This window comes from Bombyx mori, chromosome 5 (genome assembly GCF_030269925.1).
Source record: "Bombyx mori chromosome 5, ASM3026992v2".
Classification (NCBI taxonomy): Eukaryota; Metazoa; Arthropoda; class Insecta; order Lepidoptera; family Bombycidae; genus Bombyx; species Bombyx mori.
In genome coordinates this window covers 159,364-696,459 of record NC_085111.1, presented here as the reverse complement: position 1 = coordinate 696,459, position 537,096 = coordinate 159,364, and the positions used below count along the sequence as shown (strand labels likewise).

General features: G+C 41.2%; 9 protein-coding genes and 8 long non-coding RNA genes across 23 annotated transcripts; 11 read left to right on the top strand and 6 right to left on the bottom strand.

The window, feature by feature from the left end:
• Positions 1-2,429: 2,429 nt before the first annotated feature.
• Positions 2,430-3,784, bottom strand: LOC134198858 (uncharacterized). Its single transcript, XR_009973107.1, has 3 exons — positions 3,638-3,784; positions 3,320-3,504; positions 2,430-2,780 (listed from the first exon to the last, which is right to left on the bottom strand). It is a non-coding gene; the product is annotated as an uncharacterized LOC134198858 (long non-coding RNA).
• A 99-nt stretch (positions 3,785-3,883) lies between these two features.
• Positions 3,884-4,706, top strand: LOC732927 (transcription factor 2B). The gene is given in 2 exon segments (NM_001046927.1): positions 3,884-4,293; positions 4,386-4,706. Coding segments are annotated over 2 exon segments (594 nt in total). The 5' UTR covers positions 3,884-4,017; the 3' UTR covers positions 4,704-4,706.
• Positions 4,707-8,189: 3,483 nt separating this feature from the next.
• On the bottom strand, positions 8,190-9,222 carry LOC119628540 (uncharacterized). The gene is made up of 2 exons (XR_005244695.2): positions 8,753-9,222; positions 8,190-8,308 (listed from the first exon to the last, which is right to left on the bottom strand). It is a non-coding gene; the product is annotated as an uncharacterized LOC119628540 (long non-coding RNA).
• A 2,977-nt stretch (positions 9,223-12,199) lies between these two features.
• Positions 12,200-27,269, top strand: LOC101741575 (BOS complex subunit NOMO1). Its single transcript, XM_038011029.1, has 18 exons — positions 12,200-12,366; positions 12,532-12,918; positions 13,682-13,841; positions 14,305-14,553; positions 15,109-15,277; positions 15,727-15,906; positions 16,339-16,420; positions 17,115-17,311; positions 17,965-18,143; positions 18,409-18,570; positions 18,973-19,158; positions 19,615-19,780; positions 19,913-20,115; positions 20,849-21,183; positions 22,161-22,266; positions 22,410-22,599; positions 23,078-23,265; positions 24,977-27,269. The coding sequence occupies exons 1-18, from the start codon at positions 12,215-12,217 to the stop codon at positions 25,139-25,141; spliced, it is 3,456 nt and encodes a 1,151-aa protein (XP_037866957.1). The 5' UTR covers positions 12,200-12,214; the 3' UTR covers positions 25,142-27,269.
• On the bottom strand, positions 27,160-30,202 carry LOC101741351 (uncharacterized). Its single transcript, XM_012691371.4, has 4 exons — positions 29,976-30,202; positions 29,055-29,172; positions 28,284-28,373; positions 27,160-27,574 (listed from the first exon to the last, which is right to left on the bottom strand). The coding sequence occupies exons 1-4, from the start codon at positions 30,052-30,054 to the stop codon at positions 27,490-27,492; spliced, it is 372 nt and encodes a 123-aa protein (XP_012546825.1). The 5' UTR covers positions 30,055-30,202; the 3' UTR covers positions 27,160-27,489.
• On the top strand, positions 28,381-30,394 carry LOC134198859 (uncharacterized). Its single transcript, XR_009973108.1, has 2 exons — positions 28,381-28,790; positions 29,512-30,394. It is a non-coding gene; the product is annotated as an uncharacterized LOC134198859 (long non-coding RNA).
• An 11,126-nt stretch (positions 30,395-41,520) lies between these two features.
• On the top strand, positions 41,521-42,198 carry LOC101741436 (heat shock protein Hsp-12.2). The gene has a single exon (NM_001170999.2). The coding sequence runs from the start codon at positions 41,619-41,621 to the stop codon at positions 42,120-42,122; it is 504 nt and encodes a 167-aa protein (NP_001164470.2). The 5' UTR covers positions 41,521-41,618; the 3' UTR covers positions 42,123-42,198.
• A 2,384-nt stretch (positions 42,199-44,582) lies between these two features.
• On the top strand, positions 44,583-56,397 carry LOC101741722 (phospholipid scramblase 2). The gene is made up of 5 exons (XM_012691368.4): positions 44,583-44,980; positions 45,528-45,727; positions 53,602-53,793; positions 55,526-55,678; positions 56,227-56,397. The coding sequence occupies exons 1-5, from the start codon at positions 44,944-44,946 to the stop codon at positions 56,248-56,250; spliced, it is 606 nt and encodes a 201-aa protein (XP_012546822.1). The 5' UTR covers positions 44,583-44,943; the 3' UTR covers positions 56,251-56,397.
• Positions 56,398-106,943: 50,546 nt separating this feature from the next.
• Positions 106,944-111,529, top strand: LOC119628497 (uncharacterized). 2 transcript variants are annotated; one of them, XR_005244664.2, is made up of 3 exons: positions 106,944-107,123; positions 110,650-110,777; positions 111,330-111,529. It is a non-coding gene; the product is annotated as an uncharacterized LOC119628497 (long non-coding RNA). The 2 variants fall into 2 exon arrangements; XR_009973280.1 differs by lacking the exon at positions 111,330-111,529 and adding an exon at positions 111,069-111,226.
• Positions 111,530-113,806: 2,277 nt separating this feature from the next.
• Positions 113,807-462,588, top strand: LOC105841815 (zwei Ig domain protein zig-8). Its single transcript, XM_062668506.1, has 7 exons — positions 113,807-114,130; positions 162,554-162,801; positions 205,931-206,100; positions 416,488-416,698; positions 453,301-453,428; positions 457,864-458,032; positions 458,146-462,588. The coding sequence occupies exons 2-7, from the start codon at positions 162,741-162,743 to the stop codon at positions 458,268-458,270; spliced, it is 864 nt and encodes a 287-aa protein (XP_062524490.1). The 5' UTR covers positions 113,807-114,130; positions 162,554-162,740; the 3' UTR covers positions 458,271-462,588.
• LOC134198841 (uncharacterized) lies at positions 257,190-258,555 on the top strand. Its single transcript, XR_009973088.1, has 3 exons — positions 257,190-257,501; positions 257,744-257,895; positions 258,278-258,555. It is a non-coding gene; the product is annotated as an uncharacterized LOC134198841 (long non-coding RNA).
• LOC134198842 (uncharacterized) lies at positions 258,553-259,523 on the bottom strand. Its single transcript, XR_009973089.1, has 3 exons — positions 259,393-259,523; positions 259,065-259,309; positions 258,553-258,960 (listed from the first exon to the last, which is right to left on the bottom strand). It is a non-coding gene; the product is annotated as an uncharacterized LOC134198842 (long non-coding RNA).
• On the bottom strand, positions 271,014-275,489 carry LOC119628572 (uncharacterized). Its single transcript, XM_062668505.1, has 2 exons — positions 272,485-275,489; positions 271,014-271,396 (listed from the first exon to the last, which is right to left on the bottom strand). The coding sequence occupies exon 1, from the start codon at positions 275,069-275,071 to the stop codon at positions 273,932-273,934; it is 1,140 nt and encodes a 379-aa protein (XP_062524489.1). The 5' UTR covers positions 275,072-275,489; the 3' UTR covers positions 271,014-271,396; positions 272,485-273,931.
• On the top strand, positions 313,504-316,175 carry LOC134198972 (uncharacterized). Its single transcript, XR_009973279.1, has 3 exons — positions 313,504-313,731; positions 314,999-315,264; positions 315,785-316,175. It is a non-coding gene; the product is annotated as an uncharacterized LOC134198972 (long non-coding RNA).
• A 41,387-nt stretch (positions 462,589-503,975) lies between the features above and the next one.
• Positions 503,976-507,005, bottom strand: LOC134198860 (uncharacterized). Its single transcript, XR_009973109.1, has 2 exons — positions 506,456-507,005; positions 503,976-504,434 (listed from the first exon to the last, which is right to left on the bottom strand). It is a non-coding gene; the product is annotated as an uncharacterized LOC134198860 (long non-coding RNA).
• On the top strand, positions 506,280-508,075 carry LOC100134922 (cytochrome b5). 2 transcript variants are annotated; one of them, XM_062668413.1, is made up of 2 exons: positions 506,280-506,392; positions 507,002-508,075. In XM_062668413.1, the coding sequence occupies exon 2, from the start codon at positions 507,147-507,149 to the stop codon at positions 507,531-507,533; it is 387 nt and encodes a 128-aa protein (XP_062524397.1). In that variant the 5' UTR covers positions 506,280-506,392; positions 507,002-507,146; the 3' UTR covers positions 507,534-508,075. The 2 variants fall into 2 exon arrangements, with proteins under 2 accessions (XP_062524397.1, NP_001106739.1); NM_001113268.2 differs by lacking the exon at positions 506,280-506,392 and having other exon boundaries at positions 507,108-508,075.
• A 75-nt stretch (positions 508,076-508,150) lies between these two features.
• On the top strand, positions 508,151-513,499 carry LOC100127129 (cytochrome b5). Of its 5 annotated transcripts, XM_062668407.1 has the most exons (4): positions 508,548-510,912; positions 511,049-511,281; positions 511,959-512,108; positions 512,563-513,499. In XM_062668407.1, exon 4 carries the CDS (start codon positions 512,709-512,711, stop codon positions 513,102-513,104), a length of 396 nt encoding a protein of 131 aa, XP_062524391.1. In that variant the 5' UTR covers positions 508,548-510,912; positions 511,049-511,281; positions 511,959-512,108; positions 512,563-512,708; the 3' UTR covers positions 513,105-513,499.
• The last annotated feature ends 23,597 nt before the right edge of the window (positions 513,500-537,096 follow it).

Genomic DNA, 537,096 nt, shown 5'->3' with positions numbered 1-537,096 from the left:
ACAATATTTTGCGATATTAACATGGAGTGGGGTGATAAAGAAAACCGAATCGCTGTGATTGCATTACGCAAAGTAGGTATGGAGCCAAATGCAATTTTTAAAACTCTCAATACGCTTGGTATTAGTAAAATGTTTGTGTACCGGGCTATTAATAGGTGCAATGAGACCTCCTCTGTTTGTGACAGAAAAATATCTAGCCGTCCACGTAGTGTTCGTACGAAAAAGGTGGTCAAAGCAGTAAGGGAAAGAATTCGAACAAATCCTGTCCGAAAGCAAAAGATTTTATCTCGGGAGATGAAGATAGCACCTACAACCATGTCACGTATTTTGAAAGATGACTTAAGACTTGCAGCCTATAAGAGACCTAGTGGTCATTTCTTAACTGATAATTTAAAAGAGAATGGGGGGTAAAATCGAAACAACTACTGAAACGGTACGCAAAGGGAGGTCATAGAAAAATTTTGTTTACGGATGAGAATTTTTTTATAATTGAGCAACATTTTAACAAACAAAATGACCGTATTTATGCTCAAAGCTCTAAGGAAGCTTCCCAATTAGTCGACAGAGTGCAACGTGGGCACTATCCGACTTCAGTGATGGTTTGGTGGGGTATTAGCTATGAAAGAGTGACTGAGCCATACTTTGGTGAAAAAGGTATCAAAACATCGGCACAAGTGTACCACGATACGATTCTTGAGAAGGTAGTGAAGCCCCTTAACAACACCATGTTCAATAATCAAGAATGGTCCTTCCAGCAAGACTCAGCGTCAGGTCATAAAGCTCGGTCTACGCAGTCTTGGTTGGAAACGAACGTTTCGGACTTCATCACAGCTGAAGACTGACCGTCGTCTAGTCCCGATCTTAATCCGCTGGATTATGATTTATGGTCAGTTTTAGAGAGTACGGCTTGCTCTAAACGCCATGATAATTTGGAGTCCCTAAAACAATCCGCACGATTAGCAGTGAAAAATTTTCCCATGGAAAGAGTGCGTGCTTCTATTGATAACTGGCCTCAACGTTTAAAGGACTGTATTGCAGCCAATAGAGACCACTTCGAATAAGCTTTTTATACTTTAAATTGTTTTATATTTATGTATTAAACTAACACACTGTAAAAGTAATAAATGTTATTTGCAATAGATTTTTTTTTCCTTTGTTTCAGTATTTATGGCAAGACTAGGTATATTGTTGCTCCTTATATTGCTCCTTAATTAATTTAATATAATATAATAACTTTGTATGATGGTAAATGTTTGGGAACAAACGCATCGAAAATTTGAATTTTACCGCGCCACACTCGCGCGCGCTTGTCGACTACGTAACGTCTAGCTAGGCCTAACCTCAAATTGAATCCTAACCTCAATCGGAATCGGAACGACTAAACTTAGGTGAATGAAGTTAGCCCCTCAAAAAAATTTTTTTTTCCTATTTTATACTTATTTTCTATTAATTCGTTTGTTCATCATTTGTTCATGATTGTTCACTGTTAATAATTGTTTGTTCTGCATTTATTTATTTAAAAAATATATTTAAAAATATACCTACAAGTTAGCCCCTCTAATGCAATTTTTAATATTTTTTCATCCTTAATGACTCGTAAATATTCATTTTCGATTGTTCTTATATAAAACACGTTTGTTCTCTTTCAAAATTACTCGTTTTTTGTTTAATTTACTATTTTTATTAGTTGAATAAATGTATGCAAAATATGTGTACTGCGCATGCGTCAACTATAATGCCTAAACTTTTTACGCGGTTTTAATCGTGAAAAAAAAACAAATATAAATCCTGAAGGAGCAATTAATTGGTATACAGTTTAATTAAAAAAAAAAAAAAAATTAAATAATGTGCATTGGCGTTAAGTTAGACCAAATACATTTTTTCCATCCTCCTACTTATCATTATGAAAGTATAAAAAAGATGTTCAGAAGGGAGTTCACATAGGTAATATAAACAAATAAGTAAATATGTTCATTATTTATCTTTCAAGAGATAATATAGGTATACAATAAAATAAGTTTTTTTACACAGTCGAAATTATATTCCTAACATTAGTAAAATAACATTTTAATACGATAGGTAAGAGGATGGAAAAAATGTATTTGGTCTAACTTAACGCCAATGCACATTATTTCATTTATTTATTTTTTAATTTTTTTAATTAAACTGTATACCAATTAATTGCTCCGTCAGGATTTATATTTGTTTTTTTTTCACGATTAAAACCGCGTAGAAAGTTTAGGCATTATAGTTGACGCATGCGCAGTACACATATTTTGCATACATTTATTCAACTAATAAAAATAGTAAATTAAACAAAAAACGAGTAATTTCGAAAGAGAACAAACGTGTTTTATATAAGAACAATCGAAAATGAATATTTACGAGTCATTAAGGATGAAAAAATATTATAAAATTGCATTAGAGGGGCTAACTTGTAGGTATATTTTTAAATATTTTTTTTAAATAAATAAATGCAGAACAAACAATTATTAACAGTGAACAATCATGAACAAATGATGAACAAACGAATTAATAGAAAATAAGTATAAAATAGGAAAAAAAAAATTTTTTGAGGGGCTAACTTCATTCACCTACTAAACTTCAACATATCCTAACATAGTTCTAAGTTAAAAAACTAAAATTTCTTTATACCTTTAATGTGCTTATAATAAAATACCTACTTTTTACTTGTATCTATTGTTATCAAAATTTAATTATAAATTCTTGACTTGACCATGACTATGTGACCCCCTCCTGGCACCAAAGCTGGATCCGCCCTTGAGTGAAATGAAATGAAGATGATTAATTTGAGACATTAATCAACTGGGATGAAATTAAATGAGATGAAATGAGATGATATGGGATGAAATATAATACACATTTAAACCCGAAGAAACACTAAATAGACAAAATAAAACAAATCACACAACTTCACTTCTCGCGTTCCCGCCAAAAAGTTCTCAAATAGATACACAGAGTGACACAGATTAATTGGCACAGGCTAGTCATAGAAAAACAGACGAAAGAAAAAATACAAAAAAGATTAAGTATTCAATTTAAGAGCAATTCTTATGGATTTTATGAACTTAAACTTTGATTATGGCATGCATTAAATAAATCCGAAGTCGACGGGCAGTCAATGCCCGAGGATTCGAATCAGACCTGCTCATGGATCATTCTGATCTACCCTGAGTGCTATTGAAAGCTACTTGTACTAACGCTATCGGCAACCAAAGTACAGGTCACCATCTTCGTTGAACTGATTAAAGAGTGACGTGACACTTAGTTCCTAGCATTAGTTCGCTATGTTTCTTACCAAATCTTCTCAGCTGATCGCGATTCCAATCTGATGACAACTGCACTCGCGAATCAGCTGCCTTTTAGCTATAATGCTTTCGGAGCCATTCGAGCAGCTGTTAGCCAATCTTCCCTTGCTCAGCTGAACTCACGAATTCATGCACCAATCCTGATTAAGTTGTAAAGCTTCAGGCTGGCCGCAATCTTTCCAAACAAAAAAATAATAATCAACCACTACATTATAAAAGAAAACTATTGCATATTGCTCAAAGCAGTACAGCATAATGTATAAAAACATAATTAAACATTCAACAATTAATATAATTAAGGGAATTACTTATTTCACTACACAAAACCACGTCAAAATTTTTGAATTTTCCAACATAATTATTGTATTTATTCACATTCAATAATCTATAAAATTATAGTTTATAGAAACTAACTATGTATAGAGGCTCCATCAGAAATTTAAGACGGGAACGAAACGTTTTTTGGTTGCCATAGTAACATGACTATTACAAACTTTAAACCATGGAGTTAATAAGCTTTAAACCAATCATTGGTCTTCATTTATTTCATTCAAAATTCTCGTGCTTGTTGTCGATCTGTCAAAACCACTTCCAAACCGTGAATTATTTGTTTATTGATTAAACACAAGTTGTTAATCATCGTTTAAATGTAAGAATAAACTTTAGAACCAAACGAACTAAAACAAAAATGTTCAAGAATACTTTTCAGTCTGGTTTCCTATCGATTCTTTACAGCATAGGCAGCAAACCTTTGCAAATTTGGGACAAAAAAGTTCGCAATGGGCACATAAAGAGGATAACAGATAACGATATACAAAGCCTGGTGCTCGAAATCGTGGGAACGAACGTCAGTACCACGTACATAACATGCCCGGCGGATCCAAAGAAGACCCTTGGAATAAAGTTACCTTTTTTGGTTATGATAATAAAAAATTTAAAAAAGTATTTCACTTTTGAAGTTCAGGTAAGATAAATTAATCATGACATGTAAATAGAGCTATGATCCATTGCTTTTTTATAAATATTTAACTTTTTGTAATCCTGAACATATTTTAGGTGCTTGATGACAAAAACGTACGTCGAAGATTTCGAGCCAGCAACTACCAGTCTACAACAAGGGTTAAGCCGTTCATCTGTACTATGCCCATGAGGTTGGACGAAGGCTGGAACCAGATACAGTTCAACTTGGCTGACTTCACACGAAGAGCTTACGGCACTAACTATGTTGAGACCTTAAGAGTCCAAATACATGCAAACTGCAGAATAAGAAGAGTTTATTTCTCCGACAGATTGTATTCAGAAGATGAGCTCCCAGCAGAGTTCAAATTGTTCCTTCCAATTCAAAATAAAGCCAAAGTAGCAGCAGCAACTTAAACAATTAAGTCATATTCTTGACAAAGTTTTTATTTTTAAGTTTTATTTTTATTCCCTGTTTGAATCCTGTGATTTATGCAATTTGGAAGTGTTTTACACATTTATTAAAAAAGTGCACTTATTAAATAATTTTTAATATTCAGTGAACCCAGCTTTGTCTATTAATAGTAAGTAATCATAAGACAATACGGATTTAAACTTTTCTAAATCTAAAAATCACAAGTAAATTTCATGTTTAATTTGTGCTGAGCCAAAAGGTCCTACAGGTTTTATTTCATTAAAAATCATAATATTTTTTATTTATTTAAGTAGGCTTTCACAGGCACTTTTAAATTACAACAATAATGATTAATAATTTGCCATTGTTGTACACTATAGATATATAATGCATAGTATTGATTGTATTCATAAACCTCAATGTAATTCTATGAAAGACTTCAGTTAAAAATTTCTAATTGCTTCGAAAAAAAACAAGGTAAAATTACAACCAATGAGAAATTCTGAAATGTTGGAATTTAATGATTCTACACTAAAAAAAAAGTAATTGTAGCTTTTGATGATAATTTTGAAGTCTACTAATTTCTGAGCGAGTATAAGGAACTAAATACCTAATAGCTCATATGTATGTTTATAAAATATTTAAGAATTTCTTAACAAAGTTGGAAATCTGTAGTAATATATTTTGAATGATTGGGATGGCTGTTATGCTATACAATTGAACTTCATATTATGTATAACTAGCGGCCCGCTCCGGCTCCGCTCGGGTCTTTAACAAAAAATTCAACGATATTTGACGTTGTTTTATTTTTTTAAATAAAAGACAATAATGTGTTCTTCAAAGTCGTAGTACATTATTTTATTCTATCATGAATAGTTTTCGCAGGGCACGCGAGGTAAAGAATATTTTAGGTAATTTTTTTACACCTTGGTTTACATCATTAGAGTTTTTGTAAGGATCCCTAATTTTTTTAATCGGTTCAGTAGTTTCGGAGCCTATTCAATACAAACAAATCTTTCCTCTTTATAATATTAGTATAGGTGAGTGTCATCATTCACGCTGTGATGTCTATGCAGTAATTACTGGTAAATACTCATCACCAGATGGGCTGTGAGCTCGATAATTATTATTCATTTAATGCTTTAAAAATAAAAAGTACATGCAGATCCTCATGTCCAAATCTCATCAACAAAGAAAACGACTTTGACAACCGTAAGTCTTAAGTCTCAAATTGCTGTGTGTGTGTGACTAGTTCTCAGGGAGTTCCAATCTACCATGACCTGATTGATACAGAGATGAGGGTGCGACCAAGCTATATAATGGCAGGCCGGCGGTCGGAGACAATTTCTGTTACTACTTCGATGAAACACAAACAGAATTAGATTCCTCAGTTGTAGCATGTTCAAAATGTAGGTCGGACTTATTGGGGTGACGATATCAAATATGATATTGTGGTGACTTACACACAGGATAGCGCAGTTGTAAGTGTGAACAGCGCGAGGTGCACCACCCCAGCTTCCCTCGCCGGTCATCCGCAGACCCCAGAGTGCTTAGTGTGAATTTCTTTAACGTTCTCGATGGCGTAAAGCTAACTCAAATTTGTATGCAGTCGGAACAGTGCCCCTAGCGGCAAACGCAGGCAGACGTTCCAACTCCATACAAATTTGAATTAACTGTTATACCGGCCACTCACATTCGCACGAATACCTACGCAAACCCACAAGTGTAGGACGACATTTGCAAATGATTATGCAAAGTTTCCGCTGCATTCGCGGTTTTCCAAGCTCTGTCGGTTTTTTAACGGACATCAAAGCGCGCGAACCGCGATCCTTCGCGTAGTCTCCCACACATTCGTGTGACCAGTTGCGCCCACGATTGCAAAGGTAACGGACGTTTCGTCATTTTCATAGTTCGTGACGTCTACTGTGTAGCGTACCTTCATCATGGATTGAAACAACACCAAGGTGTTGTTCATTGAACTCCTGCAAAATGAAACGACCATATGGGACCCTCAAAAGAAATCCCGTAAAAACAGATTGGCCGTTATTGACTCCTGGGAAAGAATTACAAACTCTTTTTCTTTTCAATGTTCTATTGACGAATTAAAAAAGAAGAGAAATTCGTGAGACATTCGTAAACAAATGTAGGAGGAAGCGCAAACGGGTTCGCAAATTTAATACCGAACTTAGCGAACAAACTTAGCGGCTGTGCAAATGGGTTCCCATTTGCACAGCCGCTAAGTTTGCGAATGAATGTTTGACGGACCTTCACATGCGCGCGAACATTCGTACAATGTACGAATATTTGCGCACATGTGAGTGGCCGGCATTACACTATCGAGAGCGTTAAAGAACTCGCACTAAGCACACTGACCGCGAAACTCACGTCACATTTACTCACATACGCCTGTCTCGATCGATTAAATTTATATTGAATGTTGAATGTATACAGTATATATCTTCTTCTGTGTCTGGACTCTTACCGTTCGCTTTGAACTATCTACCTATGCTTGTGTTTGTTGTTTTTCTCCTTCTAATCGTTTATAAAAGTATTCATGTAATAAATTGCTGTGTGTCTCAAATTGGATATAGTCATTCCGGTAACGGACCTAAAGCCCTATTGCCTGAAACAAGACTCACGCAGCAGACTCTATAATATTAACGAACGAGGTTGTGGTAAATTAATTTCACCTAATGTGTTTGCAATTGAAGCCACCTGGCGAAACTACCCTGCTTTCCATGCCGAGTAGTGCCTCGATGTTACAGAAGGAGCTTATCAGGTGGAATATAAAGGTATCCGATGATGATCGTTGGATATCCTAATAATAAGATACCGCAGCTGATCCCTCGATGTGAACGAGCGCAGGAGATCGAGAGGAACACGGCACACAGTGGGTCGATACTATGATTTTAGTGACTTAGGCACCAACTTTGTTTTTTTACATTTTTCTTTATGTAGATAGATAGAGCTCGTTAATCTAAATAATAATTGTTTTAGGCAAAAATTAAAAAAACTTTATAGTTTGGTCAGAAAAATGTGTTTTGTGATTTTTTTGTATGGAGCGGGTCACATTAAATTAAATTCCTGCTAAGTACCGCGAGGTCCCGCTTTGAAACTTTATTTTCCTTACACCTTGTCTAGTCTACTATCATTTTATGCTATGAGCATGTGCATAAAGTTGCAACTCTGCCAAATAAATGGATCGAAAAAAATGAATAAATACATAGAATAAAAACCTTTATATTTTTTTTCGTAAGTGCTTTTAAGTTAAATTTGATATGGATTAGTAAGTAAAAGCACGTAATGATACCCATAATTACATAATACCTAACAACAATACATTTAGTAGGTCTCTAATTAAGCAATCTCTCTAAGTTTTATATATTTTGTTTCACCATTCGATCTTTGGGGCAGTAGACAAAAGAAGATTGTGTAAAATATCCTTAGTCGACGTTCTACTTATTTTTCTAGAATAACAACTCTCTGTATATTTCCGAAAATCTTTATTGAGAGCTTCCGCTGCCTCTTCCGAGAGCTTACCTATTCGAATGGCACCAAAGTTCTTCATTATTGTATATCACCGCCATGAGCCAACAATTTATGGATACTGCAAGGCATATAATACCAGGGATATAAATTAACATATAATACTGCAGTATATCTACAAAATTCGGAAAAATTGGAAAGGTCCGCGCGCTCTCCAGATGTAACAGTCTGAAGAATCACGTGAAACCTCTCTATTCAATCTTTACGTATTCCTGTTATGCGGGATGTTCCTTCTGCATCCCTGAAAAATTTTCTGGCAGTATTACCATCATTGGTTGTTCCTACTTTTTTCTTGACAACATCTATAAGTAAACCGCATTCCTTTTTAAACGCTTGCTGTATAGCGCTCTTTCTGATTGATATTTTTTATTTGTCATCCCCCCTTGCAACCCCATTTCTTGAAGGCCAAACGATAAGACGCAAACAAAAAAGTGTCATATAAAAAATAATCTCACAGGAAACTACATACGATGAAAAAATTGTGAAGTAATAAAATTATATTTACCGATATGAATTAAGCACTCCATGCATCTTATCCAGGCATGTAAAGATGGCATTCCATACTGGAATATTTCTTCATTATTTTCTTTTTGACAAGCAAGTGACTCCAAAAAACTCTGACAGTTTTGCTTTGCAAATATCACAGGCAGCAGAAAATGTTTCTGACAAATATGAGGTTATTTTGCCGTCTATCATCGTCATGTGCAATTGATGATTCACTTCAACTTGTTTGATTTTTGATGGCTGAAGTCTTTCTATTTCTTCTGTTATGCTAGCTTTTATAATTGCCACTGTTGACTGCGTTTCTTTTGTAAATTTAAACATTATTGGACGGCAATAAAAAGTTGATTAGGGTAGATCGTTTTCCCAAACAACTGTTCCGTCAAATTTCTGAAGCCTTATAGGAACTAGACTGAACATGGAAATAGATGAATCATCAAACTCTGTTTCAGTTTTCTGTTTATAATTACTTTGACCTGGGACTCTATCAAAGCCTATTTGCTTATAAGCAGTAGCTCTCTTGCTGAGTCCAAATCCGAAGTAATCACATCTAAAAGCCTATATAGCGCCAAGTTTAGTAATACGTGCATTTTAATAGCAGCTCCTTCTTCAGTAATAATTACCTCGTCTTTCCCTGGATAACATTTGGTCTTTTCTTGCTTAATTTTATATTAAGAAGGGTATAAATCAGACCCATTTTCACTTGCTGCTTCTCTAAGGGTATATACTGCCACTTACTTAATTTAAGTGAAACTAATAGTGCCTTATCGGGAGAATATGTACTACTTTTCTTTACTTGTACTTAAACACTCCTTAACTTTTTCTAAATCTTCGGGGTGATTTGAGAAGTGGTTCATTATTTCTCCTACATCTTCATTTCCAGTGTTTCTCAAACTAGCAATTGTAGTAGCTTTCATTTCATCCGGGGATAACGAAAGCGATTGGTAAATTTGTTCAATGCGTCTTCGTTTTTGCCTGGATTCTTCAAAAGGTTTTCGAGGTGTAAAAGTAGATGTCGAGGCTTCTGTAGTACATTTGAGGTTGGTACATTTTCAACATCTTCAGTATTAGAAATCTCGAGCCTTTCCTGTGCAGTGTTGATAGCTTCAGGTATCATTCCTACGGACCAGTTTATTGCACCTTCTAACCAATCACATTTTTTTCTTATAAACTGTGCTAACATGCGACTACTTCGTTTTCATATTGCACTTATATTTGAACAAAAGTGCGTACAGAATTTTTGGAGCTCAATAGTTTTCTCTTCGGTCACGTTTATTTGATTTTGTATGAAAGGGTTTTTTATTATCAGACAGGGACTGTAGTTGCTCTCTTAAAATCATAAATAATTCTAAATTTTTAACAAAATTATTCATTATAACGGAAAAAGGCAGATCACAACGACAATCACGAGATGTTAGTAGTAGTACGAATAAACGAACACTAGTTAGTATATAATAAACATGGTCACTTTATACTTCCAGAGGCAAACAAATATTTACTATATTTTCTACTACCCAGTAATGGCTGCTTAACTAGTTATCCTCATTAAATAATGTTAACTATCCTAATAATTAGAGAGATTGCTTAATTAGAGACCTACTAAATGTATTGTTGTTAGGTATTATGTAATTATGGGTTAATTTTTGCCTAAAACAATTATTATTTAGATTAACGGGCTCTATCTATCTACATAAAGAAAAATGTAAAAAAACAAAGTTGGTGCCTAAGTCACTAAAATCATAGTATCGACCCACTGTGTGGCATAGGGGCCTTGTAAGCCAAATGATAGTCCCACTTCTGCTGATGGCTAACCTCGCCATTCACCCTAAGTGTAAGTTATAATTAAAGTACTTCAGCGAAAGTTTTTCATTCGAAAAACCATGGGAGAGTGGTTCCGGAAGTGGCGCATCGACATCAACACCACGAAAAGCACAGCGGTGCTCTTCAAAAGGGGACGTCCTCCAAATACCACTTTCAGCATCCCACTCCCGACTAGACGTGTTAACACCTCCCCCTCCGCCACTCGCCCAATCATGATGTACGACCAACCCATACCCCCATGGCCCCAAAGGTCAAATACTTAGGCGTCACCCTCGACAGAGGGATGACATTCCGCCTCTACATAAAGACGGTACGTGACCGTGCAGCCTTCATACTAGGACGCCTCTAGCCGCTGATATGCAGGCGAAGTAAATTGTCCCTTAGAAATAAGGTGACATTCTACAAAACATTCTACAAACTTGCATACGCCCCGTTATAACCTATGCAAGTGTAGTGTTTGCTCACGCGGCCCGCACTATCTTAAAATCACTCCAAACTATTCAATCCCGTTTTTTCAGGATAGCCGTTGGAACCAGTGGTTCGTCAGGAGCATCGACCTTCATGACGACCTGGACTTAGAGTCCATCACTAAGTATCTTCAGTCGGCATCGATGCGCCACTTCAATAAAGCGGCACGACATAAGAACCCACTCATCGTGGCCGCCGGTAACTAAATTCCCGATCCTGCGGCAGGGGCGTAGTGCGGTGGGGGCAGGGGGGCGGCTTGCCCCGGGAGGCAAAATTTCACAATAAATAATAAAAAAAAAAATGTGTGCGTGTACTAGTGTACACACGTAAGAAGTGAAACTTGTTTATGGCCTTATTTTTCGAAAAATGATCTACATGCAACTTTCTAGAAATTGGTTAAATAAAGTTAAATTAGATAAAGTTTAAACAAAAGGATTTTATTATCATAGACATGAATACAAAAAAGTTAAATTAGATAAAGTTTAAACAAAAGGATTTTATTATCATAGACATGAATACAAAACAGATGGCGCGTAACGGAAAAAAGTGACGCGTAACCGAAAAATGTGACGGTAAATTTTTTTCCAACGCCGATAAGGAAGTTTCACTTCAATATTTATACCATTTCATAATAAGTTGGAGAAAAAGTCTTTTCGCATTATAGTATGTATGAACTTGTAATAAAATCTCTTTGCCTATACTATTTGTATCTGCCTGGTTTTGGTATCATTAAAAGTTTAAATTTTAAAGAAGATAATTCCAAATTCAAATTAGGAAAATGTGTGATTTTTATATATTTTTCGTACTGTTAAGTATAGATGAGTGAATCTAATGAAGAAATTCGATACATTTTAAAATTTTACTACAAAAAAAGGGCGGCAAAATTATATTCCGTCCGTCGCGCTTCCGATTCGGTGGTAGATTCTGCGAAGCACGGCTCTTGCTAGGGCTCGTGGTAGCAACGTCGTCAGGTTTGAGCCCCGTGAGCTCACCTACTAGTTAAGGTTACGCTGAAATAGCCGCTCAAGGCTCTCAGCTTAGGTAACAGAAAAAAAAATCATTCGAGACAATTCGTAAGATATAATTAATGTTATCAATATTATTTCGGCTAACTGATCACTAAATAATCGCCTAAGCTAAAAGTATAGACTTAGGCCAACTCTATCTCTTATCAAAAATGGCGTTAAGTGACAGCAAGTCCGCTATGCTTATCACTTTATTAATTTTATTATTTTCTGCACTGAAATGTACTGCAAATGATATATTAGGATGCGGTGGATTCGTCAAAAGTCATGTCACTTTGGATTTCTCTAAAATAGAAATAGGACTGTAAGTTAACCTAAAATGATAATCAAATTAAATAACGCGTTAAAATTGAATTATTTCGCATAATTCTCTCTAATAATTATTAATCGACTTCATTAAACGAATAGATGTCAATTCCACCGTGATCATAACATTTCTCATTCAAACCAATTTATTTTTTCAAATTAGATACACGAAAGATGGGAGTCTCAAAGAAAAGACAGAATGCGCTCCTACTAATGGATACTATTTTCTACCTCTATATGAGAAGGGTGACTACGTATTGAAGGTCCACCCACCACCAGGCTGGAGCTTTGAGCCATCCACAGTTGACCTTTCTGTGGATGGTGTCACAGACAAATGTTCTGCAGGGCAGGACATAAATTTCGCCTTTAATGGTTTCGGTATAGCCGGTAAAGTAATCACCGATGGCCAAACCCAAGGTCCTGCTGACGTTGCAGTTCAACTAGTGAACAGTAACAACGAAGTCAGAAATACTGTGACTGCTGTTGGTGGTGACTTTTATTTTACTCCAGTTATCCCTGGGAAGTATACTTTGAAGGCTTCTCATCCAAAGTGAGTACTGCTAATTGTTTTAATAAATTCAACTAACCTAATCTTTAAACTAAACACAATCCTTTTTAATCTATAATAGTGCTAAACAAATTCATGTAACATAATTTTGTTATATAAAAAGACGTATAATATGAAACATTGAAATACTTCCTAGCTTGTAATAAACATAAACAAACTACATAATGAATTTCAACGCATCTAATAAAAGTACAGGATACTGATTGTAGATAGTAAGGGGGGAAAAAAAACTTAATAAACATAATGAACTAATGATTTCATTTTTATTCATTAATTTTACGGGTATTATATCTAAAATTCTGAAAATTTGGCATTTCTTCCATCACCTGTTAGCTCTAGGTGGTGCTTCTTGTTGCTAAGGCATTCACCTATTACTCTTGTCCTCACAGTTATAAACTATCTTGTCATATCTCCAGTCACTAGGAGAGCATTGAAACTGATGGAGTCAAGTGGTGCAAATTGAGATCTATGTATTGACATTCATTTTTGTGGAAAATACATCTGAAATACTCTAAGATTAGCTTGTGACAAATGTAATGGTGTTTCATAGATATGCACAACTTGTGCTCGTATGTATGCATCTTGCCTTTTTATTAATATAGTTAAATTGCTGCTTTAAGGCAATAATTTATAGCTAAGGTGTCTCTGACAATTATTACTGATAGTCATCAAAAGTTTGGCACAGTCAGATAGTTTTTGTGCTTTCATTTGATCAACTGAGAAAATATATATAATGCGTTTTCAGATGGAAGTTGGAACCATCACAATCTGTAGTACAAGTGAAGGAGGGCAACACGGTGCTTCCTTTAGGAGTGCTCAAAGTGAAAGGTTATGATGTGACTGGCTCTATAATTTCTTTTGGAGAGCCTATCAGCGGTGTTTATGTGCTTTTGTATTCAAAAGAAGTAAGTGATAGTATGACAAAGGTTGTTGCAGTTTAAAAGTAAATCTTGACAACTAAATCAATGATGACAAGTAAATTATTGTAAATTCATCCAGAGAACCATGTAGTGGTTTACTTGACAAGTAAAGTATTACAAGGTTCTCTGGATGAGTTTAAATAGGCACTTTTCAATGTTTCTATATAATACTTAATACGTACAATGTCTGCTAAATATGTATTACTTATATCAAAATTATTTTGAAAGTATTTGGTATTTGTAGTATTTGAAGATTATGTGATTATTATTATTATTTATTATTTGATGCACATAATGTTTGTGATCATGGTTGTTCAGGAACATCAGAAATACATGCACAACTAAGTTGTTGTCTATTGCTGAGGTCTCTTTTCAAACCTCATTTGAAGGAAGAGAAGGACAAGTCATATTTAGCATAGAGGAAATAATTTAATCTATATTTCAACAGGAAAATCCCAAGTTTCGGGTAGAAGGTTGCAATACAGCTTTACTTCAGGGTGTCCCAGATTCACCAATTTGTCATTCTGTAACTGATGCATCAGGAGAGTTCAGATTTGGACTTGTACCCGCTGGAGAGTACAAACTTCTGGTGTTGCCCACTTCACCCGGTCAAATTGCAGTCACATACAATATTAAACCTGAATCAGTTCCATTTGTTGTTAAACACAACAGCCTCTACATCAAGAATGCTTTTGAGGTATGAGCAATACTATTTCTATTGAATGTAACCATAATAATGAATACTAATTCATTTTTCGTTGCTGAAATGGGTGGATGAGCTCGCGGCTCACCTGGTGTCAAGTGGCCACTGGAGCCTATAATAATGCCCATCAACAACGTAAATGCAGCCACCCACTTTGAGACATGATTTCCATGTCTCAGTTTTATGGTATTACTGCTGCCTCACCCTTCAAGTTGAAAAGCATTACTGCTTCACGGCAGAATTAAGAAGGGTGGTTGTACCAACCCATGCAGTTTCACAAGACGTCCTACCATCAGTCATTATGCAAATTATAATTATGAAAGTTTGATTTTTATTACCAAGTGTGGAAGTCATTCGTGAGTTAAGTACATATTTCATTAGAAAAAATGGGGCTTGAGTTCTGTGCACCAAACCACCCAATGTCCCGTACATCCACACAGTCATATCACTCGATATGAATATACCGAGTGCCTTATCCTTTATGCCACAATGACTTCAAAAGCTTGCCATAAATTGTAGAGTTAAGTGTTAATAATTTCTCAATCCCAGGTTTCAGGGTTCACGCTAATAGGAACGGCTGTAGGTTCTGTTGGCGGTAAAGGACTATCAGGAGCAAGGGTGCTACTCGATGGTAAAGCAATAGGGAATACTGATGCTGCTGGAAAATTTACCCTGGGAAATCTGAAGCCTGCAGTCTACACTGTAGGCTTGCAACATGGTAAGAATTATGATGTGAAAATAATAATGGAATAGAATTCAAATTGATCTGCTTTCATGGAATTGTTCAAAGTTAAATAAATGATGATAAAGATTGTGCTCTGTACAAAAATACAAATGTAAATAAAAGAAAAATATATCAGAAATGTACGTACATATGACAAAGGCTAATATTGTGCAATCTGATTTCTGTGGTGATAAATGGCGAAAAATACGATTTGTTAGAAAGAATAATCTTCTATTCAACTTACGTCAATCGGTCATTCCATATTACATGATATCACTTGGTGAAAGATTTTTACTGAAATTAGGTTTCCTCCATAGTTTCCTTAGGATTGATCAAGAGAGTATTTTTTGTGGTTTTCTCATTTGTCAGACATCATAATGCTTCTTTTGAACATGAGATTAAACTATAAAAGCAGTTTTAAATATTAATTTGTTTTCCTTCAGATCAATGTGAATTTGAAGATATTCAGTTAACTGTGACACCAAATGGTCCGAGCAGCACAGTCATCCTTAAAGCATCGAGATGGCGCGTCTGTGGGTCTGTGACTCCACCAGTCAAAACACTTAGAATCACGCCTGATCGTGGATCTGCTGAGGTCTTGTCTATTACTCCTGAAGAAACTGGTGAGCAATTCAAATTAATCGATAGCTATACTAATATATGTTACATGGAAAAGATTTCATAGATTGCTTCTAGTTAAGTTAATTTTAATTTATTAGCACGTTTTGTGATTATTGGCTGTGTGATTTGATGACCACATCTACAGATGTTTCATTTTGCGATATCAAAAGTAATCTTTACTAACATGAAGGTAGGCTTGTTTTGTGACATCATTTCATTTTTGTGTCAATGATTATTAATTGTATTTTGAAATTTGTTGTTTTTTAAAATCTATTACTGTTTTACGAAGTGTGAAGATAGTGGCTGTAGTTGTAATATTAATATAGGAGTATTGCAAATTTAATTGCAATTTTTATTGCAATTCTGTTGCCAAGTCGCTTCATGATATAAAATCATAGGTTCCTGGAATTAATTGGAATATAATGTTTTAAAAGGTAATTGGTGTACATACCTTCATCCTGGAGTCTACACAGCTAAGGTTGAAGTCACCGAGCAAGAACAGCGGGATGGCTTACAGTAAGTGCTTGTTTTCACACCTCTGAATTATTGCATCACTCTACCAATTGAGATGTCATCATCCACGGACGACTTAAACAAAATACATACTCCATCACAGTAGAATTCTTCTAAATACTAGCTTAAACTATGGAGATTGCTTGCATGCTCGATATGTGAAATATGTCACATGTGAGGTCGATTTGTTTTTGACACGGGAACTATTTTCATGTAATATTTTTTTTAATTTTTGCCTAGATGATTGGATGAGCTCACAGCCCACCTGGTGTTAAGTGGTTACTGGAGCCCATAGATATCTACAACGTAAATGTGCCACCCACCTTGAGACGTAAGTTCTAAGGTCTCAAGTATAGTTAAAACGGCTGCTCCACCCTTCAAACCGACACGCGTTACTGCTTCACGGCAGAAATAGGCAGGGTGGTGGTACTTACCCGTGCGGACTCTCAAGAGGGCCTACCACCAGTAATTACGCAAATTATAATTTTGCGGGTTTGATTTTTATTACACGATGTTATTCCTTCACCGTGGAAGTCGATCGTGAACATTTGTTGAGTACATATTTCGTTAGAAAAATTGTTACCCGCCTGAGATTCGAATACCGGTGCATCGCTCAACACGAACGCACCCGACGTCTTATCCTTTAGGCCACGACGACTTCAACAATGTAATGTAATAATGTTTATTTAATTTGAAGGTTTTTCCCGCTCTCTCAACAAATATCGGTTGGGAGCGCTGCCGTGGAGGGAGTGAGGTTCTCGCAGCTGAAGGGCACAGTGCGGGGCCGCATCGAGTGCCGGCAGCAGGACGAGTGCCGCTCCGTGCCCGTCACGCTGCGGGCCCGAGCCGCCGACGGCGCGCACCTCGGGGACCCCGTCACCACCCTCGCCGTCGGTATGCCAACTCACAGACTCAACGTTTTACTAAAGTAACACTTTGTACCATCTCACAATATGAGGATGAAGGATGTAGGCTCAAGTTTAGCTCCAAATATCCTTAGAGATGATAAAAAGATGCTGAAACTGATATTGATTGTATGGATCTTGATAAATAATATATAAATCATAAGTGATGATTTTCACAAAGAAACAGACTTATCTGGAGCAGTATGTGTGTGTTGTAAGTTGTACGGTCTCAGTACGAAGGTCACAGCTCCCGGAAGGTTTTTTATTTTTTTTATTTTCTTATTGCTTAGATGGGTGGATGAGCTCACAAACAACCTGGTGTTAAGTGGTTACTGGAGCCTATAGACATCTACAACGTAACCCTTCAAGTTGAAACGCATTAGTGCTTCATGGCAGAAATAGGCAGGGCGGTGGTACCTACCTGTGCGAATTAACAAGAGGTCCTAAGCAGTAAAGTGTAAAGACCAAGCTTCTTGTTATTGGTAAATTATAAAACTAATATTTTTATGCATTAGAAGATGTTAAACTCAATACTTCATGCCTGATGTGCAATAATTGTTGACTTTTGGAGCTTGAAAGTCGGGTGTCGAAGTCTTAATGTCTTCTAGAGTTCTAGAGTAGAGCTGTGTCGTGTGTGAACAGATGGCGAGTACACGTTCACGGACGTGGTGGCGGGCAGCGTGGAGCTGTCCGTGGGCGGCAGCAGGCTGTGCTGGCAGGAGGAGCGCCTCGTGCTGCCGCTGCTGCGGGACACCACGCGCGCGCCGCCCTTCCGGCACCTCGGCTACGTGCTGCGTCTGCACTCCTCGCACGACATCCAGGCACGTGCACTCCTACTTGTGTCCGTGGACAGCACGAAGTGAACACCCTCGCTTCAAGTCTTAGTTGTATTAGAACAATACTACCATCTAATAACATAAATTATGTAATAGGTAGAAGTCGTAAACTTGTAACTTCTCATTAATACTGCCCAGTTTTGATGCCTTCAAAAATATTTTGTAAGCCAATATAAATAGTACGGTCAGCAAAAAAAGGAAAATCTGGTACAGCTTTTGTTGATATTTAAAATGATGTGTGGTGCGGCAGGTGGAGTACGAGAGCGCGGCGTCGAGCGGCGTGCTGCAGGTGCCGCGCGGCGCCAGCCAGGCCTGCGTGGAGGGGGCGGCGCGCTACCAGCTCACCCCCCGCGGCCCCCACCTGTTCCAGCCGCCGCGCGCGCACGCCGACACCACGGCGCAGCTCCCGCCGGTCACTATGTCTCCCCGCCCCCTCTCCTGACCCCACTCGACGAGCTAGTTCCTCTACACAATACTTTGAGTAAAACCGTAGACTCAAGTAAACTTACAAACTGCCAGGCTTGCTTTAAATATTTTTAGTAATTTTATGTTAATTGCATATAGTTACATGAATCAGCTCACGCCCCCCGGGGTGCGATGGGTGCCGGTGTCCTTAGACATCACAACAGAAATAAATGACTAAATAATACTAAAAATCTTTGTGTTTAATCACTACCACACAGTGCTATTCCTTCATCGTGGAAGTGTTTCGTGATATGTGAGAAGTCGCGTGTCTTTATATGAAATGCTCTACGTTTTTGAAGAAATCTAAACTTAGTAGATGATCATCTAAATTAGAAAAATGTTTTTGCAGACGATACACTTCGTGGCCGTGGCGCACGCGGCGACGCTGCGGGTGACGTCACCGCTGTCGGTCGATGACCTCGTGCTGAACATCGACACGGACGAGTCCGGGGAGGAGCAGCAAGTGGGCCCCCTGACGCCCCAGGAGCAGCCCACCGGGGGGTACTCCTATGAGCACACTATTTATTTGGCAGAGGTCAGCGCTATTTACGTTATTTCTGTGTCAATATCGTTAATAGTGAACAGTTTAAATGTTGAAATTGACCTATGACCATGAACACTAACATTACCAGAGTCTTTGATTGCCTACGCTAGCAATTAAAAAACTACCGTCCCATTTAGTTGTGGCGCGAACTGCCAGTAGTTTTGTATCAGTTGGTGAAGTTGTGACAAGCCGAAGAGCCCACATTCACTACTCTGGATATATACGGGGCTTTCGGGTTATTTCGTTTACAATTTAAAATATGTTAGGTAATTAATTATCTCAGCTTGAAACTTTGTACGTTTCATTCGATTCGGTTCAGCCATTTTTTGGTGCTTGAGTAGGAAACACATAAACTTATAATATTAATGTAAATATTGCTAAGTTGCAACGGTAGGGTCGGTCCCCCCACGCCACTCGTGACGTCACAGTGAGTCGTATTGTCGCCAGGGCTCGGAGGCTCAAGTGTCGGCCTACTCCAGCCGCCTGCTGTTCTCTCCGCCGCGGGGCCGCGCGGGGGCCGGGGGGGCGCTGCTGCTGCGGGGGCGGCCCGCGCTCACCGTGGCGGGCACCACGCAGCCCCCCCTGCCGGGCGTCACCGTCACGCTCAGCGCAGGTGCGTGCCGATATTGTAATGTTGTTTTGTACATCCGATGTTATGTCTCTAATGTCGAGAGGATTGAGACATACAGAGGATCGCTCTTTGCGCCGCAGTAGAAATATTTGTTATGTTATCTGTTGTTTCTAGAGGACATGTCGCTGACGCAAGTGACGACGGAGGACGGCACGTACAGCTTCGGGCCGCTGGACTCCAGCAAGTCGTACTCCGTGACGGCGGAGAAGGAGTCCTACGTGTTCGCGGCGCCCGACGCGGACGGCGTCATCCGCGCGCACAAGCTGGCCGAGATCGTGGTGGAGCTGGTGGACGACGCGGACGACACCCCCCTGCAGGTCGGTCTCACACTCCCCTATCGACGCCCATAGACATCCAGAACATAAATGCAGTCACCTACCTTGAAATAAGTTCTAAGGTATCAGTTTTACAGTGCAACAACTGCCCCCAGTGTTTTTTTTACAACTTTTTTTATTTTTTATTGCTTAGATGGATGGACCAGCTCACAACCCACCTGGTGTTAAGTGGTTACTGGAGCCCTATACATCTACAACGTAAATGCGCTACCCACCTTGAGATATGAGTTCTAAGGTCTCAGTATAGTTACAACGGCTACCCCACCCTTCGAACCGAAACGCATTACTGCTTTACGGCGGAAATAGGCGGGGTGGTGGTACCTATCCGTGCGGACTCCCAAGAGGTCCTACCACCAGTGATTACGCAAATTATAATTTTGCGGGTTTGATTTTTATTACACGATGTTATTTCTTCACCGTGGAAGTCAATCGTGAAGAATTGTTGAGTACGTACTTCATTAGAAAAATTGGTACCCGCCTGCGGGATTCGAACACTGGTGTATCGCTACATACGAATGCACCGGACGTCTTATCCTTTAGGCCACGACGACTTCAAAACTACCCCATATCTACTCCATATCAGTTATTAATAGTCTCTGATATTTGTCTTTTGTCTTTTGGTTGAGTTTTGGCAGAACGGCTTTCTTTCAAAGTGGATAATAATAAATGAAAACGTAGAGTCGGTAAGCTGTAGTTGTTGGGGTGCGGTGTGCAGGAGGCGCTGGTGTCGGTGAGCGGCGGCGCGTACCGGCGCACGCAGTCGGGCGCGGCGCTGACGTTCGGTTCGCTGGCGCCGGCGCAGTACTACGTGCGGCCGCACCTCAAGGAGTACCGCTTCGCGCCGCCGCACCGCCTCGTGCTGGTGCGGGACGGCGCCGCGCACCGCGTGCAGCTGCGCGGCGTGCGCACGGCGTGGTCGTGCTGCGGGCGCGCGCGCGACGTGTCGGGGCGCGGCTGGGCGGGCGCGGGCGTGCGCGCAGTGCCGCACCACGAGCGCTGCCCCTCCGCGCACGCAGAGCACGCCACCACTGACGACGACGGCTCCTTCAGGTAGTCGCCCTCCGCCTCGCATCAATAACTACATACTCGCCGACCGCACGCAGTTGTGCAGGCTTGTCGAGTAATCCAGAACGGCCACTTTTTTTCGGTCTGAGGACCGGACCTCCCATGAGTTTCTCGCGGGCGGGATACCTATAGTAGAATTATTTTGTCGGTGCAGCTTGGTTCATAAAACATAGCCCGGCTAGGGCGGTGAGCATGTAGCGCGGACGCAACGCCATTATCGATAAAAACAAATGGGTCATCGAGGGCAGGTACACGGCGGTGGGTGGAACGGTGGGTGGTTGAGGCATACGAAGGGTGATGAGTCATTGTTATGTTATGAGCCTTTTTTTTTAATATTGCCCTTGTAGGCAGTCGAGCATACGGCCCACCTGATGATGAATGGTTACCGTCGCCCATGGACTTCAGCAATGCCAGGCAGAGCCAAGCCGCTGCCTACCACGGCTACCTTGTTGTATGTACCTTGTGTCATATGTCAAAGAGAAATGTGATTTTGTGCATTCGCTCTCTGAATTTCTTTAGTAACACAATGGCTACTCCTTTGTTTTATACCAAAACGGCAGAATTTAATCAAATATTTTGCTTGTTAGCAAAAATCAAGTGTTAAAATTTTTCACTGAAATGAGAATAGATCCCGAAAAATTACAAAGTGTTAATTTCTGCCGTTCTCGTTAACTTGCTGCGGCGATATGTGGCGTAAGTGATTTTTTAGTGTATTAGTGATTTTTTCTTTAATTTTTATCACTAGCCCACAAAATGACAAAACTGAATACACTCTCGATAACGCTTATCGACAACAATAATGCGCATCACTATGCCCGTCCATAAAGCTCGCGAGTGGAAGAGAGAGCGAAATACTCGTTTCACCGCTCCGATTATTTATAACCCAAACTGCATGGACAAAATAATTCTACTATAGATCTCGGTGCCCGAAAATGGTAAAACCTAGATAAATAATTCCGCAGGATCCGCGGCCTGCTGCCGGGCTGCACCTACACCATCGAGCTGCAAGAGTCCGACGCCCCCGAGCTGGCGGGGCTGAAGATCGTTAGAGCGCCGGCTACAATCGAGGTAATGATCCCATGTGTCTGTAACTAATTCACTCGAACAACGATTATGCGACCCGGGATCGATTGCTCTCGTTCTCAAACTCTTCAGCTTATGCCCGTTATTGTAGTTATGTTTTATGCTTAAACATCAGTGACACCTCGCAGGTGACGGACAACAAGGACATCCTGGGCGTGGAGCTGGTGGCGGTGCGGCCGCAGCGCACCACGGACGGCGCCGTGCTGGTGCGCGCCGCGCTGCCGCACTACCGCACGCTGGTGCTCAGCCTCGCCGCGTCTGCCGCGACTGCCGCGTCCGCCGCGCCCGCCCGCATCTACTCCGTCAAGCTGGACCCCGGTACTCGTGACCTGTTTATATATCCCCGGGGGGCGGACGAACAAATTGTGTAGTGATTATTGGGCGACATAAGTAATAGACTGCGTATTCAGTCACATCGGACAATATAACACAAAGGAATGGTTTCTTCACTGTATTTTGAACTGCACGCAATGTGCAGCAACAACAAGTAGCTGCAGGGCTGGCAGTGTACGTCGACGAGTGCACGGACAGACGCGTTGCAGATTGAAGGATTACTTTTATAGTCTACACGACAACTCTACTGTTATCGAGAACATCCTCTGCAGGAGTAGTCGTTTCGATATGTGTTTCCGGTATTTGATAATAGATGGCGTTACACTTCTCGAGCGTTCTCGATATTACTAGTTCTTTCGATATTTGTTTCTGCTATTCGATGACAGATGGCGGTACGATACCTTCAGTATGTGTACGACATAGTGCTAGCGACAAAGTTGTAACAGTTGTAATTCCGTTCCAGCGGGCTACACGGAGGCTTCGAACCCGGGGCTCGTGTACGCGCTGCCGCGGCTGCCGGCGGACAACAGGTCGTACGTGCTGTCGCTGGAGTCCACGCTGCCGCGCGCCACGCACTCCTACGGGGACCACGTCTACCACTTCAACTCCGATGGGAACTACAAACATTTCACCATTGATTTCGTGCCGAAGGTTTGTATCTGTATGCGTGCTTGAACGCGTGTGTGTGTGAGAGAATATATCGACGTTGAAAGGCAAACGTCACTAAACGAAAATGCGTGAACTTTACAGTAAATTAATTTAAAGTTGAAATACCTGAAAAAAAAACTATTTTAACGAATCTAGCTGTAGGATTGAAATGATTTTAATAGACCTAGAAATATATATTTTTTGCGCATCGAATATGGTTATTGCCCATCATTTATGTATAAAGCAGTTATTGTCGCTTAGTCACGTTTGCCTTTCAAGCGTCGATATTGATATTGGTATTATTTATAGAACACAATACCTAGTCACTTGTACCTATAGTAGAAAGTGCGGGTAGCTTAGTCATGAAGACTCTTAAATACCGTCTTAAATAGTTGTCGACATGCGTAACATTAAGGAAACAGTTAACTATGTTTAGTGAACTAAATAGTGACGTTGCGCCGACATATCTTCTTAATATATTATATAAATCACGTGTCACGTTGTTTGTCCGCGATGGACTCCTAAACTACTTAGCCGATTTTAAATTAAATTTGCACACCGTGTGCAGTTTGATCCAACTTAAAAGATAGGATGCTTTTTATTTCGATTAATGGTCGCAATATTTATTAATTATCAGTAAAATGATTTCTTATGTTGATTTTTGTTATTAATTGTAAGTTTCATAAGTCTAAAACAGATGGCGCCTTAAATCAGTTTTTACAGACAATTGTAATCCTGTCTGACATTAATATCTCATAGATTTATTTATTTATTTAATTAGTCTACTTACAAATTAACAGTATAAACCAAAACATTTGTAAGGTATTAATAATTAGCTTAAGTAATTCCTGACAACAACAATAAATCGCTGCAAACCATCATGGAATATATCCATTTCCGGAGCATAGGCTAGCAAGCCATTGAGTAGCGAGACAGCACGATGCGTCGGAGAGTTAGCGGTGTGCTGCGTACGCGCGTGCGTAGTACTAAGTAGCTGCCGCCGGCGACGCGCCCCTCCACACATACATCCGCGCATGTAGCCATCAGGCACATATAACGACACTGATTCCAGTGCAGTGGAGTTATCAATTTTGTTATGCAATAGCTGATAATAATGCACCACAAGAGTCATCTTCCGTCTGAGCTCAAGAGTATCTAATCCGACCATACCAGTCACATAAAGTGATGGATACAAGAACGGATAGTATCCATACATTTTCTTGAATAGGAACCTGCAAATTTTTTTATGTAGTTTTTCCAGCATTAGCGTTGATGCATAGCATAGATGCAGCATAGAGCATAGATGGCGTTGTGTTAAAAATACCAACGTTTCACATAAGCTACAATTTAATGGCATAAACACCACGTGTTGCCGAGGCTAAAGTATAAGTGAAATTTATTTAGTTAGTAGTAAACGCAATACAGTGAATCCAATTGTTCTTACTTTGTCAATTTTTGGTATTAGCATAGCCGGCCGCGTGTTATTTAGAAACAAAAACCTTAGCCACAGCAACGTGTGACCGGGTCTGCTAGTACATATATGATTTTAAATTTGTTATAGTAAACTTAATTTCAAAAAACCACTCGTAACATCGCAATCTCCTATCGATGATGGAAATTGTGGTTTATTTTATTTTAAAATAATTTGAATGTGCCAGTGCGAGCCTAATTAAAAAACACCGATCTACTCACGTGTAATTAATTTACTTGTCAGGTGAGAGCGTCGGAACAAGAGCTGCGGGCCAGCTCCATGCTGGCGCTGCCGCTGCTGGCGCTGCTGGCGGCGCTGTACGCCGCGCGGGCCCGCCTGCTCGACGTCGCCGCACGCGCCATGCGCCGGCACCCCACGCCCACCAAGCAGCACAAGAAGAAGCTATGAGACGCCCCCCCCCGCCCCTCTAGGGAACCTTAACGCTTTGCCTATTTCTACCGTGAAGCAGTAATGCGTTTCGGTTTGAAGGGTGGGGCAGCCGTAGTAACTATACTTGAGACCTTAGAACTTATATCTCAAGGTGGGTGGCGCATTTACGTTGTGGATGTCTATGGTTACCGGAAACCACTTAACATCAGGTGGGCTGTGAGCTCGTCCACCCATCAAAGCTATAAAAAAAAAGTCAATGAATTGAGTCATCAAACTTGAAGTAACGTAGATTGGAGGGAATAAGGACTAGACAAATCTGGGCTGTCACAATGCTCTTGTGAGATTTAAATTTGTTGAATTGAAAAGGAATTTTATTTAGTGTTTATGAATTTAAATAATTTAATTTAGTCATTAAAGTTTTGTAACTGATTAAAGATATTGAAAATTTAAGTACCTACCTAACAACTAAACAGTGCCAGCCCTATTGAAAAACTTTATTGTCCCCATATGTGACCCCCAAAAGCCAAGGTGGATCAGGTCAAGCTAGTTTTTTAAGCTTTTGTGTATATTTTTAAATTTTCAATGAATTATGTATAATAATGCATCATATATGAAAATTTTAACCTCTGGAAACATTTTAATCTCAATACCAATAAGTATTATCCTAAGAAAAACTGTTGAAATTTTGTGTCGGGATTAGAAAGCCCTCCGATTTCCCCCAATCTACTGTAATAGTTTAACAATGAATTGTCATGTTTTTTTTAACGGCATGAATCTTGTAAATTGTTACAATTTTTGTGACCATTTGATGATACTCTGTAGCCTAGTACTGGCGGCGACTGGTGGACCGCGGCCGCGCGTCTTCATATTGCAAAGACACAATTCATTCCGGTTTCAAAGATTTCAATTGCTCTTATAGTATATATCGTTGATTGAATACAATCAAACTTCATATCTCAAGCCATTCACGTCCGTGGGCTTCAGTAGACACTAAACTAGATAGCTGTGAGATCTTCCATGTATCTATACAATAAAAACATATCGAGAGAATTAGAAGTAATGTCGCGCACGTAAGATATTGGTCAACCTTAACAAAGTTACATTTTTTTAAATGTATCATAATGTTGCTTCCTCGGCCCGGACATGTTCACATATTCATTTCGTGTCACATCAATGTGAGAACACTTACTGCTCTGTGTCCCCTCTGTTGTACTCTGCACGCGCACAGAGTACAGCGGAGTCATAATTGAAGTGTTGAGTGGATGAAGGGGTTAAGTACTATTTTTAAGATTTTTGAGTTTTTACGTTAAATGAAGGTGTTATGTGCCCATAAACCATATTAAACCTTAAAACTTCCGGTTTTATAGCTATTTTTAGAAATTGCATATGATGGAGTTATATACGAAGAAAAGGTACAAGTAACATAAGTTTGTTGCCCGTTTTCTCAAAATTAATAAATTGTATCATATCCCCTTTATCAACTCATGGTCATCCATCCAATTATGGAGGCTAGAGATATAAAGGAGAATCTACTGTGTATATGAAAAGTGTCCTTCGTAATTTAATTATGGTGGCGCCACATTAGCATCAAAGTACATTTTAAAAGAAGCGCCAAATATTATTAGAGCGAGTTTAGATATTTTTTCATAAAATGAAATTTTTATAATTAAATAATAGTACCATTCACAGTTTACAAAATAAAATCACTCTAGGTACACGTTTTCGTGTAATAATTCTTTAAGATTATATCAACTTCATTATTTTGTGCAACATAAGTTGTTGAACTTTTCAATAATTAGCTACTTTAGCCGAAATGATATTAATTTTTTTAACTTTGCCATACTTCAATTCGTCTATAATTGGTACATTCATATCATCCTTTGTCTACACCAGACCGATTGTGAAAGGTTTTTTAATTGTTATTTATAGCTTCGACACTCTTTCAACTTCTCTTCAGTATGAGATGATTCTTCTCACCTCTACAGGCACCCTCCACAGGCAAAAAAAGTTGTAAAATAATAAAAAAAACGCAATGAATTTATTTATTTTGTTATGTTTTAATGCATTTACGGTGATTGTGGTGTGGTTGATTTATGATTTATTTGAGTTAAGATGTAAAATAAATTATTTAAGTACACAATAACAATGAGTGTTTCATTTTCCATTATAATGTCTCGATACAATTAAATAAAACAACGGAAATATAATCATTTGAGTATTATCGTAGATGAGCTAGGCAAGGTAAGTACACAGATACGAGCTACGCCGCCCGGTATTGCCGGGGCTTGTTGATGTCCCCGGGCACTAAAGGATGGTGGTGAGACAGTGAGCTCGTCCCGCAACATTATACATAGAGTCTCGTGACGTCACAGCGCGTCGCAGTCGCCGTAGCGCTGTTCGCATTCCGCCGCGGTCCTCGCCCGGTGGTCCCAGTAGCGCGCGTTTTCCTTACTGTTGATCAAGAAATAATTAATTTATTAGATTAATATTATTTAAATTATTTTTCTTTTATATATTTAAGATGGGTGGACGACCTCATGACCCACCTGGTATTAAGTGGTATCAATAAAGTAAACACCACAACCTACTTTGACACAAGACTTGTAAAGTCACAGTTCAAACCGAAACGCATTACTGCTTCACGACAGGATTAGGCAGGGCGGTGGTACCTACCCGCGCAGACACACAATGTCCTACCGTTGATACAGTTGGTAGGGTAAATTGATTTATGTCAATGAAAATTGACTAATGCTAAATAATATTTTTATGCACGTGTATAGCAATGTAATGTGCATTGAATCAATTCATGCTATAAAATAAATAACAAAAGGGTCGAAAGGGCTTAGTCAATTTACCTGAACGGTAAATCTTAAAGTAATGATTAATTTGACGTCCTTCGTCGTCGTCACGTTAGAAATACATCCTGCGGTCCTCCTCGACTGAATATAGTGGTATGTTAATTGTAACATTCAATTAACATGTAAGATGAAGACCAATCGGAAGAAAGGAATTTTAATTGAACTAAGCAAAAAAAATGCCAAACGCGGTCAGCCGGTCTGGGGCGTTAATTTGTTACCGGAGTCTATAGTAATACAATAACAACTATAACAAGTTAGTAAATATACGTACGTGCATACGTGTCGCTATAGATTTTACTTACTTTACGAAATATAATTCATAAGCTGCAAAGAAGTTTTGTCTGGATCTCGCGTGTAGTTTACACAGTGCAAGCTTCTCGCATTCGACTTCGCTGCAAAATAAATATCAAATATTATGTGGATAATAATAAACATGTTTCTCAATAAATATAAAATATTCATTTAAATTAAAGTATATATTATTGCCATCTATTATCGAATAGCAAAACTAGGATCCTGGTTTTTTGAGTAGTTTTGATAGTTGTCGCTAGATGTCACTATTAAATACATAGATATTTAAAATGGGCCAGCTTATTTTAAGTCACAAACAATGTATGTAAAGAAACGAGCATGTTCTGGAACATTTTAGAAATTGAAAATAATTTTTCGTCATAACATAAAGTTAGAACATCCATGATTTTTTAACTTTTTTCTTGATTTTTTTAAAGTTCGTTGGTTGATTATAGTCCCGTAAATCTAATAAATATTCCAATAATGTATTCCTACCTAACTGATCTAAATATTTAAAGGTACGTATATCCAGAGAAAGAAGAAACAAACTAATTATAAAAGCTTAGTTAAGATTTAAATCCGCTTCATGCTCCTGGTATTGTTATTTATCTAGAATCATCTTTAAAACAGCTAAATACCGTATGTCGTGTTACGTTTTCAATTTTAGGATAGATTATTGTTCCGAGACGCAGAAAGACTACCTAGTTACAAATTAACTCTTTCTAGTTAGTATCTACTTAAACTATGATTATGTCGTTTTACTGAAGACCTGCAGAACTTACCTTCGTCTGGTTCTTAATTTTGGATTCCCTAAATTATGTGAGCCTCCCAAGTTAAACAGCGGGTTGATAAATCGTCTCTCAATGGCGTGGTGATTCGGAAGAGCTTCATTTAAAGTACCTGTGAATAAAACAGATTTTTTATTAGCTAAGATGGGCCAAGGGACTTACATTTTAAAATTTGATCTTATGTAACACGACGTGAATATCGCGAGACATTAGCCGTGTTTACGTTTGTGTAGAAACGTACCTATGTATTTTAAAATTATTCATAATTTTTCTAATTTAGTGAAAAAAATACGTGAGAATAAGGTGTTCGCTTTACGTCATTTCATGTATAACTGTAAATATATTGAAACCCGCATTAAAAATATTATTAGGTCGATCATAATATGTATTACTAAAATGAATTAAAATAAATAACATTACGGGCAATACAGTTTCACTGAGTTTGTTACAGTTACAAAGGCGAAGAACCTTCTCGAAGATTCTACGAATCTGCGAGGAACGCCAGGGATGGCGAAAATATGCTCGGGCTAGAATGATGACTGCAAACCGCGATCATGTCATGATGACACGATTAAGAGAGGGTGTTCGTCACTGCAGATGTGTTACACACACACTAGCCGGAAGTACTATCAGATTATGAGCAGATGATGTAACATGTAGAAGCGATGTCGGAGGAGGCAGGGTTGCTTTCTTACTTTTGTCAATGTGGTAATTTGGAAAAAAAAAGTTCTTGTATTGCATATAGCCATAAAATTTTATATTGATATTTTTGAGCTATCGTTTTTTCACGAAATTTTGATAAATAGCCATTTATTTACGGTTCAGGTTACGAATTTGGACTGCTATTTAAACGACAAAGCTTAAACCACGTTACTTCTTAAAATTATTAAGCATTTAATATTGTTTTCAACCTACCTTTCTCGGTATCCTCAACTGGCTTGCAAAGCACTGCGCATGTCAAGCCAGCTAACACAATTAGAACGAAACCTGCCATTTCCAATAAAAGTATTAATTGTAGTTTTTAAGTGCGCTGAAGATTTTCTATTTCAGTTTTATTTATGAAAAACATGTAAATCGACTGATCTGTTTTATACTAAACTATATCCCCCTCTAAATCCTTGTGCATTGACGTATTTCACACTAAATAATGATGTAAATCAATATTTTTATATGATCATAAAAGATTAACGGAGTCAATTTTGTACACAAGCAAAAGGGTCTTTCACTAGGGCTGCGAATTAGACCGCCCATATAAAACAATTCACTATAATTTTTCGTTAATTCTGTTAACACCCATCTATGTGATAATATATGCGGGAAGACTTAATTAAAAATTGGATATTTTATTTAAGCCTGTCCACGAATTCTATTCAGTCCAGATATTTCAACTCTCTGGTCCAGAATTCCAAATTCCACACCAACTTTAAGAAATTAAATTGTAAGCATGAGTTTACTGCACCTCATTGGCTAGGGGCAAGAACGATCTTTCGCAGTTCTGCAGTTTAATGAGAGCAGTTTTTCAAATGAGGTTTGAAGAGCACTTCGCTTCACCTTTTTTTTTTTTTTTTTTTTTTTTTTTTGTCAGGCGGAAATCGCCGGACTTCCGCCCTTCACTGGGGATGAAGGGCGGGGCATGTCGGAGTCGAACCGACTAAAACCTCCTGTCTCTCAACAACCAACGTCCAAACCTCGCATGAGACAAAACTCATGAAAAGGCAAAAGGGGGGAAAGTGAAGCGTTTAGTGCGGAGCACATCTCTCCCATCACCCTCCCCCTCGGGACGCCGGACTGGCGGTCGTCGGCGCCACGACCACCAGCCCTCTCGGTCGGCAGGCTATCCGAAGCCCGCCTAGATGGCGCCGGTTAGAATGGTCTATCCTACGGAATACCCCGCTGGGTCAGAACCAGCGTGGGTTGAGGATAGCCGGCCTTCCATCACCCGGATGCTCATGCATAAAACGCGTGCAGAGCAGCTTGCACGTCGTCTTCTTAGGCCCCCTTCGCCGGTCCCCAGGCCGACATGTGAGGGGACCCGAAACACTTAGAGGGCCAGGGCTTGGGCGATATCCGCCTCCCTGGCCCCCGCTCGACGGCGGCGGGCCTGTGCGTCTCTCACGCGCCCCGCCGCCTCCTTCTGCGAGATGGTGCACTCGCAGAAGTCGAGCATCGCCTTCCACGACTCGTCGTCACCGAGCATCGATGCCACAACACTCGGCAACGACAAGTCGTTTCCTATTTTTGCGACGAGGACACGGCGCCACCCCTCCCATGCGGGGCAGGCGACGAGCGTGTGCTCCGCCGTGTCCAAGTCGCAACCACAATGGTGGCACTCTGCCGTCGGCTCGGCTCGGATCCGGTGCAGGAACTCACCGAAGCAACCATGCCCAGTGAGCACCTGCGTGAGCCGGAAAGTGAGGCGTCCTCTGTCACGATTCACCCAGTTCACAAGAACCGGGCGAATCGCCTCGACGGTCCTACGACCAGCCGAAGGATCGGCCAGCCGTCTAGACCATGACTCCAGTACGGACCGCCGAGATTGGGCCCTCCGCGCTCTGACCACACTGGGGCTGGGACGCGCCACGCCCCGTACACGAAGGTCAGCCCGCCACTGATAGTCAGCAGCGAGCGCCTCCGCCTCCAGGACCCAAGGCGGCGTCCCAGCCAGTACACACGCCGCCTCGAAAGAGATGGTGCGATAACCACGGATGACCCTGACCGCGATGGTGCGTTGCGGCCGTTGTAGCAGCTTCGCTACCCCCACGGCCAGGGACTGGCCCCACACGGGCGCCCCGTATAGGGCCATTGATCGCACCACCCCTGTATAGAGACGGCGCGTCACCTGGTCAGGCCCCCCAACATTGGGAAGGAGCCGGCTTAACGCGCCGGCCACCCCCAACAAACGAGGGACCAGATTCTGAAAGTGAGCACGGAAGGTCCAACGACTGTCTAGAATGAGGCCGAGGTACTTCAACTGCACCCCGACCCCGATACGGACGCCTCCAACCACGATATGGGCATCGACAGGTGGCACTCTCCGGGGCCTGTGGAACCACATGGCCTCGGATTTACTGAGCGCCACGTCGAGGCCCAATCTCCTGATTTTGCCGACGACATGCGCCACCCCAGCCGTAGCAAGACGGGCAGACTCAGCAAAACTCCCCCCCCGGGCCACGACCAACGTGTCGTCTGCGTAACAGATTACGCTCAGGCCCGGGAGGAGGGCACCCCTCAGCACCCAGTCATACCCGATATTCCACAAAAGAGGGCCGAGCACCGACCCCTGTGGAACACCGCGCACGACCGGGAAACGGTGCACGATCCCACCGTGTCCGGTACACGTGACCGATCTGTCTTCCAAGTAGGAACCCACCAGCCGGCGAAGGTAGGGGGGCACTCCGTGTCGTTCCAGCGCCCCCCCTATCACGGACCAGGGCAGGGTGTTGAACGCATTGGCGATATCGAGTGACACCGCCAAAGCCACCCCACCCCCGGAAACGGCCTCATCCGAGAGGGCCCGCACGCGAAGGATCGCGTCTACCGTTGAGCGGCCCTCTCGGAAGCCATATTGCTCCGCCGACAGATCGGGTCCCACCCTGACCAGATGCTGGATGATGCGGGCTGCCAGAATGCGTTCCAGCAGCTTGCCCACCTCATCCAGCAACACGATGGGACGGTACCCGGCAGCAGTATCCGCCGGGCGCCCCTCCTTTCTCAACAGCACGAGTCTGCCCGTCCTCCACGATGAAGGAAACCGTCCCGACTCGAGGCAGGAGTTGTAAAGCCTCAAGAGTCGGTCCCCCAGGGCACCAAGAGCCAAGGCCCAAACCCGGCCATGGACGCCATCCGGGCCGGGTGCTGTGTCCTTCGCGCACATTTTGCGCACGGCCACACGGAGCTCCGCCCCCGTTATATGGGGCACCTCGGCAGGGACTTCGCCGTCGTATTCCGGCGGCGAGTCCATAGCGGGAGCGACAAATCCCTCCCGCTCCTGCGGGAACAGCGCCGAGACGATGTCCCGCAGCTGCTGAGGCTGGAGACGCTCCGTGATCGGGGGGGCCCATGGGCGCATTTTATTGCGCACCATATGATAGGGCCGCCCCCACGGATCCTCATCCAGCGTCTCCAGGAGACCCTCCATGTGTTGATCCTTGGCTCTTCTGATGGCCAGCTGCAGTGCCCTCTGTGCGACGCGAAATGCGGCGTGCAGCCGGGCCTCTGCCGCCGCGAACGCAACTGGATCGTTGCGCCGCGGCAGGCGGCGGCGGCGATGCCTGGCGCACTCGCGCCTCGCCCGAACGCACTCCACGCGGAGTTGCGCAATTTCGGGCGACCACCAGTACGCCTGGCGATTAGGAAGTCGAGGGCCGATCCGGGGCATCGACACATCACAGATGCGACGCATCGTGTCCCGAAACCACCCTGCCTCGCCCTCGACCTCGACCGGGTGTGGACGCATGGGCGCCCACGCCGCCACTGTAGAGGCTTCCATCAGGAGCTCCTTATTCAGGCGCTTCAGTGCCCACTTGGGGAATGACCGGGACGCACCACGGGGGTGGTCCCCGAGGGCGTCCGCGACTGCGGAGCGGGCGGAGAGATCAAACCGAATATATCGGTGATCTGACAACGTCTCCGCCCCCTCCAAAACCCTCCAGTCGCGGATACGGCGCGCGATGGCCGGGCTCGCGAACGTAACGTCCACAATAGACTCGCCCTGCCACCGCACGCACGTCGCAACCGACCCTCTATTCAACAAACAGAGGCCGGCCGCGTTCGCCCACCTCTCCAGTAGCCTACCACGAGCGTCCGAGCGGGGGGAGCCCCATGCGATAGACTTCGCATTGAGGTCCCCCGCGAGAATCACTGGACGAGGAGCGAGGCGGCGAGCAATCGCCCCGATCTCGCCCAGGAAATGCCCGAACTCGACGGTAGGCCTGTTCGGAGAGAAGTACGCCCCGATCACGACGGTCCCTTCCAGCTGTACCGCGACGAACCCTTGACCCCTGGTCACCATCGCCAGGGGGGGGATCGCCGCGTCTCTTCGTATGACTATGGCCGCCAGGCCGCCGTCGTCCCCAAACCAACAATCATTTGCTGGGGGAACGAAGTACGGCTCGGCGACCACAGCCACATCTATGGACCACTCCGCCATGCTCTGAGACAGCATGTCCTGAGCTCTGGCGGAGTGGTTCAGGTTTCCTTGGAGGAAGCGATAGGTGCGGTCCATTACTGTTGGACCACATCCATCGCCCCCTCCCCTTCACCGCTGCCCCCGCCCTCCGGCACCAGCGCCGCAGCGGGGATTACAGCGTTGGCCAGTGCTCCTCTGGCCAACCTTCTCTTTTGCCGGCGCTTCGATTTTCGGCGCCGGTTGCGTTCGGTATTATTACCGGACGGGAAACACGCCTTGCCTCCCGCCCGGTGATTTGCCCTGCGTCCGGCTGCAGCGCACAGAGCGCAATGCGGGGCGGCCGTGCAGGACGCAGCTTTATGGCCCGGCTGGCCGCAGCGGAAACACAAACCGCTGCGGTCAACCGAGCTGGTGCACTTAGCGAGTCCGTGCCCCGTGCTGAAGCACCGGAGGCATCGCCAGGCACGTGGTTCTTGGAGACGCACGTGGGCCGCTATCCAGCCCACGCGTAGTCTCCCTGGATCCCCCGTCGATCTTCCCGGTGGAGGAGTGGCCAAGGAAGTGGCCGCCTCCACAGGGCAGCGCGCCCACGCTGACCTGGCCCCGGAGTACCCTGAGCGAAGTTCGCCCACGGTCACGCTCTCTGGGGCACATCTCCCCTGGGCCGCTATCGCAGCTGCCACCTCCTCCTTGGTGGCGCAGTCGTCCAGGCCGGTGATCCTAATCTCGGCCATCCTCACCGGCCTGTGCACGCGCACCTCTTCTTCCGGCAACGCCACGCGGAGCGTCGCCACTAGTTTGTCCGCGATGCCAGAACTATCGGCACCGGGACACTCCAATAGCTTCGCCCCATTGGCTGTGTGCCGGAAGCGGAGGCCCTCCTCTGCTCCGATTTCTTCCAAGCTTACGGCCGCGCGCGCCCGGGCCATAACCTCATTATACGTGAGGCCCTTTTCGATGGCGGCCGGCAGCAACGTCACTACAACGGCAGCCGACCCCGCTGCGCGCGGCTTCTTCTTGTTTTTGGTCTTGCTAGCGGCCGGTGCTCGACCCTCGCGGGGAGCAGCCACGGCCGCCAGCGCTGTGTTTCGGGTAACAGCAGTCGGCGCTCGACCCCCTTGGGGAGCTGCCAGAGCTGTTGTCTGTCGCAAACTTTTGGTGCCCCGCTTCACCACTTCCGTCCAGCCCTCGTCCATGCTTGACGGGGGGGGAGGAAGGACACGGGGCTGAGGTTGGAATCGCGGGGCGGGATTCTGGGCGCCCGCACCTCTGTTATACTGATTCCGGCTTCCACGTCGTGCCACCCTCGCGGATGGGGTAGAAGTGGAGGTCGGCTGGGTGGCCTGGTCCCGCGGGGCGGTCGCGGCTGTTGGTACAGGGACGCATTCTCTGGAACCAATCGAGGAGCGGAGCATCTCCTCAAGGTCAGCCAAGTGTTTGCCGACCTCAACCGCCACCGCCCGCGAGATGCAGGCCATCATTTCCTGTCTGCTTGGGAGGGAGTGATCCACACCCCCCATTTCAGCAGCCTTGTTATAAGGCCTCTGCGACCCTGCAGCACGTGGGGGTGAAAGAGGCGGCTCCGAAGACCTGGGCCGTGGCAGCGCCGGCCACTCGTCTACCATCCTCGCCAGTGGCGAACGGATGTCCTCAGTCCTTAACCTTCCTGCCTGTATTGATGCAGGGGCGGCCGATATCCGGGAAGGCGGCGCAGGCCTCAACTCAACCCTCCGAGGGGGGCGAGGAAGCGCGGGAGTAGGCACGCGCGGAACAGGGGCCACAGAAGTAGGCGCTGGCATGAGCGCCGCCACACTCATCCCAGCCCGCGAAGGCGCGCTGGTGTCCATCTTCCTCACGGGTGGCTCAGAGCGTGCCAGCGCAGGCATCGGTGACAAGGGAGTCCCCTCTCGCAAGGCTGGGGAGTCCCCCAGAATGCGACTCTCCCTGGAGTCAAGCTGCGCTACGAGTTTGGACATGGTAGGGATCAGCTTCGTCCTAACCATAGCGGCTCCCTCCCGGAGCCTCTTCCGGTAGCTGCTGCCTGGCTCGGCGCCCTTGGCAGCCACGGTCGACAGCAACTTAGCCAGATTGACCAGGGCATGGTCGAGGTCGCGGAATGCCTCGTCCCCGCTAGCCAGGGACGCGGCCGACGTCGACATCGACTCCACCGACGTCGCCGGTGACACTGCGCCCCTTCTCCTCACTGGTGCCCACTGGGGTGCGGGCATCGTGTCTTTCGACGCAGCAGGCCCCGAAATCACCGGAGCCACCTCCTCGACGGCCATGGTCTTTTCCGGCACCTCGGTGCTGGAGGATGACGCACCGCCGTCGTCGGAAGTTGCTACGGGGGTCTTCCTTCGGCCCCTCTTTTTCCCCGCCGATGGTTTGGTGGGGTTCATCGCAACCGATTCGCTGGCGAGCGCAGAGCGCATCGAGCCGGCGATCAGGGAGCGCATCGGTTCGACGGGAATTCCGCTGCCCGTCGCACAGCCTCCTTCATCTTGGCAATTGTTGCCCCCCCCAGAATACGTGGGGCAGCGTGCTTCCACCGAGGTGGAAGCACGGAGGGATTCTCCGCCCGACTCGCAGGCGGTACCCTCCTGGGGTACTAACTTTTCACAATTGTCCATCATGTCTATGAATTCCTTTTTTATTAACCAGGGGTTTGGTCCCCTGGGATCTACGACACCCTCGGGACTGGAAACCCTCCAGCCATACATCCCATCGCCGGGTGTCGAGCTTGAGATTGGGGCATTTTTGAAGAGGTTTGCGTCCTCGCAGCTCCGACCAGTAAAGGCAGGAGCCCCCGTTCCCCATGACTGGGGTTTACGGTTTGGCCGACGGTGGCCGAGGCCTGTCCGTCGCCCACAACGCAGTGTGGAGCCACGCCGGCGAGCCGGTACCTCCCATATCTGGAAGGCTTTCCCCTGTAACCGAAGCCGGGGACATGGCAACCCGCAGCCGGAAGACACAAAAGTGCCGCCGGCTCATCAGGCTCCCGAGAGCCAACCCCTCATCCCCTGAATGCCTCCCTTTGCCAGTTCAAAGGGCGTGGGGAGAGAGTCCCTCGCTCTCTCTCAAGGAGCACCCGTGAATACGGAAGCAGCCAAGGAGAGCTGGGCGCAGTTCTCTTGGTCGCGGCGTCCCACACAGATTCCTCTGCACGCGATTTTAGGGACGCACGCTTAAGCCCCACCGCCACGACAAGGCGGAACTACATTCGGTGGGGACTTCGCTTCACCTACTATAGCGGAGGCTCGGCATTGGCATTATTGACATTCCAGCTGTTTATGACTTAAGATCTCCAAACTCCAAAAAATAGATTGAAACCGTCGCGGCCTAAAGAATAAGACGCCTGGAGTGTTTGTATCGAAATATGTACGTCCTTACACATATTCATGAATGGCTTCTACAACCGTGTTCCATAATTAATGATGGTACGGCGAACCTACACGAACGGTAGAAACTACCACCCTATCCATTTCTGCCATGAGGCAACATTTCTTTCCGGTTTGAAGGGTAGGATAGGCGTTACAGTGTACAATTTAGACTTAGACCTTACGTATTAATGTGGGTGGCGGCATTAGCATAATGATTTTATATAGATTCCGGTAACCACTCACCATCAGGTGGGCCGTATGCTCGTCTGCCTACAAGGGCAATAAAAAAAAGCACTTAAAGCCAGATCGGCTGTAAGATTCTTTATCCGTCTTTGAAATAAAAAGATAATGGCTAGAAGAATTCCCTTAGTTTCCTTTTACGACACCTACGGGTGGATATGATGAAAATCAGCATAAATTCCTAATCCTACGATATCACTTCATTAATGACACATTTAGTACTTTCTACTTGTTTGCTTTTTTATACGGAATAATACTATGAGGAAGTTATTCTAAAATACGTGTGAAGTGTGTACCAAAATGCTATTTAGAAAAAATATGTCCTAGGGTTTGCATCCCAACAATGTCGCATCACTAGAGATGAGCTCACCGAGCGTTTGAGCAATTACAGTTATTGTTAGTACAGGATACATTACACAAATTGATATTGATTTTTTACTGACGCACAAGGCTATATGTGAATTTAAATCGGATAGCGCATCTTTTTGATCCATTCTAAGAACAATGAGTCAACCTTTCTTATAACTATTTAACATTATTGCTTACCGATGCTTTTCTTGTGTTACACATTTCGGATATGAAATAAAATCTGAATTGTCTTCGCAATCGATGTTGTGTTTTTTACTGTAATTACAAAGGAAATCACTTGTCGTTTCATGTTACGAGGATTTCATTTGCTTAATGAGTACATCATTATTTATATACGCGAATCGGTAAACATAGTCTGACAAAGTATAAGGAAATTCTATGTCAATAATTTCTTTAAACATGTAATCAAATACGAATTTTCGTTCATTGTATGTTCTTGGCCGAAGTAATATCGTTGTTTGACGCATTCATTGACGTGGCTCAGGGTCTAATGGGTACATCATTTGTTTGGTTCATTCTCACTATATTGTATCATAGTCATTGTGCTATTTATAAAGTAGTTTTTGTTGATTTGAAACATCTATAGCCGCACGTAAAACCGAATTCTGGCGTGGCGACGCGTCGCCATGCGCAATCGACTGTGCGATTCTCTCCCACTCGATCCGGCGTTAAGCCATCTCTCTCGCTACACTGAGCTCGGATACCTATAGTGCAGGGGTGGGCAAAAGCCGGCCCGCGGGCCGGATCCGGCCCTTTTGCTAATTTTATCCGGCCCGTTGAAAAATTCCGCACATAAATTTTTTTAAACTCTTTTATGAGATTTTGTTGACATCAGCATTATTAGTGTGCGTACTGTATATATAATAGTCTTAAAAATAAATATCGATCACAAATTACTGACGAAAATCTACACTCGGTATTAAGGATTGCTGCAAGTGATTTGGAACCCAATTTTGAAGAAATAATGTCAGATGAACATTCGAGATTTCACGTTTCGCATTAACTTTAAATATTTATTTTACCGTTTGATGTTTTTCTTTTCTTTTTTGAATTCTATTTACTATTATATTTACGAAATGCAATATAAATGTTAAATTGTAATAACTATGTGTCAATATAAAATAATTTGTATCATTAAGACATAAATAAGTAACAAAATAAAATGTTTCATTGACTGGTTTATCTAATAGGCATTTATTTATAAAAATATTTCTTTAAAAATTACGTGACATATTTTATTCAAATTGAAATGATACTTAGTGTTTTTGTCAAAAAAAAATTGGCAGGGAAAAAACTCCATCCAAAACATCCGCTTGTGCAAAGCATATGCGGTATAGTCCTCCGGCCCGGGAGACATTTTGAAAATTTCATTTTGGCCCGCGTTTTAAAGTATTTGCCCACCCCTGCTATAGTGTATACTCCGTAGTGTATACAGTGTTGTTTACTACTATACACATAACCTGTGTTTTACTTGAAAACAAATTATTTTTTCGTAATATTTTATTTTATTTTATCATTATGACATAAAATATTTAGTTCCTATCACAATCTGTTCTTTTCTGTATATTACTTTTACAAAATAATGTCGATGTTTCACATCTGCCAGGCGTCCCGTGACGGCTCACATTTTTCCTCATAGGTGCCTATTCAGATTCAGATTTCGGATGTTTTTTAATTTACTGTATGCCGATGAGCAGTCGGCTAACCCCATGCTGAGTTGTGAGCTTCACTCATGGACGTCAACAATGGTAAAAGCACAGACAAGCGTCGCTAACCAATTAAGGCTTTTCAACCTTGCCTGAAAAACAGCGTGGAAAGAAATGAATTCTAAAGCCACTTGTATCTAATTTACAAAAAAAACACATTGCGTTGTCTTGACTACCGATTGTCTAATTAAAAAAAATTAAAAAAATGCATGAGGTTGAAACATCATTTGTATTGTTTAATGTCTATCCCACTCTTCAAACCAGAGCACGTGATTGCTTATCAATAGAAACTGGCAGGGTGGTGGTACCCACCCGTGCAAGCTCACAAAGCTGCCTGTCACTGTTACACTAATTCAGATTTGAAACTAAGATCTTAAGATGTGTGGTGTAGAATTCACGTTATAATCATTAATGGCTACAGCAACAAATTAACACAATTTGAGTCGTCTAGGGCAATGAAAAAGGTAGGAAAATAAGAAGAAATACTCAATTACGGCCGTTGATGGGATATTCTAGTTTCACCCTAACTAAGGAGCGGGGTTCACAGGATGAGACGTTGCTAACATCTGCCCTATCAAGACCTGTGGTTCCCTAAATTTCCCCCTCAGAGAGAAACTCAGTGGGTTGGGTCTGTTAAATTATCCGTCAAACTCTCTCAAGAGAGCGTTTACCGGTGCTAGTAATACCCAAAAGCACTGAGTGTGGATCGGGAGGATCTGATATGACGTGCCCAGGGCGACGGTGGCCTTCTATGCGAAGGTCGCATAGAAGAATTAGAGAAAGTCAATTTAAGCTTTTCTAATTCATGTCTGAGAAACCACATGGTGTCCGAAGAAGCTCATAACATGTTCTTGGCAGATGACAGAGAGTTTTTACCTAGAACGGTAAAATATAGTTGAACAAGCTCGATGACTAATAAATGCTTAATATGTTACTAGGTACCTACTTATTTATTGTATTTATCCGTTTATTCTTTTTTGATCAAATTTCATCTTCGATTTTAATTCAAATAGTTACGTTTAAAACTTATAATGTTCTATAAGACATGATTGCTTTTGAGTAAAATATTTCATCATCCATTATTTTCTTTGTTGCGCAATAAATTTAATAATAACGTTAAGTGATGTAGGTATTTAATTTACACACATTGCATATTTGTTCATTTTAAAGTAGTAGCGATATCATAACCATTACTGTTATGGGTTATTAGAATAGTAACACAAATACAGAAATGTGACTTATTCAAAATTAAAGTCATAAAACTCATGAATATTATTTTCAATGCTTACAAACATTTTCAACTATTTGTTCAAAGATGGCAGCTCCATCGAATATTTATTTGAATATGAAAAAAATAAAAATCCTCTTCCTGTTTTCTATTTTAATAAAAAATAACAGACCACATTATGACATATTTTGTTTCTTTCTAAAATAAAACACTCAAGGGAAAAGTACTCAAAAATAAATTGACTCATTTTAAAACACGAGACCATCCTATCCGACATTAGATGTCACTGTTATCAATATTTTATTTTGCTCGGTAACTTACTCGAACATTCCGGAGTTTTCATGTGTTTTCTCGACAACAGATAGAGCTTGCGGCGCGTGTATAAAAGGGGCTGTTGCGCGCCGAATGTCACACATTTGAAAAGAAGTGTTCGTGAGATAAGGAAACGGCGCACAAAACAAATAAAACTAAAGTGATATACAAACTTGGCGATTGAACGAAATCGAAATGTCGCTTGTACCGTACTGGCTACGACACTTGAGGAATCTGGCGTACAGGGATCCGATTGCTAGAGCATTTGAAGATCCTTTCTCCGTCTTCTCCCGGGACCCTTTCTTCCGCGATCCGATCAAGTACATCAGGCAAGCCACCTCACCAATTGAAGACAGTCATGGCATCGAAGGAGTATACTCAGATTCAGAGATCAAAGTTGACGGCAAGAAAGTTGAAGTTCACCTGGATGTGCAGAATTTCACCCCAGAGCAAATTCAAGTGAAAACTGTTGGTAACGAAATTATGATTGAGGGCAAGAAAGAGATAAAGAGAGAAGACGGCTGGACGAGGAGTCACTTCGAGAGAAGGTTCCTTCTTCCTGAAGGTTTCCCGCCGGAACGAGTAGAGTGTCACCTGGATAAAGGGAAGCTGAAGCTTATCGCCTTTAGAGCTGAACCGCTGCAGGAGAGGGCGGTGCCAATTCAGGAGAAATCTGTAAACAGTGAGCAAACAAAGTGAAAGATGAGTTTTAAATTATAAGCTTATAAACGCAATCTTATTTTTTTGCTGTATTTAGACTGATTAGGTTATATTTTGTTTTTCTTTTAAATAAATAAACTTGTAATATCAGAACTGTGTTGTTGTTGTTATTTATGTCTGACCATTAAACCATATCCGGAGATATCTAGTTGTTTGCCCAAGTGTTTAACGGCCTATAATCAAATTTAGAGTAAATAATTGGTAATAAATTACGCACAGACATCCGGTCCTAAATTAAGATTCCCTGTGTTGTGGGTACCATAGACTGACATGCGTAGTACTTATTGTTGACCATTGTACCTAACTATACTGAGATCTTTAGAACTTATATCTCAAGGTGGGTGGCGAATTTACGTTGTAGATGTCTATGGGCTCCAGTAACCACTTAACACCAGGTGGACTGTGAGTTCGTCCATCCATCTAAGCATTAAAAAACATATAATAATATATATATATAATATATATATATATATAAATATTATAAAGAGGAAAGATTTGTTTGTTTGTTTGTTTCGAATAGGCTCCGAAACTACTGGACCGATTTGAAAAATTCTTTTTCCATTAGAAGCCGACATTGTCCCTGATGAACATAGGATACTTTTTGAAAAAAAAAATTTTTTATTTTTTTTATTTCATGTGTGTTTTAATGTTTCCGAAGCGAAGCGAGGGCGGGTCGCTAGTAATAATATACGTTTAAACATATGGGTACATTATAGTAGTAGCATCCATATCTCAAGTTGTCCCTAATTCTCGTGTTAGTATCTATATTTTGTGACCCTTAGTGTAGTGTGGCCACTTTTGTAGCACAATATCGTATATTTTTGCCATGAAGCAGTAATTCTTTGTGTTCTTTTGGGTTTTAAGTGTTGGGAGCCGTTATTACATTGTCATTCCTATACCTCAGTGGGCGGCAGGACTCTTGGGATTATCTATTGATACTGCCGTGTGGGCACTGTAGGTAGGTACTTTAAAGCAGCTGCTTGTGGAAATGATTTTATTTTTCATCGCGGGTATCATTAATGATGTACGCATAAACATATACTAAGTGCCAGCATCGATGGCATAGTGATGTTACCAGACGGGTCGTCTTACCTCTGAGGCTGCCCACGCAAGCTACGTAGTGATAATTTTGTCAGCGCTCAACGTAAATTCTTATCGATTGGATAACGAAAATACTAGGGATATTCTAGTCGGAAATAAATTCCGATATTGATCGAAACTGGGTTAGTAGTCGTTTCATTAGAAATGTATATAATTTATCTATCAACTGTGATGCGGAGTAGATCGCTTGCGTCGCTACTGGGAGCATGGGTGGTCAATTCGGCGTTATAAATTCATAATCGTCAAGGACGTACTCGGGTTTTTATTTAGCGTAGACTGGGAGATTACTTCATCGCAAATTGAAGCTGTTGTTAGTATAACCGACATCTTAGCCAGTTCTTAATTAGTTCGATTCGGCTTCGATAAATACTTAATACCGTGCGCCGTGCGCAAGTCCAAACATCTAACCAATAAAAAAACTGCCTAATTCTGAACCTCTTAATTTTGATCTTGAACTATTTGTGGAAGTCCAGAGAAGGTTTAAAAGGTAGATAAATATGAAAGCGCTCGGAATTAAAAAGGAATGTTTTTTCTTCGATGTGTCTGTCCCCTGTCGGACAGATTTCTTTTGTTTAAGTTTATTTTATACAAAAGCTTAGGTCTTTTATTTATCGATTGAGGCACTACGAAGTCTGCCGGGTCAGCTAGTAAAGTTGATTTTTCTCTATCAAACTTCTTACCTCCAAACTAATCTGTCGATGGCTACGAGCTCAGCAAGCATGTTAGCCCTCTTATCGTGGACAACACTAATTAGATATCCGAGCGAGGCGACGGGGCAAAGCAGAGTCGCTGTCGCCCAAAACATGTCTTGTCGGATTCCCCGGATCCACTCTTGGTGCTTTTAGGCTCTTCAAGCACCGGTCACCGTCGAACTCGATTACGACGAAGAGTTTGACGTGCAAACTAGCCCGTAGACATAGCCCACTGAGTTTCTCGGCGGATTTTCTCAGTGGGTTGCGATTCCGATCCGGTGGTACATTCTGCGATGACTGATCTTGCTAGGGCCAGTGTTAGCAATTCTCTCAGGTTGAGTTTATGAGCTCACCTATCAGTCCGTGCGAAGTTGGAATAGCCCCTTAGGCTACCAACGATTAGGAAGGGAAAAAATAAAAAAACAACATGTCGATGAAAAATTATGTGAACGTTTACTGGCTGATAGCAAATTTTAACAATTTCTACGATCAAAAATTTAATGAAAGCATTCTTTTTAACTGTTAAATTTAGAAGATGTCTAACTATTAATGTATTTGATTTTAAATTGTTAATATACAGGAATTTGTAATACGAATAGCATATAAACTATTTTTGTTTGGTGTTTGACTTTACTTCAATATAGTCAGTAATGGAAAGTGCGGGGAAATAAAAGCAATATTATGTGCGTAGGAAAGCTCATACCGATTCATGTTCGGTATTATTTTGTACTCTTGAACCCTGAATTCAGACTTTCATTCGCAACGCGACTGCGGTGTGGTGCGGTGTACTTGTAGCAATGCTAATTTCGTTCTATAGTACAAAAAATATGACATATTGAAGAAACCGTAATTAAAATAAATGTTCCCTCACTTGTGATCGATTAGAAAGAAACAATAATCTAATTAACTTTTTTTTATATTTATTCTAAAGAAATCTATAACCGATTTTGTGTTGAATTTTGTTTTTGAACTAAAACGGCTATTTAATACTTTTTAATATCGTGGCAATGGCAACTTCGGCAATTTATGAAACTGCACCTCTGGGTAAGTTTATTAAATAGCAAATATATAAAAGTAAGGCTCAATTAATTACGTCAATTAGTCGATTTCTTTGCGAAGCAGTAACGCTTTTCGGTATGAAGAGTGGGGCAGTCGTTATACTGCACAATTGAGACCTGCCTCAAAGTGAATTGGCATTCACGTTGTATCGCCTATAGACTCCGGTAACCATTGATCATTAGGTGATCCGTGAGACGATCATTCGTCTATGCGAGCTATTGTTAACAAATATTACTAAATTAACAAATATGCTCTAAATAATAACAAATAATGACACAGTCGGCAGCCCTGGGGCATGCAAAAGTACATGGGTGGCTTTATAAAATATTAAGTTCTGCTTTATCCAACAAATGAATTGTTATTAAAACAATAAATTGTTTTATTGTTTATAAACTGAAATTATACACGAATTATATATTTTCTTAAAATATACCCTTATAAATATAAAGATTGTAATAGTAATCTGAGTTAAATACCTTGTTTTCTTGAGCTTTGAGTACTTTACTGTTCTATATCAGTGGAGGCATTGCAGGAATCCAACAGCTGATATCCTTAAGTAGCTTGAGGATCCAACAAAAGAAGACCCTTTGCGTCGGCAGCGAGTATACCGTGCTGAATGAAGACGGCGAAGAGATCCTTTACGGGAAGGAAGATGCCGCGGTCCTGAGTACGCTGTTCAGCGGGAAGCATCGTTCCTTCAACATGCACATTGTGGATAGTCAAGAAAATATGGTTCGGTTCTTAGAGTTATCTTTTTTTTATTGCTTAGAAGTGTGGACGAGCTCACAGCCCACCTAGTGTTAAGTGGTTACTGGAGCTCATAGACATCTACGACCTAAATGCGCCACCCATCTTGAGATATAAGTTCTAAGATCTGCCCCACCCTTCAAACCGAAACGCATTACTGCTTCACGGCAGAAATAGGCAGGGTGGTGGTGGTACCTACCCGCGCGGACTCACTAGAGGTCCTACCACCAGTATCTCAGAACAGTGTTTCAGCTTCGCAGCAAGATTGTGTAAAACAGAACCCTTAGAACTTCGTCAGGTCATCTGTCCGTCGTGTATCCAGGATGTTTACTTGGAGTTTTTGGCTCCCCGTTTTAGGCCTCACCGTATTGTTACTGCTAAGAACCCGTCGTGTATTCTCTTGATCTGATGTCTTCGACCGTGTGTTTAGATGCGTAGACCATGTGTCTTGTGTCAACTACAGGCTTTAGGAAAAATTTATTGCCAAGTGGCCGGTATGCTCATAAGCTGATCGAATAAAAGCTAACACAGAAAATAAAGGTTAATAATTTTTAGGCGTGAATACATAGACGACGTGAATAGCCTCGGAAGGTTATTTGCTACAAATTCGAAATAGGGTTGCACGGCATTTGTTCGCTCCACTACACCCCGACTTTATCAGTTGATTACATAAACGATAGTTTTACGACCCTGGAATGGCCATGACGGAAATATACCTAAAGCTGGTCAGTATTCGACCAAATTATTATCAAGGGAAAATATGAAGTAAGATCTTACGAAAAAACGCTTTTCTTTCGTTTGAAAAAGAAATTACGGTGTTATTTGCATAATGTTATTTTGGTTCAAGTAGCTTTTTATTTTTGTTTTCAATTTAACACGTGAGAAATATTTATATTGCCCGCGTAGACAGACGAGCATACGGCCCACCTGATTGTGAGTGGTTACCGTCGCTAATGGACGTCAGGAATACCAGGGGCAGAGCCAAGCCGCTGCCTAAGTTACAGCTTCAAATGTAATTATGTGATACGAAATGACCTCAAAGCTTTTGGTGTTCGTTGACACATCGTTTACAGAGGGCTCCGAATAAACGTACACGAGGGTGCGGCGGGTAATTTCGTGGAAATAAACTTATACAGGGAACGGGTTGATTGTATACAAGTATAGATTAAACCGAGAACGCGGAGCTGTAGCGATAATACGAAATGTTTTCCAAAAATTATTTTCAAATCAATTTGTATTTAAAAAAAAAAACAGAAATGTTTGGTAAACCTTTGGTTACGTAGATAATAATATTTGAAACGTAATATGTATCTTCATTATATGCGAATTTATTAAAAGATGTTTGCAATAAAAATGCCACACCGGCCGTCGTCTAGCTTCAGACCAAAAGCGGCATAGATTATAGATTTGTAGTTTAAGCGTAGAAGAAGGAGGTATTAATCTATGTTCGCGGGCTCACACTATACACAATAATTTACTACGACACTCGCATCATACTATCAATAGTCTCATTTCTGTAAACGTAACTAGGCTTTACCACTGTGGCTTAAGTTATTTTATAGTCATTTGTAAATATTATGATATGAGTTCAATGGTGCTCAATATAAGCAGCTTGTTAAAAATAATTCACGACACATTCCGGGCCATTTATTCGGGCTATCACCTACCTAGAAAGTTAAAGTCTGTTGTATAGTTAGTAATTGTATATTATAATTTTTGCGTGTTTTTAACACCATGCTATTTCTTCATCGTGTAAGTGGACATGAGTGGAGTATTTCATTAAAAATATTGGTTATTGCATGCAGGAATTTTACACTAGTGCAGTCGCATCGCTCGATATGAGTACGCCGAGCGTCTCATCCTTTAGGCAACGACGGCTTTATTCAAAAGAGATGTCAATAAAGATCCTAACAAAAACATCCTGATATTTCAGTTGAAATATCGTCGGGCGTTCATGATATTACAAATAACGTAAACACTTCAGTTGCAGCAATAAAATTCTCGGAGTTGTTTGTTTATAAGATTTGCCGTTTCGAATCTGGTGATTTCACAGATGCCGCGTTTAATTGCAGACTAAAGGAATTGAACGCACTCTGGGAGTTGTCAAATAAACTAAGCACCTGTTTCTTGTCTGAGATTCTGTAGGGAATTTACATAGAGATAGTTTCATTATTAAAATGAGCTCACCTTAAGATTTAAGGTGATATTTTTTTTTTTCCTATGCTGATAGCCTTGAGAGGCTATTTCAGCTTCGCCCTAACGTTTGTAGGTGAGCTCACTGGCTTCCGATAGAGGCACCCGTCACGTGCGGACGTGCTCATCGTCCACTCGATCGCCCGGTCTTTGTTCGCCCGGCTTTTGTTAGCCCGGCCATTGTTCGCGCGGCCTGTGTTCGTGGTACATCTGCCGACTAAGTGCTCTTTCTGGAAGTTTTTATTTGTTTTGTTTCCTTTTGTTGTTTCTGTGTTCGTGGTACATCTGCCGACAAAGTGGTTTCCTGCAAGTATTTATTTGTTTTGTTTCTTTTCGTAATTTCTGTTTTGTTGTGCTTTTTCTTTGTCCTGTAGTAATCGCGCCGCATTGCCACCTGTGTTCAATAGAACCGCTCAGGTCCGAGAAGTTGGGGCCTCGCCGCAAGGCGAGTGTTTTCAAGACCCGGGGCCGCCCCACCTGGGTACTCAGCGATCATGGACGCTGTATTCGCGGAATTCCTCCGACTTCGCCACCCACAGCTCGCCTCGGAGTTTTTGGCCTTCAAAGCCAATCACACTGCGAGCCCTCTCGAGGACTCCGCCGCGCTCGCTGCTCCTGCGTCGCCTGTACCTGCGTGCAGAGCTTCTGCATTGAGCACCGCAGCCTCTGTCGTGCCTGCCGCTCCCGTGTCGCCTATACTGGCGAGAAAAGCTGCTGCGTCGTCCGCCGTGACCATCGTTTCAGCTGAGCGATCATCCGCGGCCTCCGTCGCGCCCTCTAAAACACCTACACTTGCTCGTAGGTCGCCTGCACCCGCCTCCTCGTGCTCCGACTCTGACTCGGACATGGAGGTCGACCTCGCCCCCGCCTCATCGACGGATGGATTCACCCTGGTACAGAAGGGTAAGAAGCGTGCCGCGGAGTCTCGAGCTCCCGCGGCCGCTAAAATTAGCAAAGCCGTGAACGCGTCGCGCCCCCGCCCTCAGACTCCCGTTGCGCCCCCAGCCCGTGCCACTCCGTCGCCGCGTCCGGTGGCACAAAATAAAACCCAGACCCCTCCCCCGGTTATCCTTCAGGAGAAGGCAGCTTGGGATCGAGTTTGCCTGGCCCTTAAGGCCAAAAATATAAATTTCACGAATGCCCGTAACCTCGCGAACGGCATTCAAATTAAGGTTCAAACACCCGACGACCATAGGGCCCTCTCTTCTTACCTCCGTAAGGAGCGTATAAGTTTCCATACGTATACGCTCCAGGAGGAGCGCGAACTCCGCGTTGTAATACGCGGAATCCCTAAAGAGTTAGATGTAGAGCTCGTAAAAGCCGACCTGTTAGAACAAGGCCTACCAGTGAATTCTGTGCACCGTATGCACACCGGTCGCGGTAGGGAGCCATATAATATGGTTCTAGTCGCTCTCCAGCCTACCCCCGAGGGTAAGAAAATCTTTAACACACAGACCGTCTGTAGGCTCTCTGGTATCGCTGTCGAAGCCCCCCATAAAAAAGGCACTCCTAGCCAGTGCCATAACTGTCAATTGTACGGGCACTCTTCCCGTAACTGTCACGCGCGCCCCCGATGTGTTAAGTGTTTGGGCGATCACGCCACGGCCCTCTGCGCTCGCGACCAAAAAACCGCGACGGAACCGCCTAGCTGCGTCCTGTGTCGAACACAGGGTCACCCCGCGAATTACCGTGGTTGCCCCCGAGCCCCTAAAATAAATCGCCGCGTCGCCCGCCAAAACCGCCTCCGAGCTTCCGGCCCAGACATCAAAGCCTCGGCACCCTCTGCGTCGCAGGCTAAGCCAGCGTTCGTTCCGGCGGCGGTGCCCAGTGTCTCGGCCTGGGCAAAACCGCTGCCGTACACGAACACGGCTACAACTCCCTCCTCCGCGATTCGTCCCGCCCCCGCGACTCGTCCCTCTCCCGCGACTTGCCCTCCGACCGCGTCCGACAATCTCGCTTTAGCGATCGACTTCTTTCAGTCGATCAACTTTGAGCGCGTTAACGCTTTGGGCGACGCCATTCGCGCTGCCTCCACTGCACAACACTTTATCGCCGTTGTGCAGGAATACGCCGACGTATACGCGTCATTAAATACGTACGTCCTCCCCTCACTCCGCCGGTAATCAATGGCGTATATAAGTAGAATAAAGCCCCTATCCGTAACGATAGGATTTTTTAACGCTTACGGTCTCGCAAATCAACGTGATCAGGTTTCTGACTTTTTGCGTGACCACCAAATTGATATCTTTTTAGTGCAGGAGACCCTACTTAAGCCCGCGCGCCGTGACCCTAAAATCGCGAACTATAACATGGTCAGGAACGACAGGCTCTCTGCCCGTGGTGGTGGTACCGTCATTTACTATAGAAGAGCCCTGCATTGCGTCCCGCTCGATCCTCCCGCGCTCGCTAATATCGAAGCATCAGTGTGCCGAATCTCACTGACGGGACACGCGCCGATCGTTATCGCGTCCGTTTATCTTCCACCGGATAAGATCGTTCTAAGCAGTGATATCGAGGCGCTGCTCGGTATGGGGAGCTCTGTCATTCTGGCGGGCGACCTAAATTGTAAACACATCAGGTGGAACTCACACACCACAACCCCGAATGGCAGGCGGCTTGACGCGTTAGTCGATGATCTCGCCTTCGATATCGTCGCTCCGCTAACCCCGACTCACTACCCGCTAAATATCGCGCATCGCCCGGATATACTCGACATAGCGTTATTAAAAAACGTAACTCTGCGCTTACACTCGATCGAAGTAGTTTCAGAGTTAGATTCAGACCACCGTCCCGTCGTTATGAAGCTCGGTCGCGCTCCCGATTCCGTTCCCGTCACGAGGACTGTGGTGGATTGGCACACGCTGGGCATCAGCCTGGCTGAATCTGATCCACCATCGCTCCCGTTTAACCCGGACTCTATCCCGTCTCCTCAGGATACCGCTGAAGCCATAGACATCTTAACGTCACACATCACCTCGACATTAGATAAGTCATCGAAACAAGTTGTAGCGGAGGACTTCCTTCACCGCTTCAAATTGTCCGACGATATTAGGGAACTCCTTAGAGCTAAGAACGCCTCGATACGCGCCTACGACAGGTATCCTACCGCGGAAAATCGTATTCGAATGCGTGCCCTACAACGCGACGTAAAGTCTCGCATCGCCGAAGTCCGAGATGCCAGATGGTCTGATTTCTTAGAAGGACTCGCGCCCTCCCAAAGGTCTTACTACCGCTTAGCTCGTACTCTCAAATCGGATACGGTAGTAACTATGCCCCCCCTCGTAGGCCCCTCAGGCCGACTCGCGGCGTTCGATGATGACGAAAAAGCAGAGCTGCTGGCCGATACATTGCAAACCCAGTGCACGCCCAGCACTCAATCCGTGGACCCTGTTCATGTAGAATTAGTAGACAGTGAGGTAGAACGCAGAGCCTCCTTGCCACCATCGGATGCGTTACCACCCGTCACCCCGATAGAAGTTAAAGACTTGATCAAAGACCTACGTCCTCGCAAGGCTCCCGGTTCCGACTGTATATCTAACCGCGTTATTAAACTTCTACCCGTCCAACTCATCGTGATGTTGGCATCTATTTTCAATGCCGCTATGGCGAACTGTATCTTTCCCGCGGTGTGGAAAGAAGCGGACGTTATCGGCATACATAAACCCGGTAAACCAAAAAAATCATCCGACGAGCTACCGCCCGATTAGCCTCCTCATGTCTCTAGGCAAACTGTATGAGCGTCTGCTCTACAAACGCCTCAGAGACTTCGTCTCATCCAAGGGCATTCTTATCGATGAACAATTCGGATTCCGTACAAATCACTCATGCGTTCAACAGGTGCACCGCCTCACGGAGCACATTCTTGTGGGGCTTAATCGACCAAAACCGTTATACACGGGAGCTCTCTTCTTCGACGTCGCAAAAGCGTTCGACAAAGTCTGGCACAATGGTTTGATTTTCAAACTATTCAACATGGGCGTGCCGGATAGTCTCGTGCTCATCATACGGGACTTCTTGTCGAGCCGCTCTTTTCGATATCGAGTCGAGGGAACCCGCTCCTCCCCACGACCTCTCACAGCTGGAGTCCCGCAAGGCTCTGTCCTCTCACCCCTCCTATTTAGCTTATTCGTCAACGATATTCCCCGGTCGCCGCCGACCCATTTAGCTTTATTCGCCGACGACACGACTGTTTACTATTCTAGTAGAAATAAGTCCCTAATCGCGAAGAAGCTTCAGAGCGCAGCCCTAGCCCTAGGACAGTGGTTCCGAAAATGGCGCATAGACATCAACCCAGCGAAAAGTACTGCGGTGCTATTTCAGAGGGGAAGCTCCACACGGATTTCCTCCCGGATTAGGAGGAGGAATCTCACACCCCCGATTACTCTCTTTAGACAACCCATACCCTGGGCCAGGAAGGTCAAGTACCTGGGCGTTACCCTGGATGCATCGATGACATTCCGCCCGCATATAAAATCAGTCCGTGACCGTGCCGCGTTTATTCTCGGTAGACTCTACCCCATGATCTGTAAGCGGAGTAAAATGTCCCTTCGGAACAAGGTGACACTTTACAAAACTTGCATAAGGCCCGTCATGACTTACGCGAGTGTGGTGTTCGCTCACGCGGCCCGCACACACATAGACACCCTCCAATCCCTACAATCCCGCTTTTGCAGGTTAGCTGTCGGGGCTCCGTGGTTCGTGAGGAACGTTGACCTACACGACGACCTGGGCCTCGAATCAATTCGGAAATACATGAAGTCAGCGTCGGAACGATACTTCGATAAGGCTATGCGTCATGATAATCGCCTTATCGTTGCCGCCGCTGACTACTCCCCGAATCCTGATCATGCAGGAGCCAGTCACCGTCGACGCCCTAGACACGTCCTTACGGATCCATCAGATCCAATAACCTTTGCATTAGATGCCTTCAGCTCTAATACTAGGGGCAGGCTTAGGGACCCCGGTAACCGTACTCGTCGAACTCGACAAAGAGGTCGACGTGCAACCTAACCCATGCATCAGCCCGCTGAGTTTCTCGCCGGATCTTCTCAGCGGGTCGCGATTCCGATCCGGTAGTAGATTCATTCGCGAAACAATTGCTCTTGAGTTGTTAGGTCTCCTTCGGAGGCGCTCGGGCAGTTGTTAGCAAATCCCACCCCTCTTGGCTGAGCCTTTGCTCGCCCACCTGTCCTGGTGAAACTGGAAAGGCCTTCGGGCCACCAGTAAACTTTCAATCATAAAAAAAAAAAAAAAAAAAAAGCTCACTGGGCTCAACCGGAGAGTTGCTAACACTGACCCTAGCAAGAGCAGTGCTTCGCAGAGTCTACCACCGGATCGGAAACGCGACCCACTGAGAAGATCCGGCGAGAAACTCAGTGGGCTGTGTCTATGGGTTAGTTCGCTCGTCGAGCCCTTCGTCGCAAGCGACGGGTTCGACGAGGACGGTGACCGGAGGTGATAATAGAATACCTTTGACGTATGGGATATTTTCGTTTGTTTATTTTTCCATTGCCCTTATAGATAGACGAGCATGTGGTCCTCCTAACGGTTAGTGGATATCGTCGCGCATGGACCTCAACAATGGCATACAAAACGCATTGTGCTGACACCACGTAATTGAGATAAGTCAGAAATAATTAAGAACAAAAATACTTTTCTGGGCTTAGGTGATATTCCTTCGGCGGCCTCATACCTTGGGGCTGGACAAACTCGAGGTGAGAGTTGACAACGTCCTGGTCAGCATAGTGCGCCCTCAGCCGACATTCGTGAAGCCGGTGTTCAGCATCAACGACGCATCAGATAAACCGGTCCTTAGGGTCAAAGGCAAGCATTGTACCAGTGCAAATCACGAATATGAGGTAAGTGGTGAAGGAATAACATCGTTTAATAAAAATCAAACACGCAAAATTATAATTTGCGTAATTACTGGTGGTAGGACCTCTTGTGAGTCCGCGCGGGTAAGTATGTACCACCGCCCTGCCTATTTCTGCCGTGAAGCAGTAATGCGTTTCGGTTTGAAGGGTGGGGCAGCCGTTGTAACTATCCTTGAGACCTTACAACTAATAACTCGGGGTGGGTGGCGCATTTACGTTGTAGATGTCTATGGGCTCCAATAGCCACTTAACACCAGGTGGGATGTGAGCTCGTCAATCAAAGCAATAAAAAAAGTGGCACGGTATTATTTGAGATTTATTATAAAGCAAGTCAAAGATGATTCACTGACCGATGTTTGATTAGATTGCTATCGAACTTCGCGGAACCACCCGCTAGGCCCGTTAGAAGATTCCCTCAATATTTTATCGAAATCGGGGCAGCCGCTTCGAGGTCTATAGGGAACGTGCATCTTTTTGACATCATACTTTTATTTCAAAGAATTAAGAAGTTTAATGATACTGATCGTTTATCTCTTATTATTACTTAATATTAGCGGGACCAACATTTGTTAGCCTGCCCAGATGTTGTTATCCCGTCTAATAAAACATCTTCGTATCTTTTGAACGCCACCAAAAGGTGGTGTTCAAAATATAGGGTCCAAAGGTGAATCCAAACTATCCAGGGAACCACAAATACACAGAAAAACTAAGCAAAATCCGTCGCACAGAAACCGACTTAGGTTACATTGTGCTGCCCAATATGTTGACATTAGGGATGTGGAGACGCATTTTAACATTAACGAACCGCGTTTTTAAGACGTTTTTATTAGCTGCTATGTACTTATAGCTACATGTAGCGGAGTCTTTTGTACGTAATTTTCACCCATTTCAAAGTGTCGGATATAATTGAAATTTCGCATGCTGATAAAGGACCGATGGCAATACATAATTTAATAAAATTGACTCGTTAATCTCCTCAGGATATTCAGGATTAACGATGGTCTGGACGATTCAAATACGGTAGCATTTTATGTCACCTACTGCGGTGTGTATGCGCCTGCCTTCTTCCTTGGATATCTTATCAGCTTCTCAGACTCTTACTTCGAAATCGAACCCTAATTCCCCGTAAAAACCCTGTAGTCACTTACCATCAGATAGAAGAACTAGATTGCTCAAAGTTGACAGGGGGAGTCCTATGCAACTAAATATATTACAGAATAAATCATAGAACGACTTAATAACTTGTTATCACATAATGATAAATAATAAGAAGCTCTTTCTTGTTTACTATGAAATTGTCATCGTTAACGACTAAAAAAGTAAAAATAAATCGATCATAAATCCAAATAACAAAATTACAGGCTTTTGTAGCTAACTTAACTAAAAACTAGAAAATAATTTGCTATAAAATATAGTAAAGAAAATAAATAATTCTTTTCGAATTCACAGTTCATTTACGGTTATTTGGTTACTGGAGTCCGTAAAGCACATCGGGAGTACCGACTTCCCCCCACTTGAGACTAAAATGGAAATCTCAGTTCATCAAACATAGTACAGCAGTCGTTCGAACTTTGACTAAAGACCCAACCTATGAAAACTTTGCCGTCAAGGCTATAATTAAACTTTACAATTTTGCCAATCATTATACAATACAGTAGCTGATGTGCGCTGCAAAAAAGCGCATGGCACATAAATGGAATATTTCTCTCTGTTTCAGGTGTTAGCGGTCAACAAAGAACGCATCGGTGGTATCAAGAAGCACGGAGCCGGCGTCGTGACCGAAATATGCACCAGTCATTATTACATCCAGTTCCCGGCCGACTTACATGTCGATTACAAAGCTGCTTTACTCGCCACTTGCTTCTTGATCGTAAGTCGATCCTTCCATAGATTAAAACAAAAAATGGTGCGCATGCAACTTGGTGCACGTGAAAGAAGTGAAACTTATTTTGCCGGTGTGCACATTTTTCATCCTTTAATCAAATTTCTCTTGTAATATGGAATGCTGTGTTTAAGAGAAACAACCTAGCTCGCTTTGTCCTTTCCCTCTCTCTACGGTCGAGTGGTTCGCGAGATACTCTATATATTTTCTCACTCTCGCTTTTCCTAAACTGTATCTTTTCTCTCTAGCCGTAACGAATCTGTCGCGGGTAAAATTTTAGTCTCAACGAGCCTAAAGAAGTTTCACTTCAGTTGACAGATGTAAAAACTGACAGCTCTCATTTTTTTTTGTTTTGTTTTAAACGTGTTTGATGGATAATTTCATTTATATGCACGATCGCGTTAACGTTTGTGCCTACTTCTGTCTCGTTATACATATCTTTGTTGAAGAATCAATTCCATTGTAATAACGACCTAAGCCATTAAAATAATTAGAGTTCCCTGATAAAATTATAAACAAGTATTATTTTATTTCAGGAATATATGTTCTTCGAAAAATGAAGCAATTGTTTTATCAAAACATGGACACAGGACCTATTATCAAATCTGATTAAGGCGCTTTTTAACAGTAACTGTAGCTAAAATTTATGTTTCATTTTCATGCAATTCTGAGACTTGAATAGGATAATAAAAATATAGTACATTCGATTTCTCCTTCTTTTTTTGGGACGAAAGGGTCGCGCTTGGTCCAGAGACTCTAAGGTGTTTAGCCAATGCGGAAGGGCAAACTCAAGGATGTATCCTGGAAGGAACTCTTCCCTATTCTGTAGACGGAAACCTGCAAATTTCATTTGGGTCAAATATTCTACATTCAACGGCTTAAAGATTTAGTCCCCAGATAAATTAAATATATTTAACAAAGACCTAGGCGCTCCAACCAGCAATCGAATACCGAGCCTGTTGCCAGTAGCCATAAGAATAATGAGATAATGCGGATATAAGAGACGTTTTCGTCAGCAAGTATAAATGTACAATACAATGTTGTCTAAATTAATTGTAGGCATAGTAATTTATTAGATACCCTTATTGTTTAATACCTAAGGTTTTCTAATTTGTTATAGTAATAAATGATGGATGGATCGTTTAGGAAAATAATACTTATTTAAAGGTTCCCCGGTCATCGTTTTCTTCGATCGCTTCGAGTCTTCTTAGTGGGTTGCGTTTCCGATCCGGTGATAGATTCTACGAAGCACTGCTCTTGCTAGGGTCAGTGTTAGCAACTTCGCCAGGTTTGAGCCCCGTGAGCTCACCTACTCGTTCGGTAACGCTGATATAGCCTCTCAAGGCTATCGGCATAATAAAAATGTTCCTAGATACTTATATATTTATATGCCAACTAGTTTACAGTGTACCTGATATTACAAGGATTCAGGGCCTTTACACTCTCCTTATGTTTGAAATGATCGTAGGTACTTTAAAATTATAAAAACTGCTGGAGGGTACATACTCGTGATTGTACTTACTCTCTATTGGCCAAGAGATGGTTCCTGCTTTCACTGAGTACGGGTGGAACGATACGGCTGGATCAAATGACGAACAATATTTCAGATCATAGATAATACTGGTGAAGCACTTAAGGGTAGGGCAGCCGTTGTAACTATACTGATATCTTAAGATGGGTGGCACACTTACTTTGTAGATGTCTATGGGCTCCAGTAACCACTTAACACCAGGTGGGCTGTGAGATCGTCCACCCATCTAAGCAATAAAAAAAATTTTTTTTTAAATTAGTTGCATCTTGATAATATTGAGTACAGCGCCATCTATAAATTGCTACCCGCACTAATATTGTATTTCAACTCTGGCTATTGGTGCTGATACCTTTGATGGAACTTTACATATTATGTTCGCTGGAAATTTATAGATGACTCTACAGGCAGTCTTTCATAGAATAAAACTATTGTGGAATTGCTTTTTAAATTCAAATTCAAAATCATTTATTTCAACTTAGATGTCAGTATAACACACTTGTTGAATGTCAAAATATAAATAACAATGTTAACTCTACCACCGGTTCCAAAAAAAGCCACAGTCCTGAGAAGAACCGGCGAAACAAACTCAGCGGGTTTTTTTTTTTCTCTCTAATATTTTCTAATTTTTTTTAAATACGTTGCAATATTTGCAATATTTGCAATAAAGGAAAAAACAAGTCAAAAAATACAATTACAAAATAATAATAATAATGAAAAATGAAAAGGCGCGAACGTCTCATTCCCATGTACGTCCCTTCTAGTCATGGAGTTAATAAGTACCTACAATCTATGCTTCTAGTAGATAATCCTTAGCTTTATAATATGCCTTGTTGCACAAACGTTCCTTGACAGTTTTCTTAAATCTATGAACAGGTAGTAATTGAATGTTTTGTGGGATCTTGTTGAAAAGTTGTACACCCAGCCCCCTAAAAGAGTTGCTTATTTTCTTAATTCGAGCCGCCGCCGCGCCGGCAACGCAAGCCTATGTTTGTTCCTAGTGTTCACATTATGCAATATTTAATATGTAGTCACATAGTTCACAGTAAAAACATTCAATTTCTTGGAACCTTTCAAAATAAATTACGCAGCGGCATTTTAAGCCAAGTTTTTTTATTGCCTTTGCAGACATATGAGCAAGCGGCCCTCCTTATCGCCAGGGGCACAGCCAAGCAGTTGTCATCACCAAACAACCTATTTTAGTGTATCTTTTCGGTTTTGGAATAACTTCCCTCTTCGGTGTTTCCTGTGCCATGTCTTTATTTAAACGAGATTTGTGGACAGTGCTCAATGGTAGGCATCGGCTTGGCTACACTTCTGGCATTACTGACGTCCATGAACAACGGTGGCCACTCGATGGGCCGTATACTCGTATTTTTATAATAGCTATAATAAGAAGAAAAAAAGTCTTTAAAATTGTAAAGAAACATAATTATTGGCGTGTGTTTCTGTGTTAATGTACAAGTGAAGCGTCAGTGGTTTAAAGGACAAGATCGTGGGAGTACACTAATCCAGTGATACGACCATGCAAGTGTTCAAATCCCGTAGTACAGTATCATTTTTTTTTCAAAGAAAGGGCACATTTCGGTGGGCAGCGGTGTGTCTACCGTTCCGTACTTTCCGCCCCTATCTAATTGCTATCAGCCTACGGAACTATTTCAGCTACTCACAGACTGGTATCACGGTTACCATGGACCATGGAGCGGTTGTCGTGTTGCGCCACTTTTTCAAAATAGTGTTCTGACGCTTCCTTAAGATACTAACGTATCGGTTCTACATTTGAGTTGTCGTGAAAATCTACATTCTGTTGGAAACCCAACAAAATGGCATAAAACCTTTTTTATTGTTGTCGTTGTGGTTTTTGACATTACATTTGAATTTTGTATTTTGGAATGTCTTAGTTTTGTCAATTCTCTTTTCATCCGTGCTATTGTACGCGATTTATAAAATTTCTAAAATATACAAATTTTATACGTACAATCCTCTCGAGTTTATTTATCAAGTTCCTTGCCAATCCTAATCATACAGTCCACTACACATTCCTCACGTACCACGGTGCTCCGATGGCTATCCTGCAGAAACAGGATTGAATGGTCAGTGTGCTTAGTGTTAGTTTGTAACGTTCTCGATAGCGTAAAAGTGAACTCAAATTTGTATTATTTTTTCCTGCCTAAGCTGATAGCCTTGAGGGGCTATTTCAGCCTAACCTTAGCTAGTAGGTGAGCTCGCGGGGCTCCAATCGGAGTGATGCTAACACTGACTCTAGCAAGGGCAGTGTTTCGCTGAATCTACTACCGGATCGGAAACGCGACCGACTAAGAAGATCCGGCGAGAAACTCAGTGGGCTGTGTCTGTGGGTTAATTCGCTCGTCGAGCCCTTCGTCGGGTTCGACGAGGACGGTGACCGGTGCTTGTGGTACCTAAAAGCACCGTTAATGGATCGGGAGGATCTGTAATGACGTGTCAAATTTGTATGGAGTTGGAACAGTTCCCTCTAGCGGCAAACGTAGGCAAACGTTCCAGTTCCATACAAATTTGAGTTAACTTTTACGCTATCGAGAACGTTAAAAAACTCGCACTAAGCACACTGGAGAGAGTTAATGCGTGTACGGGCTATGTGAGCGAACGTATACAAGTTTTGTGGAGTGTTACCTTGTTACGAAGGGACAATTTTCTTCGCATATAAATCATGGGGTAGTACCGTACTGTATATACATACATACATTGCAGATGTCTATTAGCGACGGTGACCACTGAGCATCACTATCTGCTTGATCAGGTAATAAAAATGTAATGTTATTCATGACGGCTGGCGTTGATGACATCGAGACGAATCACTAGTATTAGCTGATGAAAAGAGTCTAATCTACGAACTAGGTGCAGACTTTAAACAAACACATAATATTAAAAGATAAAATTTCCAATATTATCATTTTAATCATTTTAGCTGTAGAATCCTCAGAGTTTTCTTGATCTACTCTGCAGAGCTAAACTAACGGTAATAAGCTGAAAGCGTAAAAAGCTTGTGCTTATCGGGGTCGAACTTAATCAGTCAAAGCTCTGAAGTACGGACCAGATTAATATTTCCCGACTCCGAAACTAATCAGGGAAGGAAAATTATTAAAGAAAATGTCACGTTTCATTTCTTTAGAAATGTATGAGGTTATGGTGCATCTATTAATACATATTATAATTAGGATGCATTCACTCGGAGTTCAAGCGTATTTAGTTCTTTTTCTGAAACTTAATTTCTAACGCTCCAGCTGGCGTAAGTAATAATGCGCGTTCAGTTTTTGTGCAATATATGTAGGTACGTCATGCGAATGCATTTATGGTAAGCGGCCTGAAGGCGGGGCTACTGCAAATGATATCTTTAACTTTATATAAATGTGGATAAGATTTTCACAAAATATATGTTATAGTGTTCGCTCTACACCTTAAATGATATTATGTACTTTACTACATCGAAAAATCCTGATCCTCAGTCTAAACTGCTTTGAAATATCATTTTACAGTAGCCATGAAATACCATTTTAAAACTATTCAAACCATATTTTGATTTGGAAGTAAACTGAATGTAATATTTTATGTAATATATTTATAAAATATTATATGTAGTAATGTATTGAATACAAATAATATGTGCAATAGTAAAAATATTTTTGTGATAAATCGAAAATGTAGCCATGTGTAACTACCGACTTTATAAAAATACAATCCCACAGCAGCTAACGTCCGGTGATTGAGTCGTGGAGTGTCGAATCTGGTAGTCCTGCCTTCGTATTATAGTAAGGTACCCAATCATTGGGCTCTTTTTTGTCAGCTTAATGTAGCAATAATCATCAGGGACATACTAGCCGGCAGGAGTTTTTAGTGAGGTTCAACTCCCACATACCTCACCCCCTGCGTTGATCCGGTGATTTTCTCCAGTGGAAAAAAAAATTTTGAAAAAAATCATGGACCAACTTAAGCTATTATTTAAAAACTCGTAAAGACATACAAGCTTTAGAAATGTTCACCGTTTTATGAGGTATCGAAATTGACACTAAATATCGTATCAAGTGTAAGGCTCAGTGAGCACAAAGCGGGATAGTGTTATGCTCCGACGGCAAAAAAGGCATAAAAACGGTATTTATTTAGCGAGCGTTATTATTTACGAGCGGCAGGCGTGGGAACGACCTGATTTTAATATCAGATGGTGATATTCACCCTTACTTGAACGTGATTTGTTTTGGAAGTGGTATTTTCGAATTATTTACTTTTCATCACTTTTAATATTATAATCTACTAGCGACCCGCCCTCGCTTCGCTTCGGAAACTGTAATTTATTATTGATTTCTCCACTATTTAATGGATGTTATTATACATATAAACCTTTCGCTTCAATCACTCTATCTATTAAAAAAAACCGCATCGAAATCCGTTGCGTAGTTTTAAAGATTTAAGCATATATAGGGACAGAGAAAGCGAATTTGTTTTATACTATGTAGTGATACGTTTGTTGATATACATACTTATCACTTATCTTGTTACATATCATTTGCACACTAATTATTTTAAATTCTCTAGTCGAGCAAGGAAGCCCAAACCTAACTATTTCAAATGTCATTAAAACACGCTTGATGAATGTGAAAACATGTTTTTATTACCGCCATTTCTTAAACGCCATAGTGCTCAGAAAAGCCGGTGGAACAATGTTAGCTACACTAAAGCTAATATTTTTTTAAATTTACTTGTACATTTTTTTTGTTATTTCTTCTAAAAGTTTAGAATTTATTTAAAACATACAACATTCTGTTTTGTTAGGTAACATTGACCATATAACAACACACCTTTACTGCGTAAACGTTCCTTGAGAGTTTTCATAAATATTATCTAATGTTTTTTTGCAAATTGCATATTATATTACATGCAACTTGTAGCACATACAAAGCCCGCCGAGAGACCCTTTATTTTACGCGCTCGAGCTGTAAGCAAATCAAGTTTTTTGTTTCAAAGTTTCAAGTTTTTTGTTTGTTTTTGTTGTAAGCAAATCAAGTTTAGTTTGCTTTCTGCAAACCACCACGGAGAATTGGTTAATAATTTCCGTATAAACAATAAATGCTCAAAAATGTATCGAGACGCTAAAGTTAGAAATTTAATTTCCTTCAAATAGTTGAAGTAATCTTTGAAGGTTCAGTCGGGTGCATGTCATAAATCTCACGAATAGACTTCTCCTGCAAATTGAAAATCGATTCAACATCGGCAGCATTACCACACAGTAAAGTGTCATAGGACGTGGCTCACTACATTGAACAGTTACCTGCCAAAAATCATGCTTATGCTGCCAATGATCTTAAAGTCAAATGACTATGTCCAGACTTAAAAACATGGGTTCTGATTTTTTGACAATTTTATTTCGGAAACTCAAAAAACATTTGAATTTGATCTCAACAAACGCAAATTCCTTTCATTTAGCTTTGCTGTTTACCCTTGTTTCTTCCTATAAGTAGATATGCTATATACGTACAGGTACTTACTGGTCACAGCGGTGTTGGATAAAGCCACATCTACTGTTTCGTAGCTCCTGGCCGTATGTTATATGTGTTGCAGTGAGTATGGTCTGAGCGCTCGCACGCGGCCAGCTACGTGGGCTACGCGTTACGTTTTCCCACGAGCCTTATAAGATTTTACATGAATTTCACACACAAAAAACTCTAACTCATAAAAATAACTTTGAAATACGACGCTTTATTACTTCTTATGTAATTTGTTTCATATTTTGCTGTTTTTGGGGGTTTTTAAAGGAAATTTTAACGGTACAATCAGACGCTATCGGCTTACTCAGCGATTGACTGTATATAAGAAAGCTTGAGAGGGTCTGCTAGTTCGTAAGAACTGGCTTAAGCATCCAGCCTGGTTGTGCGTCTGTATTCTTGTTCTATTACTTTCATTTGAGAGGTTGATGTCTCATCTGGGTGTGAACGTGAACTATAGAAACAAACAAGCTCATAGTGCTTGGAATGGGTTAATTTATCTATCCTATAAAATAACAGTATTTGGCAAAGAAAACGCATTCCATACAAATTGCGAATCCATTCTTTTTCCAAAGTCTCTTGAAGGATATCGGTTAGAGAACCAGTTTTGAAGTTTTCTTTAGTTGTCCGGCAGCGTTTTTGAGACTAGTGGGGATGCTAAAAGATCAATTGGGGCAATAAATGTTTTTTTTTTTTAATTGTAGCGTATGAAACTCTAGCTCAAAGTTTTGTATGGGTTGATATTATTTTAAGCTATATTTTCTATTCGTGTAAGTACTAATAATTTAAGCAGAGACAGGATCTTGTAGTTGTGATGTCATTGGGATCTCTCTAATGGAAGTTAGTAGGAATGAAGATTTCATCATTTATGTGCGACCATTTAGGGCGTAAAGGATCTCCTTCGAAACAGTTGGACCACACGAACGATCCTTCTCCCCATCGGTCATTGTATGTTTGCAGCTTTAAAGTTTGTTTAATTATGTTTTGTATCTTTTTGTTTATTTTTTCTTATTAATTTATTTTATAATTGTTTATGTCTACGCTTCCCACATATTATGTGTAATTATTTGATGTGATATTTTTATTACTCAAAAATTTTTATTATCTTATATGTTAAATCTTGTAACGCATGTTTTTGAGCGTAATAATTATTAATAATAGTGATGTCGTTTTGAGGTCAATTATATACATAGTAAATCGCATTTTGGTCCTCACGATACAGGCTATGCCTAGTGTGAGGATCATTGGTTAATTTTATATTGTTGATGCCATCTGCGTAATCTCTCAGTTTGTTATATATGTAAATAGGATTCTAGGTCATGATTTAAGAGTTTAAGTAGTAAATAAAGAAATTATAATTATTATTATTATTTCAATCCGAGATATGTACTGTTTTGAAATGAAAATATTTACTAAACTACCAGTCGTATGTTATAACATTAATCATATTATAACACCTATTACAGAATGGATGTAACCGAGGCACCTGGGTCCCGTCCCATACGATTCACATTAATCTTCCTTCAAAATTTACCTAACTAACAACAGAGGAGTGTCCCTTGAGAAATGTAAATTGCAACCTCATAATAAATAACAAATTGGTATCAACTGTGCCCAGATCGGGGTTATGTTTCGTCGACTGTTTGAGTGTCAACATGTTTGAGTGGTCGTGCGTCATTTGAAGTAATTCTCATGATGTAATGTGTAAGTACGATATTCAATTCGGGTTTTTTTTTATTGCTTAGGTGTGTAGACGAGCTCACAGCCCACCTTGTGTTAAGTGGTTACTGGAACCCATAGACATCTAAAACGTAAATGCGTCACCTACCTTGAGATAACTTCTAAAGTCTCAAGTATAGTTACAACGGCTGCCCGGCCCTTCAAACCGAAACGCATTACTGCTTCACGGCAGAAATAGGCAGGGTAGTGGCACCTACCCGCGCGGACTCACAAGAGGTCCTACCACCACCAATCGTCCGAATTCTCATCACAGCAACAGTGCGACCAGATCGTACTGCTAGCTCTGCTGCTGTCTCTTCTAGTTTGAGTCATCCCTGTACTGATTTCATAATAAGTTTTGAATTTTCTGAATACATATATTTAGAACAGAGCGAGCCTCGAGTATCTTGCCGATTCTTCTTAGTGTTGAAGCTGTATATCGAATCGGTTGTAACCTAATCACTAATAAAAATCGTCTCTGAATGTTTGTTTGAATAATAAAATACTAGACGATGACCGTTTTTTTTTTTTGATAATTTGTGTTTTTCTCGTGGCTTAACAACGCCATCTCCTGAAATAGCTTTAGTGTTATTGTGTCTTTAAAGCAGTTAGTTGCTATTCGCCAATAGATGTCGGGAAGAGTCATAAAGTTGATTATCGATAAAGTTGATTATTGAAAACACGAATAAAACAACAGCTTCTAAAAAATAAATTGTAGTTAGATCGATTTATTGCCCCCGGAATCCCCTGAATACTAAATTTTATAAAAATCGTTGGAGCCGTTTCCGAGATTCAGATTATATATAATATACAAGAATTGTTTAAAGGTATAAGATTTTAATTTTAACACACGCGGACAAAATGCTACTTATCTGAGAAGAGACGAGGTGGTGCTTCTCTAGGCGGAAACCACACAGCCATAGATACTAAAATCACGATCATCATCATCATCATCATCATCATCAGCCTTTATCTGCCCACTGCTTACACTTATCGCAATTCCGAAATATAAACATTTCGCATCAAAATAATTTGTGTTCCTGTTTGTATAATATCCTAATGGACTAAATTAAAATGTTGTTTGTACTACATACGAAAACTCATTACCTTTAAAATGTATATTAACATGGTAATATTAATAAATGCAAAACATTAATATTTACTTTGATGTTAAATATATATACGTGTGGTAGCTGCGTATTAACTTTGTTAGACTTTCAGTGATATATATATATAGTTTCAAAACGATTTTATGTTGTTTTGTTGAGATGATTCCGTCATCTCGTTTTTACCATCGCATCTCTTGTCATCGGACCACAGTTCATCTATGCTATTTAGAATCACTACGTTAATCTACAGTGGGCTTCCATTGATCTTTTCTGCCATGTACCCTTGCCTCCTTGATGTTTCCCGAACGCTAAGAAATGTTTTTCTTTAAACGATATATTTGAACAGGACTCAATGACTGTAGGGCTGACCTGGAGTGATTGTAAGGACCAAGCGCAAGACAGGGTGAAGTGGAGACAACTTGTGTGGACCCTAAGCACCAGCGAGGTACCCTACGATTACAATAACAACGCAGTGGCTTATCTGAGCCCCTAAAAATATTCTAAATGGGTGGACGAGTTGACAGACCCTTCATAAAGGGCTACTGTAGTTTAAAAGATATGCTCACTGAGTTTTGTATAGTCAGTTCTCATGGTTGTGGTAAGCTCTTCTTAGAACCTGCCGTGGAGCTATTGATGTTCAATAAAAATGTTCGATGATAGGCAACTAAATAAATTATTTCAAATTTGTACAGTACTAGCTGTACCCGACCGCTTCTCTGGGCATTTAAAATTAACATTATTATTTCTCACCCTGCAAAGATTCTCATCATTAACGCCCCCGCAACTGGTGCAGGGCGTCCAATACTCATATAAATATTAGCCTATCCATTAAGTACATGTCTTTTCTACATGGATATCAGGTTTCAAGTCAATCGGATGCATGGTTCAGTAGTTATAACGGAACATCCGTAAAAAACCACTGTAGATTTATATATTAGTATAGGTAGATAGATTGTTTGTGATTGAAATTTTCTAGTTTTCTTTGTTCCAAACGCTTTGGTATCTGCTCTAATATATTTAGTGTTATTGCAAAACCATACAAATGTTCGTGTTGGTCCGTTATCAGTCTGAGTGATGGAGCCGAGGGTTTCGCATAGCTGTGGAAATATCACGCTATCGTGTTTCGCGGTTGGACGGAGATGCCCCGAGTAAGTGCAGAACAGTAGTGGATCAGAGGTTCATAGTTACCATTCATTTGTACAATAATGCATATAGGTATGTAGGTAACTACGTGCATGCGTTTTGAAGTTAGATCAAGGTTACATACTGTTTGTATGTGAATCTTTCGAGTGGATCGGAAAAAGAAACGAAATTCAACAATATTCCAAACGAAAATAAAACTGTAATATTGATAAGTGATACTACATAATAATATAATAAGAGTGAAAAGTGAATAACAAACAACGTGTTGTGTTTACTATTTTGTGTATCTGGAACTGTCTATTATGGTTTACGTGACGTTACGTGGACTGAGTTACGTGGACATGTTTAAGTATTTATATGTATATAAACACAATTCTATTCACAGTTCCAGACATTTCGGTAAGTAAGTAAGTTAGCTTTTCAAAGTTATTGTGTCACTCATTTCTTTTGTATGTATAGAAAATAAATTGGCGTTTCATGGTAGAATGAAGAAAAATCTATTGCATATCAGTGTGAACGAGATGGTTCTTAAAAGAAAAGGTAGTTTTGAAATATATTTTTTTAGGTTGATAGTTGGTGAGCGATGCGTTCCAATTTTTTTTTATTATTGAGAGATAGCTGGTGTCCCAGAAGCCTTTTCAGTTTTACCAGTACAGGTGGAAAAGCAAGGGCTCAGCCGAATGGGTGGGATTTGCTAACGGCTGCCCGAGCGCCTCCAAAGAATGCTTAACAATTCAAGAGTAGCTGTTTCGCGAATGAATCTACTACTGAATCGAAATCGCGATTCTCTGAGAAGGTTCGGCGAGAAACTCAGCGGGCTAGTTCCAATGGTGAGGGATGTGCTGCTGCAGTCATAAAACTTATTAGTTTTCTGCCACTGGAATGGAAAAGAAGCAAAATATTGTAATTTAAACGAAATATTGTAGGAAAAACACATAAAAGGCGGAAATTTAACGCCGCCTCTAGGTCCTATAAGAGGGCTATTGCCAAGGCGAAGTCGGAGCACGTTGCCAGAATTGGCGAGCGACTGAATAGCTATCCCTCTGGGAGCCGTGCTTTCTGGTCGCTGGCTAAGGCTGCAGAAGGTAACTTCTGCAGGTCAGGCCTTCCACCACTGCGTAAGTCCAATGACAGTCTGGCTCATAGTGCGAAGGAGAAGGCTGACCTTCTGGTCAAGCTCTTTGCCTCAAACTCGACTTTGGATGACGGGGGAGCCACGCCACCCAACATCTCCCGGTGTGACAGCTCCATGCCTGAGATTCGCATCACACAGCGTGCGGTCAGACAGGAGCTTCGGCTTCTTGATGTCCATAAGTCGAGTGGGCCAGATTGCATCCCCGCAGTGGTTCTAAAAACATGCGCCCCTGAATTGACACCCGCGCTAACGCGTCTATATCGCCTCTCGTACAATACCAACAGGGTTCCGTCTTCATGGAAGATTGCTCATGTCCACCCTATCCCCAAGAAGGGTGACCGGTCGGACCCCTCGAATTACAGACCTATCGCGATAACTTCCTTGCTTTCCAAGGTGATGGAGCGAATCATAAACATCCAACTTCTTAAGTATCTTGAGGATCGCCAGCTGATCAGTGACCGGCAGTACGGTTTCCGTCGTGGTCGCTCAGCTGGCGATCTTCTTGTATACCTTACACACAGGTGGGCTGAAGCCTTGGAAAGCAAGGGCGAGGCTCTCGCTGTGAGTCTTGACATCGCGAAGGCCTTTGACAGGGTCTGGCATAGGGCACTTCTATCGAAGCTTCCAGCATACGGGATCCCTGAGGGACTCTGCAAGTGGATCGCTAGCTTTTTGGATGGACGGAGCATCGCAGTTGTCGTCGACGGCTGCTGCTCCGATACCATGACCATCAACGCTGGTGTTCCACAAGGTTCGGTGCTCTCCCCCACGCTTTTCATACTGCATATCAATGACATGCTATCTATTGATGGCATGCATTGCTATGCGGATGACAGCACGGGGGATGCGCGATATATCGGCCATCAGAGTCTCTCTCGAAGCGTTATACACGAGAGGCGATTAAAACTTGTGTCTGAAGTGGAGAACTCTCTGGGGCGGGTCTCCAAGTGGGGTGAACTGAATTCAGTTCAGTTCAACTCATTGAAGACACAGGTTTGCGCGTTCACTGCGAAGAAGGACCCTTTTGTTATGGCGCCGGAATTTCAAGGAGTATCCCTGCAGCTTTCCGCGAGTATCGGGATTCTGGGGGTCGATATTTCGAGCGATGTCCAGTTTCGGAGTCATTTGGAAGGTAAAGTCAAATTGGCCTCTAAAATGTTGGGAGTTCTCAACAGAGCGAAGCGGTATTTCACGCCTGGACAGAGACTTGCGCTTTATAAAGCGCAGGTCCGACCTCGCGTGGAGTACTGCTCTCACCTCTGGGCCGGGGCTCCCAAATACCAGCTACTTCCATTTGACTCCATACAGAAACGGGCTGTTCGGATAGTCGATAGTCCTGCGCTCGCGGATCGCTTGGAACCTCTGGGTCTACGGAGGGACTTCGGTTCTCTCTGTGTTTTATACCGCATGGTCCATGGGGAATGCTCTGAGGAATTATTCGAGATGATTCCCTCATCTCCTTTTTATCATCGCACCTCCCGCCATCGGAGCAGAGTTCATCCATATTATCTGGAACCGCTGCGTTCATCGACAGTGCGTTTCCAAAGATCTTTTTTGCCACGTACCATCCGGCTTTGGAATGAACTCCCCTCCACGGTGTTTTCCGAGCGCTATGACATGTCCTTCTTCAAACGAGGCTTGCGGAGAGTACTTTATGGTAGGCAGCGGCTTGGCTCTGCCCCTGGCATTGCTGACGTCCATGAGCGACGGTGACCACTTACCATCAGGTGGGCCGTGTGCTCGTCTGCCTACAAAGAAAAAAAAAATTTTTTTTGAGGTATTAGATATTTTTGGTTACACAAAGATGCTCATCTTACGCCACAAATAATAATTAATGTTCGCTTTGCATTTTAACCCATCTGACGGAATGTCCCATGTCTGAGTAGTACAAGACGCATTGCAATTGTGTTAACACCTCCATAGTTAAATACCGGTACAAAGCGTCGAAGCTCGATATCACTACTTTGGGTTTTTTTTCCTACCTATTCGCTGGTAGCCTAGGGGGCTATTGCAGCTACGCCCGGACGGGTAGATGAGCTCACGGGCTCAACCTAAGAGAATTTGCTAATAATCAATAACAAGCTCTAACAAGAGCAGTGCTTCGCAGAGTCTAGCGCCAGATCGGAATCGCGACCCACTGAGAAGATCCGGCGAGAAACTCTACTTTGGGTACCACTGCACGAATCGACAGTGTTTCTCATTTAAGCATTTACTGTGACGTCACTTCAATTAACAATGTTGCCTTACTGTTCGCTAAACGTCTTTACTTATTTATGTGAGCATTTTAACGCGCCGTCCGTTGGGGATGTTTTAAAAGAAGTAATTAACGTCACGGAACCCATGTCCACGGCTCCTCGTTCACTTTTTGTTAACAAGAAAAAAAAATACATTTAACATTTATGAAGGTTTTCAGATATTTTCAGCAATACGTAATGACATTGTATGATGTTTTTAAAATAATGATTGGCTTCAACAGACAGACACTTCAACTATCGGCTTTGTAGACAATGCGGCCGTTCTCTCCTCGCTGTGTAGTGTCGGTCTATAATAGAAGCACTCCATCTCTTTCTAAGGGTATTAGGCGGCAAAAAGCTATTAAATGATTAGAGAAAGAGATGAATAAGTAACGTATTCCGTTCGTTTACCAGTACCAGTACACTGCGATCAACAACTTACATTTCTGGTAGGGTGTATTGTGAGTCCGTGCCGATTGTTAGTGCTAAAAAGCCAATTCCGTCGAGCAGTGTCTTTTTTTTCTTCGAAATCTATATACGTGAAGCAAAAATTTTGTACCCCTTTTTACGAAAATGGCGCGGACGGAGGAGTATGAAATTTCCCACACATAAAGAGAACATAGAGAAGAAGTGCAGAATGTTACTATAATATTTTTTACAATTATGCATAAAAATAAATTAAATCACAAAAAAAAACATTACACACACTACCGTGTATTTGGCATACATGCATGCATACTGTGTGTTTATTGTCAAACTTTTCTTATTGTTTATAGTCTATGGTCAAATTGAGAATAGATTAATTATGGTTTGTCTTTATTAATATTTGTCCTAAAGTGTAGTCTTGGCGAAATCTGTGATTATATAATAGAAGTATAATAGTATTTGACAATAGAATCATAATAGTGTACAAACTTATTATTTCAATTAATTATAGTCGAATTTCGATTACCGGGGGACCACTAGTAATGATAAATACATCTGTGTGTGGTTACTATGTTCGTCTGTGTATGTCTGTATTGTAAAGATTACACTACGAGTATTTTTATTTATTTTATTTATTGCTTAGATGGTTGGACGTGCTCACAGCCCACCTGGTCTTAAATGGTTACTGGAGTCCATAGACATCCACAGCGTAAATGCGCCACCCACCTTGAGATATAGGTCTCAAGTACCTATAGTTACAACGGCTGCCCCACCCTTCAAACCGAAACGCATTACTGCTTCACGGCAGAAATAGGCAGGGTGGTGGTTATCACCCGCGCGGGCTCACAAGAGGCCCTAGCACCAGTAATTACGCAAATTATAATTTTGCGGGTTTGATTTTTATTACACGATGTTATTCCTTCACCGTGGAAGTCAATCGTGAACGTTTGTTGAGTACGTATTTCATTAGAAAAATTGGTACCCGCCTGAGATTCCAACACCCGGTGCATCGCTCAACATGAATGCATCGGACGTCTTATCCGTTAGGCCACGACGACCTAAAGTATAGTGTAATACTAAATGATTTGCGTCAAGTGCTAACTTCTACAATTTTTTTTTATTTTAATTAAACTCTTTTAAGTTTATAATAGCATTGGACTGAAAAGCGGGACGAAGTAAATATCAAAAGGATGTATGTTTATTTAATTTAGCTTTGACGACTGAGTAGGGTAACCAAGCGACCAAACTATTAAAAACTTTAATGTTGCCGATCGTTACGAGGGACAGTTTTCGAATTCAATTTCGTAAAAGCTTGGAAACCGTGTACCGTAAACCGTAATTTCCCTGTAAACGAATGGACCCTCTATTGGACGATTGTCCTATACGTATTGCTATGCCAATTTAACTCGTTTTTAATAAGACTTATAACTCGTTTTTGAATTATCAGATAAGTTTATTCATACAACACAAGAACTAAACAAATAAAAAAATTGCCTTTGCATAGTTTACTGGTGGTAGGACCTCTTGTGAGTCCGCGCGGGTAGGTACCACCACCCTGCCTATTTCTGCCGTGAAGCAGTAATGCGTTTCGGCTTGAAGGGTGGGGCAGCCGTTGTAACTATACTGAGACCTTACAACTTATATCTCAAGGTTGGTGAGGTGGGTGATCTCAAAAAAAATTACACAACAATTTTTGAAGTGAAACTTCTTTATCGGCGTTGGAAAAAAATTTACCGTCACATTTTTCGGTTACGCGTCACATTTTTCCGTTACGCGCCATCTGTTTTGTATTCATGTCTATGATAATAAAATCCTTTTGTTTAAACTTTATCTAATTTAACTTTTTTGTATTCATGTCTATGATAATAAAATCCTTTTGTTTAAACTTTATCTAATTTAACTTTATTTAACCAATTTCTAGAAAGTTGCATGTAGATCATTTTTCGAAAAATAAGGCCATAAAGAAGTTTCACTTCTTACGTGTGTACACTATACACGCACACATTTTTTTTTAAAGTAGGCACAGACTTAGACAACAAGTATTGTTGACGTTCTTGACCAATGGTGTCTACCGTTACCATCAACTCGGCCATGTGCTTGTTTGCTTACAATGACAATAAAAATGAAAACAATTATTATAAAAATTAGAAAATAATAAATGTAAAATTTTATAATTTACTTGTATCTCATCTCTGAAGAACGAGATTTTAATACCACGAGGTACGTAAGCTAATTATACTAATAGCACAGCTTATTCCATAAAGATGTAAGCTAATTCAAATACGCATTAAGCTCAATTATAATATACATGTAAACCTTAAATGAGATTACTGTTAATTTATACTTAGATCAAAATAATCCATATTTCCTAAACAATGTTTTTATTTTTTAATTGAGTACTTAATTTCAGTTTTGATTGATTTAATTGGGTACTTTGAGTGTATTTATTATTAGTATTGAGTGTATTTACATAAATAATTGAAATGTATATTATGTATCGTTTTTTTTTCAATTTCATTATATTGAGTAAATATTTAGTTTTTATCTCTAATGTTGTTTTTACAAATATGTCCCTACATTAAACATAACCTTATTTTTACGTGAACTAACTGAGTATTTGAGAGAAAATGAAAATATAAATGTGATTGAAGAATTTATCATACACGGTTTCATCATTTTAAGCGCATCGTGCATTCCTTCAGTGGACGAACACGAATATAGCCTACCTGATGTTAAGCGGTCATAGGAGACTACTTTGAAAAATGAGGACGATGTTTGTTAATTTTGAGTAACAGTTACCATCCCCTCCACACCGGAGCGCGTGCTTGCATTTTGACGGCAAGGCACTCAACAGTGGTGACACTGTTGGTAAAGAACAATACATTTTACTCGAACTAAAAAAATTATTCATAAATTTGATTTGTCGAACATGACCGCTAAAAACCTTTTTCACAGAATGAAGCTGACTTAAACGTTCTCGTGGGCGTGAACTGAGTCGGCGAATTTTATTTTAATTCTTACGTAATTGCGTTAATTACTCGAGGCTTTTGGGGGCGCTCGGACGACTGCGCGGATGATGTTCTACTCGTTAAGATGCCGTCGACTGATCTTATAAATTATTGTAGATTTGTGGACGAACCCCTTCTACCGGGCGGTGGCGACCATCGGGCAGCTACCGGAGTTAATAGTGATTCATTTCATTCCTCATGATGATATTACTTAATCACGATAGTTTCGAGAGCTTACGATGTGAAGTTTACCGACTAACGACTTATATACCTATACTTTCATAGCTGCGAGATAGCTGTATATCCCATATATTCTATAGCTATAAAAAGTTTGTTGGGGACCACGAATATTTCATGTAGGATTGGAACGTAACCTATGAAATCCCCACCGAATGCAGTTCCGCCTTGTCGTGGCGGTGGGGCTTAAGCGTGCGTCCCTAAAATCGCGTGCAGAGGAATCTGTGTGGGACGCCGCGACAAAGAGAACTGCACCCAGCTCTCCTCGGCCGCCTCTGCATTCTGCGGGGGCTACCTTAAGAGAGAGCGAGGGACCCTCTCCACGCCCTTTGCACTGGCAAAGGGTGCCATTCTGGGGATGAGGGATTGGCTCTCGGGAGCCTGATGAGCCAGCGGCACTTTTGTGTCTTCCGGCTGCGGGTTGCCATGTCCCCGGCTTCGGCTACAGGGGAAAGCCTTCCAGATATGGGAGGTACCGGTTCGCCGGCGTGGCTCCGCACCGCGTTGTGGGCGATGGACAGGCTTCGGCCACCGTCGGCCAAACCGTAAACCCCAGTCATGGGTAACGGGGGCTTCTGCCTTTACTGGTCGAAGCCGCGAGGATGCAAACCTCTTCAAAAATGCCCCAATCCCAAGCTCGACACCCGGCGATGGGATGTATGGCTGGAGGGTTTCCAGTCCCGAGGGTGTCGTAGATCCCAGGGGACCAAACCCCTGGTTAATAAAAAAGGAATTCATAGACATGATGGACAATTGTGCAAAGTTAGTACCCCAGGAGGGTACCGCCCGCGAGTCGGGTGGAGAATCCCTCCGTGCTTCCACCTCAGTGGAAGCACGCTGCCCCACGTATTCTGGGGGGGGCAACAATTGTCAGGATGAAGGAGGCTGTGCGACGGGCAGCGGAATTCCCGTCGAACCGAGGTGCTCCCCGATCGCCGGCTCGATGCGCTCTGCGCTCGCCAGCGACTCGGGTGCAATCAACCCCACCAGACCATCGGTGGGGAAAAAGAGGGGGCGAAGAAAAACACCATTGCCAACTTCCAATGACGGCAGCGCGTCATCCTCCGGCACTGAGGTGCCGGAAAAGACGATGGCCATCGAGGAGGTGACTCCGGTGGTTTCGGGGTCTGCTGCTGCGTCGGAAGACGCGATGCCTGCTCCCCAGTGGGCACCAGTAAGGAGGAGGGGCGCGGTGTCACCGGCGACGTCGGTGGAGTCGATGTCGACGTCGGCTGCGTCCCTGGCTAGCGGGGACGAGACGTTCCGGGACCTCGACCTTGCGCTTGTTAATTTAGGTAAGCTGCTGTCGACTGTGGCTGCCAAGGGCGCCGAGCCAGGCAGCAGTTACCGGAAAAGGCTCCGGGAGGCAGCCGCTATGGTTAAAACGAGGCTGATCCCCACCATGTCCAAGCTCCATGACTTGGTAGCGAGCCGAGAGGTGGAGAGCAAAGGTCACGTCTCTCAGTTTGACTCCAGAGAGAGTCGCATCCCGGGAGACACCCCGGCCTTGCGGGGAGGGACTCCCCTGTTGTCGAGGCCCGCGCTGGCACGCGCTGGGCCCCCCGCGGGGGCGATGGATACTACTGTGCACTTGCGGTCCGCGATGAGTGTGGTGGCACCCATGCCAGAGCCCACCTCCGAGGCCCCTGTTCCGCTGGCGCTTACTCCTGCGATCCCTCGCCCTCCACGAAGGGTTGAGCTAAGGCCTGCGCCACCTCCGCGGATATCGGCCGCCCCTGCATCTGCACGTAGAGGAAAGATAAACCCTACGCCAGCGCGGGCTGAGGACATCCGTTCGCCACTGGCGAGGATGGTGGATGAGTGGCCAGCGCTACCGCGGCCCAGGCCTGCAGAGCCGCCTCTTTCGCCCTCGCGTGCTGCGGGGTCACAGAGGCCATACAACATGGCTGCTGGGACGGAAGAAGTAGACCACTCCCTCCCAAGCAGAGAGGAAATGGTGGCCTGCATTTCGCGGGCGGTGGCGGTTGAGGTTGGCAAGCACTTTGCCAGCCTCGAGAAGATACTCCGCTCCTCCATTGGCTCCGGGGACTGTGTCCCGGTGCCAACAAACGCCGCCGTCCCGCGGAGCCAGGCCGCCCGGCCGACCTCCACCCCCATCCCATCCACAAGGTTGGCACGACGTGGAGGCCGCAATGAAAATAACAGGGGTACGGGTGCCCAGAATCCTGCCCTGAAATCCCAGCCCCGTCCCCTTCCTCCTCCCCCGTCAAGCATGGACGAGGGCTGGACGGAAGTGGTGAAGCGGGGCAAGAAAGGTAGGCAAAAGACAGAGGCTCCGGCAGCTCCCAGAGGGGGTCGAGCGCTGACCGCTGCAGCCCGAAGCACAGAGCTGGTGGCCGTGGCTGCTCCTCGCGAGGGTCGAGCACCGGCCACCAACAAGAAGCAGAACGCCAAGAAGAAGACGCGCGCAACGCGGTCGGCTGCCGTCGTAGTGACGTTGCTGCCAGCCGCCGCCGAAAAGGGCCTCACCTATAATGAGGTGATGGCCCAGGCGCGCGCGGCCGTCAACTTAGCGGAAATTGGGGCAGAGGAAGGCCTCCGCTTCCGGCATACCGCCAATGGAGCGAAGCTGCTGGAGTGTCCCGGTACGGATAGTTCTGGTGTCGCAGACAGACTCGTGGCGACGCTCCGCGTGGCGCTGCCGGAGAATGAGGTGCGCGTGCACAGGCCGGTGAGGATGGCCGAGATCAGGATCACCGGCCTGGACGACTGTGCCACCAAGGAGGAGGTGGCAGCTGCGATAGCCGCCCAAGGTGGATGTGCCTTGGAGAGCGTGACCGTGGGCGAACTTCGCTCAGGGTACTCCGGAGCTAGGTCAGCGTGGGCGCGCTGCCCTGTGGAGGCAGCCACTTCCTTGGCCACTCCTCCGCCGGGAAGGTCAATGGGGGATCCGGGGAGACTGCGCGTGGGCTGGATAGCGGCCCACGTGCGTCTCCAAGAACCACGTGCCTGGCGATGCCTCCGGTGCTTTAGCACCGGGCACGGCCTCGCTAAGTGCACCAGCTTAGTTGACCGCAGCGGTCTATGTTTCCGCTGCGGCCAACCGGGTCATAAAGCGGCGTCCTGCACGGCCGCCCCGCACTGCGCTCTGTGCGCTGCGGCCGGGCGTAGGGCAAACCACCGGGCGGGAGGCAAGGCTTGCTTCCCGTCCAGTGTTAATACTGAACGCAACCGGCGCCGAAAATCAAGGCGCCGGCAGAAGAGAAGGTTGGCCAGAGGAGCACTGGCCAATGTTGCAATCCCCACTGCGGCGCCGGTGCCGGAGGGTGGGGGCAGCGGTGAAGAGGAGGGGGCGATGGATGTGGTTCAACAGTAATGGACCGCACCTATCGCTTCCTCCAAGGAAACCTGAACCACTCCGCCAGAGCTCAGGACATGCTGTCTCAGAGCATGGCGGAGTGGTCCATAGACGTGGCTGTGGTCGCCGAGCCGTACTTCGTTCCCCCGGCAAATGATTGCTGGTTCGGGGACGATAGCGGCCTGGCGGCCATAGTCATAAGAAGAGACGCGACGATCCCCCCCTTGGCGATGGTGACCAAGGGCCAAGGGTTCGTCGCGGTACAGCTGGAAGGGACCGTCGTGATCGGGGCGTACTTCTCTCCGAATAGGCCTACTGTCGAGTTCGGGCATTTCCTGGGCGGGATCGGGGCGATTGCTCGCCGCCTCGCTCCTCGTCCAGTGATTCTTGCGGGGGACCTCAACGCGAAGTCTGTCGCATGGGGCTCCCCCCGCTCGGACGCTCGTGGTAGGCTGTTGGAGAGGTGGGCGAACGTGACCGGCCTCTATTTGTTGAATAGAGGGTCGGTTGCGACGTGCGTGCGGTGGCAGGGCGAGTCTATTGTGGACGTTACGTTCGCAAGCCCGGCCATCGCACGTCGTATCCGCGACTGGAGAGTTTTGGAGGGGGCGGAGACACTGTCAGATCACCGATATATTCGGTTTGATCTCTCCGTCCGCTCCAGAGTCGCGGACGTCCACGGGGACCACCCCCGTGGTGCGTCCCGGTCATTCCCCAAGTGGGCACTGAAGCACCTGAATAAGGAGCTCCTGATGGAAGCCTCTACGGTGGCGGCGTGGGCGCCCATGCGTTCACACCCAGTTGAGGTCGAGGACGAAGCGGGGTGGTTCCGGGACACGATGCGTCGCATCTGTGACGTGTCGATGCCCCGGATTAGCCCTCGACCTCCCAATCGCCAAGTGTACTGGTGGTCGCCCGAAATCGCGCAACTCCGCGTGGAGTGCGTTCGGGCGAGGCGCCAGTGCGCGAGGCATCGCCGCCGTCGCCTGCCGCGGCGCAACGATCCGGTGGCGTTCGCGGTGGTAGAGGCCCAGCTGTACGGCGCATTTCGCGTCGCACAGAGGGCGTTGCAGCTGGCCATCAGAAGAGCCAAGGACCAACACATGGAGAGTCTCCTGGAGACGCTGGATGAGGATCCGTGGGGGCGACCCTATCACATGGTGCGCAATAAAATGCGCCCATGGGCCCCCCCAATCACGGAGCGTCTCCAGCCTCAGCAGCTGCGGGACATCGTCTCGGCACTGTTCCCGCAGGAGCAGGGGGGATTTGTCGCTCCCGCTATGGGCGCGCCGCCGGAGTACGACGGCGTCGCCCCTGCTGAGGTGCCCCATATAACAGGGGCGGAGCTCCGTGTGGCAGTACGCAAAATGTGCGCAAAGGACACTGCACCTGGCCCGGACGGCATCCATGGCCGGGTTTGGGCCTTGGCTCTTGGTGCCCTAGGGGACCGACTCTTGAGGCTTTATAACTCCTGCCTCGAGTCGGGACGGTTTCCTTCATCGTGGAGGACGGGCAGACTTGTGCTGTTGAGAAAGGAGGGGCGCCCGGCGGATACTGCCGCCGGGTACCGTCCCATCGTGTTGTTGGATGAGGTGGGCAAACTGCTAGAACGCATTCTGGCAGCCCGCATCATCCAGCATCTGATCGGGGTGGGACCCGATCTGTCGGCGGAGCAGTATGGCTTCCGAGAGGGCCGCTCAACGGTGGACGCGATCCTTCGCGTGCGGGCCCTCTCGGAGGAGGCCGTCTGTGGGGGTGGGGTGGCCTTGGCGGTGTCGCTCGACATCGCCAATGCGTTTAACACCCTGCCCTGGTCCGTGATAGGGGGGGCGCTGGAAAGACACGGAGTGCCCCTCTACCTTCGCCGGCTGGTCGGCTCCTACTTGGAGGACAGATCGGTCACGTGTACCGGACACGGTGGGGTCGTACATCGGTTCCCGGTCGTGCGCGGTGTTCCACAGGGGTCGGTACTCGGCCCTCTTTTGTGGAATATCGGGTATGACTGGGTGCTGAGGGGTGCCCTCCTCCCGGGCCTAAGCGTAATATGTTACGCAGACGACACGCTGGTCGTGGCCCGGGGAGGGAGCTTTGCTGAGTCTGCTCGTCTTGCCACCGCTGGGGTAGCGCATGTCGTCGGCAAAATCAGGAGATTGGGCCTCGACGTGGCGCTCAGTAAATCCGAGGCCATGTGGTTCCACAGGCCCCGGAGAGTGCCACCTGTCGATGCCCATATCGTGGTTGGAGGCGTCCGGATCGGGGTCGGGGTGCAGTTAAAGTACCTCGGCCTCATTCTGGACAGTCGTTGGACCTTCCGTGCTCACTTTCAGCACCTGGTCCCTCGTTTGTTGGGGGTGGCCGGCGCGTTAAGCCGGCTTCTTCCCAACATCGGGGGGCCTGACCAGGTGACGCGCCGTCTCTATACGGGGGTGGTGCGGTCAATGGCCCTATACGGAGCACCCGTGTGGGGCCAGTCCCTGGCCGTGGGGGTAGCGAAGTTGCTGCAACGGCCGCAACGCACCATCGCGGTCAGGGTCATCCGTGGTTATCGCACCATCTCTTTTGAGGCGGCGTGTGTACTGGCTGGGACGCCGCCTTGGGTCCTGGAGGCGGAGGCGCTCGCCGCTGACTATCAGTGGCGGGCTAACCTTCGTGCCCGGGGCGTGGCGCGTCCCAGCCCCAGTGTGGTCAGAGCGCGGAGGGCCCAATCTCGGCGGTCCGTGCTGGAGTCATGGTCCAGGCGGCTGGCCGATCCTTCGGCTGGTCGTAGGACCGTCGAGGCGATTCGCCCGATTCTTGTGGATTGGGTGAATCGTGACAGAGGACGCCTCACTTTCCGGCTCACGCAGGTGCTCACTGGGCATGGTTGCTTCGGTGAGTTCCTGCACCGGATCGGAGCCGAGCCGACGGCAGAGTGTTACCATTGTGGTTGCGACTTGGACACGGCGGAGCACACGCTCGTTGCCTGCCCCGCATGGGAGGGGTGGCGCCGTGTCCTTGTCGCAAAAATAGGAAACGACTTGTCGTTGCCGAGTGTTGTGGCATCGATGCTCGGCAACGACGAGTCGTGGAAGGCGATGCTCGACTTCTGCGAGTGCACCATCTCGCAGAAGGAGGCGGCGGGGCGCGTGAGAGACGCACAAGCCCGCCGCCGTCGAGCGGGGGCCAGGGAGGCGGATCTCGCCCTAGCCCTGGCCCTCTAAGTGTTTCGGGTCCCCCTCATATGTCGGTCTGGGGCCCGGCGAAGGGGGCCTAAGAAGACGACGTGCAAGCTGCTCTGCACGCGTTTTACGCAAGAGCATCCGGGTGATGGAAGGCCGGCTATCCTCGACCCACGCTGGTTCTGACCCAGCGGGGTATTTCGTAGGATAACCAATTCAAACCGGCGCCATCTAGGCGGGCTTCGGACAGCCTGCCGACCGAGAGGGCTGGTGGTCGTGGCGCCGACGATCGCTGGCCCGGCGTCCCGAGGGGGAGGGTGATGGGAGAGATGTGCTCCGCACTAAACGCTTCACTCTCCTCCCCTTGCCTTTTCATGAGTTCTGTCTCATGCGAGGGTTGGACGTTGGTTGTTGAGCGACAGGAGGTTTTAGTCGGTTCGACTCCGACATGCCCCACCCTCCATCCCCAGTGGAGGGTGGGAGTCCGGCGATTTCCTCCTGACAAAAAAAAAAAAAAAAAAAAAAAAAAAAAAAAAAAAAAAAAAAAAAAAAAAAAAAAAAAAAAAAAAAAAAAAAAAAAAAAAAAAAAACCTATGAAATGAGTGTGAAACGGAGCGTTCAGATGTGAGTCAGAGAAACGGTAAGAAAGGGAAAAGAGAATGACAGAGAAAAGCAAAATAGCGAAGACGGTTAAATGAGCAAGGCATAAAAAGGTGTCAGTGAATTTTTAATTATAATAACAGAAGATTTTGAAAGAGAACAATAAAAGTGTAAGAGTGGAATAGTTTTATTTTACGCGCCACGGTCCTAACTCTACATAAATTTAAGCCTGGCTTCTTTTCTTTGGGAGGCTTAAACGACGAAAGGAAAGATCTTCCACCGATCGAGTGATATTGTTCGGTAGACCGACGGTCCGAATGTTGTTGTTCGGAACTTGTATATATGCAAGCTTATCTTGAAAATGTCGTAAGCGAGATTCAGGCATCTGTCAAATATTTTGCGTTGTATGATGGCTGCCCGCCACATTTTCTATTTCTGAAAGATGGATTATAAAACTAAAAGTGCGACCTCGAAGTGAGTGTTCAAAGTATATTGTCTACGGCTTATGATTAAGCACAGAACCAAGTCACCAATAAGTAAGCCCTTATGTTGTATGTGTGGAAATGCAATACTTTATTTCAAAGTAGATTTGTTTCTCACTAATGTTTTCATGCAAAACTCGGAAGTTGCACAAAATCGTTACAAAAAGAACAACTTGCGCTAGTGAAAAAGTATCTTTATTTTCTCGCGAAGAATTCTCTCTTTAGTTCTAATATAATTATACTCTCCTCTTTGCACGGTATTTAAATTGTATATTTTTTTAAATTTATTTAAGCATGGAGTTTAATTGAAACTATTATCTGTGTACCTCCGAGCTTCCAGGTGCAAAAGCTCTGTGAAGCAACTACGTGTATTTAAAATATGTGCAAAAGCACAAAAGCGTTTAAAAGTTTCGTTTATGTAGCTGGTTAGCTGACTTGCCTCTATTAAGTAGTTTTCACAATTTATGACTAAATTGATAACATTGACAATTTCAAAAGCATGCCAAGTCTGAACATTCTCTGTTAGTGTTAATTAAGAAGAACATGGGTGTGTATTGTATTGATTGCGGCTCGGGAATTCCATTCAGATTATACTGAGTACTTGCATCATATGTTACCTTGTCTACATTTTACCATCGTACATCCTACCAGCCAGCGCGTGAGGCCTTATGACGAGAGTCGACGGATTATATATGATTTTTGTAATGAACCACTCGCCAGCGCAATATACATCTGGACTTGTCCTTCTGGACTTCCTTATATTATTCTTCCGAAAGGGAAAAGAAATCACAATGTGGCTTGTTCACTGACTATCCCACGAGTATTACGCACATCCTAAGATGGCATGCATGACAAGCACAATGAGCATTGTACGTATTAAGCCACGCACATTTCAAGCGTCTGTGACTTGTAGTAGACTGTGGCGTTATCGCTTTACATCTGTGAGTCCGTACATCTAACTTTTTTTTGCCCTACCTACTCTCTACCTGGTACTTATGTACTAGCTGGGTACTCTAGGACAACAATAACAACAACAACAACAAAAACAACAACTCTCTTAAGCTATCAGCGAGTTGTAGGGGCTAGTTGTTTAGCTTGGGGCTATCCCAGGTACGCCCGGACGGGTAGGTGAGCTCACGAGCTCAACCTGAGAGAATTTGCTAACATTAGCCCTAGCAAAAGCTTCGCAGAATCTACTATCGGATCGGAATTGAGATCCACTGAGAATCCGTGAGAAACTTATCATCATTCCATTTATCATTCCACGTTAAATGGCTCAATGCCGAACATTTTTACAAAAATACTTAGTGACTCCGACCGGGAATCGAATCTGGCGTTCGTAGTATAGTTATAAATACTTGACCAACGAATTTATCTTGAAAATCTTTTTCAAAATAAAATGACTTAATTCGATCCTTCGTTTTTCGGATGATGACCAAGTGGTATTTTAACTTGAAAAGGGTGTAGAAAATATTTAAGTTGTTCTGAAAGGTATTTTACAATTGAACGCTGTTTTAGGTCAGAATTCCGTGGAACTGGGTCACTGTAACCCTGTAGGCTTGTGAAATACTTTAGTTGTTGCAAATTAGATGTGGGGATAATAAAGTGGAGTGATGACTTGACTTCGGTGGAGGTGCACACTAACGCCAGCTTCTGACCAGTGGTTCTGGAGATGAGAGCATGAAGGGGACTTGTTCCAATTGTCCTGAAATTCGACTTCATTCATTTGACTTCATTCAAATAATCAAAGTTTATCTTTATAATTTATGGCTACGGTTACAAAGGTACGTTTTAAACATCATTTAATTCACTTAGTATTCATTGTATTTGAAACCAAAGACCAGCAAACCGTGAACCGTCAAGATCTTACCGATTACGTTGAAAATAGCAAAGCGTTTATCTGGTTCTAGTAGTCGGGAACACGGCGTTTTGAAGGGGCGGCTCCGTGAAGGGGCTTGTAAATATAGCACAATAAACACTTGCCGTTATCATTGCATCGGCGAGGCGTGCTGCGCTTATCAGCGTTTCAACACCCCTCTATAGGAAATGAGGTACAGAAGGTTTACTATTATACCATGTTTATTTCGTATTGAAGTGAAACTTCTTTGCGCGCATTAGCATGCTAATATTGACAAATAAACATATGGAATTTTAATTTACATTTCGTCTTTTGAGATTACAATAAATTATTTTTCATAAAATATAAAATAATAATATAAAAAATAATATATTCTAGATACTCTTTACATAAATATAAACGAGATTTAAAAATTTGTTTGCCAAAGAAGTTTCACTTCTGACATGTGTACGTACGCACTTTTTTTGTTGCATAAAAGGGGAACAAGGTCACAGACATCCTGTTTTCGCGTCGAAGGCACTCTTGTTCATCATGCATAGTTTTAAAGTCATCTGTTTCGTTTGCATGTAATTACTTAGAAATCGTAGCTTAAGTTGTTGTGATCAAATTATGCATTTATTATGATAATGTCTTCTGTAGTGCAAGTTGTTTGTAGTGCATAGTCGATCGGCGCGCAGATAGGGCGCTGGGGCGGCGCCGCTCCGCTCGCCCGATAACCTCTCCGCCGTTTATCCTTTATTTTCACTTTGGGCCACTTGATCTATAGCGTAATTTGAAATTGGGCTGTATCTTAAATTAGATTTTGCCTGAGTTTTTGTTCCGCGAAGTTGCGCTACTTATTTCGATGGTTCAGATAACGGAGTGTCCGTTCATTGTTATGATTATTTGGTTTGGGTACACGGGTATTTCAGTTTTTGTTACTCAACCTTTATTGACTAGTTACTTGTTGAGTTGATAGGATAATGATCGATCATACTGTACAGAATTAAACCAATGTTTAACATACATTAGATATGTATTGAGTTTTAAATACTTTTTTATTTATTTATTGCTTAGATGGGTGGACGAGCTCACAGCCCACCTGGTGTTAAGTGGTCACTGGAGCCCATAGACATCTACAACGTAAATGCGCCATCCACCTTGAGATCTAAGTTCTAAGGTCTCAGTATAGTTACAACGGCTGCCCCACCCTTCAAGCCGAAACGCATTACTGCTTCACAGCAGAAATAGGCAGGGTGGTGGTACCTACCCGTGCGGACTCACAAGAGGTTCTACCACCAGTGAAAACTACCTTACAGTTTAATCACGAAGGACACCTAAACTGAAAACCACTTTATTCTTTATATCTCATCATATCCACTGTCGACGTTCTTACCACCCCTGATTGTCTGGAAGAGAACACTATTAGCGATAGCACTGAATTTTGTAATAGATAAACAAACTTGATATTACCAACCACGATTAACATAAAACCGATTTCTATCTCGAACAAGTTCAACAGAACATTAAATAAACGAAATGTTTGTTTACAAAGAATGTTTATTTCGGAGCTCCTTTTAGAAAGGTGGCTGTAAACCCAAACAAGCGTTATTCTTCCAACTTGGGCTGTAGCTCCACCAATTTAACTTTGTTGAAAGAACTTTAACATAACTAAGGGCGGACGGATACTAGCTCACGGTTTTGAATCCCAACATACATATGCTAAAACAAAGAGAATCAAAATGATTAAGTAGTGTAAATATAACACAACCGTACGTCGTTACGGAGCCGTGAAGACCTTCATTTTGTATTTTTATGAACTCGTAAAGATATTTTTGAGGAATAGTGTTTGCAGAATATTAACAAATCACCTTTTTTTTCACCCACCCACCCTCATTTTATTGGCAACGATGTCATGGAACATTAAATGTATTATTTTGCATTACCACTATCCCCAAAATCAAATTGAAAAGTTTCTATCTCATTTCTGGATGGATGTTTTAAGTCTTGTTCGATTTATCGCTTTGATAACTTAGTTTCTTGATCAATCAAATGTAAACTGGTGAACTTTTCTAATGTATTTTCTTTGATTCGTTTTGATTTGAAAATTGTATAATTAAAAACGACTATATTTACTTTTATATTTATAGTAGGTACAAATAGAAGAAGCAAAGGTAAAACTTAAGGATAACCTTGAAGTGTTTTTTACTGTTTATAAAAAAGGCGCCTTCACATCTGCCTTTCCAGCATTTTTTCATATGAGTCTTATGTCCCTCATGATGACAGATTTAGCCTTCCATATTCCTTTCCTCCAGAGAGATATTCTATTGGACTCGTAGAAGTAGTTAACAAGAAAAAGAGCTAAGTTGGAGAAGATGGGGAGTGCGTTTCGAGTTCTGATCGATTTTCACGTCACTGAAATTAATATAAATATACCAGCTGACCTGGCAGACTTCATAGTGTCTCAATCGATAAATAAAAGACCTAAACTATTGTATAAAATAAACTTAAAACAAACAAAAGGAATCCGTCCGACCAGGGACACATCAAAGGAAAAACAAAATTGTTATTTTTATTTCATTCCGGGCATTTTCATATTTATCTACCTTTAAACTTTTAAATGTATCTACTTTTAAACCTTCTCTGGACTAACACAAATAATTCATGACCAAAATTAGTCAAATCGGTGAAGCCGTTCTCGAGTTTTAGCGAGACTAACGAAGAGCATTTCATTTTTATACCTAGTCAGGTCATAAGTATTGTCACACAGTAAAAACTTTTCTTTTAGAATGCTGGCCACAAAAAAGTTTATTGAATTCGAATTTCGAATTGTTCATGAAAATAAAAATGTATACTTTTAGAATTTTACTCATTTTTAAATATGGAGTGGACGCTTAAAGAAGACCGTGTTGCAGTTATTGCGTTGCATCGTTGCGGTTACGCGCCAATTCAAATTTTTAACATACTGAAAAATTTGAATGTAACCAAAAGATTCGTTTATCGTACCATCAAACGATACAATGAAGACTCTAGTGTAGATGACAGGTCAAGAAGTGGTCGCCCTCGGTCTGTTAGGACTCCAGCAGTGATAAAAGCTGTGAAGGCGCGAATTCAAAGAAATACCAAACGTAAGCAGAAACTGTTGGCCCTTCAGATGGGGTTAAGCAGAACCACGGTGAAAAGGGTATTAAATGAAGACTTAGGGCTTCGGGCATATCGAAGAAAAACAGGACATCGTTTGAATGCTCGTCTAATGGACCGGAGACTGAAGAGATGCCGCGCTTTGTTGAAGCGGTACGCGGGAAAAAAATATCGGGAAATTCTTTTTTCGGATGAAAAAATTTTTACCGTAGAAGAGAGCTACAACAAACAAAATGATAAGGTGCACAGTAGTGAAGAAGCGAGCAACCGTATTCCGCGTGTCCAACGAGGTCATTTTCGATCCTCGCTCACGGTATGGTTGGGAGTTTCTTATTGGGGCTTAACAGAGGTACATTTTTGTGAGAAAGGTGTAAAAACGAATGCAGTTGTGTATCAAAATACAGTCCTGACGAACCTTGTGGAACCTGTTTCTCATACCATGTTCAATAACAGGCACTGGGTATTCCAACAAGATTCGGCGCCAGCTTATAGAGCGAAGAGCACACAAGACTGGCTGGCGGCGCGTGAAATCGACTTCATTCGGCACGAAGACTGGCCCTCCTCCAGTCCAGATTTGAATCCGTTAGATTACAAGATATGGCAACACTTGGAGGAAAAGGCGTGCTCAAAGCCTCATCCCAATTTGGAGTCACTCAAGACATCCTTGATTAAGGCAGCCGCCGATATTGACATGGACCTCGTTCGTGCTGCGATAGACGACTGGCCGCGCAGATTGAAGGCCTGTATTCAAAATCACGGAGGTCATTTTGAATAAACTTTAGTGTCATAAGAATCTATGTTTTGTTAAGTTCATTTTGGTATATGAATGGTTACATAATGAATAAACTTGTTTCAATTATTTTATATTAAACATGTGACAGAATTTATGACCTGACTAGGTATATACAGATTTCAAGTGCACTATAGTATCGTTGAATTGAGAGTTTGTGTGTAATTGATTAAGTAATCATGATCATCATCCAGGTGTAATACCATGGCCGAAAATCAATAATTAACTTAAAAAGTAAAAATGATTATCGATTGTGGCGGACCAAAACCAGTAATATTTCATATTTGAATCGATAAATGCTTGAGCCAAGTCTAGCTTGGCGTAGGCTTCGAAATAGTAAGCCTTTTTTTTTTTTTTTTTTTTCGGGCCGGGGGCCGAACCTCCTACGAGGTCCCCGCGCCTAGGGGGCGCGCGGGGTATGTGAGACTCAACGATCTGCAGGTGTTGAGAGCAGATCGCGGGCCCAAGGATTTTAGGGCCCACCCACTAAACGACTCCCCTGCACTCTTACACCCGACGTCCGATCTCCGTCCGGGGTCAGAACCCGTTCAGAGTAGGGGGGTTCCCGCGGTCAACACTACAACCAGACACGCGGTGCCACCCCGAGGACGCCCGACCGACGGGTCGTCGAGGCGATAGTCGACGACCAACGACGTCGGTCTCCGCGGTACGGCGGCCCTACCAGGCCGCCCGGGCGGTGCCGCTGGTGTTCCGGGATACCCCGCTGGGCCAGAACCAGCCTGCCGGGTCGGAACGCGATACACCGCCGACCGGGTTGCTCTTCAACAGTATGTTCGGCGACGACAGCGACGACGAAAATGCGGACCGCATCGCAGTCCGCAGCCGCCGACGCGCCGTCCCGTCCTCCTGGTGCCAGCGCGCTAGAGTGACGGCAGCGTGCGGCGCAGCCTCAACCTCCTTAGGTCGCCCCGTGACCATCACCGGGAGGAGACTGCCTCCTCATAGGGGCTGGAGCTGGACAAACGCCCTCCTCCGAACCCCGGCTCGACGGCGGCGGCACGGCGCCGAGAGGGAAGAAGAGCTCTCCCTCTCCCGTTCCGCCGCCTCCTTCTGCGAGATGGTGGACTCGCAGAAGTCGAGCATCGCCTGCCAGGACTCGTCGCTGCCGAGCATCGTAGCCACGACGGTCGGAAGCGACAAGTCCGGTCCTATTTTTGCAACGAGGACGCGGCGCTGCTCCGCGAAAGCGGTGCAGTACGCGAGCGTGTGCTCCACCGTGTCCTCGTTGCAGCCACTGCAGTGGTGGCACTTCGGCGTCGGCTCCCTCCGGGCGACGAGGTGCAGGTAGCGACCGACGAAATAGTAAGCCTACGCCAAGCTAGGTGTCCTAAATATATCCTTATGAAAATCCGTGTGTGTCGCGAAGCTCGGTACAAGCCCATTGTTGTCGACTATCGCTGCAAACTTCTAAGTACACAAAAGCCTTAATTAAAATGATCACATTTCGTTTTAGTGGAATTTTGCTTGTTTGTGACTTTGTTTTGATGTAAATATTAAGTTGGATGAAGTTTGAAAAGACTTCTGAACGGCTAATATTCTCGTGATAATTTGAAACGCCTTGTGGTGACCGGTAAAATAGAGGGAAAAAAGCCTAGGGGTAGAGGTCCCAAACGATGGTCGGACCAAATAGCGGAGGAACTGGGGATACCTATCAGCGACGCACTCCACCGGGCTGCAGGGCGGGATCGATGGAGACAGTTGGTTGACGAAATCGGACGGAGTCACGATCCTCAGCAGTGAGGAACCGATCGAAGAGAGAGAAAAATATTCTCGTGGCTATTCCATATGCATTACTGGTTACCTTGTACTACTACAAAGGGGTAGCCCGATTGACTAGCACTTATGGATAAATTATTAGTGGAGGATACATCGACGTTACACAGTGTTCTTCCTTCAGAAGAAGAAGTTACACGGAGTTAGAATGCATAAGCCTATAATTAACGCGGTCTCGGATGAAACAGAATTTGACCCAGCCAGGCCGGGAATAAAATGACAAGCTTCGCCTACCCTACCCCCAGGGAAGAGAACAGTCGGTCGTAGGCGCAGCGACCACGGGGTTTCAGATGGGGCCTTTCCGCAGTCCACCAAGACGGCGTCGTAATTTTATACCCTCGGTATTTCCCGCTGGGGCAGACCCAGCGTGAGTTTTTTTTTTTTTGCTTAGATGGGTGGACGAGCTCACACCCCACCTGGCGTTAAGTGGTTACTGGAGCCCATAGACATCTTCAACGTAAATGCGCCACCGAAACACATTACTGCTTTACGGCAGAAATAAGCGGAATGGTTGGACCTACCCGTGCGGACTCACAAGAGGTCCTACCACCAGTAAGTGAGTTGAAGAGTGTGGATATACGCACGACGCTTATGGAGTAGCTTAAACTTCCTTCTCATGGATCTTCTACGCCGATAAGAACGGAATTACTACATAATCGCTCTACTAGATACCAGTACATCGCACGTCTCACCCATAAGACCCGGCACGCTTTAGTATCAGTATTCACTTGTATAACTTTTTAACAACTTTAATTACAAATTTATTTAGTAACTCATTTTAAATAACTTTCCAAAGCATGATATGAATTTTATAGTTAAAATTTTCATAAAATTTAGAAAAGCACGTAATAGTTGGTTGGTGTATTTCTCACATCAGATATCCTCTAATCATAGCCATGAATAATGTTCTTGTTAAAATGTTAAGTATGAAGCCGGTGAAATTTATTTTCATTTTGAGTTCTTGCAAAGGGTAACATGAAATGTGAATTTCACTTGAAACGGGAATAATTTTTTTTAAATTAATCCTGTTTCGTAGTATCGTGATACATCTTTTAGAACTAGAGGTCCCGCAGTAGTCGAAATTCGACTATAATTAATTGGAATTGTAAGTTTGTACACTATTATGATTGTATTTTATACTTCTATAATCACAAATTTCCCCAAGACTACACTATAAACAATATTAACAAAGACAAATAATATTTAATCTATTCTCAATTTGACAACAGACGTCAAGACCAAAAGTTTGACAATAAGTAGTATGCATGCGTGTGTGCGTCAAATACATGGTATGTAGTGTGTGTGATGTTTTCTTTATTGATTTAATGTATCTTATATGCATTATTTAAAAAAAAAATAGCATTGTGCACTTCTTCTCTATATTCTCTATAAGTGTGGAAAATTTCATACTCCTCCGTCCGCGCAATTTTCGTAAAAAGGGATACAAAGTTTTTGCTTCACGTATTAATATATAGATGTTTGTTATTTTAACTTTCTTCTTTAATATTCTTTGTCAGACTGCTATTTATTTGATGGAAGAAGCATTATCGTGTTAAGTTTATGTTTACTGTTTGAAAGTTATTTTAAGTCATTGTATTTTATGTTTTCTACTTCTCTCGTAATTTAATAATTTAATTTGATCAAACGATACACCAAGCGATCGTAATTTAGAAAGCAAAACAGAACTCGTATACAAAGTGTATTATAATCTAAGCCGCAATAAACAAAATTACGGGCGTCGCCTAATTAATTCCCCCGTTGTAGCCGACTCGGAAGTGACCGCGCGCTTTGATGAGCTCTGTGCACTACTGAAGGCCTGGGTACCCGGGTCTCACACGGAACTTTCTCGAACACCTCAATAATATCAGCATGCGGCTATGCGAAATAGTCCCAGCTAATTGGATACACGATTGATATGCAACGGAAAAGTCAGATAGAACAAATTCTGAAAAATCAGAGCACGCGAACAGTCCACGTTCCTTAAAATATTATTATTATTATCAGCCCACAGACGTCCACTGCTGGACATAGACCTCCTCTAAGCCTCGCCACAAAGACCGGTCCTGCGCTGCCTGCATCCAGCGGATCCCTGCGAACCTCAATAGATCGTCGGTCCATCTTGTGGGAGGCCTATCCACGCTACGTCTTCTTAAGTTCCTTAAATATCATTCAGTAAATAGTACTGTCTGTGTAACTAGTACAGTAATAAGACAAACGATTACGTCATCTAATTTGATACATAACAATTCATATTTTGCATTAAAACAGCTACCGAAACCTCAAAACAACAGAAATTAATCTCCCGTTGAATGTCCGTATCTCTGGAACCAAACTGGTGCAATTCACAAAGGAATTAGCCGTGTAAATCAAATGCAAAGCTACTACGCATACGCGATCAGTCGCCTAGTCGTGCCCGTTGGTATACTGTTGTGTGACAAGCGTTTGTTGTACCGTCCTACATTACAGTCGAGGAGATTCATCAAGGTTTGTTTACATTAGACGAGCAGCTTTGATTACAAATGAAAATACACATTATTAGCCTAACCCTAGACGAGCAGACGAACTCATGGTCCACTCGCAGTTGGTTGATTTTCCGGAGCTCATAAACATTGTACCGTGTATGCCAATCCACCGTGAGGCACCAGATCAGTCTAAGTTGTATGGTAGAAAGACCCACCATGCAAACTGGATTATTTGATTTCATGGCAGAATTAGGCAGCTGGTACTTTTCCGTGATAAGATCAATTTTATAATCAACATGGAGCAGAACAATGTCGTTCATTATCCCGAAATATTAGCACAGATTGATTGTTAATAAGTAAGTATTACAATTCTGGTAATTAAAAAAATTGTAAAATTTTAGAGATTTTTATACTAAGGTATGATTCAATAAATTATGTTTAACTAAAATGAAATACATGTTAATGCCATTACCCACTTTGAGACAAGAGTTCTAAGGTCTCAGTTTTAACAGTACAACGGATGCCTCGCCGCCCAAACCGAAACGCATTACTGCTTCACGGCAGAAAAAGACAGGGTGGTGGTACCTACACGTGCGGACTCACAAGGCGTCCTGCCACCAGTAGTTACGCAAAATTATAATTTTGCGGCTTAGATTTTTATTACATGATGTTATTCCTGCACCACGGAAGTCAATTGTGAAGATTTGTTAAGTACGTATTTCATTACAAATGTTAGTACTTACCTGCGGGCTTCGAACATCGTTGCATCGCTCGATACAAATGCACCGGGCGTGTTCTTTCTTTTTCTACCCTTTAGGTCACGATGATTTCAAAATTCGAAAGAAATTACACCTGTCCAACACAATTTTTACGTTCTAATACCTTTTTTTTATGATTGAAAGATTACTGGTGGCCTGGAGGCCTTTCCAGTTTTAGCAGGACAGGTGGGCCTAATATCTATGGGCTCTCACAAACCTTTAATACTAGGTTTCACCAAAGCACATAAAATTCATGCTAAAAGTAAATTTTCGAATTTATCGTAATAGTGTATTTAATTACCTCAAAAATGCAAGAAAACTATTTATGAAATGGAATCTCAGGGTTGTTATTCATTGTATATTTGAGTCACGTTAAAGCATCTGCTAGTTTTAATTTAGGAGATTGGCAACGCGTGCGTAATGTATTTATTTTTAGATTCGTGTAATTATTATATGCGAAAAAACCTTGCGGAATATCTTCAGCAAGATTTTTCGACTTCGTTTTCACATTATTTAGGACGAGGTCAGCGAATATTAATGATAATGCCTCTATTCTTTATTAGGAGATACATACGATATCCTCTCAATCTGTTACTAATGCTACGCTATGCTATGCTACTTGTGTTACTATTTTTATTATTTGTGCATAGTATAAGTAGTCTAAAATCTTACATTTCGGTTTTCATGGCGAGTGATGCTTATCTTCCCCGAGTGTACCAGTTTGTCCGGCGTGAGAGAGAGTGCTATTATCTCTTAGCACTAACCCGTCACTATCGAGCTAGGGTCGAGATAGGGATCTCGCCCGAATCCTAGCCCTGGCTAATACAAAGTTCGTATGTGAGTTGTTGAGTGGCAGGGGGTTTTAGTTTGGTTCAACTCTGACATGCACAGCCTACCTTCTACAACGAGTAGTCGAGTAGTCGCCTTTCTCTTGAATTCCAAAAACAAGGAAATTGCACTTCGATTATTCCTCATGGTCGATAGCCAAGTCTCGTCTAAAACCAAATAGACTGGGCGGTCGTTTCCCATCTTAATTACCAAAAATATACCTCGTCTGTCATTTTATGATATTCATTTGTAAAAAGTGTGTGAGGTTATTGTGTCTTACTTAGAGACTTAGTAAACAAACGAGTCCTTCTGATGGACAATGGATACCGTGGCTCATGAATACCGATAGTACCACGAGAACGCCACGGCCCATCATTAAGTGACACAAGTAGTAAATAATTGAGGTAATAATATAATTAGCCTCGTTTGGAGAAATAAACGTTGTACTGGTTTTTGATGTTAAAGTTTAACTGTTTTAATTATTAAGGTATAAGCCTCCTCTGAAGTGTTAATAGCAACAGTACAAAGTTTTAATTGAATTATATCAACGACGCGTGAACGCATAGAAAATAACAAACAAACAAAACTATTTTTTATGTTAGGAATAAGTTTTGAATATTATCACGGTTAAAACAGTTATCAAATATTTAAATATTCATGTAGGGTGATTCTACCCACCAGCGCTGGCTTATCTATGTATATACAAGCACACACAATTTTTAATAGCAAAATATCGAATATCTTATGAATAGCTCACCAATTCAAGCGTTTGTTTGTCAACGTGTGCCTTGCAGGCGTGACTGCAACTTACAGGATAGTTCTAGTTGTATTTGACGAGCTTACCCGCTTCCAGATACTGACAAATAGACAAATTTTACAAAAAAAATTGTGTATCTCGACAGAACGGTGAAATTTGTTAGCTGAGAAGGAGAGGTAGATTAATTAGTCACGTAATGCAAGAAAAGTTGTTTTATGTCAACTAGTTACAATTATTTTATATTAGTTATCTAGTAAAAACATCTTTAAAGATAATTTTTTAATTATTACAAGCTTACATTTTAATTCTATCTGTAAATAAAATAATGAACGTTTAAACTTGAGTTGTCTAGATCTTGTACATAGGATTTTCTTTTGAATGATATTAGTCTAGTACAAACCGGTCCCGAGGGCTGTTTTATTCAGTTTCCTTTGAATATTCTTTCTTTGATTCAGCGATATTCAATTCTAAACAAAGAATCTTATTATTTGCTTGCATTGGAATACTGATACCACCGCCAGAGCATAGAAGTCAGTCAACTAGCATTGTGTTTTTAACGTCTGGTAACTTCGATCAGTAGAAGGCTGCTAGCTCTAATTTAAATTTGTAATTAACACAGTAAATTTGTAATTGTATTAAAGCTTCGAATCGAATTTCTTGCGTAACCCTATGCAAAGAATTAATAAATTAGCAAGTCCTTGATACAGAACTCTTATAATTTGTTCGCGTCCGTTGTTCTGTCTCGTGTGTCGGATCTCTTTCTTCCAATATGTATTATCTCGTACTTAAAAGTTACATTTCAGAAATGCCTGTCAGGAAGAGTTAAAAAAGTATTTTACGATTTAAAATGCCTAATGGGGAATGGCACTGTCTATGACAATATATAAGTGAACAACAACAAAAAGTTCGCATGCTTATGTACGCAAGCTTTTGTGGAGTTTGGTGGTTTTAGAAGTGACTAGCCGTACTCACCCGCTTCGCTAGGCATTTAAAATTAACATAATTATTTATGGTCATTATTATTAGGGAGACCAACACTCATATAAATATTAATCTATCCATTAAGTACATGTATTTTCTACATGGATACCAAGTTTCAAGTCAATAGGATGCATGGTTCTGCCGTCGGTACCATGGTTGACGCTCGCTTTGCGAGTCTGGAGATGCGGCTGCCCCCGGAGCCTCGCATCAGGCCACCCCTGGCGGCGGATAGACGGAGGACCTGTGAGAAATCGCCAGACCCTCCTCTCATCGTTGATGCTACGCTGGAATCAACATCGGTACAAGCAGCATTGCCGCCCTCCGCGAATAAGAAGACACAAGGCCCTAGACGCAAAACCACGGTGCTAGCACCCCTGTCCGAACTGGGTGCCTTCCCTCCGGCTCCAGTTGTTTTAACTGAAAGCTGGTCCCGGTCACCCGTAGGGGTGCTAAGTCAAGGGGGGAGGCCGTGAGAACAGCCGCAGCTTTTCCACCGGAGGAGAAAGCTCCGTCTTCAAAGAAGAGAACGAAGAAGCGGCTTCGAGCTCCGCGTTCTCAGGCTGTGGTATTAAAACTACAGCCAGAAGCCGCAAGCCGCGGCCTTACATATCGGTCCGTCCTTGCGGAAGCGAGGGCAAAGATCGACCTAGAATCGTTAGGCATCCCGGTCCAGAGGATTCGGTCCTCTTTGACCGGTGCCAAGGTCCTGGTGGTAGATGGAGGCGATCAAGTGGAGAAAGCCGATCTCCTGGCGAATAGGCTGAAAGAAGTTCTGCCCGCGGAGGGCGTCGAGATCTCCAGGCCATCGGTGACTGCAGCGATGCGCATCAGTGGCCTCGACGACTCGGTGTCGCGTGAGGAGATCGCCGATGAGCTCGCCAAAATCGGGGGGTGCCCGCCTGAGAGTATCAAGGTTGGGGAAATAAAGTCCGGTCCAGGCGGGATGGGCCAAGTCTTAGTTCGATGCCCGGTCTCAACAGCTGCGAAAATCGTAGCAGTCCCCAAGCTGAGGATTGGCTGGAGCGTACTCCGCGCTCATTTATTGGAGGCCAGGAGACTGCAGTGCTTTCGGTGCCACGAGCTGGGCCACGTGAGCGCACGTTGCCCGTCGTCAGTTGACCGCAGCCGGGATTGCTACCGGTGCGGCCAGGCCGGTCACGTGGCCTCTGGCTGCTCGCTGGCGCCGCACTGCACCGTTTGTGTCTCTGCTGGCAGACCGGCGGACCACGTCTCCGGGGGCAAGGCTTGCGCCAAGCCCCCGAGACAGAGACAACGACGGCAGGATTTCGCCACGCTTGAGAGCGCGCGGAGTCGGCCTGGTATGGCCTCGGCGACACCGATGGACGCCCAGTCATGACAGACGTCCTTCGTGTTCTCCAGGGGAATCTCAATCACTTTTGACTCAAGACCTTTTGTTTCAGAGCATGGTGGAGGGATTGACCCACCTTGCGGTGGTTGCAGAGCCATACCGGGTCCTTACGGGTCCCGATTGGGCAGCTGATCTTGACGGCCGGGTTGCCATTATCCGTCGTGGTTGTGTGGGCGCTCCGCCCGAGTTCGCCGTCGTTGAGAGGGGTCGCAGCTTCGTCGCCGTCCTCTGGGCCGAGATGATCGTGGTGGGAGTATACTTCTCCCCCAACAGGATACTTGCTGAGTTTGAAGGCCTCCTCCTTGAGCTCAGCCGCGTCACTGGTCGCACTCTCGGCAGATGCTTGTTCTCGGGGACCTCAATGCCAAATCATCGGCTTGGGGTTCCTCGAGGACGTGCCCCAGAGGAAGGGCGGTGGAGGAGTGGCTGGTCGAAAGCGGTCTCGTCATACTCAACCGCGGTACGGAATTCACATGCGTGAGACGTTTAGGCGGGTCCGTGGTGGATGTCACGTTCGCATCGCCGGACGTCGCGTGTCGCATCCGCGGTTGGGCGGTGATGGTTGGTGAGGAGACGCTTTCCGACCACCGCTACATCCGTTTCAGCATCCTTGTGACCCCAGGAGCGGTGTCAACGTCTTCATTCTTCGGTGGAGGCGCGGAGGGTCCTCGTTGGGCCCAGAAGCGCCTAGATGTCGAGCGGCTGCACGAGGCGGCTGTCGTCCAGGCGTGGCGCCTCGACTCACTTGGCGAGCCGATGGACGTACGCGTGGGGGCGGAGCGTATGCGCGAGGCCATGTCGCGGGTGTGTGATGCCGCCATGCCCCGCATCAGAGCTCTTGCCCCTAAGCGCCGCGTACATTGGTGGACTGAGGAAATCGCCAACCTGCGCCAGTCGTGCAACGTCAGTCGTCGTGCGTACCAACGGAGCCGACGTCGAAGGACGCATCGAGACCCGGAGGAGCAAGACCGCCTTTACGTAGTGTACAGGACAGCGGTGAGGGCCCTTTGCGTGGCCATCAGAATGGCAAAGGAAGCCGCCTGGAACGATCTACTCGCCTCGCTCGATCGCGATCCGTGGGGGCGGCCCTACAGGCTGGCGCGCAATGCGCTTCGACCTTGGGCTCCCCCTACGACCAGCACACTGCCGCCCGAGACTTTGCAGCGGGTGGTCGGGGGTCTATTTCCGGACTCATCCGGAACGGCTTTCGTCCCTCCTGTAATGGCAGCGGTACAGGTCGCTGACGGCGGAGAGCTGGAAGGTGTGTCCCAGGCAGAATTCAAGGCGGTGGTGGCGAAGATGCGCTCGAAGCGCACGGCGCCCGGCCCCGACGGTCTGTCGAGCAGGGCATGGGCTCTGGCCCTAACTGAGGATGGTTTGGGACCTGCACTTCGAAGGCTTTTTAGCAAGTGCCTCCGAGAGGGCAGGTTCCCGGAGCCGTGGCGTACGGGCCGGCTGGTGCTCATCCCGAAGGACGGTCGCCCTAGAGATGAGCCCTCCGGGTATCGCCCGATAGTCGTGTTGGACGAGGCCGGTAAGCTCCTTGAGCGTATCGTTGCCGGGCGTCTTGTTCAGCACCTGGAGAATATTGGGCCGAATCTAGCGTCCAACCAATTTGGCTTCCGGAGAGGTCGGTCGACCGTGGACGCGGTCTTGCGCGTCCGTGACCTTACCGACCAGGCGTGCTCTGGGAGGGGCGTGCTATTGGCTGTGTCAATCGATATAGCCAACGCCTTCAACACGATCCCCTGGAGTACGATCATGGAGTCATTACGATTTCACCGCGTGCCCACCGGTCTCCGCAATCTGATCGAAGATTATCTCTCAGGGCGGGCTGTAATCTTCCCCGAGCGGAGTGGGTGGGGACGGAAAACAGTGTCGCGGGGGGTTCCACAGGGGTCGGTACTGGGTCCACTCCTGTGGGATATAGGCTTCGACTGGGTCCTCCGTGGGGCTAACCTGCGTGGCGTCGAAGTGGTTTGCTACGCTGACGACACGCTGGTGACGGCCCGCGGAGGCGACTACCGGTCAGCGGCCATCCTGGCTGTAGCAGGTGTAGCGACTGTGGTGAGTCGAATAAAGAGACTCGGCCTCGAGGTGGCCCTTCATAAATCCGAAGCAGTGTGCTTCCACTCGGCTCGGGAGGGGCCGCCTCAAGGCGCGAATCTCGTAGTCAGGGGTGTCACCATTGCTGTCCAGCCGAAGCTCAAGTATTTGGGCCTTGTGTTGGACAGCAAATGGAGATTCGACCACCATTTCAAAATGCTGATTCCAAGGCTGATGGGGACGGCGGGTGCGCTGACCCGTCTTCTTCCCAACACCGGTGGATGCGGCGCCGGTATCCGGCGACTGTACCTGGGGGTGGTGCGTAGTATGACCCTGTACGGTGCTCCCGTGTGGTCGCCCGCACTTACCGCGCGAAACGCGGCTCTGCTGCTCAGAGCTCAGCGGGCGCTCGCGGTGAGGGTCATCAGGGGGTACCGCACCATCTCTCAGGATGTGGCCTGTGCTCTCGCCGGATCCTTACCGTGGGACCTCGAGGCCGAAATCTTGGCCACGACATACCGTCGGAGAACACAGTCCTCGACTCGGGAACGGACACCCGGCCCGTCGGTTGTCGATCGATGGAGGCGTGCTGCGCGTGGTCTGGCGTATGCCAAATGGAGAGAGCGCTTGCTGGAGGACCTCGGCCGAACTTCGGCCACTCGTCAGCGCACGCTCGAGGCACTGGTGCCTGTGCTGGAGGCATGGTCGGACCGGCGACACGGTGAGCTCTCCTTTCGCCTCACCCAGGTCCTCTCAGGGCATGGATGCTTCGGGAGGTATCTGTGGAGAGTCTGCGGAAGGGAGCCACATCCAGGCTGCCACCAGTGCGGGCACCCGAACGATGACGCTCAGCACGCGCTAGAAGCCACGGTGGGAGCACCCGCGGCGAAACCTCGTCGCGGTGTTGGGGCAGGACCTCTCTTTGCGGGCTATCGTCGCCCGTATGGTAGAGGACCGGAGTTCGTGGGAGGCCATGGCTGGGTTCTGTGACTTGGTCATGGCGCTTCGTGAGGCTGAGGAGCGCGAAAGGGAACGGGATCCCTCTTCGGCTCCTCAGCGCAGAAGGCGGGGTGGACGGCGCGTGCGAGAGGCCGCCGCTCAGCCCTCGTAGGGACTATCGAGTGCCGGGTGCGGGGGCGCTCGGCACTCGACTGTTGGTCCGGTGGTGAAGTGGTGCAAGGTGGCTCCTGTGCGCCGCTCACGGTGTGTCTCCCGAGACGAGGTTCTACGGGATTTTCCCGGGGATGAAATCCCGTCTTAACATTAGTACGGGTACCGCCTAAGGCGAGACTTTCGGCGCGCATCGCGGTACCGTAAGTTTCGTGTAGTCGGTGTGGTGGAGCTCGATGGGGTTTAGTCGGTAGTCGTTCTGCGGGGCAAGTGCTTCGCGCGCCTTTTTCAAGGCGTAGTCTCCTGTGAGAAATTGGGGGAGGTGAAGGACCTCGGCCCTTCTCTTCTCCCCTTCTTCCCCTCAGGAGGCGCCGGAGTCCGACATAACCCGGTCCGTTACCCCCCTCGACCGGGTATCCGTAAATGGATTCCCCAGCGTAAAAAAAAAAAAAAAGGATGCATGGTTCAGTAGTTATAACGGAACATCCGTAAAAACCACTGTAGATTTATATATTAGTATAGATATAGGAATTTCTGTGACTTTTATTTCAAATTTTCATGGTACGACTTGAAGTTTCTTGGAATCCATGCATCTCTTCCGGTCACCGTCCTCGTGGAGCTCGTCGATTACAACGAAGACTTCGACGAGCGAAGCAACCTATAGACATAGATCCACTGAGTTTCTCGCCGGATATGCTCAGTGGGTCGCGATTCCGATCCAGTAGTAGATTCTGCGAAGCACTAATCTTGCTAGGACTGGTGCCAGAAAATTCTCTCTAGTTGAGCCCGTGAGCTCACCTATCCGTCCGTGCGAAGTTGGAATGGCCTCTTAGGCTATCAGCGAATAAAAATTGAATCGAACAAGATCTATTGATTATTTGTAATTATGTTGTGTTGTGTTGATATTTGTAATTTACATTTAGTGTTAAGGAGCGTATTTTTATTTATTTAAATACACCACAAATAAAACAATAGGTATTAGTAGAGTAAGCGCTACAGCAGAATTTCTTAAAACAATTTATCCAACGTTTTTTTCCTTTTAAAAATTAATTCACATGAACGAAAATGAGCCAAAAAAATCTAAAAACAAAAACATTCCGGAACTGCGTACCTTATCTACTATTCCAAGCTATGTATGATAGTTAAGATGCGTTTAGAGATGTAAGTTTAATGAAAATAACAAGAAAATTATCATTCTCCTTAAAATATTAGCGTAAATACATACATATATACGTGTAGGTAAGGTAATCTAGTTGTTGTAATATTTATTTTATGGTTAGATGAATATGACGCCCTAGATGGTTTTCATAGAGCTTGACGTCATCACATCCTATCATCGATCACATGGTGAAATAAAACAAAAACCAAAAATGTCCTTTAAACTTTCAGATTAATATAAATTTACGAGTATTTGACCCAATCAACATCCAAATCAAATTATTGTGAGTGGCATGTTACTGCATAATGCAATTTCATAATTAATCCATCGCTTGCATTTTTTAAATTATAATCAAAGAATGCATCGTGAAAGCCAAATTGAAATACAAAGCTGAAAGCGTGTATGTACCTACTTTGTTGGATATACGGGCGGATCTTCTGGATTCATTAGGTGATTATTGTTTATATTATTTATTTCTTCCAAAATATGTATATGCACTGGAGAGCCGCAGCCTCTTACGCATGTTATTTTAATTTATGTTATCTACATTGTTTTTTCTTATATGGGTGGACGAGCTTACAGCCCACCTGATGTTGAGTTTTTACTGGAGCCCATAGACATGTACAACGTATGTGCGCCACCCACCTTGGGATATAAGTTCTAAAGTCTCAGTATAGTTACAACGGCTGCCCCACCCTTCAAACCGAAACGCATTACCACCACCACTACCACCAGTAATGGTAGATGAGATTAGTAATGGTGGTAGAACCTGAAACAGTCTACTTTCAGGGGAGCTCTATAGAGCTCTGTTAGGTAAATTTGACTAACATCGATACTGCTCATTGCAGCTATGGGCCAAGTTAAATCTCAGGACTCTCACAAAGCTGCATGGGCTCTAAAAAATAAATCTTTGGCCTTTTTACTGCTGCCTCTCGTAGTTTGGTACGCAGATCCAGAACTCGCGCTGTATTCGCGAAATGTTGGCATAAGTACTTGCTATTCTAAACTAATCTAGGAATCCTCGAATAAATTTTTTACATGCAATATAGCAACTTTAACTTACTGTTTTCTTCTCCACTACACAACTTCACAGGGTGATTAAATTTATCGCGGGAATAAATTCTTAATGAGTAACGCTTACATTCAGCCCCCGCGTAACTACCCCAACTCCATTCACCCCCGTACTAACACAAATAAAACCATCCCTATAATTAATTGTATCTTCACGGACGCTAATCCAAATCGGAGTGCACAGACTAAGTAATTTTCGGACAAGAAGCGTGTGTTATTTAGAAAAAAAGGGTGCGTGTATTTATGTACGCGCGTAAGAAGTTATACTTTATTTTTATTAAATTTATTTCTTTTTTTTTATTTAAATTTTAATGATATTGGAAAAATATCGATAAAACAACATCCTCAAACACGCATATTGGACATCCTTTTTCTTGACATCGTATAAATTCGGTAATTCTCGGTATGGTTCGGAAAGTTCACCTGCGGCTATATTCAGACTCGTCAAGTTACGTCGGTCGTATTGTATTGAGCGATTTAGTGGGCAACTTCATTCTGTTAATTTTGTGTCACGGTGCGCGCGCATCGTAAAATTTCATTCATCAATTTTTCATAACGCGCCTAAAGAAGTATAACTTAAAAAATATTTTATTTTGAAAGGTTTTTCTTGTTGAATTGGATTCATTCCAGATGAGCAGGCTGTCCGTACTGGCTTTGCCTAATTCTGTAGACCTGGTTCGCGGCATGAATCGGCCGGACCACGCTACCGGCTCGCGGCGGCTTACATCACTTTATGTTCACGTCAGCTTTCAACTATTCCCATGCCGAATTTTGTCGAAATCGTTTCAGTAGTGTAGCCGTGAAAGCGCAACAGATAGACATTTACTTTCCCATTAATGATGTTGTTATTTGTTGTGTAACGTTTCACGTCTAATAGTATAAAGATAAATTATATAAAATATTAAAATAAGCTTACCTTTTTTCAGAGTCCGATTATAAAAAAACAAAGCGTATGCTTTTAGAACAAATAAAGCGACAGGCAGATAAGCGAACACTGGCGAACATAATTCCATTACAATAATCGCTGGTTCTTTGTTGTTTCTATTTTTTATTTCTATTTTATTTTCTATTTTATTTCTATTTTCTATTTTTTTGGAACGAAGTTCCTTATGGGACGATGCGGAGGGGTACTTAGCCGGGAAAAAACGTCCGTAACGTAAGATTTTTATTAGTAATGCACACAATGTACGAGTTAACTTTGTAATAACGTACAAAAAATAATATATTTTTTATCATTCATTGACCACGATCTCAGAGCGTTCGTTTGCGCAATACACTAACTCTTATGCAAACAACCGTGAATGAAGTGTACCACAATAAGTTCGCACGTTACCGAATGACCGTGGGTCTTTACGAAACCTCCAGTTTTATTTTCTTTATACCTCGAATACAACTTAAAATTTATATTTTTATAATAAGGAACTTCGTTCCTATCCGGTGTCCCACGACACCACACATCTTTTTTATTACTTTTCACTAACTTACAGACATTCCGAATTCTGTTGATTTATTTATATTTATATCGCATCGATTTATATTGGTTTGACGTTGCGTTAATATACTCCTTGTTTCTTTATAATATCGTCACTGAACAGCTCAAAATGAAAGTGTGCACTAAAATGAATGAACGGAATTGCAGAATCAGCCAATGCTCGCCACCAGTAGTACCCAATAAATTAATAATCACAATATTACCGTTATTTAAAACATAATCCGATTTAATGAAATTTATTGCCTCCGTTCTGGCATTTATTTTTCATTATTTGAGGGCTTAGATTTATTGTTTTCGCGTGGTTTGTTGATACTGGGAGATTAATGATTGTCTTAGTAGTACAAAAAAGTAAAAGACATTGGACAATCCGAAATGGTGAAAGCTTGTTTGTGTAGAAAATGAACAAACATATATCCGTAGCTTTTTGTGGGTCATTAACATTGCTTATTAATTACTGAGAGACGATTTATAGCGAAGCTAGTGTTCAGTGGCTACCGGAGTCCATGAACAGTTGTAGACAGCGCTAATAGGTGCCATAAATGGGGAATAATTATCGTTTATGTACTTCAGGAATCGTGGAAGAATGGATTGCGTGAAACACGATGTGTGTAAGAGGGGAGTGAGTGAAGAAATGGTATATGATAGAGGAGTATGGAAGGAGAAAGCATGTTGCGCCGATCCCAGGTGACTGGGCTGGGAGAAGGACAGGAGAATGATGATGACGACGGTAATGTACTTCAAGAACCGTGTAACATCAGGTGAGTCATATGTCAACAAACATCTTTTGTTACAGAGCATGTCCGTTGACAAATTATGACTTGGTAAAAGGTAGGCCGTTTCTTGGTGGAGCCGAAAAAATGAGAATTGAAGAATGAAATAAAAATAGGAATTAATTAATACGTAGTCGAAATTGCAGCCTTATTTAATATTAAAACGCATATTTCCTGCACCTGTCTTAGCACACTTCGTTACGGTTAGTGCGAGCGAGACAGAATTCAGCTCTGCACCGTGCGCCCCGTCATATTATTTATAATTCGGTAATGAGTTGAGCGTCGAGACTTCTCTGTAGTTTCATATTCATGATTTAGATTACTGTCGTAACTCGCACGAGTTCGTTGCTACTGGAAGGGCGTTCTGTGAGCCCCCGCGAGCCTTTGTGATTGTGTATCTTTTGTCTGCCAATTTTGACGGCTATTGGATCTTTTAATTCGGTTTTGAGAATAGAATAGTCGTCGTCCGAATGCAATTTGAAGCTTTCGCCTCATGACTTAAGGATTTATTATTTTTAGAATCCCTAGACTCCGTACCGCTTATATGTGGTCACGCTGATGGTAGGACCTCTTGTGAGTCCGCACGGGTAGGTACCACCGCCCCGCCTATTTCTGCCGTGAAGCAGTAATGCGTTTCGGTTTGAAGGGTGGGGCAGTCGTTGTAACTATACTGAGACCATAGAACTATATCTCAAGGTGTGTGGCGCATTTACGTTGTAGATGTCTATGGGCTCCAGTAACCACTTAACACCAGGTGGGCTGTGAGCTCGTCCACACATCTAAGCAATAAAAAAAAAATGTAACATTTTAGGTAGTACATATTAACTCTGCTTAAGTTGGCGGGGGTGATATGATAAAAATAATAAGAAAGATGACATGTGTAGGCCCATCTTATCCTTTTAATTCACAACATGTGATTGACTGTGGTGATAATAGCACCCGGTCTGCACTTCTGGTACCATATAATTCACTCAGATCGCCACCGGACTAATGGGTAGTGACCCAGTCTACTGTTTAATGGGCTGCCTCGCCTTTCAAACCGAAAGTATTTTAAATATTAAATATATATAATAAATATTTTCGACGATCTCTAACACGATGGACCGACCTCCAAAAAGTCAATCGTGAACATTTGTCAGATGCCAATCGCAGTATGCTGTTATGATGCCCATTCTCCGGGGAATAGCTTCATTATCTTATACAGCACCACGGGAATAGATGGGGTGGTGCTAATTTAAAGACTTGTTTCAAAAGAAATTTCGTTGGACGTCGTGTTTGTCTTGATAAAGGCTTAATATCAAAGGTTACGACATCTATGCTCATTGAAAAGTTCTACCTGTGATCTGTTGTTGCGTCATAGTGAATTTTCTTCAAAAGTAAAAGTAATCATTCTAAACTTCTAATTTTTTTGTGTAGTTATGTATTTGTAACTTAATATAAATTTGATTGCACCTACCACTATTCGCTCTGCACTACCTTTGGTTGACTGGTAGAGAATGCCTTAGGCATTAAGTTCACCAATGTTAATTTTGCATGAAGTGTAATAAATAAATAAATCAACAAGCACAGTAAGTAAGAATTGTAGAGCAGCCTAGCACATCACGTACAGTGTATAATAAGTTTTTTTAGTTTTGTTAGTTCGCGATTCGTTACCGGTAAATTTTAATGTATTCATTAATTTACAATAATTATGTTCGAGCTGACAATTACGCGACTCGTGAATACTATAACTGTTGGTAATTTTCATTTTCCCCAACAACTTGTGTTGAATTATAGCTCGTGGGTGGTCTTAATTATAACCTTTATATTACTATGTAATAGAGTACTGATTTATTTGAGAAATAAGAAAAAATATTGATGTAATCCTTCCTTTCAAAAATAAAAATATAAATAAAAAAATAGGCAAATTTTAAAATTATATTTGGGATACTACTAGAAATCATCGTTGCAACATAAACTAATCTAATACCTGCCGATTCTAAACGGGAGTGGCAGTAGTAATATTGGTGGCACTGGTAGTAGGAATAGTTTTTCTTCATTTCACAAACAAAGTTCCTTTTCCACTACCAGAGGAATCACCACTTAGGCCTTGTCAGTTCCTATTATCTAAATTAAATAAGCCGCAGTAAGTATACTGCCGACTCCCTGCCTCTGGCTATGCATCAGTTGGGCTGTATGCTCGTCTATACTACAGGGCAATAATAAAAAAAAAGCACGTGGGGCACTCGGGGAATGCCGCGGTAAAGCTATTGTACAGCATTTTTCATCAACTTATGCAATAATTAGACAATAATAACTCAATAATAAAATAATAATAAAATAAGACCACGCTATATTTATAAATATTAACAAGAGCAAAACATTAACTGTGCCCTTCACACTCATAAGCTAGACCGCGCGAGAGAGAGATGGGCAGACTTTTCATGATGCGCATGCAGTGCGACGTCACGCCGCGCGCTTATTTACAAACACTACACAAGCGCAACGTGTGAATGTGTTGAAAGCGAGCTACATGATAGGCGGAGTGGGAGGTGTTAGGTTTTATTTTTGTTACGGAATTTCTTGATTCGGTCGCTGCACTCAAAGCCCGCGATAAAAGCTATGCAATAGCTTAAAGAGCAATGATATCGACTCTTTCAGGTTGTATCGTGTTGTACTCTTTTCACCGTAAAATGATTATATTTTCTTAGTAGCGAGTTCAGTGGCGGGTCGACCGTTTATTTTTGTTCTCGCTAATAAATTCAAAGTGAAAAGTTAGAAATCAATTTTTTACGAGATAAGTTTCGCTTTACGCAGATATCCGAGATGGGGAGAGACGGGCGGGTGGTCCCGTGTTATTTCACGAGTAAAAATTTTAGACGGCTATACATAATTATTACCTTAGTTACATAGTTATTATTCATATTCTTAGATTCAATTTAATTCAACGAACTTTATGATTCGGAGTATTTTTCGTAACGGTCCTACGGACTATGAAGTTTTCAAACATCATAACTAAAATAAAAAGTTATTTAGGACGAAAATGAAAATGTTTCAGTATCAATGATTCTAGATTTGGTAACAGTCACGTAACAGAGTTATATAACTATGTGACTTTCTTATAATTATTGTTGATGGTAGCGCTAATGTGAATTCACAGGGTTCTAAACAGTAGTAGTAATACAGTATACATTCACACGTTTTGAAACTAAGTAATCGCTAAACACTGCATGAGTCGTTAATGAAGTCTTTATTTAAGCTAATAAAGAAATAGTGTCGAATCCACGTTACACTACATTGTTCTAAGTGCTACCGCTGAACAATAATCGCTTGAATTTCATTTCCCAGGACGCCACTCCCCGCCCCCGTCCCGCCGCCCCCCTCCCAATTCCTTTAATTACTTTCCGATCTTCGAATGATTGATCACAATCTGCTGCCGCCAGCGTTCTGATATTGGTCGTCTCAATCCGTTTACGTAAGTATATTTGAAATCTAAAACGGAAAAGTTCAGAACCTAAAACCCTAGATCGCATTCTAAGTACAATCCGCTTTATTGCTAGATCACGTAAAACGTTGAGTCTCAACAATGACATCTCATTTGATCAATACGATTTTTTACTATTGATAAGATATGCCCTTAATTGTGTGGTTACACGGTTTGGTCACAATATTCTCCTTAATTATGCCGCGAAGTAGCTAGTCGTGCATACCGGTTTGAAGGGTGGGGATTTAGTAAAGACTGATTGTAAGCTTTCGATCCAATGATGGGGCGACCATCGTAAGGATAGTGTAGTTACTGTAGTGCTTGTGGTAGGGCGTCTTGTGAGTCCGCACGGGTAGTTAACACCACTTATTTCTGCCGTGAAGCAGTAATGCGTTTCGGTTTGAAGGGTGGGGCAGCCGTTGTAACTATACTTGAGACCTTAGAACTTATATCTCAAGGAGGGTGGCGTATTTATGTTATAGATGTCTATAGGTTCCGGTAACCAATACCACCAGGTGGGCAGTGAGCTCGTCAACCCACTTAAGCAATATTTTTTTTTTGTAAAATAAAGTGTGTTAGCTTGTTCCCCGTTAGTTTCTAAACTAAGAATAGCATTTAGGAAACAATATTCAAAGATGTTATCCGTATAATACATAGAAGCATTTTTGTTTTTTTGATTTCTCAACTGAGTGGTAGTTTAGTGGTTAGCTCTTGACTGTTGCGTCGAGGGTCGTGGGTTCAATTCCCACATCTGACAAACACTCCTGTGATGAACACGTCTGTTTGCTCTCTGTCCAAAATCCGGATGATCATAATCTATATATTATGTATGTATTTAAACGTATTAATTATTTACGCCAGTCTCTGGTACCCATAGCCCAGGGAATCCTGATTTAGGACCGTGCGTGATTCGTGCCTAGATATTTATCATTATTTCTAGTGGCACGTATAGATTGACAATGCTGAAATCACAACCCTCATTTGGAATTGTCAAAGTCGGGTAAAAATTTCATAATATAACATACCTCTGTTACAAAAGCGGTTGAAAGCCCCGCATTTGAGGTTCATAACGAATCCAATTAGTGCTATGAGCGTGGAAAATTTCCTTTTGATGTTATATATTAGTAGTGATATAAATTAATTGTTATGGACTGTGTCCGCGGCCGAGTGACATATAAAAAACATAATGTAACGGTATCAAGTAAAGTCAATTAATTTTTAATAATGTTTTTTTTTCATTATCGAAACACATGGTTTAAGTATAATGTTTCTCAAACATATTCTCGTTGATTCGCTCTATAATAATTATAATTATAAATGAAAATTTAGTTCATTGTATAAGAATTATTAATAAAAATATGAATATTTTAAACCCCGTAGGTGGGTATCAATTTCTCTGATGAAATACGTACTTGCTTGCTTACTTTTTTTCACGAATGACTTCTACAATGAAAGAATAACATTGTTTAGTAAAAATCAATCTCGGAATAAAAGGAAATATTCAAAATTACTAAAAAAATGGCAGAGGCAGTACACTTCAAGTTTCAATGTGGATGGCACATCAAATAAAACTTTTATTAGCACCGAAAGAAAACGATAGTTTCTCTCCGTAAGTTTAATGGCGAGCGACTTTTTGATTTTCAATTATTCGGTTCAGATTTGCTGTTATTCGTATTATGGTACTCGTACTATCGTGAAATATAATATGTTTATATTGGCGCAATATTACTATTTAGTTAACTAAGATTAGTTAAAGTTAACTGTTTCGCGTAGGTAGTGCAGCAGGGAGCCAGTGCTGCGGCCGTCTCCTGTACCGACGACAGAGCTGTTCGCACTCTGGGTTCCTCTGAAACACGCGCCAGCGTGTGGATCGTTTTACTTTGAATTTTGTCTGAAACTTGGTATCTATGTAGAAAATACATGTACTTAAGGGATAGGCTAATATATGAGTCATGTATAATATATGAGTGTTGGACTCCCTAATAATAATGACAATAAATAATAATGTTAATTTTAAATGCCCAGCGAAGCGGGCGAGTACGGCTAGTATGATAAAATACTGACAGTGAGATGACGTTTTATTTATTTATTTCGCTCACTCATTTATTCTCATTTCAAAGGAAATGAAGCCAAAAATATCGGTTATTCTTGTCTTTGAGATACACTAGGTAGAAAAAAAATTCAATTGAGAGCTTACTTTACATTAATTTGAAACTATGGTTTCATTACGACATCCCAGGTCATTTCAAGTTGTGTATGATTTTTCATTTGTTCTCTCAAAAGTTCTAATTGCATCTAAATATTCATTTTCAGCAAATGAGGAGTCGACGTGTTATTTTTATAGCAGATTTTATGACTTAGTGTTTAAAGAAAGAAGTAATATCATCATAGCACTGAGAAGCAGTTCACTTCATGGCTGAAAGGTTCCCTGAAATGCATCGTCGATCAACGTAGCGCCCTCACGTCCTCAGAAGCTTTAGGCTGATGATGAGAGTTCTTCAGAGCATTCCGTCCGGGAAAAACATGTTCATCAATGTTTTCATGCAAATAAATAATCAAAACCGATATACAAGCCTGAATAACTCGCACACACATTAACGCGACTACATATTAATTCCCCACCGATGAATAGTGAGCACGGATTTATGTCATGTATAATCAGACAAAACAGATCTGACTCGATGTGGCCCGAAGGTGACACAATGATTTATTCGTGTTAAATAAGACGACGAAACAAATAATAACGTTCGAGATATATAGAAAAGCTCCAGCGGTCACCAAAGCTCATTGATATCATAACGTGAATAGACATCGAGCTTTTAATAAATAAATATTTACTAACAATCACGCCACGTTAACTGGTCCCGTGATAAGTTCGTAAAGAACTTGTGTTACAGGTACCAGATAACGGATATAAATGTAAGATTTTTATTATACACATACATATATTTAATATACATCCATAACCCTGGAAAAGACATTTATATTTATCATACAAATATTTTCCCTTGGCGGGATTCGAACTCGCGACCCCCTTGTGTAGTGACCATGTCACTTACCACTACACCAGACGGCCGTTTAAATGTAATTTTTAACGACTGTCCTACTTTTCTTTCCGCAACGCTCGAATGCTTCGTGGCAGGAATAGGCAGGTAGATGGCACGTATCCATTCGGGCACAAGTTTAAGCTCTACGCTGGTAGCTTATTTAAATTTGATTTATTTATTCTTTGTTTACTATTTAAATACCATCTTCACTAATGATATAGTGCTTTTAACATTAATCTTCATTATTTCTGAAATGATTTATAAAATTATTACGAATTTAGTTTCCAAAGCACAACTTGAATCTGAGTACATTGTAGCGATCCCGGAATGAGTAGCGATGTGATCTGGCTGCGAGAGTAAGTAGAGTGCGTTGGCCCCAAATATCGACGTTGGTATCCACGATAAAGTCATATTTTCTGGTGGGCAGTGCTCTTATGCGCAAATCCCATCAAATATCTTATATTTTACAGAACAACAAAGTTTCAACAAACTTTCTCAATTAAATTACAAAACACAAGAGGCTTGTTATGAGTTGTAACAGTTGCTGGCTTGTATCTGGCATCGTAATGAAGGTGCGGCGTCGCTGCTTCGAAATCGGGTAAGAACTTAATTCAACTTTAGTTTTATTTTACTTGAAATCTGTTTGTGTCATACGAGGTCCCATGGCTGAAGATTATTCAACCATATTCTTGAAATATGCTACTGGCCTAAGACAGTTTTAGCTGTGCCAATAGAGGCTAATGAAATAATTACACAGTTGAATAATTTTGAAATAAAACAATCTATTACCTGGATTCTAATATTTACTTAACAAGCTGCTCTTAATTTAGATTACTGAACTGACAACATCCACTAACGGCACTAACTGCCAACGATGTTTCTTTATCAGCTCTAAAACATCGTAAATACGGCTAGATTGAGAAGAGTGACCTTTCGCAATAACGACGTAAAGTTGAATTTAGTTTACAGCATAAATATACGGCTATTTGGTGCTGTTTGAAAAAAAAAAACAAGAATTTGTCACAATGTGCAGCACGAGATTTTCCATGAGCTAAGGTTAATAACGAAATTTATAATAAAGATGTTGTTTATTTGAATATATGTATGCGTACAATAAAAAAAGTAAAAATGTAGTTACGTATGTTTGCAGGTATGGTGGAAGCTTAATCGACGATGAGGTCTTAAAAAGGATCATCAGGTGCTTGTCCTTCTATAATATCTTCTTCTGAGTCGGTCTTTACATTGCTGGAGGTCGTGTCTAGTTTGAAACGTTGACCTCTCGATCCACTTTACTTTCCCATGTCTTCCTGTCCTTGGCGGTCTTTATAGCCTAGGTTATTAGCAGGCCGGTGAGCGCCAGATCTGACCAGCGGGTAGGCGAGCGTCCGCGTGATTTTTTGTCCTGTTAACCTAACCAACTACCATCAGCTTCTCTAAGTTATCGGGGTCTCTACGAGTGATGTGTTCTATAATATATCTAAATAACACCAAAGTAAAGGAAGTTTTGCTTCTCTACTCAAATTAGTTCTGGCCGCAACACTGGTTGACAGATTTAAATGGGATGCACGACATATCATATTATCATTTGGCTGAGAGACACGCAGAGCTTAGCTCAAGGAAACTGTCATCATTGAAGTTGTCGGGCCTAATTCCATCAACTAAGGACTAGGTGTTGCTTGAATCCACCTATTCATGTTATTCTACAAGAAGAATTTATGAATATAAATATAAAATAAAAGTCATGTAATAAGTAATTTTAAGTAAGTATTCAGCTTAATGCTATTAAATATAAGTTTGAGTACCGAAAATAAATCATTTATTATTATTATTAGCTGTGATTATTATTATTGGGCTGAGCCTACACACGTCTATTTCTTAGTATCACGTCGTTAGCAACTCAGTGTTACTTAGTACAGTTAATTTGATTTACAAACACGTTACTGATCGATTAACACAATTATATGAATTCAAATTAATAGAAGCGAGTTTCATGACTCTGTAACCTTTAAGGAGTAGATGGGGGCTGCTGTGTCTCGTAGTAAATGACTTGTATCGTATCCATAACAATTAAGTTATTCCAACCGCTAATTAACAAAATAATTTCTACTAAAGTCAATTCAATTTGTATTCAAATTGTGAATATTTAGCATTCCAGTGCTGAATAAAAAATTTCTCTGTCTATTTTATTTCATGGCAGAGCTATTTTACTTGTTTTTTTTTCAAGTGTTTATTATATGAGCGGAATAAAAAAAACTACTAATAAAAGTATAATGCATGTTGTCAAATGGAGTATCATTGAATAGGTCTTAAGGTTTCTATAAAGGTTTCTATAAAGGTTTCTAGATGAGGCAGTGTAAAATCTTTATGTATTTACGCCCCCTGGCTAGATGGTGCGATGAACTTTTTTTTTTTTTTTTTATTGCTTATATGGATGGACGATCTCATAAGCCACCTGGTGTTAAGTGGTTACTGGAGCCCATAGACATCTACAACGTAAATGCGCCACCCACCTTGAGATATAAGTTCTAAGATCTCAGTATAGTTACAACGGCTACCCCACCCTTCGAACCGAAACGCATTACTGCTTCACGGCGGAAATAGGCGGGGTGGTGGTGCGGACTTCCAAGAGGTCCTACCACCACTGACCTCCGAACGGTGACCGTCAAGAGGTGGACGGAAGACCGGGCTCAGTGGTGTGGATTGGTAGAGGCCTATGTCCAGCAGTGGATGACTGTGGGCTAATGACGATGATTATGTATTAAAAAAAAAAAAATTTTTTAATTACACACCATTACAAGTTGAGCGATAAAAATGTTGTTAATAAATTAATTTTGTACGTATGTTATTACATGTGTACATGGAGCGTTCATCCTAAGTAATGCTGTCTTACATTGTGAAACCTCTATCAATATATTTTTTTATCAATGAAAGTCGAGTGCTCGAAATTAGACCAGAATCACTTAGTACTTAACAATTAATGTTATGTATCACATTTCCTCTGTTGTTTCGTTATTGTAATTTTTTATTGTACGTAAATTGTTGTTGGGAAAAAGAGTCCAACTTTTATTTACTTATAACACACGTTACAGCTCGTCAATAGACACAGAAAAAATAATAAGTCCAGCCCAAACGTGGTAGAATGTTCAGAAGTATTCTATCTTATTCACTTGCAGACAAATTCTAAATATGTTAATGTATGTAGCTTTTTAGTCTCACTTTTCAAGCGTCATTTTCTATTCGTTATATTTTAAAACACAACAACTGTAAAGAAGTACTTACTCACTTCAAAAAAAGTAAATTAGTTTGAAGAAAGGTGAGATAAATTGGTTTTTCTTTGTTTATTTATGTGTTAATAATTTACATATAATTTTTTTGTGTCCTCTAAATGTGCACAAAGTATTATTATGTGTGTAAATTGCAGGCGACAAGTAAGCTTTCAAGCTTTTCAATCAGCTAGGATTAGCTTAAGGTTTGACATAATTAAGACTTACTTACCTTGGATTTTATAATTTGTAATTTATAAATATACAGTCTATGGTGGAGCACTGAAAAGGGATTTCAGGCTCCGGGCGAGGGGTGAGGGGGAGTGCCGGTTCCCCTCCGGTCTCCGGCAGTGTGTGTCGGACCGGCGCGGCGTGTATGTGTCCTCGCAAGCTGTCCCCACGGTACGTCAGCGAGTGCTAGTGATGTGTGCTATGTGAATTGCCATACGCTAGAACAACCTATAATCAGTGGATGTTTATAAAGGGTTTTGTTCATTGTGGACAATCATTTTAGGGATATACCTCAGAATTTCATAAAGCTAAACTGTGCTATTTTATAATAGTTACGTTGCCCTTTAACTATTTTCGCGCAAAACTACGATCCAAATATTTGTTTAAAAACAGTTTAAATATCTGGTTTAGTTCCACGTTCGCCTTCGTTTACTTAGTCTGTATATAATTCAATTTGGTAAGTTTTTGCTTGTTTTTACGACAAAGAATATCACCGCGAAATGTATTAAGATTCGAAGAGCGTGGCCCACGTGCCTCTAATGCGGTGAGGTCGCCGATTATCAGGTGATTTTTCGCGCAAAAAATGTCTTTTAGGATTTCCAGAACATAGCGAAATTGAAGATTATCCTCCTCCATCGAGATTTTATGTCGGTCCGAGGGAATTTCTATTAAATTAATTTGGAAACTGAAAATATTTTTCTCTCCGAAGTGATAAGTATTTTTTAAATGAATTTAAGGGCAGCTAAGTGTCTTACGAGTTTCCAAGAGCCAAGTTAAAAGTACTTTACGTCTTTACATGATTCATATCACAATATAAAATATGTCGAGTCGACTTGACAGATCTCGTCGACTCGGAGGACTGATTTGCTTGAAGCAGTTGCATGCGATTAGGTATTTATTTTCCAGAGCGAAGTGGAGCAGTAAAGTAAGGAAAACTGACCCCACCACCATGTGGAATAAATAGCTAGGAAGAGAGAGAGAGAGAGAGATAGAGAGAGTTGCATGCGATTATTTACTAGTTATATGTTTTTCATTTAAATTATTTGACTTTAAAATACTCTGGTACATCTCAGTTATAATTTAGCTTATTAATATTACATGATCGATCTTTTTACGTACTGGTTACTGTCGCATATAACTGGCGCCATTGAGTATTTACATAGAGGGCTTACGATAGCTCCGAATTGACTTGAGCACAGCCTTTGCTCACACCCAACACCACAGAGTCAAGAGACCGCCCAACGTGAGCACTCGCCAGCAGCTTCACATTGCGTATCTTGTAAATACTCTATGGCGTATATATATCCGTATACATATACATATCTGAACACGTTTTTATTTATTTATTGCTTAGATGGGTGGACGATCTCACAGCCCACCTGGTGTTAAGTGGTTACTGGAGCCCATAGACATCTACAACGTAAATGCGCCACCCACCTTGAGATATCAGTTGTAAGATCTCAGTAGAGTTACAACGGCTACCCTACCCTTCAGACCGAAACGCATTACAGCTTCACGGCAGAAATAGGTAGGGCGGTGGTACCTACCTGCGCGGACTCACAAGAGGTCCTACCACCAGTAAACGTATACGAATACATACATATCCAAAGTATTAAATGTTACGTGGTTGCATTGACCGAATGAGTAACGAAAATAATATGTTAGTTTTTTCTGTTCATATTTCTAAAAGGGTGGCTTTAAATAATTTAATAAGCCACATGAATCTGCCACTAGTGTCTGCCAATACATTAAATATACTTCCTAAGGCAAAAATTTGAGACCTTTGATGAGTGATTATTAAATGCGTATCTGCTTTTATGCTTACTTGTAATTGAAAACGAGCTCTTTCTATTCAAAATTCAATACTAAACTGAAGGGCGGGCTACCATCATCCACTAATACAAAAATAAAAATACCTAATAAACAAATATGACGTCATCACTTTTGATTTTTTTAACGTATAAATAAATTATTTAGAGCGTTTACGTTTTTGGTTAAATTCATTTTTAATTGTATAGATGTGTTTAATATCAATTAAATTCAATTCAATATATTTTATCAGCACGAAAATTCTTTGTGCGCCTTTTGAAGACAATTGAGGCTACGGTCCTCAATCGGAATGTGAAATTTGGCTTATTTAAGGTGTACGGTGGACATTTATCATTTGTATGATATGAGATTTGGGTAATACTTTCAATTACATTTAAAGATAAAAAATAAAATTACGATCAGATATCGAGAAATGGCCGACCTACTTACTATTTTAATTTAAGGTTTAATATTTTCACCGAAAATTAATTTCATAAACAATACATTAACGGTTCGCTTAATTTGCCCGACCCGCGTCATAGCCCTAAATTTAATCAGAATTTTAAAGAAATAAAATTTACGGAATTACTTTCGGACACGAAGACTATTCAAGAAATAGCACACGTTTTTAAAAATAGTATCTACATGAACAAATAAACTTAACCAATAGAGTTGAACGGTCGCGTGCTCATGAAGCCAATTAAACTAAACGTCATGACAAAAATAAAGGGGAAACGTCAATCTGTTCGTTTTCAATTAGATTTTTTAATTATTATTTCTCTATCTTAATGGAGATGTCGCAGGAAGGGATGTCAACGGAAAAATATTTTTCGGAAAAACTGATATCAATCAGTAAACGACGACTTAATTACGCGAATGTTTATTTTGTAATGTCAAAACTTTGTTGTTTCTTTGTACAGGTAATATTGTTCTTTCACGACAGGTCATGGTTGTTACCGAACTGAAGACAGTTGGTACCGTTTCATCTACTTTAAATATAGATAATTTATTAAGCAATAACATAACGTTACCTGGCGACCAAACTTGTTCGATACTCTTGCAAATCGCGCACTGGGTCGTTCGAGGCCTACGCTAGGAACTGTGTTAGGAACGCTAATATTTCGCACATGCCGTCGCATCCTAAGATCGGTACTGTGGACCTTGTCTTAGGCTGACATGGTTTGTAAAATATAAATTATAACGAAAAGCTAAAATGACCCACTGTTGACACCCGTGCGTTGCTTCTGCCGCCATCTAAGACAATTGCCGAGGAACATCTTTGTGTCTGGTATTGAACACAGGTGATGCTTTTCAAGACATAAATAAAAACCTTTTGCAACGATAAAGGTAGAAGATATTTAGTTAAAGAAAGCATCAAACAGAGCCGTAGTGTAGAGTGGTGTACTACAAGAGGCCAGATGGATTCCATGTTCATTGTAAGAGAAATAGGAGATAATTAGGAAGCTCATCAGGAAGTTCACAATTTTTTGTAATTTAGGAAATCTAACATATTTTGTTCGTGAATGACTAACGATGTGTAAATGGGATATTAAAATCATAAATTTACCTGAGCACCGGCGGCAGAGCGTGCTGTGAGTCCGCCCGGGTCGATTCTAGCTTCCTGTTTGTAATTATAATCGCAATGTTAATTTTGACTATTTACTTAAATATGTTTTGTACTGTTTTTATTGCGGAATAACCCGAGGAGACTATTACATGTTCACAGTCGATTCGCTCATAAAGCTCGTGTCTCTTAATGCTCAAGGTAAGATGGCCTTAATGGATCTAATTTATTGTTGGATAAGTCTATTCAGGATTTAGTTCTCTCCGGGGATCGCTAATAAGCTCTCCACTCCGGCCCTACAATAGGGCAGTAAGGTAATTTAAATTCGTGCACATAAGTACATATTTCTAACAATTTTGCGTAGGTCTTTTATTTAGGACAAAGTTGAAATCGTCAAGTCTGTTTCTCTTTCACGTTTGTGTCATAATATGTGTACCATGGCCACGACTCACAGTGTCGATTGGCTTCCGGGTCTTTGTCCCAATACATTGGTGGGCCAACAAATTTTTTTTGGAAACAAATCTGTTGTCGGATCAGACGCTGAAACGGAGTTATGTGTAGTTGTTATCTCGCCATGTTATTGTTTGTGTTTTGTCGTCCACTTTTTTTTTATTGCTTAGATGAGTGGATGAGCTCACAGCTCACCTGGTGTTAAGTGGTTACTGAAGCCCATAGACATATACAACGTAAATGCGCCACCCACCTTGAGATATAAGTTCTAAGGTCTCAAGTATAGTTACAACGGCTGTCCCACCCTTCAAACTGAAACGCATTACTGCTTCACGGCAGAAATAGGCAGGTGGTGGTACCCACCCGCGCGGACTCTCAAGAGGTCCTACCACCAGTAAATTGTAACTAACAAACTTGTAACTAACATTAAGACAAGCCATTTCAAGATGACAGATATCCGTAAAACATTAGAACCAATAATTACAATTTGAGTTTCAAATTTGTTTTGAATTAAAAAAAAGTTGAATTTATGAAAATGAATGTCTAATATTGAATACTATTTGATAAAAAATTTATTTGATTTTCAGAATTAAAAAAAAACTCGCTTAAATAGCAACCCGAATTACTATAAAAATTCCAATACCATCCAATTCTAATACAATCTAACACAATACCATCAAAATTAATATAATCGTTTTTTTTAGCTTGGTATCAATCCAGCATATTAAGGCAAAGTAATGAAATGAATGTATTTCATTGCAAAAATAGACATTTAGATAAATACAGAGAAACCTAAATATATTTATAAACGCCTTTTACTCGTAATAACGTTTGTGCGACACACTTCATGATTTGTTTCAATTATTTATTTAATAAGTTGCACCAACAAAGTGATCACCAATACAAAACATTGACAAATTGACAAAAGTTCATGACAGATGTCACCTCAATTATAGGTGCAATCGACAGTGCATTAACATCAAAAATAAAAAATATATATACAGCTAAGATTTGAATACATTTCATTCATTGCTTAAGATTAATTTAATTGGGAGATGATCCGCGAAAGATTTTTCCTGTAAGTAGTGAGACAATTAGAAAAAACATATATTTTAATTATTTCGAACACTTTCGAAAGGTCTGAGCAAAAATTGTAAAGACGATTCACAAACACTAGAAGTAGTATAATATAAAGGTTATCTCACTAACGATAAGCACTTAAAGCTGAACAGAAAGCTCGTTCGCTAAAATTGCCAATAAATTGCCTTTATGCCGAAGACGATTAGAACTTTTAGCACTGATTTAGTAATAGAGACTTGTTTTACAATTTGACAGCACCGCGAAGGTCTGTTTTATAAAGTGGACTTCTTGTTCTATTTATAATATGTACACGGGACTTATTACTGGTGGTAGGACCACTTGTGAGTCTGCGCGGGTAGGTACCACTGCCCTGTCTATTTCTGCCGCGAAGCAGTAATACGTTTCGGTTTGAAGGGCGGGGCAGCCGTTGTAACTATCCTGAAACCTTAGAGCTTATATCTCAAGGTGGGTGGCGCATATACGTTGTAGATGTCTATGGGCTCTTGTAACCACTTAACACCAGGTGGGCTGTGAGCTCGTCCACCCATCTAAGCAATAAAAAAAAGCACCATCTTGCTACCGTGAAGAAATACGTGTTTGACAATTTAACGGTAAACGGTAGCCAGCGTCTTGGCTCTGCCCGTGGCATTGCTGAAGTCCATGGGCGACGGTTACCACTTACCGTCAGGAGGGCCACACTCTTGTCTACAAGGATAATAAAAAAAATCATTAAAAATAAAGCAGAGCCGTAGACATTATTAATATTACTTTTACGGCTTAATCTTCTAATTATTATTGTCTTTTTTTTACTTCCAATCATTTAAATACTCTACAGTACTTTGTTACTTTGAAATAATATTACTTACAAGCTGGCTGCGGTGTTCACATCACGGTATCTGCCGGCGGTTCAGATTAACGTGAGTGGAGGGCCCAGAAACGAACACAAACAAAAACACTACGAAGCTCTAATTTAATGTAAACCGTTCAGCAAGCCCTCGACAAATATCAAACAAGTATGATTAAGTTTAAATGAAGGACGGTGTCGGGTCGCGCCCGGCACGGCCCCGCGCACCGTGCGTGCCAAACTTAGCCAAATAAAAGTTGGATTGATAGATATTTTAATGGTATACTCGTACGAAGCAATACAAATTTGCTATGTTTATGAGTACACAGGTCAGGGCTAACAAACTTTCTTAAATCTGTTGTTTTTTTTAAATTATCTTAATTAAAAGTACCTGTCGTGTGAAATTTTACGTTTTTTACTGTGAATAAATTGTTGCGGATGTTTTGAATTACGAATAATATATTACGAATTTACCGTTTTCGTGGTCACGGATGACTAGTAAAAGTAGTTTTAATTATGGCTACAATTTACGAAAACAAAAAAAAAATACTTTATTATATTCTCATTTAGAATTACGCTGAGACAGATGAGCAGGGCAAATATGGCCTTCATATCTGTTGATGAATTTCTGTGTAATCTATAATATACACCATAAATTGACTTGGAAAAACATGACTTTTCCAAATGTTCTTCTGCTACCTACCTGCAATGTTTTTTAATACATTTTTTTCTAAATACCACAGGTTCTTTTTCTTTATTCTGTACTCCAGGCATCATGTTGCACGCTATTCATATTAGTAATTCGAGTTGGTACTCTAGACAAGAGTCTCAAAGTAATTTCTCTATCCGTCGGGAACATCACTTTGATCTTGATCTAAAGGCACCCAGTGTCATTCTCTGTACTTTTAACAACGTTATGGGAAATTTAATTTTTTTTTTCCCTACCTAAGCTGATAGCCTTGAGAGGCTATATCAGCGTAACCTTAACTAGTAGGTGAGCTCACGGGGATCAAACCGGAGTGTTGCTAACACTGACCCTAGCAAGAGCAGTGCTTCGCAGAATCTACCACCGAATCGGAGAAACTCAGTGGCTTGTGTCTATGGGTTAAGAAATTTCATGATGATGGGTTGCGTACCTGGTTAAAACGTGAAAGCTAAACTAAAGGAAAATACATATATAGTGTAAATATTGTCAAAGAAACTATGTAGACATTGTGGTGACGATAGTTTCGGCAAGGAATTAGGCCTATATTATATAATGATTTTTATATGTATAAGTTTCTTGCTAGCCTGATAGCGTGAAATAAAGTATGATAAAAAGGTGCGTGATTGGAATCGACATTGCGACACACTTTTTAAAAATATTTAAAATCTAATTATTATTTTTTCCATGCGACCCTTCTGCGTGTTATCCCTGGTGACCTTGTAAATATTGCGGAGTTTAAAAATAAGCTTTAGTTATATATTTCGTTTTGGGAATTACAAGGGCTTGAATAGGATGTAGCGTGACTTCACAATGTAAACATTCAAGTTTCACAAAATATTACTTCTCTCTGATTTGTAAAACGAATGCTGGGTATAGTGTTATTGATTCACTGGTAAGTTCCTTCTGCTGCAGCAACAGACAGACAGACCGGTGTGCATAATGGTGCTTTTAGGATCTTCAAGCACCGGTCATCTTCCTCCGTCTCGACGAGTTCGACGAGCGAATTAACCCATAGACACAGCCCACTGAGTTTCTCGCCGGATCTTCTCAGTGGGTCGCGATTTCAATCCGGTGGTAGGTTCAGCGAAGCACTGCTCTTGCTATGGTTAGTGTTAGTAAATTCTCTCAGGTTAAGCCCGTGAGCTCACCTACCGGTCCGGGCGTAGATTAAATAGCCTCTAAGGCTACCAGCGAATAGTAAAAAAGTACTTAATGCGAAGCGTGTTCACGATTGTTGCATGCTGTTTCATGCTAAAAAACAGCGTTCAACTTATTGAAGGAAAAAACAAATAATTTGCAAAATTATTTTCTCACAAAACATAGAACTCACAGAATCATTCATGTAACTTTCAATTTATATTCCAATTCCAATTTATATTATATAATAGCGTATCAATTATTATTACAATATTTTTTCTAACAAAAAATAACCAAAGAGGACAAAGTACTGATTACATCCAAATTATCTTTATCAAATATTCATTGATCAGTGTAACTAGTAATTTCTGTTCTTCATCGTATTATCATACATAATAAGTATGTATGTACATATGTACGTCGACGGTCGTTGGAAGAAACAACATCGTGTATTTGATTGAAGATCATTCTACTATTTAGTTAAGTGATTTTCGGTTTATTTTGTAGTATTCACTGTTTCGTAATATTAACTTGCTCGTAGTAAAAAATGCCTAGACTTTTCTTCCATACCTTCCACTGGTAAATTCTTATGTATTTCGTGATCTATTGTATAAAATAAGATTTTTCCCAATTCATCTGCCCGTTTCTTACTCATTTTCAAAATATCCAACAAACACATTTTGCGACTAAAGTAAAATATTTGAATGTAGTCGAAGGTTTTTTTTAGATGGTTGGACGAGCTCACAGCCCACCTGGCATTAGGTGGTTACGGGAGCTCATAGATATTTACAACGTAAATGCCGCCACCCACCTTGAGATATGAGTTCTAGATCTCAGTGTAATTACAACGGCTGCCCCCCTTCAAACCGAAACGCATTACTGCTTCACGGCAGAAATAGGCAGGGTGGTGGTACCTACCCGTGCGGAGTCACACGAGGTCCTACCATCAGTAATTACACAAATTATATTTTTGCGGGTTTGATTTTTATTACACGATGTTATTCTTTCATCGTGGAAGTTAATCGTGAACATTTGTTAAGTACGTATTTCATTAGAAAAATAGATACCCGTCTGCGGGAGTCGAACACCGGTGCATCGCTAGATATGAATGCACCGGACGTCTTAAGACCTTTAGGCCACGACGACTTTTTGACGACTTAGCCTGTGAAATACCAAAGAGCTAGTCGCCTTCCTTCAGTCTAGTTCTCAGGGTGCCCCAATCTATTTTTGGAATAAGCTATTTTTGAAAAGGAAGCTATAGTAACGTCAACTATTACATTTATAAAGAAATGTTGAGTCCGAGCTGCAGTAACTACCGCCCCTATAGGACAGCTCTCGAGGAGACCTAAGGGAGCAGACACCAATACAATTTATAAACTTCATTTCCAACTCTCGGGTACCGCGCTTCCTCTAGCGACTTCCATTTAGTGTCTCACGATGCGCAACTGTATTGTGAAATAAAATGATCGCATTTTGACCTAACTTATTATGTATTTATTTAAATAAAATCGCAATTGTCCCCAGTATACCCCATTGTCTCATACAGACCCTCTTTTCTTAATAAGTTGATTAAATATGCAATTTATCTTAGAGAGCTGGGTATCGGGCCTACCTTTACGACTACATAACCAGGTTAAAGGTAGGCAGTGCTGCATAATTGAGCGGAGTGGATTGTGCTGGGTACATTCAATATCAAGGAGCTTTGGTATCAGACATGTGACATTGGCTTCCCGAGAGTTCCATTGCCTTAGAAAACAATTAATTAATTAGTACCTTATATTTAGAATTAATTCATTTTCAGATATCTGCGAGTTGTGGACACGATTACGTTGGCCGAAGATACACTGAAATTTTCTTTCCATTATCAAAACAAAATTTCTTTTATTGGTCCTGATTCAGCCTACATCCTAACTTAGGATTTTACTTGTAAATGATTTTCTGCGCTTTTCACGAGCTTAGTCTTTCGTATAATTATTTTTATGTTATTTTTACTTAATTTATGTATTGCGTAATAATATAATAATAATATGTATTTGTATAATAAGTAGGCTTCGCTCTGCCCCTGGCATTACTGACGTCCATGGGTGACGGTAACCACATACCATCAGGTGGGCCGTACGCTCGTCTGCCTACAAGGGCAATAAAAAAGTTACTATGTTTGTTGGGACAATATTAAATACCGGTTATTAAAGAGTTTAAGAGGTTATTTAAGAGTTACCTGACTTAGGTCAAATAGGAGGTAGTTTATTTAATACGGCATATATTTTAGAAATTTAGCAATGTTAGGAATGTATCAGTGACCTTTAAAGTTATAAAGTACCCACATGTTTCGAATCTGTAACCTCTTGAATGAGCGATTTCGTTCATGTCACTGAGCTAAGAGCGCAATCACGATGTATCGTGATACTAATACTATACTTCCTATGGATAATATAATATTATCTAATAACATAAATGTAACGAGGATTAATTAAATCCCAAGAGCAATTAATTAACCGTTGCCTAAGGTTTGACGACTCAGTTTTATAAAAAAATGCGGACAAAATTAATTCTGAACGTTCTATTAAAATCGCATCATTTCTAATTGAAATTTCTATTCTATATAATGTTTAAATGATTATTTTCAGTTGAGCTAGTTACGGAATAATTGAATTGTAAAGGTAGGTACGCACGGGTAGGTCCCACGACCCTGCCTATTTGTGCCGTGAAGCAGTAATGCGTTTCGGTTTGGAGGGTGGGGGAGCCGTAGTTAAAAAGTGAGAATTTAGAGCTCATGTCTCAAGGTGGGTGGCGGCATTTACGTTGTAGATGTCTATGGGCTCCGGTAACCACTAAACATCAGGTGGGCCGTGAGATCGTCCACTCAAATAAAAATAAAAAAACGTAATGTGTTATATATTCATTCGTAGATATCTGCTTATTTATTTAACAATCTTTAAGTCACAGTATCTTATCTTATACCTTTGAACGAGCAATTCATTTATATATAAGTATATATAATCTGAATGTCGGAAACGGCTCCAACGATTTTTATAAAATTTAGTATACAGGGGATTTCGGGGGCGACAAATCGATCTAGCTAAGATTTATTTTCAGAAAATGTTGTTTTATTCGTGTTTTCAATAATCAACTTTATCGATAATCAACTTTATGACTCTTCCCGACATCTATTGGCCAATAATAATACTATTTTTCATAATTGAGAGCAACTAACTGGTTTAAAGACACAATAACACTAAAGCTATTTCAGCAGATGGCGTTGTTAAGCAACCCGAAGCCAATGAGTGCTGGGTTTAAGGTTAGACCAAGAAAATGAATTGTGTATTTATATTATTTGAGTCTTTTTAACTCGCGTGTTCACTTAAAAATGCCTAAACGATCTTGGAATATTTCATCATTTTATCAATATGTAATTCGTATTTAAATATAATTTCTAAAAACACAATTTGTCAAAAAAAACGTGCAAAGTTTGGTCTTCGTCTAGTAAATAGGTAACAAAGGTGTCACACAATCGTCTAATGGCTTTTTTTGATATTTTTGAAATTTAATTTTCTCTTTATTTATATGGCTTATTGAACAAACTCACGCGGAGCGGTATATAATATAAGCTTACGCGTTCGAGCAGTGTGAAGTACTGATTTATTTATATTTAGGAGTAGTGTTGGTACACACATTATAATAACATAGCATCGATCGTGCGATTGACTTTAGTAGCTAGCTACAGCTTGGTGGAAATATTTCTAGTCGTGTTATTTGTTAAACTGAGATAGATTGGTCCCGCAGTTCCAGCAATTATCTCGCGCAGAAATTACAGGCGTCCGTCTCAAGGGAGGGACGGCTGTTGTTTTAGTACAACTGAGATTACGACCTCGTACATGTGCAGATAGTGCATTTGCTTAAAAATGCCTACTGAGGCTCGTCTATGCTTAAAAATGCCTACTGAGTTTCTCGCCGGGTCTTCTAAGTGGGTCGCAATTCCGATCCGGCGGTAAATTCTGCAAAGCATTCGACTGGCAAATTCTCGCAGGTTGAGCCCGTGAGCGGGCGGACCTATACGTCCGCGCGTAGCCGAAATACCCCCTTAGGCTATCAGCGAATAGATAGGGAAAAAACCTTAAAAATCAGTCTAATCTCTTTGATTTTCAATTTTAAATAATGTAGAAGAAGCTGCTTGTTTCCGCGCGGTTTTACGTTAGTCTTCCGACTCTAGGACTCCGACTCTACTTTCGAGATCTAATAGGAAGAATAGTCTGTGTTTCATTTAGATAAGCATTTAATTCGGTTTTCTTGATATCATTCTAAGGTGTAACCATGTTGTCAATAAGTTGCTGTAACTACCGCCATATGGCAGTGCCCTAATAACATTTATAATACATTTGATCGTAACAAATCACTGGGATGCGCATGCTAACAATCTAGAATCACAATGATATCTTCGGTTTTGTGTATGCAAATTCAATTTTCGTATATGATGAGGTCGCGTGTCTTTTATCCAATTGTAAGGTTTGTTGTAAAATAACTATAGTATAAATTTATTATGTTAAAATTAGAAACTTTCGCAATGCCATGTGGCAACACTGTTGGTGTCCCCACTGCTTCCAATGGCAGCAGTGGGGACGAGACATAATAAAAAAGGCGGTGGTCGGAAAAAAAGGGGGCAAATGGCGGTGTATTCTATAGTGAGCACATATCCAAAAGTTGTAAAGTGGATTTAAGAAATAAACGAGGACAGACTGAGGAGAACTACTGCAATCTATGTGTTATTTCCTGACTGCTGGAGTTAGAGTCCTACATCTCAGAAGAGGGATCGCCCTACGTAAGTAAATTGTTGATTGTATTTCTTAATTAGCATCAGTTTATATTTTGAAAAAAAAAAAAAGAATAGAACCATGCCGATTAGGGTGGTCAAAGCTAATGTTAACCGTGGCACAAATTATAATGATAATTATAACGTGTCATCCCGTAGGTATACACTTTTATCTAAAGTTAGAATAACTAAAATATATCTGAGATTATGGTAAGGTCACGTGTTTTATTTAAATCGATGTTCAAATGTTTATTAAGCTAAAAGAAAACCAGAATAGCATTCTAATTCATGTGTTATGAGTAAGAGTCCACTATCGTTTTTACAAATTCATTAGAGGGTATATTGTGAAGTGCAAAACGACCCATATGTATGTAGCCCATATTTTGGGACATATTAAAAGCGTAACTATTCACGAACTTTATCATATTTATTTAAACGAGCAATTCTTGTATATAGATATATATAATCTGAATCTCGGAAACTGTTCCAACGATTTTCATAAAAATTTAGTATACAGCGGATTTCGATAAATCGATCTAGCTACGATTTATTCTCAGAAAATGTTCGTTTTATTCGTGTTTTTAATAATCAACTTTAACGAGAATTTTAATATTTTCTTTAAATAACCAGTTCATATTTTTTTTATTATTCTGTCGGTAAGATTGAAAAATATTATTCACATTTCATCATTTTATCAATATGTAATTCGCATTTAAATACAATTTAAAAAAAAAAAAAAAAAAGCTTGTTAAAAAAAAAACGAGCAAAGCTCTGTCATTATCCAGTATTATTTTATAGCATTATTGTCTACTAGTTATGTTCAAGGTCCATAAATAAAACACTGCCTATGTTAGTCATTTATATATTCTATTCGGGTGGATAAAATAATTTTTGGTAGGTACACATGTTTTCTCTTTAATAATGATCGAACGGGTTCGGTTTATTCACGTTCAATATGAAATAACATTATGCAAATGTTTGCGAGTTTCAGAATATGGACGGAGAAGACAGTCGGCATCATTTGATGACACCCTCACGTAGCCATAAAGGGAGCAGAGGTGAAGCAGGTCCCAGCCGATCTCGCACTCGCAGCCGCAGCTCTCGCATGCACAGCCGGGCCCGGGAGCTGGAACTCGACCGGGAACGGGTCCAGCGACTCGAACGAGATCTGCAGCGGGAGCGGGAGGTTCTGCGGCAACACGAAAGAAATACGCGGTACTCTTCAACGGAGAGGCCGCGTGCGACTTCGCTTCGTGCAGTCAGCGAGGCGCCGCTTCGTGCAGTCAGCGAGGCGCGCCGGAAGGACGATGAGCGGCATGCAGACGTCAATCATCGACGTCGTGCAACACATATCAGGTCACGTAGTCCTTCCTTTTCTACTAATGATGTTGTCAAAATAATACAGTCTATTAAGCGAGGTCTCGAACCTGAACAGTTACCACAGAACACCTTAATGAATAATAAGAATTTAGACCACAAGAATATTGTTCCAAATTTTGATCCTTCTGTTAAAAACCAGCGAATAGATTTGTGGCTAAAGAAGGTTAATGAATGCGCTTCGGTTTATGGTTGGGACGATAAGACCACCATCCACTTTTCACTACAAAAACTTCAAGGATTGGCCAAGATGTGGTACGAGAGCTTAGATACCATCTTGTACACGTGGCAAGAGTGGCAAAATAAATTAATAAATGCATTTCCTCACGAACACAACTATGGTCAATGCTTGGAGGACATGTTAAGACGGAGAAGCAAATTTAATGAACCTATAGAGACTTACTATTATGAAAAACTCGCTCTGTTAAACCTATGTGATATCTCTGGTAAGCGCGCTGTCGATTGCATAATTCACGGGATCAGTGACAAGACTACGAAGTCTAGTGCTTTAGCTTTGCGCTGTTCTCTTCCAGAACAGCTTTTACAGTTTTTAATGAGCAATAGGGACACTGGTAACGATCAACAACGACCGCATTTAAAAATTAAAAACGCAGCTGATTATGGATCAAGTTATAAAAAGAATTCTGGTATTTATTGTTTTAACTGCAAACAACGGGGGCATCCATACCTACAATGTCCAAAACCGCTAGTTAAATGTAATAAATGTAGTAAGTTAGGACATAAAACAGAAACCTGTTTTAAAAATCAAGGGTTTTCCTCAACCGAACTCGGTGCGATCTCTAAAACATTATGCATTACTAGCTCAAGCTCTAATACAAAATTTACCAAGAAAGTATATATTAACGGTATGATCTTTGAGTCGTTCGTGGATTTTGGAAGCGAAATGACCCTTATTAAAGTATCTATAGCGCACAGATTAGGGAAAACTCATGACAACATACCAACTATCATGAAAGGCTTTGGTAATAAGTTGACACAGTCGCCCGGGAGCATACCTCTTCATCTCGAGATTGATGGCGTTCGCGCTAGAGTGATGTGTAGGTTGGTTGATGATCAGTTATTGGACAAGTCTTTGTTAATCGGTCAATCTTTTACTGATCAACCTCATATCATTGTTTATAAAGATTCAACTACTTTGAAGTTTTTAAGCGTAGATACTGAATTGCCCCAATCAGATTTATTTGAGGAAAATGATAAACCTCTTGAGGGAAAAATAGTAAGTCACGTTCAGCTATTCGGAAGTGCTAGCGTTAGATTATGTTTTAGCACAACATATGAGGGTTATGTGTTAATGACTAATAGGTTAGTGGGAAAATTAAACAACCAAGTCATTATTAGTGGAGGCATATACCTAGTTAAAAATGGGCAGTTATATGCGACTGTCACACCAGTATCAATACCCTGCCTATTACACGAAAACAATATAATTTGTCGAGCCGAAGTAATTAAGGTCATAAATAGGTTAACTAAAGAATTCTCACCGACGGTTTCGAATCAGGCTCATAAGGTAATAAGTGATAACTTAATTGATAGGAACCAGGTACAAATTGGTACAGCAGTCACTGAGCGAGATAAATGCGAATTATTCAAACTTTTACATCGTTTTAGGCACTGTTTTGCGTCATCGTTATCAGACCTAGGTTGTAGTGATGTCACTGAAATGAATATTAAGTTAAATAGTGAAAAGCCGGTTGTTTATAGGCCATATCGACTTTCTCATTCTGAGAGGGATAAGGTACGCGGAATGGTAAATGAGATGTTGGAGGCTGGCATAATTAGAGAATCTACATCAAATTTTGCGAGTCCAATAATTTTAGTACGTAAGAAGGATGGTAATACCAGAATGTGCGTTGACTATAGAATGCTTAACTCGATCACTTTAAAAGAAAAATATCCCATGCCCATAATAGAGGATGAGATAGTTAGGCTGTCTGGGCAGGCATGGTTTATCACACTCGACCTTATGTCAGGTTACTACCAAGTTCCTATTGCTGAAAACAGCAAGCGCTATACTGCGTTTGTCACCCCAGATGGCCAATACGAATTTAACCGTATGCCGTTTGGGTTAGCAAACGCACCAGCGGTGTTTCAGCGCATGATGAACGGAATACTTGGCTCGGCTCGTTACAATAAAGCTACTGTATATATGGATGATCTTTTAATATACGGAGAATCCACAAAACAATGTCTAGACCGGTTAGAAGATGTTATGAAGTTAATTGAAGATGCTAAGTTGACATTAAGCCTTGCAAAGTGTAGTTTCTTGCAGAACAAGATCGAATATTTGGGTTACGAGGTTAGTGCTGAAGGCGTTAAGCCAGGTACGACTAAAATACAGTGCGTAGTTGACTTTCCGCGTCCCGGAAACGTACACGGTGTACGACAATTCTTAGGATTAGTAAGTTATTTCCGAAAGTTTGTCAAGAGCTTTGCGTTGATCGCACACCCCCTGAACAAACTGTTAAAGAAGGATAATGTCTGGGAATGGTCCGAGGCACAGGAGCATGCGTTTGTAGAACTGAAAAGCAGTCTCGTTGATAGGCCGGTCTTAGTTATATATAATCCAAACGCAGAACATGAGCTTCATACAGATGCTAGCAAATTAGGAGTTGGAGGAATTCTATTACAGCGTTTTCAAGGAAATAACAATTTCCAACCCGTAGCATATTACAGTCGTCAAACTTCTCCAGAAGAAAGGGTTTTCCATTCATATGAACTTGAGACATTAGCCGTTATATGTTCACTCAAGAAGTTTAGGGTTTATTTACTAGGGAAGGCATTCAAGATCGTGACCGATTGTAGTGCATTACGTTCTACCTTTCAAAAAAGAGACTTAATTCCTCGGGTCGCCAGATGATGGCTCTTGATTCAAGAATTTAACTGTGAGATTGAGTATAGGGCAGGGACCAGAATGGCACACGTCGATGCATTGTCACGTAATCCTGTCCCGGACGAAAGTAATTTAACTATTTCATACACACCGACTGTGTTAACCATTAATGATGAAGACTGGTTATTAACTCTTCAGTTAGGTGACGCGGAGTTAGGTAGAATTCGAGATATTCTTTCCAATAAAATAGACGATAAGGAACTCCAATATATTAAGGACTGCTTTGTTATTCGTAATAATAAGCTTTTTAGGTATTTAAACAAAGACAAGCAAGATGTTCGTTGGGTGGTACCAAAAGGTGCTCGATGGCAAATTTGTAGGTTAAATCATGACGAAATGGGACATTTGGGGTTTGAAAAAACTTTAGAAAGAATTAGGCGGAATTATTGGTTTGCGAAAATGACACGTTTTGTAAAAAAATATGTAAGTGCGTGTATTGAGTGCGCTTACGCGAAGCATTCATCTCAGGCACGGGAAGGATTGTTGCATCCTATTTTGAAGCTCAGCATCCCTTTTCACACGCTTCACCTTGATCACGTTGGGCCCTTCATAAGGTCTAAACGGGGCCATACCCACATTTTGGTTATAGTAGATTCCTTTACAAAATTTGTGTTTGTTAAATCTGTAAGAAACACGAAGGCGCAGAGCGTGATTAATGTGCTTGAAGAGATATTTTATACTTTCCGTAACCCAGATAGGCTCATTAGTGATAGGGGAAGTTGTTTCACATCTCAATTATTCAAGAAGTTTTGTCTCAATAAAGGTATCAAACATATTTTAAATGCGGTGGCCAGTCCACGATCAAATGGCCAAGTGGAGCGATATAACCGCACCATTCTAGATTCATTAACTGCACAAAATCTAAAAAGCGATGAGAAAGATTGGGATAAGAAATTAGGAATAATTCAATGGGGTCTAAATAATACTGTACAGAAGACTACCGGTAGGACACCAATGGAAGTCATGTTCGGTGTGAAAATGAATAGTGAAATTAATCCGGCCTTAAACGAAATTATAACAGTGCCTAGTGAGATTCCTGATCTTACTTCCATACGGAAAGAAGTTAAGGAAAGGATAGACGAACAACAAAAGAAACAAAAACATTATTACGATAGGAATAGGAAACCGGCTCGAAATTACAACAAAGGAGAACTGGTGAAAGTATTAAAGTCTTCTTTTAATAACAACGGCAAAAGCACAAAGCTGGTGCCCTACTACGAAGGCCCTTTCAAGATCGTTAAAGTGCTAGGTAATGATCGTTATAGGATATCACCAATCCCTGGATTTGAAGGGATGAAAAATAAGCGCAAAACTACTGTTGCATCTGATCGTATGCAACCATGGATACATATCGCGTCACTTGATCTTAACAACGGACTTGACACTGATTACGATGCAACCGACAGTGAATAATGTTATTAATAATGATTGATTATAGTCTAGAATATTTTTCTGTTACAAATAATAATATACATAGTAAAATTATTGTCGCTAAGATGTTAGTTAAATATTCATGATATGTTATGAAGTAGCGTTATGTGCATAAATATACGTACATAAATATTATGTGTTAACTAAATTAATAAATGTTTAAATTATGGTATTATGTTTATAAAGTTAATAAAGATAAAATTTAAGTTGATAAAGAAATTACGCTGCAGAATTATCTTATTTTATTTACAGGTCAGGAGCGAGAATTGATGGGTTCGCACCTTGACCAGAAAGTCCTTGAGAATAGATTGATTCAAGGCAAAATAGGAAATACTACAGCTGAGAATTGATTGATTCAGTTTGTCATATTTCATGAAGTTCTTGAGAATTGATTGTTTTTAGTTTGTATACTTCATAAAGTCCTTGAGAATTGAATGGTTTAAGGCAAAGCAATAAATACTACAGCTGAGAATTGAGTGGTTCAGTTTGTTAATGTTAGGCAGTTCTAAAACTGAGAATTGACTGTTTTAAGGCAGTTTTGCTATGTATAATTTTATAGTATTTTGTTTTTGTACTTCAATGAAAATAGATTATCTTAATAATAATGTGATCTTTATGAAATCTGTTAACCGATTAATCTCGAATGCCTATACTACAGTTTTTTTTTGTATTTTAATTTACTGTTAAATGTTGTATTTTAATTTACTGATGGCCTAATGTAAGGTTCCACCTGGGTCATGTATGGGGACATACATGGTGTCAGGATGGTCGAATGTAAGGTTTGTTGTAAAATAAATATAGTATAAATTTATTATGTTAAAATTAGAAACTTTCGCAATGCCATGTGGCAACACTGTTGGTGTCCCCACTGCTTCCAATGGCAGCAGTGGGGACGAGACGTAATAAAAAAGGCGGTGGTCGGAAAAAAAGGGGGCAAATGGCGGTGTATTCTATAGTGAGCACATATCCAAAAGTTGTAAAGTGGATTTAAGAAATAAACGAGGACAGACTGAGGAGAACTACTGCAATCTATGTGTTATTTCCTGACTGCTGGAGTTAGAGTCCTACACAATTGAGTTACAAGTTTGAACAATTTGTGTAATTGAGACATGTTTTTTTTAGTAGCATCAACACATACGAGTACGAGTTACATATACCTAATTAGCGAACGACTAATTGTAACAAATGGACTGCCTTTCTTGAATTAAGCGATACCCGACAGTCACAATAGAGCGCGGCAACTTTGACTAGGCCCTAATAAAAAAGGAACACTCATATCTAATGACGCAAATCCTCTATAATGCCGCCCTTCCCCCCTCACCCCCTCCATACAGAACACGAAACACGTCCGCGTGCGTATCAGATTTATTTACGACCATTATCGACGCCGTAAGTCTTCTTCATCCGGATCCTTTAGAAAAAGTTAAATCAAAAACGTGAGACGGCGACAAACAAGGGGGAGACGCGGCGCACTGACTGCGGGGAAGTGTCCGCGATGCGATTTATCGCCTCCGCAACGAAGGGGGAGAGAGGGGAATGCGTGCCAACGCATCGCGGGTCAAAGTCGAAGGCTGTACGGACTAACTCTGTCGAGCTTAAGATGCCCTAAATACCCTCAAAGTAAAACTAAGGAATACACAACAGTCAACAAGAAGTAGTTTGAATGTGTACTTTCACTCATTAAGTATTAATTAAGACTCATTAAAGTATTCCATGAGCCCGGGTTAAAACCAAAGAGTACCTCAGTAGGCCGCACAGAAACATATACTAAGAACGAAGCGTTCGTTACTGGACAATAGGAAATTATGCAAACCACCAGTAGGGGCAGTAGGTATGTAAGTAAAGAGGAAACTATTATAATTAAAACGAAACAAGATAAAAAATAATTTAATGTATAGATATAAATATATAGGATAATGAAGTTTAATCATCCTGAGTTTAAGAGAAATGAAGAAATTAATCAGAATGCTTCACCATAAGAATGATAAGGTGTGTTTGTTTGAAAATTAATTTAATTAATTTACGTTGAGAGATGAGGTTAAAGTCTAGAACTGAAATTATGACCACGGTTAAATGTCTATCTGGTACAAAGCGTTTCATCTAACATCAACTTAAATAATTAGGAAAATAAGAAATCATCGGAACAGATTCTCGCTTAGACAAATTTCACAAAAACTCTAACAAAGAAAATCCCTTTCGTACGCCTCGTCCTCGTCCATTCAGCGAGATCTGATAACTTCGGTTATAAGTCATCCAGACATCCCAGAATTCTTACCTCGTTATCAGCGGAGACCTAAATCTACGTCCTACTTAATCCTTTAGGATTTACAATTATTAAGGTTTGGCCATAAGCAATGGATAGCAATAGTTTTTAAAGTTTTGATTTATGGGGTATTTTCTTGTCGTAATTGTAAACATGTGCCCATGGACCATTACACCAGCCTGGCCGTTGGCAACGGTCCCACAGCGCTCTACGAGTATACATACATACGTTGTGCAAAGTCGAACTAATATACCTACAATATTTTTCAACCGAATGTTTCATTTTATCACCGGCTTAGGGTTGAAATAAAGATTTTTTTTTATGATGTTTCTTTGAGAGCGCGGTGTCATAATTTCATAGATAAGTGCTTTCCCTCCGTAATCTTATCATTGAGGAAATCTAATTTTGCAGGTTTTTATAGCCGTTGAGAGCTTACATCTCACCTGAAGTTCACCCAGCAGACAGACGACACAGCGTGAGTGCCATTTTCGTTTTTGAGAAATGACTTTGAAGGTTACTCCATCGTCTAATCGATTGTTTTGTTGTAGTAATATATATAACATTGGTTTATGAGTTGCGAGCGTTGATTATGGTTTACACGTCAGACCTTGTCACGCATAAAATGTTTTTTTATATAAAAAAAAAACTTTATTGCTATATATAATATAGTCCTTCTTCGGTTTTTGCGAATCGGAGACATAATTAAAAATATAACACTTTTCCGTTGTGGTCATGGACGACTGTCAGTCCGTGACCACGGAAATTGTAAAGTAGTCAAAACGTCGGAAATAATATAAAGACCATAAAAAATGCGACATTAAACCTTAATATTATCATTATACCAATGATAATGTCATAATAAATATTAAACAAAATGGTGGCTAGGCGCATTAGCCATATTGTCCAGTAGACACTAAACACTACATTCATATGATTTATAGAATATATAATTTTTTATCTACTTTATTTAATATAATTAAATTCCAAAATTTTAATTAATTCTTTTAATTTCTAAGCGTGGCAATAAAGAGTATTTTTAATAATTAATGAATTCTAGTAGAAATACTAGAATTTAACACTCACTTGATTAAACTACTAATCAAGCTAAAACAATGGAATGCAGCAAGCCAATCTCATTCACTCTCAAAAGCATCAGAAACAACTCGATACTCGGCTAAATATCAAGCATGAAAACCATATGAAACCGGTGCACAACCGGTTGCAAGGCCGGGCCGCCCGGTTGATTAAAAATATCCGGCCCGCCTCCGACCGGACCGTGTTATTTTGCATAAAAAACTCACCAATAAAATACGGCCCGTATCCCATTGAATATTCAGCTCTGGATTAAAATGATATTTAACGGATTGTCCGGAAATTAAATCGATTGCTTTCGTTGTCTAAGCGAGACGGCCCGGGCGGGTCCGTTGTAGGTACGGTAGCTACGAAACTGTTTTGTCAACAAAAAGAGTTTCGCATTGTCTTGATTGTTTCAAATCCGTTCGAGTCTGAATTGAATTCGTTTCAGTTTTTTCTTCAGAGTTGATTGTTTGTCTATTAATTTGGTATTGTCGTGCTCGGAGCGTGACAAGGGATTATAATAACTCTTGCCGAAGAATACGGCTGCTCATTGTTTTGTTGTTTTTCAATTTGAGAACAGCTCGCTTTTAGAATAGTTCAAAGAAAATGTTATGATTAAATTACGTTTCTTTTGTTTAACGACTGTTGAAGGTATTCAGATAAATAATATTTTAGAGTTTATGATTGAAAAAGTTTCAGGTACGGTTTAATATTTAGCTAATTTTATTTGTTTGTTTAATGTACAACACTTCTAATATCTTAACGGTAACTTAAAAAATATGAATATTGTTGTAAAGCAAACTGAAACTACTCATCTAAGTTTGGGTGTTTCAATTACTTTAAGAACTTTAAGTTGGGCAGATTTATTCGGTTCTGACTGGTTGATACCCGTTGACTAACTATAGACAGGATCGCCCAAGCCATGGTGCGTGGCTTCGAGGTAGTAATAAATAGAACTGACATCGGTTCCCGTGGCTCCACCTTTTTTTTTATTGCTTAGATGGGTGGACGAGCTTACAGCCCACCTGGTGTTAAGTGGTTACTGGAGCCCATAGACATCTACAATGTAAATGCGCCACCCACCTTGAGATATAAGTTCCAAGGGTCTCAGTATAGCTGCAACGGCTGCCCCACCCTTCAAATCGAAACGCATTACTGCTTCACGGCAGAAAAAGGCAAGGTGGCGGGTGGTACCTATCCGCGCGGACTCACAAGAGGTCCCCCCACTAGTAAAAAACCCCTTTGCTCACCAGCCGCGTGTTCACTAAAAAAGCCGGAACACGTCATTTTCGTTGGCTATCAACCGCAGTTAGCGGAACCTTGACACAGACCAATTACTCGTTTGCCAGTATAAGTCAAATAACACAAGCATCAACATCAAACAGACGCACGTCGGAGCCTATAGTCCTATGGGATTGTAAACAGTTTGATGGGTGGGCGAAAGGTTTTATCCAGCGGTGTAGATAAACAGCGATATCCGACGCCTTTGTGTTGAACCGATATTGGGTGCGTGAACTTAGGTCAATACTCAGCTGGGAGGCTGCCCGCTGGGGCTACACAGTTCGCGTCTTTTCATTTACACGCGATTGTTTTTAGCAGTTGAACTAATGTGTTTTAAGGTAAGTTCAAAGGGAGAATAAAATCAAACTCTAACTGAGAGAGGGTGCGAAGCTCGGTTTTAATTCGGTTGACATTTTGTGTTATTTGTAGGCTTTAGAACTAAGGTAACGAGGAAAATTTGTGTTTTTCCTTAATTTGTTTACAATTATTTTTAAATTAAATTAATTCCGCCCTTTATTTTATATCTAAGAGCGAGCAAGTTGAAACCGAAGAAATAAAGTTGAAACAGGATGGCGTTTAAAATGAACACAACAGAAAGTCAATTAAATTGTTAAAAACCCATTAACGCAAGTGAATAATTTAAAGGTTCCGAACGAAATACAAAATGATTGGTCTCGGGAAAAATCGACGTAAGAATATCAAAGCACTTTTGTCATATTTTAGATTTTCGCCAGAAATATGAATTGAAATTATTTTTTGTTTTTGTTTTACATCAACAAAAGCCTTAGCCTTAGCTTCGGGAACAATAGTGGGTGTCGGAAGAAAATGAATTGTTTCTTCTTCTTCTTCTATTTCTCCACGTTATCTCACTAGGTGAAAATTAATTGTTTCACATGGTAATAAATACACTCGTACTAACACAATAATATAGAAAAATTTAAAGCATTTTTTTTTAATATAACTTATTTCTATCCATTAAAATGTGCACCGATATATCAGTATTTCTACCAGCGCTGTCTTAATTATTCAATGCCCTTCTTGAAGAAGTCAGGTGTGCAAACACAAATGAACTACGAACTCTTCAAAGGCATTTGGGATTGTATTGCCTTTTGGGATTGAATTTGGTACCTCCCGAGAAGTTGTCCAAAGTTTAGTAGAAGTGACAGTCCGCCGGTTCAAGGTCTAGGTTGAGTCCCCTATGAGTTAGAGCTTTGTCCAATGAGTTAAAAAAATTATTTTAATAATGATTTTTTTACACCAAGACTGACACACGTGTTCACCGTTCGACGGGCAGTGAGTAGCTAACGGAGTAGGCACTAAAGCCTTGTTCGGACTAGGCGAGTATTTTAGTCGAGTACCGAGTAATTTAGTGGCTAAACTACTCTCTACTCGCCCGAAAAAATAGAACTTGACTAAATTATTTACTAACCTACTCGACTAAATTTTTGGTGCTCAGACACATTTAGCTACTAAATTACTCGGTACTCGACTAAAATACTCACCTAGTCCGAACAAGTGCCGCCATGTGCGGTGCTACTCAACCACAGGGTGAAAGTCTTAACCACAATGGGATCATGCACGAAACTGAACTTTACCAAATTATTTGATGCATCTGTGAACACAATGAAATACGGCAACAGTCCCCGATCTATGAAACAACTCACATAAGTAAGACCGCAGGTTTTCTAGCCCGTAGTTGTCCACGTGGCACTAATGCACACAAACGGGTAACGAATCACGTCCAACACATAGCCTAGCCCGTATGTACGAGTAATACTCTCAACACAACACAACACATCCACTTAATAATGAAGTCCTTGTATTATCCTGATCAAATGTAGCGCTAAACAATTCTAAATAACATTGGAGAAATCTTAAATAAGATTGTTAGATTTTCCGCAGGTTATTTGCACTCAGTGAGGAGTGTGCTCACGGATGTTCACAGTTATTGAATGGGCTAGAATTGCGTTCAAATTACCTTAAAGCAACGTCCTGCCTATTGTCTATTTGAAAGGGCTTTATTGTGTAGAAGGGTGAACGATATCACGTGCCATCTGGTGTTAGGTGGAAACCGGAGTCGATAGACATTACAAGTTAACGCTGCCACTCATCTTTAGATATGTGTGTTGTATAATGGCCATCCCACCCTTCTAACTGGAAAGTGTGTAAGCAAGCGGTAGATAATGCGGGATGGTGCTAGTAATCTGGCTCATAGTGCGACTTATCGGTAGCAAACGTTGTTTGGCGATCGCAGTACGCTGCCATCCATTCCCCAGTAAATCTCTTAGTTGCCTTGTACGAAGCCCACGGGACGAGACAGGGTGGTGTCAGGCCGACAAGGCACTGGGGGACAGAGTAGCAGAGTTGTTACTCAGATGCAATTATATCCGTAATCCGTTGTCCTTTCGAAATTTGCTCGACTCTTCTCAACCAAGCTTAATATTCACGCCACAAAATCCTCTACTTGATGATATTGAACATGACGTCTTCCTTTTACTTTTTGTTTTCTGAAAGATTACCTAATATAAGAATTATATTTAATAATTTCATCTATTAAATTATGGCTATATTATACCTGACGGTTGTCTGGAAGATATCACTCTTGGCGATAAGACCGCCAATTTACTATTTTTGTATTTAATTTATCGCATGGTTTATTTATTTTATTGGTGTACAATAAAGAATACTCTCTCTCTAAATTAGTATAATTTATATACATGACTCATCAAAATGGGCTCACGATAAGATTCCAGGATTCCTCCATGTGATCACCAGCTCAACTCTGGCCGGAGTCGAGGTCGAGGAATTTTTAAGTAAATAACAAAACTTTATTTTAGGATAAAAAACATTTAAGCTCGTCGTGGCCTAAGACATAAGACGTCCGGTGCATTCATGTTGAGTGATGCACCTGTGTCCGAATCCCAGGCGGGTACCAATTTTTCTAATGAATTACGTACTCAAGAAATGTTTACGATTTACTTCCACGGTGAAGGAATAACATCGTGTAATAAAAGTGACCCGCAAAATTATAATTTGCGTAATTACTGGTGGTAGGACCTCTTGTGAGTCCGCGCGGGTAGGTACCACCGCCCTGCCTATTTCTGCCGTGAAGCAGTAATGCGTTTCGGCTTGAAGGGTGGGGCAGCCGTTGTGACTATACTGAGAACTTAGAACTGTATCTCAAGGTGTGTGGCGCATTTACGTTGTAGATGTCCATGGGCTCCAGTAACCACTTAACACCAGGTGGGCTGTGAGCTCGTCCACCCATCTAAGCAATAAAAAAGCTATTTTGTTTATAAGTAAAAGTCCAAAAATAATAGAATAGCCTCATTATAAAGTAAATATGAAACGCCAACCACTTAACCGGAGCCTCCAAATGTGATAGAAACCGTTATTACCACACGTTTCATTTTTAATAATTATTCTGGTGACCATAATTGTGTGGCGAAAACTACATAATTAAATCTGCTGGTAATTAATGAAATTTGTTTTGTTTTTTATTAACTTTCTATCAATTAATTTTGTCGGTTAGCCGCGATGCTTGCACGCATAAATAGAATTTGCTTACACTAATTGGAGTTATTAATTAATCAAATTTTATGATGGTTTAAGGATAATTTCACACGGTTTTGCTAATTCAAATGGGGGAGAGGTGATTCTACACGATACACCAAACAGATTGCATTTTCTAATTACACGTCATATAAAATATATGGTATAGGTGCTATTTACTGGTGGTAGGTTGTCTTGTAAACGTCAAAGGTAGATACCACCGCCCTGCATATTTATGTCGGAAAGCAGTAATGCGTTTCAGGTTGAAGAATAGGGCAGCCGTTGTACTGTAAAAACTGAGACTTTGACTAATGTCTCAAGGTGAGTGGCAGCATTTACTTTGTTGATGTGTATGTGTTTCGGTAACCACTTAACACGAGATAGGCCATGAGGTCGTCCATAAAAAATTAATAAGTAATAAAACATTGTATTGTGTAATTATGATATATTTCGGCATAGTGAATCTATTTGGAACGTTTATATATTTACAAAAGTAATCTGTTTGTCTCTTACTCATTCAAATCTCTATTGTGCACTTAACTAAATCTTATGTAAGGTTGTTTTAAATAATTAAAATTCATTACCAAATTATAATTCCAAAAATCAAAATGAGTAAATACATTCCAACTTAGAAATGAATGTTATCGATTATGAAAACTTAGTTGTTATAATAACTAACTAAGTTGTAGCTATAAAGCAATTATTTGCGAGTGCTTAACTCGGGGTCCGTTGGAAAGCTCCCCGAAAGTTCAACTAACAATGTTATTTTACGTTCAATTATTATGAAATGAAAGCTATTTAAAATATTTTATTGTATTTTTGAGTGGATAATTTAAAAATATAATTTTGAAATATAACCATTCATAGTTGATTGAATATGAATAAGTTGATTATCCATCGAAGCGTGGAAAGTGGACCTTTTAGTGTGGATTTAATGAACCTCAAAAGCTTTGACTGTAATTTCGGATTACTTGTTAACAATTTTTCTCATAGTTCAGCGGTATCACTCACTCACTTGCCACTTGTGCAATAGATGTTTCGATTTTTTTAGACGATTTGTTATGACGCATGAACAAGATCACGGCCCACCTGGTCCTAAGGGACTGCAGGATTAAACCGTTCCATAGACATCACGATATAAATGTTTCATCAACCTTGTTTACTAACAAGGTAGAGATCTCAGTAGAGATTGTGAGTCTCTACTGAGTCTCTACTGAGACTCACAATCTCAATCGTATAGTACACTAGTCTTTACTAGTGGTAGGACCTCTTGGGAGTCCGCACGGGTAGATACCACCACCCCGCCTATTTCTGCCGTGAAGCAGTAATGCGTTTCGGTTCGAAGGGTGGGGTAGCCATTGTAACTATACTGAGACCTTAGAACTTATATCTCGAGGTGGGTGGCGCATTTATGTTGTAGATGTCTGTGGTCTCCAGTTATCACTTAACACCAGGTGGGCCGTGAGCTCGTCCATCCATCTAAGCAATAAAAAAACGGACGATTAAAATCGTACCTTCAGTTACAGACATCCAGTGCACAGGCAGGTTTTGTGAAAGGTCGAGGCACAAGAGAATTTTGAATGTGAGGCAAATAATTGAAAAGAGCCGAGAGTTCAATTCTCCGATACATATGTGCTTCATCGATTACTCGAAGGCGTTAGATTGCGTTAGATGGGATTGCTTGTGGGCAATATTGAGTGAGATGGGTGTACCGCAACACCTCGTTTGGTTGATTATTAATCTGTATCAAGGTGAGGAGTTCATGGTCAGGGTAAATGATGTAATCTCAGGTCCTTTCAAAGGGGGTCCTGAAAAAGGGGTAAGACAGGGATGCATTCTCACTCCCATTTTGTTTAATATATATGGTGAACACATAATGAGGAAAGCCTTACAAGAATGGGAGGGTAACATTTCTATAGGCGGAGTAAAGATCAGTAACTTGAGATATGCGGGCGACATCACAATCTTTGCATTTTCGGAGAGGGAGCTCGCCGATCTGTTTAGTAAAGTGGAGCATGAGAGCGGATTAGTGGGACTGTCAATAGGTCCAAAACGAAAGTCATGCTTATTGATAGGGCCAGTAAACTCATTAGGGTGGGCGAACTCTCGGAGGTAGAATTTGTTGGCGAGTTTATTTATCTCGGATCTTTACTTACTGACCAGTGAGGAAGCGAACGGGAGATCAAGAGAAATACTCAAATGGCCAAAGTTGCGATCAACAATCTTACGCGTTTTTGGCAGGACAGAAAAGTCTCCAATGCTACCAAGATGAGACTAGTCCGGACGTTGATTTTCTAGATTTTTCTCTATGGTGCAGAGTCGTGGACGATTCGAGCAACAGTGCGGAAATAGAAGAGTTCGAGGTGTGGTGTTGGCGAAGAATGCTCCGCATACCGTGAACCGCCAAGAGAACAAACAAATCTGTCCTCGAGCAACTCCACGTAGAAACGAGACTGCCTACGATTTGCTACCAAAAGGTTCTTGGTTACTTTGGTCACATTGTTTGGCGGCCACCAGACAACCTTGAAAAATTGGCTGTAGTGGGAAAGGTAGAAGGGAAAAGACCCGCTGGTCGGCCGCCAAACCGTTGGTCAGATCAAGTAACCGCGCTCACCGGATTCTCTGTTGCGGCCGCCCTGGGAGAAGCCGAAAAACGAAGGGAATGGAAGCTGATGGTACAAAGAGCCACGAAAGCCTTTCAGGGACCTTCAGCAATGAAGTATGCAAATAAGAAGAAGATGTAGATATAATATTTTTGTATGTTTTAAATCACAAGGGCATCATAATGCTCAGCAGTGAGCGATCGATTGAAGGGAGAAAGAATAAATTACATGCCAAAAAATATGAAGTTTCAATGAAAAAAATCTGAACATACACGAGTATGAGGAGCCTTGTTCAGTTTTTATTTTCCGTTTGATTGGTCTCTCGTTTCGCTTTGTGCTATCGGAGTGTTGGTCTCGAAGGCTAAGGAATTTCAATATTCTTTAGCCTCACCCTGCGAAGGGCGCAATAGATATTTTTTTTTTTTTTTTTTTTTTTTTATTGCCCTTGTAGGCAGACGAGCATACGGCCCACCTGATGGTGAGTGGTTACCGTCGCCCATGGACTTCAGCAATGCCAGGGGCAGAGCCAAGCCGCTGCCTACCGCTTAATACTCTCCACAAGCCTCGTTTGAAGAAGGACATGTCATAGCGCTCGGGAAACACCGTGGAGGGGAGCTCATTCCATAGCCGGATGGTACGTGGCAAAAAAGACCTCTGGAAACGCACTGTGGATGACCGCAGTGGCTCCAGGTAGTATGGATGAACTCTACTCCGGTGGCGGGCGGTGCGATGGTAAAAACGAGATGCCGGTATCATCTCGAACAATTCCTCAGAGCACTCCCCATGGAACATACGGTACAAAATACAGAGGGAACCGAAGTCCCTCCGCAGACCCAGAGGTTCCAAACGATCCGTGAGACCGGGATTATCGACAATCCGAACGGCCCTCCTCTGTATGGAGTCAAATGGAAGAAGCTGGTATTTGGGAGCCCCGGCCCAGAGATGGGAGCAGTACTCCACGCGAGGCCGGACTTGTGCTTTATAAAGCAAAAGCCTTTGTCCAGGCGTGAAGTACCGCTTCGCTCTGTTGAGGACTCCCAGCATTTTGGACGCCAACTTGGCTTTGCCTTCCAAATGACTCCGAAACTGGACATCGCTCGAAATGTCGACCCCAAGTATCCCAATACTCTCGGAAGGTTGCAGGGATACTCCTTGGAATTGCGGCGCCATGACAAAGGGGTCCTTCTTCGCAGTGAACGCGCAAACTTGTGTCTTTAACGGGTTGAATTGAACCAAGTTCAATTCACCCCATTTGGAGACTCGCCCCAGAGAGTTCTCCACTTCAGACACAAGTTTTGATCGTCTCTCTTGCACCACGCTCCGAGAGAGACTCTGATGGCCGATATATCGCGCATCCCCCGTGCTGTCATCCGCATAGCAATGCATGCCATCAATAGACAGCATGTCATTGATATACAGGATGAAAAGCGTGGGGGAGAGCACCGAACCTTGTGGAACGCCAGCGTTAATGGTCATGGTATCAGAACAGTCACCGTCTACAACGACCGTGATGCTCCGCCCATCCAAAAAGCTAGCGATCCACTTGCAGAGACCCTCGGGGATTCCGTAAGATGGTAGCTTCGACAGAAGTGCCCTATGCCAGACCCTGTCGAAGGCCTTCGCGATATCAAGGCTCACAGCAAGAGCCTCGCCCTTGCTCTCCAAGGCTTCAGCCCACCTGTGAGTAAGGTATACAAGAAGATCGCCAGCTGAGCGACCGTGACGGAAACCGTACTGTCGGTCACTGATCAGCTGGCGATCCTCCAGATACTTCAGGAGTTGTATATTAATTATTCGCTCCATCACCTTGGAAAGCAAGGAAGTTATCGCGATAGGCCTATAGCTCGATGGGTCCGACCGGTCACCCTTCTTGGGGATAGGGTGGACGTGGGCAGTCTTCCATGAAGACGGAACCCTGTTAGCGCAATAAGAGATGCGATACAAACGCGTTAGCGCAGGCGTCAGCTCAGGGGCGCACGTTTTCAGAACCACTGCAGGGATGCCGTCTGGCCCGCTCGACTTATGGACGTCCAGGAGTCGGAGTTCCCGCCTGACTGCACACTGTGTAAAGCAGATCTCCGGCAGGGAACTATCACACCGGAGGATGTTCGGTGGTGTGGCACCCCCGTCGTCCACAGTCGAGTTCGAGGCGAAGAGTTTGACCAGAAGGTCAGCCTTCTCTTTCGCACTATGGGCCAGACTGTCATCGGACTTGCGTAGTGGTGGGAGACTAGACCTGCAAAAGTTACCTTCTGCAGCTTTGGCGAGCGACCAAAAAGCACGGCTCCCAGAGGGATAGCTCTTCAGTCGCTCGCCAATTCTAGCAACGTGCTCCGATTTCGCCCTGGCAATAACCTTCTTGTAGGAAGATAGATTTATCTTTGGTTCTTACGATGTTTGTTTGAAATGTGTTTAGTTTTTTTATGGTTATTTCCATAGCCACTATGTCATTTTGTCATTTCCGTGCCAAATTACTAAGTCAGGGTTTTAAGTTATTTTATTCTGCTATGCCGTACGATTCATATTTATACTAATATTATCATAGTTTTTGGAGTTTACTCCTTTAGAATCGATTTACATATATAGGCCCGGGGTATGAAAATTATGGGCACCAAAATCGTACTAGCATGTCACACGAAATGCGTTATGCGCCTGATTGCGCATGTCACACGAAATGCGCGCCGGGCTGCTGCGCCGGCAGTCCGCCACAAAGCCTCGTACTGATCGCGCGTTTCTCTCATTATTGTATTTTCATATATTTGTTAGTCGTTTGTTTTGTGTCTCGTTAATTTGTTAATAATCTGTAGTGTATCGTGTTGTCGTAATATAGAACTATTTCTCGTATTGTTTCGTTTAATTTTTTATATCCAGTAAACTCCAGTCGTGCGTCGGAGCGGACACACACACTTTTTTTTTTACATAAATAAGATTGACTTTGCGACTTGGATTCATAAATTTATTATTTTCAAATCCAAAAAAAAAATGTAGCCGCAGAAAGAGATATTCATTTAGCGAGAGATGATATCATGAAAGAAAGACGTGTTGTGTCAACGCCAATTCGAAAAGCAGTAAAGAACAACGCAGTTTGGATAAATATATATTAAAAATAAACACTAGACCATATTGTGCTTACGTAAAGTTAACTTGGTCGATTAGATACTAACTTGAAAACGTTTCCTTGACAGTTTAATTAGCCCCTAATTACGTTTACTTGAATTTGAGTATATACCAAGGGTTCCGTACATCGAAGAATAGTGGCGCTCTTGTAATGTAGCTCACGTAGTTTGTATGACAGCCCACTGGACAATCATTTAAATTTTATTAGGTACGTTTTAAGTACATACATATTTCATTGCAGACATGGGTACGAAGAGCCTAAATATATGAATTCCAATTCTAGGGACCAGTAACCAAATCACATATAACATTATTGATTTGCTTCATGTAACATTCCAAATCGAAGGACTCGTTGTGAGAAATATAAAGAAAACTTTTTTTTCAAAGACTTAGTTTAAATATTAGGGAAAAATAGAGATTGGGTATTTTCTTCCTTCCATGTTCGAAGACACTGGGCTGGACATTGTAAAAAATATAGGGATATTTAGTGTACTATAGTTTGGTTTAAGTTGGGCCATTTTCTTTTTTTTAATTTGGGTGAATTCCAACTATCTAAAGGCACTGTCTTTTGTTTACATGCTCGAAAATCTAATAATATATCATAATGTTTTTAGGAATTGCTACAAGAAGAATGCCTAATTGTGTCCTTTATTAACACGAGTGAGGTTCAAATCATTTGAAGTTCGATTTTACATTCACAATAAACTGGACTAATGACAGTATCAAGAACTTAACAAAAGACTAGAAAATGTTGTTCATTAATTGTTCAATATTCTCAGATCTAGTTATCGAGCGATACAATATTAGGGGTGGACCTATCTCACGAGATTTCTTTATGTACTGGAACCTGTATTTGTTTATCTATATATATAAAAATGAATTGCTGTTCGTTAGTCTCGCTAAAACTCGAGAACGGATGGACCGATTTGGCTAATTTTCGTCATGAATTATTTGTGGAAGTCCAGAGAAGGTTTAAAAGGTGAAAAAATATGAAAATGCTCGGAATTAAATAAAAACAAACAATTTTGTTTTTCCTTTAATGTGTCCTTCGTCGGACGGATTCCTTTTGTTTTTTTAAGTTTATCTTGTACAAAAGTTTTAGGTCTTTTATTTATCGATTGAGGCACTACGAAGTCTGCTGGGTCAGCTAGTGTTATAATATTTATAATCAACTTGTTTGACGATATTGATTGGGATAAACTTTTAAAATTATATGGTAAGTATGTATTAATCAGTGAACCATATCCAATCTGGTTTAGGCAATATGCCTTGTGAATGGCACTAATACGAATAGTACATACAAAACGTTTGTACGGAGATTCATTTTTTATCCTTTTTATATGTTTTTAATTAAAACAATTAAACAAAAATATATTTTATCTTAATGTATCAAGTGAGTTTTAATAATGGGAAAGGATTGGAAGTTTTTAATGAAAAACAGCTCATTTTTAAAATCTGCCCACTAAGTGGAATTGAGCACTTTTGCCCACTAAGCAAGACTTAAAAATATCTAGTCCAACAACCAAGTGGCAACCCTGTCTGTAATATATTGCAGGAGCCCTCTTGTCTTTGTTCCCGCCTCGCTCCAATGAATACTATATGAGCACCGCGTATCCTTCCCTGCCTAGAAAGCATCAAATCTAAAGGTGTTTAGTTTTTTTCACGATAAACAGAGCGGATACTTGAGATGAGTCACGGAAGACCTTTATGAGTGAGAAATAATATAGTAGAGAGACGTTTAGGCTCAGATTTTTGTATTAATGATTCCGGTAGTGCAAATCATTTATCCATTATTTGAAGCCACATCATTTAAAATCATAACAGGCGCATACTGGTATGTTCCCCCATCCTCCTTATCCTGCCGCGAAGTGGTCAAGAGTTTCAGTTTATAGAGCAACTATTATTAGAATACAATTGAAACTTCGATCTTATGTTTGTGGGATAATAGATTTTATGTATATAGAAATATGGCTTACAGAGAATCTGCAAAGATAACACTTTAGCCTCAAATCTGAGTTTGAAAGAGACGAGCGCGATGTGTTGGGAGGTTTGTACTTCACAGCATTGACAATGTCGAATACATGGACCCTCCATCCGTGATAAAATATGTACGTATTTGGAATAATCCAGTTTATGTTGATTGAGCATGTAATTCCGTTATGTTTGCGACAATAAAATAAATTCAAACAATGAAAAGTTAAAATTAACTGGAACAACAATTAAACTTTAAAATAGCTTGATAAGTGTAGTAAAATAATTTGTAACGAATCCTTGTAGCACTGACAACTATGTTACAACTGGCTACAATGAATTTTCCAGATTACTGGGAACTGACTGCACCGTAACCTTAAAATTTTATTCAAGATATTTTTTATGAATATGATAGAGCCAGATGACATCCAAAATACGACTTATTACAAAAAAAAAATGTGAGCCGTCACGGGACGCCTGGCAGATGTGAAACATCGACATTATTTTGTAAAAGTAATATGCAGAAAAGAACAGATTGTGATAGGAACTAAATATGTCATAATGATAAAATAAAATATTACGAAAAAATAATTTGTTTTCAAGTAAAACACAGGTTATGTGTACTGTAGTAAACAACACTGTATACACTACGGAGTATACACTATAGGTATCCGAGCTCAGTGTAGCGAGAGAGATGGCTTAGCGCCGGATCGAGTGGGAGAGAATCGCACAGTCGATTGCGCATGGCGACGCGTCGCCACGGCATGCGTCGCCACGGCATGCGTCGCCACGGCATGCGTCGCCACGCCAGAAATCGGTTTTACGTGCGGCTAAAGATTTTTCTCATCAAAAAATCTGTTGAATTCATCAAGTTTATTAGTTTTTTCCAAGTTTATATTTTTAAAACATGATATTCTCTTTGTAAGTTAAGTAATGAGGGAATGTACACCCTTGCTCTACTTATAAATATCTCCACCCTTCTTCCATGCTCGCATTAAAGTGTAGCAAGCAGTGAATCTACATTCGTCGTAAGTCAATCCGTATTATACGCATTCATTCGAATTTCGCAGCAATAACGGCTGCATCGCTGCACAGAGTTTTGATGGCGCTCATTAACCGCTGAAAAGCACTGAAGCGGCCGACTGTTGCACAATAAACTACGAATTCATACCTTATTGCCTGAACTTTAAAGTTAGGATTGCTCTGTGTAATTGAGAGGATGTGTGTCATGTTCATTGTTTGTACGTTCGCTGTACATTGACTATTGTATTTCAATACTGTTGTTTATTTGAGACGGATATTGTTTGTTTGTTTGTTAGGAGTTTTTTGTTGTTTTCGTTGGTTATGGAAAGTATTCAGATAAAAGCAGGGTTCGACCATGTACGGCATGTTACATTGTTCTTTTCTTAGTTTTAATGCAATATAAAAGTTAGCGATAACGAAGTCCCCGAGATCACAAGTAAAACTACAATTTTCCTTTAGCACTGATTTGTGTGTAGATTTTTTCTCTTTTTGTTGGGCCTTGGAATCTAAACGATAATATATTATAAGCAACTAGCTTTTGTCCGCGACTTCGTCCGCGTGGAATAGTTACTTTGGCATAACGCTAAATTTTACCCGCCTTTTATTTTAGAAAGTGAAAATATTTTTGAATAATAGAATGTTAAGGAGCTATTTAAGGTACACTTTTTAACCGACTTCAAAAGTAGAAGTTATTATTAATTCGACCGTAATTTTTTATTTATTATATTATTATGTAGGTATGTTCACCGATTTCTCGAGAATGCTTGAACCGATTCTTATAATTCTTTTTTTGTTGTTGGAAAAGGTAGACTTCCTGAATGGTCCTGTTTACATCAAGGTGTGATGATGGAATCCTGAAGAAATCCAGAAAAATGTGTAATTGTCAAAGCCTATCTTGAAGTGATTTGGGTGTTTCAATGTTGTAATAAATAACGCATTTATTGGGTTAGGGATTAATATCATCTTTATAAAAACACCTTCACAGATAATGCTTTATTTTAGAACAAATTAGGTTAGCATAAAAAACGTTATAGTCAGTCAACCTTTAAATATAGACAACAATTAAATATAGAGAACAATTCTCTCATACATTATTTTAGCGAAACTTTAACCGTTTCCGCAGCGCACGTAGTGGAAGCTCTCAAAAGGGAAGAAACCCGATTTTGAAACATTCTTTATGGGTGCTCCGCTTGCATTGGTCTTAGCGTGATGTTATATAGCCTATAGCCTTCCTCGATAAATGAGCTATCTAACGCTGAAATAATTTTTCAAATCGGATCAGTATTTCCTGAGATTACCGCATTCAAGCAAACAAACAAATTTTTCAGCTTTATAATATTAAGTATAGATTTAAATTTGTGATATTACATATCAAGACGTTCGTACCTCCTTGACTTCGTTTGTAAGCTCGGAAGAAAATCTAAACATACGTTAATCTCGAGAATGCTATTTATAAGGTAATTACGCACACATACATACGTCACGTGTCGGCTCTAACGATGTGTGATGTGCCGTTAAGTGTCGTATTTATAGAGAGCAGCTTGTTTTTGAAATTTAATTGGTATTAAATTGGGTGCGCTCGTCGACACAATCGGGGGCCGTGGATTCGATGCCGAGCGAAATTGTGAAAGCTTTATGTAATTTGAGAGATAATTAGTTTTATTGCAATATGCCGTAAGCTCCCGTATATGTATTTAGTCAGGCTGGGCCTGAGATCGAACTAACAATTTCATTACGTTACGGTTGTCCCACCCTTCAAACCGGACCTCATAACTACTTAGTGCTAGAATTATCAGGGTTGCGGTACCTACCCGTGCGGGCTCACGATATGGTATTCTGTAACAGTGTTTTAGTAGATAGGTTAAGTGGCTATTAGGATTAGCGCCGGTTTATTAGACAGCTAAGCTAGATTAATATCTAATTGGCGTAGTTGAGATCATCCGGTTAGTTTGAGATCAAATATTTATCTTCTGTAGTCGCAAGATAATAAGCTTGAAATTTTGATTGTTACTGCCGTTACTGCTGATACAGTTGAATTTTCGACTTCATTTATTATTTACGTTAAATGTCCATGGGCTATTGCAATATCTCAGCATCAGGTACGTCCTCGGCTCCTTGTGTGCTTCTAATAATAAGGTAAGGTGAGTAGTTGGCCAGTTGTAACGAGTCCCTGCGAGCTCTATTTTAAGTGTCGTAACTAGTAAAATTACGCTGGAGCGGCTGTTAATACTAGTTAAACGTTCGCACTTGCCGAAACATGGATTTGTGAAAACTAGATGAAAACTATTATCTAACTTTTTGACCTATTATGACCTATTATGAGAGCAACTGATAAGTTGTGTGCGCTCCGTGAACTCTAACATTTGTTCGAGGGAACTGAAATTTTGTGTTCATTTCTGATAAAATGATATGAATGTGTGTGTGTGTGTGTGTTTTTCCTTGTATGCAGACAAAGGGAAAAAAATTGTACCTTTTTGTGTTTAATGTATCGCACTGTTTATTTGTTTTTTGGTGTACAATAAAGAATACTCTCTCTCTGTCTCTCTCTCAGACGGGCATACAGGCCACCTGATGGTGAATGGTTACCGCTGCCCATGGACGTCAGTAATGCTAATGTTTGCTATTAGATATGGTAGTTGGTATCAAAATTGTGCATAAACCGCTACTATTTAAAATTTTCTGGAAGGCTTCCATAAGTGAAATTCACACCAGGTAGTAGAATATTAAGATTGGAAACACGAAGGAGTCTCCATCTATCTCCCTGCACATTACTTAGTCTTAAATTATCCAAAATGGCTCCTCTAGCGTCTGTCTCTAACTCAATGTCGACATATTTCTGTATGCGCACTTCGGAACGAGTGGTGTTGATTTATGAACGCCGCCATACACAATATTATCTTGTTTTGCGTAGCTTAAACAAATTCTTATGTCGTTTTCTTTTGATGAGAAACTGAGCGTTGAATGTAGGACAAATATATTCATAATTAGACGGTATATTGTAAATGGAAGGCGATCAAAGGAAGATCAAAGAAGTAGGAATCATGAGAAATACAAATCAGATCTAGAATGTTTTAGAAGAAAATGTTCATCCAACAAGTTCCGGTATGCGGTTATAGCGTACACTATTTGCTAGCCCGTTTAAGACAAATATTGGATATAATTTCCATGTATTGTTTTTGAGTCTGTAAACGAACCAAAAATGTTTCATACTTCACTAGTGCAGTACAGAGCGTGAAACGGGGTGTTCAAAATTGAAATAGTATCTCAGAAGTATGGAGATTCTGAAAAATATAAGCATTTGATGTACACGTTGGCGTCATGCCGACGTGAAGCTAAACGAAACCGCTTTGTGTAGGTTCACAGTGGAGTCTTTCTGCTATGCTTATGCTTGCTTAGCTCCTCCTACTCCTCATGAAAAAATATTTGTTTTCAATTGGCCGTCTTGTAAGATAACGTATTAAATGTAAAATTAGTTTTTAGGCCCGGTCAAAAAGGAAAATAACGGAAAATACAATAAGTATTCTTATAAAACTACAATAGATATAAAATGAAGAGTCCGAAGCTGTCCCTTCATTCCGACGAGGTGCATCCCAGTAGGCGTTCGTTTACTCTGTGATGTATCTTGTTTCACAAATCTTCTTTGACTGATTTCTTAAATCTATGAACGATCGAGATAGTAATTTAATACTTTATATGAAGGTTTACACCTAAATATGGGTTATTTATATATTTTAATCATTTACTTATGTTCTTGATTGGATTCGCCGTAACGCAGTCTTATGTTAATGCCAGTGTTTACACTATGCCAAATACCGACTTATTACGTATTATAGTTTTTACGCATTATTTATCCACATTATTTTGTCGTGTGTATGTTCGATCGCATTTAATGTGTCGTTTGAAATTAGGAGTATTCCATATTTTTGCTACTTGGTCACGGAACCCTAAATATCTGTCGGATGTTTTTCATGGATAATTTGTATTCACATATTCATAAACCATCTGACCGTACATAACTTTTTTTATTAAATATTCAACAGTTTAAATTCCAATTTACGTTTTTAACGAAAAGTTTCGGCAAAAATAATGAAGAGAGCGAACCAATTTTATGTTTGGTTTGTTTGAGGATTGAACTTTAAAAAAATGGCTAGCGTTTGCTTTCTTTTATATTGCGTTTGTAATTATAATTTAGTTTACAATTCAATTAAATTTTCGAACATTAAAGGTTTTCTTAATAAAGTAGTGTAGATTTCGTAATTTTTTTTGGGAGTGAGGGCTTAATTGTGCTCTTATCTTCCCAGTTTATCCAGGGCGAACTCTGGCTTAGTCAGGGGGGTTCGGGTTTCTTAACAGGTGCCCAAGCGTCTGTGAAGTAACTCGCGAATACATCTACTATCGGATCGAAATCGCGAATCGCTGGGAAGATCCGGCGAGAAACTTAGTGAGCTGATGTATGGGTTAGATTTCATGGGTTAGAGTACGGTTACCAGGGTCCTTGTGTCTGCTCTTAGTGCTAGAGTTACAGAGTCGTCTAATAGTTGAGTTAGTGGATCGTTCGGTGATTGGGCTCTGTGTGTGCCGGACTCAGAGAGTAGTCTGCGGCGTTTACGATGAGAAGTCAGTTATTTTGGTTCTTAATAATATGAAACATCTCACGCATGTCTGCATTTCTCAAATACTGAATAAGTTTGGATTTTTCTAAAGTAATAGTGTCGTGATTAGGTGTGTGTGTATGATATGTGATGATATGATATGTATGTACAATATCTCGCTAGGTTTGTCTCAAGCAGCGATAACTCAATCACTATTTTCATACTGTGTTAATTTTAATTCAAACTACGCTATCATTTTATCCTGAAAGATAAGACGCTCGGTATATTCGTATCAAGCGGTGAATTTTGCCGGTGTTCAAATTCTATAGGTACCTGACCAATGTTCTAAGGGTATACATAAGGATATACATATCTAAGGATATACGTACATACTTAAGACGAGTTCATAAAGGACCATCACGATTATGCAATAAGTTGTTTCTTTCCACCTTGTTGTGCAATGGTGTTCGAATCCCGCAGGCGGGTACCAAGTTTTTTAATCAAATACGTACTTGACAAATGTTCACGATTGACTTCCACGGTGAAGGAATAACGTCGTGTAGTAAAAATCAAATCCGTAAAACTATAAATTGCGTAATTACTGTTGGTAGAACCTCTTGTGAGTCCGCGCGGGTAGGTACCACCGCCCTGCCTGTTTCTGCAGTGAAGCAGTAATACGTTTCAGTTTGAAAGGTCGGGCAGCCGTTGTACTGTAAAAACTGAGACCTTCGAACTCATATTTCAAGGCAAGTGGCGGCATTTATGCTGTAGGTATCTATGGGCTTTGGTAACCACTTAATATTAGGTGGGCTGTGAACACGACAATGTTATTTCGGACTAGCGACCCGCCCTTGCTTCGCTTCGGAAACATTATCGTACCGGAGGTGACGCCGCGGGACAAAGCTAGTCTAAAAATTAGCCTAAGTCATTCCTTATATCATCACCTACGTATCAGTGAAAGTATGGTCAGAATCGGTCCAGCCGTTCCAGAGATTTGCCGGAACAAACAGACAGACAGACAGACAGACAAAAATTGTTAAAATGTTATTTTGGTGCATGTACCGTATATACATATATTCATATGCATGTATTAAAAAGTAGTAATTTCAATATTACAAACAGACACCCCAATTTTATTTATATGTATAGATTACATGGTGTATTAAAATGAAACCCGGATAATATATTAATTTGCCTTTTTACTAGCAGCGGGAGTTGTAAGGCTGCACCACCACCCCACTTGCTGCTTCGTAGGCGGATGCGGATCACTTTGTAGAGGCGCGCGTTGTGAAGCCCGTTCGTTATATGAGTACAATATAATCGTGATTTCAACTCAAATTGTGAGGTGGATGGAAGCATTTACGTTGTGGTGTATATGGGGCGGGAAACACTTAATAACAAAAGGGCCATGAGTTCATACCGCCATCTACGCAATATCATCTTTAGGCAAGATCTTTATTCTCATTAACAGTACAAAAAGATGTGTGGTGTAGTGGGACACCGGATACGAACAAAGTTCCTTATTATAAAAATATTAATTTTAAATTCTATTCGAGGTATAAAGAAAATAAAACTGGAGGTTTCGCCACAACCCACGGTCATTCGGTAACGTGCGAACTTATTGTGGTACACTTCATTCACGGTTGTTTGCATAAGAGTTAGTGTATTGCGCAAACGAACGCCGTGAGATCGTGGTCAATGAATGATAAAAAATGTTATTTTTTGTACGTTATTACAAAGCTAAGTCGTACACTATGAGCATTACTAATAAAAATCTTACGTTACGGACGTTTTTTCCCGGTTAGGGTACCCCTCCGCATCGTCCCATAAGGAACTTCGTTCCATCAATTAAAATAGTTTATGTAGTGCTCAGACGTTGCTAGCGTCCCGATGTAGCGATCATTCAGCATCAACTATAAATAATAATAAATAAAAAATATATAAATTAAAAAGAAAAAACTTTGTTATCTAATCACTGCATCCCTCTAGGAGACCCAGAATTGGGTATCTTTAAACAAAGAAAGGTAAATATCGTTAGGTGAACAGTTTACTCACATATCCTGAAGAATCTGGCTAACTACATTAGTCCCTTTGTATAAAACTAGGTACAGGACAGGCCTTACCCTCGGGCGATCCTTTTGTTATTTATATAACAGGATTCGGACGGAGAGAATAAAGGTTCACTCTTCAAACATATGAAAACGGAAACTTGTGATTTACTTAATGTTCTATGAATATGTGAATAAGGTATTTTAAATTACTTATTGGCGCTAGGTTCACACTTGTGGTGCCACAGTGTTATAATTCCGTCTGTTTGCTGTAGACTAGAGCGATCATCTGCTCTGGTTTTCATGGCTCTTCTATTTTAATAAGAACTGCTCTACCTTACATCTCACGGCATTTGCTAGATAAGAAAACATGTCGGGTTCGAAATTCTAATAGTCTCAGAACAGTGGCATTACCATTAGCAAACCACGCACTTTTTTTTATGATTGAAAGATTACTGGTGGCCCGAAGGCCTTTCCAGTTTCACCAGGACAGGTGGGCGAGCAAATGCTCAGCCAGGAGGGGTGGGATTTGCTAATAACTGCCCGAGTGCCTCCGAAGGAGACCTAATAACTCAGGAGCAATTGCTTCGCGAATGAATCTACTACCGGATCGGAATCGCGACCTGCTGAGAAGATCCGGCGAGAAACTCAGCGGGCACCACGCACTGTGGTTTTGTGGCAGACATAGGAAGGACGGTGGTATCGGCTCATGCGAATTCACATGCTACCACCGGTGCTTACTAGCCCACAGGGTCCACAGAGGTTCGTGTATGCCCTTGACATTGTTGATACTAACGGAGATCTATGTGCGCCGCTGGCTAATTGAAACCGCACGTAAATAACAAGTAAATACATTTTCGTGTTTAACTTTGAATATTTGTGTTTACGTAAACAAGAGCGATAGAGTTCTCAGTATAGAACCGTTCATTAGCATTAGTGACCTCAAGTTATTATATGATCTGATACTCTATTAGCGGTAGGTATCATGGAATAGAAGATATTTGACAAATGCCTGAATCACAGCGCGATGAGTTTACAGAAATCGACAAAGGGAAGATATTCCACCAAGCGGCTGGATGGACCAACGCCAGTCCCAATGTTCGGACCGGTTCGGAACTTCTATTTATGAAAACTCATGTGGAAATTGTTGTTAACACGATTTAGAGATTAGTCCAATATATTGTGTATGTAGATATGTTTTATAGTTTAGAGGTAAACTCTCAAATCATTTCAAAAATCACGACAAGGTCAATTTTATTCTAAGAGAGTGATGAGGTCGTGTAGGAGGTCGGCCAAAAATTAAATGGAAAACAAAGATTTAACATGAAAATATTAAACCAATTAATATTTCATTTGAACAAGATTTTAATGTTTACTGAAATTAATTGAGCGATTTTCAAGTATCTCTTAATTCATTTCTACGAAAAGGTCTATCGGCTACAAGCGCTTGATAATTCAAATTTAATTTATGTTGTTGACATTTAATAAAAAACAACACATTTAATAAAAAATATATATATTAAAAATTTCCATACATATCTACGTCTGTGAAAAAGAATTAACACATCTAGCTAATGACTCACTCGCATATCATTCCACGGCGACTGCTCTGAGGATCGTTTTACGATGCTAACATCTGCTTACCTTCTTCTTTTTATCATCGCACAACTCGTCACTACGGAAGTCATCTAGACTACCAGGAACCTCTTACCAAATAGACGGTAGGCTTATAGACGCTATTTATAACCCGTACTATGAAGCTCAGAATTCCCTCGGCTCTACAATAAAGTATATCCATTCGAAAAGTACCAAAAGATGTACTTCAATGGGTATTTTACGCCTGGTAGCGGGCTGAATATGTCGGTGTCCATAAGCGGTGATAACCACTTCTTGATTCCCTGTGTTTGCCAGAAAATAACTATGTATACAGTTCACATTCTTATATTATTATTCTATCTTATCTATTTTATCTATTATATTCTCTTGTTTATTCATTTTGCGTTTTATCGTGTTTCAAATAACAATGAAGCTGGAGTAATTTTAATCTTAAAAGAATTGATTGACATTGTTGAAAAAAGGATTAGTTCAAGCCAGTTCAGAGTTTAATTGAAAGCTTGACAGTATGAGGCAGACAGGTCTGGTAAAGCGCCGTGAAAGAACCCAATTAGCAATTATTAATCAGGTAATAGATATATTAAAAACGAACGAAACGCTAGCCCGTTAGTTGGAACGCTTCGCTTCGGGAACTGTAATTTATTAGTGATCTTATTAAATTTTTTATCTTCATCTTTCATTCACTCGGTTCTTTATAGTCATACTTATTCAAATATTTGTCCAAATGATGTAGTGTAAAATAAAAATTTGTATACTTTCATTAGCAGATGCGATAAAAGTATTTATTTTCTATAATAATAATCCAATCTAATAATCTATATTAATCTATATTAATAAATCTATATTATTGTAAAGTTTCATCAAAATCCATTCAGTTTCTGCGTGAAAGAGTAACAAACATCTATACATTCTTACAAATTTTCACATTTATAACTTAGTAGGATATATATATACTGGCTTATAAATTTTCCTACTAGTGAACGGTATTCCTGTGTTCTAAGCTGATTTCACTGATTTCACTCTCTAAAGTTCAGAACTCAAACTTGTTTTATGAAAAAAGATGAAAGCGAGTCTGTCAGTGAAGCCTAGTTCTATTGTTGATGTCTCTTTGACTATGTAATCAAGGATTTGGAGCTCTGTGACGCGACTTTTTGAGGTGAAATACGACACGTGAGCTTTCGAGATTTTGTGCTGTGGCAAAACCGCCTTTAATTTTAGCTTGTTTTTTGGAAACGTGAGAGTAATTGTGATTTTCAATCGTTACGTGTCGAAGTAAATTGGGTCATGGCGTTACGTAGATCACAGACACGATTATACAACAAGTTTTAATCTCGATTACTTATTTTCATGACTTCCGCGCGTACGTAATCTATATATATATATATATATAAATGAATTTCTGTTCGTTAGTCTCGCTAAAACTCGAGAACGTCTGAACCGATTTGGCTAATTTTGGTCTTGAATTATTTGTGAAAGTCCAGAGAAGGTTTAAAAGGTTACATATGAAAATGCTCGGAATTAAATAAAAATCACAATTCCTTTCGTTTGTTTTAAGTTTATTTTATACAAAAGCTTAGGTCTTTTATTTATCGATTGAGACACTACGAAGTCTGCCGGGTCAGCTAGTATTATTTTATAAAAAACGGAGTTTGAAAACGCATCTTGAAATCGCCCTCTCTCGAACATTATGGTATAATGTTAGCACCGAAGTACGAATTGATCATTTCTTTTATGCGTTTTTGGTAACTTCCCTATCAGCTTGGGGGAGAATACTTCGGCAATTTTTGTACTTAAGTGGTTTCCACGTTTCCTTTGAGAGTGAAACTTTACCGGGTTGTTGGGGGGTGTCACGAGTGCAGGCTGTTGATAAAGAAAAACTCAAATTGTGAATATTTTTCTTTTTAAATTTCGTGAAGTTTAACTGCTGTGAGAGTTGATGAAGCTTTTTGGGTGTTAACGATTCTTTTAGAAATGTGTGGAGGTTGCCAATGCTATATTATCCAAACTTATTTACACTCGTGGAAGGTTTTAACAATGGAGGGAAGATCTTCCACCGATCGGGTGATATTTCTCGGTAGACCGACGGTCTGAATGTTGTTGTGCAGAACATATGCAATAATATATGCACGCTTATCTTGATAATGTCGTAAGCGACATTCAGGCATCTGTCGGATATCTTTGTATTGTATGATGGCTACCCGCCACACATTTCGTCACCACAAAACAATCCATTGTATAAATTCTACGGGTTTTCATTTTATAACACAATGCTGTTGATACGTCTGCATAGAGGCTCGGCGTTGTACACGACAATAATCTGTAAGGCTATTTATCAGAAAAGGTTAATTAAGATGCAACTAGTCCGGTTTGGGACATTCAGAAACACACACGAGACAAGTTTGCTTAGATGGATGGATGAGCTCACAGCCCACCAGGTGTTAAGTGGTTACTGGAGCCCATAGACATCTACAACGTAAATGCGCCACCCACCCTGAGATATAAGTTCTAAGATCTCAGAATAGTTACAACGGCTGCCCCACCCTTCAAACCGAAACGCATTACTGCTTCATGGCAGAAATAGGCAGGGTGGTGGTACCTACCCGCGCGGACTCACAAGAGGTTCTACCACCAGTGAAGCCTGTATACTAAATAACCTTAACTAGGATTTTAGCTTTGACGCGCAATTATGACAATTATGCATTATTTAGAGAAACTAACTACTTGTCCTAACAAGGATATTTTTTTGCCTCCGTATCACACCACTTTTAATACATAAAATAGAGGTTAATTAGAAACAAAAAATCCACACACTTTATAAAATATATCTAGTAGCAAGCGGCCAGCGTTGATGAAAACCTTTTTGTCCACAATTTTCGGGATTAGTAAAATAATAAAACTTTGAAGGTAGATACCGCTGTGAGTGTGTCTGTCGTGAAGCAATCATGGGTTTCAAAGTTTCCACTTGCAGAGTTAGGATTATTCAGCAGACGATGGTCGTTGTTCTATGCCAAATGCATGCAGACTGCAGAGCTCGACGACTAGACGGGTGGCGGCCTCCATGGCTTCGTATCTGTTTACTTCAATAACTAATAACTTAGCTCCTGACTCGTCTGCAGATCTAAGCCGTAAAATGCGATCATATTTTGACTCGAAGACATGGCAGCTTTGTCTTTTATCGATAGTTTCACTCCTTTCCCTGTGAAAACTAAACATCAGGTGGACCTTGATTGACTTGCTCATTGAGAAAAGTACAAAAAGTATGACGTAACGGAACGGCCAATAGAGACATCTCAAATCTTTTACAACAAAAAAGTCTATAAAAACCGTTTCAGGTGTAAGAATATTGTATATCTTTTATTGAAATTAAAATTATCCTATATTTTTAAAATACTGTTAAAGAAGCTTCAAATGTAAGGTGAAAAAGATAACGGTCGCAGTGATAACGACAACTTTGCTGAGCTTTTTCTCCGGCAGCCGAGCACCGAACAATGCTATAAAACTTCGGATCTAAAAGCTATCAGCATTGCTGCTAATTATTTGAATACATTTTTAACAGCTACTAATACAGGCGCTTGTAAAAAATACATTTGACGTTGAGAATATAATAACGTCTCATTTCAGAAAAACTGAAAATGAATTGTTTCGTGAGTGTAAATACGTACGTGAGCGCAGAAACTTCATACCAAAAAACTAATTCTACGTACGAATTTTTCTTTATTTACAATTCTGCTGGTGCTAAGTCCGTCAGCTGCCGGAAAATATGTTAGGACATTTGACGAAATTGTTTAATAAAAATATCATTTGTAACAAAAAATAAGACAAAGAGTAACTTGGCTTGGAGCTCGTGTGACCGGAAACGAGGTCCGTGGTATTAAATAAAACTGCTTTTATTACCTCGGTTGCCCGAAAAAAGCTTCTCTATACAAATTGATAAAATATAATTATTTATAATTTGGTTTTAACGGCAGAATTTTGTTTCGATCAATTTATTTTAAGGTTGAATTTTCGTCCGCCCAATCAACCTCACCACCACCACTCCAGCACAGCCATGAGCTTCATGAAACAGATCCGTTCCTCCATAATACCTTTCAAGTGTTTGTCTTTACTATGTTTTGATTTACCAAGCCTTGGAATCGGTTCTGTTCGGTGTTTGCCTTAACCATGATACTTTAATTCCTGCGAACGAGGGGAGGCAGTAGTTTGCTAATCGTCATATAGGCACACGTCACATAATTGACATGAAAATTTCGAAAAATTATTAAGTACTTAGTGATACCTGCCCAGTCATCTGATGCAACAGATGATGCTAAGTGTCACAAGTGATAGCAACTTACCTTGGGAAAAGCACTGGAGTATAGTAATGGGTCAGGAGTGTGTTTAATTGGGATTTCAATTATATATTATGTTAAGTCGTTGAACTTCAGAAACCAATGATGGCCTTTGTAAGAGGTCCTTTAAACAATTGTAACTTCCATCTCATTTTTCAGTTTCTTTTGTGTATCACCTGCTGTAACAATTTTCCACCAGATAGGTCGTGAGTTGGACTGTGCCCTACTGGAATGAAATATAACATATAGGTGGGCCATTTGTCCACTAAATTAATGAAAGTTCTAATTGCTTCGGTGTAAAGTACCTACAATGAAAGTTGTTGAAATAACAAACTTGCGACATTCTCATAGCCGTTGTCTTGCATGTAATAAGCGTTGGCAGTTTGGCGCTTAACGTGAATAACATTAGAATTTTGGCTGCACTACGCTCTTTGCATGAATCTGCACGAGTTTATCCGTGTTTTCGGACGGGATTTTGTATTCCAGATTTAATTAAATTGAACAGAAAGCTCGTGAACATGACAAGTGTCGCACAAGAATACGATTTGTAAGACATTCTTAGAAGGAACCAGAAGTATCTGTTTATCGGAATTAAACAAAGTTTTTAAAACAGACTATATTACAATTCTTTGGAATGTTCTTTAGATTAGAATTTCAGGAAACAAAACAACCTTGTTCGGTGTCAAAAGTTTTGTAAAATTTTAATTGAGAAGCCTCGCGGGCATGCGTATTACCTTTTCGCGTTAAACACGGCTGAAAGAACATTGGTAACGCAGAAGCGTCAGTCACCGTAACTGCGAAATTCATTAGCAACACCGATCCTCGGACCGTTACTAATTAGTCCCGCCCGTTATTTATTCTGCTTCTGTAATTATGTTCGGTTGAAAAACATTATTTTCAACACAATGGGGTTGTTTCATTTTGTTTTTGTTTTAAGTGAAATTCTGAGGTTCTTGTTATGGCAATCCACACGCGCACGGTCGAATTGTAATAATAGTCGTATATTAACTGGATATTTTGCACAACAGCAATCATTAATCTGCAAAATGGAGTATAATATTAAATTTGAATATGAAACAAATGACAATGACACCGAAAACCATTGGTGGATACTGTTCTTTGTTGACGCCTTATGGCGGAGATAATTCCATGGGGCAAGATCTTGAACGATTCTTGCTGGAATAAGCAGTTCTTACTTCCAGTTATTGCTACATCCCCATCGACTTGAAATGTTGTGGTGTCCTTAATATATAAATCTTCCTTTCTAGTTTATTTATCATAAATTTTATTTCCAGGTTGTAAATGTCCAGGGACCAGTCAAATATTCGAAAATCGCGTAGATGTGTCTGTCGGGTGTGAGTGAAACAATATCGTGTTAGAGTGCAGTGAAAAGTTGTGTGGCGCGTGTGTCGCGTTTGAGGTCCGTCTGGGCATGCGGAAGGGCAGAAGGGGCGCGCGGGGCCGGGCCCGCTAGCGAGTGCCATGCCGAGCGCGAGCGCCTTGCACCTCGCCCTGCTGGTGGGCGCACATCTTGTCATTAACGGTAAGTTTCATATAACGTTATTTAATGATATAAAAGTCGTCGCGCCCTAAAGGATAAGACGTCCGGTGCATTCGTGTTGAAGCGATGCACCGGTGTTCGAATCGCACAGGCGGGTACCAATTTTTCTAATGAAATACGTACTTAACAAATGTTCACGATTGACTTCCACGGTGAAGGAATAACATAACATCGTGTAATAAAATTCAAATCCGCAAATATAATTTGCGTAACTACTGTTGGTAGGACCTCTTGTAAGTCCACACGCGTAGGTCCACCACCCTGCCTGTTTCTGCCGTGAAACAGTAATGCGTTTCGGTTTGGAGGGTGGGGCAGCCGTTGTAACTACCTAGTATACTTGAGACCTTAGAACTTATATCTCAAGATGGGTGACGCATTTACATTGTAGATGTCTATGGGCTCCAGTAACCACTTAACACCAGGTGGGCTATGAGCTCGTCCACCCTAATAAGCAATAAAATAAATAAATAAAACAATTAGTCGGTTTTCAAGGACAAGGTCAAGATCCTTACTACAGTAGGTGGGGTCAGAAAACATGTTGGATAAGTCACAGATTACGCTGACTTGCAGCTTCACAGTCGTGCTGACGTACACTGTTCTTAGAAACGAGAGGTCTTTATTCGCCCAATGACTTATTTTATGATCTGACGACACTATGTTCTGATCCAAATCAGTGAGAATAGGAATTAATAGAGGGTGCTTCGATAGCTACCATAGAATATTTGACAAAACCTGAATCGTGCTAACTATATTCTTCTCCTCTCTTAAACGCCACATAACGCTCAAATAATCTTTATTTACCGTTTGCCCTACCGACAAAAATTCCGAGTGCACAAAACCGCGATAGTCAAAGAAAACAGTCAACGTAAATTTGACATTTAATCGATTTTGGCGCGGTTTTTTCAGTTTCCGAAGCTTGTTGACTAGTTTGCATCTCAAGCTCATTAATACATGTTTCGTTACGAGTAACAATGCGTCTCATAAAAGTTGGATCGGAATTGACTAGCATGTCTTCAGCAACTGTTATGCGATTGAGTTTTTGAAGAAAATTCTGGTCTTCTGACTGGCTGAGCGGCAACACGCTACATACACAAGCGATTAAATGGTACGGATCGACTCGTGATACATAGAAAGTTCAGTGGCTATTTCTCTCAAACTTCAATGAGGATTTTCAGTCACTAGCTTCAGTTGCAGGCATTGATGGCCTAGCAGATCGAGATAAATCTTTCATTTCGGCCACTTTCAAACGCTTTGAACTATTAATAACCACGTGTTTTTAATAATGTCGATTCATCGTAAGCTTTCTGTAACTTTTCAGTGACTCCTAACATGAAATTCCTTTAGAGATACTAAATTTAAGACAACCTACTTAGTTATTTGTTCTATGTTTTTTTTTCATAATGAAATAATAATAATCGCAATACACACTAGATATGATATAACTAAAAATAGTACTGTATTTAATCTAAACAACAGATATAACTCAAATTCCGCGCCAAAATGGAAAACAGATGGGCCAATCTAACAACAACAAAAAATCGAGAATATCGGAAATGGATTCCCGATATATTTTTTACTGAATTTACAAATGTCACGTTTCAATGTATGTAATATTAATATCTTTGACCTCGTAATTTCGGAGAACCCTACTTTGAGGCTATAAGATCATTTGTGGCACCGATTATACATAATATAGAAAACAGAGTTGTAACAAACTGCTATTTTACAAATATAAGCCCCCCCCCCCCCCGGCTTGTCCATAATATGGAACATAAAATTAACTTAACGTCTTCAATCTTTCAAATCCTTATACACTAGAAAACTATCTGTCGTGTACTTTGACACAACTTTTAGAAGACTCAAATTTAACATCATTCAAGTATTGAAGTGCTAAACTTTCCATAAGAGGCGTCTTCTGAAGTTAAATCTGGAATGAAATTAGAAATCCAGAATTTTCAGAGCTATTAATAAGAGTTAGAAAGTTTTCGATGTACGCCCACAATAATGCCAGGAAGCTTTAGAAAACTGTTAAGTACATAATTATACTTTTAGAGACTCAGTATACGAGCTTACAGATCTTGTGTTATTATCAGATGTGCATGGATATGAGAACATACATATTGATTCTCGCTGACTTGAGGCCTTAAGCCTATGGTGTCAACTCCACTCGAATGATTGAAATACACAGGATATTGGTACCGTACCATGCAGATTTCACAGCATCCTCAACCAAGTTTTATTACCTCTTTTGAAGAGACTAACCTAACACGCTTAAGTACACAGAATTTTTCCTGAAAAAACACTGGAAATATTGGGAAAAGATCCACATTAATCGATAAAGGTGTAATATCTCAACGCGACCCTACCGTACGTCATCCGATATAGTGTTTGGGAACGACAGAACAGTCCGGAGCACCTGCGTAACCTCCGCATACGTACTACACACTCACTTTACTTCTCTAAGTACAAATTCTATAAAGATTTATGAACACCGTTCTGGTTTCCTTGAGATTTCGTTTTACGTCAATATTCGTGTTTAAAGTTTTTTTTTGCGTAGACGAGCAACGAGCTTTCGGACGTTCTGATGTTATATGACTACTGAAGCCACATTATTTTTTTGATGTCGACATTAAGACCTTAAGTCACTTGTATTGGAATGGCGGCTATTAATTCGCGTTAAAAATCCTCATCAAAATTGACAATAAAATGTTGTGCCAAAAGCCATGTTTTTAATTCGGTCTCCTATGAATATCGGACTTTTTTCGTTTCTCCTACGCTGTGTCTTTTTTATTTAATTTTTTATTTCTTAGATGGGTGAACGAGCTCACAGCCCACCTGGTGTTAAGTGGTTACTGGAGCCCATAGACATCCACAACGTAAATGCGCCACCCACCTTGAGATATAAGTTCTAAGGTCTAAGTATAGTTACAACGGCTGCCCCACCCTTCAAACCGAAACGCATTACTGCTTCACGGCAGAAATGGGCAGGGTGGTGGTACCCACCCGCGTGGACTCACAAGAGGTCCTACCACCAGTAATTACGCAAATTATAATTTTGCGGGTTTCATTTTTATTACACGATGTTATTCCTTCACCGTGGAAGTCGATCGTGAAATTTGTTGAGTACCTACGTATTTCATTACAAAAATTACTACCCGCCTGAGATTCGAACACCGGTGCATCGCTCAACACGAATGCACCGGACGTCTTACCCGTTAGGCCACGACGACGACAAATTGTCTAAGTGTCTAATTGTATATCGATTGAAATACATATCAAGTAATATATCTAGGTAGGTATACTATAACATTTAACATTAAAACTTCCAAATACCAAATTTACTAAAGTTTACCAAACTTCTAAAAAACTCTTCGATTTGGTACAATATTCCGCTGATATTATGGGAAACATCAGATGCTACATACATATTTGTAACGTGGAATGATTTTGCTACCAAAACTTTTCCGTTGGCCGGTCGGCTCCTGACTTAAATTGAAAACCGTCAGAGGGCCGGCTGTATGAATAAAATAAACTGACTAAAATTTACGTAATCGTTAAAAGTTGGCGGCCTTTCTCCATTTGCGAGAACTGTTAGGGTTGAGGTATAGCAATTGATTTATACTAACCTAACTATTCCAATACCGATCATGAAGTATCTGATCGTGATGAGGGAACAGCATCGTGAAGTAAAATCAAACCAGCGATATTTTAAGTGGAATATTAAGTGGTGATAGCACATTAATATATTGGTAGGCCTTACCGGTTCCCTGTAGGTAGCGGCCTCCCCCCGGTGAAGGTTAAGGGGCGACCAGAGGGGGTAGAGGCCGCGCGGCGCGCTACCAGCGCTCTAGCCAAGGAGTAATAGAGCGACCGGTTGGCGGTGTATCGCGTCCCGACCCGGCAGGCTGGTTCTGGTCTAACGGGGTATTCCGGGACACCAGCGGCACCGTCTTGGCGGCCTGACGGGCTGCCATACCGAGACGGCTGACGTTTCAGAGCCTTCGATTCGCCTCGAAGGCTCCGTCGGCTGGGCGTCCTTGGGGTGAGCCGCGCTGTCTGGTTGTAGTGTTGACCGCGGTAACCCTCCTACCTCATCCGGGTTCTGACCTAGGAGAGGATCAGACGTCGGGTGTAAGAGTGCAGGGGAGTCGTTTAGTGGGTGGGCCCTAAAATTCCTTGGGCCCGCGGTCTGTTCTCAAAACCTGCAGATCGTTGAGTCCCACATACCCCGCGCGCCCCCTAGGTGCGGGAACCTCGTAGGAGGTTCGGACCCCGGCCCGAAAAAATAAAAATTCTTTACGGGTTGGGGTTAGCAAGGTCCTGCTTATCTTAGGGTTGGTGATGGCATTTGACCGAGGCATTTGGCCATTTCGACTGAGGTCTGGCGTCGGTTAGACTGTAGGCTCATACGTAACGTGGAGGATACTGATAAGTTTTAAATTTGGTAGCTGATTAGAAACAATGTTAATCTCATAGTAGTATTGGAGCTGCTTACACGTCGGTAGCTAATGCGCTTATACTCTCGCGGCTAGACGTCGCTAACTGATCTCTTACTATCGCCTAGTATCGCCTGGTCCTGTTCTGAAGTGAAGACCCGCCGATTCTCCAACGATTTGAGAGCCTTTGATTCTATGTTCTAAAGTGTTTGGTTACTTTTTTATAAAAGGTGTATTGCCAGTTCTTATAATTATTATATATCTTATGGTTGTCTAATTTTATTTGGCATGGCAACCCTGATAAAAGAGACTGGGTAATGTTACGGACGAAATCGTCTAGTGAAGGTAAAAGTTTATCTCGCACGAAATATCCCATTAAATTAGGGTCCACGTGTCGCTGCTGAACGGCATTTTGTACTCGGAAATTTTGTACTGCTGCGTATTTTTACCTATCCTTTGAGTTTTAATTGTTTTTGGTTTTTAGATACCCTGGATTTTATGACTACAGATTAATCAGAAGATAATATGTGAGTGGCGTGTGACACCAGCATTCTCGAGCCACTACATTTAAGAGCATTGTACATGCACACAACAAAGAATAAACGTGAAAAGGCATGTACAATAGGTTGTTTATCATCATCCTCGGTATAAAGGAAGGACCGACTCGTGATACGATTTCTTTTCAATTTTCTTTGGAAATACGACACTCCTGCTGTACTCCGAATTTTTTATTGACTGCGTGGACGGGCCACCTGATGTTGAGTGGTTGCTGGAACCCAGAGATAATACAATGTGAATACCGCCAGCCCTTATGAGACATGAGGTATAATATTAATTGTAGATTAAGTATAACGACTGTTCCAAACTTTGAAACCGGAACGCGTGACTGCTTTTCGGATCTAGGCTCATAGTTGGTGGTGACTCATACGACTATTCAATGCGCCTTGCAACCATTATTTAAGCAAATTACACTTTTAGCTGGTTTCATTTCTATTACACGAGTAGGCTATTGTTACATCGTGGAAATCGTTCGTGAACATGTGATAAGTACCTACGTATTCCATAAAAATAATTGATACCTGCCTACGAGATCTGAAGATCAGCATTAGGTAGTCACCGCATCACTCGATACCAGTACACTGGGCGCCTTATCATGTTGGCCACGACGAAAATTTCTTTGAAGTGAACCTTCTAATGCGACTTCCATCAAGGTAGCGTTAAAAGTTTAACGTTTAAAAGTTTAACGCTACCATGGAATAGAAAGAGACAGAGCGAGAGTAAATACGTGGCACTCGGACGCACGCGCGTAGTATACCTGGTACAGACCAACGCGCGCGTTAGCAACGAGTAGCGTCCAATGTTTTAAAGAAGTATTAAAAAAAAAAAAAAATTGTCTATCTGTGGCGGTAGCCATCACAGAACACAAGATATTTGACAGATGCCTGAATCTCGCTTACGACATTTTCAAGATAAAGCGTATATATACAAGCTGCGAACAACAACATAAGATCTACCGAGCAATATCACCTGCTCGGTGGAAGATCTTCCCTCCGTCGTTAAACCCACATATCTCTAATTTAAAATATATATAGTATAAATGTTGAAGATGTCGCATCTCTTATACACAGCGTTCCCTATTACAAGAGCAATCTGATATAAGGATGAAAAATGAAGAAAACCACAATACTAAACATCGAAAAAGAAGTTTAATTTCATTCACGTGCACCAAGTTGCACCGTTTTTGGAGTTCTACTTCTTTAGGCGCGTTATGAAAAATTGATGAGAGTGAAATTTTACGATGCGCGCGCACTGTGACACAAAATTAACAGAAATGAAGTTGCCCACTAAATCGCTCATTACAATACGACCGACGTAACTTGGCGAGTCTGAATATAGCCGCAGGTGAACTTTCCGAACCGTACCGAGAATTACCGAATTTATACGATGTCAAGAAAAGGGATGTCCAATATGCGTATTTGAGGATGTTGTTTAATCGTTTTTTTTTTCAAATTGATTAAAATTTAAATAAAAATAAAAATAAAAAAAAATAAAAAATAAAAAGTATAACTTCTTACGCGCGTACATAAGTACACGCACCCTTTTTTTACCGTACTACTATTACTGTTACTACAACAAGAGGGTTTTACGAGTATATCATATTATTATATATCATCAATATCATTCTGACGTTCTGTAATAGCCTATATTGTACAACAAATAATAGCTTTCATAATATTTCCCATGAAAATGATCTGTAATCAAATTAGCAGATTTTCGCGGCACAATCTCTAACGAGACTTGGCACCGCTTTTTATCAACCATCGCGCTGCTGCTAATGAGTTCGTGCAGATTAGTCACTCAAACTTACTACCCAGAGCTTTTAAGCTAATTCTTAGCTTTGGCAAGTTCTCAATCCAATCCTTAGTATAGCGTTGATTCTAGTGACTGAAAGATTTTACATGTAGATTTGGCGAAGTCATCAAGTGTCAAAGGTAAACCCAATCTTGTGTAAGTGTGTACAAACATCATAACTGAAGTTTGATATCACGTACACGCGAACTTATAACAACTAGTGGTCCCTCAGTAGTCGAAATTAGCCTAAAATTAATTGAATTTATTATTTTGAACATTATTATGGTTCTATTGTCAATGGCTATTATACTTCTATAATCACAGATTTCACCAAGACTACGCTACAGACAAATAATTTTAAAGATAACCTATAATAACCTATTCTCAATTTGACTACAGACTTTAAGTAATAACAAAAGTTTGTCAGTAAACAAAGAGTATTTATATATGCGTGTGTGTCAAATATATGGTAGTGTGTGTAATGATTTTTTTATTGATTTCATGTATTATTAATGCATAATTTTAATAAAATATTAGCATTCTGCACTCCTTCTCTATGTTCTCTATAAGTGTGGGAAATACTCCTCCGTCCGCGCAATTTCCGTAAAAAGGGTACAAAGTTTGTGCTTTACGTATTAATATATAGATATTATTAACATATAGTTCATTAAATTTTAATGAAACTCTGTGATAAGCTTCCCTGCACGCGGTTCCTTCTGTACTTTGATGAGTCCTAGCTCATTTGAGGATCAAAAGTAGTACTTCATGGTAATAGATATAGGTAGCCACTTGTACTATTTGCTGTGGCCTTCGCTGGCGTCCTAAGGCGATAGTTCTCACTTTTCCACTGGAGGCATGTGGGCTCTTGTTGTAAATTCTGTTTTGTATAAAGCCTTTCATAAAAATTTACAACGAAAGATTTCTTTTATAAGCCTTCGTTGGAAAACGTTGGAAAATGAAGGCTTCGCTGGTAGTCAATACATTTGTTACAGATAATTGTAATTCAAGGTCACAACTTTTGAACTTAAAACATTTTACTTTCTTTTACTCTGCTCACCAAGGTCAGTTTTTAGTACGGTTCATCAGACTTAACGCACAAGAACCTGAAACAAAGATGAAGCGTTTTTACAATTCTAAAAAGGAACACAAGTAATTTCATATTATTGTAGAGTTGTTGATATTTATAGCTATTTCAAAATACTAAAGGCAGTTACATAAAATACTTAATTTAGGAATTAGGTCAATGGTACACTAAATTACTTAAACTAGCTTAAACGTGCGTGCAGCCAGTAGCTGCTGATTTATAAAGGGTTAAATTAGGGGGTTTGGTTCTGTTTACGACGTAAATAGAATTGTTCTGGTCAGAACTTAGTAAGCTCAGATGTGACGTGAAATCCCAGTCGCGAGACGGAGACACCTAGTATCAATATTTGATTGTTTTAGGATCATTTTCACCGTTTTTTTTATTGCCCTTGTAGGCAGACGAGCACACGGCCCACCAGATGGTGAGTGGTTACCGTCGTCCATGGACTTCAGCAATGCCAGGGGCAGAGCCAAGCCACTGCCTACCGTTTAATAAAAGATTAATAATAATACCGCTTAATAATAATAAAGGCTTGTGGAGAGTACTAAGCTGTAGGCACTGTATTAGATTTGTTAGACTTTAATTACTGAATGTTTTTTCGTATACTGATGGTAATGTTACACTGGTTAGATTTGGTTCAAGATTTCAGAGTCTACTGTTTCTCCTGCATTCATTTTACACTCATTGTCAAGTTCTTACTTGTGTATTTTTGTCACACGCTGACCCCTGTGACTTGTACCATCTTTGTAAGTTTGACCATCAAAGGAGGCTATGCGCGACGATAGAACCCACCTACCTAAAGAATACCGCAGCGATCTTTCAAAATAGATGGAGTTATGACGTCTCAACGGTCATTGGCTTCATGCGGTGTCTCTCATCCACTTTCACCCAGTATTTTTTCACTTTTTTTTTCATTCGGAAAACGAGAATACGGCCAACCCGGTATAAAGTGGCTACAGGTGAAAATGTGTCAACGTTTGCCTTGAGACATGGATTCGAATTACCACCTGTATTGTATAGCTGCTGTCCCACTCTTCATATCGTGTATCATATATCCTACCACCAGTACCTAAATGGGCGATCGTAGTACGCTACTAGACTTAGAGCAAGCAGTATCAGTCATGCATAGTCCGCTGCCCTTCAATAAGGACTGAAAGCTTTGTTTATAAAGTTATCATGTAATATAATAATAGCGTTAGGATTACAACGTGGATGCGATCTTATAGTAAAACTTTATATATAAACTATGTATTATATGAACTTGCACAATGATATCTGAAAAAATCGCACTTGTTTATACCTAGCTACGAGGCACACAACGAACCAGTGCACCGTATTGTTTAACACGTTAGTGTTTTAGTATAATTTTATGGAAGCTACATAATTATGTGTATGAAAAATTATTTAAAATGTATGAAGACATTTCAGTTCATTCTAATCAAAAAATTTTGTTGAATATAATCAATCAAGATCAAAATAATCTTAACCGTATCAAAATAGGATTTTAGGTTTTGAATAGATTAATCTAACAGAATGACAGATTTACTTCTGAACAAAATACCTACTGCGGTTAAATATGTTTCTGGTCATCTCATTAAATAGATAAAACAGTTTTGGCATTTAGATGCTTTTTTCACACTTTTATTTATAGCTGTAATTTAATGTGCTCTTTAAATTTTAATTGAATAAACATTAAATTGAGAGTGACCTAGTAAGTTCGCGCGGATCGATACCGTTGTCCGATTTATTTCTGACGCGAAGTCATAATGCATTCTCTTCTAGGAGTAAAAAAGTCATTTTATGTTATACGCCGAGTTTAAAAAGTCCAAGCGAGTTTATAATTCTTTAAATACCAACTTTTCGTTAAAATTAATTCAATTTGAAATACAAATAAGATTAACTAAAACAACTTGTTGATGTAATTATCAGCCCTTTCCCCTAAAAACACAATTAATAATACCCAGAAGTTTACCGTGTAGGGATAATCCTATTAGTGGCCGACAGAAGTAGACTGAAAAATGTCATAACTTGCCGCGTACTGCGCACAAAGACGAAACAAAAAGGTTCTCACCCTCTAAGCCTCTTAAATTTTATCTACAAATTAATTCCCTTCCGGCTCACTGAAGTTCTCTCCACCTACGTCAGGGGGTCACTTTGCCGTGTATGATAAAATTATGAATTGAGTTATGGTGAGATTTTGAGTGGGTTTTTTCGCTTTGGAGTTTAATGACAGGGTCGGACGGAGGCGCTTCGTGTCATACGATTCATTACGCGAACGACCTAATAGTGAGGGGTGAACGAAATATTTATTCGAAATACTATACAATAGGCATACTATATACTAAAAGCTACTAATATATTAATAGCTATAGATATATAATAGCCTATAGATATCACAACGTGAATGCCATCCGCACTTCGACACTACATGATTAGAGTCGACTGCATTGGTTCAGTTTTTTTAGTATTGCTTAGATGGGTAGATAAGCTCACGGCCCATGTAGTGTTAAGTGGTTACCGGAACGCATAAACATGTACAACGTAAATGCCGCCACTCACCTCGAGATACGAGTTCTAAGTTCTCAATTTTAACAGTAAACGGCTGCCCCACCCCTCAAACCAAAACGCATTACTGCTTCATGGCAGAAATAGGCAACTTCACACTAGTTAACAGATTTTAACCTAGATTGATACATATACGGGCGCACACACACAGAGACATAAGCATCCTTATATACCGAGCTAACGAAGCTCTGCGTCATTATAAATAAGATCTAGGTTGCCTAGACGTGATAAATCAGCATTCTCAAACACTTAGACCTTAATATTAGAATATTTTATGTCCAACATATTAATTGAATCTGGGTTTGTCTAACTCTGCAAACAGAGATGTATTAATTAGCTGCCATACGATTGAAAGCAGTTTTGAATTTCTAATTCAAAAACCAAATTATAATTGTACAATTGTAATGCGAAATTCAAATTATAATTATTAATGAAAGTAACGATGTTGACTTATGGGACAAACCACGCGTGGCCTATTTCTGGCATAAATCATTTGTTCGTTCTAGTTGTTATATCATAATTGATACTTCGACCTCATGTCTCAAGGTGGACGTCGCGTCTTCATGTCTATAAGCTATACATGTTTATAAGTCTAGAAGCTTATCGTAGCATAAAAACCGAAGTGTTATCGTTCAGACCAATATTTACCATACAGACGCACGAAAACTGTCTCGCACTGTTTCAAAATCTTAATAATTTCACGTGTCGATAAGATTCAATCAAATTCTGTGACTGGCTCCCGCTTGAGTCAGAGTCAGGGAGTAGTCAGCGACGGCCACAATGAGGCGATTTTCATGACGCATCGCCCTATCGAAATGCCATTCCGACGCTGACTCCAGGTGTTTTCTGATGGATTTGGGAATGGAATTGAAGGGACTGAAGGGTGCCTAAGTGTGTGTGGGCCGCATGAGCGAACACTACACACGCATAGGTCATCATAGGCCATACGCAAGTATTGTAAAGTGTCACCTTATTAGTAAGGGACATTTTACTCAGCTTACAGATCATGGGGTAATAAAGTCTGCCTAGAATAAACGCGGTGCGGTCGCAGATGTACTGCACATGGTCATCTACAATTTTATGCGTTGGCGGAATATTATGAATGCCTCCACGATGATTCCAGAGTACTTAACCTTCCTGGTCCAGGGAATTGATAGACCTCAGAGGGTAATCAGGGGTGCATGATTCCTACACCTAATGCGCGAAGAGATTCGTGCTAAGTTTCCCCTTTAAAAGAGCACACTGCCTATTGCTGGTTTAATATCGTTGTACCATTTCTGGAACTACTGTTACGGCTGCACTCTGGAGTTTACTCGCGATTAGGGACTTGTTTCTACTGGATTAGTAAACAGCCGTATCATTGGCGAAGATGGCTGGCTGGGTTGACGGCGACTGGGGAATTTCATTTATAAACAAACAAAAAGGAGCAGAGAGAAGACGGAGCTTTGCAGGAATCCGAAAGGTAATAGGGTTCCCACCCTACTACCTTCCACCCCCCGGTGGAACGAGTACCCTCAACTCGATACCGAAACGAACTGTCTGACAAGAAGTCTCGCAGGATTAGCACGAGGCTATTAAACTGTCTAAGTTAAACAGTTTGAATATCAAATCAACATGTTTGCTATTTTGCAAGCTATTATGAACAAAATATAACTTTACAAAAAAAAAACTCGTAGAAGGTAAGATCGTAAAACCTGAGCATTTGAAATTTTTCAAATTAATAGCCAATAAAACACGCCACTCTATCGGTACAAGTATTTAAAGTCTAATCTACAGCTTCAATATGAAAACTAAGCAGAATACAGAAAAAAAGGTTATGGAAAACCAAATAAAGAATTAATATCAAACGAAAAAAATGTTACAAATATAACTTGCTACAAATAAAACGTAGACAGGCTTAGAGGAAAATAGGAATAGCCTGTTGACATCTCTTGAGGATGCGGAATCATTTGTGAACGATTTTCCAGTGGCTGTGCGTTCTACAATAACACTATGTTGTCAGAATGAAAAATGTATAAAGTACTAGGGTTTCATAAACGGTGAAGAGATCTCTTTGTTGATGCTCTTGAATAAAGAGAAAGTATTTTTCATTTGAATGACTTTATGTGCTGTATCATGGACGGAGCGCCGAAAAAATGTGTCAATTCTCTCGGAGCTAAACGTCAAGACCCGTCTATCTGCGATCTGTGTGCAGCGTCTCCTCAAGTACTTCGGACACGTGGCCAGACGAAATCCTGACAACTTGGAAAAACGAATAGTTGTAGGTCACGTGGAATTAAAGAGACATCGAGGAAGATTGCAAACCAGGTGGACGGACATTATCAAGGAGGCCACAAACACCAGTGTCCCGGGCGCCATCATGCAGGCCGAATGCAGGCAACATTGGAGGAAGTTGGTGCAAAAACTAGACCAAGGTGGTCACGACCCTCAGTAATGAGGAAGCGACGAAGAAGAAGAAGTGCTGTAAGTTGTTGCTCTCCGGCTGCAACAATTTGTTTTGTTAGGTTTAGAGGGGGAACAGCCGCTATACTATTCAATTGAAGAGACGTAGGCTTCCAATCTCGAAGTAGGCAATGACATTCAGGGAGCCGCTGACTTTCTAACTAGGTGTATCTAATGCCACCAATGATCATTACTAACTTATTAATGGAATGTGATATTATTCCATCCAAACCACTTGAACTTCTCAGGATGACGTGGGTTCGACTGTTCGTCTATATCAATAAAATATATTTTCTGATAAATAATAGCCTAGGGTTTTGTTTCTCAAAGCTGGTAACTCAAATGATATGGTCCGTTCGTGAACAAAGCGACCGCGTGTTGTATTCTCCGTGCTCGCTCGCTGGAAACGGGTTCCTCGGTTGCTAGTGGCGGTTTCATTCACAGGCCCGCTCGAGAGCTCTTCTCATTGATGATTAGATGGAATTTTCTGTTAGCTGTTGTTAGATGAGTTGTCTTAAGTGGGTATTCAGGTTTGTGTAAAAGGTTTCTAGTCACGGGCAACTGGACGGTCCGCAAACACGAAGACTGTACAGAATTCGTAATATCGGAAATAATAAACTAGATTAAGATTAAGATTAAGTCGTAAAAGATTTGGTTTATTGCTTAGATGGGTGGATGATCTCACGGCCCATCTGGTGTTAAGTGGTTGGGAAACTGTCTAGACCCACATACGCCGCGCGCCACCTAGGTGCGGGAAGCTGTATGAGATCCGACTTTATGTGCGAAAAAAAAAACACAATGTCTAAATTTTTACACCATGGGTGCTCTACACATGTCCACGGTGGGTTTCAAGAGATAGGTTTTCAATGTTTGGTCTGACTATAGATTATAAATTCGCAGACCTCGTCGTGACAAATCATTGTGTCAAGTTTTGAAATGAGTTGAAAAGAGGAAAAAGCTACTTTGCTGCGATGTCCATGAGTGAAGCAGATCATTTACAATCAGGAAGTTGTAAATGTGTGAGCTTTTATAACAACCTTTCTTGAACCCGCTAACAAGACTTAGTTCTATGCTCATCAAAATTCCTGAAAGAAAATTCAAATCAAATTACCAGTTTTTAATTGCAGTGCTTCCTTCAGTTTTCGAATTGAAATAAGTTAAAAGTAAAAAAGCTCCCGCCTGCAAAGTTTCACGGCGCTGTGTCAAGCTCCTGTTTGGATACTTGCGCAGGTTTCTTAGACTTGCTGCTTAAGATAAGAGCTGGTTATGTTTTTATAAACATTATGTTGCTCGGCACAGAGTGTTTTGAACATTAGTTTTTGTGTTGCAAAATATATGTATTTTCTAATTGGCAAAGCTGAGTACATGTCGCAATGGCTCAAGATGAATCGCAGTATTCACTTTTTGGTCTCAGTATGCTCATGTAAAACGCTTAGGGCTTTTCAATACACCAACAGATTCTTTCGGTTAGGTTAACGGAAATAAATGTAAGATTTTTATTATACACATACATATATTTAATAAACATCCATAACCCTGGAAAATACATTTTATATTTATCATACAAATATTTTCCCTTGGCGGGATTCGAACCCGCGACCCCCTTGTGTAGTGACCATGTCACTTACCACTACACCAAACGGCCGTACTGACATAACGAAAGATACGAACATGACATACGAACTGCCATAAAACCGCGCCCTGGATGCAAACATGCAAAATCCAGGGATCGTGAACGTTCGGTAAAACATATGTCGTCATGAATTGGTCCGCAATATAAGTTATAATACTGGAATTTTGCTCCTGGAACTTGCACCGAAATAACAAAAATGGAAATAATTTTTTTAGAGTTTACAAAAAAAATACCAATGAAAAATATTTTGAGAGACAGATTTTCATATCTATTTTTTTTGCGATATGATGATCTAACCAGAGCTTAAGCGAGCTTCGCTGAAATGACTATATTGATAGTAGCTCCGACGTGTAAGATAGCTGCAATATACATAATAGTCGTCCACACAAAGAATAAACTCATTCAGCGATATTGTTTTGTAGTTTATTTTTTTCATGAAGCCACCATTAAGGTCACTGGCTCTTGTAATTTAAACCGTCTATTCAGGGGAGGTTGGCGGGTGACTGCGGGTGTTAGTGGGTGTTAATTACGATTTTTTCGAGTCACCATCTGTCAACTTAGATGTGTATTAAAGCTTTTACTGAATACTGGTTCAGAATTAAGCTCGCAAAGTTGAAGCTTTATGTTTTTCACAAAGTAAATCATTAGAATATCATTGAATTGGGAAATTTTGATTAGCCTTTGTTGGTAGATAAGGAAGGGCATATATTCTTCAGTCGGTATTTTCAATCTGTTCTCCAAGGCCAAGGACTATCCCAGGTTTCACGGAAAAAAAAACCACTTTTGTGACATTGTGACGTCACGTCTGTAGATGTCTATGGGCTCCAGTAACCACCATTGTGAGCTCTTCCACCCATCTAAGGAAAAAAAAACCATGAAAATATTATTATTATCGAAGATAACTAGTGAATTCATAGCCCTCACGGTATCATCCTTTTAATGGAGTTCACTAACAATGTTGACTCCGAAGCCGCTTACCGGTGCGATCCAGGGTGGAAGATCACAGATCGTGTGGAACCTCTGGGTCTGCGGAGGGACTTCGGTTCCTTCTGTATTTTGTACCGCATGTTCCATGGGGAGTGCTCTGAGGAATTGTTCGAGATGATACCAACGTCTCGTTTTTACCATCGCACCGCCCGCTACCGGAGTAGAGTTCATCCATACTACCTGGAGCCACTGCGTTCATCCACAGTGCGTGTCCAGAGATCTTTTTTGCCACGTACCATCCGGCTATGGAATGAGCTCCCCTCCACGGTGTTTCCCGAGCGCTATGACTTGTCCTTCTTCAAACGAGGCTTGTGGAGAGTACTCAACGGTAGGCAGCGGCTTGGCTCTGCCCTTGGCATTGCTGAAGTCACTCACCATCAGGTGGGCCGTATGCTCGTCTACTCGCCGACAAGGGCAATAAAAAAAATACCGATGAATGAAATGATTGGATTGATGAATGAGTACATTGACGATGCTACTTTATAGATTTAGTGTACTGTATTTTTTCAGTGTGAGAGCCACCTCACGGCAATGTGCACGCATTCGGTATTCATATACGCGCTAGGCGTTAACAAGCGCAGTCTGCTTCACGCCGCCCACACTGTTATGACATCAAAAGACCAACAGCATTAAAGTATTAGTTTCCCTACACTTCACATCAGAACGCATTAGTGTTACCTACTTGATGAATTTGACACCTGTAGTTATACCTGTCTCCTATTAAAAGGGTGTTTGTTTCATATCTTGTTAGTCATAAAATCTTATCTATAAACAAAGAGTCGCCACATACTCGGGCTATCAATTATTATATTATTATAGTAAAATTTAAATACGGATGAGATATCATGGAATTCTTAATAATTAGATGCAGTAAAAATTATAGACTTTTTACGGGATGTAGCGTCGGCGACATTTCTACGCGTGGATTTCCTTATTGTTTTAATAAATAAATAAAATTGTTTATTGTTTAAATAAATAAATTCTTATTGTTGTAAGGTCGTCAAAGCCATCGTTATAATTTTGTATCAAAACGCGAGGTACCCAATGGCTCGGAAAAACGAGTAATTCCGGATAGTACTCCTATTATGGACTCTAATTAGTGTTGGCTCAGTGATTAGTGAGCCGGCGGTGTTTATTGTCGAGTGACACGATCGGTGCCGGGCGCGCCATGACACGCCCTGTCCTAATCAGGCTTATGAAAACACATCGTCGGATTCAAAATATTTACCTTAATTGTTACAAATGACAGGACTTTACTACCGCACGGGTTAATATTAGTGAAAGAGCTATTTTTAGATTTTGTTTACAGACAGACAGACAGACAGACAGACAGTGGTGTTAATGTCATGTCTGTGGAAAACACCGGTTAGGCGCATCTTCTCAGCTACGTTAATTTTGGGAGGCATGTATATGTCATTATCGACCCGTGAATCCACAACTGAATATTAATTTTTTTATAACATTAAATAATCCGATAGTTTTCACATTGAGAATAATTATTTTGAGACTAAGTGCCACCGACATTATCGTATAGTTAACAAGCGTTGTTTGAAAGCTCTTGATCAAAGAGCTCTCTCAGCTCAATTTAGATTTGTATGTTTCGAGATTGCTGTTTCATCAATCTTGCTCATTAATTTCGGGGTGAATGGAATTCTTATTGTGTATGCACATCATAGCGAATTTGTTTGTAGTAGATGTCAAGTTATTTCGACAATATTTATCACGTCGATGTTGAATTTTAATGTAATTGGCTTATGGCTCATTCCAAAAATAATATTATAATGTTGACAAGATCTCAACGCTTCAAGTAAATACTTTTTAATGAAGGGCTCTGCTGGCTGCGTATGTTTGTATGTGTGTAATTGTTCAAAAACTTGACAGCATACTTGAACGTTTGCCTGTATGAAGGTTATTTTTGATACCTCTCGGGTTTCAGTAGATAAAACAATGAAATAAAACAAAATTACTAACAGTTTACCTTTTAGGGTTTTGTAGCTAAATGAAAAAAGGAACCCCATTAACTTCAGTCCGTCCGTCTGTCTGCATTTCAGAGCCATTTTGTTAGAAGACTATGGACTCCGTTTTATAATTGGGGGCTAAAGGAAAGGTCTTTAGTAGAATGTTCTAGGAGCTGGGGCTGCTCTCTGTGTGGAAACTATTTTCGTTCGCTTTCACAGTTAACTTCGACACTTCCTACACGACGCCTTGCCTTAGCTTTTACTGTGCTTACTTACTTACTGTGAAGGATGCCTTTTAAAAGAAATACTCAACTCTTGTGTTTAATTTGATTCAATATCGAACACCAAATAATGCTTACTAGTGGCCCCGCAGTAGTCGAAATCCGACTATAATTAATTGAAATTATAAGTTTAAACATCATTATGGTTATATTGTCAAAGACTATTATATTTCTATGATCACAGATTTCGCCAAGACTACACTATAGACAAATAATATCAAAGATAAACAATATTAACTTATTTTCAATTTGACCACAGACTTTAAGCATTAACTAAAATTTGACAATAAGCAAAGAGTATATATACAAATGTGTGTGTGTCGAATACATGGCAGTGTGTGTAATGTTTTCTTTATTGATTTAATGTATCTTTTATGCATAATTTTAAAAAAATATTAACATTGTGCACTCCTTCTGCTATATTCTCTATAACTGTGGGAAATTTCATACTCCTCCATCCGCTCAATTTTCGTAAAAAGGGGTACAAAGTTTTTGCTTCACGTATATAGATTACCGAGTGGACAATGATCTCAGCACAATATGACAAAGACATAAAACCAAAAGTAAAAAGTATTAAGTACTTAAATGTGATGACAATGGACTGTATGTCACACTTCGACTCCCGGAGAACTCGTTCTGCATTAAGTGTCAATAAGACCGGCCTCGATTGGTAGATTAGTGCAGTAATGGGTGCTCATTGATTTTCGATTTATCGAAACGGCCCGAGATCATCTGACGGTAATTAAACTTTAGATTACCCCGTTAATACTCATTGACGGTGACGTCATTACGGTATCGGTACACTGCACTCGATATTTTGTCTCATAGCTCTCAATAAGAGGAACACAATAAGCGCGTAAACACGAGATTCAACGCTAAAAGTAATCTTAATTATACTCAACGAGTTACATTACAATTAAAAAAATATTTAATGACGTTTTAAAAATACAAAAAGATCTTCATAAAATTATTGTTGTAGCGCGTGGTACATATGTGGCCCATAAAGAAACGTCATCGAATAGTATTAGCCCTTATTAAAAAATATATTTTATTTTGACATTGAAGATTTTGTTTTGAATTCCGAAACATTTTACGCATCATCGTTTAAATAAGTATATGCTGAGTATCCAAACAACATCTCAAACAATTCCTTAGAGCACTCTGTCCTGTAAAGAAACGATAGAGACTATAGAGATATCTCGTCGGGATTGCAGAATCTTTTCAAACATCATTAAACTTTACAGTGTATTCATGAAAACTGTAACTCTTGAAACATAACAGTTAAACAAGGAAACATTAGGCAAAGTTCACAAAATTTTCGGGGCAGAATTAACAATTACAATGCCGCATCCTATACAATCAGAGGCTTCGAAGAAGTTCGTCGGTAGCTATTGTAAGGCGGAGCAGTAAGTCATAGCTAGTTTCGGTCTGGGCTCAAGTTTCTACGGAGACAGTTTAATTAACTGTTTTAGTGGGTAAGCTATTGGGTACAAACTTCTGTAGTTAAATCCTCAAAATGACTTGAATTTTATTAAAATCAGTCTTTCCCGAAGTTTTCACGTCGACCAAAGAATCAACTTTGAAGGAATAAATCCGTTTGAGAAAATAAAATCTGACTTCGTAAAAAGTTCATTGGAGTTTACAAATTGCTGTTTTTAAGACTGGTGGCTTAAAAATCTGGCGCAGGCTGCTTAAAAATCTTTAGTAAGGTCCACGGTGGCGTACAGCAGTTACCATGTCTAATTTTGGTTACCGTCACCCATGGGCTTCTTGATATACTCAAAATTGCATTATCTACGGGCATGAAAATTTTAGGAAATCTCTGATCTACACCAATAAAATATAATATAGCACTCTTCTTCTCGTGGTTACCGTCACCCATGGGCTTCTTGATATACTCAAAATTGCATTATCTACGGGCATGAAAATTTTAGGAAATCTCTGATCTACACCAATAAAATATAATATAGCACTCTTCTTCTCGAAATAAAACTTTCAAATTGTGCTCCCAAAGCAGGTGTTTACCAACTATCGCGCAAGTCGTTGAAGATACAACTCTACTTAAGAATACGTCATAAGTTTGCTTTTGCTATGATTTATAACTGTATAGCAACACGTTCATGTAGAAGGCAAACACGTCGAAATGACTCACAAAGTAGACAGAATATGCTAGTTCCAGTTTAAGTATAACCTTAATTGGTTATAGGTTTATAGGATACTTAATGTACACTAGTGGTCCCTCAGTATAATTAATTGAAATTTTATGTTTAAACATTATTATGGTTCTATTGTCACACACTATTATACTTCTATAATACCTATAATCACAGGTTTCACCAAAACTACACTATAGATAAATAATATTAAAGACAAACAATATTAATCTATTCTTAATTTGACCACAGACTTTAAACAATAACAAAAGTTTGACAATAAACAAAGAGTATATTTTTTATATCATATTTATATGAATGTGGTGTGTCAAATACATGGTAACGTGTGTATTTTTTTAATTATTGATTTATTGTATTTTTTAGGCATAATAAAAAAAAAAATTAACATTCTGCACTCCTTCTCTCTTTTCCCTGCAAGTGTGGGAAATTTCATACTCCTTCGTCCGCGCAATTTTCGTAAAAAGGGGTACAAAGTTTTTGCTTCACGTATTAATATATAGATAATGAATAGACTGACAGAAGAGGTCCAAGTCTGCCAGGCTTTGAAGTGTCGCAGACGAATATTAAATATTTCACTCGACCGACAATAACCGACTCGAGCGACCGACGAGCGATAAACGCATCTAATTAGCGTAAGTTAGAGAAAAAAGTGTTTTTAACATGAATTAGGCTATTAAACTATAGAAGAAAAACAATCTTATGGGCGAGCAAAACAAACTGGCTGTGCTAACACGGAGCTCCGCTGTCGATATTACGGCAACGGTGAGGAAATCTCATTTAGGCGGCAACATTAATTGCTGTTTGAAGTTATGCCTTTTGTTCCCGAGCCTCCGGTTTGTTTGTTTCTGGGTGTATTGTGACCAGGATATATATAAATCGAAATGCAACTTTACAAATAAATATTTTGCATAGCAATGTTGGCTTCATCATCAGGTTTATTTGCAATAGTTGGGTGGACCAGCTCATAGTTAACTGAAGCTAAAGACCTATATGATAACGTAGAGACCTTCGTCCCCTTTGAAGATTTGGTTGTTTATAAATTTTTTGTCATTTTTACGAAAATAGAGAGATACGAACAACATATGATATTTTTATTTTTTAATATTTGAAAATATTAAATCTTTTAGTGTAAATGTTTATATAATAATAAAAGGCAACAGAATCAAAAATGGATGAATTAAAAGCAACACGAAAAGAAGAAACAGAAATAGTTCCTACCTGTAGCAGGTTGCAATGGATATACAATCCAAGATATAACCCAACGAGAGCTAACTAGCGACAGCGTGACAATAGAACATGCTGCGCCGATCCCACGTGCTGTGAGATAAGGGCAAGAAGAAAAAGTTGTTTATCAATACTTAGATGGGCAAACAAGCTCACGATCCGCCTGGTATTATGTGACAACAGGAATCTGCGGCAGTACCATCCTTTAAACCAGAACACTTTCCGGCAGGAATAGGCAGGGTAGTGGTGATGACTTACACTACGCTTTACCTCCAATATCGAAATGAAATTAAAATCAATAATCATTTTTAATTCTGTATTGTAATCATGGTCACCCTACAACCACAGTAGCCCGGTAACAATGCCGTTTGTCTTATCCCCGTAAATTAATTACAAACACTTCGGTATACAACTATTCAGTAACAATCGCGTCGATGTCGTGAATTAATTCAACAACAATTGGAATCTTCTACAGCGATCCGGAATGTAATTGGCCTTTACTAAAGATTCTTCATGTATTGGGTTTGTCTTTCCTCATGATGCAGTAAGCTCGAGATCTGGTACATACCATATTATCTTTATTCTAATAAAATCTGAAACATGTTCACGAACGCTCTGCGATAATCTGTTAGTAACATTAGTGTTAATGGCATTAGTGACGATTCTGATCACGCAGGAGCCAGTCACCGTCGACGCCCTAGACACGTCCTTACGGATCCATCAGATCCAATAACCTTTGCATTAGACGCCTTCAGCTCTAACACTAGGAGCAGGCTTAGGGACCCCGGTAACCGTACTCGTCGAACTCGACAAAGAGTTCGCCGTGCAACCTAACCCATGAATCAGCTCGCTGAGTTTCTCGCCGGATCTTCTCAGCGGGTCGCGATTCCTATCCGGTAGTAGATTCATTCGTGAAGCAGCTGCTCTTGAGCTGTTAGGTCTCCTTCGGAGGCGCTCGGGTAGCTGTTAGCAAATCCCGCCCCTCCTGGCTGAGCCTTTGCTCGCCCACCTGTCCTGGTGAAACTGGAAAGGCCTCCGGACCAACAGTAATCCTTCAATCATAAAAAAAAAATAGTGACGGTTATTGTTAAAGCCTTGCTTATTTAAACGTCCTTGTTAAATATGAAGCTTATAATATAAGCTTTCAGAGAAAGTCAACTAAAATATATATATTTTCCTTTATCCTGATGTTCCTGGATATTAATTAGGCCAAAGTGATTTATATTTTATTGTCATCGGTCCTTGATATGGATAAAAAAGTTAAGTTAATTAGATGACTTGAAGATCGTGAAAGTTACGTTGAAAGGCTCCGTCATATAATTGGATATATATAGGTATATTCTCGCAGATATAGGACAAGCCAATAAAATTCTGAATGAAACAATATAAATCTGGTAACATCCATAATTGTAAAATAATTTAAAGTATTCGATGGTAAGGAGCGGAACAAACCGAATTGTGTAAATGTTAAGACGTTCTAAGATTATACCGCGGTAAAAAGTCTTGACTAAATCATGTGATGTTTACTTAACATAGAGTTGACGGCCGTCTGGTGTAGCGGTAAGTGACATGGTCACTACACAAGGGGGTCGCGGGTTCGAATCCCGCCAAGGGAAGATATTTGTATGATAAATATAAATGTATTTTCCAGGGTTATGGATGTATATTAAATATATGTATGTGTATGATAAAAATCTTACATTTATTTCCGTTATCTGGTACCTGTAACACAAGTTCTTTACGAACTTATCATGGGACCAGTTAACGTGGCGTGATTGTTTAAAAAAAAAAAAAAGCAGAACAGATGCGTGGACGTCGTCGCTAGGTGTTCGGTGCCTTATTCAATGATTACCGCTACAAAACCGTTTTATAGACCGAGTATTTTATAACATTAGTTCGAGATGAGCAGGCGGTTCATGTCGCACGCAATACACACCACGCAACAATTATTGATATAGTTGTCGATCGGGGTCATTTGTAAATAATATACGTTACCTACTTGACTTTAGAAAGAAACTGAAAACGAAGTGTTTCCGAACGCACAACTTCTATAATACTGTAATTATAAATTACAAGACTCCAATCTGTGTATATGAAGACACACTGAGTAATTCAAAACCAAACCTATTCTCTAATCGAATTCGCAATAAAAACGCACAAACTTGACTTGAACGGGCAACATTTGCCAAAATTTGATCATTTTAGCATTTCGTTAACCCGTTAATGTAAAAGCAAATGCACTTGGCGGACGCAACCACCACTCCAGAGGCTATTAACCCCGAGAATTGGGACCATACACGTGTATATTATATAATCAGGTTATTACGCAATATTTTATTGGTGGTAGGACCTCTTGTGAGTTCACGCGGGTAGGTACCACCACCCCGCCTATTTCTGCCGTGAAGCAATAATGCGTTTCGGCTTGAAGGGTGGGGCAGCTGCTGTAACTATACTGAGATCTTAGAACTTATATCTCAAGGTGGGTGGCGCATTTACGTTGTAAATGTATATGGGCTCCAGTAACCACTTAACACCAGGTGGGCTGTGAGCTCGTTTATCCATCTAAGCAATAAAAAAAAATTACGTAATTTTGTTACTTGCATTTCATATTTCTGTTAACTTCATACAAAAAACTTAAAACACACGACGGATTTAAGTAAGATGTTTAACGTAAATCAATATGTCGTCGCGATCCAATTAGAGGGGCATGCGTCGGTCCCTACGACCAGATGAAAGCCAGACTTATATTGACACAAAACAAACGTTCATTGATTGATTTGTATGTAGCGTGTATCTGTGCGTGACATGTGAGTACATCCGACTGTGAGCTTTATAACGCTGCCCGTATAATCTGTGAAGTCTGCTCTAACACTACATTTTTGGATAGTTTTATTAATTTATTTTTAACAACATAAAATAACTAGATTTAGAAAAATAACTCTTTAATAAAAAAAACAGAATGATCTTTCAACTCATGAACACATTTCATCTACTTTACGTACGCAATTGATTTCAAAATACTAAAACAAAGGAAGCGATGGCTAGTCTCGAACCTGCAAATTTTAGAACGGCACAGATACGGCCAGGGCTGCATAGAATCTAGGAGCTGATTTTGATGAGCATAAAACCGCTACCGAGTCATCTTACCCACAGACACAGCCCACTGAGTTTCTCGCCGGATCTTCTCGGTGGGATGCGTTTCCGATCCGGTGGTAGATTCTGCGAAGCATTGCTTCTGGGCCAGTGTTAGCAGCACTCCCGGTTTGAGCCCCGTGAGCTCACCTACTAGTTCGGTGAATCTATAATAACCGAGGCTACTAGAATAGGTAGGAAAATAACAATTCCATAAAACAGTCATCAGAACGAATCTTTTAATGGTTAGATATACTCTATAATCCACTGTTCATATCAAACGGAAGTTCAGCTAATAGAAGAGCGAGGGTATTGGTAAACCGGTACTGAACCTGAGAGGGGAGAGGAGGGGCAGGCAGGATATTAAATCGAAACGATTTATGAACCCCCAACTAATATTTACTTTGTGCATCTGAATTCGTAACGATATTGGAGCTGTGTTTGTTTCATCGGTTGTATGTGGTTATCAAATAGGCATTCTTTCTACGGCCACAACTGAGGATACAAGTAACCGCGCCGTACATTGCGATTCAATTAGTAAAATGAATGATGTGCGGCGTTGTAAGACACACGTAATTTATCTCTGAAAAAAAAAAATCATTGTACATGTTTGTTGCAAGCAGAGTACTGTTTGTGGACCGTAGTGTTATGGGTTATACGTTACACTCGAAATATATAAAAACGAGTGAGACCGCGACGCACACTTACATATTATGAACACCGAAAATAAAACTAAAGAACCAGCGTTCCGATGAATGTTAATGTACACAAACTGTTAACGTGTTTATTTGTGGCTCGCGATTTGTAAACGTTCTCTTCCCAGTTCCTGCCCTTTTACTTCTTTCACCCTGCTCTGTCATTTGTACAATATCGGTTCACACTTGCCGCAGTTGAAATCATCGGGAATAAACAGGCCGGAATCAAGAGTGCAGAGTGAATGATCAAAGCCAAACAAAGCATAACAAATTTTAACATTTCATTACTTGTATGGTGGTCGCCCAGCGGTCGAAATGTGACCATTATTTTTAATTTAAATTATATATTTGAACATTATTATGGTTCTATTGTCAAAGATTTTACTTTTATAATCACAGATTTCGCCAAGGCTACACTATAGGCAAATGATACTAACAACAAACAATCTTAATCTATTCTCAATTTGACCATAGACCTTAAACACTAACAAAAGTTTGACAATAAATAAAAGAGTATTTATGCGTGTGTGTAAATCCATGGTGGTGTGTAGTGTTTTTCTTCATTGATTTAATGTATTTAATGCATAATAAAAAAAAAAATTAGCATTTTGCACCCCTTCTATATATTCTCTATAAGTATCGGAAATTTCATACTCTTCTGTTCGCGCAATTTTCGTAAAAAGGGGTACAAAGTTTTTGATATTAATACATAAATATAAATTCTATAATATACGATAACGGAACGGAATAGATAATCTCTCTTTACATATGAGACACTGACTTTGGGTTTTTTTTTTTTTTTTTTTTTATGATTGATAGTTTACTGGTGGCCCGAAGGCCTTTCCAGTTTCACCAGGACAGGTGGGCGAGCAAAGGCTCAGCCAAGAGGGGCGGGATTAGCTAACAACTGCCCGAGCGCCTCCGAAGGAGACCTAACAACTCAAGAGCAATTGCTTCGCGAATGAATCTACTACCGGATCGGAATCGCGACCCGCTGAGAAGATCCGGCGAGAAACTCAGCGAGCTGATTCATGGGTTAGGTTGCACGGCGAACTCTTTGTCGAGTTCGACGAGTACGGTTACCGAGGTCCCTAAGCCTGCTCCTAGTGTTAGAGCTGAAGGCGTCTAATGCAAAGGTTATTGGATCTGATGGATCCGTAAGAACGTGTCTAGGGCGTCGACGGTGACTGGCTCCTGCGTGATCAGAATTCGGGGAGTAGTCAGCGGCGGCAACGATAAGGCGATTATCATGACGCATAGCCTTATCGAAGTACCGTTCCGACGCTGACTTCATGTATTTCTGGATAGATTCGAGGCCCAGGTCGTCGTGTAGGTCAACGTTCCTCACGAACCACGGAGCTCCGACGGCTAACCTGCAAAAGCGGGATTGTAGAGATTGGAGAGTGTCTATGTGTGTGCGGGCCGCGTGAGCGAACACCACACTCGCGTAAGTCATGACGGGCCTTATGCAAGTTTTGTAAAGTGTCACCTTGTTCCGAAGGGACATTTTACTCCGCTTACAGATCATGGGGTAGAGTCTACCGAGAATAAACGCGGCACGGTCACGGACTGATTTTATATGCGGGCGGAATGTCATCGATGCATCCAGGGTAACGCCCAGGTACTTGACCTTCCTGGCCCAGGGTATGGGTTGTCTAAAGAGAGTAATCGGGGGTGTGAGATTCCTCCTCCTAATTCGGGAGGAAATCCGTGTGGAGCTTCCCCTCTGAAATAGCACCGCAGTACTTTTCGCTGGGTTGATGTCTATGCGCCATTTTCGGAACCACTGTCCTAGGGCTAGGGCTGCGCTCTGAAGCTTCTTCGCGATTAGGGACTTGTTTCTACTGGAATAGTAAACAGTCGTGTCGTCGGCGAATAAAGCTAAATGGGTCGGCGGCGACCGGGGAATATCGTTAACGAATAAGCTAAATAGGAGGGGTGAGAGGACAGAGCCTTGCGGGACTCCAGCTGTGAGAGGTCGTGGGGAGGAGCGGGTTCCCTCGACTCGATATCGAAAAGAGCGGTTCGACAAGAAGTCCCGTATGATGAGCACGAGACTATCTGGCACGCCCATGTTGAATAGTTTGAAAATCAAACCGTTGTGCCAGACTTTGTCGAACGCTTTTGCGACGTTGAAGAAGAGAGCTCCCGTGTATAACGGTTTTGGTCGATTAAGCCCCACAAGAATATGCTCCGTGAGGCGGTGCACCTGTTGAACGCATGAGTGATTTGTACGGAATCCGAATTGTTCATCGATGAGAATGCCCTTTGATGAGACGAAGTCTCTGAGGCGTTTGTAGAGCAGACGCTCATAGAGTTTGCCTAGAGACATGAGGAGGCTAATCGGGCGATAGCTCGTCGGATGATTTTTTGGTTTACCGGGTTTATGTATGCCGATAACGTCTGCTTCTTTCCACACCGCGGGAAAGATACAGTTCGCCATAGCGGCATTGAAAATAGATGCCAACATCACGATGAGTTGGACGGGTAGAAGTTTAATAACGCGGTTGGATATACCGTCGGAACCGGGAGCCTTGCGGGGACGTAGGTCTTTGATCAAGTCTTTAACTTCCATCGGGGTGACGGGTGGTAACGCATCCGAGGGTGGCAAGGAGGCTCTGCGTTCTACCTCACTGTCTACTAATTCTACATGAACAGGGTCCACGGATTGAGTGCTGGGCGTGCACTGGGTTTGCAATGTATCGGCCAGCAGCTCTGCTTTTTCGTCATCATCGAACGCTGCGGGTCGGCCTGAGGGGCCTACGAGGGGGGGCATAGTTACTACCGTATCCGATTTGAGAGTACGAGCTAAGCGGTAGTAAGACCTTTGGGAGGGCGCGAGTCCTTCTAAGAAATCAGACCATCTGGCATCTTTGACTTCAGCGATGCGAGACTTTCCGCGGTAGGATACCTGTCGTAGGCGCGTATCGAGGCGTTCTTAGCTCTAAGAAGTTCCCTAATATCGTCGGACAATTTGAAGCGGTGAAGGAAGTCCTCCGCTACAACTTGTTTCGATGACCTATCTAATGTCGAGGTGATGTGTGACGTTAAGATGTCTATGGCTTCAGCGGTATCCTGAGGAGACGGGGTAGAGTCCGGGCTAAACGGGAGCGATGGTGGATCAGATTCAGCCAGGCTGATGCCCAGCGTGTGCCAATCCACCACAGTCCTCGTGACGGGAACGGAATCGGGAGCGCGACCGAGCTTCATAACGACGGGACGGTGGTCTGAATCTAACTCTGAAACTACTTCGATCGAGTGTAAGCTCAGAGTTACGTTTTTTAATAACGCTATATCGAGTATATCCGGGCGATGTGCGATATTTAACGGGTAGTGAGTCGGGGTTAGCGGAGCGACGATATCGAAGGCGAGATCATCGACTAACGCGTCAAGCCGCCTGCCATTCGGAGTTGTGGTGTGTGAGTTCCACCTGATGTGTTTACAATTTAGGTCGCCCGCCAGAATGACAGAGCTCCCCATGCCGAGCAGCGCCTCGATATCACTGCTTAGAACGATCTTATCCGGTGGAAGATAAACGGACGCGATAACGATCGGCGCGTGTCCCGTCAGTGAGATTCGGCACACTGATGCTTCGATATTAGCGAGCGCGGGAGGATCGAGCGGGACGCAATGCAGGGCTCTTCTATAGTAAATGACGGTACCACCACCACGAGCAGAGAGCCTGTCGTTCCTGACCATGTTATAGTTCGCGATTTTAGGGTCACGGCGCGCGGGCTTAAGTAGGGTCTCCTGCACTAAAAATATATCAATTTGATGGTCACGCAAAAAGTCAGAAACCTGATCACGTTGATTTGCGAGACCGTAAGCGTTAAAAAATCCTATCGTTACGGATAGGGGCTTTATTCTACTTATGTACGCCATTGATTACCGGCGGAGTGAGGGGAGGACGTACGTATTTAATGACGCGTATACGTCGGCGTATTCTTGCACAACGGCGATAAAGTGTTGTGCAGTGGAGGCAGCGCGAATGGCGTCGCCCAAAGCGTTAACGCGCTCAAAGTTGATCGACTGAAAGAAGTCGATCGCTAAAGCGAGATTGTCGGACGCGGTCGGAGGGCAAGTCGCGGGAGAGGGACGAGTTGCAGGGGCGGGACGAATTGCGGAGGAGGGAGTTGTAACCGTGTTCGTGTACGGCAGCGGTTTCGCCCAAGCCGAGACACTGGGCACCGGCGCCGGAACGAACGCTGGCTTAGCCTGCGACACAGAGGGTGCCGAGGCTTTGATGTCTGGGCCGGAAGCTCGGAGGCGGTTTTGGCGGGCGACGCGGCGATTTATTTTCGGGGCTCGGGGGCATCCGCGGTAATTTGCGGGGTGACCCTGTGTTTGACACAGGACGCAGCTAGGCGGTTCCGTCGCGGTTTTTTGATCGCGAGTGCATAAGGCCGTGGCGTGATCGCCTAAACACTTGACGCATCGGGGGCGCGCGTGACAGTTACGGGAAGAATGCCCGTATAGTTGGCAGTTATGGCACTGGCTAGGTGTGCCTTTCTTGTGTGGGGTTTCGACGGCGATTCCGGAAAGGCTACAGACCGTTCGGATGTTGAATATTTTCTTACCCTCGGGGGTAGGCTGGAGGGCGACGAGAACCATATTATATGGCTCCCTTCCGCGACCTGTGTGCATGCGGTATACGGAGTTAACCGGTAGGCCTTGTTCGAGAAGGTCGGCCTTGACGAGCTCGGCATCCAACTCTTTAGGGATGCCACGTATGACGGCACGGAGTTCGCGCTCCTCCTGGAGCGTATACGTGTGGAAACTTATACGCTCCTTACGGAGGTAAGAAGAGAGGGCCCTATGGTCGTCGGGTGTTCGAACCTTAATTTGAATGCCGTTCGCGAGGTTACGGGCATTCGTGAAGTTGATATTTTTGGCCTTAAGGGCCAGGGAAACTCGATCCCAAGCTGCCTTCTCTTGGAGGATTACCGGGGGAGGGGTCTGGGTTTTATTTTGTGCCACCGGACGCGGCGACGGAGTGGCACGGGCTGGAGGCGCAACGGGAGTCTGAGGGCGGGGGCGCGACGCGTTCGCGGCTTTGCTAATTTTAGCGGCCGCGGGAGCTCGAGACTCCGCGGCCCGCTTCTTACCCTTTTGTACCAGGGTGAATCCATCCGTCGATGAGGCGGGAGCGAGGTCGACCTCCATCTCCGAGTCAGAGTCGGAGGACGAGGAGGCGGGCGCAGGTGACCTACGAGCAGGTGTTTTGGAGGGCACGACGGAGGCTGCGGATGATCGCGCTGCTGGAACGGTGGCCACGGCGGACGACGCAGCAGTTTTACTCGCCAGTATAGGCGACGCGGGAACGGCAGGCACGACGGAGGCTGCGGTGCTCGATGCAGAAGCTTTGCACCCAGGTACAGGCGACGCAGGAGCAGCGAGCTCGGCGGAGTCCACGAGAGGGCTCGCGGTGTGATCGGCCTTGAAGGCCAGAAACTCTGAGGCGAGCTGTGGGTGGCGAAGTCGGAGGAATTCCGCGAATACAGCGTCCATGATCGCTGAGTGCCCAGGTGGGGTGGCCCCGGGTCTTGAAAACACTCGCCTTGCGGCGAGGCCCCAACTTCTCGGACCTGAGCGGTTCTATTGAACACAGGTGGCGATGCGGCACGATTACTACAGGACAAAGAAAAAAGACAACAAAACGGAAATAACAAAAAGAAACAGAACAATTAAACACTTCCAGGAAAACAGTTTGTCGGCAGATGTACCACGAACACAGAAACAACAAAAGGAAATAAAACAAATAAAAACTTCCAGAAAGAGCACTTAGTCGGCAGATGTACCACGAACACAGGCCGCGCGAACAATGGCCGGGCTAACAAAAGCCGGGCGAACAAAGGCCGGGCGATCGAGTGGTCGATGAGCACGTCCGCGCGTGACGGGTGCCTCTATCGGAATGGTGACTTTGGGTCTCAAGGTGACAGCAATAATGTTTTGTTGTCCATCGACTCGGATAAAATGGTTATTTAAAGCAATGTGAACGCTGAGCTCATCTGCCTATTTGCAGTAAGATAACAATAAGTACACAGAAAGAGCTCCAAATCTCAATTACACTGTATTAAAGGCGTACCCATCGAACCGGAATCCACGATCGCTTCGCAGCTGTATGGCTCTCAACAGACCCTGCTGTAGTAAGGGGCCTTTAACTTTAATGTGGAAGTGCTAACAGTAGCTCAGGTGGTTAGGGGCGAGGGGCGTTGTACCCGGGGGCCGGGCGGTCGGGGGGCCTTAACATTTATTAACGACACGTGAACAAGTATTAGCTCTCTCTAGCTAGAAATTAGAAACAATGAGTATATGTTAAGTAGTTAACTCTTGTGTTCATGTTCTTTTAAATATATTTTGTTTATGTCGTACTGTTAACATTCAAATTAACCCTATTTTTCCGCTGTTTGTAAAATTGCTGTAACTTATCATAGTGTGTTATAAGAGATTGCTGTACATGCCTGTAGCTGGCTTATATACCAGTACTTAATTTTATACATGTTAATTTTAAGCTTGAAAGTTTTGTGTGTATTGCTGTTGGTGTGTCTAAATTAATAAATAAATAAAATATCAGAGGAAGTGTGAAAGTAGCCCCGGTAATTAACAAATTAAAGAGCAGACGGTTAACGTGGTATGGACATGTGATGCGTAGAGAGAAGATGCATGTGACTAGGAGATGTATGGAAATGGTAGTGCAAGGTAGAAGGGGAAGAGGTCGACCGAAGAAGGTATGGATGGAGTGTGTGATTGATGATATGAGAGAGAGAGGAGTGAGTGTTGAGATGACGGCTGGTAGAGGAGAATGGAATAGAAAAATTCGCTGTGCCGACCCCACCTAGTGGGATAAGGTGGCGACAAGGAAGAAGAAGAAGCTAGAAAGAAATTAAACATGGATTTATATGTTATATGTTTTACAGACTAGCTCACGGTCCATCTGATATTAATTGGTAATAGGTCATCGTGTCCGTCATAGTGAATACACCGGGCGTCTAGTCCATTAAGTCATAGTCCTTCGTCGTTTAACGTGTCATACTTCTTCATGTTGTCCATAAACAAATTCACGTGCCATAAGCCGCCACACGCACACGCCACTTCGATCAGTGCAAATCCATCATCGTAAATTAAAATCAAAGTTCAGAACAACTCGAAGATAAGACGTAAAACAGCAACATAAAAACGCTTATTTATGATCCTAAAAAAGCTTTCAAAACATATCCAAACGTAACATATACATATGTGTGGGTGATATGTTCACGGGTAAACAAATCGTTGCGATTTACAACGTTCGCCGACATTACGTAAGTGTCGCCCTCTGGGGGAACAAACAAAAACTAGAATGAGAGACATCGATCAGTGTCAGACGATACTAAGTTCTAGAGTGGCTGGTTTTTGTTCTAGATAATACAAAGCTGATGGATACTTTTATAAACCATAAAACTCTGGGATGCAGCCCTCCCGTCGGTGTTCTCTGACCGCGGCTTGCTTCGAACGAGGCTTAAGAAGATTATTTTGCTGCTGTCAGCGACATGGTTATTGTCATTGGCCGACATTATTCGTCAGGAGCCGCCTGCCTATTCATTGTCCTTCGAAACCGATCAAAATTCATCTTTGGTTGAAAATAAATAAAGCTGCTGAAAGCGGCGAACGAAGATTTTAATTGAGAAACATTATTATGTATATTAATTTTTGACTGAATACTAATTTACTACATTTTATGGTTGCTCTCAGAACATAGTAATATTCTTTTCACGTATTAATTAATTAATTGTTCGATATGATGAAACGAATTCGTAGAAAAGCGTGGAATGAAACTGAAAATTAAATAATGTTGATTTCATATAGTCTGCTAGTTAGCACCTGCCGGCGACACAGCTTCCTCTCTTTTTTTTTCTAAGCTGATAGTTTTAAGAGGCTATTTCAGCATAATCTTAACTAGTAGGTGAACTCACGGGGTTGAAACCTGACGACATTGCTAACAGGAACCCTAGCAAGAGCCGTGCTTCGCAGAATCTACCACCGGATCGGAAACGTGACCCACTGAGAAGATCCGGCGAGAAACTCAGTGGGCTGTGTCTGTGGGTTAATTTACTCGTCGAGCCCTTCGTCGCAAGCGGAGGGTTCGACGAGAACGATGACCGGTGCTTGAGGTACCTAAAAGCACCGTTAGTGGATCGGGAGGATCCGAAATGACGTGTTTTGGGCGACGTCGACTGCTTTCCATTCTGTCCGCAGGATCGGGAATGCAGTTACCGGCGGCCACGATGAGAGGGTTCTCGTGTCGTGCTTCTTTGTCGAAGTGGCGCATTGATGCCGACTGTAGATACTTACTGATGGACGCCAAATCAAGGTCGTCATGGAGGTCGACGTTCCTGACGAACCAACTTCCTCTCGTAAAGTGTCCACAGCTTCCGGTTTGAATGATGGGTCAGTCGTTATGCAATACAATAGAGTCTGCGACCTGCTCTCTGCGTGTGGATGGCAGCGTTTGTGGTGTCCGAGCCCAGCTAACTGGAGTTGTCCTTAACGACTGACAAGCCGTGACCTTGCCTATGCATCTGGGCATAAATATTAGTCAGCAAGTGTGAACTAGAAGCATTGGCGTAGAGAGGCAGCTTCAGGGTACAAATTGGATTGGAATAGCTGCTATTGTTCTTGAAGTTCGAACGTAGGATTGCAAATATTGCAGATTAAATATGCGGTATAACCAACTATGGGACCGATCCACTTCACAGAAATCCAATTTATTTTGAACCAGCTATCTTCCCGCGGTTTTGTCTGACTAAACTCGATATCGCGCGGGAGGCGGTCTATGCTCAGCAGTAATATGACAGGTAGTCTATACTCTTTCTCAGGCTTCAAACTATTTGCATTCCGAATTACGTTAAAATCCGTTTGGGCGTGAAGAAAACGCACGGAGTTACTTTCGTAATGTAACTTTTATAACCTAAAAAAATGTATATTTCGAATCTCTTTATATGGCGATATATTTTTTGCAAAATACAGATTTAATGAAAGAATATTCTTCTTTATTATGTGCTCCAATCTAGTCCATGTCTGCTTGTGAAACCTACATAAAAGGTCGTTCAGTAGTCCTGTAGACCTACGCGAACAAACAATCACACCGACAGGTAGAAAACAACTTTAAAACTTGCTGTTTTATATTGTTTTACTCTTTTTAGTTTCCCTCTTTCTAGTTATATTACTTTAATTCAATGCACAGACACAGGACTGTACTGTTTTATTATAATTAGTTTAGCTCGTTTTCTAAATCATTGAAGATCATCTGGCTAAGTGTTACTGAAAGCAAAGTAAGTTCAGTTCGAAAATAAACGTAAACAGAACATGTTATGACGTCAATAGACTATCAATTTACTTAGTGATGGGGCGCGTTAATGATTATGGCAGCGCTCTGGTGTTGGAGCAGTGATCTAAATATAGATTCAAACTAGGGACATCGTTGTCCTGCGCATTGTTTTACTAATTTTGATTGCGTAAGGATCACACAGGATATTTATGTTTTCAATAGACACGCACGCACGTATTGCATTTCTATACGATAATTTTCTCAATAAGCTTTCTAGAAATGTAAAACATGTCTGTGTACTAGATGTCGGGAGCAGAAGATAAAATTATACATTCAAATCTGCATTAGCATTGTAGTATCCACATGGTAATAGGACCTGTTGTGAGTCCGCATGGGTAGGTACCACCACCCTACCTATTTCTGCCGTGAAGCAGTAATGCATTTCGGTTTGAAGGGTGGGACAGCCGTTGTAACTATACTGTGACCTTAGAACTTATATCTCAAGGTGGATGGCGCATTTACGTCATAGATGTCTATGGGCTCCAGCAACCACTTAACATCAGGTGAGCTATGAGCTCGTCCACCCACCTAAGCAATAAAAAAGTACTATTTTAACACAAATCGAAGTCGTCGTGGCCTAAAGGATAAGACGTCCGGTGCATTCGTATCGAGCGATGCACCGGTGTTCGAATCCCGCTGGCGGGTACCAATTTTTCTAATGAAATACGTACTCAGCAAATGTTCACGATTGACTTCCACGGTGAAGGAATAACATCGTGCAATAAAAATCAAACCCGCAAAATTATAATTTGCGTAATTACTGGTGGTAGGACCTCTTGTGAGTCCGCACGGGTAGGTACCACCGCCCCGCCTATTTCTGCCGTGAAGCAGTGATGCGTTTCGGTTTGAAGGGTGGGGCAGCCGTTGTGACTATACTGAGACCTTGGAACTATATCTCAAGGTGTGTGGCGCATTTACGTTGTGGGTGTCTATGGGCTCCAGTAACCACTTAACACCAGGTGGGCTGTGAGCTCGTCCACACATCTAAGCAATAAAAAAAAAATAAAAAAAAAAAAACAAATCGTTGGCTTCAGAAACTTCGTACCCAAAAGCCAAAGGGTTCTATAACGTTAGCAGCATCGACGATGTGCTTAGAGTAAATCTGAATTGGTGTTGTGACCCGGCACCTTCGCATCGATTCTGGTAACCAATGGTAGCCTAGAGAGAGGATGGTCTATTCAACTTGAATAGTAAAAAACTAAGTATTAGATGCAGGTATATATCCTATATACGATACATCGTCACGCTCACGACAGTGATTCTGCTATAGTTGAAAAAGAATCGGGAAACCTAGCCTATCTTAAGATATTTAAAAAAAGATGGTCGATTATTGATCTTATTTTTATTGTTTATCTAGGTACACAAGCTCACGGTTCACCTACTGTTAAGTTGTAACCGGAGCTCATAGACGTAACAAGGTGAATATTGCCACCCTTCTTGGGCTTCGAGGTCTGTCCCATTTTTTTAGTAATTACTCATTTTTATTGTTTAATTTTGTTCGTTTATTACATGATGTTATATCTTGGTTTTTAAAGTTATATTTTGATGCCTGCGTTCGATGCGATTTCACCAGTCCATTAGGGTACGACAACTTCCAAAGACGTCTATTCTGCTTTAAACATAATTAAACAGAACATACCAAATTAACAGCCAACCTCCAGAGAGAAGGCACTACGAGAGAAAGAAGGCTTATTGACAAAGCACTGAGGTAGTTGATATTGTTTATAGTGTGCTCTTCAGTGTCACTTGCGAAGACGATGTTGTTAGTATTAGCAGTTTCTGATATTAGTCGTGGCCACTCAGTAACACGCCTACGCTCTCACATTTCGTAAGCACCATTTGGGACCCGTGACATTGACTATTCAAGTATACTTAGTCTGGCCATACATACTGTTACAAAGGAAAACAAAAAAAAAAATCTATGGCAAATAACATTTATTACTTTTACAGTGTGCTAGTTTAATACATAAATATTAAACAATTTTAAGTATAAAAAGCTTATTCGAAGTGGTCTCCATTGGCTGCAATACAGTCCTTTAAACGTTGAGGCCAGTTATCAATAGAAGCACGCACTCTTTCCATGGGAAAGTTTTTCACTGCCAATCGTACGGATTGTTTTAGGGACTCCAAATTATCATGGCGCTTAGAGCAAGCCGCACTCTCTAAAACTGACCATAAATCATAATCCAGCGGATTAAGATCGGGACTAGACGACCGCCAGTCTTCAGCTCTGATGAAGTCCGAAACGTTCGTTTCCAACCAAGACTGCGTAGACCGAGCTTTATGACCTGGCGCCGAGTCTTGCTGCAAGGACCATTCTTGATTATTGAACATGGTGTTGTTAAAGGGCTTCACTACCTTCTCAAGAATGGTATCTTGATACACTTGTGCCGATGTTTTGATACCTTTTTCACAAAAGTATGGCCAAGTCACTCCTTCATAGCTAATACCCCTCCAAACCATAACTGAAGTCGGATAGTGCCCACGTTGCACTCTGTCGACTAATTGGGAAGCTTCCTTAGAGCTTTGAGCATAAATACGGTCATTTTGTTTGTTAAACTGTTGCTCAATTGTAAAAATTTTCTCATCCGTAAACAAAATTTTTCTATGACCTCCCTTTGCGTACCGCTTCAGTAGTTGTTTCGATTTTACCACCCTATTCTCTTTTAAATTATCAGTTAAGTAAGAAATGACCAGTACGTCTCATATAGGCTGCAAGTCCTAAGTCATCTTTTACAATACGCGACATGGTTCTAGATGCTATCTTCATCTCCCGAGATAAAAACTTTTGCTTTAGGACACGATTTCTTCGAATTCTTTCCCTTACTGCTTTGACCACCTTTTTCGTACGAGCACTACGTGGAGGGCCAAATCTTTTTCTGTCACAAACAGAGGAGGTCTCATTGTGCCTATTAATAGCCCGGTCCACAAACATTTTACTAATACCAAGCGTATGGAGAGTTTTAAAAATTGCATTTGGGTCCATACCTACTTTGTGTAATGCAATCACAGCGATTCGGTTCTCTTTATCACCCCACTCCATTTTAATATCGCAAAATATTGTACAATGTATTGGCGCTAAAATGAGAAAACTCAATGAGCAATCATATAAAAATGACAGATTCCAAATTCAAATGTAATATTTTGTTTATTTTTAATTGTAACAGTATTTATGGCCAGACTAAGTATATTGTGGCTGTAGATGTACTTATCTCATATAGGTACATAGATGGATAGATAAATCACTGGAACCCAACACCCTCTTACCATTAGTGTGACAGTCAACAAACTAATTGACTAAAAAAGCCTCTAAATAAACAAACACAAGATTGATTTTCGCTCAGTAAAAAACAAATTTATCAGTTTTATTAGCTCTTATGTCGATAACATAAGAGCCACACTTGTACGGCAAGTTCAGTTAATTAAGGGCGCATCCATCATGTCGCGGTCATCGGTCGAGATTCGTTCATTTTTTTCTGTTGAAACTGAATCTGATGGCTTGTGGTCGAAATTGATTAATTATTTATTAACAATTTCAACGAGCTATTTTAATGTAAAAATAAAATTAGATGATGTTTTGCGGTGCTTCGTTACTCATCTAAAGATAATAAACATATTGTGGTCTATAACTATAAAGGTGTTACGTCCCGTAACGGTTTCTTCTAAAATACGTATATTTATATTATTATTATTTTTATTGTAAATAATTTCTTTTTTTTTCCTCTGAGTACGTAACGTGACACAATTCGGTTTATACGTATTATTAATTTCTTATTTATTTTGTACTGGGATTTCCGTGGGAAATGGTTACGCAACTTATATTTTTGCGGGTTTGATTTTTATTACACGATGTTATTTTCCTTCACCGTGGAAGTTTACCGTGAACGTTTGTTAAGAAGTATTTCATTAGAGAAATTGGTACCCGCCCGTCGGATTCGAACACCGGTGCATCGCTACATACGAATGCACCGGACGCCTTATCCATCAGGCCACGACGACTTCAACGGTAAGTCGTCAGGCCATATCCTAAACAAAATCATTTTTTGCGTTATACATTAATGAACAATATAATTCTTAAGTTACAGTCTTAAAAGTATTGTAAAAGAAAAGATGTACATATATGTAAAAGGTTTAATATAAGTCTAAAATTAAATAAGGTTCTATTAATTTATACTATTACTTTATGTTAAGCATTGATATTTTCGAACGAAGTCTGATGACATTATCACGTGTACATTCACTGGAGGTGAGTTCATTCCAAAGGTTTCAAATGTCAAATAAAATTGATGCGAAAAAATACAGCTTAATATATACGTTGACGCATAAATTTGATACTTGAATAAGTCTTCTCAACAAACAAAACGAGTAGCTACATTGTTTCGTAACTTCGTTGTCGACAGCCGACCTTGAGTAACCGAATATTCATTCTTTGCGAGGCTTCGTCGTGAATATTTTAGCTTTGAAAAGCACAAGTCGAAACATTAAGCTCGGTGCTGAGGAATTGTTGTCAGATGATTTTAAAACGTGTTTCGTTGACAATGGTACTGACAGTACTATAGTTAAAGACAAGATAAGTAAAACTTAGTGCCAACGTGTTCACAAATAGTTTTCACGATACGGTTTGATGAGCGGGGCAACCGTTATACAATATAAATGAATCAAAGTCACAGTAATTTTATTCGGAGGCCTTTTCGCCATTGAGAAGATTTTTTTATTGCCCTTGTAGGTAGACTAGCATACGGCCCACTTGATGGTAAGTTGTTATCGTCACCCATAAAGTTTAGAAATGCCAGAGGCAGAGCCAAGCCACTGCCTACCGTTAAATACCCTCTACAACCCTCGTTTGAAGAAGGACATGTTATAGCGCTTGGGAAACACCGTGGAGGGGAGCTCATTTCAAACCCGGATGGTACGTGATAAAGATCTCTGGAAACGCACTGCTGATAAACGCAGTGGCTCCGGGTAGTATGGATGAACGAACTCTACTCTGGTGGCGGGTGGTGCGGTACTCCCAATGGAGCATCCAATACTAAATACAGAGAGAACTGAAGTCCCTCCGCATACCCAGAGGTTCTAAACGACCCGTAAGAATAGGAAGATGAGAATGGGAAGAATCCCCCTACTTCTATGGATTACAAATTTCGTTGCGGTTCTTTTTTGCGACAATTTGCTTTTTTTTAACATTTCGCAGTTTTAAAATAAGTCGCGGGAAAAAAGTGCAAGTCGCTTGTATTCGTTTTCCTATTTCATAAACTTATACGATTTTAAACCACAACGGCTAAGCCGTAGTGCAGCCTAGGCCTTAGAGACATAAGGTAAAGTTTCAAATTCTTTCACACAGCAGCTATTCTATCCTTCAAACCCAACACAGGGCTTTCATGCCTGAAATAGTTCTAATAGTAGAGCCCATTCTTGAGATTACTCTACCACCGACTCTGACTGTAAGACACAAGGCTGGAAGTTAAGAAATTATGCGTGACGAAACTAATGTGAAAGGCATTCTATCAAACTTTATGATGTTGAGATGGATGTGTGGAGTGACAAGAATGGACAAGATAAAGAATGAGTATATCAGAGGAAGTGTGAAAGTGGCCCCGGTAAGCAACAAATTAAGGAGCGGACGGTTAGCGTGGTATGGACATGTGATGCGTAGAGAGAAGATGTATGTGCCTAGGAGATGTATGGAAATGGTAGTGCAAGGTAGAGGGGGAAGAGGTCGAACGAAGAAGATATGGATGGAGTGTGTGAATGACGATACGAGAGAGAGAAAGGAGTGAGTGTGGAGATGACGGCTGATAGAAGAGAATGGAAGAGAAAAATTAGCTGTGCCGACCCCACCTATTGGGATAAGGTGGAGAAAATAAAAGAAGATTCTATCAAACTTTAACGCTGTGGCGGGTAGCCATCATTCAACGCAAGATAATTGACAGATGCCTGAATCTCGCTTACGACATTTTCAAGATAAAGCGCATATATACAAGTTCCGAACAACAACATTCGGACCGTCGGTCTACCGAGCAATATCACCCGCTCGGTGGAAGATCTTCCCTTGGCGTATATTATATCTCCCCAAAACGCAATATAGTTTCTGAACATCGGAGCACTATTCGCATATAGACTTTAGGAATATGCATATTTGGAATGTTTTCATTCTCCAGCTGTTAACAAAACCGGGCCACAATAACGCCCATGTAGAATCGGATATATGTATTTGATTCTGTCTAGTTGTATTTTCTCAGTCCAACCTGACCAAATTAAAAGTTAACAGATTGACTACCCTAGCTAGCCAACTAGGAAAACTAACTTAGAGAGTAAAGGTCAGCACTTGTACATTCTATGTTAAACTTTTAATTAAACGGATAAAAAGTGGCCCCTACCTTTACACAAAAAGAGGTTCTACAACGCTGAACTTTCGTCACTACAAAAAAGCTTAATTGAATTTGCAAATTTATTGAGTTTAAAATGGAGAATAATGTTAGAGGTCAGGCGCCACGTGTCGAGGAACCGCAGCGCGCTGAGGACCCTACTCTCGCACTGCTTTGTAGGTCCAGGTTCAATTAGACATGTCTGAGGTTTCAAACCATTCGCACGACCGCAACCCCGTTAAAGAAACGCCCAAAGCAATATGTTATTTTATTATTTACGGGCTTTACTTGATGACGTATTCAAATTTTAACACATAATACGAGCCCATAATCATCCATCGCCACGATTTGAAGTCGTCGTGGCCTAAGGGATAAGACGTCCGGTGCATTCGTGTTGAGCGATGCACCGGTGTTCGAATCCCAGGAGGGTACCAATTTTTCTAATGAATTACGTACTTAACAAATGTTCATGATTGACTTCCACGATGAAGGAATAACATCGTGTAATAAAAATGAAACCCGCAAAATTATAATTTGCGTAATTACTGGTGGTAGAACCTCTTGTGAGTGCACGCGGGTAGGTGCCACCGCCCTGCCTATTTCTGCCGTGAAGCAGTAATGCGTTTCGGTTTGAAGGGTAGGGCAGCCGTTGTAACTATACTGAGATCTTAGAACTTATATCTCAAGGTGGGTGGCGCATTTACGTCATAGATGTCTATAGGCTTCAGTAACCACTCAACACCAGGTGGGCTGTGAGCTCGTCCACCCATCTAAGCAATAAAAAAAAACTATAAGTTTATAATATCTACACGTAGTACAAATAAATTGTTACAATGAAACAAAAATCGTGAGCATAAACAATGGTTCCGATTACAGACGCGACTTGCGTATAAAATGTTGGGTACATATAAAATATAATAACATTTTGTATAAACATCTAATAATGATATAGTTAAACAATACCTACAACGTTTAATATCGAATATTAAATAATGGCGTTGTTTCTTTGTATCGACGCCCACTCGATGTTCAGTTTGTTTGTCATTTAATACGAGTACTCACAGTGTCATCTGAATGACGAAGGCTATTTAAATATTACTTAAAGAAAATTGTGTTTAGAATATGTATATATTTTATTACATATGATTATTATATTACACTTTATTACATATGAGCGGGTAGCATATTCATTTAGATAATATTTATGAATATTTTTATGATTTACCTTTTGTATTGCCACTAATGATATCAGATATATCTAGATCCTTCGTAACAAGGTTGGCTAGTAGAAATGACTTTGGATAATAAGACATAATACTTTTTGTGATATAATATCTAAAATTAATCAGATTCTTCATGATTTATTTCTAACTAGCAACCCGCCCTCGCTTCGCTTCGGAAACATTAAATTTTATTATTGTTAGCTGAGTCCCGCGATGTTGCCCGCGGTTATTATCGTACCGCGAGTGACGCCACGGAGCGAAGCTATTCTAAGAAAAGTAGCCTAAGTTACTCCTTATATCATCAGCTACCTATCAGCGAAAGTCTGATCAAAATCGGTCCAGCCGTTCTAGAGATTAGCCGGAACAAACAGACAGACCAAAATTATAAAAAATGTTATTTTGGTGTATGTACCGTATACATACATATTCATAATAATATGCATGTAGTAAAACGCGGTTATTTCAATGTTACAAACAGACACTCCAATTTTACTTATAGATGAGCACAGCGTAGCCGAATTCAGCTCACTTAGTGTTAAGTGATCACCTAGTGGACTCCATACAGACAGAATACCGTTGCAGAGGTTTAAGTCCTAAAAGTTATTGAATTTCTACCCTTCACAATAATGCTAGATCTTATGACCTTTAAATAAATTCAAATAAAGAGAAAAATAATTCGGCTTTTGTTTTATACGCCTTTATTAGCTTCAGACGTATGTATTACTACGTATGTTTGTAACGGAATCTTTGAACATGATTTTGACCCCTTTCAAAACGTCGGATTAACTCGAAATTTGGTATACTTATTAAGGACCGATGACAATTCAATATTAAAAAAATATTAAAAAAAGAAAAAAAAGCTGAAAAAATACAAATTCAACTAAAAAATTAAAAAGAAATAATAGTTTAAAAAAAACTAACAAAATACGCTTTAATAGAAAATCAAACTAAAAAATAGAAAATAAATTTTAATAAATTTGAATTAAAAATAGTGTAAGAAAAAAAGATTTTATTGTAAAAAAAGCGTGACGTGCATGGTATCAGTAGTTATAAATATTTTATGAACAGATATTAGTAGATAGAGTTATTTTGATAATATCCTGAAAAACACCTATCTATAAGCTCTATAAAAGCGTATTTTGTTAGTTTTGTTAAATTATTATTTAATTTACATTAAGTTTGTGATTTGCTTGTAGGTTCTTGCGACGTAGCGGGCGGGTCGGGTTCTATAAACGCGCTCCCGGCCGGCGGAGGCAGCTCACGGCTTGCGCCCTCCTTTGATGCCGCTACTCCGCGGAACGTCACGGCTCTCGTCGGCAAATCAGCCTACCTCAGCTGCAGGGTGCGGAACCTTGGGAATAGAACGGTGAGTCATATCTTTTTTGTACTATACAAAATTAATAGTTCCCCGCCCATTCTAGTATCCTCAAGGGGTTATACTAGATTCATCGAACAAGTAGGTGAGTTCAAGGGGCTCTAACCTGACGACTTCCGTTTTTCTTCATTTAAGTTCACGTAAAACTTTGTAAATTGTATTGTGTGCATTTTTACTAAGGTTTCTGACGTAATACTTTCGACGCATAAATGGTGCGCGTGTGGTTTTAATGTATGTTTCTTATACTTATTAAACTAATGAATGTGATTCTTAATCTAGCCTCGGGCTTTAGAACAACGATCTCATCTAAACATTACACGTAAATATTTTGAAAAGCCCGTAAACACTCCTGATATGTAAAAGCCTTAAAAATCTCCACATGCAAATTTAGACTATGTCCTATTGAAATGCTTCAAACTTTCATCGCGAGCAGAGAGTCATTAGAGGATTCCGTGACGTAGTCCGCGGAGGAGGGAGGGCGGATCCGAGACCCTCCGCCGGCGTTTAATCGTTCGCGATAATTGCACTTGGGGCGTCTTTCCGTTGAGGTCGCGGGCTTCCGCCGTGCACCTGCGCGCGTGTCGGCAGTTTGAATGCGCTCGGTTGCACGTTTATCATTCGCATTTCATCTCAATTTTATGGTTTTATTTAAAAATAGTAAGTTGCAGAATAATGTAGAAAAAATATTTATTAGTTGCAACATGATGAGTTTTTTAGTGTTAACTAGCTGACCTGGCAAATTTCGTAGTGCCTCAATCGATAAATAAAAGACCTAAACTTTTGTATAAAATAAACTTAAAACAAACAAAAGGCATCCGTCCGACAGGGGACACATCAAAAGAAAAACAAAATTGTTATTTTTATTTAATTACGAGCATTTTCATATTTATGTACCTTTTAAACCTTCTCTGGACCTCCGAAAATATTTCAAGACCAAAATTAGCCAAATCGGTCCAGCCGTTCTCGAGTTTCAGCGAGACTAACGAACAGCAGTTCATTTTTATATAAACAGATTAAGATATCATCAAACGAGATTTACGGGGAATATCGCTCATCAACAGAATGACCGTATACTCGTAAAAAAGCAAAAAAATCTTTTCATTCAATTACATGTTGTCGTGGCCGTTGTGGTCGTCGTTCGTTATAAGTCATCATGTCCTAAAGGATAAGACGTCCGGTACATTCATGTTGAGCGATGCACCGGCATTCGAATCCCGCAGACGGGTACAACATTTTCTAATGAAATACGTACTTAACAAATGTTCATGACTGACTTCCACGGTGAAGGAAAAAAATCCTGTAATAAAAATCAAATCCGCAAAATTATAATTTGCGTAATTACTGGTGGTAGAACCTCTTGTGTGTCTGCCCGGGTAGATACCACCGCCTCACTTATTTCTGCCGTGAAGCAGTAATGCGTTTCGGTTTGAAGGGCGAAGCAGCCGTTGTAACTAACTGAGACCTTAGAATTCATGTCTCGAGGTGGGTGGCATTTACGTTATATATGTATATGGGCTCCAGTAACCACCAGGTGGGCTGTGAACCCGTCCATGCATATAAGCGATAAAAAATAAATAAAACATAAAGAAATGTTAAAAGCTAACAAATTAAATAAAATGTAAAGGAAAGAGTGCCGGGGCCAACCGATGTCATCCAACACTCTTTGACGAGTTCTAATTGTCAGCCAACATAATTAAATTAAGTAAAGTAGGGGAAAGTGGGGGATATACGAACACCTAAGGGAAAACTTAAATAAAACAATGGAATTTAATCACAGATTTTTTTTATTTTTTTTGTTATAAAGTTTACTTATCTGTCTAACTTATTCACTAATCATCATTTATATTTTTTTAATAAACTACAACAATATGAAAGAAAAACAAAACCCTTAGTGTTCGGCTTTGCCCGACATCAGTCGGGTAAATACGAACACCAAGTGGGGTGATTACGAACCAACATTATTAACGACATAGATCACATTTAAAACCCAACGATGTTGACTGTCCGTCAGTACAACTGTCGTGAGCCCATTTTTTGCACACCTAGCACACAATCTAGTCTTCAACGGGAGGATCAATATATTTATCTCTACAAAAAATACAAAAGTAGTCTTTATTTTCTTTTTCGCCTTTTTCTTTTTTTTTCGTATTTTGACTAGTCACTAAAGTATTTTTTATATTGTTCAAATTCTTTAATAATATTTCATAGTTCTTGTTTGAAGGTGTTCTCTCATTACATTTCAGTCTTTTTATTTGGGTTCCTTTTTTGCCATCTTTCCGTTTTCTTCTTGATTTCTTACGTTTCCTGATCGCCTGTAAATAAAGGTTTTCATCCAACCATGGCTGTATTAACACTTCTTTCATTAGATGGTCAAAATTAGTGGTTTTTGGAACATTATATGTTTCTGCTGCTTTACGCAGGGAGAGTTTTTGGTTTTAACATCGTCTATAGCCTTTTTGAGATCTTCTAAGCTATACTTCAGTTCGGTTTTTCTTTTGTAAGTACAAGGCATCTGTAATAATATTTAAAAAAAAGTTGAACGGGGTACTAACAAACGGGAGTGGGGTAACGGCGAATGTTCGAGATTGCCCGACATGGAGTGTTCGTCTTTACCCCGCGGAATCGAAAATAATTAAAGGTCAAAAAACAATTTTGGTTACATTTATTTTGCCTACTACATCATTATCATTTAGCTGAGTAATATGTGATTATTCCACTATGTAAAAGCTGAATTATTATTGTAGATAGAAATAAAGTTACATCAACTTGAATTTACCAAAAAATTACATCTAAAACATACAAAATATTGAAAAATGCATACCTTTTTAAGTACATGCGTCCGCGTCTCCCGTGTTATTGACTGGCATCAGTGGTGGCGTGATCTCCGAAATGGCGGCAAATAAAATTAGGATATATCTTTCTAACATATTAGAACCATTGAATTCGGAATTACCCAGCGTTCGCGTTTCCCCCACTTTCCCCTACATTATTTTTAACGATTTAAGCTATATTTTGTTTTTTCGAATTCATAAGCCTAATAAAATTTCATTCTAGTGATAGTGTGATCAAACTAGAAAAACAATCCTTTCTATAATTGTACGAACCAATAACGGTCATAATGGTCCAAATTCTCTCATACTATCTAGTAGATACAACAGTATAGGCCAAGGGACATGAACATAAAATTTTACTTACCGACAAAGATAAGCAGAACAAACAAACCTAGATCTACGTTCCAAGACTCAAGGTTCGAAATCCTTTCAGCCAGTCGAACCTGAAAATAAGATGAAACAAGGTAATCTTTTAACCCCTGATAAAGGAGTAAAGTAATTTTGTCAGATACAAATTCCTTGAGCTTTAAGTTCGGTTCAAAGAATCTTGGCGCTTTATTAGGAAAGCTTCAAAGCTAGCGTAGAAGGGTCGGTCAAAGTTTGTTGTGGCAATATCTAGGAGGATCTTAAAATGGAAGTTCGTGTTAAAATATCATACAGTGGATCTAAACTAATCCTCCTTTCATGGGCTTAGGTTGCGTAGCTAGTGTGAATAGTTGCCGTCTCGTGACTTGTTATTCGATATTGTTTCTTAATTGTGAATATTTTTATTTGTCTCTTGAAGGATGGTTTTGTTTGTCTCTTGTCACGTGAATGTTCTTGATGAGATCTTACTTATGTAGTTTAAGCTATGCTCTCATGGGGGAAAACTGCTACCTCAGGGAATTGGGCTTTTAGTAAAAATAGTTTTTCTAAATTTTTAATGTCCTTTTGTATCCCAAGTTTTTTTTTCATTTGCTAATATGAGTAGGTCGGTACTGCCTGTTTGTTAATCAAAATTACGTGCAATTAAAATTATAAATGATGATGTTGATATAATAATTAATAATAGCAAATGCTACAATGTTTGTACCAAACGGACTGCTGTATCATGACCTCAAAACGTCTATAGTGAGGCAAGAGTTAAACAGACTGCCCCCGAACAACATACAACAGAAGATCAAATATACTGAATAGAGTACTCAAGCCTAGGGATTCACGAAAATTCATCCAACCCAATTTTGCATGCCCCAGAGACAGGAGCAGAAAACTAGATTAAGATCTAAATTATTATGCCGGTATAAAGTTACAGACGTTTCCAATCCTTTACTGCTCTCACAATACGACTAAAGAAAGCCGCCCTCAATGAGTTATTCTATTCCGAATGAAGACGGTATTTAATTAAACACTCAATAAATTCATTCAGTAACGATTCCTATGAATTATTCATTTCCAATCACCGTGTCGAGAGCTCGAAGCCACTCATAGATCTATTAGAATATAGATTCTGATTCTTAGGCTAGAGAAGTCTTGTAAACGCGTTCTGTTAACTGGATTATCGTTATAACTTAGTATCAGCATGGCTTATTCTTCAAATGAGATATGAATTCATTGTTTTTCTTGTGTAAGAAGACCAAAATAACCCGCTTCATGATAGCAGCTCACGAAAAGTACTGTGCGAAAAGATATACCAATATCATGGCCACAGGAATAGAGCTGTCATAAGTTTCTTCGAAGAATCGGTGGTGGAATTACGTCGAACCTATAAAGGGCTACTTGATTAAAATATTTTGATTGGTTTCCTTTGTCTTTTCTGAATTAATTCTTCTGAATTCAGCGGAGAACGACACCGATAAAGTATTTTAAAGTAAGTAAGTAGCCTGGATCTTTGACATTTGACAATCTATCATATTAGTACACATCGAAATATAATTTAATCATTTTTATTCAAATTTTCCTTTCCAAGGAATGATATTAATCGAATATATAATAGTTTTCCATATAATCCGGCGAATAAATCTGTCGCCAGCGTGTTGTGGAGCGGAAATGCGCTATTATTTCGAATCGGATTCAGTTTTCAATGTGATAGAATGGGACGTAGTGTTTGTCTTAAGCGATTAGCGGTTTCTATATGTTATACTTTTTATTTAAAGTTTCGCTACGAGATGCAACCGTGACCAAGCGGTACTGTAATTTATGATTTTTATGCGACGAAGATTGTAGTCTGATATGTTACATAAATCGTATCGACGAGTTCTCGCGGTTGGCGTGTTACTGGTTCTGTTAAAGACGTGACTGTGAGTGTGGTGTACGAGGTGTTTAAGCTCTTTTTTTTTTCATGAATCAGGAAGCATCTTCGGAACTTAATTCCTCCCGGTAGCCGGGTTTCTCGTCCGTTGTTTTCCGGACCTTTGTAAGCTGAAAATCTCGTGAGGGCGATTAAGTTCTTGTCGTTTTTGTTATATTTGATGATGGCTACAGTTACAATTACTAACAATAATGTACGACAATGCAATGACGCCAGCAATGAGGCACGAGAGTGTTTCTGTTGTGCACTCTCGTGTGTGTTTCGCTACGCGCTGCTTCCAATTAATTAATATAAATTGAAAAACGTTTTCAGTATTTTCATGATAAGTACACTTTTGTAGTGCTTCAAACGAGTTCACAGACTTCCTGGGGTAAAGTGGTTATCGAAACACACAAACATCACAACGACGACACCACCACCACCACCACACCACCACCACCACCACCCGCTGAGACTGAGACACTGAGACAAGAGATCGAAGTCACGTTTTTTTTTTTTTGCCCTTGTAGGCAGACGAGCATACGGCCCACCTGATGGTGAGTGGTTACCGTCGCCCATGGACTTCTGCATTGCCAGGGGCAGAGCCAAGCCGCTGCCTACCGTTTAATACTCTCCACAAGCCTCGTTTGAAGAAGGACATGTCATAGCGCTCGGGAAACACCGTGGAGGGGAGCTCATTCCATAGCCGGATGGTGCGTGGCAAAAAAGACCTCTGGAAACGCACTGTGGATGACCGCAGTGGCTCCAGGTAGTATGGATGAACTCTACTCCGGTGGCGGGCGGTGAGATGGTAAAAACAAGATGCCGGTATCATCTCGAACAATTTCTCAGAGCACTCCCCATGGAACATACGGTAAAAAATGCAGAGGGAACCGAAGTCCCTCCGCAGACCCAGAGGCTATATAATGTGAGTCGCTAATTGACGGCTGTCCATGGTGGTTCAACCCGAGCACTTTCACGTCAGAGGTCGTCTTATCCATCAAGCCATGAGTGCTTTATAATATACAAGTATCACGAGGATACGACAATTAGAGCAATTAATTATCAGATTATAATCAATCAATAATTAAATAGCATTAATGATGTTAGTCTGACACTCGGTGTGCTGTCTGATCTATTCTAATGATAATAAATTATTCAAAAATAGTCTTCGTTCTCCGAAACATAAGCGAGTGAAGAGTCTCCCGTTTCCAATTCCCTCAATATTGTGAGGCAGGAAACGAAAGGCGTATAAATTCTTTAGAAATGAATGTTTACAGAGTTTAGAACAATTCAGAAGGGAATTTCGAATTACATTCTGAATTTTCTCACGAATATTTGCTTTATTTATTTAATACATTAAAACTTATCAGTTACTTTTTGTAAATCTGTTTCTTGTTTGCTTGTTAAAATAATTTAATATTAATTCGATAGTGACCTACATCTGATTCAGCGGGACCTTGGGCTCGATAGGTTTCATACTTCAGTGCGAGAGCCGCGAAGAAACTTTACTTTCACTTTATGTGAAAGCTGAACTTTATATTCAAATTGTTAACAAGTAGTCATGATCTTAAATTCTATTCGTAAAGATAGGCTGCGTTGATATACGATAAAATATCAAAATAAACGGCAACTGAAAATCTAAACTCCGAAATAATCTACTCTTCGCCACTTTTGTTTCTGCGGCGTTCGGCACATACACATAGAGATAGATTAAAAAAATACAAGGCGATTCAAATTTAATGTAAATTTTTTTATATCCGTTTTCTCGATTTAACTGAAAACTGTAAAGACTGTCTGCACACAATACTGGCCAGTTGGTGCAGCTACTTCTAAACGTATTTAAATATTTTTTCCAGCTTCTGCGGATATATACTATGCTATCAGCTGTAAAATGGCCTCTACTTGATGCTTTGTTTAAAATGTCATGTTTTACGAGAGCAAATAGAAGAGAATGTGCCGTGTTGCCATAGTAACAGGATATGAAAAGGAATACTTGTTTACGCATTCAACAAATCACGAGCCAAAACTAGAGCACCCGAATTTCCAGTTCCGTTAATAAAAGTTTGATCTATGTTATACAAAAGCCACACGCCGTAGAAAGGTGGGGTGGGTATAAACAACATTGAAACGGCAAACAAGTGGAGTATCAATAGCGAAATTGCCACAGAAGCATGTGGAGACACGTCGCCGAATACATTCTCAGCCTTCGCTTGGATGATGTCCAGCCCTCACACCACACGCATGTGATAATAAATAAACAGTACTGCATGTTTACATTTGAATACCGCAATCTGTGATAATAGGTAGCGGCTTGGCTCTGCCCCTGGCATTGCTGAAGTCCATGGGCAACGGTAACCACTCACCATCAGGTGGGCCGTATGCTCGTCTGCCTACAAGGGCAACAAAAAAAAGGCACTTGTAGAATGTATGCGCTCAGATTATGTGAAAGTGTTATCGTTACGCATACATGTCATGATAGCCATAGGATTTAGTAGCTGCTTAGCATTGAAATCGAACCTTATCTACGTCGGTTCAGGTATGATTTTGTAAGACCATCAATAGCAGGTATAAACTTTGCACTTAGACAGTAAAGTTGGTGCATAATTATTTGAGATCATCCCGATATTTCCTTATCACTGACGCACCATTGACCATAACAGAGAAGTTAGCTCCTATTTTACGTAGTCACATCTGAAATGATCACTTTGGTATTTCACTTTAGCTCTATGACTTGTACTACATAACAGGAAAATTCCCAGAGACATAACCGCGAATAATAAGCAGTATCTTATACTCTCCGTTTCTTCATTGAAATACTTTAAATCTATTAACATACCATTCTCCGTACGTGATGTTTTGTCAGCAGATCGATACCTCCCGTCGGCACTACCGTTGAATTATCGCCACTTCTCCTTTTGCCAGAGCGCTCGGCCTCTCTTAGCAGTTTATGTTCTAAGAAAACGTTAGTGGACAGTTCACAACGAGTTATTGCTTCTGATTCTGACAAATTCGTGTTACGGTTTGTGGCTGAACTGATGTGTTGTTTGAGTTTGAGCGGATGAACCTTTAATGGTAGATGAAGTTAGGTGATCCGGTTCTCTTCATCTACTCTACTCACACCCACTAATTATCCATCTGTAGTACAAACAGTACTTGTTATCTTAATACCCTTTTGCCCATTTGAATCTCAAAAATAGATATGTATTCCGATTTCAAGACATTAATAATATCTTTTATTCCAACGATATTTGAGACATCCACTTTCAAGATGGGTTGTACCGTAATCTTGCTTACTCCTGTACGCCAATAACAAGAACATTTTTAACATCCATCTATAACACAGATTGATGCGATGAAAAATTCCATCCAAAAGTAACCTGAGTTAAGTTAGTGTAAACATCCCGGAGCCGCTCGCACCAGGCGAGGCGCCAAACCAAATTGAATTATGACAAGACTGAAAAATAATAGGATAATGCTTTCAAGGATAAAAGCTCGAAGCTCCGGGATCTGAAAACTTACGTGCGTAAATCATGTAAGTTCCGAGCTTGTTTTTGTTACGTGTTCAATTAGATGAGCTTTCCAATGTTTTTCTTGGTTAGTAGGATTTTTCGTGCTTAATACATTTTTTTTGTCTTTTATTAAAAGTCAAAGATGGGGCACTTAATCAAATCAGCGACTCTCAAACAAGAAGTGACAGTAACATTTTAACTGTCATATCGAACCCTATGTTTAGTTTCATATATCATTTTTTTTGTCACGAGGAAATTGCCGGACATCCACCTTCCACTAGGGATGGTGGGTGGGGCATGTCGTAGTCGAACCGACTAAAATCTCCTGTCGCTCAACAACCAGCATCCAAACCTCGCATGAGATAGTACTTATGAAAAGGCAAAGGCGGGAAAGAGAAGCGCTTAGTGCGGAGCACATCTCTCCCATCACCCTCCCCCTCGGGACGCCGGACCGGCGGTCGTCGTCGCCACGACCACCAGCCCTCTCGGTCGGGAGGCTAGCTCGCCTAGATAGTTTCATATATCTTAACTACTTCTGGTATATACATCGTTACCTTGTTTTATTTTGCACCCTTCAATTCTGACAAACCATTACTCAAACTACAGGTTTATTATATTATTATTCGCAGATTCAATCCATCTTTTTCCAATCCATCCCTTCTTTTGTATTCATCAACGTTTAACCTTGGTATTTACAAACGTTTCTGAATAGAAGGGCAACCCCAGATGTTTTTGAATTCTGTGTATACCGTTCTTCATATTAAAATATCATTTGTATTTATATAATCTTGAAATTTTTATAGATATTCCATTTATATAGATGAATTATCTTTTAATTTTAGTCGATATAAATTGATTTTAAAATGTAAGTTTTGTCATTTATGTACCTACAACTACCTACTTCAAATAATGTGTTTTTTTCTACCTGTCTACCAGTAGCCTTGAGGGACTATTCTTTATGACTGGTGGGTGAGCTCATGGGGTCAGTCTGAGAGAGTTTGCTAATATATGATCTGCATCTCTGCCAGGGAGGTATTTTTACGTCGTCTACGATAAGAGAGTTCGTGCCGTGCCGCTTTTGTCGAAGAAAATTACTAATACTATCTTCAAATACTTACGGATTGGTTCTAAGTCCAAGTAGTCGTGAAGATCTACACTCCTTATAGATAATGACGCTCCGATGGCTGTTCCGCGTGCTAACAGTTAAAAGCCTGCGTGATTCTTAAATGAACAGACAGACTAGACAAAGCAGTTGAATATTATTGATTGCTACCAGTGTACTTAAATCCTATATTATCGTGTTTTCTTTTGTTAATGTTTTCAATGTAAATACACACTGTTATTTTGTTTAGTTTCATAAAAGCTTAATAGAGTTTTGATGAATATACATCTATGTTATGGAGTGTGCGTCAGCGGTTCGTTTGTCCGCCCTAAGGCGACTTCCGGATTCGAATCCTACGTCTATTTATTTTGGAGCTACGTGTAAACTATGATCTATGTTTATTAAATTTGTTTGAGAACTTCAATATTGCTCGAAGGTTTATCTAGTATTCGTTTAAATCGGTTATTGAATATAGTTTAAATTAATTAAGTTCACGTTTATTGGTAAAGTTGCCTAATAATTGTGTATTAGCATTTTAGACATATCAAAGTATTCTCGTACATCTTTTTAATTAGTTCATGGAGAATATCGTCGTAGTTACGTCCCTAGTATTTCGAATCTATGTAGGTAGCGTGACCACCTTTAATTATGCCAATTTTATGCTGATAAGATTATTGAAGCCCTGGAAAAAAACATAATACCATTATTTGTAGTGTATTATGATGCAGGTGTTATTATGAACCTAATTTGGTTCATATATTCATTTTGAGAAGTCGTCGTGGCCTAACGGATAAGACGTCCGGTGCATTCGTGTTGAAGCGATGCACCGGTGTTCGAATCCCGCAGGCGGGTACCAATTTTTCTAATGAAATACGTACTCAACAAATGTTCACGATTGACTTCCACGGTGAAGGAATAACATCGTGTAATAAAAATGAAACCCGCAAAATTATAATTTGCGTAATTACTGGTGGTAGGACCTCTTGTGAGTCCGCACGGGTAGGTACCACCGCCCCGCCTATTTCTGCCGTGAAGCAGTAATGCGTTTCGGTTTGAAGGGTGGGGCAGCCGTTGTGACTATACTGAGACCTTAGAACTATATATCTCAAGGTGTGTGGCGCATTTACGTTGTAGATGTCTATGGGCTCCAGTAACCACTTAACATCAGGTGGGCTGTGAGCTCGTCCACACAGCTAAGCAATAAAAAAAAAAAAAAAAAAAAAAAAATATATATTTCGATCTAGATCGGAAGGAAGAAACCGTGCATGCTTGAAAGCTACAGCTAGTAAAATGGGCTTTTAATATAAGTGAGGACATCCACGTTGCGACCAACGCATTGACGATCCCAGAGACTGCGTGTCAGCCATCTGATACAAGTTATTATTAAAGTATTCAAGATTGAATTAATTAAAATCATATAATTAATAACGTAATATGACGTAACGTGACGTGACGTGCTGTGCGTTTGGCTGTCAACCGGCTCAGTCTTTAGTTCGGGAACTCTGAATCCTAATTAATAATTTACTCTGTGATGAATACGTTTTTAATAAACGCGTGTACAAGGGTTTCTTAATACCAAATTAATGGATGTTTCATGCACATGTGAGTGTGCAAGCTCACGGCCCATGTGGTACAAAGCAGTTATCAGAATCTATAGGAATCACCGCTTGAATGCTACCTTGCTAAGGCGCTAATGATAACGCTAAGGCAGGTAGGTACCTTGAGCCAATGGACCTAGGTCTAAGTTTAGTTATCACAACTATCCCACCCTTCAAACCTGAATGCCTTACTGATTTATGGCAGAAAATACTTAGTAGTAACTGCTGGTGAACACATTAGTTGTATTGGTTTTCACTGTAGAAGGCTTGATAACGAGAGGAAACAACCATGATTTTGTGTAATTTTGGTCGAAAGCGAAAGTTTCATCAATCAAATGGCTTTCATCTCGGACGGGGATTATCATAGACGAAGACGGCGTAACGGCTTACTGAGCTTTAGGATTAAGTGCCTGATTGTGAAAAATATACAACAAAATTAATAGTGCCAATTTTCTCTCCAGATCTTGTACAAAGTAGAGCGAATCCGCATTGTCAAAAACATATTTCCAACTGGAAATGCCACCCTCGACTTACCACTTATATTTTTTTTGAAGTAAGCTAATCAAAATGTAGTTTATACGTTCATTCACAGATGTTTTAAAGTATCTTCCGTATAGGAGCGCTGAACCCTGTCATATCTACCCAACCTACCCTAAGATCTGGCCTATGGCATCATCTCTGTATCGATACGAGCAAACTGGTCTTATCTATTAGGACAAACTTTCAAATAACTTTACATTTTTCTATTGAATAAACCGAGGGTCACGTGTGCCGAAACCTTTTCCGATATCTATATACCAGACACATCTTATAATAAATGCATAATACTCCATAAACTGAATCCCAGTGGTTCCGTTCCAATATAGATAAATAAAATATTATTTATATTGTATGTATTAGATGGAAACCCAATATGTAATAAAGGGAATACGTGTATGTGCTCTGTAGCCCAGTGGTATTAAGTGTGACTTGCGTACAAAGGGTAGCCGAATCAAAGACAAAGCATAAATGTTTTCAAAGATAAGAGTCATAATTTTAGCGATGTATGTGTGTGGCATGTTTGTTTGTTAATATATTAATAATAATAATATAATAAATTGATATTGTGGATTTCATTGTAGTGCTCCCGGAAGGGTTCGAAGAGTTCGACATGAATCCTGACATAGCTTCTAGTCCATAGCATCTTATCTTATCAGCGCACAGATGTCCACTGCTGGACATAGGCCTCCCCCAAGCCTCGCCACAAAGATCGGTCCCGCGCTGCCCGCATCCAGCGGATCTCATAGTCCATTTTGCCTAAACTTGAGACCTTAGAACCTATATCTCAAGGTGGGTGGCGCATTTACGTTGTGGTTGTCTATGGGCTCCAGTAACCACTTAATATCAGGTGACCCGTGAGCCCGTCCAACTACCTAAGCAAAAAAAAAAGACATTGTGCCTGCTATGTGGACACGGTTGTTATATTTTTGTCAATTCCGTCACCCACCCCGGGTGCCAATTAACTACCAGGGACGTATATGTAGAATCATCGCGTCGAATTTTTTATCCGTTACACTCGGCGAGGCAACAAAAGCCCCGCAAATGAAACAAAGGCCCCAGATAATAAGGATCCGAGATCTGTTTCATCCCGTGCGACGATATCGCAGATCCGTCAGCGGCCCGTCCCTTTTTTAATTGAAGCAATCTATTTGTTTCCATTTACGTGTGATGGTGTTGCACTATGTGCTTTTGGTATATTGTTTTTGTTTGTTTGTTTTGTGCGTAGCGGAACGTGTTTTTGGCTCTGCAGCTGCTGACTGTTGATTTACAACTGGTCACTGTACTGTGTCGACAATATTTATGAACGCCATAATAATATATTCATTTAGAATTAAGGCTGGCGATACTAACGCCGTCCCTACTGTCAGTCTTTAGAGTCGTCAGAGCCCGTAGATACAATTATATTGAGATAAAAGATACACATTAAGATATCCGGTCGAAGTTGGCCGGATATCCGAAATTCGATCGGATAACCGGTTGAAGATTAATGAGTATGGCGTTTCAGTTTGAAGGTTGATACAGCGGCCGCTATGAAATTTCTTGAGACTTCGACCTCATATCCCAATCCAGGTTTTTGGAAACTACTTAAAACAAGATGGATTATGAGATCATCCCTATCTATGCAATAAATAAATCTGCCTGTTATACCGAAGAAGAAGTACATAGATTAGGAGAATATCGGCACTTACTCGTGTTACTTTCACATCTCATGGATCTGGATGGTTGGCGTTCCACTACAATGCGTTTTAAAAACAGTTTACTGCCACGCACAGTAAATCTCTGGAATTCGTTGCCATCAGCAGTCTTCCCCAACAACTGCGACGTTGGGTTATACAAGAAAAGAGCATATTCTTACCTGAAGGGTAGGCAACGCACTGGCGTCGCTGGTGACCGTGGGCGGCGGTGAATCACTTACCATCAGGTGACCCGTCTTGCTCGTTTGCCTCTTAGCTGTTATAAAAAAAAAACTCACATATACACCAATATCTACGACCTCTAATATCTGATACCACCTTGTATTATGGCTGTATCTTATGATTGCGTTAACTTAGACGTTGAGAGAGCTTTTTCGAGCTCCTCCCACTGTAGACCTCAGTATTGGAACTTGATAGTAATAGACGGACAGACATACAGACAGACAACAAAGTGACCCTAAAACGGTTCGATTTTTACGATTGAGAATCGGAACCATAGTAGAGATCCAGCTTACCCATTTAAGTCAATAAAAACAATAATAATGGAAGCTTTACATCAAATTCAAAATAAATAAATAATAAGTACATGATACTAGGCATTTTCAAACGGTGACCTAGGTGTACTTCGTGCATTTCTAATGTTCATGGGCGATGGTAGCCACTCATCATGAGGTGGTGCTCGAATGCCTACGAAGACATTAAAAAAAGTGGTGTGAATTGGTTACATAAAAGTATGACGAATGAATTGTGAATATGGTAGGATAAGATGAGAATCTCCTACAGAAATATATCAAACGACGGAAACGCAAGATTTATAGCGTTGAAGCGATGACATAGTTTGTCGGAATCGAATGCGTGACTTGTGACCGTTGATGACGTAACGGGATTGTAGTGTGTGGGCGAGGCGAGCTTCCTATCAGGATTAAGTGTGAGTTTGTTTTCTTGCAAACCCAACTATCTGTTTTTATCAAAGCAGAGGGACAGATAGGTTTAAAATTCAAGATATTGAAAAATTTATGCTGCTATTCTCTTTGGGATCACAATTCGGAGTAAGGATTCTATGTGACAGAAAGAACGGGTCCAAATGTACAAATATGTCAGCCTGGCAGGATCTCAGGACGACTCAACGGATCTTGTCAGCGGTGAATACCAGCCGGACTGCCGGACTGGTTGCTATCTAATAAAATTAGCCGTATATATCTGTGATACAATTAATTCCTTGCCGACCGATCTTGGCAAAGTTAGCGGATAGGCCTTCAAGCTACCAGATATAATTCCAAAAAAAAAAGTTATTTTTATATCAGCGCATAAAACATTTCGGTTCGAGCAGCCGATCGGAGCGGAACTCTGTTGCTATCGTCGTACACTTTAGATTACAAATGGAATTCATTGGAAAAGTGACTCTTAATTACTGTCACTATGGAAGGCAATGGTAACGATGAAGAGAATGGGACGTCATCATTTTAAAAACATCATGGAACCAGCCTCACTCCGTCTTAAATCTCTATATATAAAAATGAATTGCTGTTCGTTAGTCTCGCTAAAACTCGAGAACGGCTGAACCGATTTGGCTAATTTTGGTCTTGAATTATTTGTGGAAGTCCAGAGAAGGTTTCAAAGGTAGATAAATTATGAAAATGTTCGGAATTAAATAAAAATAACAATTTTGTTTTCCCTTTGATGTGTCTCCCGTCGGACGGATTCCTTTTGTTTGTTTTAAGTTTATTTTATACAAAATTTTAGGTCTTTTATTTATCGATTGAGGCACTACAAAGTCTGCCGGGTCAGCTAGTAATAAATAAATTAAATTATTGCGACTGTTGTTACGCTTAAAATAGTCCATTGAGTTGTCAGGGTATTTCGTATGCCTTCTTCTATACTGTTTGATGTTCTTTGATCGTGACAGATACCCGGCCGGTGTCGGGAGCCGTCTTACGTAACCCGCCACGGGCTCACTGTGAACTAGTACGAAACTGGGTTAGACTCGAAATAAATCTTCGAATCGAAAATAGTTCTTTGTGATTTACGTTATTTTTGGTGTTCCTTAAATGATTTTTGCCGAATGTGTACATAGGTCATGATATTGGCAACGTGCTTGTTGTTGAAACTTAATGCACAGGAAAATACTTTCGGCGGTTTGGCTCGGAAGATCGAGGGCGACGCAAAGATCTGATTCTTTTAGTTGTTGAGAACTTGTGTTTCCTACAGGGATTATTGTTATCGTTGCTAAAGCGATTTAGGGTTTTATTCAAGTCTGTTCTACGCGATACACGATTCAAAATGATAAAAATATCGCCTCATAAATCTACTTGTACTATATAGGTCAGGGGTGCCAACTTGGTGAGAACCAAGATCCACTGTCCACTGACGAAACACTGCGATCTATCAATGACATTTCTTGAAATATAATGAAAAAATGTAGTTCAGTATACAAATAAGCAGCATATTTTCTTTTATTAAAAAGATTAAAATAAACCTGAAATTATATAATAAAAGAGAACTATTGTGTGGAAGAGAGAATAAATAATGTGACGTAATAGTCATTAACTAATGATGCACGAGGAAGATGATGCGCGTAGCAATTCGTGATTACGTTGCGCAGTCTGTTCTATGTATTTATATTTTTTGTGTTGCCACGATCGACCGGTCGATCGCGATCTACCGGCTGGCCACCCCTGATATAGATGTACAAATAAAATTATTAATTTATCAAAGATTTAAAATATTAATTTTCTTATTGCAGTCAGATATTAACAACTAACTAAAAATACGTTTAAATAAATAGTCTGTTTAAAGCTTTATATTTTAATGAAAATAGGTGTCCAATTTATGTGAAAGATGGTATGTGTAAGAGGGAAGTGAGCGAAGAAATTGTACATGATAGAGAAGTATGAAAGGAGAAAACATGTTGCGCCGACCCCAGGTAATTGGGAGAAGGGCAGGGGAATTATGATGAGGTGTCTAATTTATGTTTACACACATTTTTTCTTTTGCGCTTGTGATATCATGCGTATCAGACTGACTACGGTGCATTAAGTTGGTAAACAAACTACCCCATCATTAAAGCGCTGTGACCTCATGCTGACAATGTCTAACTGGACTTGAATATTCATTAGGTTTCACCCTTCATTTGATGTACGTAGTGTATTTAAAGACAGACACAGTATTTTTTTATTTAATTAAATCCGTTCGTGTGTGAGTAAAATACGTTTACCAACTTATTGTGTACTAGCGACCCGCCCTCGCTTCGCTTCGGAAACATTAAAACACACATGAAAAAAAATATATATATATTTAAAAATGTAGCCTATGTTCATCAGGGACAATGTCGGCTTCTAATGGAAAAAGAATTTTTCAAATCCGTCCAGTAGTTTCGGAGCCTATTCGAAACAAACAAACAAACAAATCTTTCCTCTTTATAATATTAGTATAGAAAAGAAATGTGTTAACTGTACGCTTCCAACCATCGTCACTCGTGAATGTACGTCTAATTTAATGTTTTTAGTTCTAAGACTTCTCGTGTAGTCGCTTTTTGAAGCAGGAATGATGATATATCGTTCATCGTGCAATAATAAAATTAGCTTTTGATAAAGGAACTCAACTCTTTAGTGGCAGGCATGGTATTGATAATATTTCAATAATACATACCTTTAGGTAAGTAGATTGTTTCAATATACAATACTTCATGACATGTATGATTCCAGCAAATCTGTTATCTACAACCTGCAACTTACTCTTGGGCCACACGTTATATAAAGTTACTACTGGTGGTAAGATCTCTTGTGAGTACGCAGGGGTAGGTCCACCACCTTGCCTATTTCTGCCGTGATTTACGTTACGGCGCATTTACGTTGTAGATGTTTATGGGCTTCAGTAAACACTTAACACCAGGTGGGCTGGGCTGTGAGCTCGTCCACCCATCTAAGCAATAAGAAAAAAACTAGAGTTTAATTTCGTAGTCGATGCAGAGCTGAACATCTCCTAATAAAGGTACTGTGTCATTTGTTCAGTCTACGCTGCAATAATAGGCGACGCACATAAATCAATTTCCGCCTAGAGTTCGCTGAGCACAAATTACGGCTAAGGCTATGACGTCACGCATGTCAATGTGATGCCAGTCGGTGACATTTGACAGCTAATTTGATTTACTGAAACTTTATGGGAAGTCATTTGTCGAATATCTGAGGGTTTGAATTATCGTTTGAGTCGTGTCGTACGTTGTTAATAATTGTATCCCTTTTTAACCCTGTTTTTATCAAAGTTGATAGGCACAAAAGCTCCCACCGTTATCAATTGTATTGCGAAATCCACAGACACCACGTGTACACATAGTACCGATTGTGTGTAATAGTAATGGCATTCATTCTTTTGATATTCAACTTTTGAGTAATACTTTTTATTCCTTAGACTTGTAGCGTGCAACATTCGGTCGCACTCGGGCGTCATCGGTCGCGATCGGAGTTCCCGAACGCGCAGGTGTCCCGTGACGTCATACAACAAGATTGGCGCGCGTCGATTTAAGTTGAATGTAAAAACATAATTTTAGTTTTAATTCGTATCTTCTAGTGCCTAGCGTTGTTTACTTTACTTTTGGTTTACATTTTAATATTGTACACATCACTAAAACAAAGTCGCTTTCTCTGTCCCTATGTATACTCAAATCTTTAAAACTACGCAAGATTTTAGTGCGGTTTTTTTAATAGATAGAGTGATTGAAGCGGAAGGTTCATATGTTTAATAACATCCATTAAATAGTGGAGAAATCAATAATAAATCACAGTTTCCAAAGCGAAGCGAGGGCGGGTCGTTAGTTATATATATTGTTAAAATGGTGTATTTAATTTTTGTATATTCGGAGTGAAAATATTCCGCGAATACGAACAATAAATAGCTAACCACAGACTAATGAAAGATCTCACAGCCTCTTGCTAAGTGGTTACCGAAATCCATAGGCAGGGAGCCACACGGGTGGTGCTTACAAGACACCTTGCCACCAGTGAGTAAATTCATTATACCATCACAAAATAACGAATAAAATTGTTATCTAGTAATGTGCTTATCACTTTATGGTTTACATTAACGAACAAGATAACAATGAAAAAATCATTTCCTAATCCCAAGATCCTTACAAAAGCTTCGTTCTGAATAAACTTCGCGAAACAATCAACGATTTTAAAAAGCTCTCTTTTTCGTTTCGTGAATGATAAATTTTCGCACTTATCTAAAACATTTAGCTTAATTGTACACAGGGCTTTTGTCCTTAGCTCGGGAGCTTTTCAATGGATTTTTCAGGTAGCGACCCCCCATCGCCCCCTCCCCATCGGATAATGTACTTTCTTCGTCTATTGTGTAGCGTGATTCATCTAAAACACTACGGGTTTACGGTTCCCGAGCGAGATAAGGATGCTTCGCCATTATTAACGGTAAAAATGGATAAAGTTTTCAGTTCCTACGTTTCTTATACAGCCGTGAGCTGTTCGTTGTTTGTGTTGTGCTGTGTTGTGTTGTGTTGTAGAGGAGTTGGAGCTTGTTGTGTCGTAATTCTTGTGATTTTCTGATAATTTTAATTAACAATTACTGCTAATGCACACACATTGCTATACACTACTTTTGTGTTTACGCCAATACTAATGAAACAAACAAACTTTCGATGATGTTGACTCTTTGAATAGAAAATTCGGAACCATTTTAGATGTGACCAAGAAAAGGTGGTCCTCTAATTGTCCTAATATCGTAATACTTATAGCTTCATGGGCAATAAAAATACCAGACAATAAAAATAAAACGTGTGATGTCGTGGGACACTGGATAGGAACGAAGTTCCTTATTATAAAAATATTAATTTTAAGTTCTATTCGAGGTATAAAGAAAATAATTATTCGGGTATATATTTTTTATTATGATTTTTTTATTGACAAAAATAAAATAAAATATTTTTTGTACGTTATTACAAAGTTAAGTCGTACATTTTGTGTGTGCATTACTAATTTGTACGTTATTACAAAGTTAAGTCGTACATTTTGTGTGTGCATTACTAATTTGTACGTTATTACAAAGTTAAGTCGTATACTGTGTGCATTACTAATAAAAATCTTACGTTACGGACGTTTTTTCTCGGTTAGGGTATCCCTCCGCATTGTTGGGCCCGCGATCTGCTCTCAACACCTGCAGATCGTTAAGTCTCACATACCCCGCGCGCCCCCTAGGCGCGGGGACCTCGTAGGAGGTTCGGCCCTCTACCCGAAAAAAAAAAAAAAAATCCCTCCGCATCGTCCCATAAGGAACTTCGTTCCAAAAATATCTTGTGTGGATAGTTCGTATTAACATTGAATTAGGTAAAACTTGTCTGTTTCCAACGATATAAATTCTTATATTTTGGCAGCGAATTAAAACCAGACCACAAATAAGCTTAATAAAATTTGCGGGATCACAAATCAACTTGACAATGTGAAGTTGACAATTTAATTTTTTATGTCTTATACTAGCGAAGTGTTAAGGCGTATTCATCTAGTGAATGGCATCTGGATTGCCAAAACTAGACGAGTACCTGGATTCGGAAGATAAGAGGGGCAGTTCCATACACAAATCGATAAAAACAGAGGCTTGGCACCACTGTGGCCGGGTCAGAACGGTTCAGTTATAAATCGGAGACCTTGACGAGTCGCGACTGAGGTCTGTATTTGTATCAAAGTGCGAGCTTTCTTTGATTTCACCGACAGTAGTTGGTTGGATGTGGTTATAGGGTTGATACAGTTTTCCTATTATAATTTAAATTTGGGAACGTTTTGGGAAGGCTAGTGATATATCACGTTTCCAGTGGCGCTTACTACCTCTAAATATGAAATCTTAGAATGCCCTTTTGGCATATTTTCTTTAAACGATGTTTAGGTATTTCAGAACCCAGAACTGTTGTTACAGGTATAGGTCTCTGGAAACACCCACGTAATACGTGATAACTATAGCCTCTATAACTATTATAGCATAACCACTTCCCATCAGTTAATCGTATGCTCGTCACTCTTCGACCAAAAATATGGCAATCTTTAGAGATATCGACTCAAAAAAGGTACAGTAGTTTTTTTAGTTTACTTTACTTTTAAAAAAATGTTTGTTAACAAAGTGTGTGTTGGCACCAGTTAGCATATTAATTCTATTAAAATTGTTAGTGTCACTTAAGCAAGAAAATAATTTTTATCTAATAAGTTCTAAGCTACTCTTTTACCCCTAGTCGGCCGACGAGTATTCATTACCGTTTTAACATTCCGATGAGTGTCAGCCCTAGTTGAGAACAGGTCAAGTGTCGGCCAACATGGCCGAGGAGGGGAGTCTGCGGTAATTAAAACGAGGGTGCGGGTGCGGCCACTCCTCAACTGGGTCAGGTATCAATGCGCCTTGAAGCTGTAACAAGCTGCCTTCGATTATTAGAGCCATTGTCGCTCGTTGTCAGAGTAACAGATAGCTTGGGCTGACACCAAGTGGACTCCGCGACAGTGAAACGACGGCGCCTGCACGACACAGCGCCGATCCTATTCGTGCGACCAGAATTTTCTACCGCTCGATAATATTGTCAGTCAGTTTTAACTCTAAGTCAACTATAATGTCATAGTGAATGGGATATGAATGATACATCTGCATTAACGGATAAAGTCTTTGAATTTAGGTAGTTCCTAGAGTATAACAGCTTAATCTGTGCTATCATTCGAAGAATTATTATCCAGTACTGACCACCGAATTTGTAGTTTTTCTGAAAGTCGTACGAATATACTTTGAAGAAGTACGAATACTGATGAAGTTTATTTATTTATTTACTAGCACTTTTTATTAAAGCATATGGAAAAATGAGCCCCCTGTCCACCTTATGCTGAGTGATTGTTGAAGACCATGGATATCCCAAAGCAGACGCTGCGCTCACCATCAGATATGTAGTCTTAATAGTATTGGGATAGATTGGTTCCACTACTGATCAGCGCATGAACACACGGCAGACATACGCAAATAGCATGGTGCAAGAATATACAAAGCAAACCTACGCGACCTTACAATATGCCACATCACTGATAAAAAAAGAGAAACTAGGATATAGTTTAGAAGAGACGAGATAATAGACGAGATAAAACAGATTTCTACAGTGGAAGTGAAGGATCTGAGAATGTCGTAGCTTCTGGTTGCGCACAAGCATCCCCTGAAGAGAAGCACAGTAGAATGTCATTGTCGTAGGTTTCTCTGACTGCGATGCGATGAAGGTCATTTTCAAACTGTTTGCTACTTTAAAAAATAATAATAATAAGTTAATAACAATTACCATGCATTAAATGAATTGTTATCAACATGTACTCGTATATAAAATTATTTGCTAGTTTTCAATAAGTAATTGGCACACGTCTGCGCCCAGCAGTCACCTGTCTACAGAGGTCTTAATAAGCCGAGCTCACCGACCCCGCAGAGTGTAGCGATGTTCAATTAAACTCTAGACAAAACTGATTTATTACGATCATTCACTGAAAAACGGTTTTTGTGAAAATATGAGAGATATATTCGCAAAAGCCATTACATTACTTATGGCTTTGAATTTTTTTATCAAATTTTATAAAGACAAAAATCCCTTTTCATACTTTTGCGATAAAAATATGTGTATAATTTGGTAGGCACTAAAAGGCACTTGTATGTTAATATTTTTATCGACTACGCCAAACCTAAAGTTGCATTACTATTTTAGCAACATTGGCACGTTTCGAAGTGGATTCATTTTTATTCTGATAGATTCTTTAACGTTTTATTGAAAATTGGCTAACATTTTTAAGACAAGAGTTAATTTTTTATATAAATACTCATTTTACAAATAAATGCCACGTTGAAAGAATAATTGAGAAAAACAGCACATAGCCAGTAACATTCATCAAATGTCAGCAAATTGAATTATGTTATCAAACTTCACTCGTTAACATCCAATGACATTGGGGTTAGCAGTCTGAAAAAAATTCAACTGAAAGCGTAAATATGTCCTTTCGACCCTCCTTCTCTGTATGAGGGTCACGTTCAGTGAGGACAGAGCCCTCTTTGGATGACTCTAATTAAGCCCGCACAGAACGCCCTTGATTTAGTGATGTCAGTTTTATCGTAAATCGAATTTGTATCGATGGCTATTTTGTAATCAACTGTTTTAATATTTTTATGGAAATCTAAGCAACTATACTTAAGCCTTCTAGTTATTACAGGGCTTGACGAAAAGTACACAGCTTAAAGGTTTGTGCGTCTTCTTACTGCTATGCCCATTGACAGCACCACGTCACCCGCTATCGACGCCAGACTTCATCTACATACAGCTTACTATGAAAACATTTCATTCGTCAAATAGTGTATGCTCGTCTCTACTAATCTTCACAGAAAAAAAGCTAAAAATTGATTTCAAGAAATACAAATTTACTGTATCAGTCATTACCATTTTTGGATAATATTTAAATATACCATTTATTCTGATAAATATTATTATTAGGAAAAATCGAAAAACGTACCATCTCTACGACCTTAAAATAAGCTAGCAATCTGCTCTTATGTGACTATTTGAAAGAAAAATGTGGGTCGTTCAGGTAGGCGGGGGACGAATTTGGTTAATGAGTAGCCTGACAGTACACTTTGGCAAAAAAAGGACCCACAGTTAAACGTTAAGTACCTAGGCTTGGCTTAGTAATACGTTTAATTTTTCCATTTGTCCTGAGATTTATTAATCCTTAATTCCCACATCGGGAAAGATTACCATCGCCCTGCAAGTGGCCAGCAAATGCACAGCACCTGACATACAATTTTATTTTCCTCCTTACAGGCTCGATTGAAAAGCTTTGACATCTTCTTCACGTGTGTATCTCTGCACTCCCATATTTACAAAAAGCCAGGCTATTAAAAGCAAGACAAGGTTCCGGTGAGTTGGTTCCGCTGGTTCTTGTCAGTATTGTGGCTCTGCTTGGAACTATCACTGGGGATAGAGTTTACAGTGATATCATTAGTTAGCTAAACGACATGCGATTTCGGATAAGTTATTTTGAATTGGAACATAATCAGTTATAATGTCCGACAGACATTTAACGACTTTAATTAAGATAATTAGCTGGTAACTAAGAATATCACCAATTAAAAACAAATTAAATAGTTCGAGTCACTTTTTACTGGTGGTAGGATATCTTGTGAGTCCACACGGGTAGGTACCACCACCACGTCTATTTCTGCAGTAAGGCAGTAATGCGTTTCGGTTTGAAGGGTGAGGCAGCCGTTACACTATAAAAACTGAGACCTTAGGACTCATGTCTCGAGGTGGGTGGTATTTACGTTGTTGGTCTCTATGAGCTCCGGTAACCATTTAACATCAGGTGAGCCGTGAGCTCATCCACCCATCTAAACAATAAAAAAATCATCTTCAAAACAGAACAGTATTGTAGATTTGCACCGACTACACCTTTCAACAACAGTATAAGTAAAATGTTGTAGAAGAAGGCCTCTAATAAATTTGGTTTTGATAATATATTTGATCGATAAAACTTAAGAAATCTTTGGTATTATACTTTGAGCAATTCGTTAGCTACAGGAGTCGTTCTCTCGAGGAACGATTATTTGACAAGCGATTGACGTGTCTTTGTTGGAAGTGGCTCTTGTCGTGGCGCGGCGCTTTGATCTCGTCAAGTGCCGATATAATCAATCATTGTCAATTATGGGGCAGGCAGAGGAATTAAAGTTCTCCTGTTCTGAGCGAACGAGACGTTAATTGAACGGTTTTGGGTATTTGGAAAGTTCCTGGGAAATTTGACGAAATCAAAAGTTGAAATATTTTTTTTCAAACATGCTTAACAAAATGAATCGTGTAAACTCGCAGCGGACGATATTTGTAATTGGACGAGCGCCTTTTATCTTCAACAACTATAGTAACCATTTAATAGTTTAGATTTACACGTTTGTGAGGTTGCCTCTTAAGAATCCAATGAATCCTTCCTGTAGGCGTAGGATTTTCAAATATAGATCACCAAAGAACTGAACTGAAAGAAATTTATTTGGAACCTACGAACGCCACATTCGGGTCCCCGCTTCTTTAGAGGCAACAATTCCTATGCGCAATACGCAAAAGTAATCTAAATTAACGCATTTTGCATCGCTATTGCATCATGCCAGAATTTTCAATTGAAATGCTCCCTTTCGCAGCTGATAAACCATTAAGGACCTTACCGTTGGAGAAGACTTGGTCTTGGACCATATTACTTCACGTCACGACTGTTATATTCTCTGGTTTAGGCCCTATTTCTTCATCTTCCCTACCACCTGCGCACCGCATGGCTCACTTTGAATCATTGTTAGGCATTGCTAACACTGGCCCTAACAAAAACAGTGCTTCGCAGAATCTACCACCGGATTGGAAACGCGACCCGCTGATAAGATCCGTCGAGCAACTCAGTGGGCTGTGTGTGCTATCAGTTAGTTTACCACCCGAACTCTTCGTCGCAAGCGACGGTTTCGGCGAGAACGGTGACCGGTGCTTGAGGTACCTAAAAGCACCGTTAGTGGATCGGGACGAACCGAAATAACGTGTTTAAGGTGACGTCGACTGTTTACCATCTGGGTCATGATAACCGATTACAGCCAGGTAGACTGTGTGGTCATTTCATCACGTCAATGAAAAGAATTAGATCAATAACAAACTTTCCATATTTAATGACACTAAGCTACTTGTTTTTTCCTGTCTTATGTGTACTGGAAACACGCATTCGAGACCAAAACAGACACTTCCAAAACCTGATAGCCAAATAAGCACTTAAGACTAAGTAGACTGTGAGCTTGTTCACCTATTGATACAATATAAAAGAAACAAAAAAGTAATAAAAGTAGTTGTTATGCATAAAGCCCAACCGGGCGACGGTATATGTAAATTTTGTCGACAAAGAGAACGACAAAAGCAAGATCTTTGAAGGAAGAAGCTGATGATTCTTCTCCGTCGACAGACGGCTTGAATGCTATTGTTCAAAACTCGTATACGCACGTAATGTTTTAAAACCAGTGTGATTTAGGTATTTCTTGAATTTCCCTTATTGGGTGATATTCTAGACGAATTGCATTTAATACATGATATTATTTCTTAATCCTGGCAATTCTTGATGAATACAAATTTCATGTCTGAGGAATGTCACTGCATTGGCTCGTACCAGTGATATAATTTATTTACGGACCTTCCGCCTTTGAAGCGACTCTACACCAAGAACTCTAAATGTCCAAAAACTTAAATTGGACTTGACTGACCGAACCGAAACTCAGCCTTCTAACATCAATTCAACTATTTAATAAACACATAACTCACAGACTAGTAAACAAGCATTCAATAACAAATGCATACTATTTAACTACTGGTGCAGTTGGAATTGAACGTTATTGCGCGAGGAATAAAGATGAAGTCATTTCGTAGGAATCGCGGCCGTAATGTCGTGGCCGTGCTACCCACAATGCAACGCTTCGTTCCGTAGTGATAGAATGTTCAGTTATCGATATCGACATCGACATTTTCTTTGTTTCATTCAAAATTATGAAGGCCACGGCTCTTTTAATCTACTCATTTCTGGTCTTATCTGTTTTTTACACAGCGCTGTTATTTGAAGTAGCCAAGTGTTGTAAAGTTAACTGAACCGCACAGATTAAAACTTTATCAATTTATTTAGAGTGTACGAAATTTATCGCATGCTACACTCGCACTTCTGTTATATCTTCGTATTCACCCAAATGTAATGTACCTTATGTAATGTATTCCGGACGGCCACCGCTCAGGTTTCGGCCACCACGTGTGATTTTTAGACTTCTTACTCTCGTTGAAACGTGGTGGCTCGAGTATTGCCGCAGTGGCTGTCGCGGAACGGGTGCTGGGATTGGTTCGAGGAAAATAACGAAGGCTTCAGTATGGCGTTCACACGGTCCTCGTGGCTTGACCGGCGCAGGGCGTAGGAGCGAGTCTTTTCTTGTTCGGTTGGCGCTCTCCTCTTCTTTGGAGAGGTCTGGACTCGTCGGCTCGCTGTCTCGAACTGAATTTGCAGAAGAAGAAGAAGGGTCGTCATACCCCCTCACGGGGGCATGGAACGGGCCTCGGGGCAAACCCCACTGCCCGGGACGAAGCTCCCTGCCACATAGGGCAGGGGTGGTATAGATGCGGGAAGAAGTAGGGAGAGGTACGCTGTTCGCAGCGCGCACGGCTGCACTACATCGACAAAATAATAAATACTTATATATAATACGATGGGCTTGGTTCTGTTGGGCGGAGTGATGCCCGCGGAGGAGTCACCCCGGCGCCGGCTGCTGTCCTCTGCTTGAATTTTTTTTTTTTTTTTTTTTTTTTTTTTTTTTTTTTTTTTTTTTTTTTTTTTTTTTTTTTTTTTTTTTTTTCCTAACTACTAACTATAACTAACTAAAACTAAACTACGATACTAACTATTAACTACTACTATTTACAATATATACAAAGCGGGACAACAGTCAGCACCGTGGGGCCCGCCACCGGCCCCATGCCACGGCCCCACCTCTACAATTCAGAGGGGGAGCCGCGGCACTAGTTTGGCGCTCACCCGCTAAGGGCTCCCCAGAAGGGGAAGACCGTCGCGGGGAGGGACCGATATAATCACTCCCCATAAGGGGGAGTGGTTCACCCAAACGGGTGATAGAAATGGGTCCCCATAGGGGGGCACCCCAACAGTGTGGGGGGAAATGAAGAGTGTGGACAGCTCAGTCCCATGGGGGCACTCATTATGAGCACTCCCATATCACTCCGGTTAAGCCGACTATCTTACCATAGCCGGGGGTTCCAGTAGCTCCCTTGGTAGCGCCTGACCATCAGGTGGTCTGGCGTGCAAGGGAGCTATATTGTGGAGATGCTCGTGGGGTCCACCGTCAGCCCGCTCGTACATATTACGAGCTAGCCTCCGGATGAACTCCTCGAGCGACTCCACATCTAGATCCCGGGCGATTACGTCATTTCTGACGTAACGCCCTGCTCCGACTATCGTGCGAAGAGCCAGATTCTGCTGGGCCTGTAACTTCACCCGCATGATCTGCGGGATGAGGTGATACCAGGCCGCAGCTGCGTACGTGATACGGGAACGAACATACGTCTTGTAAATGCCGAGTCTAGTCCTGGTCGGCAACCTGGAGGCCAACACCGGCCGGAGGAGAAACCTCGCATAGCGGGCGGCCGCCAACGCCGACTTGGCGTGGGCGGTCATCCTCAAACTCCGGTCGATATTGACTCCCAGGTATCGGACACTGGGCCTAAACTCGACATTGACTCCACGGAGACTGAGCTGTCCTGGGACGGCTCTTGTGCGGACCGGACCGAAGAGGATAGCCGCGGTCTTCCCCACGTTGACCGCGACCCTCCATCGGTCCAGCCACTGGGGCAGTAGGTCCAACAGCCTCTGCATCCTCGAAATGGCCGCAGAGGGGAAGTTAGAGGACGAGAAGTAGGCGCTGTCGTCGGCAAACAGCGCCAACTTCACGTCGGCTTCCCACGCTTGGAGGTTGCCCTCAAGCGTGGGAATGTCGTTGGTGTAGAGAGCGTAGAGGACTGGTGCCAGGACGCTTCCCTGGGGAACTCCGGCCGTGACTGGGCGCACCGACGACTTTGCGCCCTCGACCGCGACAAGGAAGGATCTTCCCTCCAGGTACGACCCCAGCAGTCGCACATAGGCGTGCTGGAGGTCCGTGTTCTGCAACAGCTTGTAGATCAGTCCCGCATGCCAGACACGGTCGAAGGCCTTCTCGATATCGAGAAAGACTGCGGCCGTGTACTGGCGCGCGTTGGACCGATCCGCCAAGTGGTGCATAACGCGGACCAATTGCAGCGTTGTCGAGTGACCGCTGCGAAACCCGAATTGCTCGGGTCTGAGAAGGATGTGCGGCGACACCCTTCTCAGCAGCAGCCGCTCGAACAACTTGCCCATATGCGACAGCAGAGTGATCGGACGATAACTGGAGGGATTTCTCCTATCCTTGCCGGGTTTGGGCAGGGCAATAACCTTGCCCAATTTCCAAGTTCCCGGGAAGTGTCCTGTGGACAGAATGGAATTGAACAGTCGTGTCATGAATGACACGACCGTTTCGGGGAAGTGGAAAAATGCGAGGGAGGGAATACCGTCCTCGCCCGGCGCCTTGCGCCTCTTCATCCGCTTGATGGAGAGGCGCAATTCACTGGGAGTGATGAAATCACCATCTCCCAACGGTGGCACCGGGGAGGAGAGTAGGCTTGCTACGCTCTCTTCCACCGATTGGTGGAATGCGGCCTCTGAGGGTGCAGAGTTATTTGGAGCGAACTGCCGCTCCAGCATTACGGCCAGGACATCGGCGCGGGCCTGAGCCGAGAAGCATCGGTTGCCCCTCTCGTCCACGAGTGGACAAGTCGGGGCAGGCCGATTTGAGAGCTGGCGGCAAAGTCGGTGGAGGGACACGGACGAGGGGTCCTCACGGGCCTCCTCGATCCGTTCCTCCCACGCATAGCCCCGATAGGAGCTAATCTTCGCCGCCAACTCCGCTTCCAGCTCATTAAGCTCGCGCTTGATCCTGGGACAACGAGTTGTCGCCCAGAGCCTCCTCAGGCCCCTCTTCCGGCGAATAATCGCTTTCAGATGGGCCGGGAGTATACCTCTGGGCCCGCCGCTGGGCACAAGAGTCGTCGCCTGGTCGATCGCTCCCCTGATGGAGTCGACAAGGCGGACTGCCGCGTCGTCGACCCCCTCAGGGGTGTTGGGGTCCTGAATTACGGGAAGGTCGACTAGGAGTCTCTTAAAGAGCTCCCAGTCGACCTTCGGTCGTAGGGGCGAGGTCGCAACCCGGGTAAGCCCCATTCCCAGTGTGACCAGGATCGGGAGATGGGGGGTACCCAGGTCGTACAGTGCCTCAATAGTTAAGGGGCACCGTAGCCCCTTATGAACGCACACATCCAACACGTCGGGCTGGAGTTGCGCGGCGGTCGGAATGTGCGTGGGTTCGTCGGGGCCGACCACAGAGTAGTCGCCCCTATCGGCATCTTCTAACAGCCGCCTGCCCACCGCTGAGTTCAGTCGGGAGCCCCACGCGACGTGCTTCGCGTTGAGGTCCCCGACCAGCAGAGCTGGGCGGCTGTCGCAATTCAGGACCCGTCTTATGTCCCCGGGGTGGAAATCAGGCCCCGGGGGTCTATACGCGGCATAAACCCGCATATCTCCCCCCGAGGTGTGGATCCTCACACCGATCGACCTTGTCGATGTGAAGGCCAGCAAATCCAACTGATCATGCACCACGTCTCGCCTGACGAGCGCCGCAGTGCCCCTGAACGGCGTCCCGGCAGGACTCACCTCATCACGTCGGTACATGAAGTAGTTTGGAATCCTGAACACATCCCGAGGACGTAGCTTGGTCTCGCCCAGGAGCACAACCTCAGGGTTGTACTCCCGGGCGAGAACCAAGAGATCGTTCTTGCGGGTTTTTACCCCGCCGGGGTTCCAATAAATGATGCGCAGTTCCTGGCTAGCCATTGAACTGCGCAATCATTCGGTAGAACCCCGACAAGAGAGCCCCGAAAGGGCTGGCTCCCGAGGCGATCTCGCGGATCACTCCGGAGACCACCTCGGACAATTTTTCCCAGAGCGCGAGAAGCCATGCAGCAAAGCCGGCAGGCTGTGAGGCCTGCCGACCGCTGCGCTGCTCGCGCTGAGGGCGGGGGGGAAGAGGGGGCAGAGTATTGCCCAACTGCTCAGGTTGAGCTTGAGGCAATGTTTGTCCCTCCAGTTGTGGAGGGTTAGGGTCGGCAGTTTCGTTGGCTTCCATGGCCTCATGAGGTTGTTGGTCCACTTCCATGTTTCTGGCGCTGCTCTCTCTCGCCATTTTCTTTAATAGTTTCCTCCTCTCCTTCTTTTTTTTATTTTTATTTTTATTTTTTGAGGATTTAGGGGCTGAGCCGGCTGTCTGGCGAGTGTCGCGGGCTGTGGTAACAGCTATAATTTGGGCTCGGCCACGAGGAGTGGGGTTGGGCGTTTTGGTCTGTCGCGGCGGGTTGGCCTGCGCCATCAGCGTGGTCGCTGACGGCGCTGCTTCCACTACCGAGACAGACGGAATGGTACTAGGATGGGGAGGGGCTGGGGTTTGGGAAGATTTCCCTTTCCCCTTCCCCTTCCCCTTAGGGATGGGAACAGGTGCGACGGGAGCCGGGACATTCCTGGGCCGAGGCACCGGTGGTACAGGAGGGGGGATGGGTACTCCCATCATCCTGGCCCTCTTGCGGTTGACCACACACCGCCGATCGATGGCGGCGTGGTCCTTCCCGCAATTTGCACAGGATAATGGGCCATCCCTTGGCCTCGGGCAGTCCGCCACAATGTGCTCGCCGGCACATCGAACGCAGCGAACCGCACGGTGACAATTGGTGGACGCGTGACCGAAGGCCTGGCAGCGGTGACACTGCGCAGGTCCTCGGTTTGGACGCCATCCCTCAACCGTCACCCCCGGCAAGTACATCAGTTCATTCACTGAATACAGCCGGGCGAGGTCACCCTTAGAGAGGTGGTCCAAGGCCACGAAGAAAACGCAGCCCTGTCTCCCTCTCTTGGCCCGAATACACCGGGCATATCGAGCAGGAAAGCCCAGCTCCTTGAGGGCGTTCGTAACTTCCGCCGCATCGGTGTCGGCAGGGAGACCCCGGACGGCCACCTTCGAGGGTATTTCCTCCGACAGCGCATAACAAAACCATTTAATGGCTTTGTCTGCGGCGGAGGCCCTCGAAAGATAGTCCTGGATCACCCTGTACTCCTCCGCCGATGACGGCAGGAAGCGGAAACCGGCGCCGTGGGGTCTGGCAGAAGGAGCCCTACCGAGGCGCTCCCTAATGGCTGCCATATGGCGAGACCAGTTCGGGAGAGCTTCCACCATGATGGGTGGATGCCGGCGGAGCTCCTCCTGGACCCGACCCCTCGGCCTCGGGGGTGGAGGGACTTGGGTTTGGGTGGGTCTGGGGCGAGTACCCACTGGGGGTTGGGATGCGGCTATGGTCGCATAAGATGTTGAGGGAGTGGGTTGGTACGGGTTAGGGACCTGTTGGGCTTTAGTGGACTCGAGATCCATATACCTGGTTGAATCCAGGTTGCCCGCCGTGCCGCTTAGGGCGGGGGCACCTCGAGTTGGATCCACTGGGATGGGGGATATGGTCGGGGAAGGGGATCGAGGAGGGGATCTGAGTTGACGTGGGGCTACCCCTGTCCTGGTGGGGGCCCTCGGTTTGGGAATGGGTTTAGCTACTGGGATGGGACTCCCAGTGGGGGATGAGGACCTTGATGAAGAAGGAGAAACAGAATTTGAGTTGGAGTTGGAGTTGGAAGAGGACGGGGCGGAAGACGTGGCCTCGCTATCCTCTCCCTCCGATTTGGAGGAGGGGCCTATTCTTGGTCGTTTATCTTGGTCCGATGAGCCTCGGTCCGACTCGGACCTGGCCTTCTTCCGCGGCCGAGAGGGCCCCGAGGGATCGGTCAACGAGGGAAGGGCACCTTCCCTCGGTTCGATCCTCGGAGGACCCTCGGCCGAGGCCGAAGGCCCGGGCCGATTGTCAGTTCCGAACCCCATCGGGACTGTACGAATAATTGGTTCAGGTCTATGGGTCCGTAATTCGGCCATCGCCTGACGTCCCTTACGAGACGGGCCGGGAGTGCTGATTATGGGGGGTGAGTGATCCCCAGACATGATTTGGTAATCCTGAAGATCACGCGGACATTGGTGCCCTCACTAGGTAGGCTATGTATATACTATGGGCGACCAGTCAGCCGACCCTTCGTTTCAGAGAATAAGCATATAAGCATGTAGTGTAGGTCAGTTTGACTGTGAAGGGGAGACTAGTGACACTTGTCAGTAGCAGTCCCAAGTATAACTATAACTGATTTAAGTAGTAAAAAAGAAACAAAGAATAAAGTAAGGAAAATAATTAATAGTTGGGTCTAAAAATACTAATCAAAACTAATAACTAAGTCAAACTAACTTCAATTAGGCAATAATAAACAATAAATACTACCCTTAATTACCGCTATTAACTATCACGATAACGTGATTGGGGTCACCCGTCGCATGTGGCATTCTAATGTAAACTAAGTACTATCAATTCGAAGAGAATTCTACCAATGTAATTTAAAACTACTGCTAATTATTATCAATTAATTTTAAAGTTGTTAATTTGAGAAGGAAAATTTACATATGTAGTTCTAAGTGACTACAGAACAATAAAATAATTATATTATCCAACTAAAAACGGTGGGTTCTGGACACCAATACCACGGGCCAGGTCCACAAGGCCGGGACCCCCGGGTTAGAAGATCTCAAAACCAGGTTTGAGATCAGGGAACCCCGCGATCAACGACCGAGCGGGCCACGACCGAGACACTAGCACCTTCCTCCTCCCGGCTAGCTCCGGTACCACACAAATAAAAATAAAAATAATAATAAAAATAAAAATAACTAAAGATAAAATAATACTATGAAATTTACAAGTTATTAGCTGCAATACAACTTATACGACGGGATCGCACAACCACAATCGTCAGTACTATTATAAAAAATGACAAAACAATGGGGACGGCTTATGATCGGTGATCGGTATGCCAATAATAATGTAATCTAGGTTTAAAAATTAAATTACGAATTCGAAAAAAAAATATTACACCAAAAGAGGGTAGATATGAAAAAATTTTAAACTCGCTATATACTTAAGATAATTCAATATGTGAACAATTTAACTACTTTCTACCTAATAATTATAAAGAAACTAATAATGTAAAGTAATGCAATGAAATCGAATAGACATAGGAAATAATCAATTGTACAATTAATAATGAAATAACTAGAAAAAAAACTTAAACATACGACCTACCTGTAAGGCTCCGACGCCGCAGACCTGTGGAGGATTGGCCTTCGGGTGTTGGTAACAGCCCCTCCTAACCCCGAGGGGTAGGGGAGGACTGGGAACAGACACGGGCGGCCAGACTCAATGGCGCTCACGTACACCAGTTTTATTAAAAAATAAAATGGTTACGCAGCTTTCACAGGCTGATCGACACCTACCCGCTATTAACCAATGTTAAGAATAAAAGTGTCAACCAACTCACCTGTTCCCGGGTCCTGCGTTACGCTGCTCGGAATGTCTCCAACCCGAAGCAGCACCGCTAGATCACAACACACGCACTGTGGGCACACACTAACTGTACAGCACAACACAGCAAGGGGCCACTTAGCCTGGTGTCCCGGGGTCTGAATTTGCAGCGAGGTAGGCCCCCTATTTATGGTCGCCCACGCGCACTCGGCCAGCGCTATTATGAGTCCGAGCACGGTGGGCGTCTATTGTTCTCTCGGCCGCCTCGCTCGCCTATTGTTTGCCTAGTCGCTCTATTAGTTGCCCGTATTGTGACTCGCTCCTGCGTTCCCACGCCAAATTAAAGACCACGAGGACCAATCTTTATTTACAAAATAACATTTACAAATTAACTTATTTCTATTTACATTTGTATGCTAACTATTTTTAACATACTGACTATCTCTATTTCTATTAAATCTAGCTGTACTTGCGAACATATTCCTATTCTAGCGTATCTATTTACGGACATTTCTGTTTTAACGTATTATCTATTTATTCTCTATTTATTTATCGCGGACATTTTCTATTATTTTACAACTATCTATGTGCATCGCGATCAATATCTATTTAACTATTTTCAATCATTTATGTCCGTTCGGGAATATCTTATTCTAACTATGTTTCTTTATGTCCGTCGCGAACATCCTCCCGCCGTGCAGCGTCGTTCACGTCGCTGCATCCTCCCTGGTGAGCGGCGGACATCGTGGGCAGCACGATGATCTTCTTTGCCGGGCGTCGCAGGATACCGCCGGCGGTGCGCACGTCGACCACTCGAGTGATGCCGTCGGCCCCCGGGTAAACCTCCTGGATGATCCCTCGTGGCCAGGTGTTCCGTGGGAGCGTTCCGTCTGCTATTATCACGACGTCGCCTATCTTCAGGGCGGGCCCGCGGCTGTGGGGCTCCCGCCGGTTCTGCAGGTCGGGCAGGTACTCCCGGAGCCAGCGACTCCAGAACACATCTGCCAGACGTTGAGCTGCGCGCCAGTGTGCGCGCCCTATGAGGTCGGCGTCGTCAAGCTTGCCCGGCACGGGGACTCGCGCCGGGCCTCCCAGCAGGAAGTGGTTCGGTGTCAGAGGGTCGGGATCGTCGGCGCTCACCGATACGTGGGTGAGAGGTCGGCTGTTCACTGTGAACTCTGCCTCCGCTAGCAGAGTGTGAAATATTTCGGGCGTCGGGTGCCTCGGCTGTTCCGTGGCCGAGAGCGCGGCCTTTACCGCCCGCACCATTCTTTCCCAGGCGCCGCCCATGAAAGGCGCGCCCGGTGGGATGAAGCGCCATTGGATAATTCTTAAGCTCGCTTCATGCTCAGTCGCCTTGTCCATAGCTTGGCGCAGCTCCTTGTCGGCACCCCGTAAATTGGTGCCGTTGTCGCTCCATATCTCCGTCGGGGCTCCCCGGCGCGCGATCATGCGCCGGAGTGCCATCACTGCTGAGTCCGTGCTGAGGCTCGCTGCCGGTTCTAAGTGTACCGCACGCGTAGTGAGACATGTGAAGATGGCCACGTAGTGCTTCTGGGTGCTTCTGCCGGTGGTAACATGATAGGGTCCGAAGTAATCGAGGCCCACGTACGTAAATGGTCGCCGATGGTGTGCCAGTCTGCTCGGTGGGTGGTCGCCTGTGGCTGGACGCGGTGGTGTGTCCTTGCGGATACGACACGGAAGACAATTGTGGATCACGCTCCGTGTCACTGGGCGTAGGCGTAAGACCCAGTACGACTGTCGGCACTCGGCGATCGTAGCTTCGGTTCCGGCGTGGTGCATCTTTCTATGAATGAAGTCTATCATCAGTCTCGTTTCGCGTCGGGATCCGTCTAGCACGAGAGGCGAGGTGATGACGTCAGCTCCCTCTATGTTGCCGATGCGTCCGTTTATTCTCAATATCCCGTCCGCGTAAGTTACGGACAAGTTTCGCAGTCGGCTCGCTGGGGATATTTGTTTCCCTCGCTGGAGCGTCAAAATCTCTTCCTCGAAGGCCGCCCGCTGGCTCTGTTGCCAAATGAGCGTCTCGGCGCGTCGAAGCGTGTCGGCGTCTAAAGTCTTCCATTGAATGACTGCTTGCTCTGGCGTCCGCGGTGTGTTCAGCGGGGTCTTCGAAGTCGTCTTCTTTCTATTCTTCTCCCACGTCGGGTCCGAACGCGGGTTCCGTCTGGTCCTCTTGTAATGAGTGCGCTCGCGACTCCTGCGGCATAGGCTGACGAATTGTAGTATTCGCCCCGTTGCACGCAGGTACTTCTCCCACTTGGAGAAGCGTCTTGGGTCCGGGATCGCTTCGCCGAGGCTCTCTCTGCTCACGGCGAGCATTGCGCACTTCTCTTCACCCGTCTCTTCTGCCCTTCTTGCAGTCCGTTGTACGGGCCAATCATCCGGATGCCGTCTTAGGTATTCCGGGCCTATGAACCAGCGGTGGTTTCTTTCAAAGCCGACGGGTAGCTCTCTAGTGGCGTCGTCGGCGACATTTTCCTTCGTGGGGACCCAGCGCCATTCCTCCACAGTGCTGTTCTCTTCTATCGCTGCAATGCGACTCTGTGGTCGGTCGAGTATAGACGTGTTATAGTGACTTTCGTATTTCTCAAAAAAAAAAAAAAAAATTATAATAAGAAATGGCTTCGTTACGCATTGAAGAAACTGTTCGCGAGTTACACCAAATGGTCAGTGATTTGGTTACTAAAGTCGAGCGGTTAGAGCGTGTTATTTCTGAACAAAATACGATCATCAAAAATCAATGTGAGGTGCTGGCTATGACAACAAATACATCGGTTACTGTTGCCGATGACACAAGTACCCACAAAGATAGTGATATTTCTGTTCCTGCGTTAACAAATAAGCAGAAAGTACCGATTCGATTGGCTCGTACTCGGGCCGTGTCAGCAATCACAGCGATGGCATCTGGACGCAAGAAAGGGACAACGAGTGCGACAACAGTATTTCCTACGTCTGCCGCACATTCCGTTTGCACTTTGCATGACAAGCCACTGGATCAACCTTCATCGGATGCCCCTGTTACCCATCACAACGTCACTAAAGCGCAACTATCGGTTTCATCCGGGACAGCTGAGGTTCAATCTGGAACACTCAATGAAAAGTGGGTTGAGGTTAAGTCGCGTCGTTCCCGAGGTCCACCAGCTAATGTACTCAAAGGAACGGCCACGCCCGGAACTATGACCATCGAGGCTGCTGAGAGATGGAAGTATTTACACCTTTATTTTGTTAAGGAGGGAACTACCGATGACATCATTCGCGATCACCTTACGCAGATTTGTAAACAAGATGTATGTATAGTCGAGTCACTAAAACCTCGCGGTAAATACGCCTCTTTCAAAATAAGCGTTCCCGTTAAAATGGAGGGTTTGGTTATGTCTTCGGCAAATTGGCCAGAGGATATTTGCATTAAGCCATGGCGGCGGGGATTTCGTAAGCCCAGCGACATTTAAAAATACAAAAAATATTGGTAAACCGTTTTCAGTGTATATTTTATATCAAAATGTACGCGGTCTTAGATCTAAGTTAAGTTTATTTAAAAAATCACTTTTGAATACGAATGCACATTTGATAGCTGTTACCGAGACATTTCTTGTTAGTTCGGTATATGATGGAGAGCTGTTCCCTAGGGGATATACTGTCTATCGACAGGATCGTGCTAACGATGCAGGCGCGGGTGGCGTCTTGCTCGCTGTTCGCGACACTTTCTCCTCACGCCGTATTACTAATATTGATGGTCTCACGGCGGCGCAGGAGGTTTTATTTGTATTAATAACTTATAAAAATATTAAGTTTCTCTGTTGTGTAGTATACTTACCGCCTAATTATAATAATATGGAGTATATACATGTGTTACAAACCATCGAAAATGCTATTTGTAAACTTGCACCGGTGGAAGTAGTTGTTATTGGTGATTTCAATTTAAATTCTGTGTCTACCTATGTACGCGAGCAATTCGAATATTTCTTAAATTTTTGTAAATTAACGCAATTTAATACTATTCCAAATCATCATGGAGGTATCTTGGATTTCGTTTTGAGTGGACTACACAGAGAGCGTGTCTGTGTTGTGAGGGGAATCGGTGCTCTCGTGCCGGAGGACTGCTATCATCCTACGCTTGAAGTATCCGTGCGATGGCCTAGCAGGCGGAGCTGTGTCGGCGCCGGCATGCCCTCCCTCCCTCTATCATCCGATCCAGCCTACGTACTGGATCGCGGCTTCCAATGGAATTTTCGTAAAGCTGATATTAATGTACTATATGCATCTTTTGCTGAGATTGATTGGAGTGACATTGTTTCTGAGACGGATGTCAACATCGCTCTTAATACATTTTATAACAAATTATACTCTATAATCGACTACTGTGTGCCGACCAAACGTTGTATAGTAACAAATCAAACCAATAAATACCCAACTTGGTTTACTTCCGAAATAATACAAAACTTAAGATTCAAACATTTTAACCACAAAAGGTACAAAGCTGAGGGAAAAGAAGTAAATTTAGAATTGTTTAAATATTATAGGAGTAGAATAAAATATCTGTTGGAGACAGCGTATAAAAAATATTTGTTGAGTATAGAGAGAGACATCGGTGATAATCCAAAAATATTTTGGAAGTTTATTAAAGATAAGAGACAAAGTAGGCATAATTGTAATAAATATTATGATTACTTGGGAAAACCTGTGGAAGGACAATACGCGGCAGATGCATTTGCAACTTACTTCAGTTCAGTTTTCTTAGCCGATGAACCCAAATTAGATCCAACTGAGGCCCAGCATAGTGCAGCAATAACATCACAGTTTTGTTCCAGTGCTCGAGTAGCTTTATTGACTGTAGATAATTCCGACCTGCGCTGTGCTGTGAAGCGCATTAAGCCGTTCTCCGCATCAGGTCCAGATCGTATCCCTTCCTTTTTGGCTAAGGATTGTATAAGTGTGCTTAGTGTACCACTACTACATATTTATAATCTCTCACTCCAAATGTCCACATATCCATCTACGTGGAAGCACACTAGAGTAACTCCGGTCTTCAAGGGTGGTGACCGCACAGATGTGAAAAACTATCGACCCATCGCAGTGTTATCAGTATTTGCAAAGATATTTGAGTCCATTATTAATAAACATGTTAGTGCGCAGATCCGGAACCAATTGACTGACAGTCAACATGGTTTTCGAGCTGGTAGATCTACGGCAACTAACCATATTAATTTCGTCAACTATGTTGCTGCTGAAATGGATGCAGGGAAACAAGTCGACGCTGTATACTTAGACTTTGAAAAAGCCTTCGACCGTGTCGATAATGACGTACTGTTGATGAAATTTGCTTCATTCGGATTTACCCCAAAACTCCTCAAATTATTTTCTTCTTATCTCTCTGATAGGTCTCAGCATGTTGAGTTAGCGGGTTTCAAATCTAAAACTTATTTTACAAGATCAGGGGTCAGTCAGGGTAGTACGCTTGGTCCCACTCAGTTTTTAATCATGATAAATGATCTATCTTCTATTCTCAGTGAGAGGACCAAGTGTCTTATGTTTGCGGACGATCTTAAGCTGTACGTTGGGGTCGGGTGTGATGCTGAGCACCATGCTTTGCAACGCGACATTACTCGGGTTGCAGAATGGGGAGAGCGTAACCGCTTGCATTTTAATACTAATAAATGCAAGGTCGTTGCTTACAGCCGGTCACGGTCGCCCGTGTTGTTTCCATACCATTTATCTGGAGTCATTTTGAATCATGTGGCAGTTATACGTGACCTGGGAGTTATTTTCGATTCCAAGCTAACGTTTAAAGATCACATACAAAATATATGTAAAAGGGGTAGTGGTCTGCTCGGGTTCATAATTCGTCAGACGCACGACTTTGTAGGCCATCGTGTGATTGTTATGCTATACGATGCCTATTTGCGAAGTAGTCTTGAATATAACGCACTCGTGTGGGATCCTCGCGAAGCAGTTCAAAAGCTAATGCTGGAAAAACTACATAAAAAATTTTGCAGGTTCCTATTCAAGAAAATGTATGGATACTATCCGTTCTTGTATCCATCACTTTATGTGACTGGTATGGTCGGATTAGATACTCTTGAGCTCAGACGGAAGATGACTCTTATGGTGCATTATTATCAGCTATTGCATAACAAAATTGATAACTCCACTGCACTGGAATCAGTGTCGTTATATGTGCCTGATGGCTACATGCGCGGATGTATGTGTGGAGGGGTGCGTCGCCAGCGGCAGCTTCTTAGTACTATGCACGCGCGTACGCAGCACACCGCTAACTCCCCGACGCATCGTGCTGTCTCGTTACTCAATGGCTTGCTAGCCTATGCTCCGGAAATGGATATATTCCATGATGGTTTGCAGCGATTTATTGTTGTTGTTAGAAATTACTTAAGCTAATTATTAATACCTTACAAATGTTTTGGTTTATACTGTTAATTTGTAAGTAGACTAATTAAATAAATAAATAAATAAATAAATGCGGTGAGCGACGAACGGTCGATACGACCTCGACCCCGTTCGTAGCCAGGTCAATACGGTGGCGCTGTCTGTCCAGAACACTCTCGCGTCTGGTTTTCTGTCGTGTTCCTCCGTGACAGCCGCGGCCATGCGGCTGCCCATCACGGCAGCTTGTAGCTCGAGGCGCGGTATCGAGGTGAGTTTCAAGGGCGCGACTCGGGCTTTGGCGAGTACGAGGGAGGTCCTGATCTCCCCGTCGGGCATTTCGGCGCGCCAGTATAACGCGGCGTCGTGGGCGTACTTGCTGGTGTCCACGTACGTGTGGAGCTTCAGGTCGGCGGCGTCCGGGTACTGCAGTCGGTTCTTCACGCAGATGACGGTTGCAGGTGCACTTGTCGCGCCGAAGATGATGGACCTCATCCGGTATTCTATAGGTTCTCGTGAAGGGTTCTCCCTCCACAAGTACCGGAGCGCGTCGCGGTCCTTGCTTCGGACGCCTATCTGGATGAACATCTCCGCGATGTCCGCGGAGACGGCGACGGCGTGCTGCCTGAAGCGCATCATCGCTCCGTGCAGCGACTGCAGCAGGTCCGGGTCGGTGAGCAGGAAGTCGTTGAGGCTCTTCCCCCTGGTCTTCGCAGCGGCATCGTGCACGATGCGAATCTTGTCCGGCTTCATTGGATGTGTTACGCCGAAGTGCGGCAGGTACCAGGTTCGGTCCTTCGTCCCCGTTGACGGAGCTACTTCGGCGTATCCTTTCGCTACCAGTGCGTCCATTTGTTGCTTGTAGCGCTCTTTCAAATTTGGATCCTTCTCCAGTTTCTTCTCTACGGACGTCAGGCGATTCAGTGCGGCTTCAAAATTGTTGGGCATCTTCAGGCCCTCCTCACGCCACAGCAGTGCGGTCTCGTAGCGGCCGTCGGGTTGCTGATAAGTGGTCTCTCGCAGGATCTTCAGCGCACGCTCGTCTGGGTCATTCTTCGGTGTCTTGGCGGCGACGGTGAGTCCCTCGATCGCGAAGTAGTGCCTGAGGGCTTCGTCCATGTTCGCGTCGGTCGTCGTCGCGTGTGCCACGAAGTTGACGCGCTGTCTCTTGCCTCCCGGGTGTGCTCCGTGCACGACCCACCCGAGCGGAGTACGAGACGCCACTGGCTGATCGCGTCGTCCCGTCCGCATCTCCTCCGTCACCAGCAGGTGCCAGTTGTCTTGGCCGATCAGGATCTTCGGCGAGGCGTAGCTCGTTTTGAAGTGATGCCGGAGGTCGGTGAGGTGATGGCACGACGCGAGGACTTCGATGTTCAGTCGCTGTGGTGTTAATTTTAAGCCGTTGACTGTCCGTAGGTTCAGTTCTTGCGGTTCCCCCGTGCGTCCGCATAGCTTCAGCGGGACGCGTCGTGAGCGTGTTGCGTCTATCTTATTGAATTCGGGACAATCTTGTGGGATGTGCCCCGGCTTCTGACATGCTGCGCATTTCCTCTCTTCCTTCGCTTGCGTGGTGTGCGTCCTCTGAGGCGTGTTCACCATCTTCCGCCGACCGCTGGTGTTCTCCACTCTCGTCTCTGGCTCCGGCTGTGCGTATGGGCTGCACAGGTCCGCCTCGCGTTGCAGGAAGCGCGACAGCTTGACGAGGTCCGGTTCTCCCGCCGGTTGAGTCGCTGAGAATTCGAACCAGCGGTGGCGTAGAGTGGACGGCAGCTTCTCTGATGTGATGTTGGTGAGCTCCGGGTTGTACATATAATGTACGCGGTCGAGGGCCCTCAGAGCGGCGACGACGTTGTTCACCTTGTTCGCGAATACGCAGATGTCCCTCGGTGTGTCCGTGCAGCGTGGCAGCGCGCGCAGTCGTTCCAGCTCCGTTGCGGCGATTGCTTCTGGACGTCCGAAGCGCGATTCTAGAGTCCGCATGATCTCGGCGGGCTCGGTGTAATGCAGCAACAAGTTTTCGACCGCTTCTCTTGCTCTTCCTCTCAACGTACGCCGAAGTCTCGCAGTGTTCTCTGCGGCGCTGAAGCTGTCCGCTGATTCGGCGTAGGCGACCTTGAAGGAGAGCCATTCTTGGTGCGATCCACTGTACACTGGAAGCTCCCCGTAGTACCGATGCGATGGTCCGGGCCTGGCTTGGCGGGCGGCCGTCGCGATGGCAGCTGCTAGTTCGGCGATGTCGCTCTTCGGTGCGACAGGTGCGGCAATCGGTGCCGCGGCAGGGGCCGGTAGCTTCAGCTGTTCTATTGGTGCGGGAAGTTCCAGTTGCGGTTGCTCGATGGTTGCTGGTGATCCGTGTGTTGGCTGCATTACTCTTTCTTCGACTCCGTGTAGCGCGATCGATCGTTGTTGACTGAGCCATGTGTCGATGCGCTGTGATTGCTCGTTCTCGTCCTCCGTGAGTGTTGTGCGCGCATCTTCCTCTTCTTCAACGAGCGCTTCGGCTTCTAACGTTGAGATGCGGGCGGCGGCGAGCTCTGCTTGGAGTCGGGCTTGTTCTTCTTTGGCGCGAAGATGCTCTTCCTTGAGGCGCGCCATAAGCAACAGCCGTTGTGACTGTTGACTCGACTTTCTTGAAGATCCTCGTACTGGTGGCGCCATCCCGTCGCGGAGTGTGGAGCCTTCTTCTGTCGTCGAGATTTTGGCAGCGGCGTCCGTGATGTGGGACCCGTGTACAATTGGATTGGCCGTGAGCGCTGACTCTTTTCTGTTCTGGCTCGCGGATACGACGCTCTCCGTTGCTGCGTCGCCTGAAGTTGTTGCCGGTGTCGCGGTGCTGGGAGGTCTGACCACTCGACGACAGACCCCGCTGTTCGGTCCCGTTGGCGACGCCGGCGAGTATTGCGTAGGCAATATTTGGCGGGAGGGGGGCATCGCTTGTGAGCCCCGCGGCACTCCCGGACACTTTTCCACTTGGGAGGAGGGTGCCGCCATCGTTGGCGGTCCCTGCGTCACTCCCGAACGCGGCGCGGTTGACTGGGAGGAGGTTGCCGCCATCGGTGGCGGTCCCTGCGTCACTCCCGAACGCGGCGCGGCCGACACAGCTCGTTGCTGTGCGTCTTGCGATGTTGAGCCCGAGACAGCTTCGTTGCCGGGCCGGTCAAGGCGTGACGACCTCATCTTCTCGGACCGTGTGAGCACCATTTCTTCAATCTTCAATCTTCAATTTTCTTCGATCTTCCTCAAATGAATCCGGCTCTCGAAGGACCAATATTCCGGACGGCCACCGCTCAGGTTTCGGCCACCACGTGTGATTTTTAGACTTCTTACTCTCGTTGAAACGTGGTGGCTCGAGTATTGCCGCAGTGGCTGTCGCGGAACGGGTGCTGGGATTGGTTCGAGGAAAATAACGAAGGCTTCAGTATGGCGTTCACACGGTCCTCGTGGCTTGACCGGCGCAGGGCGTAGGAGCGAGTCTTTTCTTGTTCGGTTGGCGCTCTCCTCTTCTTTGGAGAGGTCTGGACTCGTCGGCTCGCTGTCTCGAACTGAATTTGCAGTTTTTTTTTTTTTTTTTTTTTTCCCTACCTATGCTGATAGCCTTGAGAGGCTATTTCAGCTTCACCCTAACGTTAGTAGGTGAGCTCGCGGGGCTCAACCGGAGAGTTGCTAACACTGACCCTAGCAAGAGCAGTGCTTCGCAGAATCTACCACCGGATCGGAAACGCGACCCACTGAGAAGATCCGGCGAGAAACTCAGTGGGCTGTGTCTATGGGTTAGTTCGCTCGTCGAGCCCTTCGTCGCAAGCGACGGGTTCGACGAGGACGGTGACCGGTGCTTGTGGTGCCTAAAAGCACCGTTAATGGATCAGGAGGATCCGTAATGACGTGCTTTGGGCGACGTCGACGGTTTACCATTCGGTCTACTGGGTCGGGTATGTAATTTCCAGCGGCTACGATGAGAGGGTTCTCATGTCGTGCCGCCTTCTCAAAATGGCGCAGCGATGCCGACTGTAGATACTTACTAAAAGAGTCGAGCTCCAGGTCGTCGTGGAGATCCACATTCCTAAGGAACCAAGGCGCTCCGACGGCTATCCTGCAGAATCGTGATTGAATAACCTGAAGGGATTTCAAGTTGGTGCGGGCTGCGTGAGCGAACACTACGCTTGCATACGTCATGACGGGGCGTATACAAGTTTTGTAGAGAGTTACCTTATTACGGAGGGACAGTTTGCTTCGACTACAAAGCATTGGATAGAGTCGTCCTAGAATAAACGCGGCGCGGTCGCGTACCGTTTTTATATGGGGACGGAATGTCATCCCTCTGTCGAGGGTGACGCCTAGATATTTGACCTTCGAGACCCACGGAATGGGCTGGCCAAAGAGAGTGATGGGACTAACGGCGGAGGTGTTGGCGCGCCTACTACGGAGTGGGATGCTCGAAGTGATGTTCGGAGGGCGACCCCTTTTGAAGAGCACCGCTGCGCTTTTCGTGGGGTTGATGTCTATTCGCCACTTCCGGAACCACTGTCCCAGGGTGGCTACTGCGATCTGGAGTCGCCGATGAAGCAGCGACATCTTCCTACACGAGTAGTAGATAGCCGTGTCATCGGCGAAGAGCGCTAGATGGGTCTCCGGAGACCGGGGTATATCATTGATATACAAACTAAATAATAACGGGGAGAGCGCGGAGCCTTGCGGGACTCCGGCGGTCAGTTGACGGGGACGAGAACGAGTTCCCTCTACTCGATATCGAAACGAACGGTTCGACAAGAAGTCTCGTATGATGAGCACGAGTCTGTCTGGCACTCCCATGTTGTACAGTTTGTAAATTAAACCGTTGTGCCAGACTTTGTCGAACGCCTTCGCGATGTCGAAGAAGAGGGCGCCGGTCGGGATTTGTTTACGCCTATTTAGCCCTATCAGAATGTGCTCCGTGAGGCGGTGCACTTGTTGTACGCACGAGTGTTTTGAGCGGAATCCGAACTGTTCGTCTATGAGTATTTTGTTCGCGGTAACAAAATCCCAGAGGCGTTTTCTAAGGAGACGTTCGTAAATTTTTCCTATCGTCGAGAGGAGACTAATCGGACGGTAACTAGAAGTTTCGTTTCTCGGTTTGCCCGGCTTATGTATACCGATAACGTCCGCTTCTTTCCACACCGCGGGAAAGATGCAGTGCGTCATAGCGGCATTTAAAATTGTAGCCAACATTGCTATCAGTTGGACTGGCAAGAGTTTAAGCGCGCGGTTGTGGATGCCGTCGGAGCCGGGTGCCTTCCTAGGTTGTAGGTTGTGGATCGCGTCTCTAACTTCGTCAGTGGTAATGGGGGGTAACGCGTCCGAGGGCGGCAGGGAAGCTCTGCGCTCGACCTCCCTGTCGACTAACTCGGTGTGTTCGGGGTCCGCGTGTTGAGTGCTGGTGGTGCACTGCTCTTGCAGTGCATCGGCCAGCAGCTCAGCCTTGTCATCGTCATCGAATGCCGGTGGTTGGCCTGAAGGGCGTACGAGGGGAGGCATAGTAGCGGTAGTTTCGGATTTGAGAGTCCTAGCTAGTCGCCAGTATGCTTGGTGGGAGGGCGCGAGTTGTTCTAAATAACTATGCCAATTATCGTTACGCGCGTCGCTTAAGCGGGAGTGGACTTCGCGTTGTAGACGACGCATCTGAATCCGGTTTGAAGGCGTGGGAAGACGATCGTAGGCCCGGATTGCCGCGTTCCTAACTCTTAAGAGATTCCTAAGATCGGGGGACAGTCTGATGCGGTGGAAGCTGTCCTCCACATCGACTTCTTTTGAAGATCTAATGATCGCGGAAGATATGTGATCGGTAATGATGTTTATGGATTCGACGGTGTCCTCGGGGGATAGATTCGAATCCGGGCCGTAAGGGAGGATTGGCGGAGCGGTGTCGGCTAGGCACGTGCCCAGCTTATTCCAATCCACCATGGTCCTCGTAACAGTGACTGGGTTGTGGGGGCGACCGAGCTGCATAACGACAGGTCGGTGGTCTGAGTCGAGCTCTGACCTTGCTTCGATGGAACGCAAGCGCAGAGTTACGTTCCTAAGCAATGCCAGGTCTATAGTGCTCGGACGGAGCGCGATGTTATACGGATAACATGTTGGAGTTGGGGGACCGACTATTTCAAAGGTGAGGTCGTCTATAAACGCGTCGAGACGCCTACCGTTAACGTTTGTACGATGGCAGTTCCACCTAGTGTGGTGGCAATTTAAATCGCCTGCCAGGATGACAGAGTCTCCCATGCCGAACAGTGACTCGATGTCACTGCTCAGAAGGGGCTTGTCCGGGGGGAGATAAACGGATGCGATGACGATCGGCTGGTGTCCCGTCAGCGAGATGCGGCACACTGACGCCTCGATATGTGTGAGCGAGGGAGTATCGAGAGGGACAACGTGCAGGGCCCGCCTATAGTAAATGGCAGTCCCGCCTTTGGAGGCGGTGAGTCTGTCATTCCTAACCATGACGTAATTCGCGACTTTCGGGTCGCGACGCGAGGGCTTCAGACAGGTCTCCTGCACTAACAAGATATCTATAAGATTGTCGCGGAGGAATTCGAAAATTTGATCGCGTTGCCGCGCGAGTCCGTTAGCATTGTAGAATGCTAACGTAAGGGAATACGGTTTTTCTCTACCTTTTTGCGCCATTGATTACCGGTAAAGATTTTATAACGTACGCGACACGGACTCGTAAACGTCCATGTGATCGAACGCGGCCGCGAGCCGCTGTTCGGGGGTTGTCGACCTACGGATAGCGTCAGCGAACGATCGCAGACGGTCGAAGTTCACCGCGGTGACGAAGTCGCGCACGAGCGCGAAGTCGTTGGCGGCAGAGGGTTGCGGGGGACGGAACGCGGGCGCGGGGCGAGGTGCGAGCAGGGGCTGAGGCGCGGGGCGTGTCGCGAGCGGGGGCGGGGGTGCGGTTTGCGTTCCCGCCTTCGTATACGGCAGCGGCTTTTTCCACGCTGAAACCGTGGGAACTGCAGCCGGCACGAAGGCAGGTTTCGGCACTGAGGGTGCCGAAGTCTTTGGGCCGACGGTTCGCGGAGCTGGGAGGGTTGAACGCTTGCGCGGAGCCCTAGGACATCCACGGTAGTTCGCGGGGTGCCCTTGCTTAAGGCATAGGACACAGCTTGGGGGTTCGGTCGCGGTTTCCCTAACACGCGAGCAATCTAGTGTGGCGTGGTCGCCGAGGCACTTTACGCAGCGGGGGCGCGCGTGGCAATTACGAGCCGAGTGGCCGTAAAGCTGACATCTGTAGCACTGCCCGGGAGTGCCACGCTTGTGGGGGGCTTCGATTGAGATCCCGGATAGGCCGCAAATTGTCGTGAGACATGCGATCTTCTTTTTGGCCTCCGGGGTGGGTTCTAACGCCACGAGTATCATATTATAGGGCTGTTTGCCCCGCCCGCTGTGCATCCGGTGCACACTAACTATCGGGAGGGCCTGAGCGGTCAGATCCTCCTTTATGTAGTCGATGTCGAGTTCTTTAGGGACTCCGCGTATCACTACGCGGAGCTCGCGGTCCTCCTGAAGAGCATAGGTGTGGAAACCTATGTTCTCCTTTCGGAGGTATGCTGAGAGGGCCCTATGGTCGCCCGGCGTTGCGACCTTTATCTGAATCCCATGCGCGACGTTACGCGCATGGGTATAATTAATTTTATTTGCCTGAAGGGCCTGGGAAACGCGGTTCCACGCAGTTTTTTCCTGGAGAATCAGCGGGGGCGGGGCAGCTGCTTTAGGAGCGGGCGCGGGCTTGGGACGCGGCGGCGGGGTTACGCGGCGAGCGGAGTCCGACTCCGGTGTCACGACTACCTGCGGGCGGGAGGCGGTCGCGGATTTTGTCTGCTTCGTCGTGGAGCTCCGGGACTCCACGGCGCGAGTACGCTTTTTACCGCGCGTTACGGTTTGGAACCCATCCGAAGTTCCAGGCTGAGGGCTTGACGCGGATTCGAAATCCATCTCCGATTCGGTATCGGAGCCTGAACTCGAAACAATCGAGGTCGCGACGGACGAAGCGCGAGATGACGTATTCGACGCGGGCGCGGGGGTGGGGGTAGCGTTAGGCGCTACGTGAGCCGCATCGTGGGAACGTGCGCTCGAACTTGACGCGGCGACGGGGGGCGCGCGGCGTGCCTCCGAGGCACGGTTGAGAAACGCGGCGACGGACGCGGGGGGAGAGGGATTGCCACGAGAGGCCCTATACCTAACATACTCGGCCCTAATTGTCGGGTACCTTTCCCGGAGGAACCCGACAAAATCACTGTCACTAATAACACTCTCACTGAGTTCTTCCATGCTTCGGTCTTCTTGCCCGGGGGGGGCGGCCCCGGGACTTTTGTTGAACTCGCCGAAAGGCGAGGCCCCGGATAGGATAGGATTTGTAACCCCCCTGTGCTGCAGGACAGCAAGGAGCAGGGGGGGGGAATGCCTATGCCGTGAAAACGGCAATCGGCGGGGAAAAGGAAAGGAACCCGCTCGGGCTGTATAGTGCTACAGCAGGCAGAATCGCGAGCGGGGGTCTAGTCTTGAAAAAGACTGTTGTTTTTGGGAAGGGTTAGGAAATCGCTAGCCTGTGAGTGCCACAGGAAGCTGAACGTAGCGATTGGTTGCCTTGAAAAAGACAGTTGGTAAGGGTGGGTTCGCGGTTACAAAACTTTAGCGCACAAAAATGGACCTCGATACGCAGATCGCAAGCGACCAACGGATCGGCACGTCCGCACTACCGAATTGTACGCACGATGTATTCACGGTCACTACACTGTCGAGCACAACTGTGAGTTCAGAGACGCGGCTCGCAAGCGGGCCACGGATCGGAAAGCACGTCCGCGCACGACCGAGTCGTGAGCGAGAATGGAATTTGCAGCGAGGTAGGCCCCCTATTTATGGTCGCCCACGCGCACTCGGCCAGCGCTATTATGAGTCCGAGCACGGTGGGCGTCTATTGTTCTCTCGGCCGCCTCGCTCGCCTATTGTTTGCCTAGTCGCTCTATTAGTTGCCCGTATTGTGACTCGCTCCTGCGTTCCCACGCCAAATTAAAGACCACGAGGACCAATCTTTATTTACAAAATAACATTTACAAATTAACTTATTTCTATTTACATTTGTATGCTAACTATTTTTAACATACTGACTATCTCTATTTCTATTAAATCTAGCTGTACTTGCGAACATATTCCTATTCTAGCGTATCTATTTACGGACATTTCTGTTTTAACGTATTATCTATTTATTCTCTATTTATTTATCGCGGACATTTTCTATTATTTTACAACTATCTATGTGCATCGCGAACAATATCTATTTAACTATTTTCAATCATTTATGTCCGTTCGGGAATATCTTATTCTAACTATGTTTCTTTATGTCCGTCGCGAACATAATGTATCTATATTATTTTGCACTCAAAATATGATATAGTGATGTTTGAACAACTATATTTATGCATGAGCAGTAACTCACTACTCTGATTTATTATGGGTTTGTAACGGACGTAAAAACTGACCAGCTTGAACTAAGAGTACCGAGAAAAACTAATAATGGAACTGGATTTTCAATAAATTAAATATATTTTCTAATAAAAATAAAAAAAATAAGTATATTTAATTTTGTATATTAATTGAGAGCTTATTTATAATGTAATTTGTTGTTATTGAGTTGTTGATAATCAGTATTAATCATGATGCACTGTGTTTCCACGGTAATACTGTATCGCGCGCTCGGCGTATCCTGAGTGTCCATGAGCGTGAGTTTACCTGACCATCGATGCCACAAATAGGTAAAATTAAAATCGCAAAATTTTCATGATATCATTTATTTGGTCTGCAAATATAATATCGACATGTCTCCCATCACTAGTCCGCCCCGTGGTGTATCACACGAAAGCTCGGTACGTTTCACGGCTTATTTACGTGCGAACTTTGGCAATACCTGCGCGCCTTCAAACTGAACAAATCTCGCAAAACAAAATCTACTAGTATCTAACTTGGTTTACAACTACAAAGAATTTTTTATCGTTTTTATTTATTCAGTTATATGTATAAAAATGGTAGGCAAAAGAGAGAGAATTTACGAATTTCTTAGAAGTTCTTTAGAAAAAATATTAAGATAAAGAAACCAAGAAAATATGAAAAGCACATATTATTACTTCGGTTAATTCTACTTCTTTTTACTGAGATAATTAGACAGACTAGCTCACGCTCTTCCTCAGCATCAACCATGAGACACACAACTTCGCGTTAGGAAGTTTTATATATTTTTTATTGCTTAGATAGGTGGGCGAGCTCACAGCCCACCTGATGTTAAGTGGTTACTAGAGCCATCTACATCCATAGATAGACAAACATACATACATAGACATCATCATCATATCATAGATAGACATAATAGACATCTACAACGTAAATGCGCCACCCAGCATGACTGCTTCAAGGCAGAAATAGGCAGGGTGGCGGTACCTACCCGTGCGGACTCACAAGAGGTCCGGTCTGTTCGGTAATCATCGGGCGGGCTGCAAACTCGCCTGAACAAAACTAGCATAGTCATCACCAATAAAACGATGGTATGAATAAAAAAACGAGAAAATAATTTCCTTACAAATCGTTAGTTAGTCATAATCAAATTAAATGTCTTAGGACTGGTGTGAAATATGGTGCTACATGATAAAAGAAAAAGGTGACGTGATTAATGACTTATAACGGAATCAGATTATAAGTGGAAACTACCCGTAGAATGTGGGCAATTAATTACTGAAACATTTACTACTAACGGCCGTTTTCAATAACCTATCTATCCCTAGTTTCGGTTACTAAAGATAGACAAATCTATATTTTTGTCCTTACTTACGTTCCAATAACCTATCGACGGGCAGCAGTTCCTATCGGATTTATCTATCCATCGTCGGGAGGACGGATAGCCTGCTAAAGATAGAACGCTCATACAAATCGTGCTTACTTCCGTTTCAATATGAGTTTTAAGTAACTCTCCGGTAGGCGGCGCTATCTCTAGTATAGGCATTCGCTTATCTGTCAAAATCGGCCGGTTACATGTTTATCTTTCGAAAGTAAATCGCTATAATTTAATAATTGTTTCTCTTCATATTGGCATATTGTAGCAGTGATGATAGTGATATGGAATTATTTCAAATGATAATGGATTGTGATGCAGATAGTGATAGTGAGGCCGATATCATATGGTTAGGAAAATAAAGATCGTCTGAATTACATGGCGAAGATCAATAATTACGAATTTGACTATAGATTTCTGAGCAAAGGTGTTGTGAATGAATTGATTAATTTAATGAGACCATATTTGAGTGTAACGTCAAAAAGGTAAGATAAATTTTAACCATAAAAGTACTCGTTATTACAACTTATATTTGTTTATAGCAATAGCAAAATTATACCTAATTTTTCTTGTGTTACAAAATCACACTCAACAGGAATTCTATAATACTGCTGGATTCCCATGGTGCCCTAAATGACATTCATATACTAATACAATAACCTGGTAGGCTATTTACCTTCATTCTTATTACACACTGATACCTCTACATTTTATATTTGTGTTACAGATTCAAATATAGGAGAGGAATTTAGAAATAGAAAAAGAGTATTTTGAATGTGTAATTTGTGTGCAATGCATCATTGATGTTTCAAAATGTTGTTGCTTGATGGCCTGGGTCTACTCATGATACAACTATAATTAACCATTCCGATTGAAAAGGTATTTCTTATTTATATTACCTTATTTATATTATTATTATTATATATTATTATTATATTTTTATTTATTTATATTATTATTTATTTATATTTAGGTGTTTATATGAATTTAATATGACACTATTATAATAAATTATCTACATATCAAGAGAACATTGATAACAAGGTGGACTTGGAAATTGCTATTTGCTTGCCGATAGAGGCTATCCCCACAACCCTATCTTTTAACGTGATTAATTAACCCACATACTCAATCGGAACGATTTAAAATGAATCACATATTAAAACAAGAAATACTATAGAGAGGTAATCTTTTTTTTTTAGTTAAGAGCTTGTTATACTGTATTGTAAAATAATTTAAGCGAATAATGTATAATTTTCAGATGCATTGGTGTTTGTAAAAGAAGACTCCCTGTATATCATTGAAAAGTAGATTAAAACTAGAAAATATGCAAGCTGTTATTATAGCTGCCATGCTGCATAATATCGTCAGAAGTATGAATTTAGAAGAATTAGAATCAGAAATTTCAGTCGCAGATACATTACAGGAAAATAATATAATTGTTCGTAACAATTTTTCAAAACTTACATCTGAAATACAACTATGTACTTATAAATAATTGCTTCCAAAGATAATTTATAAAATAAACTCCAAAGATAATTTGACTATTTTTTATTTTCCAAAATGATAATTACATGGTAGTTAGTACATGCAAGATATTTAATTTAGAATTTGTACATATACTTAAAAAACTATCTAACATAAAATTATTATTGCCTACTTAATTTATGAAATTTAATATTCCTTTTAAGTAATTTTTAATTTTTTAAATTATCTAAATCTAACTTAACTTTTGCTACAACAATCTCCTTTTCTTTATTTTCCAAGTCAAGTCTCTTTTTTGCTATTAGATATTCTGCTAATGCATTGTCCCTATGCTAGCCTTACATTTCTTTTCTTCTATCTTGTTTCCGCTTGGCTTTAAAAGTGTTAAAAATATATGTGACCTACAACAATGTGCATGCTTTATCCAAAATTTCATCTGCAATCCTTACCACCTCCAGCCTGTAACAAAGAGCATAATTATTTCAAATACTACGGCAACCTGAAGAAAAAATCATGTTTATCAATGTGTTATTAGAGACAAACAATCAACTAATTATACTAACCTTACTAAGGTTGTTTCTTATGTTGCCGTAGCGTTCTTTAAGTTTTCCCATTTTAGTCGAAGCTGCGATGGAGTTCGTGGGAAACGACGAATCGACGAATTAAAATAATTTACAAGGGTTTGCCAAGCCTGCTTCAATTTATTGTTTGTGGCATTTGTTGCCTTATTATTGAAATGTTTTTTCGCCGCCACAAGTTCTGCTAGAATCATCGTCTCATCTTTTGTCATGGGTGCTGCCTTTCTTGACTGAAAAAGATATATTTTCTAAACTTGAACTCAAAGTTTTCAAAGTAAAATTATTATTATCAATGTAGTTCATAGATACTTACAGAATTCATTTTATTTCACTGTAGCTCTTTAATTATAAGCACACTTAGAATTATAAACGAAAGTTTTAAAGCGTTTTGGAGGTAAGTCATCATCTAATATAGAAGGTAAACAATAGAAAAACAAACAAAAGAAACTGATCACTGCTTATTTGCAAACGGACTGTCAAAACGTTTCGTTTCATAATTTCGACTAGGATAAAAATAGCAATACGTCCAATTTAAAAAAATCTACATATGTTTTTATTACTTTTTGTCATAAACAAATGTGTTTATGATAGTCTACGATATGCTGGTTAAATTATAGTTATAATTTAGAATAAAATAAAATAAGTCTTGATCCTGATGTTGTTTCGTATTTGTAGTAGAACGAAACGTATCAAGAGGCTCGGATAAATCGGAGGGAAGAAGCTATCTACTGTTGGTTAAAGAGAGATAGCACTTATCCGTGATTGTGAAACGCAAACTAAGGATAGATACGCTCTTGCTGATATTCGGAGATAGCTATCTATCCGAAAACTCAGATACGTTATTGAAAACGGCCGTAAGAGGCATTGAAAACCGGGATAATTTCCAAATAGAGTTTGTTTCTGTAGACGGAGGATATTAAACTGTCTGCGTGTCTCATAGACATCACAATGAAAGAATGTGGTCGGAGTTTCTCACTGTATAACGGTCGTTCTACTCTTATGGTAGACTGTACGGCAGACAGGACTGACTCGTAATGTCTCGCCCCAATTAAGATGACGGTACTTGCAAATCGCCTAAACACAATGAAAATAAATAGTAATTTTATGTGTACACTATGACAATCGGGTCGAGACTTAATTTTGGGAATCCACAACTCATAACGGTTTCCAAGCCGTCTTACACATCCTCGTCTTGCCTACTTCATAGATAAGAGCATACGGTCATAATGATTTCGATAGTCATATATCTTAATATATGTTTATGGCAGCTTCCCGCCAGCGTAGACTATGGTATCGCAGTAGTAGCATGAAAGATAGACGATATTATTTTTCAGGGTTCAAACATATTTCTATACGGAATTTCTTACGGAAATTTTTACTTCTGCACGGAAATAGATAGATAGTATCAATCAATCAATAATCAATCTCTATCAAATCTACTATCTAAAATACTCAATCAATCAATCAAGTTTTTTTCGAATTCCGGTTATAATGAAATAAAGCCACAAAAAATTTGTAGCTATATTTTAATACTCTCCTGTGAAAAAATCTCCACGGAAAAACTTCATGAAAATTTCTTCAGTAGTTTCGGAGTCGTGCATTAATGTTTCTTTATTTCACAGAAAAAGAGAATAAATTCCATAAATCGCTGGTTTAAGTTCTATCACTCTTGTTTAGCTATCCCCTTTGTATTGTTATTACTTTTCTGTAATGTACAGACACATCGCAGTCTCCCGTTTTATTGTATATTGATCGATAACATCTTCCAGTAAATTGAAGCAAATTACGAAAATCTGATGGCTACTTTCGCTTGTCCTGCGCGCGAATCCATCACTGCACAAAGTATTCACGAGGCACGCGGCAAACACATCCAGCCATAAAACTAGATATCCAAGACTTTTCTTTTCGACAAATTCGCTTAACAAAGACGGAACTATACCATTTCTTTAAAAAAAGAGTATCTGGGTTTGGATGCAGTGATTTGATTAACAACAGTGGACTTGGAATGAATTTGTTGCCTAAAGATGTCTAATGTGGCAAACAGAAATCGACGCGACGATAAACTATGTTTTCCAAAATCCAAAACTACATTAAAGAATAATAGTATACTAGGTATGAGCGTCAGGATATTTAATAAACTACCGAAGAAATTAAGAGACTTAGACGATTTTCATTTTTTTTTAAAACTAAAAGATAATCTTATTAGTGAAAATTATTATCACATAAATGATTTTCTTAGGGATGATATTGAAAATAAATGGATTTTTTAATTATTAGTTGAATTATGGATGAATGAATGGTAAATTATATAATATTATAACTATGCACTGCACTAAAATTCGCATGTCAAATAATGACAAAGCATACACGCTGCTTTTAATTTATGTAATAACTCATTTTCACTATGCTTGGCGAATAAATGATTTCTTTCTTTCTTTCTTTCTAAACAATTTGTACGAAATTGTTTTAGTTTGTTTGTTACAATTGTTACACGACACACACGCACGCCGTGCAGTGAGATGCCACACTATATTCATTGGCAATAAAATCGTCTGTTACCGTCTGTGTCCAATTTAATGTTGGATTTTAAATTATAACTCTTCCTGTTAACCTGATTACTGTTCGGTAAAACATAAAGAGCTCTCCACGGCTTGTGTCAAAAAACAGCGCAAGATGAACTCAGTCATTTGTCAAAGGAGAAATCATTAAGATGCTTGAAGACTCTGTAATATTTGAATAAGGAAAAGGCTGTACCCGCAGCTTTGAATACTGATGCAGAACGGTTTCATATGTTTGATGATATTTTCAGATTCCTCTCGGTTTTTTAATGTGAACTGATTTTTATATTTTATTTGTATATGCTGTGATTTTCTAAAGTAATTTATTCAAATGTCAAATGATTGAATCTGCGTTCTATTCTTGGTCGGATTAATATCTTCGGTATAAGCTGCGTATTATTAAGATCAAATCCGTAAGTTTGTTTTTACGAACAAATGCCGCAATGGAGGAATAACATTGTGGGCCTGCACAGGCTGCCAGCATCCTGTATCTTTGTCTGCGAAAACAGTTACTGGTTACTGTTTGTATCTGGTAGAGCATGAGCCAGTACACCTGTCAACATCAGTGGTGTAGTGGTCAGATTAATTAAAGCAATATGAAAGGACAAAAACGGCGTTATTTCATTTATAATAAATTGCAACCTCAAGTCTGATGATGGGCTACAGCATCCAGACTAGGGTTGCTAATGCCACTAATCAGAGAACAGATGACAGTCTCCTGACAAACAGCAAAATGAACACCAAAGCTTTCAACTGGTATCCAAACAAAGCTTACTGCAATACAGTTGAACACAAGAAACCATAAAGTTCTATTGTGCTTGTCTAAAAGATCAAGATAAGCTTCACGTACGTTCCTCGAAGGATTTCGCTGTGACAGTGGGCTATGCTTTCCTAAGCTCGTTGTGTAACAATAAGAAATGGGCGTTCATTGGCGTTCGTAGGCCTGGCGCATTCTAAAAGCATCTTTTTCCGTTGAATTATCCATTTATTTGACTCATTTCTTCCGTCTTCATATGAAAAACATTATCTATCACTAAGATAATATGAATATAATTCATCTAAACTGATGTGTGACAAAAGGCAAGTTTTAAGTCTCTGTTAATATCACTAGGTTCCGTATTCTCAGGTCGTATTTGAGCCGAGGTGCCGAGTTGTCATTATTAAATAACTAAAATCGAAAAACGGTTCTACAGGGAGGAATACGATATAAGTTTACACGGTTTAAACTATCCGGTTTCAACTTTTACCAGAACCGGATTAATTAAAACTAACCTGAAACTAAGCTCACTCAGGATCCGAAGCTAGTTAAGGTTATTTTACCGATAAATTACATTTACGGATACTTCACTGATAGAACACAACAGAGTCGGAATTGTTTTTAAGAAATTAGCTTTTTGATATAGTTTGCATCGAATTTGGTTATACATACAATGACTTATCAATTAGAATTTTGTAGGTGGGTATAACGAAAAATGTGAAGATAAAAAGCTAGCAAAGAAACCATGTTGTTGTTCAAATCTCGTAAGCACATGCTCACCTACATAACGGGTAACCCGGTACCAGTTTTCAGGTACGGCATCCACTCTAATAAAAATGAAATCGACAAAATATATAAATTACCGTAATTATTGGTTGTAGGGCATATTGGCAGCACCACCATCATGCCTGTCTCGCCGTGAAGCAATCATGGGTTCCAATAGGAAGGGGAGAATCGCTGTTAATTGATCAAATTGATCCTAGACCTTATACCACTAATTCGGTACCGAGAATTATCCATGGTCTCTGTTAATCACTGAAACCGAGGTGGGCCGCTAAATCTACATAATTTAAAAAAAAAAATACCGATTATAGATCTAAGAGGTAGTCTTATCATTTTCTTAAGCAGTGGAATTCCACCATAACTGGAAATCAGTAATCATCATCATTCTCCTGCCCTTCTCACAGTCACCTGAAGTCACTGCAACATGTTTTCCCTTTCCATACTTCTCTATTATATACCATTTCTTCGCTCACTCCTTTCTTACACATAGGTATCGTCTTTCACGCATTCCATCTTGAAATCAGTAAATACCGTATTTATATCAGCGTAGGTAGAATTAACTGCTAGCAAAGTACATAAAACGTTGAACGTTCCACATAATGGGATTTACGAAATCTTTACAGAAGGAAAATACAAGGAAAACCAATAATAACATACGAAACAGAGATTTAATGGAGCCATTCGCTCTAATTATGAGGAATATTTACCACAACGATTGCTCAGGGTTACAAGTCGCAAATGGCTCTTGGCTTTGAATTATTTCTTCACGTAGATGAGTAGATGATCTCTCCACCTAGACAGTAGCCGCTTTGAGGTCGCAATCCTAGTGCCACTGGAATAACAGCTGTCTTGTTTATCAGACCGGAAGCCATGCACTGAGTCTGTGCGCCTGTATCAATGCTCTAGTAGTTACTTAAAAAGTTACGCCAATACAACATGTCAGTTATTTTTTGCTAATTCCTAAATTTTGTATTAAAAAAGTATTCACAAACAAAAATAATTTAATACGAAATTATTTCTCGCCCCGGAAAGCAATCCTGCAAAAGTACAACTCATCCCATGCATATAGCCTGGAAGGCTTCGTACATCCAGATCATCATCCCATAACACCATAATACCTCTGAACCCAACGCTCGACCCACTATTTCCGCACACCCCATAAAGATTACGTTCACATTTTTTCACCGTATATTTCCCTGCCGGTCCCGGAGGAAGCATTTCCGCTGTCCATTCGCCATGATAAATCCGGCCAAACAAAGAAAAAAGGCCAACCCCCGGCATGTATCATTTGAGTGATATTAGGACGGCCAACTTGGTGCCTACGAGTTACTCTCCCTCTGCTCTATTTCTGTATTACAGCAAAAGTGACTAATTAAAGTCGGTTGCGTCCATGTTTATTACCGTAAAAGTATTTTGTGAGAAATTTTTCATCTGTCGTCCATATTGATAAAATATTATTACGCCTCATTTTAAGGAGGAGGAAAATATCTCTCCGAATTCTCTCGATTTCGTTTCTGAATCAATTCAAATGAATTATCGAATCGCAAATTAGGATCCTTCTGTAACGATATTTGAAAAGATTTTCATTTTTCATAAGACTTGAAGCGATTTTGTCTTAATATAAAAGATGCCTAGCCGATCCTGAAGTTTATACCAATATGTGAAATCTTTATTTAATTCAATTATTTATCTGCTATAAGCTAATAATATAACATTTGAATGTAAATCAAATTTATTCGGTTAGTAGTAGAAGTATTATAGATAAGATTTTCAAATTTAACCCATCCACTGATTCTCCAGACCTGCTTGCCAGTCGTTATTCCATAAAAAAATCCATACTCCAAGATGGATACGACGCGTCGCCACATCATGCGTAGTCCCAGCTCAGATTGAGGGGAAGGTGAAAAGTGATGTTTGTAGTAACCTCGTCGTTGGTCGTTGAATGGATTCTATAGAACAATAACTTTCCATATTAACCAAACCAAAACAAAATATATTTAACTTCACTAGTGTGGCGACGACTAGAAGTATGTACATAATGAATATCTGTTACTTGTTGATTACTTATTGCGTACCTATGTCGGTGATCGAGCTCACAGCCCATTTGGTGTGAAGAGTAACTGCTTTCCACTATGAGTTTATAGATATCGTAATGTGAACGCCGTCACCCACGCTGGGACATCAGGTCGAAGTTTCAATGTTACTTGCAAACCTAACTGTCCAACCAGCCCTACATGCCTATTATACGCGCTACCACCGATATAATACTCTGTGGGCGTCCCTTAGACGGCTTCTACGGGCACCCAAGGTAAGAGATGGATTAGGGTTATTCTAGGCTAGAGCCAAACATTCTAAAGTATCCATTACTCCCTTCAATTGGCTACGGAACCCAGAAAAAAAGTATTGTGTTTTATTTAAAACCTTCAGCCCAGTACAGCTAGTACTTGCGTTTCCAGGGTAGGGCGATAAACAACTACTACATCACGCAAATAGGTGATCTACAGCATTATTCACATTATCTAAGCAGCTTTCTAAATCAACAGCCTTTATATTTTCACTTCGCGAAAAAGCCTGTTAAGTCTCTACAAGTGAAATAATTAAAGTATCCTCGAGAAAGAAAAAAAAAAGAGATGAAGTTAATTAAAGCATAATTTCCGTGTGGCGGGAGCGCTGCTTCAGAAAATGATGTAAAAGGCGCCTCGAAAGGATTGAAAATTCTCATCATTTTCAAAAGAATGTCAGGAACACGACGTCCACGAAGACGCTTGCTCGTTGCTTTATCTCGGCTTTTATTTACTTATTAAATATTTTACTACTTGTCGAAGCCGCTGAAATTACTCATTTTGTGGTAAGTGGCAAGACAGACATGATAAACCCAATAGAGACAGGCATATGCTCACGTTAATCTACACTTTTTAGACTGTGTTTGGAAAAGCGTTCATTATATAAAGGTATTATAAAAAGGATTAAGGAAACCCGTCGAAAAGTGGTGCGGAGAGAATTTGACGAATCGTAGATATGCTTAAAAAGAGATTAACTTATTATGCATTGCATCTATATACAATGGCATAATATCGATAGTAGCGACGTGCTTTTAATGGCCGTTGAAATTACCTCTTCCGTGTCTTTTTCTCTAAAATATAAATAAATGATTTGCAAATACTTTAAAAAAAATACGTTGTCACATATTATACGTAACGATGCCATCAGGTAGGAAATCTAAAATACTATTTGACTGCTTTACAGAAAATTTCTCATGGAAAGCATGTCTGTATAACAACGATCGGTAAGTCAGGATGTAGTGCCTGATCGGAAGAGCACCCGATATCAAAATTGAATTCAACTCGCACCTAAGAGTTAGTGCTTTGCATAAGCGATTTCCGATAAAAAACTTGGAATTATTACTTCCCGGAAAGCTCGTGAATGAAGGCTCCTGCACTTTCCAATTGAATACTTTGAAGTGATGGCTCAGTATTAGTTGTGCTGCAGAAAATGTTTCCACTGAATCATTTCTTGATAAAACCAGCTGATAAAGGCTGAACTATTTATATTTATATTTGTAGAGCCATTTAGGTTACGCTAAAGTAGTTGTTCATGCTTCGGTTGCTGTGTCCTTTCAAACTCCGGTCTTGTTAGATCGTTCTATTAGAATCATAAAGAAATGTCTGCGCAGGGCGGTAATGCGGTTATTAGTGTTGTATGGCGTAGTGGCGTGTAGTGGCGGAGCTGTTGACACAATTATCTATTTATTTCTTTCTTGTAACAACGCACTAGTCAGCCATGAATGGTGTAAACCGAATGTTCAAACTCTTACAAATTGAACATTTTTAACGTAATTTATACTAAAATATATACTCATCATGTTGCATTGTATTTGCCACATGCTCTATGTACAATAATTATCGAGTTAATATAAATAAAATGGAATAAAAGTATGTACATCCTTTCAATAATACAGGGGATGCGTTTAATACATGCTGCCTCGCCTCCCCGTGTGAGCTCACAAGCGCCCAATCATCAGTAATTACCCGAATAATAGTAGACCTATGAGCTTACCGGTTCCAAGGACGAGGTCCACTTCGACGAATATCGCCATCTCGAGATCCTTTGAGGCATGAGACATACCTTAAACATCATGTAATATTGTTCGTGTGCCGATCTTAGTTATTGTACAGTAAGTAGCAAGCTGCACTGCTATAATCAAAGCGAATAAAAAGAGAACCAGAGCGTAGGGTGCGCTGCCTTATCGCTAAAAGTGACAACTAAACTGGTAACAAAAGTACAATATATATATAGAGTTTTGTTCACGAATATTCCGCACAATATTATTTCGGTTGTTCCGTCCGGTTATTGTTCATGTAAGGCCGGGCACATTAATCGATCACTATAGTTAATCGTAGCCCATCAGCCACATTCCCCGGGGCTGCGACTTTTCCTTATTGCCCCTACATACACTCTTGTAACGTCAAACAAGGGTAATGTTTTACTGTTTATATTTGCTCGGCCGATTGAAGAATTCTTTTGGTAAATAGTGACAGTCTTTCAATTAGTATCAGCGTAAATGAGTGTTGCGTAATGTGGTTATTGCCGCTATCAATTCCCTTCTAAGGGATTTGTGGAGTGTTATTGCATACTTCTCCAGAGCAGGTCCTACAGAGAGTACCTTACGAGAGGCAGCGACGTTACTGTGTCTCAGACGTGGGACGTGGACATTGCAGCGTGGGCAGTGGAACACCTCGACATGCTCTGAACCGACATGGCTTTGTACAGTTATACTGACTACCTATTTATATAGTTGAAGATCAGTAGCGGTATTCTTGTTGTCTTGTCTATATGCTCCATTTACTCCTTAATAACAAGAGGTGCTGCCCTCTGGTGGTGGAAGTGGTGGAGAGGTGGTGCTTGACTAAGCATTTACAGCACCAAGAAACAACCTTCATCGTTATTTCCAACGTAGCAACGATGTGGTTTGAAGGGTAGAACAGGTGCTGTTTCAATTGAAAGGAAATTTGGGCCGGACCCTTGAATGTTGTTGGCTTCGATCAACATTGTTGTTGGCGACGCCGCCTGATGATGCCTGCACGTTTCGATGTAGCCGCTATACATGTACATAAGCAAGCCATGCCAAAATGCTCAATCAACATAACTGAAGATTCTGTTACGAGCCCGACTTCTCACCTGAAAACTTTCAAAGTTACACACAATAATACCTTCGCATCGCCTATACCCATGGGCAAAGCCTTTCTAATTAATAAATTGGTAGCGCTTATGTCTTCGTGTCCAATTTCTGTAAGGGCTAACTACTAAATGGCTATTAGCTACTCTGCTAAGATGGCAGATGAGCATTCGACTCAAGCTGGCAGAGTAATTTCTGACTGCTGTATCATAAGTACACAGAATCCTAGTTCGGGGCAAGATGTCAGCGTGTGATTTGTTTCGTAATGTTTATTAATTTCACGTCAGAGCCACAGCCAATCTACTGTGTAGCTTAAAAAGCAAAAAAAAGTTATTTGAAAATATCACAGTACATCAAAATAGCACATCAAAATAGTACTTTTATGAATAAAATTACAGTAAATAATGAGTAAATAAATTAACTCAACTATTTTAACTAAATTTAGGCATATTTCACTGCTAAATATTTTTAATTTCAAGAAAATTGTTGGAAGTAATTTGTAATAAATGATAACATAATTATTTTGGTATTTTATTTTTAAATTCGACTTAAGATTTACGGTTGTTTTAATGAGTTGTTGATTAGCAAACGTGGCCTCGGCTTCCTTGCCCAAAAAAATGAAGGGAGACCAATTAAAAAGATTTAGAGGGCGTTCACCCTTACAAACGAGCTCCTTTTGAGTTTTTGTTAACATTTTTCCATTTAAAGGTTTAAGGTCGTAAATTAAATTTAGAATACCTCTTTAATGTTTCAAAAATGATTTACTACGCCAAGTTACATTTATGTATAACGGGCGGACCACACCGCGCTGCCGTTCGGATCCTCGGTAATTTCCTGGTAAGTCTTATCGCTTGGGACCTCTGGATATACGGCGACCAACATTAAATACCTCTGTGTATTCTCAAATTATTTCCAACATCGTTGCACCATGTCTATTCGTAGCAGCCATTGCACTTATATGTCCAGGATGCTTATCTAAAATATTATATTATTATCAGTACGTATCATTAAGTTTTCTCATGAACTATTCTCAGTGCTCTGACGTCACATGTATTTTGTGATAAATGCAGAGATTGATTGACCTTTGTCTTATCAACAGAAATATTACGGCCCGTGATGAGGTTCGGGTCGAGCAGTACACTAGAGAGCGACTAATCAAATCGGATATCGATCATCCCGAACTAAAGCCTGGACAAGTGATAACGATACAGGCTGGCCGCGTTCGTTTGTTATTTACATTTCCAAGTGTGCAGCCATCGAATGCGCCATAAAGCCGCGCTAAGGGCCGCCCGTTCGCCTCATAACAGTAACTAACTACCAACGATAAAACTTTCCCGTTTCTCTCCTAAATAATCCTCAGTGAAAATTGGACGAAACAGCATCTTTAACTGCGCACCCCATTACAGGGCTGTGATGCTTATAGCCTCCGTGTACTTTCTGTTTTACCTTATTGAAGTGAAACTTCTTTAGAATCGTTGTGATTTCAAACTCGATGAAACGAAAAAATAAGTCCATAGAGACACAAACACATAAATGTATAGGATTCAGCCGGCGAGAGAACGAGATAGAACACATTACAGAGGGCGCTACCTCATACTATAAAAGATGATTTACAATTATTTGTTTACTAATGACAAAATTTTACACATACTTAGACATTTAGGATAATTGTATTTTAATTTTTTAAAGTTTCACTCCTACCACGTTTAAATTGCACACATGTTTATTTATTTATTTTATCATTAGAAGAGCGAATTCAACTTGTTTTCCAAATGTTACAGTTGTCTTAGAGATTGACAAATCTTATTGAGTCTTGAGCACACGGCCTCACCCGATATCGTTAGGATAGAATTTTAGAAACTAAGAAAAGTAACAATAATATAATGTTACTTTTCGATGTCATCACAATAAGAACAATCACAATAAGATCGTACGTTTATAGTTTAGTCCCAGAAGTCGCCATGCATCAGACCTGACAAGTTTCTCTTTGCCGATATTAAAACTGTAAGTCGTCGTCGCAGCATCGCCGGGCAAACTTCCCCGCAGATGGTCGCTACTTACCAAGTTGTCAGTTGCCACTAATAGAACGCCAGCCTAATGTGTCGCGTATGATAACTTGTCATTCAGAGTCTTAAAGTTGGGAGTGAGTTAGGCCTTTGAAGAGTTAATGGATGGAAAGATCCATCAGCAAGGTTTCAACTATTATGCTCAAAGACTTTCCAAATTACTTTGCTTTGGTGGTCAATTGGTCCGATCGGAAGCATGTTGGCATAAAAAAACTCAGAAATAATTCAACTATATTTGTGCATCGCAAAAATCGAAGAAAATACCATAAAACACGGTAAAATCGTCATACTTCGTATTCATAGATACAACGAACCTTCATATTTTCAGTTGAAATTAGAAAAGCGTTTTGAGATTATCAATAAGTTCTTTGTACAAATCAAAATTAAATGTCGATTTTGTTTAATAACAAAATTAACATTGAGTCGCACACAGAGTTAATAAAAATACAGACTAAAGTGAATTATTGCATAAAACGTCATTTGAGAATAAACAAAAGTCAAACGTATTCAAATATTAATATTGGTAATTGAAGATAATTTTTTATTAACGATTTTAAAGGTTTTTTCTAATAATGTAGAATTAGAAATCACGACTCAAAATATTAAAAAAATATAATTAGAACAATACAAAATACAACTTTCAACAATTATTGATTTTAAACACTAATGACAAAATGTGGGTAACTAAGTTGACACGCGAATGTACAACGTCCGTCTATCCCTGGTGCCGAGATCAGAAAGAGGCCGTGAACGAGGCAATATGTTAGTGGTGTCCTCAACTCCCCTCTTCAACTCCGACCAGTCTGAAGTCGCTGCTGTATTACGTCAGCAGGCCACGCCCACTTCCTAGGTCTTCTTTCCTTAGACGGCCTCTCCTGACGGCGGTGCGTCCTCGCCCGTTATTCGATCAGAGTCGGAGAATGGATCTTCAACAGCTTCAGCATGATCAATTGCCTCACTAACTGGATGCTCGTCACCTGTAAGACATTTTTCGATTCGTTTAGCAACTGAGAACTAGAATATCGAAAGTAAGAGGTGACACGTATACTTCTGGCGTCTTCGGTCAGAGCTCTCGAGAATAACCAAGATGACCACAGTCACCTTTTTGTGAGCGTGGCAGAGCCCTCAGGATGCCCGTTGTGCATTGCCCTCAGGATACACAACAGAGGAGTACTGATCAGGTATTCCTCTAGTACTGGTGCAGAGCGCTCACCTTGCACCATACTACCGTGGAGGCTTACCATTCAGGATGGCCTTCACATACACAACATCGAACAGAGCCGGATTATTCAATGTCCTCGTACAGTGCAGAACCCTCAGGAATGCACGAGTACGCATCACAGTGTCTGTAGAGCAGAGCCCTCAGGATGCTCGCTGTAAGAGTGCAGAGCCCTCAGGTTACACAAATACATTACAACACATCACACAGTGTCTGTAGAGCAGAGCCCTCAGGATGCTCGCTGTAAGAGTGCAGAGCCCTCAGGTTACACATATACATAACAACACATCACACAGTGTCTGTAGAGCAGAGCCCTCAGGATGCTCGCTGTAAGTGTGCAGAGCCCTCAGGTTACACAAATACATTACAACACATCACACAGTGTCTGTAGAGCAGAGCCCTCAGGATGCTCGCTGTAAGTGTGCAGAGCCCTCAGGTTACACAAATACATTACAACACATCACACAGTGTCTGTAGAGCAGAGCCCTCAGGATGCTCGCTGTAAGTGTGCAGAGCCCTCAGGGTACACAAATACATTACAACACATCACACAGTGTCTGTAGAGCAGAGCCCTCAGGATGCTCGCTGTAAGTGTGCAGAGCCCTCGGGGTACACAAATACATTACAACACATCACATAGTGTCTGTAGAGCAGAGCCCTCAGGATGCTCGCTGTAAGAGTGCAGAGCCCTCAGGATGCACAAATACATTACAACACTACGAACAAATACCATAAGAACATGGAGCTTGCAGTGTCTGTAGAGCAGAGCCCTCGGGATGCTCGCTGTATGAGTGTAGAGCCCTCAAGTTACACAAATACATTACAACACTACAAACCTATACTCACTTTCAGAGAATGCAGTGCACACATCTGGTGTCCACTCGCCGCGCCATAGAATTATATACTCTGCGGCCGCCTGCGTTGTATTGCCATAGGAGCCAGTGACTTGGCCCTCGCATTCCTGAGTCCAACTTGCCCGTAGCTTGGCTTGTCTTACGCACGAACACCAGATCTCCATTTTGAAAGGAACGCACTGTATTGCGGCGCTCGTTAACATAAGCGTCCTGACGAGTACGGTTCTGATCCAGCGAGTTTGAAGCTTGTTGTCGGGCGAGTTCACGTAGGAATTCACGATTAGGACTCTATGCCACCAGAGCCACATCGCGCACCAGGGATCGTATGACAGGCGTTGCACTCTCACTGCCAACTAACAAATACAAAGGTGAATATTTGGTTGATTTCTGCACAGTAATGTTCAAAGTGAGCTGTATCTTTCATATTATAATGTCAGAACAATGTTCTCGTCTAAAGATAGACTCGACCCGAATCATATTCATTACAGTTCAGCAGTAGTGCTCAGCTTGACCACTACTTTGGTGCATTTCAGGTGTAATGAGATGTATATTTACAACATAATTCTTTAATCTAATTAACAAAGGTGTTACTTTCATACATCCGACCCCTAATTTTGAAGGACTACAAAGAGACATTGCCATTTCAAAAGTTCTCTTTAACTCCGTCGCATCTTGTCTGTGAATGGGATACATGAGACAATACTTTGTAACACATCTATTAGAACTATATATTTGAACTCATTCGAATCTGTCACAACTTTTGTAGCAAATTTTATGTTTCATCATCAGCGGCCTGCGCTATCTGAGACCAATTTAAAGGTTTAGGTATCTCATAAACATTGACTGCATTTCGGCTAAAGTAGTCTGCATGGGATAGCGCGGTCCCCTTACGATATTCAAGCTCAAAGTCATAGTCTTGAAGAAACAACCGGCTCACTGGTTAATCGCTCAATGACCTTTCGAACTCTTTCTTTATCTTCACCCCAAATGAAATGTACACTTTTTGCGAGTTAGATTTGCAATACATGCCGCTTGAACTGATTAGCCGGAGATATGACGCCTAAAATGTCCCGAGAGACCTAAAACTGTCTTACTTCTTTTACATTACTCGGTACTCGTGCATTGACTAGAGCCTCAACCTTATGTTCGCTCGGCTTCACCTGACCATTACTGATTGCCCTACTCAAATACTCCACCTCAGTCGTGAGAAATTTACACTTTCAGGTTGATGGAAAAACCCGCCAGAGTTGCAAGGACCTCGCGGAGCGTTTACAAGCCCTCGGTAATTGTTTTTGACGACAATGACACGTCAAATTCAAATTCACAGACTCAGAAATCAATGAAATAGATATCCTCATAGAGTCCACTCACTATCTATGAGGATATCTACGGAAACACCTTGAGTAACCGCGGTAGCAATGTCATCCTGTTTATAATTATTAGTTAGAGTTGCCGCGAAACTCGGCACGTTGTTTTGAAAAACAATCATCAACCTTGTGACCAACCTTCTTGCAAAAAGAACACGTCTCTGCTCTCTGTGAGAGTTTATCTGAATTTGTTGCTACTAAAGGTGAATTATTAGCGTTAGTTCTATCTAGCTTTACACTCTTGGGACACGTCATCTGTTTATGACCAAAAGCTCCACATGAAAAACATTTAATTTTCGTGACGACATGTTCTCGTTTTCTCGTAGTAGTCTTATAAATTAAATCGGTTGAACAAACGGATGTGATTCTAGTGGGCTTTGTATAAATAGATAGAAAATTAACCAAATCATCAGGCAGTAACTTGGCGTTAGTGGCAGCGGCTCGAATTTGAGTGTCTGTTATGCCACGTATCACTATTGCCGCAATTAACTCGTCACTCAATCCGTTCACAATACGTAACCGCAGAAGCGAACGCCTTGCATATTCGGCATATGTAGGGTAGTTATCAGAGTCCGATTTCATAATGTCGAACAAAATATTGGCGATGTCTAACCGCTTGGGACACAAAGTCTTAAACTCGCGCTTGAAATTTGACCAACTACGGTCATTACTTACCCACTCATTCAACCATAACTTAGCGTCACCTTTTAAACAATTGCCTACCCTCGCTAAGCACTCAAGATCGTCCCATCTATTAGTTTGTTTTAGATGGTCTACTTCATGACACCATAAATTAAAATCGTGCAAAGAGGGATCGAAACTCGACACAAAAATATGATTCGATCTTACCGGAATTGCACCAATCGCATTAGCAATTTTCTCAGCCACCTCATTCAATACCCCCGTACCCGAACCGTTGATCGTCGCACTCGAGCACGGCACGGATAAATTCAAACTTGCATCGGACGACTCGACGTTTGTTGAAACAGCAATTGGTGCAGGCGGCTCACCCGACGCGACAGCTGCCGCCGCGATGGCGCCGTCATGCGCCCACCGCGCACTCGGCGTTGTCATACTACCTTCAGTATCATTGCGAAACCTGTAACTTTCTAAAGTGTCTAAACGATCCAAAATCTTTTGAAGTCGCTTCTCCATACCAGGGATAGGTGTACGATCACGCTCGCGCTTCCTACGCTTACTTCGATCAGACATATTTACAAAAATAAAATTTCACAATTCTTTTGTCAAACACAAAAATCGACAAAACTAAAGTAGAACGGTCAGGAAAGCCAAGGCAGATAATGGAATAGGAATCCCACTTCTGAAATTAGAAATCACGACTCAAAATATTAAAAAAATATAATTAGAACAATACAAAATACAACTTTCAACAATTATTGATTTTAAACACTAATGACAAAATGTGGGTAACTAAGTTGACACGCGAATGTACAACGTCCGTCTATCCCTGGTGCCGAGATCAGAAAGAGGCCGTGAACGAGGCAATATGTTAGTGGTGTCCTCAACTCCCCTCTTCAACTCCGACCAGTCTGAAGTCGCTGCTGTATTACGTCAGCAGGCCACGCCCACTTCCTAGGTCTTCTTTCCTTAGAGTAGCTTATTTTTCAATGAAAGAATAAAAAGAATTGTTAATGCCCATTGCGTTCCGCTGAAAGGACGACAATCTTTCCCCACGTGTCTCAGGATATGAACTAGCCCCGGTAAAGTACTTGGTGCAAAATTGGCCTTACCTAAAAACTAGACGACCGAATTAAAAATAACACAAAATTAAAGAGCAAAATAAATTTTGTTGTATAAAACTTTCCTGCGTCGCGTATCGATTCAAGCGCTGTCCACTGACCTATGTCAGTTCGTTATCGGCAGCTCATTCCGGCTGGATGGTCACCTATAATATTCATATTAAAATAAAATATGCGCTTTATGAGCATACGGAACATTCAAATTTTGCTACAATACCTCGTATCAATCGTATCAACGTGCGTTACTATATAGTGAGTGGTACGTAAAACTGGTGGTAGGACCTCTTGTGAGTCCGCAAGGGTAGGTACAACCACCCTGCCTATTACTGCCGTGAAGCAGTAATGCGCTTCGGTTTGAAGGGCAGGGCAGCCGTTGTACTGTTAAAAGTGAGACCATACAACTCATGTCTCAAGGTGGGTGGTGGCATTTACTTTGTAGATATCTATGAGCTCCGGTAACCACTTAATATCAGGTAGGCTGTGAGCTTGTCCACATCTAAGCAATAAAAAAATACACAAAGAAACATGTTGTTACGTAGCCATTAAGCATTCGTTCAATGCTACCCAGGACTGAAAAGTTATTTGCTTTATATATTGTATGTCTATTGCGTACGAATGTTGTCAGAATTATAGTTCATGGTACGTAATTATAACACTTAATTATAATTATATCACTTAATTAACGAGTTCTTACGACGATTTTCACTTTAAATGAGTTCCCGACATTTGACACAGTGTTAGCGATGCTTGAGTTATCTGTCACTTATAATTGCTTAGTTCACGCTTGAAGATTTCTACCGATACTTGTAGACGTAGACCAGTGATTGAGTTAAGTGGTGGGTTAACGTGGTGTCTAGAGACCGAACTGTGACTGCGGGCTCTTACACATAGAGTTAAGGAACAGAAAGCGGTTATTAAGAGCTCTAGTTTTCATATATTCTCTCTAGTATTCAAATGCAATGTGATAAAGCTCAAATACTTTTTATAGAATTACAAGCTAATTCCACGAACTCACAATCTATAAAGATTTGCCACTTATGTTACACTTCTAACACCTGGGATCCTCTCATCATGAAGATGAAACCCCAAGGCAAACAGACTGCCAAACTTCAAGCCACTGTTAGCTACGAGTATTTCTGTGTGAAAAAGAAGCAGATTCTTTATTATTAGACAAAGTTAGCGCAATATTTGAAAATTTCTATGAGAACTTTAGTCATCCATGATCATGAAAACTCGAAGCGCCTGAAATAATACGGTGAACGTAAACTGTAGTTTTAACCGGATATACAGCTGATCACTCACAAACACTACATTATGATGTATTGTATCTGTTATAAGAGTCATACTATTAAAAACTTGAAGATAACTCAACGAGGGAACCAATCTCAAATAATACATATTTGTTCCAAAATATGACCCAATAAAATAATAATATTCAAAACCTTATCTTCGAACTATCCCGGCAGAGAGGTTTACGGTCGGAAACTTTTCAAACTTAATATAATTTCAGCCGGTTTTTATAGCGTAGCTATTTTCTTGGTCGGTCGGCTTACATAATTTATCACCGAGCCCTTTATTTCCACACCTCAACTACATTTATTTTATGGAGCCTGGCTATTATTTTGTTGCATGCAACGTTCGAGGGTATATTGGGCTACAATTGCGCGCCCTTAGGCTTAGATAAGGGAGGGTTTTTCTTTACCCTTGTCAGGCTTTGTTCCTCTGTATTTTTATCCGAGACTCTCTAATCCGGGAACTGTATGTCCCTGGCCAAATTAAACCGCGAACCGATTCATGTATCCAAGAATACCCTTCATTACGTTCTTACAGCATAGAGCTTATACTGAGTGCTAGCTTAAAGACACCTTCATTGTTAATTTTGTATGAAAGCTTTATTTGTTCTGCAATACAAAAGTATAGTGTCAGGAATATTTTCTTCTATACTAATTAAAGAGTAATACTCTTTGAATAAGTTTTACAATGAAGCTACTTGTAGTGTTATAACGAACAGTTAATACTTAAATAAACCGATCTACATTACTGACGGAGGGCAGAGGCTTGAGCGTCGCGATCTCTCTCTAACAAAGCACAAACTGATGATTGGCTGGATGACAACACAGATGATGAGCTCTTCTGCCTATTCAGGGCTAAAAGTCTTCTTTACCATGGATTTGAAAGGAGTACGTTAAAATGTTCGCTTCAGTTCAGTTTCGTAATAATTCAACTCTTATCTTTACGATTCAACGTAAAATTTCGCTTCCCAAATTGTCGAGATGAATATTATCTGTATATATTTAGTATAATCTCTCACGTTTTGTCGTTCAGAGCATGTTTTATCGCGATCGTGTGGTCACCCTACTCGAGGGGAATTTTAATAAGTTGTCGAGACTGTACAATGACCTTTATATGCTTCAAGCTATCAAATTGAGATGAAAATGTAAAATGAATCCAGAAAATATCATTGATTTTTTTACGTACCTATGTGTAATTACGTATTTTGGCAGCTAGTTGGATCGGCCCACTCAGTGAATTGTTTAGTGTCCGTGGTGGTTGGTAGCTATGGTAGAGCAGAAGATATGTGACAGATGTCAGAATAGATAAGTTTGCATATATGTATACAAGTTCCAAACACTAACTTTAGGAGCTTCCGTTTTACCCAGCAATTTCACCCGTACGATGAAACTCTTTCCTTTGTCGTTTCTCTCATGTCTACTGTTTATTATAATGAAAAACACAGTAGCTGATTTCTAACATAATGACATTAAAGACTAATTCTGGATTATGAACAATTCAAAATGTGCTGTCATGCGGGGTGAGTGAACTCGGATCATAGTAGTCTTTGTTTGAAATTGCGACTTCATGATTATTATTATTTTTATTGCCCGTGTAGGCAGACAAGCACACGATCCACCTAATGGTGAGTGGTTACCGTCGCTAATGGACGCTAGCAATGTCAGGGGCAGAGCCAAGCCGCTGCCTACCGCTTAATACTCTCCACAATTCTCGTTCCAAAAAGGAGAAACGAACTAAGTTTTTTACCAGTCAATTAGTTTATATAGGCAGTTTGTCACTAGGCTGATAAATACCAATTGCGGGCTCGCAACTGTTATACTTTGAGCTCCATTTGGAGACTAGTCGCTTCAGGTCGACTCGCTGAGTCGACCTTGTCTGAGGAGCTATATTTAATAGTAATGCGTTTCGGTTTGAAGGGTGGGGCAGCCGTTGTAACTATACGGAGACCTTACAACCTATATCTCAAGGTGGGTGGCGCATTTACGTTGTAGATGTCTATGGGCTCCAGTAACCACTTAACAACAGGTGGGCTGTGAGCTCGTCTCCCCATATAAGCAATACAAAAAATAAAAAATAATTTGGAGTCAGTCCATCTTGTCCGTCGTCAGTGGCTCGCAATGCTTCAAAGTTTTAGAAATAACAACACACAAAGTAACACAATAATAAAGTTTCTACATCTCAAAAAGTTTACAAAGTCCGCATTCAAGCAGCCTCTGCAGTAAAAATACGGAATTAATTCGGTTTTTTAATCGTAAACCAAAACGTACCCAATCGGAACACGACACAAATTCACGGATCCATAAGCCCTAATACTTCAAACGAATAGGCAAAAACGTCCGGATCAAATTACCACCGGATGAAGAGCGCGCAAAAACCGGCTTTCTTCTAACGATGGCCGTGTACGTGGGTCGAGTGAACCGGTTACAGGGGCTCGCTTCGTCATTACCCGGACTATTTTATATTTGGAGCCCGGCTAAATTGTGAATGTGTTTCATTTTGTGTTTGGTAATAATATCATGATTTTTATTATCTAATAATGTTATAACTGTATTTTAAGTGGCTTTGGATTTGACAAAAAAATGATAGAAAAACTATATTTTACTTATTTCGATTTTAGCCTATGTAATAATCTAGATTGACACTTTAGAAGGATAAAATAGCTCAGGGCTCACCTCATGTTAAGTGGCTAAGGGAGCATATAAACATCACCAAACGAAATCCCGCCACCCATTTTGGAACATGATTTCTAAGTTTCAATTTTATAGTACAACGGCTGTCCCATTCTGCAAACTACTTTCCATTACTGCTTCACGGCAGAAATAGACAGGGTGTTTGTACCTACCCGTGCAGACTCACAAGACGTCCTACCAATAGTAAAGCTTAATCGCATCACGACGATTGCCCGTCACGTTCCTTCAGAATGGAAGCCCTTGAATTTGTAGATCCAGACAGAACTTAAAGGGAGCTTAGTATTACACGTTACGAACGTATAGTGGGAAAGTCTAATGCGGAACGTACACTGAGAGAGATACTTAGTATGATCGTAACACTAACAATTTAATAACAAAACTGCCACCCTCTGTTATACTTTCATAAAACTTTATATTGAAGAGCTTATCGAAACGTAAAACTTCCAAGTAAAGCTTTCTATGTATGAATATGAAATTATTATTCGCGGTACGTAAAGAATAAAAGCTCCAGATGTTATTATAGAGGCTTTCACATTTACGTCATCGTGATATCGTTGACTTTTTTTCCATGATCGTGTATTTATAAAGTGGTTGTACTAGTATTGCGATGTTAAATGTTGGCAATCATTTTACAATGCAAATTGAGAGCGCGACCTCATGACCCGACGTACTTTGAGGCATGAGTCTCAAAGTATACTTTGATATTCAAGCTGTAGCGTTCATAAGCTTTTAAGTATTTAGCGTCAGAATGAACTCGTTTTGTTGTGTCAAAGAAAAATTGAATTCAACTAAATTTAAAATATGATTTCACAATCAAACACACATGTACCTTAGCTCCACGACCGCAAAACCAAACAAGATTCGCAATATCCAAGCAAGGAAGTAAACAAGGGAGTCGCACAGAAACTTTAATTAGAACAGACTCTGGTCCCCTGGGGTCCCGGTTCTAAGAAACTATGCCATTTGAAAATTTGTGCAAATATAAAGTTCAATTGTTTGTTTGACAGATGACAGGCGGCCTCTCCAACTTCCTGTGACACGTTGAGTCAGAATAACTAAGCGATTGAAGTTTAGTGATATTGTGTGTCTTGGGACAGCCTAACTAGCTAAGTGAAGTCTTTATGGGCGGACTGCAGCACTAAGCTGTCAGCTTAGGCGCGAGTTTTTCTATGTACATTTATTATTTGATTGGAGCTCGAATGTTCTTCGATATGCTTGAGCCGGGGGCCTCTTTGTTTGTGGGTTTCCAAGTGAAGGACTCACGAAATGACCTCTCTGGACTCTTCACCCGATTCACGACCGGGTAAGTGCAGTGTAACTAAGATCAGTTGGCTCAACGCTGCAGGATTCAGATTGATTCGATACTTTTTTTATAGCTTAGATGGGTGTACGACATCACGGCTCACCTGGTGTTAAGTGGTTATCTACAAAGCAAATGCCGCCACCCATTTTGAGATATAAATTATATGGTCTCAATACAGTACAACGGCTGCCTCACCCTTCAAATCGAACAGCATTACTGCTTCACGGCAGAAAGAGGCAGAGTGGTGGTACAAGACGTCCTACCACCAGTAATAATGCAAATTATAATTTTACAGGGCTGATTTTTAGTACACAGTGTTGCTCCTTTACCGTGGAAGTCAATCGTGAATATTTGTTAAGTACGTATTACATTAGAAAAATTGGTATCTACCTGCGGAATTCGGAACACTGGTGCATCGCTAGGTACGATTGCATCGGACATCTTATCGTTTAGGCCACGATGACTTGCGATACGTTTTTGTTTGTATATTTGACCGTTTGAGAACTCTGGTCACAGTAGTGGCTGAATCCATTTGAATGAGGTGGTTATCGATTCCAGATCAGTCTGCATAAATAAATAGAAATAGTCTGCTAGTGACCCGGAGCTCCAAGTGAGACGTGTATATTTTTTATCTCACGTCCTGTACATAGATCCACACCCAGCTGGTATAAAGCAGACTGGCATGAATCATCTTTGCAGGATCGTAGTTTTGAATCTAAGAAATACCTGCTATTCGTATTTCCTTCGCTACTATTGTAACAAAACAAGTTGCGGATAACGATACAAACTAAGCGGAACAATCGAGAAATTGTTATAGTTTTATTCTTTGTTCGATTCCATTTTAAAAACCATTTCACTGTAATAAAGTTTTTATTTCTAAAGATTCGTACATTAGTGACATTTTTATCAATTGCCGTTAAAAAAACACGTACTTTCAGCCTATCTGATGATAAATAGTTATCGATAGTACAATACTAATTAATTTGAATCTCCCACAAAATTATGAATATAATCATGAAACCTTAAATACTATACTTATACTAAATGGATATACGTAGTTTTATGTGTGTCTCGTCGTGAGTTTGTGAAATATCTCGTTCGTACAGTTAAAAACATCGCCCGGTTTGTTTGCCGAAGAAAGTTGAGCAGTTTTTAATTAAACCTGAGCTACGGGGCTGCCTCAAAGTTCACTGCTAATCAAACTAAATTGAACCGAAAGAGACCTACTTACATATTAATTGACTTTCGAAAATTGCATAGCCTTTGAATTATAAAGGACTTCAATAATTAGTTTTGAGTTTTTTTTAATTAATTGATTACTTTCTCATTACGTGCAGAGTATGCTGTTGTGGATTTGTTTAAATTTAAAATTGAATTTAGTGAGAAGAGACAGTAGTCTCTTATATTATAATAGTTAGTAATTAATAGGTTTCTACTGGCAGGATTGATGATGTTCATGATTAAAGATGAGAACTACCTCATAACATACAGACCCGAGACATGAACACTCACAGTGTGGTTAGTCCGTCAGCTCAAGGTCGCGAACCATGGAAAGAGCCATGATCGGAGCTTCTCTGAAGGATAAAGGAATGGGACTACGAATGAGATTATTCAATAAAGAACTAAAGTGATCGTCATAGCTCAGAGAGTTGGCAACCTGACAGTGGGCTGACCATGTATACCGCAGAACCGACGATCGCTGGAGTAGATTGGTTGTTGAGTGCAAACCGCGCAGTACCAGCGTAACGTGGGACGCCCCAGGCTCGGTGTTGCTATGACCTCCGAAGAGTGGCCGGCAAGAGGTAGATGGGGAGAGCTAGAAACCGGATTCGGTGGTGTAGATTGGGAGTAGCTTATGTTCAACAGTGGACGACTGACCAATGATGATGATGATGACTTTACTCATGTGGGATACGAATGTCTTCAATAACATAAAGCAATCCATAATGAATTGAAACTCTTCTGACTATATAATTTGGCATTAGTTTTATTAATTTAAAGCTGTAAGTTGAAATAGCTTAAGAGTTTTCGCGGAGAAAGTTGTTAAATGAAATCTGCGACTCGCGAAAGCGACAAATTAAGTTTTTAATGTAGCCTGGCCACAAGAATCAAGTTGCCGAATATATATTACATACCTATAAATGCTGTACTTTAAATACAAGTAAAACTCAATAATACCGAAATTATTCAAATTACTTAAACAAATACTATTATAGCTTTGTATCTTGCAATATCTAGTATATTGCAATCCCTAAATATTCATTAAACAAAGAATTATGTTTGAACAAAAGACACTTACAATGGAGTTATACCTTTTCCTTTAACTGAAAAAAGAGATGATTCAAAATTTTCCTTCCATTGTTTCGTTACTCTTTGTGTAGCTCCTCCACAGATTATTGTCATTTGAACGTTTCGTTAATGTTTTGTTTCAGAATTAAATTAAAAGCTTTATTAATGACATTTTTTATTAAGAAGTATTAATAATGAATTAGTTCTTAGATGTGGCAAGATATCGGCTCCTAGGCGTCTCCATCCTGTCGTGGTAAATATATACGCACAGGTTTATTGATCGACACACAGTTATGGCGCTAGCAAGTGACCTGTTATACTAGCTTCGTACATTGCACTCACAATCTGCAAGCCTAGAGCAATAAAAATAACAATATTACAGTTATCATACCTCAATATTCGCCACAATGATTTTAACAACGTAGATTACGATAAACAAAAATACACAATATTAACATTTAGGCCACCAGTAACATGGAGCCAATAGACGTAATAAATTTTAATAAATTTGAATTCAAAATAGTGTAAGAAAAAATGATTTTATTGTAATAAAAAGCGTGGGGTGCACGGTATCAGTAGTTATAAATATTTTATGAACAGATATTAGTAGAAGGGCTATTTTGATAATATAATATCCTGAAAAGTAAAATTAATCAGCTGTACAGCTGTCTGTCGTTATTTATTTGAACTGTATACAAAGTTTGCCGCCATTGGGATAGAATAATAAGTCACTTAAGCACAAGCATTATCCGTACCATTAAAAGGCAGAGCGGTGTACCGACCATTCGTACAAACCTATCTTCTGGCGTGTTTTCTCAACAAACAATTATAGAGTAATATTCCGGGTATTCCCTATACGTTCCTCATAATTAGTTCATCAGGTTCTGGAGACTTGAGTGAGTTATTGCATAAGTTTCTTGCTATTATATTGTATGAAGCAAGTAGTAAGCTCCCTTGCAGAACTACACGTTTGATTTGAATCACAAAAGCAGGTTATGCTCCGCGATCTCGTTGTAACTCGTACTGGTGTGTACACGATATTATAGTTGTGTTTGCAATTGAACTCAGTTAAGTACTATAATTTATACAGAAATGTTCGAAGTGCTCATTATCAGAAGTAAGGCGTTTGGTGCGGTGACGTTGCTACTGTATAAGTAGATACATATTGAGCGCGGAACTGATAATGGCGGCGCCAACGATAATGAGACGCATTTTGGAAGAGATGGCGCGGTACTAAGCCGGTTCCTATACGGCCAATAATAATATTAATAATATCTAAGTATTAAAACTCCGTGCTCAATCCAAAAACAGATAAAGTTAACGAGTTGAATAAACTACAAACACACATAATTACACGGTTGCGGTTTTCCTGCTTAGCTCACTTCCACGTGGCGCTTACGACCATTCGTTCACTATCGTTGTATCAATAAAATATATACTGACGTTGGTGTCTGTTTCTGTCAGTATCCTGTGCTTTGATGTTGATGGACGTTAAGCGGTTGACGTGGATGGCGTCATACACCATGAGGCAAAAACGAAATCACTATTTCATTTAATAGTGATTGGATCTACATATTTTTCAACGTTACGCATGACTGGTTAGCAGTAGAGACAAGCAGGATGTTTGTATTAATCCGTGTGGACTTATAATATACCCAACCACTATTGAAATCTAGTTGGTAACCGCAGACGCTGCTCACCCACACAGCCAGCGTTAAGGTTTATAATATTATGATTTTCTCATTTATACATTGGATAAAATTTAAAGGAATTGCATTTACTTGTCATTAGAAATTACTGAACACATTGTAGCTACAGTAAAATCTTGTAAATAGTTATGGTTCTGATCAATTGAAAGGAAAAATAATTTCTTTATCTTTTTTTCAGGTAAGTCAGAAAGCATGCAAATCATCGATCGAAGATAGAACGCCTGGGTAAGCGCCATACTAACATTATTTGTGGCCTTTTGGTCTGGGTAGACATTGATGCCAAAGTTTCGTTATTTAAGGCATGTGGTAGAGCATCTGGGTGTGTTTTGCTATCTGGTGTGTTTTTAGAACACATGAAATGAAAATTCAAGGTGGCGCGGCGGCGTCCAACTGTAATGATTCGTGATTTAACGTGTAGTGCGCACGCCATGAATCAAACGTATCTAAACTGGGACGTTGTTGACTAATGATTTCCTTTTATTTATTTAGATTTTCGCATGTGATAGACATGATAAAAACTATTATTACGGTTTAATTCCGCGCTTATTATCATCTCTTAATTATTTCCGACTACTTTACAATTCAGTCGTCGTCGTCGTGACCACGAAAACTATGAGGTATTTAAAGTAGTTATAATGGTTTCTTTTTATTTTGCCTGATGTTTAGCATATCTCGACAATGCCTGTAAGACTGAGCGACTGAGGTTGGCGATCGTATAACGTAACTAGATTCGGAGCTAGAGATATATTTCCCAAAACTGAAACTATTCTTAGAGGTTCCTAAGTCCAGATTCTTCTATTTTGGTATTTGGCATCCGTGAACCTTGGCACGTGACACGTCCGTCCGCGACACATTCAATTTAATCATTTCCACTAGAGCCAACGTCACTCGTCAGTCTTGCGACAGGGAAGTCTTTAGAAATTCTCGTACCAAATTATAAAAATGTCTCAAACGGTTTGTATCCTCGGATAATGTGACAGGGCGGGGCCGCGAATATGTCGCGGAGCACGCAATCCCGGCGACACATCCGGCCGCACGTCGACCTAAACAAACACGCGACAGCTTATCTTCCTCGAGTGGAACGATTTGCAACGCATTCAACATTATACTAAACAATTTGGGGTATGAAGGAGCCACAGATTCTTTCTTTGGATATTAATAGAGGACGATGTTTTCGTAAATTATTTTTGGGGCTTAGTTTGGGTTTGAAAGAATAGTTTATTTAATATCTTTTAGTGGGTAAGCAAAGTTATAGAACTACTTTGAATTTGTGGTGAAATACGTGAATGGGGTATGTTATTTACAAAGTTTGGGCCAATATATAATTCTGGGTGGACTAGAGTTTGGTTACAGTTACAGTTTACAGGTTTTTTGATAAAGCTTGTTGTGCCGATGAGCAGGTTACATAAGATACGAAATTCATTCGGGTGTTTGTCTGTGCGCCTGTACAACAAAATCCCACAAGATGTTCAGAACCTACGTATACATAGGCTTAAGAAAACTATTAAAGAACATCTGTGCAATAAAGCTCACTATAAAGTCAATGATTATCTAGAAGATTGCACAAAGTGGGAATGAGTTGCTCGCTTCGGGAATTTCAATATTACAATACTCATTGTACAAATGAATATTTAAAAAATCTAAAATTTAAAATAAAAGACATGCCCTCTGAGTTTCTTGCCAGTTCTTCTCAGGACGGAGGCTAGTTTTTGTGAATTGGCGGTAGTTCTTTTTGACGTTCAACAAGTGTGTACTTTCATTTATGTTGAATAAAAAATATTTGATTTGAAAAAAAAAATTTTTGTATTTGATTAGTTTACTACAACTAGATTTTATAGTTTTCTGTACGTTCTATAGCGTTTCTTGACACAAGATGTTAAAAACTCCCATACCAAAAGCTATTCTTAAAGAACCCATCTTTATTTCGATATGGTCTGAAAAGTTGGTAGTGCACTGAAACTCACTCAGCAAGAAACATTTCAGTTATTTCAAAAAACATTTTATAATAATATGTTGGCTACTAGAGAACATTTATAGATATACTAGCTGACTCAGAAGACTTCGTAGTGCCTCAAACGATAATTAAAAGACCTAAACTTTTGTATAAAATAAACTTGAAACAAAAAAAAAGGAAAAACAAAATTGTTATTTTTATTTAATTGCGAGCATTTTTATATTTATCTTCCTTTTCTGGACTTCCACAAATAATTCAAGACCAAAATTAGCTAAATCGGTTCAGCCGTTTTCGAGTTTTAGCGAGACTAACGAACAGCAATTAATTTTAAAATTTATAGATATATATTTCTTTTCAAATACATTTCTTTCGACGTTTAAATATTAACTGCAAAATTAAACTGCTAATAAACAATATGCGATACTTTTAAAGTCATCTTACAATTTTCTTTTACCAAAAATTAAAAACTGCGATGTACATTTTTCAGTATGAAGTATTACAGTACTCAACCAAATTCCTAAGTATAATTAGAATATTTTATGTCACCATAAACACGTTACCCATAAATACAGTTATTTACTTATTTATTTTTATTATACAATAATTGTGGCATCTATATGTTTTTAACATATGCCGATCGTATGATATCAGTATAAAATTCACAAATTTTTTTATTGTCTAGATCGGTGGACGAGCTCACAGCCCACCTGGTGTTAAGTGGTTGCTGGAGCCCATAGACATCTACAACGTAAATGCTGCCACCCTCCTTAAAATATGGGCTCTAAGGGTCTCAGTATAGTTACGACGGTGCCCCACCCTTCAAACCGAAACGCATTACTTCTCCACGGCAGAAATAGGTAGGGCGGTGGTACCTACCCGTGCGGACTCACAAGAGGTCCTACCACCAGTAATTACGCAAATTATCATTTTGCGGGTTTGATTTTTATTACACGATGTTATTCCTTTACCGTGGAAATCAATCGTAAATATTTGTTAAAAGTAAGTATTTCATTAGAAAAATTGGTATCCGCCTGCGGGATTCGAACACCGGTGCATCGCTACATACGAAAAAGTTACGAGGGAATATTTGAGTATACCAACGGCTTAGTTTACTTTGTCCACGGATAGCTGTCGCGTGACTTACCGTGGGGTATGGTCATCCCATAAATCCTACATAATGAATTTATGCATTGCAATAAACCTTTTCTCATTTTAATTTCAACTCTGTTACATTACATTAAGAAGCACAGGCAACTTATAGACACACACACACGCTTGCGCGCGCTTATTAGCGTGCATAAAATAGTACAGAATCTTAAATAAAGGGTTAAATAAAAATATGACACTAAGCTGTTAGCGGAGCTCGCGTCCACCACGAGGTGCCCAACACATGACTTTCATGTACCTTTGAAAGCTCTAAAAGTTTTATTAGACATACCAAACTAAATTTTTACAATCTCGTGTAGGAAGCTATGGTAAATAAAACATGAATAGATCCACTTAAATATTAAAAGAGAATTCATGAAAAGGAGTTTCTCGAAAATTTTAATGAAACATTAATCTTCCTTGTGCAGCAGAGCTCTTTACCATAATGCTTGGTAAAGATACATTAATTCATGTCATAATGCATTGCATTAAAGGATTTTATGATTAACGTACTTTGCTTTATATAATTGTAGTCTCATTGTTGACTCGTTTGTAGTAATATAAATGCAATGTTAGTGATGATAGAAAGAGGATGTACCTATTGATGCACAATATTAACAGAATCGGCTTTTAGGATTTTTTTAGAATAGTGTGTGTGTGTATGCACTTACTTCATTGAACAAGTCTTTCAGAACTTACCATTAGGGATTTTAAAGATTCGATTTTTGCGAGGGGCTACTAATTAAATTGTCTTTTAAGATGAAATCTGGCTATTATTATTATAGTTTCTATATATTACTACGGACGTTTCTAATACTTTACACTTTTCATTGTAATGGATAGCGACAGTGTTATACTTAGATATGTTTTGAACAATGTGCTATTTTAGTTTTTGTTGTACCTGTGGTTACATATTATATGGATGTAATGTACTGTTGGTTTCCAAACAAATGAACAAGCCACCGTGTATTATATGAATATATTTTCTTACAGAAAGAACTAAAGGTCTGGCAGTTTGTTTGACTTGAGTTTTCATGTCTTCATGGAATACGTGGAATCAACTAGTTGTTTAAATCTTATTAACAATTGAGTTAAGAGAATCAAATATTTATTTTTTGTTCGAGTATCAAGAGAAAAACTTGGAACCAATTCAAACTTCAAAAGTGATACAGAACTGATCTTGCAATAATCGTGGGACCTGAAGGTACAAAAACAACTCCAATCTTAGGCGAGCTGCCAATTCAGTTCATAATATTTAATGCAGATTGGAGACGGTAGAAATCATTATTTTTACACAAATTTAAAATTGAAATAAAAATCAAAATTAGCTAGTTGATCAAAACATGACTGTGAGGAATATTCGTTAAAACCTCAAAACACCAGCCCGGTTAACAAAAACAATTAAAATTCAAACGGTCACAAAGTTTTTGTGTTTCCCCGAACGTACTCGTAGAGTCCGCGAGCGCGCGGCGCCGCACAACTTTAATGATATTTACTGTAGCTCGCTTTTATTACCTTCCTCTAACTATAGACTGAGTGCGGACACTTCTAATTAACTTACTTGTATTTATAAGGATAATCGTAAACGGGGACCGGTGGCATCCCAATGGAGATTTCTACTAATGCAACAACGCGCTCCGGCTCAGACCTGTTCGACTTGATCGGCTAGACCATATGTTCAATTATAGCAATAAAAATAAACACCAGTAAGTGTCCTTATGGAGAAGAAGAAGACTGACAAGATGTATTTTAATATGCTAGTTATATTGAAGGACTCACTCCGGACCCCTCTCGTTGGGAGGTCCAAGCACAGAACCGTTTGGAGTGGATAAGCTTGGTGCAGCAGAGCGTTCATATCTTTGAAAACGACAGGAGGCGCGAACTGGACGACAGACGAAATAAACTGAAAAATAGACCGCCTTTCACCTTTTTTTACAACTTTGTGGGGGTTGTTCTTACGTGTAGCTTCTGTTTGCGCACGTTTAAGAACAAGATAGGCTATCATAGCCATGTTAGAGCGCATGAGAGGCGCGGACATTAGCTTTAAAGTTATTGAACAGAAAATTTTGGTCGCCGTTGCTGCGAAACCGGCTTGGAACCGTAATGATGATTAAAGGACTACATACGAACAAGATGTATGCTAGATGAACCAGCGACCTGTTGAAGGTCACGCGAAATCGCTAGATGTAGGCAGCATAGGACTGGTCGTTGTGGCGAGGCTTGGGGATTAGGACCATGTCCAGCAGTGGACGTCTGTGGGCTGAAAGTGAAGAGAGAGAGAGAGAGAGAAAAGAGAGGTGCATTGCCAAGTTAAGGGCCTATCTCGTTTTAAGTAGGTATATCTAGTCTTAATTCATTTCAAACCATTATACTAAGACAAAGGACATGAAGAAAATGGCGGTAGCTACCCTTGCTAGCTTACAAATGAATCGTTAACCCTTTTATGTTCAAATGCTAGTTATATAGATGTACAATTGAGACTTTGAACTCATGTCTCAACGTGGATAGCGATAGTCACCTTGTGACCCATGGGCTCTAGTCACCAATTCACACTAAGAGGGTCGTCAGCCCATACATCCATCTAAGCATTAAAAAATAGAAATCATACAATGTTTATTGATTGTGGAAGTCGAACATCATCAGCTCACTAAGAATTCAGCAAGAAGAAGAATTGAATTGTACTCACATGGTCATATGATAGGTTAAAACCCCAGATAATTCTCTCGCGGCTAATGAAAGCTATAACACTAAAACGTACTTGAACGTATAAAAGCTCGAAACGTGTTCTTTAAATAGCTTCTTTAAAGCTTTGATTTGTGAGTGAGAACTCAGGTTAATTCGTCTGTTAAGTTTTAATGGCGGCATCGTGTTAAGCCAGTCACCCATAACGGGATTAAGCGATAATGGGACGCGAGTCCCGTCACGGATCCGATGCTCTGCATGCCGCCGGATCATTCTGTTTATGTACTTAGTTATGCGGAATCGGGCTCGTTGCTTTTATATATTGTCAATCTTTTAGTCAGTCGGCCATAATCACTACATAGTATAAAACAAAGTCGCTTTCTCTGTCCCTATATCCCTATGTATGCTTAAATCTTTAAAACTACGCAACGGATTTTGATGTGGTTTTTTTTTGATAGATAGAGTGATTGAAGAGGAAGGTTTATATGTATAATAACATCCATTAAATAGTAGAGAAATCAATAATAAATTACAGTTTCCGAAGCGAAGCGAGGGCGGGTCGCTAGTAAATAATAAATTACGTATATACAGGATGGTAATATTATATCAACTAGGAATCTGCCGGTTGGAACTAATAATACAAACTTATAAAACATTAGACTTAAATAAATACAAAAAAAAACGTGCTAGTTGTCATCGCTGCCCTGGGACCACTAGAAATTAAAGCAACAGGATTTCAGCCTTTCTGAAAGTGCCTTTTGTACACAATCAAAATTGTATACGTGCGTGATATATTATCTTTGTTAGTCTAATTCTAATGTATGGAAACAGTTTCAGGCTGAGGTGAAAATTACAGTGCATCAAACGAGACTTTCAAAATAGTTTTGCTGTACACATACCAAACGCAAAGTTGTCTCCACTGAGCTCCCAAAACTTTCCAACGAACCTGTCAAACTGAAACAACTCTTAATCCCCACGTAATAGTGTACAGAACTGCATGTCACACGTCGCGGGCTGCGGTCGACACTTGTCAGTACACAGTTGACAAGTCACAGGCAACTTGTTTGCAGTATTCGGAGCTTAGTTTTTGAATGTTGGTAGTAGTACTCTTTTTTATTTATGGTATGTTCAATGAGTGGTTTTCATCCGAATATGCCATATTCTTTCAATTTTAATAGCTCGTCGCGGAGGGAGAGGGCATTGAGCCCGCACAGCTGTAACTCCACCCCTGCTATTCTTGATCTGTTTTAAAGGATGGAACAATTACTCCAACGAAATTGATCTAATATCTCAAGGGGGCAAGATTTTCGCTAGTAATACTTCGGGATCATGAGATCATCAGACAGGCGGGAAGTGTGAATTCAAAACTCTAGTCAATGCCTTCATTTCCTTGTTACCAAAGCTACACTACCCACCGATGTTACAGCACAATTAATTTCCAAGAGCTCTTGCTTTCCCTTAGATAACGTTTAGGAATGGTCAATTGTAGAACCTCTCATAGAAGGTACTTCTTAATTGAGTGTTATGTCGCTTATTTTAATGACATCATCGACCACCCTCCATCATCTTCCTGATTATTTGAGGGCATCTATAAAATAATTCAAGACTTTTAATTTGTTTTTATGACGGTTACTACATATTTTATTTAAATCAAAGATGTCCAGGACCGGACACGATGTCACGATACTGCAAACTCTTTTGAACTTTACTGTGTTGTTGATGTCGATGAGAGCTTTGAGGTTCAAAGGTGTTCAGTTGTCCTAGATACTACACCAACCTCGGTAAGAATGCACCTCTCAACAGATTTTTTATTTATTGCTTAGTTGGGTGGACGAGCTCACTGCCCACCTGGTGTTAAGTGGTTACTGGAGCCCATAGACATCTACAACGTAAATGCGCCATTCACCTTGAGATATAAGTTCTAAGGTCTCAGGATAGTTACAACGGCTGCCCCGCCCTTCAAACCGAAACGCATTACTGCTTCACGGTAGAAAATAGGCAGGGTGGTGGTACCTACCCGCGCGGACTCACAAGAGATCCTACCACCAGTAAAGACTAGTTGAGGAGCTAAATATTTTGCACAGTAATAAGTACTAATCTGCCTAAAACGTTTTTACTTGCAATGTTCGCAGTTTTAGATGGAATGTTTGCAACCTTGACTTTATTTAATGTATATATTTATCTGTTATAATGTTATCTTGATTTAGAATCTAAAGACGGACCGCTTGTTTCACCCTGCATGCTCTCGGTGCTTGTAATTGTATTAGCATTTGGTTTGAATGTATATCCCACTTGTAAATAATTTATTTAAATAAAAAATAAATAAATGAAATCCTAACGTTTGTTGTAATTAAAAGTATATTGAAAATGCAAACAAGTCAAATTCTAATAGCTAAAATCTGCGAAGCGCGGATCATCGTGTGAGCTTTCTTGAAATTAAATAAAATCCTTCATGACTGACGGTTAACACTGAATTATAAATGGGCTTTATTTAAATTTCCTGGGTAGTTTTAATTAGGAAACTGTTAAAATAAGGGGTGTCTTCGAATTAAGCATATAAACTGTGACAGGACACGAAAAGCCTTCGTGATAATATTAAATTAAAGCTTTTTATCATATTCCTGAACTCGAGATTCGATAGTGGGAAATTCGGGGGTTGGTGCTTCCCGCTTCCGTAGGTTTAACCCGCGATTCCCTACAAGTGACCCCTGGGTGGTGCTAAACGGGAGCCGAAAATATAACCGGTGGTAGGACCTAGTCCGACTGGCTGGCGACCACCCTCCAACTAGAGTCCGCCGCCAAATAGCCTAGCCGTGTTCCGGCGTGTGGGTTGGAGAGCCAGTTCTATCCCTTTCCTTTCCCCTTCCTTGTTGGGGTTGAGTCTTGGTGACGCCTGGAACTTGCGGAGCAGACGTGCGTGCGAACTCACGGGGCGTGATTGTTTGACGGGGGTATAGGGAGACCCAGTGAAACGGTACCCGCTGCCGCCCGCCGGTCAGTAGGGGACCTGAACCCGGGTGTCTCTACTAAACTCCGCCCCGGGAAGCTGTCCCGCCAACCGGTGTAAAATCCTGTCGTGCGGTCGTCGTGCCGGAGTCGGAGACCGGAGTGGATCCCGGCGATCGCACGCAGAGTGGACTGGGGGCCCTTCCATGCCCTGCGTCAGTCTCTCACGCAACCCGTGGTCGAGCACGTACTATGTTCCGCGCTTCATTCAGGTGTTGCCTCGATCTCACCTCCAACATCCTACCTCTCCTAATCCTACTCTCCGTAAACTTAAGAATCATGAAGACGACAAAAAAAAAGAAAAGGGTTTCACAGGCGGTCCCCCATTCCACATTTAATGTGGATTTCAGCAATGTCAGGGGCCTACCTAGCAACCTTGACGCCGTACACCACCACCTTGAGACGGCGCAGCCTGCCCTGCTTTTTTTAACGGAGACGCAGATATCTGCTCCGGATGATACCTCATACCTTGAATACCCCGGCTACGTATTGGAGCACAACTTCCTGCGTAAAGCCGGGGTGTGCGTATTCGTCCGGGCTGATGTCTGTTGTTGCCGTCTTCGGGGCCTCGAACAACGGGACCTGTCCCTCTTGTGGCTGCGCGTAGATCACGGGGGCCGTAGCCGAATCTACGCGTGCCTGTACAGGTCCCACAGCAGTGATGCAGGTTCAGCTCTGTTTGAGCATGTGCAAGAGGGGACTAACCGCGTGCTTGAGCAGTACCCATCTGCGGAGGTGGTGGTTCTTGGAGACTTTAACGCTCACCACCAAGAGTGGTTGGGGTCCAGAACCACTGACCTCCCGGGTCGGACTGCCTACGGTTTCGCCTTGGCCTACGGCTTCTCCCAGCTGGTGACACAGCCCACCCGTGTCCCAGATATCGAGGGGCACGAGCCTTCTTTGTTGGACCTTCTGCTGACCACAGATCCGGCCGGATACAGTGTGGTGGTCGACGCTCCGCTTGGATCGTCTGATCACTGCCTTATTCGTGCTGCCGTACCACTCTCTCGTCCTGATCGTCGAACGACGACCAGGTATCGAAGAGTTTGGCGGTATATGTCAGCAGATTGGGATGGATTGCGTGAATTTTACGCATCCTACCCATGGGGGCGGTTCTGCTTTTCCTCTGCTGATCCTGACGTCTGTGCGGACCGTCTTAAAGACGTGGTGCTCCAGGGGATGGAATTGTTTATCCCCTCCTCTGAAGTGCCCGTTGGGGGTCGCAGCAGACCCTGGTATAACAATGCCAGCAGGGATGCTGCACACCTCAAGCAGTCCGCATACGTGGCATGGGATAATGCCAGGAGTCGTCGGGATCCTAACATCTCAGGGGAAAGGCGGAAATATAACGCCGCTTCCAGGTCCTACAAGAAGGTAATTGCCAAGGCGAAGTCGGAGCACGTCGCTAGAGTTGGCGAGCGATTGAAGAGCTATCCCTCCGGGAGCCGTGCTTTTTGGTCGCTCGCCAAAGCTGCAGAAGGAAACTTCTGCAGGTCTAGTCTCCCACCACTGCGCAAGTCCGATGACAATCTGGCCCACAGCGCGAAAGAGAAGGCTGACCTTCTGGTCAAACTCTTCGCCTCGAACTCGACTGTGGACGACGGGGGTGCCACACCACCGAACATCCCCCGGTGTGATAGCTCCCTGCCGTATATCTGCTTCACACTGTGTGCAGTCAGGCGGGAGCTCCGACTCCTGGACGTCCATAAGTCGAGTGGGCCAGACGGCATCCCCGCAGTGGTTTTGAAAACGTGCGCCCCTGAGCTGACACCTGCGCTAACGCGTTTGTATCGCCTCTCTTATTGCACTAACAGGGTTCCGTCTTCATGGAAGACCGCCCACGTCCACCCTATCCCCAAGAAGGGTGACCGGTCGGACCCATCGAGCTACAGGCCTATCGCGATAACTTCCTTGCTTTCCAAGGTGATGGAGCGAATTATAAATACACAACTCCTGAAGTATCTTGAAGATCGCCAGCTGATCAGTGACCGACAGTACGGTTTCCGTCACGGTCGCTCAGCTGGCGATCTTCTTGTATACCTTACTCACAGGTGGGCTGAAGCCTTGGAGAGCAAGGGCGAGGCTCTTGCTGTGAGCCTTGATATCGCGAAGGCCTTCGACAGGGTCTGGCATAGGGCACTTCTATCGAAGTTACCATCTTACGGAATCCCCGAGGGTCTCTGCAAGTGGATCGCTAGCTTTTTGGATGGGCGGAGCATCACGGTCGTTGTAGACGGTGACTGTTCTGATACCATGACCATTAACGCTGGCGTTCCACAAGGTTCGGTGCTCTCCCCCACGCTTTTCATCCTGTATATCAATGACATGCTGTCTATTGATGGCATGCATTGCTATGCGGATGACAGCACGGGGGATGCGCGATATATCGGCCATCAGAGTCTCTCTCGGAGCGTGGTGCAAGAGAGACGATCAAAACTTGTGTCTGAAGTGGAGAACTCTCTGGGGCGAGTCTCCGAATGGGGTGAATTGAACTTGGTTCAATTCAACCCGATAAAGACACAAGTTTGCGCGTTCACTGCGAAGAAGGACCCCTTTGTCATGGCGCCGCAATTCCAAGGAGTATCCCTGCAACCTTCCGAGAGTATCGGGATACTTGGGGTCGACATTTCGAGCGATGTCCAGTTTCGGAGTCATTTGGAAGGCAAAGCCAAGTTGGCGTCCAAAATGCTGGGAGTCCTCAACAGAGCGAAGCGGTACTTCACGCCTGGACAAAGACTTTTGCTTTATAAAGCACAAGTCCGGCCTCGCATGGAGTACTGCTCCCATCTCTGGGCCGGGGCTCCCAAATACCAGCTTCTTCCATTTGACTCCATACAGAGGAGGGCCGTTCGGATTGTCGATAATCCCATTCTCTCGGATCGTTTGGAGCCTCTGGGTCTGCGGAGGGACTTCGGTTCCCTCTGTATTTTGTACCGTATGTTCCATGGGGAGTGCTCTGAGGAATTGTTCGAGATGATACCAGCATCTCGTTTTTACCATCGCACCGCCCGCCACCGGAGTAGAGTTCATCCATACTACCTGGAGCCACTGAGGTCATCCACAGTGCGTTTCCAGAGATCTTTTTTGCCACGTACCATCCGGCTATGGAATGAGCTCCCCTCCACAGTGTTTCCCGAGCGCTATGACATGTCCTTCTTCAAACGAGGCTTATGGAGAGTATTAAGCGGTAGGCAGCGGCTTGGCTCTGCCCCTGGCATTGCTGAAGTCCATGGGCGACGGTAACCACTCACCATCAGGTGGGCCGTATGCCCGTCTGCCTACAAAGGCAATAAAAAAAAAAAAAAAAAAAAAAAAACGAACATTTGAGTCACGTCGATAAAACTACTAGGAAACATGAAAAGAACTACTACTTTTTAAATAGTCTGAACGCTGAGCTCTCTGTTACTCGAGTACAAACTGCTACCGCGATTTAATTGCATTTAAAGAATTATCGACAAAGTAAGTGGTATCTCTTAATAACCACGATAAGCCGCCGAGCCCACACCGAGCATTTTTAGCATTTTTGTCAATATTCGCGAGTCGCTCACATAAAAACTACCGTCTTATAAATATATTTCTTGGCCTTTACGTTTATTTGGTGGTTAGCGCAATGTTCAAATGTCGACGGAGGATGCCTCAGACGTCCGTGACCGCGTTGAGTGTAAACTGTTCGTAATTACGCAAATAATAAAATTAAAACGAAAAGTAGGTTTAATTATGATAATGTTTAGTCAGAGCTCATTCTTGGTATTGCTTGTCGCCTCGTAAGCCTAGTGGTCAATAATCCTGACGACTTCAATATAATATTGTGGCTCGCCCCGCCCAGTGTTGGTATTTTTTGTCAATTTTATTCCTATTCGGTATGTATCTGAGTTTATTTGTTCTTGACACAACGGTTTGAAGGGATGAGAGGATTTTACAAGTTATATACTTATATTTTATTACTGTAGATGAGCAGTTGAGCTCGCGGGCCACCTGATGTAATGCGATTGCCGTATTTTTTTCTTTTTCCTACCTAAGCTGATAGCCTTGAGAGGCTATATCAGCGTCGCCTTAACTAGTAGGTGAGCTCATGGGGCTTAAACCTGATGACGTTGCTAACACGAACCCTAGCAAGAGCCGCGCTTCACAGAATCTACCACCGGATCGAAAACGCGACCCACTGAGAAGATCCAGCAAGAAACTCAGTGGGCTGTGTCTGAGGGTTAATTTACTCGTCGAGCCCTTCGTCGCAAGTGACGGGTTCGACGAGAACGATGACCGGGATTGCCGCCACTCGCCCTGATGCAACAACCCAGAATGCATACTGCTTCATGACAGAAAATATGACAGAATTTATAATTTCCATTTCACCACACACTATTTATATTTCGTCATGAAAAATGGAAGATTTCAAGCCCCGGATAGTTACATCACTCGACTCGGAACAGACGTTGGGTTGAAGTCTTGCCTTTATTGTAATAAAAACTATATCGTCTTTTAAAACTCATCTTATCATGGCCACCAGTCTCGTCCAGTACAGCAGTAAAGCTTATAGCAGCATAAATAAGGATCCGAGGAACGAGATTAAGATTGTGGTGAATTAATGAGATACTTCTACTACTGGGGACGAATGATGATACGTCCCCACGAATCGTTTTGAGTCTATGGTCTGCTTTGCTCTGTACCGGATATTCTAATGCTGATAGCTCTGATTGCTACAGTTGGTACCATTTCGTTCACCGACAGTGGGCTCCCAAAGATCGTTCTATTCTAATAACATGCTATTTATGAAGAACGAAAGCCCTTTCATGTCTGTACTGAGCGTTATGATATTTCGATCGTCAATTGAGACACAAAAGAATCTTCATCCGCAGACAATGATTACGCACTTGACACTACGGGCTATATACAGTGGTGATGATTATAGACCACTAAGTCGTATGCTTGTCGGTCTTCGTAGAGAATCAAAAAGCATATGCTCAGAGCTGTAATATTCTGTACACGCGGACTGACTATGACTTTAGAATATTCTATAATTTAGGTCTCACTCAAATCAACTTGTTCGTTAGCAACAGCTATAGAATAACGGTATATGTCAAAATTTAATCTATTCTTGTTTTTAATCAAGATGTGTTTGGGCTTGGTTCTTTTGTATTTATATTTTTGAGCGCAATCGATATGATACTTGGTAGGTAATTTTGTTAGGAACTCACCGAAAGTCTGTGTCTTTGTAGTTATAATATTTTGTAGCACTATCTTCCTGGCGTGGCCACTCCTGTCTTCTTTCTTTTTATCTTGATGAAACACTTTCAGTTTTTTAAGTACTTAATTAGCTGCATTCAATATTCACTACCTTTTCGCGATCGCACAATTTTGATGCGCACGATTCAAACTCGAATTTAAAAGTGTCATTGATATAGGAGGGGAAAGGGGCGGGACTATATCGATGCGCTCTCAATTACGTTCAAAAATATTAATGCTAATTATTATCCATTGCAGATAGCGTAAACAAGATGTTTATATTGAAAGATAATATTTTTCAAAACAACACTGAATTAGGTCATAGATTCATTCAAGTTCAAAGGAGGCTATGACCGTACTTCTCGTTGTTAAATCAGATGTAGCGAATGACGTTTCAGTGAACTGTTTGATCTGTAAATTCATTGAAATCAGGCTAGATCGTAGAGCTAATGTGTACCGCTCGTAGAGGGTTGCTACGAGGTAGACCAATTGTAGCATATACGTAGATAGCTCTACGAATTACGAATGGAGTACGTTGAATAATCTGTGCCTCCATACTTACTTAAATTATAAACATAATGGTGTGTTTGTTTGTCCTTCTTTCACGCCGAAACGAAGCAACGTATTAAAAAGTTTTTTTAGTAACAGTTTTGGGTCAGAAGACTGACGAAGGCTACCTTTTATGCCGAAAAAACATTTCACTGACAATAACAAATTACACTGACAATTTCCCTATACCACGCCAACGGAGCTACAGGTAAATATTATGTTTATAATGACGTAAAATTAATTTTTTTTTTAAATAATTTTAAAAATATACAAAACATTAAAACAATGGATTTACTCGACCATAAAAACATTTACTTTCAAAGAACCGCTAGATGTACAAGAATCACGAAACCGATTAGATTAAATGGGGTGAAAGGACATTAGACATTTTTATTATATTTTGTTCCATGAAGCTTTAATTTACGGCAGGTTCACGTTGTAATCTCTGTGTTGTGGTAATTATGTAACATATATGTCAACTGATCTACGCAAAAATTAATACAGTACTTAAATACCTAAACGTCAAAAGGGTAACCCGCGCAGATGTTCAGCAACACAAAAGCATATCAGAGCCACACCCATTACACTATAGAGCATACTATAGAGCATAAATCATGCAACTTGATGAAGATGTGAGCTTATCAATGAGATATTACAATATGGCGTGTCAGTGCAGCATTGTATTGTGCTTGTGTGTGTGTGCATGTCTTTGTGTACCTACGTGGTTGACTTAATGTCAGTGATGTTACGGTAATTTAAATAACTACATTCCTTATTTGCAGATGAAACATGACTGTAATTTATGAATACAAAATTCTATATGAGTTTGGACTATAGTTTTGGTTTACGACCAATAAGACTATATAGCCTATATATGTATAAAGTATCAAGGAAATTTAAAGCCTATGTGGTCGCATACCGAACACACCGCACGACGCGGGAATGAGGTGTTCTCATATGTAGTTCTTCTCGTATGTAGTTCTCATACGGTGTGCGCTCATAGAATAGAATAAATCCTTCCTTTTTTTATTTAAATTGGAATACAATTTACTTAATCTTACAATTCAACCGGGCGGACTGTGATTTGTGAAAATACACATCTATCCTTAACTTAATGGAATATTTTCCACCATGAAAAACACCATAACTCAGCGAATGTCGGAATTCTTATAACGCTTCGTAGCTATTTATTATGCGCATAAATAGTTAGTAAAGATTTTCATTTGCGATCGGAGACGCGGCAATAAAACAATAGTATCGCACATAAATATATTGGTTGGCGAGTGGCGAACTCGTAAAAACAAATTAACTAATATCCACTGCTTCCCGTTGGGTTAAGAAATTATTAGGTTTTTCATTGTTAATTTTGTTCGGTTTGACTCTGTTGTCAAAAGTGTAGTCCTGTTTGGATGTGTGACCTGGATCAAGACCCTTACGAACCAACTGCAGGTGTTTGTACATAAGTGCTTGAGGTCGATACTCAGGATATTCTGGCCAGACACCTTTTCTAATAAAGACCTCTCGACTTAGTGTTACCAAACCTCCATCGCGCAAGACATTGCCCATCGGAAATGGTGTTGGATAGGACACACTGTACGGCGCAGCGGAGTCTACGCAACATCAATCGCGTTTGAGTGGCAACCGCGGGGTCACAGGTCAGTGACAGGGTCAAATGGAGACAACTTGTGATGGTCCTGTGTACCAGCGGACTACCCTAGGACTACAACAACAACAGTAATGTTGGTTGGTAATAATTACGTTAGTGTTTAATCGCGAAAAGGTGTGCGAACGAGGACGACACACGAAAACCAACTTGATAAAGACTACCTCGCTCTTCACATCGGAACGCGACGGCTTCATCGATAAAATAAGCGGGGGTGGGCTTCTACCCGTGTGGGGTCAAAAAACCTGCCGCGTACAATTATCTATAAATTTTATCACGCCGTGTATTCATGACACGTGACAGGTACAAATTATTGTATAATTAAAAATTGGTACATTTTTTTATATATGATTAAAAATAAAAACAACCCGCAAAATTATAATTTGCGTAATTACTGGTGGTAGGACCTCTTTGGAGTACGCACGGGTAGGTACCACCGCACCGCCTATTTCTGCCGTGAAGCAGTAATGCGTTTCGGTTGAAGAGTGGGGCAGCCGTTGTAACTATACTAAGACCTTAGAACTTATATCTCAAGGTGAGTGGCGCATTTACGTTATAGATGTTTATGGTCTCCAGTGTGGCTCCAACACCAGGTGGACTGTGAGCTCATCCACTCATCTAAGCAATAAAATAAAAAGGTATATTCCCTGTGATTTGAATGATACCATACTCACAACAACGAGTACGAATAAGCCCGATGACTTATACATTAGGCTCACAAGCTTCGAACTTCCACCTCATGACACTTTGAAACTTTTCTAAACCGGTTGTATGTAAACAGTCTATTCAAGCCACCCCTTTATTCCTCGTCGGCATCGTTCACCTTCTCTCCCGCACAAACACGCCAGGCGTTCACGGAATGTCGATGACGATTTTGAGACTCCGCCAATCACAGATGGCTGGTGTTTGAATTGAGATCTGTATGGTTTTGACGATCAGCGGTCTGCGGCTGATATGATAGCCCTTAGAGATGAAGGTGTGATCGGTATGTGTGCTAACGGCATTGTTCTGTCAGACGTGACCTACATCCTTAAAGTAATGTGCATATGAGCTTGATTCGATGTAATATAAATTGGCAAGTAACATATATTTCAATGAAATCCAATACATGGATACTTCCCTAATCATATTTTGTCTGGTGACTTCTGAAACCATCAATTTGTTGACCTACAGACATATTATATTAGATACCACTATTACTGTATTGTAGCTATTTAACTTGAGCAATGTTATACGTACATATGTATATACGCGATATTTTCCCGGTCATCTCACACAGCCTCAATATATATGACTATACAAATATATTAATCACACTGTGCACATGTAAGTTAAAAATGGTGATAGGACCTCTTGTGAGTCCGCACGGGTAAATACCACCACCCCGCATATTTCTGCCGTGAAGCAGTAATGCGTTTCGGTTTGAAGGGTGGGGTCGCCGTTGTAACTATACTGAGACCTTAGAACTTATATCTCAAGGTGGGTGGCGCATTTACATTGTAGGTGTCTATGGGCTCCAGTAACCACTTAACACCAGGTGGGCTGTGAGCTCGGCCACACAGATAAACAATAAAAAAAATAAAAACTATACATTTATCGTTCTTGTGTAATAAAAAGAACATTGTGAACAGATGGTCATGGCTAGTTGACATAGAACTGAACCATTAACTGAATTGAAATCATTGGAACTAGAACTTTTTCAACTGCCCAGCATTTTTATAATATTTTTGGAGTATTTTTTGTTTTAAAAACAAACCCGACATTTTCGAAGTTCGAAGTTGATCTGAAATAATCTTTTCATAACTATATACTGGATCCTTTAATGTACCTCATCCCAGAGCGGTGAATATGAAACGTATTTTTCACATTAAATAGAAGAAATGCCGAAAAACCCAAAAAGAATTCGCAAAGACGGAAAGTTATAATCAAATATATCGAGTGCCAGCGTAAATCGTAAGATCAATTGAACCGTGTTCACTTACATCATAGAACGAAAAGGGTTCAAATATTCCTGGCTTAAGTTCTCGGCCTAGGCCAGTAAAAGTGTTTATTTGAGCGTGTCTTGCAAAGGCAATTTCACTTCGCTCCTTATCGCTTCGGAATAGCAAATAAATTTGGTTGGCGGATTTGTCGAAACATCGCCACTTCTACACCGCTGAAATGAGAGAAAAAGCTATTCTGCTCTAGTAACACGGTTGATACATGTCACATCACAGTCGATGTACGGACGTTTAATTCGGTGTGATTTGGCGAAGATACGAAGCAGATAATTTGTGGCGTGAGTCCTTATTGATGCCCTAAGGGCAAGTAGGGCTGACGCGGTATGCGTATTATATGCAAATAGAGAATGATTGTTTGTATACTTGTTACAATATATGTAGGCATCAAGATTTACGGCATCGCTTTGAGCACAGCAGGAGAAATAATTGACTACGTGTATAAATTTAGTAATGATATGATTTTTTGATGCTCTCTGAAAATTCTTCTAGCGTGGCAGAATATATTTTGGTCGGCGAATACTTGGTTTTGAATTTTTTTATTCGCGGCGAAGAATAATCTGCCTACCGTGAACCGCCAAGAGAACAAACCAATCTGTCCTCGAGCAACTTCGCGTAGAAACGAGACTGTCTACGATTTGCTACCAGAAGGTTCTTAGTTTCTTTCTTGGTCAGAACAGGTAGCCGCGCTCTCTGTTGCGGCCGCCCTGAGAGTAGTTGAAAGCCGGACGAAATGGAAGCTGATGGTGCAAAGAGCCACGAAGGCCTTCCAGGGACACGATCTTCAGCAATGAAGTATGCATCTAAGAAGAAAAAGAAGGCAGCTATAAAACTATTGTCAAGTTTCTGATATGTATGATAAAGAAATATATCTGAGAAAGGTTCACACATCTGCACACGAATGTATGTACACGACGTAGCGATAAAAATAATAGTTCCCGGCAAGTTATTTATTACAATAATTTTACTTAAATCTTTAAATTATTTTTTATAATTTATTACATACGAAACCGAAATGCTGTGTAAAAAATAATATTTGTACAGGTGAGAAATTACTCTAAAATGGCCCACCAGAATTGAAGAGTTACACTCAACTAACTTCCAGCGTGTCTCACGACAACACAAACACACGCGAATGGTATCTATCATATACGAGTACAAAGCGACACACGAACCACACATACGGACAGCCTAAGCACCTGTTAGTTTTAATTAGTGCAGTCCTGTGAATAATCGCTAGCGATTTACCGGCTAGCTCATAATGTGCTTTAGTAATTAATATCTATTAGGACTTCCTAGAGCTCCTTAACTAAAAGAAAATGATTTTCTCCTCTGGCTTATTGTTTCCAATATAATATATAAGATATAAGACTATATCAGTAGTATGTACAATGTAGTTATCGGGTCGTGGGGAGTAAGCCTGTACGAGTAAATACCATAATCCTACTATTTCTGCCCCGAAGCAATTAGGCATTCCGATTTTTAGCGGGGAGTATTCTAAGGCAGTTTGACTCTCGCGCCATTATTAACTAAGTGACGATAATTGACTCCTGAAATTTCACTATACATGTTTTCGACTGCTTTGGGGTAGACCGGTGACGTCATCTATACTTCTATACTAATATTATAAAGAGGAAATATTTGTTTGTTTGTTTGTTTGTATTGAAAAAGCTCCAAAACTACTGAACCGATTTGAAAAATTATTTCACTGTATGGAAACTACAATATTCCCGAGTGACATAGGCTATAATATTTTTTCAAAAAAAATTAGAGATCCTTACTTACTCCAATAGTGTAACCCAAGGTGTAATTAAATTACCTAAAATATTCTTTACATTGCGTGTGCGGCGAAAACTATAGATGATATAATAAAATAATGTACGACGACTTTGTAGAACATATTATTATTTACAAAAAATGTGGCGACAGCATATGTCTAACTATTATAGTTATGCCGCAATAAGTGTTCCTTTATTTAATAAAATAAAACAACGTCAAATATCGTTGAAATGTTTGTTAAAGACCCGAGCGGAGCCGGAGCGGGCCGCTAGTATAAAATAAAAGAGTGGACTGCAATAATACAAGAGGTGTAATATTCGTTCGATTTATAAAAAGAGTAACAAGCAAGTGTCGCGGGTGGCGTTGCTGCACGAAGTAACGAAGCGCACGGTGTAATAGTGTAGAACCGCGGCCCGACCCTCCGCGCCGCTGTCCTCCTCCCGGCGCCCGCGCCGCGCGATCCTCGATGTCCTTGCACCGACTATTCATTTACTCTATGACATGAAAGGTGTCGTAGCATCTCATCTCAGCTTATATGACGAAATAACATTTAGTTATTTATTAATTAAACGGGTGAAGAGCTTACGGTGAAGCTGGTGCTTAGTGGCTAACGAGCCCACAGACAACACAAAGTTCATGCCGCTACCAATCTCGAGATATGAGGTTTAAGTCTCTATTCTAGAGTAGACTGTTCCACCTTTCAAATATTGTTAAGTACGTATCTCATGGGCAAAATTGGTACCTGTCTGCGGGGTTTCAAAACCGGTATGGTTTTACCTCTCGATACGTGTAAACCCGGCGTCTTATGCTTTGACGACGACGGCTCCAACATGTTCAGCCCCTCACCTATTTAATATTCCGCTGTAACTTTATTCCAGAAATGAAATTGTAGGAAGTTCCTCGTCGTCTGAAGAAGCCCTAAATTTAATATTGCCCTCAAATTAGCTTATTTTTAACACGATCTTATTACCTTCATATACAATATTGTTACGCGCTGGGGTTCGGAATAAATAAAAAATTCTACCAAATAACAAGTTAACATTGTATTAGCACTTAGAATACTTAAAACACTCACAAACACTTTAAAATTCTCAATTCGCTTATTTCGCTTCGCTTCAGGTGATCCGTTCGCTGTTTCGCTTCGAGTAGTTCCGATTATTAACTGACTGCGTGACATCTCTGCAACGCTTTTATAGCCGATACCACGTCCCTAGAATTATCGAGAATATTCCACACATTTCGAGTATTGTGTTTCCGCTATCTGACAATAGATGGCGTTGTACGTCTCGATCGTTCTAGGTGCTACTAGATCCTTCGATATTCGTTCGACTATTCGGCGATAGATGACGTTACTCTTACTGGCGTAACAATATGTTCAGTATGTATGTAACGGAAACTTTGAACATAATGTAAACCCCCTTCAAAACATCGGATTAACTCGAAATTTGGTATACTTATCAAGGGCCGATGACAATTTAATATTTTAAGCAGTTAGACTCGTTATAGAGAAGCTGATGGTAGCTTGTCGGGTAGACGGGGGAAGAATAAGCGGACGCTCACCTACCCGCTGATTAGATCTGGTAAAGACGCTCACCGGCCTGCTAATAATCGAAGATACAAAGAATATCGAGGACAGAAAGACGTGGAAAAGCATAGTGCATCGAGTGACCAACACTTTAACCTAGACATGACCTTCAGCAAGGAAGAGATCGATTAAGAAGAGCAAGAAGAAGAAAGCCCGTTATCCTTACTAGGATAGTCAGGATTAGCAATTTTTTGTTGAGACCAGCTCCGAATTTGATAGCTCTTTCACAATATAAACAAAGCCTAATTCAACTGTTGTACAAATGTATAGCTTATTATTGATGTTTAATCGTAACACCATATCTAATAAGATGTTCGACCAGCCCATACCGTGGGCCCCGAAGGTCAAATATTTAGGCGTCACCCTCGACAGTAGGATGACATTCCGCCCCCACATCAAGACGGTACGCGATCGTGCCGCCTTCATTCTAGGACGTCTCTACCCGATGATATGTAGGCGAAGTAAAATGTCCCTTAGAAATAAGGTGACACTCTACAAAACTTGCATACGCCCCGTCATGACCTATGCAAGTGTAGTGTTCGCTCACGCGGCCCGCACTCACTTAAAGTCATTCCAAATTATTCAATCCCGTTTTTGCAGGATAGCCGTCGGAGCCCCGTGGTTCGTCAGGAACGTCGACCTCCATGACGACCTGGACTTAGAGTCCATCAGTAAGTATCTGCAGTCGGCGTCCATGCGCCACTTCGATAAAGCGGCACGACACGAGAACCCTCTCATCGTGGCCGCCGGTAACTACATTCCCGATCCTGCGGACAGAATGGAAAGCAGTCGACGTCGCCCAAAACACGTCATCTCGGACCCGCCCGATCCACTAACGGTGCTTTTAGGTAATTCAAGCACCGGTCACCGTTCTCGTCGAACCCGTCGCTTGCGACGAAGGGCTCGACGAGTAAATTAACTCTCAGACACAGCCCACTGAGTTTCTCGCCGGATCTTCTCAGTGGGTCGCGTTTCCGATCCGGTGGTAGATTCTGCGAAGCACGACTCTTGCTAGGGTTCGTGTTAGCAACATCGTCAGGTTTGAGCCCCGTGAGCTCACCTACTAAAGTTAGGGCTACGCTGATATAGCCGCTAGGGCTATCAGCTTAAAAAATCTAATAAATAATAGTTAAAAAGTATTAAAAAAATCACTTTGAGAGGAAATTCCACAAAAAAATAGAAAATAAATTTATTGTAAAAAGTCCGTTATATTAATATTTAAGCACGTGTATAATCTTATGTTACATACATTGCAGTAACGATCACTTTTTTCTTGCAAAACGAAACAAACTACTCGTAATACATCGCAACAGAACGTTCTGGCCTACGGTGAGCCACGGCTTAGTTCCACCCTGCTAGTGCACCGAGGATCTTACCACGGAATGCCACGGACGATTTATGAAACGTACATACCTAAAATAATAGCTTTGTAATTCGCGATATGATTCTGTAGCACCGAAACAGAACTTTGGAACTCAGTAAACGAATTTTCGTTATAAAATACGAAATTACGATCGGCATAAACCTTAGTTTATAGTTGAGAATTAAACAGTCGGAACGTGGCCCGAGAGTCATAAAAATTAAATTTCTAAGCGCGCTCTGTCGCGGCAGTTCGGTTACGAACCAGTCATTTCAATTATTCAATTCGTAATTGGGAATTAGTCACACTAAAAAATTGCATAATTTCTATTCCAACATTTTTGTTTGCCGATTGGTATTTTGCTGTTAAATACTAGCTGTCGTACATGGATTAAAACACTTAATTAATTAATAAGTATTATTTAATATGAGCACACACTTAACTGAACACTTAGGAAAAAAGGCAAGACGGAAGTTGAGTAAAGAGCGAGATAGCTACATTTTAGAATGATAAGTATCGAATGCGTTTAGGAATTGGTTTGATATCTCACGCTAGCATTTAAAGTCCCTAGTCCAACGTATCGCACTGAAATTGTAAATACATATCTTTACAAGCAAGTTGTACATCCACATATCAAGTGTAATCAGCCTTTGACCTCAGCATCGAAACCGACACGGATCCAAAACGACAATTAGGTGTTCGTCAAGGGATTATCCCGGCTTAAGCCCGGCCTGTTTCTTTGGGGCCTTTAGTTTGGTAACTAGCGTATAATCTCTGCTTTTTATGGGTATTAAGGATTGGTATTAACTAATACCCACATTGTTACTTATTTAGTTAAATTTTATTTGTCTCAACGAAGCGAACAAACTATTTGGCATAGGTCAGAAAATTGCATTGCAATGTGGTCATTTTGAATCTATCATTCTAGAGTATTCTAGACCATTATGGAAAATGTTCAGCCGTGGTCCTTCACACTCTTCTTGTAGTGGTGGCTGTTACAGCTATGAACTTGGATTGTTACAAAATAATTATATTTGCGCTTTTTGAGAAAAATTGAAAGAGGAAGGTTATTTATTTAAATGTGTGCCTATTTTTTATTTACACACACGACCTTGTTTGATCAAAGAATCTGCAACATTGAACCAATGGCTATCTTATTCTTCAAATTTGAATAATGATTACGAAAGAAGCTAGTGGAGGCTGGACAAGCCTTCTTGAGAGTTTAACCTCATGCTTCAAGGTGGTTGATGGTATTCGCGTTGTTGTCCATGGGCACCTGTAACTTGAATACCAGATGATCCGACAGTATTTGTGAATATTACAAGTAAATACAGTATAAGCAGATACGAATTTCATCCAAAAAGAAATTATATTTAGAGCTACTTTTACTCTTTTAAAATTACTGGAAATGTTCATCGCACTCCAGATGATTGTATGACCAACAAATGAACTGCCATCCTAAAGATAATAAACACGACACCGGTCTGTAAAATTAAGTGACAAACCAGGACATCTCTAAATCATAATTACAGGAAACGAAATTCTGAAAAAAATTCGAATTTCACCAGGAAAAGTTTTTGAAGGAAAATTCTTTATTTCAAATGAAACAACAAAGTTGCTGGCCAGCACAGTATTTATTATGAAGCTGACAGCCCGCGACACGGTGTAATTCAAAACGTCATCCAAAATATGAACTCACTTCACAAATTTTGTTTACTTGACTATATTTAAATAGATACGGTCAGTCAGTTCTTATTGACTTTGTTGAGTAGATAAATTCAGGAATTACCAAATACCAAGTTAAAAAACCGGTTCTCAAATCGAAAACATGCACTGTGTGGCAAGTTGGCAACTAACTCTCTTGATTTATATTTCTGGTTCACAAAAAAGACCTCTGCTAAAATCTACAATGGGACTAAAGACATATAGGAATATTATTATTTAGGCACATGCTTTATTAAAACTTTTATTTGTGCCCGAAGATTTGACCTAAGTAGCTACGTAGCCGCTCCGTGGTTAAGTTGCGCGCAGAAACTAGAAGGAAAACCTCAAGACGGCTAAACCTCATCAGCGAACTTAAGTTAATAAAAAAGCACATTTTTGCAGAGCTTCATCCCGCTACGAACTAAATTTAATTTACATGAAGGAGCGATGAGAACTAACGAGGTGTGTCGCGCAGCAAAACATGAATTCTACAGAATGCACATTTTTTGTGTATTAAGTGTGCTATTTGTTTTTGACTATTTTATTCACACTTTATTGTCACAATCATTACTTTATAATGGCCTCTGTGGCTTAATAAGTAAGACGCTCTTTGTTTTGTAAATGTGCCGTAGTACTAGTAATTTATCTTTCTTACTTAAATAATTGTCTTAGTTAGATATTTGGAATTCGAGATTTGACTGTGCTTGTTCGTGGAGAGTTCTCGAGGAGAAAGTTCTAGTTGCGGCATTTTCAATGTTGAACCTTTAGCTTTAATTGCTTAAAGATGATAATTAATTTTGAAGTCGTCGTGGCCTAAAGGATAAGACGTCCGGTGCATTCGTATGAAGCGATGCACCGGTGTTCGAATCCCGCAGGCGGGTACCAATTTTTCTAATGAAATACGTACTCAACAAATGTTCACGATTGACTTCCACGGTGAAGGAATAACATCGTGTAATAAAAATCAAACCCGCAAAATTATAATTTGCGTAATCACTGGTGGTAGGACCTCTTGGGAGTCCACACGGGTAGGTACCACCACCCCGCCTATTTCTGCCGTAAAGCAGTAATGCGTTTCGGTTCGAAGGGTGGGGTAGCCGTTGTAACTATACTGAGACCTTAGAACTTATATCTCGAGGTGGGTGGCGCATTTACGTTGTAGATGTCTATGGGCTCCAGTAACCACTTAACAACAGGTGGGCTGTGAGCTCGTCCATACATCTAAGCAATAAAAAATAAAAATAAAACAATTACTTTTGAGTCTGAGTCTTGAATGGCGCACGCCTCGTTCAGTCCAGTATACATACATACGTACCTACCTATTGACGTTATTGTATTAAATTCGAATATATCTGTTTCGTACTTTCAGTAGAATGATCAACTCGGCTTGTGTTCAGATATTAACATTTTGACGTTATCATACATCCCTCCCCCTTAACTTTAGTACTTACAGATACCTACATACTTAATCATTTGTAGGAATCAGACTGCATTGTTCAAATCATTGCAAATTTTTGTTTTTTCGCTTTTTCTCCTGAATATGTACAACTCACTAACATCACCAACGTCTCATTATATCATCATCATCATCATCATTGAGAGTTCAGTAAAAAACTGTAACGAAAAGACGGCAGTTTCGCCATTTGTTTTAAAATAAGAGTTAACAGTCAGCTTGAAATTACTTTAACAATAGCTCAGCTTAATAAAACTAGTCTCTGACTTTCAAAAGCATACCTACTTAGCAAAGTTTGGTAAGATAACTCAGCAAGTTCAGTTATTTAACCAATTTCAGCGTACTGTTAAGACATTACTGAGTTATCAAAAAGACATTTCCTCAAAAAGTTCCATCGTCGAGGGCTTTAATAAATCCTTAGCATCAAGTGGGACATGAACAATAATCGTTGCGGCTTTTGTGTCAATCACGTCATTACCCCACGTACCGTCCACCAATAATTAAAAAACCCAATTTTCTCAACAATAAATCTCGTAGTAAAACGCACACACCGTATAATGCTGCCAATTTGTCGACCTTTCATAATTTGACAGACTTTAACGTCCAAAAGGTCTTATCGTGACTGCATTGGGCTGAATTTAGAATGGCACGTGACTCGCCAAAGTAATGTCTCACTTTATTGCTTACGAGACGTGACTAACAAATGTATTTGTCCTGCTCTGTGTGCGTATTTTAGTAGTTGAGAGAGCAAGCAGTATTTCTTAAATTAGATTGTACGTGTTTATTAGTTTTACTATGTGATTTTGATGTTTATCTTTAATGATTATTGCTGGTTTTCATTTACTTTGTGTAAAATTAAAGGTTCTTCTTTTGTTCTGTCACAGTGTTATAGATTCTGAATGTCTATTAATATTGGGATAATAATTTTGATGCAACAGTTACAATAATTAACGTACTGAATATTGATTAATCACGAGTAAAAACAGTAAGGGGTCGCGGGGCGCATTGTGTGAGGTGAATAGGTGACCATCCTTCCTCATTGTGTCGCCAAGCACCTAGAGGCACACCAGCCTAAAGGTCGGGACAGCTTGTTCAACAAGATGTCCTGCAACTAGTCACTTAGCACCTTCCAAATTCCCCTAGCTATTACAATTAAGCACGATATGATTGCACTACATCAAAGCCTCAATTCCTTTTTTTGTGACAATGATTATCTTAACCTTTGAAGCACGCGATTGCTCGATGAAAGAACCCGGTCTACCATCAGTGAAACAAATGAATTTCCAACCCTCGACCTGCTTTTAAATTTCTTATTTGTACCATTTCGGTTTCAATAGTCTGCAGCCCATTTAGCCGTTGGATTTTCTTTTTAAATTACATTCGTATACAAGGCCCGTCGACGCCATCATTCGGCTTATTGCACCGACTCACGAAATCAAAACTCGTCTGTTGAAATTTGCATTTAAACCACTCGCCGGGCTACGGATGTATTCTTTGAAATTCCAGGTATGTAAATCGTCTTTAGTACCACGCCTAATGAGGAATTGGCATTTTTAAAATTTTACTGGTGAGAAACCAAAAGATCACAATTTTCGAAATTGCCGCGCAACCTCATTCCTTGTGACGTGAATCAAACTCCAAATAATCGTCGGCATAGCCAGATACCATAGCCGTGATGATTCGTTATATGCAAGTTGCGGCAACGGCGCCGGATCTTCACAGTGGGTCGCGCTTCCGATCCGGTGGTAGATTCTGCGAAGCACTGCCCTTGCTAGGGCGGTGTTAGCAATTCTCCGGTTTGAGCCCCGCGAGCTCACCTACACAAGCTAGGGTACGCTGAAATAGCCTCTCAAGGCTATCAGCATAGGTAGGAAAAAAAAAAAAGCGGCAACGGCAGCCTTCTTCTGCTGATGGCCGGTTATTAATGCGTTTCAGAAAGCTGAAGCATGCAATAAAAATAACAATAAGCAACTTAAAACAACGTGCGTTTTATTAAAACAGTGTTAGACTCATTAGATTTCATCAAGAGGTTTATAAGATACTAGCTGTACTCGTCTGCTTCGCTGAGCATTTAAAATTAACATTATTATTTCTCACCCCCACAAAGATTCTCATCATTAATGCCCCGCAATGCCCGCAACTGGTGTAGGGAGTCCAACTTTCATATAAATAATAGCCCATCCATTAAGTACATGTATTTTCTACATGGACACCAAATTTCAAGTCAATCGGATGCATGGTTCAGTAGTTATAATGGAAGATCCGTAAAAACCACTGAAGATTTATATTTTATATTAGCATAGATGACTTGTTATCGACCGCCAACCATTTTCTAGATTGCTTTGTAATTGAAGTCCAGTTGCTCATAGATGGATATGGGAAATGGAATCATTAAGATGATGATTTCAGATCCTAGTTTCCTACACCACGGAGCCTGATCATAATATTCACCATTATATTAGCCATTATTATAGCATTAGACTATGTCGTTTCAGGGAATTTTAATATTATGGTCGTCAAATTTTATCGAATTACCTTGCTGTGACGGTCTACTGGACTAGTCGTGCGGTGTACCCTTCTCTGTTGATGCAAACATGACGTATACCGAGATACGAGATTCAGATCGTAACTATCGAAGCGTTGAATACGGGATCTACACAAATATCGAGTCTGATTGCTATCGATGTGCAGGGAGCGCCCACACAATCAGTTCTCAAAGGTTCTACGGTCAGTTTGATTGTTTTCATCTCTAGTTGTTTTAAAATCAATTGTTATCCAACAGAGCAGTCTCCACCGCGCGAGATAGTCGAAAAGTTGTTAAAGGTTAGTAACTTCAAGTACTCATATTTACGCAACATAATAAGGGAAACCAAATAATTCTTGTTCGTAGGATTTTTTGGAACGAAGTTCCTTATAGGACGATGCGAAGGGGTACCCTAACCGGGAAAAAACGTCCGTAACGTAAATTTTTTATTAGTGATGCACACAGTGTACGACTTAACTTTGTAATAACGTACAAAAAATAACACATTTTTTATCATTCATTGACCACGATCTCAGAGCGTTCGTTTGCGCAATACACTAACTCTTATGCAAACAACCATGAATGAAGTGTACCACAATAAATTCGCACGTTACCGAATGACCGTGGATTGTTGCGAAACCTCCAGTTTTATTTCCTTTTTACCTCGAATAGAACTTAAAATTAATATTTTTATAATAAGGAACTTCGTTCCTATCCGGTGTCCCACGACACCACACATCTTTTTTTAAAGATAAACCTACAAGACAAGATTGATTATTAATTCTTACGTATACCATAAACATCTAAAATGTTGAGCTTGAAAATCTATCCTATTTCATTTCCAATTATAGAAAAGTATTATTAGCACTTAGTAAGGCGTTTTCACACACGCGTCTGGAGGCGCGGGCTCCACACAAATTTGGTCGCCTGATAAATGTCGCGTCGGATTGGTCGAGATCAACCGCGAACGGGCAAGTGCTCGGAAAGGCCTTTACCGATTTATGGCCTCCGTGGCCTTTCCGCAGGGCTGGAAGAATCTTTTGATTTGGAAATGTGTGTTTTGATTCGGTTGATTTTGATATTTATCATAATTTAGATATAAAGCTCCGGATTTATCAGGTAATAGGATTTATTCCCAAGAGAAATATGGGTACGCGATGTATCGCAATAATTAATTAGTTATCGGGCGGGGTCAATGATTGTACATGATGCGGACGCGTAACTTCCGCACGCGCCTGCAAGTTCAATAATTATGAACTTCTACAGGTAACGAGTATGTGCGCTTAACTTATCAAACGGATATTGTTTTCTGTTTAACATTTAAAGTAAATATATTCTCGTTTTGATTGGGGGCAGGTTTTTAGGCCATAATTCTGATGTTATCCGTTGTTGCGGGAGAATAGAATAAACCTAGCAGAAGGTTGACACATGCTAACGACATTTTGAACGTGAACATATGCATTTATACAGGTTGCGAAAGATATTATTCGAACAGCACCCGCTCGGTGGAAGATTTCAGTTTCAATTGTAGCCTTCATATCACACCCTCGCTGGTGACGAATGTTGACTATTGCAGCTCAAGCGAGTAGCACAACACAAACCATCTACCAGGGTAGCCTCCCCCCTCCTCGAGCCCCACCACTCCGACTCCACGAAACCTAAGTTAATCAGGTTAAACATTTTGACGCTGTTAATGGCAATGGTACCGGCTGCAATGAAGACCAACCACATCTTGAGTGAGCAAATATTTTTTATATATATCTTATGAGATTCTGTTTGCTAACTCAGCAACCCTGCTACCCCTGGCTACTTGTAATTCAAAGCGCGAAGGACACGGATAGTGTTCAAGGGCCTTTATAAAGATATAGGGTGTACTTTTGGCGGTTAATGTTTTTGGGTTTATTTTATACCGTGGAACCGTTTGAACGAGAAGCAGTTGTTTGAACCTAATATCACGGCCATGATTACCGGCCCGAATAGGATGGTAAACTGTTGCGGCGTGGCGTGTGCGCGTGGGTCAATGCCCATTACACAGGGGTAGCGATAATCGGCAACAAATTATTATCTCGTTTGTGGAAACATAGTTTTTGAGATTTTTCTCTAGATAATAGCAGGAGGCATTCCTCTTAATCATTTCCGACAGTGCTGATGCTGATGCACTACCTTTTTATCAATAAAACGCAGCTCCGACAAAGAAGGCCACCACTCCTTTGTGTTCGTTTTTACTTATGAGACAAATTATCCTTCGTATTCCAGACACGCGTCCTGGATTGCGATAGCCATTTCACTACATTCAGATGTAAGTGAGACTCCGTCTGGTGTCTGAAGATGGGCGACGGTATCCATATTGTGATGCCCAAGAGCCTCGATGAAAATTTAACCAGATGTGCTCATCCAGAATAGAAAGAACCTGTGTACTTAGTGCGAGTTTTTTAACTTTCTCGATAGCGTAAAAGTTAGCTCATATTTGTATGAAATGGGATTGTTTGCCTACGTTTGCCATTAGGGGCGCTGTTCCAACTGCGTACAAAATTGGGCTAACTTTTAAGCTATCGAAAACGTTAAAAAACTCGCACTAAGCACATTGATCGGATGTTGGAGAATCTGTTAGCAGTCAATACAATTTAATTATAAACACCGGCTCACCTCTCAGCGTAATCTCAAATCGATTGCATTCATAATATTTTTTTAAATAAAATACTTTTTTCATACTACTAAAAAAAAAAAAATACTAAAAAGCAAAGTGTAAATTTAAAATTCATATTACGAATATCGTCGAACAATTATTTAGTAATTAAATTATTTACTAAAACCAGATAAATTTGGTAAAACCTTTAACATACAAATACGAGATAATACAATATTATCTAACATGCCATATTGCAGTGACAGAGAAAAGTGTTGCTAGAATTTAAAGACTGGTTGATTATAATTCAAATGAATCCACAAACAACAATAAAAATGGACGTCCTCCTTGCTCAGCAATATCAAGAATAGATCATAATTTCATAGTTAGATAGATAGTATAGTTAGATATAGTTTAGATTTAGATAGGCATGATAATGTTAAATTTTCTGAAAATATTTTTTGTGCGTAACATTCACACAAGTGGGTTCACGAGTGCTCTGTTTATATTATAAATGGAAACTTGTGCTTGACACGGGAGGATCACGGTTGATATAGTTGCGTTAAGGCCACTTAATCATCTCAGCATTGATTCTCTAATGAATAATTTCTCAATCCCTATGAAACCATTGTTAGATTCAATATTTTTGTATAATTTTCTAGTTTATTTTTTGTTTACGTTTTGATTGTGTGGTTACAATTTTTATATAATAATATATTATGGTTTTGAAAATGGCATATTATTTTAACATGCAGGACCTGTCTTTGCTAACAAAACACATTGTATTTGTCAACGTCGGAGATAAATTGAAAGATACGGAACTTTCCAGAACTTTTAGGGAGTTTCCTAACCTGACAACCCTTAACAAGTAACTGCGAACGTTCGCTTCCCTCGCTCACCTTTGTGAATTGTCCGCTTTATGTAACTCGGAGATAAAAATGAATAATAATGAGAATTTTTTGTGTGTGAAACATTGAAGCACTTTTTCATGGCAAGCAATGAATTTGGGAGAAGTCATTATATTTGGTGAAGTTATTGGCAGAATTTAAGTTTTACCTTTATGTGGCAGTTTTATTTTGAAAAAATCGTATACCTTTGAACGAGCAATTCTTGTACATTAATATATATTATTATGTATATAATCTGAATCTCGGAAACGGCTGCAACGATTTTCATAAAATTTAGTATACAGGGGATTTCGGGGCCGATAAATCGATCTAGTCATCGTCTAGGTAATAATTAAATTAATTAAAATTAATATCAAATTGTTGATAATTTGAAATGTTAATTATTTCTTACTTAGTTAAATATATACGTGTATTTTATTTTATAATGCCTAATACCGCTACGAAAATGAAGTAACAGTATGTGTAGGTGTCAAGACATGACAAAAAGTTTAATGTCAGATCAGAATCTAGACAGATAGTATTCAGTGCTTCGCGGAGTCTGTTGAGACCACAATCAGAAAATCTGTGTCACCGATGTAAGAAGTGAGATGAATGTAGCTTCTGTATTGTTTTGTATCCACCGGCTGTTTCACTCTTTAAGCCAAACCATTTGACTGATGCGCGGCAGAAATGGGGGAGCACTGGCTCACGATGCGCCCTGCTACCTATATAATTATCTTATCTATTTAAACAGTTGATTACAGTTGACTTTTGATTTAAATATAAAATTTAATATCCTATTTATATACTTGATGGAAAAAATTACGTTACAACTCACGCACTAACCTTCGCTCTGTAGAATTCATTTGCTGGACGCGATCTCACATATGCCATGCCAGCAATCCCACTCCCCCGGACCCAGGACCGAATTTCTCTTAAGTGCCGCCCTGTGATACCGGGAAAAATAACGTCCCATTATCTACATTAATAATTGAGGAAAAGTCCGGAAAAAATTTCACAAAAAAATATAATAAAATAAGTAATTTATGTGAAAACGTAATTTAAATATATTGTATATTTCTGATCACGCTGCGCTAAGCGTTTTCGATAAAAAAGAAAAACATTTGTTGCGCAATCCAAATTTTGGGGTTCTTCGAAACTTATCAAATCAAATCAAATCAAAAAAGTTTTATTCAACATAAATGAAAGTACATACTTCTTGAACATCCCGGACATCAGCCTGTACGAGATTAGGATGGCCCTCAAACAGCTCAAGAACAACAAGGCGCCGGGCGAGGATGGAATCACCACAGAGCTTTTGAAAGCGGGCGGGACGCCGGTACTGAAAGTCCTTCAGAAGCTATTTAATTCCTCCTTGCTCAAAGGGAAAACGCCGGAGGCATGGAACAGGGGTGTTGTGGTTTTGTTTTTCAAAAAAGGCGACAAATCCTTATTGAAGAACTACAGGCCCATAACACTGCTGAGCCATGTCTATAAGCTGTTTTCGAGAGTCATCACGAACCGTCTCGAACGCAGGCTCGATGACTTTCAGCCTATCGAACAAGCCGGTTTCCGAAAAGGCTTTAGCACCATAGACCACATACATACGCTGCGGCAGATTATACAAAAGACCGAAGAGTATAATCGGCCCCTATGCCTGGCGTTTGTGGACTATGAAAAGGCCTTTGATTCTGTCGAAACTTGGGCGGTCCTTAGATCTCTCCAGCGATGCCGTATTGACTATCGGTATGTCGAGGTGTTGAAGTACTTGTATAATAACGCCACAATGTCAGTCCGAGTACAGGAGCATTGCACGAAGGAAATCACGCTTAAAAGAGGAGTTAGACAGGGAGATGTCATATCCCCGAAACTGTTTACCGCTGCCTTAGAGGATTCCTTCAAGCTTCTGGAATGGCAAGGATTTGGCATCAATATAAACGGCGAATACATCACACACCTTCGATTTGCTGACGATATAGTAGTCATGGCTGAGTCGCTGGAAGATTTGGGACAGATGCTCGGAGACCTCAATAGAGTCTCTCAACGAGTGGGCCTTAAAATGAATATGGATAAAACGAAAATCATGTTCAATGTCCATATTAAGCCCACCGCAGTTACCGTTGGGAACTCTACTCTTGAAGTTGTAGACGACTATATATACCTGGGACAGGTAGTCCGATTAGGTAAGTCCAACTTTGAGAGAGAGGTCAGTAGGCGGATCCAACTCGGCTGGGCAGCGTTCGGTAAATTAAGAAATGTGTTCTCGTCCAAAATCCCTCAGTGCCTAAAGACAAAGGTGTACAACCAATGTGTGTTGCCAGTGATGACTTACGGTTCCGAGACGTGGTGCTTCACAAGGGATCTTTTCAGGAAGCTTAGTGTCGCGCAGCGAGCTATGGAGAGGGCTATGCTTGGTATTTCTCTACGAGATCGAATCAGAAATGAGGAGATCCGTAGAAGAACCAAAGTTGCTGACATAGCCCGTAGGATTAGCAAGCTGAAGTGGCAGTGGGCTGGCCACATAGCGCGAAGATCGGACGGCCGAGGGGGCAGAAAGATCCTCGAGTGGAGACCACGTACTGGCAAACGCAGTGTGGGACGGCCACCTACCAGATGGACCGACGACCTGGTGAAAATTGCTGGGTCACGTTGGATGCAGGTGGCAACGGACCGGCCGCACTGGACATCAGTTGGAGAGGCCTATGTTCAGCAGTGGACAGAAGACAGGCTGAAATGATGAAAATGATGACTTCTTGAACGTCAAAAGAACTACCGCCAATTCACAAGAATTAGCCTCCGTCCTGAGAAGAATTGGCAAGAAACTCAGCGGGCATGTCGTTTTTTTCTTTTTTAATATTAGATTTTTTTATTTTAATTTTAAATATTAGTTTTTTTTAAATATTCATTTTTACAATAAGTAATTATAACATAACAATTATTACAATATTGAAATGCCCGGAGCGAGCAACTCATTCCCACTTTGTGCAATCTTCTAGATAATCATTGACTTTATAGTAAGCTTTATTGCACAGATGTTCTTTAATAGTTTTCTTAAACCTATGTATATGTAGGTTCTGAACATCTTGTGGGATTTTGTTGTACAGGCGCACAGACAAACACCCGAATGAATTTCGTATCTTATGTAACCTACTCATCGGCACAACAAGCTTGTGTTTGTTCCTAGTATTTCTATTATGTATGTCCGACATTTTAGGAAACTCTTCAATGTGTTTACGAACATACATCAAATTTTCAAAGATGTACTAGGATGGCATAGTGAGAACTTTAATTTCTTTAAATTTTTCCCTCAGGGATTCCCTTGAGTGCATGTTATAAATAGCACGTATAGCTCTTTTCTGCAGAATAAATATCATTTCTACATCGGCCGCATTGCCCCATAGCAAAATGCCATAGGACATGACACTGTGGAAGTAACTAAAGTAAACTAAACGAGCCGTGTCCGCATTTGTTAACATTCTAATTTTTTTTACTGCGTATGCTGCAGAGCTAAGCTTACTCGCAAATTTATGAATATGAGGTCCCCACTGCAGTTTGGAGTCCACTGTTATACCAAGAAATACGGTTGACTCAACAAGCTCCAATGCTTCCTCAGAAACAATCACATTACTATCTACTTGTCTCACATTTAAAGATGATTTAATACATTTTAAAGTAAATTTAATACATTTCGTTTTCTTACTATTCAATAATAGGTTATTGATACGGAACCAATGAACCACACACGAAATCGCATCATTCACTTCGTCATAGACTTGTAATTGTCGTTTAATTTGAAATAATAAAGATGTATCATCTGCAAATAATACGACCTCGTGTCGGGACTCAATAAAACTAGGCAAATCGTTTATATATATTAGAAATAAAAAAGGACCCAAAATGGAACCCTGAGGTACACCCATTTTCAACGTGGTGCCTGAAGATCTATTTCCTTTCACATCTACTGTTTGTATCCTTCCTGATAAATAGGAAGTAATAAGTTCCAATGCACCATCCCTAATACCATAGTGATGTAGTTTCCTCACCAATGTTTCATGTTCAACACAGTCAAATGCTTTGGATAAGTCACAGAAAATTCCAAGACAATCATGCGATTCCTCCCAAGATTGAAATATATTTTTGATTAGATAAGCACCTGCATCAGTTGTAGAGCGACCCCTTGTAAACCCGAATTGTTTATTATGAAGCAGGTTATTTGAATTAAAACGTTCTAAAAGTTGTGTCAAAATAATTTTTTCAAAGATTTTACTCAACGTAGGGAGTACTGAAATAGGTCTATAGTTAGAGGGGTTATCAGTACTACCAGATTTAAAAAGAGGAATCACTTTACTATGTTTCATTAAGTCAGGAAATACACCACACTTAATACAATCATTAAAAATACTAACAAGATGAGAAGCAATAATGTCTATTACAGACTTCAAAACCTTTACTGATATTCCCCACAAGTCAGCTGTATTTTTTACATTAAGGCTATTAAAACTTTTTATTATATTGCTTGAATTAATTTTCTTAAATTTAAAAATTTCATTCATTTGTGGACATGGTTATGCAATAATATTTCAGCTGCTGTGGGGGATGAATTTAGAGATGTGGTAGTTGAAACTGGAATGTCAGAGAAAAACTTTTCATAAGCATTAGCCACATCTTCATGACTAGTTACCAATTTATCGTCTATTTTTAACGAGAATTCTGGATGGCTATTTCTGACTTTTCCACTTTCTCTACCAATGATGTTCTAAGTCATCTTAGCCGCCCTGAGGGCTGGCACCCAGTGTGCTATTGTAGACCCAACACTGGCCACACCTGGCCTCCTAGCCGCGATCCCGGCTCGGCTGTAGAGCTTCTTCAATCTTCTTGAATGAGCCAAACAAATTTCGATAAATATTCACCACATCAGAATATAGATAGAAATTTTACTTAATCTACATGAATGTTACTCTATACAGCTCGTGAATTAAATTAAATAATAATAACAGGCAATATAAAGTAGTCTTCTTTAAAAATTGTAATTTAATATTAAAAAAAAAAGTATAATTAATAAGATCTTAAATAAATATAGTAGAATAATAATAATAATATGCGTAATATATTATGAACTCGTCGTGACCTAAAGCATAAGGCGTCCGGTGCATTAGTATCTAGCGATGCACCGGTGTTCGAATCCCGCAGACGGGTTTTTTTTTTATTTATTGCTTAGGTGAGTGGACGAGCTCACAGCCCGCCTGGTGTTAAGTGGTTACTGGAGCCCATAGACATCTACGACGTAAATGCGCCACCCACCTTGAGATATAAGTTCTAAGATCTCAGTATAGTTACAACGGCTACCCCACCCTTCAAACCGAAACGCATTACTGCTTCACGGCAGAAATAGGCGGGGTGGTGGTACCTACCCGTGCAGACTCACAAGAGGTCCTACCACCAGTAATTACGCAAATTATAATTTTGCGGGTTTGATTTTTATTACACGATGTTATTCCTTCACCGTGGAAGTCAATCGTGAACACTTGTTAAGTACGTATTTCATTAGAAAAATTGGTACCCGCCTGCGGGATTCGAACACTCGCATACGCATTGCATCGCTCGATACGAATGCACCGGACGTCTTATCCTTTAGGCCACGACGACTCAATTTTTCTAATGAAATACACACTTAACACATGTTCACGATTGACTTCCACGGTGAAGGAATAACATCGTGTAATCAAACCCGCAAAATTTTATGGCGCATTTACGTTGTAGATGTCTATGGGCTCCAGTAACTACTTAACGCCAGGTGTGTTGTGAGCTCGTCCACACATCTAAGCAATAAAAAAATAAAAAAAGTTACGTAAAGAAAACATTCAAATTGCACCAATTTTAAATGAAGCTGCAACAGAACCTAGAAGCTATATAAAATTACAACATCTCATTATATTGCTCGGCACAACACCGACCAGAAGTGTTTAAGCTATAAATAAAGGAGCATTTCATTAAACTCGCTCCCGAATTAACCGGGCCGTCCGTACGTCACGCCCATTGTCCGTATGGGTGACATCTGGCCACCGACTGCACCCGGAGCTCGATGAGATAATACCGTCATCAAGTGTATAGATTTTTTTGATGCCGTTGTAGACAGACGAGCATACGACCCATCTAAAGGTGAGTGGTTATCGTCACCCATGGACTTCAACAACGCCAGGGACAGAGCCAAGCCACTGCCTACCGTTAAGTACACTCCACAAGCTTCGTTTGAAGAAGGACAAGGTCATGACATGACATGAAACGCACTGTGGATGACCGCAGTGGCTCCAGGTAGTATTAATGAACTCTACTCCGGTGGCGGACGGTGCGATGGTAAAAACGAGATGATGGGATCATCTCAAACAATTCCATATATATATATATATGTCGGAGAGTCCACAATAATTAATATCATTGTGGGTGACTCACATGTATTTATTTATTTTATAATATTTTATTATAATTACACTACACAACAACACATACATACTTTATTTTATATCGACACATTCATTTATCACACAATCATACAAAATATTATTTACACTAAACACAATATAATTCACAAGCAAAGTCAGGCGATAACTGCAGTATAGCGGCGGCGATATATTTCGCTAGTACATCGGTCGCATTTTTACCGATCCACCGCCACCAGTCGAAATCTGACTTGCGAGCGCGCATCCCGTATTATCTTTACTGTTCTACGCCTTTTATAATTTTTGCTTTTTGTTTCGTGTACCTGAATGTGTTGCTTGGACTATCTATTTCTTGTGTACTTTCTCCTTCTTTCTATATATTGTGTTCGTCTTAAATAAAAACTTTCTTTGTCTCCATTTGTGTTTGGAAAGACATTATAATACAACCCAAGACGACTAAATCATCGTCAGACATCATAGGGGAATAGAGTGATCGAGCTAAAAGAAATATTGAGTACACCAATCATGTTTGTTGTCTTAGAACCATTTAGAAATCTTCTCTTGACGTTAAGTAGTAAACGAAAACGAATGACAGTTCTTAAGACGGAGGTACCACTCTTCAAGAATGCTGGTTGGTAAGTGTGTGATGGCGTCTGTGCGCCTCCATCGGCTAGGCTCTGTCTTAGCATGAAGTTAGCCGAGTTCCGACGACACCGCAGTCGTGCTGCCATCTCTCGGGAATCGTAATGCGTTTCGTTTACCTACAAACTAATGACCGTCTCCGACATATATATACATTTATGTGCTATAATTAGTAAACCTCATCATACGAGACTACTTGTCGAACCGTTCGTTCCGATATCGAGTCGAGGGAACGCGTTCCCGGCCCCGTCACGTCACAGCCGGAGTCCCGCAAGGCTCCGCCCTCTCCCCGTTACTATTTAGTTTGTATATCAATGATATACCCCGGTCTCCGGAGACCCATCTGGCGCTCTTCGCCGATGACACCGCCATCTACTACTCGTGTAGGAAGAAGGCGTTGCTTCATCGACGACTTCAGACTGCAGCTACCACCATGGGACAGTGGTTCCGGAAGTGGCGCATCGACATCAACCCCACGAAAAGCACAGCGGTGCTCTACAAAAGGGGTCGCCCTCCGAACACCACGCTGAGCATCCCTCTCCCGACTAGGCGCGTCAACACCTCCGCCCCCGCCGTTCGCCCAATCACGATGTTCGACCAGCCCATACCGTGGGCCCCGAAGGTCAAATACTTAGGCGTCACCCTCGACAGTAGGATGACATTCCGCCCCCACATTAAGACGGTACGCGACCGTGCCGCCTTCATTCTAGGACGTCTCTACCCGATGATATGTAGGCGAAGTAAAATGTCCCTTAGAAATAAGGTGACACTCTACAAAACTTGCATACGCCCCGTCATGACCTATGCAAGTGTAGTGTTCGCTCACGCGGCCCGCATACACTTAAAATCATTTCAAATAATCCAATCCCGTTTTTGCAGGATAGCCGTCGGAGCCCCGTGGTTCGTCAGGAATGTCGACCTCCATGACGACCTGGACTTAGAGTCCATCAGTAAGTATCTGCAGTCAGCGTCCATGCGCCACTTCGATAAAGCGGCACGACACGAGAACCCTCTCATCGTGGCCGCCGGTAACTACATTCCCGATCCTGCGGACAGAATGGAAAGCAGTCGACGTCGCCCAAAACACGTCATTTCGGATCCTCCCGATCCACTAACAGTGCTTTTAGGTACTTCAAGCACCGGTCACCGTTCTCGTCGAACCCGTCGCTTGCGACGAAGGGCTCGACGAGTAAACTAACTCTCAGACACAGCCCACTGAGTTTCTCGCCGGATCTTCTCAGTGGGTCGCGTTTCCGATCCGGTGGTAGATTCTGCGAAGCACGACTCTTGCTAGGGTTCGTGTTAGCAACATCGTCAGGTTTGAGCCCCGTGAGCTCACCTACTAAAGTTAGGGTTACGCTGACATAGCCTCTCAAGGCTATCAGCTTAGGTAGGAAAAAAAAAAAAAATAATAATAATAATTAGTAAACACTAAGTAGCGTCAGAAAATATCTCAAGATAACTGTTCATATACTCGTACAGATTTCGCGCCGGGAAAAATCTCCGTTGTTATAAGAAATGTTAGCAACGGCGTTTTAACACAAATGTTGACGCCAATAAATAGTTAAAACAAAGCTGATCAGCTGATATTTCAATGTAATGGGCTATTCCATCATTACTGCGTAGATAGATATAGAATATTAATGATCAATTTCGGTTGAACAACGAAGTCGTCGTCCATCAGAGTCATATTATTTTGTATCTCTCAATCAAGAAGCTATAGGGATAATACTGAATTTATTATGAGAATCTTTGTCATAGTCAGTCTGTCATTAAATAATTGACAGCTGCTCCCTAAATTTATAATTTAAGTCACAAACGTTTCTCTGTCAAATTCAACAGAGTTGAGAGGCAACAAGAGAGATTTCTCTTAATCCTTCATTTTGAAGTCGTCGTAGCCTAAAGGATAAAACGTCCGGTGCATTCGTATTTAGGGATGCACCGGTATTCGAATTCCGTAGGCGGGTACTAATTTTTCTAATGAAATACGTACTTAAAAAATGTTCACGATTGACTCCCGCGGTGAAGAAATATTATCGTGTAATAAAAATCAAACCCGTAAAATTATAAATTGCGTATTACTGGTATCTTGTGAGTCCGCACGGTTGGGCACCAGCAGCCTCACTTTTTCTGCCGTGAAGCAGTAATGCGTTTCGGTTTAAAGAGTAGGGCAGCCGTTGTACTGTAAAAACTGAGACCTTAGAACTCATATTTCAATGTAGGTAGGGCATTTACGTTGTAGGTGTCTATGGGCTCCGGTAACCATTTAACACCAGGTGGGCCGTGAGCTCGTCCACCCATATAAGCAATAAATAAAAATATCGTTTATTAAACTAAGTAAGGAATAGAAATAGAGTGTTGATTATACCGCAAGTAATTAGGATCCAAGCTCCCGGACTATCGTCGGAGCACGTTCAACTGCGCGTCCAGGTCGCGTCGCTGTCGTGTCGCTGTCGCACCGTCGGAGATTGATCGCCGTGTCTGTCTCACACACTCGCTAATGTTATTCACATTATATGTGTGTTCTTTGTTTTATATAGCTTATAGTGGAATTTCATTTGTGCTCTTCATGACTTCTGGCGTGATTATATGCCAGAGACTCTCACAGGTGCTCTATCCGATTATTAATTACAAGATCTACTTTCCCACATCAATCGTTAGTGTCCCATTTCGAGCTTCCTATGTTCTAGAGCGACAGTTCTGTCGTAAAGTAATAACACAATATGATGGATACCCAGTATATTTCGATTGAAAATTCAAATGAATTAGGTTCGTTATTTAATTGATAAATAAAAAATCAATCTCATGGTTTTCCCGCTCACCTTAACCCAAAACCTTTAAGAACATTGTCGTGCCAACGTGACATAAATTTATGCTCATTTAATCTCAGCAAGTTAAACACTGCCCCTGACAGACCACTTCCTGAAAGCTCTAAAGTCTTGTGCTTTTATGAAAAAAGCTTTTACTGTTGACACTAAGCTCCATAAACCTGATATTTCCCGGCCGTGACTTTTCCCCTTTTTTCCACGTCATTGTTTAAAACTGCTCGTGTAGAAATATTTTGTGTTTTATGATGTCGTATTTTCTTTTAATTCCAGTTTATTTTTTGGTTGTTTATTTTTTGTTCCGACATGAGAGCTTTTTGTATGGAAAATAATAAAATAATTCGTAGTAAAAAAGGGCAACTTTAAGTTGTGTTTAAAAATTCACACACTATTGTCCGCTGCAGCTGTACTTCTCTGTACTTCGTATGTTTTTATTTCATGTTACATATATTATAAAAAAAAAATTAGACAAATTCACAAATATTAATTTAGTACATAAGGTTTATAAATTTAGCAAGAGTTGTGAAGAGTTGAACAATTTAAATATCGTAACATCTCTACTTCGTCTTCTCTGCGTGTGTTTCGGTGACATCTTAACTTTTCAGAATGTTATTTTCCAAAATAACATTTGAACAAAAACACTTTGTGAATAAGCAATGCTATGACGGATTTTATTGCGTTTATTTTAGGTACAAATTCGTGGAACTTCATTTAACAAAGGGTTTGACATAAAATATCAACAATGTGAAATTTGCAGGACAATTTTCAATATTTCTTCTAAAGAGATGATTTAAATAGATTACACACACCACTAAGCAATAAGTAGTGGTAGAGCGCATTGTGAGGTCCATGCGGGTAGGTTCCCGTAAACAGCTCATTTCTGGGGTGAAGCAATATACGCTCCGGTTTGTAGGGTGGGGATTTCATTAAATACTATATTTGAAACTTTGTCTCCACACATGAGTCATGGATTAGTTCACCAATGTCTTTATATTTCAATTCCGAAAAATGTTGACGTTTCAAGGTTAGGGTAGGCGATACTCAATACATGGTAGATGGCAGTTTGGATGTGCCGATTAACATTTTACATTACCGATGTTCATGGGCAACAGTAACCACACCGACTTGACCGGTTCTTTGCTTCACGGCAGTAGATAACGGTAGGTGGCAGTAGTAGAATTCAGTACGGTAGTTATTCGTAAGAACATTAATGGTATATTCTATTCTTTTATCGTGTTTTATTTCATTTATACTACCTTTACACACATACTTAGGTAATGTGTCGTTCCTCCGAATCGACTAAAGAAGGCATTACAAAGTTTCCTGCACCCCCCGGCCCCTTACCGGGCGTGTGGGTGCGCAGTGCCGGTTGTCATGCAACATGTCGTGGTGAACGCTCATCAGTGCTGAAAACATCAACTATGAACCTTCTGCTGCATCATATTAGAGCCGCTACTATAGCAATTCAAGGGAATGTGTCTAACTGGTAGAGAATGTCTTATAACATTATATTCGCTACCAATAGACACTAAATCTTCGCAATAAACTTAACGTTATTCAAGGCTACAGACTCGCCCGCCAACGCGATCAATTTTATGAATTCCTCTGGGATAATCAAATTGACCTCTTCTTGATGCAGGAAGCCCTCCTTAATACCCCTCGAATTAGGTTATGTTCAGCAATGACAGATTCATCGCCAATAAGGATGGGACTGCCATTTACTATAGGTGTGCCCAGCACTGCGTCTCCCTCCACTCGCTCTCTCACATCGAGACATCAGTGCCGTGTTTCATTGACGTATCGAGTTAGTCGACAAAGATCGAACGCAGGGCTACCCAGCCACCCTCGGACTCCTTACCCCCAATTGCCACTACCGAAGTCAAAGAAGCTATCGAAAACTTACAGTCATGGAAAACCGCCAGCTCCAATGGTTTAAGCAACCAAGGTTTAAAATATTTACTGGCCCAAGATATAATTATTTTGGTCCCATTTTAAATGCCGTTATGACTAAATGCATCTTTTCCGCGGTGTGGAAAGAAGCGGAATTTGTCGAAATACTTAACCTGGAAAACCCAAAAATGAACCCACGAGCTACCGACCGGTAGGCTTCCTCCCAACCATAGGAAAACTTCACAAAAGCCTTCTCCTGAAGCGCCTCTGAGACTTGGTCATCTCGAAAGGCTTAGTTATCTTGACCGATGACACGGCTATCTACTGCTTGAGTATGAAGATATCCATCATGTACAGTACACTCCAGTTCGCGGCCACCTATCTAGGAAATTGATTTCGGAAGTGACGCATTAATGTCAACCCCACGAAAAGCACAGCCGTGCTCTTCAGAAGGGATTGCTCTTCTGACACCACTGCAAGTATGCCCTTCCCGTGTTAGGCATTGTAACTCCATTCCCGTCATTAAGAACCTTGACCAGTTCATATCTTCAGCCGCAAAGGTCAAGTACCTAAGACCCACCCTCGACATTTCCGTCCTCACGTAAATTCAGTAAGCGATTGAGCCGCGTATAGTTGTTCGACTCTACCCCATGATCTTGATGTAAACGAAGTAACTTGCCCCTTCGTAAAGTTAATCAAATACGACGAAGTGTTTGACACACGACACAACCCACTGAGTTTATTGCCGGAGCTTCTCAGTACGTGGCGATTCCGATTGATGGTAGATTCAGCGAATTAGGTAGGGAAAAGTTCACCATATGTAATGTTTTTTTTTTAAAGGTTAAATATTTGTGTTGCTTGATGGAAATAAATAAAAAAATCGAATGCCCATGTAGCTCCCACTTCAGTAAAGACCGGAATTCTATGCTCGAAGTTGTTGACCAATATATTTACTAGGAGTGGGTGATATAAATCGTATATAGATTCAATATCTATATATCGCAGCAATATCGTTGAATCCGATATCGCCCCGCACGAAATCTATATATCGATATCAGCCGATACACGATATTGCTCGATGTGATGCGCATCGCCATATCGTAACGATTCGTGAATCGAAATCTATATAACGATATCAGCCGATACACGATATTGCTCGATGTGATGCGTATCGGCATATCGTACCGATTCGTGAATATCAGCAATATTCGTTTGGTTCGTATCGAATCGGCCAGAGTGAGTGAGCGCACGATATCCCTATCGTGCGCTCACTCACATATGATGAATGAAACAGAAACAGGCATTATCCATACAATTATAAACCTTATATTTAAGTCCATACGTCTGTAGATTATTCTTAGTGTATCAGCAGGATACAATTTAGGAAAAAAGTTTCAACTTTCGACCCTAATTAGAATGCAGTATAGCCTATTTGCACCGTTGAATTTAATTTCACGCGCTTTGACCTTGAACTAAAATTTTTGGATAAGTGTTTATAAATACTTAAAAGTTTTTTGTATTTGATTTTTAAAGTACACATTTTTCTATTTTTAGTTAAATCCAAATAATTGAATTTATTTGTTGTGTTTGTATTAAACTTTTGAAAGTTTAGAAACTTTTATTTTAACATAAACTTAGTAAATAATAAAATTTCTGAATTAATTTTGTAGTGTATGATGTATAAATATTATCAAATGAACTTCTAAATACGTCTCCGATATTTTCTCGAGACTTCATCTAGGCAATACTCACGTTAGGTACCTTAGGCGCGAACGAAATCGCGAATGTTACCTAAAATGTATGTATGTATGTATGTATGTATGTATTTAGTATTATGAAATATTCTACCTAATCTACACTCTTTTGGTATATTTTGTAATTTTAAATTAAGACACAAAATACTAAAAACTGAAAATAATGTAGCCGGTCCTAAGCCTAGTAAAAGCATGAAGGAAAGTTTTTTTGATATTTTTATTTTCATGTTCTTTTTATTACTTTAAAATCATATTATTATTATAAATTGATATCAGAAAACCAACCGTATAACGTTGACTTGAATCTATATCTACTACAATACTATATCATCGTATCGTTTCAAATCTCAAATATCATGAATCGAGAAAATCTACTAGCATCCATCAATATATAGATTCAGAAAATATATAGATTCAATATCCGATATCGATACTCGATATATAGATACGATTCGATACGCGGCAAAACCGATATTACCCACTCCTAATATTTACCCGGACAAAACTGTCCAGCTAAGTAGGTCCAGATTCAAAAAAGAGCTCAATTGTCCAATCCATCTCGGATGGGAAGACTTCGGAAAGCTACATAGAATCTTCTCATCAAAAATACCACAGTGTCTCAAGGCGAATTTCTTGGCCAATGTGTGTTGCCAGTAATAACATATGGCACTGAGATGTGGATGCTCACAATGGGCCTTATCAGAAGACTGAAGGACACCGAAAGAGCCATGGAGAGGGCTGCGATATGGAGTTTTTCTGGAAGATCAAATCAACAATGAGGAGATTCAGAGAAAATCATGGTAACCGACATAGTCCAAAGCATTGCATGGTTGAACTGGCTTTGATCTAGAGGTGGACGTATGTGGGTTGAATACAGGGTTAAACAAAGCAACAATTTTTATGGAATGTAACACATTAATCGTCTACCTTACAAATCACGAACACTAACGCACTACAAATAATGATGACGCCGTTACGCGCCTCAGTTTCAATTATCTATCATATAAAATGTATTTAATGTAATCGTGTAGTGCACAATTAGTATGAGTAACACGTATGTTACGCACACACGCGCACCTTAATGGACGTTATTTATTTCATTACTCTACCCGATTTTAATTATAACAATCAAGTTTACAGTACAGTTTCACTAAGTACGATTTTTTTATATGAGCCGGAGCCAGAACCAGGAGATGCTGTCTATTGATGGCATGCATTGCTATGCGGATGACAGCACGGGGGATGCGCGATATATCGGCCATCAGAGTCTCTCTCGGAGCGCGGTGCAAGAGAGACGATCAAAACTTGTGTCTGAAGTGGAGAACTCTCTGGGGCGAGTCTCCGAATGGGGTGAATTGAACTTAGTTCAATTCAACCCGATAAAGACACAAGTTTGCGCGTTCACTGCGAAGAAGGACCCCTTTGTCATGGCGCCGCAATTCCAAGGAGTATCCCTGCAACCTTCCGAGAGTATCGGGATACTTGGGGTCGACATTTCGAGCGATGTCCAGTTTCGGAGTCATTTGGAAGGCAAAGCCAAGTTGGCGTCCAAAATGCTGGGAGTCCTCAACAGAGCAAAGCGGTACTTCACGCCTGGACAAAGACTTTTGCTTTATAAAGCTCAAGTCCGGCCTCGCCTGGAGTACTGCTCCCATCTCTGGGCCGGGGCTCCCAAATACCAGCTTCTTCCATTTGACTCCATACAGAAGAGGGCCGTTCGGATTGTCGATAATCCCATTCTCACGGATCGTTTGGAGCCTCTGGGTCTGCGGAGGGACTTCGGTTCCCTCTGTATTCTGTACCGCATGTTCCATGGGGAGTGCTCTGAGGAATTGTTCGAGATGATACCGGCATCTCGTTTTTACCATCGCACCGCCCGCCACCGGAGTAGAGTTCATCCATACTACCTGGAGCCACTGCGGTCATCCACAGTGCGTTTCCAGAGATCTTTTTTGCCACGTACCATCCGGCTATGGAATGAGCTCCCCTCCACGGTGTTTCCCGAGCGCTATGACATGTCCTTCTTCAAACGAGGCTTGTGGAGAGTATTAAGCGGTAGGCAGCGGCTTGGCTCTGCCCCTGGCATTGCTGAAGTCCATGGGCGACGGTAACCACTCACCATCAGGTGGGCCGTATGCTCGTCTGCCTACAAGGGCAATAAAAAAAAAAAAAAAAAAAAAATATATCATCATCTCTTCTCTGAACATCTACACTACTTTTAATATTTATGTCGCATGAGTTTATTCCAATATAATGTTGGCGACCATCAAACACTAATGATCTTATTCGTACTGAGCTGTGTGCATCGCGGCACCTTATACGTCAGTTAAAAGAACAATCAAATAGTGTTAACGATGATCGTTCGATGAATGAGAACGCTCATTACCATTTTGATGAAGTAAAAATAATCCGAAACCACAATACAAGTATTACCGACAATATATTATGTGACAGCAAAAATATGGCCGACTTCCGTCAGCTGTTTTATCAGGACTTTTAGTATAAAATTTCTACACGTGTGCAATGTTTACTATTCACTATTTGCCAAAGCAAATTAAATGATCTTCGCGCGTTATAAGAATAGAATCTAAATATAAAAGCCGTCGTGCACGTGGGACTATGACAAATTGACAGCCGATATTTTTAATAATAAAGTTTTGTTTCTACCGCGTTGTTTACGTTACTGAGGTTTTAGTAAAACGTTGTCAACAAATAAATTTATCAAACATTCCATAGACTTAATGAACATTTTAACTTATATTGATTGATAATTTTGATAAATATATTTTAACGATTAATACAGGGCTACAGTCGTAAATTTAAGATTTTATTAGTGTAGTTTTGATTTGCGTTCCTACCTAGTGAAACCGCTCCCTAACCCATATGAGTTAAAGTTGATCCATTCAAGTTTACGAGCCCGCAGCGTCGCACCGCGTGTGTACCGACGAAAACTTTACGTTTTTAACTGCCTTCCCCCCCCCTACCGCTGTCCCCTACCGCTGCCCCCTACCGCTGCCCCCTACCGCTGCCCCCTGCGCGAAAATCTTCCGTCTTAATTACGAAACGTTTTGTTCCAAAACATTTTATTACACGTGTATGCTATGCAAGCTCCGCCTTCTTAAATTGCGACATAAACAAAGATATTACTGTACAAACATTACAGCCAAAGGAACCGAGTTTGTGTGTTGTTTGCTGAATAAAATTTACGAAATTAGCAGGATGTCTAGTAAAACCAAACCATTGCATACACGCAGTATTCTTTGTAATCCACTATTAACTATATCAAGTTGAAGCACCTATGAGATGACTGACCCCGAGAAAGGCCGTTCATATACTGGGCTTATTTTTATATAATAAAAAGGGTGCGTGTACTTATGTACGCGCGTAAGAAGTTATACTTTATTTTTATTAAATTTATTTCTTTTTTTTTATTTAAATTTTAATCAATTTGAAAAAAAATCGATTAAACAACATCCTCAAATACGCATATTGGACATCCCTTTTCTTGACATCGTATAAATTCGGTAATTCTCGGTACGGTTCGGAAAGTTCACCTGCGGCTATATTCAGACTCGCCAAGTTACGTCGGTCGTATTGTAATGAGCGATTTAGTGGGCAACTTCTTTCTGTTAATTTTGTGTCACGATGCGCGCGCATAGTAAAATTTCACTCTCATCAATTTTTCATAACGCGCCTAAAGAAGTATAGCTTCAAAAACCACGTCCGATTGAATATTTTAAAAGTTCCTCCTCTCGGCCACAAACAACCCGTAGATTCCAAGTGTTCAAGCATCAAAACAGTCGATTGTTAGGTTTCACGAAATGTAAATAACACTTATTCAAGCGGCTTAATCAAATTTCACGCTCCACTATGTTCCGGTACAGAACAAAAATAAATATTAAAACAGGTAAAGTTTTAATGACCCAGATTAAAATGTAAGAGGCACAGCGCCGACCTTTTCAGGAATTTCACTCCGGTCTGCATTAACCTTCACTAAGTTTGGGTTCACGTGTTTGTGTAATTCCTTATCATTCTACTAATTAGGCAGTTAGAAAGTCTATACGTTATGTTCTTGTACATCCATAACAATGAGATTTTATCACTCGACCATAAGATAACTGTTTCGAATAATGTAATTGATCGGGTGGAATCAGCATGCAGTTTGGGTTTGACAATTGATCCCGAATTGCAGTTCGAGGCCCACATTGCAAAGAATTTAAGAACTTGCTTTTACAGACTGAAAATTCTATAGGTACTCGTTTAGACAGTATGTCGGCGTACCCATTATGAAATTTGCTATTCGATAGTCTCCTTTGTCGAAATTAAATTACTGTGATACTGTTTATGGTCTCTATTTAATCTGGAGAACTGAAAAATTAATACAGCGCATTCAAAATGCCTGTGTCAGGTATTGGTTTGACATCCCTGAGAGGGGACACATAGCGCCATATACTGAAAATGGAAGCCAGAAGTTTCACTTAGTAGTCTTACTGCTTGGAGTGATTTCAACACATGAACCTAGCTACTTGTATGAGTAGTTGGATCGCAGAAGCACTCAGTTCAGGTATGGCTCACGAGCTCACGAGTTAAGTACGTATTTCATTACAAAAAATTAGTATCTGCCAGCGGGATTCGAACACCGCCAAAGTTGCATTTGTCAAAACGGATCTATCGGGCGTGTTATCTTTTAGGCCGCAACTACTTCAAATCTTCACGACCTGGCAACGCGTACTATATATAAAAGCACATTTCAAAAACAAGACGGGGCGCTGATTATTGATACGCTCATAAACAATTAAGAACGAATAAAACAAAATAACATTTGTATGGAACAATCAAAATTCCACATGTTATATAATTTAATGAGACATGCTCCAGTTATTCCCCTGTGTGAGTGCGGTAACACACAAGCCGGTTCAATGCAAAGCGACAAATTACCTTATAACTCATTTAGGTAACAATCGAGTCGGCGCTCCGCTCGCGGGACCTCGCTTTGTTGACGGCTTCGTGACCTTAAGGCGCTTGGAGTCTTAAGACATAAGAACCGCGAATGCTACAAATATTTAGTGTTTTTCTGGACTGGTGATGAGTTTTTTTGAGGATTCGAACTCATTATACACTTATTATATTTACAGTAGTATTGTACAGTACTCTTATATACTCTGCCTAAGAATAAATGTATAGTTAGCTTAGTTATGTATGTAAGCATGTGATTACATTATGTTTTGGAGTTTACTCCTTTAGAATCGATTTACATATATAGGCCCGGGGTATGAAAATTATGGGGACCAAAATCGTACTAGCATGTCACACGAAATGCGTTATGCGCCTGATTGGCTCCTGATTGCGTGATGCGTGCGCGCGCCAATCAAAATCGTACTAGCATGTCACACGAAATGCGTTATGCGCCTGATTGGCTCCTGATTGCGTGATGCGTGCGCGCGCCAATCAGGAGCCAACGCGCGGCCGCGTTATTGCAGGTGACGCCGGGCTGCTGCGCCGGCAGTCCGCCACAAAGCCTCGTACTGATCGCGCGTTTCTCTCATTATTGTATTTTCATATATTTTTCATATATTTGTTAGTCGTTTGTTTTGTGTCTCGTTAATTTGTTAATAATCTGTAGTGTATCGTGTTGTCGTAATATAGAACTATTTCTCGTATTGTTTCGTTTAATTTTTTATATCCAGTAAACTCCAGTCGTGCGTCGGAGCGGACACACACACTTTTTTTTTTGTTTTTAACCTGGATAATTACACTAGAACAAATATGTTGAGACAATACGACCTAATATAATAGATACATATTTCATTTTTATTTTTATTTTAGTTATATTTCAAAATGTGCTAATTTGTATAGTAAAATTGTGATCGTTTCTGAGTAATAACGAGCTCTTTCAAGGCAGAAATATGTATGTGATGATAAAATGATGATAAAATAGCGCTATCAGTCGTCACTACGCACATTCATAAAATTTGCGGCCCGTTCTTTTTTTAATACAGTTAATATCATCGTTGATGATTTAAACGTCTCACGTAGGAATTCCCTAAGAAAAAATAAAACTTGCATTGTTTGGACACAGACACAGTCGTATCGTTCGATGTCTAAAAACTTTTAAACTACAGTATTTATCGATGTGCTTGCAGAATATAAAAATCGGCAACAAATTCTACAGCGCCACTTGGTCCCAAATTAAGCTTCCCTGTACTATTGGAACCGGAGACTGGTATATGAACATAATTGTATACATATTATAGACATTAAAAATCTAGACAAAGAGGGTTTGGGAATCGAACCTACGAGTTTCAGCGCAGTAATAGGGGCACTAACTATTGCGTCACTGAGTTAGTCAATGAACGAAAATCGTAACTTTTGTAATTAGAACCCGGTCATAAAATCCAAAACAAAAACACCGATATGAATGGAATTTAAGCCAGAGCATTTCACCAAAAATTACAGAACAGCTTTCACTCTCAGTGTGCTGAGAGAATTAGGTTTCTTGACAGTCCCTAAACAAGCTCTCGTGTGAAGGGTGAGAGGTCGTTAACCTGAACGATTAAGCTTCCAGACTACTCACACCGGAGTCTAAGTTTAATTTGATTTCATTAGACAAATTCAGATGAGTAACATTAGTCTTATTCTCTGGTGACACAAGATTAGGCTTTAATAAAATTGTTAATGCTTTAGTGACGTTTATTAGCGTATGTATAATTTCAAAAATGGTGCGTTTACTGTACTGTAGCTTCGTAGTCACTTCGACCAAATACAAACAGTGTTTAAATTTTACGAGTCTCAACAGTTCATTGCACTAGTGCGACCGGCGCAGTCGATACAGACAAATTGACGATCGCAGTTATTGTTCTACCAATCAGTTTATTATCATTTCATCAAGACTTAGACTCAAAAAACGTATTCAACGATTCATCTAAATATTCAAGATTCAATATAGGCGTGCAGCGAGCACATTGACGTTATTTCTCCAGTATTCCTGTCTTCTCTGTAGTATAGTTACGTTATCGCCTTTTAGCGATATAAGGCCGTAAGTCCATTGTGCGTTTAGATCTTTATTGCATTTCTAATAATTTATTGCTGTTTTTAATTTATTACTGACCTAAATGAGTAGGAGATTTCATGATTTCTTGGTTATAAGGGACTAATGTAATTCAAGGACACAACAATATGCAAAATAATCGCTTGCAGATAGACAGAAATGTGACGTCTAAGTCTCAACCACGTTAGATTTTTACTGGTGGTAGGACCTCTTGTGAGTCCGCACGGGTAGGTACCACCATTTCTGCCGTGAAGCAGTAATGCGTTTCGGTTTGAAGGGCGGGGCAGCCGTTGTAACTATATTGAGACCTTAGAACTTATATCTCAAGGTAGTTGGCGCATTTACGTTGTAGATGTCTATGAGCACCAGTAACCACTCAACATCAGGTGGGCTGTAAACTCGTCCACCCATATAAGCAATGAAAAAAAAAACCTACAGCTACCGTCCAAATTGCTCCGGTAGCCATTTAATTAGAAAATTTGAAGATGCCTGTTCCACGATTTGAGCCCGAGAATATTTGTGTTGTATTGATAATCCAAGTGAGAAAACTTGACGACTTGTCTATTGAACGCTAAATATTTTCAACCAATAGTTTTTACGTGGTAAGCATGCCCCGCCGTTCTCCGTTATCAAATCAAATCAAACCAAAAAAATTGTCAAATCTATTTTTTTTTATTCAACATAAATGAAAGTACATACTTGTTGAACGTCAAAAAGAACTACCGCCAATTCACAAGAACTAGCCTCCGTCCTGAGAAGAACTGGCAAGAAACTCAGCGGGCATGTTTTTTTTTTTTATTTTTTTTTTTAATATTAGTTTTTTTTTTTTTAATATTCATTTTTACAATGAGTATTATAACGTTACAATTATTTCAATATTGAAACGCCCGGAGCGAGCAACTCATTTCCACTTTGTGCAATCTTCTAGGTAATCATTGACTTTATAGTAAGCTTTATTGCACAGATGTTCTTTAATAGTTTTCTTAAACCTATGTATATGTAGGTTCTGAACATCTTGTGGGATTTTGTTGTACAGGCGCACAGACAAACACCCGAATGAATTTCGTATCTTATGTAACCTACTCGTCGGTACAACAAGCTTGTGTTTGTTCCTAGTCTTCTTAACTCTAGTCTAATCTTAACTCTAGTACCTAATGTGAAACTCGGCGGGGAATGAAGTTATTCAACATTAAGTAACTAACACCATAAGCCTTCCGGAAGGTATCTCCGAGAGGCAAGTCGCCGCGCAGACACATAATATATTCAATTACTCAGCTCCGGAGTCCGGGCGTCTTGTCAGCGAGACGGTGCACGAGACTCTCAGAACGTTTTTAACATTCATGTCAATTTTGAAGTGGGCTACGGGAGATGAGCCCACAACAACACGTAGCCGTCCGACTTACAGTCAAATCAATATATATTATATATATTTTTTATTGCTTAGATGGGTGGACGAGCTCACAGCCCACCTGGTGTTAAGTGGTTACTGGAGCCTATTGACATATACAACGCAAATGCGCCACCCACCTTGAGATATAAGTTCTAAGGTCTCAGTATAGTTACAACAGCTGCTCCACCCTTCAAGCCGAAACGCATTGCTGCTTCACGGCAGAAATATGCAGGGTAGTGGTACCTACCCGCGCGGACTCACAAGAGGTCCTACCACCAGTTAATATATAACGTGATGTAATTATTTGTAGCGGTGTGATAGTAGCGATTCTATTAATGTAGCAAATCTTTTTCATACATAGTTGTGTAGCTGAAATCTCACCTGCTACGTAGGCTACGAAAGTTTTAAACCTTATAACTGAATCGGTTAGATAAAAATTCCTATAACTGAAACTTCACTGGTAACAACTATTATCGTTCGATCCTAATCCTCTGTCAATGACCGCAGCACAGTTAAAATAAAACCGGCACTGTTCCGCGGATGTCCCCAACGATAGATAGATAGCGCCGAGACAAATGAGAGAATATATCTCAAGTCCTCATCTTTGCCTTCCAAGCCGAACGGAAAGAGGAAAACCGGAGCTTTTCCTGCAATCTTTAGTTTTTGTTTGGATTCAATTTTATGGGCTTCTTTCAGGAATGTTAAGAGTATTTTTGGTAATTTCTGTATCGATAACCCAAACATTAAAACCTGTGCGGAATGACGTGTGCGTTGTTATATATGAATTAGAACTATGTATATGATATACTCCGGTCTTGTTCATTTACTTCGGTGACAATGTCTAACGTTCAACTGCTTTTCATTATTAACAGATAACGAACAGAGAAAATTGCAAAAGACTAGAATGTCGCAAGAATCTGAGAGGGGTTGTGTATACATACACATAACAATACTTCAATTGAAAAACAACAGGCTAACATTTACCGTGAAATGGAAAACAAACTAAAGCTTCTAAAAAAGTTAAATCTTGATGATGGTATAGGTATGGTACATTACGGCACTTGGTCATCAAAACGGGTCATTAAGCCAGCACGAGTTTGTGTATCGCCCTATCAATGTCACGTGTCAATTGTAGAATAACCGCGATGCAAAGTTTTTATTTATTTAGTTTTCAACTCAAGTTCCCAAAGTAGTTACTTTGAAGTAGTTACTTCGGGAAATTTACATCTAGAGTTCGGTCATCGTCATGTCAATGTTCAACTTAAGATAATCTCAAACGTCATTTAATTTCTCCGCTTAAACAAAACACCACAAACTTGTACAAACTCGCAAAACCTAATGAATCAGTGACAGAGCTTGCGCAAATCTAATAAGCCCGTATTTGGGCAACAACTCCAATATAAAGTGCCTGCACTGCTTTTCAGGTGTAAAGAGCTGCTGTTGAACAGTTGTTTCGTATGCTAACGTAGGTCTGGCCTGTTGTGTCGTGTCAACAAGAGAGCGCTCACAGAAGGTGCTGCTTCAACTATAGACTGCAATAAGGAGACTATTAGCATCTATATATATATAAATGAATTGCTGTTTGTTAGTCTTGCTAAAACTCGACAACGGCTCGACTGAATTGTCTAATTTTGGTCTTGAATTATTTGTGGAAGTCCAGAGAAGGTTTAAAAGGTAGATACATATGAAAATGCTCGGAACTAAATAAAAATAAGAATTTTGTTTTCCCTTTGATGTGGCCTCCGTCGGACGGATTCCTTTTGTTTGTTTTAAGTTTATTTTATACAAAAGTTTAGGTATTTTATTTATCGATTAAAGGCACTACGAGGTCTGCCGGGTCAGCTAGTATTCAACAAAGTTTTCTCAATATCGCTGAGAGTTTCTTTAGCCAAAACTCTGCACACTTCATTTTAAAAGAATCTCAAACACAAGCGGCCGAGCTTTTAATTCTAAATCAAGACAGAATATTTATTTAAACCCTAATTGCTTATGGACAGCACAATCTGAATGCTGTAACCCAACGTGAGACGTAAGAAGGAAGTATCGTATTGTTTACCGACTGTCCCAACCTTCGAACGAGCACGCGTCACTGCTTGCGTACTGCTTACATGCTACGTGCGTGCTATATGCATGCTACGTGCGTGATATGCGCATGCTACGTGCATACAGCGGGCGTGCTACGCACGTGTCACGTGTGTGCTGCTTGCGTGCTACGTACGTGCTACGTGCATGCTACTTGCTTGCGCGCAAGATGTTGGTACGTACTCGTGCAAACTCACAGTCCGCTCTGCGGCAAGACAATCGAAATAATTAAGTTTATGTATTTTCACAATTAAGGATTTATATTAATCCGATAAATAATTCAAAAAACTTACTGTTGCGTTATTTTCGCACCTCCCCAATCTATACAAATTTTGGATATTTGTTTCTGAATGATGTACAAGTTTTACGTATTTAAGTAAAACTTCCGAGAAAGTGCAACGCATTGCTTAATTAGTAATTTGACGCACGTGAAACTGCAAAGCGAGTTGACAATATTACAGAGCAGTCCGCCGCGCGCTGTCTCGAACGGACATTGATAGCTTCCATTTAGTTAATGAATGAATACGTAGCCTCTTTGACACGAGACAATGTATAATTAGTCTAGCTTGGAGGGCAGATAACTAACATGTTTAATTAGCTAAGTATGGCGTGATTTGTGGTGGTCGATGATTAGGAGGGTGGTAGGAAAATGAATTGCCCCTTGGTGACATTGCGTCTGATTATTAGTATGATATACATTTATTATCTATACATATAAATAAAATTGGAATGTCTGTTTGTAATATTGAAATAACCGCTTTTTACTAAATGCATATGAATATATATATACGGTACATACACCAAAATAACATTTTTTACAATTTTTGTCTGTCCGTCTGTCTGTCTGTTTGTTCCGGCTAATCTCTGGAATGGCTGGACCGATTTTGACTGGACTTTCACTGACAGGTAGCTGATGATATAAGGAGTAACTTAGGCTACTTTTTTAGACTAACTTCGTACCGCGGCGTCACCCGCGGTACGACAATAACCGCGGGTAACATCGCGGGACTCAACTATCAATGATAAAATTTAATGTTTGCGGAGCGAAGCGAGGGCGGGTCGCTATATATTATATATTTATTTTATTATTACTTAGTTGAGTGGAAGAGCTCATGGCCTACCTGGTGTTAAGTTATTACCGGAGCCATTACAACGTAAATACCATCACCCACATTGAGACAAGAGCTCTAAGATCTCAGTTTTAACGATACAATGGCTGCTCCACCCTTCAAATAGAAACGCATTACTGCTTCGCGGCAAAAATAGACAGGGTGGTGGTACCGACCCGTACGGACTCACGAAACGCCCTACCACCAGTAAAGTGTCATTCTATGCATCTGTAATATTATATTCTTGATCATCAGAGGCAGAAAAATGCTTGAATCGATTATATCAGATCTTACTTAATGAGACCAATTACTTCTCGGTAGAAGACATTTATCTGTTCACAATTCCAATTGCTTCGTTACATTCTCAACAATTCACAGAATTACTACGAGTAACAAATTGCCGGAATTTTTTTCGGAAACATTCAATCAGGAGTATTTTCGAATAATAATGGAATTACCCCAAAAAGCGAAAAATAACTTCGAAATGAAGATTCGAAAAAAATTATAATATTGGCGTAGGAGGATATCAGGGTTATTGAATATTTATTAGAAGCCTCACTATTTTGCGGCATCTTGTAAATAACGCGATAAAATCGCTGTAAGGTGGTAAGTCGCCGCGGGCCGGCCGGAATGTGTCGGCCTTTGTATCTGCCCAGCCTGTCCGGGACAATGAGGTACCTCGGACCCCTATGTAAATGTGCTCAGGCGTCACACGTACAAGACGTGAGTGACGGCGATTCGTATTTAATATTTTGGATTTAACAAAACATGTCAAAATGCAATGATTTCATTATACAATACTATCGGACACCGGACTAATCTTAGTTCCTTTTCATTGAAGCACTTACCGCAAAGATATTTCCTTCATCCCAACTACAATGAATACTTATCTTGGAGTTTATATTTATTGCTTAGATGGTGGATGAGTTCACGGCCCCCCTAGTGTTTAGTGGTTGCCGGAGCCCATAGACATCAACAACGTAAAGCTGTGTCATCATCTGTAGTAACTGCCGATTGGCGATCACAGTACACTGGTATAGTGTTATATGTACATATGGTGGCTGGTGCTATTCTGGACCAACAGCATACACGTAATGTTTGTGTGGTCGAATTGCAGAGTGGATGTTACTTCTGATTTCAGGAAGTTAATGGTGTTCTCGGCATCCTGCAATTCAAACGTACTTAACTATGACCGAGGCACATCAGTTTAAAAATAATATGAACATTACTTTTGTTACAGCTTTTTTCCGGGCTCAATCATAAAAATAATTTATAAGTTTTTAACTTGAGTCATATGTACTCCATACGTGCCCTAAGGGCATCGCGGCCAGCCTCCCGATATCCCGCGATACAAGAGGTCGACTTGATATCACCGCTGAACCCTCTCCATCATGAGGGATTGAAAAAATACAGGTTATTATCTTGAGCAAACAAAGGTGAGCTCCGGTAAAATGAAATAGAAAGGCCGGTCGGTTATTACACCGGAACGTGGTTAGAATACTTTTTATTCTGACGTAAGAACGGATTGTATTATTCCTCAGTATAATATTTGAGAAATTGTTGTTGAAACAAATTGCGTATTTCGTACAGCAGTGAACTTCTTGATGTTTTTCCATTTCATCGATATATTGCGAGTGCTTCAATGTAGCGTACTGTTCAGAATCAATGCCCTACTCTTTTCTATCTAAAATCAATTATTACCATAACATAGTTCTAAAACTGGCAACAAAATGGTACCAACACTTAGATTGCCTATTATGTATCATATTCTAAAGAATAAGACGCCCGGTGCGCTCGTGTCAATCGATGCGACTATATCGGTGCTCAAATCCCGCAGGCAGGTGTCAATTTTTCTAATGACCTATAAAACAAAGTTAACACGTGTACATAATGAAGGAATTATTTCGAGTAATAAAAATCAAACCGCTAAAAAATATTATTTACGTAATTACGGTGGTAGGTAGGTTGATAGGTAGGTAGGCAGATCTTCCACCATTAATAGATATATCATACCATACGACTAAGATTGATTACAAGTCTATACCAGCAGGTATCACCGTCTTGCCGGTTTCTGCTCTGAAGCAGTCGTGCGTTCCGGTTTGAAGGGCTGAGACATCTGTTACACTATCTAATTGAAACTCTGAGTGAGGTCTGAGGCCTCGAGGTGGGTGGCGGCATTCACACTGCGATATCTATGGGCCCGGTAGCAACTGAACATCGCCCACTATTTAACTCATTTACTGTTGTCGATCGATGAACAAGTTCTCGTCCGCGATTTACCCCCGTCATATACACCACAATAGCCCAGGAGTGCTGTTTAATTAGACCACGAATGTTACAACTAAAGCACAACATACAAATAGACGTAGCCAATAGTAGTTTACTGCGTTTAATTGAATCTAAATCTAGCTAATTAATTAACATTCACGCAATAACCCAGTTGCGTATGCAGTAGGAGTGGGTGATATAGATCGTATATAGATTCAATATCTATATATCGCAGCAATATCGTTGAATCCGATATCGCCCCGCACGAAATCTATATATCGATATCAGCCGATACACGATATTGCTCGATGTGATGCGCATCGCCATATCGTACCGATTCGTGAATCGAAATCTATATTTCGATATCAGCCGATACACGATATTGCTCGATGTGATGCGTATCGGCATATCGTACCGATTCGTTAATATCAGCAATATTCGTTTGGTTCGTATCGAATCGGCCAGAGTGAGTGAGCGCACGATAGGGATATCATGTGATGAATGAAACAGAAACAGGCATTATCCATACAATTGTAAACCTTATATTTAAGTCCATATGTCTGTAGATTATTCTTAGCGTATCAGCAGGATACAATTAAGGAAAGAAGTTTCAACTTTCGACCCTAACTTGAATGCAGTATAGCCTATTTGCATCGTTGAATTTAATTTCACGCGCTTTGACCTTGAACTAGAATTTTTGGACAAGTGTTTATAAATACTTAAAAGTTTTTTGTGTTTGATTTTTAAAGTACACATTTTTCTATTTTTAGTTGAATCCAAATAATTGTGTTTATTTCTTGTGTTTGTATTAAACTTTTGAAATCTACACTCTTTTGGTATATTTTGTAATTTTAAATTAAGACACAAAATACTAAAAACTGAAAATAATGTAGCCAGTCCTAAGCCTGGTAAAAGCATGAAGGATAGTTTTTTTTGATATTTTTATTTTCATGTTCTTTTTATTACTTTAAGATCATATTATAAATTGATATCAGAAAACCAACCGTATAACGTTGACTTAAATCTATATCTACTACGATATTATATCAGCGTATCGTTTCAAATCTCAAATATCATGAATCGAGAAAATCTATTAGCATCCATCAATATATAGATTCAGAAAATATATAGATTCAATATCCGATATTGATCCTCGATATATAGATACGATTCGATACGCGGCAAAACCGATATTACCCACTCCTAGTATGCAGCGGTAGACTCACATGAGTATTTGCATCTAATGTCCCTGCATTACACTATCGCGACTAGACGTAGCCTAGTTTATATTAAATGACCGAACAGAGTCGATGACCTATTTGATCGGCGATCCCCGGGGCACATCCAACAACCACTATGACATCTTGATCACTCGGATCACTTACATCAGATCAATTCATTTGTAGCCGCCACATTTCATATCGCTTAATATAGGTACATGATAGTTAATGAAGGCTTCTTAGTACTAGTAAAGAGAAAATCTGAAATTAGTATATTTGTATCTTTGGCACATAAAGAAATCATTTATGAGAATCAAAACCTTGGGTTTGCAGGTACGTACAAAGCGTCGACTAGTACGTAAAAAATGTCTGGCAATCAAGAATTTTTGACGATTAGTTCTAGAAGGCTGTGCGGCGTCCCTGTACGAAGTTCCTTGCACCCGGAACCCCCCGGGCGCGAGTTCTGCTCGAACTTTTCCAGTGACCTTTTTTACAGCATAGATGAGTGATCAAGTTCACGTCTGACAAAAATTAATACATTAGAACCTACCTGCGGGACTTCAAAAGCTTTTTTGTGGGTTTAGCTACATACGTACATATGGACTGAGAGCTCGTTCATCCAACTTTGCTTTAGCAGTACTTGGTTTAATAGCTACCGGACCCCATAGACATAGACCGCAGAAATGCTTAGCGGCAGAAATATATTAGTTAGATATATAACATATAATACATATAAGAGAGATAAATGTATAAGCTAAACACTGCTCTGATGGTAGGATCTTTTTTGAGTCTGCACGGCTAGGTACCAGCGCCCTGCCTATTTCCGCCGTGAAGCAGTGATGCATTTCAGTTTGAATGGTGAGGCAGCCGTTGTAACTATACGGAGACCTTAGAACTCATATCTCAAGATGGGTGGCGGCATTTACGTTTTAGATGTCTATGGGCTCCGGTGACCACTTACCATCAGGTAGTCTGTTGCTCGTATGTCTACTAGAGATATTAAAAAAACTATGTGGGACGGCGGCCCCTCGGTGGTCACTCGTGTGGACCCACAATAGACGCTACTACCGGAATGTAATCTTTCGATATTTCATACCGGGAAGATAGGCGTCGGTAATGGTATATTTCTATAGGTTGTTACGTTTTAGTTCCGTCAGTTCAGTGGTGTTGGTAAAGACTACTCACTCCTGCTTACGATCAATTTTAAAACAAAATTTCCAAAGTCCTGAACCGCAACATCCCGTAACTCGCAGCGCAGAGATCGAACGCAAAGAGTTATTTTCTATCTTTAATAAAATAAAAGGGGTGAAATGGAAAACTGGGGCAGAATTAGAATGCAGCCGCCGGCGTGGCGCCCGTGCCCAGCCGCACGTATCGACGGCGGCTCTGCATCGCGACTCTTCAAATATTCAGTCGACTATCTGGGATCTCTGCTGGACCGAGCGCGGGTGACCAAGAAAATTTTTGTGTCGAGAAAATAGAAATCTTATACAGAATGTACATATTTCAATTCAGACAAAACCGATTTTTTTTAACTATTCAGTATCCACATCAAATCTCTGTATCAAGTTCTATTCGTATCTAACTCCTCATTAAAGCAGCAACAGATGCAATTATCTTCATCAAGAAAATGAAATTAAAATTTAGACAATCCGGTAAATAATTCACAGTGAATTACTAACACCATCACGACCCGTCGTAGGACGATGCAAAACGTATTATGAACAAATTTAATAGAAGATACCTCGCAAGCGGCGTTAACAAGATTACGTCTAGTCGGCGGCCCGAAAAGATATCTCACGATTGTTGTTATTAAGGTAATTTGGGTACGGGGTTGCGTCACGTACACGCGTTGCTTTTATTCAATTATTTGTCAGTTAGAAGGAAAGCTGCCGGCTTTGATTAGTTCTGAATGTATCGGACTGTCTTAGAGGTTTGTGTTTAAGTTGATCGAGGTTTTTTATATTTTTGTCACACGAGCGTATGTTGACGCACGCTTCACGAGACGTCCTCGGCGTCGCTTATGAACGTCAGACGGTCAACTTGCTACTTACCACCGAGAGCTCTCCTCGTACCGAAAGGTTCGCTTAAAGAAGGACAAAATTATATGACACAGCGAGGAGGCTCTCTGCAGATGGATACCATAAAAATCTCTGAAAACATGATGTCGAAAAAGGTTTTTTTTTTTTTTTCGGAATGAATTTCCTTACTGCAGGCTTGGAGTAGATAGGGATGATCGAACTGAAAAAAATGTGATAGTAAAACCGTATGAAAAAGTCCGTGGAATAAAACCGTTAAATGAGACGTGCGCAGGCGCGACAGTCGTATACACAAGCGAGTAGTGTATAATACCTTCCTCTTTCTCCCTCTTTCTTTTCGTTCTCTCATCCCTTCTCTCTCTATTTTGTAATTATTTCTATTTCTATGTAATTTTATATTGTCAAACAAAAATAAAGAGACATATTTTGTTATTTTAATTGATAATTTGAATTAAATATTTTATTCATTTTACGTAATTTATTATTTCCTAAAATACTGAATTTCCTAAATACTTTCCTGTACTTAAATATTAAATTAATCAGCAAAATTTAAGAGAAAAATCAAGAAAACCTACATCAAATTGAGCACGATTTTTTTTTTGCAAATTGTGTCGATTCTACATTAGCCGAAGGAACTTCGTTCCTACGTCCCACGACACCACATCTTTTTTATTGCTTAGATGGGTGGACAAGCTCACAGTCCACCTGGTGTTAAGTGGTTACTGGAGCCCATAGACATCCACAACGTAAATGCGCCACCCACCTTGAGATATAAGTTCTAACGTCTCAAGTATAGTTACAACGGCTGCCCCACCCTTCAAACCGAAACGCATTACTGCTTTACGGCAGAAATAGGCACGTAACTATTCTAGGTAGTATGGTTGAACTCCGCTCGTGTCCGGTGGTGACATTGGTAAAAAGGTGATGGTGAGATCATCTGTTATGGTCTCACACAACGTGATGGATTTGCAGATAAATGCTGTTAATTTTCCTGATATACATATATATACCTGATGCCACCCACCAAAACAGACTAATCTAACCTTAATCAGCAAGCGCCGACTCCTATCGCAATGTTTACTGTAAGTTCCTCTGCGCTTTTAAGTTAACTAGTGTTTGCCCAATGTTTAAATTTCGACTTTTATTACTGGCATATAAAACATCTAATTTTATCTTATGTATTGCATATGATCGAACAAAAAAATAGAATCGGTAAATAAACGAAAGACAAAATGGAAATTAAATATTATGTCATTGCTTACGTATGGTTTTTTTAATCCGTGTCGAACACATCCGTGGCTGGTTTTTACACCCATTGAATTTAAAACAGTCGAAAGAATAAATAAACATTCCCATATAGTACAAAAATCAATATAAATAAAAATGTAAAAATGTATATTTTTATACTAATTTGCATGTATGCATGTCTATAATAAAAGTATTATAGACATAACATATACATACTTTTATTATATAGTAGCTGACCCAGCAGACTTCGTAGTGCCTCAATCGATAAATAAAAGACCTAAACTTTTGTATAAAATAAACTTAAAGCAAACAAAAGGAATCCTTGTCCCCCACACATAAAAGGAAAAACAAAATTGTTATTTTTCTTTAATTCCGAGCATTTCATATTTGCCTACCCTTTAAATCTTCTCTGGACTTCAACAAATAATTCAAGACCAAAATTAGCCAAATCGGTCCAGCCGTTCTCGAGTTTTAGCGAGACTAACGAACAGCAATTCATTTTTATATATATATATAGATTGTTATTCCTTCACCGTGGAAGTCAATCGTGAAAATTTGTTAAGTACGTATTTCATTACAAAAATTGCTTCAAAAATCCTCTAAGCCACGACGACTTCAAATGTTACGAATAGTTGTTAATTATTACGAGTATTGGAATTTTCAAATAATGTGTTTAGATAGAGCTCTAACAATTTTACATATTAAATTAAACATAACATAGCATAGTTAAAATTAATTACTCCAAATTATTGGCTTAATTATTCAGACTGGCTTAATTATTCAGATTAATTCGGATAGTGTGAGCTAAGTTTGTAAAACTACGGTAGAGTAATTCAAAGTGTAGTAAAATAAACATATCAAATCATTATAATAATAAGCTTTGATATTTCAGTGTTAAATAATAAATTTATTCAATTTTCATTAAAAAAAACATAACGTTTTTTTGTATTGCGTTTCCAATTGTTGTTCTCGTCGCATTAAATTTATTTAATTTTATTGTAATGAAATTGATTCTCAATGAATAAACTTCAGCAAATATGTCTGCAGTTAACACGTAGTAAAAATGGAGATTCCAAATTAAGTATTCTGTCCCATTAACTGTTTTATTTATGTTTCATATACAAGTTTAAAATAAATACAGTGCTAAAGCAGTTTTCACTTCAAGCCCTACATCAGTTGCATAAATTATATACATAATAAAACTGTAAATAGCCCGTGACAAGTAGAGACCAGCAAATAACAAAATTGGATTTTAATCTAGCACTACTCGCAGTCGGTTGGGTTTAAGTTTTGAACAAACAGCGGCAGCGGCTACACTGCGCCACTCAAACCGGCTCCGGCTCCTTCTCTAGAAAACACACTAAGTTATTTACCGTCTTCTCGGCTCCGCGAAATTTACTAGTCCTTTAAGTTTTCCTTCAGTTAAATAACAGAAAAGTGTAGATGGAAATGCTGTTTCATTCGTTCTTCGCATTCTTAAATTATTGTTCTTCTTAGTTCTTATATTCTTGATCTCGAAGGTCTGTAATGCTTAGAATTTTTACTTTAATATTATAAGGCGGTCTTAGTTAAGATAGCGCCGATATTTTTCTAATGTCATACTATATACTATACTATGAGATACAATTGAGGCGGGTAGCTATCATACAACACAAGACATTTGGCAGATGCCCGAATCTCGCTTTCAACATTTTCACGATAAGCTTGCATATATACCTAGTCAGGTCATAAATTCTGTCACATGTTTAATGTAAAATAATTGAAACAAGTTTATTCATTATGTACCCATTCATATACCAAAATGAACTTAACAAAACATAGATTCTTATGACATTAAAGTTTATTCAAAATGACCTCCGTGATTTTGAATACAGGCCTCCAATCTGCGCGGCCAGTCGTCTATCGCAGCAAGAACGAGGTCCATGTCAATATAGGCGGCTGCCTTAACCAAGGATGTCTTGAGTGACTCCAAATTGGGATGAGGCTTTGAGCACGCTTTTTCCTCCAAGTTTTGCCATATCTTGTAATCTAACGGATTCAAAACTGGACTGGAGGAGGGTCAGTCTTCGTGCCGGATGAAGTCGATTTCACGCGCCGCCAGCCAGTCTTGTGTGCTCTTCGCTCTATGAGCTGGCGCCGAATCTTGTTGGAATACCCAGTGCCTGTTATTGAACATGGTATGAGAAACAGGTTCCACAAGGTTCGTCAGGACTGTGTTTTGATACACAACTGCATTCGTTTTTACACCTTTCTTACAAAAATGTACCTCTGTTAAGCCCCAATAAGAAACTCCCAACCATACCATGAGCGAGGATGGAAAATGACCTCGTTGGACACGCGGAATACGGTTGCTCGCTTTTTCACTACTGTGTGCATACACCTTATCATTTTGTTTGTGTTGTTGTTTGTTTGTTTTGAATTCGCGCCTTCACAGCTTTTATCACTGCTGGAGTCCTAACAGACCGAGGACGACCACTTCTTGACCTGTCATCTACACTAGAGTCTTCACTGTATCGTTTGATGGTACGATAAACGAGTCTTTTGGTTATATTCAAATTTTTCAGTATGTTAAAAATTTGAATTGGCGCGTAACCGCAACGACGCAACGCAATAACTGCAACACGGTCTTCTTTAAGCGTCCACTCCATATTTAAAAATGAGTAAAATTCTAAAAGTATACATTTTTATTTTTATTTACAATTCGAAATTCGATTTCAATAAACTTTTTTGTGAGCAGTATTCTAAAAGAAAAGTTTTTACTGTGTGACAATACTTATGACCTGACTAGTTACAAGCTCCTAACAACAACATTCGGACTTAAAAAAAAGTGTGTGCATACAAAGTACACATGTCAAAAGTGAAACTTTTTTGGCGAACTAATTTGATTAATGTTCTAAATTCTTTTCATTACATTTCAATTCCTATTAACATTTTTCACAAAAAAATTATAAAATATTAGGATGTATGGTATGATACATTTGCCTTTTCAGTTGGAAAAATACAACAACTACTACTGACATTTGACAAGTACTTAATTTCAATAGTAGTTTGATTTACTGGTGCCGTTTCTCATGTTTCCGATTGAGTTAAATATGTGTGTTTCGTTCGGTCATATGATTCGTTATTTTGTTAGACAGAAGTCCAGGCGTATTGGGGGCAGAATTATTTTATTTATCATACGTACTTATTAATTAATCGTGATGAAAACATTTTTCACAAAAAAATTATAAAATATTAGGCTGTATGGTATGATACATTTGCCTTTCCAATTGGAAAAATACAACAACTACTACTACTGACATTTGACAAGTACTTAATTTCAATAGTAGTTTGATGTCACTTCCGTTGTATACCTGCGTGACGTTCTGTAAAAATTTTACCCTCATGCGCCTAAAGAAGTTTCACTTCAAAAAAAGTAATTGAAAGATGGTAAAAACGGACAGGGTCCGCAGCTACCTAGGTAATGCAGCGAGGTGAAAAGCTTATTGTAGCTTTTTTTTTATTGCTTAGATTGGTGGACGTGCTCACAGCCCACCTGGTGTTAAGTGGTTACCGGATCCCATAGACATCTACAACCTAAATGCGCCACCCACCTTGAGATATAAATCTAAAGTCTCAGCATAGTTACAACGGCTGACGCACCCTTCAAACCAAATCGCATTACTGCTTCACGGCAGAAATAGGCAGGGTGGTGGTACCTACCCGTGCGGACTCACAAGAGGTCCTATCATCAGTGAAACTTACAGTACTTTACGTGGGCGTGATGAATGATCACTAGAGCGGCACCGCAGCTCGCAGTGGGTCTAGGAAGTGAACAGCAGCTTCGAACTTTGCGAAACAATGATGGGATGCAGCAATAAAACGAAAAAATGCAACTAACAACAAACTAGCCCATAAGATGATGCCATCAAAACTCCATTAGGTTTTTATTGCTCTTCGTTAACGATCTCACTTTCCAACAGGACTAAGGAATTATGCCGCTGCTCACATTGAGCCAAGGTTAAAATCCAAGTATAATTGTTTTGTAAAACTAACTAATTATACATAATGGTATATGGTTTATTTATTCAAGACTTTATGAACAGAAAAATAGAACGAAAAATTATCTTCCACATTCCTTCAAAGAGCCTACGTCACCGAAATCCACAAACCTCACAAAAGAATCCGCATTATAAACTCTGCTATTGTGTGCAAGATACATAACCTAACAATGTGACTTATTTATGTAAATGATGATTGAGTAGAAACTGAGATAGATTGATATGAAAATCATTTAAAATTATAAGAACCAATTAGATGGTAGGGGTTCGTAGGTAACGGTAGTTAAATGGCCGGTGGTTCGAAACAGGGCTAGTATAATTTTACTTGTTCTTGAATTGGTGTAATAATTTCAAACTTTCAAGATTTATAAAGCTTATCACTTGGTACAAGAGCGAATTGCGCGAGCCGGTACCAGCACCCTGCCTACTTCTGCCGCAAAACAGTATAAGTGTTCCAGTATGAAGCGTTCACAGTAGTTTTTTACAATAAATATCGGCTTTCGATCTCATGCTTAATGGTGAGTGGCTACGGTAAAACTTAACATCAGGCAACTCCTGAGGCCGACTGTCCCTCTAGAACGTCATAAATTTAATAAAGAATCATAAGTACGAGGAGATAGCACGAACTAAGCATATTGTACGACAGTGCAAAAATAAACTAAAATCAGTACACGACGACATTTGATAAGACGACAAAGGCCACAAAGACGTCATGCAACCGGTCACAGTCTTTTGAACAACGTCTGTGTGTATCCCCTTCTTTATTATCAACTAGCGACCCGCCCTCGTTTCGCTTCGGGGACTATAATTTATTAATGATTTTATTCTATTTTCTTTTATACAAATCTGAACCTAAGGCAATAGGCCTTAAAAATTCGCATAACGGATGGAAGGATCGCGATAATCGCTTATACAGCTTTTTTGTACGATTATTTAAGATAAATATTTTCATTATACATTATATACGTGTAACTCGAACGGTTTTTGCGGCGCAAGCCAGAATAGCTCGCAGATGGTAGATTTTTCCTATTATGACACTTATCGTTAGATTTTGGGTAAATCACACTATATCTTTATAAATTATAATCTATGTGTTATTCTGATGTGTCAGCTATATTACTGTAAAGTTTCATCAAAATATATCCAGTAGTTTTTGCGTGAAAGAATAACAAACATACATCCATACATTCTTACAAACTTTTGCGTGTATAATATTAGTAGGATACTTGTGTGTACGTGAAAATAATCAACCGGTTTTTACTTGTACGGGCATCACACAAATTAATAACGATTCAACGCGTCGAAAATACCTTTGATTGAAGTCAAACCTCGTTTATATTATTAGGCCACTTCGCTAAGATGACACAAGCGGGAGATAATAATATAATAATAAAGCACATCTACACAGTCTAAATGTCCAAAATAGCCTGAGCTCCCATTTGTGCGTATGAAATGGCGGACATACTTGGGCTTGTTCTGTGTACATCGTGTTCCTTTGTCTTTTAAATAATACTTTATCATTCTCGTTTCCCTCCCAACGAGAGCTCTCTCGGTTAACACAATTCGTATGCATCTAACAAAAGTTGCTCCTAATATTATGTAAATCGTACTGTAACTGCGGCGCTTGGCGTTAGTCTTATCTTTGTAGTGTCTTATTGAGATTATGAAAACTATTATTTTAGATAATCTCAGCAGATATTACGTTAACAGCAAGTTTTATATTTTGATTCGGTACCGGTCTTCAATGTTTGATTTAAAAAGTTAGTTAAAAAGTAGTGATTGGTATTGACAAAGCCTACGCTGGTGTGTGCGAGCAGTAGATATTAGTTAATTATATACCACGTTTTATATGTTAGGCTCATCTACAAAGCCACCGTTTTTTTTATTTTTATTGCTTAGATGGGCGTACGAGCTCACAGCCGGTGTTAAGTGGATACTGGAATCCCTACGACGTAAATGCGCCACCCACCTTAAAATATAAGTTCTAAGGTCTCAGTATAGTTACAACGGCTACCCCACCCTTCAAACCGAAACGCACTACTGCTTCACGGCAGAAATGGGCAGGGTGGTGGTACCTACCCGCGCGAACTCACACGAGGTCCTACCCTCAGTAATACATAGAAAGTTAGTCATATTTTTACAAAACATTTTATTAGTCAAAATACGCGCCTATAGTATCGATGCATCTGTTAGCACAGTGGTAATTTATCGATGCCCTTCAAGATCGAAGAAACTTGTCAAAGCTATTCTATACTGCCTCTCGGGTACTGAGTTTTTTCCCTAACAAGAAGTTGTCCAAACTTTGGAAAGGATTCGGTCCGGTCAAGGTCAGAAGAGTATGGTGGATGACGCAAAACTTCCAACCCTATTTCTTGTAGCTTAGAGAACGTCTATTGAGCCGTATGAGGCCGAGCTTTGTCTTGTAGGAGGAGCGGGGACGAGCGACAAACCTAGGCTGACTGAGGATTCCCAAGCTTCTCCATCGCTGTGTTCTGTTCCTCACAATACTTGCACACAATATTTGCAGTATTGTTGGTGCCATTTGATGATTTGGTGACAAGCTATGATGAATTATGCCAGCACCAAACAGTGAACATGGCTTTTTAGGGGTAAGTTTTTGTTTGAGGCATTTCCAAGGTGCTAAACGAGGGTCTAACCAACACGACGACGGCTTACGATTATCAAAAAGAATCTATTTTTCATTATCGTAAGTGACAATGCGGTTCAAAATCCCTTCCGTCTCTACACAGAAAGGTAGATTGAGTGGCTTCAGCTTGCACTATCGCCTTTAATATCTAGTTGTTGACTTCAGTTCTAGAGCGACCACGGGGCACATTTATTGGATCAAAATGTTAATGTCGGAAGCGTTCGTGTGTAGTGTTCACCCCGCATATATCATTAATGTCGTGAGCCGTTTGTGCGGCGTGGTCACCGCGACGGAGCTTGTATTCCATAATTACTCGTATTTTTATCGTGTTCATACTGAAACAGATGTAGTGAAAATCAAACACTAATCAACAAAATATTGACTGTTTTTTTATGATTTTTAAGATCAATTTCATTTGAATTTAGAATGTGTTGCTAGCCATATACGTCCACACATTATGTTTCAAATAGACAGGCCATGTTAAATCGCAACTGCATAGATAAAGACCTATTATTATATTTACAATACACTGGTAAGATAAATTAAGCTAACCTCACAGACTCCTGTCTATGAAGACGTGTATTTGAAAACAAGATTCAAATTCACGAATTCTTTTATTTTTTAGATAACTAAAACTAAAACGAAAAATATGCACCAGAGATATTTCCGGAGCGATCTGATATGTTCGCCTTCAATCGAGACGGCAATTTAGAGTAGTTGTACGCGTGTGTCTGACTCTGGGTGTATGAAGACAAGGTTTCAAGATGAAATTCGTGAAGCTATCGAGGCCGTACAGCCGCAAAATTACAAATAGGTAATGAAAAATTTAATGAAAAGAATATGGTCCCGCGAGCAGAGCTAGGGGCCATTTGGCTGATGTTTTCTATTTTCAATGGTATGCTTTCCTTTGTATATTTAAATAAGCATCCGATGATTTCGCTTCAGATACTCTATTTCCTTATTTATCAAAATGAAACCTCTTATTGGAAGACCCTATATTAAACAATCTGTCCCGTTTTTTGTTGTACTTTGTCCCAAATGTTTCGTTGTTCAGGAACCACCGGAAGCACCACTAAGCACATTCCACTGTATGTTCAGAAACATGCCATGTCTTTTCATGATCTCATTGTATTCAAATAAATAATAAACCAAACTTTTCCAAACAGATTGCAAAAATCATATAAATTTGACTTGAAGGTACCGTTTGATTTTACATAAAAAAATCTAAAACTTTAATTAAGTAGTAAGTCTTAAACGATCGCTAGTTGACATTTAGTTGTAACGTTAACTTAACGTATGAACAAACATACAAACGTGCGCCAAAGAACTTACCATCTTTTTCTATTCATCTTTTAATGTGGAGATGTGTCCTCCTCCTCGTCCTGTTAACTCCTTAAACTGTTTCTATTACTCGGTCATACTTAATTGTTATTTTGTAATATTTATTAAATCTGATTTGTACATAATATATATTTCAACGAGCAGCAATTGAAACAAATATGGGAACCTCATTTAAAATAAAATACAGTAGTATAGTATAATATAATAATGTAATTTCTACAATGTTAGTGAAGATTATCTACATACGTACGATTTCATTTTTTGGCAAAGTATTTTTATATCTGTATACGTTAAAATTGCATGAATGTGGTTCGGTATAAAATAAACTGTATATAAATTAAATTTTAAAAATTAATTTTACTTTTTTCAATTGGTCCTTCACTGGATGGTCAGGGGAATTTACGAACTAGCAGTCACTGGAGCCCTTAGTCAAAACGGACCCCGACCACGCGGAGACACGAAGTCAAAGCCTCTATTGTCATAATAATATAATACCTATATATAATAGCGGCTGGCATAGTCTCCACATCGGAAACTACTTCTGAGCGCTCACAACACGCCGCTAATTCCTTGTTAATTAATAACATTCAACTGTGTTGTTAATGTATTTATTCTTGTTCACAATTTATTTCTTATTCCAGGTACGTAACCTTTTCAACCGTGAAATGAAGATTGAGTAAGAAAATGAAACCGACTAAAGCACATAATTGTACTAATTTCGTTCAGAATACGAAATTACACGCTATTGTTACGAAACACAATAAATCACTCACAACACCACAACTGGCGGCTGAATGCGCTCCAGACAGAATTTACATAGCCATGAATGTCGTCACCTGACCGCGTCCTCAACGATATTTGCATGAGCCTTCATCGGGCCGAAGGCATCGGACGGCTCCGGACGTATGCGGGCGCATTCAGAACTGACACGATCTGAACGTACCCCGAGGCACGGGCCAAATAACGTAGTGTACTAAAAATTTGAAATAATGCATTAAAATAAAAATGCACTCCTTGGGAATTGTCGGAATTAAGACTATCTAAATATTTCATTCGGATCGGAGATTAATTAAAATAATCACGATTGAATGAGTGGAAACTCAGTACAGTATCGCGCAGTCCCAAAGCAACATTATGCGTATCAATGCAGAGGCCGCCCACGCCGGCGCGAGTCTGTGGAACAATTACTGTTATCGTTCGTTTACTACTATGTACTGAAACTATTTTATTACTTTCATTTTCTAATTTCCAACGATTCGACCATCTAAAATGTCGAAGACTCCACCAACACGCGACTGAGGAGACACGAGAGAGCTTTGTTTTAGTTCTGTAATGTCTGAATCCGGGGTCATTGCGCTCAGATTAAGCCGCTCTCACTGTTGCCGAGGTAGTAGCGACCATTAAATTATCTATTTCTGCAAAGTTGCGATCTTCTAGTATGACAAGCAGCCCTCATATTGAAACCATTTCAATTGAAACTTCTACCCCGCTACTCAAGGTGAAGGCATTCACTTCGTATTTAGTAATGCGGTAACCGCTGATCCCTAGATGGGCCGTGCGCACTTCTGTGTAACGAATGCAACATTGACCATTGGCCAGTCCTCTTCCGAATCTCCAGAGCGAGCGCCTTGAGACAAGGACAGCATTCTGATGGCTGAATTACTAATTAAATCCGTAAAGCACGAACCCGTTTACTTCAGAAATAGTCGAGTCGGTGATTAACAAGCAACAGTAATCGTTTCTTCCAAAACTTTTGTATTCAAAGTCGATAGCTTAGTCACTAGTGAGTTCGTATCGAACGATCCGCCCGCCTGGGATTCACGTCACTTCGAGCAGACCCACGAATTGTCGCTCGCACCGACAGTGAACAGCTTTCGTTTGAAAGAAAATTGGATTCTATCGTTTTTGTTCTTACGGTTCATTTTTCACGGCAGTCGTCGAGAAGTTTCGTCCTCTGGAGACTGAGTTGTTTACGCTTCGACAAAATTCGTTGTTTATTTTTGTTTGCGAATAATTTCAGGATCGTTGACGGCGTGTGAGGTGGCAATAAATGGTTTGGAGTGCTGCTTCCGTATGCGGGTGCCGTGCCTCGCGGGGTCGCCTGCGGAGGTCGCCTCTACTGCGCTCTTTATGGGATTTACAAATTTGAAATTAAGATGGATTTAATGTTCTTTGCGTTTTATCGCGATTAGGACCATCAACTACTGCTTCTTCAGATGAAGTTTCTGAAATAAGGCATTTAGATTAGGAACATGCTAGACTGCACCCTTGAAATGACATCCAGAGAAGTCGATAACCGCCTCATCGCGCGGGTGGGCAGGGACAACAATAACACTTGAACCTGCTCTCGATACTCAAATAACACGTTTATTACAAACTTTCTTTCTTTTTCATCAAATTCTGTTACTGACATTTTCGTAAGAAAAACAACCATTTTAAGTAAATTTAAAAACCTTCAATACTGAAAATGATACATTCGGACTAGGACGAGGGAGTAGTGGATCGTGGTTTCAGCTTAGTAATACCCGGTTACGAATACATTTATAATGCTTTATCAAAAGATAAAAATGTGATCGTTTTCCTAATTCGATTTCAAGAAACGTGTTAGGTAAGAAAGATTCCGAGCGGGTGACAACCCTGAGCGCTCCGTCGTATCTCGGATCTCGCTCTCTCGATAATTACCCTCATTCGCCCTTTAATTACTATAATATTTCACTCGCCCCACTTACATTGTTTTGCAGCTATTTAGCTCGCTAATTTCGCTCAGAATTGAATGGCTTTAGAGCTGGAACAATCAATACAAGTGTATTTGTTTCACGTTACGTTTTAATTCGCTTGCAAACTAGTGGGGTCAAGCGTACCGCGCCATCTGTGGTTACCGTTGTGTTACCTACAATGTTATAATTTTTTGAACTTTTTTAAAATTTTGCTATTGAAATATACATATTGAATAGTTCATAATTTATACAGATTATGTGTTTCCACTGACTATGGCCAATAAATACAAAAGTAACGCATTAAATTAATACTCCTTATGATCTATAGCGCTTGCGTTCTAGAAAAACCCTCGAGCACAAAGCATCAGGCACCCGAGCTTAACGTATATTGTTGATCAGCCCGACATGCCCTTGTGGAACATTAGGGCTATCACTAGCGGTAAAAATAATAATAACGTATTCTGAATACTAAAACCACTGTAATCTACAAAAAAATGTTTCAGCTGTGTAGTGGACTTAATAGATTCCTTGTTATATTTTCGTTGTGTCTGATTGTTGTTATTGCGGACGGTAGGGATGGACTCTACTCCAGTGGGATGATAAAAAAGATGACGGGATCAATGCAAGCGATTACTCAGAGCACTTCCCATACATTATAGGTCTTAGTGGTGGTGGCAGCATTCAGTAGATGTGGTATTAAAGAAATTACGCAGGGAAATAAGTGTAAATTTTGCATTAATGCAGGGGTTCCCAAACTTATTTTATCTACCGCCCACTTTGAGAATAAATTATATTTTAGCGACCCATTTTTTCTACAAACCACTATAGCGAGAGCTCAGTCGGTGTCTAAGAGTCCTCCTAGATGATATTACTAATCGCCTTCCAGGCTTCTACAGTACGCCCCCTTTTTTTCTGGATCTCATACCGCCCTCCTCTCGGCCTGCAGCGCCCACAAGGGGGCGTTATCGCCTACTTTGAGAAAGGCTGCATTAATGTCTTCAAATTAATAGCTGGACAGAGAAATAGCATTTAGATCCCCATCATGAAAATTTACAACATGCTTACCTGTTCTTCTATCAGTCATCAATAATAGTGACTAACCTTTACTTGAATATTGTCTTGACCCTTCACTACATTGAACAGAACATAACAAACGACATACACAAATACAAAACAAAACGTATATTTAAGAAAAATAAATCACGCGAGCCATTCCCATACATCACTCGAGGCTGTACTCGATGACTTCCACGGCAATTAATATATAAAGGCCCTTTCCCTCTTAATGCGGAACGAATTGCCCTTCTTACCCATATTCCTACTATATAACCTTTCAAAAATGTATCAATAGTTCTTTTCTCTTCAAGAATAAAGTTGAAAATTGTGTAGATTTTTTCTGCTCTTGGATGTGCTTTGACTTTACAGTCGATTTCACAAACGTTTTTATTATTGTAATTCTGTACGCCCTTTTCCCGTTAGCTGCGCGTGTAGTGCCGTTTTATCTGAATAGTTCTTTTTTATTTTATGAAATACCAGTAATATTCGTTTTTATTAGTTTTACAGATTGACAATTGTATGAAATATACGCAAACCGCTTGATCTAGATTCTAACTCGTTCGTGTTAACGCGTGGTTGCAACGAAAACTTCACAACCGACACCAATCAGTTAACAATATTCATATCCTGTGTGCTTAGTGCGAGTTTATTAACTTCTCGATCGCGTAAAAGTTAACTAAAATTTGTATGGAATTGGAACGGCACCCCTAGCGGCAAACGAAAGGAAGATCTAATAGCAATAAATAATTACAGCATACACAGTAATACATAATCTCTAAAGTAAAAGAAGTCTCGAGGTTGGTGGCATCATTAACGTTATAATGTCTTTGGAATCCAATAGGCATCATATCTACTTTAGAAACGAAAAATACAGAATAAAGGAATTATACACATACCACCACAATATATGAAATCAGTCTCATTTAAATCGTATACGTATATATCTCGTACCACTTATTGTTATAGCGATACGTGGAAATGTTAGAGAGACTGATAGTAAAGTAATTTTTTTGAGTAATAATTATTTTCAGCGGCTCGGTCGCAATATGTTTAAGCCGCGACTCTGGAGTCAATGTTGTGTTACTCAAATGTGATAGAATAAGTTACTGCGATTAGGTAAAGAAGTTCTCAATACGCTTTTAATTGAAATTCTAAAGTAGTTGAATGACATCTAATAGAATCATACTGTACTACAGGGTCATATGACTATCCATGCGCTTTTCCAGGTCACTGTAAGCGAGAACATGACAAGAAGATCGTTAACTAAGACCTCGTACTGGCTCACGACACATACTACCCTTATTAATCATGCAAACTTTACAGATATTTCGGATTCGAATTTGTTAAAAGTCAATCCACATTACACGCCGATGGATGGGTACATAATAACTATGAATATTTTGTTCTACCCACCAATTAAAAACATGGGATATGACTATGGATCTAAGTATCAATCAAAATGGAAATGACTAAAATTTATGTTGGATACTTTAGCTCACCATTTATTTTAAACATCTTCTGATACTGACATTCATTAACTTAAAAGCGGCCAAGGACATTCATGATCATTGTTTCAAAAGCTTCACATAATTTTCCGTAATGATCCGACCGCTCCCAGCTCCCCGCATCCACAATTTCTCGAGTGAAAGCATAATATTTTCCTAACTCCCGTGAATTTGTTTAGCTTCTGACATATTTTTTCTTAGTTCATACGTATTGAATACATTGCGGGGCGGTTCCGTCGTTTGCGCGATTTCCTGCCATTCGGGAGCGCTCCCTGCCGCCTTTCGTAGGGCGTGTTCACGTGCAGATATTTGTTGTACATTAAACTCGTACAATTTTCTAAATATTTTTGAAGTGAAACTTCTTTAGAATCGTTGTGATGTGATTTCAAACTCGATGTAACGAAAAAAAGAAACGTGAAGTTAAAATATCAATTCACAGAGGGCGCTACCTCATACTATAAAAGATGATTTACAATTATTTCTATTTAGTTTGTTATCAACAGATGTCGCTGCACGTAAATTCAACAATTCTTGAATCGCGATGACGAAATGTTACACAGTTGATAGAGGTTCTCGATAGAGATACCGTGATCATGCAGGCGGTTCCCCCAGGGTGAGGCTGCTCCATTGCACTGCGAAGTGGTTGGTGTGGTTGGCCCTTTGCGATTATTCTTATTTTTTATAAGTTTCACTTCTACCGTGTGTGAATAGCACACACACACATTTTTTTTTTATCACTTTACTTGCACAAACCAGTAAACTCACAGAATACTCAAGTAGACTACAGTTTGCGCATCACCCGCCTTGACAAAGGAACTTAACATCTTCATTATATTAGTATTAGTATTAGACTTGCGCAAAACATCACTTCCCAATGTAATGTGATATGACATCACTTTTACAGATAGGTGATATTACTCGAAAACATTACACATCACTCTTAACATTACTCGGTGCGTTCAAAGTGATGTGTATAAACACATCACTTAGGTAATGATTCGGGTGTATAGATACAATGTATTCGTCGTCACAGTATCTATTGAACGCACCGAGTAATGTTAAGAGTGATGTGTAATGTTTTCATCAATCATTACCTAAGTGATGTGTATAAACACATCACTTAGGTAATGATTCGGGTGTGTCATTACAATAGTGTATTACAATACAAAGTATGAACTTTGTATTGTAATACACTGTTATATTACTTGACAGATTGACTTACTTAATAATATAATAATTTTATTTTTTACTTAATATAATTTATTGTGGGATGAACGGATTTCATATGGCGACTTAGACTGCAAATTGAGCTCGACAATAATGTTAATATACGAGAGCAGTAGATGCATTGTTTCGGCGCGATATCCTCAAAGTGCATCCAAGGAGGACTGTACTTTCATTTAGACGCCGTTATTTCTTTCACTTATTAAACACGCATTAAAACAAATAATAAAACTATCTTCAAACAAGTGCTTAAGTAATTCAAATCAAACACAAAAATTAATATGAAATATTACTAAACAATTACGAGCGACTAGCGATTTTACAAAAGTTGCGAATAAAAAATTAAGTAAGTACTTGCGGGGAGCTACCGGCTGGCCGCATGAAAAATATAAACACAAATACCTATATTAAAATTCAGACGTACCATAGGTATAAAAATGTACCTAGCGGCCAGGACATATGGTTCAAAATCACTAGGAATAATTCCGTGTCGCTTGCTCATTTATTTTGCGTCGATCGGTCTGTCTCGCTCGCTCGGTTCCGTTCGTGTATTAAGCAACATTACACGACAAAGAAAGAAACATGTTGGGTGATAGTGTGATGTTTGTTTCCTTCGCGTAATGTGTGATGTTGCATTACATCGTAGAGTAATATTACCCGAGTAATATCACTCGCATTACTTACACATGTCTAATTAGTATGTTGTTGCTACTTGGGAAAAAAGCAAGATTATAGAAAGAATGCAATAAATCACCGTCAAGTCTTTATGACAATTCTACACAGGAAGCAGAACTAGTTCACGGCACGTTGGAAGCCCTCTATTCCGTCTTATCCAAAATGTACCTCACTGAACGCACTAACTTCGTTCCGGTTACCACTAGTTGTATCGATGGATCACGCACTTTCTGTTTCGGACGACGATGAGAAACAATATCACGATTCATTGCTAAATGCAAAATAGGATGGTTCTTAGTGGTGTGGTATTTACAAGATGCTCAAAAAATGGAAAACTAAAGTTTATAGCAAGTCCTCATGACTTGACTAAATACTTTAAATTAAACAATTTCTACATTTCCTAGAGTTGAACTTCTTTTGTAATTGTTACTGTGTTGAAGTATAAAGTATTTAAATGATACCTTTAAAATTAAGGTTGTTGTATATGTAATAGCTTGTTGTACTATCAAAACTGAGACTTAGATCTCATTTCTCAAGCCCAGTAACCACTTAACACCAGGTGGGCTGTCAGCTCGTTCACTCATCTAAGGAATAAAAATATCTCCAGTTCAACCCCGTCCTTACTGAAGGTAATCTTATGTGAAGGCTGTATTGAGTCTGATTGTGGATTGAATGAAGAAATAATCCATCTGCGCACCTGAGAGGGACAACCGTGTTTAGTGAATACTTTTTGTATATACATTGGAATTTTTCTGATATAAATTATTTAGACCAGGAAAACGTGAAATTCACATCTTTTTTTTTTTTTTTTTTATTGCCTTTGTAGGCAGACGGGCATACGGCCCACCTGATGGTGAGTGGTTACCGTCGCCCATGGACTTCAGCAATGCCAGGGGCAGAGCCAAGCCGCTGCCTACCGCTTAATACTCTCCATAAGCCTCGTTTGAAGAAGGACATGTCATAGCGCTCGGGAAACACCGTGGAGGGGAGCTCATTCCATAGCCGGATGGTACGTGGCAAAAAAGATCTCTGGAAACGCACTGTGGATGACCGCAGTGGCTCCAGGTAGTATGGATGAACTCTACTCCGGTGGCGGGCGGTGCGATGGTAAAAATGAGATGCTGGTATCATCTCGAACAATTCCTCAGAGCACTCCCCATGGAACATACGGTACAAAATACAGAGGGAACCGAAGTCCCTCCGCAGACCCAGAGGCTCTAAACGATCCGAGAGAATGGGATTATCGACAATCCGAACGGCCCTCCTCTGTATGGAGTCAAATGGAAGAAGCTGGTATTTGGGAGCCCCGGCCCAAAGATGGGAGCAGTACCCCATGCGAGGCCGGACTTGTGCTTTATAAAGCAAAAGTCTTTGTCCAGGCGTGAAGTACCGCTTCCCTCTGTTGAGGACTCCCAGCATTTTGGACGCCAACTTGGCTTTGCCTTCCAAATGACTCCGAAACTGGACATCGCTCGAAATGTCGACCCCAAGTATCCCGATACTCTCGGAAGGTTGCAGGGATACTCCTTGGAATTGCGGCGCCATGACAAAGGGGTCCTTCTTCGCAGTGAACGCGCAAACTTGTGTTTTTATCGGGTTGAATTGAACTTGGTTCAATTCACCCCATTCGGAGACTCGCCCCAGAGAGTTCTCCACTTCAGGCACAAGTTTTGATCGTCTCTCTTGCACCACGCTCCGAGAGAGACTCTGATGGCCGATATATCGCGCATCCCCCGTGCTATCATCTGCATAGCAATGCATGCCATCAATAGACAGCATGTCATTGATATACAGGATGAAAAGCGTGAGAGAGAGCACCGAACCTTGTGGAACGCCACCGTTAATGGTCATGGTATTAGAACAGTCACCGTCTACAACGACCGTGATGCTCCGCCCATCCAAAAAGCTAGCGATCCACTTGCAGAGACCCTCGGGGATTCCGTAAGATGGTAACTTCGATAGAAATGCCCTATGCCAGACCCTGTCGAAGGCCTTCGCGATATCAAGGCTAACAGCAAGAGCCTCGCCCTTGCTCTCCAAGGCTTCAGCCCACCTGTGAGTAAGGTATACAAGAAGATCGCCAGCTGAGCGACCGTGACGGAAACCGTACTGTCGGTCACTGATCAGCTGGCGATCTTCAAGATACTTCAGGAGTTGTGTATTTATAATTCGCTCCATCACCTTGGAAAGCAAGGAAGTTATCGCGATAGGCCTGTAGCTCGATGGGTCCGACCGGTCACCCTTCTTGGGGATAGGGTGGACGTGGGCGGTCTTCCATGAAGACGGAACCCTGTTAGTGCAATAAGAGAGGCGATACAAACGCGTTAGCGCAGGTGTCAGCTCAGGGGCGCACGTTTTCAAAACCACTGCGGGGATGCCGTCTGGCCCACTCGACTTATGGACGTCCAGGAGTCGGAGCTCCCGCCTGACTGCACACTATGTGAAGCAGATATCCGGCAGGGAGCTATCACACCGGGGGATGTTCGGTGGTGTGGCACCCCCGTCGTCCACAGTCGAGTTCGAGGCGAAGAGTTTGACCAGAAGGTCAGCCTTCTCTTTCGCGCTGTGGGCCAGATTGTCATCGGACTTGCGCAGTGGTCGGAGACTAGACCTGCAGAAGTTTCCTTCTGCAGCTTTGGCGAGCGACCAAAAAGCACGGCTCCCGGAGGGATAGCTCTTCAATCGCTCGCCAACTCTAGCGACGTGCTCCGACTTCGCCTTGGTAATATTAAAAGGTTATATTAACATCCACATGTTAATATAACCTTTTCTGTTAAGAAATAACAAACGATCATCACATGAGATGTTACTGTCAACGTTGTGGCAAAAATCATTGACATATTCATGAGTGAACGCTCTGAGTAAGATTATAATATAGTCTGGACCTCCTGTTCCGGATGTTTTGGTTGTTGATCGCGGATTGAACATTAAGATGTAAAAAATAACCTTACATAAAAATTTATTTTATTTTAAAGAAAAACCAGAAATAAAGAGGTCCAGTTAAAAAACAAGCCAGATTTTCAATACTTTTCTATTAATATCTCCATTAGTGATAGTACTTTTGATAGTTCTATGAATCGAAATATGAGCACCCAATATCAAAGAGCATCAGTTTCGCATTTTCGCCTGTCAGAGCAAGATCCAATTGAACTCTATGAAATTACTCTGGCGAAATCAACTAACTCATTGGGTCAACAGTAATCTTCACCAGTCTTAGCTACTAATTCATGGTGTCCCATTTGTCAAACTTCGAATTTTCTAGATTTTGTCTTTTCTGGAGTGAACCTGGTGGATAAGTGTTAACTTTACGGCTGCATTATGAGACTGTCCTAAGGTGTGTTGTAATCCGGTTTTAAGAATGAGATAGCCAGTACACAATACACTGAAGACTTCGCCCACTCTGTCTGTCTGTGTACACCAATAATACTGCCCAGCACTTCTTTTCTGTGAAAAACCAGCATAGTTTGATCAAAACTACCAATGAATACATGTACCTCAGTATTTACAGTCGTTCGGTATATTTTAAGTACGAACCTTCAGTATGATAAATAAAACCCACGGTTAACATTCGCTTATCGGCAATATTGCTGGCATGTCAAACGATTGCATAACATCCTCCATCTCCCACCTTCTCGCCAACGCAATCCAATAAAAACCACATGCGAAATACGTTCATTTTTATTACCATTTTTACGTTCGTTCTGTACGAAGCAAATCGCTTCCTTTACCTCCATTACGATTGTACATTTCTTTGTTGGTGCAGTTGTACAGGACCTTGGGGAAAGAAGGCTGCATGCTGGAAATGGAGAAAATAAAATATAAACGAAAACAGCAATGTAGGTAAATATCGGTAGCCCCTGGGAATTGCTGTTTGATATGCGATGGCATTCATTAAATAGTATCTATCCAGCTACTTAGCGTTGGACGGGCCAATAAAGATAGTTTTAATATAAAATCTACAATATTGGTGTGTGTAAGTGTATGTGTAGTGCAGCTTAATAGTTCGAATTTTAGTAGCATATACAGCTATTTATCAGAAGTAGTCGTGGCCTAAAAGGATTAAATGTTTGGTACACACGTATCAACCGACGTGATACGTTCCGGTTCGGACGGCAAGACAATCGTTATACAATTCAATCGAGACTTCGATTTTATATTCCATGGTGAGCTGTGAAAACAACTAGATGACTGATGAACTTGTCCACGCATCTATGTCATTTAAAATAAAAAACAAAGACAACTTCCATAAGCTTCTGTAATTTAATATCCTGTCTTCTAGAGCTACGCTGTGGCATTTTGTTTCCTAAGGGTTCTTGTATATAATATTCCATAATATTATTATTGTGGGTTCGAATTCCACACATAACAGAGTTTCTGTTCGAGATCATTCGTTCAGTAATCTAGGAACCGCGATAAACCCACAGATGAACTCGTAAAACCGTGACTTTGACAGCACATCAGGGATCTACGTGACCATTCACCAGGTTTATTGCCGTGTAATCTACGATGACCTGTCGTCTACTAGTTATTGTCAATATGGAGTTAGGACTGCCCTTGGAATAGATCTCGACTTAGTTTGGTTTTTACTGTGGGTGTAAAGAAGAGGTTCCTAAACTTTATTGTTGATCTTGAATTTTGTTTAAGTCCTGTAATTTCCTTTTCCGAGTTTGCCTTTTTTGATCCATCGACTGTAGCAAAAACAAATTTTTAAGAAATATATCTGGAATGTTTTCTAGGACCAGACTGGGAATGGGCAACTATGTCAGACCCAATTAGTACAATTTAGTGAAAATCCTCAAACCAAATTCAGTACAAGAACAAATTATCAGCGGGCGCTGAGAGGTGCAAGTAAAATACTACCGGGATAACTAAATGTAACTCATAAGCCTATGGTGGAAGTGCAAGAGATGATATTTTTGACTTGAATTTTTAACTAATAGTCTTAGTCTCCGTCACAAACCTATTGTGTCATGATGTCGCAAAAATACTAGTAACTTAGAAAGTTAGCCAGCGCTACCCACTCCCCGTTGGTGGAGTCCTGGTCCTGTCTGGGGTATGTCACGACGGGATTTCGTCCCTCTGGTCAACTGTCCTCCGCATTTACTCACACGTGAAATGCATTTATTCATGCTCAAGTCACAAAAAGGGAAAGTTTCAAAGAAAGAGCTTTAATTGGATAAGGAAAACACCGTGGCTACCTATGCAAGAATTTTGCCAAAAGTATCCGGTACTTTATCTGACCAGCTATTTTAAGTGCTAGTGGCCAATTTTCGTTACAAATCAGAAAAAAACATTTAAAAGACTTTGTTTTTCTTGCTTAGATTGGTGGACCAGCTCACCTTGTGTAAAGAGGTTACCGGAGCCCATAGACATTAACAATGAAAATGTCGCCACCTACCTTGAGTTCTAAGGTCTCAATTTTTACAGTACAACGGCTGTCCCGCCCTTCAAGCCGAAACGCGTTACTGCCTCACGGCAGAAATACGCAGGGTGTGGAACTGTGGTGCGATAATATATTTAATAATTTTTGCGAGTTTGATTTTGCCACGTACCATCCGGCTATGGAATGAGCTCCCCTCCACGGTGTTTCCCGAGCGCTATGACATGTCCTTCTTCAAACGAGGCTTGTGGAGAGTATTAAGCGGTAGGCAGCGGCTTGGCTCTGCCCCTGGCATTGCTGAAGTCCATGGGCAACGGTAACCACTCACCATCAGGTGAGCCGTATGCTCGTCTGCCTGCAAGGGCAATAAAAAAAAATAAAAAAAAAATTATTACACGATGTTACTCCTTCACCGTGGAAGTCAATCGTGAACATATGTTAAGTACGTATTTCATTAGAAAAATTGATACTTGCCTGCGAAAGTTGGAACACCGTTACATCGCTAGGCCCGAATGCACGGGACATCTTATCCTTTAGATCACGACCAGTTCAACATTCAGGCTCCCACTGTTGTTCCACTACCCTTGTTAAGAGACATCCTACAACTGGAATCAAATAATAATATTTACATTAAAGTACCTACTTATCTTCGCGGTAACTAAAATAAACAAATTTAGAAATGTTCTATCTTCAATCAATATTTCAAAATATAAATATTACAAACAAAATTAAATAAAAGGTAAAAATGGACTCTTTGCATCAAATATGTGAAGTACGCATATGTGTTAGAGAAATGGAATGTAGCCATTTTAGTTTCCTTTTCTTACGCGTGTGGCGCTGTGCTACTTGTCAAGCTGACATTCAATGTACTCTGTTCTCTGACAATAAAATGCGAGTTCAATTCTGTTCCTAAAACGTTTCATTATTTCTTCCACAACCACGTAGTTTTCTTATGCATGGAACAATATATTCTGCATGGAACACGCATCAACTCACACCACTGATTGTACTGCAGTCGCATTAAAGCCCGCTTTGCTCAGTAAGTATCTCGCCGCTAAGAGTGCGACACAAGGCTAACATACATTTAAAACTCACGTTTAGTGTTTCGTTTTATTCGTACGTAAAGATTAGGTGTAAGAGGTGCCCGCCTCGTTCCGCTCACCCTCGTAAAACACTCCTCAATTCTACAAATGACCTATGAAACTTAACGCCCTTTCTGATGCTCCTGCCGATGCGGTCAATATTGGATTTTTTATTTGCTAAAATGAGCAGATGAGTTCGTGCCATTTGTAATAAATCGCAGTGTTAATATAATGAAATTTCTGTATTTAGATTTAGAGAATATCTATAAAGTTCATGTCATCTGCAGGAGTAATGATGAATTCTCATTCCTATTGGAAAACGATCAATCGTCTTTCAAACCGAAACACATTGAATTATTAATTCGTATAAGTACATACAGAAGTGAGTAGGAGCCCGAACAACAGTGGTACAAGTGAACTGATAGCACAAGATATTAGCCGCCGGCGTGTCGGCGTGACGGCGTGTCTCTCTCGCGCCCAGAGCGCCATTTTCAAACGATTTTCGCGAGTCGTAAGCATAAATAAAGCCATTTTTATATTTAATCTGGCTTATTATTTTACTTTACTCGTCGTTCTTGACCACGATAGCTGTACAGTATTCAAAACATCGAATACGTACGTTCAAAACGTAATGAACGCGAGATGAAACCGTAAAAGTAGTTGAAAACAAGAATATAATAGGAATTATAAGCCTAAACTTCAATTTATATTTCATGATGCAATATTTATCTCAAATTTGAAGAGCACAGATTTCGTTCGATTCCTATAGATAACTTTACAATTGTCACAAAGACGTTAAAACGAAGTGCTCAAATTACTTAAAAACCTAATTTCGGAAGACGTTAAAGTTTAAATTGAAATTGATCGTTCCAAGTCTAGTCAGTTCTCAAATTAAATATACAGTTCCTTTCGTCTCTTAGTAAACTAGAATACTAAAATAAATATCGTAATTATTTACCAACGAAGACTGACCAGACCAGTCAAGCTCAGCCCCGCACATGATGCATGGTGCACGGCCGCGGCCTGCCACCGATAAGCAGTGGCCTCTCGCTGCCTGCCGCTTGGTACTCTCCTCGTTACTTTTATTTCGGTTGTAAAAAGCGTGCAATAAAATTAAGCAAATTAACGAAGCTGTTTCCGGGAGAGCCGCTAATAAATTCCCTACCAATGTTTTATTAGAAGAAGTTAATTGCAATAAGTAAATACAGCGAGTTTTGCACTTTAAAGCGCTGAAACAAACGCCCCAGTTGCCGGCGACTCCATTTGTGAATTTAATTTTGTGCCCCTTGAAGAAATTCCAGCCCGGCTGTAATATTTTAGTAAGTTCGCTTCGCTTCGCAATATCCATGCTTTGTTTACCTTCATCGAAATCACTTGCACTCGTTTAACTAGTTTGGATAATATGTGTACTAGCCCATTGAGTTTCTCGTCGGATCTTCTCAGTGGGTCGCGTTTCCGATGCGGTGGTAGATTCTGCGAAGCACTGCTCTTGCGAGGGCTAGTATTAGCAACGCCCCCAGGTTAGAGTCCCGAGAGCGCACTTACTCACCCGGAGAATCTAGAACAACTCGAGGCTATTAGGATTGGTAGGAAAAAAGGACTACAAACTCTTAAAAACATAGCGTTTTATTACAATCTGTCATTTTCAAGATTTTTAAATCACTATCACATAATATACCTCCTCCGAATCTAAATAGTATTTGCACTGATTTGCTCTTTTTGGACCGCAACCGTACATTGAGGAACAAATAGTAATTATTATTTTAAGTGTTATTAAATTGCACAGTCAGCACCCTCATACTATCTTGAAACAGCCGACTAATCGGGTTCTCCGAAATATATTTACAGTGACTTGTTTTGAATATAGAATTCTCGTAAAGTTGTCACATTAAAAAAATCTCTTATACAATATATTACTGGTGGTAGAACCTCTTGTGAGTCCGCACGGGTAGGTACCACCACCCTGCCTATTTCTGCCGTGAAGCAGTAATGCGCTTCGGTTTGAAGGGTGGGGCAGCCGCTGTAACTATACTGAGACCTTAGAACTTATATCTCAAGATGGGTGGTGCATTTACGTTGTAGATGTCTATGGGCTCCAGTAACCACTTAACACCAAGGGCTGTGAGCTCGTCGTAATAAAAAAAATATATATTATTTTTAGAATATCAATTTCATAATTCACATAGGTATGTGTAAGCATGGATTACACTTACCAAGATTCCCGTATCGATTTAAAAGACAATTATGACCATTATATTGTCTTTTTGCTGTTTTTTTTTCTGTATTGATTGTACCAATTACAACATAAATATGGAAACTGCGACTGTACCAGGTAGTAGGTAACATAGGTAAGACATAAGTCTGAATAATGTTTTGTCACTATGTTTTTTTTAGTTTTGTTACGTTAGTGAATCGAATAATTAACTTCATATACATTATAAAATATAATTGATCACCTAATTTCGTTTATATTTTCACTTCGTTTACTCAACAGTGATTTTAACTCGTGCTAGTGCTAGTGCTAGTGCTAGTGAAGTGAATAAAGCGACACAACGTAAACGAAGCACGAAACATAAGTTTGCGCGGAACCAATAAGTTGCCCCCAACTTCCAAAGAGTTGTTCGTATAAAACATCAGACGAAATTGCAATTTGTATCGACTTGGAAAATCATAAATCCGTCGGACAATAAGGAAATTATTTTTATTGCTTTTTGATGAGCATTTCGCGATCGAGTTGACGGGACCTTATCTGATAACAATGTTTTAACAGATTTCGTTCCCGTTAATTAATTATATCGATCCTTTGATTACGGCGAGCTGTTACGAATATAATAGAAACGTCAACTGATCGATTTCCTTAACGAGAAGCTGCTTTGTTGTTCGGACTCGGATATTTTGGTACCATTTATTATATATTCGTATTTCATTTCAGTTGTAATTTTCACATGAAATATAGGTGCTTGGGAAGCTAAATTACAAAATAATATTCATAATAATATGCGGTGGAATATATAGGATGGCAGTAGCCATACGTACGGGACTACAACACGCTTTGCGCGGTTTTCATATGCATTACACGATGTGTGTACTTCGTGGTGGAAATAGCTCGTGAGTATACCTGAGGGCATGAGGATACCTCATAGAGCGCTCTGCCCCGATACGAACGTACCGGGCATCCCACCGTTTCGAGCTGTTAGTTCTTACTGTCGTGTGCTAAAGCAATAGGTCAACACATATACACCGCACATCGCACACCGCACACCGCACACCGCGCACCGCACACCGCACACCGCACACCGCACACCTCTCCTGTAACAGTGCGCCGTACTCGTCCCGTTCCCAAAACCGCACCACTGAATATTTCACAGGTAATTACTCAACTAGCCATGAGTCGCCATGAGGAGGGAGTGCGAGTCTCTGACGTCATCAGACACCCGACCACGATAATATAATCCAACACTACGCTTTATGATGTAGAAAGATACTCCCGCATTGAATGACGTCCATTGCGTCGCGGCTAATGCTACACGAAAAACGTTTATGGGGTGGATAAGCGATGGATACCGATCTTAATACCCGAAAATTAATATAAATGAATGTTTGAAACCAGTCCGGAACGAGCGGGATTTGTGAGCTGGGGGCGTAGGGGGGCCTGGTATATGAAATGCGGTCATTATGCTTAAAATTTAGTGGTTTTCCCTAAAAGCGTCGGTAGCACTTGTCTTCGTATTATTATGTTATGACGTTTCGTTAAGTGCTAAAATGTCTTTATGAACCGAATGAGCTGAATGTTAGTTCGTTCTAAGAGTAGGACAGCCGTTACATAACACAGCTGAGATTTATTATCGATTATTCCGTTTTTTATGTCATTGAAATCCGGTAACCACTTAACGCGAGGTGAGACGTCAACTCGTCTGCTCGTCTAGAGCAAAAACAAAAGGAGACTGATCAGTTTGTTGCCAAATACTCTCAACATTGTTATATAGAAAGTGTAAGTTAGAATTGTGCGTAATGTTTGTTGACGAATGCTCAAGGTCAACATTGTACCATTGTACCACCGTTTTCGCTACATTAGCGAGGAATATTCAGGAAGGTTCAGAAATATTCAGGATTTCAGGAATGTTCAGTTTCTGAACGCAATAATGTCAACTAGCGACGTCCGCCATGACACCGATCCCTTTTCAAATCCACCCGCCAAGAGCAACGCATCAATTTTATAGTTTTCTTAAATTATGTCGTTAATTTGTCACATAAATAACTCAAACAACAAATACAGTCCACGCTCAATTACCACAACTCAACAAATACCGATTGTAGTATCGTTAGGTCTGAATATTCTCTCGGAGTCAGTATATTTGAGAAAGATATACCTGGTCGGGAACAGCAGCTCGTCTCGTCTCTCACGTGTTCCCAGCACCCTAGACACAAAAGCAAAAATTTGAAGTCACTGAACACACTTAAGAGAACAGTCGCTATTGAGCTGGTATATGGTAAATTAAATTCACCGCCAATTGTACTTTTTGTATTTAATGTATCGCACTGTTTATTTGTTTTTTGGTGTACAATAAAGAATACTCTCTCTATCTTTTCGAAATGATTTATTGACATGGTATGCTATGGTTTAATGACATGGTACATAAATAATGGTATTATAAAATTTTAACATTCCAGCATGTTCTTAATAAACTAAAACTAACTAATCTAAACTTGAATAAGCTGAATAAAATCTCCTCAATCCGTTCCAGCTCTGCCAACGAGGTAGTCAATGTGAATGTCATGAAATTAGTTCCAAAAAAATGAGAATACACCTTCTATTCTGAGCTCTAAAACCAGAAAGGTTTTTCATTTTTGCAGAATTCGATTCAAGATTCTTGACCAGAACTGTATCCGTACAACTTCCATCTTGTTTATAACATATTTTGCACCGTAATAATATTGCTATGTATTAGAATAATATTTTCTCAGTGAAAAATTGAAACAACGGTCTTTAGGGAATAAAGAAAGACACAGAAATAACGGTTTTTATGATGTCGTCGTGGCCTTAAGGATAAGGCGTCCGGTGCATTCGTATCGAGCGATGCACCGGTGTTCGAATCTCACAGGCGGGTACCAATTATTCTAATGAAATACATAACTATCAAATGTTCACGATTTATTTCCATGGTGAAGGAATAACATTGTGTAATAAAAATCAACCCGCAAAATTATGATTTGCGTAATTACTGGTGGTAGGACCTCTTGTGAGTCCGCACGGGTATGTACCACCACCCCGCTTATTTCTGCCGTGAAACAGTAATGCGTTTCGGTTTGAAGGATGGGGCGGCCGTTGTAATTATACTGAAACCTTATAACTTATATCTAAGGTAGGGTGGCGGCATTTACGTTGTAGATGTCTGTGGGCTCCAGTAACCACTTAACACCAGGTGGGCTGTGAGCTCGTCCACCCATCTAAGCAATAAATAAAAACACACCCACTGACAATAATTAATCTACTCTCAGAATTGACGTGGTTGGATAATTATATCACCACACTAACAAGAAAAAGGTCTGAAAATCCATTACTAGAAGCATTTAGCACAAACACAGTACATACCTAAATCAAGTATATTTCACATTGGGCTCAGTACATCTCCCAACGAACCAGAATACGCAGATAATACATTAATTTCCTTGCAATTTCCCAGTACAATCATTAGGGGAGGCCTTCCTTGAATCGTGTATCCATTATTACTGACTTCGCTCGCACGAGTCAAGACGCCGAAGGCCCCTTTGATATATTTATTGCAGATAATGAAAATAAAATGTTTTTGTGTTTCCTTTGGTTTATTAGCTCAAACAGAGATAAAGCTTATAGTCTATGCGGCAGTAATATATACATACATATGTACGCGACTAACGAACTTGTAATAAACAGTAATATTCAGTACATACTAGTCATCATTATTTTAAAATGTTTTTGTCGGAAAAGAAAATAAACGATCAAAGTTCGAACCATTTGAAGCTCAATAATTACAGTAACATGACTTTCTGTGCTTGGTTCACAGTTTTCCGTATTGCTATTGCTCCGCAATGTTTCTCAATTTGAGTGGTACATAAGACTTCAGTATTTCCTTCGACCTTATTTTTGTTCTCGACTAAATATACTTTCCCTCTGAACCACTATAAATGTTCTAAAATGATCATCAATATGACATCAGCAAACTTTATAATCTAGTCGAGATTCTTCATATGGAATCGCCATAAATCTACAGATAAACTAATCATTATTTTTTGGCTTTCAAAACCATTCCTATGGGCGTGTGGTGTCATTCACATGTTTATACTGATGACTGATATCTGTGGACTCTATCTGTAGATATCTACTTAAGACAGTCAGGTTATAATAGATTCACCACTGATTACCACATCGCCACATCGTAACAGAAAGTGCAATAGTGATTGAATTGATTGAAAAACAACCCGACGACAGAAGCCTTGGGATGCTACCAAAATTCTTATTGACCACGATATTTTCAACTTGACTAACATTTTACAAAACGATAAAGGAACGAGATATTTCGAGATGGAGTTAGCACTTAATTAAGCTTCCCCGAGAGCACAGCCTCCGAATATACAAACCCTTTTGTTTGCGTCTGTTTCAAATCAGAATCTCGTGTATTAAGGAATTTCTGTTTGTGTTGAAATCATCTTTCTTTTGTGAGCGGAAATTTAGTTTATTCGTTTTGAATGTTAGAGATGCCCTGGATTGTTTCATTTCTCGCATTCCACTTCTTACTGAAAACCTCTCTTATGATATTTAAATGAAAGAAGCTACATCTGTTTTGACGTCTTTCAGTTTTATCTTGATTTATAATATTTTTTACACATAGGTCACGTTTATTATTTCTGATGATGATCTTATGCCGGTGTGAAATTAAGCAATAGTGTAGCTACCCATGGACCACAATATCAAAAAGTCCTAAACGCAGGAAGCTAGTGCGGCTGGCACAAATTGGCAATATGGAGATTCTTCAACGAGGTAACCATAAACTATAATGTATTTTATTCGTCAGGCCGAAAGTAGTAACGTGTTTCCCAAAAAACAATTAAAAAAGCACACTTGTTCGAATCACGTGTGATTGCTTCTGTAAATCTTACAATACACGGTCCATTTCCGGTCGCCTTAAGCTCCAGAAAATTCGACGTCGTGTCGGGCAGGCAGTGTATGGAAGACTCGCTGTAGTTGTTGGGGTATAGAGCGTCTGCGCGGGCCGACAATCGATAAGACCGCAGCCTGAGTTTGCGACCCGTTTCCCTGTTACCCTGCATACGTGCACTCCTTGTAACCTATATCAGCAAATTCTGGGGTCGTCATGTCAAAAATTCCGCTTTGTAGTGACGCGATCCGGTTTGAACCGGTACAGTTTCGGTTGGGCCGCAGATGTACGAGTATTTAGCTCGTACTCGCTTTTGAGGATCGCAATTGCCGTGTTTTCATTTTCAACAAACTCTGTGTTCGTTGAAATATATACATGCTATACTTTGTTTATATGATTTATCCGCCTACACTGCCGCTCAGACAATCATCTTGTCTGGTAGCGACCCTCCCAAACATGAGTTGTATATTTTTCAAATAATATACCGGCATCTGTGCGTAAATTACATTAGGAAAAATCAGATGAATTTCTTGACATTGTCTATTTTGAAGAAATCACATAAAAACTTTCACATCAACAAGTCACTCTTCGTCGTGACGGCAGACATTCGCTCGGTAAAATATCAATCCATCTTAATAAGGAACAATAGATCCTAGCAAGGATACACAAGTAGCAATGTTTTTCTACAATATCAAACTTTCCAAGGAAATTTATAAGTTAAAATTTTCAAATAATTAAAGGCTAATATTTGTTTTTGTGCGAACACTTTAACCTAAACTAATCACTAAGTCTAAGCCATTTAAACATTTTGTTAAATTTTATTCAAACCAGAAAATAACTCTTTTCATAAAATCACACGACGATCATAAGTTTGTATCCAAAGTTAATTAGAACAGTCGAGCGGCGACTAGTCGACGACGGTGATATGCGGGGAGCGACCATCGTCTGGCATTCATTCGCTCAGTCATTTATCGCGTCAATGAATCGTCCGTGGCTTAAGAAATGCCAACGAACACACGGCAACAAAGAAACATAAATTGTGCGAACTAATCGGATAACGAGCCGGTTCCGTCTGTCGAGTCGTAAAGATAGAAAATTTACGTTTGCCAAAACGTTAATCCGACCGCCGGACCACTGAACCCACGTCCCAAGGGAAATAACAATGCTCGATTTTACACACCACTACATAATTAATACGATAAATGTCAGTAGCACATGTAAACACACGTTGCGCTATCAGCAGTGTCGTCGTGGAGCAGACCTCGATAAGTAATTTACAATATTTATTCTTGATTGAATGGTGGCTATAGTAATTAAATAGCTTAATACAGAGCTCTAAGAGAACGAATGAACACAAGTTGCTGAGTCGGGGTACATTTGGATGTGTAGCGGTGAAGTTGGCAAAAAACTAAATCGCGCTAACGACAGGAGAGTCAGACGGTCAGGAGCCGGTAAAATTATAATCCAATGTGTCCTCTGACCTTTTTAAGCTAATGTCAAGTAAGCAGTATATCGCAGTCAATACCAGTGCCATTTACTAAACTTACTATCGACATTTTGTCACCTCTCCTCACAAAACGTCCATGTGATTAGTACAGCTGACAAAAAACATAGTGGCATGCGCCCGAATCAGCAACATCTCGCACGAGATGATCGCTCACGTTTGTTACGATTTCTGAGTAATGTGGTAATCTATACTAGGACACCAATTGATGTTGTAGCGTTGTTGTAGCGTGCCCCGGTCTACACAAACTACAAAGTGAATTCCGTCGGTCGATTCTCTTGAGACTCGAGCTGAAACTGTCCGTAGCTGTCCTGTTATAATGCAAATATATAATGCAAATATATAATCAGTTATCGTTGAAATCGAACCATAACACAGTAAGATCCCTTGTAGACCACGGACGCTTCATAGCACTATCTGGTATTTCCATATTTGGACAGTTTAATATCTCGTTTCATTCATTGATTCACGAAAATACGAGTTTTCAAAGACAAAACATTCCAATAGTAAACATGAACAGCTTTGAAACCCACTCAGTCGTTTGTCTGTTCGGCTATTCGCTCTCAAGAAGCTCTCGTCAAATCGAACTATTCAAAGCTCCTAAAATATTATCGACAGACCTAAATTGCATGCAAGCTTTGTAGACCACACAAAGCAAACTTTCAAGCTCTCTCGCAAAACGTGAAGTGTCGAAAGCACGTATTTATTATTGTTAGCCGCAAAATTATTTGCGTTGCAGATTTCACAACGTTTGACTTCACGTCTTAAAATGCAATTTTTCTTATTCTCTCAGTCAGCAGAACATTTTAAGCTATTGCATAGCTTTTATCGCGGGCTTTGAGCGCTACGACCGAATCAAGAAATTCCGTAACGAAAATAAAACCTAACACCCCCACTCCACCTACCATGTAGCTCGCTTTCAACACATTCACAAGTTGCGTTAATATTTTGCTTTTGTTAATGTTTATAAATATAGCGTGGTCTTATTTTATTGTTTGTTTTAATATTAAATTATTATTGTCTAATCATAATTGCACAAGTCGATAAACAATGCTATGCAATAGCTTTACCGTGGCAGTCCCCGAGTGCCCCACTTTTATTTTATTTTATCGAAAGTACATAGCTTTCGGGATCGATATAAGGAATTTAAATTATTGAATTAAAATTATGAAATTGAATGATAAAATTATGAATTAAAAAATAGCAAAACCGCTCCCAATCAGATTTCTAATAATAATATATTATATAAAAGACACAACTTAAAGGTCAACGCTCCGACGACCTCAGCGACAAGAGATCGTAACCACCACAATCAAAGAACAACTCTCTTTGTGTTCCTTTCAAAAGCCTTGACTCCATGGAATGCTCCACGAACAGGGATTACTCATATGGATAGTCGGCAGCTTGGCTGTTTTTCTTCTGAGGACGAGGGACACCTCAATTTTACTAGCAATAAAATATTAAAACCGCGAGTGTATCATTCGTTTCGGACACGTTGCACCCGGCAATTACCTTACAAAGGCGAATCGGTTCGCGTCCGGACGCGTTCTCCTAACGAATACGATTTTTAACGAGCCAACACTGAGTGTTTAGTCGAGCGGGAAATCGTTGCGACGTGACTCGATGGCCGCCTCCCTCCAAACACTTTTATTGACCGGTGCACTTACTAGCTGAATGCACTGTGCTTTGCAATTTTTGTTTTATAACAAACATTAAATCTAATTAAATAATATCGAATTGCAAAGTTTTAAAGCCTTTAGTTTTTAGCAGCTTATGTTTCGGCGTTGAGTGCAGTAGAGGTTGCTACCAGGAAGATCACTGAAATTCAGACAGGCCTTGTGATCTATGAAACACCATAAAAAATTATGTTAATATCCTACCAGTTAATCTCAATAATTTTACGTTGAAACAATCAAAGTTGGTCGAGTTTTAACAGTAGGGCCAATATTAAGAGCGGCCCGGAGTAGCTGTTTCACTTCGTGTCGAGTAGGAATCGGAAACGAATCAATTTGTCTCAGTGAACGAACGTGCCCCGAGCTGGATGTTTTTTGCATCGAGTTCTATTCGCTACTCAAATGCAAATGTAAGGCTTCAATGAACACTTCTAGTTATTGCGAGCTCGGTGTGTTGCTTGACGTTGCATGGAACATTCACCGCTAGGCCTTGCTTTGTGTATTAAATTAAATCACTTGTAAAACTATGTCCAGCATTTTATTTTCTGGCCCAGAAGTGGCCGGACCTACTTGTGCCCACAGTCACTAACCATGAAAATAATAATAATGACGACACTACGTATTTACACATACATAATATGTATGTATTGAAGGAAGTGTCGAAGTCGAATGGTACAGGTAGACCGAGCATTGAGCCAATTAACCGCGTATCGTCCTCTGCTCTCAACTAATTATTTATTTTTGGCTCATAACCAATCAAGATCCCAAAAAATTATAAAAATAAATCTCTTTTTATCACTTTGACTTAACCACACACACCCACAGAGAAAAATCTAAAGCTATAAAATTTATTTCCACGCTTTGCCAAAAAACCGACACAATTCCATATTTACTTAGTACTTTATACGGCCGAGGTGAGAGCCCTCAATGTTTGTTTGTTTTGTGACACCACCCTATTGTTCCGCACGTAACTTTGAAATAACGTGTGCTTATTTGTAAACACAGATCGTTGAGATTCCAAACCGCGGTCGTTGGCGCTTTATGAGCTTTGTAAAGTCACGGCCATGGTCTCAACAACGGACATTTGTCTCTAAATAATATATTTTTGTCTCAAATGCTTAAATAATTCTAAATATTTCACAATGCCTAAAAGGGCTCCCATAGAAGCTGAATGAGCTTTCTGCTAGATCTGGCGTAAACCTTCACAGTTAAGAGTTTCATTTAGTTGGACACAAAATCTCGAGGCGAAAATTGTGTGTACAATTTATTTTTATGAGTGTGCAATGTTTGTTCACCTCTTTAGTCTATGCATTCTAATGGTGCATTACTTTGACTGCTGTATCACGGCGCCCGACTTCGATTCATAGTTGGAGTCGAAATAATTGTTATATATAATTTTATCTAGTATTTGTGGCCCGCCGAATAAATGAGAAGACCCTGTGATGTGACAAATACACCACACATAGAAAGTCTATGACTACTAAAATACGATTAACTAATTTACCTTTACCTTATTCTATTGGCATTGTCAATATTTATCCATTGATATGTTCTTTGACTTGAATCTATTTACAGTATTTCCGATAGGTTTATGCGTGTAACTACTCTTGAGGAGCCCCTTCATCAGCTCACCATTGGGTCCACCAGGCGGCAGTAGCTTAACGTCCGGTATTCGTTTAACAATTTCTATATTAGTGAGATAACTGTTTATGAGCTGAGTCGAGCTCTCTATCCCCTTTGGTATTCAATTTAAAGGAATTTCGTTCAGTTGGTATTCAGCTCGAACAATACGTGCTATGGAATTTGAAGAGAATCTATTTAATGAATTGTTTGATTGTATCGTCGGTAAGGCGCCTATATTATTGACAATAACACATCTGTCGCCCTCACATTACTTAGTCTCAACTGTAGCTCGATGTGTAGTACAGACGTGTTACTTTGTTTCATTCGTAGCAGCAGCCACCGTAAATTAATTCCGAAACAAATGTGATACAGGTTGAGGAAATTTTCATGTTTTTTTTGCCTGCCTACATATCATGTAACCTCGAGGGGCTATCCTAGCTTCACTAGACGTGTAGGCGAGCTTACCCAGCACAACATCTTGATCTTGCTAACACTAACTCTAGCAAGAGCTATTTTCAAGTATGCATCTGTATAAGTTCCGAATAACAACATTAGGGCTATCGCACCACCACCTAGCAGCAGCGCTTGGTGGCAGAGCCCCCTATTGTCATTTTCCCCAAATGTTAGCTAAGATAGAACGCCGAGCTCGTTGCCCACCATACAGGAATACCGGTCCATTGATACAACAACAACCTTTCCGAGTCCTTGAGATATAATATTGAAATCTCAGCCTCGATACGTCCTGTTGTAAGTCCGCCCGGACAGGTACCACCAGTCCGTCCATTCCTGCAGCGAAGCAGCGATGCGTTCTGGCCTAAAGACTAGGACAGCCCTTACACTATAGAATTGGGTCTTCGAGCACGTGGTTCAAGATGTATGACCACATTCATCTTGTGATGTCTAAGGATTCCATTAACCTCTTAACACTAAGCAGGCTGAGCTCGTTCACACATACTTTTTGTAGTAAAAGTTGATTTAGAACAGTTTGTATTTTGATCGTTTAAATGGGAACTAGAATACCCGCCCCCTGTAGATGGACAAGAAGCTATCACCAAATAGGATTTACAGTAGGAATATAAGTTTTTTTTTATTTCCCTTGTATGCAGCCTCTACCTGAAGGTAAGTGGTTACCGTGGCCCATGGACTTCACCAATGCCAGAGGCAAAGCCAAGCTGCTGCCTGCCGTTAAGTAACAAGTACTAATGTGAGTAGGGATAATAGTTCCAGTAGGCAAGGTATACGTCAATAAAATTTTCTTGAAGATTTTCTATTTTTCGGATACTTATATCAAATACTACTCACCTTAGCCGATTTCGGCCACGGCGACCACATCATCTCCAACGACGTTAAGCCTATCTACCTCCATCCATCGCCGTAGGACGAACCTGCAATCGGAGTCCTTTATATGGAAGCGGCCAGTTGCGCAGGGTATATTAACGGGTAGAAGTGTACGCGCGAGACACAGGGGCACATATTTATCCTTATTTTTCTAGACCCATTGGGACGGGGACCTTTACGGCTGGAGAAAGACTCGGACAGATGGACCAGTATAATCACTACATAGTATAAAACAAAGTCGCTTTCTCTGTCCCTATATCTGTCTGTCCCTATGTATGCTTAAATCTTTAAAACTACGCAACGGATTTTGATGCGGTTTTTTTAATAGATAGAGTGATTAAAGAGGATCGTTTATATGTATAATAACATCCATTAAATAGTGGAGAAATCAATAATAAATTACAGTTTCCGAAGCGAAGCGAGGGCGGGTCGCTAGTGATGAATAAGTTAAAGGAGATCATCATATCGAATACAGTAGATGGCATGTCAGATGTCACATCGCTACCTCGACTTGTCGAACCGCACCCGCAATGAAATCCACATCACTCATTGAAAGCAGTTATAAATATTTTGAAATCAAGAAGACAAAGACAAACACGTTCATCAGAATGGAAACCGTCCACATTGTCCGATAACATCAATTACTTGAAAATAAGGGTCCCTGGATGCCGTCTCGCTAGTTTAGGGCTGACAACGTTCCCAAAGTCAAGGGGAACTTTCTTAGTCATGACATTCATATGCTAGACACACACACACATGGCTCAGTTGTTTGTGATTTCAAGTTTATTTCTATTTTGTAAATATGTATATGAAAAACTTATGAACCGGGTCCAGTGCTGTAAATGAGGAGAGACTTGGGTCAAATGATAAACAGCACAGAAGAGTACATGGTGATGTGACCATAGAATCTGCGGAAGGAGAAAATAATTAGACAATAGTTAGATTAATATTAAAATGTTAACAAATAATATCGTTCGTGACGTGAAAAGTATCAAATGAATATAGTAAAAGGGCGATGAAGCCAACATGATATAATTACAATTGAAATTACGTTCACAAACATGAATTCAATTTTATTTTTCGAAGTATCAAGTAGTGTGTTTGCCTACGTAACGTTGAGGCGTATCTCACATAGACGAATACAGTCTTTACTCCACTTCACTTAAAATTAGGTCAAGTGAAATATTAGTCACAGAATGAATCAAGAAACAATCTTGATTTTCTCAACCCTATTCGAGGCCTTTGTTCTCGCCTTCGGAAAATAGTTGAATGAGTCTTTTCTCTTTCCAACTCTCATCTTTTTATAGAAGATACGAATCAAAAGTGATTAGTTCCGGGGCAAATCTAAGTTTTGTCATTTAAAGTTCATCGCTTATTATTGAGGAGAGTTCTTGGAATCGCATAATTTTTCGTGAGGACTACACTAGTTGAGTGGTTCTGAACTGAACGTCTAGATGTATCGCTTTCATCGTATCTAGATGTGAGCTGATTATGATTTGTTGATTTAAGATTATGATGATATGTAATTACGTTGTAATCTGAAAATCGATTGTACTGTTTTAGATTCGACGTCAGGAAAATTAAAACGTTTCAAAGCTCACGAAAATCGTATTGGCATTTTCCATAACATTCAAACATACTGTACATACATGTAAAGTGAAGATAACACAAGCCATCTCTCGCCCTGACTGAGACAAGATCAGAACATAGCGCAGGACGTGGCATTACGTTGCTCCTAAATTGTGTCGCAGGTTTGACCTCCGTTAAAAATGTACGGGAACAGCACACGCGGGACGGCTATACGAAAAAATTCGTTTATCCCAAACGTTGAGATGCCGTGGCACCTGCAGCTTCTTGTTTATGGACCGTTTTATGAGACGAGCGGAGTAACTGTTCCTTCATGAATATTTTACTGGTGGTAGGACCTCTTGTGAGTCCACACGCGTAGGTACCACCACCCCTCGTATTTCTGCCGTGAAGCACGAATGCGTTTCGGTTTGAAGGGTGGGGCAGCCGTTGTAATTATACTGAAATCTTAGAATTTATATCTCAAGATGGGTGGCACATTAACGTTGTAGATGTCTATGGGCTCCAGTAACCACTTAACACCAGGTCGGCTGTGAGTTCGTCCAACCACCTAAGCAAAAAAAAAACTTTACTATTTAGTTTAGTGTGCGGACAAAACTAACATTCAACTGTATAGCTATTTCAAAATCTATATTAGTTTAGGGAATAAAGTGTTGTATTGAGCGTCCATTCACTTCACTGCGAGTCCAGTACAGAGCAGGAGATGACAGCGACCGGGGTCAGTACACTAGGAATTTCATTTCCGGCCGCGACGTCCACCTGGGAGTTGGGAGCCCTGGCCGGGTGACACGCGACTAGTGCTGAGACACTGCGCCTTCACTGAGTTTCTTTTTTAAATTTTATATAGACACATTGGTAATAAAATAGTTTCACTTCATACAATTCATTACATCCTTAAAATATTAAATACTTTATCTAAATGAGACATTTGAATTTCATTTTGTTAGGTAAACGTTTTGTTACGAAAAAAAGCTGTTGCTTAGTAGTAGGGACCGTAGCACGTTGGGTGATCATGCGAAATACAAACATCATCACACAGAACACAGGTTACGAAACAAGCCCTAAGCCCAGGTGGACCTTGAACAAATCATATGACTTTCATTTTATTCTGATATATAAAAGATTTTTAGTTTTCCACTGGAAGTCATCTCTAGAACTGTACAGGGCTGTCACACGCCCCCAAGATACCCTAAGACGGTGCTTTTCATTTGCGTCCACAGAGGTGAATTGGTAAATTGCTTTCATTGTTTATTTGCGTGTTTGTTGATGTGAAATCGTTGTACATAATTATCAAAATATTCGAATGGTCCGTTGTGTATATTTTGGGGAATGTATACAATAATGTATTTAAAAAAAAACTTTTCGTTTATGAGTGCTCACGATTAGAAGCCAGGTATGTGTATGTGATTTGTTAAATACCCGAGTAAAGCAGACTCTGTAGCTAAGCTCATGGCCCGCTTAGTGTTAAGTTTAGCCGAAGCCCAAGCATCACAACGTTTTAAAGGAAGAATTCTATTGAATTCTCTAAATGCTTTGATCGTCCAAATCTGTAAAATGATAAGTAATTAATCTTAAAATAGTTACAGCCTTAAGTTTAAACATCAAACTTTTTGACAGAGATTTAAAACAACCTAATAAAAAAAAGAAAAATATCGTCAGTTATCATATTTTCGGTGTTAATCATCCGGATGTTAAAAAACATCCATGTGAAAAATATCGAGAAACTCAATAAGAGGCCACAGAAACATACTCATTTTCCAAACGAGAGTACGAAAAGAAAAATAAACATTTTACTTTTGAGGCGGAGTTCATTCAAGAGATTCATAAGAGTGTGAAAAGTTACAGAGCAGCGTCGCCGGTCGACCGAAACGGAGCCAACCGTGCGTCAAAGCACGCTGCTTATTTATACGTTATTTTCTATTTTCACGCCGCTTCCATCCAAGAATGGAATTTAAGTTCTTTAGGAAAAGGATTTTTTATATTTGCAGAAAATCCATAGCGCTGAATAAGACATTCGCTTTGTGAGCCGCTCTGTATTCGACTACCTGTCGGTGTGGAAAATGTTGCTAGACTGTTCAGTTTTGCTAGAATATAATTTTTATTTTATTATACTCGCAAGGAGTTGTTGTGAGAGTTTCTAAAATTATTTTATTAAGCAGATGTGAGCTGTCAGCGTTATTGTCGTTCAGAAAGTGATACGCATTGATACAACATCGTGGATGGCAATACGTCAGTCACCCAGGACTAGAACTTACTTCAATTATATCAATCTAGACTAAGCTTCAGGACCTGAAACTTTTGGGCAGGATCTATATTTATTTATCCTAAAAAAAAAAATTATATTTATTACGACTCAACTAACTTTCAGAATACTAAATTCTACATTCGTTTGTTCTCCATTTCGTACAAAAACTCTAATATCGTTTAAAATTTCTAGCAATTTTTTTTCTATTCACAGTAACCCATGCCCCTACTATAGTACTCGTAGTATAGTATAATAGTGTCGGCGTAGCGCGGCCGGTCGACAGAGCACTGACGACGAACGCTGACGATCTTAAACCATTTAAACTCCCCGCGGCTGCCCGACATTCTGCTGTCTGCATTATTGTGTCCTCGAATTCAATAAAACGAGAATTACATTTATACATTCTTAGTGTTTTGTGAATTTCAAGATTTCATTTCATACATTTTAAACAACGATTTAAAGATTTATCCGCTGCATGTTCATATGTATCTCTTAGTGGTTAATGAATATTTCAAACATCATACGCGTTGGAGAGCCCGGCATACATATATGCAATGCTGAGAATTCCAGAGAACGATGAAGTAATAAGATCAAATCTACATAAATCTTTGGGAAATAAGTTTTTAATGATTACTCTAAATCCACGGACAATCTCTAAAATGATACTGCGTATCTCACGACATTCCATTGCAAAACTAGCTCATGCTGGTGCTGCAAGTTTAATTTTACCCATAATGCTATGGTGTTTATTTAATTCTGATAAACATTTATTGCATATTTGAACAATAAAATTTGAAACCACTGAAAATCACGTAATAAATAGCGAGTGTCGTGAGTGAGAGGACGGAAGATAAACGATACGTCCACATGTTTGCGAGTGAGGAAGTCAAGCCTCACAGAGGGCGAACGGAGGGTAGTACGGGAGGTAGAAACTACACCGTTTGTCTTGTGAGGCAAACAGGTGAGCTCACGGGACGTCGCTGTGGAATTTCATTTACAAACACTACTCCACAAGATTACGGATTTAGGGACGAGCCCGACTCTTCGATGTTGATTCCGTGAATACGAATTGTTTATCCCATAAACTTTGACTAATTAAAAGCTATAGATGTAATAAATCTTTGAGCGACTTCTCTACATCCCTACCGATTGGGTAAGCTTGAGGCAGCACGTAGCGCAGTGCATGATTTGGCTCAAGGTTTAACAGTAAGTGTCCATAAGAAGAGTAGTTGCTGGATTATGGTTATATCCCAGTGTAATGCAATAAAAACATTATATTATCACTTTGAACTCGACGATGCGATTCGATTATATGCCATTCGCTCGCAGCACTATCGAGAAGCCATGCGATCACCCGACATTTGTGTGAACAAGCACGGGCGGCATCCAGCTCGGATTCTCTGCCTATTAACATTGAATACAAGTTGAATACAATAGACGGAAATCTGACGAGTGTCGAGCTCAACGAAACTGTAATTTGTATCCATTGTTTGAGGTCTCGTGCTATTCTTAATGAATTAATTGCTTTTTACGAGAGCTTTCACTACGTCAGCCTGCTTCTGAGCTTTTGTTTCGTTCGATTAAGTCATACGAAAAACCCAATTGTATTTTGAATTTAAATAAAAGTTTGGTTTTAATTATTATTATATTTTTTAATAAGTTTTAATTTTGATTCTTGTAGCTAATTGGGCTTCTGAGTCTGTATTATTTTAGTTCATGTAGAGTTTCCAAATGATTAAGCAGATGTGCGACTATACTCCTGTCGAATAGTAAATGCACTTAATCGGCTGAAGTCTATATGTAGCAGTCACCACTTTCTTCGGAGGGCCTTTGAACAAATAAACAAAATCTAAACCGTTTTTAAGCTATTTATGCATAGCTTTTATCGCGGGCTTTGAGCGCGGCGACTGAATCAAGAAATTCCGTAACGAAAGTAAAACCTAACACCCCCACTCCGCCTACCATGTAGCTCGCGTACATTCACACGTTGCACTTGTGTAGTCTTTGTGAATAAGCGCGCGGCGTGACGTTGCACTGCATACGCATCATGAAAAGTCTACCCATCTCTCTCTCGCGCGGTCTAGCTTATGAGTGTGAAGAGTACAGTTAATGTTTTGCTTTTGTCAATGTTTATAAATATAGCGTGGTCTTATTTTATTGTTGTTTTGATATTAAATTATTATTGTCTAATTATAATTGCATAAGTTGATAAAAATGCTATGCAATAGCTTTATCGCGGCAGTCCCCGAGTGCCACACGTGATTTTTTCCGAATAATTTGTGAAAAGTGATATTCAAGTAAGCAATCATGATGCTATATTTTTTTTAACTGCCCATGTAGGCAGACGAGCATACGGCCCACTGATGTTGAGTGATTACTGTCGCTCATGGACGTCAGTAATGACAGGGGCAGAGCCAAGCCGCTGCCTACCATTAGGCGATAATAAAATCTGTGAGATCTGGCAATCTATTAAAACCAGGTAAGGCCACTCTTAAAACCACTATAGAATGACAAGGCGGCAAGAGTGCTGAACACTTAAAAAAATACACATAGTATACACCAATAAAAACACTCCCAAGAAAACAAGTAAAATCCACACATAGTTGCCGAGGCTACTGCGCTATAACATGCATCATCGTCAACGCTAACATCAACAGAACACATGAACAGAGTTCCCAAGACCAAGACCCTGAGGAACAGTTATTGCAACTGCCACAAGTCGCCGGCTGTTACTGTCGCCACGCCGCGCGCCGGTCCCTAGCGATGCTGTATATTTGTGAGAGGCGTCCCCAGCGACACCCTTGATACTACACAGAGGGTTGTTTTATGTGTTTTGTTTGTCTCTCGGATCTTTGTTCCACCGGGACAACGCGAATGTGTAAGTGATCGCTCAAAAACTCTGTGATATTTAGTAGTGATGGGGATTTCTTTCAGCGCGAAGTCACAAAGAAATAATGTAATTCAGTTTTCTAGAGTAAACTGGCCCCTTTTAGAATACTGCTTCTACTGTTCCACTCCATCAAGGTGGGCGATTCTTATTGTTATTTATACGAAAACCGCTTCAAAACTAGACAGGACTTAAATCTTCTGCTTGATGTTTTATTAAATAGTTTAGATAACAGTATATAGATTTGCCTACAGATAGAGTCTATAGATTGTATATAGATAGCCTACAGCCAAATTAATATTTCAATTCATAGAATTTGTTACGCGTGTTTTTTACTGGTGGTAGGATGTCTTGTGAGGCCACACGGTTAGGTGTCACCACTATATGTATTTTTGTCGTGAAGCAATAATGCGTTTCGATTTGAAGGGGGGAGCAGACGTTGTATTGTCAAAATCAGCCTTCAACAATGATGTCAAAAATCCATTCATCTACATCAATTAGGAATATACTTCACATCAATGTTACATAGTACAAGAAAAACAATTATTGCGACGACCGACCCGGCTCGGATTCGGCTCCGGACAAGGATTACCGGGAGAGACCCGACCAGTAATACGATTAATGATTTTTTCCTTATGCTCATTCTTGAGATATCATCTTGATCTTTATAATTTTATTATCTTGGCGTATTGTGACCTCGCACGGGTATTACTGTCTTTTTGTTTTTACTGCAAAACAATCATGCTTTCCTTTTCGAAACATGGAATGACCGTCGTTGGTATTTATCTGATACTGAGCTCATATGAAAATGGGCTGCAATTTTCTTTGTCTTTGTAGGCAGACGAGAATTCGTTGCATGTGATGGTTAGTGATCACCGCCGCTAATAATCAACAATGCTAAGCCGCTGTCTAGCGCTTAAGATTCTCCCCAATGTCATTTGAAGAAGAACATATCATAGCGCTCTGGAAACACCGTGGAGGGAAAATCGTTTCAAAGCAGAAAGTTACGTAGAAAAAGATATCTGGAAATGCACTTGGTAATTTGGATGAATTCTGCTTCTGTACCAGGCGATGAAATGGTAAAAACGTGATAAAAAGGTGATTCCAAAGATGGCATAACCTAAACCTCTGTAGATCTAAAGGTCCAATCTGCTATAAAAAGCTTGACCACAATCTAAACTGGCCTTTTGTGTATGGCAGTAGCTGATACTTAGGAGCTCCGGTCTATAAATCGGAGCAATCGCGAGGTGAAGCTGTATTTTAAAAAAAATGTTGTGATCTGTTGAGGACTTGCGATGTTGAGTGTTCTCACTCAACATTTTACATGACTACCCCATCCAAGTGTCTCCGGTACGAAACTCGTTCCCAAAAACCCCAACTTTCTCAGAAAATGCGATGATCCACGGTATTTTGTTTTTAATATAATTGAACTGAATTAAATCTGGCTCCAATGTGACCTGCTTTAGAGGGCTCTCGACTTCAGACACAAGTTTTGATCGCTTCTCTTGCACCAGGCTTCCAATAGCACGATATAATAGCGGATAACGGTATCGAGTTGCAGAGACCCTCGAGACTTCTGTAGGCTAGTAGCTTCGACGCAAGAGCCCTGCGACATAGCTTATTCGAACAGCTTAAACTTCTTCTTCGTCACTACACTCTTAGCAGAGTGGTGGTAGCTGCTATGCTTCAGTGACGGCTTTTACAACCAGTGCTACTCCTCCCTTCCGTTTGCGCGTCTGATGCTTACGTGCAGAGATCAATCCGTCTCATCTATGACCTGGCCAGTTCACTTTACGAGAGATCTGCGCGCTGTAACTGGTTATGCTTAAATTCTATGGAAACCATCTATATATGTATGTTGACTGGTAATTGTAATAAGAACATAATATCACTGCTGTAAACTTTTATTTATAAGCTTTTAGAAAACGAATAATGTTTTAAAAAGAAAGAAAACTCGAAATCCAAACCCGTAAGTTTATTTATGCCCATTTTTTATATAAAAACTCTCAATAAAGCCTAATTTTAATAATTACCGCCAATTCGATATGAAGGTAATCGATAACACAGTGGGGCCTCCAGCGAGTGAAGGTCGCGTTCAATACATAACTATATTCAGGAAGCAAAATTCATGAAATTAATTTCCAATTACCGTAATTGATACCTGGTTGAACGAACACAAACAATAAGTTATACAAGAATAAATAGGAAAAGTAATTACTTACTTATTTTTTCCTGATAATCTTCAACCCTCATCTTGTCAGCGGGGTCGTGTGGAGAATACGCTGCATCCCCGATCTCTTTATAACAAATGACTCTTTGAGCTCTTACCCAAAGTCGATGTGCCACAGCAATAGAAAAGTGCCGCTACACCTCTACCAGACCAGCTCGATATTGTCGTGTTATAGTACTTAATATCAGTAAGAATTGGAGAAATTCAACCCCAAAAACAGCCGCCACATAAAATGGGGTCGTAGAAGGAAGGTCCGGTAACTTAAGTAACTAACCAAATAGGCAGTGAATGTTAAAAATAAAACCTTACGTGCTTTTTCTAGACTTTTATAGTGGCGAGAATAGAGAGGATGGGTCACCCGTGATCCCTCCAGCTGATACCAAGTCACCTATCCTCCGTAACCAATCAGCCGAGAGCCTTCGTAGGCAATAAAGACCCCGTTTGAATTATTAGTAACCGCGATCGCTGCCTCGTCCGTCAGTTAATTAATATAACAGTATGATGGATCCAAATTCACCGTTTTAACGCTTACTTCCATGGGGACGGTGTCGTGAGGAATTATTTAACAGTAGGCAAAGCGGTAGTGCGTAAGAAGAGCACAACTAGTAAAGCATATTGTTAACCTGCTAGGGTTAGTACCACTACATTTTACTTTAGAGGATAGGATAACCTTTATTCCAACTCACTAGAAACTGTAACGTGATAATATAAGGTGGGAAGCGGCATTTAGTTTTAGCCATGCATAGTTCTCTGATAAGACAGTGAGTACGAAAAGCAACTTACTTAAGAAGTTGCTTTGTACCTGAGAATTCGTTATTTGTCTATTTACGCCGTTGAAGAAGTGGATTGTAGGTAAAGTGTGGACTTGCATATAGAGTGAAGTGTACCTTTGGTAACAACGCGTCGATTGTTCCAGAGACCCGGTAAGTAGGCTTTTAGAAACTATTTCTTTGTGTTCACAATGTTGAAATATAATTTTCCTTTTACAAAAATGTTCAACTGAGTTTTCATTTATACTTAGAATTATGTCAATGCCTTTGAGACATTCCTTAGCGATTTAGTTGAAATTATAATTTCTTTAACTTTTTGTATGAATAATAAATGTTAGGGAAATTTTTTCAAGTTTTAGTCTATGATGAGAAGATGAAATCTAGGTTCAACATTTGTAACTTCGGAGCATGAGACACCTTCTCAGGCATGGGCTTCTAGATACGGGCTTATTCCAGAAATAATTTGGGTCTTGAATCAAGAGACATCACAATTCGAACTATTTCGAATGACATTTATTTGCTAACATACAATAGTTTGAAAGCTCCGAGAATTGTAAAATTATTGACATAAAATAATAATAAATCACAATCGTGCATACTCTCCTACAAATACAAATAAGTCTTTATAAATAATGTGAATGCATCCAGTTCATCTAAACAGATCGCTACTCTGTCCTTTTATCTTAATTTAATTTAACAAAAACTCGATGATGAGATAAAAATATAACCTTATTGAATGCTCCATCGGGCTAAGTGAATGCTAACATCCTTTTTAGCGGAGGTCCATAATCCCTTCGTGGGCGAGCCTCGACAAAAGATAAAGCATCTCGACCTATCCTCCACGAGGAGAGGCGTCTTTTCATCGCGACGACCTACTTACAGATTTACTTGTATTGATGCCCGATTTTGTATGCTTCTGAAACGATTCTTTAGTGTTTTATGCGAAGAGCTTTGTCGTCCAGCGCCCTAACAGCACGCCCACGTCGTAAAGCCGTACGGGAATGGCATGACCACCAATTGGGATAAGCATGAAGAGAAGAAGATACAAACGTACGATACTAGTGATGGTAGTCATCAATCGAAAGTTCAGGAATGAGTATGAAGCCTTCTAAGTCTAGCTAGATGAAGCTCTAAATAAATATGTCAAATACATATTTATATTTAAGAAGTAAGTAAAAAAAAATGTGTTCATTGCAGTTAGGGCAAAAGTAAATTCACGCAATGTCAAGTTCACCCTAACGGGTGACACATGTGCGGATCAACCTAATATTAGATCTTATATTAAGGGCCACGGTGCTATTTGGTACAATCTTCCAGCGTATACTGATATTATATCAAAATCGTATTCAAGGATACATTAAAACGTTTACCCAAAAAAATCCGACTCGTTAGAGACACGTCTAGTCATCCTTCTCACCCATAACTTTGGGATTACAAAGTCCAAATTTTTTGAAAAACGTCACCACATCAGAAGCCGTCTGTAAAGGGATACGCTACCAAATCTCGCCTTTCACGAGCGGCGCGGCGACGTCAAAATATTTAATCCGGGGACGTACTTGCGGCGGCGTAATGAAAAACCTACAAAGACCCGCCCGCCGGAAATATGGTGACCTTAAATTTTACATAAAAAAGGTTTACTTTTCCTATTTTTGTAAGCGAAATTAAAGATTAGCTGACACCTTTTTGTTATATGATAATAATTTTGCAGGAGCTCTGACCCCCGATAGCGCATGCACAGTAAGATGTCACTACAGACAGCCAGGCCGTCAAACCAACGTAGACAAATCTACTTCAAACGTGAATTATGCACACAATATTGTGAACTTTTTTTTTTTTTCAAGTATATATTCGAACGACCTCAAGGCCTGTTTAATGTGAAATGACACCTGGAGCCTGCGGACATCATAAAGGAAATGCCTCAAAACCGAAAGAACAGTGCAAAGTGGTAAAAACTACCAAACAGCTTAACTGGTATAGCTCTATAGCGCGTTCCCTATGATCACGAGTTGATCTCGTACCACGTCGCTCTGAACTTAATATTAATTATAATAAACAGTACAATATGATATGTCCTTCTTCAAACGAGGCTTGTGGAGAGTACTTAACGGTAGGCAGCGGCTTGGCTCTGCCTCTAGCTTTGTTGACGTCCATGGGCGACGGTAACAGCTCACCATCGGGCGGGCCGTATGCCCCTCTGCTTATAAGAGCAATAAATAAAAATAGCGGCCACTCCAATGCAATTGTTTTCTCAAGATGGGCTTTGGTATTGGCGTTGGTAACGTATCACGACCTCATCTGTCATCTAAAACCTCAAACTGATGGTCACCGTCGCGCCTATTTGCGCGACAAAGACCCCGCGGCCTCTGGTTATAATGTTTACGAGAAACAAAGAAGTTTCAACTTGGTCCACGTCCGCCGCAAATAAGGAAACTCCCCTTGATTTCATATTTCTTACCTTTTTTCTCGGATTTCCTCGTTTTTCTTAATAATAGAAGCCTTCTAAATGTTTAACGTTGAATTAAAAAGGCTTTTTCAGATGCTGGCATCTTTACAAAATTAAATTACCAAACAGCTACTTTCCTTTGCAATTGAAAAACACGGTGTTTTATTTACTTACTTGTTTATTTATTGCTTTTGACTTACAAATCATAGCAGATTGACTACGATGCTTACGCGAATGGAATCCGTCCACCCGAATCAGCAGCTCCAGTCCGATGTACTTACAAATAACATATATTTCAGACGGCGCTAAGTTTCAAAAATACCGTTGCTCCCTTTGTCGTCGGTCATGATTTACAGATCACTGAGATTGTGTGAGCTCTGATGACCGCTGACCTGTCGTTAAGACAACTAAACTATATTTCCTAAGTTTCAAGTTTTTATAGTTAAGTTCAAATAGGTTTATATATCAACAACGACATAATTTGCTGCCGATCTGTGCTTAAAAATATTAGGAAAACGGTTGTGTTACGCACCAAGCCGGAATGCGTCAGTGCTTGGTCACAGACGAGAGAGATCGGTAGTTCTGCTCGGAAGGCTTTGGATAACAATACGACGTATGAAACTAATATTTTGTGTTGTTAACTAATCTGCTTATACTAACAAAAAATCAAAGTTGTCAAAATTATCAAGACGTAAAGCGTGTAAAAGAAAATTAACAGTCGATTTCGCGACTCTACTACACTTCTGCTTTTTTTTTTTTTTTTTTTTTTTTTTTTTTTTTTTTTTTTTTTTTTTTTTTTTTTTTTTTTTTTTTTTTTTTTTTTTTTTTTTTTTTTTTTTTTTTTTTTTTAAACTATGCTGATAGCCTTGAGAGGCTATTTCAGCTTCACCCTAACGTTAGTAGGTGAGCTCGCGGGGCTCAACCGGAGAGTTGCTAACACTGACCCTAGCAAGAGCAGTGCTTCGCTGAATCTACCACCGGATCGGAAACGCGACCCACTGAGAAGATCCGGCGAGAAACTCAGTGGGCTGTGTCTATGGGTTAGTTCGCTCGTCGAGCCCTTCGTCGCAAGCGACGGGTTCGACGAGGACGGTGACCGGTGCTTGTGGTGCCTAAAAGCACCGTTAATGGATCAGGAGGATCCGTAATGACGTGCTTTGGGCGACGTCGACGGTTTACCATTCGGTCTACTGGGTCGGGTATGTAATTTCCAGCGGCTACGATGAGAGGGTTCTCATGTCGTGCCGCCTTCTCAAAATGGCGCAGCGATGCCGACTGTAGATACTTACTAAAAGAGTCGAGCTCCAGGTCGTCGTGGAGATCCACGTTCCTAAGGAACCAAGGCGCTCCGACGGCTATCCTGCAGAATCGTGATTGAATAACCTGAAGGGATTTCAAGTTGGTGCGGGCTGCGTGAGCGAACACTACGCTTGCATACGTCATGACGGGGCGTATACAAGTTTTGTAGAGAGTTACCTTATTACGGAGGGACAGTTTGCTTCGACTACAAAGCATTGGATAGAGTCGTCCTAGAATAAACGCGGCACGGTCGCGTACCGTTTTTATATGGGGACGGAATGTCATCCCTCTGTCGAGGGTGACGCCTAGATATTTGACCTTCGAGACCCACGGAATGGGCTGGCCAAAGAGAGTGATGGGACTAACGGCGGAGGTGTTTGCGCGCCTATTACGGAGTGGGATGCTCGAAGTGATGTTCGGAGGGCGACCCCTTTTGAAGAGCACCGCTGCGCTTTTCGTGGGGTTGATGTCTATTCGCCACTTCCGGAACCACTGTCCCATGGTGGCTACTGCGATCTGGAGTCGCCGATGAAGCAGCGACATCTTCCTACACGAGTAGTAGATAGCCGTGTCATCGGCGAAGAGCGCTAGATGGGTCTCCGGAGACCGGGGTATATCATTGATATACAAACTAAATAATAACGGGGAGAGCGCGGAGCCTTGCGGGACTCCGGCGGTCAGTTGACGGGGACGAGAACGAGTTCCCTCTACTCGATATCGAAACGAACGGTTCGACAAGAAGTCTCGTATGATGAGCACGAGTCTGTCTGGCACTCCCATGTTGTACAGTTTATAAATTAAACCGTTGTGCCAGACTTTGTCGAACGCCTTCGCGATGTCGAAGAAGAGGGCGCCGGTCGGGATTTGTTTACGCCTATTTAGTCCTATCAGAATGTGCTCCGTGAGGCGGTGCACTTGTTGTACGCACGAGTGTTTAGAGCGGAATCCGAACTGTTCGTCTATGAGAATTTTGTTCGCGGTAACAAAATCCCAGAGGCGTTTCCTAAGGAGCCGTTCGTAAATTTTTCCTATCGTCGAGAGGAGACTAATCGGACGGTAACTAGAAGTTTCGTTTGTCGGTTTGCCCGGCTTATGTATACCGATAACGTCCGCTTCTTTCCACACCGCGGGAAAGATGCAGTGCGTCATAGCGGCATTTAAAATTGTAGCCAACATTGCTATCAGTTGGACTGGCAAGAGTTTTAGCGCGCGGTTGTGGATGCCGTCGGAGCCGGGTGCCTTCCTAGGTTGGAGGTTGTGGATCGCGTCTCTAACTTCGTCAGTGGTAATGGGGGGTAACGCGTCCGAGGGCGGCAGGGAAGCTCTGCGCTCGACCTCCCTGTCGACTAACTCGGTGTGTTCGGGGTCCGCGTGTTGAGTGCTGGTGGTGCACTGCTCTTGCAGTGCATCGGCAAGCAGCTCAGCCTTGTCATCGTCATCGAATGCCGGTGGTTGGCCTGAAGGGCGTACGAGGGGAGGCATAGTAGCGGTAGTTTCGGATTTGAGAGTCCTAGCTAGTCGCCAGTATGCTTGGTGGGAGGGCGCGAGTTGTTCTAAATAACTATGCCAATTATCGTTACGCGCGTCGCTTAAGCGGGAGTGGACTTCGCGTTGTAGACGACGCATCCGAATCCGGTTTGAATGCGTGGGAAGACGATCGTAGGCCCGGATTGCCGCGTTCCTAACTCTTAAGAGATTCCTAAGATCGGGGGACAGTCTGATGCGGTGGAAGCTGTCCTCCACATCGACTTCTTTTGAAGATCTAATGATCGCGGAAGAGATGTGATCGGTAATGATGTTTATGGATTCGACGGTGTCCTCGGGGGATGGATTCGAATCCGGGCCGCAAGGGAGGATTGGCGGAGCGGCGTCGGCTAGGCACGTGCCCAGCTTATTCCAATCCACCATGGTCCTCGTAACAGTGACTGGGTTGTGAGGGCGACCGAGCTGCATAACGACAGGTCGGTGGTCTGAGTCGAGCTCTGACATTGCTTCGATGGAACGCAAGCGCAGAGTTACGTTCCTAAGCAATGCCAGGTCTATAGTGCTCGGACGGAGCGCGATGTTATACGGATAACATGTTGGAGTTGGGGGACCGACTATTTCGAAGGTGAGGTCGTCTATAAACGCGTCGAGACGCCTACCGTTCACGTTTGTACGATGGCAATCCCACCTAGTGTGGTGGCAATTTAAATCGCCTGCCAGGATGACGGAGTCTCCCATGCCGAACAGTGACTCGATGTCACTGCTCAGGAGGGGCTTGTCCGGGGGGAGATAAACGGATGCGATGACGATCGGCTGGTGTCCCGTCAGCGAGATACGGCACACTGACGCCTCGATATGTAAGAGCGAGGGAGTATCGAGAGGGACAACGTGCAGGGCCCGTCTATAGTAAATGGCAGTCCCGCCTTTGGAGGCGGTGAGTCTGTCATTCCTAACCATGACGTAGTTCGCGACTTTCGGGTCGCGACGCGAGGGCTTCAGACAGGTCTCCTGCACTAATAAGATATCTATAAGATTGTCGCGGAGGAATTCGAAAATTTGATCGCGTTGCCGCGCGAGTCCGTTAGCATTGTAGAATGCTAACGTAAGGGAATACGGTTTTTCTCTACCTTTTTGCGCCATTGATTACCGGTAAAGATTTTATAACGTACGCGACACGGACTCGTAAACGTCCATGTGATCGAACGCGGCCGCGAGCCGCTGTTCGGGGGTTGTCGACCTACGGATAGCGTCAGCGAACGATCGCAGACGGTCGAAGTTCACCGCGGTGACGAAGTCGCGCACGAGCGCGAAGTCGTTGGCGGCAGAGGGTTGCGGGGGACGGAACGCGGGCGCGGGGCGAGGTGCGAGCAGGGGCTGAGGCGCGGGGCGTGTCGCGAGCGGGGGCGGGGGTGCGGTTTGCGTTCCCGCCTTCGTATACGGCAGCGGCTTTTTCCACGCTGAAACCGTGGGAACTGCAGCCGGCACGAAGGCAGGTTTCGGCACTGAGGGTGCCGAAGTCTTTGGGCCGACGGTTCGCGGAGCTGGGAGGGTTGAACGCTTGCGCGGAGCCCTAGGACATCCACGGTAGTTCGCGGGGTGCCCTTGCTTAAGGCATAGGACACAACTTGGGGGTTCGGTCGCGGTTTCCCTATCTCTAACGCAATCTAACGTAGCGTGATCGCCGAGGCACTTCACGCAGCGGGGACGCGCGTGGCAATTACGCGCCGAGTGGCCATAGAGTTGGCACCTGTAGCACTGCCCGGGAGTGCCACGCTTATGGGGGGCTTCGATCGAGATCCCGGATAGGCCGCAAATTGTCGTGAGACATGCGATCTTCTTTTTGGCCTCCGGGGTGGGTTCTAGAGCTACCAGGATCATGTTGTAGGGCTGCTTGCCCCGCCCACTGTGCATCCGGTGCACGCTAACTAACGGGAGGGACTGAGCGGTCAGATCCTCCTTTATGTAATCGATGTCTAACTCCTTAGGGACTCCGCGTATCACTACGCGGAGCTCGCGGTCCTCCTGAAGAGCATAGGTGTGAAAACCTATGTTCTCCTTTCGGAGGTATGAAGAGAGGGCCCTATGGTCGCCCGGCGTTGCGACCTTTATCTGAATCCCATGCGCGACGTTACGCGCATGGGTGTAATTAATTTTGTTGGCCTGAAGGGCCTGAGACACGCGATTCCACGCTGTCTTCTCTTGAAGTATCAGCGGGGGCGGGGCAGCTACTTTAGGAGCGGGCGCGGGCTTGGGACGCGGCGGCGGGGTTACGCGGCGAGCGGAGTCCGACTCCGGTGTCACGACTACCTGCGGGCGGGAGGCGGTCGCGGATTTAGTTTGCTTCGTCGTGGAGCTCCGGGACTCCACGGCGCGAGAACGCTTTTTACCGCGCGTTACGGTTTGGAACCCATCCGAGGTTCCAGGCTGAGGGCTTGACGCGGATTCGAAATCCATCTCCGATTCGGTATCGGAGCCTGAACTCGAAACAATCGAGGTCGCGACGGACGAAGCGCGCGATGACGTAAACGACGCGGGCGCGGGGGTGGGGGTAGCGTTAGGCGCTATGTGAGCCGCATCGTCGGAACGTGCGCTCGAACTTAACGCGGCGGCGGGGGGCGCGCGGCGTGCCTCCGAGGCACGGTTGAGAAACGCGGCGACGGACGCGGGGGGAGAGGGATTGCCACGAGAGGCCCTATACCTAACGTACTCGGCCCTAATTGTCGGGTACCTTTCCCGGAGGAACCCGACAAAATCACTGTCACTGATAACACTTTCACTGATTTCTTCCATTTTTCCTGTCTTCTTGCCCGGGGGGGGCGGCCCCGGGACTTTTGTTGAACTCGCCGAAAGGCGAGGCCCCGGATAGGATTTGTAACCCCCCTGTGCTGCAGGACAGCAAGGAGCAGGGGGGGGGGAATGCCTATGCCGTGAAAACGGCAATCGGCGGGGAAAAGGAAAGGAACCCGCTCGGGCTGTATAGTGCTACAGCAGGCAGAATCGCGAGCGGGGGTCTAGTCTTGAAAAAGACTGTTGTTTTTGGGAAGGGTTAGGAAATCGCTAGCCTGTGAGTGCCACAGGAAGCTGAACGTAGCGATTGGTTGCCTTGAAAAAGGCAGTTGGTAAGGGTGGGTTCGCGGTTACAAAACTTTAGCGCACAAAAATGGACCTCGATACGCAGATCGCAAGCGACCAACGGATCGGCACGTCCGCACTACCGAATTGTACGCACGATGTATTCACGGTCACTACACTGTCGAGCACAACTGTGAGTTCAGAGACGCGGCTCGCAAGCGGGCCACGGATCGGAAAGCACGTCCGCGCACGACCGAGTCGTGAGCGAGAATGCACTTCTGCTACTCTTGAATGGTTATTTTATTTTTAATTTAAGTAACTAAGTCAGTTGGTCGGTGGTACTAAGCTGGTCTTAACAACAGAGACCGTGCTCAGCGCAGAGACGAGGCTGCTTGTAGTGAGGTGACGCGCCGCGCCCCGCCCTCCCCTCCCCCGACCCTGTAATCTCCACGAAATATGTTTTTAAAGCCAGCGGTCATTTGCATACATTCGACGGTCGGCTCGTTGTTTTGTTTGCCCGTTGACAGATGCCACCGTTGTTTCAGGGCTGACTAACATAAGAGGTTATTTTGTTCACGATGACAAAAAATAATTTGGGTTATTTTAATACATTTCTTATTCGTTATGTTTTCTTAATACCGTCTTAATTTTAATTTATATATTTTCATCATTTATTACTTCTCTTTTACTCCCGTGAGAAAGGATCGGTTCGGTTGAATGTATGATCTAGCCTTGCCCTTACTTAAGATACTTGAAGTCTCTCATAGCATAGAACAGTAGCGAAAGCGTAGTAAGATCACTCACTATTCGAGTCTAAAGTAAAAAAAAAAACTGTACACAATAAAACTATACATTTTATTGAAAAAAATAGGACATAATATAGATTCTCTTCCTAAACAATCCATTTTTTAACTTTTCTTTTATTTATACCGGTATCTTGACTTAAAATCTATCGCCGATACAGAGACTCAGACTTGACGCTGTCTGAAATAACAATTTTGAAGCTCTTGCATAAACAATAAAATCTTCTTTAAAACACCTAACAAAGAAGAACCATGTTTCTGACGCTCCGAGTAAGCCTAAGCGTTGTCTGTAACAAAGGGGTTAGTTTGTCGCAATCCGTAATATAACGCGAACATATGAAATTACCTTTCCTCTCTCTCATCTGCTACAAATTATAATCTAAAAACAATTCAAGTTCCACACGTGATCTTTAGGAATTTCCTACATCCCTATTAAACCATAATATCCTTTATTAAAAGCAATCAAAAGTGCCAACGAAGTTAAAATTACCATCAATATTAATGACCTCCCGACACATAGCTTGCCAGGGTCACCCGGGGTCATCAAAACTTAATTTCAAAGGGTTCACTTCCGCTCAACTTTAAGTGGGCCGTTAAGCCGCTTTATGGTTTCCTTCGAGATAATGGCGTGTTCTATGTCGTTTAACTTGTCAACTGGAAATCTAATTCGTGTGTCGAATATGTGGACGACACATTATGTATGCCGTATTCTAATATTCATTGCCTCAAACTTGTTGCGAGGGAAGCTTGAAGTGGCGGTGTTCTCTTGTGACATGTGCACACACATCCGCGCCCGACTCGGTACGACACATCTTTGCTATTCATTATTTCAATACAAATGAGACAAGTTCCATATCCCAATATACACGGTCCATTCAATCAGAGGTGTGACGGCGTAACATTCATCGATAGTGTTGGAATTTAGACAACAGTGATGTACAACAGTATACAATTTATGTATTACAATTTCCAAGAATGCCTGTAAGTGCAGTAGATCTATATTTCAAATAACCTTTAACTACTCATGATATAGCAGCTTCAAGGACGTGATTTTTTCCCGATCACCCATAAATTCCTGTTCTTCTTCTAGTTTGCCTTCTAGGCGAATCAGCAAACATTCTTCGAATAGATAGATTTCAACCAGTCTCATAAGCTTTCTTCTACCTGGCACGACCACTCACACCTGCAGAGTCAACGGTCTGTTAATATTTAATGTGTTCGGTGCACAAAGCCTCGGTCGATAATACGCTTAGTCAACTTATCGACAAAACACTCAGGAATACACAGCTCGTTTATAATTAACAATTTATTTTAGTTAAATTTGATAGTAGTCAATAAATTGCAGATTTAAATGTTTTGAATATTAAAAGTGATGAGTAATTTGATTAGAATCGAAGTGATTTCTGTCACTTCTCACTGGAACTAAAACTAAATAAAATTATTAATTCCATATATTGTGTTGTTGTAACGGCTCGTGCACCACTACCTAATTATATTATTATGATGTTACTGCAGAATGAACAATAATACCACTGATTAATCTAAATAAAACTCCTCTGTGACCACGAATACGAACTGCTCAATACATCTAAAGTTACAGAGTGACTAGCATAACGCCACAGATAACAAACAATTTATAGTTGTCCGAGCAGAGAATTACAGGAAAGCTAAACTCTAATATTTTGAAGTCGTCGTAACTTAAAGGATAAGACGCCCGGTACATTCATATCAAGCGATGCACCGGTGTTCGAATCCCGCAGGCAGGTACTAATTTTTCTAATAAAATACTTAATTAGCAAATATTATGCCTTGAAGCAATAATATTTTTCGGTTTAAAGGACGGAGCAGTCGTTGTACTGCTAAAACTGAGACTTTAGAATTCTTGTGTCAATGTGGGTGGCGGTATTCACATTGTATATGTCTAGATGGCTCCGTTAACCATTTAACATCAGTTTGACCATGACATCATCCACCCATCAAAGCAATAAAAAAGAACGCAAATAAATCTAGACTATAATAAAGGACTCGGGAACTTTTTAAGTAAGGTTGTGGAGCAGAAAACTAGGGCCACTGAAATCGCCGGCTCACTGGATACTGTCCCGAATCCTAACGTATTCTTATGGGTCTGATGATGCTACGACATTGACCGACGCTGAGCGTACCTACTCATCTTGTGACTCCCTTTCGTGCTTATAATTTTAGTCTCGAAAGGATTTTCCTAATAATATCTGTGATTAGACGTACATCTGATTCCTACTAAAGGTTAATAGGAAATCAGTCTCGATAGTGTCGACCTTATTGTATCAGAAAAACACAACATGGAAAAAATTGTTTAAGGCCACACAACTTTTTTTCATTACTTTAATTTTTATTAATTAAGAACTGTTAATTGCTGTCTGCAGAGGGAGAAGAAAGAGTATTATTCCAATGTATTTTTAATTATAACTGAGATTTCGACCTAATACCTATCATCATATAAAGAGAGAAATGATGATATTTCTAACATAATTTAAACTATACACATGATTTATCACTTAGGCCTTATTATTTTTTAATATTTATTGGTTTTCATTCACAGTATTTCAATCATTATTTGTCATTTATATGGCTTCTTCACACCAAGTCAACATCAAGCAAACTTGAAAATAATAAAGTTACATACATTTAAATATCCAGCTCATTTCGACTCTGCTTCGGTCCAGAGTAATATTCGTATATTTTTGAGCGGAGTCCGGAGCGCGGGGCGCTACATTTGTAATAAATTAAATTAACCGACCCTTCCGACATTGTCATGCAAATGCAGCCCTTAATGCTGAGACAAGGTCACACTGAGCTACAAAATTGTTTATTTTTTCACTTGTAAACATTTTATTTGGCCGCCAAACGACTATACTAGTACAGGTCAGTATACTTTTAGTTTCTATTGAACGTACTTCAACAGAGTAGCTTCGAAAATTCTTGACTTCCTTATCTCACGATCTTTCTGAGATTATGGCGTGATTTCATTATATTCTCGGATTACATCCGTATTTTATTCGCCAGAGCGATGTGTTCTGAACATGATAATAAGTATCGACTTCTATTAATAATATCACTAATTAATAACGAGTTTCCAATTCCACGAAGTTCCTGATGACGCTTCACAGGACGTGCCGTACGTCAGGGGGCTCTTAGCTCGTGTGTCCGTGTGTCTGTGGAACTTTTTTACAGCCCTTGTAGGCAAACGAACATACGACCCACCTGATGGTGAGTGGTTACCGTTGCCCATGGACGTCAACAAAGCTAGGGGCAGAGTCAAGTCACTGCCTACCGTTAAGTACTCTCCACATGCCTCGTTTGAAGAAGGAGATATCATAGCGCTCGGGAAACATCGTAAAGGTGAGCTCGTTCCAAAGTCTGGAAATGCACTGGTGGATGAACACAGTGGCTCTAGGTAGTATGGATGAATTCTATTCCGGTGGCCTATGGTGCGATAATAAAAACGAGATGATTAGATCATCTCAAACAATTCTTGAGAGCACTCCTCATGGAACATACGTTACAAATAAATTACAATAAATTACAGAGAGACAACTTGTGTTAAAAATCGTTGTCTTCGGTGATCAGTGTATCAGTGTGAGCCCAGCTTTAGCTGAGCGGCGTCCAATGTGAAACTCCCGGAGATTATGAAAATGACTGTCATGATAACAGGCTCGAGTGGTTTCACGAAAAATTCGACCTCTGTTTATTTATACAGAGGATCTCTCAGCTCATCCGCTTTCCGCTTTCCGTAGTATTAGATGTTTGTAGGACGCTAAATTAATTAAGTTTGTGATTTCATTTGAGATAGCTTTTATTTTCTCAGCGCTTGCACGAAACTCAATAGTATTTGTAGGAATGGTACACACACTGCGGCACTCAGTATACCACCAGCTATAGCTGAAGCTTGGCCACTTCAAATGATTAAAATATAGATCTTGCACACTTACTGGCTTTGTGGCTGCAGCACACATTTACAATCACAAGTTGTAACTATCCTTGTCACGAGTTTTTGAAGTGAAAACTTCTTTAGAATCGTTGTGATTTCAAACCGGATGCAACGGAAAAAACGACAGGTACGAGACACAAATACAAAAATGTGTAGGATGAAGCCAGCAAAGAATGAGACAGAAATATACATACTATTTAATACAGCGCCATCTGGGAGATTTTTTAATACTAACGTGTGTATGAAAGCTCTTGTAGTGAATTTTAATTTAGGATTATACGTGAAATTAAAATATCTATTCACAGAGGGCGCTACCTTACAATTATTTACTAATGACAAAATTTTACATATACTTAAAACGTTTAGGATAATTGTATTTTAATTTTGGAAGGTTTCACTTCTACCACGTGTGAATTGTACACATTTTGTTTTTTGGAATTATTATTAGTTTATCTCCTCTTTTTTAACTAATATTACTTCAAATACTGCGAAAGTGAAAGAATAAAGAATGAACATATACCATTGCCATTTTTTTCTTTCTTTTATTTATTTACCTGTCATAATCTAAAACTGTTTAAAGGTAATAAATGATTTATTATTATTATATAAATGAAATCATTCGCGCGCGCCTCACGCTCTACGAGTTGGATCGTAGCGCCATCCGTAGCCTGCCGCTACGCCGTAGAGCCATTACGTTTAATATCCGAGTTAGTAAAGTGTACTACGCGTCGTCAAGTGAAGTGCCTTGTGTATTCACACAACATTCTCTAGAGCTAATGACTTCACGAAAACGGGAATGTTTAAAAAAGCTTTAAAAACATACAACACATAATTTGTACTTCTAGTATAATTTATACTTCGTAGTCGTCGAAGTTCTGAAGTAGGTTCCGAAGCCTAAAGAATAAGACGCTCGGTGCAATCGTATCAAACAATGCAAAGGTGCTCAAATCCTACAGACAGGTACCAATCTTTGTAATAAAATATGTCCTTAACATATTGACATGTTCACTCACGAATTTGTCGTTGGAGAAATAACGTCATGTAATAAAAATCAAACCCGTCATTATATTAATTTGCTCAATTACTATACAAATGAGAGATAGATCCCAAAGTGGGTAGAGACATCCTGTTACTCATATACAGTTGTCTTTATACTTCTGTGACCACTTACAACCGAGCGAGCCGTCAATTCGTTCACTCGTCTAAGTAATAAATAAAGCAGTACCGTTTAACGGCTCTTAATAATAATTGTGGCATACATATCGACAGGTGAACGGCTATTTGGTTTGAGCGACACTTTTGCAACTTTACGAGAGAGCCATTTAAAGTTAAAAATTGGAAAAAAATATTGTGCTAAAAAACTTTTCAGCTAACTTAAATGAGATAAACTTAATAGAAGCTTAATTAAAAACATTGAATTGTTGATACGGACCTTTAATTACAAAGATAAATGTCGCGGATTAAGCCAAATGTCACTTAAACCAAATAGCCTTTCACCCCCTCGATATATTTAGAAGGACGTGGTTGTTTGATAAGCTCTCACCGTCATCTATGTCGTAGCTTGCTACTCATTACGTTTGGAAGATAATTAGATAGGAATGTATCATGAAGAATCTAGTAGTCCGGACGGACCATGACGAAGCCGGGCGGGCCGGTTCCAGCTTAGTGATTCGAGTATAATATTGATAAGAGATGAGCACACTTGTGACCGCAGGCACAGTTTGTATAAATTACACATACTAATTACAACAACATTTTTACTACAACAAGATTATACAAACGAATTAAAATAATTGCATTCTAAATGAATACCGACAACGACTTGGTGGTGTTCCGACTGTTGGGCCGAGGGTCGCGGCTTCGTTTCCGACATCGGATAAGCACTTGTCTCATGAACAGGCTTTTTTGCTCTTGTTGATAATAATATGCTTAAAATATATATGTAAGCATTTGAACATATAAAAGTACCTATGTATATCAATCTCTTCTTCGCAAGGCAAACGCAACTTCACTATTTACGTACGTGTAGTTTATCTACAAAAAATTATATAAAATGCCTTTCTTAAAGCATACTCTATTTCACGAATATAATGGAGTTAAAATATTGGAGTGATTGTAGGCGAAATTAGCAGTCCGGTGTGGGCCAGACCCTACCAGTTACGCAAACTATTAAATAGTGCAAATTTATTTTTATATACGGAGTTTTCCTTTATCCGTCGCGAGTGCTTGCTCTGTAGTTAGTTTCTATAATAGTTAAATGTGCTATCGTTAAGAGGATTCGTGATCACACTGCATCTTAGTTAAGTTACATAAGTGTGGCATTGAGCTCATCAACTATACGAGTATTCATTACGCTCAAATTATTTGATAGTATAAATACACCGAATCCAATCACGTGCGAAAGTTCATTGCCCGAACCTGCCAGGGCAGGGGAGGGGTAGGAACGGTAGTGAATGTGTAATCACAACCGAGAATATCATGCAAATACCCTACAGGTAGTTCCGGATCTCGCGTCGGAAGCGTAATGAGAATCGTTACTAACAGAAAATAGACTCTGACTTAATTGATATATGGTCCGGTTTACCTCTCGATCGTCACCGGCAAGCTGTGAAACGTATTCAGATATACAATTAATTTTGTTATTGTTTATTTTGTGTTATACATTTTTAATGAATATGATGAAATTCTTGAAGTACAATTAAGAGAGATTGATCTCCCCGTGTTGGGCATTTCAACTGTTTATGGATAATTCGGCCGTTCGGGCTCTGTTTAGATAGGAAGTCTTCAGATGCTGTTCATTACTCTTGACTATTGAGTTGTAATAATGCTTTCGCTGCCTCAATCGACCAGCTTACGCTCCATCCAATGTTAAGCTTTTGAGTACCGCTGTCAAGTAAGTGATGTAGATTGAAATCTAAATTGCTTTGGAGTATTGGTATTCAAAGTTTCATATTGCCGAAACACGACCTGTGGTGATGTAACGCTCGACTACTATAACAACATTTCTCAACACCGCTACTTTAGGTAATAGGGAGCGGTTAGGATACAGTTATGGGGGCGCCTGACACGCACGTACTGTGGTATTGAGGTGGCATGGAGTCTAGTGCTCAGAAAACGTCGGGGAGCAAAAGTACCATCCTGAAACTCACTTTGGTTCCGATCAGCAGTCGAAGATCGTAGTGGCGAAACCGGGTCTGGTCACAGGTCGTACGCAGGTTAAAGGGGAATATCTAAAAAATCCTCGAAATGTTTTTATTAGTGGATGGAGGAACAACATATAATGTACAATTTTACTCTGTTTTATTTGCATTTTAAAAAGCTCTCGTTTTGGTCAACATCGCTCATGTCAGCACCAAAAAATCTTCCAAACGTGAATGCTCAATTAATTAAAATTCCCTGACGGCTCCGCAACACATTACAGCCCCACTCGTGTTGTGAACAAAGCCGTGGATCGCGAGGTCCCTTTGTTCCGTGTGTTGCGCTCCCTACAAAAGTAGAGTTATATTCAAAAGAAGCGAGTCCGAGAGACGGTTGGGTGTCGCATCCGATGAATGAAACAAGACATATCTTAGAATAACGATCAAAACAAATGAAAAGGTTTGGTTTGTTTGAATTTCTCGCCTACACGTCCGGTGAAGTTAACATAAGCCATGGAGGCTAATAGAAATAGAAGGCAAAAAAAATATTTTTTCCAAGATCTTTGATCGCTTGCAATACTGAAAATCATCGAGAGTGTATCGGGAAGATCCGAAATGACGTTTTCAGGTCTATGACGAATGTTAACCGTTTGGTCGTCTAAATCAAATATCTAGCTTGCCGCCGAAACTATAAGAAGGTAATCGTGTCGCGCCGTAATGTAATTCTTCTATTCAGAGTGACATCCAGGTATTTGAGGTTCCAGGTTCCCGGAACGGCCCTGCGCTTGCCCGGAACGACTGCTTCTTACTTGGATAGTCGATAGCCGTGTCATCGCTGGATGTGTCGCCGACGATCGGGGTATATTTTTAATATACTAACCAAATATTAAAGAGTCTTGCGGTATCCAGCCCTAATTTAACGGGAGAAAAGTAAGAACAAAATTTCATATCCCTACTTCTGGTTAGAAATAAATGTAATATGTGTGGGCTGTTTTTAAAACCTTTACCCTTCAGAGGGTAAGTTAGGAGCTGAAAATTAAAATGGAAAGTAAATTTCTGCACATTTGCCCTCAGTCTTCAGATATTCATACGATTGTGACGAAATTTGATGTAGTTGTAGTTGGTCTTCCAGAAAAGGCTTCTGTTATGATTATGATATATAAACTCTCATAACTGGCGAGCGAGTAGTTCCTACTATTGGTGACAGTCACGACTGGGCATGATTGGGCTTCACTAGTAACCAGCTTCTTAGTTGGGAATGATGAGCTAATATATAGCTGATGCAAAATAATCTTTGCCTTCAGGTTGCTCTCCGTTGTTGAATGCCAACCAATCCCTCCCTATTAATGAAATCTAGAAAAGCACTATACAAATTACACGTTAAACCCAGATGCAGACTAGCTTACTCAGTAATACATCAGGCTTTGCCGTACGACTCTACCTAGGCCTCATTTTCCATACAAAGCCTGTGTATTTACATTTTTCTAAACGAGACGGGATTTTCTATGCGATTGTGTGCAGCTGCTTTGGATGGCTTCATATATGAGGGAGCTATTGAATTCAAATGTGCATTGGTAGTGATGGAATTACACTTTAATGCCCCATCTACATATGCATATGTATAACTGTCCATTAATGGACGTTGCATCATCAGATAAGCAATTTAATTAATAAATGGTAGTAAATTTACTACTCAGCCATGCACTACAAACTAAGCATAGAATAAATAAAACTCATTAATCAAACACATCAACGAATAGTCATTTTCATTTCCAATCGTGGCTAAATGAAGCAGTAATGCGTTTCGGTTTGAAGGGTGAGGCAGCCGTTGTAACTATATTGCGACCTTAGAACTTATATCTCAAGGTGTGTGGCGCATTTACGTTGTGGATGTCTATGGGCTCCAGTAACCACTTAACACCAGGTGGGCTGTGAGCTCGTCCACTCATCTCAGCAATAAAAAAAAATCCTTTTCAGGACACGATAAAGGAAACCAAAATAATCTTACGAATGACAAGTGGTGAGACAATGAGAACTGGGAGGGACGAATCTTTCACCAAAAAAATCTTGGAAGTGATAATATCAGTAGTAAACATCAGCAGTAAGTTTTTATTACCAAAAAACCTTTAAACTCAACCATTATCTCGCTATCGAAATGGTTCACTTAAATAGGAAATTTCTCGCTAAAGTGACGTTTGTAAACCGCTCCATCCCTCTAAATGCGCACAAACAGACATCTCGAACGCAAACAGACCGCGAGGAATCGAATTTGAATAAAACTGAATATCCCTTCGTCGCCAAATTAAAATCAAGGGTTTCTGGGAATGATCGCGGATCGTGACGTAAGTTCTCGTGTCGGGCCATAAAAAACGAGTATTTTTTACTATAACCCTTATTTATATCCGATAAAAGTATATTTCCATTTAGACTTTTACAACAAGATTTACCAAAAATAAGTCATCATAAGCAGCCGTAGAGCGTGTCCCTTAAAAATGATAATATCCATAAATGACGCCGCGATGACTGCTGTTTAAATTAAGTCTGTCTCATTTTCGCCATCGTATTGACGCAATAGAATAGCGAGAGGAGATAATAACAATACTTATTGGTAATGGAGCAACAAAAAGAACAAAAAGCAACAAAAAGGTAATCGAAAACAAAAAACACAGCAACAAAAAGAGAATCTGCTTGTAACTACAGCCGGGTAACTTATCAAAATATCAACAAAAAGTAGAGAACAATGTTCAGTTCAGTTCCCAAGTGCTCACCGTCTTGTCGCTGTCACATTTATGGTTATATAATTTATATTGTATGACAAGGATTGAAGAAATTCGATATTATCCCGTTTCGGTGGCCCAACTCAAGGGCTTTAAGGCTACGGTGTAGTGATCCGGCTAGATCCCGGCCGGTCTCAGGAACACCCCACGCTTACTTAACCACTAAACTCACCCTTTCACTCCAAATACTCCTAAATATCGCACTCTTGTTCAGACTTGCTGACGGCTGTATGCTGTAGGATTACTATGTGTAAGGATCTATAGTATTATTATAAATTGCAAAACGAATTTTACAGGACTGTCATTATTTTCGTTGTTTTTAATCATAAGTTTCACAGCACTAGAACTAACTTAGGGAACGTTCAGCGCGCTTGTGAGTCTTGTGACCAACAAAGTGATTCATGCCTCTTAGAAACCTCTCACGTACTGTAACAGTTTGGATCGTGTGGGCTGTTTAAATCACTTGAGTTCGTTCGTTCTGTTATATCCTATTGTAATACTGTTAATCTGCTGAACAAGCAGCACATGTTATATTCTTTCATCACTCCACTAATTGGCTTAGACAAGCAGTATAGAGTAATATCAAAACCGAGGCGCTTTCGTGGGTGCCAGTCTTAAAGTCTTAGTCTCAGTCTTAGTCTTAGAGTCATCGTGTCAATCTTACAGTCAGCGGGCCAGTCTTACAGTCTCAGTCAGCCAGTCTCTTTCTCAGTCTTAGTCAGTCAGTCAGACAGTCACAGTGCAGTAAAGCCAGTTCCAGTCGTAAAGTTCAGTTGTTTCGACGTGTGTCAGAATATAATAAAAGAATTGAAACAGAGGTGTTAAACAAACATTTATTGTGAGCGTTTTTTGAATAAAACTGTGTTGCAGAAAAGGATTTCTGTTTTTTTTTAAAAGACTGACGCCAGCTGCCGCCTTACAGTTCGTCGGAGCGTTCACCAGTCACAAGGCCAGCTTGTCGTTGAATATTCACATTGATACACATCAATTTTAGCTTACTAAATTATCTATTCATATCTAGAAAGTTGTAGTAAAACTAATTTAACTTCTCAGACGTACTCTATCTACATTTAAATATTTCTAGAAGCACTTACTTTAGTTCGAGAGCATTTTCACTCTACATATAAATATTAAAGATACAGACGACTGGCCCCAGCTTCTACTATTGACATTTAGGATGGTATCTAGTGTGTTCTCGATTTATAATAGATGTTATTATATTCTATCCTTTCTTTACTTAGCTGCCATTGCTCTATTTTGAACGTCGATAGTAGCCTTAGTTGTGAACTCGCGCGGGTAGTACTCATACTATGCTTGGTACTACTGCCTGTCTCTTTCTGCTGCAGAGCTATCAAGCCAGTTATTATTGCAAAGCAATTGTTTCGACTTGAAACGTTACAGCGGCGGGCAACGTTCGTTCAAGTTCGTGCTTCATTTCCAGCTTGGTGTGCTCACTTCTGTCCACACAGACACTACATCTGTCATTTAATTATAGCTCATGGAGAGCCTTTCTGATAGCGTCGACATTCCTATCTCATCTTTTTAAGCTAACTTTATAATAAAACTACCTGACCTGGCAGACTTTGTAGTGCCTCAATAAATAAATAAAAGACCTAAACTTTTGTATAAAATAAACTTAAAACCAACAAAAGGAATCCGTCTGATGGGGGACACATCAAAGAAAAAACGAAATTGTTATTTTTAATTAAATTCCGAGCATTTTCATATTCATCTACCTTTTAAACCTTCTCTGGACTTCCACAAATAATTCAAGACCAAAATTGGCCAAATCGGTCCAGCCGTTCTCGAGTTTTAGCGAACAACAATTCATTTTTATATAAAATATATAGATAAAAAAATCCGTCACAAAATTTCGTAAATGGAAATATACTATTCCGAACTCATCGAAGTTGAATTGAAAACGTATACAATTACACGCTAGAGCTGATCGCGGTGGCCATAGACACGTTGATTCACGGAAATTTCTCAAAGATACGTAAGGTTCCTGACCGCTCTGTATTATTCTGAATACTTCATTAATATTCTAGAGAGTTGTTTTAGGCCCGGATAAGACCAGCCCAGCATGCAAATAACTCAAGTATTTGTTACTTATTCTTTGAAAGCATAATGTCGTACATATCTCTCTTGTAGAGATCTGTGAAAAAAAACACCTTTGCGTTGTAAATTTTCGTATTTTTTTATTAGATTAATTTAAGATAATATTTTAGTATTTTATTTACATTCGTAGGCGGTCGTATATATGTAATTATGTAGGCTTTTTGGTGTAAGAGACCTTTCGGATACATTATAATATAATTTATGGTGAATCCTGATGTAGGTTTATTGCTGACAATTTTATTTTTTTGCCGTTTAAATAAACTAATTGTATGTGTCGGGATATTTATTATTAAAGCTTTGTAAAGTAATTGACTTAAGTAGCACATTTCTGTATTGGTTCTACGTTCAAAATTAGTAGATATCGTGATGAGTAAGCGAGATTTCGCTTATGTTGCGTACTCGAATATGTTAAAATTTAAAATTTAAAACTGAAATATGAATATTTATTATTGTTATTATGGACGCCTGATAGTGTCCCAAATTGTGTCCCTGTTACGTCATGACCTTGTAGATTTGGCTAAATGAAAATGATTGCCATATTTAATTTAATTGGCGCCACGGGGGGGAGAGGGCGGCTGACACGTTGCAATGTGCTGTGCGTGTTGGAGTAAACTACTCTAGGGTGCTGCTACTATTTCAAAAAAAAAAAAAATAGCATTGCGTCACAAAAATATACATATGAATGATGACTACAAATTTAATAAGTTCACGCTGCGGACGAATTCTAAAATGGCCAGATGAAATCGCGTGATGTATTGTAGCTAGTGCATTAAAACATCTATTCTGTGCCTTCACATTTGATGGACCGCCGGTGAGGTGCGGCCTTGTTTACTGTACGGATAACATGACTTTTTGAAACTACTCGCGCGCCCCCTTACAAACATTCCCAGGAGTAATAACAATTTACCTTTTTGGCGTATCAAGTCTAATAACAATCTCATTAGAGAAGCACAGAGAACAAACACACAAACACACAAAATAATATAATTTACTTGTTCAGACTAGACGTAACCGCGGTCTTACCTCATTCAATTTGTTTGTAAAAAATTATGAAAAACTTTTTAATTCAAGTTACAAATATCTTTGTGTCTAAAATTTAAATTGAATTGAAATATGTGCAGCTATTTTCTCGTAATTGAGTGACATACGTACATACAAACTTTTAAATTTATAATATCTCGACTACTCGTAGTGAGATCTCTGTCGAAGTAAAATATCGACGTCGACAATGACTTGATCATTCTTATTTTAATTGTCAAGGTCTCACATCGGATGCGACCCGATGTACGGACCTCCAGCACTTGCCGATAATTTGCAACTAATTATGTATTTAACATCAGAGTTGGCATGCGAAGGTACCACCACCCCGCCTATTTCTGCCGTGAAGCAGTAATGCGTTTCGGTTTGAAGGGCGGGGCAGCCGTTATAACTATACTGAGACTTAGAACTTATGTCTCAAGGTGGGTGGCGCATTTACATTGTAGATATCTATGAGCTCCAGTAACCACTTAACACCAGGTGGGCTGTGAGCTCGTCGTCCACCCATATAAGCAAAAAAAACTTAATAATAATATGTTAACGAATGAATGAATATATGTACATCAAAGCCATATAAGTTGTATATAACCTTCCGACTGTTTATGAATAAAATGAATGCGAGAGAGACACGAAATATTTGTGGCGAGTATGACACGCGAAGCTGTCAGATAAGTAAGGAGAGTATTATTTTCCAGGTGTCATGGATACGTCACCGCGACCTGCACATCCTGACCGTGGGCGGGTACACGTACACGTCCGACCAGCGCTTCCAGGCCACGCACTCCCCTCAGACCGACGACTGGACGCTGCACATCAAGTGGGCCCAGCAGAGAGACGCGGGAGTGTACGAGTGCCAAGTCTCCACGCAGCCGGTGCGCTCATTCTTCGTGACCCTACATGTTGTGGGTGAGTTTCATAAGGTCGTATATTCCTTCGTGACGTGTTTCCCTCTCCTCTCGACAGTAACTCACAGCAATATGTGATGTTCATTATTTCTTACCACAGAAAAATAAGAGCTTTCTAAGATAAGAACATCTGTGATCTTTATTTGTCTGAAGTCATAGTATTATCTGGCATAGCTAAAAATATAACAATAAGCCTTCAATATTATCTAGGTATGGGCAAACAAATTTACGTCTTAAATTATCCCTTAAACCAATGTTTACACCGATAGATATCACACCCGTCAAACCTGTCCCTGTAGTGTGACAGTCAATAGGAGCATAAACTCACTCGTAATAATACCAATTAAAGTACATCTACTCACTTAAATGAAGTCTCGAAACTTTCGTATTAAGGCGGTTGTGAAATAATACCAGCAGAGTGGTAACATGCCGGAAAATACGTTGATATTACCTATACAATTTAAGTATAAAATGTATAAGGTTTTAGGTTGTTTTTATCAAAATTATCAATGAGATATGGACACAAATATTGTTCCTGGATCCGTTCATCAGCACTGCACTGAAATTAAAAGAACAATAAAGCTCGCGCCGCTCGTGAAGCCGTCAATTTATTTCGAGTGTTCCGCATCGGCAATAACGGTTTATCGTTTAAAATGATTTAACAGACGCACATTGGATTAGGTTCGGCGGAAACAATGTTTGCGTTACATTCCGCCCGGGGGCGCCCGGGGGCGACGCTTTTCAAACGAACGGACGAATGGGAAACGGCGCGATCCGACTCCGAGCCCATTGTCACGGAACATTTTAACATATTTATTGGAGCGGACCGACGTGCCCCGAATTAATCGGGCGCCGCGATGAAAACACCAATTTGTTGTAAATCCGGAGATAAAAGCGCGCATCGCCGCGGCCCGCCCTCCGCCACTCACGCAGGCCTAAACAAGACGGGACCAACTGCTGATGCCACTCTCGGGGTCACTCGTCGTGCCTAACCCTCATTCTCATAATAAAATACTTCATATTGATGGCTGTGAACACATTTTGTTTTCATAGTTTAACAAGTTTCTTTTTCACTTTATACTGAACTAATAGGAGCTAACAGTACCTACCTTATTTCAATTCCTTCGGCTTAGGGTCAAACAGGCTCGGGGCAAAACCACGTGCATCTTTTAATGATGTTCGTCAATAATATGTTGATCTGTTGGCTTTATTTTATAGCTGTGCCGAGCATACCTATCATCGATAAAAACATATTTGAAATAATCAACAATTTTATTTTCAAAGCGTCTATAACAAAACAGAAGATAAAATGTAAATGCACAGAATTATTCTAAATTTTGAGGTGTCAGTGAATACGGTCGCACTTCGATCAACGGGCGAATACTCGTTAAATTAATTTCACGAAATTAATACACAAATACTCGATTCTTTTATACAAATAAATTTGATATAATATTTGCTGCGAGCGGATACGGGCGCAATCAACATACGATTATTAAAACAATAAATTCATCAAACCACAACTCGTCGAGGGGTCAGAGATGCACATTTGTACATGTGCGAAAATGTATACAATGGTTTTGGTGTGTTTGCTTTAAGCCAATGGGTTGAACAAAACAAATGATGTCTTTACTAATATATTGTAACTTTTGATTTGAATTAGATCAATTGCTAGATGGGGAGACTGCCGTGAAGGACGGTCTCAAGTAGTTGCTGTGGCCCACAGAGTACATTGACCTTGTAACATGTGACTAAACCCCCATGTCGGTACAGTAGCTGAAGGGCACAACCACTACACGGTACAAAGAGTAGGACAGGGGTACCTACCTACCAGTGGGGACGCACAACACACAGCGCATTACGCCACACTACTTCTGTGAATCTAGTATGACCCCTTGAGGTTACTAGAATAGGAAAAAAAAAGTAATTACGCACATTTAAAAAATTTGCAGGTTTCATTTTTTTCATTCAAAGTTTAAAGTCTAGGGTTCGATAACGATTCAAACCGGGTTGCGTTTTTTTGAGTTCGCTTCACAGCAAAAGAGAGTGAGAGAGAGAGAGAGAGAGAGAGAGAGAGAGAGAGACTGTGTACTTGACTTCATTCCATCTTTTATAATTCTTATGGTAAGTGGTGCCCAAAATGTTTAATACATATTATTTAGTGACAAAGGTCCTGGTACAACTCACAACATAGTTTCTAAAATATACAGGTCCTTCTATTTGTATGGCCATGGCCATGGATCATACTAGGCATCATCCCTTATAAGCACAATTCAAGCACACTCAACTACGAACGAACTAAGTTCAGCTGCACAACTAAACCCCTATGAATACGAATAGGCCATCAAACAACACATTACCGGAAGAGTAGGCTGCACAGTGAGGGCCCACGCCGTGAGCACTGCCGGCTGGCCCCGCGCCAACTCTCGATCAATCCTCCTAACCGAACTATGATAGCTCCAATCTGCTTCCGTGTTATCATAAAAATAGACACGAGTGTGCAAGAATGTACCGTTATCTATTCTGCCATAAAAGAAGAGTGCTTTCGTTTGATTCAAATAGTTTCTCATTGCAACGACAACCAACGCTTGAGATCGCATGTTTGATATTTTGACGTGACAACGTCTTATAATTCAATGAAGCCGGCTGCACGCACGAAAAAACATGACTCATGCGGCGTTACCTCGCTCTGAGGCGATGTGAGCGATGCATCCGCGTGGACAGCTGCTATACAATAATACATTTACATGTTTTCGTCAAGTATGAAGTTCAGTGAAAAGTGAATGTGGTGTCAATTGTTTATAGCAACGATAATTGCGATAATTGAAAAATGAAACCATTCCATCAGTATTTTCTTATGACGTTGTCACGTTCAACTATCAACTAAACCGACTTTACAGACAACCGACTTTTTCGTTAACACTTTGCCTAGGTAATCAGACATGTGGCCAAGACAACCTTTTCCGAAAATACTTTGGATTCGCTGGGGGGCAGTTGTGTTTCGTAATTGTATAATTCGACAGTGGTTCATCCCTAAAAATACCGTTTTCTGTGCGCGGGCAACGTATTGGAAACACAAGTTTAAACGAATCGTTGTGCCGCTGATGAAGGCTTCCGAAATAAATGTTTATCGATTTTGTATGTTACACGCGTGCACTGAATGCGATCCGGTTTCAATTTGTACTGGAAAAGTAAAATATCGCTGTCAAATTCGTTTTTCCTGTTGGCCATGTCAGCTAATAATATTTGGAAATGTATCACAAATTATATTATTATGTATCTTTTTATTGCAACATAAACGAACACCATCTCACGATTCAACCGATAAGAGCTACGGTCGCTTGAACATCGCCAATGCTTCACACCGACGCGACGGCCTCCGAGCCATGGATGGAGTCGGATTCAGCTCGATAGAAGATCTTATCTTTTCTATATAATTAGTATTTATGTAACTTGTCAATTTGCGAGACGATAAATAATCTTATTCTTATTAGTCTCTTTATTTGTACTTAATTTTATATGTTTTATATAAAACTAGTTTGACAGATAGGAAACCCGTATTAAATATGATGATTGTCGTGCATCCTCACTGGTAAGAACGTTTACTGAACGTTTACACCTGTTATAATGATGAATACCTTTTTATGATAAAGACGGTGGATATTCGACATGCTATAAAGTCTTAAAAGAAAAACAAGAGGGCAGCCTGAGACCGATCCGACACACACCGAGCGGTAGTTACGTGCGCTGGCCGGGAGCCAGTCGCCGGCTCGCTCCAAGCACGACCCTGATAAACTCCCGATCAATCTAAAATACCCGAAATATGCCCTCCTGCTATTAACGTGAACGCGCCAGCTAAATTCTTTTGGCAAAGGCTTTTTCTGTTCACTTCATTGGCGCTTGTGACTTGTGGTAATTGTGTGATATTGCGTTTAAACGTCAGAAAAGGTTTTTTATTGAAATTTATGTACAAATTTTACGTTCTACTCGGTGTTGAGGAAACTTCTCATTTTTTGTATTGCTTAGATGGGTGGACGAGCACACAGCCCACCTGGTGTTAAGTGGTTACTAGAGCCCATAGACATCTACAGCGTAAATGCGCCACCCACCTTGAGATATAAGTTCTAAGGTCTCAGTATGGTTGCAACGGCTGCCGCGCCCTTCAAACCAAAACGCATTACTGCTTCACGGCAGAAATAGGCAGGGTGGTGGTACCTACCCGTGCGGACTCACTAGAGGATTTTTACTGGTGGTAGGACCAGTAAAAAATCTTTATCTTTAGTATTTACTAGTTTATCTTTAGTATAATACTACAGCAAACAAATGTAGGAGGAACAAAGACCTGAGTAGAATCAATGAAGCTGTTGATGGCAATAGTTCATTACAAACGTCGCTCTCCGCGTTGTCTGGTGTGAGGGGACGCTCATCTGCCGAGGTCGTTGCGCAACACGAGGACGCGCCAATGTTGCTGCTGAGAGCTCCACTTCTGTCAGATGTCTTCTACTCCCTGATGCATAGATGTTAATAATGAGTATTTTATCAAAATGGATTTCCTGTAATCCTTTCAAAGCTATTTCCAATCCATAAAGTAATGAATGAGACAGCGAGTCCCGCGCCGAACCAGCTTGTTGTCGCTCCGTAATAAATCCGGATTTCTCATTTACGAAACTTCACAATGTACACAACAACGTCAACAACAAACCGAACTGAAACAAAACAACATTCCGCCGAGAAGAGGAAATCAAAACTTTCAACAAATCATAACTCGATCGCTATTCGATTATTAAATTAAGTAAGTTTAGAGGATCTGTGGCTCGGCGGTGTGGCTTTGTAATCGCAGTACCACATGTTCGAAACTGGCCTCGTATGATTGATCATCTCATCGTTTAAACGTTTCTAATTGGCTGCTATTATTGAGCACTCGTGAGCGTTATGTGACACACACGCGCCTGTTCTAACTCTAGTTCAGTCGCGAGCGCTACTCTTTGAAATCGTTTTACTAATTAGTTATTGTTTCGACAGATTGCGACGAGATCTACCAGAGAATGTTTTCCGACCAAGGTTTGTTGGGCAATAATTGTTTTTGACCAGTTTGAGCGTGGCGTTCACTAACAAGAATAACTTTACAGAATAATAACTGAACCGCTAGCACACACGAGTCTTCCAAGAAATTTGTTAATAATATTATGATGTGCCAGCACCAATACGTTCGCACGTAAAACATACCCGCGCTTTTCTGTCTATAATACTAAAAGACAGTTTTAAGTGAAGTGCTTTATAACCAACCTTGAGACTTGAAGGTGGAAGACGGTGGAACTAAGTTAGAATCCCAAATCCCACGTGTTCGAACAATTTTCCTACCTGTGACCTCAAAAATCTTCGACAATGTTATTTTTCTGTAAAGAGTAGTCGAGTAGCACCGCCGCTGTTTGTCAGCCCACTAACCGAACCGACGCTGTTTGTCTTCATTAACACCGAAAAACAACCGCCTATAAAACTCCGCTTGATGTATCGAAGCGTCGGACAGTATTTAGCTGTTTTAGGCTTTTTATATTGCAGCGGACGACTCGTGCCGTCCAGACTGGACTGCTGTGTTTTCGTAAAGTTTGTGGACTAATTGTGTTACTGTGTGCTGTTTGTTGATTACTAATCATATCACTAGTGTAGTATAAAATAATATATTATATCAACATTTTTAGCTTGCCTTTTGGCCGGCTTACATCATAAGGGTCAAGTGGAGACAACTTGTCAGGATCCTACTTAATGAATAAAAATACGACTCTGTCCTGCTCAAACTAAGCCTTATTTACCTTCCCGGAAATATTGGCGAGCTTTAAACATAATTTAAAAGATTTTTACGTGTTAATGTGGCGAGAAAAAAAAAAAAAAAAAAAAAAAAAAAAAAAAAAAAAAAAAAAAAAAAAAAAAAAAAAAAAAAAAAAAAAAAAATATTCCAACGCACAGCGATAACCAGACTCTCCTTAAGATAATGCAGAGACCACGTCACCGGTGCGCATCGATGAGTCAAATGACAATACATTATGTATCATGTTGTTGGTGTCCAGCTCGATGTAGATAATGTTTTAGAAGATCTCAGATAACATTAAAACGTAACAGGATAATAAGCCGTAGAGGCGCGCTAAATGATATTGAATTTGCATTTGTATGATTCCTGCAGCCGAGGTAACGTTCGTCGAATCGCTCCGACAATTAACGAGACAAATTACCTCGAGAATTGCGTTTGATTGCGGCGAGAGCAGACGTGATTCAATACCAAAACGACCTGCCTAACAATTATTTCATTTGCAAGATTCATTGTACATACTACATGTACTGTTATTATAATTGTGGTAATTATTGCGAGCGTAGCTTAACGTGGCGGTTTCACGCGTCACTCTCATAATCAAAGTGTAGTACCTACCTGTTCTTTTCAGCTTAATATCCGAAAGTTCGGTAGGCAGCGGCTTGGCTCTGCCCCTGGCATTGCTGAAGTCCATGGGCGACGGTAACCACTCACCATCAGGTGGGCCGTATGCTCGTCTGCCTACAAAGGCAATAAAATAAAATAAAAACTAAGATTCAGGTGGAGAGATTCAAAAATCACATTGAGCTTACTTTGTGTGATTGTTCAATTTGGTTATCTTTATCAGCCCCCTTAATTTTAATATCTCAAGAACAATTAACAATGGTTGGCGCAAAATGAGTAAGCACAATGAATGTATAGTGTACTGGGTCTAAAATCACATGTATTAGTATTGTTTTTGTTATAACAGTACTCATGGCTGAGCTGTTTATTTAAAGATACGCTATAGAACGGCGGAGTTTCAATTGAAAAACGACAAATAGAATCAAGTACTAATGCAGTATTATGATTGAATCGCGTCGGAGCGGCTTGTTATTATACCGAGCGCTACGCAACTAAGTTTGAAGCATTACATAGCATTAAGTTACACGGCAGCGCGTATTGTAATTCCCGTTGATAAGACGATCTCGTTACTGCGACCAACATCGGAATCCTTCATAACGCCTGCCATATTACTCTCGATCCGTCCACGGGAAACACGCCCTTGTCACTACGAACTACGGAATAAAATAGCTTCCGTCGATCTTGAACCCTAAGGTTTATATATTGATATTAATTTAATTTCTAATAGTTTCCAGCGTTCATTACTTTTGAACGTATAATTTGAATGGGTTTTGTTTAGTGGCTGTGTCTGGGTCATTTTAAGCAGACTTTGGTGATATGGCAAAACTAGACCCTTGTCTGTACTTAGCATTCATCCGTTCCTGTCTGAAGGGCAATTAAAGCAAAGCACGCGCGGCCGAGGTTGGTGATATTCGCGTTGCGATGTTTGATGTGGGCTTCATATTGAAACAAGACATCTTCCGTCGAGGCATCAAGCGCGTTGTCTCAGTCCAGATGTTATTGTTATATTATTAGCCTAGTCGTAGGTGCTACGTATATATCGAAGCCCATGGACATCGCCATCATGACCGGGAATACCGTTTTTCACTTTAAGGCTGAAGGTGGACGTCTCACTTTTATATTGTGACGGAACTCCTAATTTCAAAGTTAAATAAAATAGGCTGTTTAACTATTTTTCTCAAATCTATATATATTCTTTATAACTATGTACTATGTAATAACAAGAGAAAAAAAGAATCTCTCTATTACTAGTGCACTGTTAGAACAAGTAAAATCCAACAAAAGATTCAGAATAAATCTTTATAATCTGAAAAGCTACTAAAATATCCAGTTGAGTGTTTCTATCGAAGTCTCTTTATAAAGTTTCTCTCGTTGCAAGTATAATGCGGCGGGAGGCGAGGCTCCGCGGGGCTGGCGCGGGCCCGATGCGCTACTGTTTTGTTTCTTAGCTTCATTCGATTGTTTTAAACAGACTTCGTTATAGTTTTATCGAAAATACCTTATATTCACTTTATTTTGGCTAAATTCGTAACACACTGCTAGTCGGCGCTGTGGGTGGCTGCATTTGATACCATTACATAAAAAATACGTCATAATAATTATATTCCGAACAACGTTTTGTAGAAAATATTTGGAAAATTAGACAAATCACAAGTACTGAACAAAACATAAGGTTACAAAAATATTTCGGTACCCCTTTGGATAACATGCCGACTGACACTGTCACGTGGTAGCGAAATAACATACTGTGTTGAAAATAAAGCTTAAATAAATGACATAACAAGACCCGAACGCTTTCATTAACAAAACATACGTATATTAAATATTAAAATGAGGAGCGCGCTAATTACTCACCGAATAGAGAAATCTGAAACAAATTTGGAGCGCACTTTGAACGCGCGTAACAATACGGCTGTGAAATATCAAAACCCAGTATCTGCATAAAACTAAATTTTACAGGAGAGCCGAAAAACAATTTCATATCTTTGACAGCGTGCCGTTTCAATAATATTAGTCGTACCTTCTTGAGAGTGATTGCAAAATTTGAGGTACATAACAGGCTTTATAAAAAAGTAGATTTCATGCGTCTATCACAAAAGATGTACGTAGAGGAGCAGTTACTAATAAAAAGATTGTTTTCTTAGATCAAACTTTCTAAGTGTGACAATTTCAAAACCTAGTATAGTAACCGGCAAACATCTTGAGCAAATGACCTTGACTGCGCAGAACCGAATTTTAGATCACTTTGGTGGTGAGGGTGAGGCGCGACGACAGGGGAAATCGTATCGAGCGCGTTATTGGTAGATCAGTCGAACCTTGCGTCCCGCACCACGCCCTCATTCCGCGTGCTCCCAAAAGTACGCTTGCGTACAGTGGAAAGTTATTATATTATTAAAGTCTATCGTTATTAATCGTTAAGTTATTTGTTATAATTACTTGTGGACTTTGTTGCCATTGCTATTTGTGGAGTGTTTGTTGATTTTTTATAAAACATACACTATACCGCGACAAACCGGTGTAGTATTCAAAAGAAAGGGTAGAAAAATTGTGTACGACGTATATTGCTTCATTATAAAACAGGGGAAGAATGATATGGAAAAATTAAAACAGACTTCGGAAGTAACAAAACCATCAGTGAGGACTGTTAGGTGCATTATTAAGGAAGCTAAAGGCTCTGGCTTGCTCGCCGTGTTGCGGACTCCGGGTAAGAAAAGATCAGGGAAGAAGAAAGTTACCGGAATGGATAGTTTCGTTCAATCTGTAATAAAAAGATGTAATCATAATAACTACATAACAAGCAGCGAAACTCCGTACCGTAGAAAGGCTTCGAAAATTTTAAAGAAGATATAAATTTTAATGGCTCGGAATGAAGCTTACGACGTATTATGAAAGAGCTAGGCTTTAGATGGAAAAAAAGAACAGAAAATAATCGGAAGCTGGTAATTGAAAAAAGTAACATTCGATTACTACGAATCGAATATCTTCAAAAAATAATTAATTATAGACAAAAAAGAAGATTGAATCGACCGAGTTGTAAACTACACCGATGAGCCCTATGTTGACTAATCACGATGATAGCGACTCGGGTGATGAAAACAGTGATGATGATGATGGTCAAGATCATGATAACGAAAAAAATATATACAAATACCAGCTTCGCTTCAACTGAACCAAGACCTGGCTCTAGTTTTGACTTAATAGAAGGAATATCTATGTATTTTACCCCAAGATTAAATTATTACAACCATTAACCTACATTTTTTGTTGATGTTCTAATAAATGTATAAAAAAATACATATGTTGATTTTAATAATTTAATTGCATTATGACGCAGAGTAAATAATGTTTTTGCACGTGAGTGTACCATGCGCAAACTTACCCCCACTACGTCGACAAATGCTCAAGAAGTTTGCCGGCTATTATAAGATCATTTGCTTTGTTTTCATCTAGTTCTAAAATATAATGAGTGGGGATAAACGCAAATTAATAGACTTAGTAAGATCACTTGCTTTGTTTTCATTAAGGTCTGAATTTACTGAGTAGGAACTAAATGCAATTTTATAAACATAGTAAGAAAAAACAGAATAAAACAACATAAATATGGGCAGAAATAAGCAGTTTTAATGAAAAAGAAAAAAAAACACATAATCGGAAACCAAACACTATTTGTTCACAGTAAAAAATCAAAAAATAATCACTCAAAATATTTGAAAACAGTCAAATAAAAATAAATTATTCGGTTATTAATAAATGTCCACTAGAAACTAAATTAACTGGATTATTATTAATCGGTACACTTTGCCAAAACATCTTCTCCAAAACTTCTTTAAGCTAAATAAAGTTGTTACTATGCCTTCCTTTTTACTTTCGTTAATGCCTCTTGAAATATTTTTTAAGGTTGGCATGATCAAGGGATTGTGTTTTTTAATAAGAAAATCCAACTCGGAATACAGAGATTCAAAATCATTCCTATAAAACATATTACGGCACCCATTTACAAATGTTACTTCAACCAAAGAACTAAGCAAAAAATTATTAATGGGAACAAGGTCATCATTGCATCGCGGTATGCGTTTCTTTTTTACCCACTCATACGAATTTGGGAATTCGATAACTTCAATATGCGATATGCAACCCAAAATTACATTCTTATAGTCTTCAAAATCGTACACAGCATCTTTTGTTTTTAATCTGCCTCTCCATATTGCCATGAACTCCATCAGCTGACATACGTGTGTGATCTTTAATTAGGTAGGTATTACAAAGTCCAACTTTTTAAATTGAAAAACCCAGAGATTATTATAGTAACAAGTGATGTAAAGAGGATCCAATTTTTTATTTTGAGCTGTGCAATTATCACACCACAATATCAAATGATTAAAATCTCTTCTTTTTCGATCATTGCTGCAATTGCATTAACAATGTCATGAGCATCTCGTCCAGAATAGGCTTCATGCCATAGAATACAAATATTATTAACATTAGTTTTCTTTCTGATTGGTGCAAATGTCAAGTTGAAAGTTATCATTCTACTCAAGAAAAACGATTCTTTGACTTTAGGCATGTCGGGTAACAACATAACTTTTTGTAAATGCATCGAATAGTATCTCACAGAGGAAGTATTTTCTAGGGAGGCATCTTCTTGATACTTTTGTATTGCTTTACTTGCTTTAGCTTTGTGATCCTCGTATGCAGTTTTAACATCCTCTGGAATATTTGCACCTTCATTTACTTTATGTGTCGTAGTAGGTTGCAATTTTGGAAAACAAAACACCTTGACAATAATAAAACACACTGAAGCGTACTTACATTTCACCATGTTGTTCTTTTAAAGCATTCAAGATCAATTTCGACCTATAAAACTGATTTTTACTCATTTTATAGACAAAAACACGAACGACGTGCAACGATTTTCTCACTTACTAAAGTTTCGCGGGAGTTTTGACGTTTATTTCAACCATTTCATTGACTTCGTATCTGCATGAACCATTTTAAATCCAATTAACTACAAGCACTTATTAGGTTTTTAAAATGGTTGATGTTATTTACTATGTTCTAATCTTGTAATTTTTGCATTTTGAAAACCTTTACTGTAGATACTAGGTTTCCGACTTTGTGTAACTTCGTTTTTTACAAATTTTTGGGGGTTTTTGCTATCCTAATATATGGAGAATGGTCTACAAGGTCGAAAAATGCAAAAACACACTTTTTTTTAAATTTGTCAGATACTAGGTTTTGAAATTGGACAGCCGAATAAACATCGCTATTACATAAATCACGTGCACGCGGCGTGACGCTCGCCTGCGCGCCTCGTGGAGCCCCCGCGTGGCGTCACTACGCTCGTTCCGCTGGCGCCATAAAAGCTTATTAAATTCGGCCACTTAACAGCTAACTGTGTTTAGGCTCTTACTCGAAACATTATGTGTATCCTCATAATTAATTATACGCCGTTCAAAATATTACAATTAACGTCAAATGCAACGAAGTTCTGTACAAGTCCGTAACGTGGCAACTTATTGTATTTGTTTCACGTTAATGTTTTTGTATTTAATAACGTTTGCTTTTTGCAATGGTCACTCAACACCAAAACGTGAATCCACTTCGAGACGTTTTAATCTCTTGCAATTGAAAATTGAAAGTAAATACATACTATTTACTTTACATTAGTTTAAACACAACACAGATCCATTAGATCCAATAACCTTTGCATTAGACGCCTTCAGCTCTAACACTAGGAGCAGGCTTAGGGACCTCGGTAACCGTACTCGTCGAACTCGACAAAGAGTTCGCCGTGCAACCTAACCCATGAATCAGCCCGCTGAGTTTCTCGCCGGATCTTCTCAGCGGGTCGCGATTCCGATCCGGTAGTGGATTCATTCGCGAAGCAGTTGCTCTTGAGTTGTTAGGTCTCCTTCGGAGGTGCTCGGGCAATTGTTAGCAAATCTCACCCCTCCTGGCTGAGCCTTTGCTCGCCCACCTGTCCTGGTGAAACTGGAAAGTCCTCCGGGCCACCAGTAAACCTTCAAAATTAAAAAAACAAAAAGTTTAATTACAGGTTGCGTATCGTTGTCAGAACAAAAATATATATTCCCATTGCGTGCACTCCAACTAAACAACAAGAAACATTAAATCATATTTTAATTTAAACGGAAACAGTATTATAAAACAATAAAACCGTCCAGTGTGCGGTGTGTGCGGCGCCGGTACGCGACGCACGCGACTCCACCGCTCCTACTGAATACTCGTAATGGACGCGACTCGGATTCATTCATGTAAACACTACAATCCGAATAGAATCCTCCTGTTTTTTGTCTTCAACAATGGAGACGTCGCGCTTAAGTTTTGTTTTTGATGCCCTGATTTTAAGTTTAGAAATGTATTTAATCGCGCTCGCTTCCCAAGTTGCGCCCTGCGCGTATTTCATTCAAGGAGGCGCTGATCTGACATTGTGCGCGTAAGATGATGTTTGTAATTATTCCAAAGGAATCCATTCGTACGCAACAAGAAGTTTGCCCACTGGTGCTCAGAATTGGCGTTAGTACATATTACAAAAAAGTATGTGTGTGTGCAAGTCACATACGGTAGAAGTGAAACTTATAAATAAGATATAGATATAGATATACTGACTATCCCACTACACAGGAGCATACATATGGACAATATTTAGTAGACGATAGTGGGGATGCTACGAAGAGTCGCACAAAGAGGAGACCGAGAGCGTCTAATGTGTTCTATCTCATTCTCTCGCCGGCTAAATCCTATACATTTATGTGTTTGGATCTCCATGGACTTATTTTTTCGTTTCATCGAGTTTCAAATCACAACGACTCTAAAGAAGTTTCACTTCAAAAATTAAAAAAGGTTCAGATTAAGATCGTCTGTCTGAAGAAGTTTCTCAAAACTCTACGAACATTAATAAAGCCAACATGTTTAACATCAAGACATAAAAAATATTAACAATAAATAGAATTGCAAAATAATAAAACACAGAATAAGGACGTGGAGCGAACGAGAGAGAACACAATAAGGAAGGCAGCTCGCAGCGACTGTAGATTCTCAATTTCCTCGGAGCTGCCTCCTGACTAAATCATATTTCGACAGCTCTATTGAAGTTTATTGAACAATCATTATGTTACGAATGTGATTTCATATTTATCTGTCTGCGGGGCTGTCTGTATTGAATTCGATGTTTTATTTTTACCCGACGACTGCAAAGTCTAATGTGGGTGGGCAAGGAACGGGGCGGTCCGGAATAAATATAATATATGTATTATACAACAAATTATAGATCTTTACAACTATTTACTTTTCTATTGGACATTTGGTCATCGCGTGATATTATCTGGTCAAGATATATGTCCATATTCCTCTACATATTCGAGTTTCTGTCCGGTGATGGTTTTGTTTGTGGAAGCTGAGTTTGTCGTCGTTTTAGTTTAGCTCGAGTTAATTTCTAGACCTACTTCTCTACTTCTGTCTGCCAGGGTTTGCGCCATGGATTCCAGTAGTAGCGGATAAAGTTCTGTATACAAAAGGGAAAGTTTGTAGCTAAAGACCTAGCATAAGTAATTGATTTCGAACGAAAATAGAATTGGCTAGATCACGGAATTATATTTGAACGTGTGGAAGTGCTTATGTTCATATGTTCGTCCATTCCCGAGCTATCAGCTCCTAACTATAGTATTTGGACAAGTAAAACTGCATTCGATGCGTAATGGCCTGCACTAACGCTGTGCGTCTCTTATTTAGTGACGACTCAGTATTTAAAGTAAAAAAGGGTTTTCATCGGCTGGCTTTCGTCCTAATTACTCACTTATCACTTTTTTGTATAGGTGGGAAAATAATAACCATCCACTCATCCGAGCTCACAACAGCTCATTCGGTTTCTCGCCGGATTTTCTCAGTGGGCCACGTTTCCGATCCGGTAGTAGATTCATTCGCAAAGCAGCTGCTCTTGAGTTGCTAGGTGTCCTTCAGAGGCGCTCGGGTAGCTGTTAGCAAATCCCACCCCTCCTGGCTGAGCCTTTGCTCGCCCACCTGCTTTGGTGAAACTGGAAAAGCCTGCGGGCCAGTAGTGATTCTTCCTTCATAAATAAAAAAGCTCACAACATGTGATAGTAAAACTTAATCAAAAACATTAAAATGTTGCACTGTACGAACAGGAATCCTCTGTTTGTAAAATACAAACAAACTCGAATCAATAGTCCTTTATCGTAATTGCATACAATATTGAATGAATTCGAAGTATAAACCGGCTATGGTATTAGTCAATTCACTTAAAACCCGGCTAAGGGAGGTTTCGCCCGATGCGGCAATCCGCCTTGTTGACTCCATCAGGGGAGCGATCGACCAGGCGACGACTCTTGTGCCCAGCGGCGCGCCCAGAGGTATACTCCCGGCCCATCTGAAGGCGATTATTCGCCGGAAGAGGGGCTTGAGGAGGCTCTGGGCGACAACTCGTTGTCCCAGGATAAAGCGCGAGCTTAATGAGCTGGAAGCGGAGCTGGCGACAAAGATTAGCACCTTTAGGGGCTATGCCTGGCAGGAGAGGATCGAGGAGGCCCGCGAGGACCCCTCCTCAGTATCCCTCCACCGGCTTTGTCGCCAGCTCTCAAATCGGCCTGCCCCGACTTGTCCACTCGTGGACGAGAGGGGCAACCGATGCTTCTCGGCTCAGGCCCGCGCCGACATCCTGGCCGAAATGCTGGAGCGGCAGTTCGGTCCTAATGACTCTGCACCCTCAGAGGCCGCATTCCACCAATTGGTGGAAGAGAGCGTAGCGAACCTACTCTCCTCCCCGGTGCCACCGTTGGGAGATGGTGATCTCATCACTCCCAGCGAATTGCGCCTCATCATCAAGCGGATGAAGAGGCGCAAGGCGCCGGGCGAGGACGGTATTCCCTCCCTCGCTTTTTTCCACTTCCCTGAAACGGTCGTGTCATATATGACACGGCTGTTCAACTCCATTCTGTCCACAGGACACTTCCCGGGAATTTGGAAATTGGGCAAGGTTATCGCCTTGCCCAAACCCGGCAAGGACAGGAGAAATCCCTCCAGTTACCGTCCGATCACGCTGCTGTCGCACGTGGGCAAGTTGTTCGAGCGGCTGCTGCTGAGAAGGGTGTCGCCGCACATCCTTCTCAGACCCGAGCAATTCGGGTTTCGTAGCGGTCACTCGACAACGCTGCAATTGGTCCACGTCATGCATCACTTGGCGGATCGGTCCAACGCGCGCCAGTACACGGCCGCAGTCTTTCTCGATATCGAGAAGGCCTTCGACCGTGTCTGGCATGCGGGACTGATCCACAAGCTGTTGCAGAACACGGACCTCCAGCACGCCTACGTGCGACTGCTGGGGTCGTACCTGGAGGGAAGATCCTTCCTTGTCGCGGTCGAGGGCGCCAAGTCGTCGGTGCGCCCAGTCACGGCCGGAGTTCCGCAGGGGAGCGTCCTGGCACCATTCCTCTACGCTCTCTATACCAACGATATTCCCACGCTCGAGGGCAACCTCGAAGCGTGGGAAGCCGACGTGAAGTTGGCGCTGTTTGCCGACGACAGCGCCTACTTCGCGTCATCCAACTTCCCCTCTGCGGCCATTTCGAGGATGCAGAGGTTATTGGACTTACTGCCCCAGTGGCTGGACCGATGGAGGGTCGCGGTCAACGTGGGGAAGACCGCGGCTATTCTCTTCGGTCCGGTCCGCACAAGAGTCGTCCCGGGACAGCTCAGTCTCCGTGGCGCTAATGTCGAGTTTAGATCCAGCGTCCGGTACTTGGGGGTCGATATCGACCGGAGTTTGAGGATGACCGCCCACGCCAATAAGGCGTTGGCGGCCGCTCGCTACGCGAGATTCCTCCTCCGGCCGGTGTTGGCCTCCAGGTTGCCGGTCAGGACTAAGCTCGGCATTTATAAGACGTATGTCCGTTCCCGTATCACGTACGCAGCTGCGGCCTGGTATCACCTCATCCCGCAGGTCACGCGGGTGAAGTTACAGGCCCAGCAGAATCTGGCTCTTCGCACGATAGTCGGAGCAGGGCGTTACGTCAGTAATGCCGTAATCGCCCGGGATCTGGATGTGGAGTCGCTCGAGGAGTTCATCCGGAGGCTAGCTCGTAATCTTTACGAGCGGGCTGACGGTGGACCCCACGAGCATCTCCACAACTTAGCTCCCTTGCACGCTAGACCACCTGATGGTCTGGCGCTACCAAGGGAGCTACTGGAACCCCCGGCTATGGTAAGATAGTCGGCTTAACCGTAGTGATATGGGAGTGCTCATAATGAGTGCCCCCATGGGACTGAGCTGTCCACACTCGTCACTTCCCCCCCACATTGTTGGGGTGCCCCCCTATGGGGACCCATTTTCCACCCCCGAGGGTGGACCACTCCCCCGTTTGGGGAGTGTTTTAAGTCGGCCCCTCCCCGTGACGGACTTCCCCTTCTGGGGAGCCCGGAGCGGGTGAGCGCCGTGTAAATAGTAGTGTAGTTTAGTTTGTAGTTAGCTTGTAGTTAGTTAGTAAGGGAAAAAAAAAAAAAAAAAAAAAAAAATTTAGGACAACACGACGCCGGAGGATCCTGCTGCCGGGCGTCATCCCTGCCATTCAAGCCCATCGTATTATGTATAAGTATATATGTTTTGTCGATGTAGTGCAGCCGTGCACGCTGCGAACAGCGTACCTTCCCCAAGTCCTCCCCGCATCTACTTCACCCCTGCCCTATGTGGTAGGGAGTTTCAGCCCGGGTAGTGGGGTTTGCCCCGAGGCCCGTTCCGTGCCCCCGAAAGGGGGTACGACGACCCTTCTTCTTCTCTTCTTTCGCCCGGATGTGGGGAGCAGCGCCGGCGCCGGCGATGCCCGCGCTCTAAGCGGATACGACGACCGACAAATACCGTTTTTTTATGTAAGGAAAAACCTCAACAATTTTGTATTATATATGCGTGTGTAAATGTTCTTATTGCTCACGGGCTTGACCTAAGGGAATTTGATACCACATAGAAGAACTTGATTCTATCTGATGGTAGGTAGGGAGATGTAACTAATGGTCATGCATTGGGCGAAATGGCTAGATTACGGAATAAATTATAGAACGACCTAATGACTTATTATCACATAATAATAATAATACGATGCACTAAGCCGTCGATTCTTCTTTATTATGAAATAATCATCGTTAAAGACTAAAAAAGTAAAAATAAATTATAATAGTTTGAAAAAACCATAAGACATTGATTTTTACAATACAATCTTTTATTTTATTACTCACGCCATTATTAATTTATAGAAATTTACCTGCTTTTTAAAGTAGCTAGCTACAAAATTGGGTGTTTTTTTTTTAGACTATTACTAAATTTATTCCATAGATGAGTGAACGGTCTCACGGCCCGCTTGGTCTGAAGGAGTTACCGGGGCCGTGAGCCGGATCATGGTGTGTAAGGGCCGCTCCAGGGCTCCGACCGCCCAGTGGAGTCCAGCGCGACCGTTCGCAGGCGAGCTGGTCACAGCGCGCCCACCCCACTAGCTTGAATGTACACCGCGCGTTAATAGCATTTATAGTTATACTTTTACTCCACAATATGTCCATTATCCTAAACCTATAAATTTTAAAATAAAGGAAGTATATTTATTTACGTAAGGCAGTAACATTCAGTAACATTGAGATAGCAGTACAGGTCACGCTATCATCAGCCCGCGAGTCGTCCCCTCCAAATATTTAAGTTAGAACATTCCTAAGTTGTCTGCTCATTATAAATTCCCCTTCAGTGCGGTTTATCTTCGGCTCTCATATCTGGCTTGAACAGGGTTGCTAGTTACTTATATCGTGACATTAAACTTTAAATAGATAGGATGAAAGCAGTGTTATATCCCTATATTATTAGCTTATTATAATTAATCAAGATATACTCTGAACTTAAAAAAATCAGTTGAAATAACAACCAAATTTTAGCATTAAAGCGTATCGACTAGAATATTAAGAAACGTGAATACATTAAACAAAGACAAATTTATGAAATAAAATGTACCTATCAGGAAACGACATGATTGTCATGAACTTGTGGACGTAATAGTAAGTGCTCACTTACTATTAGATTCGATGAAGTAACGCACAAACAGAAAATACAAATTTGTACGAGGTCGTCCTCGATGTAGTCCGTGGTCCTAGTCGTGCGGACGCGGGACCCCAGCCGCGGGTCCGACACTAACTGAACCGCTGCGTATAATCAGTAAAGTAACTAAAGTAAGTTTTGTCAATATGTGATTAATATAATAACGCCTTCTCATTAATTAAAAAAGCTGATATTAACGTGTAATGTTTTATTTAATTACAAACAAAACATATGGTCCTTGATGATTATTTTGGAAATTATGTCATTTTTCTTTAGGTTAGTTAATTTAGTTTAGTCATTTAGTTCCATTCATTTAATTCTGACCCGTGAGATCACATACGATAGTGATGACATACAAAACTGTAAGCTTTTAAAATATATTGTCTAGAAAAGCCAGCCCTGAGTCGTCGAGAAGGAATCCTTAGATGGATGTCAGCCCTGAGCCGGCGCTCCTCCCTCGCGGTATTTCAATTACGCTGCAAGTTTAGCACATTAATTTTTTACTTGAATCCATTGAAGTGGTTCATTGCGGTTTTGGGAGACACTTTCGGCTCCATTGTTCGAGGTCGGGCTCGGGGAAGCGTTTGTTTGTGCGAAGAGGAAACTTACTGTAAGTATGCGGCCCGGCTATACGACTAAATAACACAATCATCGTTAATCTTTTACAAATAGAATATACGTATAAGTTTTGACTGTAACGCACAAATGTATGTTGGTACATATTAATGTTCTTATCAAAGTTAATGACGGTTTACTATCTTACTATTTTTAAATACAGTAATTTGGTGTTATCCATCCATCCAAAATGGTGTTATCCATGTGATGATGCGATCACTTATACTCCTCTCAATCTCGGCTACTTGTTTCAATAATGAATATATTATTTCTCCTTCGAGCCGGAACGCGTGATCACGTGTAGTCTAATCGATTTATTTGAAATTCATATATTTTTAAGTAGGTACCCTTGACAGTGTGAAACAGAAAGTACTTGAAACTTCGAAAATTTTAATGAATTATACAAAAGATTGCTGAAAACTCCAGAAAACCTGTTTTTTTCCATTTTCATTGGAAATTACTTTCCCGTAACTATTTTCCCGAAAGCGAAGCGACCCTCTACAATATACAGACAGGAATTCTGGTGGTCCTTATAAAGGGAACAGCGAGGAATGTAAGAAAAATACCACAAGCATATAAATACGTAATTCGCGTACTTTCGTCGTCCCATTGTGCGGATCCTGACGGGACAATGAGAACACCGTCCTTATATTTTTAAGGACTGTCATTGTTCCTTCGAGCTGAATGCTCCTACGATGATTTAATTATATGTAATCATTACCTGCTCGGAAATTGGATATTCGCTCATATTTCTTACTATAGTAGAATATGTATTATTAAAATGTCAAATTTAGATATTATTTAGACACATATTTGTTTTATCAATTTAACATGAGAACATCCATCTGAATTTGAACCTTACTCTTTAGAAGTTACTATCACCTTTTCCATACAGAATAAAATAATGGCATTATGAGTTCTCGCAATTTGTTCCACTTGGGGTATCATCTTTACGATAAGAGGTCTCAGGTGTTAAAGAAGAAAACACAATAGTATATGGGTACCATTAGTTTCCTGCGATGTAAGCTAACACTGAGACCCGCGTTCACAACTGATATACCACAACGATGTTCGCAGAAAGCCGATTTAAACAAGAACATCTCGCCCGCTGAACACATTCTGCGAAATTAGCGAAAATAAACCGGCGTCGGAGTGCGAGCTACCCTCTAAAATGATTGATGAGAGACTCCTAAATTTTATATACTTCCATAAATGAATTATTACCGGTGCAGGGCCCGCCCTTACCCCGTCACTTGACGTCCCTCCGCCGCGCCGCGCCGCGCCGCGCCGCGCCGCCTGCGGCAAATATTCGACGTATCTGGTGCTCGTTCTTACGGCTTATAAAACGAAAATTGTTATCTGCGAGTTTCGATTTAGATAAACATGTTTTATGTTTGTCATCGCTCCTGGCACAGTGGTACCACGCGTGCCACTCGTGCGAGAGCTCCTACGATCGAGAATACATCGAGGTGAGTACATGCTTTGATTTCAGCTTTTGTTTGTAAAGTTTCCTTGTGAGTGATTACGTCCGGTAGCATCGCGGGTGGAATTCGCTACCTACTTACTCACCCGTTACTTGTTAGAGTCTCAGTTAAAACGCACTCAACATCAACATATTTTCATCACATAGATCAACAGATACCGCCTGCCCCGCCCTACTTCATCGTGAAATTTTTAAGCTATTGCATAGATTTTATCGCGGGCTTTGAGCGCGGCGACTGAATCAAGAAATTCCGTAACGAAAATAACCTGACACCCCCACTGCGCCTACTATGTAGCCCGCGTTCAACACATTCACACGTTGCGCTTGTGTAGTGCTTGTGAATAAGCGCGTGACGTGACGTCACACTGCATGCGCAACATGAAAAGTCTGCCCATCCCTCTCTCGCGCGGTCTAGCTTATGAGTGTGAAGGGACAGTTCATGTTTTGCTTTTATTAATGTTTAATATAGCGTGGTCTTGTTTTATTATTGTTTTAATATTAAATTATCATTGTCTAATTATAATTGCATAAGTTGATAAAAAATGCTATGCAGTTCCCGCGGCAGTTCCCGAGTGCCACACGTTTGTTATTTTTCAATACGGGTACTTATTTCACAACAATTTAATTTTGAACAAAATTGTTTTGTCGCAAGCTGCACTTCAGAGGAAATTTTAATAGACAGATACATTGACTGCAGATAGATACAGCCTCAGTGAAGTGTGACCGAGATTTAAAACTCAACAAATTAAATTCTAAAAGTTATGCAGTAGAGCAAACTTAGGGGCAGTCGTTACATTCAAGATACTGCTCAAAATATCTCACCCTCTCTTGGAGTGGTATCGCCTACGTATACCGTACACACAAGGGCTGTGATGCAGCAAAACGTTCTACTGCGCGTCTGCAAACATCCTCGATGCGCTACTGTTACAGGCGGACGGCGACAGTGCCTGGCAGACTACCATTGTGTTCAATAAAACTAGAAGTTCTGTGATATTTTAGTTTATAAAGAGCCAAAGAGCCCTCGCTACTTCTGTAAAATCCATGAAAACACACACACACATTGTTAGCCAGGATCGAATTGCAAACCACGGTCTCTTAATATCCGGCAGTTTGCGATCTAAAAGTTATATGAAGCAGCGGACGTCGAGCCGGCCCCTGACACTTGATCACGGTTGTCAGAAAGTTTTTACGAGCCGCGGAATGCGGCGGTCTTGCTCATTCCGATCGAGGAAGTTCTGGAAACTCTCGCAATCAAGGGAAATAGGTCATTATGAACAAGGGAATAAAGTTAGAAATCGTGTCAAGAGGTTGGGAAGCCAGTTTTGCAGGACGGCTGGTGTTCGGGATGTGAACTCGGAGCCCGGTGTAGTTTTATTGGATTTGTTTGAGTTCTTGTATAATAATAACAATAAAGATGAACACCTTTTACAGCTCGTTTATTGGCTTACGCCAACAGCAAACGGGCTGTAATTGGTGCCCGGAGAACCACCACGTACTAATAATAATACGAAACACATTTGTAAGCTGATGAGCCATCACCGCCATAGCTCAGTGACCTCTCGACTTTACATCAGTGTTCCGAGCGCTCCAGCCACGGGAAACAGCTGCCTTACATTCCTCAACCAAAAATTCGATTTGAAACACATTAGGGCCAGTACAAATAGCAAGTCGACCCTGTCTGATACATACTTGAGTCCGGCATCTGTTGACCAAAAACGAAATAAGATGGGAGAATTGTGGCTTCTAAGGTCCTGTCTGCTCAGGTGAACGTCTTATGGTACCTCTTACCTGTGACTATGTCGTTCACCCCAACGCTTCATCGCCCCTAAGCCTATATTCAATTTTGAAGGTTTCTATTTGAAAGTTATTATTACTATTCACTTCATTTTTCCATAAAAAATAAATATTTTACGCAGTCGAATGAGTTTAGCCACGCTCTCGTTTAACTACTAAAGCAATAACAAAGTAAGTTTAGTCAATGATATTAGAAATACTAGAAGAAAACGAAACTACTTTGAACATATAATTACTCTTTGATATTTTAACTTAAAATATATACTTATTTTTGTGGACTACTGTTATTTTTGATCACGATCACAGAAACCTAGTAACTGCCACAACTTCACGATATCTCAAAACATTCTGAGAACAAAGCAAAGTAAATGTAGTGTTATGTAGAGCGACTAGTGAACCGATGCCCCCGAGAGAAGCCGCGGTGATCCTATCATCCCGGGACCCGCTTCTAAATAAACCCCTAACTGATAAGAACCCGGCAAATCCTTTTATTTCATATTTTCGTGTCGTTCGTCTCAAGATTATCGATACTGAGGAAAATTGTAACAATGTCTACATTTCTGTATATTTATAGCGCGTTGTTATTGCACTAGTCTTAGCCGTTCTGTGCCTTTGAGGCCTGTTACTGTATTCTTTTGCAACCTGCAGTACAGCCCGCGGGTAGTTGGTGTAGGCCGGTATCCCATTTCAAATCAGAGCTCTAGTATCTTCCTCAAGCTGGGCCATGAAATCAACTTTCTCGTGCCCATCTGTCCCACGAACAACTCGTGCTCCAACTGCTCAAGTTAGAACTTACTGATAGTGGAACAGTCGATATTTCGGCTGCGGTGCACAGGTAAGAAAGCGTTGATACTAAAGGAAGGCCGCAACACTAGCTATTTCATGTTTGCAAACGCCAATAATTTAATAATTAAGCCTTTATTGCTGTTAGATTTTAACTTATTTAACTAAACATAAAATGATAACAATAGAGGTAAGAAAACTATAAATTAACTTAAAATAAAATACATTTTCGGCATTCGGCTTATCTCTCCTCTTAACAGTTTGTTTTTCGACAAAGTCCTCCTCTAAGGATTTCCATTTGTTTCTGCCCTTTGCTGTACGTAACCATTCTGGCACAGCTACTTGCTTCAAGTCGTCTTCCCATCGCTTTGTCTGTCTTTCTCTAGGGTACCATTACGTTATTATTCATCGATTGCTGTTTCTAGTTCAACGAGTTTCTCTGGGGATCTTAGTGATCGTGTATTATGCGTCGCTATGTGTATGTCGCAATTATTATTCCTTTTTTGTTTATCTACCCCTTAGAGGGTGTTGGTCGTTTTTTCCCACGATGATCAGTCGGCGGGGGAGAAGGTGTAATCTTTCTATTGAATGTATTTTTGTTTCTTTGTATTGTATTTTCCAATTGCCGGGGATTGGTTATTATTGTTGCTTGATTGTAGGGACGTTAGTAAGACAAGTAAATCTTATTCTCATCACGTCAAATGCGTTGGCTATATTGGCCTTAAAGGGTACGGTGGCTTGCTATTTGTCTGATGAACACGGTGAAGAAGAAGTTTTCCTTTTCTTTTTTCGTTGTTTCAATTTCCTTACCTACAAGCTTATCACATTTCTAATACGCTATTTTCCCCTTATTCCTTTCTTGAACCAACTCCGCCTGTAACACATTCCTATTGGCCTATACATCCTTTGGATAATCTTCAGTGACATATATCTCCTTAAGATATTTCTGATTTTTCATTATCTCATTATTTTACCATCCGTTTACGAAAGAACAGTAGACTGGCCTCGGTTTGTTACCTTCGATACTTCTTTTCTCTAATCGGTATAAATTGTTTATTGCATTTTCTTCGATATCAATATTTATGTTGCTTTTGAAAGTTTTCTTTATCATGTCCATTAATTCTAATGTTGTTTTCTCTTTTTCATCCACGCCAAATATAATCATGTATATTGTTATTGCAAACGCCAATAGCCACTTAAAATCAGTCGGACTGTGACCCAGCTGTGGTAAAAAAATCGTTAGTTATCTATTTTTGATTATTATTAGTTTTAAAATTAAAAATTTTATTTGTCAAAAACAAATGGAACTAATAACCATAATATAACCGATCAAGATGCAGAGCGCCAGTACTATCCCGGACAAACTCACATCTACCGCCAGCTACGACTTCACAAAATACGGACTTTCCCAACGAAAAATAGGAAGTAGGAAGTAAAATTAAATGTTGAAGCAGCGTTCGCGTTTCAATATGAGCTCGTCGACACGGCGCGGCGGCGCGGCGCTGGGGCCGAGCACCGACGCACGTGCGACCTCCAGTCCAGCGCTCTAGTCGCCCACGTCACAACTTCATATAGCACAGCCCTACTGCACATTACGAGTACTGGTGTCACCAGCTAGGGCTGTGTATTGAAATTATGTGTGCGTAGTTTAGATGTTTATTTATAATACAATTTTTGAACAGCGCTAACGCAATAAAATAAATGTATAATGGCAACATTTATTCAAATAGATTGCTTCAATATTCTATGTATAAAAAAAGGGTGCGTGTACTTATGTACGCGCGTAAGAAGTTCTACTTTTTTTTATATTTTTTTTTATTGCTTACATGGGTGGACGAGCTCACAGCCCACCTGGTGTTAAGTGGTTACTGGAGCCCATAGACATCTATAACGTAAATGCGCCACCCACCTTGAGATATAAGTTGTAAGGTCTCAGTATAGTTGCAACGGCTGCCCCACCCTTCGAACCGAAACGCATTACTGCTTCACGGCAGAAATAGGCAGGGCGGTGGTAACTACCCGCGCGGACTCACAACAGGTCGTACCACCAGTAATTACGCAAATTATAATTTTGCGGGTTTCATTTTTATAACACGATGTTATTCCTTCACCGTGAAAGTCAATCGTGAACATTTGTTAAGTACGTATTAATTGTTTTTTTTTTTTATTTAAATTTTAATCCATTTGAAAAAAAATCGATTAAACAATATCCTCAAACACGCATATTGGACATCCCTTTTCTTGACATCGTATAAATTCGGTACTGCTCAGCACGGTTCGGAAAGTTCACCTGCGGCTATATTCAGACTCGCCAAGTTACGTCGGTCGTATTGTAATGAGCGATTTAGTGGGCAACTTCTTTCTGTTAATTTTGTGTCACGGTGCGCGCGCATCGTAAAATTTCACTCTCATCAATTTTTCATAACGCGCCTAAAGAAGTATAACTTCAATAACAGGCTAAAAGAAGTCGACTTTATCTTTATCGACATCGCTTTAAACCATCCAACACTGAAATCTATCGGCCTTGACTTTATCATTGACCAATAAAATTTTTGATCAACTTCACTATGCATTTAAGGAAAAAAACTTACAAGTAGAATATCGCAATAAATTCTTTCTCTCCGTCTTGTACCCTAAATCCCAAAAAAAGTCTATTAACATAGTATCTTTTCTATTCCCTGTTTCAACTCAAAATATTCATTATTCGTAAAACCCTAAGGTGCGCCAAACGTGTCAGTGGCACGCTAAAAGCGTCTGAAGAACATCCCGGCTTTGCTTTTATTGGATTCAGTGCATCTACGGCACCACGCCTCTGACACCTCGCCGCCGCTGCGCCGCAACGCGTGGAGGTTCGGTATCACGACCCCAACCATATTGAGACTAGGGCGCTATAAACATATTTTAATGCTAGTTTTGTAGTCTGGTATCGTGAATATGATTGCCACTTTGTAAGCTCACCGGAGTAGGTGCTGTACTGACAATTTTTTAAGCAATCGCCCGACTTTGTTTGAAAGTAAATCAAGGATTTTAATTGGAACTTGAAGCTCAGGTCTCAAGTTGATACCTGGTACCCCTCAACACTAGGTGCATTATGAACTCATGGAGTGTGAATCTATAAATTTAATAATATCAAAATGTTTTGCGCCAGAATATCGCCACTAAAATTTGTAACTGCATTTTGTTATTTATCAAATTAAATCCGAGGCTCGTAAGATTTTGTACGAAGTATTTCGTTACTCTTACTTAAATTGCTATACTATCCTGATACAGTGCTCACTGCGCGATGATATGTATTGCGGAAAATTTCTCACAACATTTTCGCAGCGACTAAACACTTCCCTGTGTCGTAGCTCTCGAAGGTTTTAGTCAAAGTGCTGTTGTTTGCGGCACACCACCGCAGGTTCGTGGATCTCACACTTGTATCGTATCGCGATAGCTAGTGCACGGTCCACACCTGCGTGCCTCGGAATGTCGACTATTGGAATACGAAATCTGTACTACCGATTTATACTAAATTAAATTTATTGTAGATGATCATATTTTGGGATAGCCTAATTAGTAAATAGATAACTTGCCTTAGGAAAGTTTTATTAATTTATTTTAATGAGGCAGTGTATAATATAAAATAAAAAAGTCCAGTCAAAAAAATTATTAAATCACCATTTAAAAATTAGTCTTCAAAGTAATTTCAAATAAAACCAATCAATAAAGTAGCTTTGAGCAAAAACATTAAAGTCGTTACGTAAGTGAAGGTTGTCGAAAGTGCACGGCGAAGGCTGTAAAATGGAAGCTATTTACGTGGAGCTTTTTGTACTGCGTGACGTCATTGAGGATAGCTTTAGTGGGGCTTTTATAGGACTCTGAGTGACTGAACAGGACAAAGAACTCGTAAAATGTGTGCTTTTTTTACTGTCAGCAATACTTGGCATACTTTTAACACAAGCGAAGTGGGATCTAATGTCAACCTGAGAGCTATATTTTTTTTAAAAAGCGTATGCATCGTGTTTAGTTTTTTAACAGCTTTTCGGAGAAAGGTTCTGAAAAATAAAAGGAGAGCAGATAAGTAAGGTAGAAAATGAAGAAAGTGTGCTGGTACGAGGCTACATGAAGGAAGTGTTCTCGCGTACTAGCATGACCGAAGATATACGTGTCTGCAGTCAAGAGGCAGCGGCTGGGTAGTGCCGTAGATATTACCGAATTTCATGAACAACTGTCATAGCTTACCATACGATGGACCATGTGCACGTCAGACTACAACGACAATAAAAAACCATGGAAAAAGTTTCACGTCAGGTATCTTACTTACTACATCGCGTCTTCATCCCACCTATAGGTACTACAATATCGAGTTAGATCCTCTACAACATAATAAGAGGCGAGCGTAGTAACCATGGCGAGATTAAAATAAAATCTGAGATACATAGCTTAAAAAATTCGGTGAAACAACAATCTGGAAAAAAAATTAATCAGATCCAATCGTGACCTAAAGATACCGAATCCCAAATCCTTGGGCTTTTACGCTTCTTGTAACCGATGCCTTAGTGACACAACGGATAATGATTAAGCAAACGAAATATAAAATGAAATTTGAATTGGCAACAAGGTGACAACAAACTGAACCGTTTTAAAAATCGGAATCAAAAATATACAATGATTTTTTTTCAACACTACGAATCCTATTACCGAGAACTCGCAAGTATTGTATTTTAATCTCTAACAGGGCGACTTATAGTTGAGTATCGAAAAAAAACGTGAACACGAAGGCTATATTAGTCGTATTTGTGGAGAAACACGACCGGTGCGTGACCTCGTGCACAGCGCGCGCATACTCTACTCTGAAGTAGTACAGTACAATATGCGTGCGGTACATGTAGCATTACAGATGCATTTAAAATATTTCTAACAACTTTAACTGAAAACTTTTTCTTCCTTTACATATTTTGATACTGACTTGTTGTCCATTTGAGAGTCAACGGATACCGCGATCATAAGAAATCTTCAACTTGCTTCTTCTTTTATTTCGCTGGTACTTCCACAATAGCAAATAGCATATTGAAAAACTATAATAAATAATCTCTACACATAACTATTATTAGGCATTATATCGTGAGGCGCCTTCCGCGACCGTATGACTCCGTACTCCCATCCTATAACCATTAACTACTCTAATGCAACTCGTGTGTAGCGTGTAGCGTCGTGTCTATACTACGCACTTGTACCGGAGAATGATCTAGAATGGTTGTGTTTTTAAGTTCATTCATAAAGTATTACACACGTCCATATTTTCACTTTAGGCGTGTAATTTTAAACACAATTTGTTTTGACCCCGGGCTTGGATCGAATCTCGGGTGATGGTCAAGTTCCGCATACTCCGCACGTCCCCTAATTTATATTAGCGGACTTTCCCGATTTTTAAAAACATCCATTGCCAAAAATACAGCATTTATATTCTGCAATGCAAGGGTTGAGCGCATGTCTCAGGGCGGTGGTGGCGACCTCACAGCGCGAGCCCGTCCAGCTATGTGTCAGGGAGAAAACAATTTAGTTGTGTAAGTACGTTGCGTCGTAGTACGCAATCTGATACACGATGTACTTTTGGTTTATTAATTTTGTGATCAGACAACGTCCTAATCCGCGACGAAAAGTTCTACGCCATTGCATGTTCACCATATTTTCCAGGGTTTTATAAAAGTAAAACTCTAAACAGGGGCTAGACATCTTAAATTCAATAAGCTTATAGCAATTTCTCGTAGAATATGATAGATGTGATTCTGATGCCGCAAGATGTTGATACGCGGGGATCCCCCGCCCCGCCCCGCCCCGCCCCTCGATGCTCTTCGCTTCACTAAACTCACAACAAATAGACAGCGCCTCTAGTTATCTAAAATAATTGAATGCTTCAACAAATTTAATTGGCAAACCAATTGTCTTTTGAAACAAATTTCGAATTAAATTTGAGAAATTTCTTGAATTTACTACAATGTACTTTAATCTGTTATTAAAATTTTTTATATACGTCTATTACTATAGTATGTCCGTGGTCCACACGCTCTTTGTTATTCTCATTATTTTTAATCTGAAATTAACAAGTTGTAACGTGCGGAACCGAAGTAAAATAATTAATCCTCGCACGCTAAGCGGAACCCTAAAGTGTCGAACAACGCCGTGCGACCGACGCGCGACGCCTGCGCAGGATTCGTAAAAAGACAGAGGGTCGATAAAGAAAAATTGAATAACGCGCACGCGCCGGTCTCTGCACAAAATTATAATTTTTTTTTAATTTAAATCATCTTACCTTGTTGTACCTATAAGAGTTGTAACGATAAAATATATGATTAACATTAAAAAGTCTATTTCAAAAGATCACTAAAAAGAAGAAAAAACGAGTATGATATTCAGACACTCGGTATCGATCTCTTGCCTCGCGATGGTTTGTGGTGGAGTTCAGCATGCCTATGCCTAGACTCCAATAGCCCCTTGGCGCCACGGAACAGGCAAGGCTGTGTCTCAAATTTAACAAAACAAATCATCAAAATTAAACTTAATATAGGCAGTCCCGTACAACTGACACAAGCCGCGCGCGCCACTACCTACTCTTGTTGTAATACTTCTAATGTAAATGTAACATAATGTAATGACCCCAGGACGTCGCTACGTTTGTTTAACTTGACTGTTCTTTTCGCTCATTTTAATGCACTTTGACTTTTATTATCGAGATAGTGCTTAAAATTTAAATAGCTTCGACAATAAAAATCTCCGGGCACCTTCATCCCGCATGAACATTTAAAATGTAAGTTCAATTTTATTTACGACCCGCCCGAGCGTGTGACCGGCGCGGCGGCGCGGGTGCAGACAGAGAACTTACTTTCTTCTGCTAAAACATTCAGGTACGAAGCTACCCTGAAATTTTAACATTACTCGTAAAATGTAAACAAAATGACGGGTATATGTTCAGTTTCGTGTGAGTTATGTGATAGAGGCGATTGTAACTATCCTTTACCTAATGCCGAGTTTACATTACGAAATTAGTGTCATGCATGTTGAGCTCAGTTTCACGAAAGTAGTTTCGATATATGCGAAAGTAATTTCGTTAAAAAATTAGTGTCGCGAAATCAACAGTATCGCAGTAACCATGGCGCCTTCAGCATCAAAGCTATAATTTGCTATATTCAATGTAGCTAAAGAAATGCTTATATACCTATAAACTTAAAAAAAGACTATCAAGAAAAAAAAAAGTTGGTAGATTCGAGGATGGTCAACAAGAAGGCATTTAGGTGCAATGAAGTTAGTCTCTGAATTAGCAGATGAAGATCCTGAGAGTTATAAAAACTATTTTCGAATGAGTGAAGATAATTTTGATTTTTTACTATAGGTGTTTCGGGACCCTTGTCATTGATATTCATTAATAAGATCTATATTTTTTCTGTACTCCATCATTGGTTTGCTATTTTCAACGCTTGAAGCGCGTCCGAACTAACAATACACACGTCCGCACAGCGCAGGCCCTTTCGCGACATTAGTTTCACGTCGCGTCTACACTATGAAATTAGTTGCATGACATTAATTTCACCAAAAAATCGCGCAGGGCACGAAACTAATTTACATGCATGAAATTAATGCATGCATTACGAAAGTATTAAATTACATGTGAAACTGTTGGTAAAACTAATGTCACGAAATTAATTTCACGCCACTGATTTCGTAATGTAAATTCGGCTTAAGAAACGTCTCGTGTACAAACAAACGAATAAAGGCACTTTTTATATTAGAAGGAAAATATGCTCCGTGTAAGAACGTTTTGCTACTTTCCCCTGAATCTCTAAATAGCGGATACTTTTAATACACGTCTCGCTTTTTAATGTTCTCTGAATTATTTATCGCTTGATGAGATTGTATCATCATGTGAATAGTTGAAGAAGCGAAGTAGTTTGTGTTCCTCCTACCGTATACCGAACCAGCTGATATTTCGACATTTATCTGTCACAGGTAGAGGCTCTGAACCTTAGAAAAACTCCGAGAAAATCTTCTGAGAAGTAATAAATTTAAATAAAAAACTTCCTCAGTGTAGCTCAATTCTAAAATACCTTAATTACTATTTACAAAACTTTAATCGTTCAATTTTTTTTTATGATTTTAGGTGTTGCTAGATGTCGCCAACAGAAAAGAAATTTCGCTGTTCCTATAGAAATGAACAAGCAGCATTCAACTTCGAACTGTGAGAAAACTACTTACAAACAATCTTATAAGTTATTTTCCCGTGATTGTGGCACGAGTCGTGTAATTTCTTTACTTACAAATAATGATTCAAGCCCCCAAAAAATACTTATTACTTACAGCTTCGCCAAGCCATCGGAAATCAATGTAAACATTCACAAGAAAATATGTAGATAATATTGACACGTCGCGCCAGTGCCGAGCAAACATTAGTTAATGTACAAATTGGTAGACGACCAAATGTAGCATGTGGGTATGTAACTTGACACCCGAGCTGTAGCCGCGCGCGCCGCCTCGCTACAACTACAAGCGAGTCGCTCTCAGTTATGAGAGCACTACTACATTCGGTAGGCAGCGGCTTGGCTCTGCCCCTGGCATTGCTGAAGTCCATGGGCGACGATAACCACTCACTATCAGGTGCTCGTCTGCCTACAAGGGCAATAAAAAAAAACCAGTATGTAATCTTTCAGTTATTCTCTTGGTATGAATCTCAAGGTTGGCTGAGGGTCCCCAGACATGCCTGGTGACGTTGGGTGTCTCTGTTCACTATATTATTCCATGCGGAGTTAGTTACGTGTGGCGCTCATGAGGATGATGTTGACATCCGATTTCTACAAGCGCACTACTCGGCACAAACCCAGACTTCAGTGTCAGTGCAAATTCAGCGGTTTTCGTTTCGCGTGTATTGTAAGGTTTTACCGCTGATATACAATACAATGAAAACTTCTACAAGATGGGCGCGGCGTTATCACGTATTTTAGAATACCATCAATAATTACGCAAATAACAAAAAATTAAGGTTTCATTTTCATCACGCGTTACCATTTCTTTGTAATATTGATCCTTTTGATTCGTAATTACTTATTCACGTGCACGTGCTAAGTTGAATGTGATAAGAAGAATTGAGATAACTTTAAATTCAAAGATGGGCACAGTCAGATCACTCGTATCGAGTACACTGGGCGCCTTATCCTTTAGGCCGCGATGACCTCAAAGTTTAAAAAGCCTTTTAAATAATAAAGTTAAAAATAATTGTTCCCTAAAATATCATAAGAAAACAAAGCAGCTAAGCTACGTATTAGTTGAGCAAGGGCATGTCTGGTGCGGCCGCCGCTCGGAGGCGCCGCCGCGACGCTGCTCACCCTCCGCAAATACCGACGACGGAAATATGACACGAAACGACAATAATAATCCTATTTGCATACGATTCCCAGCCTTCAAATTCAACACATAAGGTTTATTTTAGTTCGAGGCTCGAATTGGTACGTACGGTTTAAGTTTTAACGTGAGAGCTGTTTGTTTCTTGTAAGATGTAGAGCGCGTAGTATTAGAGCTGGCTTTGATCTCCATTTCGCGATATAAACACATCTGATGTACGAACTTTCGCGACCCTGTGCTTCAAGAAAGCTTTTACATTACTCAGAAGACGTAACAACAACAAACATTGATTGTAGCATAGATATTGTCTGACTAATGGAGAGCGCCTGCAATCAAAAGTTTCAATATACAGTGAAGAGCTTTTCTTTTGCTTCACATTAAAAACAATAAATCGCATAAAGAAGGATCTACACCAAAAGAGTAGGAAAACTGACAGGCCCCCCCTCACTGCTGCACTCTTTTGTGTTCCTACCGCGAAACACAAAGCGTACCGAACAGGGTTTCTGGACTTGTGAAAAAGCAGCATTGAAGTATGGTAGGAATTTGCACTTCTTCAAGCCCTCGCGGTTATCTACATAACAGGACCCGATACATCAGCGCTGATCCAAATCCTCGTGATTATTCATGACGATGGTGAAGAAGAAACCACGTATGACAGTTATTTTTAATCGTTTTATTTAATTACGACGAATACCAATTCAAATGAAATCAAATAAAAAATCAAAAATTTCTCACACTCTGAGCGTAGTGAACAGTGATGATGGGTAGACTGGAAAATGCTAGTAGGATGTTATCGACAGAAATATCTGTTGAACCACCTTCTAGCCTGTTTTTAACTGTGTTTATTATTGACAGTCTGAATGCAGCTTTGACAACGTATTCAACATTGATACGATCGCACAAAGGACATCAATAGGCTCTCTCTCCGCCGTGAACAAATGCTATGATTGTAACTTCTAGAAATATGTATTTTTTCTTGTACACACATGCCCCGAATCGAACTTACCAATTCGGACCGATTCGCTTGATACGAGAAGATCAGATTAACCGATATAATACAAACAGTTTTTCTTACACATAACCTTGTGGTACCGCCGACGACCGCCGGACAAGCATCTCGTGGAGTTACGTTATTTATATCTAACAGTATATCTTTTTTTACTAAAGGCCTCACTTTGCCTTCCGTTACCTGCTCCGATTCTTGAAACAGGAATTATTCTTCATATTGCATTAAACTGTATATACAAGCAAACGTGTATTAGTTTCCATAAGCATTATCAATACACAGCATATCATTAAAACGTGATAGAGAAACATAAGTGGTGGTGAATTATTAAGCACGTCCTTTGTCCGTAGGGCGGCGCGTCCCTCGCGAACAACACTCTCTACGGTTTGTTAACGAAACGACACGCTTGTGCTCAGCATCGGCTGCAGTGCGCACATTCACGCGCGTGTACGATGATATTATGTCCTATCGCATCTCATACTCACGTGTGACAACTTTATGAGTTGTGCCCGTAGCCCATCGGTATTGTACCCGGCTGTCTGACTTTATAAAGTAATCGTAAATTCGAAGCTAAGCACGTTCCAAACTATGCATTACCATAGTAACGAAGTTCTCGAAATTTGTAGCCTTTTTTGTTACATTAAAAGGCAGCGTGATAAGCGATTATAGTTTAGTTGAAAAGCGGATTTTCCACGAAATATCTTTTCGTGTCTGCTACAAACAGAAGAGATTTCTCATTCGATCCGTGATATAATTCTTACTCTTTCTCGTATCGTTCGACTTCTGCGTAATAAATTTGCTATAGTTATTAGATTAAAAAAATATAGTCTGGCCCAAAGCGCGACTGTACTTTACATTATAAATGCTCATACTTTGATTGTACAATAGGCAAAGGGAGTAAATCAATGTAATTTATATTTGGTCACCTGGCGACTATCCTACTGTTCGAGATGGAACCCATTATCACGCGTTATGTAGCAGAGGAGGCCAGATTGCAATACCGACGTATGTACGCATAACACGCCGCATCATATACTAACCTCAAAGATAGAATAGGTAATGCTTAGCAGCGTCGTCGATAACATGCCAATGTCCATGAATATTGTACGAAAATTGAATCCCGTTGAGTTTGGTACGTCATAAAACGTGGAGCTGTGAACACGGCGGCTGGCTGTAGGGGAAATAGCCAATATTCAGCGCCGTGTCATGACTAGGTTCCATTTGGCCGACACTGGGCGCTGTCACAAACTTCAGATACATTGGAGATAACCGGATTTGTTTCAACATATTGACCGCCGTGCGCCGCGCGTGAGGATTCTCTGATAGATGAACTACATTAATATTCTGTTGTCTTTATGTTGCCCAGACAAAATGAGTTCACGCTTTAGCTGGACTGAACCAGTACCGGAGACCACGGAAAACATCGAGTAAAGGCCGCCTCCCACCTTGAGGCATTAGGAAGACATCAGCTTAATGATTGCGAATTGTATAAACATTTATTAAGTCTTTATTGTATGTTTTAATATTTTAAAAGTATGTGTTATTAAAATATTTATTAAATCGTATATACAACACACACATATTTGATTTTAAACTATTCATGTATTGTAACTAGTTATTTAAAGTTTGTTTATGTTTATGTGTTGCTCGCCCACCTGCTCTAATAAAACTGGAAAGGCCTCCGGGCCAACATTAATCTCTCAAACATAAAAAAAAAACTATTGCTAACCGTGACGCTACAGAGTAAATGTAGTATTACATCTACGACTCGCAACAACTATTATACACTTGTTTGTTCTGAATTCAGTTCAAGATTGCTTGTAGAGAACCAATCGGATCAATCATATTTCTTAGTTCATTGTTTATGGCTTAATAAAATGTCCGATATCTCTCACAATAGGCCAAAATAAATAATACTATAGATGAAATTTTTGAACCCCGAGGAAGTTATTTTTAATAACCAAAGAATACTGTCCCGTGTATTGAAGTGTAAGGGCACTTACTACTGTATGGCCCGCTGCCAAACCACTCGTCTGTGCTTGATGCCACGATTATTTCACTTAGTTTTGTTTTTATCGGCAGGTTTAAGTAAAAGCTTTGTTGCAAAAAGTAAACAAATAATATAGTTTAAGTATTTCTCTAACACAAAACAACATATCTCTTTGAAACAAGACCCCTGGTTGTAAATGAGTTGTTCCGGTCACAGGACCAGTGATGAACCGATATAAAAAACACATTATTAAGAGAGATTACCTTCAGCACAACAACGATGAAGAACTCGTAACGACGGACGAAACAGGAGCGAGGCCTCATTAAGGCAATTCACTTACACAAAGTGCCACAAAACGGCGTAGTGTTCTTTGTAGCGAGCCGCGCAACGAAATATTATGTCATAAAGTGGGGAGTTAAACGAAATGGTCCAGCCTCAGGCGAACCCCCGCGCATACAACTCAATGATCATTACGCTGTTTGTTGGAGCCGGACGCGCTTCCGTCGCGGTGCTGGGTCTACACACTGAGGCTACGCGGATGACCTGTGCGCAGCTTCTCTAAGCTCATGTGGGTGGCGAGCCCACGCGCTGCAGTTCGGCCTGGTCTGGCGCATAATCATGATGATTGATGACGCTCTGGTTCGCTATAATAAAACACCGAACTTGGTGCTCGAAGACATCGAGCCGCATTTGCTTACGACATCAATAGGTCGTGTGGATTTCGAATCTGTAAATTAAACTCAATTGAAATGAATACATAATCAAACGAACGAATCGCTCTATGTTTTTGGGAGTTACTTTAATGATTCTTGTGCAGACAACTTGACGTCACACAACTTATTCGAAACATAATTCAAATCACATGATTATCGTACGAAGTTGATACGGGATGTTCATTATACGAAGATTACTAAATTACAAAAACAAATAACACGGACACGGAACATCACAATACAGCTACTCAACCCCGACCACCCACCGGTCGTCTTACACCTCGAAACTTGATTTTCATACAATTGCAATTTGTTTACAGTACCGTCAGCCAGGATCCTAGGTGGACCAGACCTGCACGTGGACATTGGCTCCACAATCAACCTCACCTGCCTCATCCAGTTCAGCCCGGAGCCCCCTGCCTACATATTCTGGTACCATGAGGACGAGGTGAGCGGAAACAAAGTAATTATACAACACATCTTACTACCTTATTAGTATAGTTTTTATGTTTAAATTAGCATGCAACTGTTTAGCTTTTAAGTACTTGCGATGACGAGATGTGCTATGTCATGTGCTGTAATCACGGTCCGGTCGTGCACTGGCAGGGTCTAACGCGCGCTCTCCGGCAATATAAAGCCTATGCTTGGCAAAGTGGATGAGATACTCAATTACATTTAGCCATCTCGTACCACACTAAATATAACATATTATTGTTGTGCAGTGAAAAGTATTTTGATAAGGATCAAGGATCGACGCAATTAATAATCTTCAATAACGTTAGGATCTAAAAGTGGCAATAAGAGTTACGACTCAGCGCTATCCGATCCTCCAGGGTGTTACAGGAATGAAAGACCTTTGACTTGAACTAGACGCAGTATTCCTTAGGACTGTACCATCAATATAAATTGTTTTTTAGTTCATTTTGTCAATAGCTTGTATACAGCAGCAGCTAGTTCAGCACAAGTAATGAAGAGAGCCCGCACTTAACAAACAAAACATGTCAATCGCACGTATTTGTAGTTTATATCAACACATTAGCATACAAGTGAATTTGTAATATTATACATTTATTTTATTCTTTATTTGTACACACTGTTAATATAATACAGTAATTGCGATAAGATATAAAAAATGGCGAGCTTAACTCAACAATTGAGTTATCTACCAGCTAACCGTTCTCAAAGAAGGAAAGCTTTACATGAGTGGGTAGATGAGTACAATCTAATTAATTTATTTAAACATTTATTTATTATTAATTAATTTCATTACTGATTTTTGATACGCCCGCACATGTGAGTTACTCCTACAATAAAAATAATCTAAGATATCTATCTAACATATAGATCTAACATAAGATCTATTAATGTCCAAAAATACCGTTAGATCTACATACATTGTGGGTGCGTCAAAGAATTTTTTTATTGCCTTTCTAGGAAGACGAGCTCAGAGCCTGATGGTGAGTGGTTACCGTTGCTCATGACAGTCAGCGAAGTCACATGTCGTCACAATCGTAACAGCTGTACACTCGAAAAATATTACTCTCTTCTGCTTTAGTCGCATAAAAACAAATATACCGAAGGTTAAGTAAGGTGAAAAGTAAAGTAACTTAACAGTTGTGGCCAGCCATTCTCTATGAGCTAATTTTATTTCTTCTCTTACTTTTTGCTCTAATCCCACATTGTGTAGGATTCACGCAGCATCCTCTTATCGTGCTGAGTATTACGAGGAACAACGCGATTCAGCCATGCTTCATTTATTTGTCGGCAGAATCCAGCAATTTTTTCTCACTGAATATAAAAGTAGCGTAGGTGAGTGAGCGACTATACGATGTGGTGTAATAAACCAATAATTGTTATATTATATAGTGTAATCTGTGTTATTATTGTAAATTTTACATTTTTAGAGAGTCTGTACGATCCGCAAGACTCTGTTGAATTTTAATTGAGGTTCACAACATTTTTATGAAGTCAGCTTTTAAACCTGAGCATCACATTTATTTGCTTTGATTCGTAACAATTGCAGAAAGTATCCCAAAAGATATAAACTAAAACGATCCCAATACTACATTTAATGAATCCGTCTTTAACTTAAAACCAAGAATTTCTTGTTTGACCTTAATCGCTACTACCAACAATAACAACACCAATTAAACAACGAAAACAAACAGGGCCGGGAGAGGAAGCGCTTAGAATCAAATAACGAAATCGAATTGATTTTTATTGGCCATTAGAGTCGTTCCCACCAGCAGCCGGCGGCGGCGGCGGCGGGGAGCTCGGCTTAGATTTACTGTAGGCTACTGACAACGCTCGCGATAACGCAACGCATCCTTACTTACTTACTGTGAACGGTACAAAAGACTTACAGACTATTTATTGTATTAGGTACATATACGCATCAACGATTAGTTTCAATCTAATAGAACATGAAAATCCTCACTTTGATGCGTGAATTGATCTCATCGGCCTTCAATGTCTCACGTGTGTCGGTGGAGGGTGAGGAATTATATGGTGTTAAGAGAAGGCATCGGCCACCTCGCGTCGACTAATTGCGCGTCCCAGGTATGGAGGATGAGACAAGAGAGAGTAAACGTAATGGAGACTTCGATCGATGAAGATCCCGAGTAGGTGGACTCCAGAAACTCCTTAACGCAAGGTGCAACATCAGCTCTCCCATTTATCTATAGCTAAAAAGCATAGTTGCTTTCCGACAGAAAATGATTTTCTTTTTGTAGCTATTAATAACATTAATAATGAAATATGGATAACTGTTGACCTATCGTATCGACGTAATTATTTGATGAAGACTTTAGCATAACTGTGATAATAGTACGTACATAATTAAAATAATTGAATCACAAAACAGAGCACAACTTGATGATCCATTCAAATATAATATGAATGAGCGCGTGCGTCGCGCGTCACCTGTACCGCCATTCTCCTTCCCGCAACAACATCACCCTCTGAATACTAATGTACTAGTTACAAACTATTACGGAGGGCTGCACGACCCTTAACTACTTTATTGGAATGTAACCTGTACATTCTACGAGGGTCATATTGTACGATATGAGACTCTATGTGGAAAATTAAATGGCGTTACGAACAATACATACGTACATACATACGTACATACATGCATACATATGTAACATAACCGTCGCTTTTATCAGTTGAGTTGGACAATCGAAAAGTAAGTGAGATGAAGATATGAGAACAAATTCGAGGCAATTACACGACACTCGAATACAATAAGAGGGAGGGCGGGACACAGCGCGCTGGTCGGTCCTTACTCGCGACTGAAATACTGCAAATGAGTTGCAGAGGCGCTTCGAAAACTAATACTCACTTAGTCTGGCTCCAGCTGACTTATTCAAATGTCTGTAAGTGTTCTCTGTACTCTGTCGGCTGTTTTATATCGAAACCTAGTAAGTGCTTTGAACTAAGTTTTAGCAGGAGAGCACGGAAACATAAAAATAAACAGCGATTGTAAAGATTTTACGAATCTTACAATTATTATTATAAAATACTTTTAAACAGATCGGACAGGAAAGCAGAACTGATTCTCCGCCAAGATACACTCGTTTTAGAATAAAAATCACATTCCTTAAAGGTCTGCGATATCAATATGGATGTGTCTCAATCGAACAATCATTTAAATTCATGGTCCGTCTTGTAATATCATTATTTTGCATGTACCTTTGTGCGTACATTTCCCTAAAAACACTCTAACGGAGGTAAAAACATTGAAAGAATGTAATGATTTTTAGATTGTCTGCACGTATTCAATTATGCAGGCCATGATATTATTGTGAGGAGTATGTTCACACGCGTGTATGTACACATATAGTATACGTATAATGATTGAAAGATATAATGATGTATGTTACTGTATTTGGCTATGGGACAGCCGCAGTGCCTGCACTATGCAGAGATTTACAATTTAAGTCTCCTTCAGTTGAAGACTCTCTGAAAGAAAACTTAGAAACTATCACTAAGCGAAAACAAGTAAAGTTATTAACATATAAATATATATGTACACTTTGAAATGAATATAGATTGCCCACCCGGGTAGGTATCCTTGTTCTATTTTGCCGCGTGCAGTCGTGCGTCCAATTAGCTATTCTATCTGAGCACTATCTGAGATAGCCGTCGTACAATACAAGTGAACGTCGATATCAGGTCTCAGGGTGAGTGGCGGCACATATTGTGGAGTATGTAAGCTCTTCATTCAACTGTGCGACTATCATGGGAGAACCACAATAATGACCGTGCTCTTTTAATGAAGCACATGGCCACGGTCGGGACGACTGTTTTTCTAAACATCCCCTTAACTTACCGTTTAGATCATGCGTAACTAGTTCACGACGACAAAAAAGATATGATGGGACCAAGGCTTGTGAGGAATACTGAAGAAGTCAAGTCCTGAACAACTTCGGAAATCCTTCTCCCATTAACCTTCAATTGTTATGACCATTTGTCCACTTTGCCGCTATATCCTAAGCACCTGCTATGAAGAGATAGAGCCTTGACTCTGCCTATGTATTGTCCACTAGAAGTATCAGTTCTTTTGATCAGGAAGAGAACAGCTGACTTCTGCCTATGCACTAGCGAGCGGGAGGTGCGCGTTACAATCTCTTGTATCTCTTTTCTCTTTCAATATTAGCTAATGGGTGTATTCAGTTCATTTTACCATATTTTCCACTATTATAGTAGTAGTTCTTGTTAAGTAAAAATCTTTTAAAATCCTGAGGCGTGTCGATTGAATACGTCCATAGCACAATTCGGCAGTATTCAACTTCAGCGAATTACCGTATGTAGTTAAGCATATAATTTTAGTTTAAAATGACCTTGATGCATGACCTTGTGAATGTTTCGTGAAGCAGGTGATCTCGTACGACTCCTCCCGGGGCGGCGTCTCCGTGGTGACCGAGAAGGGCGCCGCCACCACGTCGTACCTGCTGGTGCAGGACGCGACGCCCGCGGACTCCGGCCGCTACTCCTGCTCGCCTTCCAACGCCGAGGTCGCTTCCGTCCGCGTCCACGTACTCAATGGTCAGTCACGATCACAACCATTCATTATCAGAACTTCATTGCATACATTATTTAGTTCTATTTTAAGAGTCAATAAAACATAGCAGAATAAGAACGGTTGATTACGTGTGCAGGCGAGCGTCCGGCGGCCATGCAGACGGGCTCGGCCGGTCTGTCTAACAGCTGGAGGTGTATCGTGGCGCTACTGGCGGTGGCCGTACTCCGCGCCAAGCTACTGCACGCCCTGCTCGACAGCTGATCGTGCCCTCACGCGACCTCCGAGAGACAGCTCTAGTACGACAACGCGTTCCCCGGGGACCAACTTTACTCTAGTGTACATCGGGACACGACCTGGAGATCACTCTACAACGAGACCTTCCGGAAAACACACGTACATCAACTGACTGGAGTGAGGCTCGTTGAAGCTTTGTACCCAAGTGAAGAGTTAGGTCGACCCTTCGGGGATCTTATTGTGTTTGTGTGAGTAAAAAGACAATAAATAACTCTTGTTATATGAACGTTTTCGTCTCGTCTCAGCCGGAAACTTAGTTTCGGGTCCTAAGTTACTTAGACATAAGGTTTTTACTAAACGAAGTGAGTAGCGTCGAGATGCTGTGATTGAATCTCATGTTGAACGCATTACTCTTGAAGGGACACTTCACATAGCACTTAGCGTAGCGTGTCGCTGTATTAAAACTACACCTTTGTGTGTGTGACTAAACATTCGAATCATTCTTACAACACATCCAATAAACCAATAAATAAGCCTAGACTCATTTTAGTGTCTTCAAAAACTGACAAGTTGGTTGAAACCGACCTTACTTAATAGCAAATATAAGTAAATTGTTAACGTTAATTGTCTTATTTACCAATTAACCAATTTTCCAACATTTATCAAGATTTCACTGTTTGAAGAAAATATACACGCATACGTTACGCAATATGTGCAGTGCCGGCCCAGTGCGGTCGTGCTAACTCAGCAGTCAGCGTGTTCTGATCCTTCGACTACTGACTACTGTACTGTAGTCACGACCAGGGCACTGGGTCCGATATGGGGGGAATTCAAACTATTGATTTATTTGTAAGGGGCAGAAAAAACTATAAAAAATTATTTAAGCGAAATTTCATAAAATTTAAAGAAAAAATTTATATAATAATGTGATTAAAATAATATAATTATATCGTATATGATACCTGCGGAGCGTTCGTTGCTGTTATAATTAATGACTTGTAAATAAATAGTCGTTTTAAATATTGTAAAGTTTGTTAACGTATAGGTAAGTTATAGTATTCATATTTAATTTATCATTCCTGTAATTTATAATCTATATAGTATAAAACTAATGTCAAAGTTCTGTATTTGACATAAATTGAAATTGTACAAATCAGAGTAACTCAATAATTTAAACAACACAGTTTCGTTTGGGTTTAAACTTTAGTAGGATGTTCAGAGTGACTACTATTCCTCAATAAGATGAGCGTCATTTGTATCCTGATGGCATATTTATGAAATGTGTCAGAAAATGTATTTTTTACTTGTACTAAATAAAAATAAATCACTAAATGCAGACAAGCAGACGAAAGTGCCCATGACACTTATTTGACACATAACGTTTGCTGCAAAATGACATACAAGTCAAAAATACATGTGTCAGGGAATCTGACAGCTTAATCTTACAAAAATGTGAGAGCTTAAATGATCATCTCACTATAATATTTACTTTGATTTAATGCTTAGGACTCGCACAATATTATAGCTTGTCTTATTTAACTTTGAATAATTTATATAAGAAAGGAAAATGTTAATATTATTATATTAGAATATTTTCGTTTAATTTTTATCTTAAAGAATACTTTCATCCAACCATATTATTATCATAGGGGTTGAATGTACATACGTGGCATTACATTAATAATGGAATTTGGTTTGTAAGACATCTACTAACTTGATGGCATTTTAATAATACGAAGTAAGTACATTCTTGAGCCTTACTGTTTTTGTTTTTCAATGTTCTGAGTGTACGTGTATTCGAAGTTTCGGCAACTCTGTGCGCAGCCTCTAATAGTATCAGATTGTTATTGTTTTGAACGGTTCATATTAGTCGGTAACAGCGGCTTGGCTCTGCCCCTAGCAAAAATTACTGCTTACTAATTATTATCTCATGAGAAAAACTCCAGCTTTATCTCTTGATCCTTCGTAGAGCTCATTAAAGTTTTAGCTCTAGTACATAGTACACTATGCGCCACTAATGCCCCTATGCTTCAAAAAATTTAGTGACAACATCAACACACATGTATTCTCCTTATTTCTGCCACGAAGCAATTATACTGGTGCGATCTGCTATTGAATTCGAACCTGATTCCACGCTAACGCGAGTAGCTATGTTCCCATCACTCTTTCGACATCCTGGGGTTCACTATATGTTCGCCAGCGCTGCTACAAAAAAAAAAAAAGTGTGTGTGTCCGCTCCGACGCACGACTGGAGTTTACTGGATATAAAAAATTAAACGAAACAATACGAGAAATAGTTCTATATTACGACAACACGATACACTACAGATTATTAACAAATTAACGAGACACAAAACAAACGACTAACAAATATATGAAAATACAATAATGAGAGAAACGCGCGATCAGTACGAGGCTTTGTGGCGGACTGCCGGCGCAGCAGCCCGGCGTCACCTGCGATAACGCATTTCGTGTGACATGCGCAATCAGGCGCATAACGCATTTCGTGTGACATGCTAGTACGATTTTGGTCCCCATAATTTTCATACCCCGGGCCTATATATGTAAATCGATTCTAAAGGAGTAAACTCCAAAAAACATAAAGGATTACAGTGACGTACCAGGTTCTGTACCCAGTGAACCTTGAAGTACTACTCAATTCCATCATGGTCGGCTTACCATCGACCGCCGCGGGACAGAGGCCTCCTGCGAGATTCGCCGGAATGACCAGTCCTGTAAACTAGACCGCAACAGACAGTGGGCAGGGTACTGGGGCCAAGAAGTTATTGAGCGACCACGCTCAGGAGGTGTAGTGGGGGCAGGACCCGCGCAAGGAGGACCAACCACCTTTTTAATTTAACGCTTTTTTGTTTTTCAAACGTTCCCGTAAGATTTTGGAACCGATTGCAGACTTAATTAAATATTTTTTAGACAGTTCAGTAATAACTTTTGGGTAATCTAACATTGAATTTATTTTTGACTTAGGCACAGCCAAACAATGTATCAATGTTGTGGCATTATACGCAGGTGAGCTTCGCATGTAAGCTCGTCTATGATCGCAGGATTGTTATGTAAGTAAATTAGGTATCATTGGAAGCGCCAGAACGCAGATCGCAGTTAATTTCATTCAAAGTTCTTTTTTCAATTGTTTTTGTAGATTGGGTTTATTGATTTAACTTTTCATAAATCACACATAGATAGATAGATCATACTCTCAGCTCCTTATGAAAAAAAGTATTGTTATCAGAAGGTTAAAATGTAACGGCATAGAAGGAGCTACGTCCGCACAATATAATGAAATACAATTGTACGAAGTTACGGGTCAACAAACTTTGATCGCCTTGGAGTTATATAGATATAGTAAGAAAAGATTTTCCTTCGTAATTTTTCGTTTAAAGTTCGTATTTATCGTGCTCTCAGCTTCAGTACAATGATATTATTCATTTTGACATTTGACACTACACAATAAAGTTCGATTTAATACGATCCTTCATTGACAGTTCGGGTGTATTCCGACAAAGATTCGAGTTTTCCCGAAGGAAAATAATTTCTCACTACATCTATACATTTGTTACGTTAAAGTTTCAATAATTCTGTTGATTCGACTCGTTAGTTCCCCTCGCGTTACAATTAATGTTAATGATGACTTCAATGTATCGGTACACGAGCGTGGACATCAATACACCGACTTCGTTTACTTCAACTGATTGTTTAATTCTGATAGAATATTAATTAGATAATAAGTTAGACATAAAAACGTTAGAATGACAGCACCGCGTTGCATGTTGTCAAAATGAAAAATAACTTCGTAATGCGAATACTCTGAGTATTCAACATTACGAGTACGATAATGTCACGTGCTGTGACATTATCGATAAATCAAATTATCGTAATAATGTTAAATGTCTTGTGTACGGAAACCTATTATTTGTAATCATGTAATATAAAGGGACTAGATTTGCTCGTGATCCAAGGTCATCATATGTACTTCCACTACAGTTAAATTGTGTTGCATATATATATGTACGTATGTAAACACAACATGTACATGTAAACGTCAAACAACAATCAAAAGAACAACAACTTGCAAACAATTTGTCGCTTTGATCACTCGACCTATGTACTTGCTAGTAAATTGTAAATAATAAATTCAAAACCACGTTTTGTATAGAATAATGATTGTAAATACAAATTATGAAATAATGTTTTTCAATATTGTAGTAGAGTATCGACGAAATGAAACTATATGATGCAAAGTCTATGACGAGATGTATGTGAAATATGAAATGTGTATGTATACATGAAGTGGATATGTTTGTTTTCAAATAAAATATTTAATATTAAATGTTCTTTATTATTTCTTTTGAGGGGCATCCCGGACCAGGCCTGCATTTATTCAAGGGCCTCAACAACGATGGAAGGCAAAACATGACAGCGTCAGTTCACCGTTGTCCGTTCTCTAGAACAACAGAACAAGAAATATTTATATGCAGTCTGCAATTACAAGTTACAACTAAAATACAAGAGTATTATAAAAAACTTAACAAACGTACACGTTTATTATTCAAGTCGGTCTAGATTACTAAATTAAATAACAACTTGTACATTTTCGGATCATATATCAATTTACGTTAATCTACGGTGGTAGAGCGTCTTGTGAGTCCGCGCGGGTAGGTACCACCACCACCCTGCCTATTTCTGCCGTGAAGCAGTAATGCGTTTCGGTTTAAAGGGATTATCCCTTGTACTGAAACATACTGAGACCTTAGAACTCATATCTCAAGGTGGGTGGCGCATTTACGTTGTAGATGTTTATGGGGTCCAGTAACCACTTAACACCAGTAGGCTGTGAGCTTGCCCACCCATCTTAACAATAAAAAAAAATATTTCAAAAATAAATTGACATTCCAGTAATGATTATTGACATTAATCTGTAGCGTGTCGCATTTCAGTTAAAATAATTCAATTCATGCGATAGGGTTCCGTGACGCAGCAAGTCGCACGCAATGTGCACTCGCGCGACCGAACACTGGACACTGGACACTCGACGAGCTCGTTAGGACATTGCATCATTCACGAGGCTCACGTTAGAGACAGTAAACTAATCTTAGGCTCCGTAATCTTGATATGGACTTCAAGGAGTCAGCACTGAGTTCTGAAATTTCAATAAATTAATGGTTTAATTTTAATACGCTTTTATTTCGTTAACTAAACTAACCTAACTAAACTAAAAACTGACAAATTTGTTGTCGTCGCCTTTGAAGTCGTCGTGGCCTAAAGGATAAGACGTCCGGTGTATTCGTGTTGAACGATGCACCGGTGTTCGAATCTCAGGCGGGTAGTAATTTTTCTAATGAAATACGTACTCAACAAATATTTACGATTGAGTTCCACGGTGAAGGAATAACATCGTGTAATAAAAATGAAATCCGCAAAACTATAATTTGCGTAATTACTGGTGGTAGGACCTCTTGTGAGTCCGCGCGGGTGGGTACCATCTCCCTGCCTATTTCTGCCGTGAAGCAGTAATGCGTTTCGGTATGAAGGGTGGAGCAGCCGTCGTCACTATACTTTGAGACCTTAGAACTTATATCTCAAGGTGGGTGGCGCATTTACGTCGTAGATGTCTATGGGCTCCAGTAACCACTTAACACCAGGTGTGTGAGCTCGTCCACCCATCTAAGCAATAAAAAAAAAACAAGAGTTCTAAGTCTCACTTTTAACAGTACAACGGCTGCCCACCCTTCAAAAAATCGAAACGCATTACTGCTTCACAGCAGAAATAGGCAGAGTGGTGGTACCTACCCATGCGGACTCACAAGACGTCCTACCACCAGTAAATATATTATTGAAAGAATGAATCACATAGATTTAAACAGTCATAATCCCGTCAACGTTCAGTAAGCGAGGAACAGAATCATTTGTAGAAGGATACCTTTAAATGAAGGTTATTCTGACTGTCACCAACCGCTAAGCTTTCACCGAACCCGCGGAAATTTATCAATAAATCACACAACTTTAGTTTTAGGATGCGGTCACGTCACGCGCGACAACGGACGCGGCTGAAAACATAGTAAAAGTATGTAGTATGTAATTGTTAAGTTTAGTACAAGACAACACTGATATTCTATCATTCTGTACTTCGTTCACGCGATCTGGTCATTCATTCCCTAATATTTCAATTCAAAGGCCTACATCGACAGATCGCGTTAGAGCTCGAGGCGGGCACACAGAAACAACACTGAAGGGATATTGTGCAATTCTGAACAAGAAGCGAAATGCTGCCTTAATATAATGCCCATTAATGGTGTAGTATTGAAATAAATAAAAAGTTTACCAAAAGGAATAATTTAATGTTCAACTGTCTTGCTTATTACATGGTAAGTACTATCCATTTACAAAAACATAAATATAATATGCAAAGCTTGACCCTGGCTCGTACACAGAGAGATACAGTGAGCAATTCAAGGTTCACTCATATAATAAGCTATTTGACTTTACAAAAACATCATAAAACTCACCCAATGAATACACCGAACAAACACTACAAGTCTAAAAATATAACATACTTCTTTTTTCTTATTGTCTTATAGGCAGACGAGCATACAGTCCACCTGACGGTGAGTGGTTACCGTCGCCCATGAACTTCAGCAATGCCAGGAGCAGAACCAAGCCGCTGCCCACCGCTTAAACCTGTGCTTTGTAAAGCAAAGGCGTGAAGTACCGCTTCGCTCTATTGAAGACTCCCAGCATTTTTGACGCCATATTGGCTTTGCCCTCCAAATGATTCGGAAATTGGATATCGCTCGAAACGTCGACCCCAAGTATCCCAACACTCTTGGAAGGTTATAGGGATACTTCTTGGATTTGCGGCACCATGACAAAGGTATCCTTCTTCGCAGTGAACGCGCAAACCTGTCGCCTGCGGGCAACTATATTGTTACAAATGATGGGGAAACGTGTGAGCAGATATTTTTGGGCATCACCTAGCTCAGCGAGGTGCCTGCGACTACCTCCCTTATAGAACAGCTTTAGTCTACGCCAGACTTTTTATCACTGTAGATAAGGAGATGGGTGAGCTCGTACGTGATGCTGATTGTGCAGGCTCACAATAAGCCTCAGATGTCGTGTGTACCTCCTCGTTGTCGACAATCACCTTCACAGTTTCATCGGTCGTTACGGTACGGTCGCCAGTCAGGGCGGCCCAGGCGGTATCACTAGGGTCCCGGCATACCTCGCTGAGACTAGCGACAACCCTAGCTAACAACTCAACTTTACTTTAGCTATTGCTCTTTACATCTGCAGACCGAGCGGTCTCGCCGGCTGTATTGTAGCGAGCTCTACTTATTGAAGTGTCCATATCGGGTCGGGTATATGTGTGCCACATTCCCGCTGTCGCTTCGCTTGTGATATTGACTGCATCCTCTATCGCTTGCTGTGGAATTGATCTCGTTACAAGTTAGAGAGGAGCGCGCATGTTCCCGGAAGCGAACCAGTTCAAATAATATCTCTTCGGCGGGTAACGTCACTACTCAATCCTTTCATTCATCTTACTGATGATGATACGCTATGCAAATATCGCATATTGTAAATCAAAGTTTATCGTCTTAAAAGATAAAAGCAGTAATGGGTTCGTGTCTGAAGGGTGGGGTAGCGGTTGTACTGTAGAAACTGGGAACTAATATCATGATCATGGTATTTACGTACGTTATTGATGTCTCTGGGTACCGGTGACCACTTAACACTAGATAAACCGCGAGCTCGTCCATTTATCTAAACAATAAAAAAATTTAACTTAAAGTTTTTAACTTAAGTTGGATGATGTGCTTGGGCAGTGCCTTCTTTGTGTTTTTATTTATTTTTAGTTTGTTTAGTATCATGATGCTATCAATCAAATGATTGGGAACAATTGTTACCTTTAGAAGGAAGCGTCAACCACAAAACAAAATAGCAAATGCGAAACATCATACATCGTGCGTCAGTCATATTGCGTAAACTCGAATTCCGACCTCTGAACGAACGAACGAACGAACAACACAGAAACAATGCCGGCATTGAATGGAAGTTTGCAAAAATTATAAATAATTAAATCTGCACATAAACCGGGGTAGAACACATTGTGACACCGACCTCTATACAATTTACTCGTATACATATGTATGTATATATATATGTATATAATATATGTATATGTATATGTACATATATTATACTATAATTATATATTTATACTTTTCACCTATTCCATGACTATCACCTATCCGAAGACTCTGAAAACATTCACACAATCACTCCATCAAAAGTTCAGTCCGTTTTAGATAGCATGCTGTTTAACTGTATAACTTTACGATCAGCATGTATTGGCACGGTGGAACCCGCCGCTGTACGCACCACGCCACATCCTTGGCGAGTATTTTCAATAACCTCAACAATTTCTAACTACAGCCTTTAGTGCCGTTTAATAGCTTTTCCATATAGTTCTAGTAAAAGTTGTAAAAGTTTAGAAAGGGATCCGTCGAACGTGTATAGAGTCGATAGAGTCGTCTGCGTGTAAGTATCAATTTCCGAGGTGATTCGGCGTGATTGCTTTATAACTATCTTTGTTGCACGCAACTCTACGATATCGTGGAGGATATCTGCACGCTCGCTGTCCCCCGTTTAAGCTCAGCCCTCATTGAGTATCGTTGCGACCTTCGTCATCGTTAAATAAAATACGTGTACTTTTGAATAAGTTAATAATACAATTTTTTTAAATGATAACCATGTAAGAACCACTTACTCACCAATCATTACTACTAGGTACTTATATATCCTTACTCGACCGACACACGTAGCACCGCTGAAACCTGAGACTCTTGATAGCCGGTTTTCCTTAAGACCCCGAGTTCTTCCCTGTTGGTGATGAAGATCTCGTGTCGAGTCCACATTATCGCGGCGGTGACTCCGTGATGGTCCATGCGTGACTGGTATCCATCAGTGGAATACTGTAACATCCATACGATACTCAACTCTGTTACTGTGCCGGTACAACTTATATTGTTAATGTTCAAGTTCCTAATGAGCGCTGAGAATCCTACTGACAAACTATATTATAGTAGCAATATCGTGTGCACCTAGATACATTTCCTGGAATATTCTGTTAAGCAGTAACATAAGTATTATTATAAGTATATTATAGTATATACTATTATATAATAAGTATATTATATAATAGTATATACCCGTCTGCGTTATTAAAGTCATAGTAATTTATTGAGATTTCATCCCAACGTATTCACACAGAGAATCTAGTGATCTAGATCACTTTTATTTTTTATTTTTTATTGTTATTTGTGAATTTAAATATGACGGAGGGAACTGTGACGTCAGCGACTGGCGGCAAGTCGTTTTACAAATGATGACGTCAGCGACTCATTCGATTGAGATACAATTAAATGAAACGAAATGTAATAAAACAAAAATGAAATAATTTACCAAATAAACTGATGGAAACATACTTGAAGTCTGGAAAAGCCACGCCCTGCGACTTTATTTCATTTTCCAATACTTGTGTACCTACACAGATGCTAAGCCTGGGCCCTGAAACAACGATACTTTAAGGCAAATATTTTTTATATGGAAACTAGAGACATCTTTTAGCGAATGCCCTCAAAATTATATGGTAAATACAGAAAACAAAAAAAAATTACAAGTCTTTATTTGTTATAGACAAATTTATTAAATTTTATCGATTTGTGGTTTCTCAAAATTTACAAAATCCTTCATTAAAAATAAAATAAAGCATAGGTAATAATATCTTACTGCCATCTACAGGAGAAATGAGAAACTAATCGAAGCAAAGCCACCTAGTGGCCAACGTCCGTAAGCATTTTTGTTGAGTGCTTGAATTGCTAATCTATAACTAATTTACGTGTATTATCTATTTGCTAAACAGCTAATAATCCACGATTATTGCACATTTGAACGCGAATAAATGACAAAGTAATAAAATAAAACAATTTTCACGACTCCTCTCCTCTCGATCTGACAAAGACGTCGCCACAACTCTCACTTGAAAAGTATTTGTAGTGTCGGGCGCTTGGCTGTGTCTGTGGGATTGACGACGTGAGGGACGACGGGCTCGTCTGTTGTCATTGACTCGACTGAGGGCAGGGGGTCGCACCGTCAACCACGAATCAACTAAACTTTTAATAAAATACATGATTGAAGGTTGGAGTGAGACGTGTTTTTATAGTTCTGTTGTTCGCGGAAGTTAGAACAATAAACATTTACATGACCTCTCTGCACTCGGCCGGTACTGCTCAACTTCTGTCGTTCAAACTATCACAATGTTAGATCGCTTTAAACGAGTGGCCTTCGAGCCGCGACAGACAGCCTCGACATTTGCTCGAAATTTGTCGCGCTGATCCATAAATATCTAAAATGTTTTGTAAAATGTTTCTCCGATTTTTGCTCTTTCCGATAACTTGTGGTAGGACCTCTGGTGAATCCACGCGGGTAGGTACCACCACTCTGCTTGTTTCTGCTGTAAAGTAGTATTGAACCGTTAAACCTAAACGGGTTTGAAGGGTAGGGCAACCGTTGTATCCACATATACTGAGACCTTAGAACTTATATCTCAAGGTGGGTGGCGCATTTACGTTGTAGATATTTATGGGCTCCAGTAACCACTTAACACCAGGTAGGCTGTGAGCTCGTCCACACACCTAAGAAAAAAAAAACAGCCTGAAAATTGATCATTCCATACATCAATATAATCCGTAGAAAAGTCTATTCCTATGACCTAGGTATTGGAATTATAACCTTCCATAATATATTTATGTACATGACAATGACAATATCTTCAACCTTCGTGAATCTTTTGAAATAAATAATTCTACAAGTATAGTTGTTTGTTGAAGCAACTGGCCTCGTCACACCGAGTCCAACCCTGGCGGGTCCCCTGCTGGTGTCGGCGTGCAGTAAGTACAAGGTCGAGCCCCGCCGCGGGATGTCGTGAGAGTGCGATCGCTTGTCGCGCCACAGCCTTACCGTATCGAGCCCGACTGTTACCCTGCACTATTATAGATATTTTAATTTCATCACTGGTGGTAGAACGTCTTGTGAGTCCGCACGGGTAGCTACCACCACCCTACCTATTTCTGCCGTGAAGCAGTAATGCGTATCGGTTTGAAGGGTGGGGTAGCCGTTGTAACTATACTGTGACCATAGACCTCATATCTCAAGGTGGGTGGCGCATTTACGTTGTTGGGCTGTGAGCTCGTCCGCCCATCTAAGCAAACAAAAAAATTTGGGCCCCATGAGCTCGCCTACACGTTCTGTGTAGCAGGCATAGACCCTGGCTACTAGCAATAGGGAACAAAATTTTTTTTGTTTTAAGAACTGCGTCTGGTGCTTTTGTTGCCTAAAAGTACCGAGAGTGGATCGGGAGAATCGGAAATGACGTGTTCAGGGTGACAACAATTGTTTATTGCTTGGTCGTCTGAATGCGGCGGTCACGATAAGTCATCAGGTATATGATAATGAGGACGGTAACGAGGCTAGCTCAAAACTCTTAAAGTTTTATTTTATTAAAATTTCTTTATAGTAGTTGAATTTAAAAAAGTATAAGCAAAACGTGTGTATCTAAAATCTAAACATAATCAACACGTTCCCGGTCACCGTCCTCACCGAACCCGTTGTTTGCGACGAAGGGCTCGGCGAGTAAATTAACCCATAGACACAGCCCACTGAGTTTCTCGCCGGATCTTCTCAGTGGGTCGCGTTTCCGATCCGGTGGTAGATTCTGCGAAGCACTGCTCTTGCTAAAGCCAGTGTTAGCAACACTCCGGTTTATGCCCCGTGAGCTCACCTATACGCTAGGGTAAAACTGATATAGCCTCCCAAGGTTTCTTCACGGCAGAAATACCTACCCGTGTGAACTCACAAGAGGTCCTACTATCATTAATTACGCAAATTATAATATTGCGGGTTTTCATTTTTATAACACGATGTTATTCCTTCACCGAGGAAGTCAATTATGATCATATGTTAAGTACGTATTTCATTAGAAAAATTGGTACCCGCCTGCGAGATTCGAACACCGTAGCATCACTAGATATGAATGCACCGGACCTCTTATCCTTTAGGCCACGACGACTTGACACGAGACCTTAGAACTTATGTCTCAAGGTGGGTGGCGCATTTATGTTGTGGATGTCTATGGGCTCCAGTAACCACTTAACACCAGGTGGGCTGTGACCTCGTCCACCCATCTAAGCAAAAAGAAAACTTGAAAAGTGGGATAGCCAAACATTTTAATGCTATTTGGGATTTATCAGACCATTTGTCTCAATATGGTGTAATGTCAACAGCTGGTAGATGCTGGTAGAACATAAACAAGTTCGCATTACAATATATGGCTCGTACCGTAGAATATGTACATACCTATACATATACTCTTATATGTATATAGATGAGTGGAGCATGTATGAGAGAGGGCGGACTCTCGTTCGGATCGCTGGTAATGTCCTCAATAAACGTCGTGGAACGTGCCACAGTCGCGCCTCGATCTACTCTAACACTCGACACTTAAGAACAGTAAGTACCACATGTTTTTACTAATTTATAAAAAATGACACATTATCAAAATTAACCCTGGTAACATTTATTGAACTTACTGAACCTCATTGACAACGCGACCTACATACCTGCACCCACAGCCTCCTTAATTATGAGACTTGAGAGTTTGAATGGGATTGAAATAATAGTTAACCCTCTTCTTCTAGCGTTAGAAATAAGAATAATAATATAATAATAGAAAAGTGGTGAAATGAAAGCCCGTTTTTGAGCACGATAAAATATTTCAGACTAAAAAGTTTTGATATCAAAAAAATTCAAGTTGTCACTCGTGAGGCACGAGCTATCTGTGCATCTTAACATGAACAGCTATACTAATAATCTCTGACCTAAGACCTACCTGAAGAAGATCTCGTCGTCAGTACAATTCTATAAAAGTCTCATTACTGTTCTGTAGTGTATCGCGGTGCCGCCCGCCACGCCGCCGACTCACCGCGCTCCTCGCTCATAATTCGCGATCGTTTTAAGGCCGCTAATAAACAGATGAAGGCGGGCGGGCGGCGGGCGCACATCCGAGAGCTACACACAACTAAACCCGCGCTCTGACGCTCACACAACATGCTTAGTTGAATTATGAAAATTATTTCATGTATTTAGACACACCTACTACTCTTGAATCGTTCTCTTGCAAATGTTTCACATTAACGCAGTATCCCTTGCAAAACATAGGCTGGCTAAACCAGATGAACCCAATAAAGTTTGCTAGTGATAGGGACTGAAATATCTGTGTCTGACAAGTCGATCCGTACGATTTTAAATAATCAATTTGGGTATGAAACATGTGGCCGCTCGGCAAAGCCCAAAAGATCTAAATGTTCTCTCTTGACATCCTAGAACGACTAAATCCCGACCCAAGATTCATGAAACGCATTGTTACTGGTGACGAGACGTGCATTTACGAGTTTGATATGCAAACTAGCCAACAAAGTTTCGGAGTGGCGCCTTCCAACTGAACCGAAACTGAAAAAATCACGCCAAAGTCGATCAAAAGTCACAATCATATTGAACTTATTCTTTGACTATCGCGGTGTTGTACCCTCGGAATTCTTGCCGGAAGGTCAAAGGGTGAATAAAGAATATTATTTTAGCGTTATGCGGTGTTCAAGAGTGAAAATTTGATGTAAACGGCCAGATTTGTAGGAAAACAAATCTTGTATTTTGCACCACGATAATGCGCCTTCGCACGAAGCCACTATTTTGAATGAATGTTTGATCAAAGAGTCAACCTCAACTCAAATACCATTGAATAATCACCTTATTCACTACATATCGCTCCAGCCAGCTTTTTCTTTTCCTAAACTCAAATTACCCTATCGGATAAAGTCTACCGAGTTAGACTGCAGCTCGGTCACGGGCTGTTTTAATATGAGGATTGCCTTATGATTCCTCTGTCTAGAGTGACTCTAGTATTATACCTCCGTGGTCCAGGATATAGGTTGGACGAAAGAGGGTGATGGGAGTAACGGCATTACCGCGCTTAATATGGTGAATACGGCGAAAGAAATGGAGCCCGCTTGGGCTGTGTATGGTACAACATGCGGAAGCCAAGCGATGGGTCTAGTCCAGTGATGGGCAAAGTACGGCCCGCGGGCCAACTCCGGCCCGCGGAAGTATTTAGTCCGGCCCGCCGAGAGTTCATCCATCCTAAATATTCTAGTCAGCATTTTGGCGCGCAAAATAAAATCTGACGTTTATAATTGAAAATCTTCGAATATCTAATGAAAGCTCCAATTCGTCAAAGGTGTTTTGAGCTTTCACTATCGTATAATTAACTTGCCATCATTATAATTATCTCGACAGTCTGTCACATGTATTGGTTTATTTATTGAAAAAAAAAAACATTATTTTCACCTATTTATCACACGACTCACGTCTCACACGCATAACAAGGCGTAAAAGTAAAAGGTATTTTATTTATTAAAAAGCTTTAATACAGAAACGCCTGGCGTATACCGGGAAAACAGCAGTCACCAGGAAATGCTACGGGAACTTGGCGGTATAATGCTACTTTTTTTTTTTATTGCTTAGGCCTTAGATGGATGGACGAGCTCACAGCCCACCTGATGTTAAGTGGTTACTGTAGCCCATAGACATCTACAACGTAAATGCGCCACCCACCTCGAGATATAAGTTCTAAGGTCTCAGTATAGTTACAACGGCTACCCCACCCTTCGAACCGAAACGCATTACTGCTTCACGGCGGAAATAGGCGGGGTGGTGGTACCTACCCGTGCGGACTCCCAAGAGGTCCTACCACCAGTGATTACACAAATTATAATTTTGCGGGTTTGATTTTTATTACACGATGTTATTCCTTCACCGTGGAAGTCAATCGTGAACATTTCCTAAGTACGTATTTCATTAGAAAAATTGGTACCCGCCTACGGGATTCGAACACCGGTGCATCGCTTCATACGAATGCACCGGACGTCTTATCCTTTAGGCCACGACGACTTCAGCTGTCCAATCGAAGTCGTCATATTCGTGAAAACAACAATCTATACTATTTTGAGAAACATTGCCCTCTTTCTTTAGCAACTGAGTCAAAATGAGCATGCAAATAGCTGCGATGCAAAAGGTGGCGTCAATTTAATTTGCGTTCCATAAAACGACAAAATATTTTCATTATATTATAATAATTATTTTTTGTTCTACTTATTTTAATTTCTAATTATTTGCTGTATGGAACGATCGTCTATAACTTCATTTTTACGTTATATTTCACGGCAGAAAGTGGTACTAACTATCATAGTCCAAACTAAATGAAAACTGTAGCTGTATGACCAAATATTAAAGGGAAGTTAGCGACTTTGGCACGATAAATATACGGTAAATACTCCGAAGGTAGTAAAATGTGTTCTCCAGATCGTCGGGCCTCAATTTTTTAGACGTGACATGAAAAGGCTCTAAGAGTGGTGACGCGGGGCGCCTCTGATGTTTCGCAGCTCTAAATACGTAATCGTGAACGGGAAATAACGTATTATAATATATTTTAGTACAAATTTAATAACGCCACCTAAAATATATTTGTATGGCGAAGACGCGCGGCAGTATTCACGTTGCGGTATCTACGGGCTCGAGGGGCCGGCTAACGTCGCGCCGGCCGTCAGCTCGGTCACCGTTGTAACAAAACTAAACATGTACTTAGAATTACGCAACCCGTTTTAATTTTGCCGCTATTTTAATTGATATCTTTCATCATCAAAGTTTCGTTGATTAACGCGCTTTTATTAGTTTGGCACACATTACGATTACATGTATGTTAGTGCGTAACGAAAACTTTGGATGTCATATACGTACATAACTACATAGCCTTCAAAATTTGCTTAAATTATCTGTAATATAATAAAAGTATATATAACATCGCTCTGATATCCTGTCCAGTGCAGTATCAACAGGATAAAAAATATAAAATTAATTGTTAGTTCAGTTTGCTGTTTAAGCGATATTTTTAAAGTGTTAAAACTACAAAACTTATTTTTAGCGCCATCAACACGAAACGGATCAACTTGCTCCACGTAACATTCCTTTGAAACGTATAGCAGCTACGGAGGGACGCGACCCGCCCTTATCGCGGTATTCACGCATCATTCATTGTAATTAATATGAAACATGTTCACAGTGAACTGGCCACCAATAGATACATCATCGGCATACAGAGGCGCTCGCTCAGAACACTACCTTGACACGAGTGCTGAATCAAACGCGAACCCCTAGGGACCGGCTTCCTTATCCGATGCTAATTAACCCGTGACGATGATAAATTCACGAGCCCGCGACCTCTGCTCACCGAATACAGAATATCTTCGAGTCCTCCTCTCACCGTGCCAACAAACTTCAATTGTTGTTAACATGTACAGGATTAATCGAATTTAAATTACTAACACTATTTCTAATTGCATACTATTCAGATCACAGGAAGGAACGACTTCACTATGGAAAAATAACATCGCGGAACAAAAATCTTACCCACCAAATGTATGAGCTTGCGTAATCAATGATGGTTGGGCTCGTTGGGCGTATTGTAAGTACTCTCTCGGACGGGCACCATCGTTCTGCTTCTATCTTCGCTGAATAAATTGCTCATTCCATCTTTACCACAATCATTGAGATTATCAAAAGTATTAATATTGTGGCGTCAATGAATTTTGGTAACCTCTTAACATCAACCGGGCTAGGGAACTCGTCGTCATAGACATTTGAGTACCATTACACTGGGTAACAAACAAAATGACATAGTAGTCTTAGAATTATTTTTAATCACATCACCTTCAAGCCTCATAATGCGCTAGAGGTACGTAGCTAATACCAACAGTGACCTTCCCTTCGACCTCCAACACTACTGGACCCCGAGGACGCCGCACGCGCGATAACACTGCATCTCTGTCTACATTACTTTTTAGTCCAGCAGTCGTTTACATTTGATACTAACAGATACGAGTACCTAATAGTGCAAATGCTCGTATTAAACGAATTATATTTTTACGAGAGACCGCATCCCCCTCCCTGCTGGCGTACTACCCCCCACCCCCCACCCCGGGAATAATTTACGAGGACCGCTTAATGACGGGCGCCAGTAAAATATTTTATTTTATACCATTTATTGCAGTACAGGTACGTACGGCCCGACGGAGGCTAACGACTCCCGCGACTAGTCCGGGACAAGCCCCAACGTTACGTGTGTTTTGTTTGACATTTCATGCTGCTTCTGACATCTTCTAATCTCCACTAAAATATAAACTGATGCGATCGTATGAAAAAAAACTTTTATTGGATAGAGCTGGTTAAGATCCATTGCACATTTCTACTCAAACTGTTTTCCAATTTACCATTATAATACCTTTGAATTATAAAAAAAAAGCTTTCCAAATACTTTGAATAAAAAAATGGTATTTCATTTTAAATCGATGCAATAATAGGTTGAATTCAGTTTGCCAATTTAAAATTAAGAATTTTCACTTAAAAAATCATTAAAACCCATATTCAAGAATGAATATGATCCTAACGGTCGTAGTGCATCACTAACAGTCACGACACCGGTCGCCCCATAAGATACAACCCAAGTTTATACACAAATTATATATTCAGAGCGATCATGAATAAGCTCGGTTTTTACGAGCAGACGTCCTTGGAGATATCCATCTTTTATAAAGATGTCCGGGACCCAGGAAGGGAAAGATTTATAAATTACTCAAATAGTTCACGCTACAAGGGCCTAAGATTTATAAAACGCCCTTACTTCTATAAAGCTGTTTTGCGACGTCGCTTTGTCGCACTAGAGATAGCGTCGTTGTCACGTTGTATCATAAATATTATAAATTTTTATTTTGTTTTCGAATGTGAACTGCTATTTTTACTGTAATATGGATTTAATATCTGAGATAAATAACAAATAACAAAAAATACAATATCACATATTCTCAGATCACACATAGTACATAATATATATTGATTAAAAATAAACAAACCCTCGCCCGGACTGGCTTTTTCTGTGAGGACATATTTACTTACAAAGACCTCAGTTTCCAATTACAATTTCAAGTAAACTCAAATACTCACACAGGTTACAGAGTGCCTGTTTGCTGCGTACGAGTGTCTCCCCGCCGATGACCACCTGTCCACATCTCAATTAAACAACTTAGAGTTATGCATCTAACAATATAATATTAATGCAGTTACACAATATATATAGATATTAATAGCTTTATTTTACTGTCATCCTTATTTAAAAGATGTTGCAATCTGTCCGTTACGAAAGTGCCGGTGTCCGTTTTTTTACTGAATACCAAAAAACCGAACACCAGATCCATTGATTATTTTACGTTAGTAATACATAGTAGTAACAGTTATAATAGTAACTTATTTAGCCCAGTCATCAAGCAAAGTACTCCGCGGCTTGGCTTCACCCGAAGTCACCGCTTCACTGACTAGAAAATACAAAGAAAGCAAATCAATTTCTTGGTAAATTCCTCCAATAATACTAAAGTGATTGTGAAAAGAGCTTGTGTTCCGTGATCTATTATATTATAAGGGAGTTAGAAAGTAGCACTTTTGTATTGTGGTGCTACGAGAATATCTACATACTGATTGAGAGGTGCTGGTCGGGAAGCTGTTCATCAACATTCAACAAGCCCCGCCCTCGCTCGCGCTCAGACCCCCTTCCCCGCTCTGATTGAGACCGCGTTATTATAAACATTACCTCTACTCACTAAATGCCTTCTATTAACTTCACTGAAACTACTTCTATTACTATTAGTCAGTTAGTAGATTATTAACTAACTAACGGACTATTACCATTAGTTAGTTAGTAGATTACTTATAGTCGATACAACTTCATTTTATTATTATAGGTACGTTCTACATTAGCTGCGACGTTGACATGTTGATCGTGTCAACCAGCAGATTTTCGTGCCACTTTATAATTGAACAAGTCAAGTATTATTAATTGAACCCTGTATCCTGGAATATCGAAATATCTTTAACAGAGAAAGCTATTTGCCTACCGATATACGAACCCGGGGTCAGTGGTACAGAAGTTGAGGTCACGAACTACTAGGGTTAGAACAAAGAGACGAGTTTGTCATTGAACAAATCTGGCTTATTTCGTTTACTTTCGAATTTATGAACAAAGTGAAGGAGAGTGAAGAGCTAAAATGGGCTCGAAAAGAAACTAAATACAAAGTTATCTTTATTTATTTATACTAGAACAGTCCAGATAGACGCCATAGAAATGTGGTGCTGGAGGAAATTGCGGCAGATTCCAAGGACTGCCTTTCGCACCCATGTGTCGATATTAAAGGAGCTTAATGTTAAAGCTAGACTCTCCAAAATATGCATTCGTAGAGTATTGGAGTTCTTCGGACACATAGCTCGAAAGAAGGGTCACAATCTTGAGCAGCTGATGGCGACGGACAAGGTGGAAGGCAAATGTCCCAGAGGGCGCATTCCCACGAGATGGTCGGACCAAATTCGGTCTTTTCAGGACATCAAGTTCCATGATGCCCTCTACGAGGCCAAGGATCGTAGCAGATGGAGAACAATCGTACAAGAGAGGTTGATGCCACGAGGGAATTACGACCACATTCCGATAGAGGCACCCGTCACGTGCGGACGTGCTCATCGACCACTCGATCGCCCGGTCTTTGTTCGCCCGGCTTTTGTTAGCCCGGCCATTGTTCGCGCGGCCTGTGTTCGTGGTACATCTGCCGACTAAGTGCTCTTCCTGGAAGTGTTTAATTGTTCTGTTTCTTTTTGTTATTTCCGTTTTGTTGTGTTTTTTCTTTGTCCTGTAGTAATCGTGCCGCATCGCCACCTGTGTTCAATAGAACCGCTCAGGTCCGAGAAGTTGGGGCCTCGCCGCAAGGCGAGTGTTTTCAAGACCCGGGGCCGCCCCACCTGGGCATTCAGCGATCATGGACGCTGTATTCGCGGAATTCCTCCGACTTCGCCACCCACAGCTCGCCTCAGAGTTTCTGGCCTTCAAGGCCGATCACACCGCGAGCCCTCTCGTGGACTCCGCCGAGCTCGCTGCTCCTGTGTCGCCTGTACCTGCGTGCAAAGCTTCTGCATCGAGCACCGCAGCCTCCGTCGTGCCTGCCGTTCCCGCGTCGCCTATACTGGCGAGTAAAACTGCTGCGTCGTCCGCCGTGGCCACCGTTCCAGCAGCGCGATCATCCGCAGCCTCCGTCGTGCCCTCCAAAACACCTGCTCGTAGGTCACCTGCGCCCGCCTCCTCGTCCTCCGACTCTGACTCGGAGATGGAGGTCGACCTCGCTCCCGCCTCATCGACGGATGGATTCACCCTGGTACAAAAGGGTAAGAAGCGTGCCGCGGAGTCTCGAGCTCCCGCGGCCGCTAAAATTAGTAAAGCCGCGAACGCGTCGCGCCCCCGCCCTCAGACTCCCGTTGCGCCTCCAGCCCGTGCCACTCCGTCGCCGCGTCCGGTGGCACAAAATAAAACCCAGACCCCTCCCCCGGTTATCCTTCAAGAGAAGGCAGCTTGGGATCGAGTTTCTCTGGCCCTTAAGGCCAAAAATATCAACTTCACGAATGCCCGTAACCTCGCGAACGGCATTCAAATTAAGGTTCGAACACCCGACGACCATAGGGCCCTCTCTTCTTACCTCCGTAAGGAACGTATAAGTTTCCACACGTATACGCTCCAGGAGGAGCGCGAACTCCGTGCCGTCATACGTGGCATCCCTAAAGAGTTGGATGCCGAGCTAGTCAAGGCCGACCTTCTCGAACAAGGCCTACCGGTTAACTCCGTACACCGCATGCACACAGGTCGCGGAAGGGAGCCATATAACATGGTTCTCGTCGCCCTCCAGCCTACCCCCGAGGGTAAGCAAATATTCAACATCCGAACGGTCTGTAGCCTTTCCGGAATCGCCGTCGAAACCCCACACAAGAAAGGCACACCTAGCCAGTGCCATAACTGCCAATTATACGGGCATTCTTCCCGTAACTGTCACGCGCGCCCCTGATGCGTCAAGTGTTTAGGAGATCACGCCACGGCCCTCTGCACTCGCGATCAAAAAACCGCGACGGAACCGCCTAGCTGCGTCCTGTGTCGTACACAGGGTCACCCCGCAAATTACCGCGGATGCCCCCGAGCCCCGAAAATAAATCGCCGCGTCGCCCGCCAAAACCGCCTCCGAGCTTCCGGCCCAGATATCAAAGCCTCGGCACCCTCTGTGTCGCAGGCTAAGCCAGCGTTCGATCCGGCGCCGGTGCCCAGTGTCTCGGCTTGGGCGAAACCGCTGCCGTACACGAACACGGTTACAACTCCCTCCTCCGCGATTCGTCCCGCCCCCGCAACTCGTCCCTCTCCCGCGACATGCCCTCCGACCGCGTCCGACAATCTCGCTTTAGCGATCGACTTCTTTCAGTCGATCAACTTTGAGCGCGTTAACGCTTTGGGCGACGCCATTCGCGCTGCCTCCACTGCACAACACTTTATCGCCGTTGTGCAAGAATACGCCGACGTATACGCGTCATTAAATACGTACGTCCTCCCCTCACTCCGCCGGTAATCAATGGCGTATATAAGTAGAATAAAGCCCCTATCCGTAACGATAGGATTTTTTAACGCTTACGGTCTCGCAAATCAACGTGATCAGGTTTCTGACTTTTTGCGTGACCATCAAATTGATATCTTTTTAGTGCAGGAGACCCTACTTAAGCCCGCGCGCCGTGACCCTAAAATCGCGAATTATAACATGGTCAGGAACGACAGGCTCTCTGCTCGTGGTGGTGGTACCGTCATTTACTATAGAAGAGCCCTGCATTGCGTCCCGCTCGATCCTCCCGCGCTCGCTAATATCGAAGCATCAGTGTGCCGAATCTCATTGACGGGACACGCGCCGATCGTTATCGCGTCCGTTTATCTTCCACCGGATAAGATCGTTCTAAGCAGTGATATCGAGGCGCTGCTCGGCATGGGGAGCTCTGTCATTCTGGCGGGCGACCTAAATTGTAAACACATCAGGTGGAACTCACACACCACAACCCCGAATGGCAGGCGGCTTGACGCGTTACTCGATGATCTCGCCTTCGATATCGTCGCTCCGCTGACACCGACTCACTACCCGCTAAATATCGCGCATCGCCCGGATATACTCGACATAGCGTTATTAAAAAACGTAACTCTGAGCTTACACTCGATCGAAGTAGTTTCAGAGTTAGATTCAGACCACCGTCCCGTCGTTATGAAGCTCGGTCGCGCTCCCGACTCCGTTCCCGTCACGAGGATTGTGGTGGATTGGCACACGCTGGGCATCAGCCTGGCTGAATCTGATCCACCACCGCTCCCGTTTAACCCGGACTCTACCCCGTCTCCTCAGGATACCGCTGAAGCCATAGACATCTTAACGTCACACATCACCTCGACATTAGATAGGTCATCGAAACAAGTTGTAGCGGAGGACTTCCTTCACCGCTTCAAATTGTCCGACGATATTAGGGAACTCCTTAGAGCTAAGAACGCCTCGATACGCGCCTACGACAGGTATCCTACCGCGGTAAATCGTATTCGAATGCGTGCCCTACAACGCGACGTAAAGTCTCGCATCGCCGAAGTCCGAGATGCCAGATGGTCTGATTTCTTAGAAGGACTCGCGCCCTCCCAAAGGTCTTACTACCGCTTAGCTCGTACTCTCAAATCGGATACGGTAGTGACTATGCCCCCCCTCGTAGGCCCCTCAGACCGACTCGCGGCGTTCGATGATGACGAAAAAGCAGAGCTGCTGGCCGATACATTGCAAACCCAGTGCACGCCCAGCACTCAGTCCGTGGACCCTGTTCATGTAGAATTAGTAGACAGTGAGGTAGAACGCAGAGCCTCCTTGCCACCCTCGGATGCGTTACCACCCGTCACCCCGATGGAAGTTAAAGACTTGATCAAAGACCTACGTCCTCGCAAGGCTCCCGGTTCCGACGGTATATCCAACCGCGTTATTAAACTTCTACCCGTCCAACTCATCGTGATGTTGGCATCTATTTTCAATGCCGCTATGGCGAACTGTATCTTTCCCGCGGTGTGGAAAGAAGCGGACGTTATCGGCATACATAAACCCGGTAAACCAAAAAATCATCCGACGAGCTACCGCCCGATTAGCCTCCTCATGTCTCTAGGCAAACTGTATGAGCGTCTGCTCTACAAACGCCTCAGAGACTTCGTCTCATCCAAGGGCATTCTCATCGATGAACAATTCGGATTCCGTACAAATCACTCATGCGTTCAACAGGTGCACCGCCTCACGGAGCACATTCTTGTGGGGCTTAATCGACCAAAACCGCTATACACAGGAGCTCTCTTCTTCGACGTCGCAAAAGCGTTCGACAAAGTCTGGCACAATGGTTTGATTTTCAAACTATTCAACATGGGCGTGCCGGATAGTCTCGTGCTCATCATACGGGACTTCTTGTCGAACCGCTCTTTTCGATATCGAGTCGAGGGAACCCGCTCCTCCCCACGACCTCTCACAGCTGGAGTCCCGCAAGGCTCTGTCCTCTCACCCCTCCTATTTAGCTTATTCGTCAACGATATTCCCCGGTCGCCGCCGACCCATTTAGCTTTATTCGCCGACGACACGACTGTTTACTATTCTAGTAGAAATAAGTCCCTAATCGCGAAGAAGCTTCAGAGCGCAGCCCTAGCCCTAGGACAGTGGTTCCGAAAATGGCGCATAGACATCAACCCATCGAAAAGTACTGCGGTGCTATTTCAGAGGGGAAGCTCCACACGGATTTCCTCCCGGATTAGGAGGAGGAATCTCACACCCCCGATTACTCTCTTTAGACAACCCATACCCTGGGCCAGGAAGGTCAAGTACCTGGGCGTTACCCTGGATGCATCGATGACATTCCGCCCGCATATAAAATCAGTCCGTGACCGTGCCGCATTTATTCTCGGTAGACTCTACCCCATGATCTGTAAGCGGAGTAAAATGTCCCTTCGGAACAAGGTGACACTTTACAAAACTTGCATAAGGCCCGTCATGACTTACGCGAGTGTGGTGTTCGCTCACGCGGCCCGCACACACATAGACACCCTCCAATCCCTACAATCCCGCTTTTGCAGGTTAGCTGTCGGGGCTCCGTGGTTCGTGAGGAACGTTGACCTACACGACGACCTGGGCCTCGAATCAATTCGGAAATACATGAAGTCAGCGTCGGAACGATACTTCGATAAGGCTATGCGTCATGATAATCGCCTTATCGTTGCCGCCGCTGACTACTCCCCGAATCCTGATCATGCAGGAGCCAGTCACCGTCGACGCCCTAGACACGTCCTTACGGATCCATCAGATCCAATAACCTTTGCATTAGATGCCTTCAGCTCTAATACTAGGGGCAGGCTTAGGGACCCCGGTAACCGTACTCGTCGAACTCGACAAAGAGGTCGACGTGCAACCTTTTTTTTTTTTTTTTTTTTTTTTTCGGGTAGAGGGCCGAACCTCCTACGAGGTCCCCGCGCAAAAGGGGCGCGCGAGGTATGTGAGACTCAACGATCTGCATGGTGTTGTGAGCAGACCGCGGGCCCAAGGATTTTAGAGCCCACCCACTAAACGACTCCTCTGCACTCTTACACCCGACGTCCGATCCCCTCCGAGGTCAGAACCCGGATGAGGTAGGGGGGCTACCGCGGTCAACACTACAACCAGACGGCGCGGCTCACCCCAAGGACGCCCAGCCGACGGAGCCTTCGAGGCGAATCGAAGGCTCTGAAACGTCGGCCGTCTCGGTACGGCAGCCCGTCGGGCCGCCCAGACGGTGCCGCTGGTGTCCCGGAATACTCCGCTGGACCAGAACCAGCCTGCCGGGTCGGGACGCGATACACCGTCGACCAGTCGCTCTAATCACTCCACGGCAGCGCGCTAGAGTGCTGGTAGCGCGCCGCGCGGCCTCACCCCCTCAGGTCGCCCCTTAACCTTCACCGGGGGGAGACCGCCACCTACAGGGGCCGGGACGTACGGGCGTATTCCCGCCTCCGGCCCCCGGCTCGACGGCGACGGATCGGTGCGGAAAGGGAAGAGCTCTCCCTCTCTCGCTCCGCCGCCTCCTTCTGCGAGATGGTGGACTCGCAGAAGTCGAGCATCGCCTTCCAGGACGCGTCGCTGCCGAGCATCGTAGCCACGATGCTAACCCATGCATCAGCCCGCTGAGTTTCTCGCCGGATCTTCTCAGCGGGTCGCGATTCCGATCCGGTAGTAGATTCATTCGCGAAACAATTGCTTTTGAGTTGTTAGGTCTCCTTCGGAGGCGCTCGGGCAGTTGTTAGCAAATCCCGCCCCTCTTGGCTGAGCCTTTGCTCGCCCACCTGTCCTGGTGAAACTGGAAAGGCCTTCGGGCCACCAGTAAACTGTCAATCATAAAAAAAAAAAAAAAAAAAAGGAATTACGACCCTCGGTAATGAAGAGAACGACGCAAGGAGGAGTCCAGATACAGATTTAATTTAACACTGTGCACGTTGCAAGTACACAACTTCGCCAAAACTACTCCATGATATGTATGAATCTGTTTCTAACGTACCTTAAAGTAAAAGATGAATTATGTTCACGAACTCTATACACTGTTCGGTTTTAGCTAGTGAAGCAGCATCTGACCAATTTATGAGGAATAGAAACCGGACTACACTTCGATATAACGAAATGTGATTCCAAATACAGCCATTCATTCGCGTACTACCTCCTGCACCGCGGTGCCCCTACTGCGGACATGTCGCGATGTCGTCAGCAGACGCCATAAAACTATGTACATACATATACCTACTGTTTTAATTCAAAGACAAATGACACGCATATTACACGCATAACCGGCTTCACTAATTAACATTAAGACGTAAGAAACTATAAGTACAAGACATACACTATTGTATGTATTTCAAATAGGGTACGGAAATTTTTATTAGCAGTTAAAAATATTATTATTTAAATTGGAAACTTTAGCGGTAAACTTTATTGGCATTTAATAAATTTAGAGTTTACAAGACTTGATAAGAAAACAGAACTTGATACGATCACAACTTTTAATCCAAAATAATATTATTTTCAATAATAATTGTACATTCAGGGCTCTGCAATTTAAAAAAACAGCGACTTACAAGCTAAAGAATACAGAGTACATACTATGATTCGAATGATTTTCGTCGCAGTTATTTCTTGTCGGTTTTGATGTTCTCTAGCAATCCAATATCGTTAAAGAACAAAGCGTACATTTCATCTTTAAGAAGCATTGCATTGTTCCCTCTCTCTTTTTCTCTCCACCTTATCCCACTAGGTGGGGGCACAGCTAATTTTTCTCTTCCATTCTCTTCTATCAACCGTCATCTCAACACTCACTCCTCTCTCTCTCTCATATCGTCATTGGCACACTCCATCCATGTCTTCTTCGGTCGACCCCTTCCCCCTCTACCTTGCACTACCATTTCCATACATTTTGATTGAAGAACACTATAATAAGCAAAATGATAAAGTGTACGCACACAGTTCTAAAGAAGCTGCTCAAGCGGTCGGAAAGTACAACGTGGTCATCATCCTGCGTCAGTGATAGTTTGGCGGAGCATATCTTACCAAAGAGTCACAAAACTACATTTTTGTAAAAAAGGAGTGAAAACTTCAGCCAAAGTGTATCAAGATACAGTCTTGGGTCATGTTGTAAAGCCTCTCAGCAATACACTTTTTTTTAAATATACCATGGACTTTCCAGCAGAACTCTGCACCTGGTCATAAGGGACGAACTACCCAACGTTCCGAACTTTAGACTGGCTCTCAGCTAGCCCAGACCTTGACCCTTTAGACTTCAAATTATGGTCAGCTTTAGAGGACATGGCCTGTTTTAAACGACACGGCGACATTGAGTTTCTTAAAAATCTTTGAAGCGAGCAGTGGCGAAATTTCCCTTGTAAGCAGTGCGTAAATCCATAGATTCGTGGCCAAACAGATTAAAGGCCTGTACAAAAGCCAAAGGTGGCCATTTCGAATAGAATTTATTTTTTGTTTTTGGCTGGGACTTTAATAAATATGTAGGTATAAATTTGAATAATATTGCATTACTTCATTAAAAAAATGCATTTTCATTTATAACAGAACTTATGGCTGGACTTGGTATATGTGAGATTTGGATCTCATGTCTTAAACAGGGTGACAGCACTCGTGTTGTGAGGTCTATGGTCTTCAGCAACCACTTAAGGCAAAGTGCGACTTGAACCTTTCAACCCTCTACGTAATAAAATTAAAGGAAAAAGCCGCACAAACTTATTGACATAATGACGTATTATGTACGTTATGAGCTTGTATTACGTAACTCCACAAGCTGTCACTGTACCAGTACCTACACATACAACTATACACAATCAAAGTGTAGCGTGTGTGTAGCGCTAGACGCTAGACGCTAGACGCTAGACGGCGGACGCTGGACGGTATGTGCGCGTGTGTTTGTGTGTAGTGTGACGAATGTACACCGACGAGGAATAACACGACAGCGCCTCGGACACTTTTATTAAAGCACCGAACAGCGAAAAGGGTTCGGAATGAATAATTCTCAGTCGGACTGTGGGCAGGGAACATAACATGTTTTTACAACAAATGCCTGCTTCAATCAGTTGTAATGGAAACGAGCACTCTCGGGGCCCCGTGCAGTCACGCACTAAAATATACACGACCAGTCTTAAAGGGTCCCTCGTTTTTTATAATGTACATACGTCTTCTACGAGTAAATTAACAACGACGTACCTTTTCATTTTCGTCTAGATTTTATGTATTTTTGAAAGTGGCTAACCGCAACTTCCAGGTACATCTAAAACAATAAATCAAGGCTACAATGTTGCCTGACTAATGTACTAACTATAAATGAGACAATAATTACCACATTAAATATGAACATTTTATGTAATTTTGCTAGTTAAGATTCAAAGACACTCATCAAAACTCTTAATATCTCTTCCGTCTAAAAGCGCATCATCTTGCCATTGCCAACAATATGCACACACGTCTAAGTTGAACTCATTAAGATAAGCCAATCTGCTTAATAATGAATGACACGTGAATAGTTAAAAAAATATCTGTTTCATGTCACAACTCGGGTTGCCAGACGTCCCGTATTTTAGCCTTAGTTTAAAATATCCCGGCGGGACTGACTCTGCACCGTATTCAAAACCTACGATTATAATTGTATTGATTTTTATAAATATGTTAAAACCGATAAAAAGTATTCTTTTTTGAAGTGAAACTTCTTTAGAATCGTTGTGATTTTAAACTCGATGAAAGATCTTCCCTTTGTCGTCATTTCCAAATGCCCAAACAAATCGAAGTCGTCGTGGCCTAACGGATAAGACGTCCGGTGCATTCGTGTTGAGCGATGCACCGATGTTCGAATCTCAGGCGGGTACCAATTTTTCTAATGAAATACGTACTCAACAAATGTTCACGGTTGACTTCCACGGTGAAGGAATAACATCGTGTAATAAAAATGAAACCCGCAAAATTATAATTTGCGTAATTACTGGTGGTAGGACCTTTTGTGAGTCCGCGCGGATAGGTACCACCGCCCTGCCAGTTTCTGCCGTGAAGCAGTAATGCGTTTCGGTTTGAAGGGTGGGGCAGCCGTTGTAACTATACTGAGACCTTAGAACTTATATCTCAAGGTGGGTGGTGCATTTACGTTGTGGATGTCTATGGGCTCCAGTAACCACTTAACACCAGGTGGGCTGTGAGCTCGTCTACCCATCTAAGCAATAAAAAAAAATATATATATAGATATATATATATATATATATATATATAAAATGATTGGCCCGATGTCAGGTATAAGGTTGCGTCTTGTTGTTCTATTGGGTCTGGGCGAGTGGCCCCGGGCGGCCGGGCGGCCCCTGCATGCTCGCTCTGCTTCTAATTGACGAGACACTGCACGCGTATCACTTTACATTTTATTTTAATTGCCTTTTAAAATAAATGTAGCTATATATTTTTACAAATAATGAAGTAATCGTACGACGAGTGCACATCTTCGAATTGTTGAATTCTATTCACTCACACAACTACAATCAGCTAGTAGTCTCCACTATAACGTTACGACGGGGTTCAGATTCGATGTCAAATAACTAAGCCTTGAGAGAGAAAATTGTCTTTTACGTAATTATTAGTTTTACATAAAAAATAAAAAATTCAATTGTTCGATAACAGCACTGAATGTATGTGCTACCGGCAATCTGTCTAATTCAGGTATTCTATACAATACCTAGGTAATGTATAGAATACCTAAAACGTTAAGGTAATATATAAAATATTATGAATATTATTTTCCAGCATATACTTTACTTAGGTAATGTACACAATTCCTAGGTATTGTATAGAGTGCCTGCTGATCCACTGGCAATGTGTAAAATAACAATATTTGGGCCCGTATTTGTAGTTTTATGTAGTTTTTTGAACTAGATTAGGCCGCCGCATCAGCGCATTTACTGTGTTTCTTCAGACTTCCGAAAATAATCCGGACTTAATGGGACATTAATTAATTTTTACTCTTTCGGGCGTTAAACTTGATTTACGGACATAAGTCTTTGTTAAATAAAAGTTATTCAAGTTATACAGATTGTTCCTCACGTGCCAAAGAGGACTTCGTAAAAGCGATATCACAAGAACAGTGCCTATTGGGCAAGCGTGCATTCAATTCGTACGATCTGTATTGATGACGTTTACTTCCTGGTGGTACTGACGGGTGCTACGGCGTCTTTTGAGCTAAATAATAATAAAAAACGCGTCTTTTGGTACGTTTATGGCCAGCCTTATTATTTACTACGAATCATATGACGGCACCTTGCGTTTTTTTTCTTACCTATGCTGATAGCCTTGAGAGGCTATTTCAGCTTCACCCTAACATGTAGGTGAGCTCACGGGGCTCAAACCGGAAGTATTGCTAACACTGGCCCTAGCTAGAGCAGTGCTTCGCAGAATATACCACCGGATCGGAAACGCGACCCACTGAAAAGATCCGGCGAGAAACTCAGTGGGCTGTGTCTATGGGTTAAATCGCTCGCCGAGCCCTTCGTCGCAAGCGACGGGTTCGGCGAGGACGATGACCGGTGCTTGTGGTACCGAAAAGCACCGTTAATGGATCGGGAGGATCCATAATTACGTGTTTTGGGCGACGTCGACTGTTTACCATTCGGGTAAAACATAATTCAAGTATCGGCAGAATATAATAGTTTGTCCGTTGTGTTCAAGTACTCTTTATTCTTTATACTTGGGATTTATTTTTATGTCTAATCGATTATTCTAGAACACTATCTACAGTTTTTTCGGCTTCACATGGTCGCTCACGACCATCTGCTTAGGTAGCAAAAAAGGGGTCCCTAAGTCTGCTCCTATTGTTGGAGCTGAAGGCGTCTAATGCAAAGGTTATTGGATCTGATGGATCCGTAAGGAGGTCTAGGGCGTCCACAGTAACTGGCTCCTGCGTGATCAGGATTCGGGCAGTAGTCAGCGGCAGCAACGATAAGGCGGTTATCGTGGCCCTATCAAAGTACCTTTCCGACGCTGACTTGATGTATTTCCGAAACATCGGAGTGACTTCAAATCTCAACCTACTGTTTTTAGGCAGATGTACGAGTGTAGTGACATTCAAAGTGTATGTGAGTTTCAGTACTCATTTCAGACCATGTGCACTGTGAGCTCGTAGTGTCGTATGTCGAGAATTCGTTATCGACATATAGACCTTTGATATTTATATATTGCGATGTACGTTCCATAAAATAACATCGAAATATAAGTGCGGCTTGGAGAATATTCTCGCGGAACGAGAATAAATGTCAATGGTCCAACGATTGTTAGAAAAAGCGCTTTCAGATCCAAGTCCCTAAAGATTGATGATGTAATGTCTCCAGCACGCTCCCCGCGGAAGCCTATTTCACTGTGGAACTTTCAACTTTGAAAGAAATATAACTAACCTGAAAAGTGCAATAAAAAGTGACCTTAAAGTGCAGAGAATAAGTCATGCACTCCTCTGCTACCGTGAGTTAGTTAAGTCGTTTCGTACTGGAACCGCCACATTGGATACTTTACATTGCCAGTGAAATAAAGCGATTTCCGACATCCTCACGTCATAAGCAGTAATGAAGAAGTGGCGTAGATATCGGCAAAACTGTATCCCGGGAACGTATGTAGGTAAACCGAGGTCAAATGAAACACGTTAAGATAGAATCAGCTCTTCAATAACTTACTACAAAATTGAGGGTTTCAAAACTTCATTATCTAATGCTTTATATAAACAATGTAACATTAAAAATGCAATTATCTTCAAGAATTGACAACGAATCTTACACCTGTTTATGTCGAAGACATTCTTGGGCCCATCATAACACACTCGATACAATTAGAAGACTGCCTTCAATCTTCCAGTTGTATCCAGTTCCTAACATTTCTTAATATTCTAGAACATTCAAGAAATGTTTCCAGAACATTCGAGGGATACTCCAGTCGTTACTAGGTTGTTGCTATTTATCAATAACTTCCACCCAGTCCACAGCCGATGCTGTCAGACTGTGCTAATTCCAACATTAAGAGCAGCCAGTTCCACGTGACACTTGGCTCACAGCATCGGCCTGCTGACTTTCTCGTTCACAGGAACTTCTCAGCGGATCACAATTACGATCCGGTAGTAGATGCATTTAGTCCATTGACAAATTAAATATATTTACTATTACATTGCGTTTTTCAATGGATGGAGTATTATTTTTTTAATACGTAGTATAAGCTTAAGTTTAAATTTGTGGCGTCACCACCCTTGTCCCCCCGGCCACCATATTGGAAAAAGGGGTGCAAAGGGTATGCTGTATACGTGCTATATCTTGTAAACTAGCAGTCCTACAATCCTTAAAAGACATGATTTGTAGCAAATTAAATTTTCTACAACTTTAATCTCATTTTTTATCGTTAAATGGAAAATAAAAAAATTATAAGCAAAAATAACTGAACGTTTTTGAAAAAAAACTCTTTTAGGCATTATAACTTTTTTCTTGTCATTTTACAATAAAATTATATCAGAACTATCTTAAAGAGTGTTTTTAAAGAATAATTTCCTCTAAAAGTTCGTTTAATTTTGTTAATTTCTCTTGGTTTTACAGCGCTGCAAGGTTGACCGGGTTCTTAACCATTAAGCTTAGTGTTTCTATAATAAAAAAATGTATAAATATAATTTATAATTTTCTTAGCATTCCTATGTTATTATTATTCATGTATTATGGACAATTCCGTGAGCAAGACAAGAATGTTTATGTCCTCCGTCACGTTAATCACAGAATCATGGGATTGGGATGCAGCAAGCGCAGAACGGACGATGACTGTATCTGCATCTGATTCAGCCCGGTCGACACTAAAATCCAGCAACGATAGAGCAGTTTTGAGAGGGTCTATTTAGTTTGCTCTATTCTTTTCATTACTAAGAAATTTACCTGGGGATACTGCTAGTACCGTGCTCTTATGAAACTTTATCTCTGTCGATTGATGCTTTTTCCCACTTCTCGGTCTCCGGGCTTTCTGCATTCACATAGACATGCGCCAGTGCTGCTAGTGCAGCTCTGACTTTACTGAGTATGAACCAGCACGATGAGCGCTTTAATGGAACCTGCCAGACGCCTATCCTCACGCAGTCTGATGTTTCTTGACGTCCACCTCCTTAGGCAAGTTGCAGACTGTCATTCCGTAATGAAAGGGTCTAATACAGACTGAAAATGATATCACACAGTACCTACTGGAATATAGAAAATAAATAAAGTTAATTAATCATTTGTACAAGTAGTGTGAGACGAACACATTAACGATTTGGTACTGTATTTCGCTAAAACAATCAAACGACGACAAACGATGGATCGAATACAGCAAATGACAATTACTACTAGCTTCTCTGACTTCTCCACTTACCGAAACCATTGCAAATAATTATCCCTACGAAAGTAATGTAATATAATTTATAGTATAATGTAAAAGTAACATTTAACCTAAAATGTTATGAACTTCGTCGGGTAAACATAATAAAATGATGATCTATATGATGGTCTTAGATGATTAAACACACGTGGAATCCAGCATCGCCTGGCTTCGATTGTGAGCAATCCTTCAATCTGTCAATCGACTATTTTGATTTAAATTACTAAATTTATTAATATCGTTATAATTATTTATTAAGTTTTAAAAATCTGTACGTACAAATTTATTATTTTGAATTTCGTTATCCTTCGCATATGTCGGGGTCCCCGCAGCGATCGGCGACGTGGCTTGGGTCGAGCGTGGCGGAGACTTGCCGTCCGGCTCGTGTCTCTTATCGTTCATTATCTCTCGTTATCACAAACTATTTAATTAAAAATAATTATCTTTTGCATTCTCTAATGATATTCGATTTCTTAACGACACATGGTAGTTTGTCAATGCCCTTCTCGAAGAGCTCGGTGTAGGGCGCCAACAAGCTTTTCAAAGGCATATTGTACTACCTGCCGGGCATTTTTTCCTACCAAAAGGTTATCCAAACTTCATTGCAAGTTCTGGTGAGTACGATGGACGACGCAAAACTTACAACCCTCTCCTCTTCCTTCCAATTCTTCTTCAATTGTAGGGGTAAGTTTTCGTTTGGGGAATTGCTAAGGTCCTAATGCAGGGCCTGACCAACACAACGACGGCTTACGATTATCAAAAAGAATCCATTTTTCATCATCGTAAGTGACAATGCGGTTCAAAATCCCTTCCGTCTCCACACAGAAAGGTACCTCAGTACCTTCGCGCTGACTATCGTTCAGTTCGCGCGGCGCCCACTTGCCAAGTTTACTAGCTCAGCGGTAGATTGAGTACCTTCAGCTTCCACTGTCGCCTTTAATGTCTAGTTGTTGACTTCAGTTCTAGGGCGACCACGGGACACATTTCTTGTATCAAAATGTTAATGTCGGAAGCGTTCGTGTGTAGTGTTCACTCCGCACACGTCATTAATGTCGTGAGCCGTCTGTGCGGCGTGGTCACCGCGACGGAGCTTGTATTCCATAATTGCTCATATTTTTATCGTGTCCATACTGAAACAGATGTAGTGAAAACCAAACACTAATCAATAAACAAATGCCTGAATTTGAAAATAAAATTCATTTGAATTCAGAATATATTGTCAACCATACAAACATGATATTTTGAATAGCCAGTATTGAAAAACGGCAAGTCTCCTTCTAGACCTACCAAGTAGTAGGTACAGTGAACCTAATACGTAAATTTGATTAATACTACATATTATTATGTATAAGAAATAAAATGATTATACCCATGTACCACTTACAGAAAAGTAATACCTTAATAAATCCCTTGGCCAAGACATAATTTTACACCACAACAAAACCTGCAGAGCAACTTGATCTGATCTTTAATACCAAAAAAAGTGCTTTATTTGTAATGACATCAATATAAACAAAATTATAAATTGTTGTTATTCGCTCGTAAATCTGTCCTATCGACTGCACACTATAATCAGAGTAGGGCACACACATCACATTACAAATTATTTTAAACCTCAATATCAAATAATGTAAAGTCTAATGCTCACTGTGATCAGGCAGTCTCCTTCGATCAACAACGAACATTCGCACTAAGATAATATCAAGCAGCTGAAGTCGTCGTGGCCTAAAGGATAAGACGCCCGGTGCATTTGTATCTATCGATGCAACTGTGCCGGTGTTCGAATCCCGCTGGCGGTTACCCATTTTTGGAATGAAATGCGTACTTAACAAAAGTTCAGAATTGACTTCCAATGTGAAGATATATCATATAATAAAAATCAAACCCGCAAAAATTATAATTTGCGTAATTACTAGTGGTAGAACGTCTTGTGAGTCATCACAGGGGTAGTGCCTATTTGGCGTGTGCGCTTTCAATTCGTACGGCCAGTATTGATAGGTGTACCCACTGGTGGTACTGACGGGTGCTGCGGCGTGTTGTCCTTGGTTGTCTAAAGTTTATAGGTACGTTCGGAATTTGTTTGTTTTATAGCTATAGTAGTATGTGCTCCGATCATTTTGGTCGTTTTGAAACGCGTTATGAAAATCGCGTTATGAAAAATTTATGAGAGTGAAATTTTACGATGCGCGCGCACCGTGACACAAAATTAACAGAAATGAAGTTGCCCACTAAATCGCTCATTAAGTTGAGGAAAAAATGCTACCAACAAAACAGAAATGGAACCTCTGTTAGTGGCGCATGTTGGCACGCATGCCGCCTCTGTTCACTGTGTCATATTTATAATATTTATCTACATGCTTTGAGTTTCTACACTTAAAACACGTGTTTTCATTTTGTTTTAATTATACAAGTGCGAATTTTATATGTGCGTCTGAATTATAATCAGAAGTGATTTAAATTGAATATTTAAATCAATACTAATTAATATTAGAAAGTATTTGTAGAAAAACTGTGCTCATCAACCTTCCTAAGTGCCCCAATACAATTGAGGTTAACTATCCCTATGTATTATTTAGTATAATATAAATGACAAAATTATTATTTAATATAACTCATACTAAATACTATTAAATTATTTACGTTAAATATTTATTATTAATTATTTAATATTAAAAAAAAAAGTATTTTTAAATACCGTTCTAGTTCATAAATAATAAAAGTGTCAGATGTGTGTCGAAAAAAATGAAATAAAAAATAAATTTCCAAAAATATCAAAAAAATTATAATCAAATCTATCATTAATTTGTTGGTGCGTGAAAACTATATTTACTGTTATATTGTTTTAAAATTCCAAGGCGAAGACGACCTGATTTATGTCTGATGAAGCTTACTTCTTTGGTGCACCCGAGGGACATGAAAAAACTTTCTAATTTAATTAATGCTGGTAAAGATCAGATTGCAAAATGTAAAAAAAGGTAGCGTTGGCTTCATGTGAAATAGCTGCAACATCGATAGAAAGTGGCTTGAAATTACTACTAAACATGCAAATCAACGAAGCAAAAGTTTGTAACATCGCCAAAAACAAGGCAATGGCGAAGATTCTACAGTTATGCAAATTGGTTATTTGGGATAAATGTAAAACGGCCCACTAGAGGCCACTCGAGCCACTGGACAGAACCTTAAACGATCATCGTGACAACCCCCAAAGCTTTTTGGTGGAGCCAAGATTAGGTTATCAAGTGATTTTCGGCAGACTCCTCCAATCAACTCTTACTAATGAACTAAACGCATACCTAAAATCATCTAATTTGTGGCGGCATTTCAACTAAAAATTAACATGAATTAAGATCAAACTCATTTTACTCACAATTTAAAATTATTAAAAGTAGGATCAGTTGTGATTATTCTGCGAAACATTAGCCAACTGCGCAATGGAACGAGACTGGCTGTCAAAAAGGCCAATGAATAACGTCATCGAACCCAATATCATCAAGGGAAAATACAAAGGATGTTTTGATCCCGCGAATATCAAGAATTCCTACGGATTTGTTGTTAAAAAGCATCAATACAGCGTTGCCAACTCTACCAACTTTTCGGTAGATCTACCAACTTTTAGTGTCTTAATCAAACCTACCACTTTATCTACCAACTTTTGAAGTTTTCAAAAAGTTCAAATCATAACGCGATTCAATTAACAAATAACTGATTGTAATTTTTAAAACGTTTCAATTGAACACTATCAAATTGAGTGAAAGTGAAAGTGAAAACGAAGAAAATTGTCCTCCTCGAAAATTTAAAAAGATATATTACAATCAAAAACATTCTCAACTATGGGAAAAAGAAGAATATTAGCGGCCTGTAATTCTGTTTTATCATTAGATTTCTAATAAAAATAGTTAAAAAATGTCTTATACAATCGAAAAGTAATTTTATTGGAGGGTCTCTAAAAGACTTGAAAAGTTGGTAGATCTACCAACTTTTCATAGAAGGGTTTATTGAAAACTACCAACTTGTAGAACCCTATCTCCCACCTTGACGAATTTCGAGTTGGCAACGCTGCATCAACAATTCCCGTGCGTCTAGCCGTTGCTATGACCATTAATAAATCGCAAGGCCAATCGTTGACTTGGGAGTCACTATGTTTCGTCCATTTACCCAAAAAAAAGAACTATATATATCAGATCAGATCAGATATATATAGTTTTTCTGATATATATATATATGTCAGAAAGCTTTAAACTGATTAAGTAGATATATAACTGTACTATATTTAATAAATTAGAAAAAAATATACTGAGTTTTGAGCGCGTTGAATACATAACATACATTATGTAGATGATCGAAGTTCACCGGGGCATCTCGTATACATAATTATGATAATGAATACTAGATTCCGTCGATCACTGTGGTAGCCGTTGCTATGCTAACGGTGTTACTTAAATTGATTAATTTATTTCTACAGGTTTTATTTCTATTACACAATGTTATGCCTACACCATATTTGTTTAGCAAACACGAACCAGTTGTTTGGCAACTTGAATGTTAATTATGTGTAATAATTACTACGGCGATACGTCGGAATTGCGACCGATTCAGAAGATCCGATCAAAAACTCAATGGATTGCGTCTATGGATTAGTTTGCTCGAAGAGCTCAACAAGGCAACGAATACATTCAGAAGCGGTATACCAAATATTCAATACAAAGACATTCACTTCGACCGAAAATACAACTCCCACACTTCGCAGCACAAAATTATGGGCCACTAACCTTTCTAGCGACGCGGAAATCAGTAATAAATCCTGATAATAATATAAAAACGCATATATCTATATATAATCACTATCATATACTCGTATATTCACAAACACATCAAATCTTAAACGTACTTAATCACAACATAAAAATATAACAAATTTATCAGAGAAGTAGAAGAATATAGTATAAGAAAATAGTATATTGCACAGAATACACTACATTGCGAGTAAAATTTTTAAGTTTCCGCCAATTCATTCAGAAAAAGTTGCCGAACCTTTATTTTGAACTTTATTTTTCGCTTACGGTTATCGTAAAGAATCCACTTTTGATCACATGTCACAATTCGATCCAATATTCCTTCATTTCAGTATCGATTCAACAAGGCAACACAAGTTTCAACACGCGCTTCTTTCTGCAGATCAGTGAAATCATGATGCACGCATTTAAAAAAAAAATTGTTTTGACGCAAATGAGTCAATATTGTTGGTAAGGTAACGTCATACTATGCCGCTAATTCCTGGGTAGTTTGGTTCGGATTGGCTTCCACCATCTCTCAATTCATTGTTATTCACATGTGTGGGCGGTCTTCCACGTGGTTCGTTCTTCAAATCAAAATTTCAATCACGAAAGAGCTTAAACCAAAATCGCACGGTGCGTTCGTTAGCAGTCCCCTCTCCGAACGCAACATTGATATTGCGTGCTGTTTCTGCAGCGTCAGTTCCGCCTGAGAACTCGTATTCAAAAATCACTCGAATTTTCAAAGTATCATTTTTTTTGTCTAAGCTGAATAAAAAAAAAGAGTCGACAATCGAATGTTGCACATTTTTTAAAAGAAGAATTGCCGTGATGATTTTGGCAGAAACTGAACTCGCGGCCCAAGACTCTTACAAACAGCTAAGAGACATCCGCTGCTGTTGGGCTCGCCACAATTCGCTCCTGCAGTCTACACCCAGCGGCTCACTCACGACCTGCCTGATGTTAATCGGAGGAATAACGGTTTTCCCTTTCCTAAAACATTTAAGATCGATTCGGGGGGAAGTTAGGCAGTGATATAAGATAAGGAATACCTCAAAGTACTGTAAGTGGGCCGGCGTCAGTATCCCGAATCTTGTACGGAATATCCGCACAGAACGTTATCAAGCAAGAACCTCTTCGTCTGTTGACTTTCAGCTTCAGGAACGGCTACCTTAGCACTTGGATATGTTCAGAGCCCAGAGTGACAAGATGGATTGAGCCTGTTCCTTCCTACGACCTTCACCACGTTGATTCACACTGGTGATGTCTATGCCCCCACGCCTTTCCCACAGAATAAAGAAGAGAGAGATCTATGGTTGTCTTCTGCTATATTTTCCTGAAGCCACCTGGAGAACTCTCGGTTTTATGCTTTAATAAAACTATAGATTGATATAACAATAAATTATCGCCGCATAGTTTTGTCACAAAAGATTAGAAGTTATCGTTGTGAAAATAGAAATATTAAGTTGCAGCAGGGACGGGTTCGAGCCTTATCTCATGCACTTATCTAATACAGCCACCATCAGGCCGTTCGTCCCAACTAGTCCCAAGCCTACTATTGTTTCTCTGTCATTAATAAACATCGATATCTTTAATAACAACAACAATAATATGAAATTCCCGATAAGGCCCTTTTTACACCCAACGTTTGAGTAAATATGTGAACATATACAATCATACATATGTATGTCGTGTTTACCGATGGGAGTGAGTACTGTGAGTGTGGGAAAATGAAACAAAGCATTGGATGTGGCTTTGCGGGCTCTTCAAAGAAGTCCATTGAACTCCAAGTAGATTCCCATCTTTTTTAAAGCTGGATTGATAACTTTTTGTCCAGAAGCCGTCATTACAAATAAAGCACTTTTTTTGGTATTAAAGATCAGATCAAGTTGCTCTGCAGGTTTTGTTGTGGTGTAAAATTATGTCTTGGCCAAGGGATTTATTAAGGTATTACTTTTCTGTAAGTGGTACATGGGTATAATCATTTTATTTCTTATACATAATAATATGTAGTATTAATCAAATTTACGTATTAGGTTCACTGTACCTACTACTTGGTAGGTCTAGAAGGAGACTTGCCGTTTTTCAATACTGGCTATTCAAAATATCATGTTTGTATGGTTGACAATATATTCTGAATTCAAATCGTTATTATTTTTTATAAATTTATAATCTAATATATAAAATTCTCGTGTCACAGTTTTCGTTGCCATACTCCTCCGAAACGGCTTGACCGATTTTGATGAAATTTTTTGTGCTTATCCGGTATCTATGAGAATCGGCCAACATCTATTTTTCATCCCCCTAAATGTTAGGGGTAGTCCACCCCTAAATTTTTTTTTTTAATTTTTAGACAAAATTTTTAATTTCTATTTTTTTATGATACAACATACAAAAATACATACAACCCTTAATTTTCACCCCTCTACGATCAACCCTTATTTTTTATTTGCTAATTATAAACTTAATTTTTTTTTGCCAAATTTTTTATTTTGTTTTGTCATGACTTAAAATAAAAAAAATCATATTACTCTCAATTTTCACTCTTATACGATCAACCCCTATTTTTCCATCCCGATTAATATTTTTTTTATTCTATGCACTGATCCGCAATAAGGTTGCAAGATGGCAATCAAATATTATAATTGTAGTATGATAAATTCTTATTCAGAGTTTATAATTTCAAGTTCCTTTAATTAATGTTTTTTAAATTGAATTTGATCTCCCGCCCTCGCCGACTACTGATCAACTATCAATCGATAAGCTATCCCCGCCAGGTGTCGCCAGGATGAAGACGAAGCCGGTCTCCTGTCTTACTTACTCACTATACATCATAGATTATACACTTAATATATTTGAGAGCTATACAATACTATACATTTTTCAGCTATGTTTTTTTGGTTTTATTTTTGTATCAATAGTATGTTCAGTAGGTCTGAGAATCGGCTACTATCTATTTTTCATACCCCTAAGTGAAAAGGGTTGTCCACCCCAAACATTTATTTTTTATTTTAATTTCGTTGGATATATTTTTTTTGTTTATAATGAGGTATTATGTGGTTAAATGAGGTTTTTTTTTCTACAGTAGAATTTCCCTAGAAATCTTATTTAAGGCAACACAACGTTTGCCGGGTCAGCTAGTTTTATTATAAAATTTAACAATTTTATATATATTTTTATACAAATTTTTATGAAAAAATTATCGCCATTAGCGAGGGGGGTGGCCACCTGTGTCGCTTCAGGCACCGTTTTTGCGGTCCCCAACAACAATACAAAAATCGTATCAATAGTTATTCATTCGTAGCGAGCTTAGCTTACTAATTGCCTTTAGATTGTTTGTTTTTGTGTCGACAAAGATAGTGCCTTGCAAGTGTTATCGGTGTCACGCCTCCCGGAGGTCATAACTTGAATGCCACCACCCACCTACAGAGTGACTGAATCTGAGGCATCATTCGCGCTGTCGGGTATAAGTAGTGGTACTTTTTAAGGTCATTTAATGCTTACAGGCATGCTACCTGTCGGGAAATAATGTATAATAGGGTACCTACGTTTTGCATTGTTATATTTTCTTATCTTGGATAATCCCATCGACCAAGCTATCTAGTGCTACTCGTCGACGCTGATGGACTTTGGTTTGTCACCCAGTAGGCGGGGCGGTGGGGAGACAGTCTGCAACGGTTGACTTTTTGTTTCATCAATGTATGTTTTGTATCAATACTCATTTGCACGTTCATGGCAACTAGTTAATGTAAATATTATTCTTCTCTCCCGGTGATGGTCACGAGGCGACCCGAGAGGGTTGTGGCTACGCCGCACGCTACGGTCACTCTAGCGCGCTGGCACCAGGAGGATGACAGTACGACGCGTCGGCCGCAGCGGTCCGCGTTGTCGTCGTCGCTGTCTACGCCGAATATACTGTGGAAGAGCATCTCGGTTGACCGTGTATCGCGTTCCGATCCGGCAGGCTGGTTCTGACCCAGCGTGGTATCCCAGAACGCCAGCGGCATCAGCCGCGAGGTCTGGTAGGGCCGCCGTGCCGCGAAGACCGGCGTCGTCGGTCGGGCTTCCTCGGGGTCGCGCCGCGTGTCTAGTTGCAGTGCTGACCGCGGGAACCCCGCTACTCTCGGGATGGTGGACGGAGATCGGACGTCGGGTGTAAGGGCGCAGGGGAGTCGATTAGTGCGGTAGATAAGATAAATAAAAAAATATATAATTTTATAAGATAAAAATTAGTAAAAGCTTAATTTAGTATTGCATCATGTCGTATTCGTCTTTCATACTATTTGGGTATTCTCATTCCAAACTTAACAATTTATGATGATAAGTTAACTTGTCTTAAATTTCTATTTAAACTGTCGAGGCTTCTATTGGCAAACAGAAAGAGCCACGTGCGCTGCCAATAACTAAGTTTCTCAACAATAACATTCGGCCTAAAGTCTATGAAGTCCGACGCGCGCTCGCGGTGGCGACTCGGCTTCTTCGCATTAGGACAGCATAACAAAAAGCGCCTTTCCTATGAACACCGATGTGATGTTGTTAATCAGTAATGAGCGAGGCGGGACCGAATCGATACTAATCTGTTTGAATATCAATTACGTAGAGAGCGCTGTGGTACACTCCGTACATTACATGCACATTACCGGATTACGCGCACACGAGAGCCAGATTATGGACTGCTCACTATGAACATCCGATACATAATGTAAACGATTTTGATCTGTGTACAGACGGATACATTATACGTGGAGAGGTGATTAAATAGTGGAAGGGTCAGGCCCGTAAGAACATTTTACCTTTTAATAGAAAACAATGCCGCGTGGCGTGTGTGCAAAAAAATGCTCTCTGTGCATGGCTCGATACGGTCGATACGAGTCGGTCAATACCTCCCGAAGCTTTCAGTATCCAGCTACGTTAAGGGCTGCTGTAAAAGCGCTCATTATTGAAACAGCGCATATCTCTCTTCACTCTGGAGCCTTAACAGCTGGCGATCCCGCCATTAGCGAAAAGCACAGATTATTAAAATTAGCACAAACATTAATTCACACCAAATGCTAAAACAAATGCAGGCACCGACTGCGTGCATTGATGAAACAAGCGGCTCATTTTATAGTTCCAAATATATAAAACATGATATAACTAGTCAGGTCATAAGTATTGTCACACAGTAAAAACTTTTCTTTTAGAATGCTGGCCACAAAAAAGTTTATTGAATTCGAATTACGAATTGTTCATGAAAATAATGTAATGTATACTTTTAGAATTTTACTCATTTTTAAATATGGAGTGGACGCTTAAAGAAGACCGTGTTGCAGTTATTGCGTTGCATCGTTGCGGTTACGCGCCAATTCAAATTTTTAACATACGTAAAAATTTGAATATAACCAAAAGATTCGTTTATCGTACCATCAAACGATACAATGAAGACTCTAGTGTAGATGACAGGTCAAGAAGTGGTCGCCCTCGGTCTGTTAGGACTCCAGCAGTGATAAAAGCTGTGAAGGCGCGAACTCAAAGAATTCCCAAACGTAAGAAGAAACTGTTGGCCCTTCAGATGGGGTTAAGCAGAACCACGGTGAAAAGGGTATTTCAAAATGACCTCCGTGATTTTGAATACAGGCCTTCAATCTGCGCGGCCAGTCGTCTATCGCAGCACGAACGAGGTCCATGTCAATATCGGCGGCTGCCTTAATCAAGGATGTCTTGAGTGACTCCAAATTGGGATGAGGCTTTGAGCACGCCTTTTCCTCCAAGTGTTGCCATATCTTGTAATCTAACGGATTCAAATCTGGACTGGAGGAGGGCCAGTCTTCGTGCCGGATGAAGTCGATTTCACGCGCCGCCAGCCAGTCTTGTGTGCTCTTCGCTCTATGAGCTGGTGCCGAATCTTGTTGGAATACCCAGTGCCTGTTATTGAACATGGTATGAGAAACAGGTTCCACAAGGTTCGTCAGGACTGTATTTTGATACACAGCTGCATTCGTTTTTACACCTTTCTCACAAAAATGTACCTCTGTTAAGCCCCAATAAGAAACTCCCAACCATACCATGAGCGAGGATGGAAAATGACCTCGTTGGACACGCGGAATACGGATGCTCGCTTCTTCACTACTGTGTGCGTACACCTTATCATTTTGTTTATTGTAGCTCTCTTCTACGGTAAAAAATTTTTCATCCGAAAAAAGAATTTCCCGATATTTTTTTCCCGCGTACCGCTTCAACAAAGCGCGGCATCTCTTCAGTCTCAGGTCCATTAGACGAGCATTCAAACGATGTCCTGTTTTTCTTCGATATGCCCGAAGCCCTAAGTCTTCATTTAATACCCTTTTCACCGTGGTTCTGCTTAACCCCATCTGAAGGGCCAACAGTTTCTGCTTACGTTTGGGAATTCTTTGAATTCGCGCCTTCACAGCTTTTATCACTGCTGGAGTCCTAACAGACCGAGGGCGACCACTTCTTGACCTGTCATCTACACTAGAGTCTTCATTGTATCGTTTGATGGTACGATAAACGAATCTTTTAGTTATATTCAAATTTTTCAGTATGTTAAAAATTTTAATTGGCGCGTAACCGCAACGATGCAACGCAATAACTGCAACACGGTCTTCTTTAAGCGTCCACTCCATATTTAAAAATGAGTAAAATTCTAAAAGTATACATTTTTATTTTCATGAACAATTCGAAATTCGAGTTCAATAAACTTTTTTGTGGCCAGCATTCTAAAAGAAAAGTTTTTACTGTGTGACAATACTTATGACCTGACTAGGTATATATATATATATATATACCTAAGACATTTAACATGATTACATGTTACTAAATTTACTACTGCCTACATTTTAAAATATCAGAAATAAGCTCATTAAGTTATATTAATGTTGAAGACGTTTTGTCTACAACTGCAAATGTGCGAGCTTCTGGCTGAGTCTTTGCTCGCCAACCTGCCCTGGTAAAACTGGAAAGGCCTCCTGGCCACCAGTAAATTCTCAAACAGCAAAAACGTCCATAGAATTATTTAGTTCCTCAACTACTTTGTTGAGGTGCATTCTTACTTAGGTTGATGTAGTATCTGGGACAACTGAACACCCTCAACTTCGAAGCTCTTGTGGACGTCAACGACACAATAAAGCTCAGAAGAGATAGAAGTTCAGGGACACCGTAATACCATTAGCAAGTTTGTACAGGAACAATAGATCGAGTGTGCGGCTCCGCTCCGAAAGAGTGCTCATACGAAAATACTTCAACCTTCTCGGGTAACTCTGAATAGTTCTAGCGACATTGCGGGAGAAAGCAAGGTGCTATAGAAAGCGCTACTGGACTCTTTTCAACTTCTTTTTGTACACGTCATAAGAATGACTCCAAGTAATGTTGCAGTAGTCCAGGTTGATACGAACGTAAGAATTGTAGTTTTTTTTTGTTTCGGTCTACTAAAGTTCCGCAAAACAAACCCTTAGTCGACTTCCATCCGACCCAGCTCCTTTAATCGGATTTTAGTGCTTTAAGTACATGTGGGTCATCAAGTTGGATAATCGTTAAGTACCTACTATTTAATAATTTTGCAACATGACGGCCTGAGGAGGATGGAGAACTATTATTGTGAACAGAAGAGAAGCTATGAGCAAAGATGTTGCAAGAAAAGATATAGCAAATATCTTTGCCTTTCGAGACGCTCTTGTCCTCCAGGATCATCTGCGGCGGCTTGCCTCTGCCCCTGGCATTGTTGACGTCCATGAGCAACAGTAACCACTCACCATCAGGTGGGCTGTATGCTCGTCTGCCTATAAGGGCGATAATAAAAAAACAAATAAAAAGTAATATTGGTTCTGTACTGAGGACTAAATCCAAGACTTTAGGATCTGTGTTGAGCGCGTTGAGGTTATATTGTTGTAAATTATGAATCGAGAAAAAATGAAGAATCATGTTACGCAATAGGTTATTACTAATTTTACAGCTGTTACAGTTGTTGTGCGTGTTATTATTAAAATTCCAGGTTATACAAGATTGGTTAAAGTTGCCGACAACTATAACGAATTCAATATCATTTTAGTCTAAGACGACGTCCTGCCTGAGGGGTGAGTGGAGGTAAACTGAGCATAAGTAGAACTGAATTCGCTGACCTCTCCCCATAGACACAGCCCACTGAGTTTCTCGCCGGATTTTCTCAGTGGGTCGCGACTCCGATCCGGTGGTAGATTCAGCGAAGCACTGCTTTTTCTAGGGCTAGTGTTAGCAATTTCTCTCAGGTTGAACCCGTAAGCTCACCTACCCGTTCAGGCGTAGCTGGAATAGCCTCTTAGGCTACCACATAATAAGTAGGGCTGACCTCTCATTACAGCATTCGATTTGCAGCCAGATTGGACTCTGATTCTCGAAGCCACCTGAAAATGTATGTATATATATAATATTGTTTGTATTGTATTGTTTGTTATTCTTTCAAAAATGGTTGTAATTTAAAAATAAATATACTGTATGTAAAAGACAAAATAAAAATAAGTGGTTACAAATAAGGAATGTTTAAAAAAATATATAATAGCAAGGGAAAACGGAAGAGTAATTGATCGCATTCATTAATTAGCCGTAGAAGTGGAAGTGGAACACATGTTCTGCAACGGGCCCCAGCGAGCCGACGCGGCGCGGCGACGCGGCGACGTGCCACAGCCGACATGTATTTAAATTGATACTGATCACCGTCCCGTGCCGAGCTCGTACACTCTGTACTTTATTGCTACTTTAGAAACATATCTACTACGTATTCCAAATCATTTTAGGCCAGAGGAACTGAACGACACTGTCATTGTAACGACAGACAGCAGTCTGTGTCTTACTGATGTATAAGTGTAAATGTGTCACATGCAGTGGTCATTTGCCGCTGTAGGCCGACCACCACACAGTCCATCTGATGGTGAGAGGTTACTGTCGCTCGTGGACGTCAACTACTACTACTACGTGATGTTGGCGTGCTGACCCGGCAGACTTCGAAGTCCCTCAATTGATAAATAAAAGATACATCAAGGGGACACATCAAAGGAAAAACAAAATTGTTTGTGTTTATATAATTCCGAGCTTTTTTATATTTTCTCACCTTTTAAACCTTCCCTGGACTTCCACGAATAATTCAAGACCAAAATTAGCCAAATCGGTCCAGCCGTTCTCGAGTTTTAGGGAGACTAACGAACAGCAATTCATTTTTATATATATAGATAGATATGGAAACTTTTTAGTAAAGGCGGTTTTTTGTTTTTTTTTTTCTTGGGAATTGATCAATACTGGTATAGAAAGATAAAATAAGGAATTGTTTATAAGTCCCATAGTTTTTGTCTAAAGTTGCCCTAAGTTTGTTAATTAAAAATAGGTTTAGTTATATCATTCAAATGGTTTCCCTGGCACTAGAGAAATCAATGAAAATCCAAAGCTTAATAATATAAATTCTTGTATATCTTCCATGTCCGTCACCACACGGGAAAAGAAAATTATCGGTACCAACTCGACAACGTACCGGTTCTACCAATAAAATATATTTTGAAATCCGTATTCCGTGCACTGTGGTCTGTGGCCCGACTAATCGGTATGCATACATACAAAAAACGGGATAATTTGATAACCTTTTGGAAGTCGGTTAAAAATAGGAGAGGTTTCTGAATATATATTTTTTTGCTTAGATTGGTGGACGAGCTCAAGGTCCACCTGATGTTAAGTGATTACCGGAGCCCATAGACCGTTACAACGTAAATGCCGCCACCCACCTTAAGACATGAGTTGTAAGGTATCACTTTTAACAGTAGAACGACTGCCCCACCCTTCAAACCTAAACGCATTTCTGCTTCGCGGTAGAAATAGGCAGGGTGGTGGTACCTACCCGTGCAGACTTACAAGACGTCTTACCACCAGTAATTACGCAAATCAAAATTTTTGAAGGTTTGATTTTTATTACACGACGTTATTCCTTCACTGTGGAAGTCAATCGTGAACGTTTGTTAAGTACGTAGTTCATTGCAACAATTAGTACCCGCCTGCGGGGGCTGCGGGATTCGAACACCGGTGCATCGCTAGATACGAATGCACCGGACGTCTTATTAGGCCACGACGACTTACAATACGAGCAATACTTGTAATACGAGTGAAACCCCACACAAAACTATCATAAAATTACTAATAGTATTTGTAGGTAGCGGTTTGGCTCTGTCCCTGGTACTGCTGACATTCATGGGCGACGGTAGCCTCTCACCATCGGGTGAGCCGTATGCTCGTCTGCCTACAAAGGCAATAAAAAATAAAAAATATATTTTTAAATCATAAATTGACCGAAGTTACGAGCTCACGTCTGGTGCCTCTTACTGTAAGTAGATTTAGGGGAAACGTGTATTGTAATCAATAGTTCGAGTACCTACTTCCTACTTACATATTTGTACTAATGTACGTCGTCATCGCCGGCAAAACAAAATGAAATCACTCTCGGTCGTGAGCCTCTCCGCCTCGGGTAACGGTAGGCTTTTTAAGTCGGCGGGTCTGTTTGCATTGTGCTCGCCGCAAACTTATAATTGATGGAAGAACTTTTGGTCGGTGTTATCTTATATAATTCCCCGGCGGTAACACAAACAACAACTTGTTTGCATAATTAGATCGCAGCGGGCGGCGGCACCCCACTATCCACATTTCGATGTAATTACTCGGAAGGCACTGTACTAACAACAAGGGGCACAGTGCACGCGGCTGCTACACGCTCTTGACTCCTCCTCCTCCCTCTGACTCCTCGCAACAACTTCATGTACCGTTCGAAATGAACACGAGTTTGAGGACATCATCGTTCGGTTACGATATGTAAATTCAAGTCTTGAGTACCAGAAGAACTTAAAAAAAAATAAAAACAACTTTGGAAATTTGTATATCGCTTCACATATTATGTAAACGATTAACATGAAATGTTTTTATAATTATGTACGCGTAGGTACGAGTATCAGCAGTAGGTAGCGGTGCGCAGGAGTCGGCTCCCTTGAACTTGTCGGCGCTCGGCGTGCGCGCTTCAAGGCGGCCAAGCCGTCAGTCGGGCCGAACAGTTACCGTCAGTTCGTCGCGTGCGTCGAGCGTGCATCATGTCGGTCCACAAGTACACAAGAGCCGAAGTCGCGGCTCGCGACAACAACAAGCAGAACCTTATCATCATTGACAACGTGGTGTACGACGTCGCCGCTTTCCTAGAGGACCACCCGGGCGGCACCGAAGTCCTCGTCGACAACGCGGGCTCCGACGCCTCGGAGTGTTTCCACGAGGTCGGCCACAGTGAAATCGCCATTGAGTGGCGCAACACATTCAAGGTTGGCGAAATCGTAGACGAAGAGAAGTTAGAAGTGAAATGTAAGCAGCCGAGCGCCGCGGAGAGCGCGGAGCCGCTGACGCTGGGCGGGCTGCTGGCGGTGTACGGGCCGCCGGTCGCCATGGCTGTCCTCGCGTACCTGCTCTACACGTTCCTGTTCGGCTAGCTCGCCCAGTACAATGCGCGCTGTTCGCTAAAACTACCTCCGGCCACCTTCAACACGCATCCTCGTCGGATATAAGGATGGACCTCACCTAGTCGGGCTTTAAATGGGTTATCAAGAAAAAGTGGTTGGGCTATAGTGGTACAATGTCTGAGTTGTGATGTGCGGAAACCATGCTTACTTGTTCAAAGTCCAGCCTTTGGAATACACTAGGATAATATTGTAGTTCGCAGGGTAACTTGAATAAATTCACCCATCTTTAAAATAACAAATATTTTATTAATTTTGAATACTAATTTTGAAAGTAATCACTACATAATCGCGCAGACAACTTAGACTAAATTCCGAGTTAAGTTATATTAGTTTAGTTATGTATAATATTATGTACGAGTATGTAAATGTGACGTCACGATCGGAACGTTATTGGCGGTTAACTGTTTTTTAATCAGCGCTGTCACAGACGCGCTGAATGTGTTTTTATTTAGGTTTTTGTTATTTGGTTCTAGTAATGAATTGTGTTCGCTTATTAAATATTTTCTATTCAATGTTGTTTTCATTGGTCATACTTTTTTTGACGTAAGTAATAGTGAATGTGCACACAGAGGAACAATTAGTGTGTGTGTGTGTGCGAGCTCGCGACTACTCGCGAGTGAGAGTGGCGTGGCCGCACTGGCAGCAGCACGGGGCAGGTTTAATGACTTGCCATAACTTGTTTACGACGCGACGCCGCCGTCCTTCAAGGTCATCTGCCGCCGACTCTCTGCTGCCTTAATAATTTAATACTTTATACATACTTTATTTTACCTTAATACTTTGTGCCAAAATCTTTATACATACTCCAGGAGTTCGCACATGCTATTAAACACACGGTGAATAATGTTATAATAAAGTTGGGTTAAATAATAAAGATTGTTTTCGATATAAAAGGGCTTGCTTTCCAAGCAACCGTTCATTGGAAATGTCATTTTTCTCCTACCTACGCTGAAAGTTCGGTTTTCCTCCCGCTGTACAGGGGAGAAAGTGTAACTTTTTCTCCCTGGGCAGAAGTGCGCATGCGCGTTAGTGTCTACGTCTGCTCTCGCGCACCTAAAATTCTCCGCCATTGTTGTGCTCGGGTAATTAGCAATATTGTGTTTAGTGTAAAAGTGAAATAAACAAAAGGCAGTAAAATTTTATAGTGAAGTATTAAACAAAGATGAGTTCATCAGACAGTTCTTATTCAATTGGTAGTAGTCTATTTAAAAATAAAAAAACAGTTAAATTGTTCTTTTATGTATCAAACCCCCGCCAGTTCTACGCCCCTGGACCCCGGCTCAGTTCTCCGCGGGTGCTAAGTTTTTTACAATGTAGAACTTTCGGTCTGGTACGAGAAAAAATAGTATGTGCACCGCGGGAGAAAAGTTGGACATTTCCTCCCGCGCGTACACAATGTACTATTTTATTATGTTTTACCAATGGGCTTAAGCCTAAAGTCGGGGATATACCATCATGAACTGTTGAAGTAGCTTCCATGGCATAAGACGGCATGGAATGAAACTGGTAGAATTTGACAATATTTTTTATTAATTCGAAGTTGTTAGACAACGAGCCGTAATGTGAATACTCGGGACATCGGCTGACTCACGAACCCTTTACACCTTACACTGAAACGAGTGTCGCTTCCCTACACAAACTTTTGTACAAAAATACAATATGTGGATTATTAGGAACTAATATTATAAAGATATATACGCAAGTGTTGAAGGCGTCAACACTTGCGAAACCACACATTAACCATTAGTTACTACGAAACGAATATATTATATTATACTAGCTGACCCGGCAAACGTTGTGTTGCCTTAAATAAGATTTCTAGGGAAATTCTAGTCTAATATATAAAATTCTCAAAAACCTCATTCAACCACATAATATAGTAAGCGGCACGGAAGTTGGCAAGGTTTTGGTGTAGTGGGGGTAATGTCGCGCATAGTGTACATTGCAACAAAAAAATGGTAACTTTTATTGCCCGAATATATGTTAATTTTATTTTATTAAATTTATTATTTGTCATAATTTATTTTTAAGCCTGTGTGTTTAGAAGAAAGTTAAAGAAAAGAGAGGAATTCGTGAAGTGTATTAGGTGTTATAAATAAATACAATTAAAAGTTAAAAAGTTTATTTAACAAAATATACTCAATATTAAAAATTATGTGCCGCCGTCGTCAATATCATTTTCTAATAGTGCTACCCCTTGGATTACATTTATGGTAGGACCTGAGCTGGTGGAAGGAGTTGGCTCCTCATCGTCGACATAACGAAGAATCGCTGTCGTCACTGGCGTAAATAATAAAACGCTCAGTGACTGAATCGACTATAATTATGGTCATTGGTATAATTTGGTCCTGGCATTGCAAACAAATTTAAAACAATAACACTCGTAACAAAAACTCAATATAAACAAAGGGCTCCTACAACTTTAGTAGGCACATGTGTAACCGGGAGCGAACGGAACGTGAACGCGGTGCGGGAGGGGAGAGTCGACTGACTCACTAATCGCGCGCTCGGAACGGTGCTACGTCTTTCCCCGCGTCCCGCTAGACAACCAAAGAGACCTAAAAAACGACTTCTGCGCATCTAACGACTCTTGCCAAGTTACGTGCCGGGGACTATACCTCACTATAACAAAAAAAAATATAAAAAAAAATTTTTTGGGGTGAACGACCCTTATCACTTAGGGGTATGAAATATAGATAGTAGCCGATTTTCAGACCTACTGAACATACTATTGATACACAAATAAAACCAAAGGAACATGGCTGAAAAATATATAGTGAGTAAGACAGGAGACCGGCTTCGTCCTCATCCCTACTACGTGATGTTTGCTGGATGAGTGGTGACACCTGGCGGGGATAACTGATCGATTGATAGTTGATCAGTATGTAGTTGACCGGCGAGGGCAGGAGATCAAATTGAATTAAAAAAAAATCATAATTAAAGGAACTTGAAATTATAAACTCTGAATAAGAATTTATCATGCTACAATTATAATATTTGATTGCCATCTTGCAACCTTATTGCGGATCTGTGCATAGAATAAAAAAAATAAAAATCGGGATGGAAAAATAGGGGTTGATCGTATAAGAGTGAAAATTGAGAGTAATATTATTTTATTATTTTAAGTCATGACAAAATAAAAAATAAAATCTTGCCAAAAAATTTAAAATTTATAATTAACAAATAAAAAATAGGGGTTGATCGTAGAGGGGTGAACATTTCAGAGTAATATGAAATTTTTTATTCTAAGTCATGACAAAATAAAAACAAAATTCTTGCAAAAAAATTTTGTTTTTAATTAGCAATTAAAAAATAAGGGTTGATCGTAGAAGGGTGAAAATTAAGGATTGTAAGTATTTTTGTATGTTGTATCATAAAAAAATAGAAATTAAAAATTTTGTCTAAAAAATTAAAAATAAAATTTAGGGGTTGACTACCCCTAACATTTAGGGGGATGAAAAATAGATGTTGACCGATTCTCACAGATACCGGATAAGCACAAAAAATTTCATCAAAATCGGTCAAGCCGTTTCGGAGGAGTATGGCAACGAAAACTGTGACACGAGAATTTTATATATTAGATAGTGGCACACGCAGCTAGCGCACACAGGCAGCGAGGCGTGTGGCGCACGCACACATGCAGGGAGGTCGAGAGCGGCCGCGAACATGCCGCATGCCGCATGCCGCATGCCGCTGGCTGGTACGGCATACTGCCAAGGTGCGACAATAGATTTTTTACATCTAAAAATCGTTCTCTTTTTTCAATTGATATATTGACCGGCGATACGACAATGTTCAAAGGTTAATCTCAATTTATGTTTTTTATGTGTTTACGAGCTCACGGCCCGCCTGATGTTAAGAGATCACCGGAGTCCATAGATACAAATAACGTAAATGCCGCCACCCACCTTGGAACATGAGAACTGGTGGTAGGACCTCTCGTGAGTCCGCACGGGTAGGTACTACCACCCTGCCTATTTCTGCCGTGAAGCAGTAATACGTTTCGGTTTGAAGGGCCGGGCAGCCGTTGTAACTATATTGAGATGTTAGAACTCATGTCTCAAGGTGGGTCGTCTCATCTATTTCTATGGGCTTCGGTAACCACTTAATACCAGGTGGGTTGTGAGCTCGTCCAACGAACTAAGTAATAAAAAAAATAAAAAAAATTTGTTTTATATGTTATAGCTTTTTGTATTATATGTTATAGAAGTAGGTACATAATATAACATATACAAAGTAGTAATTTATGGTTTTATTTTCTTTAAAAAACCGGTGCTTCACGATAAACCTCTTCTCGTGGCGTGACTACATATCCGACGCAGGCGAGGGGCTAACGCAAAGCCGCTGTCGCCCATGCCTTTTCAGGTCCTTCAAATCCATTCTCGATTATTTTAGGCTCTCCAAGCACCGGTCACCGTTCCCGTCCAATTCGTTGAATACGACGTGCAACCTAGCCCATACACACAACCTACTGAGTTTCTCACTGGTTCTTCTGAGTGGAACGACCACGGCGACGACGACGTCCTGCCTGAGGGGTGAGTGGAGGTAAACTGAACATAAGTAGAATTGAACCTCTCCCCATAGACACAGCCAGCCCACTGAGTTTCTCACCGGATCTTCTCATTCGGTCGCGATTCCGACCCGGTGGTAGATTCAGCGAAGCACTGCTCTTGCTAGGGCTAGTGTTAGCAAATTTTCTCAGGTTCAGACTGTCAGCTTACCTATCCGTCCGGGCGTAGCTGGAGCCCCTTAGGCTAGTGAGGTACGAAAAGTCTGCGAATCTGGACGTGAATCAATTAAATTAGAGTTGATTAATCTCGTCTCTTTTATTTTAGACTAATTTAAAAAATGCTTTGTTTGGTGTATAGATATGTATTTTCTTATAAGTATTTTGTTATTGTCGAAGAAAACAAGTGTGACTGTGAGGATCGTGTGTGATCGGCACTGTCCTTGTTATTGACACAGTGATATTCAAGAAGATAATTATTGTTGTTATCAGTTCGCGGGAAGGAGCGGAGCGCGGAGCTCGCGTGGCGACTGGTAGCGAGTAGTGGCGAGGCGGAACCGATCACTGCCGAGTGCTGATCAGTCGTGGCCGAACACGAGAGCGGCGCGCACGCACAGCACGCACGCACAGCACGCACCATGCAGCCCGGGCTCAGACAGTACACCAGGGACGAGGTCGCCGATAGTAAGACCGCAACGGAGACGCTCTTCATCATCGATAATATCGTCTACGATGTGCATAAATTTCTGGACGAGCATCCCGGCGGACACGAGGTGCTCATCAACGTCGCCGGCAAGGACGCCTCCGAGGAGTTCGAGGACGTGGGCCACAGCATGGACGCCAGGGAACTCATGAAGGGTTACGTGGTGGGCGAGCTCGTCGATGCCGACAAAGTGCCCATCAGCAAGAAGCAGTACAGCTGGGAGGACACCGCGAAGACCTCCGAGACCGAGGCCTCCTTCGTCAACTCATGGAAGTTCCCGGTGCTGCTGGGCCTCGCGCTCACCTTGCTCTACTCATATATATTCGGATAGCTGCCTGTTATCGCAACACGGAACTGTCGTTGCGAGTTCATTTCTATACTTTGTGGTTTATCGGATGATTCTAGAATGTAGCTAGGGTTAGAAGCACTCTGAATGCGTGTGCGGTGTGTGGTGTGACGCCGGTAGCGGCGCGCAATTACGGACCTTATTCATCATCGCAGTGATCAAATAAATAAATGTATTTTCCTCGTAAGTACTTTATGCGTAGGTAAAAAAGACTTCTGTTGATTTCTTCTGCACGCAATGTCTTATTTAAATTTCAAACTACCTTATACATTTTATCAATTTCTATTAATTATAATTTTTCAACGTAATTTAATAAATTTAAATGTTTGTTGATAATTTTAAGGTTTTTATATAGTGAAATATATTTTGTTAGAATATTTTTTGTGTATTTTTAATTATGATTCTATATTTATTTAATCGATTCATTAAATATTATCTCGTATCGGACAAAGGTTACTCTTCTATTTGTGTCTTATCAAAACATACTTTTGGTAATCTGTATTTACGTACACGTACTTCTAACGTAAAACGACTTGAATGTCATTCCGATAGAGGCACCCAGGGCCGGGACAGTAGCCTACAAACATATTTTATAAAACACAGTCGCGCCATCTAATACACCGCTCTTAAAACTAAGCCACATAATAGTTCATCAAAAAGTGTAAGATGGCATTGCCACTCCATCGCATAGTTACCGACAGTCAGTGACAACGCTACGACAGTTTTCAAGTTGTCAGATTTGAGTGACACAAAATGGCGATTGCAATTTGCGTATGCGCGTGTTTGTAGTTTTCGTTGCGTTTTGTGATAAATTCTGTTTTCTTCGTGTTTGTGATACTCCAGATAGTGTGTGTAGTCGAGCTCCGTGTTCCTCCGCGCTTCTGTGAAGTTTATATCATAAATTCATAGATTTTGTGTGCCGGCCTGCCGGCTACTGACCGGGAGACGTTCGTGATAAGACGCTATCGCTATTTGTGTTGGTTTTGCGGAATAGACGCTCAAGTGTATACTTTCTCTGTGCTCTTAATATTACTTCGACACGATGCCGAGACGCTGTATATTAAAATGTGCACCAGAACCTGGTAAGCTTCTATACTTATACAACTTCTAGAATAATTCAGTTTCAAATGTCCAAATCAATAATACCAAATGGATTCAGCCCAACTGCTACCAAATTTATAAATTAAATAAAATTGCCCAAAGAATTTATGTTAACATCGAATGTTTGTACAGGTTACGAATCTTGGATAAAGTTGTCTTGATGTGTTTTTTGTACTTTGCTGTTAATAATAATTTAGAGCTGAATTATAGCAATAGAAGTAGCATAATGAAATCCCTTATACACTAGATAATCAATTGTCTCTGACAGTGCTTACCGGTTGTTATCAACAGTATATACATATCGTACTTAATTTTTTCAGGTGTAAGGTTTCACGTATTTCCCAGCCTAGAGAGTAAACCTGAACGTTTTAAGGCATGGGTTCAAGCAATTGGAGGTAAACTGGATACCCCAGAGGACTATGAATACTACAGAAACCAACGCATATGTGATCGGCATTTTGCAAAAGAAAATAAAAACCGATACAATCGTGTGGACGCTTTGGGAGTTCCATCGCTTCATTTAATCGGTAAAAAAAGTTACTTACTGTGTTACTGTAGTAACTAGTTTTAACAGATATATAGATTCTTTTTACTTTTACAGAAACTGATCTGGGAGAAAGAGAAAAAAATTCTTTAGGAGTAAGCTTTGCCTCCTCAGTACAAGAGACATTGAATTTGGATGTTATTGAACCTACAACTTCCAATGTCCTAGTTGAAGGTTTGTAAATCTTTGAACAAGAAAAATTGGAATTAATCATAATCATGATTGAACTATAATAATAAAAACAATGCAGAGAATCTAATTTGAAATTTAGATATTAATATAATTTTATACCTATGTATCTTGCACTTGAGTTTTGAAGCTTAGTGTACGAAAGGGTGCATAAGGGTTTATTTATTTAAATATACTTAATTGTACATCAAGATACTTAAATGTCACAATGGGCGAGCCTTATAGCTTAATTTATATTTATACAGGGTTACAGGCTAAGTCAACCTATTCCCGTTAAGGGCCTGTAATTTACATAGTTTCTGACTGATTTGACTATGAAGCCCCCTATCATAAAACTAACCAATTTAAAGATATTTGAATTTAAATACAAAAAAAAACCCAATTTTTTGCTATCAGCTTAGATATTTTGAAATGCATAAGTATAATTATTATTAGTACTTGATTTTTACTTGTAAAATAAGATGCCGTATGACCCCTATAACCAATATTGTATGTAAAATGAATAAATAAGTCACAGGCGATTAAAACTTATAAACGCGAATAAAAAATAGATTTTTTTTCTTTCAAGGATATCTAGAAACAATATTATCGCGCCTGTTTGGCAGATGTGCTTAACAATATCTACGTTTCATCAGCTATCCAACGAGGTATAACAATCTAGGGTTTAAATAAAACATCATAGAAAAAAAATTAGTTGCGAGCCCCCAGGTAGCAGTTCTAACAGTCCCTCGCCAATAATAATTCTCCTTCAAGGTTAATGCGGTGCGCTTTGTAAAACAATGCGAAGATGTGTGCAAAACGGGCAGACATGTTGAATATGAAATTTAGACTTAAGATGTTTTTTTGGAACTTGAAAGTTTAATAAACTTAGTATCTTGTACATATTCACTTATTGTTTTGTTTAGCCTCTCCTGTAGCCTATAAAACTAAGTGTTTTCTACAAATTTTTGATAAAAACCTAGATCGTTATACCTTGTTAGATAGCTGATGAAACATAGATATTGTTAAGTACATCTGCCAAACAGGCGCCATAATATTTTTTTTAGATATCCTTGAAAGAAAAATTAACTTTTATTATTATTATTTTTAAAAATTAATTTTTAATTGGTTTCTATAAGTTTTAATTATCTACATAGACTTATTTATTCATTTTACATACAATATTGGTTACAGGGGTCATACAGCATCTTATTTTACAAGTAAAAATCAAGTAATAATGATAATTAGGCTAATGCATTTCAAAATATCTAAGCTGATAGCCAAAATTTGGGTAATTTTATAAAAAACAATTATATTCAAATATCTCTAAATTGGTTAGATTGATGATAGGGTGTTTCATAGTCAAATCAGTCAGAAACTATGTAAACTACATGCCCTTAACAGGAATAGGTCGACGTAACCCTGTATATATATTATAGCCCATACTACTTGCTGATAATGTAGCTTTCATGAAGAAACAAATTCTAATCACAAATTTCAGAGCTATTACATTCTTAGGTTTTCAGTTCTAATATCTATTTAATTTTTTTACTTCCAGATATGATGACACGGAACAATCGTTTATCCTTGCGAAAATATAATATGTACCAAAGTCAAATCAAACAATTAAGGAAAAGAGTGAACACTTTTCAAAAAAGAGAAGATAACTTCAGGACAAGATTAGCAAATGCTGAAAAGATTACTGATGAATCTGCATTTAAAAGGATTGCCAAAAATATGACTCTGCCTGCAAAGATTTTTACGAATATGCAGTTTCGCACTACGTCAAAAAAACCGTCGGGCAGGAGATTTCTATTAGAAGAAAAAGTGCTATCATTAACACTCTACAAAAGAAGTCCCAAATGTTATTCAATGTTGTCCAGGTATTTTTCTTTACCAGCGCCTAAAACTTTGAAAAGACTTCTCAGTGAAATTAAATTGGGCCCTGGTATCAATACGATTGTTATGGAAAAATTAAAGAAAACTGTTAGTGAGCTCACCATGGAAGACCGCTTGTGCACTTTAATTTTTGATGAGATGTCTATAACCCCTCAGCTGCATTATGATGCAGCAAAAGACCAATTAAAAGGGTTCACAAGCCATGGACACAAATTAGCAGATCATGCCTTAGTTTTTATGGTGAAAGGCATAAAAAAAACTACAAGCAACCTGTCGCCTACTATTTTACCAACAGCCTCCAATCAGTTGAGTTAAAAACATTTATTACAGAAGTTATTGAAAATGTACACAAGACTGGACTCATGATACTCTGTACCATCTGTGACCAAAGCACAGTGAATGTGAGTGCTGTTAATAGTTTAGTTGGAGATACTAAGGCAGACTATTTAAGACAGAATAAAGAATGGAGACAAGATTTCTTTGAAATTAATAAGAAAATAATTATACCTCTTTATGATGTTCCACATCTCATCAAGGGATTACGCAATAATCTCCTCACCAAAGATATGTATTATAAAGACGATGAAGATAAAGGCAAAATCAAAAAAGTGAAGTGGGAATATTTCCAATTGCTGTATGAGGCTGACAAATCATATGGAGAGTTAAGATGCCTTCAGAAATTAACAGAGGAGCATGTTAATCCTGATAAAATTAAGAAGATGCGAGTGAAGGCAGCAACGCAACTGTTCAGTCACAGTGTGGCTGTAGCCACTGAGCATTTAACAGCCAGAGGGAATTTGCCACAGGAGTGCAGGGATATAATTCCAATTGTATTAATAATTGACAAATTATTTGACAGTTTAAATGGTAACACTTTTCATGTACCCAACGGAAAACTACATAAAGGGCCTGTTAAAAGGTTTTCACCCCATCATCAGCTTTGGCAAAAAGCCATAAAAGCCTTGAACTCTATCAAGTTTGTTACTAAGAAAAATGTTATAATTGAAACTGTACCATCTGTAAAAAATTTTGTAAAAACAATTGAGGGTATGCAAGCTCTCTGGAAAATTTTATCCCAAAAATATTCTTTTGACTGTATGTTAACAAGGCACTTTAATCAGGACCCAGTCGAAAACTTTTTTGGTAATATTAGGAGTTTCGGAGCAAGAAATGTGGCACCAAATTGTGTAGCATTTGAAGGTGCTTTTAAGGCGTTGTTATTAAATAATTATAATTCTCCCCACTCAATCTATGCCAATTGCGAAGCAGATAAAAATTATTGCTTACAAACCTTAGACTTTTTTGTTAAAGAAAAACATAATCTGCCCGCATCCAAAGAGCCAGAGATAATACACTTAAGAGAAAATTTATCTCAAAATATTAATGAAAGTCAGGATGCTGGGCAAAGGACATACGTGTGTGGCTGGGTTCTTACCAAATGTTTGAAAAATGTCGTAAAAAATTGTAAAATTTGTAGAAGTGCCTTGATTGGAAATAAAGATAGTCAACAAAACACATACATAAGGGCAAAAGAATATGAAAAATCAAAAAAGTGGTTGTGTTATCCCACTTATCAACTAGATAAAAGTTTCCAGGAAGTACAAGACATTACTATATCACATTTAAAGAAAGATGTGCCTAAAGAAAATTTAAGTAAAACAATAAAAATGTTTTGTGATATATTTGTAACATACCCTTTCGATTGTATAGACCATAAAGAAAAATTGACACACTATTTTGAAGACAGTGTAATTAATGTAATTATTTATAGCTGGTGCAGGTCAATTAATAGAATATTAAGTGGTAAGCTGACATATGAAGGTGATGATGAGATGAAAGTCTTAGCTCAAAAGTATTTTAATAAAAATCGACACAAAAAAATAAATAAATAAACTGTTTCGTTTGAGAATTCTTTGTTTTAATCATAAGACCTTGTACCTGTCGTCGGCTAACCATGTTAAACTGCTAAGTCCACTATCTTCGTAAAGATTTTGATGAGAAAAAATATCATCAAAATCTTTACTAGTAGGTGGACTTAACAGGTTAACATGTTTAGTCTGCAATAATAGCATTATACATACTTTATTGTATATATAGAGCTATACGTATATATATAGCGGATTAGTACAAGAGCGGTGTAATAGATGGCACTGTCGACTGGGTCCCCGAAAACATCCTAAGAGGGCTCTCTATTAGGTTATATATAATCTTACTCTATGGAGGCACCCGTCACGTACGGACGTGCTCATCGACCACTCGATCGCCCGGTCTTTGTTCGCCCGGCTTTTGTTAGCCCGGCCATTGTTCGCGCGGCCTGTGTTCGTGGTACATCTGCCGACTAAGTGCTCTTCCTGGAAGTTTTTATTTGTTTTGTTTCCTTTTGTTGTTTCTGTGTTCGTGGTACATCTGCCGACAAACTGTTTTCCTGGAAGTGTTTAATTGTTCTGTTTCTTTTTGTTATTTCCGTTTTGTTGTGTTTTTTTCTTTATCCTGTAGTAATCGTGCCGCATCGCCACCTGTGTTCAATAGAACCGCTCAGGTCCGAGAAGTTGGGGCCTCGCCGCAAGGCGAGTGTTTTCAAGACCCGGGGCCGCCCCACCTGGGCACTCAGCGATCATGGACGCTGTATTCGCGGAATTCCTCCGACTTCACCACCCACAGCTCGCCTCAGAGTTTCTGGCCTTCAAGGCCGATCACACCGCGAGCCCTCTCGTGGACTCCGCCGAGCTCGCTGCTCCTGCGTCGCCTGTACCTGCGTGCAAAGCTTCTGCATCGAGCACCGCAGTCTCCGTCGTGCCTGCCGTTCCCGCGTCGCCTATACTGGCGAGTAAAACTGCTGCGTCGTCCGCCGTGGCCACCGTTCCAGCAGCGCGATCATCCGCAGCCTCCGTCGTGCCCTCCAAAACACCTGCTCGTAGGTCACCTGCGCCCGCCTCCTCGTCCTCCGACTCTGACTCGGAGATGGAGGTCGACCTCGCTCCCGCCTCATCGACGGATGGATTCACCCTGGTACAAAAGGGTAAGAAGCGTGCCGCGGAGTCTCGAGCTCCCGCGGCCGCTAAAATTAGCAAAGCCGCGAACGCATCGCGCCCCCGCCCTCAGACTCCCGTTGCGCCTCCAGCCCGTGCCACTCCGTCGCCGCGTCCGGTGGCACAAAATAAAACCCAGACCCCTCCCCCGGTAATCCTCCAAGAGAAGGCAGCTTGGGATCGAGTTTCCCTGGCCCTTAAGGCCAAAAATATCAACTTCACGAATGCCCGTAACCTCGCGAACGGCATTCAAATTAAGGTTCGAACACCCGACGACCATAGGGCCCTCTCTTCTTACCTCCGTAAGGAGCGTATAAGTTTCCACACGTATACGCTCCAGGAGGAGCGCGAACTCCGTGCCGTCATACGTGGCATCCCTAAAGAGTTGGATGCCGAGCTAGTCAAGGCCGACCTTCTCGAACAAGGCCTACCGGTTAACTCCGTACACCGCATGCACACAGGTCGCGGAAGGGAGCCATATAACATGGTTCTCGTCGCCCTCCAGCCTACCCCCGAGGGTAAGCAAATATTCAACATCCGAACGGTCTGTAGCCTTTCCGGAATCGCTGTCGAAACCCCACACAAGAAAGGCACACCTAGCCAGTGCCATAACTGCCAATTATACGGGCATTCTTCCCGTAACTGTCACGCGCGCCCCCGATGCGTCAAGTGTTTAGGAGATCACGCCACGGCCCTCTGCACTCGCGATCAAAAAACCGCGACGGAACCGCCTAGCTGCGTCCTGTGTCGTACACAGGGTCACCCCGCAAATTACCGCGGATGCCCCCGAGCCCCGAAAATAAATCGCCGCGTCGCCCGCCAAAACCGCCTCCGAGCTTCCGGCCCAGACATCAAAGCCTCGGTACCCTCTGTGTCGCAGGCTAAGACAGCGTTCGTTCCGGCGCCGGTGCCCAGTGTCTCGGCTTGGGCGAAACCGCTGCCGTACACGAACACGGTTACAACTCCCTCCTCCGCGATTCGTCCCGCCCCCGCAACTCGTCCCTCTCCCGCGACTTGCCCTCCGACCGCGTCCGACAATCTCGCTTTAGCGATCGACTTCTTTCAGTCGATCAACTTTGAGCGCGTTAACGCTTTGGGCGACGCCATTCGCGCTGCCTCCACTGCACAACACTTTATCGCCGTTGTGCAAGAATACGCCGACGTATACGCGTCATTAAATACGTACGTCCTCCCCTCACTCCGCCGGTAATCAATGGCGTATATAAGTAGAATAAAGCCCCTATCCGTAACGATAGGATTTTTTAACGCTTACGGTCTCGCAAATCAACGTGATCAGGTTTCTGACTTTTTGCGTGACCATCAAATTGATATCTTTTTAGTGCAGGAGACCCTACTTAAGCCCGCGCGCCGTGACCCTAAAATCGCGAACTATAACATGGTCAGGAACGACAGGCTCTCTGTTCGTGGTGGTGGTACCGTCATTTACTATAGAAGAGCCCTGCATTGCGTCCCGCTCGATCCTCCCGCGCTCGCTAATATCGAAGCATCAGTGTGCCGAATCTCACTGACGGGACACGCGCCGATCGTTATCGCGTCCGTTTATCTTCCACCGGATAAGATCGTTCTAAGCAGTGATATCGAGGCGCTGCTCGGCATGGGGAGCTCTGTCATTCTGGCGGGCGACCTAAATTGTAAACACATCAGGTGGAACTCACACACCACAACCCCGAATGGCAGGCGGCTTGACGCGTTAGTCGATGATCTCGCCTTCGATATCGTCGCTCCGCTAACACCGACTCACTACCCGCTAAATATCGCGCATCGCCCGGATATACTCGACATAGCGTTATTAAAAAACGTAACTCTGAGCTTACACTCGATCGAAGTAGTTTCAGAGTTAGATTCAGACCACCGTCCCGTCGTTATGAAGCTCGGTCGCGCTCCCGACTCCATTCCCGTCACGAGGACTGTGGTGGATTGGCACACGTTGGGCATCAGCCTGGCTGAATCTGATCCACCATCGCTCCCGTTTAACCCGGACTCTACCCCGTCTCCTCAGGATACCGCTGAAGCCATAGACATCTTAACGTCACACATCACCTCAACATTAGATAGATCATCGAAACAAGTTGTAGCGGAGGACTTCCTTCACCGCTTCAAATTGTCCGATGATATTAGGGAACTCCTTAGAGCTAAGAACGCCTCGATACGCGCCTACGACAGGTATCCTACCGCGGAAAATCGTATTCGAATGCGTGCCCTACAACGCGACGTAAAGTCTCGCATCGCCGAAGTCCGAGATGCCAGATGGTCTGTGTTTGAATTCGGAATGTCAAAGGTGTCAACGAGCGACGTCCGCTATGACGCCTTACCCCTTTCCATTTCCAGCCGTCATGGGCGACACATCTGTTTATTTCTTATAGTCATTAATTTTAAATTCTTTATTTTGTCACTTATAGATAAATAAAATCATACTAATAATACAGTCCACTCTTATTCACAACGCAACATATGGTCCTTCTCCCGTGAAACAATCGGATCGACGACCTGCGGAAAATACAATTTGAAAACCGACGCTTAACCGCCATCTTAAAATCGTCGGAGCTTCATCGGCTGGACAAAATTTAGCTATTCAACAAAGATTGCTGAAGATATCGTCAACAAGCAAGTTCAACATTCAATACAATTTGGAAGCCTTGGACATCACAGGAACCAATTCTGATGATACATTCAAGCAGATTGCACCATCCACTGTGAGTCCGTTCCAATCATCTCATACATTCCCTTCATAATTTTTTTAATTCTAATATAAATCTTGAAAATTTTCATTCTATTGCAATTATTACTTCATATTAATGTGTTTTTATCAAAAAAGTGCATAATTTATTCGAACGTTTTGAACACGTTGCTATTTCGTCATACATTTATAACTACAGTCAATTTTTATATTCATCTCTAAAAAATAAATAAAGAAAAACGATTTAAAAACTACAGCATTAATACAAACATATTGCATTTTGATAAAATTTGACATCATTATATTTTATAACATTTGAAATTCTATTTCGATTCAATTTTTTTAAATTTGTCATCTGTCATCTTATAATTTTCATTTCTTGTCCACATAATCTTATTGGCTTACATAAAAAATGGCAGACATGAAAAGTCTAATTAAAAAACGAGCTTCAATTAAAGCAAAACTAACACAATTTTCATCATATATCAACATTTCTAAATCGTGCCAAAAACTAAGTGAGATTCAAGTGATAGAAATCGAATATCGACTTCAAAAATTCGAGTCATTATATGAGAAATATGATGCATTACAGAACGATTTGGAGTCTGTAGTGGATGATTCCAACGAGCAATATGCGGAGCGTGAGGAATTCGAGAAGCAATATTACAGCTTAGTAGCTTCTTCACGTCAGCTGATCAGTGCAGCGCGCAAGCCTCTACAGGGTGAAGCAGTCTCCGAGGTGGGCTCTTGTGGTGCACATACACACAAACACAACTCAATAAGATTGCCTAAAATAGACCTTCCAAAATTCAATGGTGCTTATCATGATTGGCTGGAATTTAGAGACACTTTTATTTCAATTATTCATATAAACAACAACATTGATAACATTAATAAGTTACACTACCTGCGTGCTTCTTTGAAGGGAAGTGCAGCACTTGTAATTAATAATTTAGATTTTACATCTACCAACTATGATATTGCCTGGAAGTTACTCTGTGACAGGTATGACAATAACCGTCTGCTGGTCAATAACCATGTTCAAATGCTTTTCAATGTAGTACCAATTAATAAGGAAGCAAGCAAAGCATTGCGTTACATCATTGATATTACGAATAAGAATCTTAGGGCTTTATCAACATTAGGTCAACCGGTTCAACACTGGGACACTCTCATTATTCATTTAATGACGAGTAAATTAGACCAAGTCACAAACCGTCAGTGGGAAGAGTATAGAAACTCATTATGTGATTCACCTACATTCTCTACATTCATCACATTCCTTAATAATAGAGCTGACTTATTGGAAACGATTGAACAGACAAAATTGGTAAAATTACAGAGCGATTTATCGAAAAACAGTAACATTAAAACAAAAAGTTTAATTATTTCTGAAAACAAATTAAAACCAATTTCATGTCCTATGTGTAAGCAGTCACATTTCTTATTCCTTTGTCCAGAATTTAGAGAATTATCAGTTCAGACACGTTTGGAAAAAGTTCAACAGTTTGGAGTATGTAGCAATTGTCTTAGAGTAGGTCACAATTCAAAAATTTGTAGGTTAGGTCCTTGTAAATATTGTGCTGTTAAACATAATACCTTGTTGCATGTTCATAATGAACCTAATTCAAATAGTGCAACCATTGCTCTCTCAGCGGAACATTCAACTGAAAATAATAAGTTATTGTCAAATTGTAACAATACAACTAGTCTTGCTTTCTCAGCTAAGCACACTACTGATAGTCGTCTAACATTACTTTCGACGGCCCTTGTTCAAGTGGAGGATTTCAAGGGAAATCAGTACACTGCACGAGTGTTGTTGGATAATGGAAGTACAGCAAACTTCATATCCAAAGACTTAGTCAAAAAGCTAAATTTATCCACTTATAAAATAAAATCAAAAGTAATGGGCATTAATGCAAAAATTTCAAACTGCGACGAAGCATGTGAAATTTCATTTACATCAAAAAATCAAGTATTTAGAGCTAGCATACAATGTTTTGTACTACCTAAAATATCATTATGCATACCTCAAGTTTACATAAATACAAAGGCTATTCCTATACCTTCGGACATCCATCTAGCCGACCCCAACTTCAATACTCCGTCTTCCATAGACATTCTTCTTGGAGCTGAAGTCTTTTGGGACGTCATAGGCGCGGATCGTATCCACATGGGTAGGAATTTGCCCTTGTTATGTGATTCAAAATTAGGATGGTTAATTTCTGGGTCAATACCTCAGAACAGCCACCCACAACAAACATGTATGTTAATCAATAGTATACATGAAGATTTAACTCGATTCTGGGAGTTAGATTCTATTGCTACAAAACATACATTAACAGCAGATGAAAGAGCCTGTGAACAAATATTTATCAATACTACATCCCGTAACAAAAACGGACGTTTTGTAGTCAACATTCCTTTAAAGGAAACGCCTAGTGTACTAGGTGATTCTTATACATTAGCTAAACGTCGATTTTTTTCCTTAGAAAATCGTTTAAGCCGAAACGAAAACTTCAAACAACAATATGTAGAATTCATGAAAGATTACATTAAATTAGGACACATGTCAGAAAATACCAATTTCAAGCAATCTCAACTGTCGAGCTCCTCTTATTTTTTACCACATCATGGTGTAATACGAGAATCAAGCACTACTACGAAACTAAGAGTAGTTTTTGACGGTTCCGCTAAGACATCATCAGGTAAATCATTTAATGACATCCAAATGGTAGGGCCCATTCTTCAAAATGATTTACTGTCAATTTTGCTTAGATTTAGACAACACAAATATGTAGTTTGTGCAGATATAGAAAAGATGTATCGTCAAATACTCGTTAATGATTCACACTGTAATTATCAACAGATAATTTGGAGAGAACATCCTACACATGCTCTCAAAACATACACATTAAATACAGTTACTTATGGAATGTCTTCATCACCATATCTAGCTACTAGATGTCTCATGCAATTAGCTCAGGAACATCCCGATCCATCCATTCAGTATACTATAGCAAATGACTTTTACATGGATGATTACATATCAGGAAATGCTACTATTGATACAACAATTAGTCAATGTCAAAGTGTAATTTCTGCTTTTCAAGCTGCTCAATTCAACCTTAGGAAATGGAAATCAAATTCAACAGAAATTACACAAGCTTTATTAAGTAATCATAATCCATCTGACATCATTAACCTAAGTGAGAATGAGTTATCAAAAACGTTAGGTTTAAATTGGCATTGTACTGCTGATGTATTTTCTTTCAACATTAATTTATACCCCATTGTTAAGGTGACAAAACGTCATGTTTTGTCAACTATTTCTCAGATCTTTGATCCTATTGGTCTCGTGGTACCATGTATTGTGAAAGCAAAGATCATAATGCAACAATTGTGGATCGCAAAATGTTCTTGGGATGACCCAGTCCCAACAGACATCCATGATCTCTGGACTGAATTTCAAACAACATTACCTCTTTTAAACAGTTTAGAGATTCCCCGATGGATAACTTGTGATTTACCAGTCAAATTACAATTGCATGTCTTCTCAGATGCATCAGAGAAAGCATATGGTACATGCATCTATGTTCGTTCCATCACTTCTACGGGTGATGTGCATGTTCATCTTTTAACTGCTAAAAGCAAGATAGCCCCGATAAAGGCTACCACTATCCCACGGTTAGAACTATGCGCAGCTCTGTTAGGATCTCGCTTACATAAAAAAGTATGTCAATCCCTTACATTAAACTTTCAAAAATCTATCTTTTGGTGTGACTCAACTATTGTTTTGGGTTGGCTATCCTCGGCACCAAATTTACTAAAACCATTTGTTAGGCATCGTATTTCTGAAATACAAGATAATGCAGGTGGATCATGGAGATATGTTCCGTCTTCAGAAAATCCCGCAGATCTCGTCTCACGAGGATTGAGTGCAGACAGAATCAATAAGTTCTCACTATGGTGGTCAGGGCCTCAATTCTTGTTAAATTGTGAAGAGAATTGGCCAACATTTCCTCAAATATCTTCAAATTTACCAGATATAGTTTGTTCCAATCAAGTGGACATAACTGAAAACACACATTGTTTAGCAAAAATTACAGAAAAATGTTCCTCTTTCTGTAAATTACAACGTATAGTGGCATATGTTATTAAGTTTATAAATAAATGTCAAAAGAAACCTACTAAGCAGAGCTCTGAATTAGAGCAATCATTGAACAAATTATTAAAATTTAGTCAGCAAGAAACATTCTTTGAAGAATACAATTTACTAAGTACAGGCAAAACATTACCTGTAAAAAATACACTATTAAAACTATCACCATTTCTTGACTCAAACAAATTGATAAGAGTAGGAGGCAGGCTCAACAACTCATTTTATGACTATAATGTTAAGCATCCTATCCTTTTATCAAGTTCACATAAGATAACTCATCTAATTTTCAACATGTTTCATATAACATTAAAGCATGCAGGCCCTTTGCTTTTGTTAGCTAGCATTCGTCATCACTACTGGCCCATTGGCGGTAGAAATTTAGCAAAAAAAACATGTCATCAGTGCATAAAATGCTGTCGAATAAAGGCAAATACACTTCAACCTGTGATGGGTAATCTTCCAGAACAACGTTTACATCTTGAATTTCCATTCTTAGACACTGGAATTGACTATGCCGGGCCAATCATGATAGCTGACCGAAAAGGCAGGGGATGCAAACTTGTAAAATCATTTATATGTGTATGTGTGTGTCTCGCTACGAGAGCTGTTCATCTTGAACTTGTTTCAGACATGACAAAAGAAGCATTTCTAGCTGCTCTTAGCCGTTTTATTGCTCGGAGGGGAAAACCACGCAACATTTTCTCAGACAACGGCACAACCTTTGTAGGAGCCTTTAACGAGTTGGCTCGATTTCTGTCACAAGATTTAGAACTTAGGAATTTCGATTCAAGTATTAAATTTTCATTTATCCCTGCTTATACTCCGCATTTCGGAGGTATTTGGGAGTCTGCAGTAAAATCAACAAAATATCATTTAAAGCGCACATTAGGTCTAACAAATTTAACTTTTGAAGAAATGGCAACATGTTTAACACAAATAGAAGCAATTCTAAATTCAAGACCTTTAACTCCTCTATCGGATGACCCATCCGATCTCACTCCATTAACCCCAGCTCATTTCCTTATCGGACGATCAGTGATATTTGCGCCACATCCTCAAGTACCAGATAGTACCAATATCACTAGTCTGCAGAGGTTTCGCAGAATAGAATATCTCAAGCAACACTTTTGGAAAAGATTCTCTCAAGAATATATCTCGTGGTTGCAACAAAAATCTAAATGGTGTAAAACATCTGCAGAGCCTTTGAAAGTGGGTGATCTAGTCATCGTAAAGGAACCATCATCATCTCCGCTACTGTGGCCACTTGGACGCATACTTCAGCTGTACAGTGGTAGTGACGATATTGGAAGAGTTGCAGACATCTACACACGACGAGGTGTCATTCGCCGCGCTTTCAACACTATCTGCCCACTTCCCATCAATTATTGAAGACACTTCAACCGGGGAGTATGTTTGAATTCGGAATGTCAAAGGTGTCAACGAGCGACGTCCGCTATGACGCCTTACCCCTTTCCATTTCCAGCCGTCATGGGCGACACATCTGTTTATTTCTTATAGTCATTAATTTTAAATTCTTTATTTTGTCACTTATAGATAAATAAAATCATACTAATAATACAGTCCACTCTTATTCACAACGCAACAGTCTGATTTCTTAGAAGGACTCGCGCCCTCCCAAAGGTCTTACTACCGCTTAGCTCGTACTCTCAAATCGGATACGGTAGTAACTATGCCCCCCCTCGTAGGCCCCTCAGGCCGACTCGCGGCGTTTGATGATGACGAAAAAGCAGAGTTGCTGGCCGATACATTGAAAACCCAGTGCACGCCCAGCACTCAATCCGTGGACCCTGTTCATGTAGAATTAGTAGACAGTGAGGTAGAACGCAGAGTCTCCTTGCCACCCTCGGATGCGTTACCACCCGTCACCCCGATGGAAGTTAAAGACTTGATCAAAGACCTACGTCCTCGCAAGGCTCCTGGTTCCGACGGTATATCCAACCGCGTTATTAAACTTCTACCCGTCCAACTCATCGTGATGTTGGCATCTATTTTCAATGCCGCTATGGCGAACTGTATCTTTCCCGCGGTGTGGAAAGAAGCGGACGTTATCGGCATACATAAACCCGGTAAACCAAAAAATCATCCGACGAGCTACCGCCCGATTAGCCTCCTCATGTCTCTAGGCAAACTGTATGAGCGTCTGCTCTACAAACGCCTCAGAGACTTCGTCTCATCCAAGGGCATTCTCATCGATGAACAATTCGGATTCCGTACAAATCACTCATGCGTTCAACAGGTGCACCGCCTCACGGAGCACATTCTTGTGGGGCTTAATCGACCAAAACCGTTATACACGGGAGCTCTCTTCTTCGACGTCGCAAAAGCGTTCGACAAAGTCTGGCACAACGGTTTGATTTTCAAACTATTCAACATGGGTGTGCCGGATAGTCTCGTGCTCATCATACGGGACTTCTTGTCGAACCGCTCTTTTCGATATCGAGTCGAGGGAACCCGCTCCTCCCCACGACCTCTCACAGCTGGAGTCCCGCAAGGCTCTGTCCTTTCACCCCTCCTATTTAGCTTATTCGTTAACGATATTCCCCGGTCGCCGCCGACCCATTTAGCTTTATTCGCCGACGACACGACTGTTTACTATTCCAGTAGAAACAAGTCCCTAATCGCGAAGAAGCTTCAGAGCGCAGCCCTAGCCCTAGGACAGTGGTTCCGAAAATGGCGCATAGACATCAACCCAGCGAAAAGTACTGCGGTGCTATTTCAGAGGGGAAGCTCCACACGGATTTCCTCCCGTATTACGAGGAGGAATCTCACACCCCCGATTACTCTCTTTAGTCAATCCATACCCTGGGCCAGGAAGGTCAAGTACCTGGGCGTTACCCTGGATGCATCGATGACATTCCGCCCGCATATAAAATCAGTCCGTGACCGTGCCGCGTTTATTCTCGGTAGACTCTACCCCATGATCTGTAAGCGGAGTAAAATGTCCCTTCGGAACAAGGTGACACTTTACAAAACTTGCATAAGGCCCGTCATGACTTACGCGAGTGTGGTGTTCGCTCACGCGGCCCGCACACACATAGACACCCTTCAATCTCTACAATCCCGCTTTTGCAGGTTAGCCGTCGGAGCTCCGTGGTTCGTGAGGAACGTTGACCTACACGACGACCTGGGCCTCGAATCTATACAGAAATACATGAAGTCAGCGTCGGAACGGTACTTCGATAAGGCTATGCGTCATGATAATCGCCTTATCGTAGCCGCCGCTGACTACTCCCCGAATCCTGATCATGCAGGAGCCAGTCACCGTCGACGCCCTAGACACGTCCTTACGGATCCATCAGATCCAATAACCTTTGCATTAGATGCCTTCAGCTCTAATACTAGGGGCAGGCTTAGGGACCCCGGTAACCGTACTCGTCGAACTCGACAAAGAGGTCGACGTGCAACCTAACCCATGCATCAGCCCGCTGAGTTTCTCGCCGGATCTTCTGAGCGGGTCGCGATTCCGATCCGGTAGTAGATTCATTCGCGAAACAATTGCTCTTGAGTTGTTAGGTCTCCTTCGGAGGCGCTCGGGCAGCTGTTAGCAAATCCCACCCCTCCTGGCTGAGCCTTTGCTCGCCCACCTGTCCTGGTGAAACTGGAAAGGCCTCCGGGCCACCAGTAATCCTTCAATCATAAAAAAAAAAAATAAAAAAAAAAAAAAAAAAAAAAAAAAGACTTGAATGTCATAAACGCAAATATGTAATTATAATAATTGAGGACACTTCAAGGATTCGTTATCGAGTGTGCACAGCTGCACAGAATACTATGTAGTGTGCGTTGCGACTAGGCGACTGTTGCGAGTACTTACTGTACTGCGAGGTGGATGACGTCACTCGTACAGCTGATGCCTCTCCAAGGTCACGTCCTGGTGCGAGCGTTTTGTAGCCGATATCGCGCGCACTCCACCTCGTCACAAAATTGGTTCCGTGTCGTCTTGTTTTCATGATTATAATTTGAGTAGCTACTGGTGGTAGGACGACTTGTGAATCCGCGCGGGTAGGTACCACCACTCTGCCTATTTCTGCCGTGAAGCAGTAATGCGTTTCGGTTTGAAGAGTGGGGCAGCCGTTGCAACTATACTTGAGACCTAAGAACTTATATCTCAAGGTGGGTGGCGCATTTACGTTGTAGATGGTCATGGGCTCCAGTAACCACTTAACACCAGGTGGGCTGTGAGCTCGTCCACTCATCTAAGCATTAAAAAAAACACAACTCTGTACAACCGCTAGGTAAGTACATAACACAGTCGAGTCGAATAATAATAACCGGTCCGTGAATGGATGCGGAGTTTATTAAACATAAAAACCTAGGTTAGGAATACAGTCAAAGGCCTACGTACATACACACATACACGCATTCGGTTTATAAAAGAATTTTATTTTATTTATATCCGTGTGGTGACGGAGTAAGAATAGTAACCCGAGGAGTTCTAGTCGTAAGATCCGACTAAGCGAAAATGCACAAGATGCCAGTGCAAGACAAGGAAAACTTGAAATTAAACCCTGTACTAATCCGCGTAGGAACCGTGGTATAGTAGGCTGATACCTTTTTTTTTTTTTTTTTTTTTTTTTCGGGTAGAGGGCCGAACCTCCTACGAGGTCCCCGCGCAAAAGGGGCGCGCGGGGTATGTGAGACTCTACGGTCTGCATGGTGTTGTGAGCAGACCGCGGGCCCAAGGATTTTAGGGCCCACCCACTAAACGACTCCCCTGCACTCTTACACCCGACGTCCGATCCCCTCCGAGATCAGAACCCGGATGAGGTAGGGGGGTTACCGCGGTCAACACTACAACCAGACGGCGCGGCTCACCCCAAGGACGCCCAGCCGACGGAGCCTTCGAGGCGAATCGAAGGCTCTGAAACGTCGGCCGTCTCGGTACGGCAGCCCGTCGGGCCACCCAGACGGTGCCGCTGGTGTCCCGGAATACCCCGCTGGACCAGAACCAGCCTGCCGGGTCGGGACGCGATACACCGTCGACCGGTCGCTCTATTTGCTCCATGGCAGCGCGCTAGAGTGCTGGTAGCGCGCCGCGCGGCCTCACCCCCTCAGGTCGCCCCTTGACCTTCACCGGGGGGAGTTCGCCTCTTACAGGGGCCGAAGTCGGGCAAAAGCCCTTCTGCGGCCCCCGGCTCGGCGGCGACGGATAGGTGCGGAGAGGGATGAGCTCTCCCTCTCTCGTTCCGCCGCCTCCTTCTGCGAGATGGTGCACTCGCAGAAGTCGAGCATCGCCTTCCAGGACTCATCGCTGCCGAGCATCGTAGCCACGACAGTCGGCAGCGACAAGTCCGGTCCTATTTGCGAGACAAGGACACGGCGTTGCTCCACCCATGCGGGGCAATGTGCGAGCGTATGCTCGACCGTGTCCTCGTCGCAGTCACAGTGGTGACACTCCATCGTCGGTTCCCTCCGGGCAACGCGATGCAGGTACCGGCCGAAACACCCATGGCCGGTAAGCATTTGCGTCAACCGGAAGGTGAGACGCCCTTGGTCACGGTTCGCCCATTTCGCGAGGACCGGGCGCACCGCCTCGACGGTCCGGAGACCGGCCGACGGGTTCGCCAAGCGGCGAGACCACGCCTCCAATACAGACCGCCGAGATTGGAGCCTCCGCGCTCTAATTGCTCCTTCTCCGGGACGTGGTTCCCCCCTGTCGCGAAGGTCACAACGCCACGCATAATCGGCAGCGAGCGCCTCCGCCTCCAGGTCCCAGGGAGGCGTCCCGGCGAGAACGCACGCCGCCTCGAAGGAGACGGTGCGGTATCCACGAATCGCCCTGACTGCGATTGCACGCTGCGGGCGTCGCAGCGCCACGACGTTTCTGCGAGTCAAGGCGCGGCACCACACGGGGGCTCCGTATAATGCAATAGACCGCACCACCCCCACGTAGAGGCGGCGCACCACCGTGTCAGGCCCTCCGACGTTTGGCAAGAGCCGACTCAGCGATCCAGCCGTCGCCATCAGTCGGGGGCCCAACTTCTCGAAATGAGCGCGGAAGTTCCAACGACCATCCAATTCGAGACCGAGGTACCGTAACCCAGTCACCCCGACCTCGACGCGGACGCCTCCAATCACCAGGTGGGCCCCGGGTGGCGGCTCTCTCCCAGCCCTGTGAAACAGCAGGGCCTGGGATTTCTCGAGGGCCACATCGAGGCCCAGCCTTCGGATCTTACCGACGACGAATGCCACCCCTGCGCAGGCAAGACGAGCACCCGGTCGCAGACGGGACCCACAGCACCCAATCTGCGTGCTGTGGGTCTCGTCTGCGGGGGAGATGCTGGACTCCTACCGGGCGCGTCCGTAGGTGGCGGATAACGGGATCCTCTGGGCGACATTCCCAGAGGTATCGTCCGATCTTTTTCGTTGCAAGGATTCTTAGGTTTTAGGTCCTAGGTATAGGGTTAGGTTTAGATATAGGTTAAGGTCCTAGGTTTAGGATTAGGTTAAGGCTTAAGTTAGGATAGTTTAGTTAGGCTTTGCAACGAAAGAGATCGGATGACGTGGACCAAACCAGCACTAGGAGGAGCGGAAGGACTGCACCCTCCACACTCTTCATTAAGTGAAGAGTGCTCCTTCTGGAGGGCGCAGCTTTCGAAGGCACCGGTTCGCCGGCCTGCCGTGAGCGGTGGCACTCTGTGCCCGTTGTCGTGGAAGTGAGCCAGCATTGCATCTTCTGCTGGCCGCTGGTTGCCATGTCCCCGGCTTCGGCTACAGGGGAACGCCCCCCAGATATGGGGGGTACCGGTTCGCCGGCGTGGCTTCGTGGTGCTCGTGATGTGTCGCTTCGTCGAGCGCTGGGCGGTGGCCTGTCGTGTTGCTTTGTGCACTCGGTGGACCACCGGCCAAACCCGTAATCCTTTCAGTCATGTTTTGGGGACCGGGGGTCCTTGCCTTAATTGGCCGGGACCACGAGGAGACCACCTCTATAATAAATCTCTAATCCCAAGCGGCAGCGCACCGCGAGGGGATGAGTGGCTGCAGGAAGTGCAGTCGATAGTGCGACTTCCGTCGGAGTACCGGTCGACCCTCCGACGGGTTATGCTAGACTTACCCGTGTACAGGGGTCTCTGCGCGGGTGGACTCTATATTTCCCCCATACTCGTGGGATAAGTTACGTATTGTTCTCCTAACCCAAAAAAAACTGATGAAAGTGTGGGCGGCAACACGGGCCGCGAAATATCTACGGCACCGTTTAAGGTGCCAACCGTGGCAGCGAAAGCTGTAAGATGCGAGAGCGCACTCTCGATGCGGTCGGGAAGTGCTGCTTCCGTGAGGAGTAGCGCCTCGAGTGACCGAGGGTCGCTCTCGGTAGATGAAATGAATAGTACGATTGTAGGAGGAAGAGCACTCCGCAAACGTAAAACGGCTCCGCGAGCGGCGGCTTCCCGCCCTTCTGACTCCTCGGAGGGGGAACCCGCACCGCCCGCGAAATTCCTCGCCTTAGAGGAAACCACGGCACCAGTCGGTGGTCGCCAGGTGGCAACGGACTCTGCCAGTGCAGAGGTCGAGCGACTCGTCCGCTCCCTCACCGAGGTGGGGTTCGAAGACTCCACAAAACTATTTAGGGTCGCCTCGGATATTGTATCCAGTGTGGCAGCCAAATCGGGCAGGGGTTTTAAGGGCATATACCTGCATGCTCTTAAGTGCTTGGGTGCCACAATTGAAGACTACCTTAACATAGTTACTCACAAGACGAGCGGCGAGAACGAGGAATGCGTGCGACTGCAGAGAGACCAGCTCAAGGCACAAAACGCCGAGCTGCAAAATAATAATCTTGAGCTACGGGCGGAGATCGCGACCCTACACATGCGGGTGGACGAACTCATGGCGGAGATACGTAGCCCGGCTCCACCCGATGTCGAGGAGGTAGCTGAGCTAAAGCGGCGGATCGCCATTTTAGAGGCGCGCAGTTCGCCAGTGGAGCGTGCAAGACCACTGCTCGCACACGAGCGGAGAGCTGGCACCCAGGTCAAGCCCCAGTCTGCCAAACAGAATAAGCAGCCTGCCAAGCACGATCAAACCCAGCCGATCACCCTGGCCAAGCTTCATGTAGCTAAGCAAGCCAAGGCCCAGCAGCCGGTCCCTACCAAGCCACAGCCTGCCGTAGCGCGTACTGGAAGGGACCGAACGAAGAAGAAAGGCGTGAATGCTGCCAAAGTGATGCAGTACCCTCAGCCCTGCCCGCTGCCTCCGGTCCCATCCAGCATGGACGTAGCGTGGACGACAGTGGTAAAGCGGGGACAAAGAAAGACGAAGGAAGGACAAAGAAGCCCTCGGTCTGTCCAGGCAGTTGGCGCTCCCCGCGTAGAGGGTCCAGCGGTGAAGATACGGAAGAACCGTCGAGGAGGAAGATCCGGCAAGACACGCGCTCCGCGGTCGGCTGCAGTTGTTTTAGAATTGCTGCCGGCCGCTAAAGACAAGGGTATCACTTACGAAGAAGTGATGGCCCGGGCGCGTGGTGGCGTGGATATTGACGCCATCGGAGTGGAAGGCGGACTGAAGGTTCGACACACGGCTAACGGTGCTCGTTTGCTCGAATGTCCCGGTGCTGACTCAGGAGCGGTTGCGGACCGACTTATGGCCCGGCTCCGCGAGATCTTGCCTGATCCGGAGGTGGTGAGGATCGACAGGCCTGTCAGAATGGCGGAGATCAAGGTGACGGGCCTGGACGAGTGCGCCACGAAAGAGGAGGTGGCTGCCGCTATCGCATTGCAGGGGAACTGTGCTCTTGCAAACGTCAAGGTGGGGGAGCTTCGGAGTACATATTCCGGAACTCGCTCTGTATGGGCGCGGTGCCCCGTACAGACAGCCACCCTACTGGCTACGCCTGCACAGGGAAAGCCCGCTGACACGCCCGGTAGGCTACGCGTGGGGTGGGTTATTGCCCACGTGCAGTTGCAGGAAGCTCGACCATGGCGATGCCTTCGATGTTTCGGCACCGGGCACGGCCTCGCCAAGTGCTCGTCAGCTGTTGACCGCAGCGGACTATGTTTCCGGTGCGGCCAATCTGGGCACAAGGCCGCTTCCTGCACTGCCGCCATGCCACACTGTGTATTGTGCGACGCGGAGAAGCGGCGGGCCAACCACCGGGTTGGTGGCCCAGCATGTCATTTTACATCTTTCTCATCCAAGAGGAGGAAGGGTAAAATAAATAAAAAGAAACCGGTTGCAAATAAAGCAGCTGGCGAGTCAGTTCCCGCCGCGGTCCTAGAGCCGGAGGGCGGGACGGACGAAGGAGCAATGGACGTGGCCCCTTAATAATGGGTCACGTTCATCGCTTCCTCCAGGCGAATTTGAACCACTCCGCCAGGGCGCAGGATCTCCTCGTCCACACCATGGTGGAGTGGTCAATCGATGTTGCCATAGCCGCGGAGCCGTACTTCGTCCCTGCGGACCAGGATGCCTGGATCGGGGACGTCGACGGCTCCGTGGCTATTACTATCAGGCAGGCCGCGGCGTTACCCCCCCTGGTGATGGTGGCCAGGGGATCCGGTTATGTCGCGGCCAGGGTCGACGAAACCGTCGTGATCGGGGTATACTTCTCTCCGAATAGACATCTCGCCGAGTTCGAGCAGTTCCTGGGCGGGCTTGAGGTGTTGGTTCACCGCCTCGGGTCCCGCCCGGTTATCTTAGCGGGAGACCTCAACGCAAAATGGGTGACTTGGGGTTCCCCCCGCTCGGACTCACGCGGCAGGATGCTCTCGGAGTGGGCGATCGCGGCTGGTCTCTGTCTTTTGAACAGAGGTTCGGTCGCGACTTGCGTGCGATGGAACGGCGAATCTCACGTGGACGTGACATTCGCATCTCCGTCCATCGCACGCCGCACACGTGGCTGGCGCGTTCTTGAGGGGGCGGAGACGCTCTCGGACCATCGATACGTCCGATTTGAGCTCTCAGCCTCCTCTCGATCCGCGTCGGCTATGAACGCCCGCGGTGAGGAGGAGCTCCCGCGAAGTGCTCCTCGGTCATTCCCCAGGTGGGCACTGAAGCGCCTGAATAAGGAGCTCCTGGTGGAGGCAGCCACGGTGGCTGCGTGGGCACCCGTGCCTACTAGCCCCGTGGACGTGGAGTCAGAGGCTGACTGGTTCCGGGGAACGATGGGTCGTATTTGTGACTCAGCGATGCCCCGGGTAGGCAGCAGTGCTCCGCGTGGCGGTGCGTACTGGTGGTCGCCCGAAATCGCGCAACTCCGCGAGGAGTGCGTGCGGGCGCGCCGCCGGAGCGCTCGCCATCGCCGCCGCCGCCTTCGCGATGAGGACTTCGCGGAGGTAGCGGACCGGTTGCGCGCCGACTGCCGCCAAAAGCAGGAAGCGTTGCGACTGGCCATCGGTGAGGCCAAATCTCAGGGCATGCAG

Bases quoted from the DNA above. Each gene is read 5' to 3' on its own strand.
- LOC101741575 (XM_038011029.1), top strand. From the start codon at position 12,215: ATGGCGTTAAGTGACAGCAAGTCCGCTATGCTTATCACTTTATTAATT. The intron at 20,116-20,848 runs GTCGGTCTCACA...TGCGGTGTGCAG, and splicing joins CGGACGACACCCCCCTGCAG to GAGGCGCTGGTGTCGGTGAG. The intron at 21,184-22,160 runs GTAGTCGCCCTC...ATAATTCCGCAG, and splicing joins GACGACGACGGCTCCTTCAG to GATCCGCGGCCTGCTGCCGG.
- LOC101741351 (XM_012691371.4), bottom strand. From the start codon at position 30,054: ATGGCAGGTTTCGTTCTAATTGTGTTAGCTGGCTTGACATGCGCAGTG. The intron at 29,173-29,975 runs GTAGGTTGAAAA...TTTTATTCACAG, and splicing joins AGTTGAGGATACCGAGAAAG to GTACTTTAAATGAAGCTCTT. The intron at 27,575-28,283 runs GTAAGTAAAATC...CTTGATCAACAG, and splicing joins TATGAATTATATTTCGTAAA to TAAGGAAAACGCGCGCTACT.
- LOC101741436 (NM_001170999.2), top strand. From the start codon at position 41,619: ATGTCGCTTGTACCGTACTGGCTACGACACTTGAGGAATCTGGCGTAC.
- LOC101741722 (XM_012691368.4), top strand. From the start codon at position 44,944: ATGGCAACTTCGGCAATTTATGAAACTGCACCTCTGG. The intron at 44,981-45,527 runs GTAAGTTTATTA...GAGGCATTGCAG, and splicing joins TTATGAAACTGCACCTCTGG to GAATCCAACAGCTGATATCC. The intron at 55,679-56,226 runs GTAAGTCGATCC...ATTTTATTTCAG, and splicing joins TCGCCACTTGCTTCTTGATC to GAATATATGTTCTTCGAAAA.
- LOC105841815 (XM_062668506.1), top strand. From the start codon at position 162,741: ATGCCGAGCGCGAGCGCCTTGCACCTCGCCCTGCTGGTGGGCGCACAT. The intron at 453,429-457,863 runs GTGAGCGGAAAC...TTCGTGAAGCAG, and splicing joins TCTGGTACCATGAGGACGAG to GTGATCTCGTACGACTCCTC. The intron at 458,033-458,145 runs GTCAGTCACGAT...TTACGTGTGCAG, and splicing joins CCGCGTCCACGTACTCAATG to GCGAGCGTCCGGCGGCCATG.
- LOC119628572 (XM_062668505.1), bottom strand. From the start codon at position 275,071: ATGTCTGATCGAAGTAAGCGTAGGAAGCGCGAGCGTGATCGTACACCT.
- LOC100134922 (XM_062668413.1), top strand. From the start codon at position 507,147: ATGTCGGTCCACAAGTACACAAGAGCCGAAGTCGCGGCTCGCGACAAC.
- LOC100127129 (XM_062668410.1), top strand. From the start codon at position 512,709: ATGCAGCCCGGGCTCAGACAGTACACCAGGGACGAGGTCGCCGATAGT.